At 35.8% G+C, this 576716-nt stretch overlaps 3 protein-coding genes across 3 annotated transcripts; 1 reads left to right on the top strand and 2 right to left on the bottom strand.

The window, feature by feature from the left end:
• Nucleotides 1–10668: 10668 nt before the first annotated feature.
• Nucleotides 10669–41212, bottom strand: LOC149807072 (neo-calmodulin-like). Its single transcript, XM_089933641.1, has 6 exons — nt 41065–41212; nt 40555–40616; nt 25773–25812; nt 16470–16622; nt 15618–15863; nt 10669–10994 (listed from the first exon to the last, which is right to left on the bottom strand). Exons 1-6 carry the CDS (start codon nt 41210–41212, stop codon nt 10951–10953), a joined length of 693 nt encoding a protein of 230 aa, XP_089789767.1. The 3' UTR covers nt 10669–10950.
• A 35245-nt stretch (nt 41213–76457) lies between these two features.
• Nucleotides 76458–119139, top strand: LOC149807071 (acyl-protein thioesterase 1-like). The gene is made up of 8 exons (XM_089961497.1): nt 76458–76707; nt 87393–87424; nt 93738–93803; nt 96062–96109; nt 103286–103356; nt 105720–105895; nt 113325–113486; nt 118360–119139. Exons 1-8 carry the CDS (start codon nt 76633–76635, stop codon nt 118414–118416), a joined length of 687 nt encoding a protein of 228 aa, XP_089817623.1. The 5' UTR covers nt 76458–76632; the 3' UTR covers nt 118417–119139.
• Nucleotides 119140–195737: 76598 nt separating this feature from the next.
• On the bottom strand, nt 195738–500784 carry LOC149807070 (uncharacterized). The gene is made up of 3 exons (XM_089961485.1): nt 500368–500784; nt 411591–411717; nt 195738–200459 (listed from the first exon to the last, which is right to left on the bottom strand). The coding sequence occupies exon 3, from the start codon at nt 200152–200154 to the stop codon at nt 198421–198423; it is 1734 nt and encodes a 577-aa protein (XP_089817611.1). The 5' UTR covers nt 200155–200459; nt 411591–411717; nt 500368–500784; the 3' UTR covers nt 195738–198420.
• Nucleotides 500785–576716: the final 75932 nt, after the last annotated feature.

Below are 576716 nucleotides of genomic sequence, written 5' to 3'. Positions count from 1 at the left end.
AATTAGCCTCTCTGTTTAAACTGACATGAACATTTCATTAAAAAAAATCGAGTGAGCGATCGAACTCAGTTTGATTGTTTGCCGTTCACTCCAAATGACTCTCTCGCTCTCTCTCTCTCTCTCTCTCTCTCTCTCTCTCTCTCTCTGCTAAATGTATAAACTGATCTGATTGGGAATCCGTTCAGAAGACGAACTTATAAACACTCATACACGCATGGGCACACACTCTCAGATATACCATCGAGCATCTTGACTTTTTAAAATCCGTCTATTGATTATCGTTTAATTCGAAATAATGCAGAAACCATTGTTGACAATGCTGCCCGGTACAGACAATATTTCAGACAAGATTTCAGTTAGCTTGTGTGCTCACACACACACACACACACACACACACACACACACACACACACACAGAGAATGGGGACATACGCAACACACATGTACAAATCAAGTTGAAAAAACATATTTATAAGACATTCCAAATGCAGCATCTGAACACTGACAAAATACTAAAGACATACTCCAAAAGTACCGTCACCGCCAAATTTGTCTAGCTAGGGTCATTCACATAGCCTCTCTCTCTCTCTCTCTCTCTCTCTCGTGACGGAAGCTCTTAGTCATCTATCGATGGAAATATATACGTTCATGATAAAACAAATTAATATATAGTCATATCTCTTCGTTGATATATAGAGAGGCAAAGACAATACAGTCTCGTCATAACACAACAGCGGATAATGCATTATTACCAGAAGCTGATACACACAGATCGCACACGACAATTGCCATTTCCCGTTAAGCTTTGTATAGCCATATATATGTGACAGTTGAAAGGAGATGTTATGAAAAATTTCAAGAATAATTTTGTTTAATATAAATTTAGTATACATGAAACACATGGCAAAACGGGTAAAACTGGGCTCGAACAGCTGCTGTCCAATATATAAATATTCAACACGAAACCGTTTAACTTTACATGGATTTGCTGGATCGATATAAGGAGCACAGGCCACAAATCAATGTCGGACTGTCATGTGAGGTAAATGCGTATTGATGTTTGACACAAAAGGTCCAGTCGTCCAGGTAGCTGTGCCTGACTGGACTAGTGACACCTGTCATCTTTATGGCTCCCAATGTTCCCAAACGTTGTGGAATACTACCGAACCACCGGTCCCTGCATGGTACCCGATGTATCCATTCACTCATGACAACTCACAAGCGTAAAAACCCGCCGTTGTGACAGACTTTCTGAAGGAACACCGAATACAAACATTGCCACATACTCCATGTAACCTTCCAACTGGATTTTGCCTGAATCCCATTATCAAATAAATTTGCTGAGGACAGACTATTTAAAAGTCGTCATTCCACTGGAAGTACAGTTTTCAGTGTATACAACTTACCAAAAAGCTACTACAAATGGCATTTTAGTAATTGGATAATCAGACTGAGAAAGTATGCAGTGGTGCAGTGGATCACTTTGAGGGGATGCACTTATACTGTTCATCACTGACAAAAATCTTTGTTGTGCAGCGCACTAATATTCGGATCTTGTTAAATACCCATCGCACAGAGTTCTTCCGATTGACGTTAGAATGTACACCACAGTTTATGTCACATGTCCTATATTATTATCTCAAGAATATAGAGTAGAATTTAATGATTGAATAATTGAATCGATTCTTTACCGAGCCTTATGAAGCAGCCATTTTAAAATGATTTAATTGAACGCCATGGTAGGTTATGTTCTCACAGCGATGATCGTGTATTTGACTAATGTGTGCATATTATAAAGTTAAAACAGTGATACGCCTGCTTGCGAGGATACTGAGATGGCGTAACGTCATAAACATTCTAGAATCTTCATTGGAAACACACGCCCAGATAACCTTAAGGCCGTTAAATTGGAGGAGCTTGGTGCAATATCAGAAAGTCAACTTTATTGTATTGAGTACAGTCCAAATGTAAATTTAGATATTTAATATATTAAGTTATGATATTTAAGCATTAATATTTGTATTTAATACGAAAGCAAGGAAACCTTGATTCCGGTAAATAGTAGAGCATTGTGTGACCAAGACAAATTGCTTTTTATAATTATAACAGTTCTCATTACATACCAGATACATATGTGGGTAATATAAGAATATTATTAAAACAAATAAGTAATATGATAAATGATTTGTGTATTGAAATCTTGAAACACATGAAATGACCATGCTGTGCTCAATATTTCACATTATTTAAAATTATGTCTTATTTTAGTTTTTCAGGAATTATCTTTTTTTTGCATCCCCCTCAACTAAAAGCATTACCAGCCATCTGTAGAAAGTGTTTTTTTTAAAAAAAAGTGTTTGATGACCTATGAATAAAATTTATAAATCTTTCTGGGTGCAGGAGCCGAAATTAGAAATTAAAGAGTTTGGAGAGAATCAAGATAGTACCACTGAATCTCAAAATGCCATTGTAATGTCTCAAGTGTATGGGATGACAATGAACAAACTTACAACAAGAAAGTCAGCAATAAATATATTTTCAGTACTTACTATTGCCATTAAGAAAGAAAAAAAGAAAGCTAAAACAAATATTACTTGATAACAGTTCAGACGTAAGGAGAATAATTTGCCAAGTAAATGTCGATTGTTCTTCTTTGCATTAGTGTACTGAGACTTTGAAAACGTAGAATACTCTCATTAAAGGCAACGCAAGTGTTATATTTATCAGCAGTTTAAAAAGCCAAGTGATATTTAATAGAACGTTTTTTTTTTTTAAAAGACAAAGGTCTCTGTTCTGAAATATAATATATATTGTGTATAAACAAGATGGAGAAATCTGGCATTGATGAGTTTTTGAAAACAAAAGTTAAGTGACAATCAAAATTTGCGTATAGCATTGGACTGTAAGCTTGTCAATGTTACAAAATATCATGTATGAATGCAGGAATAAGGAAAACAAAGAACCAAATTCCTTAAAAGCAAGCTCACAATATTTTAATATTTTTGTTTTGTTTTTAGACTCTGAAATCTGTCGGACAAAACCGCTTTGTCATATTTCTACAGAATTCCCACCCAACAAGTTTTACAGTATCAATCCGCGCAAGAAATGTGTTAACGAAAATAAAAATCTACATTTTAGCACAAAAAACAGGCAATAAGTTGACAAAATACACAGCTTGAAGCCTTATATATATATATATATATATATATATATATATATATATATATATATATATATATATATATATATATATATATATATATATATATATACATACATACATACAAGCTAAATTTGAAAAAAGAGTGTCTGACCAAAACTTATTTTAAAAGTTCGGAACTTCTTTTATGGATTTAGTAATGCAGTCAATAATCAGAATGGCACAGAATGGAGAAAAAAAACACATTCAAATCGACGGTTTTCAGCCTTGAAAATAAAATCTACGTTTTTATTAGATGGAAAAAACATATTTAACGAGGGAAGTGGATACATTACCTTATATCTGTCTATCTAAATATCATCTATGTGTTTTTTCTTTAAAATTTGAAAACTTATTATGAAATGACTTTTTCAAAACTTTTAAAAGTAGTAAGCATACTGGTATATTTAACAAGTAGTATTTATACAAGTATTGGTAAATTTAAAGCAAATTAGTGGTGACCCAGGGTATTCCCCCCCCCCCCGCCCAACGACAATGGATTATGTACATATATTGGCTTTAACAATTTTGACAATAGTGGATGGTCACATTAATTAACTAGCGTTTTGTTTTCTTAAAAATTAAAGAAAAACAGGTTTAAAGTGGTTGACTAAGCCAGCTTTAGCGTTTTATACTAATTATTGTTTGTTTGGTTATGGGGAATCGGTATTGGGAAGAATCTGTCGAATCAGGTAATTGGCCATTTGTTATCAACATACTCACTCTTACAGAAACCTTTTCACGGGACTTTATGGTAGCATGGATTAGTTTCGTACTATAGCCTTTGTCAAATTTATTAATGTATGGAATTCTTTGGATATTCTGACGTATACGTGTTTAGTAATTTGAGATAGGATATGAATAATTTAGAGTGTTAAGTTTTGCAGGCCATGTTTTGCTACGTGGAAAGAAACGATGTTGTACGATATAAAACTGCATACTAATAATGCATACCCATGTGATTAAGAAAAAAAAAAATAGACACAAGTGTGAAATTAGAGTTTGGTGAATGTGTGGTACTCAGTTTGAGTTGAGGAAATTATGTGGCATTGGCGAGTTTAAGAACATTTCAACAAACAAATTGTGTTCTTAAGGTATTTGGAAATAGGGAAACCTACGACCTCAAGGTAAACGTACGTAGCGTGTTCTGTTCTCCTTTTTTTACCGGACCAGTCTTGAGTGTATTTACTACATACATGATCACACGATTACAAAGATTTAAATATATTTCAGACTTTATTTAGATATAAATAAAATTTCATTCTATAACTGTTAACGTTTTGTGTTTTCTTCACCCTTGAAGTACAGCGACAATGTGAATAGGAAGCAGGCATGCGCGTCGCTTCTTCCAATCTGACTGGACCATGGTAAGATTTTTCAGGCGCTCCCAACATATACTTACTTTGTTTCGTTACAAAATTATGAACTCAGAAAATTGGTTTCCAGCCATTTTCTACAGAAAAGTGTTAAACTGGTTTATGCAAGATGGCACAGAGCTATGGTAAAGCACACACAGTTTGCTTGATTGAGAGTATCGTACAAAATATTTGACCCTCAAGGAATTAATTTTAAAGTTCACAACCCACTATTTGTTTGTATGTATGCTACTGATTGTAAGAACTCGCGTGTGTTTGTCAATAGGAAGGTGAGAATGACCCCCCAGATATTGAAATTTCATTCTCTGTTTTGTTTCTAAGGGTGGGTCCTGTATGGTAATTATATGCCATTGTGACCATCACTTAACTCTTCTTTCTCCCGTACTTTTTGTTTTTGTGTGTGGGTATTGTATGGATGATCAATAAGCGTAACTCTGATTAATGGTTGCATCAAAAAAGTGTACCACTTGTTAATAACGTAGACTTTTGTTAATCCCCAGTGGCAATTTCATGGCCACAGAGGTTTCTATCAATATTTTGAAATTATATTTCGTATTATTTTACAAATTATAACATTTTGTCTTAATTTTAAAAAAATTAATAGTTTAACACCTTTGCAGATTTCGCAAAGGTGGCTTGACAAATTTTGTATTTTTAACAATTTGATCAAAGATATTTAGCAATTAAAAATTTGACAAATTTTAAAATTGAATTTAAGTTTTCATACTTTTTTCCTTTACAATGTTTCAAAGTGTTTTTTGGAGTTTCCGTTATTAGCTTCGACATTTTAATTTTACTTTTAGTTTCGGCCTAATTTTAATCCTTTTGTTCTGGATTGTATTGCTTTGTCTTCGCCGAATTCCATATGAGTTCCGGAAGTTTAGTTTTATTTTTAATCCAAGCCATACTTTATTTTACATAATATTCCGAATTTTTCTTCTGTTTCAGTTTAGGAATTTTTTCTTTTATTATGAGTTGTTTCCCTTGATTACAGACTATTTATAACACCAGTACGATATAGGCATATTAACAAACACAGACAACGTAATCTGAGGTAAAATTAATGCTTTTGATATGAATCTTGATTTATACATGTTGCCACTAGGCAACATTCTGTCCATGGGACATCCTTGTGTATGTTTGGTTTGCAAAAGGGCGAGGCTTGGATGGTTATAGTTAGTGAATGTATTCTAAAATAGGTATTAATCCCTGCCACTCTAAAGATTACATTATACATCTATTTGTAGTTGTTAGTGCTCGTGCGAGTACTGGTCAGTAGGTGTGGGTGATAGCAACTCGGTGTGGGTGTTGGTCATTAGACATGTGCATTGGTCAGTAGGTGTAAGTGCTGGTCACTAGATATATATACTGGTGAGATAGTGGTGTGATGGTTATTAAAGCTGTGTGTTGGTCTGTAAATGTTGGTTGGTTAGTATGTGTGAATGCTGGTAAGTAGATGTAAGTGCTGGTCAGTAAGTCTGTCAGTAGGTGTGATTAGTCGGTCAGTATGTGTGGGTGAGGGTGAGTTGGTGTGGGTGATGGTCAGTAAAACTGTGTGCCGGTTAGTAGATATGTTTTGATCAGTAGGTATGGGTTGTCTTATTGGTGTGGTACATCATATATTAGTTAAGTGAATAATTATTACAGTGCTGAGAATATATACCTAAGCCTTGTTTTCTTTTGGAACATATATTGAAGTCTGAACCCTGTTACAGTACACATTAGGCAGTACTGCATTAGAAATGAGCTGGCTCAAAACTGTATATTACACAACCTGGTGAAAACGAGCTGTTGTTGACGGTATGTATCGCCCTTACTGCTCAGGCATTAAGCATATGGTTTGCATTTGAGCGTTAATATGATACAGATCTATGTTTTTCCTATTCTTTCCTTTATTTTAGATAGAAGGGATGGCCACATCTGATTTAATTGTGCTATTTCATCGAGTTACTTTTACTTTCTAACAACTACATAACTGTATGCTGCTCAGAGAGAAACTGAAAGATGTATCTCTACAAAAATAAGTGTAATTGTTTGTTTAAACATAAAACAAACACAAGCAAATTTCCTACGAGCGTTAGTTAGAAATAACTTTCGTCTGATAATGATATAAAATTAGATGCTATATTGTTCAAATTGAATTAAGAATGCATATATTCCTTATATTATTAATTAAATAATTATCTTTTATTTATTCAACCCAACTAGATTTTTTTGGTGGGGTTTAACACATGAGAGGCTATACGTGGAGGCCAGTATATCTGGTGGTAAAGTCTTTAATTTGTAAATAGGAACACCAGCGTATAATTAACTATAGGGACATTATAAACCAGAATACATTCTGACAGTAACGCATGATTATATCCATGTAGTAACATGAGAAAATATGTTCTTTATGAAAGCAGATTATAATTATATCGGTTATATATAAACGCACATTATGCTTTGCTTGAATTTAATTCGTTGATGGAGGTTTCTGGAAACTTATAAACGTTGTTCTGAGACACAGACAATCGGACTAACAGAATGAAAGTTGAATTATCATATTTTGGTTAGTGGAGACCATTAGGGACCGACCAATTAATTTTCAGATGGGGAGGGGAGAAAATGCGGGGGGGGGGGGGAGAGGGACGTTGATATTTTCTGAGCCAGGATATTTAATTACCTCAAGAAGATATTTTTTCAACTAATACAATATAATTTGGGTTTGCTGTAAAACAAAGTAAGAATACATGTTTTTTTTTTTTTTTTTTTAAAAAAAAGATTTTTGTGAGCTGGAAGTTGTTTCCCAAAAGTGTTAGAGCCCCACCCCCTCCTCTCACAGTAAAGAACATTAAATGGTTGGTCTGTTACAGGAGGGGTGGTTGACACAGAGCCTTTGATACATTTCTATCTTGATTTTTGATAAATTTGGTAAACAACTATAGAATGAAGTCCATCTGCAACACCTTGAACATTTTCATTCTGACCTACGTATATACTTAATTTTATTGGTTATATTTTCACCCTGTTTAAACCAATAGATCGTGGTTTCAACAATTAAACGTTTTAGTGTATTCTAAAAACGCGTGGTAGATGAAGCGAGAAAATTCATACCAAAAGAATATTTAAACTAGAAAAAAAGAGTTAACTTTAGTTTGAATTGACCAATTTCCACGTACCAAAACTTGTATCTCCTGTGAGAAATAAAATTCATTATTTCAAACAGTTCAAGACAATAAAAATAAAATCCCTATAATTTGAAAACCTGTGTCAATCATGAGAAAGATTCCTTCAAGGGTCTAGTACAATAGAGGCCATCACGAATTTCTACGAATCCAAGATAAGACCTTTTCTTCTTTTAACTGATGAGTGTGGAAACATGTGGAGGCCATATTGGATGTAAAATAGGCACCATTTACATTTAGGATAAGCTAGACGTCATACGAGGTCTGTTTATTTTGTGTGAAAATCACATGCTGGTATGACCATCCATCCAAGAAGAGAAGTAACAAGAATGTAGGTCTTATTTCATTTATGACCACCTAAACAAAACCATAGTTCTAGTACAAAATACTATGTTGATACTCTTCTGTTCAGAAGGAGCAGCGATAACAAGATTTTCAAGATGTCCAAGAGGCACTGTTTCTCACTGAGGACCAACTAGTCCTTGAAATGAATGCGAAGTTCCATGGCAATGGTCGAAATAGTATAGTAGGAGTAACAATAATAAACTTGTAAAAAGGGATGGATGGACAATGGATACGATGTCATCACATAAGCTTTTCTGGCATATGACCAGGATAAGTCAATGGTTTGCTCATATCTTTTTTTTCCCAATCCGTCTTTATCTATAATAGAGAGACAAAAAATTAGCGACTGAGCAATAACTAATTTTATCAGTCCTTATGTCAGCCAAACATAGATTTCTTGACAAAATTCATTCAAAGTTTTGAACATTAATAGTTGAAACACTATAAGATATCTTCTTATTAATTTCTGATATATAGATATATGTGGTAGTTAGCGAACTGTGCTGGGGATTTTGAGCTCTGCTGGTCATGGAGGGTCTTTCACCCGGCATACGGTGTCCGTAAGCACAAGTTTGTTCTCACTATTCCAAGGATGGTTGCCGCCAAACTTTTCAAACGTATTCCTACCAAGTTCAGATTGTTCCTAAATGAAACCTGTGCCCCTCTGTTATTCGCAACCAGATGGTTTAAACACTCCATAGTTATAAAGAAGAGATGGTTTAATCGTGGATTCCCAGAAATTCCTGCTGGCTAGTAGGGCGTCAGTCCCTTCGACAGACTCTTGTTGACGTATGGTACAGAGTATAAATTATAAGAATTGAAAGTTTAATGTTGGGTATTTTTGAGGAATTCGGATTAAATATGCTGCAGTATCTATAAAATGACAACAAAATGTTTCTTGAAAATCCCCTTCGTGGTTCATTAGAAACAATACCTGCTATATAATTACAAACGTTTGATTGAAACTCCATAAGGTGACGTACATTCTTGTTACCCATCCCAAACCAAAGTTTGTTAATTTTCATAATTTTCCTTTTCTTTGACAAAAACATGTTGCATTAGGACTGGTAATTCTTGCCATTTTATAATTCATAGTATGCTTTAATATAATTCTAAAATGACAAAAGTTATGTAGTATAATGGAGAAAATGTTTAAAATATCAAATTACTCATCCCTCATGCTTTACTAATCATAATACTTAACATACAAACCTCAAATTACCCATCAATCATACCTTATCAATCATCATACTCAACATACAAACCTCAAACTACTCATCCATCATGCAGTAAAAATCATTATATCCGACCTACAAACCTCAAATTACCCATCATTCATACCTTATCAATCATCATACTCAACATACAAACCTCAAATTACCCATCATTCATACCTTATCAATCATCATACTCAACATACAAACCTCAAACTACTCATCCATCATGAAGTAAAAATCATTATATCCGACCAACAAATCTCAAATTACCCATCCTATTTGCCTTATCAAACATTATACTCATCACACAAACCTCAAATTACCCATTCTTCATGTTTTAATGATCATTATACCTAACATATAAACATCAAATTATTCATCCGTCATGCCGTAATAATCATTATATCTGACCTACAAATCTCAAATTACCCATCCTTGTGTTGCCTTATCAATCATTATACTCAACATACAAAACCTCAAATTACACATCCAACATGCCTTATCATTATACTCGACATACAAACCTCAAATTACTCATCCGTTTTTGCCTTATCAATCATTATACTCAACATACAAACCTCAAATTACACATCCAACATGCCTTATCATTATACTCGACATACAAACCTCAAATTACTCATCCTTTTTTGCCTTATCAATCATTATACTCAACAAACAAACCTCAAATTATACATCCAACATGCCTTATCAATCATTATACTCGACATACAAACCTCAAATTACTCATCCATCATGCCTTAATGATCATTTTCTTTGACACACAAACCTCAAATTACGAATCCATCGTGCCTTAATATTCATTATACTTAATATATAAACACACAAGTTTACAAATAAAAATAAGCATTCCTTCAAGATGAAAAAAATTTTTCTTTTTATATTGATAGCTCTTATGAGTCTTGTGTAAAAAGCAGTAGATTTAATATTTACAAGCATGAATTGCACTATTTATTAACATCAATGATAGTTCAAACTCAACTAAAATTTATTTATTATTCTCTTTATTAAACGATCTCACATACTAAAGACTGATATGTATTATTATTTATGAAAGGAACATACCGATGGATTTTTTTGGTATAAAAAAGCATTTTCCTTGTGGTTCCTGAAAATGTTTTGTTAGACATCCCAATATTTTATTTTCTTGTAGTACGTCTGCTCTCGATATTCATATAAAAGCGACTGCATCAGTCAGTACATGCCTATATCCAGGGTTTAAAAGGACTTATAGGAGATTTTTCTACATTTGTACCTGAGGTATTTGTCAGTTATTTATCGTAATGGAAATGTTTAGAATCTGCTTCAAATACAAATCAGACTATTTTGAAATGATGTAAAGAAAGCAATATATAATATTTTATTGTTCGAAACAGAAAAGAACTTAGAATAAATATAAAACTGCGCAGCATTGTTATAAATGTATGTAAAATTGGAGAATGCATATGTCAGACTAACATCTGAAATCAATGTACACATATTGATGTAGCTAGTATTTTCTAATACAATTTATACAGCACAATAGAAAATATGCGTTCATAGTTCAGCGTTTGAAAGGAATGAGATGCTTGAGATTTAAGTCATGGTCGACCATCAGATTTAAATTGTTCCATCTAAGTCTCAGCACGTCACTCTAATGTCATCATTTCCGACGTAACAATGGAAATCCAGTCTGGAAAACAATCAAGCATAAAAGTTGCAAGAATAGAATTGGAACTTTAGACAAATATCTAAGAGGACGCGATAGAAATATTGCATGAAATGTCAAACCAAATGGAAATGACTTCTTTTCATCACGCTTATAACTGCACACAAATCTGAAGGTCTGTGCTATGAAAGAACGAATATAAAATTAGTTGAATGATATATCGGCTGACCAGCACATAATCCAAAAACGTCGCTTATCCATATTAGCAAGCAATGTATCTAATAACAACTACAATTTTACTTTTTGGGACAAGTGATTAATTTGAACCGGTGCGTGGAATTGGATAACCATACAGGCAACATTGTCTAGAAAACTCAGCTATAAGCAACAAAATGTCTGGTTTGCTTTGCGAAAGCACTGATGACCGCTGTATATATCTAAACTACAGAGAGAGAGAGAGAGAGAGAGAGAGAGAGAGAGAGAGAGAGAGAGAGACATAGAGAGTACAGTGTAGACTTCACTCGGTAACACATACAATGACCACAAATATTTAATTACACGATAAACGATTTAACTGCCGTATTCCTAGGAGAATACATTGATGCGAATTAAAACCATTTCATCCAATCGGCAAAGCAAAAAAATAGTTGTTTATTACCACATTTATTAACGTGAAAGCATCTCAAGGTCTACCTGTTTTTCGTGTCTCTGACTACATCTTGAGACGTCATGTCAAATTATTACTCGTAGTCATGCACTATTTATAGACTGGGAAACCCATCTACACTTCTTTTCAACGCGATTGTCAGACTTTTAACAATGAATACAATCTTAATTTCAAGCTTTTAGACATGTTGAATCAGACAGAAAAAATAAATTCAACGGAAAGTATATGACAACCGAAAAAACAGTGCTCTTCGATGCGTCAACCCTTTCTTCGAGTTGGCGGATCGAACAAATATATAGGTGTTTTGTCCTAGCGACATCTATTGGATTTCATGAGTTGCCTCCCTTAGTATGTAATGCCAAATAACCATTAGCTTTGTGCATTGTACATTGGCCGAAAATGGTAGGGCTATTGGCCTAAAAAGGATACTTTTGGACGTTTAACATCGAAAGTTTGACTATGAACCAGAGGGAAGCCATTACAGGTGTATTTGAGTGAAAAGTATTTGTGTAAACACGGAACGGCACTGGAAAATTGCTTATTCATGTTTAGTGCTACCATTGTCTCGATCATATAGGAAATGTGTTCACATTTGAACAACTTAATTTTGATTGGATGCGGTGGCTTGCCGCCGCATCCAATGAAATTCACAGACCCGAACCGCAGAAATATCTGCTCGATACGCCAAGGCGTAGATACTGTTATAACATCGGAACCTTGACTAGCGACGGCGCTGAGCGTGCAATGAATGAATTACTACATTTTTCAAAATGTAACAAAAATATTCGGCTCTTTTTTTAAAAATTTACCTCTGAAGTCCAGGAAGAGAAAATTACCAAGAGGAGCTAGCATTTTTTGTATATGTTCACATATGAAGTTAGGCCAAGCTGTATAATCTATAACCCATGTTAAACACATCAATCATACATCAAAATAAAGAGAATTAAAAGTTCCTTGAATAATACGTAATTATAGAAGTCTTTTTTAAAAAGCCTATATAAACATTGAGGAAAACCGTGGCAATTGTTTATCTTCAAAAAAGCTAATCCATGCAAAATACGAAATTATAGAGAACAACCAATAATTATTCTGCACCATCGCCGCTAAGTAAACACATCTCCTATCTGGCGATTTACTATTCAATTTCGGTTATTATCCCCATGGCGACCAATTCGGCGAAAAGGTATATATATCGATATCGAGCATCTACAAAAATAGGTCCCAACAATTGGCCCCTCTACTTTGTTTTGTCGTGATGGCATGCTATGGTCAGTCTAATATATGTCCTGACTATATTTATAACAAAGTAAAAAGTTTCGCAAAAATGTGTTAACATGCGCTTTTGCAAAACGAAAAAGTGTCCATACTAAATGGAGCACTTTCTTGTCAGATCTTTATTTTTCGAGGTGCACTGGTTTTTGTACGTTGCCAAGCTCTATAAGTTTCGGAGCTAAGTAAATCTGATATGTAGTTCACAATCCTATAATGCCTAAACGAAAATGATCTGTTCTGAAGAAGAAAAAAAAAAAAACACCAGAAATTACGAAGTTTAAATTATAATAGATTTTTCGTTATGTCTTGCGCCATTTGTAGTTTTCTTGATCATCATTTTTAATGTCAAAGACGCGGTCTCTTCTGCACTGACAATCACCAATATAAATTAAGAAAAAGCAATTTAATATTCTATTATTCTACCAAAATATGCATATTAATCACCTCAGTCAAATGGAGGGTCTCCTCTAAGGACCATGATGTGCAAACTATCATAATAAAATAGTTGGAGCAAGTTATGGATGCAATGTGCAGAAAAAATATTGTGAACATAGTTTATAATCTATAAAATATGGCTAAAGCGAAAATTTATTTTGTTTTTATGGTTTTAAGGAACCTTCGTTTAGTAAACCTTTATGCGGAAGTAGGAGAAATAGTAAGTCTCCCCTAAAAATGTACTACAACATCCTATAGCTACAAGAAAGGACTAAGACTACAATGGACCTGCGTGTATGCATGTAGGAGCTGAGAACTGATTTACTGCAATGACGTCACATTGAGATACTTTGGAGTAATTATTCTGTGAATCTTGGTTTGTAGGAATCTAAATAACATCAAAGTCAAAGGCATTCCACATAATCCTTTCTTACTAATAAGAGACTGAATTTGTAATAATATGAATCTGTTTCATTTAAATTCTAACAAAATGCTAGCCAAACATATATCAAGGGATATTACAATTTTTACATCTCAGAGTAATCCTAGAATGATTACCTCCCCTGCAACTAGTCTGTTCCACAAGAAATGGGAGTCTTTCACAAAGTACGGCGAAATCTCGGACAACATGAAATCACCTTATCAGTAATATAAATGAATACAAGGAGTGCAAGCGTACCACAACCCTCCGCACGATTCGACTTTTCTCACGCGTCTTTTATCGTTTCAGAATCGCAAGAAGTCTGAAAAACTACACATATACATTCAAAAGACAGTGACGTACGCATAAGTCTATCATGTCATGAATCCAATCCACCAAATTAACCTTTATTTTGACCATTACGGTCACAAACCCTTTCTGTTAGAATCCATTGTTTTTCATTGATTTTCTAGAGGTTGCCTGGTAAGATTATCTGTTGTTTGTACTGATATTTGTTTCGTAACAGAAAATAATAGTGGAGAAGAAAATATGATACTTATATGAGAGATGTACTATTTATTATGATGATGAAAATGATGGAGAGAAGAAGGGGAAAAAACAATAGGAAAGGAGAATATATTACCGATAAGGTGATTTCATGTTGTCAGAGATTTACCATACTTTATTGATAAAACGTCAGACTCCTGTGGTATGTGTCACGTACATGTGTAATTAGTGTCAAGGCAGTTTGAAGGCTGTTTGTTATATAGTTTGTGTATTGTACACCTTTCATTTATAAAATGAATATAAATGCAAGGATCATAAGAGCAGTTGGCCATTTTTGCAATGTCATACGTTTACAAAGAGACGCTGGATAGCGATGCTAATGCACGATATTTACAGAAACTTAAAAGTTGTGGAACACCTGGTAAGTTTGTTTTTTAACAAATATTTTGTTGAAGTAATTGAACACCTTTTTCTGCAACCTATTTTTCTTTAATTAAACTATGTCAAAATCTGAAATTTTCAGTCGGTATTACTTGTGATCCTAATTATTTTTTGAAAGTTTTCATTAATTTATATTTTTCCATAATTATTATTCTTTATTTGTCCTATTAAATCTTGATTAATAAGTACTAAAAGTTGCATATTTTTCAACCTATGTACATTTATCCACACTGCGTTTATAACATAAATTGCAAATCTTAGGCATATTTTAAAATGTTGTATAAATGTCACCCACACGTTCCTAAAGTCACTAGAACAATGGCGGTCGTTTTCACCTCGGTGGTCGTAACTATGCACTGAAAATGCCCGGATGTGAAGAAGTGCCCGGATTCCCGACCCATCCCATATAGACCTACAAGCTGCTCTCCGCCTTTTGGTTTTTGTTAAAAGAATTATCTGGCATATGTTCTTACATTAATGCTACAAGTAATGTCAGTTAAATGAAACATTAGTCGGAGAAGAACTTGTTGGTCATTCGCATTACATATAATCATTTCAGTGTAAAATTCTCTTAAAAAGTAACTTCTAACAGATTTTTTAAAAAATGAATTTGTCAATTTTGTTCCAAATTTTGATCAAAATCAAACTTTAAAAATATGCATGTTTCAAATTATTGAGCACAATATTAGTATTGCTTAAAATAATGGACCACAAACCGCAGTATCTCTCCGGTTATGCCTGCCCATTTGATACGGTGTCATGTCAAGCCTATAAAGCCATCGGTACTCGGAGTATCGTTTTCTACGAGATCAAATATTGTTGCAAACATTAATAAACGATATCAGTGCAAATAATAAACTTTAAAATTATGGTAAGGAAAAGAGGAAGATAATTTTGATCTCACCTTTGTAAAAGAATTTATCTTCAGTTTTGCTTCCACATTCAGTCCACATTTCTTCTATCTCTGCCTCGGTCAGCTTGTTGTCACCGTAGTCCTCCAGTGTTCTTAGCTGCTGTCTGGTCAAGTAACCTTTTCTTTCTGGATCAAGGTCGTCAAACGCCTTGTAAAAGTCCGGTCCAGAAACAAAAGCGTCCTTCGGAGGGTGTTCCATCATTTGTACAAATTCATCCAAATCCAAGCATTCATTACCTGTAAACAAATTAACTTTTATAGCTATTAGAACTCTCTCTCTCTCTCTCTCTCTCTCATACCTCTCTCTCTGTCTCTCTCTGTCTGTCTGTCTGTCTCTCTCTCCAGAGAGTAATACAGTTAAAAATATGTGCGGTTTTCTTTGAACACCACCAGCATCTTTGTTACCATGAGTTTCCTTAACACTACAATTGATAACATTGTTTGGAATTGCGATGACACCGAATGAACTGCTCGGTAGTCATCGCATGGCATTGCTCTCAAATACCAGAGAATGAAATAAATAAAAATGACGTTGTAGAGAAAATTTTCACACTGTATAAAATCATCGATAGCAGTCTGAGTGAAGATGGATACCCGGTTGACTGAGGACATCATGCATTAAGTGCCATGAAAAACGCTCGCGGTAGCTGTAGAAAACCACACATACTTCAGACGCATTTAACATTAGATTCAAGGTAAAACTAGGTTAATTGAGCCAGTCAGTTATTATTATAGTCAAAGGTAAACTTGAAATTGGGAATCTTGGTTTATAGAACATTACGTCATTCGATGTAAGCGGCTGATCGCATGTAATTGTTACATGTAATCTCCTGTGTACAGCACCTTGATCGGTGAACAGATGTTTGATAAGCACGACCAGGGTTCTAGTGGGACAGTACCCCTCCCCCTGCAAGACCTTCTCTATATCATCTGAGGCTATAGCTCCATCTCTGTCGTCCGATCCGTAGTATTCCCTCCATTTCTCCCGCCACTTCACTGCACAAAAATAAAATAAAATAATATTTTATATATGTAAATTTGTATCCAGTAGGCAGAGCCTGATAGTTTTCTCAGCTATTCATTCTCCTGGTGGTTCCCCAAAGCACTACCTCCCTCATTCCCAGAAAACAAATTCTTCGCGCGGACCTAGTTCTGAATAATACATGGAAACTCCAAAACAAGGTAGACTTTGTCATAGGATGTGGTATGGTGCATCTACCAACAAACCACACTATGACGTACTGTTTTTTTTTATCTGTTCTAAAAGATTTATCTATATAATAGGGTTTCACGACACGTCAGCACAATAATTAATATATTGGTGTTTATTAAACGTTCAATCAATCCATATGCACCCAATCGTGAATTACTACCAGAAAAAATGTCAAGATATCAAAACATTCTATAAAAAGATAGCTTAAATAAAATATAAAATTCTTAAAAGAACGTGCACGAGTTGTGTGACATAAGGCACGAAACGATGGTATGGATCACGAACAAAATGAAAAAAATGCTAATACAAATTGGAAATTTTAATGGACATATATTTGGGGATATGACATAATGTACTGAAGTTCTCCATATATCTCCCATAATAGATGCGTCATTAGTAAGGGAAACGTAACTTCTGACTCACTTAACCAGTTCTTTCCAAATTAAATCCATTAAATAGTTCTCTTTACTATAAACCAGTTTCAACTTAGCTGTGACCATCCTCCATTTTATAAAAAATGTTTGGGAAAAAAGTCATTGGTTAACCTTGGCTTGTTTAATCGGAGTATCATAGCTTTAACCGCTTTTGTCCACAACCCAAATTTTACAATAAAATATTCCACGCTCTTTAATACTCCAAATTTTATGAGAAGCCCTAACTCAGTGGTCGTCAATTTTTTTTGAGAAAAACCTGGTTCAATGGATCCAACGTTTAAGGGTGTAATTCTTAGTTCAGTGTGCATACAATCTTTATGAAAATAAACTGATTCAATGGTCGCATAAATTTTATGAGAGAAACTTGGCTCAGTGGTATCATTTTTATGAGAGAAACCTGGCCCTGTGTTAGTCAGAATTTTACGAGCGTAACTCCTGGCTTTGTGATCGTCAGGTTTTGTGATCGCAGCTGCTGACTCACTGCTCGTCAAAATAATTCTTATAACAACAGAGTCACTGGTCTAGGCCACTCACACACCAGCAACACATAATATAAATCCAAGGCCCGTCACTTCAAATCTATAAATACTTTGAACATATTCACGGTAATTAGGATAAACAATGAAGTACAAAGTCCCAACAAGACCTAACGTAAGCCATGAAAAATATATTCTTCTTTTCCATTTAATACAAAAACAAACAATTATTCGCTATTCTTTGCACAAACATATCGGATAAAAGGACATGACTTCTCACCAGATTAGTTTAATTTCAAATTCGCCATGAAAAATTGTTGCAAAAGCGCTAACCCAAGATCTGAAAGCCTCTTCCCGTGGAAAGTACATAGGAAAGAAACAAGCTAACACCTACAAGGAGAGGTCATCACATACATTTTGCAGATGTAGTTTTTCATAATTTCTTTTATCAAAATTCTGTGCTAATTTCGTCTCCATCTTAAATTAGCAGTACGGCATTTATTTGTTTTGTTTTTATTTCTGATCTAAGCTTTTCTTTATCACTGACTGGGTATTTTTTTGTGCTTTTTATGCGGCTAGCTTTCGGCACTAAGATCGGAAACCAGCGATATGTTCAAAATATGTTATCACCTTTGGATTAGAAGTCTAAAGCACGGTGCGATTGTCTGATCTCACTAAGTAATGCTATAATTTCTAGCATTTATAAAGACTGAATACTCTTCCCGGCTGTTAGCTAGCTCGGACATTTTTTTTTTTTAAAATTTGTAATATCTACAGCGAAGTAGTCTCAGCAAAACAACTCTATTAAGCATTCCTGGCATCATGTCCCCTCTGTTGTTATAAAATATCATCTCGTACAAACTCTTACATTAATTCATGCTTTATTTTATCACCCAGAGAAAAAGCGACGTAGATTGAATTTCGAGTCCAGACATTCAAGAGATCAATTATCGTCATAAATTTATCCAGGTTTAAATATATATTTAGTGTACTCTAATCTTGGTGGGCCCCTGGAATAACCCTGTCCAGTATACATATTTTTCACATGACGTCTCGTAAACAAGTCATAAGTATTGTCGGATCAGGTGTAAATACATCACACAGACTGAAGTCGAGCGATGTAGTCACCAGCATTGTTACCTATGAATATTTTAAGCTAAGACCAGTCCATACAAGACATTAAATTTCTTCGTAAATTTATAAAATTTAAATGAAATAAGTAAATGGGTAAATACATTGCAAATCCATATTGGTGGGTTCAGTCAATCATACCTTCGATCTATACAGACAGCTCGCAAACTGAAACAAACCGGGAAGGAAATATATTTAAAGGCATGAATAAACTTTTATTCTGCTGTCCTACAAGGAATACCTATGTAATGCCCAAATATAAAATAGGTGAGGAATTTGGGGTTCTTTTTAAACCAGAATAAAAACTGTTGGTGTACAACGAATATGAAACCGTCAAAAACCTTCAGGTAGATCATCATCAACTGTATTGAACTATGATCATTTAAAGTTTCATTAATATCACAAATTGAAATATACTATATACTTCCATATCTATGTTTATTTTAGGCAAGACATTATTTATTACTGATTTATCTGTATCAATTATTTCACTTAAATGTAAAATCGTTTCATCTATTCATTATAAATTTTCTTTTTAATTTCATGTTTTTCTTTCTAATTTCTCTATTTCTGTTGTTATACTTCTTCCATATCATTAAAAATTTCTTCTGCGTTGTTTCCTCTTTCTATGTAATTCGTCAATACTTCCTGATACCACACGATCATGATTAGGAAGTTCTTTATAAAAATGGTTTCTATTACATCCAGGCCCGGCCCTAGGGCAAGGCGAACAAGGCAACTCTTGGGCCCCGCGCTTTCAGGAAATCAACTCCGCAATGCAGTTTGTTTGATTGGGGCCCAGCTCATCATTTTTTTATGCCTTGGGCCCCGCACATCCTGATTACATTAGACTTTTCATCTCTGAGAATTCGAAAAGCTATCTACCTTTTGAGCGCTTTTTTTATTACTACTTCCATATCTATGCTTATTTTAGGCAATGTTTTATTTATTACTGATTTATTTGTATCAATTATTTCACTTAACTGTAAAGTCAATACTTCCTTATACCACACGATCATTATTATAAAGTTTTTATAAATGTAATCATATTTTCGCTCACCTTATTCTTTACGTTCTCTATCTTTCTATTGACTTTTTCAAAGTCATTCTTTCTCTGTAATTGCGAAACACTATTTTTGACTCTTTCTTCAAACTTTTTCAACCAACTTATATAAACTCATTATCTAACTTTTGAATATCTCCATCGTTCTCTTTCTTCTTGTGTTTCATTTTTTCTGCAGCTTGAATTGTGATTTTAAGGTACTACAGTTTTCAAAGGACATAGGCCATACACTTGATTAAACTCTAACAGTTCGCAATACTTGTAAAGCAGTTGGCAAAGTGATTAATCTCTTGGCAAAGAAATCTTGAGCATCTGAAATTTACATTTTTGCAATTTTGAATCTTTAGTAGATTTTTCTACGATACTCTGCTCCACATCTTGTCTTTTTTTATTACGTTCTTATCTCTATATTTTGCTATCCCCGAAACGCGTACGTATTCGGGCGTCAACACGTATAAAAACCTTCATCAGCTACATCAGATTTATCTATGAGATCTTCTAGATTTGTAATGGGATTGTTGTTCTACATCAGATTTGTCCATGAGATCTGCTAGATTTGTAATGAGATTGTTGTTCAACGTCAGATTTATCTATGAGATCTGCTAGATTTGTAATGAGATTGCTGTTCTACATCAGATTTATCTATGAGATCTTCTAGATTTGTAATGATATTGTTGTTCTACATCAGATTTATCTATGAGATCTTCTATATTTGTAATGGGAATGTTGTTCTACATCAGATGTGTCCATGAGATCTGCTAGATTTGTAATGAGATTGCTGTTCTACATCAGATTTATCTATGAGATCTGCTAGATTTGTAATGAAATTGCTGTTCTACATCAGATTTATCAATGAGATCTGCTAGATTTGTAATGAGATTTTTGTTCTACATCAGATTTATCTATGAGATCTGCTAGATTTGTAATGAGATTATTTTTCAAGGTTCAGATTTATCTATGAGATCTGCTAGATTTGTAATGAGATTGTTGTTCTACATCAGATTTATCAATGAGATCTGCTAGATTTGTAATGAGATTGTTGTTCTACGTCAGATTTATCTATGAGATCAAGATTTGTAATGAGATTGTTGTTCAAGGTTCAGATTTATCAATGAGATCTGCAAGATTTGAAATGAGATTGTTGTTCTACATCAGATTTATCTATGAGATCTGCTAGATTTGCAATGAGATTGCTGTTCTACATCAGATTTATCTATGAGATCTGCTAGATTTGTAATGAGATTGCTGTTCTACATCAGATTTATCAATGAGATCTGCTAGATTTGCAGTGAGATTGCTGTTCTACATTAGATTTATCAATGAGATCTGCTAGATTTGTAATGAGATTGCTGTTCTACATCAGATTTATCTATGAGATCTTCTAGATTTGTAATGATATTGTTGTTCTACATCAGATTTATCTATGAGATCTTCTATATTTGTAATGGGATTGTTGTTCTACATCAGATGTGTCCATGAGATCTGCTAGATTTGTAATGAGATTGCTGTTCTACATCAGATTTATCTATGAGATCTGCTAGATTTGTAATGAGATTGCTGTTCTACATCAGATTTATCAATGAGATCTGCTAGATTTGTAATAAGACTTTTGTTCTACATCAGATTTATCTATGAGATCTGCTAGATTTGTAATGAGATTGCTGTTCTACATCAGATTTATCAATGAGATCTGCTAGATTTGTAATAAGATTTTTGTTCTACATCAAATTTATCTTTGAGATCTGCTAGATTTGTAATGAGCTTGTTGTTCTACGTCAGATTTATCTATGAGATCAAGATTTGTAATGAGATTGTTGTTCAAGGTTCAGATTTGTCAATGAGATCTGCTAGATTTGTAATGAGATTGCTGTTCTACATCAGATTTATCAATGAGATCTGCTAGATTTGTAATAAGATTTTTGTTCTACATCAGATTTATCTATGAGATCTGCTAGATTTGTAATGAGATTGCTGTTCTACATCAGATTTATCAATGAGATCTGCTAGATTTGTAATAAGATTTTTGTTCTACATCAAATTTATCTTTGAGATCTGCTAGATTTGTAATGAGCTTGTTGTTCTACGTCAGATTTATCTATGAGATCAAGATTTGTAATGAGATTGTTGTTCAAGGTTCAGATTTATCAATGAGATCTGCTAGATTTGTAACGATATTGTTGTTCAAAGTTAAATTATTGTTTAGTGATTGACGTAGTGTTTTATCTTTTTTATCTTTCCTTTAAAATTCAAAGTCAAAATCACCAGGACCTCCTAAAGATATGTATATCATTCTTTTAACGCTAATTTGCAAATAGATCGTTTTATTTTAAAGATGTCTGTTATTGCCATTGTTGTCTATTATTTCCAGTCGTCATCTTTAATTTTGATATTAAATATGTTTGCAGTATACTTCTTTGTCATTTATCACATGGACTATTAACATCGTCGGAGATGAAATCAACATGAAAAACAATGTTAATAGACAGGAACTTTAACGCAGCAGATTTGCAGCCGTCACAGAAATTCTTTATATTGTTAGTTTATCAAGGAAATTGTGTTTCTAGGTTTTAAAATCTACAAACCGTGTCTGATTCGGTAGATGAATTTATAGATACCATACCATTAAATCAACGTAATGTAGAATTGTAGTTGGTTATATCAAGTATAGTTATTACTCTGAGTTATTGACTTTACAATTATGTTCTGACATTAAATATCGATGCTATGATTTCATTGTCTCCACTAGCAGTTGTTACTTTTTAATGGACAGATATTGATGTTGTGTTGGTTTGATTATATATATATATATATATATATATATATATATATATATATATATATATATATATATATATATATATATATATATATGAATATATAATTTATATTAATCTCAAATGCTACAGTTCCCAACAACAAAATCTATTCTTCTCTCTAACACTACGGTAAATAATGTTAATTACTTTGTTACTTTTGCTTACCATTTCTAAACATACATTTTATTATTTTACTTATTACTGCACTTATATTTAATCCGTTAATTAGCTAGTTACTCCGTTAATCTACAGAAATTCTGGAAATGAATTTACTTGATTTGACTCTTTGGAGATATGCTTGTAGTGTCCTCTGTCACTTGTTCTTTTCTTCAGGTGTTTTTGTTTGTAAATATAATTCTATAACAACAACTAATCAAGTAATAAATGTAGCAGACAAATGTAATATCATTTTAGTCATTTTTTGTCTTTGTTCTCTCATTAGCCATAATATTGTTCATTTTTTATTTGCTTTTTTAAAATTCACGCGAAAGTTTCCCAACATGGTTATCCAGCATTTCTGTGGGCGCGTCTTTTATCTTTTGTTCAGTTACTTTCTCCTGCGATTTAGGAACCTTAAATTTTCTACATCTATTTTCACCACCTTCCATTTATTTTGCAACGAAATTTAAGTTTATATAACTAGTTATATGTTCAATTTACTATATTCATTTCATAAGTTCTGTTTGTAGGCTTGTGTTATTCAGCCAACATATATAATGCTTACGTCAATATATCCTTAGATTTTGCAAAGCCTAATTTTGTAATAAGTGTTTATTTTTTTGTTTGTATTTTGTTTTTAAATTCGTTTAAATAGTGTACAACGAGGAAAGGTGGTTATAGTTACGCGATTGAAGAGCCAGCTAAAGACCCGAACCCGATCCTTCTGACGATCATCATTCAATATTACTCCTGATTCATATTCCCAAATCACGTAAAGCACCTGACCCCAAACCCCCTTCATCAATAGTTCAACAGTCAGTTATTGATCAAACACAGTTTTATGTCGAGTGAAGATGAGTACAAGTTACAGAAACCTCAAATTAAACTTACAACTAAAACATTGTATTATGAAGTAAGTGTTAATATTGTTATTCTACTTTCTATGAAATTACCCCCTCCCCCGAAAAAAGGTTATCATTTAACACTAAATAATGATAATAGAAGTACTTTTTCTTAATCACTAGGCTGGTAAAAGAAAAAAAAAAGAATAGACTAAGCGAGAAATGATTTCACTATTAGATATGACTACATTTTACTAAAACAAATGACCTAGAAAGCTCTATGACCTGAATATGGAATGTTTATAGATTGTTTACTGATGACGAAAGAGATAATTAGGTGCTTATGTCCGTGCTACTAATGCCGTAAATTCAAAAAGTATTAGCAATGAAAACGAATCTTGACGATGATGGCGAGAACAAAAAAACGAACGAAACATGATACTGATAAAAGAAAAAAAACCAGATAACAAAGCTAAAATAAATGAGATGTTACATCGTGACAAATAAGATCACAATAAACTGACCATTAGACAGATGTACATAGAAAATTACTAACTCTGAGTCAAAATAAAAATAAAAAGTATAATGAGGTGAGTGGTCAGTAAGGCTGGTCATACAAGTGTGCAACAATGGCCATTGTTTTTGTAGCTATTCGTGTTATGGCATCAACTATTTGCGAAAAATATTAAATGTTGTCAAAGGATTAACAAGCGGTATTGGTGGTGGTAGCAGTGATGTCAGCAGCAGTAGTTGTGGCTGGTTCATTGATAGATTTAGAAAAAGTATATAAAATGTTGATAACTATTTAGTTTGGGTATAAAAAGCAAAAGCTGCGTTGACTGACATATTTAGTTGCGTAATAAGATGTCTTTTACCCTCAGCCGAAAAAAAACCGATTTCCCTTAAATCGAAAATGCCATTTTGTTGATTCTTACATCAATTAGCTTGACCTTTGCAATTGTTAAAAATTTATTTGCAGTAAGAATAATTAGAGATTAATTAATCTATTGATTATCTAGTTGATCTATTATTATGTTAATTTATTATTTTGGGAAAAAGTAAACTGAACCAGCTCCTGTAGCTATAAAGCAGTACGTTTTTCTTTTTAATAAAAAAAATCCGGATTCCATATATTTTATAGTAGTTAATTATATAGTGACTAAAATTGGGAGATAAAGGCGAGATTTTTTCGTCTGTGTTTTACAGCATGCGGGTGGCCCAAGGTTTGTGGCTTCTATATTGACAACCACTAATCCATGAGTTACGCTCATAAATATATGAATATTGCTGAGCCACGGTTATGCATATAAAGCATTTAATGACCACTGAGTAGGGATTATTCGTATATTTTGGGTGGGGGATTAAACCTGTCAGAACCCACTAGTACAGGTTAAGGGAGCCAATGTACTCTATGTTATTTTTAGAACTAAAATCATAGCTGATGGACACGTTTAGGTTGAAACTGGTTTCAAGCGGATGAGAACTAGTTAAGAGGTTTAAACCAGAAAGAACTGGTTAAGTAGATCAGAAGTTACATGTTCCATACTACTTGCATCGTAGTCTCGTTCAACAAAAACATGCAATTAACAAAACACCTTAAATATCATATGAAAGGTTTCTGAATTTAATTTAAAATCTAAATTAGCAGATGTTATTAGGAAACAAGCAACACGAATAAGACCATCCTCGGCTACAGTACAGTGAAATACACGGAGAAGACACGCATCTTTAAAAATAATCTGACTTGTCGAAAAAACCTCACAGTTTTAACAAGAACCATGATAATCTGGAACTTTTTCCTTAATATTCTCAAAAAAAAATAAAAAAAAATAAAATAAAATAAAATAAAAAAATAAAAATCGGAGCAAGTGAAACAAGCTTTTTTTCTGCTGGACAAGAGTTAAAGTAGCCATGAAATGGGGGATTATACCCCATTTCTGCTCCTCCCCCCCAAAAAAACAAAACTAAACTACCACCGATGATTGAGATAATGCCTTCTACTCAATACTTACCACGTAAACGTTCAAGTTCTTCCTCTTCCTCCTCTGTACCCTGTTTGTAAAGAAATACCACTCTCGAATATCAAAAATACGGACAGAGTTTGACAGGAGATATATTTTATAACAGAATTGATAAAATTTATGTGACGGTATAGATGATTTCATGAGATGGAGTGATAGAATTTGTATAACGCTATTACAGTGTTGCTAATTTCATGAGATGGAGTGATAAAATGTGTGACGTTGTTACAGTAAAAGCTAACATCGTGAGATGGAGTGATAAAATGTGTGACGTTGTTACAATATAGCCAATTTCATGAGACGGAGTGATAAAATATGTGACGTTGTTCCAGTATAGAAAATATCATGAGATGGAGTGATAAAATGTGTGAACGTGTTACAGTATAGATAACATCATGAGATGGAGTGATAAAATGTGTGATGTTGTTACAGTATAGATAATTTCATGAGATGGAGCGATAAAATGTGTGACGTTATTACAGTATAGCTAATTTCATGAGATGGAGTGATAAAATGTGTGACGTTGTTACAGTACACCTGATTTCATGAGATGAAGCGATAAAATGTGTGACATTGTTACAGTAAAAGCTTGCATCATGAGATGGAGTGATAAAATGTGTGACGTTGTTACAGCATAGCTAATTTCATGAGATGGAGTAATAAAATGTGTGACGTTGTTACAACATAGCTAATTTCATGAGATAGAGTGATAAAATGTGTGACGTTGTTACAGCACAGCTAATTTCATGAGATGGAGTAATAAAATGTGTGACGTTGTTACAGCATAGCTAATTTCATGAGATGGAGTAATAAAATGTGTGACGTTGTTACAGCATAGCTGACTTCATGAGATGGAGTAATAAAATGTGTGACGTTTTTACAGTATAGCAAATTTCTTGCAAAGCTGTGCATACCTATTATTTATCAGAATTTGTATGGTTTCATTTTTAAAAAATTAAAATATAACTTATTCTGTGTTTGCACCCGTTAAATTTATATCGCATAAGTATAATTATCTAAGAAGAATAAAACAAGTACTTTTTAAATCTATAATTAATAATTTAATTATGTTTAGGAAAACTAGCATTAAAATTACAATAGATGCATAAACAAATTCATACAATGTTGCCTGAGTGATTGAGGGGAATATTTTACGTCCTTTACTCCGCGTGAACGTGTATCATCAGTTGGACGGATCAAATATTTTGTACGGGTGTCACTGATAAACCAGTAAATTTTAATTGTATCAGATCCATGTAAAACGATCATTTCTCTTAACCCCTTGAAAAGAGGGAAATAACAATGACATCGAAAAAGCCGTTACAGGCACACTGACAGGGGATATATTTGCGTCCGCTATTACCTTTGTTCACAAATTAGTGTGACTTGTTTCATGTTACTTCATTGATGTCATATCATTTTGCAGGTGTTCTAAAGCCAGTAATTTGCGAGGCCAGTTTTATTCTCGTTAGCAGGTCAAAATTTAAATAAATGGAAGGGCATATTTTGTTGTTATTTATATTGTCAAACCTAATAAAGACATAATAAGTATTTTATTACATTTTCAACTCTTCGTAATGTTAGAATATTTGTTAATAACCTTCAATTATAAAAATTGTATTCAAAATAATTAAATTTAACATTTTGAAATAATTTAGATAAAAATCTAAATTTTAAAGTATAGGGTGGTGTTTTGTCAAGTTGACATCAGTTATAATGCTCAATTTTGAAAATTGTAATAAAATCAGCACTGTAAAAGCATGATGCAGGATTCAAATAGTTCAATTTAATTTTTTTTAAACCAAGTTAACAATAAGACAAAAATTAAAAACACGTTTACACATATTTTCTATATTGCATGTAAATTATTATTCAAATATGATATACAATTCGAACATAAACATACAACTAACATAAAATTGTATTCAACATTTTCACAAGCACAATAAATAATATCATTATTAAAAAAAACAGTTCTGTGTATTTATATATCAAATATGATTATAAATAATGTATCACTTCCATGCTGGTGTTTAGTTGGGAATGTTTTTAAAAAAAAATGTCCTCTTGAATTCGTTCATAATAACGACAATCTGCATCGTATGTGCCCAAAGCACAACGTCGAACCATTTCTCTGATAAAATTTCAGTGATTTTCTGTGTAATCTGTAAAATTCCTCTGCATTGTAATAAGAAAGGAACCGAGCGTTGTCTATGTTTGTGACCAGTGCAAAGTAAAAGCCCCGACTGAGAAAAATCTCAATAAACAATGATTATACATTAACTCGAAACGCAAAACAAATTCCCGGATGAAGAGCAACTGTTTGGAACCTTCGAGAAGTATTTACGTATAAAAGCATGTAGTCCTAGTATGGCCTTGACAAAAACCAATCATTTTACTCTAAGAATAACACAAAAGTAAAAAGTTGTTTACTTTTCTCACTAAATTTCTAAATCAAGGTCGAGAACTAGGTCAGCTTTAGGTGTTTACAACTGAAGAGTCAAGGTGAAACTATTTTCTGAAAAAATATCAAGTTCCTAGTAACACAACTACATTATTTTGACATCTAATGAAATTAAAAATAAACAGATTTTAAAACTTACAACCAATTAAATTAAATAAAATATAAGTTAAATTAAATACACGTAACAAAATTGAAAATTGGTTTACTTTGGTTCGAGCTAATCATAATGATAATAATAAATTTCATAAACAGAAATTAAGATAGTAAAAATTCATGAATATTTTCAATTAGCGTTTTAATTTTCTGATACTGTACAAACTGGTCTACGTAGAGCTGGGTAAAGTAGGTTTACAGTTCTCACGGTCACGTCCTAATAATGTTCTGGGCTTTTGCTGATGGTCGGGTTCAACTTCAGATTGTTTAACTAATTTGACATTTGATGAGATATACAGATCTAGATCTACGGAACAGTTTACAGCTACAACATACTACACCATTTATAAAACATTATAGCTACAATATGCATGTGGTAAAACTTCTAAAAGGTTTGCAGCATTTTGCACAAACATAATCTTTCAAGTCGTCGGGTGGTTTTCTGACTCGTGATAATCTTCTTAATGTTAAGTCGGATGTGAATATGTGTCACATGCATATCCACATTTCTTTAGATTCATTGTACCAAATGTGTGGTCGTCCGATGGTGGAACATGGGGAGAATTCTTGACTGTCGTGAAGAATTACGAATTTCTAGTGATCAGATAGTCTTCTCTTCTCGCTGTTATCATTGACCATGTTTTGTTGATGATTTCATACGGGTTGGGGTTAAATGGAGTTGACACCTTGTCTCGCTTTTTTTGCTTTGCTAGAACACTGTCTCCAAATTTGAAATCTGACTTCGCTTTTCGAGTTTGATCATCCTTTCCTTTGTGTCAGTATATGTTTCCCTAGTTTTGTTGTCTGATTTGATTTGCATACTTGGGAGTTAGTTCTCACTTTTCGTCCAAGTAGCATCTCGGCGGAATATTTGTTGGTTGTTGTATGATGTATCGCTCGGTAATTGCATATGAAATTGTACAGTTCTTGTTTCCAACTTTTATGTTCTGCATTAGCTGCTTTAATCGTTGTTCATATTGTCCTCATAAACCTTTCTGCATTGCCATTGGCCTGAGGCAATAAAGGTGTAATTTTCATATGCCATGTATTCTGCGAACATTGTAAACTCTTGTCCATTGAACGGAGGTCTATTATCTGTTTTTACAACTTCTGGTATCCCGAACATTGAAAATACCGTGTCAAGTTGCGGGATGACAGTATTCGCAGCTGTTGAGTTAATAATTTCAACGACTGGATACCTTTAGTAGTAATCGACAAGTACCATTAGGTATACTCCAGATGGAAGAGGGCCACTGAACTCCATGCTAATTTTGACACCAATGGTTGTCTGGTAGAACTGTCATTTTTAGTGGCTCCGTCATTTGCTTTGGCGTTGATGCAAGGCATGGTATACAACTTTGACAGAAATCCTCTTTGTCAATACTAGGAAACCATACTTTCTCACGAAGAAGTTGTTTTGTCTAGAATATGCCCTGATGGCCTTCGTGTGCTAGCTCTATCACCCTGTTTTGTAGCTCTTTTGGTATTACTAGTTTCCTGTCACATATTAGGACAACATGATTAGTAACTGGAACGATCGTGAGCTCATGTCTGAGGCTTTAAAAATGTTTCCAAACTTTTGTTTTGTTTGTATGAATCTTTCCAATTTGCAGACTCTGTCGATTTAATAACATGCCGAAGGTCCTGGTTGACTAAATCAGCCATCTTAATTTCTTCATCGGTCATAGCTTTGGGTACTGGTATAACGGTACTAATTATACAACCCAAGGTGAGTAGGATGATTGAGTGGTATTTCTGGAACACATTTTCAGGATGGGTCACCCTGATGCATAAAACGAGGTGGTCCTGGAAGACTTTTATTTAATGAAGTGGTCATTTTGATGCATAGAAAGGTGGTTTCTATAGCTGTATCCATACACCGCACAAAATGGGATGGTTCTAGATCACTTTTTTCAGTGGTATGTTTAAGCGGACGGATGGTTATGGTCCATGGGATGAAAGGTATCAAAAAAAAAGAAAGTTTTGGCTCAATGTGAGTAAAAATGTATTAGAGGTTACAGTATAGTATAAAATGATGGATGTTCGAGATACGTCATTATCTTATCTGCGACTGTGGAGAGAGTTTTGGTTGGGCACACCGTGTGTCACAGAGTCGTCACCTCTGTCCACAGCAGAGTTGATTGTGACAGTGAGGGTTAACAATAAGGATATACTGAAACGTTTTGATGAGGCTGTGGCGTTTGTAAATCATGATTTGAGTGAGATCCCTAAGATGATATTTTGTGAGGTGGACATAGATGAGTATGATGATGATTAGCGGAGGAGACAAGGTCACAGTCACCAGAGACCAGCGCAGAGATATAAGCGGCAGCCCCATATCCAGAATAAGTTTTGTCAGTTGCATAACCTGGTAACGAGAGCTTCGCTTCCAGGTCGTCAGTGTCACGAAATTGTGTATGAGTTATATTTATATGTATATGTTGTCAAAAATGTACTCGGGTTTCGTTGCCGCGTACAGCGTCACCCGAGAGTGGTATATTTTTTCGGCTCTAGTTATTTTGAAATCCTGAGCGAAACTCAGACCATGCTGCACGAACAAATTGCCTGCAGCGGGGAAACCTAAGTACCTAGCTGCGCATATCTGTCACAGATAGGGTACATATAGAGCAAATTCTCTATAACCAAATTACATTACGCCGAGTCTTGTCAGGAAGCTTACCCCTTTACGGAAGCAAATCTCCAGCTGTAGAGCTGCCTTATGCCATGCCTTGTATATGGTTTGATGTGGAGTCACCAGCTGTAGAGCTGCTTTATACATTCCTGCCATGCCTTATACATCGTTTGATGTGGAGTCACAGAACTCTGGGGGGTTTCGTGTGACGTATACGCTGTGTAATGGTGACGTTGGATCGGAAGAGTGGACTGGTTTTCTCGATGCGAGCGACCAGGGCTTCGCGACTATCGGGTCTGTGATGTGAGGGCTCTCGAGGGATCCTTCAACAGACTGAGAAGAGCGGACCATGCGTTGGTGCTTCTCTGGCCATTGACTAGAGCGCGTGGAACCGGAGTTACATCTTGGACGTCAAATGGGCGCCACGATAGTTATATATATAGTGTTCCATGTTATTTCCACTATTGCATCTCATAATTTCGTTCATTCCTATTGCTGTATCGGTATGTGAACGATCGATAGGTTCATAATTTCATTCATTCCTATTTCAATATCGGTTTACGGTCGATAGGTTCATAATTACATGCATTTCAAAATCGTTATTTGAACGATACATTCAAATTTACCTGTTTTTCAATATCGTTTTATGAAAGATACATTAAAATTTACATTCTTTTCTAAATCGTTATTTGAATGATACATTCAAATTCACATGCATTTCAATACCGTTGTATGAACGATACATTCAAGACTTTCTTTATATTGGGGTGTAGATCATATACTTTTATTTTGTTGATCGGTGATAGCACTTAATTCACGTTTGTTTGAAATTCCATTTGTTAAATTCATGTTTGAGTTTTTTCTCGTTGAGTCAATTGTTGTTGATAGTTCCATGTTAGGAACTTTATAATTTTCCTTTTCTTTTTATTTATAATGGTGTCAGATTTGTCAATATTTAAACTGCGTTTATAAATAAACATCTTGTAAACGCAGTTGCTTTAGGTGTCTTCCCTAATCCAGTCCCAACCTGGCTTCATCCTGTGACAGTCAGAAATGTATCAAATATGATTATGTGTTTAAGCGTATTTTTGAGGTGGTGGGACCTTCAAAGCATGCAGCGAAGTATCAACCAGTCTCTGTTAAAAGGTGTCAGCAGGTTATGATAAAATTATATCGGAGACATTACTGCCTCATATGCTTAGCTCCATAGGGATATCAACTCCAGCGTCGGAATCTATGAGTTAAAGGTGTCAGGATAATCCAACCAGTTGACGAGAGATTTTTTTACCTTTGGTTGAAAGAACCTTTTCGATCATGAACACGTCTTGGTTGGTTTCCTGTAATTCTTGCTCGTAAAAACAAACTTCGATGGGTTGTAATGGGTATCTTTAAGCATGTACGTGACCGACATTGTTTTCTTGACTATATCCACCACAAAGACTTCCTAGGTCCAGTTTAGTGTGTATCCTTTCTTGAATGTGACTTTTTGTCTGCTGATTCCTCCGCGGTCATCTCCCTTAAATGTATATCTAAACATAAGGCGTCCGCGACCTCCTGTTTTCGACCATAGTCACCCTGTGGGGTTACTAATTAAGCTTCTGCTAGAGACATTATAATGCTTCGAAGCCATGCTTGAATATACGTGTCAACGACCTATGGTAAAAATATAAATATATGTTGGTGTTATTGCTGGTGAATCATTTCCACGTGCGATTTTTTAGAGTCTCCCACGTGTAGTTCCAGGAAGATGAAGTCCTCTTCCAGTACCTAGTAATCCTGGAAGAAGAGTTTCAGCGATACCAGCTAATAGTGGTGCGATAAATCCTCCTTGTTTTGAAAATGGTGACGCAGACAATTTGAGAACAAGACCTTTGTGAGCAGCGGCATGCTTCATCCCCGAGGTGGCCTGTCTGTGAGTCAGCATAAGCGTATCAGGTCTTGTTAATGCTGCTGATCTAAGTTAAATGAATATCGGTCTCTTATGCTGAGATGCCGTAGCAATATTGTTTCTGTTGCGTGGACAGCGTTACGTTTACTAGTACGTACGACTTTGTTTTACTATATTGTACATCAGATGCTAGTATTTATTACGTCTCATATTACCATAGCCAGCAGATGAGGTGATGATAGCACGTTTTGACGCTTTCCGTCTCGGGAAACAAAATTTCCCATGACTAGTTTTTGTGTTGCTCCAGTAACAGCTCCATAAGCTGCAGCAAGATCCAGTGAAAGCAATACCGACCATAATGAATTAGTTGCCAATATTTTGACAAATGGGACTATAGCGCTGGAAATAGACTCCCCGCAGATGTTTTCTCGTCCAGTCTTTTTAGCAGCTCGCTTTTTGCTCTGGCGACTTTGTCGCTGACTGTGTTGCTGGGGCATTTTGATATATAATATTTCTTAGACAATTGATCGCTGTATACACAATGACGTTCATTTTTCCATTAAGCACGTCCAACGCCATAAATCACGGATGTCTCTAACGAATATCAGACATAATCCGCACCAGGATTAGCAATAGTCCACCCGATCTCGATAACCTCCATGAACATCAGGTACACACGTGAATACTTTCTCAAAGCTGCAACAACATTACGCTCCAGTTCTCATTCTGGATATTGTCTGGAATTGATACGAATATGAAAACGAGATGAACTTATATGATCGAATATGTGTTTGTTTCCAGTTTGATTTTCACACCGTGCTGATAACTGAAAGGCCACACATTCATAATTGGGATGCTCGTTACCTGGATTCATGGCCACTCTCCACGCTTTGAGCGAATTGTTGCATATGCATTTGGTTTTGTTCAAAGTAAAGGGTTTTGGTAAAGCGAGTCGAGGTAGCTTCTAATTCGAGCATGTGAGCAGCCCAGCGTGTGATTTTAGGTTTCTGCAGCGCGAGCCACGTCACAATGAACTGACCGTTTGCTGGAGCTCCAGCCACACCCGTTCTGTACACGTACTTCTTTGGAGAATCTCTTTCTAATATCAGCGTATGCTTAACCCCTCTGAAGACCGTGGCAGCAAATTCTGTATTTGTGGTAAGTAGCTATTGATTTGTTCCATAGTCTGGTTATTCAGCTGGTATTGTGCTGATTTAAATAATGAACAACCATTGTTCTACAGCGTGATCTGGGCTTTAGCAGTATGATTTCCTCTTCCAACCAAATGCTGCATCTTTCCTCGAATCTCCAGAAAAACTTTTGTGGAAGTAAATCCTGATATTCCACATACACATATTCCGTCGTGAAATCGTCGACGAGAGGATCAACGTTCAGCCTCAAGTTATCGGAAGTAAATCTCTAATACATTTTGGTATACCATTGTCAGTTTGATAAAATTGGAGTGATAAAATCGTACTGTCCTACAACAGTTTTCCACTTTTAATCCTGAACTTGACATCATGTTATCAACTTCCGCAGGAGATATAGTCAGTGCTTTCACCTTCTTCTCAATATTTCATAAAATCTTTTGAGTTTCCCAGTGATGGAATCACAAGAGGACAGACCCACAGTCTGTGTAGGTTAACTAGGTGATGCTGACTCACGTGTATAATAGGTATTTTCTTTCAGACAAACCCACAGGCCTGCGTGATGTAGGAAGAGATAAGCCTATTTGTCGATCAATTCTTTTAATTAGTTTAGCTGCAGGCGGTGATCACTACGTTGCCTGTGTTTGATCTCGAACTTGTGGCCGGTGACGGAAGCTTCACTGTGAGTTTATCTCTGCCTGTGATTTTGATGCAGAGAGCGCTGAGAGTGGGATTGACACCATCGCAAAGTCTGAGTATAGTGCTGCCATACGACTTAAGATCAAGATGAATTTTGATTTGGTTATAAAATCTACGCAGATGGTGAATCTCCTGGGTCGATTTCCTGTTGTTTGGCTGATACCTCTGTGACGGGTTTGAGAAACTCCTGGGCGACTTCACGCTGAAGCACCTGCTGACCCACTTTATCAGTTGCTCGACGAAGTTTCCTCAATCTGCCGTGTACTGGTGATCTTTTTAAACGACACGGTGTTATACTATCGACGATAAATAATTTTACGGTGGAATGTAACGTTCATCAAAGCCTTTTCGATATCGTTCAGGCACAGTTTCAGCATCGCGATGAAACGTCAGAAAATCATGTTTAGAACTAGAAGTTGCAGGGTATTTCAAACCGCGTGATTAAAAAGTCATAAATCACTGTCACATACTGGACGTTATCTAGTTGCTGTTCACTTCCAATGCAACCTCCATTTCAAAGATCCCCATTTCATTATAGTCATAGCTCATAATTTACGAGAGTATGACAGACACTTTATTATCTAATGCGTTCAACCATATGTAGGTCAAATAGCTCCTAAAAACGGTGGGAAACAATCACATGCATCTATAATAACTTTGAAATGTACATGTCGTTCTCGATCGGACCCTTTCGATTGATTCATTGGTGTCAGCTTATGTTAGCATCTCTAGACAAACTCACTAGATCTGTCTGATCTTTATTCATCTCGACGAAACCAATCGAGAACAAATACATCTACTCAAACAAAGCAAGAATTTATCCTTACGAGTACATCGATAAGCTGCTCATGGTTTGAGGAAGCTTCTCTTCCAAACACAGACGCCTTTTATTCCTCACTCTACCTAGAATACTTCACCGACGAAGAATACTACCGAGCACTCGCGGTCTGGAAAACCATTGGTTGTCAGACTGTTGGCGATTACCACGTTGTGTATCTGAAAACGGACGTGCTGTTACTCGCAGACGTGTTTAAAAATGTCAGAGATACCTGCCAGAAGAATTATCAGCTGGATTCTTTTTGGTACAATTTGTCACCCGGTTTATCATGGGACGTCCTACTTAAAACACGTCAGGTGCAACTCAAGATTTTCACCCAGACATGTTAATACTTACAGAGCAGATGGTGCGAGTGGGAATTTTCGTCGTCACCAAAACAACATGCCATCGCCAACAACAAATGCATGTACAACTTCGATCCCAACAAACCTTCCACATATATCCTTTATCTTGACGCCAACAATCTCCACATGTTGATTTCACTGGAAATCGGGTGAACAGTTTAGGTAGGAACGTGCTGACGGTTATGTCGAGGACGTTGGCTATTTAGTCGAAGTCTACTTGACCTACTCATAACACTTACATGATTGACACAACGATTATCCCTTCTGCGCTAATCAATTATTAGTCTCCAATGAGATGCTCTCTCCGAAACAAATAGCTCAAAAAGACAAATTTGGTCTTGGAGACACCAAAGTATATAAAAACAAACTTATACCCAATGTCATGAACAAGACCAAGTACATAAGTCACTTCCGTTTACAAGATCAGACGCTGATAAAATTCATCTTGCACTCAAGGTTAATCAGGCTAAGTGGATGAAAAGTTACATTGACTTCAATACATAGAAACGAATCAAAGTTAACACGGACTTCAATAAAGATTTCTTCAAACTCATGAGTAGTGAAGGGGAATTGTTTAGCGTCAAGGGGGTTAAATGTTTAAAGGGGGTATATCGAGATTAGCGTCAATGGGAATTTAACGTGGGAAATTTTTAACATGGAGTGAATGGTATATTCAAATTGGCGTCAGCGGGGAAAAACCTAGAACGCTTGGCGGGACGGGACATAAAACTCGATAGACATAGATACATACATACATGCACATAAAAATCATTGACGAAGAGCAATGAGATCGAGTCCAAAAAAACATAGCTCAAGCTGGATAAACTAATTTACGGTGGAACCGCTGTACTCGATCTTACTAAAATGTTCATGCTCGATTTCCATTATGGATTTATTAAGTCGATGTACAGAGATCGAGTTAATCTGCTCATGACGGATACCTATTCAGTCATCTATGAGATTCAAGCAGAAGATATTTTACAAGGATATGTACGATCACCGAAAATACTGTGACCTCAATGATTATCCAAAGGATAACCCGTTTTACTATACAGATAATAAAAAGGTTATTGGAAAGTTCAAGGACGAAACCAACGGTGATATTATAGTCGAACTCATCGCACTCAGATAAAAAATGTACTGTTTCACAACAAACACAAGCGACTGAGTGACTACCCATGAATAAGTGGTAAAAAAACCCACTCCCACTCTTCTGCGTGTGAGTGACCCCCCCCCCCCCAACAAAGTAGTTCAGAACCCCGACTCAAACATACTACTAAGGTGGGCAGAGCTTAAGGAAAATTGTATTCAGAAATAAACAACATAAGTAGATATTATTGGTGCATTATGTAAGAGTTTTGTTTCTGTCAATCTTCAAAAAAATGTCGAGTCTCTTGGCAACATGTGAGATCATGTTAATTCATATCTAGATCATAGTTTGTATTTTTTTTAATGATTTTTAAAAAAAATGTCATACACATTATTCAAAATGCATCTGTTGTAACTGACAACTCGTAACCCTGTTTATTTCCTGCAGAGTTATTTCTTTTGAACCAGGTTTCATACAGAATTCTGAATGATAAATTCAAAGACTTTTCCCAAACTTTCAAAGACCATAAACATAGATTTCCAAGACCTATTTTCGGAAACAGTTTGTTTACAAGTTATGTTATCTGAGAAACAACGAATGCAAAATACTACAGTCTTGTTTAACGATGAAATTCAAACTTTAATTATTCAAAAGAAAGAAACCAGGAAAACTTGACCACATCTGAATCTAACAACCTTGGACAATTTTATTTGTGATTATGGAAAGAAATTAAAATGTGTGGGTTTATCTCAGTTTTCAAAGACATTTAAAGACCTCAGGGTAATCTACTTGATTTTCACAAACTTTCAAGACCTTGAAAATTCTACCTCATTTTCCCCAAACTGTCCAAGACCGACAGAAACCTGTCAATGCAATAGAGTACAAGGTCCTGTCCTTATCAAACTGGCAGTATATCATTGTTCTTTATGACAGTGTGTGACACGCATGCTGAGCTAGGATAGAAAGTATATTTATTTCACAAAACGTTAGCACTGAGGTCTATGGAAAAACAATTGGTGCCGTGATACCTAAGGCATTAACAGATATGAACTGAACACAAACTTCTGAAACTTCAGAATATTTACAGCACTGAGTTCCGGCCTTGGGATGTCGCGAAATGCAATCTGCTGTATTTGTTTTACCTGGTTTGTAAGCTACTTTGAAATTGTATGCTTGTAATCTCAATCGCCATCTCTCAATTGTTGCAGATGGTCGTGATTTTGGATCGTTGAAAATGATTTCCAGGGGCTTGTGGTCACTGATTAGCTTAAATGGATGATCAAACAGGTAAATATGAAAGTGCTCACGACTCCAAACGTTTGCTTCACGTTCCGTCTGTGAATACCTCGTTTCCACATCTGAAAGTGCTCTACTGGCGTAGGCAGTACTCTTTCCATTCTGAGTTAATAATGTGCCTGGACAGACAGGAATTGCATCTACAATTAAGTGTTTCAATATTATGATTGAAATACGCTATTATTGAGTCATTTGTTAAATCCTGTCTGAGTTTTTCAAATGATTTATCGCATTTTTCAGTCCATTCCCATAGTTGATTTTGCTTGGTTAAGGCTTGAAGAGGCGCAGTGATTGTGGAACAGTTTGGGATAAATCGTCAGACATAATTTGTAATGCCTAGGAAACTGCGTACTTCTGATATGTTTGATGGAATGCAGCAGGCGAAGTACAAACAAAATTACATTATATCCATTTCAAATAAAGAAGATACCTATATCCATAATTTCATTACTGCATGTACTATATAGTACATTTCTTTGGTTGATTTTATGCATACTATGCAATTCCTTTTGGACCATTTGTAAACCCATGTATGTGGAACACACAACAATATCCGTTAAAAATGGCCCGGAAATCTGATCAAAATTCAACGCTGAGATCAGTTTTCAACGACTGTGAAAATCAAAATTCAACGTTAAGAAATGACCCTGAGTCAACTTTCAACGTCAACAGCAGTCACGGCTGGATCAGAATTCAACGGGGTCAAAATTTAACACTACTCCGGTCCTGAATGTTATATCAGTAGTAACAGAAAAGTAGAAGCAATAATAACTGAATACTCACAAAGAAATATATATATATATATATATATATATATATATATATATATATATATACAAAAAACACGAAATGGACCTGGAATCGACCACCTGGCTGACAGCCTTAAGCAAGAGCAGCTGCTCAAGAAATACACGTCAGCTGAATGCTTTGTGTTAACATATCTTCAAAACTCTGTTCATTTGGTATTAAAACAGATGCTTCGACGTTTCTTTAAATTTTATTTTTATCTATATTTAATGGCAAATCAACATCATTCAGAAAATTAAAAAACAATGAAATGCTTTTAAGTTCCGACGCTTTTTTTGATCAATTTGATTAAAATGTCTTGCGCTGTTTTTGAAAATAAGTTAAGGTTGTTTCCTTCTATTTTTAGTAGCGGTGATAGCAGAACAGCTTTATTAGTTTAAAATGGAAAGGCCTTCTTACAAGGATGCTTTCTGTTTAACTGAGTGAGATTTGGATTTTTAACGTAGCTTTAACAAATTTCCAGTCATATCGCTACTATGTCTGCAGTGTGACAGTTTATAGTGATTTCTAGCACTGGGGCATCATTCCGCAGACATGATGTCCCACCCAGTCACATTATTCTGTCATCAGGTCGACCAGTCTTAACACTAACCTCTTAATGCTGAGCGCCAAGCGAGACAGCTGTTAGTACCATTTGTATAAGTCTTTGGTATGACTCGGCCGCGCATCGAACCCACGACATCCCGCATCCTAAGCGTACGCTTTAACCACTAGGCCACCGGTGTGGTTGATAAATTTAGTCACATTTGTTATGAATGGATTTTCGGAAAAGTCGCCTTAATTTTTCTTTATTTGTGGTAACTACGGCTATACTGGATCTTAGATAGATCGATACCATAGTTAAAATATAAAAGGCTTTTATGAAAGGATGTTTTATGTACAGTTTTGTCAATATCTAATGAACAGTTTTTTTAATATATAAATTGTTTCAAACATACTTTGTTTTTCTGTTTTTAGTAGTGGCAGCCATAGTGAACAGTGTACAGACGCCATTTGTATACATTTGGTCATATTCTATTTAGGAGTTTTTGAGATGTGATTTAAATGTTTTTCTTTTGTTGCTTCCGGTGGCCATATCTGATGCGGATCGGCATAATTTGTACAACCTTACTTAAAATTTAAGCATGAATTCTTTGTCAACTTTGGTTACTTTCCGTTTTACGCTTTTGTAAAGCTATTCAAAGGTTTTTCGTTTTAGTAATTCAACAATATTTGATTGAGGTTAGACTTAATTTGTCCTGCTTGCAGGGCTTTTATACAAGAGTGCTCTTTGTCTGATTTGGTTGAAATAGACCCAGTAGTGTTTGAGTAAATAAAAAAAGCAAATGGGGACGATATACGACGGATTCTGGTCTTAGCATACCCCCATCTGACCTGTTGTCAGGTGTCTTAATAAGGTACAAATATATTTTACCCCTTCTTCGGCAAGTTTCCTCATCAATAGAGTAAACTCATCTCTGTTCAACTTCCACGGTACTGAAAGAACACAACATAGAGAAATATTAATTTAAAGAGAGCCTAAAACATCTCTTTAAATTTAAAAATAATGGTACAATGGTAACAATGAAATTATATCTATAGAAAATGGACTTGCGTGCAAGGTAGTACATATGTACGTTCTTTTTCAAAAAGATACTATCCAGACTTTGTAGTCTCACCTAGGTTTAATCTGGTGTCGTATACCACCAGTTTGTGTACGTCATAACCTAACGTATACGTAGGTTAAAACTATAACAGTGTGTAAATGTATTAGCATTGACTCATTAATGATAATTTTAGCAATAACAGATTTGATCTGAGGAGAGCAAACTACAGTGACTCATATATTATAAAAAGAAATCTTTTGCAGTATACAGTAATTAATACAAGCAGAAAGTCATATATATAGTAAAGCTATTCTCGTACAAAGTCTTAAATTACTCACAGTTTTTGGGGTCTGGAAATTCGGTTGACATCACTTCGATTACATGGAATTTAAATATCTTCTGTCCATTTGTTCTGAGATGTTTCACAATGTCCATAACTCGAACTTTATTGTCCTCTCGAACTAAGTCCTCCCACGCCGACGCCATTTTTTCTGTGGAACAAAATTCAAATGAAATGCATACATACTGATATAAATTGAATGTTCTGTTGCTGTTGTTAATTTTGATGATTTTATCATCGTTCTAATTTTTGTCTCATCATTGTATTTTCTGGTCGTTTTGACTTTTTGGTTGTTGCTGCTGATGTTTATGTTGGTGTAGAACTAGATGAAGTAGTAGTGTTGTTTTTGTTGTTCCATATTTTAGTAGACATGGTCGTTGTGACTGTGGATGACGATGATGATGACGACGACGACAACGATGACGAAAATGATGATGGTGGTGATGATGATGACTGAGACAGTGATGATGATGATGATATCATTGCTATTACTAACAATATTTGATGTTGGAATGAAATAAATTTACTATAAATCAAATACTGGTATGTTTAATGAAAAATGACTATAAGGGAACAAGTCATGTTCCAAAAATAGTGGCCTAATGATTATTTAAACCATCGTTTTTGTCCGAGGCAAGTAAGCAACCACAATCCCATTATCCATTTTGTCTAAAATCACTTAGATTAACTTTAAAGGTTATGTTATATTCCACGATGCCTAATGTGCAGTCGCCGCTACACTCAAAAGAAGAAGAAACACAGCAACAGTAGCATCAGCTGCAGTAAAAGCAACAAATGCAACAGGTATACTAATAATAATATAAATAATAATAGAGGGTGGAATGACGTAGATGTAGAAAAAAAAGCAACAAAGCTATTTTACAAAGAAGAAAAGTAATGTTATTGCTGGTGCCGCTAATGATGATGAAACGGAACAAAAGAAAGCCAGTTGATATTCTCAAGCTCGGTTGATATTAATTTCGATTTCGGTGTGTCATATGTTGTCCTTACCTCATTCTGGAGGAAAACTACCCTTAGGTCAAACAGGACGTAACATGTATATCCACATACATGTAACAGAAACTTTCTTTCACCGTTTATGTGAAATCATGTATGTGCGCTTGCTATTCCTTGAACGAGTTTATTGATTTCCAAGATTTTTACTCGTCCAAGAAAGAAGTTGTGAAAAATCATATTAATAATTTAAGGATATAACCTAAGTTGAAGTTGTGCAATCTAAGTGAAGCGAAAATTCTATTTTTGTGCACCTCAGTCGATTCGGACCGGTTTTAGGTTGCTGACAAAAGTGAAATGGTCAATGCACCGTTTTTCTCCCTCACTCTGCTTGAAGGCCGCTCTTGTCGTTCTTTCCGCTCTTGTCCTGTATTTATCTCTTGTATATTAGTGAAGAACGTTGCCAACAAAATATCAATTTAAATCTAAGATCGTGAGAAATTAAAGAAACACTGTTGCAATTTTTTCTCATCAAATACAAGGTCACAACTTTAAAAATCTATCATCCAAAGTACCCTAGGGCCATTTATTATATATCTGTCTTCGGTGGGAAATTAGTGAATGAGGATAGCGACATGTAGCATTTATCATGAAAAACGGCAGAAAAAAAAAACAACAAAAGATTGTTACCATTTTTTTCTCATTTCTAGGACACAGACGAAGGTCAAGAAAGAGACAAACATGAGTATTACATTATATAGAATCCAAACTTCATGATATATTTTGTTCTGAAATGTAATGTTTTTACTACAGGGTGCTCTAATTCCATCATTATCATGTGGACATATATAGACATGATGTTTGACAAGTTTGTTTTTATTCCATACGTAATCTGGAGATCAAGTGAATTCTTCGCGTACACGAGTGTATGCATGGTAACATAAGCAAACTGGAATACAAAGAGATCACATATCTCTACCAAAACATAGATAATACCAATGCATCATTCGATCGGTCGATCGATCAGTCGATCGATCGAGAGTGAGAGACACAGACAGAGACAGAGACGGAGACAGAAAGAACATTCAAAAGATATCATTGCTGCGCTTAAAAGACATTTCCTAATCTAAATACGAGAGTGAAACTGCAGGAGAATGAAACAGACGCGTTGAATGTAGTATTGAACAGTTTGCAAATCGTAAAATCGGTAATAAATGTAAAAGAAAACTCACCAATACATATCCTTAGCACAAAGGAGACTTACTTATTTGTTTTGACTATTTCCTGTCCTGCTAATCAATGTACACAGCGACTTTTTAAACAATTGTTTTCTCCGCGCTTCATTTCTTTTACCGAAAGAAGACACCTACACAACCTTTGATTAAATGATTAGGGTATTTTCAATCGTTGCGATATGACTTGCAACAACAATACGGCTATTTAAATTTTAAGTGTGTCACATTTCTATACAAAACAGTGTCACTGGTTCACTTCACATATTATTAACCACACGGAATGTTCATTCTACTTTGTCGATATAATAATTCCTCGCGGAATACGTTCGTTTTATGCGCGAATACATTTAAATCATGTGGCTAAATGCCTGTCAAAGGTAAGCATTCCGTATTGTGACCTATAACATTGTACTTTTTTTTTCTATAAACTGTGCAGCATACGGAACACTTTAGCCTGCCTTCGAAACACTTCAGCCACGTTGCTACCTATGGAACACTACAGTCACACTGATCTCTGAAAACACATTTATTTGCGCAGCTTATCTAAGTTTGTACAATTACTTCGACATAATGTAAAATGGGAATGCTAGAATGTAAATCGAATTCTTTTTTTTTTGTTATATAAATGTCTGGCTGTCGCAAGCTCAGTTCCGTAAGGAGTATTTAAATATTATATTGGCAATTGTGTTGCCATTCACAAACGATATTGTAAGATTTTCCAGTCACACAATGAGCGATAGATTCCATTGGTTAAGTTGGCAATTACGTCAAAATGCGTTTTACTGTTTTTTTCACAATATTTAAATATTTTAAAATATCTTTATTAAATGGTATTCATTTTTAAAACCTGATGTAAATGCTATGGGAAAAAATAATTAAAAAAACAACAGACAAACAAACAAACAAACAACTGCACATATTATGGCTGTATACGCCTAGAATTCAGAATAACTGAGAGAAATTCAGAAAGGTGGGTAAAACGGGTATCGACTCTAGTAAAGAGATCACCATTGAGACCAAAAACTATTTTGTTTATCGAAAAACCATATACAAGTACTTTTGGCACGAATGATGTATAATCATTACAAATGGGAAACGATGAGACAAAGCCAGTGTTCACTTCAGAATTATAGAAATGAGGACAAACTTCTGGAACCCATGGGTATTGGTGTGGAATTGGGGTTGGGGTTGGGGCAGCGCAAACTTTATTTTTCTCTTGATATAATTTATATCCTTCTCTTTCACGGAAGTAATGTTTTATGTGAGGACCAAATATAAGTACGAGTTCGTAAAGTAGGAAACAATGAATGATAATGTTTATCCACAGCAGGTGAAAATCAACTTTCCCGTCCCAAGTGAATCAGCATTCATTAAATACTGGATGGAAGACATAGAAATAGAACAAAAATCAGGTTTATAGGAACCAATTGGGATTCATCGTCGAAGGATAAACATGTAGCAAAAAGTAGTCCAATAATTATTTGCGTTGGTGTCTTTTTGAATTTTGTACAGAATAGATACAAGCTCATTATAAATAAACTAAACAATTACTGGACTATTCTTGTTTTTGTGGACTTACGTGGTAACTGACTGCATCAGGCTGACTTGAGTATTTTACAAAAATTAAGATTTACTAGACCAGTCAGACTTTGACGAAATTATCAATGATAAATTAAATATTTGCACATTATAAATAATGGCATAAAGCTATTCGTGTTGTATTTTTAAAGAGAATCTATCAACCAGAAAGTATTTTCTTAACTATTATATGCCCTTTTAAATGACTAATAAAGAACAGTCTCTTTATGGACTAATAAATGATAGCCAACATTACAATCGACACGCGAAAGAAATCTATTTTGCTAGTCAATCCCACTTACGAAATAAATGAGAAACTATCCATTGCAGTACAGAGAGTGACTTTTGTTGCTGGGTATTACAATATTTTCTATGAACGGAATACAGCATAATTTACTACATAAATGGCAACAATGGGACAAGGACTGTTTTCATTCTTGGTGTTATTTCAGCTTCGAAATTCATATATAAAAAAATGAAAAAGGGAATGATTACAAAATGGCAATAACAAAGAAAGCCAACATGTCGAATGTTGCAACCCACCGCAAAGTTTCAAATCGCTGTCAATACCAAATGCCGAATTGGTTATAGAGGTCATTACATGCATCTACTTTGGTACGGTTCATGCGTTTCTGAAACATAAAACTGTGTGCCTTTTTTTTTTTTACATTAATAACACTTGAATTTATTGCAAACAATTTTAAAATGTATCATTAAAAGACTAAATATTAGCATAAGAGATAAAGCTAGTAAGTGATAAACCTTCACGGCATGCCTGTAACAGTTTCCTTTAAAGTAAATCTCGTTCGCGTTATGACGCTAAATAAATAATAGAAGCTATAAGTTGCGATATGTTTAATAAGTCCTAGTGGTACTCATTTGGACATGGTACACAGCCTATAATTTCGTTTAAATATTACGGTACCAATATACAAGAAAGATGTCACTCTAGGTCAAACCGTATCATACATTAATGTGACCACATTAAAGTTATTGATATAAAAAATTTGTACCGTACCGAGCCGAGACTCAAATACAAAATATTTTGGAGGATAATAAATTGAAAGAGATTAAAGACGTTGAGAAAATAAGTTAGCAATTAGTTGAAAGCTATTCAACAGAATGATACGTAAAGTTTTAACATTATATTATGTCTTTAAAACCACACTGATGAAAACATGTACAAGATGTTAGATACATAATAATTGTTCTCACACATATTTAGAACCTCGTCTAGTGCCGTACAAGTATTGCAAACAGTAAATGAAAAAGGAAAAAGTAGATGTACACGGTTCAGCGCTTAATATCCAGATGTTATGTTACCAGCTGAGCAGCAGATAAATATTCAAAACGACGCTTTAACAAGCGACACGGATAATATAACAATCTCTGGAAGACTATATCGCTTTGCGATCAGAATTGGGACAGTTACAGAGAGATTTGGAAAACGAAATGCAACAAATTGACACCAAAGTTAAAAAGATAATGAACGATTTTAACACATAAACTACTGACTTAAATAACAAGAAAGGATGTAAGTCTTGGTTGCGAAAGAAGAATGATTTAACAAAGTCAGTTAAAATAAGATGGATTTTGAAATTAAAATATAGATCAATGAAATTATGATTAGATTTAAAGAGCTAACTTACAATTCATCCATTGCAGATTTGAAGAGATGGTTACCAGTATCGGAATGGTGCTGTGGACGAAGTATAATGAAAGATGAAATGTGTAAAGATATTTTATTCATTTAGAAGAAGAGTTGGCAATAACAGATACATTAAAAACTGACCAAAAAATTGAATTCGTATTACACCTGGGTACAGTTTAAACGAAACAAAACAGAAAGCATAGATAATTTATGTATCAAATTAAACATCTAAATGGGCTTAGGAGATTTTATTGCATTGAAGTATAAAACGGAAATTGGTAATGACAAAAACTATTTTGAGATAAAATTATTTCCTGGATATATATATATATATATATATATATATATATATATATATATATATATATATATATATATATATATATATTGATTTACAGTCTGTTTTTTCTTCTCTTAATGATTTCTGAATTAAGTTCGGGAACTAGGTCAGCTTTAAGTGTTTACAAATGAACAGTCAAGGTCAAACTATTTTCTGGAAATGTATCGAGTTCCTAGTTAACAAAACTACATTATTTTGACATAAATGAAATTTAAAAAAAGATTTTAAAACTTACAAACAATTAAACTAAATCAAATATAAATTAAATCAAATATACGTATTATTTTCAATTTATATACAAACAAAACACACTCGTTTTGGGAGGACAGGGATACATACATTTTAACCATTACCTTTAGAAAACGAAAAACAGTGTGACACCTCCAGCTTTTTACCAGCTTGTGTTGGGACGCAGTCATGGCATGCTTGACATTTTGCTTAACACTTGTCGAATCGTACCAAAATAAAAATGATTTAGTTGGGAAATTAATTGATGTACTATTGTTATTAAAAATGATTTAGTTGGGAAATTAATTGATGTACTTTTATTATTAGAAAGACATATACATACAATATTCTTTATATAACAATGTAAAGATTGTTAGATGTCTTTAGGTTTGATACTTCACTCAAAACATTTGCTGTTATTTATGGACGTAACCTATGCGCAATTACGTTTTGAAGTGAAGAATACTTTGTGAGTTCGATCTGATTGCAAAAGACGTCCTAATGAGATCGAAATGCAAAGAAGTCCCATTGAAGCTGGATGTAAAATACCAGTTGGCAGGAGTATCAGAAGGTTTTTAATCTTAATTATAACGACCTTTAGCGAGATAAACAACAAAATGGCCGCAACAGGAGTACTTATTGGAAGAACAGTGCCTAACAGTTTTGCATGTACAGGAGGTAACTATCTGTTAAAGTATTTGACCCCACTGTATCTGATGAAGAGAGAATTAAACACGGCAAAACGTTAAAGAATTGCAGAGACAATCGGCTGCATTCAACGTAAACAGTTCGATGACAATGGATTACTTGACTGTAACATTGGGTGAAACAATGTTGGTGACCAATTACTATTTTGCTCTATATTTATCAACTTTGTCGTGAAAACGGCGCCAATACTCAGTGAAAAAATAATATAACAGTTTAATAACCATGGCAACTTAAACGTAATGATTTTATTGACCTTGAAGTATAATTTCATTACATATTCATTGCCCTCGTGTTGGCTGTCAATGATTATGTAGCTTACGCATTTCTTTAAAAGGAAAAACCATAGTATTTACGAATACCTTAAAATAGTAAATCTAATTTAACAAATAAATAGCAACAGACGGTTATTATGTAACTTATAAAAAGTCGGAAAGATAAAAAGTTCAATACCTAAGTCAAGCATATTACTGCATGACATACACCAGTAGCAAGTCTAAATCAGAACAACGATTGCAAGTTAGTAAAGCAAAGCAAAATTTAAATATAATGATTGTTTCAATGTGTCGTTTGATGTAACAGTCAAAGTAGATGATAACGCTTGGAATAAATTTTCTACGCAGAATGCTTGTGAAAGACATCAAAATATATTATAGAAGAGATGATCTTTTCAAGCCAAATAACTACGATGTATCATGGCGTATAAAGATGTATGTTACCAACATCTGTAACAACAAATTTGTTCAAACACGGTATCATGAATGATAAATTGAAACAGTTACAACCAGAAGCGGGTAATAAGTAAAATAAACTGGTTTTGCAGCTATACAATTAAGCAAAGTATTGCATGAAATTTTGGGTAGCACTTCACTTTCAGATACTGAGATATTTTTTCCATCTTATGTCATTCAACTTAATTTTAGATTTAATATACATTTGCAATAGCCCTTATGTTATGAAGAGGAAAAAATGTATCTGAAAAATAATACAATTGCTTTGAAGTAAATAGTACAATCGTCAGATTACAAGTACATAAATTGATATTGCTTTAGTTTAGATTGCTTTATTTTGGAACTTAGTTATGAGAGAGAGAGAGAGAGAGAGAGAGACTGCTAATGCAATTTTCAGAAATCTCGCACTCGATTTTCGATACTCATAATGATCTTAATAGTGGTTTTAATGCTGTGCAAGACAAATGGAGAGCGTGACCCAGGAACATTTTAAACCTTTGGAACAGAAAACAATCTAGGTGGTTATAGAAGATCAGTCAAATATGGCTTATTAACTCACATTGCCCTGTAGCTGATTAGCTTACCCTGCCCAATGGCTTATTAATTCACATTGCCCTATGGCTTATTAGCACACCATGCCCAATGGCTTATTAACTCACATTGCCCTGTAGCTTATTAGCTCACATGCCCTATGGCTTATTAACTCACATTGCCCTGTGGTTTATTAGCACACCTTGCCCTATGGCTTATTAGCACACCATGCTCTATGGTTTATTAACTCACATTGCCCTGTAGCTTATTAGCTCACCCTGCCCTATGACTTATTATCTCACATTGCCCTGTGGTTTATGAGCACACCTTGCCCTATGGCTTATTAGCACACCATGCCCTATGGCTTATTAGCACACTTTGCCCTGTGGTTTATTGGCTCACTTTGCCTTAAACATTAGTGAGATTATGGTTGGCCCTGCGTCAGTAGTGAGTCGTGCATTTTGCGTCTTGCATGCTATATGATGTATCCCTCAGCAATTGTTATTTCATCTTCTTTTAAACCACTTGGCCAATTTTAATCAAATTTATCAGAGAATATTTTTGTTTCAATGGCATTCAAATTTCTACAAATGATGCAAATCCGCCATCAAATATTAACTCCATTACTTAACTTAATTGAAAAAAATAAACTTTTCTCAAAAATCGTTGAAGATAATTTAATAAGGTTTTGCAGAAAACATTTCAGCATAAGGACATTTCATTTCAAACTTTAACAAAATGAAGCCAAACCGTCTTCAAATGTTGCAACTGTTACTGGAAAAATAAGAACCCGTTCATCGTCTGTCAACAATTCATATTTTCAACTTTTTCTAAAAAACAAACAGGACTGATCTCAACAGAACTTGGAACAGCTCATGCTGGAATAAAAAAAAACTTTCATTTGTTAATATGTATTTACAAATGATGCTAATATGGCATCAAATTTGGTCGCCGTTACAAAATATGTGAACACTTTTAAACGACTTATTTTCCAAAATTGCTAAACAGAATTTGTTTATATCTGAGAGAATCCCACTTGAATAAACCCAGTTTAGACTTACAAATTATGTCAATCCGTGATCAATTGTGGCTGCCGCTGCTAAAATTAGAAAGTATTTGAATGTCTTCTTCATAAAAACCGTGAAATAGATTTGACTGTACTTGACAGAAAGCATGTAGAAATACAAACTTCTTCGAAAAATTCGCCGAAAAGAATTTGCCCAGATTTAATTTTTTAAAAAAAAACTGATTGGCATACAAAGCTTCCAATATTATACAATTCAAATATGTCCGCTGTTGCTAAAACTATAAAATCTTTCAAACAAAAATCTTCTCCGAAATCGCCAAACAAAATTCGGACAAACTTGATCGAAATAACAACTTTTCTTCAAACTCGTCACATCTTTTGAAGTGTTTTAAATGAAGCTAATCTGCCATCAAGTATGAATGCTTCTGCAAAAAATTGAAAAAGCTTTGGCAACTTTAAAGCAAAAACTGCTAAAACAGAAAGTGGTCGAATTTGACAATAAAAAAACTGCCTTGGCTTAAACGCACCTATCTCCACACATACGAATCTATTCTACCACCAGATATGGCTGCCATTGATAAATTAGAATTTAACAAACATTTGCACAATTTTATTTTATTAAGCAGCTGAACAGAATTCGACGAATTTTGTCATCAAGCGTCTTGATAATGGGTCCTTTAAATATTGGACAAATGATATCGTTCATTACATATAAAATTTCGAAAGAAAACCTCATTGGCCCAGATTCACTGAACAACTGCTTCTGCATGTGGTTATTTGGCATTTGTCAGCCAGTTGAATCACATCAGACCCACTTGGGTCTTTTGTTTTTGAGGTTTTCAATTTATAGAACTGTTTCCAGAAGCAGTTAAGCATTTTGTTATACAAAGAACATAAACAGATAATAGCAACTTAAGTGGTATTAATTTTTAGACTGATAATCATTTTGTCCTGCTTGATTTAAGGTGATAAATGATAAAAGATTGCATGGTAGTGATACACGGAACCTACTTTACAGAGCAAAAGAAAAGAGAAAGTAGATACACACAAAATGCGTGTGTATTTTGTCTCAGTTTCTCAGGCCTGTTTTAATGTTGATACATTTCTTTGAATGATTCTAATAACATGATAATTTATGTGGTGATATACTGTGGTAAAACAATGTTTTTGTTTAATCTAATGGTGACTGAATGCAAACGCTTTTTCTCCATTACGTTGTTATCATGTATGCAACGTTTCTGTTCAACAAATATTTAAACAGAATGTGGTTCCTTACAGATCAGAAGGTGGTCCATCTATATGCTACGGGTAAATTGTATAAATGGTTAGAACTATTTCTTGACCTGTACGAATGTACAAACAATTTGTTTAGGATTGGGCTGTGGCAATTTTAATGATGTAAAAAAGGAAGCTGTTTTAGAAACTTGCTTATAGTAGCATACATTTTGAAATATCAGAATGGGTGAATGTATAAAAGTACAACTAAAGTAATCAATGACGTCACAAATGTGTATATTTGGGATTGTCTTCCACAGCAACGACAAAAACATAGAATAGTTTAGTAAATAGTATTGGTAATATTGGTGATGTTATGTTGTCCATACATATAATGAAATCGCCGTTTAAAGCATATATTCCCCCAGCTTTGTCGTGTTTCAGTTTACCCAATGCCAGGCGAACCTCTTCTTCAGTGATTATTCATTTTAAAGTTTCATGAATTAGTTGAATGTTCTCATACTGCTTTGAGTACCAGTACTTGGATTCTTTTAAAGGTGCATGAAAAGTTGTCTATTTTTAAAGTACAATGAAGATAAAAAGCTAATTTTAAAGTCATACTGCTTTTCCTTGCTTCTTGTAAGAGATTTATATATATTTCTATGGAATGTATAATCTACAAGTGATTCACTTGTGCCTTTTAATCTGAACCGTCTTAGATAATTTAAGCCTTTGCTTTTGGCGGTTATGCACTCTCTGTTAAACTAAGACTGATATTTAGAAAGTCTTCTTGGTGATGTCACAGCTAGGTTTTGACTTCTATTTACTGACTTCATTGTGCTTGCTGAATCATGGTAAATATCAGTAATTATTTCCACGCGTTCATTGAGATTGCTATTGTTTATATTGTAATAAATTTGGAGTATACGCATTTGGTTATAGCGCCCCGTTTTAAGGAATTATTAGAATTTTGTGATTACTTGTGTGATTATTGGAATTCGGTGCAATAGAAATATTCCTTTGCCCGATATAATTAGCCAGTTACATGTACTAGCAGCAAACGTCAAGAAGTAAAATGTTATTGAGTTTCCATGATGCTATGGTTCACTAGTAGTTAATTCAGGTCAAAACCAAATGAATGTCCCTGTCGTTCCATAGTACCTATTAAAATCTAGTGGTGTACATTGGTGGAGTAACTGCATTGGCACTATTTACGGTAGGAAACCGGTAAAATACACAATGGAACCAATAAGAAGGGACTAGGCAGATACCGTCTGTGTCGCTATGGTGGTAAATGTGATGCAGTTGTACTGGCGAAATGTGACTGGAAACCATAGTTTTACTGGCCTAAGGTGGCGTAGTTAAAATAGTTCCCTGTGTTAAGGGACAGTTGTATAGTTTGTACAGCGTGAACTGCTGGCGATACGGATACCTAACGAAGAGAAACCATGCAGGTGTGCGGTTGATATATATTTGGTAGGTTGTGAGATATGTGGTCTTGCATTGATTAGAGTAAAATTTATGTATAGAACGAACACGTTCGGCTTTCTAATTTACAACTAAAGTTGTATGGAAGTCTTTGGAAGTTTGGGGTAAACTTACGACTTCTAGCGGGAATCGCGCGAGGGTTTGACACCCCTCGGTCAAGTAAAGACCCCTGACTTGTAACAAGATCATTTAAAATCCTATCCACGTTTTGAGATAACATATATTGCAAATTTGGATAACATATAAACCTTCTTCTTTGTTTCATGTGTATTTATCTTTATCGATATCCCCAGAAACACTTAGTGATTTTGCTCTAGTTTACCCATGTAGTAAATGGACAATACAATAGCCATATGAATTATTAAAGTCTATCATCTATGTTACAGGATGATATATTTTTTTAAACACACACGTCAATTAAAACATAGTCTATGTTTGAGGCCGAGTTGTCATGGATGCACTTAAATTTTCCTTTGCCTTAATCTGATCCACATCTACCAGTGATGATCCTCAACTCAGTCATCTGTCATAGTTGTAGAAAGTTTTCTCCATAGTGATTTATCTCCCTTAAATCTCGATTAACCCGATCATACATGTCTTCGTCTCCTGTATAATTCAGTTACTGAATAAATTCAATAGCACTATCATATTTTCTAAAATATAGCTCCGTAGCAGCATAGGCATTAAAATCATCTGCAATTGCGTTTTTATTTATTTATTGTCAGCATATTTCATTTTTAGGTGAGCAAACTCATTTTCTACCACTGAATGTATATTTTCTTCGAAATGAAAAGAAGTGTATTCATGTTACAAATAGACAAAGCCAAAAATTAAGATCCACTTGCGTATGCTAGCCTTAGATCATAGAACTAACAGACAAATGATTTTTTTAAGACACTTTTGCACTAGATATACCGAAATGCTTGAAGAGGGGTTCACGAACAAACACCGAGATCCCTCCATCTTGAGTTTGTTTTAGCTCACTGTGATTTAATTCTCACGATATCCAAGTCTTATTAACAGTTAATAGCAGCTTATCGACAGGTTCTGCCTACGGTTCAACAAAGCCTAGTATGTCAAATTTTTCAACATAGTTAATAAGATCAGACCTGTTTGCTCTAGAACGTTTCTCATTTAATCCATATATATTCCATACCAAACAACCTAACACAGAAGTAGCACCGCTCTCCTCACTCATTATGTAGACCTCGGCCAGAGTGCTGTCTTACGTATGTATTTACGTATGTATGTATGTATGTATGTATGTATGTATGTATGTATGTATGTATGTATGTATGTATGTATGTATGTATGTATGTATGCATGCGTGTATTACATTTTCTCATAAGTTACGCATGGCTAGCACAGCACATTCAAGCATACTGCAGCATATTTTTCACACAGGGACATACACTTATGAAATCTATATTTGGACATTATATATTTTAACAAATGTCGCTTTATAACATAATCATACACACTTTTGCGATTACGTTGCTGGATATGTGTCAGTGAACAGACTGATACTGGAAAACTATTTTGTTTTCATGTTATAGCTACTTAAGAACATAACAGAATTAAATTTTTCTAACGCACAACTCTTTAAAATTCTTATCCTTATAATTTCGAGTCACAAGACTGTATATACAACATTTCCTTAACTCCATATAGATCTATAATATCATACATTTTTAAAATAAAAAAATAGATTTTATGAACAATCGATGTTTATTAAAGCTAGCGAAATCATGAACGAAAGTTTTATTTGAATAAAGTTAAAGTCTCTCAAAAAGTGCATTCTTCCAACTGAAATGCATCTTTCCGACTGATAATGCGTTCCCTTCGACTAAACTGCATTGTTCTTATCTTGTTAAACATAAGTAGTGAAAGGGGTCACCCTACGGACAATGGGAATTAGCATTACAGGGACCCCTGGGTCACTCTACGGACAATGGAAATTTAACATGGCGAAAAATCGTGGGTCACTCTACGGACAAGGGGAATTAACATGGAGAAAATCGTGGGTCACTCTACGGACAAGGGGAATTTAACATGGCAATAAATCGTGGGTCACTCTACGGACAAGGGGAATTTAACATGGGATTTTTTTTTTAAAAATTTTTTTAAAAAAGGGGTAGGCAATTCAAAGACTATCTCTTTTCGAGAAATATGGCTGGCCCTGAAAAGGGCCTTTGATTTTTATGTTAATGTATTCATTAACATAAATGGCACCGCATTGGTCTTCTTCTTGTCCTTAGGCTGCGTCTTACTGTTGGTCCGTACATCAGCACTCTTTTCAGGCATCCTTGTCTTTCGACGTAGATCCTACGTATCCACAGGCTGGTGTTGGTCCTGTGGACAACGGTCCACTTCGATCGGACATACATGAGCAAGTCTGTCCGAAACATCATGGAAGACACAAGGGTGGATGACTCAACTGTAGTCCACATCTTGAAGCGACGAGAACAGGTGAATCAATGCATTGAACGGCGCTTATTTATAGGCGGAGGAAGGATTGAAACGGATTGAGTTCATTTACCAATCCGAACACGCGTTACAGAATTCAGTCAGCTCGTATCCAATCCGAAGAGAGCAGTCTGTGACGTCACGTAGTCTATTTAGATTCGCTAGCGCTTGTGTGCAGTCAATCTATGCGACAGTGATTCAACATGACGGAAACTCAGAAAACGATCCATTGGGGTGCACCAGCAGGGGAGACTGCCCAAGGGAACTCGGACTTACTTTCAGAAGAGGTGAATTGGGATTTTGTGGATTTTCTCTCCTCGCAAGAATTTGTTCCGGAACCTTCGTTACCTTCTTCATTACCGCAAGTGGAGAATTTTAGACAGAGACAGAAAGAAGAATTGGAGAAATTTATACAACGACAAAAGGAAGCGGAACAGGCTTTTCTCCTACAGCAACAGCAACAAGAAGAAGAGGTAAGAAAAAAACAACAGCAAGAAGAAGTAGCAGCAAAGAAACAAGAGGGTGAAAATCAAACGGTCACGGTACTGTTGGACATTTTAGCGGAGTTAAGAAGTCTGAAACAAATGTATCAGACTTCTTTATCACGACCGAAGAGAATACGACCTTCCCGAGCTAAACACGTCAACCCTGTGACTAAGCCTACCGTACCACCCTTAGTGATTTCAACCCAATCATTATCATCATCATCAACATTACGCAGTCCAGAAGTAGGCCTTGGCCGTGGCAAAGGCATAAGGCAGTTAAAGTTGATTGCTTAAACTCACCCTTTCACCATGAAGAAAAAGGCCCTTTTCAGGGCCACTCACATTTCTCGAAAAGAAATACAATTTCAATTTGCCAATAACTCAAAAAAAAAAAAAAAAAAAAAAAATAAACCCCACCCATTTTACCCTTATTGTACGTGTCTGTCTATGAGTGCGTGAGTGTAGCTTCTTATTTTAAAATCACAACTCAAAGACACTTACCTTATATCATTCATTTATTCTTTTCTCCATTTTTTACAATCCAATTCACAATTCACAACACAACACTTTAATGAAAAGTTCATTGATTTCTTCTTTTCTCCTTGTTTAGTCTCTCTGTTTTTTGAATTTCTTCACCGTCACACTCTTTTCCTCTTCTTCCTCCTCACTTTCTTCCCTTCTTCTTTTTTTCTCCTGTTTCTTTTTCTTCACCTGTCTTCTTTCTTCGTCAGAAGAATCCCTCTCTTCCTCTGAACAATCCCTCTCTTCTTCTGAAGAATTCCTCTTTTCTTCTGACTCCTCTTGTTTCTTTTTTGGGCAATCTGGAGACCAATGTCCTTTTTCTTTACAATAATAACAGGTATCTTGACTTTTGTCTTTTTTATCCCCTGTTTTTTTTCTTTTTTGACGGTCTGGACACTCTGAAGACCAATGCCCTTTGTTCTGACAGATATAGCAAGTATCTTGACTTTTATCTCTAAAGGAAGGAGAGTAGTCCGTAGGCTGGTCTGAAGAGAATTTTCTAATGACCCCTCGCAAAGCTCTGACGAAACGTTCCATCTGGTCAGTCTCTTCCATCGTTGTGCTCGGCTTGAGAGTGAAATGAATAGTGAAAGGACAAGACACACACCCTTTTATATACGCTGGTCTGCTATGACTATAAAGTAGTTTATGGTGTTTGAACTTGAGTCATTTGACTTTTTGCTTTCAAGATGAAACGATCCCATTCATTCGAGAAGAAAGAAGAAGAAAGAAGTAAGAGGCAGAAACGTGATCTATCGCCTCGTACCAGGGCTGAAATCTTGGCACAAATTCATGCCAGTGATTTTGAAGAGGACATGAGTGAACCAGACTTTGAAACCTCTAAACCAAATTCACCACCCTTTGTCAACCCTGAAAAGTACTATTCCATTCGAGAGACGGAAAAGCGCTCCTCTAGAAAATTTAGAACCACGGCTTACAAATACACGGTGAAGTTTAAAGATTTCAAGGCTGAAGTGCCGTTAGAGAAAGCAGAAGTGTTCATCACCGAGGTGTGGGATTCTTTGCTCACTTCACTCAAGCAGCAATGTCAACCCAAAGAAGACGATCGCTTGAGACTTTCCATACAACACGACGGTTTGAAATCCCCTGTTTGGATCGAGTTTAGCACCCCGGCAGAATTGACTGCTTCCAAAGTCATGGACAAGATTCAACACGTACAACAATCTAATGATCAGTTTGACATCACCGATGGTAAAGCCACACTGGACATGACCCACGTCTCTCCTCCTCAAGGGACAGGACGCAAAAAGATGTTATTGGTGGACGACCTTCGCAACACCAAAACGAGTCTCGTCCGAATTAACAACCCTCATGACCAGATGTGTTTAGCCCGTGCCATCGTGGTGGGACGAACCTATGCCAACAAGAACGACACGGTAGAATGGAAAAGAACCTGGGACACTATTCAACGTTCCGACCGAGCCAAACAACGAAATGAAGCAGAACTCCTGTTACAACAAGCCGGATTGCCCAAAGACACACCCTGTGGCATTCCAGAGATGCAAAAATTGCAAGATGCCCTAGCTCCACGATACACCTTGAAAGTGCACCCTCAAGAAGTGCGCGGACCTCTGTTGTTTCGAGGCCAAGACTTTAAGGACGGAAAATACATTCACCTTTATCATCACGATGACCATTTCGATACCATTACCAGTATCACTGGATTCCTGAGATATGTTTATTATTGTGAGAAATGTGACTATGGTTATAATAATCGAGAGCAACACAAACATTGTGGATGGAAATGCTCAGGATGTTTGGCCTCTCCACCCTGTCTGAGCGAAGAACCAGTGCCTTGTTCCACTTGTCTGCGCACGTTTGTCAGCCCTAAATGTTACCAACAACATTTGAAGACGCAAGGTTCACAGAAGAAATGTGCTTGTCAACTGCTGAGATTGTGCTCTACGTGTGAACAAGTCATACGTACCAATAATACCAAGGCACACGTATGTTCAGGAAAGAAAAAATGTCACATTTGTCACCACATCGTGGACTTGGAACACCAATGTTACGTGCAAAAATACCAACCCCCACCAGAGAAAGAGGACGGTCACAAGAAGAAAGGCAATTTCATCTTTTTCGATTTCGAATGCATGCAAGAGACTGGCATTCACATCCCTAATTTCTGCGTGGCTCATCGAGCGTGCGAGAAGTGCATTCAAGAACCTATCTTCAGTCATTGCCCTCACTGCAGCAAGATTCCTGGAGGGCGTGAAAAAATCTTTCGGGGACCAAATACGTTAGCCGATTTTGCCCAATGGGTCTTAGACCCCGTCGACAAGACGTGGAGCCAAGAGGACATCGAACGTTACGGAGATTGTCATCGTCATGCCACGGTGATGGCTCACAATTTTTCCGGATACGATGGACAGTTTCTTTTGAGGTACTATACGGAACAAGGCACCGAACGTCCTAAAGTGACTTTGAACGGGGCCAAAATCATTTTCATGCAAGTGGGACAAGTACAGTTTAAAGATTCGATGAGCTATTTGGCCATGCCTTTGAGTCGAATGCCTAAAACGTTTGGAATGACAGAAATGGCTAAAGGGTACTTTCCACACTTTTTCAATACGGAAGCCAATCAACATGCCGTTCTACCCCATTTACCTGAGGCTCACTATTACGACCCCGACAACATGCGTTCCGAACAACGAGAAGCTTTCTACGCTTGGTACCAGGCTCACGCCTCGGACCCTTTCGACTTTCAGGAAGAAATGCTAAAGTATTGTCGTTCCGACGTGGACATTTTACGGCGTTGCTGTGGAAAATTTCGAGAACTGTTCATGGAACACGGAGGGGTCGATCCTTTGAAAGAAGCTTGCACCATTGCCAAAGCGTGTTCCTTAGTGTATCGACAACGATTCATGCCTGAAAACACCGTGGCTGTCATCAGTCCTCAAACGACCCACTTTGTCAAACGTCAATACTCGGTCAAAGCCCTACGTTGGTTACATTACTTGTGCGACAAGGAAGACAAGTGGATTCAGCATGCCCGCAACGGAGGGGGCGAAAAGACCATCGGAACGTATTCGGTCGATGGCTGGGACTTAGAAAACCCCAAGATCGTGTACGAGTTTAACGGTTGCTTATTTCACGGATGTCCCGTCTGTTACCCTGACCGTGGTACTAAAAATCAGTTTTTGCAACGAACCATGGAAGACTTGTACCAGGACACTTGTCAGCGACGCCTAAAGTTAGAACAGGAAGGATACCAAGTGGTGGAAATGTGGGAACACGAGTACGATCACCGTATGAAAACCGATCCCGAGTTTAAACGTCTCGTGGAAAGTTACAAGCTGATGGACCCGCTGAACCCGAGGGATAGTTTGTACGGAGGAAGGACCAATGCCACCTGTTTGCTGTACCAAGCCGACGAAGAGAAAGGAGAAGAAATCAAATACTTGGACGTGTGTTCGCTGTATCCCTACGTGTGCAAATATTGTCGCTTTCCTGTAGGGCACCCGCAATTGTTGACGGAACACATCGACCTGGTCAACATTCGACAATACGAAGGCTTGATCAAGTGCAAAGTTTTGCCTCCCACGAACCTATACCATCCCGTCTTACCTCACCATTGTCAAGGCAAACTGATGTTTCCCTTGTGCCGTACTTGTGCCGAAACGTGCAACCAAGACCAGCCTTGTCAGCACAGCCAGGAAGAACGGGCCTTGACGGGAACCTGGGTCAGCGTGGAATTGTTCAAAGCTCTGGACATGGGATACCAACTGTTAGAAGTGTACGAAATTTGCCACTTTCCCAAGACACAACAGTATCGCAAGGGTGACCCCACGCAGAAAGGCATTTTCGCAGACTACGTGGATGCCTTTTTGAAACTGAAGCAAGAAGCTAGCGGCTATCCTTCCTGGTGTCACACTCCCGAAGACCAAATACAATTCAAAGAGAAATATTACGAACAAGAAGGTATCACTTTAGACCACATCGAGAAAAACGAAGGCAGGCGATCGTTTGCCAAAGTGATGTTAAATTGCTTGTGGGGTAAAATGGCACAACGACCGTGTTTACCCAAGACGGAATATTTGACAGAACCTTCCCGCTACTTCCAGATGATTCACGACAAAACCAAATACATGAAACACGTGGACGTCGTTCGAGAGAATTTGATCTTGGTCAATTACGAAGAAGATCTGGACTTTGTACAAGACGACCCTTTTGGAAATGTCATCATTGCGGCTTACGTGACAGCCCATGCTCGCTTAAAATTGTACGAAGCTTTAGAACTGTTAGAAGAACGCGTCCTGTACTTTGACACGGACAGTTGCATCTACATCCATCACCCGATTCAACATCACCCTAGCATCGAAGGAGACCGTTTAGGAGCCTGGACAGACGAGCATCCCGACGACAAGATTCTAAGTTTTGTCAGTGGCGGTCCCAAAAATTACGGCTACCAATACCGGGACAAACAAGGAGAAGTGCACACGACGTGCAAAGTGAAAGGACTGACTCTGAATTATCGTACCAGTCGAGTGGTCAACTTTGGGGTAATGAAAGAAGCCTTGCAATCGGGAGAGGATGGAAACTTTAAAGTGACCACTCACCAACCGAACAAGATTGTACGTTTACCCACTCATCACATCGTCAGTCGGCCCTTGGAAAAAGTCTATCAAATCGTGTACCAGAAGCGAGTTCGACTTCCCAATCATTTCACCTTACCGTACGGTCACGTCGGTATTGGTCTGTATATAAAAAAGGAACCCTAGGCAAGATCGATAGTTCATTGTGACTACCAAGACCGAGCGAACAAGATGAATACTTTGAAAAAGACATCGTTCCAGTTTGGGGATTGTAAAAAAGTTGTATCTTCCTCTAGTGTGACTAATACTGGATGGATAAGACCCATGCATTGCGACGGAAAATGTCCGGAAGGAAACTGCGATTGTCCATGTGGTTACCATTGTAATTGCGTAACGGAGTTTGCAGACGAGTGCGATTGTGAGCCTTGCGATGGGACCGATGCTGCACGTTGTGACCTGAGTGATGCCGTAAAGCATCATGGGAACTTTGTTTTCACTGCCCCTGTCATGGAAAGTGATGCTGTGCGTGTCAAACCTGAGGGATGCGAAAGCGATGCCGCTCGTCCTCTTAGACATTTTACCGGGTTTAAAGGGGAATGTTCACCTTCACGTCTACCCCCCTACGGATGTCATCCAGCCCTGAGCAAACTCCTGTTCATGTCACCCAACCCTTATCGAAACGAACCTGTGAAAGACGAATATTCGTTTCCTGTGCGTTTGTCGGAATACTGCGACTTTGAAAATCGTCTTCAATCGTTCAAAGGAAAATGGCCAAAGTATCTGGGAGGACCGACCCCCGAAGAATTAGCCAGAGCCGGATTTTTCTACTTGGGCGAAGGAGATAAAGTCAAGTGCTTCAGTTGCGGTGTGTCACTTCACCACTGGGAACCGCAAGATTCGGCCTACGTAGAACATGCTCGATGGTCACCGAATTGTCATTACTTACCCTTAGTGGGACCGAGACATTGAAGTAACTTTTTACCATAATCATCTGTTCATGGATACTTTACAAGAGAACATTCGTGCTTTGCCTGTGGAGTTGAGAGAACGCATTTATCGAGAGCTGGTCAAAATACAAGTGAAACGTAAAGAACAATTGCATCCGTTACGTCACCGGTGTTTGAACCACTGGTACCTGAAGGCTATACAAGGATTGATTCAATTGAAAGTGTTCCATTGGACAGACATTGATCAACGACCTCCTGGTTATAAAAAGGAATGGTTTGGTATTGACGATTCTATCTACTACATTGTAAACGTACTGCATCGAATTCCAGAGGAAGAGTTAACGAATTACCAACATCTTTCACGCAATGTCAACTTGGTGAAAGAGGAAACTTCTGAACGAATTGTAATGTGTAGATTAGTGACTCAACGATTTAAATTCGACACTGAAGTGAAACCATGTTTGTGCAAAGAGTACATTTCTTGTGTCAGACCAAAGAGGATTTAGTATGACCTATTCATGGATACTTTACAAGAGAACATTCGTGCTTTGCCTGTGGAGTTGAGAGAAAGGATTTACCGAGAGCTGGTCAAAATACAAGTGAAACGTAAAGAACAATTGCATCCGATACGTCACCAGATCTTTAACCACTGGTACTTGAATGGTATAAGAGAACTGATTCGTCAGAAATTCTTTCAATGGTCAGACATTGTTCAAAACTTTGAGGTCGCTAATGATCGACATGTTCATGATTATGGTTACTTCGAGATTCACCTAGTGCAATGCATTGAGGAAGACAAGTTAAAGGATTACCAACATATTTTACGTGGAATCTACTTAGAGGAAGAGGAAACACCTAAACGAACTCTGACGTTTCGGTTACAGTATGCAAGATTTAGATTCCCTACTGGAGAACGAAGATCTCTGGCTAGAAAGTACGTCTATTGCATCCGAAAAAAAGAGAATATAAAAAGAGGCTGCCATGCCACGGTTTATGTCACATGTCATCCAACAGATTCCGTGGAAGGAACTCAATGACCTATTCATGGATACTTTACAAGAGAACATTCGTGCTTTGCCTGTGGAGTTGAGAGAAAGGATTTACCGAGAGCTGGTGAAAATACAAGTGAAACGTAAAGAACAATTGCATCCGTTACGTCACCAGATCTTTAACCACTGGTACCTGAAGGGTATAAGAGGACTGATTCGTCAGAAATTTTTTCACTGGTCAGACCTTGTTGAATACTTTCAGTATATGAATGATGATGGGCTAGACGTTCGTAATTTTGGTTACTTGGAGATTCACTTACTGCAACGTATTGAGGAAGACGAGTTAAAGGATTACCAACATTTGTTACATGGAATCTGCTTAGAAAAAGACGAAACATCTAGACAAACTCTGACGTTTCAGTTACAGTATGTAACATTTAAATTCCCTACTGGAGAACGAACGTGTTTGGTTAGAAATTACCTTTATTGCTTCCGAAACAAAGACACTATAAAATCAAGTTGTCATGCCACGGATTATGTCACATATCATTCAACAGATTCCGTGGAAGGAACTCAATGACCATATTCAAACCGTGGATCATTACCATCAATTATTACAAGAACTATATCCATTCAATTTGGGACGACAAGTGGTGTGTGTCTTAGTGACTTGTTTTCTGGGATTTCGTTTACCAGCCGATTCCTTGTGGACTCTTTACGATCAGTACTTACCACCTCCATGGCCTTAAATGGTCACGAAAAACTCCTTTTGCTCAAAGCCTTGCGTTTTCATCTGGATACTTCTCGACCTCAACAGGAAAAAAAGATTCGTCAACTTTTAGCGACCCAAGACGTGTATGACGATGTGTGTGTAGCTTGTGACTTACACCCTCATTGGACAGATGTTCGTGATTGGAAAAAGGGGGGTTTTGAGGCTTGGACCCAAGAAGTGGCCCAGTATGCACAAGAGTTGTTCAAGGAAAAAAGTTACTTTTCAACCCGTGTTAGTGACGGTGCCAGAAGAACCCGTCACCGAGAACAACCACTCGCTTCAGGACAGGACTGTCATGGACATGCCTGAAAGGTCATTCCGGGAGGACACTTGTGTGACAATACCTCATGTAGAGACTGTAAGAACATTACACACTGTCCCTAGGACATCTTGGTTACCCAAAACATGTTGTACAGACACTTGTTTATATTCCACTTTGATCGCTTTGCTGTGTTTTATATTCCTGTACATCACTATTTGGGTTGTATGTATTTTTGTCTTTCGTGTTCATATTTGAAACATTCAATAAACGTGTTCTGAAAAAGTATATAAACTCTTGTCTTGTTTGTTTTTCGTGTCACAAGTGACATTTCTCACACCATGGCTACCTCTGCTGTCTCTGCTCCCTCTTCCTCTACTGTCAAAGTCATCGACGAACACTTAGATCGTGCCAGTTGGGAGGCTTTGTATCTTCGCCATCCCTTTAACATGCTCATTGCTGGACCTAGCGGTTCTGGCAAAACCGAATTCGTCAAACGTTTGATCGAACATAAACATCATTTGATCGATCGGCCCCCTCAACGGATCGTGTGGTGTTACAAAGAGTGGCAATCGGCGTACAACCTCTTGCGAGAAAGTCAAGGCGATTCCATCGTGTTTGTGGAAGGCATTCCTAAAGAAGACGATGGCATCGTCTCTGACTCCCGTCTAACCCATTTGGTCATTTTCGACGACATGTTAGGAGAAGACGAAGAAGAAATTAAATTGTGGTTCACGCGCAAAGGGCATCACCGTAATGCCAGTGTCGTTTACATCACCCAAAATTTGTTTCAACAAAGTAAAGCCCATCGCACCATCAGTCTCAATGCGCATTACGTGGTCTTGTTTAAAAGCCCTCGAGATAAATCGCAAGTGCAAGTCTTAGCCAAACAGTTAGGAACGCCTTGGCTGACTCAGGCGTACGACGATGCCACTCAAACTCCACACGCCTATTTACTCGTCGATTTGAAACCTACGACCCCCGAGGATTTGCGATTTCGTACCCACTTGTTTCACCACTGGTGCCAAGACGGAGGGCCTGTCCTGTACACGTCTCCGTCCTCGACTTCATTTCACTCCTCCCATGAAAAAAATCTATAAAAACCTCAGACCCTTTTTCGTCTGTCTCACACAGTGTGAACATGACGTCCCTTCAGTCGCATCTTCCCGTCAAATTGATTCGTGCCTTGTATGGCATCAGCCGAGAAAAAGATCCACAAACACGAGCTCGTGTCTTAGAAGCTAGTCTCAAAGAAGTCTTACGATGGTTCACGGTGACGGCACGTCAATTACTCCAAGGAATCATTCAGATTCCTCATCAAACCCAACGCTTTTTCGATAGAAACAAAGTCGCTTTGGTCCAACTGGCCGATCCCCGCATCGACACTCAAACCAAAAAACAAATCATTTTGAAACCTGGAGGGAGCGGTACTCTAGGAGGGGTCATCATTCGCTCACTCTTAAGATGGGATCCTAATGCCCCCAAAGTTATCCCTAAGACAAAAGTTCAACGAAGCCCCAAGAAGAAAAAGAAAAAGACCAAGTCCCCAAGAAGAACTTCTCCAGTGGCAGGACCCTCCTCTTACCAGACACCACCATCACCCCGGAAAAAGAAAAGAAGCCCCCAGAAAAAGAAACAGAGAAAAAGTCCCCAGAAAAAGAAAAGTCCACAGAAGAAGAAGAAAACTAGTCGCAAGAGAGGCACTTCGGCCAGGACGCAACCTTACACTCGCAAGCCACGACCTGCCACAGCGTCTCCGGCAGCCTCACGTTTGTCCACTTCTCCGTTGATGTCACCAGGAACTGAAGAGTACTTGGAGACGTTGATTACACCAAGAACTTCTCCGTTGATGACCCCCAAAAGAACTTCCCCAGTGGCAGGACCTTCCAATTTAGCGGCAGTGGCTGCTGCTCACAAAGTACCTTCTCCCAAAATCAAAGTCCAAGAAAGATCGGGCATGTTACAAAGTTTACTGGATTTGTCCAAACAAGAACTGGCTCGATTTAGTCCGTTACGTACCCCTGCACGACGTGTCATGCCTGTCCTCAAACTGATAAAACGTAACGACAATCAGTGGCGACGCGTTCCAGTATAAAAAGACCTGTGACCAAGTCGGGGTACCAGTGAACTTGTAAAAGATGTCACCTCCAAAAAGCCACAAAAGAAAGAGACAAAGGCAGACGCGTCATCCGACAAAGCGCTTAGCCAAGCATCGACGTTACCCTAAAAAAAGACACAGTCGTTCCAAGAAAAAGAGGCGCCAACAAAGGGGAGGATTCCTTGGCGATTTTCGGAAAAACATTGTTACCTTTATGACAAAGCGATAGTCCCAAAAAAAAGATAAAAGGGTGTGCGTTAAGTCATCGACGTTAGTGTCTGTTCGGTGAATGTCCCGGAACCCACAAGCAAAAAAAATGTCACCCTCCAGAAAACCCCAAGGAAAAAAAAGGAAAGGACTGCCACCACGTTTAGCCAAACATGGGGACATGTTATCTGTCCTGTCCAAAGCTTCTCCACCCCTACGAAAAAAACTCATTCAAACAGCCTCCAAAGAGGTCATCGATACCGTGTGCGAATGTTGTTTGAACGTTTTGAAAGGCACGATCCCTTTGTCCAAACACCAGAAACAATGCTTAGGCAAACATCGTCACGTTCTTCGGAAAATGGTTCAAAAGAAAATTCCCATTCGTCAAAAAAAGAAGATGTTGGTCCAACGTGGAGGCATTTTACCTCTCTTGTTAGGCCCCATACTAAAAGGAGTCTTGGGAACCATGTTGGGAGGACTGATGGGAGCAAGATAAAAAGGCCTTCGGAAGTCCCAAGATCTCAGAATTCACCCCTGACAACCCCATGGAAGGACGAAAACTAGCTTTAGTGCCTTACAAACGATGGATGGAATACCATCGGTGGCAAGAACAACGCACCCCGCATTTACCTCCCAATCCCAATTTGAGCGAAATGTCCCAGTTACAACACGAATTGCAGTCCTTGATGGATCGTCAAGATTTGTCCGAAACAGAAAAATCGCAAAAGTATGGTCAACTCTTGCAAAGACTGCAACTCTTTCACCAGAAAGCTTTAGACGAAACAGCTCTACCCACTCTAAAAGATTTTAAGACCTTGATGAAAAGTCCAGCACCATCATTACCACCACCACCACTACTGTCATCCCCAACCGTCACCAGAGATGCTACCCCACAAAGACCTGAGGAAGAAGAGACGCGCGAAGTGTTTCAAACACCGTCAGCAGCTCCCATTTCGAGTAAGATTGCAGGATCCTTGTTGACCCCGTCCCCCACACCCCAACGAGAAGAAATGAAAGCTTGGGTTAAAAAGATGATGTCCACGCCTTCTTCGACAGAAGTGAAAAAGAAAGAAGAGAAACCAGAAGCGAAAAAAGAAAAGAAAACCAAAGCCATTCCATTGCCACCTCCACCACCACCACTACCTTCGACTTCTACTCCCGTAGCCCATCGGACACGTAAATCCGTTTCCAAACCACCCTTTCGACCCACCCAAAGTAGCATCACCGAAGAGTGGGTGACTTATTAACACAAAAATGGAAAAAGTCTTAGCCAGCATTTACTACGATCCCTCGCATCCTGCAGGTTACGCAGGAGTTCAAAAATTGTATCGTGCTGCCAAAACGCGACTGAAAAGTCTCCGTTTACCTCAAGTGCAACGATGGTTACAAGAACAAGCTACCTACACTTTACACAAACCCATTCGACGCAAGTTTGCCAGAAGTCGCACCCGAGTGGAAGGTATCGATCATCAATGGCAAGCCGATTTAGCCGATGTCTCTCATTTGGCCAGCTACAATCGTGGTTACAAATATTTGTTTTGTGTCATCGACGTCTTTTCCAAATTTGCCTGGGTCGTGCCTTTGACTTCCAAATCCAGCAGCGAGTTAGTGCGAGCCCTGCAACGGGTGTTGAAACAAAGCGGCCGTCGCCCTCTTCGATGGCAAACGGACAAAGGCACCGAATTTCTGAACCAAGCTTTCCAAAAAGAATTAAAGAAACGTGACATTCATTTTTTTACCACCGAGAATCCCGAAACCAAAGCCAGCATCGTGGAACGTTTTCAACGCACTTTGAAAGAACGCATGTGGAAATATTTTACGCATCACCACACTCTGAAGTACATCGACATCTTACCGCACCTGGTGCAAGCGTACAACCAATCTTACCATCGAAGCATCGGACGTGCCCCGCAAGACGTGACTCCCGACAACGAAGTGCTGGTGTTCGAGCGCCTGTTCGGTACGTCCCCGACGAGGGCTGTCCCCAAGAAAAGTGGAGAGTTGACCGTAGGAGATTGGGTGCGCATTGGCAAAACCAAACGCACTTTCGACATAGGTTACTTACCTAACTGGACGACCGAATTGTTTCGCGTCACTGGACGAGTACATGGCCGTCATCCTGCCGTCTATAAATTGGAAGACATGAACGGAGAAGTACTCAAAGGAACGTTTTATTTGCCCGAGTTACAACGTGTCACCAAAAAAGAAGACGACGTGTACGACATCGAAAGCATTCTCGAACGCAGAACCCGTAAAGTGGGCAAACGACGTGTCAAAGAAGTCAAAGTACGTTGGAAAGGATATCCACCCAGTTTCGATTCTTGGATCGACGCTTCGCAAGTCATCGACTATAAAAAGAAGAAGTGACCATCATGCCCTTTCACACAGCAGCAGACGCAGCTACGTCGACCACTCCTTCTTCCCCTAGTTCTTCTGTGCAAGATTTACAAAAACAACCCTTGTGGGTGTGGTGTGGAGAACGTGTGCCTAAAACGCAAATCGTCTTTTTCTGTCAAATCTTCGTGGTGTATTGTGTCATCGGGGCAGCCATCGCCAATTTGAGTTTGCAACAAGGAGACAAACAATTGTGGACCATTTTATTGAGCAGTTGCATCGGTTACCTGCTTCCCAATCCCTCCCTGAAATTCTCCTCGAACGGGAACGTTGTGTCCAGTGCCAGTGCCAGTCACCACTCCAACAACCACAACCAGAACCCCATTTTGGGCGGAGACACGCCTCTGACATCCACTAACCCCTCGGACAGCCACAGAACTCTGGAATTATGAGTCACGAAAACCAATTTTACTTAACCTTACCCAGTGACAGTTCCATGGAGGTGTTTCCCAACAACACGTTGTGCTGTTACACGGCCAAATTACCTCAAGCCATCCCCTTAGATCACGAAGCCCATTGGGAAGTGGCTTTAGTAGAAATGATTCACCCTACACAAATCCAAAACATCACCGAAAAGCAAAACTATTTTGAGGTGGAAATCCTGAACGAACAATTACAAAACTACATGAATGACATCGGGTTTTCAGGGGACACAAAACCAGCCAGCAAACCACCCTTCATTATCTACACCGTGAAAATTCCGGCAGAGTTTTATTTTAGTGGCCAACATTTGGTGGACACTATTGCGGACAGGTTCGAGTTCGCCTTTGGCAAAGCCCTGAACAGAGTCAAAAAAAGTGTCACCATGGAGTACCATAAAGTGGCTCGTCGCTTACTGATGAAATTTCAGGATACTCAACTGTTGTCCTTCAGGTTCAATGGTAGTTTGTTTGAAATTTTAGGTGGACATCCAACAATGGTCGCAAACAATTGGAGCCCCAAGATCAACAATAATATGGATTTTTACAGAGCTTTTGGAAAACCGGTAGAACTGAACCAAGGACTGAATTTGATGTTTGTGTACTCCGATGTGGTGGAATACAACGTAGTGGGACACACCTCTGTGCCATTACTGCGTGTCATTCCTTTCAAAGTGGATAGTACCACGACCAGTGACCAGGAAGGTGGAAACACTTACCACGTCCACCGCGAATTTGTCCATCCTCATTATTTACCCGTCAGCAAGTCGTATTTGGACACGGTCAACATTGCTATAAAAGGAGATTTGGGACAAAATATTCCATTCACCAAAGGAAAAGTCACGGTGAAACTCCATTTTCGAAAACGGTTTTCTCACGATTCGTAAGTAAGTCATGTATCCAGTGTACCGAGGGGTGGCTCGACAGCGAGGACACGGTTTAGGAGACATGTTAAAATCGGCCTTTCGTTCGGTGGCCCCGGTGTTGAAACCGATGGTGACACGCGGATTGCACGCCTTGAAAGATGCGGCACTGACGCAAGGCAAAGAATTTCTCCAAAATGTCATCATCGACAAACAAAACCCTAAAGAAGCCTTCATGAGGGCAGGCAAAAATGTCTTGCTGCAAACAGGCAAAGACATTTTAGGCCGACGAGACACACCTATAAATGCCCTGCACGCTACCGAGTCAAGCATTCAGCAAGGACAAGGCAGAAAGAGACGACGCAGAAAACACCCTTTCACCAGACTTCAAGCTAGAAAGGCCAAGAAAAGAAGAACCGTTCGAGACTTAGACGTTTTCGATTATTGAAACACAGCAACAAAAAATGATGCACCGAGAGTCTTGCGCTTGTTCCAAGACGGAACTGGATCTGTTTGCCATGCCCCCTACCATGATGACGATGCAAGAATCCCAGTGGGTGGAATTTCATCCCGTCTCCTCATTGACCGATTCCGCTCCCATCGAGTTTGAAATCAAAGGACAGCCCGAAGATTACATCGATCTGAATAGCAGTTATTTGTACTTGAAAGTCAAAGTAACCGAAGTGGACGGTGACCCTCTCATTGATACGTCCAGAGTAGCTCCCGTCAACAATTTCATGCATTCCTTGTTCAGTGGAGTGGACTTGTACTTGAACAACAAACTTGTCAGCAGCAGCATGGATACTTACCCTTACCGAGCGTACCTGGAAAATCTCTTGACGTACGGAAAAGAAGCCAAAAACACTCATCTGGATGCTTGCGTGGTATGGAAGCCTGACGCATTAGGTGCAAAGTTCGACAGCACTACAATTGATGGGGATGCTCAAAATTTATCGGGATTTATAGAACGAAGAAAGAAAATTGCACTAAGTCGTAGTTTAGAACTGATGGATCGTTTACATTTGGACATGTGGTTGCAAGAGAAATATTTGCTGAACGGAGTGGATGTCCGCTTGAGACTGAATCGCAGCAGTGCCGCTTTCCATCTGTTGTCTAATACTAACGATTACAAAACTGTCATCCAAGAAGCCAGACTCTACGTGCGACGTGTGGAAGTGTTACCTAAAGTAGGTAACGACATCAGTCAGACGTTGAGCAGAACGACCGCCAAGTATCCGATCCGACGAGTGGAAGTGAAAACCTTCACCATTCCTAGGGGACAGCGATCCATGATTGAAGATCATCTGTTCCAAGGACAGCTACCCAAACGTTTGATCCTTGGTATCGTCGAGAATACAGCCTTCAACGGAACTGTCGATAAAAATCCTTTCAACTTTCGACACTTTGGCGTGTCCAAGATCGAAGTCAGTCGCGATGGCAAGACCTTGTGTACCCGACCTTTCGAGCCTAACTTTACCCAGAACAATTACTTGAGATCGTACTTGTCCCTGTACGAAGCCACCGGACAGTTAGGAACCAACACCAGTCACGGCATTACGTACGAGGATTATGCAGGAGGCTATGCTTTGTGGGCTTTCGATTTCACTCCAGACCAAGGCAGCGACGAGGGACATTTCCACCCTATAAAATCAGGCCAGATTCGTGTGGAAATTCAGTTTGCAAACCCACCCCCTGATGTAACGGTGAACGTCATCCTGTATGCAGAATTTGACAATACCATAGAAATCAACAGTTTGAGAGAAGTCATTCTAGATTACTAGAAGTCATGGAAGACTGTTATCCCTCTTTACCTAGTGGAGAAACTTTGGACATGAAATGTGAGGAGACTGTGGAAGAAGTAATCATAATGAAGTCGAGATGGCCAGAACAAGAAGCCCATTTAGTCTCCTGTTTTGCCAAACACTTGGTCGATAAAATGACGGAATTGATCAAGAAAAATTGCTATGGATGTCAAAACGATCATCCCAGTCAAATTCAACACGATAAATGCCTAATGTTAAGTCAAGAAGAAAAATTGGACGAGTATCTGGACGAAGCTTGGAGTCTCATCTCGAACAAAGACGTGTTGCACCAGTGGTATAAAGACTTGCGTGAACATTCTTGTCCACCATTAACCACTCAAGAGATCCATCGTATCGAAGCTCTCCTGAATCAGAGTGAGGAAACAGAACGAATAACCGTTTATTCGTCAGACATTTTCAAGCAAAAAGTCAGGATCGAATTGACGACTTATTATTACCTGTGAAGAAGAAAACACAAAACAATGGATACCTGGGAACTTTATTACCTTTTGAACCACAGTTCGTATACGGCTTCTTGGAATCCCGTCGTCTGTGCTAAAGATGAACTCCCTCATCGCAAACCTAAAGACCATCAAGCTTACGTGATCAACACGGACGACAGTCATCTCCCAGGAACCCACTGGGTAGTCGTCTACTTTCCTCAAGAAGGATGTGTGGAATATTTCGATTCGTACGGATTGCCCCCTTTGGAAGACGATATCATCGACTTTATGAGAAGAAATGCTCAAACCACCCGATTCAATAACGTGAAATTACAAGGCACAGATTCCTTGGTGTGTGGACAATACTGTGTGTATTTTCTGCATCATCGCAGCCTGGGCTATTCCTTAGAACATTTAGTGACTCATTTCGATCCTCGTTCTTCTGCTAGAAACGATGTGAAAGTAGATCGATGGTTTTGTGACCATTATGCTTATCTTTTGTCTCAAGCTAGGAAACGTAGTGTCCATCAATGGCCTAATGATTTCCAACAGTGGAAATCACAATTTCATTCACAACGTTGTCAGCCCTGTTCAAAGTAGATTGAGAATTGAGAAAAAAATGTTTGTGATTTGAAAAAAATTGTTTGATGTTATAGTGTTATATTATTGTTAAAAATGTTGTTGTTTAGTGTTAAGTGATTTTTGAATAAAAAATGTTGTGTTTAGAAAAAAATGCCTTTGTCTTTTGTTTAGCTAGAAGAATGTTGGATTGATGCTCTTTCATTTCTTACTATCCCTCTCATGAACGTTGCGGCTCGAAAACCGTGTGGGGATGTTTTCCTTCACGTCCGCGCTTTCACTTTAAGAACCGGGTTGTTCCCAGTCTAGCCATCCATTGTCGACTCATCCTCCTAAGAAGATGTGCTCCAAACTAGCTAAGCTCAACGAAGCCTACGTGAATTTGCATAGGGTCAGACACAGTCTGATACCGAAGCCAGAAGAAATAGAGAATGTGAGAATGTTAAAAATCACTGAAGACCTGATAGAAGAGCTCTTCAGAGAAGAAATGAACAAGGAGAAAGAAGAATGGACAGAGAAGTACAGACTTCAGAGACAGCAGCAACAGCAGCAACAGCAGCAGCAACAACAGCAACAGCAGCAGCAGCAACCTGAAGCTGACAGAGGCTTTGTCGATTGTCGTATCGACACCAAAGAATTCTTCTTCTCTTTCCGAAGAAGCAGACCTATCGCCAGAAAGTCTATCCTCAGAGGACATCGCATTCTTAGAAACTAAAAAGAATGCCATAGCAAAAAAAACAGCCCTTTTAAGGGCTACCCAATACTCTAGAAAAGAAATAACTATTAATTTGCCAATGTGAGTAGGTAGAGTAGTGTGAAAATAAACACTAACTCTTTCTTAAAAATTTTGAGGGTATGTGTTGGTGTGTTTGTGTTTGTAAGTGATAAAGTAGGTTGGTGTGGATAGTAGATTAAAATGATGTTAGTTTTTTGGGCTGTTTGAGGTGTATATTTGGGGTTAGATTGGATTGCTTTGCATATGTGGATAGTCTATTGAAGTGATGGGTAGCATAAAAAAGTGAGCGAGTGTTTCTTTTAGGTCGGCGCGTTGTTGTTGTTTTTTGGTCATGATCTAGGTAAGATCAATTTTATGTTATTAGGGGATGTTTTCCTTCACGTCCGCGCTTTCAGTATAAATTGAAAGTCGTTAGGCAGTCCAGCTACCCTTGTTGATTGATCAACACCAAAAAAAATGAACACGAGACTTGAGAAACTGTTGGAGCTTCATGTGCATCTGGAATATGCCAGGCGCATATTAAATGAACTGGCCGCGGAAGCCATTGTCGAGGAGGGAAGGATAAGAGAGGAGGAAAGAAGAAACAAAGAAGAAGAAGAAAGAAGATATAAAGAGGAAAGAAGAAACAAAGAAGAGGAGGAGGAAAAGGAGAGAAGAAATTTCAAAATCCCGGAGAGCGAAAATTGGGATTCTGAAGCAACATATCCTGCCTCTGCTCTCTCCCCCCAAAAGGTAAAAAGTAACTGGGGGATAAGATGCGTATGTGGCGCCAGGCCTGGAAGGTGCCACCATTAACCAGGTGCCCATGAAGTTCCAAACAAAACAGTCCTTTTAAGGGCTACCCAATACTCTAGAAAAGAAATAACGATCAATTTGCCAATGTGTGTAGGTAGAGTAGTGTGTATATAAACACTAACTCTTTTTTAAGATAGTGTGAGGGTATGCGTTTGTGTGTTTGTGTTTGTAAGAGCTCAGGTATGTTTGTGTGAATAGTAGATTATGGGTTTCTTAGCGTATGTGAAGAGTAAAGTTAGGGTTATATTATATGAAATGAGAAAGTAGGGGGGATGTTTTCCTTCACGTACGCGCGTTGTTGGGTCATGATCTAGGTAAGATCAATTTTATGTTTTTAGGGGATGTTTTCCTTCACGTTCGCGCTTTGAGTATAAAACTAACAGTGTTGGCCATTGGAACCCATTCTACGGAATAAGCAAACAAGAAGATGCCAGCAGCTTCAGCTTTATATAACAATCTTATGGGAAGTTGGTATTGGATGGTAGATGGATTGAGTGTAGTAGAAAGGGTTGAACAGGAATGGAGGTATGGAGTGACAAAAGACTTCGTCTCAAGACAAGTAACCAGCCTCCACTTATCCGTAAATATTGTAAAAGAAATGATACAGGATGAGGAGAAGAGAATCAGAGGTTTAATTAACCCACCGTATGTCAAAGTGGGTAAGTTAAAAGAAGCGATAGATCATGTGACGAGTGCAAGGTGCTTTCTAGAAGACATTGTAGAATGGACAGATTGGTGTTTCGCGAAGTGGGGGTTAGAAAAACTTAAGAAAGCTGAAGAACTAATGAGGAATGTGCTGACCGAAGAGGTCAAGAAGATCAAAGAAAAGTGGTTAAAGGAAAGACAAGAAGAAGAAAATAGAAAAAAAAGGGATGAATTCGAAAAACTGAACACAAACTGGATGAAAATCCAAGAGAAGTTCCGGGCCATGGGCCACCCGGACTGGTTGCCGGAAACAGAAAAGAAAAAGAAGAAAGGAATGATGGACAAAATAAGAGGATGGTGGAAGAAGTTAAGAAGTTAAAAGAAGAAGAAGAAAAAACCCAAAGGCCCTTTTCAGGGCCAGCCATATTTCTCGAAAAGAGATAGTCTTTGAATTGCCTACCCCTTTTTTAAAAAAATTTTTTAAAAAAAAATCCCATGTTAAATTCCCCTTGTCCGTAGAGTGACCCACGATTTATTGCCATGTTAAATTCCCCTTGTCCGTAGAGTGACCCACGATTTTCTCCATGTTAATTCCCCTTGTCCGTAGAGTGACCCACGATTTTTCGCCATGTTAAATTTCCATTGTCCGTAGAGTGACCCAGGGGTCCCTGTAATGCTAATTCCCATTGTCCGTAGGGTGACCCCTTTCACTACTAACATATATACTTTTTATAGGTAAATCTTACAGGTAAACATGTATACTTTTTATAGGTAAATCTTACAGGTAAAGAGAACTTTGAAGATAACGATCCATGCAAACATTTTGTACAATGAATCTACATTTTTACTGTAAAGATGGTGAAAAATTGAGGTTTTAATATAACAAAAAGGACTAAATATAGCCTGTGAGGAGAAAACAACAATACTACAAGTACTTCTACAAGTATCTACTCTGTAGATTGAAAATGAAATTACGGTCATTTAAGGTATCTGAAAATAATATAGAGTATAGCAACAAATTACACTAGAGCTTTTGCGTTTAGAAAATTATTTTATATTTTAAAACAAATGATACATGATATAATTAGTAAATGGAAAGTATGAAAACCCAACAAAGGCAGGTAGATATGGAATCATGATAAAATTTATAACATAATCTAATGTTATGAATTGTAAAATATTGTTCTATTTTTAATTTTTATTACCATAGACATCATGTAGATAATTGCACGCAGTTATGGCAGGAAAGGGTAGTTACATAGGCGCTTCTTGGAGCCCTCTATATGCTACATTATATTGTCTTTCAAGGCTTGGAAGACGGAACGAATACATAAATTGATATGGTAAAAGTTCTGTTTCAAAATTTTTATTAACGGGATTGTGTTTGCAAGACTGAACAAAAATTACACGCAGAATAATCTACTCACAACGAAGAAAGAAAACAGAAAAACAAGTACCAGTAGTTATTTTTCGTTACATGTCATGTGTTGCCTTCGACACTAGGTCTAATCATAACTAGAATCTATATTAGTAAGTACCTTTCACTATTTTCGTGAAGGAGGAAATGCTGATTCGTGTATTTTATTCTAAAATTCTGATACTGTATTAATTACTAAACGTTACTACTATATGTTCTCGGTATCGTATTAATGTATTGCCTTGACAGGAAGGCAGGAGCGGAAGCATGATTCGGTAAAAGTCCAAATTTAGTATTGTACACAATATGTGACGTCATCATTTATGTGGCGAACCTTTACACATAGAAATCGATGCAATGCTGCATCAGTATTGATTGTGTTTTATTTCCATTTTTTTCTTCATAACGGAAGTTGGTGTTAAAAACTTACATATTTTGTGTGGTTTCTGGTGTAAGATAACTGCACCGTGCTAAATTTTTTTCTCGTGTATGGGAGCCAGTTCCTCGCGCCAAACGATGTCAGCCCCAGTTGTTGTTGCAGCTACTGCCAGACACACGGCAACGGTAAAGTAGACGCTTATAATTAAATATAGTAGATGCGGACGAGTAACATAATAATACATGCACTTTAACAAAGTTTTGCATTACGGTTTTGTTTATATTCACTATTTGTTTGCAAATACATTGGTTTATGACATTTAAATAGGTGATGTAGATGTATGAACCCCACCCCCTCAGTTGTTATTGGGTTTAACTCCAATTTTAAGCACAATATAGGCCATCTATCTCTCTATATATCAACCGCTTCTGTGGCCTAGTGGTTAGAGCGTCATCCTCGGATGCGGGAGGTCGTGGGTTCGATCCCGGCCGAGTCATACCAGAGACTTAAAAAATGGTACTAACAGCTGCCTCGCGTGGCGTTCAGCATTAAGAGGTTAGTGTTAGGACTGGTCGGCCGGGTGTCAGGATAGTCCTACGTGTAAGACCTGACGCTGATATTATGTTGTGGGCATCAGGGTCTTACAGCCTAACTAACGGCGCTGTGTAGTGTTTTGACGCCGACTAACATCGTCACAAAAGTAAAATTTTCAGGAATATTTCACACAACTGACAACTAAAATAGCGACGCCTTTCAACAAAGTAAAGTTATAATGTTTTAGTCAGACTCTACTTACTCTGATGCCTTTTCTCTAATAAATTCAAAAGAAGTGGACCCGTTTTAAAGTTTCTTTGGCCTACATTTCAGTTGGCTGGAAAGCGATGAAAGCAGAGAATGCCGAAATCGGGTTAAGTTGAAATATTATTTTTTAACGAAATGAATAAAAAAATATGTCTATTGGAACTATAAGCAATGGTGTCGTTCCCCAACATGAACCTACTTGAACTTGCTTCGGCATACCTCGACTACTGTCGTGTTGCAACAAATTCAAATGTATGTCAATGGAACGTGAAAATGCATCCATTTGCTAGTGTCATATTTTCATTCCACCAGGATAAAGACAGCTCAGTAAGTATATTAATTACACATAACTTAGTGGAAAAATGTCGCTATAGGCTGCCAAGTGTGTGAGATGTTCCTGAAACTTTGATTACTCATTCTGATGTCAACGACATCGGAACAAACTATACAAGGCCGTTATTTGGATAGTAAAATATAGCACCTAAACAAAATCAAAATGTACTATGTCTTACATGTAGGACTAGGTGTCAGGATAATGTGACTCGGTGGGACATTATGCTACATGCCTGCGGCATGATGCCCCAGTGCTAGACATCACTGTAAACTGCCACATTGCAGACGTCATAGTGATATGACTAAAGCTGTGTTAAAAATAAAAATCACAAATCACATCTATCTATCCATCTATCTATCAGTTGATGCAGTCACACATGACTATTACGTAATGGGTGGTACAAGGTCAAAGATAAAGTAAAGATGGAAGTGATAGGACAATCAGAAGAGTAATGATAGGAAAGGCAGAAATAAGTAAAAGAGTGTCAATGTATGTTTTCATCCCTTCATACTCATACCAATCCTGCTACCATAGAGGCGATGAGATAAGGAACCTCAACCAGCATAGCCCTGAGAATCACTAGGTCTTACTTGTAGCTGACTAGTTCATTAGAGTGTGGTTTTGGAAAGCTCCTTCTTGTGAGATACCAAGTCAGGAGCTTCAGCAATTATTGATGGTAATTTGTTCCAGGTGTCTATTGTAGATGTGAAGAAGCTGAACTTGAAACGATTTGTTGATGTTGACTTTAATTGGAACTTTTTCCTGCGGTTTGCCCTAGTTTGGCTGTATGCTACAAATGGCGGCCAGTACAATTGGTACAGGAAGAACCCAGGAAAACCCTGGAAAGAACCACCAACCCATGAGAAGCTACTGGTAAGCTTTTTCACATACCCACATTGGCCAAACCCGAGACTTGAACCCACGCAAAGGTGAGATGGCAGTAATCCATAACGGTGAGCACTTTAGACCACTTGGGCCCTATATCCCCTCAGTGATCAGCTCCTTGTTTATGAACAAGATTCAGTTCTAGCAGCTCATGTCAAATTTAGTACCCATGCAGAAAGGTGGAAGCCATTGTTATGTATATTTGATTTAATTTATATCTGATCTAATTGTAAGTTTTAAAATCATTTTATTTTTTAATTAAATTATGTCAAAATAAGGTAATTCATTTTGCTAGGAACTCATACTTTTTCCAGAAAATAGTTTGACCTTGACTGTTCGTTTCTGTAAAACATAAGGCTGTCCTGGTTCCCGACCTTAATTCAAATTTAGTAACAGTCACATAACACATTTTTACATTTTTTATTTTTATTGTGGGAATAATAAGGTTGAGATTGAGGCTGTGTTGGATATGTGACCCTCATCTTGTAAATAGTTTTTAATGAAGTAAACAACTTTTATTCTCGGAATAAAATGGTTGGTACTTATCAAGGACATACAGGGACTACATGATTTTTTATATATATAAACATGACCACGTGATCCTCTATTTCACAATTAGGCATTTCCAAAATTGTGCATTACTCAGTTGTAATAGTGATGCTTAGAGAGATCATTTTCAGTCTGAGCTTAAAAACGCTTGATGTCCAGTCATTTCCTTCTGTTGTAGCCATTTTTTTTTTGTGGGGTGGGGCGAGGGCAAACATGTAGTGGTCAGCTATTAAATTTCATGGACGTAGGTCTTAACATGGGACGTGTCATTTCATCCTGTTACACGCCTTATTTTACCCCGGGATCCCCCCCCCCATATCAGGGTCGTTGAAAATTCTAAATATTGTCTGGGTACCTTGAAAAGCCTTGATTTTTTTTGAAACCAAAAAGAATTAATAAATAGTTTTCATTTTACAGAATTAAATAAAAAGAAAAGGGAGAAGAAAAAAATAACTAAAAAAACAATCCCTTAGTTTGCTGGAATGGAAACTTTTCCACAATTGGCCACTGCACGGTCATACATTTTCAACTTCTGATTGTACAAAGTTTGGATGTAGTATTGGTTTAAATTTGAATTATTCGCTTCGATATGGCTGGCTGCCAGTTCCAACTTTGGTGGCTAGATGAAGAAAAATATAAAGTTTGGATTACGAGATCTTTCTGTGAGAGCTTTGCAAAATGCAAATTATACCAGAAGGATATTGATTTGCATGCAATGGGAGAGAGTGATCCATGTTCACATGCAGCTGAAAAAAACTCCAAGCTCTTGTAATGGTGCTTATACAGACAAAACAAGAAGCCTTCAGCATGAAATCATTTTTGTTGAAAGAGGTATGTCTGTGAACACAGAGATGCAGGTTTTAAAATAGAAACTGTATATAGTCTTAATTATGAAAATAGGTCAATCTGGTTCTCTTTTGGATTGAGTGGAAATAGGACAAATGATAATTGCAATGAACACGATAAATCTAAAAATGTAGCATACAGCAAAGCTGAGAGAAATATTAATATATCTTATATGAAATAGTTTAAAATATCCATATGCTGTTTAAAGTAATAAAATAAAATAAATATCTTTTGTTTATGGGGATGAGTGAAGAAGAAAGGAAGGTACAGAAAAAGACATTGAGACAATGACCGCTGCTGCTGCAGGCTATGCATTGAAAGCAAAGATCCATAGGAAAATTTCCTTTATCACTACATCAGAATAATTTAAGGAAATATGAAAAGGACAAAATCGCTTAAAGCTCTTGACAAACAGCCTGATGACAAGCTACAAGAACTGAAAAATTCACTCAAAAATATTTTGGACTTTGTAAATAGTGTAATGTAGACAGAGTAAAATGAACTTTGTTCAGTGACTATATTATTCTAATGCCCAAATGTAGGATGTTTAATATAATGGGAGAGATTTCAATGATCATACTATTGACTTCATGTTTTATTTTTAAATTTTTTTTTGCAAAAAATGTTCCTCGTTTGGAGTAATAGTAAGTACTGACTTGTGTTTACGTAGTTTCATTTATGTTACCCTTTAAAATTGGAGCTTTGAGAAACCTTGAAAAAACCTTGAACATTTTGAATGAAATATGCTACTAACCCTATCATATTCAGGTCAGCTGCAGCTAAAGTGCACAATAACTAAAGGTTAGACCTAAGCACACGAGCAATAAAGCCAGTGTGACTAATAGTTATACCTTATCTTGCAGTTTATCTTGTGAGAAGGACTGCACCTCTCACAAACTTGAAAGAATCCATATTGTACAGTGTGTGTATGTAAGCACCAGCAATTGATAGGCAGATAAATGGTTCCCTATTTTTTGTAACATGATCATTGATGCCTAGGATTTCATTGTAACAGTTAAAATATGCAGTTACAAGTTACCATACATGTAACTGTGTTTACCACATTTTGTATCCCACCTTATTTTTTTAGGGTCAACTCATAAGGTGTGTAGTACTGTTTACTAAATAAAATATTTATTCTGAATTAGTTCATTGTGTGTACATATACTGCATAGTGTATATTTTAGCTTCTTCTTTTAATTTAATTGTGGTAATTAATACATTTATTTCTTCAAAGAGCTTAGTTGTTTTGTTTTTATTACTGTCTGGGTATTTTATATACACCATTTCTTGCTCTGATATGTTTGCATCATTACTTCCATCAGCAAGAATTGAAAGGAATTTAGTAGAATTCAGACCTTTCTTCTCACAAGACTTGATCAATTAACAGTACAAAGTCTCTTGCCTTGAGTTTGTTCTTGCAATTAGCACCAAGTTTATGACCATTCTTTTTCTAGGACTGCCCATTTAGTTGTGTTTGGGGTGGGAGATATTTTAACACTGAAACTGTAAATTTCTGGTGTTCAGATAGCTTTTACTTTGTGGGAAAAGGACATACTATCTAGTTATTAGTTGTAAAGAATAACTAATAACTATCTTGAGGTAATAGAGAAAAAATGTTTCTGGTTTGAAAATAAATTCAAGATTCTCCACTCCTCTTAGCCAAAATAACTGCTTTGTCCCGTAGCAGACAGTAAAGATATTTCTTTTATGTCTAAAGTTTGACTTCAGTTGCCATTATTGATTTTATCTTGGGGTAACAAGGTGTACTAAATTCAACCCAGGTTGTAATGATATGATACAGTATGTATGACTGTTTGCTTGTGTCTTTACATTGGTACATGTAGATAATATATAGCTGTTGCTTCTGTTTTCTGTCATATTTCCTTTATTCCTGGCAGTTTGTCCTTCCCATTTAATCTTTAGATTAATTAATTATATAGCTGCTATCATGTTCTGAGCTACAACAAATTTCAATCCATACCATAGTAGTGAGATTCAATATTAAAAACCAGTGGAATGCTGATCTGTAACTGCCTGTATTGTTTGGATGGTTTTTGCTAATCTGATCTTGATGGGCTGAAAATTAATTGCATGGCAGATTGGCTGATGACTGGAGGCTAGGACCAATTGATTTCTCTCCATTAATTTAAGATACTTTCCATTCTGTCTCATTATGTAGTAGGGAGTACCTTAAATCTGCCTGGAAAAAAGACATTGTATCACTGTATGTAGTCAGATATATTTAATTACTAGAACTGACCTTATTACACTGAAAATGCAGGGTTCCAGATTTAAAGAGCAACCACTTGCAGTTCCATATTAGGAGTCCATTGACCCCTAAGTTTTCCAATCCAAGAGAGGGGCTCCGAGTGGTCTAAAGCGCTCTCTGTTATGGATCACTGCCACCTCACCTCTGTCTGCGTGGGTTTGAGTCTCGGATTCGGCCAATGTGGATATGTGAGAAAGCTTGCCAGTAGCTTCTCGTGGGTCAGTGGTTCTTTCCAGGGTTTTCCCTGGTTCTTCCTCCACCATTAATACTGGCCACCATGTATAGCTTATCACGTGTTGAAAAATGGCGTTAAACCCTACAACAACAACCAGTCCAATTGTCACATGGAGTCAGTTGACCAATTCAGGAATAGTATTCAGATTTTTAGGAGCTAATGTGTGATTGTTGGTACTAGTTGTGTCAGAATAATATATCTTATTTCCAAGGGTAGTACAACACAGTTGTCATTGATGTAGACTGGTACCTTTTGCTACATAATTTTCCACCATTGATCTGTGCGGTTAACTTCAAATAATTCGACACAGAGGACAGATCCTGATTTGTAAATATATTATACACCATCATGTATGATGCTGTTTGTGGTAGTATGTGTTGATTGTACTTGGAAATAAGTTGGCTAACTAGTAATCATGCAGTGTAGTAGTGTAGCTAAAATTATCCCTTTCAAGTGGTGTTTGTTCAGTACTTGCCTAGAAAGATATCAGCAGTTCTACATAGGACTTTGCAGCAAACTGAACATGAAACGAAGGCATACTGAAAATATGGTAACAATATGTGCACAGGAATAAGATTGGTGCTTAAGAAGAATATAAAGAGAGGATGGAAGAGAATTGGCATGTAACAAAGCTGTAACTGAGGTTAGCTTGCATGAAACGTGTAAAATGGAAGAAATTTAGTTGTTGCACAGCATGTTCATCTGCATGGTGTGTTTTTAAGGGTAGTTTTGAACATATGTTGTATATGAAATTGTGATGTTTGGTATAGGATGGAAAGTTCTTTTTGGTAGTACATATGAGAAAGTTTTTAATATTGCAAAAATAAAGAGTATATCAGTTGTGTGCAAAAATTTCTCTTTTCAATATGTATGTTCATAAGTTCATGTATACATCTCTGTTTGGAAAATAGTAAGCTGAATACCAAGTCAAGTGAAACAACAAAGACCCTGATCTACAGAGACTTAATACACCTGCAGATTAGGTTCTGTGTTGTTTATTGTACTGATTACTCCTAACAAACACATTATGTACCAGCAGATCTGGGTCTGTGCAGTTTGCATTTGGACTCATAAGCAAGTACATATGGTAGTTCAAAAAATTTGACCAAGGGGTTATCACTTTGGGACGGGGACAGACCCTTAGGGTCAGTGCCAGTTGCATGTGGAGGTGTTTCTTTTCATGCCCAGGAAGTTTATCTGGTTATATGGTGTGGATCTTGTTAGTTGCAAATTTGTGTTCCATGAGGTTATGGTAAAATAGTTAAGCATGACCGAGTCATTGATCAGAGAAGGCAATTCTTATGGAAGGCTATCAGCACCAAAAATATGAAATTAATACAAAATAAGTAACTTTCAAGTAAAGAAAGAAAGACTGAAATAAAACAAGCTTGCTTCTAAAGTAAAAATATAAAAGCTGAGACAGTAATATCACTACTCAAATAAAACAAATGAGGTACAAATGAAACAGGCAAATATGACTTGTCAGAAGAATCAAAAGAACATGCAAATAAAACAAGCAAATGCCAAATGAAATAGAGTATAAAATTTTAAAACAATAAGATTAATACTAAAATAAAATGAGGCACAGTGAAACAGAAAAATGTCAAAAGAAACAAAAGATCATATAAATCTAACAAGCCAACATCAGATGAAATACGGCATTTAAAATAATAAGATTAATACTGTACTCAAATAAAACACACAAGGCACAAACAAAACAAACAGATGTAAAAAGAAACGAGCAAAACAAACAAAACAAGCCAATGTCAGATGAAATAAGGTATTTAAATGAGACAAACAAAAACCAAGCTGGTTATGCTAGTGTATAATGAAACAAAGTAGCTACAGAAAATTTATAGAAACTCAAAACATATACAAGACCCATGCAAAATCACTATTGACAAATGAGCAAAACATGATAGTTAAATGATCAATTTAATGAGAAGAACAGAGGACACCCCTGCATTGTAAGGGGAGATTGCATTTATTGAGCCAAGAGTGTACAACATTGGAATATGGTGCATCAGGTGAAACGAAAATGATTTAACTAATGTATTAAGGCTGTTAAATGAAGTGTCTGGTTTGTTGTCACACTCCATAAACAGCAATACAGGTGAATCGCAGCAGTTGCTGCTGCTACCCGTGCCATTGGCCCTAATGCCATTGATAGCAACAGGATAATCACCCCTTGAATTCACTAAGGTAACTTCTTCGACCTTAGCTACCACAAACAGCATCATCAGTGAACACAGTTACCTCAAAGAGTTTCATCACCTTGTCAGACTGGCTACACAGTTCTGCAAGAATAAACATTTTTCTTCATTGGTAATTTAATCAAATTCCTCCACACAAGAGGATTAATGACTATATAGTACTTATTAATCATTTTCAGGCATTCAAAGTAGATAGAGACATAAAGAGTTTATAAAGACTACAGCACTGTTGTCAAATAATTTTAGGTCCAGGGAGAAGCTTAGAGACAATTAGTATTGTTTTGTCTTGGATATATAAACAAATTTCATAGAAATATGAATATATAAACTATGAGGGCTTATAGAAACTTTGACAGATTACATCATTTTCTTGTTTTAGAGAAAACGGAAAAATATTGAAAATATAGATGTTGAATCAGCAAACATAACCTCTCCTCTGTTTGTATGTCAGGTTGCAAATTTTCAGATAATATTTTGGGGTGAAAACTTAACAAGTAATGTCTTACAGAATTGATACATATTGAGAAAATACAACTTCCACTTTTACTATAAGTCTATTTTATCATATTATTACAATAACAATGCTGACTTACTAATTGATTAAAAATACAGAAGGAACATAGGAGTAGCTTTCATGTACACAATTGGGTTCTCCCTCTTGCCCGTTCCTTCTCCCATATAGTGTACAATGAAATCCTTGGCAGTATAGTATCCTTCACAGTGTCTTGAATCATTTATGCAGTTTAAATGCAGAAACATAGCACTTATAACAGAATGAATTGAACTGAACTTGATTGCCAACTTGGGCCTAACAACTTACATAACAGATTAAATAAAAATAATAAAGAATTAATTATGTTGGTATAGCAGATAGATAAGGGAAGGGTAGAGGAGACTCTCTGATCAATATTTTGGAGATGCATAATAAAATGTCATGAAATGGCAGTCATCACAAGTAATCTGAGTTTACATGGAAATGGAACAATTTCAAACATTTATGTAATTTAATTTGTTCGTTAACATTTGTGTTATTTAAAAAGTCACCAAATTGGCATTTATTATCATTTTTGATATACTTCTAACCTCTATTTTATTTTCTTATTTTAGTAAAATATTGACATTAGAAAACATAGTAAACTTTATTCTGAGGCGCACAATTCACATTTTGTTTAGACACATCCAAATTTGTCCACCTTCCAGTTTCTTTGCAAAACCTAACTTTGTACAAGAATTGTCATCAACTCAGAGGATTATGCGTTCACTATAATGGGTTTTAATTTGTTGTAAAACAAACAATCATACTTATGGCTAGTACATTGTATGTGGAGTAAAACCAGAATCCAGGGATAGTTCATCTCTCTCTCTCTTTCTCTTTCTCTCTCTCTCAATCAGTCAATCAAAGGTGGTTGTGAATTTAATGAAACCACACCTAAATACTTTCAGGTCCATCTCCACACTCATTAGTACTGTAGTTTATGAGGTTCTAATGAATTGATTAGAATGGAAATGAAACATTTCACAACCAATTAATCCAACTTACCTTGGAAACTCTTTGAAGTAATTGTGTGCTGATGATGTTTTTGGTAAGCAATGTTGATGATGTTGCCCTTGTCATTTTGAGGGGGTGGTCATGCTGTCAGTGGCATTGGATTGGTTGGCAGCAGTCACAGTAACCTGTATTACTGATTATGGCACATGATGGCAAATTGGCTGCTTTATTTCATAGCATTAAAGCATTGTGGATATGTGATAAAGCTTTCCAGTAGCTTCCCATTGGTGATGGTGTATAATATATTTGCAAATCAGGATCTGTCCTCTGTTTGTCTAATTATTTGAAGTTAACCACACAGATCAATGGTGGAAAGTTATGTAGCAAAAGATACCAGTCTACATCAATGACAGTTGTATTTTACTACCCTTGGAAATAAGGTATTGTATTATTCTGACACAACTAGTACCAGCAATCACATGTTAGCTTCCCATGTGTGGGTGGTTCTTACTGGGGCCTTCTTGGGATCTTCCTTTGCCAGTTATGCTGGTTGCCATGTATAGCCTATCTTATTTGTTTATGCACCTGTTTATTGATGGATCTTTTTTTTTTATGAAGAATAACAAAAATGGTTGAAATTTCAATATTGTTTTATTTGAAGAAAAAGGGAGAAAAGTTGCAAATTTGGTCTTGTACAGTTGCCATGCTTAACAGAATATGGTCTATTAGGATATCTTTACACAAAAAATGAGTCGTGCCTTCATAATTTCTGGGAAGAACACTTTTTAGGTCTGTTTTTCTTTGCTTAGGGAATCAAAATGGTGGACATGATGTGCACAGGTTTCATAATGTAATGTAAAAAACAAAAGATATGGTATTTTAAAAATCAATGTTTTGTACACATATGCCTTAACTATTGTTAAGCAAACATAGGATAAAAGGTTGATTTGAGGCAGAAGTACTTTCTGCTGAAGGATACTAGAAAGTTATGATTTTAGGCAGGTGTATTTTTTGCTGGAAAAGGTTATGATTTTAGGCAGATATATCTACAGGATGAGGACCAGTTATTGCCATGTGAGCTTCTTTCAGAAGTATGCATAATTAGTATGTGTAAAAGTTTGCAAGATATTTTAGCCCCATGGTGACAGTTGAAATGTGGCAAGAAATAATCCTCCATCAGTATCTGTTAGTTTATATTTTCTGCATTTGTTTGTACATAACTGTTTTATTCCATTTTTCTTTGCAGCTCATTTTTCTTCATGGACTTGGAGATACAGGGTAAGTCTCGCTAGTTTTTGTGGTGCCATCCGTCAGGTTGTAGCATTTATGAATAATTTGTGTTTAATTGTACAGTTTCAGGTTGTAGCATTTATACATATTTTGTGTCTAATTGTAGTTTATGGGTGGTAGCCTTTATACATATTTTGTGCCTAATTGTAGTTTATGGGTGGTAGCATTTATACATATTTTTTAATTGTACAGTTTAATCTTACCAAGGAGCAACACATGGAATTACATGTGCATTAATCAAGAAGCGAATCATCTTGGATGGGGAGATTAGTATGTGAGACCTAGTGATGCTAATGCCAAGTCATAATGTGAGTCCCAAGTGATACTGATGCCAAGTCTTAATGTGAGACCCAAGTGATACTGGTGCCCAGTCTTAATGTGAGACCCAAGTGATACTGATGCCAAGTCTTAATGTGAGACCCAAGTGATATTGATGTCAGGTTGATGTATTTTGTCCTGTTGTTAATTCATTTGAGATAAGTCATGTAGACACAAAACTACATATTATGTGTTTGTCATGGATGTTAGTGATTTATGTTGTGATTTGAAAGAGGAAGATCTCACATGCAAGGCATGATTTCCTTGTCAGCTATGTTGTTCTATAATACAGACCTGTATATACAGGGAAAAATAGGGATTTGGTTAGCTTTCTAGTGGAGTAACAACTGCTTTTCACTTCCTGTGCTTAGGATTTGATCACCATTCTTATTCAGCAGTTTTTCTTTGGGGTCTGAAAATGAGGCTTTGGTCAGTTATTTCATTAACAAAAAATTTGATTAATGGGGAATTCAAAATTTCAGGAACAAATTAATTAAATTGGGAATTTTGCGTGGTTTTTGAAATATATTGAGATTGGGTCTGTTTATATTGGCATTGGAAACTATTTTGGGTCTGCCAGGTTAAAAGATCCCTGTACATGCAGAGTTGTACTCTGAGTAGTCACATGTCTTTGCATTGTGGTTTACTCTCTTCTCTACTTATCAACTATGTGGAAACCTAGGTCAGGCCAGTTTAAAGAATGATCACTTATGAGATGGCTGGATGATGTACCTTTTTCAAAAATTGCTAATTTTACATTGTTTGAGGTCCAGACAGCATATGGATTAGTTTTATATTGCTTATCTCATTTGGCCTCAGAAGTTTTTGTCGTTTTCGCCTTGAAATGTGCATAGGAAAGACATTTGGGGGGGCTGTTTCTGAATACATCGGCTTTCAACAGATTTTCCATGAGACTAATGCCTAGTTGTATTAGAAACATCATTTTCCATTGGGTTTTTTTTTTTTGCTTGTGCATGAGCAGAACAGTGAAAGTTGGACTTTTTTTTTTTGTTGTTGTTTAATGGACCCATCATTTTCGTATGGAGACCGCTCTTTATTCCAAATGCCCACCTTATCCTAGATTTTGCAAAGGATCACCTGTCTGTGTGCAGTCCAGACTGGTCTGCCTTAGATTTGAGGCCAAAAGTTATAAGATCTGGACACAAAATCACATTCTGACCATGAGCAAATTTTGGGTGGAAAAAAAATGGGTCCAAAAAATGAGGTTTTTCCCTCTGTATTTTGTAGTGCAACTAGAACTTCCAGATTATTTGGTATCATTTTAGAGCTATATCTGTCTGCTGTTTTTTTAAATACCACCCACGTTGGTGTATCTTAAATGACCTGGATGCTGCAGAGCTTGGAAATAAGGTACAGCCTCATCATGCCTACGGACGGGATCGGGGCCGAATTGGTTAAGGTCCAAACAATGTATGGCTGGTTTTACATTGCTTAAGGTCCAGTCAATATATGGGATGGCTTTACAGTGCTTAAGGTCCAGACATTGTATTTCTGTTTTTAAATTGCTTAAGATCCAGTCAGTATGTGGTTTGGCTTTATATTGCTTAAGGTCCAGACAGTGTATCGCTGGTTTGCATTGCTGAAGGTCCAGACAATGTATGGGTTTGTTTTATATTGCTTACTGTCCATTCATTATATGGTTGGTTTACATTACTGAAGTTCCTGAAAATGTATGGCTGGTTTTACGTTCCTTAAGGTCCATCCACAGTATGGGTTGGAATTACATTGCTTAACTTAAGGCTCAGGGTATGGTTTGGTTTTACATTGCTCAAGGTCTAGACAATGTATGGCTGGTTTTATATTGCTTAAGGTCCAGACAGTGTACGGATTGGTTTTACATTGCGTAAGGTCCAGACAATGTATGGCTGGTTTTATATTGTTTAATGTCCAGACAGTGTATGGGCTGGTTTTATATACCTTAAGGTCCAGATAGTGTATGGTTGGTTTTACATTGCTTAAGGTCTAGACAGTGCATGGCTGGTCTTATATTCCTTAAGGTCCAGACAGTGTCTGGATTGGTTATATACTGCTTAAGGTCCAGACAGTGTGTGGCTAGTTTTACATTGCTTAAGGTCCAGACAATGTATGGATTGGTTTTATACTGCTTAAGTTCCAGACAATGTATGGATGGTTTTACATTGTGTAAGGTGCAGACAATGTATGGCTGGTTTTACACTGCTTAAGGTCCAGACAATGTATGGCTGGTTTTACATTGTTAAGGTCCAGACAATGTATGGCTGGTTTTACATTGCGTAAGGTGCAGACGATGTATGGCTGATTTTACATTGCTTAATTTCCAGACAATGCATGGCTGGTTTTACATTGCGTAAGGTGCAGACAATGTATGGCTGGTTTTACTTTGCTTAATTTCCATACAATGCATGGCTGGTTTTACATTGCTTAAGATCCTGATAGTGAATGGATTGGTTTTACATTAAGGTCCAGACAGTGTGTGGCTAGTTTTACATTGCTTAAGGTCCAGACAATGTATGGATTGGTTTTATACTGCTTAAGTTCCAGACAATGTATGGCTGGTTTTACATTGTGTAAGGTGCAGACAATGTATGGCTGGTTTTACACTGCTTAAGGTCCAGACAGTGTATGGCTGGTTTTACATTGTTAAGGTCCAGACAATGTATGGCTGGTTTTACATTGCGTAAGGTGCAGACAATGTATGGCTGATTTTACATTGCTTAATTTCCAGACAATGCATGGCTGGTTTTACATTGCGTAAGGTGCAGACAATGTATGGCTGGTTTTACATTGCTTAATTTCCATACAATGCATGGCTGGTTTTATATGCCTTAAGGTCCAGACAGTGTATGGATTGGTTTTACATTGCTTAAGGTCCAGACAATGTATGGCTGGTTTTACATTGCTTAATTTTCAGACAATGCATGGCTGGTTTTACATTGCGTAAGGTGCAGACAATGTATGGCTGGTTTTACATTGCTTAATTTCCCGACAATGCATGGCTGGTTTTATATGCCTTAAGGTCCAGACAGTGTATGGATTGGTTTTATACTGCTTAAGTTCCAGACAATGTATGGCTGGTTTTACATTGCGTAAGGTCCAGACAATGTATGGCTGGTTTTACATTGCGTAAGGTGCAGACAATGTATGGCTGATTTTACATTGCTTAATTTTCAGACAATGCATGGCTGGTTTTATATGCCTTAAGGTCCAGACAGTGTATGGATTGGTTTTATACTGCTTAAGTTCCAGACAATGTATGGCTGGTTTTACATTGCGTAAGGTCCAGACAATGTATGGCTGGTTTTACATTGCTTAAGGTCCAGACAGTGTATGGCTGGTTTTACATTGCTTAAGGTCCAACAGTGTATGGCTGGTTTTACATTGCTTAAGTTCCAGACAATGTATGGCTGGTTTTACATTGCTTAAGTTCCAGACAATGTATGGCTGGTTTTACATTGCTTAATGTCCTGATAGTGAATGGATTTGTTTTACATTGCTTAAGGTCAAATGAACAAAGAAATGGTTATGTTGGTGATCAAATGTTTGGTTTGATAATTGCTCAAATCACATCAGTTTTCTACAACAAAAAGCCTGCACAGCCAATTCACAGCTGGTTGTAAATTGCTTTATATTTCCAAAAAGTGTCTTTTTGGCAACTATTTTCTTTAACTGAAATTTTATTGTGATTAGTAAGTTATATTAGAATTTTTCTTTTTCATTATTTAATAAAGTACAGAATTTTTCTAGTCCAATTTTCCCAGAAGTCATAAACACAATGATACACCCAAGCTGCACAGTGCTATCATTGGTTTTACAAAAATGGACTACCTTGATATTATATAAATTGGTGTTGGCATCTTACCAAGATCAACAAATGTGATAAATAGTTCTGATTGTGATTTAAGGAGTTTATATTTGACTAATAGAGGAACATGTTTTCGAGTTTTGTACTGATGAGGCCACACAAGTTTTTTTAATCCCATTGCAGTGGGTTTTAAAATTAGGGTAGTTAGTTTTTTTGTTTTGTTTTGTTTTAAACATTTTTTATATATATATATATGTGTGTGTGTGTGTGTGTGTGTGTACTAAGCACTCCAAATACTGGGAAAAACCAGCTCATTTACATGCCCAAATCAGTTTGACAAATTATTTATGTATTATGTTTTTAAAAATTTTAGTTTTGTTTTAAACATAATATATTGTAATGATTGGTATATGTAATGTACTATGCACTTCAAGTACTGGGCTACACCAGTTCAGTTATATGCACAAATCAATTTTGGGAATTGGAGAGAAAAAAAGGTTTTAATTTTATTTTTGCCGCAGGGTGAAAAAAGTGCTAGTGTCAGCAACAAATAACGGATGATTGGCCAACTGGAAACACAAATTTGGAGGAGGGGGGCTAGAGAAATGGGACTAATATTCTTATTGAAACATGGCTTGCAAAAATGTTTAATACAGTATTAAATCAAACATTTCCTGGACATTGGTTTTAAAAGAAGCATTCAAAGGAAAGAAGGGGCATTATTGAAAAAACACTAGTATATAATGATTATTTGTGCCAAATGAGAGCAGGAACCTGAACAGAAAATTCAAAGTGCAATTCATTTCATTTACACTAAATAATTTAACACTCTAAGACAATTGTCCTGTTTGTTTGGAAATTTTTACTGCCAGTCTAGCAAGTTTAATAAACATTGCATAGTTGTTGTGGAGTAAACAAAGACTGAACTGGAAGCTACTGTTAATTCCACAGTATCATGTTGGTCCTTCTAAGGTTGAAAGAGGGCTCAATTTGCACTAGATTAAGTCTGAATGTAATGAACACCATGGAACATGTCTTCATCTGGCTGGTACGTATCAGCAAACCTTGTAATGGTCACTTCTACCTTTCACTAATAAATAAAGCTGGAAAATTATTCACTGCCTGATTGCCTGGAATCAAAGTCCTCCATGAAATTGCACAAAAATCTGGATTTTTCCTTACTTCTTATAAAATCCTGGGCAAGTGATTACAAATTGTACTTGCCTAGCAAACTGTTCAGCTTCTTCCAGACTACTAAACAGTGGAAATCCAACATTGTTCCGGCCTTGCTTATCCATCAGAATGTAATTCTGACACTCAGAATTTGTTAGAACATTTAAGTTTGATTTTTCAACACAGCGACTCTATCGCTATATATCATGAAAATTCAAATGAGCATCTTCTAAACATTTTCATGTGTTTGGTTCACCTGACCAAAGCCAAGTGATCTTATCATATGGCCTTGTGTCTGTTATACATATGAAAATTCAGATGTTATCCCTATACCCAGGGCCATCATAATGGATTAGCATTATGGGCAAACACTATGTGCACCATAAGGGGGTGGCAATTCATGGAGCATGATCTTGTATTGCTGAATTTTTTTAGATAAATAAACATACACTTTTTTCATTGAAATACCTATACTTAGTTATTATTCTCATAACTATTAATACATTTAAAAATTTTACATTTTGTGTTGTGTTTTTTTTCCTTCAAACTGGGGGGCGGCTTCAAAGGCAATGCTCAAAAGGGTCCCGTTTCATCTGTCACAAACTTTAATCAGATACATGTTATTTGTGGAGACAATCATTACCATACTTAGAATTAATTGATGTAAATGATACAGAAAAAAAGGCTGCGGTGTTTGCATTGTACCAAATACAAAATGAGAAATGTTGGGTCTGCTGAGGATACACCAAATGTACAGAGGTCATTGGTAGAGAGTCTCCAAGGATAATAGAGTGCAGAAAAATTGATTTTGTTTGAAAATATCAACAAAAATCATTAAATATGTTTTCTAAAAATCTAATTTCACTCAATTTTAATTTTATGAGTTAAAGCCAATGGGTCTAAAAGTTACCTGGGGCACTGTCATAAGCAGCAAAATTTGACATGCCTGTAGTATTCAGACCAGTACTTTTCAGTCAAGTTATCAAGATGACGATTTTATTTTTTCAGGCATGGTTGGGCAGATCTCTTTCGAAGTTTGAAGTTGTCCAATCTGAAGTGTGTATGTCCTACAGCGTAAGTGTCAAAATACATCTACTTGAAATGTCTTCCCATGTCAATTCATCCCCTAGGAAAATTTCTTAAAAGGACAATATCACCTCCCAAGACGCTCCGGTGGCCTAATGGTTAGAGTGTCCATTACGGATGCGGGAGGTCGTGGGTTCAATCCCTGGCTGAGTCATACCAAAGACTTACAAAAATGGTGGGGGCTGAGTGGTCTAAAGCGCTCACCGTTCCAGATCACTGCCATCTCACCTCTGTCTGCATGGGTTTGAGTCCAGGGATTGGCTAGCGTGGGTACGTGGGAATGCCTGTCAGTAGCTTCTTGTGGGTCGGTGGTTCTTCCCTGGGTTTTCCAGGGTTCTTCCTCCACCAGTTATACTGGCTGCCATGTATAGCCTATCTTGTGCTGAAAAATGGTGTTAAACCCTAGAACAACAACAAAAATGGTACTAACAGCTGCCTCGCGTGACGCTCAGCATTAGGAGGTTAATGTTAGGACTGGTTGTCCTGGTGTCAGGATAATGTGACTTGGTGGGACATTATGCGACATGATGCCCCAGTGTTAGGCATCACTACAAACTGCCATACTGTGATATGACTGAAAAATTGTTAAAGCGACGTTAAAAATCCAAATCACCCCCCTCCCAAAATATGTCCCCATTTAAGACTTTGACAAGTAACACAGGCTTTTAAGAATTGCTATTGCTGTAAATATTAATTAAAGATAAATAGATCATATAAATTAATGTAATAAGACAATATGAAGTTTTTATATGCCTGTCATGAGTGTATTATGTTATGATGTCTGTCCATGTATTACAAAAATTCATTTCTGCACAGTAACTCAACTTGTTCACCATCTACAGTTACCAATCATAGTGGATGGCTTGCACTTTGAGGTAAGGAAGAATGTTATTGATATTGGGACAATTGGTCTAAGGTTAAGGATGTTGTGACTAAAAGAATAATAATCATTTCTGTAAAATAACTTTGCGCCTTCATGATTAACAGTTATCAGACTGCAGCTGCACACATGGTCCTTGAGTTCTTAGTGGCATTTGCATTTGCATGGAACCTTTTCGTAATCTGTCATAATTTTCCTTGTCAGTTAGCCATTACATTTCTTTAAGAGTCAGATATGGGAGAAGTTTAGAGACAGAGAATGTCAAAAGTTTATGGTTTTTGTCTGGCCAGCCATTGTTAACACTTGCCACATATGACTAGCATTTTCAAGACTGAATTTATCAATACTCTGTCTGGCCATCATAAGGGCGTCAGCATATTGTTCATCTAAATAAGTAAACTAATAAAGCAAATATTGACTTAACATGAGTGAGGGAGATATTGATTTTGATTTTGGATACTGAAATCTGTCTGGTATTTCAGTTATTGTATAATTTAAGACCAAAAACAAGAAAGTGCAACTGAGCAAGCTATAATTGATGGTGTGAGTGAGTGAGTGAGAAAGAGAGAGAGTGAGTGTGTGTGTGTGAAAATTTCTCACATGAAATTTATTTCAGCCAAAAATTTAATTCAGTTTAAATACTGCCAATTTTTAGAGATTTCCTGCGTTATAATTGGGGCTATTAAAAAAATTACACAAGTCAGATGGCTTCATGTAATTTAAATGACACCTTTCTCAAACTGAAATTGTGATCTTTTTATGCTAATTCTTAAGAATATTGTATAACAATGTTGACCATGGCTACTGCCTTGATTTCAGTAGTGCATTGACTGAAGTCAAGTATCTCTTAGAGATGGACCATCTTTATTAGCGGCGGTTGTGGTCAGGAAATTTGTTTGTAAAGATTGAAAATAGTAGTCAGATGTTAAGTAATTTATTTTGCCAATTCTCTGTGCTGCTTCTGTCTCATAGTCTCCATCAGTGGACACTTAGCTTCTGAGGTATGTGACTTCCTCTATTGGCTCATTATTCAGATTATTAGGATTGTTGGTTTTATGGTTTTTCTTGCATATCTAGATGCTGACTTGAGAAAGGTCCATTGTCATTGGCATAGTCAAGGTCTTCCTGGAGTGAAGTGAGAGTCCACCAAAATTCCTCTTTTGCTGTTCACAGTTGTCTTTTTCATCAGCCCGTCAATAGCAAGGGTGAAGAGAGAAATTTGTTAGGAGTAATCAGTAGAACAAAACACATAGACCCTAATTTGCATGTGCATTATGCAATGGCAGATCGGGATCTTTGTTGTTTAAAAGTTTGACTTGTCTTATAAGCTAGTATAAATACTATATGTGACTGCTTCTCATTTCAGCCCGATACAACCAGTGACATTAAATGGAAGAATGAGGATGCCTTCATGGTAGGTACCATTTAAAAGAAAGACAATTTGTTGCTTAGATTGTCTTACAGTAACAGAGTATTCTGCCTCTCTGTCCGGCTGTGTATATGTTTGCAGTTTGATCTCTGCAAGGTAACTGCACTGTGAATAGTTAAATTTTAACCAGATGTATTTTGTATGCAGCTTTCTTTAAGTTCATTCATCACTGAAAGAATTATGTCCCCAGCTTGCTTGTCTTCCAAACTTCATTGCCACTGCTCAACTTTACCAAGGTTACCAAGGATTTCTAAATTTCTGCCATAGTTGGCATGCAATTACATATTAACACCTTGAAAACATTGATTTCCAGGATTCTGCAAGATTACTTAAAGGAGGTATAAACCCCTGATTGCCCAACTGTGTAACTTGCTTTCTGCAGTGTGACTTTATCACAGCTTGCTGACTTTGAACCAGACAGTGTATTCATGAGGCCTTTAAGCAGTTCGATTTTCAGTCTGTAATTCTGTCATCATTTAAAGGAAATATTTCCCGTTTTCCCAACCTCCTAGCATAATTGCCAGAGATAAACTTTACCAGGAGTTGTTAAATTTCAACTCAGTATGGCATTCTGCGTTATACTGATAATCCTGTCTGTGACTGTGATTTCCAGGGTACATTACTTGGTAGAGTTATTGCCCCCTGATTGTCTAGCCTCTTAACTTTGATTTTGCGGCATAACTTTTTCCAGCTGCAAAACAGACCCTTTGTGTTGTCTAATTCATTGGCAGGTTAATGCATTCACAATCCTGTGTATGCTCTGTGACAAGCTCATAGATATCAGGGCAACATATAAAATCATTTTCCCAATAACTCTGATCAAAATTTGATACCCAAAAGTGAAATTTTATCTGCCTGCAATATGATCAAGCATATTTTTATGGTGTCTGTCCATTTGTCTGCTTCCAGTTTATTTTCTGCACAATAACTATTTGTCTACCATCTTCAGTTACCAAACTATGTAGATGGTTGCATTTGGGGTAAAGAAGAATCCTATTTTGAGTCAGAGTTCAAGTTCACTATTACTTGAAAAGAAAAATTGTTTTCGTTGGCATGCATTAACAGTTACCAATTTTTGTGATTAGCTTGCACTTTGAGTAAATAAGAACCATATTGGTTCCAAGGATAAATTTCAAGGTCACTGAAGAAACATCATTTCCATACAATAACTGGTTTTCTACCATCTGTAGTTATCAAACTTTGTGGATGGCTTATACATAGGGTAGGAAAGAATCTTCTTTAAGACTAAAAGGTCAGATGAAAGGGTCATTGACTGAAAGAAGAAGAATGGTTCCCATACAATTATTTGAGTTCTCCAGCATCTGCAATTGTGATATTGTATAGATGCTGTAATGTCACCCGTTTAGTAAGAGGGGTGGTTAATTGGATTTGGCTGGCATTACCTAGAGGATGACCTCCCTCGATGTTAGCCTGGTGGGAGTGAAAAAGAAAAAAATTTCAACAGAGAACTGAGCAAGAATATTGGAAAGAAATAAAGCAATACGAGCCCCCATTAGACAAGAAAAATAACAAATTTAATCAAAACAAATTAAATACGGCAATTCGAATTCATATTTAAATTTTGTCAACAGAATTTAATAGCAGTGTCCAATTTGGATTTATTTCATCATAATAAAATGAGTGATGAAAAGAGCGCAATGTCCATGACTGATTTGCATCACCTTCCTCCCTTAATCATGTATCAATGTCTTCCTATCATCAACCTCCTCTTCTCTATGCTTCATCCCTTCATGGACTTCCCGGTCCTTTATTCTACTCGTCCATCTTTTTTTTCTTGGACACTGTCTTCAGACTGTCCCATCTCTCTTCCAGGAAGCTGTTTCTTAAAGGACAAAATTACCCCTAAATCTATGTATGTATCACTTTCTACAGTATATAAATTCCCTCACTTATGTTACTCAAAAGCATAACTAACTATCCTAACACTGCATAAATTCTGACTTAATACAGTAGTACATTACCCTTGCTTCACAGCGACAGGTTATAAATTACCAGGTGAGTGGTCTATCGAACATTACTGTATTCCTTTACTTATGCTACTACATGTTCGATTACTATTGCATAAAATTCACAAATTCTAACTCACAGCAACATCGGGATCTCGAGTGGCCAAGTCTAAAGCGCTTTCCATTATGGATCATTGCCATCTCACCTCTGTCTGCGTGGGTTCGAGTCTCAGATTCGGCCAATGTGGGTATGTGAGAAAGCTTGCCAGTAGTTTCTCGTGGGTTGGTGGTTCTTTCCGAGGTTTTCTCGGGTTCTTCCTCCACGATTAATACTGGCCGCCATTTTGTGCTGAAAAATGGTGTTAAACCCAACAACAACAACAACACAGCAATATCTAACCTACAAGATTATTTAAACATTACAAAATCAAATATAAATAGGTAGTTATCGTTAACTCATGATAATCAGTATCGTCCTAACAGACAAAGGAAATTATTTCATATAACCCTATGAAATCCTACACATGAAAATTTGGATCACATGCAATCAATTCTACCAATGAATTTATAACTGTAAAATTAAAAGTTAAATTGCATACCAACTCTTAGACCGCTCTGGTGGCATAGTGGTTAGATCATCCGCTTTGGATACGGGAGGTCGTGGGTTTCGATCCCCAGCCGAGTCATACCAAAGACTTACAAAATTGGTACTAATAGCTGCCTCGCTTAGCGCTCAGCATCAAGAGATTAGTGTTAGGACTGGTCGGCCTGGTGTCAGGATAATGTGACTGGGTGGGACATCTTTGCGGCATGATGCCCCAGTGATAGACATCACTATAAAACTGTCACTGCAGATATCTTAGGGATATGTCTGAAAAATTGTTAAAGCTACATTAAAAATCCAAATGACACACACACACACACACACAACAACTCTAGCATCAACACATTTCCATGAAATTGAATAAAATAAATTGCATAACAGCACTAGCATCAACACTTTTCCATGAAACTGAATAAATGGTACATACTATGGAACCTAGTCATATCAAACACATTTGCATGAAACAAACAAAAAAAAGAATATTATGTGAAATTAAAATTGCATAATTTAATGCTATTCTCTTTCAGAACTTGTGCATCCTAGCACTAAATCCTGTCTTTTCTTACAAGACAGCTACCTATTCCATTTCTTGTTTAACGGCATATCATTTTCCCTTTGAAAAATGATAATTTGACATGGGTTCCTATCAAGCGGTTGTGGTTGGTAGCTCAAATGTTTACATTCTCAGGACAGCATAGCAATGCCCCTGGTCAAATCTCATTCAGCCATAAAATTTAGCCTTTCAAGTTTTAACACTGACACGGGGAGAAAAGAAGAAAGGTTGAAGTGACCCTTCGCCAAGACTTTTCTGGCTTAAAATGCGATAAAATTTGGATGTTCAATGCATTCAACTTTAAAAGTTCAATACAATTCAAAATTTGACACTTCACAGACGACTTGTATCCCTTTGATTAATTGGTCTAAAGGTCAAAGGTCAAGAATGCTGACTGAAATGATAATAGTTTCCATGTAATAACATTATTCTTTATCACTGTGTGGACAAAACTTTGTGGATATCTAAAAATTTGGGTAAGGAATAATTCTTTTTATTTTGAGATCAAAGGTCAGGGTAACAGACCAAAAGAAAATAAATGGTTTCCGTACAGTAGCATTAGTTGTACATTAAATCCTAAACCAAACTGTGGAATTCTTGCACTTGCAGTAAGGAAGAAACCTATTGATTTGGGATTAAAAGGTCATGTCATTTTGTAAGAAGATAAGTGGTTCCTGCACAGAAATGTTATCTGCAGAGAAGACTATTTAACATGGGGCAGATGTGCTTTCTCAGGTTCACCATAGTTTTTCTCTTTGGAAGATCCTAGGCTAAGGTCTTCTGATTGCCCATCTTTCTTTCTTGTACTATGCATTGTTGAGAAATTGAAGGAATTTGATTTTCAGAATTGCAGGTTATCATCTAGAGGATTTGTGCCAGTTTTGGTATACAGCTTTATATTAACAAGGCATGTACCTTGTAGGAATTTGGGGCCCTGAGTGGCTAAGTGGTCTAAAGTGCTCACCGTTTAAGATTTCTACCTTCTCAACTCTGTCTGATTGGGTTCGAGTCTTAGGGTTTGGCCTATGTGGGTATGTGAGAAGGCATGCCAGTAGCTTCTTGTGGGTCAGTGGTTCTTTCTAGGGTTCTTCCCCCACCATTAATACTGGTCACCATGTATAGTCTATCTTATGCTGAAAAATGGTGTTAAACCCCACAACAACAACAACCTTGTAGGAATTGGATTCCCAGCTTTCTTCGGCTTGGTTTAGAAGATTGTTGTTGTGGGGTTTAACGCCATTTTTCAGCACGATAGGCTATACATGGCGGCCAGTATTAATGGTGGAGGAAGAACCCGGAAAACCCCGGAAGGAACCACCGACCCACGAGAAGCTACTGGCAGGCTTTCTCACATGCCCACATTGGCTGAATCTTAGACTCGAACCGCCGCAGACAGAGGTGAGATGGCAGTGATCCGTAATGAAGAGCGCTTTAGACCACTCGGCCACTCGGGGCCCCTGGTTTAGAAGAGTTATGGTGCCTGATATATCATGTTCCTGCTCTTTGGTTTCCAGAGCTCAACATTACTTTGGATTAGTGGATTTGAATCAAATTTATTCTGCATTTTTATACTGATGAGATCGAAGATGTCTGTTTTTTATGAAAATAATTTTCAAGATACAGTGTTATTAATTAGCGCCGTGATTGCCCATTTTTTTTAAAAACTTGGGTTTATATAGCCACCAATTACAGGAATCACTAGATTTCAAATGATTTTAATGTACACTTTTGGTATTGATGAATTATCGCATGAGTTTGAATGCCAGCATTTTAAATAATTAGTTTGTAGAGTTATGGTTTATTATTGTTGAATGTGTGTGTCCCCATTTGTTTCCGCATAATCTTTCTCTTGAAGGCCCTCATCAAGCCAATTGTAGCAAGTGGGGCCCTTTGTGATGCACATATCACTACTAGCTCTAGCTTTCCCTGTGCTCATCCCATCCCCCAATTTTTACAAATTTTTTGGAAATATTTATGAAAATAAGCTTTCTTCTAGGGATGTCCCATTTTAAAAAATACATATTGTTGACATGCTTCTTCTATGATGAGCCAATTTTAAACAGTACATATTGTCCACATGGATGTACCATAGGAGAAGTACTGTATGTTTAAATGCATCAGTTAGTTTTGTCATCCATGTTTTATTTAATTCTTACACTGGATAAAATTGTATCTTGGCAAAGTGATTATAAATCTGTTGTATCTGTGGAGGGTACATACCATGATTATAAATCCATTGTGAGTAAATTAGGTTTTCTTCTGATCCTAGTTATGCCTCTGTTGTATCTGTGGAGGGTACATACCATGATTATAAATCCGTTGTGAGTAAATTAGGTTTTCTTCTGATCCTGGTTATGTCCCTGTTGTATCTGTGGAGGGTACATACCATGATTATAAATCCATTGTGAGTAAATTAGGTTTTCTTCTGATCCTGGTTATGCCCCTGTCATCTCTGTGGAGGGTACATACCATGTAGTATCACTAAAGTCTGCCCATCCATGACATCTCATCGATTTTTCAGTTTGTTTCTGCTTAATAGCATTTGAAGGTCTTCATGGATTGAAATAAAATTCATTTTATGGCTTTACACCAAGATGATTTTGGTATGATCACTAGTTGCGTTTTTCCAACAAAATTTAACAAAGTTATGGCTCCTGTTTGACTTCAGACTTTGACCTTATAGTGCAGGGGTCTCAAATTCATGGCTAGTGGGCTGCATGCGGCTGCTAAACTGTTTCTTGTGGCCCACAAAATGGTAGCTTCACAAGGTTTCTTGAGAGATAACAAAGGTGGTGTAGCCATTGGGCCATCAAAAATGCCCTTAGTTTGAGACCCCTGTTGCAGTGCATATTAGCAGGGTCATCAATATATGGACACATTGTTTTGATGTAAATTATAACTATTGGTCTTTTGTTTTGTTAGAATGTAAATGTAATTCAACTTTATTTTGAATTGGTACTTTTTCTTTTTTGTTAAACCTTCAAACTTAAACCCATGTTGTTGAAACAAATAGCATTAGTAGTTAGTTTTGGGAAGAATGTTACTTTACTTTATATTATCTACACTGCAAAAAAAATCTATTTTTTCCTCAAGAGGTGTCATGTTATGGTGTGCTGTTATGAATGAGTGCAGAATTTGTCGTTGATTCTAATGAGCAACATAATTGAAATGTCAAGTATATCTGATTTTAATGATAGGTAAGTTTACTAGAATGCCATTGTAGCACAGTGAAACCCCTCACAATTGAAATCACTTTGTCAAATACTGGTAAAGTTTTGTAATTTTTAAAATAAGACATGGAATGTCTGATAGGGGAGTTAAAAAATTGTTTACTGCTAATTTCATTTAGCACAGATTAAAAATTGTTTTGAACATGACACTTATGATCCATAAATTATTTCATTTCATAGAGGTTGTGGTTCTTTGAGTTTTGAGAAATGGCCTTGTAAACGTTTTGGAAAATTTGTGGAACCCTGACAAGTGGTTTTAATTTCTTACCCATAGCACAACATGCAGAACATCACTGTTGTGAGTAAAGATAAAAGATACTGATGGCTACTTAAATACAGGAATATTACGATTTTTCTTGATTGAATTCATTTGAATGAATCCGACTTTTTAAATACTGCTTAGTCGGTATCCATTGGTAAAGCGTCAGAAGTGAGGCAATGTGCCTGGTTACTGTGTCAGGAATTTAGTAGCTAAATATATTTCCAAGTTTCAGCAGAGGTGGATATTTTTAAGTGTAAAATTGACATTCAGGATCAAAATTTTCTTTGGTATTCAGAGTTGAGGAGTTTCATTTTACTGGGGAAAAAGTGATGACTTTAAATAAGGAAATATCTGAGACTAAAATAAAAGATTCGGTCTTGAGGGGATTCCAATATACTGAGCTTTTGGTTTTGAGGGGTTTCCATGTATTTGATTTTATGTAATATGTAATTTCATGGAAATGTCGTAGAGGACTGTGATACTCATTTTCATCTGAAAATGTACCAAAATGATGTTACATAAATTATGTGTATTCTCCTTTTCAGGTTTGACATTTTAGATCTATCCCCGCAAGGCCCAGAAGATGAAGAGGGGATTCTTAATGCTTCTAATTTATGTAGGTACTTGTTGGCTGCTGTATCTTTTGCAGCATCATCCACTCAGTGTAGCCACCAGGCATTATTTTTCTTTTCTCATTTGTTGCTATAGGTTGTGGTGGCAGGGTTTGAACTTATCATTCTTCTTGCGATAAGTGTAAATTTGACCTTTTTGACAGCTTGACCTGCATTGAACTCCAGGGAACTTTTTAGTCTGGTGGGTCGGGGTTGGGCAGAATTTCAGCCATTTCCCAGTACACAGTAGGAAGAAGGAGTATATTTTCAGAATTTTGACCTGCAACATTCCAGTTGAGAAGAGGTGGGTTGGACATTCATATAACAAGTAAAATAATAGAATTTTTTTTTATTTCTTAGTAAAAATGACAAATGTCAGTTATCCAGTCCTCTGCCTTCGATAATGGAGAAAATTCAAACACATGATACAAATTAAATGTACAATTTTTTTTAAATTTCATATATTTTATAAACTCCTTGATATATTATCATCATACATTATAAAGTTAGGAAAGATCATTTTAGAAAGAGTGTGCTCACCCCATTTATATTGGGTTGTTGTCACAGTGATAGAAACCTCTAATTGAGGAAGATGTTTGCTTAGTCCTTTTACCTTGAGATCAAGAGTACATTCAGCGAAAATGTATGCCAAGGTTTGGTTAAAGTATTTTTATTGGCTTAAATTTTCTAAACCCCTTGAAGGATTTCCTTGGGATTTAGATAATTTGGAATGAATCATTTTGTGACTATTGTTTTGGTGTTACGGTCTGTTTGTGTTAAGGATTTGCTTCAGTTATATTTCATTTGCTTATATTTCCTACACCTTATAATAGATATTGTTTATACATTGGATGAATCTTTTAAAGTAAAGACAATTCAATCTTTGATGTATTCACTCGCCTCTTTTGACCATGGTGTCAAGGTCACACATTGTACAGCAATGCTTTTATGGGTTCTTGTTTATTCTCTCACTATTTTAAAATCATTAGGTTCCTTTTAAGTTTCTTTTTTTTTTTGTCCTTCTGCAGAATGTGAGGTAACTCATAAAGTAAATGTAGATAGTGTAATTTGTGCATATTTGACAGTTATAATGTATTTAAAAGAAATGGTGTCATAGTATGTGCACTGAAACTGAGGAGATTCTTGAATACAGGACATGATTTTGTAAGTATTTAATGTAATGAATGTTAACCTTTAGTTAGCTTTACTGGTCATAAACTAAGAAGAGTCTGGGATAGTCTATTGTCCATTGTCCATCATTTATCCATTGTCTGATGTCCATCATCCATTAGCACAAGTCTTTTCTTGCTACTGCTCCTAAACTACTTGGAGAAAAGCAAAGAGACTTTACGAACACATTCATCTGGAGGTCTAATTGGTCCTAAATTAAAATGCTGCCACTCAAACATCCAGTTTGGTTGCCACATTGGCCATTTTGAAAATCTTATCACTATTCTTCCTGAACAGATGGCTACAGATTTTCACTTAAAGACACCTTATGGTCTCTAGTTTATTCTCAAGGAGATAGACAATCTGATTTCAGTATGGCCAGCATGGTAGCAAGTTTGAAAGTCTGCTCTGAACTGGAAGTTATATCAACATATTTTATTTTGCATAAAGACTTTGATGTTTAGTTGGTCGCAAATTAAAACGATTTTGTTGTTATTTGGGTTTAACACCATTTCTCAGGGCAGAATAGATTTAAATTGAGCCAGTCCAAAAATCTTATATTGCCATTACTGAAGATCTTGTTATCTCTACACCTCCCAAAAGGAGCCATATCAACATGGAGTTTTCACAACATAATGTCTTATGGATGTGTAGTTGGTCCTAAATGCAAATGATAATGGTCTGACATCCAATATAGCCACCATGGTGGACATCTTGAAAATTGTATTGCTATTATTCCAGAATGATAGTCTTATTGATATGGAGTTTTTACCAAGTCATATTGACATGGAGATTTCACCAAGTCATATTGACATGGAGTTTTCACCAAGAGACTTGGTGCCATTGCTACATTCAGTTTGGCCACCATGATGGCCAACTTGAAAATTTTATTTGCTCCTCCTCCTGAATAGATGGTCATCTTGACATGGTTTTCACCTAAAGGCTTCTTATCATATCAAGTTGGTTGAAAATGAAAATGGTGCTAATGTTACTTACATTCAATAGAGCCACCACAGTAGAAGATTGAACATTTTATTATTGCTCAACATGGTTTCCAAAGTCTTGTTATTGTTATTTTATTTAATTCAATTATATATTTACCCATTTACCTGGATTAGTTAATATGTTTGGAAAGGAAATTTTGTCCTTGATCTTGATGTAAATGATTTACTTTGTACAAAATATTTTTCCTTTTCAGTAAAGAATTTAATAGATGAAGAAATCCAGCAAGGAATTGCCTCTGAGCGCATTGTAGTAGGTGGATTTTCACAAGGGGGTGCTGTAGCCCTATACACAGCATTCACACAGGAGAAACCACTTGCAGGGATAATTGCCTTGAGTACATGGATGCCTCTACATAGCAAATTTCCAGGGGTCAGTAGCTTCATATAGTTGCCATATCTCCTGCAAATTTAGATTGCTTTGTTGGTACACATTTTTGTGGTATTTTTCATCAGTACTTGCCAAAGGGATCTACTTGTTCCACTAGAAGGTTAAATTTTCCTTGGGTCATTATATTTTTGATTTGTAGTAACCTTGAAATCCCTAAATTTTTGGTATGCCACTAAAATGATTTCATTTACATCATTTAGATATCAGATGTGCTTAACACAAATGACAAAATTTAATCAAATGTTTATATTGATGTAATTTTGATCAAATTATTAGGGCCCAACATTGAACCTTGGGAGGCCTATAGTAATCACTTTTTCCTTATGTCTATCAATCTGTCTGTCCATCTATTCACACTTCTTGTAACCAGCATAGCTATGCAACCCTTACACCTATTTGGATACCATTTGATAGTTAAATTGCCTATTACATGCCTTTTACCTTTTATGGGTTTGTTGTTCATTTCAATTAGAGTGGTCGTGGGTCGGTGGTTCTTCCCGGGGTTTTCCAGGGTTCTTCCTCCACCATTAATACTGGCTGCCACGCATAGCCTATCATGTGCTGAAAAATGGCGTTAAACCCGACAACAACAACAACAGTTTGAGTGGTTGTGGTCCTTTTCCCATCAGTTTTGCATGTCCAGTACAGCTGATCCTTGTAAAAAGCTTTGCTTAGGAACCATTCAATATATTCTGATGTAATTTGTGTTGTGTACATTGTCTCTTACCAGATATGTACCTTTTATGGGGTTTCTCTTGTTAGCTCTATTTTGGATAGAGTTATGGACCTTGACAATTAACCTGGTATCTTCTCATGATAGCTTTGAAACCCTTGCACATAATGATGCCATTTAGGAGGTGAATTGCTTATTACTTGTAAATGTGCCCTTTAAAGGTTTCACCTTATTACATTTTTTTATCAACATTGCAGCTTCACTACAGCAAATCATTGTATTAACCAGCTAGACAAATCCTAGACTTGTGTGCTTTTTCTGGTTTGAAACTTACTTCGAAGAGTTATGACCCTCCAATTTTTCCACCTCCACCCCCAAAGTTTCTTGTCCTCCTGACTTTGGTTCCACTTGATGAACAATTTTTCTAGTGGTGTAGATCTACCCTTTGCTATTCACAGTTCTTAAATTGTGATATTTTTAACATTTTCGTCAGTTCATCCATTCATCATTTACACTTTTTTGCAGAGCATTACTCCAAACATTGTCAATATTTCTGTGAAACTTGGTACAAATACAAGACTAGTGATTTGGATAAGCCTTTTCCTATTCACAATTCCTCATTTTCAGTAATTTTTATTTTTGTCCAACGGGCCATTTATACTTTATTTTCTCTGGCAAAACTCCAATTTCATCGATGATGCAATTTTAGTAAACTTATTAGAATGGTTGTATAGATGTACATTTTGTTATTAACAATTCTTCTTTCTCAGTAGTTTGAATATTTCTTGTCAGTTCATACATTCTCATTCATTCACATTTTATTTCCGGAGGATAACTCCAAAACAACTGAAGATATCTCTTTGTAGCTTGGTGCACATATTAGACTTGTGGATGTTATTTTTCTGTCTAAAATTTTTTATTCTCAGTATTTTTAATAGTTTTGTCCATTTGTCTGTTTTTCCCTCCATCAGTTATTCACGCTTCCATCTCTGAAGCAAAGTTTGTGATACGTACCACTTACGTGTATATTTGATAAATATGGATATCTGTATGTGAAATATCTGACAGAACCATCTGGCACCCAACATAAATTTTGGTGGAGTGTGAATATTGATGACTGTACCGACTTTGGTGGGGCAATAATTGAACCATTAACAACTCACCTGATACTTACATTGTACATTTTGTATTGAACCAAGATAAAGTGTTTTAATATATTATGTAAATATATGAACATTTGAATGACTTGATTTATTTTACTTTATAAGATAGATCTGAACCTTCTTTAAAGTGTCTTCTTCCCAGCTTGGTTTTGAATATTATGCCAGTTGTGAAGGCATTAAAGTTTGCGTCCTTGTTATAAAACATATTTATTCTTGCACAGTTAAAGTGTTATTCAAAAATTTACTTGAGCTATAAAAAGCTTACTCTATCATAAAAGTAGTGACTTGTATTCCAGTTTTCTCTTTACCCTGGTGAAAGTAAATACAATAAAACAAGGGGACCGTATCATGGATATTTTATATTAAGTAATGTCAGATTGGGCCTTTTGCCTTTTGGAGCCACTGATACAAGCCGCAGCCTCTATTCTTAATGATTTGGCAAGGAAGTGAAATACAGTAATGCACACTCCACAGATAATTAAACCACAAACATAGTTAAAACATGTACACATTCTCTAGGCCATATACAGCTACTAGATAGCCTGCCATACTGAATCGATCGATAGTCCCCAGGCTAATTGCTGTGCGATTACAACTGGGGCAGATTGTATCAAAACATTAATAATTTACAGTTGCTCAAAGACATTTGATGTTATTGCATACAGTGCACAAAGTCTGGTTGTACTCGAGCTGGTGTAATACTCAGTGTTGGGTCATTTGAGTTACTTTGGGCTGTTGGTAGCTTGGAATTTAACTTTTCCATCTTTGATCTCTCCGTTGGCGACATTTGCTATTGATACCAGAAAGAACAGGCCTTCATGCTGTTGTGGCTGACACATCCACTAGTGCATCAGTGTGTTAAAACAAATTTTTGTGGCAGTTCTGTATTTGCTGGAATGACTTGTCCGCCGGGAGATGGTCCCAAATGGTAACATATAAGTTGTCTTGGAGTGACAATCTGTTCCAAAATCGTAAACATATCAACAGATGATACTGGGTCTGTAGCATGATGTTTTGTCCACCTTCTAATTCTCCTGGTGCATTCAGATACCGAACAAACTTGTGTCAGAGAAGTTGTAACGGTGCTGGCTGTGAGACTATTTTCTGAGTAAATGTGACTGTCTTTTGCGAAATAGTACTCAGTTGTGTGTGACTTTGTTTAGTGCTGCTGTGACTAATGGAAGTCATGCTCTCCATTTGTGCAATCGCACAGTGATCTGAGACCACTCTGTGGTTTGTGGCCTCTTTAATAATTGTTGTGCATACTTGTATTTGAATAACGGTTTTGCTGGTGTGTGCTTAAATCATTCCACAATAGCTTGGTCATGATGAATGTTAACACTGGAATCATGGCGTTGTTTAACAGTGCACATTATTCCATCAATTGAAAGGAAATCAAATAAATTCTTCACATTGTGGATGTAGCCACATCAGTTCATGGACTGACCAGATAATGCAATGATTACATGAAAACAGCTGTCCCAATAGTGATGTTTGTTAAAGATGCAACTAATAATACAGATCATAGACCTTACACAACACTGGTTGTTGTTGTTGTTGTTGTAGGGTTTAACACACAAGATAGGCTATACATGGCAGCCAGTATAAATGGTAGAGGAAGAACCCTGGAAAACCCCGGGAAGAACCACCGACCCATGAGAACTAACAGGCAGGCTTTCTCATATACCTGCATTAGCCAAGTCTGAGACTCGAGCCCATGCAGACAGAGGTGAGATGGCAGAGATCCGGAATGGTGAGTGCTTTAAACCACTCGGCCTTTTGGGGGCCCCCCCAACCCTGGTTGTTGATCATGATTCTTTTGAGCTGCTTGCTGCTGCTTACTGTACTGGTGACAGACCCCAACCCAAATTTTAACCTTGGATTTGGAGAGTCTTGATCACAACTCATTGGTGCTTCATTCAAGTTTTCTTGTGCCTTTCCCCTCAGTTACATATTTGGGTTTTGTAGAGATGCATGCAAGTTTTTTTTTGAGCTTAACACACATTAACACCACCAATAATGTGACTTGGCATGCAGGATGTGTTGCTGGTAAAATTGAATTGTCAACTCTGACTTTGATGATGCTTGTGTTATCCCCATCACAGAATCAGGTTTGGTATCATTTATTCAGTCAGTAACTATGTCAGGACTGTTGTTTCTCGCACATACCACAGATGCACACCCACCAACCCGAATTGCAGGACATTTTACTGGCCAAAATGTACCTAACATGTCCTTCAAGCATGAAAATGTGTTTTGTTTCAAAATGTAAATCAAGATAAAAGTCAAGAGCATAGTTAGCTGATATTTGGTACCTTAGGAGTGAATGAAGTTTCAGTGCATTTGAAAGATCAGGGAATTTAGCTTGACTGTGCAGCAACCGCTCCGGTGGCCTAGTGGTAAGAGCGTCCACCTTAGATGCGGGAGGTTGTGGTTTAATCCCTGGCTGAGTCATATCAAAGACTTATAAAAAATAGTACTAACAGCTGCCTCGCTTGGCGCTCAGCATTAAGATGTTAGTGTTAGGACTGGTTGGCTTGGTGTCAGGATAATGTGACTGGGTGGGACATCATGCTACATGTCTGCGGCATGATGCCCCAGTGCTAGACATCACTATAAACTGCCACACTGCAGACATCGTAGCAATATGACTGAAAAAATTGTTAAAGCTACGTTAAAAATCCAAATCACACACACACACTTGACTGTGCAGCATAAACTCCTCATATTGCATGTCCGTATCATAATCTCTGGTCATACATGGACTGGCATGAAACATTATCACAGGTCTTCAGATTTCTCAACAAGAGTTTCCTACATTGTTTCCAATTTATTACTTTTCATTGAAACATCTGGAGTTGTTTAAATATGTATTTTCATGCACGTGTAGCTTCCGCTAGTCCTAATTGCAGATGTTTTGCTCTGATGTTTTCTGACAAGACTGTTGCTGGAGAGTGCTGGTCGACAAATGAGGGTCATTGAGGCACCTGTGGAAAATTCATAATTGAATGTGTTGCTTATACAAGTAATGTCCTACCATGAAGTAAAGGTCTGCCTTAGCGTAATCAACTTGTTAAGATAAAAATACACAGTAAAAAAACAAGTATGGGGTCACACTACAACTTTCTTTAGCAAAACGGACTAGAAATGTCCATGTGTGGTTGACCCAAACACAGCCCTCTTGGCTCAGTGTGGCCGAATGAAACAGTATGTTAGTGACATTAAAATTAGTCACGTCAGAGGGGACTCAAATGCAAAAGACTGGTGAATATTTCTATTCCTTGCAGTAATTCTAGAACTGTTGGCAGCATTCACTCCAGCTATTGCAAAAACTGCAGTGTCAGGAGCTGTCGGAACTGCATCTGGGATGATGCTGAAAAAGGCTGTTGGAGGATGCATAAAAAAGGAAGAGGCCTTTGGTTACCAGGAACAAGTCATCAAATACTATTGGACAATCTTTGGTTATCAGGTTCTTCCTCCACCATTAATACTGTCCGCCATGTATAGCCTATTGTTTGCTGAAAAATGGCGTTATACCCCACAACAACAACAACAACAGTCTTTGGTTAACTGGTTGTGGAAGATCACACATTTGACCCATCCAGACCAGTCTTGAGTTTTTTGCAATGGCAAAATAATCAAATATTTTCATGGTGTCTTTACATGAAATGAACTTACATTGATGATTCCATGCACAAGCAAAACCAGTATTGTCAACATAGATTTGACAGCAGGACCTGGCACTGATTGGGTGTCATACTTGGTGACATCTCAATATCGTTTGTATTTTGCTTTATACAACTTGCACCATCAGCTGAAGTTGTTAATTATTTAACAATGCATGGATGATAACCACTGTTCTATTTGACTGTACCAGTACAAACTTGGTTGGATGGTCCCATATACAGTTATCTTGTTGAAGCATTACTTGTACTTGAGTGTTCGCCAACACTGCAAGCACTTATTGATTTCACATTTAAAGTATTTTAATATTATACATATGTCTATTAACATTTATGAACATTACTCAGCTCGACAATTTGGTGCTGATGTGAATTTGAGTAGATTTACCTCCAAAGCTGGAGTTTACTAGTTGTGTTGTTGTTGTCTCAGGTACTCTTGTGATTTTTGAAGATCAAACTGGTAAACTGCATAGGTCTAATGTTGACATTCAGGATATTGACAAGTTGAAAGGTGCTGTCACAAAGAACCTGCCAGATACGACTGAATATGGGGGAATCAGAGATGCTGGTGGGCTTTTTTGCATTTATAAATTTTTTTGATAAGCTAACATTGCAGTAAGACATTATGTACATGAAGAAATTGCATGACAGACAGACCTAGTTCAGACGTAAGTGCATCAGTTGGAATTATTATTGATATATTGCTATATAGATAAAAACCATTGTCTTGGTGGTACTAGCAAATAATTTTTGATTTGATTACATTTACATATACATGTCTATTCAGAGCTGCTTGTGGTGGCATAAAGCAGTCTCAGCATGAATAGTAAACTATTCAGTGGCTATGGAGGATGAAATAATTAGCATGGCTGATTTCGAGATAGTACTGGCGGAAATGGAAAAATACTAATGGAAAAGGGAAGAGCGCTCCCAGCACAGATAAGAAATCTTGCAGTTGTGGATTCACAAACAACAAAAGTAAATAAGATTTGGCCGTTTTGATAAATCTGCCTCAGTTGTAATTGCAGAGCAGATTGCCTGGTGAGTATCAATCAGTTTAGCACTGCAGGTTGTCTAGTAGCAATATACAACCTAAAGAATGTGTATATGATTTAACTATGTTCATGGATTAGTCATCCATGGGTTGTGCATTTCTGTATTTCGTATGCTTGCCAAATCATGGGAGATAGAGGCCTAGGCTTCTATCAGCGGCCCCAAAATGAAAAGAAAAAAGCAAAGGACCAAATCGGACACTTCTTTTTAAAACCTTTGTTCTGTATTTCTTTTTCTTCATATGTGGCTGAATGGTATAATTCCTCACGTACATGCTTCAGGAAAGCAAATCAATAAAAGTTTAACTTCAAAATAAAAGTTGCACCACATGTTGGATCTTCTAATCCAGTCTGAGACTAAAGAGATAAAAATTGTGTTAAAGTACCATTGTTTCCACTTCAGGTTCCATGACTTCATAGCATTTTGGCATAGATATACCAAGTCCAACTGCAAACTGCATTGACCTAGATCAGGTATCAGATTATGCACGGGCAGATATGGGTCAGTGCACTTTGTTAGGAGTAATCATTAGAACAAACAGAATAGACCTTGATCTGCAGGTGGATTATGATATGGTAGATCAGGATCGATGTTTGTTTGCAGTTTGACTCAACTTGTGGTGAGTATATATATTGTATGTTAGATCTCCCCACAGCATTCACCCTTGGCAACAGAATACATGTAACACAAATAAAGTCCATTATTCTGGTAAAAATTGATTGCTAAACAATTGGAACTTAGGTTGCAGATTGTAAATAACAAGATTAGCTTATCTAATCTGTTTTGGTATCTTTGATCCCAGCTGGTTCAGTGTAAAACTTGTTTGTTATACATTGCAGGTAGTGAAGGGAAATAAGAATATTCCTATTCTCCAATGCCATGGGAAACAAGACCCTCTAGTGCCTTGCAAATGGGGAGAGATGACGGCCATGCTTGCTAAGGGACTTTCCAACAGACATGAATTCAAGACATATAACATGATGCACAGTTCATCACCAGAGGTAATATAGTCCTGCCCGAGTTTGCAGATTGGGAAACATAGCTGATTTTTCAGATTGTTTGCTGACTTGCACAATATATTCCATCAATTAAAATCTGTAATAGAGATCATTTACAGATCCTTTATTCAGACAAGCAGACAAAACGTGTGTCTCCTGATAGGTCCAGATGAAGGTCATTATATGGTGTATCTTTGTGGCAAACAGCAGGGCAGCCGTAACAGTGATTGTGGTACTTAAAGCAATAGTGTATGTTATACACAAAGCATTTAAGTGATGGCCTTATTGTCGTCAATAATAAGATGATGAATTGTAGTTTTTTCAGGATATTTTTAGTTCACATAAAATAAAGTATAGTTCATTCACTGGTGTAGACATTGTATTACCAGACCTGCCAACTCTTACGATTTTGCCGTAAGTCTTACGAAAATTACCCTTAAAATATGAAATTACGTGATACAAACAAAAACTATGGAAAAATGATCGTTGCAGAAAAATCTGGATAATTGGTTCATCCGTGTTTGATTTGGATCCGGGTTCAAATTAGAATTAGTGAAATTACTCAGGGAACCAGACTGTTTACAGCAGCACCCCAGACGCTTTAAACTGTACCTATTTATTCATGCGAAGCATCTGCATGATCAAACTGTTGATTATATAATTTTTTTTAAAAATGGAGTCTATAAAGAGATACATGTTAAAGATGAATGGGAAAATAAGTTTCTAGAAAAGTCTTGATAATCAACACAGAAGAATAACAAGGAGTATTAAGATTCTTGTGATTAAAAGCTGGAAAGGACACAATTACATTTATTGGACAACACGTGCCAATTTGAGTATGTTTTGTTGCGGGAGATATGATTTCCATCGTCATGTGAAATGGAAAAAGAAATTCCAAGAATTACATCAAGCTGAGAGATAGTAACAACCCATTGAGTTGCATAGGGTTTGGAACTTAAGTTTGTGCAATTGTACTAGTGATAAATAAAGCCTACACATACTTTGCAACATTTTCAGCTGAACATAATGTTTATCGTCACTGCGTCAAACTTTTAATTATGTTTTCCAGCTTTACAATAGCAGTCATTGATATTTTGTTACACCTTACTGAAAACTGGTCAATCTTACGGAAAAAATCTGCCTTACTGAGATGGACTCGTCAGGGTTGGCAGGTCTGTATCACACAGAACCCTTATTGACTTTCTTCTGAGAAAACTTTTTTTAATGTTGAAAATAAAGTTTTTTGAATATTTTAACCAATGTTTGTCCCCCTCTTTTGTTGATTTTTAGGATTGAGACTTAGTATATTAGCAGTTATCAGAACCATATATTGGTATTTAAGGATTACAAGACAACAACACTTTATGCTCTTTGAATGAAGGGGTTCAAGGTCATGTTGATGGGTCCTGTTGGGTAATTAGTTTGCCCCAGGGAGATTGTTAGCACAATTACACAAAAACTAATTTACCTGTGCTGATGAAATTTGGTAAGCTTGTTTTGGTATATATGTAGAGAACCTGATCTGATTTTCAGTGTTTTAATGTTTTGGGTTTTTATTTTTGTTTTGGTGCTTTCCTTGGGCTTATTAGCATGAGTTTGCAAACATTGCTTGACCTATCCTTTGCAGATTCGATTTGAATACAATTATGAGCATGTGTGTGTGTGTATATATATATATATATATATATATATATATATATATGGATAGATTTTTGTATCATGAAAATGAGTATTGCAAGATTTATCAAGTTGTTAAACTTTCTTGATGAAGACATTTATCTGCAGTGGAGGCATATATTGTAGAAGCACTGATCTGGTTACCTTCTGAGTTCCATTACATGCATTTTCCAAGTTACTTAGAAAACTTGCTTTCAATTTTAGACAGTGGAACACATTCTTGTCATATGATGAAGTTAATGAGACTTAGTTACAGTGCACATTACACAGTATTACAGGTTGATTTACTAATAATGCTGATAAAAATGTCCTTAAACCACAGCATTCATGTTTATTAACAGAACCTTTAATTAGGAACATTTTTATTTTTAAAGAAATGCCATTTCAAGTTTGATAACCCCTGTATACGTTCTTTGTCATTGTAGATCCTACAAAAACATCCCATGCACATGTCCTGGCAGTATGTCTGCTTCTGTTTATGATTATTATATTATGAACATATACATAGCTGCCAACCCTTATGAATTTGGCGTGAATTTCACGACTTTTTCAGTGATTCACGGATTCACGCAGCAAGCCAAAAATTCTCCAATTCTCAATTATTTTAAATCTTTAATACAATAACCGATTTCCCGTTAAGCGCTAGTTGTGATATTGGCAGTTGCCGAAATGGTCCGGTACTGCTGGTTGCGATATTAGTAGAACAACAGCAGATTAGTACAGATGGCCTAGTAGCAAGCATTTTAGCCTATTTTAATCTATATGTATAAGAATAGTTTTACAAATGCTTTTGAGAGAAACTGGGGCCTAACCGGAATTTTCTCTGCGCATGCTTCACCAACACTGATTTGAGTTACAGTTCGGCATCGCATGTAAGATCTTGAAAATGTCTTCACCACCAAGGAAAAAGAAATGTATTGATCAAAAAGTGAAGTTTAATTTTGAATATATCAAAACTTGGCCGTGCATCCTGCCATTAAACATTGATATACATCATGCTTTTTGCACACAGTGTGCCATAAATTTTAGTATTGGGCCTGGTGGCAGTTATGATGTGAGGAAGCACATCGGTTGCAAAAAACACGTAGAAGTTTGGACAATTAAGAATTCGCACATTTCAGCTCTGGAATATTTTAAGCCATTGGTTGAAGACCTGCAAGCTACCAGTGCTGAAGCATTATTTGTGAGTTTTCTTGTTGAACACAATCTACCTTTATCAGCTGGAGACCATGCTAAACAATTGTTCTGACAAATGTTCCCGGACTCGAAAATCGCTTCCAAATTTTCCTGTCAAAATACCAAAAGTGCTGCAGCTCTTGTGCATTCCTTTCAGCAACAGTGACAGTGAAAGAACATTTTCTCTAGTGAGGAAAAATAAGACAGACTTTAGAGCCTCCTTAGCTGCAGAAAATTTGTCAGCAATTTTAGTCACCAAGATCAAACTAGCAGGCAAGAAGTCTGAACTGTTTAGAAAACAAATTTATGATCAAGCAGTTGAGGAAGTTCAAGTCTGCCACAGTATCATGTCTTGATAAATAACCACAAGAACAAATGAAGTTTATGAATACCATAATAAATAGAAATGCAGATATATTTCTGCGTATATGTAGTGTTTTAGTTTTATATTGCAATCTTGATATAGTGTAGTATTGACGGTCAGAATGGATGGAGTTATTGTCATAGTATTTTTCACTAATTCATGTCCAAATTCACTACTTTTTATCCCTATTTTCACTAAATGCGAGCCTGGAAGGTTGGCAGCTATGCATATATGTAGCAGGTGGAAACAATATGACAATCCTAGAGATGTTCTATGGAAACTATCCTATATTCAACAAAGACATGTCTTAAAAACTGAAGTCTGTCATAAGTTGTGAAAGATGTACAGCAAATGAAATGATCTCAAATTTACAGGATGTATAATATTTAAGCTTTTAGTTTTTAAGTAAGTCTAACAGATAAATAGGGTAAAAGGTTGAGTTTCTGAAAAATCATTTAAATTAATCAGCATTATTTAGTTATTGTAAAAAATGTACAAGTTTAGAAATTTTGGTAAACTTAGAGCCCTTGTTAGTTGTGAATTCAAGTTGAATTGCTTCAGGTGTTGATTTAATACACCATAGCATATCTCTTGTTGGATACTCTACACTAATGATACATGACATTACACTTATGGTACATAGCATTACACTCATGATACATAGTACATTACTCATGATACATAACATTACACTCACAATACATAACATTACTCATGATACATAACATTACACTCTACACTCATGATACACTACTGGCCGAGTGGTCTAAAGCACTCACCATTCTGCATCAATGCCATCTCACCTATGTCTGTGTGTCTTCGAGTCTCGGGCTGGCTAACGTGGGTACATGAGAAAGCTTGCTGTAGCTTCTCATGGGTCGGTGGTTCTTCCCGAGGTTTTCCAGGGTTCTTCCTGCACCAGTTATACTGGCTGACATGTATAGCCTGTCCTGTGCTGAAAAATGGCATTAAACCCTACAACAACAAAAACAACATGATACACTGCATTTCTTTCAGTTTGTATTCTAGTTACTAGTACTCGACAGAGAAAACAATTGCGCCACCTTAAGTAGGGAAGGGACACTTTTTACTGATGCCAGAGGTGAAATTTTGAACTTAATCTTTTTGGAGGTAGCTACAGACATAAGAACATTTACATATGTCTCCTACATTAAATAAATTGAAAATTAAACGGAATATATATATATATATATATATATATATATATATATATATATATATATATATATATATATATATATATATATAAAACAAAAATAATTGAATTTTTTTTAAAAACAATTTTATGGAATTGGTTAAGTCAGCTGGTGAGAGGCAGAGAGTAGGGGTTGGAAGGGCACTTAAGTGTGTGTGTGGTGATGGTGGTAGGAGGTGAGTGCTGCTTTATTTCTGTGCTGGTGCAGTGGTTACTTTGTATGAACTTATTATTATTATTATGCTATATTATAGCCAGAAGGAAGTAGTTTTTCATGCTCTCCATTTTTATAGCACATGAATTGTTTTGGTTTGTTCAGTTGATTTGTTAGCATATGAATTCTTTTGCTTTGTTGAATTGATTTGTTAGCATTTTAAATGTTTCGATATGTTGAATTGATTTGTTAGCATATGAATTATTGATATTTCTTTATTTTTTTACAGGAAATGCAGGATGTAAAAGATTTCCTAGTGAAGTTGTTCAAACTTGAAGAATCTTAGATGACATTATACAAATGACTTGTAGAAGATTATGTGTGACGTTTGCAGCTATTGAGTGTCATAGGACCTCGTATGTGTATTATTTTGATTTACATGGCATACTAATATGATCTCCAGGATGGTTATAATGGGAGGTTGTATATATAAAGCAAAGATATAATCAAGAATTTTGTATATTAAGAAGCACAAAGAAGCTGCTACTGTATTGTATATCTGGAAGGAGACGTGTATATATCATGTAATTCTGCTGATTTAGCACATTTAGGCTCTCTGTCTCTATCATATTTGGATTGATCTTCAGTGTATAATTTACCAATTAATTTGCTATGATTACCAAATTATTTTCCTGACAAGAAAATTAAAGGGATATATTTCACTGCCAGGGATGTAAAAATAATTTCAGAATTATTGGGACACCTGCATTAAGAAATTAGTCCAGCCTTAAAATCATGGATTTATTTTTCCATAACTTTACTGGGAATTTTTGACCCTTCACCAGAATTGGTACATAGGTTGATATTAATTAAACTTTGAAAGAGTTTGATTGCATGCCCTCTGTATCATCACTAGGAGAAGTTGTGACCCATGATTGCCTTGATTTTCAGCATTCCATAATATCAATAACAGGAGTTATGTCCCCTTGTTTTCCAACCATCTTAGGTGTCCACATCTTTACTTTACTTAGTTTTGTTGGATTTTAATAAAGTTTGGCGTGCCACTTCATATTGCAGCTTTGTTTTGATGAGACCTTGAGTGAGCTTGATTTCCAGATTTCCGTGACATCATGCCCGTTTTCCTGACTTTGGTTTTTACAGTATTACTTCACCAAGGATTGGTGGATTTCAACCAATGTTGGTGAGTGGCTTTGCATTCAGGATATCTAGAATGAGTCAGATTTCAAGTTTTCAACAATCTCATTTTACAGGAGTTATGCCAGCTGGCTGCACATTCTCCTGGCTTTTTTTCTGCAGCATAACTTGACATATGATTGTTTGAATTCAATCAAATTTACCATATATCGATGAAACCTTAATGAGGTTACTTTTCAGCAATCCACAAGAACATTTACATGAGTTATGTCCCCAGATTGTGTGTATTGTTAACTTTCATTTTCATAGCATTACTTTTCTAATAATTGTTGGATTTCAAACAAATTTATCATGAAGTATATTTACTAGACCTTGAAAGATTTTAATTTTGAGCATACTACATTAACCTTTAGAAAAGTAATGCCGCTGATTGCCTGTCCTCTCTGATTTTGGATTACTTGACCAAGACTTGTTGGAATTCAACCAGTTTTGGTGTGTGATTTGACATCTTTAATTACTTGATTTCCAGCATTCCACATTATCATTTAGAGGAGTTATTGCCTTAAGTGCAAAGTCACCACACCATTGTTTTCTGATAAAAGTTCGTCTATACAAGGTCAAGCCAGGCAAATTGCAGTGAGTTGGGCCATTTGTCTAGTTGTACTAGCATGAACATATAACATGTATACTTGCTTATAAGTTGAGTAAGACTGCAAACAAAAAAATATCTTGATCTGCCATAGTATAATGTGCCTGCAGATTAGGGTCTATATTATTTGTTTTACTGATTACTGCTAACAGCTGCACAGACTCAGATGTGCTGGCACATTATGTGAAGGCGGTTCTGGGTCTGTGCAGTTTGAAGTTGGACTCGTGTTATAAGTGAGTATATATGGCACTAAAAACGTTTGTGCTTCCTTGGTTGCAAAATTTGAATTATATTTAACTGATTGTGGTATCGCCATTAATCAGATGAGTCCAAGATTAGCTGGAATAGTCAGCAACCAAGCCTATTCCTGGACCACACAAGTTGTCAAAAAAGAAAATAATTATGCAGTGTGTAACATTCTTCATTTAAGTAGTTGCTGACTTTTTATAGTAGAACAAGACTGGACCTGAGCGATTAAATAACAGTCTGAAATTTGGTTAAGTATGTAACTGAATTTAAGACCTGTCATCCAAAATATAAAAAAAATTAAGACCCAAAAATATCCATGAGACAATTCTCTTTGCCAGTGAATATTTGCCAGATTTAACTTTTGAGTTTTTAAGTATCAAAGTTAGTATCAGTCCATTTTTTAATAAAAGTGTTGCATATTTCCTTTGCATTGCACACATATGAAATTAAATGCTTGGGAAGCATTGACTACTTAAATTTGGAAGATGTGATTTATAAACAGATATGTTGTTCTTGCAATAGATTTCTTTAAGCAGATTGCAATGTAGTGTGAAGTGTAGAATGTAATAAATATAATCCATGAGTGTCATCTGTCAATATAAAACGGCAACAAAATATTTTTTCTGAATGTTTCGGATAAAGCTATCAGAATATTTAATCACAGTTACATTAACCTGAAATTAATTTTTTTTTTAGTATTAACTTTCACATTTCTTACATTGACAAAACTTGCTCTATTCACAGAAGAACGAAGTTTACAGCAGGACCACCTTTTTGTTGTGGTAAAGATAAATAAAGATGAAAATATTGAATACTGATTCAAAATTCAAATGTGACACTTGACACTCTCTTGAATTAAGGACAAGCTTTAGACACACTTGAGATTAAATGAAAATGGAAAATTATAGTATGCTTGAAGTGTTTAACAATCAAAGATGTCTTAATTTGCATTTTATAAATTTGTATTTCAAAATGCAGTTTTTATTGCACCAGGCATCTTTATTTTGATTTTCAGTGTGAGTGTTGAAGCAAAAGTCTACTTAATAGGTCAGTGTCATTTTGTCAGAAGACATTTGATCTAACAGTCACTTCAGCTACAAAGACATTTTGTCAAATTCCATTAAAAAAAAAATTTGTTTAGAAGAAAGAAAAAATGATGGAATATATGAAGAGAACTTTTATTAAGATCTTAAGTACTGAAATCTGTCTTTTTGTATTTTTAACAAAAATCTTTAGATACAGAGAAATTGTCATTTGTTATGAAATGTCAGGAGATCTTTTGATGATCTGTCATTCGTTGTACTGAAAGTATAGACTGTAACTTGGTGCTGTTGCTTCCTGAAACTCCGTAACCATTTTAATCATTGCTGCCGGTAAAATTATAATGCAACCAAACTTTGAGTACTACAGTTAAGTTAGACAGCTGTTGGGAATTGGTTGAAATGGTTCTGAACACCTGCATCACTTGTATGGCTTTTACTAAAATTAGTTAACGTCCAAATTGCTCAGTGATTATTTTTATGAAAATGTAACCAATTTGATCCAGTGAACTTTTTCGATTACATTGATCACAATTCATGGACTATCTACTTTCCATTATTCTCAGAATCACATATATGGTAAAACTTTGGAAGGTCTGGAAATAATCATGTATTTGGTATATCCCATAATATTTCTTGGTTGAATGTTAAGAATAAGCACAGCATGTGACCCAGTTGTATAGTCTCGATGAAAAAAATATGAAAACAAATTCAGATAATTTATGGTGGTAACTTCCAGTCATGTTGTATTATCATTTATAGCTTAGAGAAAAATTGTAGTTTCTGCTATTTTCATAGACTCATTTCCGTTCACATGATATGACCATGATTTAGCACCGTTTATCATTTGTCCAGTTTTGCTTAGATGAAGATATGGAACACGAGACAACTGATTTATTTACTTCATTATTATTCTTAGATTGTGAAAGCAGTAAAAATGACAGCAGATATGGTAACACTCACATAAATAGAGCCAAAAGTAACTTCCAACGAAGAATTGAATTCTAGAATGTTACAACGAAAGACAATTAAGCATCACACCCTCAAGAACTCATTTACAAGTTGAAACTTTGCAAAACCTGATGACTGAAACATCAGAGGAGTATAAAGTTGTAGACTTTGACTTGTAAAATAGCTGATGTAAATGATAACTCATTTTGGTATATGGTTAGGCCATTATGGTGAAACCGTTGGCCTGCCTTTTTAAATGAAGGGCACCACTTTTTTATAATCTGACTGAAACATTATAACACACTGTACAAGTTGCTAGATATTTAAATATGCATATTTCAAACCTAGTCTTGGAAACACAGATTTTTAATTATATGTTTGTACTTTACATAGTTTTATATATGGTGCAGCCATGGAAAATAGACACTTTCAGTATAAAAGCACCTTGAAGATTAAAGATTTAAGACAAAATTTTGTATTCAGAAAGCAGTATAGTGTATCATCAAGGCAAAATCTTGTTTTAGCAAATCAAAATCTTGTATCATTATCATGTGCAGATACAAGTAAAATTTCATGCCTTTAGAATAATTGGTGTTACCCAGTTGTGAGTTCTAATTTACAGGCAGCATGGGAAATCTGCATCACAGCAATGAATTCTCTATCAGTACATTTAGTGAAGTTAACTTTTTGTTGATAGATTTGCACGTGAAAGTTTAAATTCGTGTTGATATAAGTGGATGTGGATATACAGCTTTTTGTTAATATTTGTGCATGAGAAAGAACATATGAAGATTAGTCTGTATATTAACCCACTAGCCCATCCATCCATCCAGGAATTACATATGAAGATAAACTATATATTAACTTTCCAGCCCATCCATCCATGAATTACGTATGAAGATAAACCTATATATTAACCTTCCAGCCCATCCATCCATGAATTACGTATGAAGATAATCCTATATATTAACCTACTAGCCCATCCATCCATGAATTACGTATGAAGATAATCTTATATATTAACCTACCAGCCCATCCATCCATGAATTACATATGAAGATAATCCTATATATTAACCTACCAGCCCATCCATCCATGAATTACATATGAAGATAATCCTATATATTAACCTACCAGCCCATCCATCCATGAATTACATATGAAGATAAACTATATACTAATCTTCCAGCCCATCCATCCATGAATTACTTATGAAGATAATCCTATATATTAACCTACCAGCCCATCATCCATGAATTACATATGAAGATAATCTTATATATTAACCTACCAGCCCATCCATCCATGAATTACATATGAAGATAATCCTATATATTAACCTACCAGCCCATCCATCCATGAATTACATATGAAGATAATCCTATATATTAACCTACCAGCCCATCCATCCATGAATTACATATGAAGATAAACTATATATTAATCTTCCAGCCCATCCATCCATGAATTACTTATGAAGATAATCCTATATATTAACCTACCAGCCCATCATCCATGAATTACATATGAAGATAATCTTATATATTAACCTACCAGCCCATCCATCCATGAATTACTTATGAAGATAATCCTATATATTAACCTACAAGCCCATCCATCCATGAATTACCTATGAAGATAATCCTATATATTAACCTACCAGCCCATCATCCATGAATTACATATGAAGATAATCTTATATATTAACCTACCAGCCCATCCATCCATGAATTACATATGAAGATAATCCTATATATTAACCTACCAGCCCATCCATCCATGAATTACTTATGAAGATAATCCTATATATTAACCTACCAGCCCATCCATCCATGAATTACATATGAAGATAATCCTATATATTAACCTACCAGCCCATCCATCCATCCATGAATTACATACGAAGATAAACCTACTTATTAACCTACCAGCCCGTCCATCCATCCATGAATTACATATGAAGATAAACCTATAAATTAACCTACCAGCTCATCCATCCATCTATGAACTGTGTATTTAGGATAATCTATATAGTAACCCACCAGCCCATGAATTGTGTATGAAGAATAATCTATACATCTTAACCCGCCATCCCCTCCATCAATCCATGAATTGTGTATGAAGAATAATCTATATATCTTAACCCACCATCCCCTCCATCAATCCATGAATTGTGTATAAAGAATAATCTATATATCTTAACCCACCATCCCCTCCATCCATCGCATGAATTGTGTAGGAAAAATATTCTATATATCTTAACCCACCATCCCTTCCATCCATCCCATGAGTTGTTTATAAAGAATAATCTATGTATCTTAACCCGCCATCCCCTCCATCAATCCATGAATTGTGAATGAAGAATAATCTATATATCTTAACCCACCATTCCCTCCATCCATCCCATGAATTGTGTATGAAGAATAATCTATGTTCCATGAATTGTGTATGAAGAATAATGTCTATATCTTAACCCACCATCCCATCCATCCATGCCATGAATTTTATAGGAATAATATTCTATATATCTTAACCCACCATCCCCTCCATCCATCCCATGAATTTTGTATAGGAATAATATTCTATATATCTTAACCCATCATCCCCTCCATCCATCCCATGAATTGTGTATGAAGAATTTTCTATATATCTTAACCCACCATCCCTTCCATCAATCCATGAACTGTGTATGAATAATAAAAGATATATTAACCCAACCGCCCTTCCATCCATAAAGAGGTAGGTACTATAAAGCCAATTTCTTGCCCCAAAAATAAAAAATGTTATTGATCAGATACCATGCTTAAGATAGCATTTGATATATAAAAATTATGATGTCATAGATATGAGTTTGTTATGTCACATTTGGCTATAAAATAGACGTTGTTTGCTAAGATTTGAGCTATTTAAAAATATGTAAGATGGTCCATATTTAATTTTAATTAGAATAAAAATAGCCCTGAAAGCAGTTTGTTTCTAAATACTGCTATTTCAGCTGGTTGCTTACATTTGCCATTATCTATGTCATTATTGTTTATCATTCCACTGTTTCCTGATGATGATTATTACAAATCTTTTTTTCATGACAATTCCTCTTTATGTGTGTGTGTGTGTGTGTGAGAGAGAGAGAGAGAGAGAGAGAGAGAGAGTAAAAGAAAGGTATATGTGTGTTGTATATATGCTTGTGGATCATCAAAATCTGGAGAGGCTGACTACCATAGCTGTTTCATTTTTAAAAATCAAATCATAAATGAACAGTTTATTTATGGGTCTCACCACTGGTGGAAATGCCTACTTATCTTTGAGTAAACAGCCTCTTTTAAAAAGTCTCAATGTCCCTGGATTCTCTGTGTGTGTGTGTGTGTGAGAGAGAGAGAGATAGAACTCATGCACACTGCCAGGTACATGGACACATGAATATATGTAAATTATTCTTATGCTTGAACTCCAGATTGATACACATATAAAAAAAAATTGGACATTTTTCACACCAGAACATTAATATAAGAGTGGTACACATCTTGTCAAGGTTTAGTTCTGTGTTTAAATGCTTACAAGAAAAAAAAATGTCAGCTTGAAAGTCGATGCAATATAACCTAGTTTATTTGAAGTTAATGGATTTGGGAATTCAAACATCAAAAAGAGAAAATCTCTCTCCCCAAACGATGCATAAACAAAACAATTTCATTATGGATGTTATGAAAATTTTAATTCGTTTCTGTACACATTATCAACATTTGGCAATAATTAATGTACCATATATATATATTAACTCCGTTGTTTGTAAAATGTGATCATATACTAAAAATTGTCTTTTCTGGGACAATTCAGTTGATAATACGACAGAAGGTCAGTGCTGAACGTATACATGCAAAAAGCGTTTTAAATGAAACCTAATGGAAATGTATGCATCATTTATACATTGTTTCAAAACAAAAATAAAGTTCTGTAAGTCTTATCATTGTCTGTTATGCATACTACATTCAAATACATATTTTTAGGATATATATATATTTTTGGCATTATGTATGTTAGAAGCTTTTTGATCTACACATTTATAATCTATGAATATAGTTCCACAATGGAGAAGAAAACCATAGGTAATTTAATTGTTAATCTCCTATATTAAAAGTAATTCTGAAAAAATGTCAGATACCTATTTAAGGAAGAGAGAGGGCATATTTTATCTGTTTCATCTGGATCCAAGTATGGGCTGAAAATGACACAGTACCTACCCTTTTATTGTGTATGAAGGATAACCTATATATTAACCCACCAGCCCATCCATCAAATTTATTGTATATCAGGATAATTCTGTATATTAGCCTGTCCATCAATGAATTGCATATGAAGAATCTATATATTAACCCCACAGCCCATCCCTCCATGAATTGTGTATGAAGAATCTGTATATTAACCCCACAGCCCATCCATCCCTCCATGAATTGTGTATGAAGAATTTTTATATTAACCCCACAGTCCATCCATCTATCCATGAATTGTGTATATTAACTCCACAGCCCATCCATCCATCCATGACTTGTGTATGAAGAATGGGTATATTAACAACACAACCCATCCATCCATCCATGAATTGTGTATGAAGAGTCTGTATATTAACCCCACAGCCCATCCATCCATTCATAAATTGTATATGAAGAATCTGTATATTAACCCCATAGCCCATCCATCCATCCATGAATTGTGTATGAAGAATCTGTATATTAACCCCATAGCCCATCCATCCCTCCATGAATTGTGTATGAAGAATCTGTATATTAACGCCACAGTGCATCCATCCATCCATGAATTGTATATGAAGAGTCTGTTAACCCCACAGCCCATCCATCCCTCCATGAATTGTGCATGAAGAGTTTGTATATTAACCCCACAGCCCATACATCCATCCATCCATGAATTGTGCATGAAGAATCTGTATATTAACCCCACAGCCCATCCATCCATCCATCCATCGAAGAATTGTGCATGAAAATCTCTATATTCACCCAACAGCCCATTCATCCATCCATGAATTGTGTATGAAGAGCCTGTATTATAACCCCACAGCCCACCCATCCATCCATCCATTGATGACGTGTATATGAAGAATCTGTATATTAAGCCCATCCATGAATCGTATATGAAGAGTCTGTATATTAACCCCATAGCCCATCCATCCCTCCATGAATTGTGTATGAAGAATCTGTATATTAACGCCACAGTGCATCCATCCATCCATGAATTGTATATGAAGAGTCTGTTAACCCCACAGCACATCCATCCCTCCATGAATTGTGCATGAAGAGTTTGTATATTAACCCCACAGCCCATACATCCATCCATCCATGAATTGTGCATGAAGAATCTGTATATTAACCCCACAGCCCATCCATCCATCCATCCATCGAAGAATTGTGCATGAAAATCTCTATATTCACCCAACAGCCCATTCATCCATCCATGAATTGTGTATGAAGAGCCTGTATTATAACCCCACAGCCCACCCATCCATCCATCCATTGATGACGTGTATATGAAGAATCTGTATATTAAGCCCATCCATGAATCGTATATGAAGAGTCTGTATATTAACCCCATAGCCCATCCATCCCTCCATGAATTGTGTATGAAGAATCTGTATATTAACGCCACAGTGCATCCATCCATCCATGAATTGTATATGAAGAGTCTGTTAACCCCACAGCACATCCATCCCTCCATGAATTGTGCATGAAGAGTTTGTATATTAACCCCACAGCCCATACATCCATCCATCCATGAATTGTGCATGAAGAATCTGTATATTAACCCCACAGCCCATCCATCCATCCATCCATCCATCGAAGAATTGTGCATGAAAATCTCTATATTCACCCAACAGCCCATTCATCCATCCATGAATTGTGTATGAAGAGCCTGTATTATAACCCCACAGCCCACCCATCCATCCGTCCATTGATGACGTGTATATGAAGAATCTGTATATTAAGCCCATCCATGAATCGTATATGAAGAGTCTGTATATTAACCCCATAGCCCATCCATCCCTCCATGAATTGTGTATGAAGAATCTGTATATTAACGCCACAGTGCATCCATCCATCCATGAATTGTATATGAAGAGTCTGTTAACCCCACAGCCCATCCATCCCTCCATGAATTGTGCATGAAGAGTTTGTATATTAACCCCACAGCCCATACATCCATCCATCCATGAATTGTGCATGAAGAATCTGTATATTAACCCCACAGCCCATCCATCCATCCATCCATCCATCGAAGAATTGTGCATGAAAATCTCTATATTCACCCAACAGCCCATTCATCCATCCATGAATTGTGTATGAAGAGCCTGTATTATAACCCCACAGCCCACCCATCCATCCATCCATTGATGACGTGTATATGAAGAATCTGTATATTAAGCCCATCCATGAATCGTATATGAAGAGTCTGTATATTAACCCCACAACCCATTTATCCATCCCTTCATGAATTGTGTATGAAGAGTCTGTATATTAAACGCACAGCCCATCCATCCATCCCTTCATGAATTGTGTACGAAGAATAATCTATACATTAACTTACTAGCCGATCCATCCATGAATTGTGTATGGACGTTCTTTGGGCATGCTAAAATGAGGGAGTGGTGGGTATCTATCCCTGACAGAAAATTGATATTGTCTGAAGTGTCGTAAGCAAGATAATATACAGTAATGTACAATCTCCATCGGAGGATAAATTTCAAGAATTTTAGTTAAAATATGTCCCAATCTGCCAACACGATCTTGCAGTTTCTTTTTGTTATAATTCATATGGTTAGATACTATATAACATTATTGTAATCCATATGAGGAAGTCATTATATGAATATTTGTTTTATACCTTCCTAATAAATGAAGTTAAGGTGATATACATGTTCAGTGCCCCCTTTTATGTGTTGATAGAACTATAAAAGTGACCCATGCTACAAGTGAGGGAGCCTGATGCTGAGAGATGCTCTAACAAGGCTGTATGATACATGGGCATAAGATCACAAAAAGGGGAATTTACTCAAACTGACGTGAAATTACATAATTCCATTAGCCAGAAGCAGAAATTACTGTACCAGAGTTACAAGAGGGGCAGTGGTATATTAGATGCCTTTGCGGTGAGGGATTAATGTACATGAGAATTTTTTATTACCTTAATTGCTCCTGTATTGTTTGTTTACATCAACAGTGAAGGCAGAATATTGGAAATTGCATCTCCTTTGCACCTGAGAAGTATGCCGTATAACGTGAATGACAATACTTAATTTTACTTGAAAATATTGAAATATATAAAGCTGAAAGTTTGACTGATACAAAATTTCTTTAAACTGTAGAAAGAGAGAGGAGGCAGGAATCATGATATGTAACATTCCGTTTTAACTAGTAGACCTAAATATTTACCTTTTTTAAATCATCTAGCAAGGTTTTGATTGACTCCTTTTAGAAAGCGGAAGCTATTCTTCTTGGGTGAAAAGATGGCCACAAAATAAATAAGCTTCTGTTGTGATATACAGCACAAGTCCTGATTGTGAGTTAGAAGGGAAGTAGAGGTGAATAAATTCTGATGACATGTAAAAGTATAAATTGAAATGGGAAAGTATAGCTTTGTTATATCTTAAACAAAGGAAGTCCCGTCATAGTTTTTTTATATTGATTTTGCAGCCCGACAATCTCATATTTATAGATGCTGTTGATCAGAAATGTATTTATTCTGTCAGAATTTCATGTGGCAGTTAGATTTGCCATTTCATTTGGTCACTTGTATTGCTTTGTTTTAATTTTGACAAAGAAACATTATTTATTATTGTAATGACAAGCACTTCTTCAGCTTTGCCTAGCAGAGATGTTTGTCATTTGCTTTTATAACCCCAAATTGGTAATTTTATACTGAGAATGTTCATTACTACTTAGTATTTTGGTCTTAGGCTCGTACACAACGCCATCTCGCTGTCAGTATTTGTACAAAGTCATGTTAAATATAGGTCTATATAATTTTATTTAACCATACATTTTAAAATTTTTTGAAAAACTTTTGGGACCAAAAGTTGTATGATACTGTGGTTGGTGTTCGTCCCTAAGTTTGTCATCAGTAACATTGGGTTTGTTGGTGGGTTTGCTTTCATTGGTACTTTTTAACAAAGCTGGCTATATCATGCTGAGTATAGGGAGGTAAGTGCCTTTCACCAAGGTCGCCAACCCTGGCTAATCAAAATGGACATTACAGTTGTGACCCTTGGATTACAAAACCAATCCTGTACCAACTTGGTTACCACGAGCTCTGTGTGTGTGTGTGTGTGTGTGTGTGTGTGTGTGTATATATATATATATATATATATATATATATATATATATATATATATATATATATATGTTATGTAGTCTATTATTACAGAAGCCAACTATTTGCTCATTTTCAGAATGTATTTTTCTAATTGATGAGCCATTTCTATGTAATGTTTTCTAAAGACAATCTGATAGATTCACTTTTAAAAATTAGGCGAACAAGTAAGGAAAATATAACTAAAGTAAAGAAAATATAAGTAAAGAAAATATAACTACAAAATATTATATTTTTTAAAAAAATTCTTTTCTTTTCATAAAACACTTTGGATACTTGATTCTGAAAGTTTATCCTTAACTTTCTGTGCAAAATTAGTCGGAAACTAAGTTGCAGGCCTTGAGTTAGAAACACTGAAATACATCTTTGAGCTTTTTAAATCCCGAGTATACTTTGAGTCTGATATAACGTGTAGGCCTATTGAAAAATCGTGCATTTGTCAGACAACACTGTCAGACGCAGTTGTAATGTTCTACATATACCCTCCTCCTCGTCATCTCCGCAGAACGTTGACTAAAAGAAAAGTTTCCCTAATAACTGTACTTGCGTAATTATATTGTCCACACGCCCGCCAACACGCAACTACCGTGTCCAGTGTTCTTAGCTTCAGCGATTGTTAGAGTCACTTTCTTTTTCGAATACAGTTTTGTTCTGCCGGTAAGCCAAGTTATAGATGGACCTACGTACACCAAGTGAAAAGTTGTTGCCAAACGTGTTTTGCCAGATACGACGCTGTCGTTGTAGAAACAGTTGCGAAGTTCGTGGTGACAGTACTCTTGACTGTTCAAACTGTTAAAGTGGAATTAATCTCTGCTGTATGCGGGATAGCTTTGGATACTCTGGGTGACGCAAGTACTCTATTTCAACCCGTTTTGAGTACTCGCTCCACCTCAGTTTAAATCATGGAGCATGTATATACTATCTCACCTGTATTTTGTATTCCTTTATCGATGTCGTGTACTTTTTGTGCGAGTTGTACTGATATTTTCTGGATTCACAGGCGGCATCAATAATTCGAGTTCCTTGCATATGCCTCATCGCTCCCCAATGGCTTTATTTGACCTTTAACTCCGAGATCTAAATTGTGGAAACCGGAGATGGTCCGAGTGGCTGAAAACCCATACTCTTTATTGATGGCTGACATGTCTCTGTTGGATTCTGTTAAAAAAAATGAATCGCTTGTGAAAATGTTGTCTTAAAAACGGACATAATGATATTTAGGGATTTAGACCCACATATCGCGTTCAAATAACGTACATGTAAGTTTTATTGTGTACCCATTGATCAAGGCGAAATAATGTACACGAATGCGTTATTGGGCATTATGTACCCATATAGTGATCTATTGGACATTGTGTACCCATAGATCACGTCCATAAAACGTACATGTGTGCTTTGTTGGGCATTATGTACCTATATAATGATATATTAGGGAATATGTACCAATATACCACATCCACAAAACGTACACGTAAGCTTTACTGGGTATCATGTACCCATGGATCACGTTCAGATAGCTTTATTGGTCAAAATGTACCACAAGATCACGTTCAAATGTACTTTTTGGGTGTATTATTTACCCCTAGATCACGTCAAGTCCAGATAACACGCGTAAGCTTTATTGGGCATTACGTACCCATAGATCACGTCCAAATATCACATATGAGATTTATTGGACATTGTGTACCCACAGATCACGTCCAAATAACGTACATGTATGCTGTATTGGGCATTATATACTAATAGATCACAAAAGGGGCATATGATTGCTATAAGAGGTGAAAGTTAGCAAAACAACATCATGAAACCAAGAATTATTTGAGAATAAAAAAGTAACTGGTGAGGGATGAATTTTGTGTTTTTCTTTTAGCAAGATGACAAATAGTCCAACTTCAGTGAATACTGTCCAAGTCTATCGTTGTTAGCAAAATTACAAAGTCCAACTTTCTCAGATGAAAGTCAAACTTTTTTTTAAAATACTCAAGTCGCTTTATCTTTGGATAAACTCCAGCTATCTATACGGTCTATATGACAACGTCTGGCAGAAACTGGAGATTGATTTTCCTATTTAGTAAGTTGTATAATAACTGACTTAGAAACTTTCTGCCACACACAATATTTACATTGCTTCTCTGGACATACACCTTGATATTGCGACAATCGGGGTATAGACATACCTACATATAAGTCCGTAAATTCATGCAATCCACATACATGTATTTAGACCTACCAATTTGACGACTCCGAAACTACAAATCTAACTGCAGAATCAAGAATGTTCCATCACTGACATTCTTTAGAACATATTTCCTTGAATTTGAATAGAAGACAAAATTTAGAGTTACGACTGTATGATCTTTAACTTAGTAACAGAATAAGAAAAACCAGCAAGTTTAGTAAAAAAATAAACAATTCAGTTCTCCATCACAAAAAATGAAACTTTGAGAGATTTACAGTATTGTGAATTAAATATATAAAGATAGTCCTAAAAGTTCCATCACAAGTGCAAAGTATAGAAAGTTCCGAATGAATTTTGTTGGTGTTTCGAATGAATTGTGTCTTGATTGTGCTGATATACAAAGTCTGGAATGTTCTGGTATTCTAAAGGTCTTGATGTATCACAATGATATTATACAGAATGTTTTTAAATGAAGTAATATTTTAGTCGAAAAGTCTCTGATCACTTGTTAATTCAAATGAATAATTTAAATCCTGCCAAATTATAACTGAACACAACTAAAATTACTGATGATAAAATAAATACAAGAATAGGAATAGGAACAACTTTGTGCTTCTTATAATCTCCACCACTCAATTTCACAATATATATACCCTCCTGACATGTGTCGCAATACATTTCCTAGAACTCGCCGAAGCAAGCAACCTGTTTATTAATTAGGGACTCCAATAATGTGTAAGAAGAGGATAACATCTGCCATAAGATACAAATTCTTTATATCAGACTGCATAGTCCATACATATAAATTAAAATATAAGTATAATACAACAGAATTGTGTGTATACATGATCATCGATATATTATGTACAAATGTAAACAATGGATTATGTCCAGTATTGTTAAGAATGAAATTATTTAAGACATTTAATGAATAATTTGTTCTATCTATATATAATACAAAAATTAAATAAATGTCCTAGTTCCACTGAGATTTCAAGATAAAATCCCTCTATTAGATATTCTTGTCATCATTGAGAACCCGTACTTTCTCATTACTTATTCAAAACTGAATACGTTATAGTTTACATGTAAGAGACACTGTTCCATCTTGGAAAGCTTAATAGAAAACAAAGACTATTATTATAACCAATAACTAGTTTTATTTTCATACGTTCACTGAAGTTTGTCCAAATGACTGTGCTGCAGTAAGATCTGAATAATACAATTTTGATATTCAAAGAACGATTTTTAAATTTACGTAGAAGCAAGTTTGTTAGAGTACACACAAAATTTGTAATGTCTAATTATATATCTCCATTATGTGGCCGATTCAAATTTAAAATAGGATCCAAATAGATATATCTCTAGCTATATGTAGCAGCATGGCTGTTAAGATGTACAAGGGGAGGAGATGATAGTTTGAAAGAGGTTGACGAAAGAAAGAAAAAAAAAACATGCATATCTAATTTTGTATGTTAGAGGATATCATTCTCAAATGCAGTGTTCACATATCTTTATTAATATCCATAAGTGTGCAATAGAAGGACATTACAATGAATCAGCAAAACTTAAATTGTTAAGAAATGAAACATTTGGTGTCCAATGTAACCCCACATGACAAGGATCCAGATTATGATTTAACTCGTCTATGTATATATTAAATAACAAAGAGGACAAACATCTCCCTACCTCACCCCATTGGTTACACGGAAGGAGCTCGAGACTACATTTACCCCCAACGCACATAGTACAACTGTTTGCCATACCAGTCAATTAAAGTATGAACTATGGAGATGGGTATTTGAATATCAAGCAACTTTTTAAAGAGTGACCAATGATTGACCCTATAAATGCCTTACTAGCGTCTTAAAACATGCAAACACAAGCCATGTTCTACATAAAATTCGACAGATTCCTTAAAGATATAGAGGCATAAATCTGTTGAATGCTGCTTTTTAAAAGCGAACTGATTATCAGACACGGAGACTTCATATTGTTGTAATGTAATACATTCAAGTATTTTTGAAATAATTGTCAGTGCTATAGGTCTGTAATTATTTTTGTCTAAGAGCATCCTTAAATTGAGCTCTAGTTTGGAGCATTTGCTTACAGGAAAGACCATTGGAAGGTTTACCGTTATCATGCCATATATATATATATATATATATATATATATATATATATATATATATATATATATATACACACACACACACACACACACACACAGTGACGAATCTGGATTACAAACTATATAACACAAAGATGTGAAAGCAACAATTTAAGTAAAAGTCAACAAAAACTTTATTTCCCTGAAATACAAAGTGAAAATTCAAAAGATAGTATTGTGAATTAAGTCCCAAATATTCCTGAATGTCATAACACAATGTCCAAAAATATAGAATGTTTGGAATGAATAACAATAGTCTTTAATGTAATGATGTGTCTGTAGTATTGAATGTCTTGATATACCACCAGTCTTGAATATCCTGATATACTAATTATGTAATGCAGAATGTCATTGAATGAGTTCTCAATAATGCCAAAGTAGTATTTTAGTCCAAAAGTCTCTAAACACTTCATAATTTTAACGAATAATTTGAATAAATAATTTATCTTAAATTATATCTTAACACAACTATAAATGATTCCATAAACTGATCATAAAACAAGAATAAAAATATTTGTTTACCAAACTTCTTTATATACAAATAAACACTTGACCTATGATGCAACAGTTTCCAAATATCCTATAGAAAATTCCATCAAATTGTAAACACAGGCCCGGCCCTAAGATGTGCGGGGCCCAAGGCAGCGTGCGGGGCTCAAGACAGCAAGCGATGAGCGCGGGGCCCAAGGCGGTTGCCTTGTTTGCCTTGCCCTAGGGCCGGGCCTGCGTAAACAAGTTCGGTTCCAGAACCTTTTAAGGCTCAAATATCAGTAAACAACATGACCAAAGATCAAGTGCACACGATAAATGAAATATGAAATATATATAGCTATCAGTATGTTACTCTATGGTCTTAAAGTAAGTAACAGAAAAGTCAAAACCGGCAAGTTTGTAAAATTAAAAGTATAGAGTGTTCTGGATGAAACGGTGGTGTTCCGAATAAATTCCAATTTTGAATGTGCAGATGTATGAGTATCTTTCAGTGTGAGAATGTGTCAACAGTCTATATGTATCACACTGGTATAATCAAGAATGTAAATTAATTGACAATGATCCCAAAATAGTGACTGCAGCCTAAAGTCACTGAGCATATTGTAATTCCAAGGAATATTTTAAATAAATAAATCCTCTCAAATAATAATTTAATACAACTGAAGACTGTATCCAATACATGTTTAGATAAATATTACAAAGTAAGTAACACCAACACGTAAAATGTTAAGAAAGGAATAGATAACTATGTTTATCACTACCTTTATATAAAACAACTAATCATAATAACCAAGATTAATGACATTTCCCATAAAATTCGTTAACAGGAACACATCTGGAAACTTTTACGGTAAAAAGACCTTATAACATAGTTTATCCACATTATCTTCACGTGCAACCCGCAATCATGGAGCTATGTAATGTTGTTTACGAAATGACTCTTATAACCAATAATCATGAAAAAATAAAGACTTTATATTTTGATATGTCTTTTTGATTTAATATATATTTGATTTAATTGTTTGTTGGTTTTAAATTTCTTTTCATTCCATTACATGATATTATACTGTAACTGTATTTACTGGAATAGAGTTCAGTTCTGATGGCTGTTTTAATATTTTTGACGTAAACAACTTTATAGAGACATTGTATCTAATGTTGACCTAGTTCCTGACCTTGATTCAGAACAAGTATAGGGTTTTTGTAAAAAAAAAATTTAAAAATTCATTTCCAGAGTAAAATTCATTGGCCATACTGGGAGTACGTGATGTTAGGCATGTAAAAAGCTTTATGTTGTTACAGAAACATGATCACGTGACCCTCTTACGGGAATCTGTTTTACATCTTAAATTAGTGTATAACTGTTTTCTATTGAGAATTTGGGCCGTCGGGCTTTAAACCAATGACCTTTAAAGGTGTTTTGTTGTGATCAGTTTGAGTTGATTTTTAGTTCTTTTTCAATTTATTTGGATTCCAAGAGAATATTTTTCCCTGGAAATACTTGTGCTAAAAATTAATTCTTGGACAAAGACAGTTATCAAATTTTACAAAGAATTCAAACACTGGAATATTATTTTCTGTGATGCAACAAAGAACAAAGACTCTGACATAAAAGTAAAGGACCTACAATTTAAATACAAATTGGACTTAGAGTTAAGGAAGCTGGAACTTCAGAAAGATAAAGAAGAGAAACAAATGCAGTTGCAATTAGAGAAAGAGAACAAGTGTTATTACAGAAAGAAGAAAAACAAATGCAGTTGCAGTTAGAGAAAGAAGAAAAACTTGCAATTAAATAAGCAAGAAAGAGAGAACAAGACAAATGCAGTTACAAAAAGAATAAATGCAGCCTCACAAAGATAAAGATGAACAAACATGCAATTAGATAAGGAAGAAAGGGAGAGACAAACAGATGCAAATGCAAAGAAAGAAGGAAGAGATGGAATATCAATTTAGAATAAAAGAAATAGAACTGGCCAGTAAAATGGACGTTCCCACTTCACATACAAATTTAAGTTTTGATATTACTAAGAATATTAGGTACGTGACCTGATTTAAAGAAAAAGATGCAGACAAATGTTTTCCTTATTTTGAAAACGTTGCTGAAAATTTGAATTGGCCGAGGAAGCATCGGATTATTACAGTGTGCACTTTTTTTTCGGCAAAGCACGGGATATCTATGCATCCCTGTCAGTACAGCAGAGTGCTGACTATGATTTGGTGAAGGAATGCGTCTTAAAGGGTTATGCGTTAGTTGCTGAGGCTTATTAGCAAAAACTCAGGAACTTTAATAAAGAATCTGTATTAACTCGTGTCGAATTTGCAAGAGAAAAAGAGCAGTTATTTGATAGATGGTGCTTATCCAAGAAAGTTGATCAAGATTATGAAAGTCTTAGACAACTTGTATTACTTGAAGAGTTTTAGAACTCTATCCATACTGACATAAAAACTTATCTTGATGAACATAAGGTCGAAACATTGGAAAATGCTGCTTGTGTTGCTGACCAGTATTCTTTAGCTCATAAAGTTTCTTTGTAAATAAGACATCCATCCAGCAATCTTCTGGTAAAAAAAGTATTTCAGCCTATAACAAGCCCTTCTAAATCTCAATCTGGCACAACTTTTAAAAATCAAGCTTCTGATAAGCTTGATCAAAAAGCCTTGTCTCTTCCTTTATCTACCTATTGCAATCAAGGACACGTTATTTCTGAATATTACAAATTGAAAAAAGGCATCATAATCAAGACAGACTTATTCTAAATGCTCTTATTTCTAAGAGGTCAAGGTCACGGTCATGTATTGAAAGCAACACATTTGTTAGGTGTAATAAACCCCAGTCTGATTTTATTATGGAGAATTAGGAACCATTCATGTCGAATGGTTCTATATCACACTTGGGTGATTCGGTCAATCCTATCCCTATTAAAATTCTAAGGGACACAGGAACTTCTCAGAGTCTTTTATTGTCGGGTACTTTGCCTTTTTCTGAGAAGTCTTCTTCTAATGAGAGTGTTCTTATTCAGGGAGTAGAGTGCGGCTTTGTTAATGTTCCTCTCCATTGTGTAAATTTGTCATCAGACTTGGTCTCAGGACCCGTCACAATCGGAACAGTCTCTGTTTTACCCGTTGAGGGCATTAATTTATTACTAGGCAACGACCTAGCAGGAGACAAGTTTGTGGTTAATCCACTTGTAACTGACAAGCCTTGTTTGGATCAGAAAGTCGATCCAATTGAAAAAGAGTTCCCTGATTTATTTCCAGCTTGTGCAGTTAACAGAGCTATGGCAAAGAAAGCTCTTGAGAATGATGTTGATTGGGAAAGTATTCCTTTAGCTGACACATGTATTGGTCAGGCTTTTGATGAGGTCACTTTCATTCCTTGTTCGGATCAATCACAAGATATTAATCACAGTGATCCTCTTTTAACGACGCATTCTCTTTATTCTAATCAGGGTGATAAACGACAATCACTTGTCGTCGAACAGGAAAAAGATCCTGAGATCTCCTGTTTGTTTCAAAAGGCCATTAGTGAAACTGAAGCTACTGAAGTTCCTGTCTGTTATTTCATTAAAAAATGGAATCCTTATGAAAAAATAGAGACCTTCTGAGGTACCTGTTGATGACGAATGGTTAGTGAACTAGTATGGTTCCGAAATCATACAGACAGAAAATACTTAGTCTGGGCCATGAAACTCAATTGTCTGGTCATTTAGGGATCCATTAAACTTATCACAAGATCTTAACTCACTTCTATTGACCAACAATCAAAAGTGATGTTGGTAAATACTGTAGATCTTGCCATACCTGTCAAATGGTAGGAAAACCAAATCAGAAAACTCCCAAGGCTCATCTACAACCTATTCCTGCCTTTGACGAACCATTCAGAAGAATTCTGGCAGATTACCTAAGACCAGGTCAGGTAACCAATACCTGTTGACCATTATGTGTGCGTCAACAAGGTTTCCAGAGACAGTTCCCTTGAGGAATATAAAATTTAAAACAATAGTAAAAGCTTTGATAATATTTTTACTCAGTTTGGCCATTCTAAGTCCCTACAGTCTCATCAAGGCTCAAATTTCATGTCTGGAATTTTTCCAGCAAGTTATTTACGAATTAGTCATTCAATAATTAAAATCTTCTGCCTATCACACTGAGAGCCAAGGAGCACTAGAAAGATTCCATCAGACTCTGAAAAGTATGATTCGATCATATTGTGTTGATACGGGTAAAGATTGGGATGAAGGCATTCATTTACTATTGTTTGCTACTAGGGAATCAGTTCAAGATTTTTTAGGTTTCAGTCCCTTTGAACTGGTTTTTGGACACACTGTGCGTGGACCATTGAAGTTATTGAAAGAGAAACGTCTTTCTAATGAAGATTCTGAAATGAATCTTCTTGATTATGTTTCTACTTTTAAATATAAATTGTCAAAAGCTTCTGAGGTCGCAAGAGCAAATGTTCGATCTTCTCAATCCAAAATGAAGTCAAGATATGATAAAAACTCGAAGGAAAAGAGCTTTCAGCCTGGTGATAGAGTCCTAGCTCTCTTGCTAATACCACAAAATCCTTTACAGGCCAAGTATTATGACCCCTACACAGTTGACAGGAAAATAAATGGTTTAAATTGCATCATAAATACTCATGGGAGTCGTAAACAAAAACATCTTTGTCACATAAACATGCTAAAAGAGTATATTGAAAGAAATAGCCAGGTTAAACATGCAATTGATTTAGTTGTACATGTCCCACTCAGTGAAGATTTAAGTGAAGGAATATCATCCGATTCTACTGACATTGGGGTGGCAAACCTTCGGAATTAAAAAATGATGAAAGATCTGGATCAAAATCTTTCACATTTGCAAGAGCAAGAAAGAAATTGACTTAAGCAGTTATTTTATTTGAATATGAGCATTTATTTCCAGATGTTCCTACAAGGACAAACAAAATTTTCCATGACTTTGAAATTGTAAATTCCAAACCTGTCAATTACACCCGTACAGGATGAACCCTCTCAAAAAGGAATACTTGAAAAAAGAAATTCAATATTTGCTGGAGAATGATTTTATAGAGCACAGTAAAAATGACTGGAGTTCACCATGCATACTTGTTCCAAAACCAGATATAACATTCCGTATGTGTACTGAATATAGGAAGGTGAACAGTGTGACGAAAACATATTCATTCCTATTACCAAGAATCGATGACTGTATCGATAAGATCGGGAATGCCAAGTATGTCACCAAATTTGACCTTTTGGCAGATTTCACTAACGGAAAGAGCAAAGAAAATTTCGGCATTCGTAACTCCAGATGGAATTTATCAATATAAAGTAATGCGGTTTGGGATGAAAGGGTCGCCAAGTACATTTCAACGTCTCATGAATATGATTACCTCTGGTCTAGACAATTGTGCTGCTTACATCAATGATGTCATCATCTACAATGACACCTGGAAATAACATTTAGCAACAATTCGGAAATTCTTTGACAGACTCACAGATGCATGTTTGACAATTAATTTATCTAAAAGTGATTTATACCGTGCTAGTGTAACTTTTCTAGGACACATCGTGGGACATGGACAAGTTAAACCTATAGATGCTAAGGTAAAGGCTGTCTCTGAATTTCCCGTGCCTGTTAATAAAAAGCAACTGATGCAATTTTAGAGTATGGCCGGATACTGTCGAAAATGTTCCAATTTTTCCATAATTGCTTAATCCCTGACAAAATTATTGAGTAAGTAAAACAAGATCATTTGGACTGAACAAATGTCAGGAGGCTTTTGACAAGTTGAAAGTCATATTTAAAAGCCAGTTCTTACAGCTCCAAATTTCAGACAATCCTTTAAACTGTCTGTTGATGCTAGTGATGTTGGGGTTGGAGCAGCTTTGATTCAAGAAGATTAAAATGGTATTGATCATCCAGTGTGCTATTTTTCTAAGAAATGAAATAAACACCAAAGAAATTATTCAACAATCAAGAAGAAATGTTTAACTTTGATATTGGCATTGCAACATTTTGAAGTTTACCTTAGTTCAGCTCCTTCCTCGATTATTGTATTTAGTGACCACAACCCCCTTACTTTCATTGGCGAGATGAAAAATAGAAATCAAGGACTACTAAGCTGGAGTTTATTGTTACAGGAATATTATCGTGACATCAGGCACATCAAGGGTAAAGATAATTTAATAGCAGACGCACTTTCAGTCTATAACAATGTATTATTTTGTGTACACTGTGTAATTTTTATGAGTTCATTTTTTCCTGATGTATAATTAGTCTGTGATCAAAAAGAAAGCCTTAAGTATAAATCTTTCTTTTTCTCTATGGGGGAAGTGTTATGTATATTCGATTTAATTATATCTGATTTAATATATATATATATATATATATATATATATATATATATATATATATATATATATATATATATATATATATATATATATATATATATATATATATATATATATATATATATATATATATATGTATGTATGTATATATGTATGTATGTATGTATGTGTATATATATATATATATATATATATATATATATATATATATATATATATATATATATATATATATATATATATATATATATATGATGCTTGTCAGTTTTAATTTTTTTATTATTATTCATTACATGATATTGTAATGTAAATTTATTAACTACAGATGATACTTTTTTTTTCAGAAAATATTTTGACCTTGACTGTGAGTTGATAAACACCAGGTATTTATCTAAATCTGAAACTGAACCTGTCTTATCTCTAATTCTAACTTTTTTCCTGTACTTCCATTTTCAAAATTTCTAACCACGGCTGGCAAAATTAAAAAAATTCTCTACGTTTGATGAGTTTGTAATAAAGACTGTTGATTTCACTCAAGATTTCTAAAATGTGAAATAATACTTGGGATTTTAAAAATTTCAGAAAACTATGAGAATTTAAATTTGAAACAAAAAAAATTTGAAATATTGTAGCCAAAATTTATATATCCCAAGGACGAGAACTTCAATTTTCCTGTTACGAGTCTAGGCTCTAACAAAAAGTAACAGGAAAAAAGTACAGACAACAAGCTTTGTAAAATTTAACAAATAATTTATTTACCTAGAATATCAAGTGAAAATTGAGAAACAAAGAACTTACGGTTTTACGGAACAAATCCGAAAATAATCCAAGAGTTACAAAATAGATGTCCTAGTAATAAAAATCCTGAATGAAACTGAGTTTTAATCGCGATGAAATCCAAAATGGAAGACGATAACGTCATTAATAGTCAGAAAAGCGTTAAAATGTTAACAGCCTCTTGTATAATCAAGAAAATATTATTCTAATTTTTGATCTTTTTATATAAATTTCGATAAATGTCCTTGTCCAAGAATTAATTACGAGCACTACTATTTCTAGGAAAAGAATCATATTTCTTCAAAATAATTTGAAGAAAACAGAATAATTAGCCCAAACTGGACACAATATAAAACACCTGGACGTCTTAAAGGTGTTAAGGTTCGGCTGACAATTCTTTTTCAATACATCAGTAATAAGTCTAACTAAGACGCAAAACAGATGCCCGGATGGTGAAAGTCTGATGGAAATTTGTTAGATGATAAAAATCACGTAATCCAGGTATGGCCTTGACTTAACAATTTTACTCTGAGGAAGAATAAAAAAATGTTGTTTACTGAGAGTCACTGGTTCTGAATCAATGTCAGAAACTATATACAGTGTTTCTATTATTAGGTGTTTACCAATGAATATTAGAAATGTTAGGTCAAGCAAAACAACTTAATTCTTCAAAAACATGAAGCCCAATAAACAATATTGCACTACAATAGCATGTAACGGAATAAAAAATTAAAACATCAGAAAATTAATTATATTAAATTAAATATACATAACAGTACTGCCTAGTGTCACCATTTTCATATGCAAATGAGGATACCGACATGGTGAGTGTCCAGGTAACAGAATATATAGAAAGTGTCTTACTTTATAGTGGGTAAAATTTAAAAACAAGTATACTAACAAAAAAGACAGACAAATCCAAAACCTTTGGTGCTCAAAGAGGAGTAATGTTTCATTATTTTTATTTTTTAATTAAAATATTTATTACTTCATTGATAGGAAAAATCGTTCAAAGTCACATAGAAGATCACAATCATTTGACAGGCAAGTATAGAGAGTGTTCATGCTTTCGCGGTGGCTAGCTAACCGGGTACGTTAACTATCAAAAGCTGCAAGTACGGTAGTAAAAAGGTGATGACACTTTAGTTTTGCCGGTTATTTCAACAGCAACCATTTTGACACTAATGAGTTTTTATAAGTCAAAAACTTGTGATAACAGTTTCAACAATTTCGACAATAACGTAATGTCAGTTGAAAACGATTTGTAAGAATACATTGCGGCACTGTTCCATACATCTGAATCATATATTTCATATGAAAGTTAAGCGAAGTCTTTACTTGCGATTTTACCCTAAATACAGTGATTAAACCTTGGATTTGTCCCTAAAATTAAGATTAACTTCCTATAGTTTATGCAATCAGCGCATTCATTGTTTAGCTTTTAAATGACATCAAATATGATTTGACTGAATAGAAGACGAAGACATTAATATAAAAAAGAGCAGCTGATACATATATGAAAGTTGCGATTGAAAAGTAATATAATTTTTGTACAGATAGAAGTTTATGCTCGTATTTGACCCTTGGATATGGCCCTCAGCAAAAAAATCCTGAATTCCTTTTCCTTTCCTAACAACATTCAAAGGAAGGACATAAACGATAATGCCAATTTTATTGTCGATAAGTCCAATATATATCAAATAATGTTAAAATCAAATTGAATTTCGTGATTCAATATGAAGACGTGTGTTCTTGAGGTATACTCAGTATAGCTGACTCCGATAGTTCTCTCGCTTAATCACACAGTGCCACGTGATGTTACAGAGATCTGTGATAAAAAATTCTGGCGAAGAGTTGCTAATCTCTGTCTTGTATATGTCTCTGGGTTACGACAGATTTCTCATTAAAGTTATTGGTTTCGAATTAGAAGTGTTGACAGACTGTCACATGACTGAGAGTGGAATAACAGGTGGAATTTGCAGGATGTCACATATGCATGCCAAATACAAATATTACCAGAATAAAAACGTCCAGAGTTAGATGATAAGTATTAAGGTTATGGCCAAGGTCATTAGTTATATACCTGGATGATAAGAACCAAAATGCAAATTACCAACTCAAGGACACATTCTCAGAAATACCAGCTGTCTATGATACCGGTTTTGTTTTATAAGTGGATTTGAAGAAGCCATTCTAATTGAAAAACCCTTTTAAGGACTACCGTTTAGCTTAAATAAGTTAACTCAAATGAAAGTGATTGATCTTCCTTGCAAAATAATTGGTAAATGATTAAACTGGTACAAAGCCAGCTGTAACCACTATTATATTCGTCGACAAATAAAGATAAATATGTCATTCAAAATAGAAATCAAAAGTGTTTCATGCAGTGTGCCTTAAACCTAACAAGTTTGGCAGAGTTGTATTGTTTGAACAACTGAGCATGCAAGTGAATTAACATTTCAGACAAAAATCTAGAAGATAATTTCCCCCAAAAATCTTTCTTCAAACTAGTGACTAACCGCTTCTCTGGCAAGCAAATGGAAAATCTTAGGAAATGAACAACACAATATATACTGTAAAGGCAAAAACAAAATTTTTCAAATTTCAGAAAGACCTATCACTTGCTTCGAGAACAGTTATTGACGATCACTTAGAGTTAGTCAGTTTGAAAAACAAGAAAACAAACAAACAAAACCAATTCACGGTGGACTGATAGATTGATGTGCGAATTCTATTAAAACTTGAAAATAAATGCGGTGATACTTATAACAAATATTCGTCGTCTATGCATTGAGAAAGGAAACCTTTACAGAAATATTAAGGATTACATCAAGTTTCACTAGCTAATATCGAAAAGACAACATATTTGGTTCATCACAAATAAGAATTTTCCTTGACATTTTGAAAATGATTTCATAGATGTTCCAGTTAGAGAGTTTTGTGTAGAGGTTAAAACCTTATTACGTCGGAGCGAAGATGAAAATTATGATTGTAAAGGAACTTAAAATGTTTAATAAAAAAGTGAAATTCTCAAGCGCAGGGAAAAGTACATTATAAATCCATTTTACAGAGGTGGCCACTATATATAGGCTTCATTAGCGTTAATATGGATGTATTGCAGAGGTAGGCTGAGTATAGTGGGGGCCATTTAAGAATGTTTTGACTGTATATCCAATACGTAAAGTCGCACTTTCTTACCAGTAAGCGATGCTCCGCTATTCTTCTTTATGACGCATGGCTACCTGAGCTGACGTTTCCTCGTTTCTCATGAATATGCATAGACTTGCTTGAGCAATCGGTCGAACTTGAGTAAATTTATACCGCCATTGCGACTCAACATTGCCTTCAATTTGTTTGAATAAGCCAATCAAAGTTCCTCTTCCAAGCACAGCCAATTCACGAGTACTTTCATTGATGTGCTGGGGATTGTTACGCTGTGTTGTTGATGACGTATACATATTGACGCGTGCTCATGAAAATCTAGGCAATCTTAGAATCGGCAGCCACGAATGATAAAGAAGCCGAGTTAATTATCGCCCGGGGCTTTCAACATTCCGGTCAGTGTGTGATGTATAGTCGTAATTTCCTGCTTGGTATATTTATTACATGATATTTTAGCTTCCTACCCGTATATTCTTATATATTTATTTATATTCATTTTTCTTTTGAGCATTTCAACTTCATAGCTGTTGTTAGACGGTATATTCTCATGTATTTATATTTTCATATGTCTTTTGAACACTTCAACTTTAAATCCATTGTTTTACGGTATTATATTTTCATACATTCACATGTTCGTGAACACAACAATTTCATACTTTCATGCAAAATACGTGCATATAAAATATTCAGTGTTTCGTGACGTCGATATACCGTCTGTAGTGAATGAAACACCAAATTATTATCTGGTATGTTAATATGATATTATAATCCGTGTTTGTTACACGCTGAAGTCAATATACATAATTAGTTAGAAGACGTGTTTTATAGGCTTTTAAAACTTCACTTTAAATGTCATTGAAATATTAGAGTATGCTGCATCTATAGAATAATTATAGTGAGCATTTTTTTTTTTTTGGAAATTAAGTGCTAGATAGAAATATGTTTTTTTTTCTAGGGTTTCAAATAGTATATATTAGAGTAGGAAGGAATGCATTACCATATATATATATATATATATATATATATATATATATATATATATATATATATATATATATATATATATATATATATATATATATATATATATATATATATATATATATGTGTGTGTGTGTGTGTGTGTGTGTGTGTGTGTGTGTGTGTGTACACAATGCTGTTGGGCATTTCTGCGCACCTAAGATTTCCGTCTCCAATATTGAAGCAAAACGCATACCGAATTCGACCGATTGACGAAAATAAATAAAGCAATGCTTATCATTTAAAAAGAGGCAATTGTCACCAGAATATTCTGTTCAAAAAAATATTAATTTCGGACACAGGGGATACCACCCCCGTGTTTTTCTGATTCGCAATATGTCGGCCTATTATGCGCACAGCTTTGAAAAGATGTAACATTTATCCATCGGGCTATATAAATTAAATATATTACTTTGGACTGTTTCTGTCAGCAGTTCAGTTGAGTAATTAGGTCAGGTTTATAGCTAGTTTACAAAATTCAGCGTAAAAATGCCAATTAAGATATTAAGCAAATTAAACCGATCTTGTAAAAAAGTTAGTAAAGTTCAACATTTTATAATTAAAAAAAGCTATTATGTGGAAGAAAAACAACAATGAATAGGATGCAATGTGTTTACAACGTCTTGTTGATGGGGAAAAATTACTACATAATTTAGAAACAGACTATACGCGGGGAATTTCTTGAGAATTTATGTTCTAGCGGCAAGTTGACACGTTGGGTAGCAGACGATTTTGTACGTCTGGGACAACTTCGTTCAAAAATGGAAACGTGGATTAAAATGAAGTGTTGTTTTAAGGTACACGTTTCCATCTTTTATATAATGTATTTATTTGTATGATTACAAAAGATGCACATTAAATCTGATTTTCTGGGTTACAGGTTCAAGGTCATATAGTGGGTCGTCACGTTGCCATTTAGAAATCACATTTTCATATGCATTTCGAGTCTAAATGTGGGATATATTTGTACACTTTATAAATATCACTTTTTAAAATTAAACTACTATCGTTCATTTTTGGTGCAAAATGGATTTTTGAACCAAAATAACACGTGATCCAATGTTTACATAAATGACGTATCGTTGCGCAGAATTACCCGACGCGCAGAAATGGCCGACATGGTGGTATGTATGTATGTATGTATGTATGTATGTATATTATCTCATATTTGGTGTTTTGTTTATTAACTAATCCAAACTCGAAACCCACTCGGCCTATCCTGTAGCAGCATAATGAAATTCATAACTGACAACAAATGTTTGGGATATAGTTTACGATTTTAAAATGTGTTTAAATTTTTTTCTCTTTGGTCAAACACTATTCACACTTTTATTCAAGTCAGATAAAGTCATATCGGATTTCAACGGAATTAAGCTATTATCAGTTCGGAACCTGATCTGATACACAAATAGCCAACCATCATAAATTAATGTCTTTATAGCGGCAACTTGCATTTCTGAGAACTCTAATATAGCTAGACCTCTTCTATAAACAATCACATTCCGCTCTGGGCTGTAAATCACTAGGTGAATTATATCATTCAACACACGTTCCTAATGGTAACACCATCGAATCTCAGTTGAAAAGATTTCACAACTTAACTACACAAACGAATTAATGTATATCACTCCTTGTCCTAACTACGTTCCTTGTTAATCATCGATTCGTTGACATACATTTCCAGACATAAAAAACTCATCAATTCTCAGCATGCAATGTACAAATCGTTTAAAACAGATAATTTACTTCTTACAATTCGTATCAGAAGAAATGCGCGAAACCTTTGGGATACATGATTTCTATTACATACAAATCACAAAAGAAACTTAAAGGATGAATTTAAAACGAGTAAATTCAACGAGTATTGAGCTTGGCCATCATGGGTATGTGAGAAAACTTGTCAGTAGTTTCCCGTGGGTCGGTGGTTCTTCTCGGGGCTTTCCCGGGTTCTTCCTCCACTAAATATGCAGACAAGTATAGCCGATCGTTGATGAAAAATGGCGTTCAACCCATAACAACCAATTAACTCAAATTAGTATCCTAAACACGTTTAAGTCAGTTAATTGTTCACCCGGTGTGATATATTTATCTTCCGTTTTCGTGCTAAATCCCAAATGATTAGCAAAGACACTCTCTAAATGATGTTTAAGACCTTCTGGTATGGCCAGACATAATTGAATTTTTGCAAGGATTATTGAGATTTTTTTTTATCATTTAATCACGACATCGAGACTTTCAGGATGAATTAAAAATATGTTTTATATAAGTTTTCAAGGTATGTAGGAAATCTGAAATCAGTTACATTTTGAGAAGTATGAATTCAGACTGTGACAAACATTAAAATGCGAAATTCCATTGTAGACAGTAGCTTCATCACAGCACAATACGATTCTAGGTTGTCGGTTTCTTTTATTTATGCTTAACATTATTTCAAAGATGATTTTTGACTTTTGGAAATATATCCATTGTTCATTTACAGTTGTCAAAGTAAACCCAAACCCATACCACAAAGCGCGTGTCTAGCTTGTTTCTACGAATCACGTCATATTGCTTGTAATGACAATTAACACTAGTAATGTGAGAAATAAAAAACAAAAACAAAACAAAAACACAAAAGATTCAGCATAAAATGTTTTACTAAGGAAATAGCGTTGATTTGATATAGAAAGATGCATTTATTTTTAGGTTTCAAAATCCCACAAAGTACCAGATTAAGTAGGTACCCATGTAGTTCTGGGGCGATTTAATACTAATAATGTATCATTGTAGTTTGTCACGTATACTGTGTAATGCTTACTCAGAGCGATTTTTGCTCTGAGTGATTGCTTTTTACTGTTGAATTATGTTGCAAACATCCAGCGTGTTCTTTCTTCACGTGCACAATTTGCACATTATTCGTGTATATTTCAAACAATGTGGGTATATGAGAAAGCTGCCACTAACTTTGCCTGGGTCAGTAGATATTACCGGGGTTTTCCTGGGATCTTCCTCCACTTATGATACTGACCACTATGTATGGCCCATGTTGCGCTGAGAACAGCGTCAAACTCAAAACAACAACAACAAATATACCAGAATCATGCTCGACAAATTAGGGAAACAGTATCGAATATGCTTTGTACATCTGTAATTTAAATTACACGTTATTTGCGGGATCTCTAGTTACTAGTTTAATGATCGTGATCTTTTTTTTTTCACAAATATTTTGGCAAACTTGTTTAGCGACGTGATGATGCATCAGTTTTTATAAGCTACGTGATTAGGCATCAGTTTTTATAAGCTACGGGATGGGGCGTCAGTATTTATAAGGTACGTGATGAGGCATCAGTTTTTATAAGATATGTGATGAGGCATCAGTTTTTATAAGCTCCGTCATGAGGCATCAATTTTTAAGTTACATGATGAGTCATCATTTTTATAAGCTACGTGATGAGGCATCAGTTTTTATCAGCTACGTGATGAGGCATCATTTTCATAAGCTATGTGATGAGGCATCATTTTTAGAAGCTACATGATAAGGCATCATTTTTATAAGCTACGTGATAATGCATCAGGTTTCATAAGCTACGTGATGAGGCATCATTTTTATAAGCTACATGATGAGGCATCAGGTTTCATAAGCTACGTGATGAGGCGTCAGTTTTTATTAGCTACGTGATGAGACATCATTTTCATAAGCTATGTGATGAGGCATCATTTTCATAAGCTATGTGATGAGGCATCATTTTTATAAGCTACGTGATGAGGCATCAGATTTCATAAGCTATGTGATGAGGCATCATTTTTATAAGCTACGTGATGAGGCATCAGGTTTCATAAGCTACGTGATGAGGCATCATGTTTTATAAGCTACGTGATGAGACATCATTTTTATAAGCTACATGATGAGGCATCGTTTTTATAAGCTACATGATGATGCATCATTTTTATAAGCTACATGAGGCTTCATTTTTATAAGCTACATGATGAGGCTTCATTTTTATAAGCTATGTGATGAGGCATCAGGTTTTATAAGCTACATGATGAGGCATCATTTTTATAAGCTACATGATGATGCATCATTTTTATAAGCTACGTGATGAGGCTTCATTTTTATAAGCTACATGATGAGGCATCATTTTTATAAGCTACGTGATAATGCATCAGGTTTCATAAGCTACGTGATGAGGCATCATTTTTATAAGCTACGTGATGAGGCATCATTTTCATAAGCTACGTGATGAGGCATCATTTTATAAGCTACGTGATGAGGCATCAGGTTTCATAAGCTACGTGATGAGGTGTCAGTTTTTATTAGCTACGTGATGAGGCATCATTTTCATAAGCTATGTGATGAGGCATCATTTTCATAAGCTATGTGATGAGGCATCATTTTTATAAGCTACGTGATGAGGCATCAGATTTCATAAGCTATGTGATGAGGCATCATTTTTATAAGCTACGTGATGAGGCATCAGGTTTCATAAGCTACGTGATGAGGCATCATGTTTTATAAGCTACGTGATGAGACATCATTTTGATAAGCTACATGATGAGACATCATTTTGATAAGCTACATGATGAGGCATCATTTTTATAAGCTACATGATGATGCATCATTTTTATAAGCTACATGATGAGGCTTCATTTTTATAAGCTATGTGATGAGGCATCAGGTTTTATAAGCTACATGATGAGGCATCATTTTTATAAGCTACATGATGATGCATCATTTTTATAAGCTACGTGATGAGGCTTCATTTTTATAAGCTACATGATGAGGCATCATTTTTATAAGCTACGTGATGAGGCATCAGGTTTTATAAGCTACATGATGAGGCTTCATTTTTATGAGCTACGTCAGTTATCTGTTGCAAATGCTCATAGAACTTTTCAATATTACCCGTTCCTTCGTATACCATTGGCTCATAGTCTTTGTGTATGGATTTGATGTTGAGACAAAATCACGGGGACAAAATTATATTTGTATTGTGCATGATTTATTAGAGTCATGTTTGCAGGTATAAAAACTAGGTGCATGACGATAATACAACTGACGATGGTATGGTATTTTTAAAATGGTAACATAAGTCTCATTAAGAATTATATCTACTGAGGCATCTACTGATTTTCATCATTTGTTATGTTTATCCTGTTTTAATGGCGTGTTAATACGATTGATGCACATCTTGCTGCTTATTTGAAATGGTACCATTCTTGACAAGTCCTTTTTCCATTTTAATTGTTTGTTTTGAATAAAAATAACACGTGCACAGGAATTTCTCTTTGTCATTCTGTTATTTTCTTGAGTATGTCAGCGTTTCAGCAAACATTCACAGAGAGGTTAAATGCATTTACACTTCATCCATATAATCCATACCAGTTGGGCATCTATGCAGTCAGAGACTATTCCTGTCAGAATCACATCTGCATGATCTTTATATCTTGACATCATGCTGGGTTTAATAGATGGAACATATATTTTGGTTGCTTTGCAGGGGAACAGATACATTTTGTTCCTCACCCATTTGAGGCATTTATGTATGACTTTCCTAACACTGGCTGCTATTTTTATACGTATAATGTTTACAAGTTTATTACACCTAAATACCAATTTTGTATCTTGACTTATTCCATTACCAAAGTTTCTGGTTAATATGTCATATAGCCTGTAAATTGAATTTAGAATTTAAATTCTGTTTATGATATCGCTTCAATTTCACATTTCAGTTAAACCCATACTGGAACCGCTAGTTGAATCGAAAGACCAGGAGCTCCGGAAGCTATTCGAACTTATAGTTATAGTAAAAAAAATACCCTTGGGTGGATTATGATGTACCGTTATGTTTGCATGACCTTCAACCTGAAGTAATCTCCTCTCAGGTCCTGGCACCAGTCTGATGGCATAGTAGCTAGGTACATATACGTTGCCACCCAATATCAGTCATACTTCAGTCCTTGAAAACAAATTATGAAGTTTTCATTTCAAATTTGCAAATTGATTGAACAGTTGATTTTCACGATAGGCTAATTAATAAAGTTGTAAAATTATTTAATTTGTAAATTTCCTTGCACGATTTAACTAAGCATAGAAACTGTAATGACAACATGTTTTCATAATTGGTCATTTATTCTATTAGAACACATGAAATGCATGGGTACCAAAACAAGATATTACATATATAAAATCTTCCGGTATCTTTAAAGATAATGAACCGTAGAAAAATGATCATCTTTGATAAATGAGTCAGATTTAGATGCCCGTCTCTTTATATATAAGAGAGAGAGAGAGAGAGAGAGAGAGAGAGAGAGAGAGAGAGAGAGAAAGAGAGACTATAACATCATTCTTTAATGTTACTGTGTATTTAATACATGTACATACGACAAACAATTTTAAAATATCGCTAAAGAACGGTCTCAGAATTACGAAGACATTCATAGCAAATACTTGCATTCTTGATTCCCCATAACAGAGTAAGAAATATATCTAGCACTGTTGTAAAACAGACATTACAAAATCAATAGCAATTTGCAAAAAACAATTGCACTGTTAGTCTTAATATTGCATAATCTGAAGGGGAATTAAAATCAATACACTTCGAAAATTCATTTTCAGTCAGATTACAAAAATTATATCGCACTCAAGGAAAAATCATTGTGGACTATAGTCTGAATATACCTCCCTGGTTGTTTGTACCCCCTAGCAATCTAAGAAACAAAAGACATAAATGAGACAAAAAATGCACAGAACTTACTCAGTTACTTCATTGATTTATAATTTCAAACATGATTTTACCAAGGTGGACCTAACAGCGTGGTCTTCTGCGCGTTTCACTCCAAACGGACGTTTTCAGTGCAAAAGACGACCATACTCGCCAGTCATTTCCAGTTCCTGGACAAGTTCATTTTCAGCGAAGAGGTGTATTCACAATTACACATATATGTGCATATAAATAAAATACTACGTCATCTGCTTCCGACATTTAAAAAGTCGAATCAAGGAAAGAAGAATGACAACTACAAATTTGCCTTTCACGTGGATTTAAAAGCGGTGTAACTTCTCTGTTAGATATAACTCTAATCTCTCAACATTATGGTAATTTACGGAAGTATCCGGCAGCTACCAAATAGGATGAACTACGTCACAATGTTGTCTGAGGAAAAGAGATTCACCGATACTGTACACAATATTGCGCCGTGTTAGTATGGAAAGTCCGTTAAGCATGAAAGGCACAGAGGATGCTAGCATTAGGGTCACTCTGGTCACAATCAGATTAGAAATAATAAATCAGTGAAATAATTAACTAAGTTCTGTACACCTTTATATAACAGTTAAGTTTTCCATTATTTAAATCGGTAGGGGGGTACCAACAAACGGGGAGTCAGACTATAAAATGGTTATTTTTATCTAACATTTGAAACATTGGCTTTTTATAATAGATGAAGACTTTCTAACAGCTCGTCACATGGCTTGGAATCCATGAAATGGCACCTGATAATGTCTTAATAGTTAATACGTTTGGTTGACAATTAACACATTAACCCCTGGAGGTTTTTGTTCCTTTCGCCTGAAATTCGAGTAGGAAACACATTTTGATAGCTATTTCTGAATACATCCGAAAACACCAACTTCCAGGTGATCATCCAATAACATGCTGCCTAGTTGTTTAGAAACATTGTTATTCATTGGCTATTTGGCTCGCGCATGAGCGAAAAGGGAAAAAGTTGGATTTTTCTTATTTGGTTGCTAAACGGAGCCATTAATTTTGTATCGAGACCACTCTTTGCTTCAAATGCCCATCTTATCCTACTTTTTGCAAAGGTTCATCTGTCTGTTTGCAGTTCATACCGGTTTGCTTTAGATCTGAGACCAAAAAGTCTAAAATCCGGACACAAAATCGGATTCCGACCACGGGCGAATTTTGGGTAGAAAAAAATCGGGTCCAAAAAATGACTTTTTGTTGTTGTTGTTGTTGTTGTTTTGGGGCTTAACGCCATTTTTCAGCACACGATAGGCTATACATGGCGGCCAGTATTAATGGTGGAGGAAGAACCAGGGAAAACCCCGGAAAGAACCACCGACCCACGAGAAGCTACTGGCAAGCTTTCTCACATACCCACATTGGCTGAATCCTAGACTCGAACCGCCGCAGACAGAGGTGAGATGGCAGTGATCCGTAACGGAGAGCGCTTTAGACCACTCGGCCACTCGGGGCCCCTCCAAAAAATGAGGTTTTTCCCTCTCTATTTTGTAGCGCAACTAGAAATTCCAGATTATTTGGTATCAGTGTAGAGCTACATCTGTCTAACTTTCTATAATACCACCCACTTTAGTGTATCGTACATGACCTTGACGCTACAGAGCTCGGCAGTAGGCTACTACCTCCTGCCACGTTAACTCGTCGCCAGGGGTTAATGTGTTAAGTTTCAATAAAATAGAGTAATGCAGTATTCGTTGAAGCTTCCACATTGTTAACTTGGAATGTCTTGTAAAGCGTACAAAAGATGTTCAGATTTAATAAAATCATGAATATATATCATGATATGTGTAGTTTCCAACTCAAGCATACAACAAATTCAGCTTCCACTTCTCATATAGTCCCTACCAACCAACCCCCACCAATGAACTAATATCCGGATTCTGAAAACAAATACGGTAGCGCCTGTTTTAAAAAGGCTTCTCCGGTATTTCAGCAAGCATATTGGATTTCATTCAGCAATCCATTAAACGTATGAAGTATTTTATTGACAACATGCCATGTGTTACTGTATCGCAGTATTTCTCAGATCTCATAATCCATTTTGTTTATATCAAATTCGATAGGCAATAACAATGCGTACTTATCATGTTTTTTCATGAGGACTGTTTATTTATCTTTTCTTTTCATGTAGAGCGTTTATTTATCCTTTCTTTTCATGGGGAGAATTATTTATTTCTTTTCATGGCGAGTGTTTATTCATCTTTTTTTGGGGGGAGTGTATATTTATCCTTTCTTTTCACAGTAAGTGTCAATGGAAAAGAATTAGACCGCTGACAATTTACTTCAGTGTATCTGGCATCCATGACGGATAAACCATTACAAGGGAAGTAAATAAGACTTGAACAAAGGAATCAGCTAATGTCCGAATATTCTGGCTAATTTGGAATGAAGAACCTAGCTTCAGCATTAGATTTGTTCGAGTAACATGGTTGAAGGCATTGGGATTGTATATTAAACTGGCACATACTGTCAACAGATGACAGTTTTAGGCAATAGAACGGCTTTCAGGCCCGCCTCGGAGATTCTTTTTATCAAATTATTAAATTTCAACGAAAAGCAGTGTGTAAAAATCACACGTTCCTACCTAATAACAAAGACATTCTGATATTTTTAGGGGATACGTAATGAAATCTTCCTGCAAAACACTAGAATAAACAGTTACATCATAACACAAGAGTGAACCATTACATCATAACACTAGAAAGAACAGTTATACCAGATTTTGTTTTTACCAAAATGTAGGCAAACATTAGAGTAAACGGTTACATCGTAACACAAAAGTGAACAGTTGCATCATATCACTAGAGCAAATAGTTCAATCATAACAATAGAGTGATTGTTTGAATGTGGCTTTTACTGCGCAGCTGCACTTTGAAGCTATATAGATCCATAATAGATATAGGTTTATTATCAAGGACCGATACAAGGACAAAAACACAACTATGATATGGTATAAATTTAATGAGGGCCCCCGATCAACAAGGAATGTAAATGTTCTCTGTCAAGGGTAATAAGATAACAAAACGCACATTAAGGTGATTAACAGTAGGAAGGTTCGTAATGAAACAAATAGGGTTGTTTACAAGATAAAGTGTTGAATAAATGTTAAGGTCTTTCAAGAAATTTAAAATACAAGTCACATTTTTCGTACCAAAAAGTTCCTTCATGTGCTGTACATTGTAGTATTTATTGATCGCATGTACGTTGGATATCAAAATCCTTCTCGAAATGCTTCACAGTGAAGGGTTCTTAGTAAGAAACGCTCTCAGGTGGGTATTCCTAATAACACCAGAGTAAACAGTTACAAAAGAAGAAAATTACCAATATGTACTGTCGAAAACTAAACAGCTAAATCATAAAACCAGAGTAAACAGTTACAAAGAACAGAATTACCAATATGTACTGTCGAAGACTAAACAGCTAAATCATAAAACCAGAGTAAACAGTTACAAAAGAAGAGAATTACCAATATGTACTGTCGAATATTAAACAACTAAATCATAAAACCAGAATAAACAGTTACATTATAATATTAAAGTAATAAGTTACATCATAACACTAGAGTAATGAGTAACATCAGAATAATAGTACCAACATGTACTGTTGTCACACACTATACTAAACAGTAACACCAGGAGGCAAGCACCAATATATGCTGTCAAACACAAGAACAAACAGTGACATCAGAACTCCAGAGTGAACAGTGACATCAGAACTCCAGAGTGAACAGTTACATCAGAACTCCAGAGTGAACAGTGACATCAGAACTCCAAAGTGAACATTTACATCAGAACTCCAGAGTGAACAGTTACATCAGAAGGTAAACAAACAATGGCTCTTTAATCATTGTCCATATTCTGAAAAAATCGGCGAGGAGTAAAATATAGCTACAACCCATCTGTCTTGTAAAATTGAAACGAAACGTTTTAAATTTTAACTTGCAGAATCATTTCGGAATTTTCGAACTTTACATTATCTGTCTAAAAACAAGACAAAAAAATCTTAAGTTATCGAAATATCACCCAAATGAAACACATTATTGTTCATTTTAGTTTTCTTCATACATTATCACAAACTAAAAATTACATGCTATGGTCATCATTCCTGTAGTTGTGTTTAATTGTGAGGATTTGTTTATGAAATTCAATCATTCATTGGAATTACAAAGTGCTAGGACTATTCGGATTTAATAGCTGCTTAGGAATTACTGTGAATTAATGTAGGGGCATTTTGGGATTACATCATTGTGATTCGTCAATACTATTGGTACACCAGTACAATTGTGAACTTCAATCGGAATACTACTGGAACTCATTTGGATTATTTGATACTTTTGGGTTTGATAGAATAGTTAGGACTTTTTAGGATTTCATTCATCATACTGTAAGTTATTTCTAATGTTTCACTTTGTATTTTAAGGAAATAAGTTATATTTTGAATTTTATAGATCTTGTTGGTTTTCACTCTTTGTTGTGCTTCTTAGTTCAGACTATGAAGTTGTAAAAATATTTATAGTAAAATATATGGCAATTTTGTGTACATAATTCCGTGATGATGATGATGCAGATCAGGTTGGTGATAAAAGGTTTCACTCTCAAGTGAAGATAACGTGTGATAATCAACTGTCTTTTTCTTGAATTCTGAAAATTACGATTAGATATGAAACAAATGAGTTATCGCACACATAAGGGACACAAGTAATACATTCTTTAATTGTTGCTGTGCAAACCTTATAAAACCCAAATAACAATATAGTATTAAAGGGAAAACATAACTAACAGCAAGATGAATATGAAGATTTCTGATAAAACCATGTAGAGGTAGCAATGAAAAAGACAAGTAAAGTAGCGTGAATTTGGAGAAATACATTAAAAATATTTCTTCAATTTGGAAAATAGAAAGTACATAAATAAAGTCATAAAGAAATTACATTTGGATGATGGAATAAAGCATTTACGAATATATTTATTGTCACCAATACTTTTTAAAACTATCCATTGCATTGATGCTGAGAGGTGTTTTAATAGTGGAATACAAAATATTGAGTTTTTATTTTCTCTTTGTCCAGTTACTAAAACTTTCTGGAAATCATTGTGTTGTATGGATCAGGATTTGCATTCCAAATAATATTGTGTATGTGGAAAAGACAGATATGATGGGTTATTTATTTCCTACTCCTGTTTTTGCTAAATATCTTGCTTACAGATCTCGTTGTGCATAAAAAGAATCATAATATCACATATTATAAGAATTTTGTTTTATCCTTCAAATTTTGCTGTACCTTGGATGGGAAGTCTTTGAGAAAAGTCGAGCTACCTTTGAAGAGTCAGTTGCATACAATATAATGTACTGCATATTATGCCTCTCGAATTTCTGTTGTTAATATTCTGTGATAATTTAGTTTATATGGACCACACGGCAAATATCAGCCTTTACAAAGGCACTGGATCAAATAACATTGTGGTGGTCAGGAAAATAATAGGTATGAAAGGAAGCATTACTTTTATAAGTTCCAAACTAGTGTGAAACCATTCCAAGAGATTACAGATTCTACCAGCACCTTTTTCGAGGGTACAAATCCGAAACAAATAATGAAGTGTACAAAACAAGGACAGAACGCCAAACGTATAAATCTACATAATATTTACTGTGTATTTTTACCTCAACAATACAATGAATCGTAAATAAACGAGCAAGATTGGACGAGGCTTTTCGATTTATCCCGAAAAAATGTAAGTAAGTCGAAAATGGCTAGAATAAAGGACTCCCATTGATGACGTAAGCAAATAGGTCAATTAGATTATCGTTGATCTCGTACTTTGTGGAATTAGAGGATTTTAAAACTTATAGAATCTATGTGTTATTTAGTATAACACAATTGATTTGGGAATAGTTAACAGGATTAACAGTAAAAGATAACTAAATTTATGTGGTTTTTTACGTTTTTTTATATACATAAGAATGATAGTTAGCACAATCAATTTTAGAAAGCGAATTAATGTCTGGAAAATTTTGTTTTGTAAATTGGAAATTTCTTGCTGTATTTTCTTTTTCATTGAACAATGTCCGCTTGGATTCATTTTTAATTAAGCCGCTGAGTTTGAGTCCTCGCAGTTGGCTAACCAATATTTTGTTCACGGACTTCTTATTTTCTACGTTCATTTTGACTTATGGGCGATTTTTATTCAGGATTTCATTAAGCATGAGCGGATGAAGAGAAATGTTCCGCAACTGGGCTCCATTTACTTGATTTGTTTGACAATCTGATCTATGGAGATTCATTCTAATATTTAATTTCTGTGTTTTTCGAACATAATCGGTGCTGCATACCTTGAATATGATGAGGTGGATGACATTTTCTGTGTTACATGTCACATTATGGTTATGAATATTCAGCTTTCCTCATGTGAATGTGCTCGAAAATATGTTTGTTTCATTCGTGTATTGGCAAGTCCCGATTATTCTGTTTCCACAAGGCTTCGATTTCACATCAGTTATTTTATTTGACAGTGGCTTTTACTTTGCCCTGACTTGCATGTGTCTCAGGTTGATCATGTGCACATAGCAAACTACTCGAGCTCAAGACGGACGCTAGACAAGGTGTTCTTGTACAAGTAGCGAACAACTCGAGCTCAAGACGGACGCTAGACAAGGTGTCCTTGTACATGTAGCGAACAACTCGAGCTCAAGACGGACGCTAGACAAGGTGTCCTTGTACATGTAGCGAACAACTCGAGCTCAAGACGGACGCTAGACAAGGTGTTCTTGTACAAGTAGCGAACAACTCGAGCTCAAGACGGACGCTAGACAAGGTGTCCTTGTACAAGTAGCGAACAACTCGAGCTCAAGACGGACGCTAGACAAGGTGTCCTTGTACAAGTAACGAACAACTCGAGCTCAAGACGGACGCTAGACAAGGTGTCCTTGTACAAGTAGCGAACAACTCGAGCTCAAGACGGACGCTAGACAAGGTGTTCTTGTACAAGTAGCGAACAACTCGAGCTCAAGACGGACGCTAGACAAGGTGTCCTTGTACAAGTAGCGAACAACTCGAGCTCAAGACGGACGCTAGACAAGGTGTTCTTGTACAAGTAGCGAACAACTGGAGGTAAGGATGGACGCTAGACAAGTCATGTGGGTCAATACTTTTGTGTATTTCTGAAACGGATATACTATTGGTATTAATTTTACTCATAAACATGCTTTTCGAAGAGTTTCTTTTTCTTTCCTTCTTCAAAATTCCATGTTTAAAAAAAACAGTACAACATAAATATTGACCTATGAAATAGGTATAATTGTAACTGTGAATCACCTGTTTTCATCGTCTGATTCAAAACTTTTCCGTTTCATTAGACACATTTTTAATGCTGGTAAACTGTATATGACAACTATTGTTTATAATAACATATTCATGGTAAAATTGAATTTATTACTCGAGGAAGTAATAAATGGCTTAATTTTCTGACACCATGTTCTTTACAGTGTCGTTGACTCAAATGTACGTTCTTTTCGATGAAAAGATAAGAATATATATATATATATATATATATATATATATATATATATATATATATATATATATATATATATATATATATATATATATATATATATATATATAGGCAAGTATAGATAGATTGTACCTTGACGTAAAGTGCGGTGGACAATATCTACTAAGTTTCCTGTCAACAAAATAATTTATAGATACACAACTAATGAGAGCATTTATAAAACAAACTTTCTGACCAGTTTAGAAGAATCAGTATTTATTTACACAGGTTCTGAAGATTTTAGATTGTTGCTTAATGCCATTTCACAGCGCATGATAGGACATACTAGTATATCGGTGAAACTATAAGTGGTAGATGAAGAATCATGGATAACCCCGTTTAGAACTACTGACACACGGGAAACTACTGGCAAGCTTTTCTCACATACCCACATTGGCCGAGCCCGAAACTCGAGCTCACGCGGACAGAGGTAAGATCCTAGTGATTGGTTAAGCTTTAGGTATGTGCGTAATTCATTTTATAACGTGACTGTTGTTCTTATGTATTTTAATATGCCAAAAGAATATATTTTCTGTATTGACCTACTGTGTTGGTGACGATATTATGCCCATATGATATTTTTTTATGGAATGCAACAAGTCTAACTCCGTAATGCAAGGTAAAGCAAAGGTCTAATAACCGATGCTTCCGAAAGTATTTTCAAATAATTTAATTACACTATTCGCCGGTCTCTCTAATCAAACAATCAGTGTCTTTCGCTATGTGATAAACGTGATGTTAATTTGTGCTATTCCAAAATATACTTACGAGACTCGATGTATAATGTCAAGTCTTTGCTCGGCAAGGTTAGCAAAGGATACATATTATTATTATTATTATTATTTACATCATTCGACTCTTCGTTCATTTACAGTGAACATTATTTAAAAATTCCCTTTTTACTCCACTAGATTCGGAGCTTGCGCAGGCATCTTAGGTATTGGTGCATATGGACAAAAATTCGTAAGTACATGTAACTAAATGGCAGTAAATAACACACCGATGTTGTTATTCATTATTGAAAATATATAAAAGAAACATCCTCCATGTTGAAGAATGGCAGCACTCTTATCTCATCTGTAACAAGTCTGTACAGCATTAAGCATGACATCATTCGGTGTCCTCTGTAATAATTTGATACTGAGGCAGATTAGTGCAAGTGAGGCAGGGACTGCCATATCAACTAAGCTGTGTTTTCTTTTCACGTGAACTGGCTGCTATCATATTATGTTGAGGACCATATAGAATTCAAAAGGAGACTGTGAATTTCAGCATAAACATGAAACAAAAACTACAGACATTGCGATTGTAATGCTGCCTACAACTTCATATTAACAATGCGCTTTAAGTAAGGTTAAATTTGTTTGTCCAATATTGACCAATATTTTGTCCAATATTTTCATATCTTCGACCACATATTACAATGTACATGTTCAAGCGCTCACATAATGCGGCTTTTAAACGTTACGTATATTTTTTCTTCTCCGTCCCTTTGGAAAATACACATAATTCATCAAAGATATCCGTATCTTCAATGGAGTCCAGTATGACAGAATGAATTGAAACGAGAAGCGTCATAATTCATCAAAGAGATCCGTATCTTCAATGGGGTCCAGTATGACAGAATGAATTGAAACGAAAGCGTTTTGCTGTAGTTTTGTATTTATTAATCCTTTATGAATGGTCTGTGAAACAATATTTATTTCTGGAACTCTCCATTAGTTTGTAAATTTCAGATTTATTTAGTGCTAATATTTAGCAATTAAATTACATTGTTTTATCGTTCCCTTAATGCATTGTTTTTATCATTTTATTATTCCCCATCCATCATTCCCGAGATATAATGACATAATGTGAAAACGATTGATCATTTTTCTTTTCATATGGTTTTCATGAAATAAGTAGTTTGTCTTGATCAGCCAACATATTCAATTACAATATTTTGAAATCAAAGCATTTGTTGCCATTTGCAGAGACGTTCTGGATGTTTTCATCTTAATATTACCATATGTTGACCTGCCAAACGCAAATGTTATTTAGATATGTGATCAAAATTGTTAGTTGATCAATAAAACAGCAGTGCAGTCTGGACGAAAAAGTTGTATGACCTCGATGGAGCATAAAATATCAGGAGTACCATCTGGAATTTTAGAAGGCGGTAGACTGATCTTGATATCTGAATTTTCTATGAAATCAGCTTCATTAATCTTATGCTTGTGACCTTTGTTTTAGGTATTAAACGTAACCGTTTGAAATTAGTAGCAATGCTTGTTTACTTTTGTTTAAAATTCCCTAATTGTGATTTTCTGTCAGTAACCCCTTCTCTACACATTTTTCTTGTTGTTCTCCTATAATAACCCAACCTTTTTCGACATGAACATTTACCTCATGTGATTTCACGAACATGGTTTGAAGTTTTAAACCACATGTAAATTGTATTCTGGGTCCCTACTATCCTTCTGTTGACATTATTATATCAACATAAAATAATTTGAATTTGTCTTTATCAAGATAAATGATGCAAAAATCTATATTGTTATAGATAGAATAATTTTCAGATGGAGGCGATGTAAATATTTTATGGGTGTTATACCGCCATATTTAGATTGTCTCCATCTGAAAATAATCTCATTGCCAAGAGATAACGTGTATTTGTTAAAATTTTTGGACGGAATGAAAAGCGTTGTCAAAGCTGGCTGAGTTACGACAACACAGGAGATAATAGAAATGTTTGATTTGTTGATTTTAATTTTAAAAATAGATACCTTGCAACGGTTTGGAAATTAGAAGATTTATAGATCAAATGTATAATAATAATGATGATGACATAGAGACAAAGGTCAAAGACGGTTGCATGATTACTTAAACAGAACAAGGAAAGAATTAAGTACTTGATGCGAGAAAAATTCCTAATATTTATTCATCTAAATTTACAATATAAGTGGAAGGTTTGTAAGCTTCACCTGGACAACCTGAAGCGATTAAGATAGGACAGAAAGAGAATTCATGGAACACAAAGTTCGAATAAAAACAGTATTGGATGGACTAATATCTGAATTTGAAAGCAAGCATGGGAATGTTACAATTTGATATCAATTGTAAAATAAACTCACATGTTTGTATGGATTAAACGAAATAACAGTTCTTTTTGTCGATGGATTTCAGGTTTAGTTTCTTGCTAAAGCCTAAGCCAATTTATAAATCGTAATTTATTTCTTCCTTTCATACAGGTTATTATTGATAAATAACAGTTCTTAAGACACCTTTACTACAATTCTGTAAGTTCAGTAGCTTACACACATATCAATCAGTTGTGGAAACAAATTAAATGGGACCAACTAGAATACCTTCAATTGAAATTATGATTAACTGTGGAATCTACATATACTTTACACAGCTAAGATGGACAAATATTTCCACAGAGCATGGCCAATGCAGATCACGTCACGACCAATGGCAGGCATACATTTTTGACATGCTGCCATATGAAAAATACAGAGATGGATGCAAGTACATTATGACAGCGTTAGATCTTTTCTCAAAATATGCTCAGTCTGAAAAGTGAAAACTGAAACGGAGACGAAATACACGACTCTTTCGAAGAAATTTTCAAAAAGAGAAAGACTAAAGGGCACAGTTTGATAAAGGAAACAACAAAAAGTAAAAAAATCTGTTGGAAGTAGAAAACATTTTACAGAACTCAAACGACAAGAAGAAGGACGAGACAATAGTTCATGGATCAAGCTATTACTTTGTTTAACAGTTGGTGCAATTTAGAACTATTAAATTTTAAATCGGTTAAACAGGCATAATTCAAAATATAAAACATTATTTGTACATGGCTATCTTCCTAATTTAACAGGAAATTTTGAAAATCAGACAGACACTATTAAATGATTGAGTTCTTTCCGAATTGGCAGACCTAAAGAGGATTGAGGTGTACATTCTGAGGCTGTGTTTTAAGAACAAGCGCGATCTTTATATGACAAACAAGCTGAAATAATGTTGAAAACCATGACAATGAAAAGTAAAAGTATGTAATTGTCCAATGGAAATGAATTGTATAATAGTTGGGAACCAGCATAAATTATTACTATGCTAAAATAAATGATGTGACGCATAATTAAAGAGCATGAAATCTTTGAGTTTTTAAAGATGAAGATTTTATAGAATACAACTAGAATTTAATGCGGAAGAAAGAGCCAATAAAACATGCACGCTGTGGGAATGTGTACTGATCACAAAATCACATAGAATCAGACACATTACAGTTACACAACAAAATAGTAAACGAATATTGTAATAAGCGACTACACTGTAGGCAATCTGATAGCATTGCAACAAATAAAATTACAGAAAAAAATGAAATGAGATAATTTGTACAAATATGAAGATGGTTCCAAATACAGATCGAACATTCTGAAAATCAAATACCGTGTTAAAGACTCAAGTTGGTCAACGAGATTTTCAATAAAATAAAGGATGATGATAACATATATGTTGACACAATCGTGAGGATATTTAAACTTCTTTCAGATTTCTTTCACACGACGTATTGCAACGATTCATAAAAATATTCAGTGAATTATGCATTCTTGGTGCATTCATTGACAACCATGAACAATTTAACTTAACCATAAGATGCTCAGCAATGAAGAATTAACACATAATTAACAAATAACAAGAGCTGCTAAGAGAATAATGTTTACTTCCTCTGAATCATATAAGAGCCTCTATTACACCCACCCACCCCATTTATTCTTACGTGGCTGATCTGGCGTTCGATATAGACCTGTGATTCCGTATCACACACCTAAAATTTCTGTATCGCACAACCAGTATGGAACTACTTTCAAGACTTTTTGATACATTTTAAATTATTCAAAATGCAAACACAGGTTTGTGATCTTAAGAAATGCAATCATAGTGACTGAAAATGGCTGCTTTTGACATTGGGGACAATGTGATCGTACCGTAAATAGCAAAGGGCAGTTTATGGGTTTGCGCGATATTTTTCGCCTAGAAATTAGAGTTAGTTCCGGTTGAGAACAATATTTTAGACATATTTTTTTTTTTAAAACAAGTTTCCAGATGAATGTGTGTGTTTGTGTCTAACACTGAGACATAACGCTGCAGATATGTAGCATCATGTCCCACAAAATCGCATTATCCTGACACCAGACCAACCATTTTTAACACTAACCTCTTAATGCTGAGCAAGTGAGGCAGCTGTTAGTACCATTTTTAAGTCTTTGGTATGACTCGGCAGGGGATCGAACCCACGACCTGCCGCATCCGAGACGGACGCTCTAACCACTTAGTCTACCGTATCGATCAGCTCTCAAACTTGAGATAATCAAGGAACAGTAATTAATGCTGCATGATTTGAAGTTCAAATGAGTTTACTAATGCCCACAAAATGCTGAATTATGGGCGCAACGACCTTAAACAATAAGGTATATTAAACCAAAGAAACAAACTTTTTGAACCCTATCTACAGCAAAGATGACGTAGAGAGGAGACGTTCCACAACGTAAATCATCTAAACTTCCAAACTGTCAGCAAATCTAGCTAAGCTTCAGAGTTTCAACAATATGGTGTTGCGAAATATATTTTTCAATATTTTTGAGGAGCACGTTTAAGTGGAGTAAATTTCAATTTGTATATTTATATTAAGGAAGAATCGAATTTGATTAGTAAATTGGATGATAAAACCGACAAACATTAACAACATAGAGGTGGTCGTATCACACAGAACAACAGCTGTTTTGAATTTGTTCCAAATTAGAATAATTACATCTTATTACAATGTTGTAGAGACGTTTCCATCCCTGTGGCAGATGAAGGAAAACGTATGTTTGCTTACATTTTAAATTCTTGCTACTGTTCAAGTAGGAAACAAAGAGAAAATTAGAACAATATTGTTTTGAATGTTCTTGTAAAACGTATTCACATGAATATTAATAATCTAGATTGCATGTGAGAAAGAGACCGAAACTTCGTTTTCTTAAAAATATTTTCTTAAATTATCACTTATTCAGTGCATCAATAACTTCTGGTATTAAATGATAACATAAAAAGTTTGAAAATTCTGTAAATGAATGAGTTTAAGTACCATTTACACAATTTTCTAAGAAATTTGATTATAAGAAGAGTGTATTCAGTAACTATTGTGTTTAAGCTTAAATCTATTTGTATGTCCCATGTTTTTGTATGCACATCTTTTTTTCCCGAGAGGGATGTAGTCTCGACATATTTCTACGTCGTATCAACTCATTCTTTCCGCCGACTCAAAACAAAACACATATGTAGTTTTTTCTGTGTACAACTTTCATAGTGTAGTCATGAACTGATTTTATATATCAATTTTTAGAGAACTTTCCTTCGATAGTAATTAAAACTGGGTGTTGAATACATTATTGGTGCAATGATATTTTCAGAGTGGGTGTCTACTAAACAATCACGCGGAGTTGTAAAATGTTACAAATTCGACAGAGCAAAATTGATAGAGAAAATGGAAAAACGAAATGAAAATGAACAAAGATTGCATTAAAGAAAGGAACTAATATATTATTACCATATATAGAATTAAGAAATAAAAGAGAAAAGTCAAAAAGAAAATTACATGTTACAATGGAAAAATAGTAAGTTCTATTCCTTTGGTAAGCATAACAAGTGTTTCAGATCCTGCCATATGTGTCTACACAATGTATTTGCACCAGAAAAAAGTCAATTCCATATACGAAGTATAAATGAAAAGTATTTAGCACATTTACTTTTTAGTTAGCAAAGTTAAAACATTGACGTTCATAAATGTATTCCAGATGGAATAACACCTTCCTATCGACTGCAGCTACGTTTAATGAATTATACTGCTTGTTGCGGATCACAATATAGCTAATGAACTCAACGAGATAACATGTATTATACTGGAACTCAATTTAAAACATCAAACGTTTTTATTGCTACATTTTAAAACTTTACCGCGACGGCTCTATGCCAAGATACAACAGTATGAAGTTTGGAAGAATAAACTAAACGTTTGATCGACGACAGAAACATACCAAGGTTAATCGAGTCAATATAGAAATTTCATGTTTATTTCTTTATGCGAACATTGCAATATTAATGTAAAATGCCTTTACCCAGATTAATATGTATTCAAATCAAATAAGAACGGCATAGGTATATACAACAATTTAATTGGATCTGCAACAATTTTTTATTTAGATTATTTCATAAAATGAGATACCTACTGATTCTATACGCTTTTTTTGTAAGTATGCATTGGGATAAACGAGACCAAGATGAACAGTATTTATGCAATTCTGCAATTGACACAGAGCGATAACTCTCGTCATGAAGTGAGTACCAGATGATACACGAAGCGATACTTAACAACGAAGCACCTATGGTAGCACATCTAGGCTATACCAAGAACAAATTCAACTATGAATAGTTATTTTAATCATGAAATCGAAATCAGCAACAACAAAAAAATCCATGAATAGAGAAAGAAAAAATAGAAAACTCTAGCTTTTGTTTTTCATGCAACCTTTATCGTCAGATAAATGAACCGTTTGAAACAAGATAAATAAATTGCTCTTTCAGTACACGTGCATGACACAATTATATTAAGTGGTATCCATGACAACGAAATATATTTGTACCAATCCAGTTGATACAAAGACGGAAAACTATTTCAGTTAAAAAATAGATTGCAATGTTGGTTACTACTCTTATATACATTTATATATTTTTTAAACTCCTGGTACATGGTTTTAAATAATTTTTGTAATTTTTATTGACGGCTGTAAGTACAAATTATCTTTAGTTAGATTTTGCCTACGTAACTACAGCCTATTTTAGGTCTATTAAGAACGTATTATTATATGCTCATTTTTTCCCCCGTTAACTTTACATTGTGAGAATCGTTCAATATTCCCCGATACTGAACGCGCGCGACAATACACATATAGCATTCACGTGAATAAAGGAACTACTTTCTTTTGTAAATAAACAATGGACTCATACGCCAGCACTTTTGATTTGTAAACAAATCATGTACACTCGCGTAAGAGGCTCTTTACGTTGTGGTTGTTTAAATTTGTTTCTGAATGAACTAAAACATGTTTCGTGGACTGCAAAAACCCCAGCTGTCTTGACATTTTGCGTTGATACAATGTTACGGATTTAGGCTAGCTACATTATATAAAAGACGGACGATTATGTCCTTACAAATAACATACAAGTGACAAGATAAGAATAGCAAAATAAAATATACTTACAGTTTTACATCCTGAATTTCCTCAAAATGTTTTTTCTTAATTCTGCAAATCCGAATTACATGAGCCATGTCATATGTTTTCAATCTGGATTACACATTTCGAAAGTGTGCTGTAATGTCGATGATAAGTGCAATTGCATCATCCTTACTGCACTCAAAATGATACACACATTAAATTCCATAGCGTCTTTTTGAAAATTGCAATTGAAAGATTTCATAGTTTTCCCACGTTATGATTTCAATCATTCAATGACAGAAACAGAAACACATTTGCAGACGTAAACACGCTTCTCCCGCGCCACTTCAATCCGATTTATTTCATGTATAATTTGCACAGATGAATCCAGTCCAAAATCACAAACTTTCGTCCAATCGAAACTAAATACCAAAATATATTCACTCCAGATCAAATGGAAAAGTCGTTGCAATGCGCATTCATTCACAATATGACTGCAAATTTCAATTTTAACTAGACACGCCATTTTCTTTCGAAAAATATGTCGACCGCGCGACTAAGTTCAAATTTATCTGGGCTGAGCTATGTGCTCATTAATAATGATGTCATTTTGTAATGTCAAATCCGCGCTTGTGTATTTAGTTTGGAATTCGGCATTCATTCATTTACGTTGTTTCTTGTAGTGCATTTTGTTTATATAATTAAACCTTAGGTAGAATAAAAAAATGAGCATATAATAAAAAGGTTACTGCATTTGTATGGGAAAATATGAACTCGTTTTGTCGGCAGGATATACTGCACTCACAGGTTCGTGCAGTATTCATTCCGAAAACTCGTTCATATTTTCCCATACAAATGCAGTAACCTATAAATATTATATAGGATTTATAAATAGATGCTTACGTATTTGTGGTAATTTCTAATATTAATCTTAATAATAAGACTTGAAGACGAATTTGGTTTCATTTCACATTGGCCAAAGGCGTTCGGATGGTTCTAGAAGAATTCAGTAACTCCCATTGGTTGGGCTCGGTCACATGACTAGGCGGTTTTTGAAATAAATTGAAACAATGTGATCTATAACGTGGGAGTATGTTGTGTCATATGGTCGCGATAAAAGGTGTATATAAGAGAGAACTGAGAAATCAGATTTGTTCCTATTTTTGAGTAATTTTCTTTTCATGTGTTACTGTTGTAAGTCTGCAGACATGTTGCATGCTGCACTTTGATATTATTAGAGATAAAAGCCATTTGTTTGGATTGTTTAGTGGAAATAAAAAGTACTTATTACTCATTACTTAAACTATAATATTATAAGCATATAAGGATAGAACTAATAGCAAGATCGTGTACAAACCTCCGATGTGGCTGATCAAGTGCTTAGTACCGATACTAGTTGAAAATCGAATACACACGACTTTTGAGGGGAACAATGTACAACATACTAACAAGGATCATTTAGTTCACCATGTACAATTAAGTTTAAATACTTCCTAACAAATTCCACATTGACTATCAAATTACAAAATGAGTATCTATTTATAAGATTGTTTAATAGATGTCCGATGAATGCATTGGAGACGAGCGATAGTTATATATATATATATATATATATATATATATATATATATATATATATATATATATATATATATATATATATATATATATATATATATATATATATGTATATATATATTTAAATCTGTATAGAATCGTGGAAGGTAAAGAATGTGGTCATGGGAGAGACATCATTTAACCTTACAGAGTAACTATAGAAAGACGTTGACAGGTGATTGTATTCTTTTCATGCGTTCTTAATAATTACAAAGATGGAAGGTACCAGTACACTGGAATTAAGATCTGTCCAGACTGGTCTCGTTGCAGATAAATCAATACCATATCTGTACAAAATCTAAATGTTTTACACAGACATTCTATGCTACAGTCATTACAACTCAATATATATTAGGAAGGGCCATTTTGAAGAATTTAAATAATTATCGTCATCAGCTTAAAAGCTTAAATTCCTGTTTTTTTCTTTATTATCGATTTTGAGTCTATCAGCGTACCATATTAAAATATCTTCATTATATGCACCGGCAAAATGTAGAAGAGATGTAAAACATGTTTCGTCAGGATTCTGCATATACATGAAGGCAATTAACACATTTTACAAAACAATAGTGTGTAGAAGACATGATTAAATTCTGGTATTTTGAAATGATTACATACGATAGCCAAATAGTGTAAATCTAATTTTAGGGCCAAAAAATTGAAAACCCTTAGTATTCACAGCATTATAATTGAACTAACACTTGTCACGGGACAAACGAAAAGTACACGCACCGGATCGCTTGACTAGAATGTACAGAAGTAATTTCATAACGGCTGCAACATGTCCTATCATATCGTCTGTTGTTTCTTCACACCTTGTCTGGTATAAAAGCTATATAATTGTCAATGAGCTTGTAAACATGATCCATATTTCGAGGGCAAAAATAATACAGTGTAACGATAAAAAATGCGTATTGTTTGATAAGGACTCTGAAGATGGCAGGTTCGTGAAAATAGGAAAAGGCTTAATTGTAAATTGAACATTTGGATTTATAGTTTATTTTCAATTTATAGGTCAAGATGTCGTTCAGTTGGCAAATTTATCAAAACAGCGCAGTACTTTCAACGGATGGAAATTTTTTTCCATAGAAATGACTTTTATCCATTCGGATACATGGACAGCTTTTAAAAGTTTGAAGAAACATAATCTGCATGTAAAATCTATGACATTGCCAATGAACCGTAACATCTTATGTGCTTTACACGACTATTACGTGATTTAAACAATCATTACGTACAGCATGATATTTTGACTTTACGTGGGCTAAACATTCGAAACTTTGAAAAATGTATGCACAAAACATCACAAACGTGGCGCAATACATTGCTACAATGCACCAGGTTTAGCATATAATGCAAGTTTAAAAATACCTAGCGATAAACTTGAATTAATAACTGATTCTGATAATGACTGACAGTGTAACTCTGGGAAGTATTAGCATGATATTAAACTGATATGCATCAGCAAATCACGAATTCTTGAGGAAAATGGTAATAATAGTGGGAATGCCTAAATGGGAATAATGACAATAATGGTAAAGTGGTAATAATGGTTATAAAGCACAATAGTAAACTGGTAAAATAGTAATAAATAATAATGTCAAATGGTAAAACTTGTACAATGGAAATAATTGTAAAATGGTAATAACAACGGTGAAGGGAAAATCGTAATAATGGTAAAATAGTGATAATGGTAAAATGGTAACAAGGGTAATAATGAAAAAAAAATGCAAATATGGCAATGACGGTAAAATGGTAATAATTGTAAAATTGCAAGAGCGTAATAATTTTAAAATGGTAATAATGGTAAAATAACAATAATGGTTCACTAAATATATCAATAAATAATATACTAAATGAATCGGAAATTAGATGGATTAGAGAGAATTGGTTTCTTGATAACATTGGTAGTGGTTGCATATTTGAAGTGATTTAGAGTTACCAAAATATGCACAACTATTTTAGGAGTAAGAACTTGCTCTTTAGACATTAATTCCAGATGTCAATCGTTTATCTCTATTGGGAAAGATACTGATACATAATTGCAGAGGCACACAACCAACTCTTCCCACATTCTGACTAAAGAACCCAAAAGGAAGCATGTTATGTCGTACAGAAAAACTAAAACTACACAGTTTGCTATTGGGCTTGAAATTAACGCAGTATACAGAGTTGTCTTGTTTGAACAACAACATTCCCTTAATACATCGATCCCAATACGAGTTTAAGACAAAAGTCAACAAACAGATATGATAAAGACTTGAACGCATCTTGATAAGGTTTAAGTTCAATGCTATATTTTGGCTGCATAAGACGGAAACTATTTTTGTAAATAAGAATTACCAAGAACTATCACAATCATATGAATATTTTGGTTTTGTTTCAGGAGATGAATTACATAGATCAGTTTGAGAACTGTTTAGAGAAGTTCACTAAGAGACACTACCGAATTTGGCGTTGGCTATAGTCTTTGATGATTAAAATTTAATCGTTTGATTTTAATTTTCCATTCTGATTTTTAAAATCATTGTGATTTATGTTAATTCAACCATTGCATGAGCAAAGTATCATAAAGTAAAATTCAAAATTGTTTAAAAAATCAGGTCCTCTCGACATTATAAGAAATTTTTAAGAACTAAGAAATTAGTAACAACAATAACCACAGAAGGTCTGGTGTGGAGCAAGCTATCTAAAATCCGAATCGCCTATTTCTGCCAAATCTTTGTGGTGTATTGTTTCATTGGAGCAGCCATTGTAAATCACAGCAGGATACAAACAACCGTGGTTTATATTACTCAGCGACTGTATTGGTCATCTTCCTCCTATTTCTTTGTTGAACTATGCATGCAGTAACAATAAAACATGGTATTTTCACCAACGCTAGTCCAAACAACGACTCTTCCTAGTAACCCTGTTCTGAAACCAATTTCGGAAAATATTTTATTTTCACAACTATTGACATTTTGGAGACCAGATCCACCGAATTACAAACAATCAGCTCTATTTGATATTTCCCAGTGACAGTTCAAGGAACGTGTTTCCCAATAACACATATGTTTCATAGAAAATTAAATCGACCCATACAATTAGACCAGAAAACTCAATGGACCTTGATATGGTAGAATCATTTATCTTTCTCAAGTCAAGAATGTAGCTTGTGATTAAATCACTTTTCTCGACGAAGGATTCAACGAGCGAGTTCAAGAATACTGAGAGAAAAATAAATGATCCTCTGCGTCCCCAGGTGAATATCTACTCCAAGATATTCCGTACGTTTTAGTTTAATGCTCAACATCTCCTCGGAAATGATTTCAGCTATTTTCACTGATAAGCTTGGCAAAGCACTAAAGATCACCCATCGTCTTAAACTGCACTGTTCTGATGGTAGAACGCTATCAGAAGTTCTCCAAGTTTGTTTTTACTTTACGCAGAATCACGAACTTAGCACTGCATTCCAAAGACACTCGTAACAACGACTGATTCCATTTAACATAATGAGTGTCAGAATAACAAATGAATTGCTTGCTTGTCCTTTTTAAGGGAATTTGACTATAGTAACAACACTATATTGTTAATTCCCAAACCCATTTAAAAACATTACTCTATATCCAGGCACTGATTTTGTGTTCTCCATAACCTGATGTAGTAACAGTACAATAACTGATGTAGTAACAATACTACATGGCTCTAATGCTATACCCCAAACCAATGTAGCAACATTATCCCATGTCCAGGCACTGATTTTGTGTTCTCCATAACCTGATATAGTAACAGTACTACAACTGATGTAGTAACAATACTTCAAAACTATCCCCCAAAACCCATGTAGCAACATTACCCCATGTCCAGGCACTGATTTGTGTTCTCCATAACCTGATGTAGTAACAGTACTACAACTGATGTAGTAACAATACTACATGGCTCTAATGCTATCCTCCAAACCCATGTAGCAACATTACCCCATGTCCAGGCACTGATTTGTGTTCTCCATAACCTGATATAGTAACAGTACTACAACTGATGTAGTAACAATACTTCAAAGCTATCCCCCAAAACCCATGTAGTAATATTTCCCTATGCCCAGGCACTGATTTTGCGATCCAAAACCTGATGCAGTAACAACACATACAACTGATGTAGTAACAATACTACATAGCTCTAATGCTATCTCCCAAACCCATGTAGCTACCTTACCCCATGTCCAGGCACTGATTTGTGTTCTCCATAACCTGATGTAGTAACAGTACTACAACTGATGTAGTAACAATACTACATAGCTCTAATGCTATCTCCCAAACCCATGTAGCAACATTCCCCCATGTCCAGGCACTGATTTGTGTTCTCCATAACCTGATATAGTAACAGTACTACAACTGATGTAGTAACAATACTACATAGCTATCTCCAAACCATGTAGTAATATTACTCTATTTGAGTACTGTTGTAACTTTCAAGCTGCAAATCAACCACTGAAAATTTCCTTACCATAACATCGAGTATAAAAAGTTAGATTTACACTGAAATATTCAGTGTAACTTTCAGTCATATTTAAAAACATTTCAGACTTCAATGAACAATACCAGTAGTTAAAATGGCTATAGTAATTGCAATACATAGTGATATATATATATATATATATATATATATATATATATATATATATATATATATATATATATATATATATATATATATAGATATATAAATATATATATATATAGATATATATATATATATATATATATATATATATATATATATATATATATATATATATATATATATATATATATATATATATATATATATATATATATATATATATATATATATCTATGTATATATATGTATAGGGGCCCCGAGTGGTCTAAAGCGCTCTTCGTTACGGATCACTGCCATCTCACCTCTGTCTGCGGCGGTTCGAGTCTAAGATTCAGCCAATGTGGGCATGTGAGAAAGCCTGCCAGTAGCTTCTCGTGGGTCGGTGGTTCTTTCCGGGGTTTTCCGGGTTCTTCCTCCACCATTAATACTGGCCGCCATGTATAGCCTATCGTGCTGAAAAATGGCGTTAAACCCCACAACAACAACAACATATATATGTATGTATATATATATATATATATATATATATATATATATATATATATATATATATATATATATATATATATATATATATATATATATATATAATTGTGATCTGTTGATATCTGTATCACTGCACATATTGTGCAGTGATACAGATATCAACAGATCACAAGATGAAGTCTACTTTTATGGATAAGATTAATCAAGACAGACAAATGATGACAACATAGTTCTCAATTCAATTCTGAACAACAATCGATTTAAACTTCAGCAAAAATACTGTGAATATATATATATTTTTAAACAAAAATCAATTAAAAACAACAGCTTTTTCAACTCAGAATTGGATTATAGATGCTGTTCATGTAACTAGGTTCATCAGTGTGAAACATGTTTGTGGGACATAAACAACTGCTCAAATTAATATGTAAATATGTTGTAAATAAAATATTTAATTTGATTATTGTGAAAAAAATTCAAGTGATAGAGCAAACAAGTTTTTGATATTTTGTGTGCAATATACTCAGAAGTCATGATAAAGGTTAGGTGTGAAGCAAGAGCAATCAGTCTTACACTGGATTTCTAAAGTGGAAAATACAACCATATACATATATATGTGAGAATATTACTATATTGCCTAATTGGGGTCAGCTCAGGTGATTAGGATGCATGTAATTTAAAATCATGTTACTTTCTTCATGCTGGGATCAGTCTGGAATAGATAAGCTGAGATCAGCCCAGAATACACTCTAATGCTGGGATCAGCCTCGCATAGATTGGAAATCATCATAATCTTGTACAGTGTTTCATTCAGATTCTAGCTCATGTTTAACCCCTATACAGAGAGAGAGAGAGAGAGAGAGAGAGAGAGAGAGAGAGAGAGAGAGAGAGAGCCAAAGTTTCATTTAAGTTGTAGTAGTTGTTGTAGGTTTTAATGCCATTTTTCAGCACAAGATAGGCTATACATGGCGGCCAGTATAAATGGTGCAGGAAGAACCCGGGAAAACCCCAGAAGGAACCACCGACCCACAAGAAGCAACTGGCAAGCTTTCTCACATACCCTCATTGGCCAAACCCCAAGACTCGAACCCATGCAGACAGAGGTGGGTGAGATGGCAATGATCCGTATTGGTGAGCACTTCAGACCACTCTGCCACTCAGGGCCCCAACTACAGCAAGTGTCAAAGTCCTGTCTTGACAAAATATAAAAAATTCATATATAGATTATGTCATGAGATTTTAAATTTTAGCATTAAAGGCTGAAAAAGTTTTTGAATATTGCTCAAAACAGTGATGTCTTGCAAAATTCAAACTGTTCAAAGAAAATAAATTCACACAGATCGTATGAATCTAATTTGCTTTGTGTTGTATGGTTAATAGCCATTCTGCAGTTTGGGGTCACATGGTAATGGTCATTTATGTCACAAAACTGTTAGTCTTATTTTAAATAATTTCTTATTTCAGTTTCCACTTTCTCCTTGCCAAATTTTTTCTTTTCTTATAAAAATTGAAACATATTGTAACATGTCCAGAAAATATACGTGACATATAACATATATGTAAATATTTTTGTAATTTGTATCAAGCACTATTGCCATTTTGCCGGTGTTGCATTAAGTCATTGTTTTGCACTTTTCCTGTTGGTGCTTCACAAAATGTAAAGGTGGTTTCTTCTGAAAAAATGACCAGAGCTAACTCTTGGTCCCTATCCTTCCTGCAATGAAACAGAAAATAAAAATGAATTGGTTGCGACTAATATAAAAACTAACTGCATACCAACTGTGAAGATAATGTAAAGTATGTGACGTCTGAGAAACATACACTTTATAGCATATAGGACGCGATAAATGGTCCCTTAAAACACATTTTAATAACACATGTGGATTCGGTAATATAGAAAAGGTACAAGTGAACAACTTACACATTTATAGTACATACACTCATATTTTTTACAAAATATTTTTTGTCAAGATTGAATCATAGCATGTATAGTCAACAGGATTATAAGAGTTGGGAACATATGTGTTTCTGTTTTATATGGCAACCTGATGGAAAATTTAGTTGTGATATTTATAATGCTAATCCACCAGTTTTCCAGGAATTTACTTAAAAACAATTTCTACAAAACGTGTGCCTATGTAATCTCTATACCAATATCCAGTATTCATAGCATATGTAAGATATTTTTGTTTACTTAATTCTCCTCAAATTCTTCCAATGTGAATACAAATGTGGTAGGAGTGTTTCACATTACATGTATAATGAACGTTCTACCAAGATTGAGCTTCCACTCTTACAAATGTGTGGCTATCATAAATGATCAAATGGAGAATATCATTCAAATCACATTACCCATAATATGCTACCATTTGTCTTTCGGTCTAAAGTAAGACAAATGAGTGGTAGGAGGTCCACTTTGGCCTCTTATTGTGTTACTACTGTCACAATACAGCAAATTCATATTTAAAATGCTATGGAAGCATATTTAATTTTATCTATAGGGGCATTATTGATTTGAAGCAAAATTTGCAGCCTAGTTATAGTCAGTATATTTTACATACATAATTGATATTGCTAATCAAATGTACTGTTTAGAATTATGTTTAAAAATGCTAAATGAATATAACTTTGAAAATCTAATATAAAATATTCATCCTCATTTAAAGAAAGTAATTCACTAAAATTACTTTTTTTATGAAGGTTACACAAACAAAAAACAAAAAAACCAACCAAAAACCTAGCTATCAAATTAAAAGAAATTATTAAATCAATTGATTCAAATATCATAACATGGAAAATATACCTTCACATGTTGTCTGACTGCTGCTGCAGATATCTAAAGTGTCTTTTTTCTGTCATCAAAACAAATATGTCTTTGGAAATAAAAACATTGTCTTTTATCTCCCACTTATGTTTGGGCTCCAGTTTGCTCTACAGTCTCACTTCGCTGAGAGAAAAAATCATCTTATCACAAATAAGCAAAAATATTTTGGGAAGACAAATAAAATATAAATGTATATATACTGATATGTAAGTGGCCAAATTAGATGTTCAGGTCATTACAACCTACTTGCATTTATTTCACACATTTGTTAACATTTTATACTTGAACTTGCTATTTTAAAATTCCAAGCCAAAGAATTTCACTATATTCTATCTACATCGACAGTATATATTTGTTTTAAATGTGCATGAGAATGTATGTATGTATGTATGTATGTATGTATGTATGTATGTATGCATGTATGTATTCACACCCTGATACTTACCAAGACCAGAACTGGGCCAACTGTTTGGTGTGCCTTTGGAAAAAGTGTTTCACTCACGTTTCCTTGGCATGATATTGCCAATAATGTGTTAAAAAAGTGCTGACAAAATCAACAGAAACAAGGGAAAAATCATCCACTAAAATCTGGCTTCTTGGGGTTGATAATAAAATAGGTGCTGAAGGAGACTTCAAGAACAGTTACTTAAAATCACAAGGAAAGCAAAATATACCTCTGCTTTTTATCAGCACATGCTATAGCTGATTGGAACCATAGGTGAGAGTTGAGTGCCTGGTGGGGACCAAAGGTCGACGAGCTACTTCTGAAGGAGCATGAAGTACCCCCCACCAGAGGTACTACCCCTCCCAGACCACACCGAACACCAGGTTGAGAGTAGCCGACACTCCTAAAACCCTCGGTGACTTAAAAGCTTGCCTATCCTTGCATGCAAAATCAGCCTCGACAGACTGGGCAGAAGAGATCAAATAAGTGATCCAACGGCCACGAAGGCGAATCTGCAAACGCTTTGTGGAGAGCATAGGGCATGACAAAGCACTGAAGACGTCATGGCTATCAAATGCAGCCGAAGTAGTCCGCAGCCGTGACTAATCTTCGTACCAATAAGTTTCAGCTGTCAAGGCTGAGAGAGTGAGGCTGTCTCTGTGCAAAGGATGTTTCACTTTAATCTCTTTAATGCACAGGTTATGTTGTGCACCTATCATTCTTCATCATCACACTCATCGTTCCTTACCTGCATCTACCAAAGTCCTACGGCGATAGGCGACTGGCGGCGCAATAGGTGGAGATGACCACTGGGAGTTGTAGTCAGAGACCTGCACGTAGGTGGCCCATGGAAAAGTGGTTGCACTGCTCTGTACCAGGGCATCGGAACAGTGTGGAAGCATTCAGAGCAGACATTTTCAGGACAGCGCTGCCCACCCTGCGGGGGGGGGGGGAGCTAGAAAAGGTGGCCTAAAATAACATGCCCTTCAAAATCGGTCGAAACTAAGAAAAATACTTCTTATTGGAGCATGGAACATCCGTACTCTCATGGACAAAGAGAACGTAACAAGACCTCACAGGAGAACAGTTTTAGCTGCTAAGGAGCTTTCACGCTACACCATCGACATTGCAGTCTGGAGTGAAACCAGGTTGGAATACGAGGTATTTCTGACTGAGCCAGCAAGCGGCTACACCTTCTTCTAGAAAGGAAAGGTCCAAAACGAGGACAGGATCCATGGAGTCGGCCTGGCTATCAAATCAAGTCTTCTGAAGCAACATCCAGACCTGCCTGTTGGTATCAGTAAGAGGCTAATGAAACTGCGACTACCTTTCAGACCACAAACACCACGCAACAATCACAGCAACTACACTCCTACCCTCTCGAGCTCAGCGGAAACCATTGAGTAGTTATATACTTAGCTCAGTTCCAGCTGACGACATGATCATATTACTCGGGGACTTCAACGCCTGTGTTGGCTGCGATTATGGCCGATGGAAAGGTTTGCTTGGAAAGCACGGTGTCGACAAGATGAACAACAACGGCCTGCTTCTACTCAGCAAATAAGCAGAATTTGACCTCCTAATCACAAACTCTATGTTCAGAATAGCGAACAACCACAAGAACACTTGAATGCACCCTAGATCTCGCCAATGGCACTTGATCGACTATGTAATAGTCCGGCAGCGCGATGCACAGGATGTCCTCATCACCAAGGTCATGCGAGGAGCGGAATGGTGGACAGACCACAGACTTGTCCGAACTACCCTAAAGCTGCGCATTGCCCCACATCACCCAAGGCGTCCTAAGCTTGTGCGCACAGCCTTCAACATCGTCAAACTTCAGCAGCCTTACACCCAGTTCATTTCCAGAAGAGCCTAGATGACAAGCTGTCCACCAACAGACCTAGACGGGGAAATGACTCCAAGAAATGGAACAAGTTCAGGGTCATGATAAGAGAAACAGCTATGGCGACCCTGGGTCCCAAGAAGCGAACCCATCAAGACTGGTTTGACGAGATCAATGGTGCCATTGAAGATCTGCTTGCCAGAAAGAACAAAGCATTCATGGAATGGCAGAATGACACAAACGCTATTCCCACAAAAGACCGCTTCAATTCATATCAAGCTGAGGCTCAGAGAGAAATCTGTAACATACATGACCATTGGTGGGACAGGAAAGCTGATGAAGTGCAACGCTTTGCTGACACTAACAACTCCAAAGAGTTCTACAACGCCATCAAGTCAATCTTCATCCCTTCAAAGTCTAGCTCTGTATCCTTGATTGATGCAGATGGCAGCACCCTAACAAATGACAAGGCTGGCACTAGGGACAGATGAAAAGAACACTTTAGTTAGCTCCTAAACCTGCCCTCATCGGTCAGCTAATATGTTCTTGACCAAATACCCCAACAGCCAAACGCACGATCAACTGGATGTTCCGCCAAAGCTAGAGGTGTCTTATGTCACTTGTTTAGACTCGAATAAACAGTAACACAAGAAGGAGTGAAAACAACAAGCTTTGAAAAAATACAATAATTTAGTTCCCTGGAAAGATTGTGTCAAAATGAAAAAAATATGAAGTTTAGGTTTTATATAATCAAATCCAAAAAGAATCCAATAATAATCCAAGAAAAAGATTTTGGTAGTCCTAATAACAAAATGTTCTTCTGATTTCATGTTCGAATCCAGATGAAAAAGCCAAGATGGAAGACGATGACGTATGCTGCAATCTGTAGTGTTGAAGTCTACAGTTCCTTGTAGAAACAAGAATTATCACTTTGGTTTCTGATAGCTGAATACACTTTTCATTAAAAAAAAACTGTTCTTGTTCCACAGTATTACACGAGCATACGTATTTTCCAGAAAAATAATAGAATTAATCCTTTTGAATCCAAGTAATTTTAAATAACTCCAAACTAAGTAATTTGAAATAACTCCAAACAGCACAGCATACAACTAACAGTTTAACAGCCCAGCTTCTACTGAAATTAATTCTTTAAAAAAATGGGTTATATCGTATTCTTAAGGTAAACAAGGGGTCACGTGATCATTTTCTCGAAGGTTATAGAAGGCAAGTACTTGTTACAAATCACGTTTACCCAGTGTGACCCTGACGTAAACCAATCGTTTTACTCTAAGAAATAAAACAAAATTGTTTACATCTTAAAGACAAAGTACCATTATGGCCTTGAAAAGAACCAATCATTTTAAAATAAAACAGAACTTAACTTATTTACGATAGTTACTACAAATGTTGAAACAAGGTCACGATTTAGATCAACACCTGGTGTTTATAAACTAACAGTCAAGATCAAATCGAACTATTTTCTGAAAAAGTATCATCTCTAACGAACAAATTTACATTACAATATCATATAATGAAAACTAAAAAATTTGAAACTGACAAACAATTAAACTGAAATAAATATATATATTAAATCAGATACAAGTAAATCAAATATACATAACAGAAGTTAAGGACGGCCATTAAAATATTAACTGTGTCAGGGCACCAGGAAAGGATGGTATCCCAGCGGAGTTGTACAAGGCTCTCAGTGAACATACTCTGGAGGCATTCCACGATGTGATTATTGCAGCAGTGACAGATATTAACCTCCCCGAGTCTCAGTCGCAGCACCGTTGACATGATCTTTGCAGTGAGAAACGCCTAATAGAAGTGCCTTGAGCAGAACATGAATCTGTATGCCGTCTTCGTGGACCTGACAAAAGCTTTCGAGACAGTCAACAGAGACGTATCATTGGTAGTACTCAAGCTTGGGTGTCCTCAGACGTTTACCAACCCAATCCGGCTCTTCCACGATGACATGACTGGAAATATTTTTTCAGACGGTGAACCCTCTGAGAAATTCCCCATAGCTATCGGTGTCAAACAGGGATGTGTACTCGCTCCAGTATTCTTCAACCTCTTCTTCACACAGGTACTGCTCTATGCCATGCGTTACCTTGACCTTGGTATCTACATTAGATATCGCCTGGATGGATCAGTGTTTGATCTCTGTCGTCTAGATGCATCAACCAAGACGCTAGAAAGACTTATCACTGAAGCACTCTTTGTAGATGACTGTGCCTTCATGACCCATGAAAAGACTCACCTACAGGCAATCGTGGACAGGTGTTGTGAAGACGCAAACCTGTTTGGGCTCACAATTAGCCTAGGAAAGACACAAGTCCTCTTCCAGCCCGCCCCAAACACTGTCATATCACAACCCTGCATCACCATTGGCGACACGCAGCTGAAGAATATGGATAGTTTTAAATAACTTGGCAGTACAATATCCAGTGATGGCTTCCTGGACAAAGAGATCACTGTGAGGATCCAAAAAGCCAGTCAAGCACTCGGACGAATCCAAACCAAGGTCCTGATGAAAGCCTAAAATGTAGTTGTCCTCTCGTCTCTCGTGTATGGCTGTGAAAAGTGGACTATCTACCCAAGGCGTATCAGTCAGTTGGAACAATTTCACCAGTGTTCCCTGAGATCCATCATACGGATCAAGTGGCAGGACCGAATCACCACCCAGGAAGTCCTTAATAGAGCCAACACAGCAAGCATGAAAGCCAAACTGATTCAGGCCCAGCTTCTTGGACTGGCCATGTCATCCGCATGGATCAAAACAGAATCCCAGAGCAGCTGTTCTTTAGCGACCTAGCTCAGGGCAACCGAAACCAAGGCAGCCCTCGCAAGAGGTACAAAGACAATCTCAAGACGCACATTCAACGGACATACCTTCAACCCCACCAGCTCGAGCGCGCTGCCTGAGACAGAAAAGCCTGTTTCACATTCAAGGTTGACCTCCGCCAGCGTCTTGCTGCAGCTCGTGAGAGACGTCACAGATCTGTATCCCAGCCTCCCCCAACCACTGGTGTCCCATGCCCCACCTGCAAACGCCTGTGTGCATCGGAATTTGGACTCCGGAGCCACATGCGCATGCACTGTCGATGAGATTGCACAACTTGTCTTATTCGGCTCGGGAGCCTACCAAGAGAGAGAGAGAGAGAGAGAGAGAGAGAGAGAGAGAGAGAGAGAGAGAGAGAGAGAGAATACCTACTTTGATATCGTAGAAAAGAAAGTTCTTTTATGCCATATCGTATCACTGTGGCCAGCATTTTATTGTCAAGATCACTTATATCTGAATTTATTTTCTGCTTGATAATTCTAGTTCACAATGGCTCCTACATACTACCTTTTATTTTCATTTCATTATAACTAATACTAAAACTGACCATCTTCATTCTACATTCAGTGTGATACTCTATTCAAAAGTAAGTAGTTACCTTTTCAGGCAGTAATGTTCCAAGGCTGACTCTGTTCAACACTTACCCATGGGAATTAATTAGTGAAGATAGATTTGATATGCAGTTGTTTTACTTCAGCTCTTAGTGCAAGTGTTCTACAGCCCATCTTAATTACAGCCAGTCGGTGCTATCTCTTATCTGTGTTAGTGAACAGATTTGATGATCCTGGTTGTCCAATGATACATCAATCTCTGTCAATTATCAGAGCACCTGCCTTAGTTAACATGGTCTTCAAGCATCAGAGCCTGTAGTTCTGAGTCGGTAATAGTTTAGAAAAGATGCAAATATAGGTGTGAATATAATCAATAATTTCATGTGAATGGCTACGCCTGTAAAAGTGTACAATACTTAACAGAATGGAACTTGAACTTCAGTAAAAGCTCTCAACAGAATAAACTCATACTCAAAAATATTATTTGAATTATTTTTTTCAAGCAAGTACGTGAAGCATAACCATGTACATCTAGACGTTTGTCTATTCTAAATTGATTATTAGAAGTATTTTTAAGCTGCAAACATCTTCCCTCACAATCTGTGTACTCACTCCTCTCTCTTTCTCTCTCTCTCTTTCACTTACTGATATATACTGAGCCTCCAGTGTATTAAAATAGATAAAAGTAGTACTTTAAAGCTATGCTGCTGTAGATATTATTTTTACAAAACCCTTGTTAACCGTATGACTGTTTCTGCAGTCTGCTCTCAGCATGCTCACTAATGTTTTTTATTGATAAATGATTATGACATGTAGTAATTTTGATTGGTTTGGTTTTATAAATCAATTTTTTTCCACAGATAGTCCTGATGTCAGAAATTACTGGAAAAACACCTGGTTTAAGATAGTATCTTATCACTTGTTTGCATAAATCATTGATCACCTCTCTATCAAAATGTATCTATTGCGTAACAAATATATTAAACTATATAACAAGAAATTCAATCTAATGCTAATGTATAAATATGTTTCAGTATGTGGTGTACATATGTGATGCATATAAAGCTTTGAACATAAATCTTCTAATCTAACAATTTAGGTTTGGTTAATGTATTTTCACTAGTTAAAGAATTTAATCAATGCATCTCTAGTGTGTATTATGCATGCATGCAAATGTCACTCTAATAGTATGTCAAAAAGGATACAGAAACATTGGCATACATTTTATTAAAAGTGTATATAGCTTACATTTGCGTATGAATAATACATAATTCATGGAATGTATGCTGAGTGAAGCAATCTGTATACTGAATGCAAATTTAAAAAATGAAACAAAAAAATCGGTGCCACTGCCACAATCTGATAACTTGGTGTTAAAGCTCCATATCTTCTAAGGAAGAACATTTCTTTCATGCTTTAAACAGATTTGTACATCTGTGTCTTAATTTAGTAATCCTTCTGTCCATCAAGTCAATTACAAGTCCAAAGTTCAACAAACTGGGACTGCATTTCCCCAAAACTTATAAAATATAGCAGTTGTATACATTTTTCCAATCTGGTTTAATTTAAAACTTTTAAGATTTTGAAAATCCTCCCAGGTTTTATCAGAAAGAAAAACATATTGCATATGTGTGTACTATGAGGAATCACTAGCAAAGATTGTAACGTCGCCCTTTTAGTAAGAGGGGTAGTTAATAAGGGTTTGGCTGGTGTTATCTAGAGGAGTGAAAGAAGAATTGAATTTCACCAGAGAACTGAGCGAGAATACTGGGAAGAAATAAAGCAATATGAGCCCTCTTTTGACAAGAAATTAACAAATTTAATCAGAACAAATTAATAGCGGAAATTCCAATTCAAGTTAGATTATATCAATAGAAGTTAACAGGTGTGTCTAATTTGGATTTATTTCATCATCATCATAACGAGCGGTCAGAGCGCAATGTCCAAGATTGATTTGCATCACTTTCTTGTCTGACCGTATATCAACGTTTCCTAGTTCATCCTTCCTAAGCTCTATGCTTTGTCCCTTCATGGACTTCCTGGTCCCTTTTATTTTGACCTCGTCCTTCTGTCTTTCCCCGTACTTCTGTCTCCAGACTATCTCGTCTTTCTCTCAGAAAGATGTTCATTAGCTGTTCTCTTTCAGAACTTGTGCGTCCTAGCACTAAACATGTCTTTCTTTTTACAAGACGATCACATGGTCCCTTTCTTGCTTCAGGAGGAAAGCACTAATCTCTATATGTCTCCTCGGGGCCGAGACTAAGTTTCCTCTTCTAGGAAATTTCAGACTAAAGAATTTCGACTAGGGTCGTCACTTTAAAGTCTGATTGCTCTATAGTGTACGCCCTAATTTATTTTGCCAATTAGTAGGCAGCGATCCCGAATTTTTCCCAGAGAAATATTTCCTTTCATCAGGTTTAGACAGCTCAGAATCAGTGAACGACAGTGCGTAACAATTTCCCTTTGAATGCATAGTGGACATAGGTTGGTAGCTCAAATGTTTACTTTCTAAGGACCGTGTTAAGATACCCCGGTCAATTTCACTGGGTCGGACTGCTGTCCCTTTGAAGTTTACACTGACATGGGGGAGATAAACGAAGAAAGGTCGAACTGACCCTTCACAAAGATTTTCTGGCTTAAATGCGATAACATTTTAATGCTCAATGCATTCAACTTTATAATTTTCTGTAATTCAAAATTCGACACTTCACAAAGATGATACCCAAACGTTTCTAAGTTTGTTTCCGCAATGTATACATACTGGATGGTTTGGGTACCCTTTTTTATATTAGCATTAATTCAGTCTTGCATGTATTAAATCTAACCAGCCAGGTACGGGACTATTCCTGTGTCTGTACAAATTAGCTGAGTTTAAAATTTCAAAATATTTATTTTCTTTTAAGCAGGAAAGAGAAAATGTTCAATTAAAATCTATTAAAATGAAATAGTTAAGATTCCTTCTTCTATTTCATCCTTTAGAATATTCTGCTTAAGCCATGTCCCAGCAAACATCATTACATCAGACCTTTTCACATTTCCCAGTTTCAACTTTCTTTACTTTCAACACATTATTGACTATATCATCCTGAAATAAATTGGAGTTAAGTGCTTTTCCCTATGACAAAAAGAGACAGATGAAACAGGCTGGCAATAGGCAGGTACCAAACCCACACAACTTGGATTAGGAGTCCTACACTCTTCCAACTAAACTTACTCATTATGTCAGATCAATTTTATGTCATAAACACTGTACATTAAAGTACATAATATCATAATGATCTCAACATATTTCCTGACTTTGTTTAGGTTATATCCATAGTTACAAAGTAGGCAACTAATCAACAATACATCAAAATGACAACACAAAACATTGCTAATAAAGACATATATAGCTGGCCCACGTAAAAATAACTTTATGTGCATCAGAATCATACAACCAAATATCGCTGTTAATAGTTGGAATTAAACTGTACTTATCACATAAAATGTTTCTAAATTATATAAAATAATTAATATGTATATAATCAAAGAATTGTAAATATTGTCATTAGATGGGATTCTCAATGCGTGTATAATCCAAGCTAAAACCTTGCATTAGAAAATGTGATATGGTTTTGTGTATCAGAGAAAGTTGATTTGCGCAAATGTGCCAAGAATTCAAACAGGCCAATTTGGGAAAGCAGGAATATCATTGATGCTGAAAAAACACAGATTATACCCTGTCAGTGATTTTTATGCCACCACTACAATAGCAGAAAGGGCCATTTTATTTTGCTCATATCCATCAGAACATTTCTCTGTCCTGATATTTGTACATCTGTTGTTGTTATAGGGTTTAACGTCATTTTTCAGCACAAGATAGGCTATACATGGCAGCCAGTATAAATGGTGGAGGAAGATCCCGGGAAAACACTAGAAAGAGCCACCGACCACTTAGAAGCTACTGGTAAGGTTTCTCACATAATCACATTGGCCGAGCAAATGTGGCCGAGACTCGAATATACGCAGACAGAGGTGAGATGGCAGTGATCCGTAACAGTGAGCGCTTTTGACCACTTCGCCACTCGGGTCCCCCATTTGTACATCTGTAAGCCCATTCCATATCCGTTTTAGCACAATGTCAAAATTAAAATATTCAACTAAGAATCATACAGTTATATACACTTTATCATGGTTTGATTGCAAAAATTCTTACTGGAGTTTTCCCGGGTTCTTCCTCCACCATTTATTCTGGCCGCCATGTATACACTATCATGTGCTAAAAAATGGCGCTAAACTCTATAACAACAACTGGCAATTCAAATGTGATACATGCTGGGATAGAATAACTTTTTCTGAGATTTGTTAAATGAATGATAGGTTAGAAACAGGATGGTGTTTCTTTAAATCGTTAGTGTCAAGTGTCAATTTTTAACAGAGGTTTTACAATGGGAGTTTTGAAAAATTATAAGAATTTCCTGAATGAGAGAGAAGCATTGATAGCAGCTAGTGAAGGCAATTTTGAATCAAAGCATTCAAGCATCAGTGATGTCAGAATCTGACTGAGTTCACATTACTTTGGGACACTCTTCATCACAAGGATTTGGGGTGCTCATCATCGCAAGGCCAAGCAATAGAAATATGTGTTTCCGATCGGGTGACTGTCCCTGTTATTCATTGCTGACACTAGCACTTCCCTCCTTCCCTCCACTGGGGTAAAAAAGTTATAATGTTTAAGAACTGTATTGAAAATAATCCCCCCCCCAAATCTGAGAATCACTGGTGCTGGTTTAGCCCAGTAAATGAAGTGCTTATAATATTATATATATACTAATCATTATAATATTTATAATGCTTAAAACAAACAAAAATTAACAAACAAATTAAAATTAACAAAATTGATTTGTGTATCTAATTGAAGTTGTTTTGCCCAATACTTGAAGCTCTTAGTACATTATTGATACTAATCATTATATATATATATATATATATATATATATATATATATATATATATATATATATATATATATATATATATATATATATATATATATATATATATATATATATATATATATACATATACACATATATATATATATATATATATATATATATATATATATATATATATATATATATATATATATATATATATATATATATATATATATATATATATATTTACATATATATATACATATATACATATATATATATACATATGTTGTTTTCAAACAAAACTACCTACATGCCCTGATTTTAAAAACAGTGCAATAGGAAACACATTTTGGGTCAGTTGTATGAACCAACTCCATAGAGACAGATTCAAATACTGTTAAAGGTTAGCTGTATATATTCTGTGTCATGTGCCAACATGTGGTTGGCCAGAGAGAAGGTTGTTGAAAGTGGTGTACATTTATTCCTTGACCTAATCTCGATGTATACAAAACCGTTGACCATAACTTCATTTTGATAAGTTCTGTTAATACTAAGCTTTAAGAATTTGTTGTGGCACAATTTGCTGATGGAGGATAAGGGATTTGGTAGCGTTCATTGTTTCAGTGTCATATAAGGTAAAAAAAACCCAAATTCTAATTTTCTGGCATTTTTCCTTGAAAACAGAGCATTATTATAAAAGGATTTTGAGATTAACAATGTAGAAATTCTACATTAACAAGTAATATTATGGCATAGCAGTAAATTTTGGACTTATAGTAATACAAGTAGTAACAACTAACAGTTTTGAAGTGTTTTTACCACATCAGGATTTTGGAGGTCACACAATGAGTGGTACACTGTCGCATGGAAATAGGGAAATATTACTACATGATTTTGGTGTTTACCATTACGTAGTATTCTTACTACATCAGGGTTAGAAGAACACAAACTCAGTGTAGCACTGTTCCCTGGGAATATAATAATTTGTTTTACATGGGTTTAATAATTAGCAATGTAGTATTTTTACTACATCAGGTTCTGGTGATCAGAAAAGCAGTTTTACACTATCACTTGGAAATAGAGTAATATTACTACATGGGTCTGGGAGATAGCAATATAATATTGTTACTATAGCAGATTTTGGTGATCGCAAATTATATTTTCACTGTCACCTGGAAGTAGCATAATATTACTACATGTGTTTGGGCACATAGCGAAGTATTGTTACTACATCAGGTTTTGGTGGTCACAAAAGCAGTTAAACAATGCCACCTGGAAATTGGGTTATGCTACTACATGTGTTTGGAGGATAGCTATGTGGTATTGTTGCTACATCCGGTTTGGTGATTAAGAAATCTGTTTCACTGTCGTCTGGAAATAGGGTCTATGGATCAATGTACCGGTAGTATTATCATGACAACAGGTTTTGAAAATCATAAAATCGCCAGTTACCTTGAAAAAGTGCAATGTTATTACTGGTACATGGGTTTGGTGATAGACAATGTAGTATTGTTACTACATCAAGCTTTGGAGATCACAAAACCAGTGCCTGGACATAGGGTAATGTTACTATATGGGTTTGGTGGATTCGCTGTGTAGTATTTTACTAAATCAGGTTTTAGATCTCAAAATATCAATGCCTGGAAATAGGGTAATACTACTACATGGTTTGGGGGATAGCAATATAGTCCTGTTACTACATCAGGTTTTGGAGAGCACAAATTCAATATTTGGAAATAGGGTAATGTTACTACATGGTTTGGTTATAGCTATGTAGTATTGTTACTACATCATGTTTTGGAGATCACAAATCAGTGCCTGGACATAGGGTAATGTTACTACATGGGTTTGAGGATAATATTAGAGCTATGTAGTATTGTTACTACATCGGTTGTAGTGTTTTTACTGCATTAGGTTTTAGATCACAAAATCAGTGTCTGGGCATAGGGTAATGTGACTGCGTTTGTTTAGGGGGATGCTATATAATATTGTTACTACATCAAGTTTTGAAGATCACAAAACTTCTGTGCTTGGAAATAGGGTAATGTTACTATATGGGTTGTGAATTCACCATGTAGTACTGGTACTAGTTAAATTCCCTTGAAAATGACAAGCAAGCAATTTGTATTTTATTCTGACAGCCATCTTCCCTATCAAACTGAGCAAAGAACTGAATTTGATATTTATGTTTTCTGATGTCATAGAGCATAACTTCGTAAGAAACACTGATGTTCCGTTGTTGATAGTCGTTCCTTTCAAAGTGCATTCTGATATAGTTGGTTATGATAAAGTTGAAAACAGGTATCACGACAGCGTAAATATTAATATAATAGGAGATCTTAGATGGAATATTCTACTCTCCAAATGAAAATCTCACAGTGAAACTATAATTTGGCAAAAGATTATCATGCAAATTGTAAAAGCAGATGTAGCCATTGTACCAAGGAGTCACTCGAAAAAGAAAACCTAGTTTAGAGATATGTACGTATCAACGTTTCGTACGTTAGTACCAATCATAAAACCTACGGTCCCTCAAGAATTGCATACTGTATATGCAGCCTTGATGCAAGGAAAAGTATTTATCCAAAACGACCTCATGGACATACAAAGTCCCAAAGAAGCCTTGATGAAAACAGGAAAAATGCGCTGATTCAAACATGAAAAGACTTGTTCCATCACCACGACACACAATCAAATTAGTTTCACATATCTGATCAAGACGTGCTCTACGCCACAACAAAGATAAGGCAGACAAAACGACGACAAACTTTTCTGACCTCATAAACACGTTGAGACAAAAATAAGACAAAAATAAGAAAGGAAGAAACTCTAGTAGAGGCTTTAAGAGAAAAAATGATGCCCCGAGATTCGTGCGAATCAGCCGATGATGATGGCGATGCACCAATCCAAATAAGCAGACCTTCATCATGTGGTGTCTTTGACTAACTCAGCCCTGATCAAATTTGAAATCAGAGGACAAACTGGCTACTACATAAATCTCAGTAAGTCAAATAAACCTGAAATTCAATGTTCTCAACTGTTAACAGCACCAGTCCAGGGGAAGATGACAGAGTAGCTCTTGTCAATAATTTCATCCATTCATTGTTCAGTGGAGTGGGTGTGTACTATAACCATACAGAGTTTGCAGAAGCTAATAATCAGAATGTTTGATTTAGAAAACCAAACTAGGGAGTAGTTAGAACTATTGGATCTTTTTTATTTGGATATTTGGTTGCAACACAAGTATCTGTTTAATAGTATAGATGTACGCCTGCGACTGAATTGATGCATTACCGTGTTCCATTTGATGGTCAATGCTAATAAGTACAAAAACAATCATAGAAGAAGTCAGACATTATGTGCTCCGTGTGGAGGTCTTATAAAAAGTGGGAAACAACATCAGTCGAACTTTGATCAGAACAACAGCCACGTATAAGATATAACGAGTGGAATTAAGATAAAAATAATGATTTCCAGAGACAACTATCCACAACGTTTGCTCATTGGCATCATCAGTAATTTGGCCCTCAACGGAGCCATCAGTCAAAATAATTTCAAGTTCCAACACTTCAAAGATAGTGAGTAGTCCAGAACAGATGATGTCCTAGATATATAGTTTTGTGAACATTATAGTTAAATCTTGTCAGAAATGAAAAGTGCATCGCTAGCAAATGACAGTTCCTTAGATTATTAGAAGTCAAATTTAGCATTGCTTGTTTATTTGTACTCCTGCTTTGAGGTACATAAGTTTCTTATTATCATTAAACATGCTGACATTTGAAAATAATGGTGTCTTGTTTTGTTATTGATTGGAAATAAATTGTATGGACAAGCTCTTTTACATATCTCTTTCGATGTTTAGCATGCTTTCCTTCACGTCCGTTTACCGAATCTGAGGGTACTTACTCTTTACACAAACAAAGGCGTCTTGGACAATGTGTATGAGGTGTTCGATTGTATAGGTAGTGTGTTGGATAATTTGTTTTGGTGATTTGCCTCCTTTTTACATCAAGCCCTCTTCATTTGGTAGTAGATGTGTCGGTGTCTAGATATTACACAATGCGTTTTGGATAGTGTGTATTGTGTTGCATTGCGTATGTAGTGTGTTTGGATAGTAATCAAAAGCGGGTGCTGGATTGTGGTGTGTTTGAATAGTAGAAAAAAGCATTTAACCTTAAATTTCCCGTACAACTCTATAGGTTTTTTTTCAACATCAAACCGCCGATAACTATTCCAAGTTAATATATGAGTTCGCTTTGGGTCTATAATACTATTTTCATGTTAAACCTTTGGGCAATTTAAACATAGATAGCCCGGGCGTTTGGTTTTATAAAATGAACCAAAATGTACATCTACCACGATATTAAATTCTGTTTTAGCTCTATAAACGATCCACTCCATAATACGAGTCCCCATGTTAAATCTATGGACAATTTTAACATAGGGTTTCCCGTTCAGGTTTTTAGTGGCCATCGCATGTTAACCTACATCATAATGCTATCTCCCGTTTGACTCTCAAGTGGCCCATGAAACTACTTTCGTCTATCACACTTTTATTGTGTCCTTTTCAGCTTCTTGACAGTGTTTTAACTTTCTGCTTTGGATGTTTAAAATTCTTATGAACATTTACAAAAAGCAAGTAAACGTGGATCTTTCTTCTTTTGTGAAGTTACCTTTTCTGGTTGTTCCCCAGCCTTAGAAATGTCAACAACATGGTCAGTTCTTTAGAAGCTGTTTGCAAAAAGTCAACAGTTAACGATAAGTTATTCCACATCTTTTGACTATACTTTTGCAACTGGGGCACACGTTACAGTCATGTCAAAAATTGAAAGTAAACACATGTTTAGTAGTACAATTTAATAGAAAAAATAGTGAATACAAATTGAAGAGTCCAAGACAGTGCAAAAATGAAGCACAGAAAGGTCATCAAAGACTTCAGCAAAACAGTTCATGAAAGCCTTGTAACTGGGAATATATAAAACTCCGAAGACAATATAATAAAAACTAATTTAGAAGTTAGATACAAGAGAATAAATAATTAATTACATTAATAAAAGGCACCAAAACAACGAACACTACAAAATATCTCCCTAAGCAAACGTTGAAGTTTTAATGAAATGAAACAAAAATTAAAATCTGATTAACAATGTTACTGGATTTATCAGTTAGAAACGTTTTGTCACAATGGCATTAATACTTACACATTCTATAACATTGTATAATTATTTAGTTAAAGAATTGTTATGTTGTACACACACACACACACACACACACACACACACACACATATATAAATATATATATATATATATATATATATATATATATATTAAAATAAATGATTTTATGTATGACTGAAAGATTTGTCTTTCTGATCATGTTATATTTACGAGATTGTTATGATAATACAAATCGTTTAATGACGCTATGTTAATGGCACACTTGTTTATAAAGGAATAGAACGTATTAGTGTCTTTCAAAATAATTCGTGCCTCAAGAAGCATATAGTAAATGCGAAACTTGTATCGGTGCTTGTGTTGCACAAAAAAGAAACTCGTTCAACGTCATTTATTATTTATTGTATAGTATTAGCAAATATCATGTACCTTCTGTATAGTACTTAGGTTTATGTATTTTGGATTTTTATTCTGATTTCTTTTGTGCAATCGTCTTTTGTGTCTTGGTGCCCTTGAAAAAAGTAATCGCTGCAGAAATATTGCGCATTCATGAAATTAAACAAGCCCATTTAGTTGAACATTGAACAGATTTACTTATTGGACTATTAATAGGTCACCGAAATATGATCAATAAGCCGTCGCTGTCAGACGTTTACGTAGGACAGTGGAGTACTGATTTGAATCATACTGTAGCAACATTCTTGTAATAATTATAGCAAATATTGGAAAAGGTTTAAGAGGGAAAAACGGACGAAAGGTGCTGGTAGTGGTGATCAATGTATTGCAGATATTTTCGTTGACGAATTAAAAGTGGCATGATGCTATTTGCTAGAAATATTATAGCAACACAATTACCTGGTATTATTAGCAGTGTAATACGCTGTCCTTTTGCAATAGCTGTAAAGGTTATTTACATATCAGATGGAAATGCCAATTTAATAATTCTTGCATTAAATTTTAACCATTTGTTTTCAGGATAGACGGATTTAGGACCTACTAATTTATGCAGTGAGGTTTATAACCTCTTGCTTCAGAAAATGTATTTTGGTAACATGAGACAGAAATAATTATTTTCGTGTGGGTGCTGGCATTTAATAAAATTTAAACATTTCATTTCCGTCTTCATGGTTTTTAATTTTTGTCTTATGACAAATGTAAATAAGGTTTCATCAAGTTAGCTAGGAAGACGACCATCAATATACTGAGGCAATATATCAATTAGGTGATAGATAACAATGTAAAATCCGTAAATTGTTGAAATAGTTTATTTCCCATTAAGGTAATTACATAATGTATATGTGTCAAAAAAGTACAAAAACGCATAGACTACAAAATTTACTGCATGCTGTAATTTACTGAATATAAGTCAGTTGCATAGATAACTTGATATGTCTCATATCAATGAAACTCTTCAGCCGGGGTGCACACTCAATCTCAAAGTTATGAAAATAAAATGATTATTATGTAATTCAAAGAGCATTTGTCTGAGTATAATGTAATACAAGGAACCTTCGTATGGGTATAATGTAATCCAAATAACCTTAGTCTGGGTATAATGTAATCCAAGGAACCTTCGTCTGACTATAATGTAATCAAAATAACCTTAGTCTGGGTATAATGTAATCCAAATAACCTTAGTCTGGGTATAATGTAATGAAAATAACATTAGTCTGGGTATAATGTAATCAAAATAACCTTAGTCTGTGTATAATGTAATAAAAATAACCTTAGTCTGGGTATAATGTAATCCAGAGAACCTTTGTCTGAATATAATGTAATCCAAAGAATCTTAGTCTGAGTATAATTTAATCAAAATAACATTAGTCTGGGTATAATGTAATCCAAAGAACCTTAACATGAGCTTAGAATCAAACTGACGAATTTCAGATCCTACACCTAAACTCATGCAGAACTCAAGACACTGCCGTCTGATTGGTCAGTGGTTTAACGATAGCCAATCAGACCTTAGAATTTTTAAGTCAACCTTAGTTTGAGTGTAAGAAATGTTGTGATCTTTAGGTCCTGGTGCCTTTGCTGTTTCTAATAAACATAGAGAGAGAGCTCATCAAACATAGCTGATGCTATTTCTTTGCACCGAGCAAGTTCACATGGAGGGAAAATCGGAAATAACAGTATTATAATGTATTCTTTTACCGCAGCATACATTCTCATAATATAACAACATACTGAGGCCTCTGTATTAATGCATACAAGGATAACAAACTACATTCTAAACATTGACCCTGAAGGCCCTGGTTGATCACATACTACAATAACACATTCTTATTATTTTTCGCTAAATTCGCACGAGTACGTCATCCTTAAAAAAGGAATACATATTTTAGGAATTAGATGGACGAATGATGACAGATCTGTGGGATTAAGTTGCTGCTAAATTGTTTTACACCGCTAGATACCGAAATTTAGAAGGCGCGAAATTAGTAGTTATCTTGACAAAGAGGTGTGCACTAATGCCAACTCCATCAGTTAAGACAATGCTAATATTAATCATTGTACATTTTATGGAAAAAGATGAGTTCACTTATAGTTATTAGGAGCTTACAATAAAACAAAGAAAGTTTAAACCTATCTATTTACGTTAAAGCAAGAAAGAGAGAAAGCGGTATCAGTATTTCGGTGCAGCAAAAAGGCAAGGCGGGAATGTATTCGTCTTTGGTTGCACCTATATGTATTATGTATGATGTTCGACCATAAAATGATGGCGATGTTATGTATGTATGGAAGAAGTCTGTTTTGCAGGTTTAGGTATGTGTGACTTACGATAATTTCATATTCACACCCATTTTCACATCATGTTAACCTACTTACGTTCTTAAGATTGCCACGGAATTTTGTCTTCTCTGTACATTAACATTATCTGGCACCTTCTTACCACATAGACTAAGCTTTGACCAGTATCGGGTCACTATGCAGATGCTATCTAGTTTAAACAGTGGCATAATATTAAATTAGAAAATTTTCATCTTGAGGGATCATAGCTTTACAAAGTCTCAAAAGCTGTGCTAAAGTACTCATAATGCATGATAACGTTGAACATCGATAACTCCGAAAGCATAATGTCAATACCTTCGTTTCCAGTGTTAGGCGTACCTGTTTTAGATGCAAGAATCGTGGATATTTTTAGGACATTTATTCAAATAGATCTTTTTTGGGTGCAAATTAGCATAAACAGGGCTTGAAGTAAATGGATTTACCATATGATATAAAACTTCGACTGGTTTGAAATTGATGGTGCATTTTAAAGTCAACACAGAGGTCAACGAAATATATACAAACATAATAAAATAGGACAATTTCGTCCATTTTGCTTTGATCTCGCAATAAATTAGTAGTCAAACATGAGAAGAGTAAAGTGACATGAAATCTTGCACAAAATGCACCATAAAATGTAAACATAACACCGGTGACTGATATTTTGTAACGCTGGCAAGTTAAGTCGTCATACTAAATATATGTAGATATTATAAACATAAAACTTGAATTCTGCAAAAGAATAGAAAAAGACGTCCCTGTTTATTTGCACCCAGAAATGCTATCTATATTTAAGAATTCTGACTGACTTTCACTGAAGATATATATGATTGGAGACAAAACAGCACCAGTACATTCGAAATTGCCTGAAACAAAGAAATGTCTTAGGGCTTGTTTGATTGAGTTAACTCGTATTTTAATGCAAATTTCTTTTAAGTTACAATTTCGTAAAAAGACAAACGTTAAAATCTGTACCATGCAGTAATCAATTATATGATATAAATATATATCTGTTCTCTGGCAACACCTGATATCTTTGAAAACTAACTGCATGTGCATGCCATTGAAACACCGAACAAGTTCTAACACTGGGGTTGTATTTGACACATTAACCTAGGTGATAAAATTAGATATCAGAAAGTAAACTAAAATATCCATCGTCATACGTATGCCATTTCCGCCATTTCGAAGTTTTTCATTATGTCGTCACTTAGTTCTATTGAATCAATTGAGAGAGTGCCCCCTTCAATTGCAACTACAGAATAATAACCTATTTTATCCAAACAAGATTCGCTTCGAAACAACCCTATACCTTCCCTTTTAGAGCAAAGCGAATCTGAATCACATCCAAAAGAAGAAACATATTCCCTGGTGGAAGAGAGAGACCGAGACTTTACTAAAGGCCTGTATGTTTGCAAGTTTGTCCTTGGTTCCCAATCACCTCCTTCGTTAATGGACCGATAAAGACAGGAATGTGGCCCTCCAGATGCCAATGTTTCATTTCCCAAGGATTCATTTGGAAACGATTCCCAAGATAAACTCAAGGAGGCATCTGTAGTACAAGTACTGAAAGACTTTGATTGGCTATCGGTAACCTCCGATTCTTTTTTGCACACGAACATATTTATTTCGTTTAAGTCACGTGATAAACTAGCACCATTATAATTCTGATCACTATTTGTATTACTACTTGCACATTTGATATGTATATCCCTTTCCAAGCCAATGCTGGAATCATGTTCAAAAACACTCTCTGACAAAGTGCTATCAGAGCAAGAAACATCAGGAAACACGGAATCGTCAAGTGGTATACTAATTGATAGTGATGCACTATCTTCGTTGTGAATATACGCTGTATGAACCATTACTGTGGCCTGCGGACTACCTGCATCTGAATGTGAATTATCCATTGATGCAGAAGGACTTTTTGAAAGCAGCTTTCGTCGCTCCGTGGGAGAACCTTTGAAGGCTGGATTATCGAGACCAACGCGTTCTTTGGAGCCACTGATTTGAAATATTTCAAATTTTGGAGCACAGCTGCCGTGGCTAACAATATTTCGTTTTGAGGCTTCTCCACCTGCTCCGAACATACTTTGCATTTCATACGATTCACCCCGATTTCCTATATTTGGCAATGAAACAGTCTTCATCCAAGAATCAGGCTCAAGCAATCGCCCTTTTCGAATCCTTTTCGCACGCAAATTCGGCGATCTTTCAGAATATGTTCTACGTGGGAGTCTCCTTTTCTTATTCACAAATTCAGGTGAAATATTAGTGTGCGAGGATTCACGATTGTCTATTTTCAACTTCGAATGGTTAGTATTTTCGGTAAATGGAAACACTTTCTTCCTGGAACTGCGTCGACGTATAGGCACTTCAATTCCTCTGAAATAGTTCTTTCTGAATTCCTCGATGAGCTTGTCGTATAGCTCGTTCTTGGTAATATTTTTATTTTTCGTGGAAGGGCCTATTGTTGTTGTAAACCTATCTTTGATCTCACAGAATAGCACAACGGACATCATTACTAGAAAGAATCCTATTCCCATCAAGACAGGACCTATGTAGGTAAGAAAACTTAATCCACTAGCATCCAATGGAATTCCTTCTGTCGTTACAGAAACATTGGAATTGGAACTGATGTTTTGAGATGTGATATCTTCAAGAAAACCGGGTCTAAATCCAACTAAAGTAACGAATCCCCCACCTAGAAGGATTAGAATGCCTATTGTTGTCGCTAGACATGAACGACAGATATAAGGTGTACGATAAATGTCATTACATGTGTAATTGTAAGTCTCGCCAACTTGTGACCTTAATCGTGCCCTTGCTGCTCGTCTCTTGTCATCACGTGATTCTCCAAGCGTTATATGCGCATGCGTTACATAGACTGGCATGGCTTAGACGACTGAAGAGCACCCAAAACCTCAATAATCCCAGAACTAGCATGGACAAAACACTTCCCTTTATCCATGAAAACGCTATACGGAATACACTAATGAAATTCGAGAATGCCAACTTTGATTTCTTCCCGCTCGATTAATTTGATGAAAGTGTTTCTGCCACAGTCTAAATGTTCATGCAGAAGGACTTAATTGAAATTGCGCCTTGCTCCAATATTACATTAGGCCTTAAGTTGTGAATATCGGCGCTGCCGCTGTGTCACTAGCACATTCCTCAAGTCTCCTCACCTAGACGGTTCCTGGAAGACAAAGTTAAAATCAATCAACATGGCAATACAAGTTTAAAAAAATACTCAGTGCATAAATGAGAAGATGATATTACGCCCAAATGTGCATTTCGTCTGACTTATGATGGGGGTAAAACCAAAGATTACAGTAGCTTACAAATAATTACTGGAACAAAGATGCATTTCTCTAAAATACTACATATGCACATTCAAATATCACAAGAAATATTTCAAAGTAAACTGACATCAATAAAACATGGAGAAAAAGAAACGCCGAACCCAATAAAATGTATCTGTTTGCCGACAAATATTTTCAATTTGATATTGCAAACAGTATGAAATGTTCCATAAAATGAAAAATTGCCTTTTTCGCAAGATCATAAATATAATGATATTTATAATTTCACAATAAAATTTAATTGTTATTTCTTTATCAAATAGGAATATGTATGATGTAGAATTAATAAGTAATAAAAAAGATTTAAAACTGACAATGTTTCAAAGTTTTTATATGTTTTGTTTTGTTTAATATGTTTTAAAAAAATTAAGCTACAGATATCAAAGGTGAAATTTCAAATAGACTTAACAGTACATACATACATACATACATACATACATACATACGTATGTACATACGTACATGCATACATACATGCATACTAAAAGTCATAAATTGGCTGGAGATACATTAAATTAGCACACCAGACAGCTAATTTAATAAAGTACATACACACGACATTACAGATATAAGACACACCCTTGATAATGTCGATTCAGTTGATAAAATCTCCCTAAAAAAAACCTTGGAGTTGCATTGAAAACCATGCTGAAAATTTCTTAATGTTGCTGAGATGCATACAGAGATGAGAGGAAAAAAACTAATTTGATGGATAAGGGCGAGAGTGCCCGTGGTAGACATGATCATAGGCAGAACACGTAGAGCGATGAGAAAGCTCAGAAATCAATTAAATAAGGCAAAAGAACAGTACGACAGTGAGCAATTCGATGAGTCAGAAAAAGCTGCAGGACTCACGGTACTAATTCAGTTCCCATAGGAAACCTATGCAAACACCATGATATTAAAAAATCAATAACTTAAAATTTTTGAGCGCTCATGATCAAACCTATATTTATCAGTATAGATGAAACCTGGATGTCAGCTTCTGTGTAGAGGAAAGGATATGAGCCGCGGCATTTTCTGGACCTGCATGTGTTTGAAACATGTGCTTTCAATTCCGCACCAAAGAGTCAGGTGCTAATTTTAGTAATGAGTGTCCCAAACTCAAAACTGTTAAAAGAATTAAATTCCATCAATAAAGCAATGTCTCTATTTTTTCACTTACAACTAGGATAAGCTCTCAAAAGTTTCTTTTTCTTGACACATAACTTACATTATTAACCAATCCTGGTCACCCAAACCCATATATACTCAATTTTATGTTCACCCATTTCCAGGCTGATCCCCATTTTTCCATATCATTAGTACCGTGCGTCCTGCCGAATGAAGGATCGTAGCCAGTTATCTTCCCATTAAGCCTAAAGGTGGCAGCATGGAACAAAGCGGTCCAATATTGCTTCCGGTGTAAACCCTGCTTTACAAACAAGCAATAAAAGATAGCTTCTTTAGATTGCTTTACAAAATGTCTCAATTGTACGGATCATGGACGTTATCGTCGGTAAGAGAGGAGTTAAAAAAGACTTGGAACTATGTTATCTTGGCGAACGAACGAAACAAGCAGTTAATCGGGGCAGGAAGTCCATTACTGGGCATAATCGGCGATATTGTTGACGCAAATGGAAAAGCAAGTATTCTCATATCTGCATAAATTTGAAACACTCATTGTTAACAAATTAACTTTGTGGTTCTTTTATCAATTTTTTATCAACAGATTCATATCCCTAAAATGATATAATTCATGGACCATTGAGCGATTTGTTCTGAATAACTCTTTCAGATAGTTAGTTCGTTGGGTAATTTAATACAAATTCCAGACTTCCTTAGAAACGATTGTAGCTGTTTAGTTTGGCAATATAAACGATTCACGCTGAACAGTTTTTACGTTAATCATATATTTGATATCATTACGGTAATATCTTATCTACATTTTAGTCAACTGTAAATGTTCTTCCTGTTGTCAGGTTGGAAACTTATGACAATAAGGTTTTCATTAATATCGTCATAGTTAAGTATTTTGATAAGTCATATAAGTGAAAAAAGTATGAGAGAGAGAGACGTTTATATATGCATGTGCATTGATAAATGTCAGATTTGTTAGATATGAAATAGTCTACTTGTATTGTGTTCAGACAACCTATACCAAACTAAATATTACTCGGAAGGGACAAAGGCGAGAAACTATCCAAGTCTAAGTAAAGTTGAACTCATCTTGGCGTGATTTTAATTTTGCGATGACAGTTTGCAATAAGATTCAGAACAATGCAATAGGTGCTGATAAAATTACGAAGACTGTGAAGAATACTGAGGCTTCAAATATTGAAGTAGGGACGGGCAATCACTTGTGTTGTAACAAAAGGCAAAGGATATTTTAGAGTCTGTGAGATAGCTGAATGAAAAAATAGCACGCGGTCATCATAAAACCCCACAAAGAACATGCTGTCTATGCTCTTCTCTCAATTAGTTCGGTTTTGCGCCATATATACAATTGTCTCGTCTCCTTGAAAACGTATCCAAACTAGTTTACATATATAATAGTATTTCCAGATGTCAGACACCAGATCAATAGTTCCAAAGGTCTGTTTGCTCCATGCAGGCGTTAGGGTTCTCTTTAATCTATACTGTGTCATTACTGTGTAATATACATTTGTATTTCACCGAAAAAGAGAAAATACATAATAACTGATTACTTGCATGTATGACATTTGAAATAGATACCATGTTGGGTTTATTTTTCTCTCTGTTCAGTACTCAAACACCTTTTTGTACCGCTAGGTATTGATTTGTTTCACGAGGCATTGGCCTATATTATAAAAAATTATTATTATTACTCAGTCATGGGTGTTATGACCTAGAAGTTTGTCAAAACGGACAGAAGAATTCATGATCTCGATCAACGCTGACTTAAAGAAATAATAATGAATAGTCTCGGACTTTGTGTCACTTCAGGATATGTGGATAATTCAAATTATTTTTTTCCAATAAAATTTTCAGAACAAAATGTTCATTAGCATGGAAAATTGTGTTCAAAAGAATAATTTTTGATTTTCTCGTTTATGGGTATGAGAACATTGGTTTTGTTAAAGATCTATACTGTGTTCTTATGAAATACCAACTTGGAGACTTTTTACACTTATACGTGAATAACCTATAGTCTGTGTCGAAACCTATTTAGAAAGGAATATTCAAACAACAATTCACTGTTTCGAAGAAAGTCTGTGGAAATCAAAACTGGAACCGAGACCTGAATGTTCACATTAGGCAAGTATCCATGCTAAACTTCAGCCACTTGCTGTCTTGAAGCTCGGAATATGTTTACTGGTAAGACTTGGTCTTTTCCAAACATTGCATATTTAACAATGTCTGCAATGAGTATAATTGTAAACGTTGCAGAAGATTAGTTACAGACAGAGTCAAGCATTGCCTATGTTCTGCCCAAACCTAAACAACGAAAGCAATGTTATCTTTGAACAAAATTATAGACTGTAGAGATAGCAGACTGACACTGACGTTTCTGTCGGAATGAAGACACTCTACTTCACATCCTGTTCGGTAAGAGAGTGCACAACTGCCTTTATGGATGAACGGACATGGCAAAAATTTATGCTTGCTAGCGAAAGGATTAGAATTGATGTGCATAACAACAAATTAACTTGAACATAATATCTGACAACATACTTGTAGATTAGATTAGCTAAGTGCACACATTTGATTCTTTTATTAGCGTACATATTTACAACTGCTGGACTCCCAGTGCTGCGAGGGAGAGTTAACGCAATAATTTATTTCAAATGTTCTAGTGTTATTCAGATGTAAATAAATCCAGTTCTTCCAAGATGGTTGCTTTTCCTTTAGAATATTATTCTTCATCGTTGCTCCTTTTATATTTTCGTTTCTGTTAAGTTTTCTCGCTCATCAATTATATTTATGCTTTTCTATCCCTTCGCCAGAAATTTACTTGCTTTTTTGCACACACACACACACACACACACACACACACACACACACTCCTTTGAACTCCTTCTGTATCATTTTTACACTATTGCTCTCAACAATATTGCGTCTTCTTTCCGCTCGATAGCCGAGTGGACATTAGGGTCATTAGCCGAAAAAAGGAGAAAAAATGGCTATCTTCACAAACACTGTCCAACACAGGACTTACAGAGTATATGTAGGGAAACGGCTGTCAACCTATTGTAATGCAGACAATCGCCTTTACATTGCTGCTACCGCAAGGTATGGATCTTACGCACTACCTCCAAGACAAGTGTGGTTTAAATATCAACTTATAGCTTATAGGGGTTTACAAACTCACCTCCTGATGAAGAGGGTGTCGACAAATGCTGGTCTCTCGACTGACACAAAGTTATTCAAACACACCATCCTTAAAAAATAAGGCAAATATCCTGTTACATAAACATTCAATATGGGAATCAATATAGAACCACATGAATGCAAACCGGCGGCGGCAAAACACCTTTAGATTTAGTACTATTTCTTTTTCTCAATCCGGTAATCATCACTTCTGACTTTTATCAAACATCCTGAAATTATATTTCCTCTGCCATATATAATATTGTATATCGGCGGAAAGGATGAAAATAGTCTCGTTAAATGAGTATATATGATACCTCAGCAATTCCAGTTGACCTGAATGAGTGAACTTTGTGACATCACACAGGAATTTCAACTGGGGATCCGGTCTTGAAAACATGGCGTTGTCTGTATCATTGGAAAGCAGTTGTTCTTTGAATTGTAATTTGTACAAAAATCTCATTCTAAATGTTATTAGTAATCAAACTGTGCATTATTGTTTCAACTCGCATTTGGAACTACTTTTTCATGCGGAAGAATTGATAGGTGCATCTTCTTAGTCAAAATTAAATGGAATGCCAAAAGTTGTGTTCTTTTCTCTGTCGAGATTTTTTCCACTTAAAATATTTATTGTGCGTTAAGTATAATCTCAAATGGGCAATGATTTAATGCTAAATTTATGAAACTCCAAATTTTCTCGCCAAGGCTCGAAAAAGAATATCACACCAAACGCTAGGTTTGCCTTAAATAATAAAGGTTGCTGTTTGTATCATATGGGGTTTAACGCCATTTTGAGTACATGATAGGTTTATACGTGGTGGCCAGTATATTCTTCCAGTTTTGGGAATCGAACTGACGCGGACAGAGGTGAGATGCGTGAATTATCTGTATAGACGAGCGCTTTAGACCCTCTGCCACCTTGGACCCCTAAGACAAAAATCACTTAGCTGGCGACCCCCTTTTTCGTCTCTATAATTTGAGCAATAAATAAACTTGGTTTAATAATAATAATAATAATAATAATAATAATAATAATAATAACAATAATAATTTGTGTAATACAGGCCAATGCCTCGTGAAACAGATCAATACCTTGCAGTACAAAAGGTGTTTGAGTATTTAAAGCGAAAAGAAAAGAAGCATCGTATCCATTTTGAAATGTCATGCATACATATAATCAATTTTATACTTTTTTATATTTTGGGTGAAAAACAAATGTATATTACACAGTAATGACAAAGTATATATAAACGAGAACCCTGAAGCCTGCCTGGAGCAAACAAAGACGTTGAATGATATTGATATGCTGTCCACGTAGCAGTAGTTAAATATATAACGGTTTCTCTAATCTTTAATGCTTTTGATGTAGACAGTGCTAGATTAATCATTAAAATTTTTAGCATCATTTGTATAAAAGACCTAAATATTTCTAAAGTTGGATTTGTATATACAAAAGTTGGTAAATATTTTCTTCGTAATAATCTATATAGCGGACAAATAGCAATAAAGTTGAATTCATTCTCGGTATTAGCGTTACAAACTTGACACTTTCTTCATAAGAAATAATTTCATATCTTCCTGCGTTACATCTGATTAGCGAATACCCCACTCTAAGGCGTAGTTATTATATAACAAAAATCTGTATCTCCTAACAATTCTAGATATCTTTGACAAGTGAATCCTATTCTCAGAGACCTATAGAAACACGGTCTTTCCATTGACGTAATCTCATCCTTCACAGAGACCTATAGAAACACGGTCTTTCCATTGACGTAATCTCATCCTGCAGCTTTTGCCTAAAACTATTTTCACATTTCTGACTAAACAATCTTAGAAATGTATTTTCCTCATTTACACTCTGAGTAAACCAAACACTGTCAAATCATACAACAGCAACAACAACAGCAGCAGCAACAACAACAATAACAACGACAACAACGACAACAACAACAATAACAACAACAACAACAATAATAATAATAATGATAATAATAATAATAATAATAATAATAATAATAATAATATTGTTGTTATTATTATTATTATTATTATTATTATTATTTAACAGCATATCATATCTGATCATTAAAGACTAATTTGCCGCTTTGTCCTCGGCGTATTTGCAGGTAGACTCACACATGCATTCGCACATGTATGAAATACATATAACAGAAAGACTCAGTAGGTGCGCAAATGAGCATACACTATTCACCACTATACATATTTCAAACGTGTCCGTTGTCATACAAGTATGTAGAAAATAAAAACACACGCATAGAGACTTTTGAATGCACAAATAATGTGTAGGAACACTCAGGCATCCTGTTCACTCGAACACTTATACTCTCATATTATATATGGATAAAGTGACACATTTCTGCCGTGGGAGACTTTAATATATAAATTTGATTATGAGATCAGTGTGCTCTAAAAAAACTCATCTCAATAGGACCTATATATTCCGTTTCACACACATGACAGAAAAATATTCTTCGTAGAGTGATAGATTAATCAAAATAACCACAAATAATTTTTCAACACAACAATATTGGGTTAGCGCCCTGACATACGCTGAAGTTTATTCTCACATTGGTACTTTGTCAGATGTTTCCTATATTGGTCGAAAAAATTCAAGTGCTATGTTCCAATACCTTTACTTACCAAATTTGTAATATTCTATCATATTAGGCGCTAGTTGCCAGATCGAGAAGGAACTACATGCAGAACTATACGACTTTCATCGAACGCGGAAGGAATGGGAAGGAATTGTAAGATTAGTGATATTGAATAATCTAGAATTCTCCGCTTGAAAAAGGAAATACATATATCATTGTAAATTAGTTTCTACACTTTCATTTCCTAAGGCATCAGTTTCTGAGTACACAAGGCCTGTGCTTGCTTGCTTTTTGTTTTGTCTTTTTTTATTACGGGAAGAAACTGCTTTTAAGATTCAGTTTTATGTATAGCTTGCTTCCGTTTATTCATGTTGTGTGTGGAAGGAACAAAAATAGAACGTGAACAGTAATTTACCAAATTGCATTACAGTTTATTTTATCCTCACCATACAGTGGCGTACTAAGAGTAAATAAAACTCGGGCAACATCCCAAAGGGTTTTTGGCGAACAGTCCGCCCCTCCCCCCCCCCCCCCCCGTTAGTCCTGAGACACTAATAATAATAATAATAATAATAATAATAATAAACTATCTTTAACGAGGATAACACATTTGGTTATGGCTGACCCATCTGCCATGTGGTCTTCAGTTTTTGTAATAAAAAAATAAAAATAGAGGTTCATGCACGTAACCATGTATCGCCGCACACTCATTCGTACATATTTGACATGAATGACTATGTGTGACTATACTGGATATGATTTTAAAGTTTTCTATTCAGAGCTTTTAATGTCATTCCAGCTGGTCTAGGAGGAATTTCTTTAATGATATTTTAAAAGAAGCAAGGGAAGTTGAATTACGTATCCTCATTGGTAAGGAATTCCATACGGTAGGTGCTGATACAGAAAATGAGCTTTTGTAATGATTGGTTTTCGACCAAGGAATCTGGAGATCGTTGTTTGTCGTCGATCGGAGATTACGCTCAGTATTCGATGATCTTAGTTCAATTATGTTAGAGATATAATCTGGAGAAAGACCGTTTAAAGACTTGTATGTCATGATTCCTTTAAAATAAAGAATACGTTTTTGTATAGGTAGCCATTTCAGACGTGGAAACAATACATTTGAGGTAGTCATAATAGGAAGTTTCAGTATTATTCGGGCTGCCCTTTTCTGGAGTCTGTCAATTCTGGTTTCCCCATATGGTACAGCCGTAATCTATCAGTGGTAGTATATAACCCGAAAAATAAATTTCAAGTGATTGTGGAGGTAGAAATTTTGAAAGCAATTTTAACAGAGTTATTCTTCTGACTACCACTGCACATAAGTGATCGATATGCGCATTCCCGCTCAGGTGTTGATCAATGTAGATACCAAGTAGTTTTTGATTTTTGACAATAGATACGTCTAAGCCATTTTCAGTTAGAAGTAAATCCATGTTAGTAGATAGACGCTGCCTTATTCCAATTGTCATACATTTCGTTTTAGAGATGTTAATATGGATTTTGTTTTGATGATACCAAACTGATATACTGTTGAGGTCGGTTTGAAGTTTATTTTTAATGAAGTCTAGAGATTTATCAGATAAATGCAATGTCGAATCATCAGCATAAAGATCTGTGTTAGCGTGCGCTGGATACAAGGCTAAGTCATTGATAAATAGTAGAAAAAGAAGAGGCCCTAATATAGATCCTTGAGGAACACCACTTAAGATATGACTTGGTTCGGATATATGTTTACCCGTGCTCGTATACTTGTGCCTCCAGTTTCCAGATAACTTGATATCGGACCGCATACTTGTACAGTTTGCCAAGTCCCTAATATTGGCCGGTATACTTTTACAATAAGTTTTCCGAGGCCATGATCTTGGCCCGTGCGTATGCACATTCAGTTAGTGAGCTTAACAAAAAGGTCCTGATTACAGATTAACTTTCAATTTTTTTCTTTTTCTCAGTACTGGGTAGTGAGTGGCATGTTCGAGCCATATACTAGTCGAGGATGTTTACAGGTAAAATTCTGCTTTACGAACATCTAACATATTGTCGACAAAGAACATCTAATATATTGCCGACAAAACTATATCTTTATACGCAACTCAAAATCAAAAGTATGTTCTAACTGGTATATTCTGTGATTACGTACATTAAATGCTATGCACATTAATCTCTCTCTCTCTCTCTCATCAACATAATTTGAATATCCTAATCGTGTAAAGAACATAATTCAGTTCTAAATGCCCTGACACACAGGCATCCTAGTGGTTACTCTAGAGTTTGGATAACTTTGCCCAGCAATATAAAAACATAAATAAATCTGGCTTTTCTCTGGTGGCAATTCACTTGAAGAATAATAAATTGGACAAAGGCGGGTTGATCGCAGCCTTACTATACCCCTTATTCTATTATTCTACTGACCTGGGGTGATCCCAGTATAATCCACACTTAAGAGCAAGACTTCTCTCAAGGTTTGTAATGGGGTGATCCCAGTATAATCCATACTTAAGAACACGACTTCTCTCAAGGTTTGTAATGGGGTGATCCCAGTATAATCCATACTTAAGAACACGACTTCTCTCAAGCTTTGTAATGGGGTGATCCCAGTATAATCCATACTTAAGAAAATGACTTCTCTCAAGGTTTGTAATGGGGTGATCCCAGTATAATCCACATTTAAGAGCAGGACGTATCCCCAGGTTTGTAATGGGGTGATTCCAGCATCATCCCTCCTTCAGAGCTTGGCTGCTCTGAGAAGCTGCCTAAGGCATGTTGAAACCAGCCTTACCATGCCCCTTATTCTAATATTCTACTGATCTAAGGTGATCTCAAGGTCTATATCTGGGTGATTCCAGCATAATCCCTAGTCAAAATCTGGACTGATCCAAGAGGCTGAACAGCGAAGATATTCCCCGATCAGGATTTGTTTGAATACCAAGGTGATATCAAGAAATGTTGTATTTACTAAATTAGTAGATGAAAGAGTATTGCAGTTGGCGATAAAACAGAGGATGACCATTGCTGGGTTAGTAGGCCCAATGATAGATAAGCAGATGACAATATAATTTCATTTATAATATGCTTATGCCATATAATACTTTAAGACGGATGGTGGCGGGTTTTTCGGGTCAAAATAATCAGAAAAAGAACATAATCACAGCTGGTTAGACGAACGCGAACATATAGTATTGCTTCACTGATCATGAATCCAAAACACTGACATCTATTACCTCATAGTTAAACTATTTCCTCAACCCAAATTTTAATTTGCTAGTATGGCATCATATACATAATTGTCGATTAGTTAAGTCTTAGCTCGATTTTGATTGGTTAATAATGACCTCGTAGTTGCCACAAATAAGCGCAGTGTGTTGACCTCATAAACGCATTAATATCTAAAGGGACTAATTGTTGAAATAATTTCATATTGATTGGTCTACAATCGAGTAAATTATTCAACCAAATAAATTCTCATTGGCCTTTGATTACCCCTTAATTTTGACAACAGTCCGATATGGCCGAGATCATGCCTGCAAACAATGACCATTATAATAGTGACCAAAACTCCAAAATGAGTTTGCGGCCTCGCTTAAGCTGATGATCTCATCCCCAGATTATCTATATTCTAAACAGACTTGTGTAAGTCAGTTACATCCTCCTCACAGGTGTCCAATATATAATACTACCAAGGTTTAACAATTTGGATAAAGGTGGATAATAATGCATAATGCAATAACAGCATACACAGTAAGCAGAAAGAATTATGAAATAACGAAACGTTGTGTATAAATCACAAATAATAAATTATCATTTAATGCTGTCAAGAAGAATTACCAAATATAATTTTTTTGTGATCAACGTATTAATTACTATTTTACCTATATATTTCACAATTTTAATATATATATATATATATATATATATATATATATATATATATATATATATATATATATATATATATATATATATCCTGCTGCATGTTTCGCTCGCTTTCTCTGGGAAAATATAGAGAAAACAAACCCATAAAGTAATCGAAAATCTCTAATGATATTGCACTCAGCTGAATCTCAAAGTACCTTAATTCTTTGCCGAGAATTCAGTCCTCATGCGGAGAGTAATTAATTTCAGAGAATAGATGGCATTCTAATAGAGTCGCTATTTTATATTTCAAAATTCGATAGGTCAGATTAAGGCGGTTCGAAACTTGAACGGAAATAAAAAGGCTCCAAGAATCTATTTTCAAAGGTAAATGAATGGTTGATTGACTGACAATTTCTGTCAACAATTTTAAAAAAATTCAAAGAAACTCGTTTACAGTTAAATTAGTTCTACGTTTGAAAAAATAATATTAGTACTAATTCTCACCTGAAGTCAGTGTGTTACGCTGTCCTTTCAAAAGAAAACCTTGTTTGAATATTTGTTTGCAAAATAACTTTCGTACATGTAAAATCAAGTGTGTAATAATAAGGAAAACAAATCTATTGCTTAACTGAGTAACTATGAGCAAAAGGCAAACAATTACTCATATACTGAAACAATTACATGCATTCATCGTAATTACATATTTTCCCGGAGGAAATTGTTAGACTTCGTTGATTAATATTACAACTACAACTGGCTTATTAATAATGCTAACTGAACATGAGAAGAAAATTAAAATTGTTAAATCGATAAAAAGTTAGAAAATTAGCTTAATTTGAATGTACTTAAACTGAAGTTCGATATTAAACTAAATTACAAGACCGGTTTTGCTCCACTTTGTCGAGAACAAGGACAAAGGTTATAGAAGAGAAATTCGAGAAATCTGCTTAAAACAAGTTTCTTTTCGTTGCCTTGAAGTAAACCAAGGCACAATAGTATAACAAAGTATGGGACGTGTTGTTGCTTGACCTTGCTGAGAAGGGGATACAGTCGATAAATGGAAAGACTCGAACTTCATAGGCTTTATTAATCAATGTCTAATAATCCTGCACACCATTTCCTGTTTGTGTGCTGAGGTTTAATCGGTACGAGCTTGGACGAACGGTTTAGTTAAGTTTAGTATTTTACGGCAAGAAAACACGTAGATGCAGTTCTAGCATTGTACCTTGCCTAATCACACACCAAGGTAGTAAACCGAAATGCTTCAACAGTAGGGTTCGATCTCGCACCCTTTCATTTAAGAGCCTGGCACGCTAATCACTGAGTTCCGGCCTCCATAAGTCGCCTGTTACGACATACAGAAGTGCGTATCGGGCCTATTATAGATCCCAGAGCCTGCAGAGAGTGGGGGATTTTTACAAATATTGTAGCAAAATGGTCTTCTACCACCAACGAAAACCTAGATCGTTCACGTTGGATTATTTATCTTTTCAGAAAATCATTGTATCGGTGTTTAAAAATAATATTTATATCCAGTGACGTTGCGGTTTCGATAACGGGCACTGCTTCTCCTACACTGTAAACATCCAGTATGCTCAGTAGACTGCCTTGATTTTTTAAATATACTATTATATTTTGATAAATAGACCATGTTCTAGCTCGAGAAAAAATCGTCTTATGGTGGTATTTGAACAATGAGAGCATATGCCCTCTACATTTTACTTTTGTCACTTTTGTCACTCATATTATCTGGGCTGTGAATGCCATTAACTTTGTTCATAACATCCTGAAAAATGATGGTTATTGTGTGTTTCAACTTGTGCTCTTTGTATAAAATGATGCCTCTGTTTACTCTACATAATATAACTATATATGTCTAGGACGGAAAGGTTTAGTTCCAGTTCCAACATCATAATGTCGGAGGATTTCGAGCTGCAACATCATCAAAGGTAACTAAAAGGTACAATCGACAGGATACAATTTTGTCTCAGTGAGTATTAATTATGTAATGATTATCTATTGTTTTTGCTCATCCTATATTAGTCAAACTGTAGTTCACAGATGGGAAACTTTCAAGAAAGTTGGATGTAATTCAGTTTGTAAGAGAAACAAAAACTAGTTTTTCACTGCATGATGAAATACAGGAGAAGGATCACGTGGTTAAATGTTCAAATTCAGAGTCTGTCAGTATATTTCAGCAGATAAGCCAGCCACTTAAAGAGGCATCCAATGCAAAGGTTGATTTCATTGAATGGGAATTTTCAGCTGTGTCATTTAGTCACTAATTAGATGTTATGAACTTTAGTGTTATAGTAATAAGTCTAGGGCATACGCCATTTGTATTTACCTCTCCATTTTATAGATTTGCTGGATTGTGGTGATTAGTTGTTTAATTCTGGGAAGTTGGTGTAAGGGAAATATTTCTCAGCCCAAATAATTAGCCATTTTTAGGGGCAAATGTCACAGAGTAAAGTATTGATGAGATTATATGATAGCATGGTTTAGTTTCGCAGCTGATTTCAGGTCAGAGCCGGGTAAATGGGCATAGCCAAGCAATTCCTATTTAAATATAAAAGTGTTGATTGGTTGTGTATTTATATGTGAAATATTTATGATAGGGACTGCTAGTTTGTACAAAGGAATAATCGAGAAGTGGTTATTCTATTATCTGGGGACGCTTCACTTGTTGGCGTGATGGTAAACGTAGTGTAAAGTCACACGTGAAATGAGGCTCAAAATTGTGGTTCGGGTGAACCAGGAATAGAGTAGAAAGGTAAGTTCCCTGTATTAGGTGTTTTAGTATTTGTATTTTCATGGTGTAATGTACGGGCGCTACGTTACGGAATCCTATCAAGGAAAAGCCACGCAATTGTAAAGTTGTGATGCAAAGGTGAAGTTGGAATATATATATATATATATATATATATATATATATATATATATATATATATATATATATATATATATATATATATATATATATATATATGGCCATTAACTGATTGCAGGAAAATTATCTATATTCTTGGCGCGTTATGAGAACTTCCAGCTGACAACGACAGTTGTCTAGAATTCATTGGAAATAGAGGAAAACAAGAAGCTTCAAGCAGAATTCAGAGGAGTGTTCGGTAAGAATCACTCCTGCTTATAACACTATTATAAAAAAAATGGTATTTAACAAGACAGAATCAGTTTAAGATTCTTCAAAACAAAAACCTTTAGCTGACGTTAAATGTATTCGTTTTCTTCGCCTATTTTTCAGAGGACTACATATCCCGTCCACCAGTAATTTTACTTGTTCGCATGATCAAGTACTTAGACATTAGTTTGAATAAGTGCAATTATAAAAGGAGTGAGTGTTAGAGGATGCGCACGTCTGGATGTCGTATTAAGTGCCTCGAAATTAACATTTCTCAATTATTGGGATTTCTTTCGACGATTGTGTTCACATGTTCTAGTCGCCTAGGGAGTACCACTTTGGTTTGATAAAAGGCTTCCGCTCAAAATGAAAGTTCAAGGATGCAATCACATTTCACTGCGATAAAATTACGCAGTGTATGGATTGAATGTTTTCACTGTACACAGTAATTACTGGATATTGTGAATAAATAACTGAAAACATATTTCACGTAACCCCATGAATGTAAAATACACACTCAGGCAAGATTCTACAAAACACTACACCAGCTTGAACTTTTACGCGGAGAAGTCTCTTAAAATTTCATTAGTCAGTCACTTGCTGTGCGCAGCATAAAGAGAATCCTGCTTGCTTAATATGCCGTAGATGCCCGCGTGTTCCAAATGCTATTAAACCTATCTCAAAATCAACTCAAGATCATGCTAGTGTAGTATTACATTGGATGCATTGACTTAATACAATAGAAAGATCAAAATGACTTAAAAAGTTTGTTTGGCTTTATTTTTTTAAAATTCTTTTTCTTTTCATCTTTTTGTGATTGTTCAACTTTAAGTAGTATTTTCCAGAACCGTATTGGCAATTTATTGACCTTTCAATTCGAATACCTCAGCGAAGATCGACCCATACGACTTGTCCGTGTTGACTTTGTATTTGTCATTGTCCAACCTATAAACGCATATAGCGGCATAAATGCAATGTGATTGATTTATGCACGTAACATTAGGTCATACTAGGCATGCACGATGCATGCGCTGTAATATCCATTTCTCAAGTGGACCAGTCCCTATTTGAATATACCATTGCAAGGTCAAACAAGTCATTCAGGTCGACTTCTACATTGTGTTGCTCCACTGGTGTGTAAATAGAAGTGGATGAAGAAAAGAAAAAACTGCTTATAAAATAATATACTTCGTTTTTTTCTCCTTGTACGAATTTTCGTATATGTTTGGATTAGGTTTATCCTAAAGCATGTCGGAGAATACGAAAATCACGATGATCATCACTCGCATTACTGAAGACTGTAATCTGTCTTGGATGGTTTTTAACACACATTACTGGTGCAGAGGAAATGGGAACGAAGTGTCCCTTTTTAAGGACATATAGAGGCAGCCATCCCGAGCTGGTTTGGACGAATATCAATCCTGCACACTTGGATTACGAGTCCAACGCTCTACCGAGCTAATGTGGCTGTCATCTTATCATGCTCTGTGAGGGATATAAACAGTTGGAACCACTTTTCCGACGTAGAGCTAGCTCATTTGTACAGAGTGTACCAGTTCGAACAAAACTGTCACATACCTTAATACAGTCACTTTGAAGTCGAGTTGAACTTCAAACAACAAAGATCCTGGCCTATACTTATCTGCAAGTATACACGGTAAATTACTTTTGTTGCTTTATTTTGTTCTGGTTAAGGGTTCAAAATATATATTTTCTTCTTCTTCAACATTTATTGCCTGAGAAGCTTGATTACCAAACGAAACTTGCAATACAATTAGTGTCTCATTTCTATAACAAAAAGAAATGTACAAACAAGAACTTTGTATATCACTAAGGCAATTTAATGTTTACCGTTTAAATCAAGTTTGTATACCGAGGATAACTATTTTATATATGAGATCGCGTTTGTTGTAAAAAAAAAAAACAATCAGGAATAATTTATCTCTTGCATAAAATAAAATGTATTTTTCTCCTGAGAATCGTACTAAATTAAACTAATATATCAAACAATAACATTGGATTTACCACGGATACAAACAAAGATGCTACCGCTCCATTGGCAATGTGGTTAGAGTGTCCGCCTCGGATGCGGGAGGTCGTGGGTTCGATCCCCGGCCGAGTCATACCAGAGACTTACAAAAATGGTATTAACGGCTGCCTTGCTTGGCGTTAGTGTTAGGGCTGGTCGGCCTGGTGTCAAGATAACGTGACTGGGTGGGACATCATGCTATATGTCTGCGGCATGATGCCCCAGTGCTAGACATCACTATAAACTGCCAAATTGCAGGCATCGTAGCGATATGACTGAAAAATTTTTAAAAGCTACGTTAAAAATCAAATTCACATCACATCACAAACAAAGATGTCCACTCACATGCTATTGTTTCAAGACAAGACAAGATTTATTTAACGTCGGCATGATTTAAAACAACAATTCAGCATAAGCTGTAATGAGCGTTTTACCGACATTACAGAAAATAAATAAGGCATTACAGCAGGCATGGTTAGCAAAACATGCAAACAGATCATAATGCATAAATACAAACTGGGAAGAGAAAAAAAACCCCGCAGAACTTGAGAAATGAGCAAGCAAAGCGTTTTAAAAGCCAGTAAGTACAAGTGAATTTTGTGTCTAATATAAATTTTAAAAAGCACAATTCAGGATTTACAATTTAAAAAAAAATTAAAAATATTAGTTTAAATTGGAATTTACAATAAATTCAGAAGCACCAAATTAGGACTAAGAAGCATGGTGCGAAGCATCGTATGCCTTACTTAAAAGAAAGGAGCTAACAGCATGACACTTTATTAGTACATAAGACAAGAACCCATAAACAACCAGTGCTAAACAAACATTAGCTGTCACCATGTCAAGGGACATTATATACATTTATTACATTTACAGTCTTTACCATTCCAGGATATAATTAAAGATCTAAATTACTTAAAATCTAACTGCTCTCCTAAGTCATTTGGTTGCTCATTCCTTTAAATTTCCGCTGCAAATCTAAACGATTGTTTGTCAAAATGTTGAGGTTTTAATTCTTGGGACATCTAAAATATTTCAATATCTAAAATCATTTTTATTGTGCTTAAAACATATTAAATCGTCTAAACATTTGGGAGTATTCAGTATTTTGAAAGTTTCCAGATCCATAATCAGAATTCTGCCCACCTTAGAGTCGGCATTTTTTGTCTTAAGTGAAAGTTCATGATAGCTGCTTGTGAAATTATCATACACAAATCTCAGAGCACGATCTTGTATTTTTTAAAGTTTAGCAGTGTTCAAATCGCTGCTTAAATAACTGGCTTGGGGACAGAAATTGAAATGGGGGGGGGGGGATAAATGTATACAAGATTGTTAGTTTGTTGAGTCTTGGTAGCTTATGATCGATACGTTTCAAGACAGACAGTTGCCTTGAAGCTTTCCTACAGAGATTCTTTACATGTGAATCGAATCGCAGTTGATAGTCAATGTCAATTCGAAGCCGTTTAACAATTTCTTCACAATTTATCACAGCATTAACTACTCCTAAGGCAGGCCCCAGGTATAAATATTACATTAGGCATTTATCCGACATCAGCAAGAGCTGAGTATATTCTAAACTTGGAAGAATAATTTTTGAGGAGGACAAAACATTTATTATTTATTCCAATTCATTTTCCTTGGTGAGTTTTGCTGAACATTTGTTTCTCCTGTCACATGGTTTGACACTTCATTTTTGCTTTGTGTCAAAGGTATTGCAACACAAATCAGGGCCGGATCAGGTCAGAGGTTGAGGGGGTGGGGTGGGTTCCAAAATGTCCAAAAGGCCCTGACCTTCCTTGAAAGGGCACCAAAGTAAACGTCTATGTGTCTATCTACTTAATGTGTGCATAATACCAAATAAGAATAAAACGATGGCTAAATTTCAAGTGACAAGTGACTACGTGTGTGTGTGTGTGTGTAGGGGTGTAGCCTTGTATAGCCCTGCAAACAGTTACATACAGTAAATGTTACATATACTGAAAGGTGATATATATATATATATATATATATATATATATATATATATATATATATATATATATATATATATATATATATATATATCTGTGTGTGTGTGTGTGTGTGTTGAGTCTAACTGGAGTGTGATTTGGATTTCATTATGTCCGAAATTGACTGCATATGCAAATTGTGACAATCTGTTTAAATTACATATCATCAACAGGAAAATAAATACAAAGTTCGTTAACTGGATTTTTTAAAATTTTCAGTTCAGTCTGCAATAGATCTTAAACATATTTGGTTCAAAGATATTCCATTATAAGAGAGTCATATGTAAAAATGGCGGCATATAAAAAATTTCATCATAAGTCCATGTGTTTACCATCTTAGAATTTCAAAAATTATTATGAGACTTTTTGCTTTTAAAATGCACATTCATTGAAAAAATGTAGGTGCATCATTCTTTGAGACCAAAATATTACAATATGGGATGTAACAACATTTATATGGACTCTTCTTAACACCATTAAAAATGTTCATATGTGGCTGGAGAAGGAAAACAAAACATGAAGTAATAAGCTTTTATAGTAGATTGACATGCATATAAAATGAGACTCATATTACATTGTCACAAACATCCGCATCAATTGCATGTTTGGTGGTTCTGTGAACTAACAACCGGGTGCATACATTAGTTTACACGAGCCTGGAAGAACTCACAGCCATTGGCTTAGGATGTTGATAGCAGATGGCCTTTCTATGAGGCGCCGTAGCGGACAAAAGCTGGTCCAATCAGAACGTTGCCGTTGAAAATTTAATGTCATATATCCAGAATTCCAATTTCACGTGTTGTATCAAAAATACTTGTCCTTAAAATTCCATTGTCGAGATTTTAGATTGCATCTATTTAATTAAACAGTAGTGGTTGACAGTTATATTTTCTATGTCGAGGTTTCAGATTGTGTCGTTTGAATTACACGGCGGTGGTAAAAATTTCAATGTCATACGTCGAGAATTCCTAATTTACATATTGGTTCAAAGAGTTTATGTTAAAAGTTCCATTTCATATGTTGAGTATTTAAATTGCATTTGTTGAATTACACAGCGCTGGTTGAAAATTATATGTCCAATGCCGAGTTTTTAGATTGTATCTTCTGAATTACAAAGCGGTTGTAGAAATTTTAATGTCATATGTCGAGAGTTTCAATTTAACATGTTGAATTACATTGATTGCGCTGAAAGTTCCATTTCGTATGCTGAGTTTTTAGATTGTATCGGTTAAATTACACAGCGGTGATTGGACATTTTATTGTGCTTGTCAGAATTTTTACTTTTATACGGTGAAATGATGTGCTGGTGTTAAATGTAACATTACACAATGTCCACTTTAACAATTCAAAATGATATCGAGTATTAAGACATCATTTGTGTATTCAATTATGAGGCACCATTACATTTCATGCATTTACAGAGGTCGCTCTAGTGAACGACCGCGTTATTTTTAAACAAGGAGGCTGCTTCTCGTTGCTGTGAAATTCAACAGACGAAAAATAAATACTCGCCATATGAAATGGAACTTTCATCACAAACAGTTACATACAACGTGTGAATTAGGGATTCTCGACACATGATATTGAAATTTCAACCACCGCTGTGTAATTAAAAATATACACTGTAGAACATCGACATAGGAAATAGAACTTTAAACCACCACCGTATAATTTAACATATAAAATCTAACATCTCAGAAAATGTAACTTTAAGGACACGCAATTTGATTCAACACTTGATATTGGATTTCTCGACATACGACACCGAAATTGCAACTGCAACTTTCTCACTGGATCAGCTTTTGTCCGCTACGGCGCCTCATACCTTTCAGCTGGGGTGTCATTACCATGGATATAAACTATCCAAATTTGTTGGGGCCTGTCCTATGAGTATACTTATGCTTTTTACAGGCTTCATAATGAATGTCATTTAGTCCACAGCTATTGCTTGAAACTTTTCTAGGCTGGCATGCATTTTGCTTGCAGTGAACCTGTCGATCAGACTGTTTGACTGTGCTACAATTGTATTAATCAGAGTTAAAACCCGGTGAGTAAAACGAAAAGGTGTTATTGTTGGCATAGTTTTATAAAGAGACATATCGAATAAAACAGAAGATATCGTTGATAAAAAAAAAAGTAATGGTCCAAGGATCGACCCCGAGGAATCCTTGTATGAATTTCAGACCAACTACTCAGGACGTCCTGCAACGTAATAGTTCAGCAAGATTCCTACTGAGTCATCTGACATACCATAAGCCCTTAATATGCAAATACCAATATCATGAGGGAGACGGTCAAAAGCTTTGGACCAGTCCATCATAACTACAGCTACATATTTGGTTTCATCAAGAGCCTTCCTCCAGTCTTCAAGCAAACTTAACAGAGTTATCTAGCATTCTTTACCTTTATAAAAAGCGCCCAAATATTTGTTTAAAATGTTATCAAGAAATGACGCTAACTGGGTCTCAATTGATTTCTCGAATAGTTTGGATATGATGGGTAAAGTGATGACAGGTCTATAATTACTTTTGTCAAGAGGGTTGTTCTTTTCAAAAATCGGAACTGTTTGAGCTCCCTTCAGACGATCAGGAAAAATATTTGATTGCACAGTTTTGTTAATTTGATTCGTAACATTTCCCACAAGAATTGGTGACAAAGCCTTTAACAGTTTAACATGAATTTCAATTCGATCCATGCCAGTAGATTTTTTAAGTTTAAACTTCTTGTCATTTGATACACTTCTTCATGGTAACTTGCTTAAATTCAAACACTGTATAACTTTATTATTGCCCTTATTATCCGATCCTGTGATGGGTTATACGGTCTAAAGGAATATCATTTCCAATGTCTAATGCCACATTTACATAAATATATTGAAGATTTCACATATTTCTCTCTCTGATGACGATTTTGTTCCTTCTGCGAGAAAGATCTTCTCTTGACAATCCTAACATTTATTAGGAAAAATATGGCTTAATAGTTGACCAAAAGTTCATTGATTTAGTTCCCCCTGCACATATGTCTAATAAGTATGCTCTCAGAGACGTATTATTTAATTTGTTTACTAAATGTCTCTGTTTTCTAAAGTTTTCTCAGGGTTTGCAAGATCTGTACCGAGTGTAGTTTCTCTGTTCTCTGTTCATAAAAGGTAATTTTTTTACTTGGGTATGTGTGATATTTTGAAGCATATTTGTCAGTAACAATTAACAGAATTTTTTCAGTATTAACATAGTCAGAGTTGACAGAAAAAGTAGTCAATGGAGTATTTGGTAAATCATTTACAAAGACATATGTATATGTATATATGTATATGTGTATATGTATATCTATAATACCGGTAGTCACATTTAAGGTAATAATACATTGGCTTTGTTTATTTGTAAGAATAAGATTAATACAAGATAGATTACATCCATTCTTAAAACATGTATATTCTTTAATTAATCATTCCAGATCAATTTAGGTTTACCAATGATAATGAGGTTTTCAAACTTTACCAGACTTTTTCCAGCGATTTCACAAGATTATTCGAGAAAAGCTTTTCATTTATCGGTGTGGGCCTATACACGTTATGGATTAGCCGTTTATTATTCTTTAACACAGGACAATCAATTACCCAAGTTGCATGTGTCAAACACAGGACTAGAAGTGACTCAAATTTCATGAGTCTAACTTGAATAGTGTAGGAGGAAATCAAGGAATTATAAACGTGCTATGTACGTACGGACTCTTTCACCATGTCCTCACGCTTGTTTGACATACATATACGGGGAAATAAATATGTTTCACTTCACTTCTCTCTCTCTCTCTCTCAAAGAAGAGCAAAATTATAATGCCACATTTCTTCCATTGGAATCTTAAGCAGACGTTATTCGCTGAGAATGTCACTGCCGTGAGACTTCATTTACGTTGCCATCGGACAATGTTTCATTTCTAAGAATACAGTGCGTTTTGATACAGTCAAAGCAACTGAAATCCCCACCACCTACCCCAATTTGCGCCATAGTTTATTTGAAACATGCAATATCGAAATATAGCAGCTGGAATCGTCATCTTTTAAATCCTGGACATGTCGGGTAACATACGTCCCAAGAAATGTGTCTGACTGATAGGTATTATGTAGGCTATTATCCTACGGGGTAACGAAGACTGTGTTACTATTATTTTTTCGCTTCCTGAACATTTTTGGAACACACTCTGGTATATATCGAAACTTCCAACACAAGTGCCACACTTTCCTAAACGTCGGTACTTCAAACACAAGTGTCATATTTCCGACACATCAGCAATTTAAACACAAGTGTCACGGTTTCTTTTATAGGAAGGACATTGCAATTTCACTTGTTTCCATAAATAATTTATACAGACCAGAGCAATCAGCATGTCGTTATGAAAGAAATACAAACCCAACAAATGCTAAAATGTACAAGAAGAGAAAGTCAATATTTTTTTCCAAGACAATTACATAAACTACTTGTCTTCCACGTAGGCGGCCCTACATGGTAATCAATTTTAATACGGAATTAGACCTATTTCGGGCTACAACACAAGCATATTAAAAAAGATAATTGAAAACTATGAAAATATTTCAACCAGAGATATCAGCCAAGTAGGAAGTGAAAACAAGGAAACAAAAATTTGCACTCACAGTATCAATGATATTGTGGTTGAAGGGGAGAGTACTGATAATTTCATTCGTAATTCTTTGGTCTCAAAACAGCGAAACATTTCCAACCAATTAAGCTAAACGACGATGATACTAAATTATTAATAAAGATTATCAGGCAGTCATAAATACAACGTTGTGGCGCTTGTCAGACCCTTGGTACGTGAAAAATCTATTTAACATCATCAACAAGACAAAGGGAGTGTGACTAAGTGTAATTTATTTTAGAGAGTACAGTAGCAGCGGAATTTAGTTGAATAAAAAATAGGCGCCTCAGGAACCAAAGCATCTATCTCATCATGAGAAATTTCTGTCGCAATGTCATTTATATCAGCCTCTCTGTGAAGATGCAGCCGTTGCTAGATTACAGACTAAAAAAATAAATCAAAAGCGTAAAATACTACAGTCGAAAACCAATGATAACATTCCCATGGTTGCCTCACAATCCGATTTACATCCAACCCTGCGTATTCATTTTCACGTAATAGTAGCTAATGCTCTCGTTGTATTTTCTGTTCCCTCTCTGTATTAAGGGGGAATGGGGCAGGTTTAGGCACAAATTTTGATGCCTAATATTAAAATTCATAACAAATAAAAGATATTAGTGAGAGCAAAAAGGTTCATATTTCTATATAGGTATAATAAAGCAAACTAAAAGAATAAAATTCACTTGACCTGACATGTCAGTGGAAATTCATAGAATAAAAGTTGATTAACTCCACCCCCAAATTTATACATGCATTTTTCATGTCCAATGGCCATTTTTGATAACAACGTGATGCTCACGGTGCAAACGTAAACCATTTCCCTAGGCGATAGTTTTGAAGAAAAAACATCGTGTACTTAATAAATTGATACAATTCAAAATAGTTGTCATCCAGGCAGTTTTTGAGATATTCTACCCGAATTTGAACCACCAACTCTACTGCTATAAGTGGCTAGCTCTGCTACCCAACCAACTATTGGTATTTCACTAGCTACATACAGGTAAAACTCGTTATAACGCGATGCTCGTGGTACAACTAATAACATCGCGATATGAGCGGGATCGCGTTACATTTTTCGAACAACTTCCCAACAGAAAATGTACATTGAATTTTCAATGTAATCACTCTTAACTAACCTCTTGATCATAAATCTGCTAGGGATACGAATAATCGGCTTTTACGAGAGCGTGTATTTAGGATTTAAAAGAGATAGGTCACCTTAAATTTAAAAAATGGGAGCCATGCTGACATCGCGTTATAACGAATCCCGTCATAAAGGGATTTACTTGTACAGTGCAGTGATTACATGAGGTGTGCATGCCTAACATCAATTTCAAGAACAACACAAGCCGAAAATACAAAATTCAAAAATGTATCAATCTCATTAATTATTACATAATAATAGCTCAAAAAGTCACACCATAGCCTTAAGTTAAGAAATTTGCCAGGGGCCATGCCACCTAAGAACAGATGGATTTAATCATTTCCTGCATATATGTGAGCGTGCGTACACCAATTTCTAGTGTCATGCGCCACTTGTTTTTGTTGCAAGGTTTTATTTGGGATTTTTTGGTTTTGTTTGCTTTTCTGAAGTGTTTGTTTCCTTGTTTTTGTTGTTTGGTTTTATTGGCAGTTTATTTGTTTTTGTTGTTGGGTTTAATTGGGTGTTTGTTTCTTTAGGTTTTATTCTTCGGTTCGATTTGGGGTTGGTTTGTTTTTGTAGCTCTTTTTTTTGTGAAATTTTTTCTTTTTATTGTTGGGTTTTATTGTGTGTTTGTCTGTTTATTTGTTTTTATTGTGTTTTTTTCCAAGACAAAGCTTGAACTTCATCAACTTAAATGTCAGGCATTCTTCCCTTAAAACTTAAGAAATTAAGTTATTCCGGTCGCAAAAAATACGTCTTTAGAATCTATGAAACGTTTCTGTAAAAAAAAATATTGGGAGTGATTCCATAGGTATAGAGGGTTACAACCAGGAACGTCAAGATAATCAGTACCAAATCGGCAGAAGTTATTGCTCACCGTATCGATTATACCAGCTACGAAAGATGTACCTCCCATAGAAAGTTCTTAATAAGATCCTAGTGAATATACATGTATTACGAAAACGAGTCGCTTTGTTGATTATTTTCTTATCTAGTTTCTCATTAAGTGGTCATTGCTTTGTGTATTACAAAATACAGTTATTCAACAGTAATAGAAGAAACTAAAACATAAACACGTATAACGTACAGCTCTCTTGCCAAATTTGATGCAATGAACCTTCTTACTGAACTTGTAACTACTGTGTCTAGCCTTCCTTCACACAATGATATAGATCAGGGGTCTCAAACTTTAAACCACCCTGAGGGCCGCATGAGGCCACACCATCTTTGTTATTTCTTATGACATCTTGTGATGCCAATCATTTTGCGAGCCAGATGATACGGTTTGGCGGGCCGCGTGTTTGAGACCCTGATATAGATCAATTGTTTACAAACTGGTACTCTGCCTTTAAACATATTTCAAACACAATTGCGCCTGTAAAAAATAAACGTGTAAGAAAAACTGAAACGTTCTGAATAGATTTCCTAAGAAACAGATGAAGCACGGATAAAAGTTGCATCATTTAAAACACTGGGAATACTATATCAATTTAATAATAACCAAAAAACACCTAATTACACAAAACACCTTATGACAAAAAACACCTTATCACACAAAATAAGAAAATACTTTTAGACAATAGCTTTAAAATCTTAAGATGCTAAACCAGTCTGAAATAATTTTCGCAGCCAGAAAACTGAGAACGCTAACATTCTCATTAAATTTCTTTTCAGATTTACTGATCTACGTCATAATGTTAAAGCGCGTAATGATTTATTTATTTGTTTCCAGACATATTCTCGTCACTTAACTATTTTCCAGAAATATCTATGCTGAAATTCAGATTTTGTTGTAAAAGTAATGATAATGTCGTATATAGTTAATATCTAAATGTTATGTGCTAACAAAACTTTTCGATTTGGGTACAAATAACCAATGGATTAAGCCCTCAAATCGATTTTGGGTACAAATAACCAATGGATTAAGCCATCAAATCGATTTGGGTACAAATAACCAATGGATTAAGCCCTCAAATCGATTTGGGTACAAATAACCAGTGGATTAAGCCCTCAAATCGATTTGGGTACAAATAACCAATGGATTAAGCCCTCAAATCGATTGGGTACAAATAACCAATGGACTAAGCCCTCAAATCGATTTGGGTACAAATAACCAGTGGATTAAGCCCTCAAATCAATTTGGGTACAAAAAAACCCAGTGGATTAAGCCCTCAAATCGATTTGGGTACAAATAACCAATGGATTAAGCCCTCAAATCGATTTGGGTACAAATAACCAATGGATTAAGCCCTCAAATCGATTTGGGTACAAATAACCAATGGATTAAGCTCTCAAATCGATTTGGGTACAAATTACCAGTGGATTAAGCCCTCAAATCGATTGGGTACAAATAACCAATGGATTAAGCCCTCAAATCGATTTGGGTACAAATAACCAGTGGATTAAGCCCTCAGATCGATTTGGGTACAAATAACCAGTGGATTAAGCCCTCAAATCGATTTGGGTACAAATAACCAATGGATTAAGCCCTCAAATCGATTTGGGTACAAATAAACAGTGGATTAAGCCCTCAAATCGATTTGGGTACAAATAACCAGTGGATTAAGCCCTCAGATCGATTTGGGTACAAATAACCAATGGATTAAGCCCTCAAATCGATTTGGGCACAAATAACCAATGGATTAAGCCCTCAAATCGATTTGGGTACAAATAACCAGTGGATTAAGCCCTCAAATCGATTGGGTACAAATAACCAATGGATTAAGCCCTCAAATCGTTGGGTACAAATAATCAATGGATTAAGCCATCAAATCGATTTGGGTACAGATAGCCAGTGGATTAAGCCATCAAATCGATTGGGTATAAATAACCAATGGATTAGGCCCTCAAACCATGAAACAAATCCACCTGTACAACTTCTGAATCCATCGCCAAGCTAATGAAGCTTTCTTTTTATCTCAGCTGAAATATTCCCTCAGCCATTCAAGCTAATTCAGCCAACGCTATGCAGAAAAGTGGTATAAAAGCTGACCTGTGTTGATCCTTGATGCTCTTTCCAAATTCTTTGTCTGCCATTTTCTTCGTTAGCTTAATAAATCTAACCTTTTGTACGTAATTCAGTAAGGTTTCTGATCCCATCACTTTCGTTAAACTGCTTTGGTTAACCTTTATAGATGACTGGATAAACCCGATAGATGATGGCGACAATCCCAGAGCAGTAGATATTGACTAAAGAAGCTTTCAATTGTGTGAACCAGGCACACTCACTTGTACAAATGTTCCCACTCGACTCTCACAGTTATATCATATCTCAATAATCATAGACACTTCTTTCAGTTAATAATTGGCAATCTAACTTCAGGAGAATTGTTCATGACTTTCAAAGGCATCTAAGTCCCATTCTGTTTCTATTTTATATAAATGATCTCTCGTTCCTCGATGCTCAACATGACAGTTAACTTTTCCGCCGATGACACAAATAATCATACTTGTCGGGAACCTATAGCCGACAATGAAACAAAGTGCAAAAGCCCCCCCCCCCAAAAGAAAAACAAAACAACAAAACAAACAAAAACAAAAACAAACCCACCTACCCACCCACCCCCAAACAAGATACAAACAAACAAATAAAGCCATGGTCTATTTTTTCACGAATGGTGTAAAGCTAATCACACCATAAACTAAAGAAACACTAATGTATGGAACTTGGCAGTTGACAACGATTGACTGATACACCGGAGGAGAAATTAGTTATCGATTGCATTTAAGTGATAAACGTTTATTTTTTTTAAAAGATTGTTATGGTAACATTTGTATGTATATGATGTATCAGTAAAATTTCGACTAATATTTATAAAATGCATATCCATCTACAATCCAGCTTATATTCAAAATCTTTTCTTTAACTACTATAATCAACCTGTTATTGACCACGTGAGCAGCACTTCAAATAATGCGTCAAAATCGGACAATGAACGAATAAACTCCATCAACGAGGAGCTGGATTGTTATTAAATGCTGACTTGACAATCCCTTGTACTGAAATGTTCAGGAAATTGGATTGACCCTCTCTTCGTGATATAATTAATACCACTATCTTTGTATAGAAGGCTGTAAATAAATATAGTTGGGTATCACCAAAAATTGTCTTTCTGTACGTACCACGATAAACCGAATTTATATGTAATGATCTGGCACTTTAAAAAAAAAATCTCGGTCTCCGAACAGCTGGAAAGATATCTTACTCAGATTTATAGCAAAATAAAATCATAAATTATCCATTATAGTATTTGAAAAAATGTATCCTGAGACAAAAGAAAAAAATCTGAGCTCAAAAGACCCTCCCCCCACCAAGAGTAAATGGGTAAATGGTCAGTAGCCTATAGTTGATGAAATTGCTATGTGTTAATTGTTATAAATGCCGTATAAATGCCGTAATTAACTTACAAAAAAACATAAAGTGGTATAAGTAAGCTTACACAATAGAAGACACCCTGAGAAAGACATTTTGCTGATATTAGGCAACGTTAATACAGAGTAGAATGCCAACACTCGGGCAGGATATGTATCAATGAGGGCCGATAAACATAGACATGCGTATTAGACAAACGATAAAATATTTAGTGGAGTTAAAAATTTACGTAAGATTCAAATGAACAAGAAAACCCTGCTCTTTATAAAATCTTCCGATGATTATCAGTCTTGCAAAGGAACACATGTACTTCACACATTAACATGAGCTAGTACAGAACTAAAATTTGATTTGTTTCTTTTGTTTTACATCCAATATTTTCCAAAATTTAGATTTGTTCTGAATATCGTTCACGACATCCCATTTGGATACCCTGAAGGCCTACGTGACACTTGGCAAACATATCATTAAATGGTCATCATATATTTTAAATACATATCTATATTTTTTCAATATTCCAAATAATTTGTGAGAAATACAATTCTTTTGTAAAAGAAAAGATAATAATAACTTTTTGAAACTTTGTTGTCATGAAAATGAAATCATCCGGTTTATATCATTAAATGTGTAACAAGATTACTCTTGAGTTTCCGTGCATTCCTTACTGACGGAAGCTACAAAAGTACTGGTTCACTGAAAAATACAGTGGTACGTGCCACCGGAAAAAAATACCACGGTAAACTGGTATACTGGTAATACATGGCACCTTTAGTAAATAGCCTTAAGTCTGGTGTACATAACGCAAATATCCATATGTCTAGTGTACAAAACTGTAAATAGGCAAACGTCTAGTATACTAAGTCATAAACAGCCAAATGTACAAAGCTGTTGATTCGACTCTATGGTCATAAACTAAGTAACAGAAAGAAGCAAAACCATCAAGTCATGAATGTATGTATGTTCTATTTGTAAGTTTCCGATTATGTTCTGTGTTGTACATTACGTGCCTAAATACGTTAATACTATTAGTATCACAGGCATTTTGATCACTTAAGACTGTTCTGCTTGAACTTTAAATCCCATCTGTCGAATATTTAAAATATTCAGACCCTGAGAAATCCAGCTGGCAGAAATATCTGCTGCATTTAGTGCGCTACATCGTTTTCACAAGGCATTGATTAAATGCAAAATTAGACGCGATAATTTATTTTGAATCGATCGTGTTTTCAAAGATGGTGAATTTCTACTCGAATTTGCCCGTTACTTTTCTAAAAGCTGTAGTACATCCAAGACACTGACGTTGAGGCTATTTATCTGGGTTGATTCTCCTGTCTGAGCAGCTCTGAATTCAATTTTCAAACACTTCGATTAATTGTTCCTACTGGCTGTTACGTACAACCACTACCATAAACTCCGAAAATTTTCGCATGTTTCTGATGTCGAATGGCGAGATTGACATGGTTTTGTTGCCAAATGTATGACCACTGTAAATAAATAACATTACATTCTATTCTGTTAGACAGTGATCCCAAACGTCAGGTCGCGACCTAAATAAGGGTCGTGAGGACGTTCTGAAGGGTTGTGTTAGGTCGCCAGGATTTTTCTCGAGGGTGGCAAAACTTATCAGAATGTGGAAAAGGGGTGGTGAGGCTTATAAATACTATACTTTACGGTCGCAGCCAAAAGAGGTTGTGATCCATTGGTGTAATACATATTGTGCATTGATATTGTAATACTTATTGTAAAATATATTTTATACACAAGCACTACAAATAGACGAAACGTCCAAACGAAATATGTGGACTTTTCTTTTGATGTATAGTAATGAATCAAAACAATGACTTTGTTAGGAGTGAGAGTGGTTGCTTTGAAAGAATTGGTATCAGCAACAAATACAAATGTTACACTGATTAATAGTATTATACACGCACCATAATAATAAACGTAGCTTTGTAGAATATATAATTAAATAAATATTTAATCAGAAATGCAGGACCCCTCTCCCCCATATAACACACACATTAGTTTTCAAAAGTCGAATAAATTGCTCTTAAAATCTTTTATTTTACTAATGATTTTATTATGCTCTTTCTTTCATATGTGCTCTCATATAGCTCGAACAATTTAACTGGTGTCAGTATCTTTTACTTAGCTGTTTAAAAATAATATCTATCTATCTATCTATCTATCTATCTAAATATCTCTCTCTCTCCCTCTCTCTCTCTCTCTCTCTCTCTCTCTCTCTCTCTCTCTCTCTCTCTCTCTCTCTCTCTCTCTCTCTATATATATATATATATATATATATATATATATATATATATATATATATATATATATATATATATATATATATATATATATATATATATATATATAGTTTTGGCAACTTTTCTTCCTCTCTGTAACATGTTCCTGGAAAGCGTTAGGATTTGGCTTGACCTGATCTGTCGTAGTAGATTACGTTATTTTATAATACTATTTCACCCTATCGGAAAACAAGCCCGATTCAGCAATCCATCACAGTGGGTGAGTCGGTGTAGTCAAGGAAGTAAGGGTGAATAATTTCAGAGATACGCTAACAGTGTCTGTCCAAATTACTATGTAAGACATTTTGTTACATAGTTTTTTATTTCTGATAGTTTGTAGAACTAAATTTAAAAGTTTGGGGTAAATTTAGAATGTGGTGGTATCAGAAATTCGAAACCTCCACAAGATGTAGTCAGGGAGAAGAGGACTGTGGGTCTAAGAAAAGATAGAGTTAGAAATTAGTAAAGAGACGCCATATTACAGAATTCCAGCTTTTGTTGCTCTGCATTAACCAAATAGTCTCCATCTGACTCCATCATTTGTGTTTGGAATAAGAGTGAGCACGAGTTCCGTTTGCCTTTATTATTTGTGTCTGGCATAAGATTGAGCACGAATCTCCATTTACCTCTATTATTTGTGTTTAGAATAAGAGTGAGCACGAGTCCCCATTTACCTCTATCATTTGTGTCTGGCATAAGATTGAGCACGAGTCTCCATTTACCTCTATTATTTGTGTTTGGAATAAGAGTGAGCACGAGTCCCCATTTACCTCGATCAGTTGTGTTTGGAATAAGAGTGAGCACGAGTTCCCATTTACCTTTATTATTTGTGTCTGGCATAAGATCGAGCACGAGTCTCCATTTACCTTTATTATTTGTGTTTGGAATAATAGTGAGCACGAGTCCCCATTTGCCTTGATCATATTAGAGTGACTACTGTTTCTACATCACTTTATTCGGTAGACCATCAAGTGGTCCGCTGTATTATGAGTGTCATAAAGGGGCAGTTGTATCATTTCAATTAAAATTTAGTGTTTTGGTTACATCACCCAATACTGTTTATCTTTAAATGTACCATTACAATGGCGACCTGATTACAAAGTCACATACATATGTTAGCAATTGCATGCAATAAAACGTAAAAGAAGGCGCAGCAATTCTCTCTCAGCAGCGGAAAGAAAATGTAATCAACGAACTATCTTTTTGCTTTTGGAGCGCTGGAGAGTGGAAAGAAACCACTCTGGCAAACAGATAGTAGTGGTATAAGGCGTAACCATGCAAATTTCGTGTCCAGTATCTCGATCAATAACACAACGGCTCTCTCTTTCTTGTTTTGATATGTAATGGTGTTATCACTTCTGAAATCCAATTGACCTTCTTTTTTACTGAGATGTATGGACTGGTTACAATAAACCGAGTGCCTGAATCACGGCTATAGTTAATCAGATTGTAAAATGTCTTAAGCACATAACTGTGTCGTTGTGGAGGACTGAAAACATTTATGGGCGTGAAAACACTGTCATGTACTCCTCTTTAAACATGATACCAAATACACCGATCCATGGAGTGAAAGCCATACGGACATGACCAATCATAATGTAAGTGCGGATATGACAATCCTAAATTTATGGGAAAAGAAGCATTATCTGCAAATTTTTCTTTGTAACTGATTGCCCTCACACCCCTTCTACCACCCCCTTGCCAAATACTACGCTTTTGTCGGAAAGTATCAAAAGACTATGCGTACATAAGCATTGTACATAACGGCATATTCTTCCCACTCTCCATAATGAATGATCCAATGTTTGAATTCGCTGTTCAAAGCGTTTAGGAGTTTTGCAAAATTACGCACGTAGATTCGAACGAAGTCATTAAGTATACGCACAAACTCGAAAAAATTATAACAACTTAATCTTTATTGTAACCTACATTTTAATTGTATCCGCTTTTGATTCTTCAGAAGGCTTCCGGCTCTTTTATTTCTTAGTAAAGCCTTTGAAAACCTCTGTGGTGTGTGTGTGTGTGTGTGTGTGTGTGTGTGTGTGTGTGTGTATTTGATTCGGATTTTTAACGTAGCTTTAACAATTTTTCATTCATATCGCTACGATGTCTGCAATGTGGCAGTTGAAAGTGATGTCTCGCACTGGGGAATCATGCCGAAGACATGTAACATGATGTTCCACCCAGTCACATTATCCTGACACCAGGCAGACCAGTCATAACATTAACCTCTTAATGCTGAGCGCCAAGCGAGGCAGTTGTTAGAACCATTTTTGTAAGTCTTTGGTATGACTCGACAGGGGACCGAACCCACGACTTCCCACATCCTAGGCAGACGCTCTAACCATTAGGCCACCGGAGCGGTTTAAGAATGATGACGTAAACTCATACTGTCAAACAAAATTAACGTATCGCTTCAAAAGTTAAACAGATTATTTAACACGAACATGTTTACTACATTAATAAATAAAACGTTGTTCCATAAACTACACCAGATACGAGCAATATTTCTGTATGAATTATGCTTCAGGAATTTTACATGTGTGGAATACACTGTACGCGAAAAGCTCATGACGAATTCATACTGTATACCTGTTGTTTATTCGGCAAAAACCAGGTTAAAATTGTCAGTTCCTTATTCGTTTGTACTCGACTAAGTGTCAACTTACCAAATGTGCTGTTCCTGGTTATTAGATCCGCTCTGTTGCGGATACATTGAAACTTTTCATATCCGTCTTTCTGTGCGTCCGTTCGTCCGTCACTCACTTGAGCTTGTAACGTGAATTCTATCTACAGTAACTGAGTGATAGTGACCATATCGGGTGGGACAATTAAGGGGACTGAGTAGGTGACAGCGTAAGTTTCGAATCCTTGATGCAGTCACTGGCGGAGGTTGGGGTGAGGGGATCAAGCATCAAAGATTCATTGTAACACGGAGTCTTCCGTGTGAATGCAAATTTCATCCACTTTATTTGAGAGAGAGTAATCATATTTGGTGTGTTTACTTTTGCAATTTGCCGAGTAGAGGACAACGAAAACGTCTGGATAATGGATGCAGCCTCTTTGGAACAAGGATGATGAGTCTGAATGCCACATGTTGATACTAGTGTACACTTTTCTTGTAACCTAATTTCAATCAACAAGATGGCGGTCATATTTAGGATAATATTTTCGAAGCACGAGTAGAAAACGACGGTAATTTCGAATCTTAAATGCACCTTGGTGTTGATCTGTGCGGTGGTGGATATACACAAATGTAATAAGAACCTCAAATATATGCGATAATTTCCATCTCAAGTTATACATATTTTTGAAGGGTTCATATTTAGTGACTCCATCAACAACGGAGAAACTTATTTCGACTAGACAAGTTTCAATCTGGAATGCATGCGAACAATTTCCATCAACAGCTACTACCGCCCTATTCTCGTCTTATTCACATGTGTATACTTACAATATTATTTATCTGTCTCCGACCTAAGATGTAAGCACGTAGGTCAAATATTCAGGTATGAAACACCAACGACATACATATGTTCTTTTTCCTCTTCGATTTCTTCAACACCGTAATTTATCTATAAACTTAGTCATATAATGAAAATCTGGACAGTAAACTTCTTAAAAGTGCATTTAATTGGACTACATCAACATGAGATCGCTAGGCAGGCATACACATAAGATGATGATTGAAATGTTACAGGATACTTGATCTGTTTTACTCCTTAATATCTGTATTGTTTTGTGAATATATCAAAAAGAGCTGATTGAAACAGCCATGGTAGTATGTAAGCCGTTGCCGGCTGATGCATCTAAACGTAAAGTAATTGGGTGTGTCTGTGATTTGGATTTTTAAAGTAGCTTTAACAATTTTTTCAGTCATATCGCTACGATGTCTGCACTGTGGCAGCTTATAGTGATGTCTAGCACTGGGGCATCATGCCACAGACATGTAGCATGATGTCCCACTGAATCACATGCGACCTACTTTACTACGGGTGATTCAGAATAATACCAAGGACACCATATTAATTTCCATGAAGATAACATACCAAATTAGGGCAGGAATGGCAGTCCAGCAAATCTTTTGAAACGTTAAGCTAACTGTAGACGATGCTGACGACATCCACAACGCCAGTGAGCATAGCATAAGCTCTCGTGTACTTCGTACGGTGAGCTCAACAATAGAACATGCATAAATTTAATCGATATCACCGATTAATCTTTAATTACTTCAAATCCCCAAAGGGTATGGAGTCAGATTTCAATGTTGTTATCACATTCGTTACAATTACTTTCTTCATTGGGTAAAGAAAATAAAAAGGACAGATGAAAATGAATATAGTATCAGTCTGAGCCCTGGGTGTGGTATGAAGGTGTGAACATGATAAGAATCGAACATTTTTATAACGAATCAAGGTCAAGATTTAAGTCAAAGCGTGTCCACACATGCACTCTCTACAATTCACATATTCATTACAGAATAGAATATCCTATTTTGAACCATGCCTGTGTACAAAATCCATTCACTTTCAGATGAGAAAACATATTACTTGAACTAGATTACTTTGTTTACCCAATAGTAATATATGGTTATTTTTCACGTAGACGTGGATTAATAAAATTGGCGTAACGCTGAGGTCTGCTAGTTCTAGCCGATTCTATATTTATTTTAAGGTCAAGGTTAGATATACTGAGCTACTCCAGTTAAAGGTTTACACAAACAAGAAAAAGACGATAGGTGAGTAGTGTATGATAAGCAAACAAAGGAAAAAGTAAAAATATTGTCAATTAAACGAAAAGAAATTTAAAAAAAAATAGAATGATATTTTGCGTCAAAAATTAATACGGTCTTTGACTTGTCTTTCTGCCCATTTTTTATTGGTAACTAGATTTGAGGACGGCTATGAAGCAACCAACCATAATGTGGGCAACCTGGAGTTAGAAGCTTTAAGAGGGGTGAAAGCAGAATAATATTAATTTCAACTTATTCCAGACTATTGAGCTTTCTGATGTATTTTTAAAGGTATCTGCAGCAAATGACAGACGATATCATGCAGATAAAATGGAGTTAAGTTTCTTTCTCAAGGACACGTTGAGTCACGCGACCCCGACTGGCCTAGACGGATATCGTTCTCGTACACGCGACTTTTGGATTACGTGTATGACACTCTATGAACTGAGGTACCGCGTCTTTTATTCTGATGAACCAGGCTTGATCTTTTAGCAGGTACCGAACTAATATTGGCAGAGATAAATAATAAATGTCCCAGACTTGTCGGAAATGAAATCACACAACAGACGATATACATTTTCAATTAGGAAGTCTACCGAGAGCATGCAAAACCAACGCTTAAAGGGCCCTAAAAGTATCTGTCACACAGTACCTCCAAAGCACACATCACACTGTTTCTGAAAGTACATGTTACGCGGTACAAGAAGCACATATCACGCGATCCTGTACGTAAAGCATAATTTGTAATTTTAATGGATTCCTTTAATAGGCACAACAATCAAATGTAAAATTTTGTCCTGTTACGCGCTAGCATGTACACAACACTACTGCGAAGTAATGAAATAAAACCTGCTATGGCAAAAATCACTAAAGAAACAAGAAATGCCAAGAAATTACACACTTAGCATGCTCCATGGTTGATACAGATACGTTCACGCTTTCACTTATAAATGAAACTGACACTGACCTTGCCTCTAGGTTAGAAGGAAGGTTGGTGTGCATGAGTATGTATGCAAAGTACCCATTGATTCAACAGAAAGATTACAACTGTCTTTTCCATAGTGAGAGACTTATGTCCTGCAACCCCCGCCCCGAAAAAGGACCCCTTCCCCCTCAAAAAAAAAAAAAAAAAAAAAAAAAAAACGTAAACGAAAAGTGATCGAACTTTTAAAAATAACATTGCTCTTTTCTAGGCGCCGGAGAAAGGTTTGAAATCCACGGGTACACCTAGGTAAAGCTCCATTATTTTACAATAGAAGTATGACAGCTATTCCTTTCCAATGTTTGAACTTATGACCAAACAGAAAAAATGTAGGTGCTCCGGGTGGACCACAGCTTTAAGACGCCCGCCTTTGCAGATCACTGTAATATCACCCTTGTCCAAGTGGGTTCGAGTCTCAGCTCGGCAAAAGTGGGCATCTGAGAAAGCTTGCCAGTAGTTTCCCCTGGTTCTAGTCGGGGTTCTCCCAGATTCTTCCTCCAACACATACAGTATATAGCCTATCATGTTCTGAAAAATGGCGTTGCACTCGTAGAAACACAGCCACCGAAATGCAACCAAAACCGTAACCAGGTATTCGAAATGATTGACTTTGTCTGGGGGTCAAAACAAGTACAGATGTGCTTGTATATATAAAGGTACAGCTACCTGATTCTACAGTCTACATTCCAAGTTTGACGTACATCTTTCCCAGTGCTTTGGGCTTATGACAATACCAATAGCACTTTTTGAGAACTTAACCAGGACTTTTAAACCTGCTAGAAGGGACAATGCTTATTGATTCATCCATCCAAGTATGACAACAGTCCCTTGAAAGGTTTGGGATTTGTGACTAAGCAGAAAAACTTGAACCAAACTCTTAACCAAGCTTTCGAGGACCAGGACCATGCACTTGTCTGAATGAATAGATGGAGGGTGGGAGGAGGTTTGGATATAACATATCGATGAATAATAATGATTCAGTTTATGCATGGAAAATATTTCTGAAAGGTTTAGAGACTTATAATCATCAAGAAAAATATAAAAATGATTTTTTTAAAGAAAATTGCCAAATGCCGACGACTCCACCATCGTAATGAGTGACCACTATGTCTCGTCTATGCAATGCAGGACAGATAAATATGTTGTTAAGATATATATAAAGACTTTGGCTAATTAATTAATTAATTTTTTTCTTTCGCTGTTATCTTTGTTACGTTATTTCTTGTTTGTTTGCTGTTTTGTCAGCATTATTTCATTTTGATTTATGTGAATCAAACATGTACTACAGTTGCGGATCTTTGGAATCATCGACAAAAAGCATTGTGATAGAGCAACAATCGAAATTACTCCTTAATTATGAAACGTTGCAAATTGTCTACTAACCTTATCGAAGAAGAAAATGGCTTTCCGTTACATATTTTCATGATTCTACTTATCTCTTCTCCTTTGATGCTTCTTTTCCCGATTAGAATATGGACGTTTTGCGATCTTTTCGTTGCAGATAATAAACGTCCGCAAGGGCAAACACAGTGATATGAGTCCCAAGACGGAAAAATTAAGGAGAGAGAAACGTACACAGGAAACAATATATTCTGGGGATTCCTGGCAGGAAAATTAAATGCAGATAAAAGAGACCTACAAGATGATAAACATTAACAGGACACGTGTTAGAAACATGTTCTTTTTTTACAATTACCATGAGAAAGAACTAAGGTAAAAGGCTACGTAGAATATATTGGCTGGTATCAAGTAGCTGTCCCTGTAACAGAGAATACAGTTCTTTATTAGGCTAAGTTTAAAACTGAATCTGCGCAATATTTGATCCGTCATTGGTAAGCCGATGCCGCCACAATCGTGGCCTTAGTCACTCCTGGATACAATGATTTCGGGTTCTCTAAGACAACGAGGACTAAAGTGTGGTCATAAATGTCCTCAATTTTTTTTAGCCATTCCTTATCTCTGAGGACTATTTATTTATGTCTGCGGAAAGTCTGAAGATTTCCTCAGATCTGAGCAATTCTTCATCTCTTTGTTCTTACTATAAAGGTTTCCGTTTGTTACATTTTAAAACTAAAAAGTGATTTATCATCCTGTCCGCTATTTCTAGCTCTGACAAAAGATTGTCTCAAGTATGATAAACAAGGTAATGAAATCCTCATTTTGAGGAGAAAGTTTTAGAATTTTAGAGAAACCGTGTTAGAGAAATACTTTTTCCTTGGTGCTATAAATATCAATTTACTATGGCTAAAATGTGTCATCCGAATTTTGCACTAAAAATTATTTTTATTATTGTATCATTTCATCATACACTTATAACTTTGTTCAGATGCCTTCATAAAGACATCAACGATAAACGTAATATAGAATAATGACTTCAAAGTACATTCAAACGTGTTCCGCAAAAGCCGGTGCCATACCTTTGTCCATGATTTGAAAGAGCTTTTAATAAAAAAATATTTAACGTTGACGGTGACACTGCCTTTGCCGCCAAAACTGCAAGGCAAAAATAAACCAAAACTAGTTTCGAATGTTAACAAAGAGTGCAGCTGAACCTAGCTTAGTTATGGATGAAGCTAAACCTTTTGCAAGTAGTAGCGCAGGCACAAAACGAAATCGAGTAGTTTTTGTAATATTTTTCCTTTTCTACTTTTGATTGAGCCCTCGACTGTTGTTGACATATAAGCACATAATGCCTGTTTCACCCTTCAACTGGTTACATATCGGATGCGAGGAAAATAACAAACCTTGTATATTTTGGTAAGTCAAAATCTTACACAATGCCATGGCAGAACACCTGTTGGAGGGCATCAGTTTCTTTTTTATCTTGTTGGGGGGGGGGGGCATCAGTTTCTCTTTATCTAGAGGTACATGACTATATCTCGTTTTGCTCTGACCTGATTCTGTTTTTCCGCCACTATAAACTTAGATACAGTAAAAATGAAATAGTCTTCGATAAAGAGAGAGAGAGAGAGAGAGAGAGAGAGAGAGAGAGAGAGAGAATATGACCCATTTCGTACAGATTCCAGTTTACTGTGACAAAGCGTACGCATTCGAAGTGAATTTCATTATGAGATGTCAAAGGCACAACCGACTTTTATTGTTTTTATTCACTCTGTCGCCCCATTCACACCCACCCACATTCATCCACATCTTTATTCATGATTCGAAACGTTCTTTGTCATTTAGTCCTCCAGAATCATCATACCAAATATGGCGAAAATACCTCAACGGTGTAGTGCGCATATATAGTCAATTTAGAAATAGGAGAGTGCCCATGACATATGACAATGTGACCTTTGACCCAAGACTCATACCACGTGTTGCATGGAGGATACGAAAACTTTACTACCGTCTACTCACCCTGCTACACATCATACCGAAAATGATCACCTTTTTAGGCGCAGATGGATTTCAGGTTACAAGGAAAACAAAAACGGACAGGTGGATGGACGCACAGATAAACGAACGGACGGACATGATCTCCCTAATATATCCAAAAAAGGGATAGGTACTATAAGGTCATATTTTGGCCCAAAGATTCACACATTTTCATAAACGTTGTGAATCTGATAATACCATGGCAAAAATGTATCAACATTTGATAAACTTAAACTTGCAATTGAATTTTAAAATATTATTTAATATAACGTCATAGGCAGGTACTCAAGACGTCACACTTTGCTATAAAACAGTAATTTTGTGCTAAAATTGGAGCTATTTTTACAAAATTAAGGTGATCCACATGCGGCAACCAAATTCATATTTTTTTACCAGACTAAATAGGTAGGCGTGAATACTGGAATATCGTTTCGGTGTTTGCATGTGGATTTAAAATTTAAGTACGTCAACGTTCATTTGTACCCAGTAACTCTACAACGGTCATATGTTAACTACATCGAAATTTACGTTTCTGCTACAATGAACACAGAAAATAATTCAACATACTTCAAATCGACTCAGTGTCAATTGTAACATGTCAATATATGGCATAGTGTAAGACTAAAATAAACATTTAATTTTCTTATGTTCGTCAATACCCCAAATTCCACCATATTTCTGCACCTTCAAAAAACCTCACAAACTACCAGCGTAGCTGAGAACATGTTTTATTTTTTGCAGAAGATTCTTTTTAAAACCTCTAACAGATGCGCAAATATTAAAACGTATGCTCGTTTGTGCTCCTCTCGCACGATAAGACAAATAAGACAAACCGTTTTCTTAGCTCGCCCCTTATGTCCCTCGCCATATGGACCATACAACTATAGAGTATCACACAATGCCTTTTTCTCTTTTTTAAAATAAAAAACAATTACTGTTAAATGTCGTCTGTCATTTCTATTAGTTTTTCCTTTTCTCGGATCGTGTTTTGGGGATGATATGAATATGGAGCTGAGGGTATGTTTTGGGAATGATATGAATGTGGAGCTGAGGGTATGTTTTGGGAATGATATGAGCATGAAGCTGAGGGTAAGTTTTGTGAATGATATGAATATGAAGCTGAGGGTATGTTTTGGGAATGATAGGAATATGAAGCTGAGGGCATGTTTGGGGAATGATATGAATATGAATATGAAGCTGAGGGTATGTTTTGGGAGTGATATGAATGTGGAGCTGAGGGTATGTTTTGGGAATGATATGAATATGGAGCTGAGGGTATGTTTTGGGAATGATATGAATATGAAGCTGAGGGTATGTTTTGGGAATGATAGGAATATGAAGCTGAGGGTATGTTTTGGGAATGATAGGAATATGAAGCTGAGGGTATGTTTTGGGAATGATATGAATATGAAGCTGAGGGTATGTTTTGGGAATGATATGAGGGTATGTTTTGGGAATGATATGAATATGAAGCTGAGGGTATGTTTTGGGAATGATATGAATGTGGAGCTGAGGGTAAGTTTTGGGAATGATATGAATATGAAGCTGAGGTTAAGTTTTGGGAATGATATGAATATGAAGCTGAGGCTACGCTTTGGGAATGATATGAATATGAAGCTGAGGGTATGTTTTGGAAATGATATGAATGTGGAGCTGAGGGTATGTTTTGGGAACGATATGAATATGGAGCTGAGGGTATGTTTTCGGAATGATAGGAATATGAATATGAAGCTGAGGGTATGTTTTGGGAATGATATGAATGTGAAGCTGAGGGTATGTTTTGGGAATGATATGAATGTGGAGCTGAGGGTATGTTTTGCGAATGATAGGAATATGGAGCTGAGATTAAGTTTTGGGAATGATATGACTGTGAAGCTGAGCGCACGTTTTGGGAATGATATGAGGGTATGTTTTGGGAATGATATAAATATGAAGCTGAGGGTATGTTTTGAGAATGATATGAATATGAAGGTGAGGGTATGTTTTGGGAATGATATGAATGTGGAACTGAGGGTATGCTTTGGGAATGATATGAATATGGAGCTTAGGGTATGCTTTGGGAATAATATGAATATGAATATGAAGCTGAGGGTATGCTTTGGGGATGATATGAATATGAAGCTGAGGGCATGTTTTGGGAATGATATGAATATGAAGCTGAGGGCATGTTTTGGGAATGATATGAATATGAATATGAAGCTGAGGGTAAGTTTTGGGAATGATATGAATATGAATATGAAGCTGAGGGTATGTTCGGGAATGATAGGAATATGAATATGAAGCTGAGGGTAAGTTTTGGGAATGATATGAATATGAATATGAAGCTGAGGGTACGTTTTGGGAATGATAGGAATATGAATATGAAGCTGAGGGTATGTTTTGGGAATGATAGGAATATGAAGCTGAGGGTAAGTTTTGGGAATGATATGAATATGAATATGAAGCTGAGGGTATGTTTTGGGAATGATAGGAATATGAAGCTGAGGGTATGTTTTGGGAATGATAGGAATATGAATATGAAGCTGAGGGTATGTTTTGGGAATGATAGGAATATGAAGCTGAGGGTAAGTTTTGGGAATGATATGAATATGAATATGAAGCTCAGGGTATGTTTTGGTAATGATAGGAATATGAATATGAAGCTGATGGTATGTTTTGGGAATGATAGGAATATGAAGCTGAGGGTAAGTTTTGGGAATGATATGAATATGAATATGAAGCTGAGGGTATGTTTGGGAATGATAGGAATATGAATATGAAGCTGATGGTATGTTTTGGGAATGATAGGAATATGAAGCTGAGGGTAAGTTTTGGGAATGATATGAATATGAATATGAAGCTGAGGGTATGTTTTGGGAATGATAGGAATATGAAGCTGAGGGTAAGTTTTGGGAATGATATGAATATGAATATGAAGCTGAGGGTATGTTTGGGAATGATATGAATATGAATATGAAGCTGATGGTATGTTTTGGGAATGATAGGAATATGAAGCTGAGGGTAAGTTTTGGGAATGATATGAATATGAATATGAAGCTAAGGGTATGTTTTGGGAATGATAGGAATATGAAGCTGAGGGTATGTTTTGGGAATGATAGGAATATGAAGCTGAGGGTATGTTTTGGGAATGATAGGAATATGAAGCTGAGGGTAAGTTTTGGGAATGATATGAGGGTATGTTTTGGGAATGATAGGAATATGAAGCTGAGGGTATGTTTTGGGAATGATAGGAATATGAAGCTGAGGGTATGTTTTGGGAATGATAGGAATGTGGAGCTGAGGGTATCTTTTGGGAATGATAGGAATATGAAGCTGAGGGTATGTTTTGGGAATGATAGGAATATGAAGCTGAGGGTAAGTTTTGGGAATGATATGAGGGTATGTTTTGGGAATGATAGGAATATGAAGCTGAGGGTAAGTTTTGGGAATGATATGAATATGAATATGAAGCTGAGGGTATGTTTTGGGAATGATAGGAATATGAATATGAAGCTTAGGGTATGTTTTGGGAATGATAGGAATATGAAGCTGAGGGTAAGTTTTGGGAATGATATGAATATGAATATGAAGCTCAGGGTATGTTTTGGTAATGATAGGAATATGAATATGAAGCTGATGGTATGTTTTGGGAATGATAGGAATATGTAGCTGAGGGTAAGTTTTGGGAATGATATGAATATGAATATGAAGCTGAGGGTATGTTTGGGAATGATATGAATATGAATATGAAGCTGAGGGTATGTTTTGGGAATGATAGGAATTTGGGAATGATATGAATATGAAGCTGAGGGTAAGTTTTGGGAATGATATGAGGGTATGTTTTGGGAATGATAGGAATATGAAGCTGAGGGTAAGTTTTGGGAATGATAGGAATATGAAGCTGAGGGTAAGTTTTGGGAATGATATGAGGGTATGTTTTGGGAATGATAGGAATATGAAGCTGAGGGCATGTTTTGGGAATGATAGGAATATGAAGCTGAGGGTAAGTTTTGGGAATGATATGAGGGTATGTTTTGGGAATGATAGGAATATGAAGCTGAGGGCATGTTTTGGGAATGATAGGAATATGAAGCTGAGGGTATGTTTTGGGAATGATAGGAATATGAAGCTGAGGGTAAGTTTTGGGAATGATAGGAATATGAAGTTGAGGGTATGTTTTGGGAATGATAGGAATATGAAGCTGAGGGTAAGTTTTGGGAATGATAGGAATATGAAGCTGAGGGTATGTTTTGGGAATGATAGGAATATGAAGCTGAGGGTATGTTTTGGGAATGATATGATGGTATGTTTTGGGAATGATAGGAATATGAAGCTGAGGGTAAGTTTTGGGAATGATATGAGGGTATGTTTTGGGAATGACAGGAATATGAAGTTGAGGGTAAGTTTTGGGAATGATATGATGGTATGTTTTGGGAATGATAGGAATATGAAGCTGAGGGTAAGTTTTGGGAATGATAGGAATATGAAGCTGAGGGTATGTTTTGGGAATGATAGGAATATGAAGCTGAGGGTATGTTTTGGGAATGATAGGAATATGAAGCTGAGGGTATGTTTTGGGAATGATAGGAATATGAAGCTGAGGGTAAGTTTTGGGAATGATATGAGGGTATGTTTTGGGAATGATAGGAAGATGAAGCTGAGGGTATGTTTTGGGAATGATATGATGGTATGTTTTGGGAATGATAGGAATATGAAGCTGAGGGTATGTTTTGGGAATGATAGGAATATGAAGCTGAGGGTAAGTTTTGGGAATGATATGAGGGTATGTTTTGGGAATGATAGGAGTATGAAGCTGAGGGTATGTTTTGGGAATGATAGGAATATGAAGCTGATGGTATGTTTTGGGAATGATATGAATATGAAGCTGAGGGTAAGTTTTGGGAATGATATGAGGGTATGTTTTGGGAATGATAGGAATATGAAGCTGAGGGTAAGTTTTGGGAATGATAGGAATATGAAGCTGAGGGTAAGTTTTGGGAATGATATGAGGGTATGTTTTGGGAATGATAGGAATATGAAGCTGAGGGCATGTTTTGGGAATGATAGGAATATGAAGCTGAGGGTAAGTTTTGGGAATGATATGAGGGTATGTTTTGGGAATGATAGGAATATGAAGCTGAGGGCATGTTTTGGGAATGATAGGAATATGAAGCTGAGGGTATGTTTTGGGAATGATAGGAATATGAAGCTGAGGGTAAGTTTTGGGAATGATAGGAATATGAAGCTGAGGGTATGTTTTGGGAATGATAGGAATATGAAGCTGAGGGTAAGTTTTGGGAATGATATGATGGTATGTTTTGGGAATGATAGGAATATGAAGCTGAGGGTAAGTTTTGGGAATGATAGGAATATGAAGCTGAGGGTATGTTTTGGGAATGATAGGAATATGAAGCTGAGGGTATGTTTTGGGAATGATAGGAATATGAAGCTGAGGGTATGTTTTGGGAATGATAGGAATATGAAGCTGAGGGTAAGTTTTGGGAATGATATGAGGGTATGTTTTGGGAATGATATAAATATGAAGCTGAGGGTAAGTTTTGGGAATGATATGATGGTATGTTTTTGGAATGATAGGAATATGAAGCTGAGGGTATGTTTTGGGAATGATAGGAATATGAAGCTGAGGGTAAGTTTTGGGAATGATAGGAATATGAAGCTGAGGGTATGTTTTGGGAATGATAGGAATATGAAGCTGAGGGTAAGTTTTGGGAATGATATGATGGTATGTTTTGGGAATGATAGGAATATGAAGCTGAGGGTATGTTTTGGGAATGATATGAGGTTATGTTTTGGGAATGATAGGAATATGAAGCTGAGGGTATGTTTTGGGAATGATATAAATATGAAGCTGAGGGTAAGTTTTGGGAATGATATAAATATGAAGCTGAGGGTAAGTTTTGGTAATGATATGATGGTATGTTTTGGGAATGATAGGAATATGAAGCTGAGGGTATGTTTTGGGAATGATATAAATATGAAGCTGAGGGTATGTTTTGGGAATGATATAAATATGAAGCTGAGGGTAAATTTTGGGAATGATATAAATATGAAGCTGAGGGTAAGTTTTGGGAATGATATGAGGGTATGTTTTGGGAATGATAGGAATATGAAGCTGAGGGTATGTTTTGGGAATGATATAAATATGAAGCTGAGGGTAAGTTTTGGGAATGATATGAGGGCATGTTTTGGGAATGATAGGAATATGAAGCTGAGGGTATGTTTTGGGAATGATATAAATATGAAGCTGAGGGTATGTTTTTGGAATGATATAAATATGAAGCTGAGGGTAAATTTTGGAAATGATATAAATATGAAGCTGAGGGTAAGTTTTGGGAATGATATGAGGGTATGTTTTGGGAATGATAGGAATATGAAGCTGAGGGTATGTTTTGGGAATGATATAAATATGAAGCTGAGGGTATGTTTTGGGAATGATATAAATATGAAGCTGAGGGTAAGTTTTGGGAATGATACAAATATGAAGCTGATGGTATGTTTTGGGAATGATATAAATATGAAGCTGAGGGTATGTTTTGGGAATGATAGGAATATGAAGCTGAGGGTAAGTTTTGGGAATGATATAAATACGAAGCTGAGAGTATGTTTTGGGAATGATATAAATATGAAGCTGAGGGTATGTTTTGGGAATGATAGGAATATGAAGCTGAGGGTAAGTTTTGGGAATGATAGGAATGTGGAGCTGAGGTTAAGTTAATTATAAAAGAGGGGCATAAAGGAATTCGACCCACAACAACAGCAAGTAAGCTTACGGTAATTATTTTACTAACGGGGTCAAACGGATAATTGAATGATGATAAAAAATATAATTCTGTGTATCTTTCCTATTTGATGAATTGCTTCAGTACACGACTTCACATTATCCTCTGCTGAAGACTGGATTACGGTCTCCACTCTCCATCTGAGAATAAAGGGAAACAATGCCACAAAATGCAGTACCTATCGCAGTATTTATAGAACAAAGGGGCATAATGCAGTATTATGAATTTTATTCAACTTGCAATGCAAAGACAAGTATAAGATATTTTATTAAAAGGGATAACCTAATTTCTAGGAGAAAAATGATCATACCAAAAAGAACCGCAAAAGGTAACAAGCTACACATATACATAATATGCCTGTCAGGACTTCAAGGAATCCAGGTGGGTAGGGGTAAAATACATTTTCTGTATCCAGCTATCACTAAATCTTAAGTTAGCAGTTCGAGTCTCCATGAGGGTATACTTTATCGTTTTAGATTTATTTACACGTATAAATCATTCTTTCTTTCTTTTATTTATTTCTTCTTTCATTCTTTCGTGCTGAGAGAGAGAGAGAGAGAGAGAGAGAGAGAGAGAGGTCAGTATGAATTGCAATATCGAAAAGAAAAAAGAAACTGAAAGGGACGGATCCTTTTGGGGTCTATCTGTCGCATCTCTGCCGGTGTTTAGTTGCTATATTTAGAATGTTATATACCTGCTTTCTTCAACCGTATAACTTAAAATGTACATGTAGGTTGTATATGTGATTCTGGATCGTCGACACAAATCGGGCGAGACGGTGTACCATAGTTGCTCCATTTTTTCAAATCAAATTATTAACGAGCAGTTCGATTAGGGGCCTCACCACTGGTATAAAAGTCTACTTATCCTTCAGTAAACAAACTCTTTTAAAAGGTGTATATGGCCTTGGTGTGTGTGTGTGTGTGTGTGTGTGTGTGTGTGTGTGTGCAGCCATATACATAATGATAAGTCTTACCTTCCAAATCACTAATAATAAAATTTCAAACTTATCGGAAAGTAAATCCAATAACAAAGTACGAGTTTGTAAAAATAAAAAAAAATAAAAAAGGGCGGGGGGGGGGGGTAGAATACGAAATCTAGAGCCATTTGCTGTTGTATTAATAACTGAATATACAGGATCTTGAGGGATAAATACCATTATTAAAAATGTCGAGATAATGTGGAAGTTTAATTAGATATGACACAATAATGGTGTTGTGATAAATCATGGGTAGGGGAGCATTGCACATTAGAACAAATACATTTGTACTAAAAAAAAATTATTAAAAAATTGTTTTTTAAATAACGTCCATTCTAAAGACCCATTGGATATATAAGAAGAAACCAGTGGCAGCAATTCACTCATCGTCTTGACAATATATGTATTAAAACTAATATTCTTGGTCTGTAAAGTAATAAAACTGCTTTAGCTTACCGCGACTGTACTCTCTCTCTCTCTCTCTCTCTCTCACAATTGATATAAACATATGAAAAATTAGAATCAATCATCGTCATGAGGAACATTTGTGTACGAATTATTAATAATAGAAGCTAATCTTTTCCGCGACGATGCGTAATCAAATCAGCTTTCGTCGCTGACATTTTGAACATTTTAAGTTCGTCTCTATAAAAACTATCAACATTCATCTGTTATTAATGTACAAATTGTGTTCACTATATATTTTGTGGAAATTGATCAACAAATACATAAATTGCCGTTTCTGGGACTAATCTGGCAAGAATATGACAGAAACTCAGCGCAAAACATATACACGTGGGAAGGGTTTTAAATGAAAGCGAAAATAGGTGTCTGAAGTTATCAAACTGCATATGCAACTTCAAGGCTACTTATACGGATCAAACCTCGAGTGTATGTCGATGCCTGCCATGCAGAAAAGTTCGGCTATTTACGAAACTAGGATTGAATCGAGTGATCGAACTAATTTTTTCATTCGTAATCCCTCATTTTATCTTACAGTCATTCCAATCGTAGATATAGCCGAGGTGATCCAAACGACATGGCTTTCTTTTCTTGCAGATAAATTTACGGCGAGCGAAATGTATGACTTGTCTGTAAATTACTGCGCCGACATTCATCCTAGGTATAAATGTCTAGCTGAAATAACCGAGGTAGATTCTATTGATGCAGAGTGGTGAAAATGGTTCACATCACTGGCCACTCAAAACTTATCGACTCGGACATGTTTCCACTGTATTATCTCCCATATCTAAGTTCACCAGTGTCAATACCCCCTATTATTATTATCCGGACGGTTATGAGCAATATCTCAGAATGAATAACAAGTAATATATTTTCCAAAATAAATACAGCAAAGTTACTACATTAGTCGGATACTAAAATATATGAACTTCTTGATGTACTGGGTTTGAACTGACTGTTCCTTATTCTTTATAGCACGTGGTATGGCAGCACCAGAAATATAAACCCAGGGAACGAGCCCTCAGTATCTTCGTAATGTACAGTTGGTATCAGCCTGCTTCTGCATTCGTATAATGTTGTGATGTACCGTTGGTCTCAGTCTGCTTTTGCATTCGTATAATTTCGTAATATACAGTTGGTCTCAGCCTGCTTCTGCATTCGTATAATTTCGTAATGTACCGTTGGTCTCAGTCTGCTTCTGCATTCGTATAATTTCGTGATGTACCGTTGGTGTCAGCTTGCTTCTGCATTCGTATAATGTCGTAATGTACCGTTGGTCTCAGTCTATTTCTGCATTTGTATAATTTCGTGATGTACCGTTGGTCTCAGCTTGCTTCTGCATTCGTATAATGTCGTAATGTACCGTTGGTCTCAGTCTATTTCTGCATTTGTATAATTGCGTGATGTACCGTTGGTCTCAGCTTGCTTCTGCATTCGTATAATGTCGTAATGTACCGTTGGTCTCAGTCTGCTTCTGCATTCGTATAATGTCGTAATGTACCGTTGGTCTCAGTCTGCTTCTGCATTCGTATAATGTCGTAATGTACCGTTGGTCTCAGCTTGCTTCTGCATTCGTATAATTTCCCTTCAATAGCTTTTACCTTGTTTTAAATGGTCTTCAGGTTTTACACTAACATTTGTAAATGTATGTGCGATAAGTTGTGTCATTACTCTCCATCAACCCTTATTTTCATTAAATCTGTGTCATTACTCTCCATCAACCCTTATTTTCATTAAATCTGTCATTATTCTCCATCAACCCTTATTTTCATTAAATCTGTCACTACTCTCCATCAACCCTTATTTTCATTAAATCTGTCATTACTCTCCATCAACCCTTATTTTCATTAAATGTGTGTCATTAATCTCCATCAACCTTTATTTTCATTAAATCTATGACGTGCAGCAACCTGACAAAGAAGTATCTGCTTTAAAAAATGCATACAGACCCAGACCCAACTGATTCAGCAGCTAATCTACTGCAGGCTTTATGCATTATATAGATCTTCATCGTATTAGTGAAAACACATGAAGTCTGTGCAGTGCTTTACCGAGGTAAAAAAAGTGAAAGCCTTGACGACAGAGTAGTTTATGGCAGAAATATAAGGTCACTTGTCAGAAGAAAAAAATCCCGATATTTTACTAGCTGTAAAAGATAGAACAGGGTTCAGTTGTAATGTTTGGTGACAAATCTGACAAGATTATTTCCTACAGAACAATGGCAAAAGATTTAATACAAAAAATACTATCATACAGGTAAGAGAATTTTTAATTCGTACTCTACGGAGATTCGAAGCCAGGTCCGTGGGTGAATGGCACCTATCGCCTTGCCTGCACAGACAAGCCCAAATTCCCTCACGACTAAGCATACATCACCAAAAAATGATGCTACTCAATCGGTATTATATGCACTCGTGTGTAGCAGACACACTCTCATGACGACCCAGTAATTAATTCTCATCTATCTACAGTCATTCCGGATTCCTATGAAAGAAATCGAGGTATATATAATTAATTATAGAGAATTATAAATATACAACAGACAGAACGGACAGTGCTATCCCTGGATCTGATCCCTAATTGTTGAACTTGAAGAAAATCGCGATCAAAATTGGTAACGGAAACTTTGATATATCGCTCGTTTTATCGTCGAAAACGGCAGATAGGACCTGAACATTGTAATCAACATTAGGAAATATCAGCTTTAAAAAGAAGTCATAGCATTTTTTTACATTTTCGTTCCAAACGACATTCTTAGTACACCGTAATTAATGATATTCAAGGAAAATTCGATGAATGTAAATGTCACTTACGCCTAGTGGAGGCAGTACTTTAATAAATAAATACCAATTTAATTAAAAAAATATCAATTGAAATTTGTATTCTGGTTCTGTATTTTTCAGTTCCTTTTACGTGTAATCATCATAAATGCATTGTGTCCTCTTGTAATTCAACGTAAAATGTGTCAATTGACCGTATCAGCTATGTTCGCGAGCGTTTCTCTCAGAACCTAATTAAGCGCCGACCGTGTTTTGGAATCGGACTAGCGTTTGTTGTATTGTCGCACTAAATAAAAATCGGGCCTCTTTTTTATTATCACGTTAATTTTGTCTTTTGAATCAAGTAATGGAGGTGGAATAAATAAAAAAAAATTAAAAGGCATACAAATCCTACATGCTTAAGAACCAGCGTCCCCGGTCGTATATCGGGTAACTCATTTCAGTTCAACATTCGAACACTTAATGAATGTTATTGTGTACGTAATATAATTTAACTTAACTTAACCTACTCAATCATAACTGATTAAACACAGCAAGGCAACCAAGCAAAATGAGCACTTGGTAAAATAAAGAGCTTTATTTCACAGATACGGACCATTGTGGGAAAAAGAGTTTCAGAGAATTTCTGAATTCGCACGTAGAGATATCCTCAAGGATGATAAGAAATTTCAAAGTTACTTGGAATGAAATCACAGCTTCAAAATTTTACTAATTGAACAAATCAAAAATTGAGTTTTGACGTACACGATTGTCTCACGAAATGTAGCGGGATTTTTGTTGATGAAAAGGAATCTTGTTTGGTATTGTGTCAACAGTTAGTCTAGTTCCGTGCTATGTAGACTCCTTGTTTCGCAAAATATTCTAATCACCACTCTGGGAGCCAGACTAGTCAACAACACAAAAAGCCGTGACGTAATACACGAATGTTTTCGCGTAACCGTGTTGGTTGTTGAAATCAGTTTTGGAATCATGTTATCGATCATTCAGATGTTGGAAATTTGAAAAGAAATGTAATTTATATAGAAAAAGAACAACTTTATCAGAAAAAGCGTTCTACTGACAACTATTCTCGACGCGATTATAAAACGAAGATCCAGTCAATGAACAGCCCAGCCCCCTCCCTCCCCCCCAATTCCATGGTTCTCGGGACATTATAATCTAACTAGCTGATCAAAACTTAAATGTATTGAACGTTTTCGAATGATGGCTCAGCTGAGTGAAGGCACACTTAAAACAAATGCAGGCACGAGGATCATACACGTTATCTTGCAGGTGTATTATGTGACAATATAATGAACAATAGGCAGTGCAAGTCAAACCTTTATTTAAACATATTTAAAATTCAATATTGCCATAACATTCCATTAATCCCAATGCGTGCCACCGTACATTTCTAGTGAGGCTGTACTCAAATGGTTCTTTTGATACTGTTGATTGACCTGTGATTTTCTGGCTATTTTTTCATGACCCTTAGTTTCATAGAGAGTCTGTAAAATAAGACATGCATCTAGAAATCTAACAATGTCAAGTATCAACCTAAAATCCTTAGGAACCATACATTCATGAATGTGGCTAATATATTCATTTACAATATCATCTAATCCAGCATCTTTATTTTTTTATATAAATAGTCCATTTGCTTTTGTTATCTCCCTTTATGTTCTCCCGCAGTTGAAATGGTGAGGGAAATGTTGAGTACAATAACTTAATTGTTTGTTATCCGACTTAGATGTGGTAATCTTTGATTACCTAAGTTATGAATATCGAACACCCAATATAGTGATGATCTGAACTCGCTCGGTACAATACAGAATTACTCAAGTCATATATTGTGGCTGGAACTGATTTCTGTATGGTTTTAATTGAAGTTTGCCATATAATAATTAAAAAAGAAAAAAAGAAAAATATCTGGCGATGATGGATCTAGCAATTTTAGAATTCATTTGACATATATTTTGTTCGGTGACTACAAGACACGATACTGCTATAAAATCGGAAAATGCAGTCATGCACCTGTTGAACATAAAATTAGTTAAAGATATCACCGTGGTGGAAGAATGTCACGTAATGCCATGACAAATTAAGATCCTGATTAAAAGGTCTTTATTTTAGTCTCTAGATAGCTTCGAATTTCACGGTGCACACACCAGCAGTTACGTGTCCGCTTTGCGATAAATTGTTCATTTTTCAGCAGATGAGACATTAACACTAGTTCCAATCAATATAATCGCTTAGCTTTGAAACCCCGGGCAGAAAACGCGGATCGTTTGAAAATGACAAATAAGGAACATTTTCGAGAAAGACTGAAGTTTGGAAACATGCAGTTTGGACTGTATGGCCAAAGGTGAATCGGTTATTCAAAAAGTTTTTCTAACGACATTAATATGTTCATATAGACATTATTTTACTTTTAGAGTGGGAGGGAGATGACGGGGGTAAACCTTATGTTAGAAAGCACTTATTATATGTTTCTAGAAATAATTATCAGTGATACAAACTCTTCTGTAGCATGCATGCTTATTCTGATCAATGCAGTATATTATGGAAAGTACATTTAGTAATTAGCTGAAAATGTAAATACTTTTTAGATCAGAAATCTTCCAAACGAAATCGTGAAGCAATCTAATTCAGTGGCATGGTCGTAAATTTCAGTTGGTAAGTCGTAAAAGAGTAAAAACAATCATGTCGTAATAATGCTAAAGTCAACGCAGTTCCTTTTGCACCTTCCACCAGTGTCATTAATTTGCATTGGATAAGTGTGTGTGTGTGTGTGTGTGTGTGTGTGTGTGTTATTTGTATTTTTAACGTAACTTTTAAGTTTTTTCCAGTATATTTCAATTAGTAAGTTGGAAAAGAGTAACAACAATCATATAATAATACTAAAGTCAACGCAGTTCCATTTGCACCTTCCACCAGTGTCATTAATTTACACAGGATAAATGTGTGTGTGTGTGTGTGTTACTTGGATTTTTAACGTAGCTGTAAAGTTTTTTTCAGTCATATCGCAACGATGTCTAAAATGTGGCAGTTTATAGTGATGTCTAGCATTGGGGAATGATGCCTCTAGCATGTGGCATCATGTTCCACCCAGTCACATTATCCTAACACCAGGTTGAACAATCCTATCAATAACCTCGTTATGCTGAGCGCTAAGCGAGGCAGCTGCTAGTACCCTTTTTACAAGTCTTTGTTATGACTCAGCTGGGGTTCGAACCCGCGACCTACATCGTCAGAGGCAGACACTCTAACCACTTAGGCCACAGGAGCGGTTTACACGGATAAGATTACAACTGGTTGATTGGACTAAGCCTGTTATATTTTTGTGCTCAACACTTTTCTTTAAAAAAACCCACCCCAACAAATTACCCACAACTCAAATATGTAACTACTACGCAGATTCCTGAGAAATGTACTCTAATAGATATTTTAGTTCAGCTATTACCATTATAAAGTTTATCGTGCTATCAACACAGGACTAACGTTGGCTGTACATCCGCTAGATTCCAACGCTTTCCTATTTATAATGTAAGTATGCAAAATAAATATTTATAGAAGATACTATTACTATGAATAATAATAATTACTACATTACTATTATATAAATATAATTACTATATTACTATTATATTAATTTAGTTCCTATATTATCATTTGACGTATGTAATCTTCAATTACACCTTATCATTTATTTCAGCTTTGCGTTTCCAACATTTTTTCCCGTCTCTTACATAACATAAATACTAATCACTATCTGACTATTTCCTTCCACTAATCGTATTATATTAATCACTACCTATTTTCTTCCACTATTCGTCTTATACTAATCACTATCTGACTATTTCCTTCCACTAATCGTATTATACTAATCACTACCTGACTATTTCCTTCCACTAATCGTATTATATTAATCACTACCTATTTTCTTCCACTATTCGTCTTATACTAATCACTATCTGACTATTTCCTTCCACTAATCGTGTTATACTAATCACTACCTGACTATTTCCTTCTACTATTCGCATTATAGTAATTACTAACTGACTATTTCATTACACTAATCGTATTATACTAATCCCTACCTGACTATTTCCTTACACTAATCGGATTATACCACTAACTACCTGACTATTTCCTTCCATTAATCGTATTATACTAATCACTATCTGACTATTTCCTTTCATTAATCGTATTATACTAATCACTAACTGACTAGTTCCTTCCACTAATTGTATTATACTAGTCATCACTTAAATAGTTCTCTCCAATAATCGTATTATAATAGTCTTTACAAACTAGTTCTTTCAAGTAATTTTATTATACTAGTCTCTACCTATTTCGTTGTTTCCACTACTCTTTTTGTACCAATCACTACCTGACTCATTCCTTCCAATAATCTTATTATACTAGTCACTACCAGACTAGTTCCTTCCAATAATCTTATTAACTAGTCACAACCAGACTAGTTCCTTCCAATAATCTTATTATATTTAATTGGCTTTCTCTGTTCTATTTTAAACGTTGGCATCTGATGAATGCTTTCTATTGCAATACGCAAAGCAAACACCAAATGATGCCAATTTTCTATGGATTTTTGCACTTACAGAAGTCCTGAAACATCGAAGAATGTCTCAGACCAGGTGATCTCACAATTGATTACTGGATGGACTGTTACATAATATAGTATAGGCTTCAATTAACGTTTTGGAAATTCATGCTTTATTAACCAGTAGGAATAAATCCAGTGCTATTATGACCTTTTGATCTGCTTTTTATGAGTAACTATTTTGGCTACAGTTTCAGTCAGAACGTCTTTTAAATTACAAAGTTTGCTTCTCTAAGATCGCATCTGTCATTGACTAAATTTAAAACGCATACCGCACACTTATATGAATTGCGTATATAATATTTCTTATTCTGAACACAACTCAGTTGTATAATGACGTCTCTCTAATTACGAACATAAATTGCAAACCTGCCAAATAATTGAAAACGATTTCCCAACAGTATGCTCCTAAAGAAAAAAAAAAGCAACCTTGCATATAAATGGAACTTTCGAGGTATGTCTTTCAAATTCACAAAGTATACTTACGTATCAGTATATTCAAATGCCACAGTGTAATTGAATATACAATATAAGTCAGAATATAAAAATGACACAGTATAATTGCAAATGAAATACAAACCAGTATATTCAAATGACACAGTGTAATTGAATATGCAATATAAGTCAGCATCTAAAAATGACACAGTATAATTGAAAATGAAATGCAAACCAGTATATTGAATTGACAGCATAATTGAATATGCAGTTCAAATCAGTATATTCAAATGACAGTGTAATTGAATATGCAAGGAAAATCTGTATATTTAAATGACAGTATAATTGAATATGCAGTTCAAATCAGTATATCCAAATGACAGTGTAATTGAAAGGCAATGCAAATCTGCATATTGAAATGACACAGTCTCACAGTATATGTAGTTCATATTAAAGAACAGTGTAACTGATAATGCAATGCAAATCTGTATATTCAAACGACACAGTGTATTTGATTATGTAATTTTATAAATATAAATCAAACGTTTTGACGCGTGCGTCAAAATATGAATCATTCTGATTCGTGAATAAGTGTTATTTATTACAAATGAACTAACAAACAATATGGCTTGGACAAAACAAAGAAAGAAAGAAAGAAGGGAAAGCACAAACAATCAATGTCGGAAAAGTGTTTATCGTCTACAGGAGTTAAATCAATAGATGTAAAGATATATAATTATCATATTGTACGTTTCATTTGGTGTATGATAAATGCATTGAAAGACGATAGCAGGTGGTGACTGGTATAATACGATTAATGGAAGCAACTAAAATAATATCTCAGTCCTTCATTGAGAAGTTTAACAAATATAAAAATATAATTGCTTAAATTTAATGGAATCGTCTGATTATTACTTTAAAATATGTAAATAAATTTAGCCCTAACTGGATATTTCCAGTATTTAGGTATATGCTTGTATCGATATTCCATGTAACACAGACAAATATATTTTTTTAAAATTTTCATATGATATAGCGTATAACGTAGTCCGTCTACCTATTTCAACATGGAATGCAAGAAATGATATTCGCATCTTAATTTATTAAAAGTAATGAAAGTTTGATATACTTTATATGACAACTTAACTGCATGATCAATATTTCAATATATACCTTTGCTTCACTTTGTAGTTTCAAGCCTTGAATTCTATTTTCGAAGAAAATCATCTTCCAAGTGTTGGGTGTGATTTTGATTTTTAACGTAGTATTAATAGATTTTTAAAGTCATATCGCTACAATGTCTGCAGTGTGGCAGTTTATAGTGATGTCTAGCACTGAAGCTTCATGCCGCAAACACGTGGCATCATGTCAGACCCGGTCACATTATCCTGACACCAGGCCGATCAGTCCTAACACTAACTTCTTAATGCTGAGCGTTAAGCGAGGCAGCTGCTAGTACCAATTTTTATAAGTCTTTGGTATGACTCGGCCAGAGTTCGAACCCACCACCTCCCACATCCGAGGCGGACGCTCTAACCATTTTAGCCAACCGAGCTGTCCCTTTAGAGCAGAGGTTCCCAAACCACGGCCCGCGGGCAACTTGTGGCCCGTCAGCTCTCAGAAAGTGGCCCGCGAGGCCTCTATATTTACTATAATGTTTTTTAATAATTTCAAAAATTTATTGACGTTGAAATAAGTAAATAATAACTAGACGAAAGTTGCAATAATGCGCGATCTACAGTATTCTAGAGTCTAGAATGTTATTTCTAAGTCTAAGAAATCTGTCATTTTGGTCGAGCACTCGGAGCTCCGTCGGCGTTCGATAATTCACTCTGCGCGTGGTTGTTGTGCTCGGATATAATTATCGACTGCACCGGCTGAGTTAGCGAAAGAAACGTTTGGAAATTCCCTTTTCCCACCCTTGTCGACCAATCAGAGTGTGCAAGACTGTTTAGTAGTCTGCAGTTTGGTGTTGAAATTAGATTTTTGAATAAAAATTTACCATTAAAGCCGATAAGCATGAACGTGGATAATGTAGAATCAAGCAATGCTAATAAGCGAAAATGTGAGGACGTTGCTTTTCGTGAATTCAGCGCAGATTGGACGTAGAAATTTATGTTGGTGCCTAGTCGTAGTGGTAAACCGGTTTGCTTTAATCTGCGGATTTGATTTAAAACTGAAAATGACTGTAGTGTAAGAATGACACTGACTGCTTTTAAAGTTTTAGAATTTGGTTGCTGAAAGTTAATAAATTTAAGAATGATATTACACGACTTTTATAATTTTATAAACATTGATAAACATTTATAATTTTATAACGTTGTGGCCCGCTTAATTACCGAAAATAGTAGATATGGCCCTCTACTTGAAAAGCTTGGGAACCACTGCTTTAGAGTGTTGCTTTATTACATGTATTGGGATAAAAACAGTACAAATGCCGTAAATTCTGTGCAGCTAGTTTCGCATTTATGCCTCAAGCAGCCTTCGCAGCAGTTTCTTGAACAAATGTGTTGAGGAGGGGATCGTTCCATCAGGTTTACGACTGAAACTATACATAGGAAGCGGAAATGAAGAATTCCAAAATTCTATCGACAGTCTATGATAGCGATTAGCAGAAGAACAACAAAAAAATATCACTAATCGTAGGAAAACAGATGGAAAATGTTAGGGATGAACTGAAAAAGAAACTAGATGGGCAAAGTCTTTTCAGTTTCGATCAAGAAGTATATGAGAAAACAGAATCAAAGAAAAATAATATACTTCTGAAGCAGAATGAAAAACTGAACAATTTGCAAAAGAGAAAAGATGAAAGAAGTTGACAAGTTGAAAAAACTGGAGAACAGCATATAACCCATAAACAACCGAAAAAGCAGCAGCAGAAAAGCAGCAAATCATCCCGGCAACAGAGTAAGCAGCAGCAGAAAAGCAGCAAATTATCCCGGCAACAGAGTAAGCAGCAGCAGAAAAGCAACAAATCATCACAACAGCAGAGTGATGGACAGCAAGAAAGGAAGTATTCAAAACCCAAAGAAACTACAACAAGGAACAGTAATACACATATAGCACCTCCCAAAAACACCAGTAAACCAAAGACTCAACATAAATAGGAATTTGATAAATTCAAGAAAGAATCAACTGATGAACATGAGCCCAAAAACATGATTCCCCATGGCACAACAAAGAAGACATACACAGAAGCCGCTAAACTAGTGTGTGTGTGTGTGTGTGGGGGGGGGGATCAGAAACAGTGATCATGAGAAAGACACTGACAAACCTGGTACAGATTTTACAAGGGCTAATAGAGACGACAAAAGAATAGGAGGTCCCACAGATTCAAAAGTAGAAGAGAGTGGAAAAAGAGAAATAAAGCAAAGAAAACAAATTAAGAGAGGTAAAGAAACAATGTTAAACCTCTCAGGTAGAAGATTACCTGATAATCACTATATACAGTTAGGCAAAGGGCTAAAAAAGTCCCAAGCCAAAATGTCACAATAAAATTAAATTAGCTGAAGAAATTTTTGATTTTTCTAGATGCCTACAATTAAAAGATTTTTTTTAATGATAAAGCATACAACAATTCAGAGAGTAAATCGAATTCTTTCCATTCTGAAAAACGGGCTGTTTTAGCACAATTAAATCATCTTTAACACCACCAAGTGGACGTGATTTATATTTAGATTTTTATATTGACGCGATCACAAAAGAGATATTAACTGGTAATCATCAAAAACAATATCATAGGAATATTTCTAAGGACGAACTTTAGCTCCTTCATACACTTCCCTTTTCATGGGTAAATTAGAAAAAAGATTTTCTTCAAAATAAAAAGTTTAATCCATATATTTGGTTCAGATTTTTAGATGACATATTTATGATCTGGAACCATTCAACTCAAGAACTGAAACAATTATTGATCGCCTAAATCATTTTCACCCGACTATGAAATTTACTTATACTGCATCTAGTACGCATGTTTTATTTTTAGATGTAAATGTATTAAAAATTATCGATAACACTATCTCTACAAATATTCATATTAAGGAAACTAATATCCACCAATATGTGGAATATTCTTCATGTCATGTTAAAACGGCATGCCATATAGCCAGGCCAAAAGATACCGACTCATTATTTCAGATGATTGTCAATTTCAAAATTCGTTGAATAAATTACAAACATATTTCCAAAATAGAAATTATCCTACACATATAATTGATTCTGCGCTGAACAAAGCCCGTAATCTTACTCAACATGAGACTTTAAACACAGCAGAATGTAAAATAGAAAAAAATATAATTCCTTTCACAATACAATATTATCCTTCATTACCTAATATAGGTCGTAATATTAATAAAAGTCTCCTAAATTTATAAAATAAAAACAATCCTCGCTTATAGAAGACAAATAAATTTGCAAGATTTTCTGATTAGAACTAAACAGACGGAAAATAAAAAAAGACAATTTTCGTCATCTAAATGTAACAGACACCAGTGCTCTCAATGTGCCAACAGAAGAGAAAGTACTTCTTTCAGTAACGCTAATACAAAAGAGGTATTTTCTCAATGTGATAACACTAACAGCATAACAACTGATGTGATTTATTTGATAACCTGAAAGAAAACGTAGCATGCAGTATGTTGAACAAACACTTCAACAAGTTTCTAAGAGAATGAATAATCATCGCTTTCATATTTAAAAATTATAGAGCTCCGCAATTTTCCTCTAATATTTCAACACACTTTAGCACAAATACTCACTCTACTCTATTTTTCTTTCATGACAATAGATATTGTGCATGGTGACATGAATAGACTCATAACAGAAACTTATTGGATTCATAAGTTAGATACTTTGTATCCTAATGGCCTTAATGCCAATGCACTATATAAAATTGTATAATTTAAAAAAATTGATATATTGTATATCCTTTATAACAATATAATTATACGTATGACTGTTTGTCTCTATTTTATTCTATTATTTTAGTACATGTAGGAACACTTCAACATTACCCAAACCTTGTTGCAACCCAACCAAGTGTCTCTGAAAGTTGTTTGATTTTTACTACACATGGAATTTGAGGGATTTACTGTAAATTATGCACATGAAAGACATACACAATATTTTGTATTATCCAGCTGCTAGAATTTGCAATCTTTAAGATATAGTTAATAATACTAAGGAGTCTAAGTACTTTAATAGGCACTCCTCCCAATTCACCATATCCGATACTATTCTGTTGAACTACTCCCAATTCACCATATCCGACACTATTCTGTTGAACTACTCCCATTTCACCATATCCGATACTATTCTGTTGAACTACTCCCATTTCACCATATCCGATACTATTCTGTTGAACTACTCCCATTTCACCATATCCGATACTATTCTGTTGAACTACTTCCAATTCTTGATCTCTGATACTATTTTGTGTTGAACTCTTCTCAATTTATCATATGCAATATTATTCCGTGTTGAACTCTTTCTAGTTCGTCATATACAATATTATTCTGTGTTGAACTTTTTCTAATTCATCATATAGTTTTATTCTGTGCTGACTGCTTAACACCAAGCATATTAAAAAACGCATATTATCGCTTTCAAAAACATCACATTGTATAAATCCCTACAACATCACATTATATAAATCCATACAACATCACATTGTATAAATTCCCACAACAGTACATTGTATAAATCCCACAACATTAATTACATTGTATAAATCCCACAACATTATTTGCATTGTATAAATCCCACAACATTACATTGTATAAAATCCATACATCACATTGTATAAATTCCCACAACAGTACATTGTATAAATCCCACAACATTAATTACATTGTATAAATCCCACAACATTATTTGCATCGTATAAATCCCACAACATTACATTGTATAAAATCCATACATCACATTGTATAAATTCCCACAACAGTACATTGTATAAATCCCACATCATTTGCATCGTATAAATCCCACAATATTACATTGTATAGATCCATACATCGCATTGTATAAATCCCACAACATTAATTACATTGTATAAATCCCACAACAGTACATTGTATACCCCACATCGTTACATTGCATAAATCACCACAACAGTACATTGCATAAATCACCACAACAGTACATTGTATAAATCCCACAACATTATTTGCATCGTATAAATCCCACAACATTACCTTGTATACCCCACATCGCTACATTGCATAAATCACCACAAGATTACATTGTATCAAACCCCACATTACATTATATCAATCCACACATTTCTGCACCATGTGATAGAACTGGAGCAACTACAATCTAAAATAAATTGCAAAAATATTTAACAGTACATCAGTCGTTACATAAGTATGAATGCAATATAAACAAAGATTTCGTTGTTTTTTATGCTAAAGATATTTTTCAGCTTTTGAAAATTATCCATCCGTCATAAAGCAATTCCTAAGTATGAATATCGTACCAATTTCCAATTCAGATTCATCATAATATAATATTTCGCTATCGCGACCCTTTCTTTCAATCATAGCCTTTGCCTAAGATTATGTAGTATTAATTTCCATTTCAAATAATAGTCTTTGACTGCGCCATCACCACTTATTCTCAGAATGACAAGAGCTTTAGCATAAAATATCAACAACATCTTTATCATATCAAAGTTAATACTTTCAGTACCCTTCCAATTAATCATTATATTTATATCATTAATATACACCGAAACTATAAACTGTGATAAACAACCTCTTTGTTGTTCTGTGAAGTTCATATGAAAGATCATTATTGTATTTAACTTTTCTATCCACATTAGTGTATATTAATTTCATTATGTTGAATATTTTGTCTCTAATATAATTTTAACAAGCTTAAACTATAACAATTTCGTTAAATATAATCTAATGCCATTTTAAATCAATAAAAATTAAAACACTAAATCACCTATTTACGTGAATTAACTAATCAGATGCGTTATCGGTTAGTGTAGAGTATATATAATATCAATAGAGGACATATCTAACCGAATCCAGCTTGAACCTCAGTGTATGCATGTATGTATGTATGTATATATATATATATATATATATATATATATATATATATATATATATATATATATATATATATATATATATATATGTGTGTGTGTATGTATATATCGTCACTAACAGGGCCCTTTCTTATGTAAGGTTATGATAAAACCTTTTCGCCATCACAGACGAACAACACCAGTATAAAAATAGCATTAAATAAAGACTGTAAATAAAACAACACATTCACGAAATATTTTAGCCTGACCTTTTCCATGGTTTAACTGTTTGTGCGTCTTAAGAAATGCTGTCACTATGTATAAATATATTAAATTTGTCAAAAACTGTTTCCTATACTCAGGCACACAATCATTATAAGTCTGGATTTCTTCATCAGGTACAATTCATAAAAGATCCTAAGCAGAATTACTGACTTAAAAAGGTTTGCAAACTCATCGAGCAATATTTGCACACAAGCATAAAATTTTCCAGCAATCTTGGACATTTGTGTCTGAAGCATTTAAAAAAAAACAGTCTGCTTGTAAAGGTATTATATTTACATTTTCGGTGACTGACACTACCAAAGAAGGCATGTCAGTAGTCAACACACCTCCAACTTGCTTTTAAACAGTACATCACGTTGTGATAGTCAAAAGAAGTTTTATTATTCGGACCTACTTGATTATGACACTAATTACATGGTGGTATGTATATCTATATTTTTTGTAACTACTGGTATATAGTTTTATCTAATTTTCGTAATTTTATTCATGGTTGTAACTTGTAGGGAATATCTTTAGTTAGATTTTGCCTACATGACCTGAGTTTGTTAAGACTGAAAGTTACATAGGAACTATAAATAGATATTAACGCATGTGTTGACTATTATTAAAATTAATCTTAGTAACAAGACTTAATGGCACCTGTGGATTATTTTTCATCGGCTGATAGGCGTTGGGCACATAAAGAAGAATCCAATAACTTCCCATTGGTTAGTTTAGGTGGCATGAATAAACAAGTTCGAGGCAAAATTAGTAGTTAGATCCGTCACGTGGGATATGTTGTGAAATTTTGTCTTAATAAAAGGTGTTTATAAGGAAAGAACTGAGCAGTGAGACTCATTCTGATTTCGGGGTCATACTCATTTATTGTGTTCATGTTGTAAGTGTGAATACGTGTTTTAAGTTGTCCTTAGATATTATTTAAAAGGTAAAACATTTGTTTGGATTTTATAGTGGAAATAGAAAGTACTCATGATTTGGACTATGACATCATTTTGGAACTGTTGTGAATTTTATTCGAATACGTTTTTGACGACGCCATCTTGACAACGTCACGATATTTGGCGGATTAGTACATTTAAGTTTTAAAATTTATACAATGCTTTGATTCATTTAGGACTTTCATAGAACTTTGTCAGGATTATTCTTGATTCACACAATAATATTGTAGGTTCCTCTCAATGTTTCTTTTATGATTTTGATAATTACATTCTTTGCTAAGTTTTTACAAAATCTTTTGGTTTTACTTCTTTCTGTTACTTATTGACCATCGGGTCGTAACACATGGATTTTCTCTTATTAATTTTCAGCTGCTTTCTTTCTTGCATTAGTTCTGGGTTTACAAACCAATCACCCTGTCGGAAAAAACTATTCCGATAGGATGGACTGACGTTTAGTAACTCTAGGTGTAGAGCATTCGGATCAAGTACAATACAAACTTGATAGTTTAAACCTGAAACGACGATGTTTTAAATTACTAGCATTTGGTGCTTAAGGTAAACAGTCATGGAACTATTTCTGTACAAACTCTATGTAGCAAACCTGACACGACGATCTTTTTAAGTACAAACATTTTGAGCTTGTTGGGCGCATAACTGCAGTTAAAGCACTAATCTGGATTTCCAGCCTGAGGCAATGAATCTTTTGAAGGAAACAATATTAGCTAGTGGGTGCGCAGCTTAGGAAGTGTCACTAGACACATTCTCTCTATATGAGCTGAGCCAATGCTCTTTCAAAAACTCATTTGTAACCTTTTGGATGCACACTTCCAGCCTTCATTATTCCGAGCTACAGAAAATTTAAGGACCGTCATGTTGAGCTTTTATTGTACATTTTGGAGATATTGTATTTATAGTTTGGAATTTCTATCGTTCGAGAACTAAACGTAGAAGGGATTGTGTGTATATCGGCTGGGAGCTATTATAGTACCGACCAAACCTTTCGAGCTTAAACAACCTTTGTTAAAAAAAAAACTAAAAAGCTTGAGCAAATGCGTGCAGTGCCTGGGAGCTGTTATTGCAGTGAGAGTATTGAACAAAGCTGGAACAATTATTTTAATGAGCTAGCATGGTGCTTGTGTATTTACAAACTTTATCTACAACGATTGACAGCACAATTTGAGCCAGGCTCATCTATTTTCAATAATGACCTAATCAATAGTTTTTAAGGGTATTAACATTTGCGATCGAAGCATGACCTTTGAATTATGTAAGTTTGCCTATTAGAATATGGTATGGGACCGCATTGTTTCATTGATTGTTACTGTGCTGTCAAGTACTATAACTTTCTCTTCAATGAAGTACATATTGACAACAAGAAAGGGAACATCGTTTCCAACTGTAACCCGCAAACTTGGACAAATCTGATGTGAAGAAAGTGGTCTCAAAATTCAATGTGTTCTTTTTCTGCATACATTTTGAATAATGATATGAAATTTAACTTGACTAACAATGATTTTAGAGGTTCATACTAGCTGGTCTATGGAATTGATGTCCCTTGCAAAATGTTTAAACTGAAATCACATTATAACTTTATCTATCATATTCCTCAAGTGATACGTCAATACTGGATCTGAAATTTCATATAAGTCTACCAGATGAGTTCTCTGGGCTTATCCATGGAGAACTACTGCATTTTCCATGTAGCAATTTGTCAATTACAAGAATTAGTTTCTATAGATATTGTCACAAAGTATTGTTTTAATTGTATGATCACAAAATCCTACTTTTCTTTTTCAGGTAATATATATTTGCAAGATTCAAAGGTTTCAGATTCTCATGATATGGACTAAAGTTCGAAACATTTAGTGTTCTGTCTCCATAGCGTTGCCATATTTGTGAATCTACATTCCAGAAAGTGCTCTGTTACTCTATACATTACTTTTGTTCATCTATAATTTACAATGATCTGGCAGAAGGCAAATAGTTTATTGAATGTGCTTCTGTCATGTTCTGTCCCTGCATGTCCTGTCTAAATACGGGACTCCAGAAGAAGTCAGAATGGATTGGAAACCACCGTCATGTGCGGTGGTAGTTTAGCACCCATTTATAAGTGTAAAACTCGTGATGTCGGCTCTGCATCATCTTTCAAGTATAAAAGTGATGCGTGTAGCGAATATGCTGTTTGAGACTATATCTAAGCTGACTCACATTTACTTAAATGGATTCGTAATATGTCTGAGTTTACATTATTTCTTAATCATTGACCAAACGAATGTACTTCAATACAAATAGCGTAATTCAACCTTTTAACTCCAAAACCATTAGTCAAAAATTGTGGTATGACTTAGGAAATTGAAGTTTTAGTTTTGTTGCCGATTTCCACGTTTCTATGAATGTCGTTCGAGCCCTAAATGAGTCATTTGCACAGATTGTGTAACTGTATTTAACTGATTATTTCCACTTGATTTTTCTCTCATTACACAAAACGACCCTTAAGAATATGTTCTTATTCATGTCTGGAGTGTAAAAGGAAAAGTCAGTATAATACGATGACAAAGATTAAGCTATTTGTTAATTTCTTACTTAAGAAAGTTACGACAAGGGAGCATATCTATCTATCTATCTATCTATTTATCTATCTATCTAAATAAATAAATATATACCACATACATTATAAATGACATGGCTTTTAAAATGTTGGTATAAAGCAATTTGAGATACTATTGGTATATGAAATTGTGATCCGCCCATGGCGCAATAATGCGCAAACATAAACATTCTTGGAACTGTATGCTGTTGGGTCTATTCCTAATGATCAATAATGAATTTCCACTCATTAAGTATTAGTGAAGTATGAAAATAACGATAAAAAGTAATAATAGCCCACGTTTTCTAAATGAATTTGACATGGAACACAATTTCATCTCAAACCCTTTTTCCGTTTTCCCCCATCCTCTCATGCACAAGGGACAAAATATGCTGAAATCTGGAGTGAGAAAAAGAAATTGGGCTGGGTAAGAAAACATTGAAACTGAAATTGCACCAAGTAACCTACAATATCGTTCTTCATAACGGTATGTTTACACTTTCCTTGGGACCTATCCAAAGTGTTTATATAATCAATGATACAAAGTTGCAATTTCAGGCAAGTGTCTTTGTGACAGGGCACATATATGTAATGTATTTAAGGCTTTGTTGATGTTTGTTGTTGTTTCTTAAACCTATTATAAAGTCTGTACAAATTTCATGTAATTTCATGATTATCATTAATTAAATATGAAAATATACAAAGACCGTTCCCCTTCTCTCTCTCTCTCTCTCTCGTATCAAGATAAGGGCGAAAATCCACGAAAAGACGGAAATAGAGGATTTTCGATTATGTAATACCACAACGTCTGTGGACCTATGAAGAATGATGGTAAATGTTAAGTCAAACCGACCAAAGGGAAAGAGAGAGAGAGAGAAACAAATTTATGGTCAGTAGTAATGTTAATTAAAGCAGATTAATGACTTAGATCAACTTTAAATATAATAAAATATTTTAATAACCTCTTGTTGGTTCGTCGTTTCGCTTGGATTATATTCCACACTAATTTCCTTGCACCTGTTCGTCAATGCATTGTTGAGCGTTCAGTGTTTAAGAATCAATATGTGACTCTAGGCCTAGTACTCTATTTTCTTCATTAGAACCATCTTTTATGTATAAATTATAAGTGTAACTTATATTGATTTAATCAATGTGAATAAAAATAGAAACTCAAAATAAAAACAATCAACTTATTAATATGAAAAGGTGATTGTGAATAGGCACAAAAAGACAGAACTACATTTTGTAGCGGACACACTCGGCAGGGATGTGAGTTCATTCATCCAGTCAATACACAGTTGCCTCTCGTCAATATAACTGAGTTCAAATGGCAAATATATGTATTTGATTTGTATGTGATATAAATAAAATATATGTATTGTATGTACGCTGTATCAATGATATACCATTCGTTGTATACATTTATCATTAAAAAGAAACTCGGCAAGCCTCGTTTCCTTTTAATGAAAAATGTATACATCTCGTGGTATATCACTGATACAGCTAACATACTATATATATATATATATATATATATATATATATATATATATATATATATATATATATATATATATATATATATATAAGGAGTCTGTACAAATTTTATTTAATTTCATGATTGCAAGTATGGATGGATGCATGCGAGACGGTATTATGGATATAAGGTGAAAGAATGCAGCTAACTACGTATAATTATCTTTGCATTAGAAAAATATCATCTAAAAGCATATCCATCTGGAGGAAACGATGTTTGTGTGGGTTGATACCTGTCATTCCTAGATGCCAAATGTTTTCACCGCAAAACAAGTCATTTTCTACAGGTAGGAGGTAAGTATGTACGTTTTACTTGGGGAGTTTTTCATAACGTTCGCGGTGTAAAATTCCCAGCTGCAAACACATTTATCTTTGATTCTTTTATCTGCTGTTTGCTACTTATTTAAAATATAAAAGTGAATGAAAACAAAGTAGAAAAGTTCCACATCATCTAATTAGTTTGGAATTATAAATGTCTCTCTATTGTAATCATGCAATAATTATAAACTATATGTATGCAGTTCATCTTCTTTTAATATTTGATTGATTAGTAATTAGTAATTTATGTTTACTAGTTACTTAAATAATAAAAATTTGGATTCAGCACTCAGTTCTCCATCTGCACGAAAAAGTAAGTACACGTGCATTTCATTATTACACTTCCCCTGGCATTTGCAATCGTGTTTGTCCGTGTGGAAAGGTATTTTACCAAAGTTGCCTCGGCATAAAGGATTCACGGTACTAATTCAGTTCCCATAGTAAACCTATGCAAAGACATGATATTCAAAATTCAACAACTTAACATTTTTGAGTGCTTATGATCAAACCTATATTTATCAGAAAAGATGAAACCTGGATGTCAGCTTCTGTGTAGAGGAAATGATATGAGCCGCGGCATCTTCTGGACCTGCATGTGTTTGAAACATGTGCTTTCAGTTCCACACCAAAGAGTCAGGTGCTAATTTTAGTAATGAGTGTTCCATACTCAAGACTGTTAAAGGACTGAAATTCCATCAATAAAACAATGTCTCTATTTTTTTTCACTTACAACTAGGATAAGCTCTCAAAAGATTCTTTTTCCTACGATATAACTGACATTATTATCCAACCTTGGTCAGCCTAACCCATATATACTCTATTTTAGGTTCACCCATTTCCAGGCTGGTTCCCATTTTTCTATACCATTAGTACCGTGTGTCCTAAGTCCTGTTTCTGATGATGTGCCGTAAAATACCAAAGCAAACCAAATTTAAATCTACATTTGGCTTATCGGTATGTGGAGGTCAATCCATCAAATCGTGTATCTAGTGATAGACTGGTAGTTTGACTTCAGTGACTGTGGAGATTAATTTCGAAGCTGTGTTTGAACAATAAAAGATAATAAAAAAAGGATGGAATTAATTGTAGTAAGCAAATATTGTTTACGTCTATGTTATAAAAAATGGTGTGTACATAATCTAACAATCGAAACTGAAAGCTTTATGTCATCTTTAGTTGATACAGCAGTTTATAAATAAGACACGAATACTGATTAAATTCATTAGACATGGTTTTAGCCCAAACATTTATAACTTTTTGTTCAATCAAGCAGGCATTGAAGATCTGCCTAATTCACCATGTACAATATTTGATGGGGTAGCCTGACGAAATCTAAAAAGTTTTTACAAGCATTTAGGTGGAATATTTAAACAATTTCGAAACCTGGGCTTTCAAAGCTATAGAGTAAAATATGAGAAATTTACTATCAAAATGTTTTAAATTACAGCCACTAGAAGAGCATATCTTCCTGTTTATATTGAACAGTGCATTATCTTGTCTGCCTCTCTGGAGAATTAACACCATAATAAACGCAAGTGCTAACTACTTCCAAGAATTCTTGCCCAAAATTGGATCAAATTTTTTTTGGTCGGTTCCTAGAATTAATACAAGTATTTTAGCCATTTTTTTACTAACTTACTCTCAATTTACATCACGAAATAATTCAGTAATTTTTTCTTCTCACCTTTTGTACCATACTTGCTATGTTGGTGATTTATTGGAGTTTTCCCGTCTTCATTGGACATACAATAGGTAAAAAGTACGTGTATTCAATATAATTGATTGCATATAATGTACTCTCAAAAACAGCAAAATGCTGTTGATATACTAATTTCCTACTATTTTTTACTTTTGTGCCTTTCGATGCTTTGCTAAATGCAAACGTTTTATGTTTCATACAGGAAACATTTTTCATAAAAGTGAAAAACTGAAACAACCAATGTGGTTCTGAAGCATTTCTCAAGAAAGTACTCCAACAGTGGGAATGCTTGTAGTAAATACTTTCCTTTTAGAAAAAACTATTGAAATTACGGAACTTGTGAATGGAAGGTTGTTACGCATTAAATGAAAGTAGAAGATCTTTATCTTATTTTGGTAAATATACACTTTCCAAAAATGGATATGACTAATATCGCGTAAGCTTGTTGAATACTTAGACAATAATGAAACAGTATAATCGATGGTGAATTTAATGTAGTTCTTGAACATGCCGTTGATACATTTAGAGGTATACCAAATATAAATATCTCAGATGAAAATAAATGAAATGGAAATATTATGAATTAAGAGATACATCGTGAATATAAAATGAAAATAAAAGAGACTTTAAAGTCTATTCTTCTTTGATGTGTATATTAAATAATGTTTCAATCTCAAGTAATTTGCTGAATATTGTTAATTCTTTAGACATATTTATTCTCTGTCTACTGATCATAATCGTGTAGAATGCAGCTTACCAAATTCAAACCCACAATGTGCACATTTTTTTCTTCTGTCTGTAACTTTTTCATGCACTGTTTTATCTTGAATTGGGAAGGAGAATTGTGTTATTACTAATATTTTCTTTGAGAATATGCACAGAAAAGCAGAACATAAGCGGTAAACGTCATACATTATCGCGCATGCTACAGTAAGAAATCTGTCAATCAATCTGCTATATATTGTAACAGTAAGAACTCTGTCAATCAATCTGCTATACATATTGCTACAGTAAGAAATATATCAATCAATCTGCTATACATATCGCTACAGTACGAAATCTGTCAATCAATCTGCTACACATGTTGCTACAGTAAGAAATCTGTCAATCTGCTATACATATTGCTACAATAATAAATGTCAATCAATCTGCTGTGCATATTGCTACAGCAATAAATCTGTCAATCAATCTGCTATACATGTTGCTACAGTGAGAAATATGTCAATCAATCTGCTATACATGTTGCTACAGTGAGAAATCTGTCAGTCAATCTGCTATACATATTACTCCAATAAAAAATCTGTCAATCAATCTGCTATACATATTGCTACAGTAAAAAACTGTCAATAAATCTGCTATACATGTTGCTACAGTAAGAAATATGTCAATCAATCTGCTATACATATTGCTACAGGAAGAAATCTGTCAATCAATCTACCAAACATATTGCTAAAGTAAGCAATCTGTCAATCAATCTGCTATACATATTGCTAGCCAATACATCTGAGGACAAAATAAAAAGACAACTGAATAGCTCAAATGAATAAGAATATATTTGATCTCGTGCGTGAAAACCTTAAATATTTTCACTCGTGGCTGCCCTTTTTTCAGCCACTTGATGAAATATATCCGTCATTGGTTGTTCACTCATTTTAGGCAAATATCACCTCTTCACTCAGATCAATATTTCGGATTTACAAAATGGGAAGAAAATATTACAGTTTATTAGTTTTCTGAGTTTACACGATGATTGAAATATTACTTAATATGAACGGTGGGTTACGATTTGTGCTATTTAGCGACTCAATAAATTTGTTGGTTTTAATAATTTTGAGATACATTTTACTGATGTATTCTTGTCATAGAAATCATGAAATGAGAACAATTCAAAAGAAGGGATAATTACATGCATGCATGAAAAGATAAAGATCATTTTTTCGCTTCGTAACTGGAGACCGATAAGTGTATTGAAAATGAATCACAGGATTGTAACAAAACTCATTGCCGATACATTGCCAAATTTAATATCACTGACAATATTCTTCAAATAAGTTTCTGGTTTAGTCAAATGTAAATATATTAGATACAAATATTAGACTTCTGTCTAACATAATTAAATATTCTGAAGAAGGAATAATAATATTTGACATTTATTTTTAAAGATGCGCTCTTTACTAAAGAGGTGGCGATTTTTTTTCATGGATAAGATGAATTAACGAGTAATGTGTTAAGGGTTATCGACGAGTTCTAAATTCCATCAGGCCTTATAATGAGTCCTTCAAAATCTACGATATTAGGAATACGGACCCTAATAATAACTAATATAGAGTAAATTCATCAATGTAATATAAACTGGACATCTGTAAATACAAAAGACTGCAAGAACGGTGTCACCGCTGATAGTTGAAAAGTAATTGAGCTTTAAGACAAAACTAAATTAGTTTCTAATTTGATCAGAAAAAAAATCAGACATCACACACACACACACACACACACACATACATACAGACATACACACGGACGCTTTCAGGAAAAACGATCAATAACGTTGTATACTTCACCAAGTTTAATATATCCTTTAATGATACACCTAAGGGCAAAATATTGAAAATTATTGGCGATATGGTTCTTTTATTTTTTCATTCATATATTATTATAAATAAATAAAAAATATTATTATATTTTCACATGTGGAAACACAAGATTTCCCATAGTGCCATGCGGCGCTGAACTGTGTGTGCGTACAAAAGAGCGCGCGTGTGATCTGGATTTTTAACGTAGCTTTAACGATTTTTCCGTCATATCCCTACGATGTCTGCAGTGTGGCAGTTTATAGTGATGTCTAGCACTGGGACATGATGCCGCAGACATGTAGCATCATGTCCCACCCAGTCATGTTACCCTGACACCAGGCCGACCAGTCCTAACACTATCCTCTTAACACTGAGGGCCAAGCGAATCAACTACTAATATCATTTTTATAAGTCTTTGGTATGCCTCGGCCGGGGTCCACAACCCGCGACTTCCCACATCAGAGGTTTCCGTCTACAAAAGCTCTACCAGCAGCAACAAAAACGAGCACTTTTTGAGCTATATAGAACACAATAATCAGACATGAAAATTAATTTTTACTTAGGCAAGTTGACTCGACATGAAGTTATTTCTCCTTTCTTCCATGACAACAGTGATAATCCCGCTGTGATGCATGCATTACTAGATCGAATGGCTTTGTTGTCAGATATGGCTAAATAGTTTACTTAACCAAAGCAAAAGTTTTCCTGTCAAATAATATCTGAATGCAACATAAAACACGTCTACAGACTTGCTGTTTCAATAAGAAAACAAGAAAGAATAATTCGAAATAGGAATGAATCCAAACTAAGAATGAATCTAATTGCTCAGTTCTCTCAATATATATATATATATATATATATATATATATATATATATATATATATATATATATATATATATATATATATATATATATATATATATATATATATATATATATATATATATATATATATGTATATATATACATATACATATCTATATATATATATATATATATATATATATATATATATATATATATATATATATATATATATATATATATATATATATATACCCCGTCAAGAGTCTATTACAACTATATGTCGCAATATACCCAATGTGACAGATCTTACTACTCAAACTAATATTTCCAAATAACTATTCATGTGCCCTAATCCAACCTACCCAGTAGTAAATAGCTTAATTCTTCTAATAATCCACCTGAACTGAACCCTCTAGCCAATGAGAAATTACCCCAAAGTTGTCAACAGGTTTTATTATTAGAAAAATGACTTTATCTATTTATAGATCCTACGTAACCTACATTCGTAATATCTTAAAATATAATTGTATACCAGAGTAAAGGAACGTTAGCTATCTAATAGCTTGACAACAGATGATATTAAAATTTATCGTCATGAATTAAACTTAAAAAAATATAAACATACCTAACATGTCCCCTAATAAGGAAAAGAAAGATTCATACAACCAAGCTTTCCTTTTACATATTGGTCAAACAAAGAAATGATAATGACAATGAAATTACACAGGTAGACGTAAATAGAATGTATACAGTATACATTCATAAAAGTAATACAGAACTCCTATGCACGTAAAAGTGCTTCAGCGATTACATTTTATTTTCCCTTCATGTGCCTAATTTCGATGTTGCATTCTTGCCACATTAAACTCAACCTCAACAATCTCTGATTTTTGTTTTTAATTTTACTGAAGAAAGTAAAAGGGTTGTAATCACTGAATACAATAATCGGAAAAGGAGCTGATTTATTCAACACTATAAAGCGTCAAAAAAGCCAAAATTAAGACCAAACACTCCTTCTCGATAATGGAATAATTTCTCTGTTGCTTGTTTAATTTAATAATCATCGCCATTTTTATCAGCCTGAATTAATACACCACCGATTCCTACATCACTGGCATCAGCTGACACATAAACTGGTTGAATGAAATATGGAGCTGAAAGAATTGGTGCACTTTTAAGTATAGCCTTTAACTTATCTAACGCCTCATGACATTTGTCAGACCAATAAAACTTGGTCCCCTAATCAATAAATTGGCCATGGACTCAGCAATTATGGTGAAAGTTGAGCAAAAGTTACGATAATATCCAGCAATATCCAAGAATTGCATCAGTTGCTATTTATAGGCACAGGGAATTTAGAGATAGCTTTAACCGTAGTTCTATAGGCTTAACTTGACCTTGTTCCACAATGTGTGCCTAAAATGTAACACAAGCTCGGCACAACTCACCTTTATTTAAATTAATTTTCAAAGCGGCCGCACTAGGTGATCTTTCCAGGTGCCACTGTATATAATGACGTCGTCGATGTATGCATCACAACCATCTATATTATATGTAATGATGTTCATCAAGCGCTGGAAAGTTGACGGAATTTTATTCATACGAAATGACCATTACTTTGTATTGGTAGAGTCCATCTGGAATTGCAAAGGTAGCAATTTCTTTTACTCTATCCGTAAGTGGAATTTGCCAGAACAGGTCGAGCATGGCAGCATATCTTGCATTTTCAATTTTGTGAACACACTCATCAACTCTTGATATTGAAAATGAGTCTGTTTTGGTGACACTGTTCACCTTTCTGTAGTCATTGCACATACGGAAAGTGTTCTCTGGTTTCGGCACAAAATACACGGCGAACTCCAGTTGATTTAGCTTGGTTTAATAAAGTCATTCTCCAAAAAATATGCAATATCGTTTTTCAAACATTCCTGTTAGAGGTGATTCATCCTTTAAGGATGCTGTTTTACAGGTGGAGAGTCTACAATTTCAAAGTCATGGTAGATTTTATTCGCTCGAGTTGGAACATCTAGGAACTAGTTCTCATAATCACACATTAGCTGCCTTAACTCGTTCTTATCCTGTGGCTGTCGATGTGAATGTGTCTGGTCGAGATTCTTTACTACTGCCGAATTTTAAAGTCTGTCTGAACCAAGGTCATACAATCCGGTTGTACGTCATCATTTAAATTGTCACGTTTGTGGGGACCGGAACAAAAGTTACTAATGATTTACAGGGCTATTTCGATCAACGCACTCCTTTAACATAATTACATGACTGGTAAGGAGGTTATTTCTCTTTCCGCCTCCCAAGAGTGTTGATAATATACATTAAGTCATTTTCTTTCTAACTTTATAAGAACCATAATATCTAGTCTTTAAAGGAATTTGAAGTATTGGCAAGAGAGACATAACTTTATCACACGGTTCAAATTTCTTACCTTTGAAATTTGTACTGCCTTAATTGCAACTAATTGTTGTTGTTGTTGCAATTAATTGTATTTTTGATATGAGTGGACTAGGGATTAAATCTTGCTACTTCACATTCAGAGATATAATCTAAAAGATTAATGAAGTAATCATCTGTTATAATAGGTTTTCCTTTTAACAATTTCACTGGTCCATGGACAATAGATTCAAAATATAATTATAAAAAACTAAAAACGGCCATTTGACAAATAAAACAGGATCTACATTATTTCGACGCTTTACATTCTTGGAAATAACACTGATGTAAGATCTTATTGCAAGTCTTATTGACTCTTACATGACCAGACAAAGGAGTTTCTTCGGCTAAACTAAGAAATTCCTGTCTATGCTACTTACGAACAACAATTTGACAGCTCATTGACCACTCGTCACCAGCATGTACCTCAGGTGGTCTCTGTAGTCTCATAAGGATTCAAATTTTTCAAAACATTACAAGTTAGTAAGTCTGCAGAATCAGCTTCGCTAATAGTCTCTGAAACAAACAGGAAATCTCAACATGTTTTCCTGTTTAGGAATAAGAGAGTGAGAGGTTGAAAGAGGGTGACAATGATCAACCCTTTTGATTGATCAGTAACAGAAGCGAAATTGACCTCATCAAAGCCTGACCAATACATGTGTCAGGCTGAGAATAATAACTGCACAAACAGGGCGTAAAGCAGGGATTGCATTTTCAATAGCATCCACTTTGTTTTGATCCAAACAAGGTTTGTCAGTTACAAACGGATTAGCCACAACTTTTATCTCCAGTTAAATCTTTGCCTAGCTACAAATCTACACCCTCAGTGGGCACAAAAAAAAATTCACTGGTTCTGAAACTAAGTCTGATGACAAACTTGCATTATGAAATGGTATTTGAATAAAGCTACTCTCTTATCCATAAATAAGAATACTTTTAGAAGAAGAAGACTTCTCAGACAAAGGCAAAGTAACGATAATACAAGGCTCTGAGAAGCTCGTGTCCCTTAATATTTTAATACGGATAGGATTGGCCGAATAACTAATAATTGATATAGAACCTTTCGACATGAATGGTTCATAATTTTTCCATAACAATATCAGCCTAGGGATTGTTTGAGCAAACAGAATTATTGTTCGCAATACATGGCCATGACCGTGACTTTTGAGAAACAGGAGCATTTGGAATTGCTCTGTCTTTATTATGTTGCTTATTTTTTTTTCTTTCTTAAAGTAATCATGAATAACGTGTCCCATTTTCTTGCAATAAGTGAGCGTAGGAAGATACAACGATTTTTGATAAGTCTTTTCGAAAGTTTGACTCCGAAAAGTTGTGCTTCATTGAAATTTGTAAGTACGTGCTTGGGAATGAGTCGGTTTGTTACCAAGAACCTGCAAAGAGGAAAGCTTACTGACATACGAAACTTTGTGAGTCAAGGATTCGTCGTCAGCTGTACGACCAACAGTTTCCTGAGTGTCTACATGGTTTTAATCAAGATAATTATTGACATCACCGTGGACGCAGTTATTGAACTCTTCGACTAATATGAGTTGTCTAAGTTTGTAATAATTTTTATCAATATTTTCAGATGCACACCGCCAGTCAAAAGTTTTTTTCCTTCTCTTTTTCCTTAGCAAACTCGAAATGACTCAGGTACCTAATCATAATCCTTCAAGATACCTTCTTTGACCAAACCACAATTGGCTCATTCTTCTACTGACAGTGAAGTGTAAACTTCACGAGCTTTGCCAGCAATTACACTCTGTAAAAACAAAGTCCAGTGCTCTCTTGACCATTTTAAATTCGCGGCTAAAATGTGAAAAATAATAATCTACATCTTTCTTATAAAAATATGGGGCTACTAATCTAATATTGTTGGTATCATCAAAAACTGAATGTTCGTGAGATGAGTGATGTTTTCTTGCCAGTTCCAATTCTTTAAATTTCAAATGCATTTCCATTTTTCGTTTTTCTTTTTCTATTTGCAATTTCATTTGTGTTTGTTCTCTTCCTCTTTCGTCCTTTTGCATTTGCAATTTATCTGCATCTATTTCTTCGTTCTGAATTTGTCTCTCTCTATGTCTCTTTTTTAAAATTTGTCTTTCTCTTTATTCTTTCTGTATTCGTAACTGTCTTTCCACTTTCAGAATTTGCTTTGAATTTCTTTTTCTCTTCTGAATTTATCTCTCTATCCTTCCTCTTTCTGCATTTGCATTTTCATTTTCATTTCGTTTTCTTCTTTTTGAAACTGGATTTTTGTTAATGTTTCCGTCTGGGTTTTCAGTTTCAATTCTTTTAATTTCACTTCAGAGCTAGATGGAGGCTTACTAATTGATCCTAAATCATTTGCATCAAAAATATCTTTTCTACCAAATTCTTGGTGAAACTATTTGTTTGTCATGTTTTAATAAAGACGATTTGATGTCCGAAAGAGACTAGCGGTTGGCCATCTTGAACATGCCGTAATCACTCAAATCCTTCAAGGGTGGTATTGAAAACAAACCTTTTCACCATATATGACATTGTGAGAGATTGTTGGTTTCACTATGAAAATAAAAAGCCAGGTACAAAGAAATTTTCAAACAAAAATAAATAACATTTTCAAAATTGATTTCAATTTCTCTGAAATATTTCTGAAAATTTGATCCCAAACGAACCACTAATTCCTGTTACGTCTCTATGGTCATAAAAAAATTAACAGAAAGAAGAAAATCAAGTTTTGCAAAACAAGTTTTAACAATCTTATCAAACAATTTAATTATCAATGATATAAAGTGAAACTTTCAGAAGAAATTACAGTATTATGAAATGAATCCAAACAAATCCTAAAAATGTTCTATTAAAGACCAAAATAATTAAATGTTCATGACAAATTTCACATCCAACAATATAATGGTCCAAATAAAGTCCTAACATGTCAAAATGGCATTGTTAAGAACTCCTTGGAATAATTTACATTAGTTTACACACCTTCATTGTACCTACTTAGAAGCCTTTTTTGACGTTTCGCGCAGATATTTTTAGACGCAGAGAACCAAACTTTTATAAATCTCAGTTTGTTTTGAATTTCATTCATAGAGTAAAGCTAACAATGATTACAAACTGTAAACACGAGATATATAATAAATACAAAGCAGCATTCGTGTGTTGTACTGAGTTGGGGGTAAAGAACCAGTTTGATATGGTAAATGAATAGGTCTCGGCCGGCGGCTTCGACGTAACCCCGCCAAAAGATACAATAAAGGAAATGGAATGGAGCTGTGATGATTTCTTTAGAATTCAAAACACGACAAAATTGAAGAAAAAATTATAGTAAGAAGTATAGAAATAGAATGGGTGTTGAAATATTCAGTCTGATCTTTTTTCTTTATACAAGGCAGGCTGAAGTCGACGCATAATGGATACCAAACATTCAGACTTTACGCAAATAAAATAGATATAGATTACTGTATTTGTATGGGAAAATATGGACGAGTTTATTTTGCTAAGCGATACCACACGATTTTAAATTGCAAGGACACGCTTGTAGTTTTGCATAAAGCAGTACAGATTATTGCATTTGTATGGGAAAATATGAAATATTTTATTTTTCATTTTACAAGTGATACTGCGTTAGGAGTGCAACATTATTCATGTGATGCTTGTGCATATGTCCCATTCAAAGGAGTTAACTTATTATATTCTTATTTTCATGTCATGAGACTTTCGAAAAGGAACCCATTTCGTCTCTCTATACAACTCATGGAGTAAAAGAGAAACTCATATCTCAAATCAGATGCCTTTTTAAGAAGCCCATCGTGTCTCAACAATAGTCAAATTCATTATTTACACGTAAACAAACACTTTTCTTTTGTTTAATGTTTCATAGATGCATTGGAATCACGGTGTAAAATATTAGCTATGTTCAGAACTTAAAGGAGTACGGAAACAAATACTGCAGGCGTCAACGTTATCGACAAACGTTTTTGTGACTTTGCTAAAGTTGATACATATTAGATTAACTTAGAGAAATATACAAATCAGATATGTCCCAGCTTTTTAATTACCATACCTTGTCTACGTCTATATTTTTTTTTTGGAAGCAAGAAATTAGAGAAGGATGTAGCGGCGGTAAGTGATGCACATGTTAACGGAAAAACCTAGCAAGCTGTTGTATGAAAAACATGTAAATAAATCAAATAATGAAATCACAACACATTATATTGAAATAAATCATTGTCAAATAACTTTGTGAATTGGAGACTAATTCGTAAAATGCTATTGAAATGTACAATAGATAAAAAAATTAGTCTATGAATTGGAGAATAATTAAGAAAATGCTATTGGTATGAAAAATTTATATAAATATGAGAAATATTCAGCACAAAAAAGTTCTTATGAGAATTATATCAAAAAAATAAATTCTTAAATATAATTATCAATGTTAAGTCTTTATGAATTTTTAAACATGAAAATCGAAAGTCACAAACACCTTAAATTATTAAATTCAGTAATTATCAGAAAAGATTGCGTATATTGCTGCAAGTATAGTCATTTTCTTAAGTAAATATTTATCGCTTTCGAATGCTATAAAACATACACAAGATGTGGAAAAATACAAACTCAGAAAACTATGCAATATTTTCATTCAAACAATATCACAATAATCTTATTTGAAACTAAAAAGAATACCGCCATGTATCCTTATATTATATATATATATATATATATATATATATATATATATATATATATATATATATATATATATATATATATATATATATATATATATAATCTGTAACAATAACCTTTTAATTAAATGGACTTTCTGCAAAGTCTGCAACTAAGATTTACACAACCTTTTATTTTCAGTAAAGAAAAAAACTGACACAACTAATTTTTTGGAAACATTTTTCCACCGTCCTCATAACGAGATTTTCTATGGAATAAATCAATGACCAAGACTTATGTTATGTCAACAGGACGAGTTAATGATTGCAATCTGTCAACATGAATAGATAAACATAACGACAAATTGATATATGCCTTTGTTGTCTTACTGATTTACTGTCGCAGTGAAGCAAGAAGAAAAAATAACCACGTCAACTCATTGCAGCCAGTAACTCGTTTTGTTTATGTCAATGATGTCTTATTAAAGTATGGTATAGAATTATATCGTCTAGACGATGGCAGCTTAACATTTCGAGACAATTCCAAGCCTTTTTCCCGCGCAAGTATGTAAGCAAAGTTATGATAATGGCAATAAAGAATGTATTGGAAACTTTTTCCAAAATTTATTATTTTATCTGCTATGATGTGAAATACTTCTCATACCCGTACTCTGTGAATTTAAATCAGAGAAGAAATCATAACAAATGTCCGGTATAGTATAACAAGCTGTTTGTTTAAAATAAAATAAGTCATCAGTCATTCAGTTTTATCGTTGTTTCATGCATAAAGATTGAAAGCACTGCAAAACAGAAAGTCATGGCAAGGCAAAGCATTGATACTGAATACTTGACAACCACTGTATCCATTCCATGGTTCTTTCGCTTTGTGTATAACATGTACATCTTTGGTCAAACAACGGCTAGTTAGCCAGTTTGTCCAATATTGGCAACCAAGAATCGAATCAGATAATCTTTAAGAACTATATTATATAGAAATTTGTTATTACATTTTGGCTATAAGGAATATCTGGATTTAATAATGGTGACAAGATTTAGGTAATCCATTTCAAACATAAGGCTGTCTGCCTGTACTTTACACACCGAATCGGTGAGAAGTAGAAGAGACCACAATGCACCCCACTAGATCCAAGGACTTTTATTTCTTGCAACGTGCTGGAAGACGAGAATCACGATGACTTAGAATGCCAGTGATATCTGCCGCTATGAAAGAAATAAATGAACACTATTTTGTAGAAAGGCCCGAGTGTGTTGAAATCAATTAAATGACTGAATTCTATGAAATCTACTGAGGTTAGAAACCTAGGGAAGCGATTAAATTAATTCGTTACTAACTCGTAATATTTTTTCTTCTTCTAAGTTAACTGTTACTTTAATCGCATGTCCTCTTCATTGTATAATATATATATATATATGTTTATGATAATACTAAGAAAGGCATTTCTAATACTGCTTATATGATACTACTATGATACTTCTATGATACTACTAAGAAAGGCATTTTTAATACTGATTATATATTGCTGACATGTTTTGCGTCTTCTCCCGAAAGAGCATGTATGCGCAGATAATGTGATTGAACAAAGATATTATGGTGTGTTTCACAGTTCTGTTGTCAGGTCAAACATTAACATGTAGTATACATTGTATCATACTCCATGTACACATACATGCAGGTATGTATGTTTCTTTGCGTGTTTCTATACATATGCGCAAATGTACGGATTCGTATGTATGTATGTATGTATTTATGTGTGTACATACATATATAATGTGTAAATGTACACATACTTGTACAAATTTGCGAGGGGATGTGCTTACATATCTTAGTATTGGTTGAATGTTTGTACGCGCGAGAGATTTGTTATATTGTAAGCATTAAACATCTCACCGTCAATTAATGTAACAAGCTTGCATGTATATGTATATAGGTACTGAAGGCCAATCAGCTAAATGCAAATGAAGATCATATTCACTGAATCTGACATGATTGATTTTGACGTTCGATGGTGATGTTCAACCAGTTTTTCCGCATTGGCATTTGATGTTTTCGTTGACGTCAGCGCGTGGACATTACTTAAATGAAACTAATCACATTTTCACAGTCCCTATTCATTTTGAAACTCACGCAAACAGTAAAACAAAAACTAAAAAATGTTATGAAGTGTAATCGAGGGGATATGTAATAATTACATAACCACATTCTTGACGGCCTGTACGTATCGATATGTCAAATTAAACTCGTTATTTCCACCTACCTGGAACAAGACAAGAATATAGGGTTGTGTCTAAACATATACAAATTCCGAATGGTGTGTTATATAAAGACTTAATTTAAGACGAAATACCTTTCTTTCAACAGACTATGAGGGTTTAATACGGGCGTTTACATATGCTATACCACTGTTTACAATTCGGCTTGTTCAAGCATACCACACCAAGCGTTTTACAGGCAAGATATTTCCCATTTGTTTCTAAAGAGAATGCATGCAACTAAATGGAAAATGTCTATACCAAGATTGTATAACAAATGTTTCTGTTATTGCATGACGTTGATCGGATCATTTATTTGCACCAAATATTCTTTGTTCATGACTACTCTTTAACTTGTCGATTCGGCAAATGGTAGATGCATATGCGTCGAAGTCATGATTCAGACAAAAACATTGCTGGCATTTTGTGAATTTTGTTGCAACAAATATATGGCTGCTCTCCGTTTTTCTTTTCATGTATTGTCACTGCAATTACCTCAGGAGAGTATGTACAGTTAGAAAGCCATAAAATCAGGAATTGTTCACAAACGTTCTTAAGTCAGATTGATAATAAAGCAAGCAGACAGGATAGCTAAATCTAAAAATCAAAGAACCTTTCTCAGCTTTATGCACGGCTTTTTTTCATGTTCTGATAATACATCGTGAGTACACTGTTTCGCTTTCCTCGCAAGTCAAGATGGCATAGAGCATGTGCGTTACGAAAATGTTAACCCGTGTGTTAGTAATTCGAATACGTACAATAAATTATAAATTTCAACAGTTGTCATCGATTCGGTATTCGTTCGTTTTTACAAATTTACCTTCACCCTGTAAATTGTGGTGGCTGTGATCGACATTTGCTTCGTTCGGGTTTGTCTCCCCTTGTAAATGTTGGTCAAAATGGTCTATTTGGACCTTTTGTTTTGGCCTTTCTGTAAATTTGGGTCATTGTGATTTACACTTACTTCGTACGGGTTTCTCTGCCATTGTCGACCGCTCCGTGGCCTATGTTAAATACCAGACGTTTGCCGTGTTGCGGTAGACGCATTATGACTGGCAGCAAATACACACGCTATGTAGGAATATCAGACCAAATACGACCGCGGGATGCTTATTGTGGAGATCACACTACAGTGTAACGAAATAAAGCATTCTACATTAAAAAATATGCCAAAATATTAAAATAAACGTATAAATATATTCTTCAATGTTGAAGATTCATTCTCCAATAGATTTAACATTGCTGTACTGCTTCAGCGCTATTTATTTGCCAGTAAACAGCTATATTCACTCGATTGACAAAACAAAAAACTATTATATTTACTTCGTAAGGAAATTCCATTTATGAAATATATCAAAATGTCAGTACAGTGTTACGGTAATAGCAACACGTGTATAGTAAGGAACATCGCTCTGGGACTGACTGTTAATTATAATTTTTTAAATTTTTTTATTCATGACCTTGAGTTATAGTTCATAGGTTCTATTCTAAGAAATTAAGAGAGTAACATTGCGTAGTATCTAAAAATAGATGCTTACGTACGTGGTTACGGTTACTAATACTAGTATATATATAATGACAAATTTAGCGCTGTTTTCATTTGACAGGTCGGTTAGGTGGGATTCCTAGAAGAATTAAGTTATTTTCCATTGTGTAGGTCAGGCCATGTTGTTTTTTAACGATGCTGGATATTTACAATTTGTCACATATAAGTAGATGCAAAATGCATATTTTACCTCTCTTTGTATACACTGTCTAATGTGATTTGTTTTCGCAATGGACCGCACGTGACAATAACACTACTCATTTTATGTTGCTTTGGTCTATTCATGTGACCTAGCCAAACCAATCGGAAGTTACAGAATTATTCTAGAAACGTCTAAACGGCATCAGCCACTGAGAAATAGGGTTATAGACGCCATTAAGTCTTATTATTAAGATTATTATTAATAATTGTCTACACGTACAATCTAATTATAGATCCTATGTAACTACTACGCTCTTAAGATACTCAGGTCATGTATGCAAAATTTAGATAAAGATATCCTGTAGACTCTTACAACCATGAATAAAAATTATAAAAATTAGATAAAATCATGTACCAGGAATTACAAAAATATAGATGTTCATAACACAATGGAAATGAAAAGGGCTCATTAGACTAAAATATTATTCTGGGACTATTGCGAATTATTTCAAAGTTTTATCGACAGTGTCATTTTGATACTTCAGTAGTGTTGGCAGATCTGTACATTTGAGGATTTGAAACTCATTCAAAACATTCATTCTTTTGGGCTTGAATATAACTTTTTTTAACACTATTTTGGATTCAGTTCACAATTATGTCAGTTTCTCTTATATTTTCTTTTTATATAAATGATAATTCAATTATTTGTTAAGATTTACAAAACTTTTAGTGATTTTAGTACTTTCTGTCACTTAGTTTTTAATTCAATTGGTTTATGTTTGTGCTCTCGCCAAAATGTATTGATAATATTTTCTCGTATTCTTTTGAAATACATGTAATAACCTTCATTATTGATACACACACGTTATCTACATTTATGTAAGCAAAGAATTATATGTGTAATCTATTCAGGAAAACAATTTAAAAAATATATCAATTGATTAGGAACCAATTTGTAACAACGGAATTTAGGCTGGAAGTATAAAGACTGAAAGTTTTATTCTTGATTCAATCTTGCCCTTTGCACATTTCATTGTTTTGTTAATATTATCATTTACTAAATTGTTGAAGCTTAAATAGCTCTCCTGTGTTTTGATTAAATTCCCAAGTTGGAATCAAGTCGAATCTGAGCTTGTGTTGAAGTAAAGTTCGGGACTCCACCCTACATAAGAAATTTAAAGACGTTAGACACGGAAAATAGTCAATTTACTATATTACACAATGGCTTCAAGGTTTATTTATATATTTATATGTAGCATAACATTTTTTAAACACAAACATTTTCATTTCAGGAGGATATTATTAATCTTTCATTATTATAAAATATTATAATATACCAAGTTTTAACTTTTTTCAGAATTTCAATATAATTTTATACATATTTTCTTTTCATCACTTATACATATTTATAAAAAAAATTCAAAAACTTCATCTTTCAAGTTCTGTCCCAAGGTCCACAAAACCACTTGTTATTCACTTATCCTTGACTTCATCACGATATAATTATGTTAAGTTACTTTATGTCCATCCTTCATTTTACAACGATTTTAAAAATACATTGTGCATTAGTTTACGTTCAGATGCAGAAATGCTATCATGCTTATTTTAGGCTGCACCTGAAATACTATCATGATTATTCTAAGCAATAAGTTGAAAATAAAACCTATCTAAAATGCAGAATAGGTTATGTTGCTTTTATAAAAACACATACATATGACTTGAAATTTTTAAGCAGATGCCGTTTCTTGAGCCGACCGAATTTCACCTGTTTACTTTGTCATCCTTGGCAAAAGTCAAGAGGCTGAAGTTACTTTATTTTCAGCCTTCGATGCTGCTTTCATTTCAATGCAGGCAAACCTCTTTACTGTTTAGCTAATCCCTATGAAAACTTAGAGAAAAATAGTATTTCTTTTCTTCTAGACTTCAGTAGAGTACAATTACATCAGACTGGCTCAGTTATTTTAAGATTGCCTTAACTTAAAATAAACCAGTCATTATCTCCACCACAGCCAATCACAGATGTGTCAGTCTCCGATACATTTGAGAAATATATCGCTTGCACACTTTAGAAGATTGCTTAGTAAACCTTGTATCCAAATGCTTGAATCAGCTAATAAGGTTGACTCTTGTAGGAGATTTGTGTACCCAGCATGCACAAAACAAAAAAAAAAAAAAAAAAAAACAGAATAGTAAGCGGGAAATCCTCGTTCTTTGCCATAAAATCGAAAAAGAAACCTTCTATGTAATTCACCACCACAATCGGAACGTATCTGTACTATTTCCGTCTAGTCAAGCAATATCCTCAAACGGAGTTGTATTCCGAGGTCATTTCTCGGTTTGAATAAAATGACCGGGATATGTTTCGATTGCAGAATAGTGTACCGGAAATATTGGCTTGTATACCTTAGGTGACTGGAGTGGAAACCTGACTATACAAGGCGAATGGTTTACCCTGCAGGCAGTATGTAAAGTACAAAGTGTACTCGACAATGATCTATTTTTATCAATGATACTAATTCCTCTTTCCACTTTCTCAACATGAGTTATCAAGAGAGATGGGGCGTTCCATCAACTTGTGTAAAAGGAAAAAGAACACAAACAGTTCTGTTTCAAAATAAAATGAGTGATGTTTAAACGAAAAGAACAATAATTTGCTTCGAATGATATAGTTCTTGTTCTTTTATCGTCTATAGTTAGACACGATTTGTACAGTGTATGAACACATCCTTCGGACACAGTGTGGGGTGGTGACGGTGCAATCATTGACACAATCTGGATTTGAGTGGACATGGGGGAGATGAAAGTCCAAAAACATCGGACAAAATCTGGATTTTGTTGGAACATATTGGTGGTGAGTGTCCAAACAGTATGATTTTTAGAAATTGTATTTTTAAAGGCATCAGCTATATTTTTAGTGGTGATACGAGTAGAAAACTTTCTTCAATAAAACATACTGCAATTCAACTTGATAATAACTACTTTGGTAAAGCATGCCAGATCATCTTATATGTATCGGACTTCATAGCATCCTCTGGCATGTTCGAAAATCCAAGTGACCCCTGAGCAATCCGACTGAGCTATCGCTCAATGGTATGCTGTCCTTGGAGGATATTACTAAATATTGGCAAAAGTAGGTAATTGTAAGAACAGACACTTTTGTATATGCGGTGATCGAAATTGATGTGTGTTCACATTTGAAATCATCACAGGTATATATAGGTGGAGGTGGCATACATGTACAAATTTCCTATGACCTTTCCACACTCTGTCTTTATTGACATTAGATAACCGATTTTAAAGATATTGTCCGTACATAATCTTTCTCAATACGTGTATAATGTTATAAATGAGTAGATCAGTATTGAACTTAATGATATCGGGCATATAGGATTCAGTATAATTTCGCTTATTTTCTTTTAGCCTCCGTTTCATAGCGCCAACCGCTTGGTTTCGCCGATCTCCACATTTTTATACTAAATGCGCTCTGACCTTGTATCTTAAAAAAAAACCCAGTTCAAATATCTAAAACTGGGTCGGAAAAGGTCTGTTAAAACATGAGATTTTCTTTTTACGTGGATAGTTCTGTTATTTAAATGTATCACGGTTTCCTGGATAATGTTGCATGTATCGTCTTTCAATTTGATTGTGCTTTCATTTTTGTCATTTATTATCGTGCCCATACTATTGTGGTTGCAGTGACAATCTTTTCTTGCTGAAGTAGTGATGCCAAATGCTTTGACATTGTGCTGCGGAATCAGTCGGGAGTTCGCAGTAAAAAACATACAACTTGGATGGTCTCTTGGAAATAAGTTAAATTCACGCGATTTATTTCCCTTCATTCATATAAAGAAAAGAAAAAAGTTTAATATGCCCGATTCATTTCCACTATAAGTCATATAAAAAAATAAACCCCTTAAAGAAAACCATACTTTTAAGGCTACTTGATCAAGTCTCTAGACACAATTAAAAAAGATTGTTTTTGTTAATGCAAGTAACCTCACATTTGTCCTTCACCAATACATCACTGCACAATTACACAGGTGCACATATACCGCATATACAGTAAATGACATTGAACTATGTTTTACCCATGTTTTTGTTCTCGTATAGGGTATATATATATATATATATATATATATATATATATATATATATATATATATATATATATATATAAAATTACTGATGCATGATAAATAGTAATTCATAGTGATCGTTCTATTAAGCTCATGAAAAAACAATGATGAAATCGCATATGTATTGCTTGAAAATAGGTTACGGTGTTCTATATTGCTCTTGTATAATAAATGTTCACACTGGTCAAACTGGAGCTAAGGACATACTACTTTGTCAACCGAAAAGCAACATTTTATAAGAAAGCAAGCTTAGTACAGGAAAATGGAATACCCATTTGGGCACAACAACTAGATCAAATCGATCTTTAAGAGAGATTTGTCTTATAAATCCAGACGCATATATACACTAAATTTATTTTCCTTTAAATATTATTCTAAAAATGAGTAAAACAAATTTGACATCATCAAAAACTAATAAAAATATGTGTAAGTTTAAAACAAGTCAACATCTTGATTCTTGTGTCACACTGCTTCATTGACCATGCCGACTAATTTCCATTTGCAGAAAGTATAAAGAAAAAAAAAACCAATACATTACACCTACCAAAGTTCCACAAAAATACGTTTATTTGTTTTCAAATTATATACGTAAAGAAATCAAAATATAACCACGTGATCACGGTTGGAAGATACCATCAATAAGCCAACCACAATAACAAGATATTTTGTCAAAGCTCAGAAAAAAATACTGGATTTAAAAATGACCTGCATATTTGATGAATTAGGACACGGCAGCCATAATTCAATAACAAGGGAACTATTGGCGGGTGCAGACAAAATTAACATTGATATTGTAATGTGTATAAGCTACGTTTGAAATATTGTCTTTTGGGAGAGTAACGGACTTCATCCGTTTTGAGTAACATGCATGTCTTTGAACAGATAGAGAGAATCGCTTTACCATGAAACTGACTGATTAATAGTAAGTACGGTTTTCAAATGGACAAACATGACAAATGTTGAAGCTAAATCATTACATTTTAAACTTTTATTCGAGATTAAATTAGCAAACTTTGGTTGACACAATGAGAACGAGATATATTTTGTAGAATCTGACACTGATGATTATCTTTCCGAAGTCTGGCTCTGACATATGGAGACAAAAGTTACTGGCAGTATTTTTAAGCAATTACCAAAAATATCAATAGACTGCCTGCACATTCCTTATATAACACTACACAGCCTTGCATTATGCGGCTTGCTGAATTTCTTTCGTAAAATATATCCATTTCATAATATATTTGGAGACTATCCTCGATATATGTATACAGAATATATATCTAAAGCACACATTATTCTTAAAGTAACACAAAGTTTAAAATATTACATTGTATCATAAGCAACGATTAATTTTTTTGTTCAAAACCTGTAACGAAGTTTCGAAATGATGAGGCTGTATGCGATTTTAAAGGAGGTAACACATAAAATGTTGATCTCTTCATGACTTCAATGGGGTCACATATGAGGATAACAAATTTAAATATTTAAATTTAAAACTTTTTTAAAGACCATTACTGTTTCTGAAATCATCATTAAAATACAAATAAATTAATATTTGTCTTCAAAGAAAATACAGAGGGGAACTATATATATATATATATATATATATATATATATATATATATATATATATATATATATATATATATATATGTGTGTGTGTGTGTGTGTGTGTGTGTGTGTGTGTGTGTGTGTGTGTGGTTACATATGACTACGATCTTTCAGATATAATCCTTAGATTCTAAGAAATTTAAATTTTAGTTAAATAATTTAAATTAGAATTTTCAGTGCTTCTTAATTACCAAATAACTACCCGGATGTTCAATACCTTCTTCCAGCTTTTTAGTTAACAACTGCAACAAATTCACCATTATATTGTATTACGAAGGGGTGCTCAACAGATATTATGAACTTTTGAGAGAGTGACAGTCGTTTATATTTGCAATAGGGGGCCCCGAGGTGCCGAGTAGTCTAAAGAGCTCACCGTTACGGATCACTGCCGTCTCACCTCTGTCTGCGTTGGTTCGAATCTCGGGCTCGGCCAATGTGTGTACGCGAGAAAGCTTGCTTGTAGCTTCTCGTGGGTCAGTGGTTCTTTCTGGGGTCTTCCCGGGTTTTTCCTCCACTATTTATACTGGCCGCCATGTATAGCCTATCTTGTGTTGAAAAAGAGCTTTAAACCCTACAACATAAGGAGCAACAACAACATATACAACATACACAATCTAGAGAATATTGACATACCTCTATTTTACATTCATGTACTGTGACTGAAATTTCTTTGACTATTATATGCGTGGAAATAATTACATATGATCTAAGTACATAACTAACCAATATGACTGCTCCCATGTGCTCAAAAATCAGCCTGAATATGTCTAAAAGACATTATCTTTAGCAATTACTAACATATGGAAAACGAACTTTGCCAGACTCGACGATACCTGCTTCTTATAGTACAACGAATGAATTACCAAATACAGAAAATGTTTAAACTTTTTTAATTAAATTTTGTTTACAATTTACATCTTATGTCCAGGAGTGAAAATGACCAAGCGGAGCTAGCAGTATATTTATTGATGCGCATCTGAAGTAAGGCCAAACTGTATATTCTATAACCCATAAGATATACAAGATCTCTTATAAATAGCTGGAATAACCAATGACGAACATCAGGGAAAGTATTGTCTTTAAAGATACTAAACTTCTGAGCTCCACCTAGAGACCATTATAAATTTTAAAATCTTTTATCTCTTCTATCACTTCATCAGATCTTAGGAATATGAAAGAGAATGATCGATGTTAATTCCCCATAAATTGTGTTCACTTACAAAACTCGAGGAGTTCACAATCGATTTTTCACTATCGTTTGAAATAAGATGTCAATTTATTATCATATTATTTCATTCTGAACTTTAGTTTTATTTTATCTCTCAGTGTGCAAAATAGTTCTTTACAATTTAAAATCTGCACAAGGGATATATTCTTATCGCCAGACGTCATCTAAATGAAGATTCATAAATCCTTTTTACTGATTGCGCGGCGTAGTGACTTCTCCGTCATACTAAGGTCTGGTACAAAACTGCGGTTTCCTTAAAACCCAGATAGAGGATTTCCCCATAAATGAAAAAGTTATCAGATTGGCTGATGAGATGAGGTGACGAAATGCGTCATTGTGATGATGAAGTGACCTCACGTTCCTTGCAAGCATTATCATCTCATTGAGATGTGCAACCTGCATTAGCGTCATTTTAAGGAAAATGACTTAAGATTACAGTAAATGTAAAAAATATGATTGCAGAATGTATATTCGGTTAAGTTTCTATAAATGAACAAATGCCTTGTAATTTAGCTTTTGTAAATATTGACTGAAATGCAATCTGTCAGGACAGTAACAGCGATAAATGAAACATCTTACCATACCGCTGAAGGGATGACATCTCGCAAATTCACTCAAGAGTTTGATTGAAGGAGGTTATTCAACAACTGCAGTTGATACATTTCCTGAAGATTTCCATTGGTCAGAACATAACCATGTGATCAGACCGAGTTGCATTTATTTATGTCTAAACTGTATGGAGAACTACTGAATACTAACTTTTACACGTGCAAAGTAACTAATGTAAACACTTAAACTGAAAGCAAACACTGCATGCCTTTAAAACGAAATACAATCAGTGTGTTTATATTTTATTTAGAAAAGTTAATAAATTGATTTGACAGAATAAATAGCAAATGTTTGTAAATTTTCTGATGATAAATAATTCTTGGATTAGATTAATAAAATGCTGGGAAACTCAAAATCTGTCAAAAAGAACATGGGGTCAATATTGTACAGCATCTTCACGGCAGCTCTTTACAAATGAATTTAAAACAATTGGTAAATGGATATGGGGAATGGGAAGCGGGGGATTCAGTGACTAACATTATGACAATTGGATTCACAGTTCTACAATGTAAGACGGCGACCCTGACAGTTACTATGTGGGGGTGGGTGGGCAAAAGACCCGCTACTGCTCAATCGTAAAAGTCATGGTCGATGCCTTGCACTTTGTGAGTACTGAACCCTTATTACTATAATCATTTACCAAAAGTCCTTATTTCATTTGTAAGTAGCCCCTCTAGGTAGCCCAAACTGTTAATGAACACCAAAATAGATTTATAGAAAGGAAAATTGGTTACTCAAGTGTCTGGACAAAAACGATTCGGCGAAGTCACAATGACCTCATGAAAGCATCCAATCCAAGAGTCATTTGTTTGTTAGACAAAACAGTATACCCTTTGCCTTAAATGTTGAACTGCTACTTATATCACATATGCCAGCTTTGTGTGTGTGTGTGTGTGTGTGTGTGTGTGTGTGTGTGATTTGGATTTTTAACGTAGTTTTTAAGTAATATCGCTATGATGTCTGCAATGTGGCAGTTTATAGTGATGTCTAGCACTGGGGCACCATGCCGCAGACATGTAGCACGATGTCCCATCCAGTCACATTATCCTGACACCCAGCCGACCATTCCTAACACTAACCTCTTAATGCTGAGTGCCAAGCGAGGTGGCTGTTAGTACCATTTTTGTAAGTCTTTGATATGACTCGGCCGGGGATCGAACCCACGACCTCCCGCATCCGAGGCGGACGCTCTAACCACTAGGCCACCAGAGCGGTATGTGCTAGTTTTGATAAAATGTTAAGACTATGCTGGAGAATGTTCAAAACTTAGATCGTCTACCATTGGCAGATTTATTTGTTTTATGTTGCCGTAGCTGTTACGTTGCAGATGGATAATCCCCTGTTTTATAAATAGCTACGTAGAAGACACCCTCAACAAGAATCCATACGCTTAAACAGATAGAAAATGTCTTTCATAAACACAAACAAACAAAATTAAAAAGAATTGCAGTTATAACAGTTTAATGTTATTTTTGTCTGAGTTTATCGTGATATAAACTGTCAGTTGCCGACTCACTGAGCATGCACAACGCCCTCTGGACGTTATTTGCTCTGTGATTCAGTAAGTGACAGTTTATATCACGATAAAAGAAAACAACAACACTAAAATCTTAAGTGTTAAACAATGTAATATCACGTCACAACGTATAGAATTACGTCATACAGCATAGGGTCATATATGACAAATGTGTTATGTCGATGAACCATGGCTGTCATCATCATATTTTGTTTTAATATTATGAGACATTTACTGAAACTCATTGACTACCATTCATCAGGAAACGAGCACTCGTGTTAGGATCAACCACTTCTGTAGATATTTTCTCTGAGTGTTTTCTATGAACACAAAGATACACGAAGTTAAACGAAATTCTGACCCCAAACGTATGATGAACAAAAATTAACTCAAACTCTGCAAGCGTCGTGCTATTTAATTACTTGTTTTACAACTGATTTATTATGTTAGTCTGTCCAATTATGTTTTGTTTCATTTGATCCTAACGTTTTCTATGATTTGTAATATCATCTTGGTTGTTTATAAGAGTTGCAAATGAAACTTCTGCCTCATTAGCGCAGCAACTAGCGTGCCATGTAGCTACCGATGAAATTAGGGCAAAAACATATTTTCCATGTAATGCAATTCCAGCTAAACTGGAGATGGAGAAGACGAACATAAATCAGAATCGTATTTGCCCCGAATGAGAGGGCTGTGATAAGGACACGATAAGAAGTATTATTTCAGGATAACTCTTAAAGCACGTATGCAATAAAAGGAGTTTACACAATTCGCTCTCTGCAGAGAATCAAGCTCGTAATTATCCGGGTTCAGATACAATATCTGCCATATCGATTCTGCTATTAACTGATAGGTAAATAATGCCTAATAGTTGGTTCACCATTTTGAAAACAGCCTCCACACACCTGGTGTCTACTTCAATAAATGATGAGTCACTTTATATACATTTATTTTATCAACGCGATTGTTTTAAAAAGGCATGGACTATGCCACTGGTTGGTTGTACTTTCGTCCATCCATATATCCGTTAGCAATCTAGTTTTCTATTTCTACACGGCTGAAGCTAGAGGCTTTACATTTTTGGATATCTGTGGGTTTTGTTGTAGATGCACAACTAAGGTCATGGATATTACATCACAAACAGGATTTTGGATTACATTCTTGGGTCTTGTCCCAAGGGCTGGGCCTGTCGCCTTTAATCATAACTTGAAATACTGAGGTCCTCATTCTATAAGCATGAATAAGTATGAAGGAGATGGAAAGACGCAATAAGGCACATATCTAATATAGACTCCATGTCATGCTGATGGGATAGAAGAGTTATGACTTTGAAGCTGTTGAGATTCCCATTTTCAAAGCCATGAATCGGTTTCATGGACATGACAAGGCGCAATCAGGTATATGTCCAGTACAAAGCCTGGGTCATACTCCTGGGTAAGGAACTTGCCCATGGGTTACAACTCGGTACATGTTAAGATCCTTACCCTATGACTATAATAACCATTTATTATTTTATGAGATATATTTGCAGTGTTGCAACATTGGCTCCTGGGACAGGCTTTGCAGGTAGTTGCACAGCTGGGCAGCGTCAGCATACGCGAAGATATGCCATTAGTCTCATTTTCATCTCTCCCTATTTTCTTAACCAAATGAGAACAATTTTAATTGTACAAGCATTAGGGTACGGATGTTTTAAAAATATGGTTTCAAACAAAATTTGTGTATGTAATAAAACATGAAGCCAACCCTCCTCCCAGCAGACATCTGAAACACAAAACATGTCCATGGCAATACCAATTCAAAATTGTATACCCATTTGAAAATCTTCTATACTGGCATAAAAATCTAAGTTGTCTACTTGTGCCTACGAACATGCATGCCAAATTTCATTTGTCTACATCAAGCTGTTTTTTCCTAAATTGTTTTAACATAAATTTTGTTTAAAACTGTTTTTTAAGATCGAAACGATATAATAATAATAATAATAATAATAATAATAATAATAATAATAATAATAATAACAAATTACTGTAATAACCTGCAAATTAAATCAGATTACCTACTTGTGAACACGGATATGCCTATCAAATATCATTCGCCTGTTTCAAGTGTTCATTGCTTGCTTGTGTAAACATCGATTTTGTCAAGATGGTATGTCCAAACATTTTAAAATGTATAAAATAATGTTGAATATGTTCTGTAATGGCCGAAAATCTAATTGAGTAATTTAATCATGACCTTAATGAGGTATGTGCAGGTTCATGGTTCTATGTCCAAACAAGTAGTATCATAAGACCCTATGTACGGAAAGCGTTAAGTCCAAGTTGTTTTTGTACTGTCGCGTTACACTGGATTCGAGAATGGCGCTTAGTTGTACAAATGTATGGAGAGAGAGAGTGCAAAATTAATTCCAAACCGTTATTGTCCCATTGCGTTACAATGTATTCGAGAAGTACGTATTACTGCACAAATGTATGGAAGGAGAACTTAAGTCAAACTGTTTTTGTGATATCGCTTTGAAATGGATTCGAAAGGATGTGTTGTAGTACATACGTATGGATGAAGAGCGCCTCTACCCCCTCCCCCCATCAATGCCCATATCGACCCGAGCTGACAAGCTATAAAGACATTTCATCGAACTTGATTTGAAAGAGGTACAATCACAGCATAATGCAGATACAACTTACCAAACTACATAGCACATAACTTTAAATATAAGAAAGCAAAACATACTAAAAAGGAAGTAATTCAAAAGTGAATATAGTGTTAGGTAACTATTACTAATATACTAAAAAGGCAGTAATTCAAAAGTGAATATAGTATTAGGTAACTATTTCTAGATGTGAAGGATGAATAATAGCTAGGTTACTTAAATTATTGATTAAAATCGAAATTTAAATTAAAAGCAAACGTACCTATTTAGGACCAAAAGCATTCTGAGATACACGTGATGCCTTATTTAAAAAGAAAGGAGCTAACATTATGATGCTTGATGGTACATAAGACATGGGCATCAAAGCAAAACGGTGACACAGATTTTAGTTATCATCATGCCATGAGATTGTGGGTGGGTGGGTGGGGTATTTCTTGAAGACATTACATTCACAGTCTTTCCTTTCCAGGATCAAACTGATGAAATAAATGAAATACAATTGGATTGGTCACATTTTGAAGTTCGTTCCACCCAATCAATACGACTTATATCTTAATCTGCCGCATTTTATTTGACAGATATCTCATCTCAGGATTTACTGAGCCTTACGACAGACCATAAACTCTTACCTTATAAATGAGAATATGAGTGAGGCGGTCAAAGCCTTGGATAAATCCATTAGAACTCCAGCAGCATGTTTGTTTTCATGAAAAGACTTCTTCCAGTCTTTAAATATACGTATTAGACAGGTCTGGCATCCACAATTTTTACGAAAAGCAGGCAAATATTTGTTACAAATGTTCTCAAAAAACGATGCTAACTGGGTCTTAGTTCATTTCTCAAACAGTTGGGATATGATTCGTAGAATGCTGACAAGTCTATAGTTTTTTTTTTTATCCAGAGGGTTGTTATTTTTGAAAATCGCAACTACTTTAGCTTCCTACAGACGACCATAAAATACACGTGAAGTTTTGTAAATAAGATCAGTAACGTGGCCAACATGGATTGGTGCCCCAGCTTTTAACAGTTTAAGAGGAATTTAAACTCCCCACACCACCACCACCAACATAGAGTAATTTTTGTTTGGGAATTTAAACTTAACATTTTATACACGTCTTCAGCGCTATCCTGTCTAAATAAAATAAGAAAACAACGTATGTTACAATTGTCCTTAATAGCCTTGATACTTTGATGAGATAAAGAGTCAAAAGGAAAATCCTTTCCAGTGACTGATCTCACTTTTACATAACCATTATAGAAGATTTTACATATTTCTCTTGCACTGTTTAAAAATTGTGTGCTTTCAACACGAATTATCTAGACCATCAGAGCGTTCATTAAAAAAATTATGCTTAACCATTGACCAAAATTTCTTAAATGTAATGCTCGTAACACATATTTCTACAACATTATGTTCTAAGAGACGTATTCTATAATTAATAAATTTATCTGCTTTCTATTGTTTCCCAGCCTTTGCATAATCTGCAACGACTGTGCTTTGAAAACACATTTTCTTTATTCCCAAAGACGACTTTATAACAGTCACAGTCAACCGAAAGGTTCTTAATCGTGCAAATACTACAAATACTACAGTCAGTTTGCCCTGATGACCACATAGCACGAATTTCTAATTTCACACTTGCATGGTTTGTCTTTTTAACATTGCATGATTCACGAGAAAGCCTTTTAGATCCGAATATCAGTACTTCACGCCATGCAATACAAATCACGACCCCTAACACTTAATACAAAGAATTATTCCTATCTCAGATTTCTACACACGTATACCTAAACAAATAGATGCAGATAGTTCCTTATGTAAAGAAATTAGGTCATTTACGAAACCAATCCATGCGGTCATAAAGTCTCGCAAATTCTGTACACTATTACGTCTTCGTCTAAAAGTGGGCTAATTGCTTGGGTTGAAAACTATCTTCCCAACAGCTACTCCCCCAAATCAACAAATAATAACAAAGCTATAAACGGAGATGTAAATGAAAATAGCGAATACCCAATGTTTATTGCAGTATGATTTATTCGAGTATGTTTGTCTATAAAATTTTGAAGATTTTTTTTCAAAGTTAGTTTGTTAGAGTTCACAGATTTTGAGAAAATACTAGAGGACACAATATCAAATAGTAGAATTTGTAAATCATTTACAAAGTCTTTCACACCAAAATCTTTGAAAGATTTTTTTTATTCTGTGGGGAAGAAAAAGCATCATACTCGTACTGTATTTATTGGTCTAACATAACTACCTAACTGCGAATTTACATTAATCTGCAGTTGCATAATAATCTGCCCTGGAAATCATAAAACTCTAGAACTTGATTTTTTCCCGACCAATCACAAATGACGTTACACTTTCAAAAGCTCGTCTCTGATTAGCAGATAATGAAAATTCAATCTCAGACTAAAGCTTATATCTTAATGTTTTCCTGGCACCAGCTTAACTCAACGTAACAAATATCTTCCTCAAATTGAGATTTGTAAATATGTTTCATATTACCTGCTGAAGTCAACATGGAATGTACATAATATAGAAGACGAGATATATAGCATTGGGCTGGAAGCTTACGGCTATATCGAGCTCTCCCCATATTAACAATAATATTTACTTTATTATTGTGGATGACGTGAGTAACAAGGGCGTGTGATTGCAGGCATTGAAACAATGCCAATGAGATATTGAAAGAAAATTGCAATTTAATATTGTGATACATAGTAGAAACGAATAAGCCTCTAGTATAGAAAAAACACGTTACAGTATACTCGAATGACGAAACAATGAATATGTTGGCGTCGATGGAGATGGGTTGGTGGGTGTTTGATAAAGGACTTTTGACTTCAGCTCAGTTGTTATATATGCAGTAAGTAAAATAAGATGAAATGTGTGGACTTTTCGGACATTTTTAAAACGGAAAAATTATGTAGTACTTGACTATAGTGTGTATTCTCCCTAACAAGCTTTGAGAGAGAGAGAGAGAGAGAATACATAGATGGTACACCTCTGAGAATTTAGTTAGTAAAATTTGATACTGACACACTCGAAATAATAAATAACGTACCAGACGCTATCCTTAAGGATTATACTGACCTAAGTATTTTTTGTTTACGTGAAAGTATGTATCTAGTTTCAAAATTGGTTAGAGTGAGCAAGTAAACGTCCAACCCATCTTCTATTTTTTCTGAAGCATTTAAAAAGATTGACAGGCGCGGTATATAAGACCGCTTGATTGTGTTTTTAGTCATGTGACATAAAACATTTCTTTAAAATAAAAATAAAAATATTTGAAAAATACATATTACAAGCTGTTTTCTCTGGTTCGGTTACTTTGGGATTAAATGGTTCAACTGCATATTGTAAAATCACAAGACATTTTAAGGAATACTTACTGTTTAAACGCTGCTCTCTGTTGTTGTGTTACTCTAGCATACAGAAATCCACAGTGAATCGATATTGCAGGTGATGTGCATAAACTTAAAAGCCCCAGATCTTCTAAAATATACCGATGGAAAGAAATATTTCGCATTCATCACCCTGTTATTCAAATGTCTCAATTATTGTCCTGAAAAAAAAATCACTCATCACATCAGTGAATAATGTCCCTGAATCCTTTGAGCTTCTCTCTCTGAGTAATTGAACGTTGAAACTGATTAAGAGAAAGATAAGAAGACGTTGCATTAGATTAAATGTCTCGCTGGTATTAATACAAGCAATTCGCTCATAGACGGCGCTTAATCCTTCAAGAGTTTGGGCGAGCAGAGCACGCGCCGCTTAGTATAAGGACATGTACGAACATTTGTTCATGAACAATTGAATTATGTCTTCTGGTACACTTGTCCAAATACCCACAGCCAATATGGAAAGAAAAGTGAAACATTTGTCATATCCTATCAATAAGATCGATTTATATTAATAAAAATCACGAAAGTTCAGCGAGCAAGAGGGCAATGGTTTTGAAGAGATCACGTTGTTCTGTTATTACTCGTGTAAACTGGTATTTTAGGCTGATAAGTGCATTCAAGACAATTGTTTTGGGGAGAACAAGCCCAACTGAAATAAATCCTCATGGCGCACAATTGGTCTGGAATACATAAAATAAAACATTTCGTCAAAATTTCAGTGGAGTGTTTATGTAGCAGTTTCCATAAAAGCACTGGTTATATTGAAACTGGTTCTAACAGTTAAGGCCATTTTTTAACTCACTGACAAACGGACGGGTAGAGAGACATACATACATACATGCGTACTTGCACGCACGCACGGACGCACACACACATCTGTCCATGCATGCATTCATGCATGTATACACACACACACACACACACATACACACACACATACATACACACATACATACATACATACATACATACATGCATACATACATACATAGACATATAATAAATATATATGTATGTATACGCCAGCGCAGAGAAGGAAAAGTTGTTGCCTGAAAGAGATTTTGCGTTGAATTTTCTATATGTCAAATGAGAAAAGACCAATTCCAATTTGTGTGAATCGTATCTTCCAATTTAAATAATTTTAAGACTTCTGAATGATAACCCCAACCCCCCCCCATAATATTTACGAAAACTAAAGCTTATCTCCATCAGTTTCCGTCAATTATATTAGCCAGTCAGAAGGAGCTCACGCAATATTGGTTAAGTCGGTCTGTGCACGCACTCCTGTCTCCTTGAACTTGTTTTAATATAACGACAAACATAAAATCGTTTTTTTTTCTTCTTTCCAGGATCTCTCTTGGATATGTTTAGGCCGATAAATCAGCCCCCCCCCCCAGGTGATGATATTGATTGGAGATTATGGGGCTTAAATCACCTATTCATTAAAACATACAAAAATCTGCAGCTAGGTTTGGATGTACACATCTGTGTACATTTTATACACTTACCGGTATTTCTAGCAGTGTAGAGTTACCGTCGGCTGAAAGGTTCTTTTGGTGGCGTGTACATTATATTTCTGGAGTAAATCCTAGATTTGGTGAATTGTAAATCCACGTGAAATAGCACAACACTCTGTCCAGTGGCCATCTTGAATTTCGCGCTAGATATGACTGTTACCAATTACCGGTAATTGTCTAAAGTATACACAGGTTTGTTCCGGAATGATTTGGATGCAGCAAAATTGCACATTTTAATGAACAGGTGACATCAGACCCATATGTCGTCTATCAGTATCAACACATATGGGGGGGGGGGGGCTAGTATATGTTATGTACTAAAATGTTATAATATATGACTTGCAGAGGCCAAACAACAACAACATTAACAAATCAACATACTAGTCCTACCTACACCGGTGACACGATCTAGAATCTATCTTATTAATTGCTTATACAAATCCCAGGTATGACTATAGTCTCTTACTTCAAGCTATTATGTGGGAACATGCTGCATCTTGTAGTACTGGCTACATATTATCTAGTTTCAACTGGCACCGTCCGTTTCATTGGCACACGAATCAGACTGTAACCATGTTGAAAAATGCCTTGTTGAACAAAACTAGAGAGACCTAGATCTGACGTCGCATAATATCACGCCATTATTTTCAGCCTGCTGAAACTGTATCTGTGCAAATAATTTACAAATAATGCGCTTGGGTATTTTTAACAGAACCACAGACTACGTAAACCACCCTCGAGTGATGTAGGCAAATAAGGAAGGGAACTGCATGCACTGACAGTTTGATCCAAGGGCCAGCATCGTTTTATGTTGTCTTTTGAGTCATTTATTCACTGAATTCTGGCGAAAAGGATGATAATTTAACAGTCATAATGATTGAATTGATGGATAAAGGTTTGAAAATGTTTGTATTTCTCTTTACTTTTTGAGAATCCATTCAAAAATGAATTAAACCATCAGCATACTGAAAAATTGTTAAAGCTACGTCAAAAATCCTAATCACTCACGCACGCGTCCCACTTCCGAAGCTCGTGAAACCTAAATAACTATCAAGCGCAATCTTTGATTAAAATACAAGAAATGCATACATTCTACTATTATAGACCAAACCAATTTGAACAACTAATCGGGGGATGCGGGTGGGGCAGTTTCCAATCAAGCATATATGTATACTCATCATAGTGGGATACCTCCCTTGTTTAAAATATGACAACTGTTGAAAACGGGACGATTGGATATCTGTAGCACACTCACTTTAGACTGCATTTGGCTGCAATCCTTTTATCAAAAGCGGATTTAGTGTATCTTCGCTAGTCATGGTTCTGATATGTTAACCCCAGCTGCTCTTTGGCGGATCGATCAGATATTTCTGTGTTTCGGGTCTGTGGATTTCATTGGATGTGGCGGCCAGCAAGTGCAACCAATTAAAATTAAGTTTTTCAAATTTGAACACTGTTCCTACATGATCGAGACAAGAGGAGCACACAACTTGAATGGACTCATTAATAAGCAATTTTCCTCTGCCGGTCAGTGTTTGAACAAATGCCTTTCATTCAGATACACCTTTAACAGTTTCTCTCTGGTACGTAGTCGTATTTGCGATGTTAAACTTAAAAAGTATCATTTTCTACCTCCACCATTTTCGGCCGATGTACGATGGTTTGTTGGCATTATATATACTAAGGGAGACAACTCATGAAATCCAATAGACATTGCTAGGACAAAGCCCTAAACTATCTGTTCGATCCTCCTAGGTGTAGATATGGTTAAGATATCGGAACCTCGGGTAACGAAGATTGATTTAGTGCAGAATTGGACAAATTTTTTGACAAATAAGTAGAAAAAGTAAGTAACTCGTTACTTGCAGTGAATGGCGAACAAGGTCAATGAAATCTGCCCGACAGGCATCACAATAAAGCGCATTGGAACCTGTGATAAGAGGTTTAATGTGTTATTCAATTAAAATTGCTTGTGTACTAATGCGTCAAGATGTACAAAGGGTTAATAAATCAAGGAGCTACAACAACCGTACGGCAGCGATGTATCCTAACAGAGAATGAGCTGTGAGGATCATGATCTTTACGAGAATGAGGTCAGTGTTGTGCAGATGACCTCAATAACTAACCAGTCAGGAGGTTGATTCTACTTGTTACCAACCTATCATACTTATCTGCCAGTTAAGGTCAGTTTCCAGCCAGAGACGACTAGGACGGCATATCAGGACAATCATATAATTCCCTGGTTTCTAAAATTGCCACCTTAGAATAATTCCAATAGAGTCGATCGTAAAAAGGCGTCAATCTCCCGAAAATAACAGAGAACTCAGACGTACCAAGATATACTCTAGCAAAAAAGAACCATGTAAAGAAACATTATAATACATGTATTATTCATACACATCCAGCACAGATAAAGTTATCCTTTAAGTTTGTAGTTGAAGAAAGTGACCTGGTAAAGTTGCGGTTAAGATAATGTCATCTCAGTTGATAAGTGGCTCCAATGAAGGTATGAGGGTGAGTGATGTATGTATGACGACACTAGGTATATGAATATCAAATGGCGGCTACTCTAGCATTTCCTATTTGCTTTTCCCATCATCGGTGGAAAACTCGAGTATGTTCTGATTGCATAACAAGATATAGGCTGTCCGTTCTTCGTTTGATTTTAAGCGAACAGCTTGGACTCATATTTCATACGATGGTAGATCTAGAACAATGGTGCTTTGCAGTTGGCTACACGGTATAAACATGTGAAGATGATCAACAAAACATACAAGGGTTGTTTTACGTTGCTTATTCATCATGCCCCCCCACCCACCCAAAGGTTAAGGAAGTCGATACAAGGTCGCGTATAGAAATAATTTATTAGCCAAATTATCATTTAAGATAATAAAACAGGTTACATGAGATCAGAGCAATTGCTAGTACTCGGTGCATGTTTCTGAAATTCTTTAGCCTGCATGTAACCAGCCTACAATTTTTCATTGTACTGTCCCCTGCACTAAATAAGGAAAGTAAGAAGTCGTGAGCGAGGCTACTGACCCTACATCCTAGACAAGACTACTGACCCTACATACAAGACGAGACTACCGACCATACGTACTAGACGAGACTACTGACCCTACATACTAGACGAGACTACAGATCCTACGTACTAGACAAGACTACAAATCCTACGTACTAGAGGAGACTACAGATCCTACGTACTAGACGAGACTACTGACCCTACGTACTAGACGAGACTACTGACCCTACACACTAGACGAGACTACAGATCCTACGTACTAGACGAGACTACTGACCCTACGTACTAGATGAGACTACTGACCCTACGTACTAGACGAGACTACTGACTCTACATACTAGACGAGACTACTGACCCTACATACTAGACGAGATTACTGACCCTACATACTATACTAAACTATTCTTGACTTGTGATAAAGATAATTCAGCCTGGCGCTACTTTTAATCACAATGTCAGTCGATGGAATTTCCAGCAAATGTGAACAAAATATCCATCTAAGGACGAAATTTTTTTTTAAATGATGAATTTGGATTCATTTATGCCGGTTAGTCCCCATATTAGATATAAATGTATGGTCTATGAATCGAAATACAATGCCGAATTTTATGGGAGTTCGTTTTAAGCTTCTTTTCAAATAAAATAATACAATGGCAAAAAGACAATCTATTTCTTATATATTTTGCATAAATCAGCTCTCATCTATTTAAAATGCCAAAAACATTTATTGACTTATTTTCAATTTATAAAACAAATTTACGACACTTTGTATATTTTTGGAATTTTAATGGGGGTTTTCCTCCATAAATTATGGTCCAAGGAATCTTCTAACAAAACCCCGTCGTTTCATTGACAAATTACAGAGGTACTCTACTGCCCTTTATGTGAAAATATTTTGTGTGTACATGTGTAAAATGACAGTATTATACCTTGTATTGGTAGCAAAATGTCATTGAAGCTTAATCCTAGTCCGTTTAGCTCAGATGGTAGAATGACAGAAATGCTTCCAGATGGTTTCCTGTTTTATTCCGTTAAAGATATTACTTTTCTCTTCCACTGCCTTAAAGACCTATCAGAATCAAGCTAAGTCGTTTTATTTTATCTTTTCTAGACGAACCAATCCTATAAGTATTTTTTTCCTTCTTCTGTTTATTCCTAATACAAGTTTTCTGGGCCTTCAAATGGACCTGTATAACACTGGTCATGTCTTTCCATATTGTTCAGCAAACAGCACTGTATAACACTGGTCATGTCTTTACATACTGTTCAGCAAGCAGCCCTGTATAACACTGGTCATGTCTTTCCATATTGTTCAGCAAGCAGCCCTGCATAACACTGGTCATGTCTTTCCATATTGTTCAGCAAGCAGCCCTGTATAACACTGGTCATGTCTTTCCATATTGTTCAGCAAGCAGCCCTGTATAACACTGGTCATGTCTTTCCATATTGTTCAGCAAGCAGCCCTGTATAACACTGGTCATGTCTTTCCATACTGTTCAGCAAGCAGCCACAACTGACTATTATTTTCTGTGCGCGCGTCAGAGAAAGTGTTCATTTATAGAAAATACTTTCAAACTACTTCAACTGAAATTTTTTACAAGTTGTAACTTGAAAGTATTTTACAGAACAAATATAGGTCTCTGTGCTTTGCGCTCCTCCATTTTGTCAGCGTCGACCGCCTCCACAGAGACAACGGCTTACTGACAGATGACTGTATGCATAAATATCAAGTGAGCGCTAAGTTTACGTTGTTAAAGAGTTGGACATTACGGGGATGCTAACATGCCACCCACAGAACAAATGCGGTGGTTTACAACATATCGAGCATCTTGATTCTGTTTCACTTTGGTTTATCTAAGTTTTTTTTGGTTCCCAAATACAAGCGATAAATTCTTAATCTGATCTGACTAAGGAGTCATATACTGTTTCCTTAGCCTTCTTCATAGCTCAGTTTCAAGACCCTAGTCCGATAAATCAACCCCAACCCCCCGAATCTATGTTCCAACTGATAGAAGATACGTAGGTATGATGTCATCTTTTATCAAAATGTTCAATTTTGCTGCATGCAAATCTTTCCAGAATACGCCTGCGTACAGTTTAGACACTTAACGGTATTTGATAAAAGTCATATCTAACGCGAAATTCAAAATGGATACAGGACAGAGGGTTATGCTATTCCACGTGGATTTCCAAGTCGACAAACACAGGAGTTTATCCAAAATAGTATGCACATGTTACCAAAAAGAACCCTTCAGCCGACGTAGCTCAACAGCTGCGACAAATACCGGAAATGTATCAGATTTACACTGATGTGTGCAGACATAACTGTCTACAGATTTTTGTAGGTTTTATTGGATAGGCGGTGTCAGCCTCTAAACCGCCAATCAATATCACTATAGGTGTGGGGCTGATTTATCTGCCTGACTTCAGTACCATTTGAAGTTTGATATCATATCAACACAGTATCAATAGGAATCAGACGATGTTGTTATTGCGACCACAATGTCAAGTTTCTGACTTTGATAACGAAGGCAGAAATATCGTTTGGGGGTATCTTGGGTGAAAGAACTAAATTGAAAGTAGTTATTTATTGACATCATGTATTATGTCATTAGGAGCATACTAGATAACAGAGGAATACAGACACTAAGCCTAAATTTGTTCTTCAGATCAGTATCAACCAATGACAAAGGTCGGTCCTTTTGAAGAGGTCACTTTTAATTGAGTGAGAGTGAAAAGTAAAGCTCAGACTCAAACTAAAGAGTCGTTTGATATCCATGTCAGACTGGGGTTACTGTTTGAGAGATGACAATCTTTCTTAGCATTTATTTGGCTCATAATGACACGCAAAAGCTTCTATTAGCGGCGTCCATGGTTTTACGTAACTAAGAGTTCGTGTCCTCATTATTTGACCTGTACTGAGCCTGAAACTCACGGTCAAACTCAATTTCAAAATAGTAAAAGATTATACTTGATATTATGAAAGAATTTATTTCACTGGAGCTTTGAATTATAATAAAGGAAATTAAGTTAGGAATATATTAAAGTTTTATTGTCATAACTTCATTCTAAAGTAAAGTTACAGACTGTCAAAACTTGCAGTCTTTGTGCTCGAGCGTCATGTTGCTTTACTAACATTTTGAGCAATGAAGTTTCCCTGAAAATTTTACTCGCACTCAACAAATACAACCTTTTAACTGGTTAGAATATTTTCGAATAAGATTCTGAGTCGAATTAAATGCCCATGGTTATGCATCTGGGACTGTTGGATTACGACGCTCTCACAATTAAAGTGCCACGGCTCCCAATATCCGAGGGAAATATTGGATTATATCTTGGCTAGAAGAATAATGTAGTTTGATAAGAAATGTAACTACTTTAAAAAACCGACAATTTCAAGATCAACGAAAGTTGTGTCATTATAGTTCTGCCAGCCAATCCCAAATTAAGTTATCGTAATCTTTTGATACAGCTTGAATGGGAAATTTTTAAACTCACTGTAACGCAACCCTCATGCTCTCTTTAAAAAAAAAGCTGTAATCATGCCTTTCCTCACACACAACAAACGACAAAAAATCATGTGATGAGCTCGTTAGTAATCTCTTTGTGCATATTTTCTATTTAAATAAACAAACTGACAGCAATTGATTCTACCTATCTATTCGTTCTTTATCTTTATATTTCTTAATTAAATTATTAACAACGATTTTTTGCAAATGACTTATTGTGATAAATGTATCTTGTTGAATCTGTCGGTCATATGAGGTTGTGATCATTCCAGTCAAATAAGCAATTTCAAGTCTGTACATTAATGTATCTTGTTGAATCTGTCGGTCATATGAGGTTGTGATCATTCCAGTCAAATAAGCAATTTCAAGTCTGTACATTATACAAGTAAATGGGCGAATGTCATAATAACCTACATTTCATATAAACAACTCTTTCTTTGTTAACAAAAGGTCTTTACACGCATGTCCAGTAAATGTTCTTCTATATCTTTGAAAATCATATAAGCAATACGATTGCATAATTCTTCCATCAATAATCAGCGATACTCAGAAAGGATATATGAAGGGTAGATTCATTGGAGAAAACACCAGACTATTATATGATATCATGGACCAACTTGAGAATGAAAACAGATATGGTTTATTATTGTTAATAGATTTCGAAAAAGCCTTTGACTCAATTAACTGGATCTTTGTAGAAGAAGCTCTACAATCTTTTAATTTTGGTGATTCCATTTGTAAGTGGTTTAAACTGTTTTGTAATGACTCTAATAGTTGTGTTATAAATAATGGACATATGTCATCTTTTTTCAGACTTGAAAGAGGATGTCGTCAAGGAGATCCCCTTGCACCTTATTTGTTTATCATTGGAGTTGAGATTTTAGCTATAACTTTAAAGCAAAACGTGGATGAACGGGGAGTAATCTTTGACGCCAGTGAATATAAATTGGGTCAGTATGCCGATGACGCTTTTATTCTTCTTGATGGATCTAGTTTTTCTCTTGAAGCAACTATGAATATCTTGCAAGGTTTTTCTCTATTATCGGGACTTAAATGTAACATAACAAAAACAAAAGCTATTTGGATTGGAAACAGGAAATTTTCTAATGAAAGAATATGTCCCGAAATGGGCCTAATTTGGTCCTCTTCTAACTTTACACTCCTTGGCATATAATTTTCTCCAGATTTACAACAGATGGTGGAAATCAATTATATAAAGAAACTAACAAAGGCAAAACGAATACTGGCAAGCTGGAGTCAAAGACATCTATCAATAGTTGGTAAAGTAATTGTTGTAAAGACTCTTGTTCTGCCCATATTCATACATCTTTTTTCAGCACTTCCTAACCCATCAGCAAAAGTTGAAGCAGAACTAAATCGCATGTTATTTAAATTTGTATGGGGTGGAAAAGTAGAGAGAATAAAACGTGATATACTAGTTTCCCCAGAAAACGAGGGAGGACTAAATATGATACACATATTTTCATTCATTAGGTATATTAAGATAAGATGGGTTAAAAGATTGCTGGAAAAGGAAAATGGAACGTGGCAGAACTTAGTCAATACAACTATACTCAGAAATAAAAAGGATATTTGGAATTTAGGGAGAAGGAAATTAGAAGAATTTTGTAAGTTCATTAAAAACAGTTTTTGGAGAGATGTAATTTTGGCAGTATCTAAATGGAAAGAAGAACCGCAAAATCCTAACGAGTATCTATCCATGAGTATTTTAAATTTTGTCCCCCCTAAAATGATCTATCAATACAAATCCTGGACAGAAGCTGGTTTTGAAATTCTGAACGATCTAGTAGATGTTCACGGTAATTTAATACCTTTTGAGATAATAAAGCAAAAAACTGGAAGCGATGATTTCTTGAAATACTTCTCCTTAATATCCAGAATTCCTAAAGCATGGAAAGATGCCATAAAAAACCACCTAGTACATAATAATTTTGATAAGCAGGAGGATAAAATAACGAACTTGCGAAAACAAGATTCACTCAAGTTTATTTACAAAGATCTTTTACAGGAAGCTAAAAGGCAACACACTGCGAAGCAAGAAACTTGGATGCAAGTATTAAATAAAAATATAAGTAGTGAGGAGTGGTCTGATATATATAGCCGGGCAAAATGCTGTACCAAGGATACCAAGTTGATTTCTTTTAACTTTAAATTAATCCATAGAATAATCGCTACTAATGATTTTCTTAAAAGAATTAACATATTTGATGACAACAAATGTACTTTCTGTAAGAGTGAAACTGAAAGTATTGAGCATCTCTTTTATGACTGCAGTATTACTTCACAGTTTTGGTACCGTTTTATTGAAGTTTTTGCACCTTTTTGCCCAAATATTGTACATCTGTCCAAAAAAGAAACATTTTTAGGAAGTGAACAACTGGACAGTTTGGGTAATTTTCTGCTTATTTTGGCAAAATATTATATTTATACTTGCAGATTCAATATGAAAAATCCTTCTATTTTTGCTTTTAAGCAAATAGTTGCAATGCATAAGAACATTGAAAATTACACTGCCAAGGTAAATAAAAAAGAGGACCAATTTCTTCAAAAATGGACCTCAACAATGAACATTTAACTTGTCTCTGACTTGAGGGTAAACAGGAACAAAATACTGTAATATCACAAAAGCCATGTCACCTAGATTTTGTGCCATATGCATGTGTATATGCGTGTGTGTGTGTGGGTGCGTGTTTCTTTTTTTTACTTTCTCTGTAGATTATATTTATTATCCCTAGATTATCTGATAACCAGAAATGTTTGATTGTAAGGTGATCCTGGGATGGTTCCCCGACCCAGTGGTCAACCTATTACGGGGTTAATAAAAAAAAAAAATAAAAAAAAATACGATTGCATAAACATTTTTCATGTCATCAAAAGAAATTGTAAAGTAAATATGGGAAGACCCAGGTCAGTCACTTTTTGTCCAACTTCTCGAAAATAGACCAAAGTAATAATAGTAATAGGAAACCTAATCGAGAAGTTTAGAAGATTTGGCAGGGGCCGATCCGGGAGACGGGTGAGGAGAGGTAAGGAGGGTAGAACCAGCGCGTCCTACTCCCTAAATGTTCGCGAAACAACCGGAACGTTTCCAAGAGTAAGTATTCTTTACAGTTAGATGGTCAAAATTATGTCATGAACACGTTGAAAATGCAAGAGCTTGTCTTCCGAGGGCTGCTCTACTTCCCCTCAACCAGGTTTCTATACCACATACCCCTTTGCTACAGGTTTCCGCACCCTCATAAAAAATAGCAGCTTACAAAAGATTTATTTTTAGCTGCTCTGATTTCTCAAGAGCATTTAGAGATTTGTTTCGAAGACAAATTATACGACTTCAACAACGATAAAATAGCAACAACAACAATATCAGCCAGATCTATGTCATATAAAAAACAAAAGAGCCCAAAGGAAAGTCAAGGTTAATTCGTGATCGTAGAAATCGCTTTAAACATACCATAGCCTGCTCATTTGCAGAGACTACTCCAACGAAGCTAATTTGAAAGTTAAAGTAAAGGGGTTATGTTATGTTATGTCTGTGTGTGTGTGTGTGAGAGAGAGAGAGAGAGAGATTCGGATTTGTAACATAGTTTTAAAAATTTTCCAGTCATATCGCAACGATGTCTGCACTGAGGCAGTTTATAGTGATGTCTAGCACTGGGACATCATGCCGCAGACATGTAGCATCATTTCCCACCCAGTCACATTATTCTGACACCAGAATGACCAGTCTTAACGCTGAGCGCCTAGCGAGGTAGCTGTGACTACCATTTTAACAAGTCTTTGATCTGACTCGGCCTGGGTTTGAACCCACGACCTCTGCATCACGCGATGTCATAAGAAATCAAATTGAAGGGAGGCCTTGTACTAAAAAGAGATTAAGAAACTCTTCTTTCTTGGAAAATTGGTGTAGCAAGAAACCGTGGGTTTTGGTACATTTGTAGAAAATTGTATTCATAGTTGTTAGAGAGAAAATCACGCACGTTATGCGTTCATCATTCCTCTGAAAAATCATCACTTCATGTGAACATTATTTCTCTTATCATCACTTTCTTTGTACATTATTTCTATTATCCAATACTTTATATGAACATTATTTTTCATTGTCGTCATTTCATAAAAGCCATATTTATCATATCATTACGTTATCTTTATATTATTATTCATATTCATCACTTCATTGCTCATATTCACCACTTCATTGCTCATATTCATCACTTCATTGCTCATATTCACCACTTCATTGCTCATATTCATTACTTCATGTGTAGATTATTTCTCATATCCATCACTTCATCAGTAAAATATTTCTCATATCCTTGACGTTATCTGTCTATTATTTCACATATCTCTCACTTTATTGGTACAAAATGTCCCATATCTATTACGTTAGTGGTACATTTTTTCTTACATCATGACGTTAATGGTACATTTTCCCCATATACATCACTTCATATGTACATTAATTCTCATAACTTTGCGTACTTCCGAGATAGCAGAAGGCCAACTGGAACTAATATCACTCACCTAGCATAACTTACCATATTTTACGACCTTGCATAACGACCATTTCACGAAGAAGGTTAATATAGCATTCCAAGAACATAGCCAATGGAAACTCTCCCAAGCTTTATATCATGCTGATTTTTACCTATTTTATTATATCTTCATAAACATTTCTAAAGATACTTGTAAAATTAATATACAATCTCTTGCTCATAATCGACGTTTTCAAAGATACTGAATGATATAAATCAATTAGGACGTTTTATATCAATCGGATGAGAAATATGATGTCTAAATTTAGAGAGGTAACATACCCAACCAGTCAGGCGTAGAGAGGTAAAACGCTCAACAAGTCAGATGTAGAGAGGTAAAACGCATAGCCAGTCAGATGTAGAGAGGTTAAACGCTCAACTAGTCAGATATAGAGAGGTAAAACGCTCAACAAGTCAGATGTAGAGAGGTAAAACGCATAGCTAGTCAGATGTAGAGAGGTAAAACGCTCAACTAGTGAGCTGTAGAGAGGTAACACGCTTAGCCAGTGAGATGTAGAGAGGTAAAACGCTCAACCAGTCAGATGTAGAGGTAAAACGCCTAGCCAGTCTGATGTAGAGAGGTAGAACGCTCAACCAGTTAGATGTAGAGAGGAAAAGCGCTAAACCAGTCAGATGCAGAGAGGTAGCACACTTATCCAGTCAGATGCATAGAGGTAAGACGTTTAGATAGTCATGATGTAGAGAGGTAACACACATAGCCAATCAGATGTAGAGATGTAAAACGCTCAACCAGTCAGATGTAGAGAGGTAGCACGCTTGTCCAGTCAATTGCATCGAGGTAAGACGCTTAGATAGTCATGATGTAGAGTGGTTACACACATATCCAGTCAGATGTAGAGAGGTAAAACGCTCAACCAGTCAGATGTAGAGAGGTAACACGCTTATCCAGTCAGATGCATAGAGGTAAGACGCTTAGATAGTCATGATATAGAGAGGTAACACACATAGCCAGTCAGATGTAGAGAGGTAAAACGCTCAACCAGTCAGATGCATAGAGGTAACACGCTTATCGAGTCAGATGCATAGAGGTAAGATGCTTAGATAGTCATGATATAGAGAGGTAACACATATAGCCAGTCAGATGTAGAGAGGTAAAACGCTCAACCAGTCAGATGTATAGAGGTAACACGCTTATCCAGTCAGATGCATAGAGGTAAGAAGCTTAGATAGTCATGATGTAGAGAGGAAACACATAGCCAGTCAGTTGTAGAGTGGTAACGCACATAGCCAGTCAGATGTAGAGGGAAACAGGCCACATACTTTGGTACAATATGGTCATTCTAATGTTAATCAAACATCTTTATACAATCCAAATTTATGAACAGCTAAACATTTGATTTAATCGTTGTCAGGTTGAGAGGAGTTTACCTGCATTCATATATTTTATTATTACCCACGTGGTATTCCGATAGCCATGCATTTTAAACACGACACGTCCATAACTCGCAACATTCACATGAATCCAGACCTATTTCTGGAAATACCATATGAGCAATGAAAATAAGGTTCGGATTGTCTCCAAGGTAACAGTCGTTAGTGAGATTCTGTAGCAATCCATTATCTCTTTTGTGCAGTAGTTTGTAAGATCAATTATTAATACATAACTAAACGTATAAAGCTGTACATTCTTTGTGTTTACTTGTAAATCTATGTATTTTTATAAATATCGCTTTATCATAGACCTGACACAAGGTCATTGCCTGGATTGACTTGATTACAGTGCATGAAGTTAACATGGTCATGAAACACATGGTAACCATAAGAATAAATAAACGTGCCATATTGACTGAACCATTATTCTTATTTTCATGACTTTCGTAAAGAAAAAGTAACCAAAAATGGGCAGAATAGAACCTTTTTATTGCTATGAAATCAATATCGAGTGAAAACTGAATAAAATGTGTCTTTTTTCACAATATCTGCTAAATCAATTGATTATCTCTTATGATGGTCAAAACTGATTTTACTCTAGTTTCTATAAATAAGGGTAAAAAACTGGTTCATTTATTTATTTATCTATTTATTTATTTATTTATTTGCAAGCTTATACATAATATAATGAAATTTCAACAGTGACACGAACTGCCAGACTAAAAGGACAGGTGTGTCTAGACATGCAAAATCAGTATGGTATTTGCACAAAAAGATTTCACTTATGGAAACTTGTCAAGAGACTACTGTTTATTTGTTATTTAATAGAATGGTGAAATTGAGAACTCTACGTTTTCGCAGTTTCTTCTGACATCTGCGTCGGTTTGTCTCTCAGGTTCGACCATCGTGGATATGTGAGAAAGCTTGCCAGTAGTTTCCTGCGGGTCAGTGGTTCTTCCCAGGGATTTGCTGGGTTAATTCTCCAACAAGATATATAGCCCATTATGTGCCGAAAAATGGCGTTAAGCCACAACAACAACAATATCAACTTGGAATTGGTTGGGGTGATCATTCAACTACATGTCAGCTAATCTGGATTCTTGTTTATTTTGAATGGCTAGAATGCAGTATTACCTTAACAGTCTAATGGATTTAGTACTAAATCTGGATTCTTGATCATTTTGAATGGATAATATGCAGAATTGCCTGAAAAATGTAATGGATTTAGTTCATCGAAACTCACTGCTTGGTAGGTAACCTTCAAAGAAGATATGGATATAGTTTATCAAGACTCAATCAAAGCTTGGTATCCTTCAATAAAGTCATATATTTAGTTCATCACGACTAAATTACTGCTTGGTAACCTCAAAAGAAGTCGGTAATGTGATCAGAAATTTCAAAATATTCTTCAGATTTGATAGCAACTTGATTCTACAAAATACATGTATGTTTATTACCCAACAGCTGCACAATTATCCCGCTTAAACCCGACACAACGCTATTTCTATTCGAAAACTTGCATATCTTGCAAATATCAGCGTGATAAATCAGTTAAAACTATAGTCATCGAAAAACACAAATACCCGTGCGAACATCCGTACATTAGTAGAGGGTAACAACATATACACTGATTGGAAGGACTGAATGTGGGGCAACAAGCCATCGAGCTGTCCATTACAACAACTGATTCAGACTAGTTTGCACCGGATTCATACACTTTGCCAGTGGGTTGTGTGTCGATGATTCTAGCGCCTAAATCACCATGTTGAGAATGAAAATGTTACTGCAATATACGCCTCATTACGACGCATCAGCAAATACAGTTTCATCAATGTAAGACCCCCCAAAAACAACAAACAAAATCAGGTTGCTTATTCCAGAAGTAGTGCAGAGAAAAGGCTGAAAATATAAACGCCATTCAAACATAAGAATTCGGTAAAAGTGGCCATGACATGGTTTTATTTACTCTAGTTGAAATGTATCCAAACATAACTCGTCATGTGTATAGGTAAAATAGGGTTGAAGATGCTGCGCGCTTAATAACCAAGACATAAATCACCGATGCTTAAAGATAGTCACAGTGATATAGTTCCAGTATGATTGAGTTAAGATGCGTTCATACGAAAACGTACAAGACTTTAGTATAAAAAGTTCAACATACGTAATGCATAACGAATAAATAGCTGAAAATACACAAAACCCTTGTTGAAATGAATCAACATACCAATTTTCACACGTGTAGGTGAAACATAGACCATGATGCAGACAGCATAAGGAGTGAATTGCTTAAAATAGGTAGGTGATAAATAAACATGTAAATTAGACCACAGTGATTAATTTTGTTTTAGCCGAGCTACTCTTTTATGACGTAATAACTTTAGTTGAAACAGGGTCTAAGATATTAGGATTAAAACAAAAGAATAGTTGAAAATAAAAAATTCATTCACGCGTAAAAGTGACCCATTTTGGGTATGATTGAGTTACTATTCTTCAGATGCATCCACATCCAATATTCTTGAATGAATATGGAAAGGTTTTAAACTAAAGAACGTGTAAGGAACACATTTTTAAAATAAAAAGTCACTCAAACTGAAATACTTGGCACAATGACCTATTTTTGTTGTGACTGAGTTGATTTTTATGTGTGTAGGCGAAACAAGGTTCAATAAATAAGGGTCGTTATAAACGAACGAGCACATGAACAAGCGTACAAAAGACGAAACACACGAGCAAATGGCAAAGCGCTGGCGAAGGGATACAATTTTTAAATGTGCACTATGGCAGCATATTATACAGTTTATATTTTATTGTATGCTTCCGACTTGATATTTGACATTATTCGAAGACAGAAATAAATCTGTTAAGATAATCGTCCTGTCAGTTATAGCTTCTTTGACAGGAAATATTCCAAATTCATGCTTGCATGCCCATTTATTGTGGTTTTATATTTTAGGTTATATTCTTGAATGGAGTCATGAGGAATATATTGGCTACAATTTCTTGTTGCAATAGTTTAATTCCCCCAGGAAAATTATGTACTAAACGATAAGAGATATATGATGAACATTTAATCAGTCGGGCCCGCATATATATATATATATATATATATATATATATATATATATATATATATATATATATATATATATATATATATATATTGTTGGCTTGATGATACAAAGAATCTACTCCGATGACGAAACATTCCACACACAAAAATAGAATTGTTATCTGAATATTCGATTTACCGAGGCTGCGTCAAAGATCTGATAGTGGAGGCAACCGAAAGGCCCAATCAAACAAACTGTAATTACCTCCCAAAATATAGAGAGAAGGAAAAGGTGGATACTATACCATTTATCATGACCCACCATCCAGACAACCCGAAAGTAAGTAAAGTCATCCGGAAACATTGGGCCATCATGGAAGCGAGTGACACAATCAAGTTAATCCATATGTCAAATGATTTTTATTCTATCGATCGATTGATTGAGAGATTTACTTTTTTTACACTGGGCATACCGTACACCATATTTGATTGCAAGTAATCAAACCACGTAGAGTGATCTAATATAATGCGAAAATCTCTATTAATGACAACTTCTTAAACTAAACATATCTGAGAGGTTCAGAGTCGTTATTCTATGTTATTCGCAGGTGTAAAACTACAAATATTTACAATGTTTTATTAAAAGATAAATTCTAATGCTTTCCAGTTTGCAAGATACTTTTCAAATTGTACATTTAGTGAATCAAGCAAAACGAAAAGACCTGGCCAAGAGGTCATACAATTCACAGCTTAAATTTCAGAGGCAATCAAAAGTGTCGTTACAAACATCGTTTGTGACTGACTGACAAACTCCCAAGCTTAAGTTCAAGTTTATACATTTTTTAATTTCCACTTCAGAAAACGTCTAACAGTATCAATGCACATACACATTATTAAATTACGCCATTGTTCATTTTCTCCTTTCTAATCATTTACAACTATTATAAAATAAATAGATATGCAGTTGCTAATTTTATAATTTAGGCCCACTCTTTTACAATGCAGGCTATGGATTTTATAGAAACAATAAACTTCTAAATCACATTTGTTACCATGGTTTCCATGTAAAGACAAAATCAATCTCGTCTCACTGATTTAAGAGCACTTCCATAAACGAATCCAAAATGTCTGAAATGAAGTCACTAAAAGGTTTACATCATCAACGGATTCTTGGTTGCAGCTACCACAACATGTTTTGTCATTATCGCAATGTACGAATACGTTGCAAAATAAAATACAGTTTGAAGATTACATTGTAATGAAATAATCAGGCATCTTGTACAATATTGCACTAGGTTGCTTCAAATAGCTGTGTCGACAATGTTTTCTTTTTTTGAAAAGATTTCGTCATCTGTAACAACACGTCTGCTCTAATCATTCAGGAACTATTACAACTACTACTACTGCTACTACTACTACTACTACTACTACTACAATTTATCTCAAAAGTTAGTAATTCGTTTTTCTTTAAACGAAATCCTATTTCCAGGAATACTTTACCAACAGTACAAATGCTTCTTTCAAACAGGAAATCTTGCGTTCGTAAGACTGTTATAATTTGATATAACCCCAAACCTTAATTTTGTCTCAGTTTCACATTCTACTATATGAAATGGTTACAATATTGAAATTTAACAAATATAAACACAACACTCATAATCTCGGGCTAGGCGAACCGTATTCATAGATAGCTGGACTAGCGACCAAAATACCAATCTCGTTTATCTACCAGGGTGTGTCCATGGATAATGCACTTTACTTAGTTTTCGCGGCACTGAATAACCATCATGTGTTGTAGTGTCTCCTAACACCAAACCAAACAAAGCCATACAAAACATAACCAAAGAAACAAAACCATATAAAACATAACCAAACCAAACTAAACCACAACAAACCAAACCAAACCAAGCCATACAAAACCAAACCAATCCATACAAAATAAAACCAAACCATATAAAACATAACCAAACCAAACTAAACCACAACAAACCAAACCAAACCAAGCCATACAAAACCAAACCAAACCATACAAAATAAAACCAAACGAAACAAAACCATACAAAACAAAACAAAATAAAACCATACAAAACCTTACAAAACCATAGAAAACCATATCAAACCTAAACAAGGGGTCAACGTGTTGATAGCCATGATCGAGTTGGCTTGAACTTTATTTACTAGAATCAATGCCTTTATTAGACAAAAACCAGAGAAGTTTCATTAACTCACTTACAGGGGTAATATTATCATTTGAAGCCTCTCTCATTACACTGATATTATATCATACCAAATACTTTAATCCTCTCTTTCTCTTTGACATTAGGAGTTGTTCTGAATGCTTAGCTCAAATAAATAAATAAATAAATAAATAAATAAATAAATAAATAAATAAAACATAAATAAATATAGAATATATATTCTATATTGTGATATGTACACATGTATGACAGTTCAAAAATTTATTGATGAATTCTCTTTGTTCCCTTATGTCTATTTTTGTTCCCATGTAAATTGGAATATATTTTGCACGCCTTGCTTTATTATGCACTTTATACATAGACACTTCACTTACGTCAATAATTGGGCTTACGTGATTTATCATTTTCGATGGTGTTCGTGATCTTTCCTGTACAGGTAACGGATACAATGGCACAGTGTCTTATTGATTTGAATGTATCTATATTTGCATTATTTTCACCAAATAAAATTAACAAAGAAATGGGTCAAGCACAAGTGTTTCATTTATTTGAAATCAATGCCATCTAATCGCAAATATTTAACATGTTGCAATGTTTACATTGACTATTAAATCAGAGGTTTGTAACGTCGGTGGCCTTGGTAGAAACTGTCTTCATCAAATTGAAGAGAGTAGCAGGGATGGAAAATATTATCCCCATACCACTGAGTAAGCTCAAACAAACTGATGTTGATATTTCAAAGCAGGATGGATAGTTCAAGAAAGCAATAAAATGATCTTGTTTAGCTGCAGATAGTAGAAAAAGGTGGAAAACGTAAAACGTTTTTAATTCCTGTTTTAAAACCTCTCGCAGAAAATACCAAATAAGAGAGAAGCATTCCAATGAGCACCATTGGTAATCGCTGTGAATTCTTGGGACCTCATTCTACTTGCATATGTATGTCTCTAGATAATATTAATGTAACCCGGAATTGCGAGACCGGTTTGCTGTTTTTGAGGACTTTGTATGTAAGCAAACTGTGTGAATACAATGACGACTAACACACACACACACACACACACACCCTCTGCAATATTATTACGTGCGCGAGTTCCATTCTTCCTGATCGTTTCAGTATCTAACAATGTGAGTAGTATGTTTATGGCTCTAAATAGGAGTTGTTGTGGATCTCTGTATGTAAGGAAGAGTGTGAACCCTTGTCAAACCACACTGGAATCAACAATCATCATGAAAAGAGCATGTCATTCCAAGGAGAAACCCAATGCCAAGTGATGACGAGGATTTTGAAGAGGACATGATCGATTCTGATTCAATACGATTTACCTCCATGAGACCGAGAGAATCAAAATCAGCCAAGAAAGAAAGCTATTTGGTAGACCCTGAAGATTGTTTTCACATTTGAGTTACCAAACAAATTAATTCCGGAAAATCTAGAAAGACTGCCTACACGTACACGGCAAAATATAAAGAATGATGGTTCAGATCCCAGCTGAGAAAGCAGCTGTCATCATTATATACTTATTGGATTCTGTGTTAGAGGAATTTGGCAATCTGAAGATCAAAATCGGTTGAGACAAGATGTCACTGCCGAAGTTTGATATTTCTTATTTTCCTCGAGTCAAGTACACCTGTCAAATTAAATTGTCTTGATCGAATCTGGTACACCTGCAGAAGTAACCTCTTGTACAATATTGCAACTTATTGATTGTTCCACTTGTGGACAGCATTCTCGTACCGATAACAAAATATCAGAAGTTCGTGCAGGAAAGGAATGATGCCGTTTTGTCACAAAATTGTCGAGTTGGATCATCAATAGTTTACTAAAACAATATGGCAGCGAAACAGAGACATTATTTAATGACCACAAGAAGAAAGAGAAATGTGTGTATGTAACTTTTGTTTGTATTTTTGCCTTTATATGTTTAGAAGAGACCGGACTTCCCATTTCAAACTTTTATGTGGCTCAACGCGTTTTCAAGGATGTCTCCAAAATCTTTATTTTATAGCTCTCAGAAATGTAGCGCGATTCTAGTGTGAAGTGAAAAGATTGTTCGTGGCTTGCGCATTCTTTATGATTTTGCTGTGTGGAATTAGATCCCATCGACAACACTTAGAGCGTAAAACAGGTGCATAGTTATATGAACTGATATAAAAAGGCTACATACATTGCTCTGAATGCAACGGAATTTTACTAGCCAAAATCATTACGACGAAAGTAGGAAAGGTACACTTTTAAGATTCCATTAGTTATTTGGCTATGCTATGAGTAAAATGCATAACAAATGTCTGCAGGCTAATTCCCAAACTTTGTCAATACCGACGAAGCAAATCAACACGTCGCGTTCTTGCGTTTGTTTGAACTTCTACACTACAAGCCTAGCGGTATGCAAACAGAAGAACGAGAAACTTTCTACACTTTTACCGAACCCACGCTTCAGATAATTTTGACTTTAAATTAAGAAGATTTGTTGAAATAGTGTCCATCCGATAATACAACTTTATGATGGAAAATGAATTCGCCAATTATTTATGGATCTCGGCGATATCGATCCCGTGAAGGAAGCATCTACCTTTGCCAGAGAAATCACCCACGCATCAAAGATATGGACCAACGAACATCCTGAAGAAACTATTGTGCATTATGCCAGTGGTGGCCTAAAAATATAAGCTTTCCAGTACATAAAGGGCAATTTATATCAAATGTAAACTAAAAGGACGTACCCTGAACTATCATTCGAGTTCAGTGGTTAAGTTTGAAGTCTTAAAATAAACCCTAAGATCAGGCCAGGATCATACCTTTCGTGTCAAAATAGTCGATCCTCGCAAGATTCTACGTTTGTCAGATCATCAAATCGCTCGTCGGACCTTGCCAAAATGTATCAGATCGTTTACGAAAAACGAACGCGACGGATTCACCGCTCATTAGGTATAAAATAGAAGAAAGTTCCAAGAGCATTTTGGGTTCAGACTCTCGCCCAGAGTGATAAACTCGATACCGAAATTGTGTGAAGGACAAACTAACTCCAAAGTCAAAGAAGTCTAGTCTAGTGCAATGCTGTATCCTGCAATTAGTCTGATGCTTTACCCTGTGACATAAGCAATGCAACATCGTCTTGCCGCCCTACGATCTAAGCGATACCGTTTGCGTGTCTATCTATAGATTTCTTGTGGCAAATATATGAATAGTACATGCAAAGATATGACAACCAAAACTTTATCTTCGCACGAAGAACTCCTTGAGTTAAAAGTGCTACAAATCGTGATGAATATGACATCTGTAGCCCAGTGTAAGAAGATGTTCGTCGAACTTTATCTACTCTTCATATTTACCAAGAAGCGTTGTTGGAGACACCAACAAATCTGCAACCGAATGGATAATAATGACTGAAAACTCCTTGAAATCAAAGCTTGGAAACAAGCGGTAGCAGATTAAACCTTGTGTGTGAACGATGAAAGAAAGAAAAACATGACTAAAATATATTTGAAAATCTTTTTTGTTTTGTTTCATTACTCCCTCCTTAGCCTACTGCATGAATAGGATTTCGGTAAATGCTTGCTTAAATTCATGTTACTTTTGGTGCTAACTAACTACTATGGGTACAGTGAGCACGTTACACAAACCCATTCGACCAAACGTTTCCAGAAGTCAAAAAGAGATTGGAAGAATTGATCGTCAATAGCTAGTTAGATACACCAACATATTTACGACTTGAAGGATACGAATGACTGGAAAAGTCCCGAATTCAAACCGTGGAAACAAGAGATAGTAGATTAGACATCGTGTGTGAGCAATAAAATAAATAAAAACACGATTAAAAACTTTGAATATCTTTTTGTTTTTATACCACGAACGAAAAGACAAACGTAAATCTCAGAATGCAAAACACAACTTGAAAGTTATAGCTGAATCCTAGCGTCTGACTAAAGGTCAGATCGTCAAGGTTGGGAGGCAAAGTCTCTCCCATTTCACATGCTGAATACCCCCAATGAGCTACAGTTTAAAGGTCCATGAGATAGTTTTCAAGTTCATGTTTTGACAAAATAGTTAGGAACACCATGTCTAAATTATACTTATGACGATTTCGTGCATTCGCCAAATGCATATTTACTCATTGACTTAAAAGCGATCACTCTCAATCATTTCATAGTTCGAACAAATTTGTTTCACGACAGTCGCAAATGTGCCAAACAAGAACCGACGACCCATGTTCTGATATATTTTACTCCTATTACTCAAAGGACACGTAAAGCACTGAAATTCCCACAAATATGACAAGGAGAAAAGAGCATAGTCAGTTGGTTAACTTAATGAGTAGCAATAACATGAATAATTTTTAAGCCAGCATTTACTACAATCCTGATCATGCTAATGGAGGGAGTAAAAGCATTGTATCATGCAGCTAAAACGGACCTCACACATTTACGTCTGCAAGATGCACGACTATGAGTACAGTCAGCACGTTACACACGCACATACGATAAAAGGTTTCCAGAAGTATAGCGAAAGTAGCGGGTATCGATCGTCAATGGCAAGCCGATTTGCCTGATGTCTCATTTACCTTCGTACAATCGAGGTTACATATATTTGTTTTGTGTCTTCGACGTGTTTGAAAATCAGCTTACGTAATTCCTTTGACTTCTAAAACAAGTTAAGAATTAGTGTACGCTTTACAAATCGTCTGAAATCAACAAGGTAAATATCCTGTGTGATGGCAAGCAGACTGAATCATCGAACTGCTTAAAAAAAGCTTCTTAAATTGGGTCACAAAGCACATTGGGATGTGATTTTGGTAGCAAGTAGTAATCGCATTAATTAATCATTGGATAGAGAACAAACCATTTTCTTATTTCAGATACTCAACCAACAAAATCAAATACACAACTGATCCTGACTTATACAAACCCAATCCCAACCCCGCTCCCACCCCTAAAATTGGCGCCAGATAATTCCCGACTGAATATCCTCCAAGACAATTCCTTCAAGTATATCGTTTTAATACTCCAAATCTTGTGGAACCTATTTCACCTATGTTCAAAGATCAGTTTGGCAAAGCACTGGATAAAACTAGAATAAGTGTACGGATCGAGTACCATTCAAGTTCCCATGGTTTAAAATTGGATTTTATCGAAGGCATATACCGCTGTCCATTACCTTTTGTCTAGCTTTTTGCTGTTCTCGGTGGAATCATATTAGTAGTTCTTACCAAAAACACAAAAATAACAACCAATTCTGCAGATATTTTAGCTATGCAATCGAAATGCAAAAGCCTGATATTGAAGTTTGTATACTCTGATGTTGTCGAGATCGACGTAACAGGTAACAGTCGCTCCGTTGTTGAGAATCATTCCATTACCAAGTGGATTCTGCCACAACTGGTAACAATGAAGGAGGTTAAAGGTATCGCGTTCACAGAGAATTATGTATGTTCTCATCATATTCCTGTCAGTAAATTGTATTTTGACCGCATGAATATTCATAAAAAGGGAGATCATTGACATAATAGTCTATTCTCTAAGGAAACATCACCGTGTAACTACATTTTCGAACCGATTCTTCAGCGAATTGTAACAGAGATATCCTGTGTAGTGAGGGCATTGTCTAGGAGATATATTATAATCAGCTTTCCGTACTGTCATTCCCATCTTGAAACCTATATTCACTCGATTATTGCATGCTTTAGAAGATGCAAATTTGACGCAATGAGGATAATTTCCCCAAACGTGCTCATAGACCAACAAGATCCCAAAACAAGCTGTAGGAAAGCAGGACAAAATGTGCCGATTCAGAATGGAAATTAACCCTTAATGGTTCCGCGACAAACCTCAAATTCACGCCACACTTGCGAAGGCATTGCTCTACTCCTCGACGATACATAAAGAACAAAAAAGGCGGAAGGAGACGTAGAAAACCATTCAGACCTTACATGACCAGAAAAAAGGTCATAAAAGAACAGTCACAGATCTATATGTTCTTCATAACTAAAAGAAAATGACACCAACATTCTTGCAAATGCTCCAGAATCCGATTTTTTTTTTGCCACACAATGCTGTGATTGCATGTGGTACAATTTTATTATTTGTCATCTTTGAACACTTCAGCTCCTATCGAGTTTAAAATCAAACGACAAACCGAAGATTGCATGGATCAGAATAATTTACATTCACCTGAAAGTAAAAGTTCCTAAAACGAACATCATTCACGTGTCGATGTACGAGTATCGCTCGTCAATAATTTCATGCATTCGTTGTTCAGCAAAGTTGATTTGTTCTTGAACAACAAAAACTAGTCACGAGAAGCAGGGACACATACCCTTACCGAGTCTAGCTGGAACATTTCTTGACATATGAATAAGAAGCAAAGAATACACAGATCGATGCCTCAATGGTATGGAAACCTGACATTTCATATGCCTTCAATGACGTAGTTTTACATGCAGATGATCATTATAAGGAGGCAGTTTAAAAATAACGGATCGCTTAGACTTGGACATGTGGTTACAAAACAAGTATTTATTGAACGGCTGGAATGTACGTCTGAGAATGAATCGAAGTAGTAGCGTGTTGCAGTTGATGACCAATCAATGCTATCGAATACGCTAGTCTCTTCGTGGGACGTGTGGAAGTCTTACCTAAATTGGGAAGTGGCATCAGTTAAACTCAGAACAGAAACACCGATACACCCTTCTACGAGTGGAAGCCAAAACATTCACAAATACGTCTGGAATCCAATCCAAGATGGAAGATCATTCTTTGACAATCAACCGCCTAAATGGCATCGACAACATTGCTGCCCTAACCGGATATATGGCTATGGACAGACGATGTGTATCAGACTGCTTCAGTACCCTCTCGCTACAGTTACTTGAGATCAATCTGGACTCTTTTGAAGCTTCGGGACAATTACGTACCAACGGTACTTAGGGCATTTGCTATGACAATTCTGTAGGAGGATATACTTTGTGTGAATTTTATTTCACTCCAGACCAAGGTATCGACGAAAACATTCCCACTAGTAAGGACAACTTCGTGTGAATCATTAGCTTACACTAGACAACGTGAACACTGTATTTTTGTATGCAAAATACGAAAATATTCTGGAAATCAAAAGTTGGAGAAAAGTAATGCTAGACTAATAAAATATGGAACACGGATCCAATGGAGATAAGCGATGATTATATTTTGTAACCAGAAGAGTACTCCCAGACACAAATCCAAGTCAGAAAAAGAAGTGAAAAACAAAGTCATGATGTCACGATGACCGAAACAAGAACAACATTTAGCCGCCAGTGTTGCTTGTTGACGGAATTACTTCTGACTGGAGAACATTGTTATGTTTGGAAAATCGATCATACTATTGAAGTGCAAAGCGACGTATGTTTGATGAAGAGTCAAGAAGACAAGTGGAAGAATATCTGGAAGAAGCATTGACCCTCATCTCACAAGAAAATATCCTAAAAAAGTGGCACTAAGACCAAAACCACTTCATTGGAGACGAAACGCATCGAAGTATTCTTCTTGCAACATAGAACAGAGACTTCACGTTTATCGACTTAATTGGCAGATCCTTTTTTAAGAAAAGTCAAGTGTGAATAATTACTTCTCCTTCTCTGTAAAATATATACCTGGAACTTCATTAACTTTTCCATCCCAGTTCGTATACTGCTTCTTGGAAGTCTGTGATGGGTGCTAAAGATGAATTTTTTCATCAAAAAGAATAACGACGTTAATACGGACAGCATTCAACTCTCAGGAACTCATTGACCAGCCGTCTACTTTCCTAACGTCAACAGTGTGGACTATTTCGATTCCTATTGATTAACTCCTCCAGAAGATTATATACTCGATCATTTTAGAATAAATGGTGTTTCCACTCAATGCAATAGCGTATCATAACAAAAATCAGATTCGATAGTGTGTGTAAAACATTGTATTTTAAGCATCAGCGCAGTTAGTGCTTCCATTAGAATATTTAGTGACTTGTTTTGGAAGTGATCTTTCAAGAAACGATGACAAAATAGGCAGCTGGTTCTGTAAACATTATAGCCATTGTTCTCCAGCACAGAAAGGAATTGTGCATCCATGGTAAAATAACACTGTACTAGATCATTGGAAGTATAGTCTTAATAACATTTGGAACGTTATAAATACGTTCATTTTTAATATATTTGTTTGGCATTTGTCAGTTGTATATGTAGAGGAAGGGAATGGACCTAATTACCCAACTTCATTTGTTCATGTTTGAGTTAGCGGGATTATTTAAACAAATGCTGATGTTAAAATAATTGTGTTGACACATTTATTTTAAAGAAAATGTTTCCTTTATAAGATGTTGTTTCACATCCTCTATGCTGATATTTACGTTCCTTCATCACTTGATAGGAACTGAGAAATCTGAGACATCTCGTATACATCAAATGGACCCTACGAGATGAATACTGCCCCATATGCCATTGCAAACTAATCAAATGCAATGTCACTACATGCTTAAAACTCAATTATACTTGTTGATTAAGAATTCATTTTTCAGAGATGTTCTAAAATGCCAGATATTGTTAATATTTGTTCATGAATGCCATATATTCATCATACCTGATGATTGATGCATATATCAATCATATATGCTGAGCATGTCCGTTGGCATACGAAATCATTTGTGATTGTTTTAATGTAATCGCATATTTTGATCGTTTCAGTTTAGGAACGATATAATTTTCATACATCCATCGTTGAATTTTATGCGGGTTATTTTGTTATATCTACCCTGTCGATTGTTAGTTATGTACGCTAACCACCACGGCCACAATTCCCTATGGACTAAAAGCGTAATGTTATAATGTTAAATTCCCGTTTGTCATCATAACGAGACCCAATATGTTAAACATATAACGCAATTAAAATTCCCGTTTTGATCAATAATGTCCCCTCTACCATGTTAAACCTTATGGGAATAATATTAAGTTACATTTGGGGAGCATATTGCTCTACTATACTACTAATGCCAAACATGACATGGAGTACGGGACAGTCCTAGACTATTATCTTGCTTTCTAAAGTTCAGACGATGCATATCAGATTTAAGCTGGAAAAAACTATTGTGTTACTGTGCGATAGCGAATGGTGTCGTCGAAGTGACGAAACGAATGTCATTATAGATTTCTAATCGCACCCAAGCGATAATTACTCATACGTTTGTGAAAGACATAAGTTTCATGGTCAAATATTATTTGTTGCGTCGGAGGTCTAACAAATGCTTGTTGTACTAGAATTAATTGGTCTTTTCCCTGAGCTGAGGTCACTCTCCTCGTCTTTACATAACACTTCATATCAATCCTGTTTATCTGAATCAGTCAATCACAACCTAAACAACTAATATAATTAATGTGCTAAATATATTCCACAACAAGAAACTGCTTTAATGCCATGTGCAGACCGTTCACGAGGGCAAGGGTGACATAAAGTTTTATTAAAGAATAAATGAAACCAATCCGTAAGGACTTTCCTTCGCTTTATTAGGGAAATGTGGTAGATCAACGATTCAATCTGTAACCTTTGTTGTGGATATTTATTTATCCTACATTAATGCAGTGTTGTTCTGAGTTATTTCGATTGATTTGTTGCTAGAGCAGGCAGGAAAATCTCCTTTAAAAGAATTATTCGCTCTTTGAAACCTATGTCATAACACTGTAAAGTCGATGATTCGATAAAATGTCTTAACATTATCTTTAAGGATTTTGTCCCAAAGTTCATTGATATAATGGGCCATTTTATGTTGAATTCATTTATTTATACATAGTGACATTCAAAACAAAGAACAATTAAAATATAGCATGATGTATTTATCTCTGCTTTGATGTCTATTTAGTTCATTCATACCCATTATAAGACACAGACTACTGGATTTAACTGTATGAAACTTCTTTTACACAGCGGTCGTGATGAATGATAAAAAACTGCATAAAAACGGAAGGATAAACAATAACATTTTTATGAATTTTGTCAGCATATGCAGTCATTATTGAAACGGATCAAAGTGTTAGAGAGATACCAAAGGGTTAATATGGGGGCAAATCGGACTTAAAATATGACACAGAAAGACGAACTCCTTTCAAGGTACCAAGTATATTGTACGAGTTAATCAATCAATGAGACGTTATTTTGCCTCAGTTGGAATACAGTACTGCCAGATCCTGTCTTGAGCTCAATGGCAAGAAATGACGAGTGGCCGAGCCTGTCTCGAACTTTACGGGAAGAAGTGACATGTTCATCCTTGTAAGGTTGGCATGATTTCAGAATTACAGACAGCTCTGCTGGATTTCAAGAACTACGATGATATTGTATTTATATCAATAGCGACCTGAGAAAAAAGAGCGATGATCGAAAAGAAGACATGTTGCTAGTTACACGCAAAGCGTCCTGAGCAAAAAGAGCGATGATCGAAAAGAAGACATGTTGCTAGTTACACGCAAAACCTGTGTAAGACTGACTACAATGATATACTTGTTTGTTATTATTTCTTTTGATAAACAATGACCAGATGATTTCTTACGTATTTGGATGAGTCGATAGATCCAAAAGGGGAGGTAACTCGCCTCGTTTTCACATAACTGTTTATACGAAAACTATTCCTAATACTTTAAACAAATTCAACCCACAAAATTGATCACATCATCACAATAATATTTAATACATTTACATTCAGATGTTCGATTCTTAATGTGAACACTTGAAAGGATGGACAGGAGGTGAAAGAGCTGGGAGATATTGAAGACACCGTATATATTACAGAACGGCCCTGCCTGTTTCTATACCTTCTATGTGGAAATTTAAGAGAAAAATATATTAATAAGTTAAAAATGGCATTGTAATAATATACATAGTTTATAGAAATATGACATATGTCAAACTATTTTCTTATTAATTGTAGAGCTCTGTACATTCACTACGCTTTCCAAAGATTAAAAATTAAAATTAACGCAGGGTACAAACGCATTCATCTCCATTTCGGTAGGGCTTATATATCAGCCTTGTACAATTCTGAACACGAGTTAAGAAAGTCAAAGATCCATCGTGTGTCTAAAGAGAAGTCTAAACTGCTTTAGTTTAGGAACGTTATTTTTCTGTCAGAAACGTATCCATTTCATAGATCTGCATTTGCGAAATTATTTGTAATATTTATCGCTGTGTATGAAACATCTCTCAGAGTAATACAGTTACAGTCAATGTGATAAATAAAGACAAACTAATAGCTTTGATATTTTGTGCACCTTTTCCTAATCAAGGAGAAATGGACGGCTTTCAATACAAGGAAGCCATGGTAACGTCTGTGATTTGCAAGTTCTTTGTTTCATAAAATCGATAGCATCTATTATGCTACATAATCAGCCTAAACTCAGTAATTAGCTATTGAATGTCTACTTCGTCTTTTCTATTAGCTAGCAATTGAATGTCTACTTCGTCTCGTTGTCCATTAGTCTTCAATTGAATGTCTACTTCGTCTCGTCCATTAGCTAGCAATTGAATGTCTATTTCGTCTCGTCCATTAGTCTGCAATTGAATGTCTATTTCGTCTCATCATTAGTTTGCAATTGAATGTCTACTTCCTCTTGTCCATTACCTAGCAAAGTCTTGTCCATTAGCTAACAACTGAATGTCTACTTCGCCTTGTCTATTAGTTAGCGATTGAATGTCTACATCGTCTTGTCTATAGCTAGCAATTGAATATCTACTTCGTCTTGTCCATTAGCTAGCAATTGAATGTCTACTTCGTCTCGTCTATTAGTCTGAAATTGAATGTCTACTTCGTCTTGTCCTTGAGCTAGCAAGTGAATGGTTACTTCGCCTCACACATTAGTTTGCAATGGAATGTCTATATCGTCTTACTCATCAGCTAGCAATTGAATGTCTATTTCGCCTTTTTCATCAGCTAGCAACTGAATGTCTACTTCGTCTTGTCCATGAACTAGCAATTGCATATATACCTCGTCTTGTCCATTAGCTAGCAATTGAATGTCTACTTCTTTTGTCCATTAGCTAGCAATTGAATGTGTACTTCGTCTTGTTCATAAGCTATCAATGGAATGTCTACTTCCTCTCATCAATTAGTTTGCAATTGAATGTCTACTTCGTCTCGTCCATTAGTTTGCGATTGAAACACTGTTTCGATTGTCCATTAGCTAGCAATTGAAGATCTACTTTGTCTTGTCCATTAGCTAACAACTGAATATCCACTTCGACTTGTTCATTAGCTAGCAATTGAATTTCTACTTCGTCTTCTCCATTAGCTAGCAATTTAATATCTACCCCATCCCGTCCATTAGTTTGCGATCGAATGACTACTTCGATTGTTCATTAGCTAGCAACTGAATGTCAACTTAAGTCTTGTCCATTAGCTAGCAATTGAAGGTCTACTTCGCCTTGTCCATTAGCTAGCAATGGAATGTCTACTTCATCTTGTCCATTAGCTTGTAATTGAATATCTACTTCGTCTTGTCCATTTGCTAGAAATTGAATGTCTAATTCGTCTCGTCCATTAGTTTGCAATTTAATGACTACTTCGTCTTGTCCATCAGCTAGCAAATGAATGACCGCTTCGTCTTGTCCCTAACGTAGCAATAGAATGTCTACTACGAATCGCCCATTAGTTCGCAATTGAATGCTTACTTTGTCTTGTCCATTAGCTAGCAATCGAATGTCTACTTCATATTGTCCATTAGCTACGAAATAAATATCTACTTCGTCTCTTCTATTAGCTAGATGTTGAATGTCCACTTCGTCTTATCCATTCGTTAGATATTGAATGTCTATTTCGTCTCGTCCATTAACCAGCAATTGAAAGTCTACTTCGTCTTGTCCGCTAGCTAGCAATTGAATGTCTTTTCAATCGGCGAGCAATTGAATATCTACTTCGTCTCGTCCATTAGCTAGCAATTGAATGTCTTTTCAATCAGCTTCGTTATGGCCATTGGTTATCAATTGAATGTCTTGTCCATCAGCTAGAAATTGAATGTCTACTTCATGGTGTCCATTAGCTAGCAACTGAATATCTACGTCGTGGTGTCCAATTAGCTACCATTTAAATGTCTACTTCGTCTTATCCATCAGTTTGCAATTCAATGTCTATTTCGTCTAGTCCATGAGCTCGCAATTGAATATCTGCTTCGTCTCGTCCATTAGCTAACAGTTGAATGTCTACTTCGTCTTCTCATATTAGCTAGAAAATGAATATCTACTTTGTCTTGTCCATTAACTAGCAATTGAATATCTACTTCGTCTTGTCAATTAGCTAGCAATTGAATGCTTACTTTGTATTATCCATCAGCTAGCAATTTAATGTCTATTTTGTCTTTTCCAATAAGTCATAATGAGCAGAAGAGACATTGAATCAGTACTCTTGTAGTCTGAATGCACAGTGAAGTGTGTGTGACACGCATTTGGTTTGGAATCGTTACTATTATGGCATGAATGCACATTGGAGAGTGTGACATGCATTTGGTTTGGAATCATTACTATAATTGCGTACATATATAGTGGGGACTGTAAAATGCATTTTGTTTGGAATCATTTCGCATGAATTTATTTCTGGAAGTGCGATATTAATTTTTCTTCTGTGGTTTGAATTTATAGTATGCAGTATGATGTGCACTTTGGAATCAGTACTATTGTAACATGAATGCACTGTGGGAAGAGTGGCATGCATTTTATTTGGAATCAGTACTACTGTAACATAAATACATAGTGGGAAGAGTGGCATGTATTTTATTTGGAATCAGTACTACTGTAGCATGAATGCATTGTCGGAAGTCTAGAATCAGTACTATTGTGACATGAATGCATTGTGGGAAGTTTGGAATCAGTACTATATTGCATGAATGTATTGTGGGAAGTTTGGAATCAGTATTATTGTGCCATGAAATCGTTGTTGGAACCTTGGAATCAGTACTATTGTAGCATGAATACATCGTGGTAAGTTTGGAATCAGTACTATATTGCATGAATGCATTGTGGGAAGTTTGGAATCAGTACTATTGTAGCATGAATGCATTGTGTGAAGTTTGGAATCAGTACTATATTGCATGAATGCATTGTGGGAAGTTTGGAATCAGTATTATTGTGCCATGAAATCGTTGTTGAAACTTTGGAACCAGTACTATTGTAGCATGAATACATCGTGGTAAGTTTGGAATCAGTACTATATTGCACGAATGCATTGTGGGAAGTTTGGCATCAGTACTATTGTAGCATGAATACATCGTGGGAAGTTTGGAATCAGTACTATTGTAGCATGAATACATCGTGGGAAGTTTTGAATCAGTACTATATTGCATGAATGCATTGTGGGAAGTTTGGAATCAGTACTATATTGCATGAATGCATTGTGGGAAGTTTGGAATCAGTAGTATTGTGCCATGAAATCGTTGTTGGAAGTTTGGAATCAGTACTACTGTAGCATGAATGCATTGTGAGAAGTTTGGAATCAGTACTATATTGCATGAATGCATTGTGGGAAGTTTGGAATCAGTACCATTGTAGCATGAATACATTGTGGGAAGAATGGTATGCATTTTGTTTGGAATCAGTACTACGGTACAATGAATACATTTTGGGAACAGTTTTAAAATATTAAACTTTAAACAGTCTTCCGTCGCTTTAAAATTAGTTTCTGTCCATAGATATATTTTTAAAAATTACTAGCGCGCGGGGCCTCTGTAACGGCGGGGCTTCTGTGACGGCGGGGCCCAATTCGGCCAAATCGGTCCAATCGACCTTGGGAAGGCCGTGATCGGTATTATTATGACATTCTGTTTTACTTGGGAGTGCGACATACTTTTGGTTTCGAGTCAGCACTACTGTGGCATGGTTTCGTGGTGGGTAGCACGACAATCGGTTTGTTTGGAATTAATACTGTTACGGATCCGTCCCACGAAGAATGTCGGTGGTAGTGATGTTCATATATTTTAGGGAGATTTTCTATTAGACGTGTCAAAAACACGAAGAGAAAGATATAAAGACAAACTTGGTCAACCGCAACATCAGAAAACAATGTTCCAACGTCTCGATCTAATCAACACTTTGTGTGTGAGGAAAAAGCATGAAACGAAAATCCAGAAAACAAACGCTACGCGTAAGGAACCCCAGAACTAAACCTGTCTTATTATTATGTCTTGAATGACAGCGGAAATCTTCAAAGGAAGGGTTCAATAATAGAAGAAGAAAGAAGGAATAATAATAATAATAATAATAATAATAATAGTAATAAAAGGAGTAAACTAGACTCACATTATACATACATACATACATATATATATATATATATATATATATATATATATATATATATATATATATATATATATATATATATATATATATATATATATATATATATACACACACACACATACATACATACATGCATACATACATACATACATACACAGACGCTATATTACACTAGACCAAAACGGAAAGTGCTATCCTTGGATTCTACAGGATAATGCTCTATATTAATGACAGAGTTGTAAAAATACGAATAAATAACATTATTAAACAGTCCAGAGAATTGTAATTCGTGGTCTGTGGAGATTCGAACCCGGGTCCACGTGGCACCCATCACCTTACCTGTAAGCACCGACCCCTATTCCATCTTGACCATGCAAACATGCCCAAGTTTGGTGGCATTTTCGATAAATACTACAGCTCATAATCTTTTGTCACGTTTGCTAAGCACCAGCTATAGAGTCATGTATAAGCTATAATCTAACTGTCTTGGAGAAATTATTGCAGCCTTGCGTTTAATCTCTAGACTTTAACGAGGGGTTAATATTTAACTCTTACGCAAGGTTACCATGACCAGCCAGAGACCGGAAACTTGAGTTATCACACCTATCTGTTAACAGTTCAAGGATCAAAAGGAAATACAAGGTTGAACGAGGTGTATTCGTATCCGGACCCACATTGACAGACAGCGAGGGGGACATTGTCCGCTAAGTTTGATTGGATCGGTCCACAGCGATATCCAATTAAAAATCGAGATAGAGGGCGTGATTACAATTCAGACCCGAAAGATACCTTCCAAACTCGTAAGAATAATTCAGTATTTGCCTGAAAGGATTGCATATCAATAGGGCTTACTCTGGGAAAGATGCCACTCGTGATTTGGCGGCAGAACATAGAGGTAGATTCTAAAAAAAGACAAAACTTCGAAAAGACAATAAATTGTTTGCTCAAGTTTCGCAGAATATTACTGCATCATAATTGTAATTTATTTGTAGTATGTACACTTAATTACTAGGATAGTTTAGTATGTAGAATTACCTTTGTAGTGTTTCATTTACATGAGTACTTTAGAAATGGGCTTGAGTCTTACGTGGAGAATGATTAGATGCGAGTTGGACATATGTGGTTTGTTAGCTTGTGGTCAGACTTAATTTTGTAATTCGCTATTAGGTTAATTCGTGGTAAACCAGTGCATTTAGTAATGGGTTATATTAGAATTTACACATGCTTAAAATGTAAATTTGGAAAATAGTTGAAGTATGTAAGATTAGTTACTATGGATGTATGCATAGATATTTGAATATTTGAGTACTTTGTATGAGAAGTACGGTAAAGAAATGCGTCTGACTATTGTGATAGTGTTTAGCATAATGGGATTAGAATATGTACTGATGTGACGGAATTTATTGATGTATGTATAAGAAGTAATTGATACCGTGCTGTATTATGACTGCTGTTTTACCATAATTGAACGTATGGGTATCTCGGTGTGAAGGAATGCGTGACCGAAGAAATTTAGTAGCCGTTATCTGATAGGCTGTGTGTAGTGCGATATCAGAGGGCTAAGGAAAAATATTGTACTATACTTGTGTTTTCACAGGAAGCTTTTGACGGGACAGAGAGCATCCGGTTCCGTTGAGTCCCAAGTCTTCAAGAGTTAGAAACGGAGCTGAGATTGTAAGCAAGACAGTCAAAGTCGACAGAAGTGCAGTCGTGGATGAGAAGGTGGAGGAGGGGGAGAAGGAGTCTAGAGAAAGTCGAGGAGGAGGAGGTGAAGGAATTAGGAGAAGGTCAGAGAGGAAGAGGAGAACGAACTGGGAGAAATAATAGAGCGAAAAGATACAACAGATGAGTACAAATACAAGGACAGGTGTAAATCAATCTCACACTGCTAATCAAGTGATGCAATAGGCTTATTAAAGGGTCGAGCGGAAGGAGTATATTTGGAAATGTTAGTCATTTGATTTTTAAATTGTTGTTCATTGAATTTCAACCTTTTCTGTATATTTAACCATCTACCCGTCGGCATCGCTGACTGGGGACCCAGAGCTTTACATCTGTCTTTCACTAAATCTAACTTCCAACAAAATAGAGCCTGGGTGGGACTTCTATAAATACTTTACATAAAATATTATAAGCACCCCTCCCCAACCATATACTTCGTCACATCTTTCATGTCGACTTTTTGTGTGAAATTTGTAGCCAAACGTTTTTGTTGTTGTTGGTATAATAGTAAATGTTTTGTGTATGTTAGCTATATTTCACTTACTAATAGTCGATAACCCTGTAAAATACTTTCCTGATGCTATACTTGGTTACATAAGATGGGTTGGTATTTTGATAGTGATATACTTAATTATATACGACTGGCTGATATTTTGTCTCTTCAAATCTTCGGACAAAAATGGCTGAATTTTACCTGGAGTACCACAAGATTAAAAATAGGAGAAATAATTTAAAGGTCGTCCGCCAGGAAAATTAATCTAACAAAGAAAGCACAAGAAGATAGCTGGCAAATCGTCATTGGCACGGTTCCTTTTTGGAAAGAAGAGGAACATCTAATTGACAAGACCATCATATTAACAGTAGATCGTTTGACTTTCACTTAACATGATTGGGTTTTAACAACTCCGATCCCGTTAATGTTCTTAATATTGTCAGAAATCATTCAAGATGTCTATATCAACCACTCAGAGGCCGTACAACAAGGTGTTTCTCAATCTGATTACTTCAAAATTATGCCGTCACCTTTTAATGGAACTATTTTGTAGTTTGTACTTTAACCTTGTACAGGTTGTGTTAAAGATGTCATGCTCATCAAACCGTGATGGATATTATCAATATGACTTATTTTTATCTGGGGGTTTTTGTTCGGCAAACCGAAAACTTTTTACGCCTGGATGCTTGCATGACATTATATCCTTCTATGGAAACAGGATTTAAACTTGGCGTTATAGTATTTCCTACAGAAGGATACGTATTCCCTCCAGACAAGTGGATTAATACGTATTCCCTCCAGACAGGTGGATTAATACGCATTTCCTCCTAACTGGTGGATTAATAAGCATTTCCTCCGAACTGTGGATTAATACGTATTTCCTCAAGACCGGTGGATTAATACGTATTCCCTCCAGACAGATGGATTAATAAGTATTCCCTCCAGACCGGTGGATTAATACATATTCCCTCTAGACCGGTGGATTAATATGTATATCCTCCAGATCAGTGGATTAATACGTATTTCCTCCAGACTGGTGGATTAATACGTTGACCGCCATCTATAGTGGCAGAGTTGCCGCCCACAAGTATGTTGACCACTATTACAACGGCTGGTAGACATTGAGCCCACCCATTACAAAGCCTGTGTAGTCATTTCATCTTTGTGCACAAACTATCGTTTGGGCAGAGTCTGTTTGACCTGCTCCACAATACCCAGATCACTGTGGGCGACGGCTATTGACCTGGACTTGTTAAGTTATAAATAGTTATTGGTAATATAGCCGACAACGGCGAGACCTCTGGCAACAAACATCATCTGGTCTCTTTGGTGCTAGGGTTAGGGTGTAAAAGCCGGAAAGCTTGAATTCGTCGCTAACGTTATCTATTTTTCAGTCCGTTGCTTTGTAGTACTTGCTTGCAGATTCACTGACGTGTTGGTAAGTTCTTTCCTGCTGAATAGGTTCGGCGTTGTCCGCATCTGGATGTGCTTCAGAGAAGAGAGAACGTTTGAGTCAGTGCATGCGAGGGTCTTAACAACAACCGTGCCACAACAGAGACCATTATACTGACTTGACGATATTAGCAGGAACGACGCCTTGTTAAATTAGCAGTACACTGCGTCCAAAGGTTCAGTGTTATGATGGTTACGGCCTTTGTTGCTTTTTTCACGTTTAGGCAACCAATGTCAGCCAGCTCGTTATTAGCAAGAGTTTAGCAATCATACAATACCCAACTTCAAGTCCGTCGAATACTGCTCAATAGTAAAAGAGGTTACCGAGGTCTTTGTCGTACGATGATGATGTAGACATCTTGCAAATATTTCCCTTTAGGCAAACAGGCGCAATACACACTACTGTTTCATATAAAAGGGGCCAGGTAATAGATGCTGCGGTTACAATCGTTGCTTGTAGATCGAACAAGACCTCACACTATGCTTTTTACATTCCTTAAGACGGTTCTGGCTGCTTTTGCACTTGCGTTATGCGAACTTCTGCTGTCCAGCTACTAATGCTAGGCCGCCCAGATAATACACGATGGCATCGCCTGATGTTTTTCCTTGAACCGTCTTGCGTACTTATCGCCACTGCACCGACGTGAGTGTTGGCAGTACCAGTTTTTATCAGCTTGGCGTGGTTTCATTTCTTTCACCAACAGCAAATCTACCTGGGTGTTTAATCTTGGTGATCTGAAGTGTCAGCTGGGTGGAAGCAATTACAGGTATCCACAGCAAGATGTCGAGAGCAACTCGTGGCCGACTTTGATTCGTACCGTAAAATAAACACTACAGGGTTTTGAAACTCACAAGTCTTGCGCACTCACAGTAATGTTGGGTAAAGCCTGAATTTTCTAAAGCAACCTAAGTAAATTCTTGTTCCGATCCACAATAAATGAGACGGGCTCTCAGTCTCTTCAAGAACAATTTTAAAACAGGATAAGTCTCAGGTCGAAGAACAAACAAAAAGCTATCTACATCTCGAAAAGCAAAATTAGTCGGCATGACGACATGAGTATAATGACTGGTCCCGATTTCCTCGCTGTGTCTAGATCCAAAGACACAACGCTAAGGGAACTTGACACCACCACCCGCCCCATGCGAGAGATCATAAGTCTCAACGAGACACTTACTAACCTTTTTCCACCAACAGGTTCATCACTTCGATTCTCACTGCCCATAGTTTCTCTATAAGCACAACCGTACTAGCAATCAAAGGCGGATGAGGTATAATGTCACTTCCCATCGTCCAACACCTACACCCGAGCAGCGGAAAATAATGGGTAAGAAGCAGCTGGAACGCTTGGCCAGGATGCTGAAACTGCTCGCAGAAAAGGCTCTTGCTGCGCTCACAGGTATCAGTTGCAACAGTGTGTCGTTCCTCTTAAAATATACAGAACCTGCAGCTTTTTTGACCGAAGGTCTTTTCCAAGTTCATCACCAGCATACGATACAGTTTCTCAATAACAGGCATAAGAATGGCATATTTTGGTATTTTCAGCTGTTTAGTAGATTTAAAAGAATGACTACCGCCTCATGCGCCTTCGCCTTCATCCAATATAGCATGAAAATGCGCAGTAGAAAGTCGTAAGCTAAAAATGTCAAGGTCAGTTTGTTGGAACAACTATCTCCTTTGATGCTTAAATAATTTTAAAAAATCCACTACAAACATGTCTGCCACAGCCAGAGTCATCAAATAAATCATTTGATACACAATTTAACTAAAATACTTGGGCAAGTTTAAATACCAAAACGTACTTTAAACTTTTAATGCTGCACCTCTACACTCAGTACAATGTGACTGCAAGATAAAGATTTCAGGATGCGTTGCATAGATAATTACTCGTTATGATGAACTACGTACCAGTACCAAATTCCGCAAGAAAGCTCATGTTGCCTTAAAATAAAACCAAACATTGTCAAGTGCTTGCATGCATAAAATGTCAATGTCCCATTCTCTAAGCAAACAAACTATTTAAGTGCAAAATCAGCTTTTATCTACGGTCATATCTTCACTTTATTACAACTTCATGTCGTCTGTAATTAATATGGTGCATTACTGCGGCAACGAGTCAACAGTCCTTAAACGCATAATAGAGTAAACTGTAAAGTAACTGTTGCAATGATTAGATTGGAACATGCTAAGTGCGTATGTACTAGCGCATTATTTCATTTACTTCCGTGACACATTTCGTTCGCGTCCTGCTGTAACGATATGTGCGTGCCAAGATCGAACCGTTACTAGAAAATGCAGAAGGCTAATCGCACACTACCAAGTAAGACCCTCCCCCCCCCCCAGATCTATCCATCTATTCATTAAGCGTCTTTTTCAAACAAACGTGTTCACCTGTGCTATTACTATGACCTTTATAAATATAGTTTTTCCTCGGTTTTACTTCTTTTTAAAGTGAGCGAGTTGCAGGATTGCATTTTTTAAAACTCCCAGTTAAAATGAGTGAGTGGTACGACTGTATTGTAAAGCTCTCAGTTAAAATGAGTGAGTGGCAGGACTGCATTGTAAAACTCCTTGTTAAAGTGAGTGAGTGGCAGGACTGCATTGTAAAACTTAAGTGAGTGGCAGGATCGCTTTTGTAAAACTCCTTGTTAAAGTGAGTGAGTGGCAGGATCGCTCTTGTAAAACTCCTTGTTAAAGTGAGTGAGTGGCAATTCTGCATTGTAAAACTCCCAGTTAAAATGAGTGCGAGGCACATATGTTTAAAAGTATGGTTTTCATTAGAAATCCAAAGGCCAAGTTGATACCAGTAGCTGTTAATCTTGAAAATGGCAATGTTACTATAATTATCATGAGCAGTGCTCAGCAGTCGTAGTTGAAGTCCGTCAGTCTTAGTTGAAGTCCGTCTCTACCTGTCTGGTAATAAGCCTCCCAGACTATACAGTTTATATCCGACTGTGCCGATCAATCCATCACTGTATGTATGTATGTATGTATGTATGTATGTATGTATGTATGCATGTATGAACCCAAATAGAGCAAAAATCATGCACTCCACATTGAGAAAATAAAAGTAAAATTATGAAACGACATCCATCAATAAGAGTGAATACTTGTGGCCAAAAAAACAAACATTTATTGATCTCCTCAGCTGATTTTGCAACATATTAGAAAGATCTAAAGAATAAACATAAATCAAAAACACTAATAGTTAATCATTTCTTCATAGGAAAAGAAGACAGAAATTTAAGATTAAGTACATAAGAGGTGCCATGATCAAGCGAAGAATATGTTGTAAGAAAAAAAATGTTATAGCAATTGCATGGTGTCAGAAAAAAGCTATAGCAATTACATTCCAGAAAGGAATGCAATAGCAATTACGTAATCATAGTTAGAAATGATGTAGCAGATACATGTCAGAAAGAGATGCTATAGCAATTACATAGCAGAAAGAAATGCTGTAGCAATTACATGATGTAGATATTTAAAAAAACAGATGGCAAGATTCTGATTACATACAGTCGGATAAACTGACGAATTAATATCTCAGATGGAACGTCAATCAAATTGCGTTATTTTTATTATATTAATTTTTTAAGTATTCTTTTATTATTATATTTGCATTCAAGATATCCTAGGGTATTTGGTAAAGAAATTTCAATATTCATCTCAACTTCTTTCAATTCCAATCTAGAGCCACGTGTTCTTTTCAGACCATGACTCAGCATAGAAGAGTATTTATTATGTTGCGTCCTGCATCTAAAACAGCTCGGACTTGCAAAAGAAAAAGGAAAATCATCACTATTTGTTAGATGACAAATGCAAATCTTCTCTTAAATATTAGGTTTGTCATGGAATGAACTGAAAACGTCTGGAGACCATAAATTTCCACATTTGGAACATATTACTAAACATACAGCTTAGCCTTCAAATGACTTATATGTTAGTAATAAAGAAAGACAAATTTAGACATCAAATGACTTATATGTTAATCATAATGAAAGACAAACTTAGCGTCAGATGACTTATATGTTAGTAATAATAAAGACAAACTTAGCCGTCAAATGACTTATATGTTAGTAATAATGAAAGACAAACTCAGCCGTCAAATGAATTATATGTTAGTAATAATGAAAGACAAACTTAACAACTATGATCAAATACAAACTAAAACTACAAAGAACTACCGCGGCTGATGATTTCAAACGTCCAATACTGAACTTCAGGCTACTGTCGCCGTATTTTAGTGACAGCTTGATTTTCAATGCCCGAGACTAATCCCAAATGCTTAGCCAAAATATATTTTTTTAAAAAACGGAGGAGATTGATTGTGATTTATCTGCTGGCGTTGCGAAACGAAAAAATAAGTGAAAACAAATGTTCTCGATTTTCAGTGCTGGCGGGTAAATAAACATATATATTACATCCCTGCAGTAGAAGGTGTGTCAAAATGCAGTTTCTTTTTATTCTATTTGTTTTTTAATCAGATTATAGCCGTTTGTGCAAATGTTGTACTGCAGGGAGTTGATTTTTCCGCTCGCACAGCGTAAAGCTGTCCGAAACGGAAGCATGGTTAGAGTATGAAAGAAGAGTAACTTGTCAACGTGTCGATGTAATTTTCACCAGCCAGCTGGAACCATTTTAAGATATGAATTTAAGGTGTCATTTAAGAACATTTTGATCTCCTTAAGCAAAACAGGTGAGCATTCATTATAGCCTGTTTCGTCAAGAGAAGATGTCGATAATTTCAAATAGACTTAGTCCTTTTATATGGATTAAAAATGTACATAATATTGAAATGCATAATTCAGCCCCCGATCTACGATTTGGCAAATATATAAGACATTTATATTTTGTTATCGAATTACTAATAACCATAGTAGGTCCGTTTAAATTAAAACCTCCCTGAAGGAAGACTCATTCAAATATTCATATTGAAAAATCTACAAACTTGTCTTACTTAATCTACTGATATATATATATATATATATATATATATATATATATATATATATATATATATATATATATATATATACTGCTTGTTGATAAAGAATAAAAGCCGAATTTACCTCGAATTCAGAATAATGTAAATGCTGATATATGCATGCATACTAGTTTATCAGGCGCTAGACTTAGGTGGAGAACGTGCAACCGTGAAAACAATTTGTTTGAGCATCTGTATTGGCTCGTAACTACAAGCTTGTTATTGTGTTCTGTTCAGCATTATTTAATAGTAAGTCTCTTCTAGGTAATACAATCTGTCTTCGGATTACAGGTTAATAAATGATAAAATAGTCGCTATCAAGCATACACATGCTGGTTTGTTTATATATTTCTTATGATGCCCAGGGCAGCAACACACGCACAAATATTTACATTCGGTCTATTTTCGGACAATAGCGTGTTCAAGTTTTCATGTCTGTATCATACTAGACCATTGCTACAATGCAATTAACAACTGTGTAATTAACCCAAGCTTATAACTGTTTATAATGTAAGGTAGATTGTTTTCTATAAATATTTATGTGTCAGTTAAATACAAATACCTATCAGCCCCTTTTAAGTATCCTTGCTTAGAAAAGTCTGTACAGTAATATATTTTTCCTAGAAATGTGACTTTATAAAATATTTTGTTCTAAAGCGACAAAACCAAGTATTGCATTTATTTTGTTATGCCTTATGTAATTGGCTGATGCTGTTGCTGCAAGAAGTAATGTGTAGCAAATTTCGATCCTTCTTCTGAGGGTAATGAATTAAAAAGATTCAAGGTTTTGCCCTATCGCAGATTATGTATGAGACCAAAAAAATAATATTGTCCTTATCAAACAATTTAGTTGTTAGTATTTGTTGTTAGCTGCAAGATTTTTTCTGGTTGATTGAAACAGCCTTCGTGATAAAGTATACAAATTATTTGGAATAACGGATGAAAGTTCAAATCAAAGATCAAACCTTCATTTGATATTAAACATCACCATTTTCGGCTCTGTATATGGTTAAATATAATAGAAACATGTACAGATGTCGTAAGAACAAGTCAAACACGAACATTCGTAGAAGGACTTCCAAATTTCTGTAATACAAGCCGTTGCCAAAAATGAACAAATGTTTGTCTGAAGTGCTTCAGTGACAAAAGCCAACTTGAAAACTTAGCAGTACTGTCGCTGATTTTGGTGGGAGAGTAACAGTGCTATCGCTGATGTTGGTGGGAGAGTAACAGTGATGTCGCTGATGTTGGTGGGAGAGGAACAGTGATGTCGCTGATGTTGGTGGGAGAGTAACAGTGCTGTCGCTGATATCGGTAGAAGGTGCACTAGAGGGAGGAACTGTTCCAGTGGAGCAAGTAATATCGTTAGTGGTATTTGCTACGGCAATTGCTGAAGTATCCTCGTTTGTTTGCTGATTGGTTGTTAATGGGTTTAATGTTATATTTCATTGTTTGATAGGCTATATATGGTGGCCAGTATAATTGGTGGAGGAAGAACCCTAGAAAACTCAGGGAAGAACCAGCGACCCCGGGAAATTACTGGCAAGACTTCTCAAAAAACCCATTGTCCGAGCCCTAGACTGGAACCCACAAGGACAGAGGTAAAATGGCAATAATTGGTAAAGGCAGGCACTTTAGACCACACAGCCACCCGGAGCCTCTAGTAGCGTTCGTAGTTGTAATAGATATGGTAGTGTTTGTGGTATAGTAGTGGTGCTAATGGTGGCTTGCTGGTAGTTAGACGAAGAACGTTTATACTGGCAGCATTATGGTTAAAATGTCTGCTACAAACTATCATTTACCAGCCCCCCATTGTTCCATGCAACGCAGAATGTGGCATATACAAACAAACACCTGACAATTTACATCTGGTAAATAAAACCATTTATGTGAGGCCATTAGCTTATCAAATGCGAAACAAAAGAAAACTTCAAACATAACAGAATATGTACATGCACTGTTTCTTTAAATTCTATACATAATGTATGTAATCAATTTGGTGTAGATCTGTAATGAACTTGGTTTTGATAAAACAGAGCCTCCCTTCTATAAACAAATGTTGCAAAAGGGATGAACCTAAGACGATGACTTCTGTTCGAATTGCAGATGTTGCTGTTCAATTGATCGGCATATTTAAATGAAAAGAAAGAAGTGGAAAACAAACTTTCTCTGGTTACATCTTGGAAGTGTATATTAGAAAAAGGAATCATCCATATTTTTTGAAATAAATAAATAATGGTACGAAGAATATTGTATAATAAATAAGAAACCCAATCACTGTAAATTTGTCTTTAATATAGAGTACTGCAGACTATATACACCAGTTGTACGAAATGTTTACAGTACTTTAAAACTGGAATAAGGCACGTGACCTTAAGGATTATCAGGTTGAATAACCGTAGTATTGACTTTGTTGCTTCCAGTGAATTAAGGAAGTATTAAAATATATTTATATTTACGCATCGCTGCATATCCATTGATATCGTCTTTTCATTTCATAATCCACTTCGTGACAAACAGACAGACACAACACACACACACACACACACACACACCCCGCATATGTAAAATCCATTCAGCAGCCATTACGATTGATATAATTTTGCTAATAATATCGACCATCCAAAAGTACTATAACTTTTGTGCCATTATTTTTACAGATGGATCAACCTTTTGCAGCCAGATAGTTCCCTCACCTTATACATAGAAAAATGAATTTCTCATCTGCTTCACCAGATGGGATGGTTAGAATCTTGGATGTTGAACACTAACCATTCGCAAAAGTACTAGAATGAATCATATATATGTACACAAACACAATACATTGGAATCAGAGTGCCAATTGATCACGAATCTAAAGGTTTTAATGAATTAATTAATTATGGTGGTCAGTTATCTGTTTGTCTCGTTTCGTTTGACTATCTTTTAGCTATTCTATAACTATGTTACCGAATATGATACTGAAGCAAAATATAGCAACGGAATATTCCATAAAAACAGGAAGTCACTTCAAAAATTCTAATCTTTAAACATCAGGTCTTGGCTATTGCATATTCTTGAAAACAACGTACACCTACATGTACCGCTGTTTGAGTTGAAGCCACCGAGTCGTTTGATGTTGAACTACCGTCTCCTTAACATGATGGTGATCTTAAGTTTTGACTCTTTTGGTAGATATAATACCATCCTAAAAATAGTTTCTTTTGAATTTTGAAGCGCAGTTATAATGTGTTCTTGTACCATACGCATTCACGTCGAAACATCAATATGTCTAAGAGATAATTACCACTTCCACATGGCATGACATAAGTAGTACCATCGTAATACACATAAGTTCCAGCCACAATCTAACACTTATCAGACGGCATGACAGTAGTCCCATCGTAATACAAACATGTCCAAGCCAAAATTAACGTTCACCTGCGAAGAGGTTAAGTGATGTAGACGTTCAGTGGTTTGAAGTATGATACCTCGATGATAAGCTTCCATAACTCTGAAGAAAAACCATGAAAACACTCACGAGCATAATTCTAGATAGATATGGGAACTGATAGTCCTACGTGGCATTTACAATACATTGCATCTCCAAGTCACAAGTTTTTACAGCATAGCCAGTACTACTGGCACAAATTAAGATGTCACTTACCTCGGTCAAGTGCGCCACGGGGCCGCATAGCATTCGGACATAGTGAAACGTCTGTTCATTGGTGACACAAAGATGTGCAAAGACGTACTGACTTGAGACCACTGCGTGAGAAGGCTACATGACAGTTCTGCCATTTCCACGGTAATTGGTGACACTAAACAGGAAGCGTGGTTGATATTCAAGGTGAGTTACCACAGCATCATCTTGCGTAAGTAATTTATTCATTCCTCGCAAATTTTCTTTGATCTCGGAATTGATGACGTATAAAAATAACTCATGTTGAATGAGAGTTTAAGCAACCACTAAACGAATTTCGAAATGTATGCGAATATGTTCACCAATGTCAATCGATACAAAGAACACAAAACCGGTCAACTAATAACAACCATCTAATGCATCCTGGTAATACAAAATGGCCACTTCATTTTCCGAATTTAAGCAACAAACCTATGTATGTTAATAACCAGTAATACACGTTCACAAGTACATGCCGCTATAACCACATTTGCGATGTTCTAATTCATCCACTACTTAGGTTAATTCTATAACCTTACATTTTACATTCAGGAACAGAGATAATGAAGTTCAAAATGCAAGACAATGATTGAAGGGACCAACACATTAAAATGCAAGACAAGGACTGAAGGGATCAATATTAGAAATATAAGACAAGAAATGAAGGAACGTAGATTTTAAAGCGCAGGAAATGGACTGAAGGAACGGATCGATATTTTAAAACGCAAGACAATGATTGAAGAGATCTACATTTAAAAATGCCAGTCAGTGATTAAAAGGACCTGCATTTTACAGTGCAATACAAGGACTGAAGGGACATGCAGTATACAAAGCAAGACAAAGGCTAAATGGATCTACATTTTAAAATGCAAGAAAAATGTAGGGCAAGGACTAAAGGGACCTACACTTTAAAATGCAAGACAATATTTAAGGAACCTACATTTAAAATATAGGACAAGGACTAAAGAGACCTACATTTTAAAATACATGACAAAGATTTAAGGGACCTACATTTAAAATGTAGGGCAAGGACTAAAGGGACCTACACTTTAAAATGCAAGACAAGATTGATTTTAAAAGATGAAGAAATAGCATGAGTAGTGCAGTCGCAGAAATCAGCAATGATATCCTGGCAACAGTGTTAGAGGCAGCAGCAGCCTCGTCAGCACCGATACTTGTTGCTAGATAGTGAAGAAAGTATTAGTACCAGGAGCAGGAGTATTATTACTAGCAGTAGTTATAGCAGCAATTTAGTAGAAAAAGTAGCAGCAGTAATGCTTTCGTAGTAATGATTCCAGATGTAGCAACTCCAGGTTCAACATCAGTAACTGTTTATGGATTGGATAGGTAGTAATAGTAGCAATAGTTTTATGTATATTTGACTACATTTATATTTGATTTAATTTAATTGACTATTTGTAAGTTTAAATTTTTAAAAATTTCATCATATGGCAAAGTAATGTAATCTTGTTTACTTGATTTTGGCATTTTTTTCAGAAAATTCAATCTGACCTGACTCTTTTCATAAATACCTGATAATAGAAACACTGTTTCTGTTTTTGACATAGTTCCGGACCTTGATTCAGAAATCGCTGAGACAAGTAAACATCTTCCTATTTTTAGTTTATTCTTGGAGTAAACTGATTGGTTTTTGTCAAGGTCATACGTAATTTTAGATGTAAAAAGCCTCTATTTCGCAATTCTGGGTTTTCCGAAATTGCGCAGTAGTTTGATTTAATAGTAATGTTTAGAGAAATATTTCTCAGATTTGGCTTACACCTTTACACTGGAAAGTGTTTATTAATGGCCAGTTTGGAGTTACATTTTAATTTTTATTTAAATTATTTGGACTCTAAAAGATTAAATCTTTTTCCTGGAAATATTTGAGTGCTCATACAAATTCTCAGACAAAGATATTTCTTTAAATTTTATTCGGAATTTAAACACCGGGATATTATTCTCTGTGGTTCACAAAGAACTTTAAACACATCAGCGTTATACTGACTACAATATATGTCATCGCCTTTTATTTTGGCATTTTCGTTGGGACTCGAACTTGAATCCATTAGAACATTTCAATACTAGGACTTCTAAAATTTAATTCTTGGATTTTTCTTGGATTATTTTTGGTTCTTAAAACCGTAAGTTCTTATTTTGTTTACATTTTTACAATGTTTTTCCAGGGAAATAAATTATTTGTTAAATTTATCAAAGCTTGTTGTTTTCACTCTTTCTATTGTTACTGTTCATTAGAGCCTAAACACGTAACAATAGTAGCATGGTACAATAAAGAGCAACATCAGCAATGTAGTCGCAGTAACTGTGCAAGAGGTAGTAACATAAAAAAGTAATTTTTGTTGGATTGTTGAGGTCGATATATTAATGTTATGTTAATAGAAAGACTAACAGCATCAACACCGGCAATTGGTGTTCTATCGGTAAGATAGCAGAAGGTATCATGTCCGGGGTATAACATCGCAACAAGCCTCTGTTCACTCCAAGACAAGCTAATTTTATATTTCGTTTTATAAAAACAGGTACTCTGCGATTTACGTATGGTAAATTGCATGATTTTCGAATTCGACAGCAATATGCTCGCAGATGAAAAGAATTTTTTGAAATTCTGCTTATATTAACAGTTCGTTTGTATGTGTTATTTATTTTATTTCTGAATAAAATGTCGGTTTAACAGCCGGTTTGTATGAGATGTTTCTTTTTTTTTCTTAAGATAAAGCCTGTTGATGATCTGGTTATGGTGATATGGTGCTTCCTTAATTTAAACAACTGCTGGAATGATGTCTATTTATAAAAATACAATATCTTAAAGGAATATACACATTTTTCATTGTTTGAAGAGAAAGGAAAGCCTTTTGGTCTTTTAAAAATAGGTTGACTCGGATCATGAACGGCGTTTGGGGATGGCAAGTGGGGTGACCGCCCCAGGCCCCGCTCTTGAGGGGGCCCCGTGCTTCAGGCCTAAGGTCGTCGTTATGAGTTTGTCAAGCTATATTCTCCGATAAATTGGAAGCGCTGATACAGGCCCCGCGCGGTAATGGTCGGCCCTAGGCCCCGCGTACTCCTAACGCAGCCTCTGACTCGGATTATAAATTAGAATTCACCACCACCCACAGACAACAACAAGAGCAACAAGAAAAGTAATCCGACTCAATATTTAAAGAAATACAAGACGAATTACTTTGCAACGGATACCGTTCTCATTTTATAAAATGTCTTAGCCAGAACCTTACGGATTTGTAAAATGCATAATTCTGGACGACTCTAATACGGATTCTAGAGTCTGAGTGTTATTGCAATTTAATTGATTTAAAGGAGATTAGACTGTATTATGATTAACACCTGATGCCAGATTATCTTAGCATATCAATACTTTCTTACGTCGCTATAAACAGTTCCTGTCGCATTTGGAGTTCAGCTCATGTAAGAGCACTCGAATAGCCTTGAAAAGTAAATTGAAAAAGACGCATTGAAAATAAGTACACTCCATGTTTTGTCGTACGTAGAAAAAAAAATCCTACACTATTTTGCCAGCATGTAATCAGTTTATATATGTTATTTCAACGCCAAACCATAAGGGTCACTTTCTTTGTTCCAGAGATACCAGCTGACCCGCCTGACTCATGGACTATATACAAATTTAAGAGAAAATTATCATCATAGATATGACCAACGTAAAATTAAAGTTAGCTTTATTGAATAGAATTGTGACAAATACATTCGTGTTTGTTATTAATAATATGGTTTTTATTAATATTTATTTTCTATGATATACGAAACTATTCAGAGACGAATACGCTGGATAGTCATTAGTATTGATACACTCAACTTTTCAGAGACGATATTATTCATAGTTCCTTGTTTAAGAACAAGTTGAAAGTTTGGGACATCATAAATACGCTTAGAAACAAACAAACTGAGTTCATTACAGAGCCATGTCAAGGGTAAAAGTCCCGATTCAATAGGAAACAAAATATGATTCTGCCATGATTTGGCCTTACTCTTGGTTTGGAAGTACATGGAAGAGAAAAAAATAATCGTAAGGAAGAATTAAGTGGCTCAACATATCTGAATTAGAGCGGAAATACCGACAACTGTCTTGTCTAAGAACCTAGACAACGTCGGCAGCAACTGATTAGATCGATCCGCCAAAAATATATCTATAAAAAGTACAAGAAATGAATCCGAGTATGTCTTGATTCTGCTTCCCGTATTCTGTAATTTGAGAAACGGTCAGGAGTCGATGTGGAAACCCTGTTATAGACTGTAATTGAAATCTCTGTTGGAAAGGTTTGGAACGAATTTGAATGATTCATATCTTTACGTTTGATAAGGACAATAAATCACCCTAATATTACCCCCAGGATTTACCATTACGATCAACATGATATGGATGTTTTTAAGAGAAGAAATAGGTTTCGGGCAAGGCATTTTGAAAGCACGTGACATGCGATAGCTTTCTGTTGGTCTCGAATTTAACAATGTCAGAATATAAATATTCTTGATTACATCGTGAGGCCTAAATATTTTAATTGTTTTATTGTGCGTTGTATTCACGAGGAAAAGATAACAACAAATTATGTATCTAACTGATTCAACGAAATAAGGAAAAGATCTATGCATTGAAAGCAGTTGACTCGCAGTATATATGTGAACGTAAGTCCTGGTTTATGGTCCTCTAGTCATGACTTGTGTAGCCGATTCAATAGAACAATGATGTAACATATATTTAACTATTTAGAAAAGGTTAAATGTTTCAAAATAGGTACTGAGGCAAACAAAAATTGTAGTAACCAGAGACATGTATATATTTTTCAAACGTTACTTACAAGCTGTTAACACTTTCCTGCAGTCGGTAGATATTAACATTCAGTCTGACAAAAACCAAAGCTTGAGACAAATCCATCGCAACCTATACTTAGATTTAAAGCGGTTTGATTGAATGGAGTGGAGTACTTTTGTGATCAGTTAATCTGTTCAAAGCATTTTTCGAGAACATTCAGAAAACAATTGGTTTTTGGGACCATGGAAATTCAGAAAGAGTTATTTCAAAACCAGTGACGGCGATATTTTGCGCACAATTTCAGCCAATTAGATGATCGTGATATTATTATCAAACACGCATGCGCAAGAGAGCGTATTCAAGCCATATATAAGACATTTACAAAAACTATCGACGAAGCTACATCGATTAATTTGACTTCATGCTATAACGACAAAAGAAGTGCCCAGTATAATATCCCTTCTTTACCATTTTGCATTCCGGTTTCAAAGTATGTAATGATAAAGCCGTCTTTATAGTTATGATAAGCTGTAAAAAGTAAAGCATTCCTTGATTTAGATATCCGTATAGCTGTCTTGGCTGTACCAAAGTTTGCTCTGTAAAACTTTCGTCAGAACTCTTTCAGGAACTTAATAGAATACAAACACTTTAACGGGCTTGATTTTTGAGCTTCATGTGTCTAAACATTATATAAGATAAGCTTTGTGTAATAAATATATATCCCACGTTTAATGTAGTTCAAACAATGCGAACCGAGAGGTACTGGATATGACGCTATACAAACGAGAAGTACCGTAGAAAGCATGATTGTGCACACGAGATATACCGTAAAAGAAAGACGCTGTACAGACGAGAGGTATAGTAAAACCAAGAAACTGCACAAGCGAGAGGTACAGTAACAACTATGACTAGAAACTAAAAGTAACAGAAGACACACACCATTTTAGCTATATATCCCTTTTTGCAACAATAAGTGAGCTAGAGTATAGTAACCAAAAAGTAAAACTATTTATAAACAGAGGCAAACCCCGTTGATCTATGTATTTACTTATCAGATGATATTTTAAAATAGCCAGTTCTTTCTCATCGAAAACAAAGTAAATAGTCGTCATTACTGAGAGAGAGAGAGAGAGAGAGAGAGAGAGAGAGAGAGAGAGAGAGAGAGAGTCCTGAATGATCATATACAAATGATTCTTTTCGCAACAACGGAGATCAATCTTACTCAAACAAGGAATCTAATCCACATGACATCCATTACAATTGATAAGGTTTCGCCATCAAGAAACGAGTACCAAAACATGAAGTAATTGCGATTACTTTCTATTGGCAGCACGATATAGCTGTTGCAGCTCAATACATTCCCGCACCTTGTCAATAGAAGATGAATTTCTCGTCTGCTCCAGCAGATGGGGCGAGTATAATCTTGGCTTCAGGACAGGAAACTGGCGGCAAGAGCGTCGCCTTATGCCAGGAAATACTTGTAATGTGCTAAAGATATATTGCAATTGCTTCCTGATTCTAAGGTTGGGCTAATATTACGTTTATTTATTCATAATGAATAGAACATATTTCAGATTTCCAATAATATTTCAAGTTGATAACGTGTAATATATATATATATATATATATATATATATATATATATATATATATATATATATATATATATATATATATATATATATATATATATATATATATATATATATATATATATATGTATATATACACACACTTTTGTCAACCTTCGCATCTACTTTCTTTAAAAATAAATGTTTTTCTATTTGTCTGTCTGTACGGCTATTAAGCTGTTTGTCTGTATGTCTGTTGCTCAACATTAGCCAAAGGCATGGGGCAAATTATTAAATCATTAAATCCGACTATTCGACATGGCCGCCCCACCTCATCCATTTACTTGAGAAACAATCTCCGTGTTGGAAATAAAAGTACTTAGTGTATCAGACACAGACACACACACACACACACACACACACTTTTGTCAACTCTCGCATCCACTTTTTTTAAAAATAAATGTTTTTCTATTTGTCTGTCTGTACGGCTATTAAGCTGTTTGTCTGTCTATCTGTTGCTCAACATTAGCCAAAGGCATGGGGCAAATTATTAAATCGTTAAATCCGACTATTCAACATGGCCGGCCCACCTCATCCATTTACTTGAGAAGCAATCTCTGTGTTGGAAATAAAAGTACTTAATGTATCATAGTTTTAGCACATTATGGAAAGCAATATAGATAAAAATTCATTATAACTCGTATACTGGATGCTGTGATCTCTACAGAATACATCCAGGAGTGTAGTTTACTTTAAATGTCAATTTTTGTGATTTGACATTGACTGCAACCGCTGCTTCAGACACTGCAATTTCCAGTTGCTTATTTTTCGTTCTTGAAGTTTTACTGTTTGGTTTAATACTGAATTTTATCCAGCATGTACGGTTTCAGATAGTCCTACTTAGCTACCTTTTCGAAATGTACGATGGTTTTTATTCAGCGTTCACAATGTTCAAGATTGTTGCTGTTGTAGAATACGCACAAGCGCGTGGTAAAGAGAACGCGGTTTTTTCACCGCTGATAATCACAACAGTTGAGTCACACCTATGCAGAAATAAATTAAAGTCTGTATGTGTGTCCAATTTCTGTCCATACTAAATTACCATTATCTGGAATCTCTCTCTGTCTCTATTTGTCTGTCTCTCTGTCTATCTCTCTGTCTCTCTCCTTTTTTATGAGATTTAACTCAAAATAGATTGTCTCTGCAATCGGAAATGTCTCCCAGCGCAAATGATTTATTGCCACTCATTTTGGAAATAGCCCGAACTCAATTATATATATATATATATATATATATATATATATATATATATATATATATATATATATATATATATATATATATATATATATATATATATATATATATATATCTATATGTATGTATGTATGTATGTATATATATATATATATATATATATATATATATATATATATATATATATATATATATATATATATATATATATATATATATATATATATATATATATATATATATATATATATATGTCTTTATTAATTAAATTTTCAGTTTGTTTTTCTTATTTCATCTCAGTTTCCTTTGCTTGTTTCAAAACAAAGACAGCATTGATTACAATCATATTCAGATTTGTTATGCAACTTTAATCTTCTTTTTTGACGCCTGGAATAATTTAATTAAGTAATGTGGGTCTGACACACCAACTGGACGAATACTATTGTTGGCACAATTTCAGTAAGTAAGATATACTTGTTATAAGTTATAAGAATGGGAACAATTGCTGATGTTGCACTTTTTCTGTAATTCAAGCGTTTGCAGGTGCGTAAATTGTGCGCAAAAGAATTTCTTTTGAAATTATTGCGTGTTGCCAGTATCAGCGCCATTGGTTTTGGTGAATGTTTGTAAAATTATACTTAACAATGTAAACTCAGATATTTATTTCCGTGTTCCTCTACTCGGTTCACAAAATAGCTGGTTCAGTCTTGATACTGGAACTGTCAAAGCCAATACACGCGACAACCTCGAAGTGAATTGTGCTACCACAAACATAAACATACAAAGCATTGTCCACATTGTTTATTTCGATTCCTTCTAAAATGTCTGTATGTTGTATCTTTTACCTAAGTAGATTTTGAATACTTGCCGTAGGAAATGAGCTGGTGGTATCTATGCAGTGGAAATAAGTGCTACTAATCATGTAACCCATACTTTTCGAAGATGCTTATAAGCTCCGATTATCCATGGGTGGTTAATTTTAGAAGATGAAGTAACCTTGTTTTTAAAAAAATGATAACGTGCCAAAATATTAAAAGCATGCCGTTAACACCTTTGCGCTAATCGTATGCTTAGTATGCAAGTAGAAGAGCCAGCTCTCTCGATTTTTTAAATAAAATATTATATTCATCGCAGCGTTCTACCCACATTTACGAGAAACATTATCGAAGAGCAAGTCTTAGCGTGGTTTATCAATGTCTCTGATGGATACGTATTCATTGTTTCGTCAACAAAAAATATTACATAGAAAGTTTGATGGAAAACGCTTTAGCTTTCAAGAGTTGCATACAAGGGTTTTGCTATTTTACTATATTAAAGCGCAATATAGCAAACATTTAGTATGAAGAAGATGAAAAGACATTAATCATTCGGATATAAAAATAAGCCAACATTTGCCTTGACTTGCAGCGATTATAAATATAGATAAATGCGCATTAGCCCTTTAATCAGTCGAAAAGACACGAACAAGACATATGCACCGCGTGCAGCAGTGAGAACAGATGGAATGAGTATAAATATTTACGTGGATATATTTCACGCGATTTGTATTTTATCTTCATTAGCAGTTGAGGAAATGTACTAACTTATGTTTTATGCACTGTGGTTTAATAGGTTCAATCAAACGTACACTTTTCTAGGTAATAAAATGTGTTATATGCTTCCGATTACAGGTAAACGCTAATAAGGATTGGTTTTTTTTTCTTCTTCTCTTTTTCTCAATACTACTCGTGCTTGTTTTGTTGGTTGATTTCTCTTTCAATGTACCCGGAGCAACAAAGCACGTACCAAACATTTACATTTGTCATAAGTTGGGTCAAAAGTAGATTAAATTATTCCCACCTTATAAACTCAAGAATTTTGTTTCAGTGCACGTTGTAAGCGTAATTAACAGAAAAACCATATATAAATTTTCGAAGATATAACTGTCTCGGTTTATATCCTTTAAAGGTTGTATTCTGATTGTAAATACAATCTTTCTTCGTAGTTGTTTTGTTTTACGCAGTAAAAATTATTTGCTAATAATATTTCAAAAATTACTTCTAGCATTTTTTAAGACTGATTTTCAGAAGTGCTATGATAACAGAGCTGTAGGAATTTTAAGGCAAGATAACGGGTTAAAACTCGAATAAATAAAATACTTTACCTACTTGAAACAATGGATTTAGATCAGCATGACCTACATTTTAAAATTAAGAATATATACAAGTGCATATCATGCAAATACCTGGCACGATCATGTGTGTCATTTCGTTTCATTCAGGAACTATTTTACATATGTAAAGCAAATGGCTTCTTTAAGTTTTGCAGGTAAAACAAAACTAAACTTTTACTACAATGATAAATAGTGATTTCGAAAATTGAGGAAATCATGTTTTTGTATTTAATCCTCTAGAAACATACATCATAGGCAGAAACAAGTGTTACAAATCACTTGCCTATTATCTTCACCTGGTAACTCGAATAGTTCTAACATAGTTATCTCTAGACGTATTTAGAAATTTTCCATTGTTTCAGTGCCTATGCAACTTATATACGATTTAGCTGTTTTAGATAGCCTACAGAAGAGTGTCACAAAGGTACCATGACATAGGGAAACTTCCCCCTTTTTGAAACTTGATGACAAGGTTCCACTCCATAAGTATTCAATCCTCTGTACTATTTTCTTTACTTTGCAGCGAGTCATTTATCTTATCTTTGAAAAATCATTTTGTATATTTTCAAATGTGTTAGCTACACTAAAACCCTAACTGAAGCTAGCAGCAGCCGAATGAATCAAATACACTGAAATAAATCAAACACAATTGTATTGTACACTGAAGCTGAACTTATGTTACCTTTCTAAACACCGCTCCGTTGACCTAGTGGTTAGAGAGTCCACCTTGGATGCGGGAGGTCCAGGGTTCGATCCCTAGCCAAGTCATACCAAAGACTTACAAAGATGGTACTAACAGTTGCCTCGCTTGGCGCTCAGCATTTAGAGGCTAGTGTTTAGGATTGGTCGTCCTGGTGTCAGGATAATGTGACTGGGTAGGACATCTTGCTACATGTCTGCGGCATGATGCCCCAGTGCTAGACATTACTATAAACTGCCACACTACAGACACCGTAGCGATATGACTGAAAAATTGTTAAAGCTACGTTAAAAATCCAAATCACACGCACACCTTTCTAAACTTCCATAAGTTCACTGGGTTTCGAAATAAAGAGCTGACTCAGCTTTCAGAGCATTTACTATGATGCGTTAATTATTGATGAGTACTGACACATGTTACAGTGAACGTTGACGATTTCTAAGACATATCTACATAGGCTACTGAAGGGGAATCTATAGAAACTTTATTTTTTTGATTGGTAGCCGCTAACGATCCTTTCTTTGCCGGAAGGTATTGGTCCTCCCAGCAAGATTAGTCAAGCGGATAATATGAATAATTCAGAAAAAAATACAGTCTTGGACTACATGGTTCCCTCATATGCATAATTGCCTTGCACATCATTTTAAATATGCAGTTTCAGTTTGGAGAGAGAGAGAGATAAAGAGGGAGTTTGACGTTTAGCTTGACGTTATTTTGACGTTTTATAATACGACTTTGGGGTTTTCACGGTAATGTTGTAAAATGTTGATTTACCAACTTTACTTTCTTTAGTAGAGGTTTTCGGGTGATGTAATAAAATTCTATGAAATTATTACCAATGGAGATGTGGTCACAAAGGATATGACATGAGCCTCACGTGTTACAATCAATGTCATAAGGTAGGTCACTGAAGCCTTTAAAGGAACACTCCCTCACAGACCCAAGGAAGTATTTTTCCTTGGAACAGATTAACAAATGATGCAGTGACAGCATCGTCCGTAAACAATTAAGAACAAAAAGAACTCAAAGCACACATGAAATATACGCTTACTAAATTCATGTTTGACTGTTTTTAGTTTTGTAAGTGTTGCATGTGCAACCTGGCAAGACAACAGCTCATAAATCATAAGACCAAACTGCAGAAAGGTTTTTGGAAATTACGAACACCTACTAAGTACCTGGAAACAAATAAAATCCACAAATGACATGGAATCAAATTATAAAACCTACAAAAGACCTGGAATCAAGCTATAAAAACCATTGCAATTACAACTTCGATTCGCTGGATAAGTACGTTGTTTTCCAAAACGTTATATTAGTCGTGTGGTTATTTTTTAATGTAAAGCATTGATATACCTCCCTTGGTCATTTATCAATCAAGATCAGTAAAACATTGATATTCCCCCCATGGTAAATTATCAATCAAGATGAGTAAAACCTTGATATACCTCCCATGGTCAATTATCAATCAAAAATCAGTAAAACATTGATATACTTCCTATGGTCAATTATCAATCAAGATCAGTAAAATTCTGATATACCTCCCATGGTCAATTATCAATCAAAACCAGTAAAATTTTGATATACCTCCCATGGTCAAATATCAATCAGGATCAGTAAAACATTGATATACATCCCATGGTCAATTACTAAACAAGATCAGTAAAACATTGATATACATGCCATGGACAAATATCAATCAGGATCAGTAAAACATTAATATACATCCCATGGTCAATTAGCAAACAAGATCAGTAAAACATTGATGTACCTCCCATGGTCAATTATCAATCAAGATGAGTAAAATACTGATATACCTCCCATGGTCAATTATCAATAAAAAATCAGTAAAACATTGATATATCTCCCATGGTCAAATATCACTCAAGATAAGTAAAACATTGATATACCTCCCATGGTCAATTATCAATCAAGATGAGTAAAATACTGATATACCTCCCATGGTCAATTATCAATAAAAAATCAGTAAAACATTGATTATCTTACATGGTCAAATATCACTCAAGATCAGTAAAACATTGATATACCTCTCATGGTCAGTTATCAATCAAAATCAGTAAAGCATTGAGATACCTCCCATGGTCGATTATCAATCTTAATCAGTAGTTTCTTTGGTATACCTCACGTAGTCAATTATCAATCAAAATCAGTAATGCATTGATATAACTCACCTGGGCAATTATCAAAGTCAGTAATGCATTGATACACCTCACGTGGTCAATTATCAATCAAATTCAGTAATGCATTGATATACCTCACGTGGTCAATTATCAATCTTAATCAATAATTTCTTTGATATACCTCACGTGGTCATTTATCAATCATAATCAGTAACGCTTTGATATACCTCGCGTGGTCAGTTATCAATCATAATCAGTAATGCTTTGATATACCTCAAGTGACCAGTTGTTATTATAGCTTCCTCATCATAAGCAACACATATTTCTTCGTAAACTGCAATTCAGTTTTCAGTTGGACGTTTTTCATTTCACTATCTTAACTTTACACCAATGCTGTACACCCTATCAGGATAGAATGTTGCCAGTGGAAACCAGGACAGCGTCGCTGTTGTACTACATCACGTGTAATCACGTGTAATCGGACTAAAACACAATAGGACAACACAGGCCTTAGTGGCGAATCCATGGATAGTGCGCTGAAAATGTATTATCAGACAATCATGGTTTAGCAATTAGAATGATTAATTGCATGAAAGAAATTCGATATAAATCAATAATACTGCACAACAAATAACTAGAATGAAAGAATGAAATACTTGCATGAAATATATTTTTCAGCACAAGATAGGCTATACATGGTGGCCAGTATAAATGGTGGACGAAAAACCCGGGAAAATCCAGGAAATAACCATCCACCGACGAGAAGCTACTGGCAACCTTTCTCCAGTACCCACATTTGCCTATCCCGAGACTCGAACCCACGCAGAGAGATGAGACGGTAGTGGTCCGTAACGGTGTGCGCTTTAGACCACTTGGCCACTCAAACCATTTGCATGAAAGAAATTCAATACATAATCAATAATAGTGTAAAACAAACAACTAGAATGAAATACTTGCATGAAAGAATTGCAATACATAATAAATAATACTGTAAAGTAAACAATTTGAATGAATGCAAAATCAGGATTACCACAATTTCAATCTCAAATAGATACATTTGCTCCAGTTATTGATAGTTTGCAACAAACAAATATCGCCAACAATACCAATGATCAAGGAATGTCTACATCATTAACAAATGAATCACATTCTGATGTGCAACAATAAAATCTATTCATTGGAACTACTAGACTTCAATTACAAGAACAAATTGATGATCTTAAAAATACAGGAGTACATCATTAGCTCAAACTGTTGATAAAGGTAGCTCATATATAAAAAGTATTAATACAACTAATGCTCCTGTTAGAATATTTTACAGGTTTGTCCATCACGTGGATGCTGATCGTCCATCCTCCATCAGGACGGACAGGAATGGATGTAACCATTAAATGATAATTTTGATCCTAACAAATATTATACGTAATTTAATGCTTCATCACCACCTGGACCTATTTTTCTCCAAATAAACGTCCAACTGATCCTGTAAGAATTAACTTGAAAGCATTAAAGCATAGTACAAATGTTCAGTTTACACAGTAATTTGAAACTAGTCCACAATAACAAAGTAATACAGAACACGTGTGACGGACAATAACTCGACATCAGAGACACAATATACTAAGAGCTGGTCCTATCAAACACATAACGATATTAGATACGGTGCTATCCAATTTTCAGATACCGAAGATAAAACAAACAACCTACCTTTTTAAAACCAACTGCAATCTTAAATATAATAAAATGGTTGAATCTCAACAACGTAGGGATGGTGCTCCATTGTTGGAGTTGGAAATGATGCATAACTACAAGAGTTAGCTAAGCACGGTATACCAATTGTTAAATGGTAAGTACCACAAAATGACCTAAACGAATTAATGAAACTAATCAAAAGCCTGTAAAACCTTCAAACGTTTTATGAACACTTCATTCAATAGTCTTTTTCCACAGGTCATTCGATGAATTTGGCCATTATAATGGGAACCTTTGATATTTGATAGTATGTCCAATTAAAGCTCGGGCCATTCAGCATCGCAGTGAGTGGAACAGATGTTGCACTGTTGTGCAAATGGTGTCTGTGGCCAATGTCCGTTGCAAGACAACTGTCATTAAAAAGGTTTCCAAGGCAAAGTTGCAACTTTTTCTTGCGCACACGATGACGATACCTCGCATTATTTGTTGGTTCAAAAAATAAGACGAATCTCAAATTCTCTACAGCGACGACTCTTGGTGCTGAAAATTTTACGACTGGCAAAAAAATGTATGAAAGTTTACAGCCAACTGATGAAGATAAAGAAAATATGTGCACATTTCCTGAACAGGATTTTAGAAATAAACATAAAACCATAAGCGCACCTTGTACAGTACCTTCTTCAAAATGACATTTTTGAAGAGTGGGGACTTATAGACATTCTGCCTGATAATGCGCACACTTCAACCCCTGAGGTCACGTTAATAAAAGGTGGCACAGAAGAAGATCCGGAGCAGACACTACTGCCGAAAGGCACTATGCCGAGAATTATTACTAAGCTGAGTGATTCGATGATCAAATACCGCATGGGTGAAAAATTGTCACTATACAACTTGATTTGTCACCTCAAAATGAAGTGGACTACTGGGTGATTGATTGCGAAAATATAGAGCGTATTAATTTTGAACCGGAAGTAACTTGTATACATGCCACTGCTTTAGAGTTAGTATACTTGTATTCTCAACATAGTTCTACCTATTCGGAACTGTTCGAGTTCATCAAAAGGAGTTCTATGAATGCTAGAAGACTCTCAGTTGCAAGTTCATGATCTCTCTTCTTTGATTGGTGTGCAGAACAAAACATAGATGGCATTAAATTGTTGATTGAACTGTATCTCATTATTGTAGCTTAGGTTCCACATATCAACACACTCTATCCACAAGTGGAAGCCAATAGTGGCAAAACCTTTTGGATACAAGCTTTGATTCTAGTGAAAGAGTTGTCTGGATATGTTACGACCGAGCCAGAGTGATTTCCCTTTGATAACATCCCGAGTAAGCTAAGTAATACGAATGAAATTTCAATTATTAGTGTAAACCTCGCAGACAAAAATGAAAAGATATCATGGCATGCGATGCAGTTTCGTGAATATAAATAATAACCCTTATGTAGTAATCACTAAAACACCAGTCTTAATGTCCTACAATGAGGTTTTATGGAGGTATATTACGAACGAACGTGATAATATTTCACATGCCACCTTGACTTTATAATTTCAAACAGTATTGACCGACCCGACAAAGACCAAAGGAGATATCCCGGCAAACCCAGAATTCTTCCAAATCGTGTTCCGCAAGATTCAACAATTATGTACTGTTAAGAATATTCCTCGATCCATACAGCTTCTAGAACATGCAACCGAGTTGTACGCTTATTTGTACCTGCATCATACAAGCCAGAGCATTCAAAGAATTACTGTGCTCGTTAGTAAGAGAAGGCTGGACAAGACGATACAGGCAGATTCAAGTCGAACTCCCGACCTGTAAAAATGTGCAAAGAGACCGTTGCCCTCCCAACTTTATGACGAGTTCGAAGCTGGTAATGAAGTAATAATCCTATCCTGTGTGGACATATTTGTTCCTTATTTGTGTATAGGTACCTAACCTTTGTTGACTTACATAATTTAGCGCTATGTGACCATTACTATTTCTTATGCGAAAGCATACGTCTATCCTGTGTGTACAACTAGACCGTCATGTGTAGACATGTATTCCCGGTGTGCGTGAGGACTAACATTTGGAGCAAGATAGAAGAATCTTTGACATCTTTCCTTTGAATTTAGTTTAATGTAATATTTGTTTATTGGTTGAAGTGTTAAAAATGTGAATATGTTCATAATTTGCTGTAGATTAAAAGCTTTTCTTAACAACATAAATATCTATGTGTATGTGCCATTGATGCTTACTCCCTTGTACACAGGCACATATACAGGCATGTCGTAAATTCGAACAGTCCAGTTGTGACAAATGCACGAACACACCGTCCCTAGAAGTTAAAAACACCTTTCTTAAAGTGTTAAGGAACACATGCAGGAAGTACCTTAAAAATGCATTTTGAATGACATACTTTATAGTAGTGCGTGTAATTTTCTTCTTCTGTAAAGATATACAAGGCATATGAAGTGAAGAATCCATGGGAGGAAGTGTTGCGACCTTTGCTGATAAGCTCAGTGATTGGAACAAAGGAATATCGTACACTGTTAAGTAACGAATCATTCCAAATTTTAAAGCAAAAGGTATGAAATGGTTCGAACTGCCCAGTCATGGAAAAAGCATGAAATTGACCTACATGTACATCCGCATAGTCAAAGAGTATAGGTATAATTTGGACGATATTTTGTACTAGATTGTTTGCATACGCATATGTATATAATCATAACAGAAAATAACGTTACCTTTATCAGAGGACAAATTATTTATCCTAACGAACACGACGAACATGTGAAAAGGACCTTACTGCACAAGGATTGTGAACATTATTGCTGTGTGCTGAAACTCACTAGGCTTTTTGCTGGTGGGTGGGGTCGATGATAGCTGCACGTTTAACAATCCAATGCTACGAATGATGTGCAGGATTAAACTAAGTGGAACGTTATCATGAAACTGCGACCTATGATGCTTTCGTACATTTAAGTCTCATTGCCTATCTGTACCTCTAACTCGCTCTTGAACTAGTTGAAATATGAGTTAATAGGTCTCGTATTTGGAAATGTATCTTTAACAAGTATTAGTAAGTCCTGAAGCCTCTAGTTTCAGGACAGATAAGGCATACAAAGGCATCATAGTCAAACTCAGAACAGATCGCAGAACCAAATTAAGAAATGCTATCATTGTCGTCATGATGCAGTTGCTAAAAACAAGCTGAAGAAGCGTTAAAAGGAGTAATATTGATACCAAAAGACAAATATCAGCATTTCTATTTGGACGAACGGAGTTTGACGGAGGCGGAGAAAGGAACAAATTTCTGTTCTTAGAATACAGTCTGCTAGAATAACAAAAATCAACTGAGAAAAATCCTATTGATAAAAATAATACATTGAAGGGAAAAATATTCAGGGTTACCTTTTGATTAGTCATTACATGAGGAAGAGGCGGAATGTATATAACAACTATGCAGTTAGCTGCCATTTTCTGACGAATCCTTTTCAAATTACGTGTCATTTAAGATCTTCAATAGATTCCAACACATCCTAGTAAAATCCCATTAACATTTTAACCATAAATGATGACGAAAACCAATCAATAATTTAGTTCAGCACTTATTTGCTTTGAAGCAAAATAGCGAACAACCAGCAAATAAACACTATATCACGTACAATTAGTTAACGTCCATGTTACAAGTAAATTGATACCATTGTACCTGGATGCACCTTTAACTCAAATAATGCAATCGGAAGAGATGCCAAATACAGCAACATATGTAGGAAATTGTCTAACAAAATTATACAGATGAATACGAGCTCGAAAACTGTTTTATCGTCAAGTAATTTAGTACATCAGAAGATCAACACTGTGATATTACGGTTATCCGGTAATCCCAAATATGTATGTGTGTATATTTTTATGTGAATGTCCTCTGTAGGCTTAGATGTAATTTTAAACTATTACAGATTTCTTTATGCCGCCTGCCAGCTTATATATTTTGTTTGGTTTCCTGCAACGGATGCATTACAAGTCCGCAAACCAACATACAATATTCTTCTTGCCTGCAATGTTTTCATTATGAGTTTTTCTCTAAATCTTTTGTTGAAACCTTTTCCGGAAACGCACGAGAAAGCTAATATTCGAACCCACATTGTTTTAGTTGAATAGTTTGTATCACCAGGTTGCGGTATAAATCATACACATACATTCAGAACTCAAGACTGATTTTAACACTCAGACTGTGAAGAGATATTTAGTGAACGTATTTTGGCAATACATGGTGGGTTATCAACGCCAAACATATCACACGTAACTCACTCATTAAATATGTAGGCCTGCAGAGGACAAAATGATTTCAGTCTGAATAGAAGTCACATTCTACGGACATGGACTCATGATATCTCACTTATTGATGAGACCCTTAGTAAATGGCCTCATTTCTATAGCATACTGCATGCTAAAGATGGCTATCATACTTCTTAGTTACAAGGCTACAATGGCGAGAAAAGCTTATTTTACAAACTTATCAGTGTATCGTCGCACCTACAAGGAATGCTATTCCATGACACTAACGTTTGAATTTGAGCCTCGTTATCGCTATCATTATATCGTGTTTCCCATACGAGAATAACAGAAAACTTTTATCATGTTACATTCATACAAACGAAAAACAAACACCGACATGTGCATTTCCAAATTTATATAAATAAGAGTCTAATGAAATATTCTCTGATAACAGCATAAATATCACTGTTCGTGAAGAAAAAAATCAAGGATTTCAAGATGATGCCTTCTTTCCTCCACAACACTCAATATGTGCAAGAAATATGTGAAAAACTATGTCACAATCCCTCTACAGTATTATGGCTAACAAAGCAGAAAGGTGGACATTTAGATTTTGAATGACACGTGAGCAACATTCAGCAAGGACGACAGCCTAAATATATGAACGATTCAAGGTAACATATATAGCAATTTAAAAAATATTAATAATAAATATAACTACTCAAGCAATTTCCGGATATAAATATTTCAATTACACTCCATTTATAAAATAACACATTAATTTGGTCTGTTAACAAATGCCGTCTTTACTGCATCACGTCAGAGTAAACGTCCTAATGTGAGAGTCTAATTCCAGTGAGATGTTCCTTCTACTCATCTGTTTTCATTCTTCTCCTATTCTCCATTCTCCTGATCTCTTCATGTGCCACTATTTGCATTATTAACCTTCTTCTGCAAGCTCCCTTTACTACTCCTTTACTTCCTCCTTCCGCTCCCTTCCGTACTAATTAGTAATTTCTCCTTTCATCTCTTGAGAGCTTAGTGCCTTCACTTACGTGTACCATGAGACCTTCCTGGAGAAGCTTTCTATTTCTTCAAGAAGTGCGCGGACCTCTGTTGTTTCGAGGCAAAGATTTCAAAGACGGAAAATACATTCACGTCTATCATGACGATGTACATTTCGATGCCATTACCGTCATCATCGCATTTTTGGGATACAGTTATTACTGTGAGAAATGTGACTATGGCTATAACAATCCAGAGCAACATAAGCATTCTGGATCGAAATGTGAGGGATGTTTAGGCCTCTCAACCCTGTCAGGATGAATGACAAGAACGAGTGCATTGCCTTGCTTGTCAGCGTACTTTTGTCAACCCTACCTGTTACTAGCATCATCTGAAGACACCAGGTTCACAGCGGAAAAGTGCTTGCCAACTCCTCAGATTGTGTCCTACTTGTGGACAAGGCATAAGTACCAATAATGCCAAGGCACATATATGTTCAGGAGACAAACGATGTCAGATTTGTCGCCAAATCGTGGATCTGGAACACGATTGCTTCATTCAAAAATACCATTTCAAACATAAAGAGAAAGACTATGATCATGAGAAAGGCAATCTCATCTTTTTCGATTTCGAATGCATTCAAGAGACTGGCATTAATATTCCTAATTTCTGTGCGGCTCATCGAGCATGCAAGAAGTGCATCCAAGAGCCTATATTTAGTAATTGCCCTCACTGCAGCAAGATTCCTGGAGGACGTGAAACAAATCTTTCAGGGACGGAACACGCTGGTCGAATGGATCTTTGACCCCTTCGACGAGACGTAGAGCCAAGAGGACATCGAACATTATGGAGATTGTCATCGTCATGCCACGCTGATGGCTCACAATGTCTCGGGATACGATGAGCAATTTCTTTTCAGATACTATACGGAACAAAGTACCGAACGTCCGAAAGTGACTTTGAACAGAGCCAAAATCTTTTTCATGCAAGTGGGTCAAGTACAGTTTAAAGATTTGATGAGCTACTTGGCCATGTCTTTGAGTGGAATGACAGAAATGACCAAAGGTTATTATCCGCACTTTTTCAATACCATTGCCATGGAAAACTGATGTTTCCCTTGTGCCGTACTTGTGCAGAAATATGCAACAGAAATCATCCTTGTCAGCACACCCAGGAAGAGCGCACCTTGACGTGAACACGTGTCAGCGTGTAATTGTTTAAAGCTCTGGACCTGGACTACCAATTTTTAGAAGTATACAAAATTTACCACTTTACCAAGGCACAAAAATACCACAAGGGCGACTCAGAAACGTATTTTCGCAGACTACGTAGATTCCTTTTTGAAACTGAAACAAGAATCGGCTATCCTTACTGCTGCTACACTCCCGAAGACCAAAAGAAGTTAAAAGAGAAATACTGAGAGTAGGAAGGAATCACTTTAGACCACGTGAAGAAAAACGAAGGAAGGCGATCGTTTGCTAAAGTGATGTTAAATTGCTTATGGGGCAAAATGGCACAAAGATCGTGTTTACCCAAGATAGAGTAGTTAACAGACCCCTCCCCCCCCCGCTACTTCCAGATGATTCACGACAAAACCAAATATATGAAACAAGTGGACGTCGTTCGTGAGGATTTGATCCTGGTCAATTACAAGAAGAACTGGACTTTGTACAAGCTGACGAATCTGGAATGTCATCATTGCGGCTTACGTGACAGCCCATGCTCGCTTAAAATTGTACGAAGCTTTAGAACTGTTAGGAGATCGCGTTCTGTACTTTGACAAGGACAGTTGCATCTGTATCGATTGCCTGGGTCAACGTCACCCTGACATAGAAGGAGACCGTCTAGGAGCATGGACAGACGAACACCCCTACGTCAAGATTCTAAGTTTTGTTAGTGGCGGTCCTAGAAAGTACGACTATGAATACCGGAACAAACATGGAGAAGTGCACACTGAGTGTAAAGTGAAAGGATTGACCTTCAATTATCGCAACAGTCGGGCGGTGAACTTTGGCGTATTGAAAGAAACCTTGCAGTCTGGATAAGATGGAAACTTTAAATTGACCACCTACGAACGCACGAAATTGTATGTTTACCCACACACCAAATCATCAGTCGACCTAAGGAAATACTGTATCAAATCGTGTACCAGAAGCGAGTGCGGATTCCCAACCACTTCACTTCGCCTTATGGACACGTTGATTTTTTTGTCAGCATATAAAAAGGACAGCGTCCAAGACTGATAGTTCATTGTAACTACCAAGACCAAGTGAGAAAGATGAATACATTTAAACATACATCATTCAAGTTCGATGATTCTCAAGTGGAGTGCGATGATGTGCCTTGCGATGAGAGCGATGTCGTACACTGTGACCCCAGCGATTCAGTATCACATCATAGTAACTTTTCTGTGACTACTACTACCACTTCACCTACCATGGAAAGTGATGTTGTGCGTATCAAACTTGACGGATGTGAAATCGATGCCACTTGTTATCGTGGACTCTTTGCTGGTTTTCATGGTGGATGTCATCTCCACTTGAAACCATGCCGCTACCAACCTACGGATTCATCCAAAACGGAGCACAGTCCTGCGGATTTCACCGTACCCTCATCGAAATGAACCAGTAAAAGAAGAATATTCGTTCCCTGTGCGTTTGCCTGAATACTGCAACTTTGAAAGTCGATTCCAAACGTTCCAAGGAAAATGGCCTATCTGGGAGGACCTACCCCCGAGGAATTAGCCAGAGCCGGATTTGTGTACTTGGATGAAGTCAAGTGCTTCAGTTGCGGTGTGTCACTACACCAATGAAAGCAGAAAGATTCGGCTTACCTGGAATATGATCGATGGTCTCCGCATTGTCACTACCTACCTTTAGTGAGACCCTAGTCATTGACGTGGCATACCATGTTATTTAAGAATGCATCTTTGGCTAGGAGTCGAACGTTGAACAACACCGAGACAAGTATTTAAACCCTATTTGAAAAGTTATATTCAAGGTTTACCAAACGAATTGCAAGAGAAGATCTACAAGGATGTTTGACAAGGACTTGCCAGAAAAAATCTCAATTGGTGACAGTAGAACCTTTGGGACGAGAAATTTACAAGAGGAAAGTGACATAAGTCAACAAATTCGTCAGATTTCTCTGGATTAGATCTGCGTTCTTCCGATTATTCCGCTTTAGACCGTTTTCATTAGAAGATTTTATTGACATTCTTGACCATTACCCTGAATGGCAATTGTAAGAAATTACTCACTATGTCCATTACGTATCCTCTATGAGTAGATTTTAAATAAAATAAGGACAGGTAGAAGTGATATACGAATATCTCTGTGCAGAAAGTACTCTTATTGTCTCTGACAAAAAGAGGTATAAAAACAGGCTACCGTTCGACTACCTTTATCAGTGGTGATTCAACAAATTCCGTGGAAGGAAATCAATGAGACTATTCAAATGGCGGAGGACTACCAACACTTATTTAATGAAGTGTGTCCATTGAATTGTGGTCTTCGTGTGGTGACATGCTTTCTGGGATTTCGTTAACCGGGCGATTCCTTGTGGACTCTTTATGAACATTACTTACCACCAAATAAAACATGATGGTCCCTTTAAATGTCCACGAGAGATTTATTCTGTTAAAAACCTTGCGTTTTCATCTGGATACTTCGCGACCTCTACGGAAAAAAAGATTCATCAACTTTTAGGTAATGGAGATGTGTACGATGATGTGTGTGTAGCTTGTGACTTACACCCTTACTGGACAGATGTTCGTGACTGAAAAAGTTGGGGATTCGAGGCTTGGATCAAAGAAGTGGCCAATTATGCCCAAGAGTTGTAATCCTCAATTCAAAAGTCCAGTGAGAAAGGTAACTTTTAAGCCTGTGCTAGTGACAGTGTCAGAAGAAGAACCCGTCACCAAGGACAACACTCAATTCATTACAGGACTGTCATGGAAATTCCAGAAAGACCATTCCGGGAGGACACCTGTGTGACTGTACCCAATTTAGAGACTGTAAGAACATTACACACTGTTCCTAGAACACCTTGGTTACCAAAAACCTGTTGTACAGTGACTTGTTTATATTCCACTTTCATCGTTGTGATGTGCCTTTTATCGTTGGATTAATCCCTTGGCTTTTATGTATTTTTGTCTTTCGTATTGTTCCATTTGTGTCTTGCCTGTTTTCGTATCAAAAGTGACATTCCCTGCATACGCAATGTATACAAAAAATTATTATTAAACATTTTTGTTCTTCAAATCAAAGCACACAATATCAGTAGACTTACCTTTCTAATGCGATTAATGAACCTAATTATTTTTAAGTTCAGATTTTCGAGTTCCCCCAACCTTTCTTGGACCACCTGTGGTTTAAATAATGTGTTGAATTCCATTAAGTATGGTTGGCTAATTCTGACACCCATTTTCGTTTTCAGTAAAAAAAATCGCTTCATGTTTAACATTGACTGCATGGTACAATTTCGGTAGAATTGCCAGAAAGACAATTCATGTGTTTCTTAACCATTTTCGCAAAAAGGACGTGTAAACTTTTTGTACGATAGTAATAATCGGATACGAAATAAACAATCAATCATCTTTCTGTCAGTTATATATTGGGGCAATATAAAAGTCGTCCAAAAGAGTCTTGTATGCTCAATACATGCGTGTTTTGTGTGCTTTCATTACATAAAGTCATCCGACATAGAGTTTAGTATTTAACAGCCCAAACTGTAGCCAAGTAATTAACATCATACTTTAGATAACTGATTGATAATCGTCCTTAACAGTGGATTCAACTTATTGCTAAAAGAAACATCAAGGTATAAAAGAATAAGTCCATGATTCCTAAACTTATCTTTCTGTTTCTATGAGTTCTTTCGATTTAATTTTATATCTTTTTCCTGTCATGGTTAATTTAAAACAATGCAATTCACTTTTGGTTAGAACTTGGTACCCTTTAGTGAATCGTTTTAGAAATCAGACGCAATCTGCTCTCTCACATGCCCCTCGTAAATGGTATTGTTTATATTTTTCTTGATATTGAGACGGCGAGGACATGCTCGTACAGTTATATCCATAAATACACACCTCCTTCTCGTGTTGAATATCGCAGTCAGTCAGAAGAAGAACAAACACATTTCAGAGAAACTAAACACTGGACAAAGGTAGAGCACTGTTAATTCACAATGCGGAGCTCCTCCAGTGACTGCACACGGAATCTAGCAACATAAACTGTATACGACCAATCGGGAATATTTTGACACGTACATTTAAACGTAAGTATTTCGCTTAACGTTGATTGCTTCAAGCCAACAGTTCTGATATTGCATAAATCATTGTACTTAATAATTCAGAGGTAAGTGATATGGGCGTCTCAGGTCTACATTTAGCCTATTCATTATTAACGATGAATAGAAAAGCGAATACATCTTGACTATGGAATCTGGTTTAAAGAGTGTCTAAATACATTACTGGCGATGATCTTAAGTTACACGGTTACTGTAAAGCAACGAACAGATATGGGAGGAGTAATAGTCCATATTTCAGAAAATCTATCTTCAAACCATGATCAGAGATGATGACACATAACCATAAAGGGATAGGGATGGACTTATGTATGTCTTGTAATCAACCGCCTTCCATCTGTATCATCAATGAGAGTTGTTACGTCTTAGGGGCTTAAACTATGTGCCAAGACAAGGTAAAGCCCACCAAGCATTGACTTTTCCAAATTATAAATGTATTTCCATATGATATAAAATCAAACAAAGTGAAATAATTAAAAATAACTTATAGTATTGTAAGAATTCTTAGAATAGACCATACATGTACTTTCAATTTCACAGTATTCAGGAAACAATTAAAAAGGTATTCATAATGAAGGTTGTAATGTGCTCATGTGCTTGCATCAATGAAGAAACACTGTTTTAATATTCAAAAGCTTTGCTTAAGGTAATCCAGTAAACGTTGAACCCCACATAAATCCTTGTATGTTTCACGAAACTAAATAAGTATCCAAGTTCTTGAATAACTTCACAATAGCCCATCAAGGTAGTGGCTATTTAGAATAAATGGTTTTCCTCTTGCAGTTTCAACGAACAAATTATAAACAAATCAAATTTCCTCTCATGGTTCTTACAGTACTGAATACAACTGAAGAATGAGAACGCATTACGTTAATTCTCTTATATAGTCGAATGCGTATCAAATACACAAATCTGAATCACTAGAAAATATTTAAGAACATATATATAATTTTATTGTAAAATATCTAAACAGTTATGCTTCGAGCTTTTTTTAATTATTCAGCCAATCAGCAAGTATGGCTACATGACATATCCACATTACAAATCAATTCCCTAGATCATGCTAGGTTGACATGACCTACATTCAACTAAAGTGTGTCGTTCATTGACCAAATTAGTTGTTGACATGAACTTGGCAATTCGTCATTGATTATGCATGGAAATCTAACAACGTATTATTCATGCACTCTACACAAGCGATGTGACATCACCTTTAAAGTTCGTTCTATAGTGTTAAGCTAATGTCATTAACCCACATGGCTTAAATAAAAGCTACAGTATGAAATAATGTGATATTAACATCCGTAACATTGTGGCTTGTTTGTAGTAGTATCAACATCTCTGGTAATATCAACGTGATAATACCAGTGTATGTGATAATATCAATGTCAGTTAATATCAATACCTGTGATAATATCAGTGTCTGTGATAATTTCAGTCTATGTGATAGTAAATATATATGTGGTAATATCAATGCCTGTGGTAATTTAAATGTCTGCGGTAATATCAGTGTCTGTGATAATATCAATATCGGTGTTAATGTAGTCTCTGTGATAATATCAATATCTGTGCTATATAGGTGTTAGTATCAATACCTTGGTAATATCAGTGTACGCGGTAATATCAATATCTGTGATAATTTCAATATATGTGGTAATTATTGACATCTGTGCAAATATCAATATATGTGGTAATATCAATATCTGCGATAATACTATGAATGGATGATTTAAAGGAAGACTGTAACTCAACGCTTAATTTACAAATTCTCAGAGAGGTAATGATACTGAATAAAATGCTGATCCGATCAGAGTTAGCGATCGCTTGGCGACTTTGTTAGACCCCATTATTATATATCTAACCATCTAACGTTCTCCATTCCGGGTTTATTTCTGTTCATGCATATATCACAAAGCACAAAGCCTACTACTTCATACAAAATCGCATTATGAATTCTCCCACCTGTTAAAATTGAGAAGTCTAGTTCTTCGATTAAGAGGATTTTCAATCTTTGAACAATTACAGAATGGACACCTAAGTTAGGAACTTGTCGTAATGTAAATCATGCTGATTCAACTTTTATTTCGTTCTAACTTCAATTTGCTAAGGAGTGTATACCTTTTCGTACTTAACCCTTAACGATGGACAAATGCTGCTATTGTTCCATAATGAGTAAAGCAAGAAAGAATCACGATAGTAATACTTTAAGATCAAGCAACCCCATCATTTTAAAAAACGAAACAACAATGTCGGACCTTTGCGTGAGTTTAACTTGAGGTACGTCGTCCCAATATTTCTTATTTCATCAAAATAACATTCGTCTTAGTTGAAGGGTTGGAGGGTTTTTTAAATGCGCTAATGTCACTAGCAATTTTTCTCTGATCAAACTATGGACACATACACCAGACACTGATGTCACATTTGCATGGGTTTTCTTTCTTTACATTCGTTTGATTTATCAGTACTAAATTCTAAGTTGTAGACTGGTATTTCATGTCACGTATTTTACGAAACAAGACCCAAAGACCTAATACGAGAATTATTACTATCTGAAATTACTAGCCACTTACACATTTTAATATTCCAAAAATTCCTCATATTAAGAAATTTGACACGATATTATACGAAAATAAACCGTGCTTCCACAAAGTCTCGTTAATATATTTATTCATGAATGGTGTCTTTACCTCAGAATTCAATATAAGCACTAAAGCCTGACAAAGCAATAAACTGAAATGTACATTTATATAGCAGTACAGAACAGAGCAAATCTTTAAGTCAAATCGCTCAGGACCAACACAAGCGGCTTATGAAAGCGTGACAACTGCTTTAAATATTTAAATGCGACCTTACAAATGAGTGATTTAGAAGTTGAAATGGTGTTATTCATCCGACTGTAAGCAATGCATATAAATGTTCTAACATCAAAATAAGACAAATTGAAAATGTTTGTGGCAATGTTTGCCTATGATACAAATTTGAAATAGGTAAACAACACTCTCCGCACATCATCAGATATTAGATGATTCTCGTGCAAGAATAATGGCCGTGGAGTTTACAAGCAAAAACAAAAAACGCGTTCGTAATGCATAGTGTAAACGCAAATCTGTAATAATTAAAGAATTTTTTTCATTAGAAAAGTGAGAGAAAATAATAGATTATGAAGAACTGTCTAAGATTTTGCAATTGTGCAATATTAGGTCTACAATAGTTGTAAGGCTTCAGAAGTCTAACTCTTTCACATGGAAAAGAATAGAAATAAATAAATAATATTCTTTATCTCCAACGTAATTTTGTTTGCAGTAATTACGTCCTCTTTCCTCTAGTGATATATCCTTTTCTTTACGGTAATTACATTATTTTCATCTAGCGGTATATCTTTTTCTTTACAGTAATTACATTCTCTATCTTCTAGAGGTATATCTTTCCATCGATTAGTTCCAAAGTAAAGTCTATGATTAGAAGTCCTTCACTTAATCAGTGACATATATACATTTCTCGATACACGTAGCACGTGGTCTTCAAAATGTAAAATACTGTAATACAATTTCCTTTGAGACATCAGGTTACGGAGGCAAGCCACTCCTTAATATGGAGGCTTTCTGTAAGGATGTATATACATTCATAATTAAAACTCCCTGGTCGTCTGACAAATATGAAAGTATTCTCGACAGTTTAATCCATTTCGAAGTGTTTCAATCAGCTGTAGTCTCAGACAAGAGGATATAGATGTGTTGATAATTGAGTTTCTGCGCCAAATCCCAAATCATATGTCTGGAGATTTGATAATAATATCTTTTGACTTTCTCCCTAGTATAGCAAATAAATGTGCGTGCTTTCTCGCAAAGATAGAATATTTCTTAAAACGTATTATGCAAGTTTTCAATGGTTATTATTCTTAAAGAGAATGAAAGACAAAAATAGGATATACTGGTGAATAACCTGGCCTGAACCCAGTTTGTTTTTTCTTAAGTACCTCGTGGAAATCAAGGAAACTATGAACTGTCTTATTGTGAACAGATGTAAAACGCCTGTCAATGATGCCTCAAATTAATTAGCCTCGTCTGTCTTATTCTTGACTCAGCTAAGCATATAGAATCAACCCAAAGTCAAAAATATTAAATTACTATGAAACAACAATGGCATCAGTTTGTTATATGTGCGTTGGATATATTGATTTGAAACAGTTTCTCAGGATGGAATATTTCTTTCTTTTCAGGCACCAGATGCGTGTAATAGCTATTGAATTAAGTCTTTAATCATCTATTTCCCAAAACTATTACTAATTTTCTAACAATCCGTTAGAGGTTTTGCATTTTATGTTCTGAAACCTATTTTGAATAAATTGTTTTGTTTTTGTTATACACCAATTCATTTTTCTTGTGTAGACTTCGTTTGTGTGATAATATTCGTCCGAGGCATTTGCGCTGGAATTTTTTCATTTTGTTTTATTTTTCTTTCTAGCTATCTGTTTTTTTTTTTTCTATGTGCAATTAGGCTACTCTGGGATAATGTAATACATACATACTCTAATGTAATATAATACACACATACTCCAGTTTATTATATTACACACATGATCTAGGTTATTATAATAAACACAAACTCTAGATTAATATAGTACACACATACTCTAGATTAATTATAAACATACTCTAGGTTAATACACACATAATCTATGTTATTACAAACTTACTCTATGTATGTTAAAATAGCTATTATTACTAAAAATCTGAGACAGTGAGAAAATAAAACAAAAAATAAAATACACATAAAATTTTATAACAAAATTAAAAAAACATGCCAAAATAAAGTCAACGATAAAAATAAAAAATGAAAATAAAAAAGACAAATGTGTGTGCATTCGTAACTTAGAATAAGAGTGATTCTGTTGTTGTGCATTCGAAAGACTATTGGAAAATTCTTCAGTGTTTTGTCACACTCAGGAGCATCAATATGAAAGGATTCTTATATGTAGCCTTTTCCGATGTCAAAAACCAAAATGTCTTAATTCTTTTTTCCGGTGATGACACGAATGTCAATCTACGAGATATACTTTGACAATTAATAACAAATTTACAAATATATTGCTAACCAAACGAGTCGTTCATTGTGTGATTAACACTATGTCCACTCGCGAAGCATATTGTATGGATAAAATATCTCATCAGATATTCAAAGGAACGGCCCCATCTAAAGATAAAACATTCTGTCTTCTATTCAATATATATCTTTTTAAAATATGTTACCAGCTCTATTAAAAGCCAACACATTAGCGTCAGTGTATAAAAACGGAATCGCATATGACCATGCTAATTACAGATCTATTACATTATTGATCTGTAAATATTATCGATATAATTATTTTTAGATACGGCTACAACCAATTACACTCAAATCATCTTTTATTTTTAATACAAATATCTGTTCGGTTTTCTTCCCAACAATTCTCCAATATTTCAGTTCATAGAAATATACCATAGAATATACATACACCTCTAAATTAAAAGGACGACAAAATGGGGGTCTCACGTGATGTCTCTAATACATTTGATCTTGTTTAGAGTAACAAAAGCATTTTCCTTGATTGGCATGAACGTCTAATACAGTAATTAAAACATTTGATTTTTAAATTTTTTTGCAAGATGGTCTAATAGTGTAATTAAAGAATTTGACATTACTTGGAATGGGGGTCTAGTCCAGTAATTAAAACATTTGACCTTTCTTGGCATGAAGGTGTAATCCAGTAATTAAAGTATTTGACCTTTTTTGGCATGAAGGTCTAATCCAGTAATTAAAGTATTTGACCTTTTTTGGCATGAAGGTCTAATCCAGTAATTAAAGCATTTAACATTGCTTTGCACAAAGGTCTAATACATTACTTAAAGAGCTTGACTTTGCTTGGCATAAAGGTCTAATACAGTTATTAAATCATTTGACCTTGCTGGGCATGAAGCTCTAATGCAGTAATAAAAGCATTTGACAGTGCTTGGCATGAAGGTCTAATATTGCTATTAAATCATTTGACCTTGTTTGGCATGATGGTCTAATACAGTAACTAAAGCATTTCATATTGCTTGGCATGGAGGTCTAATGCGATAATGAGAGCAAGCATTTGACAGTGCTTGGCATGAAGGTCTAATACAGTAATGAAAGCATTTGAACTTACTTGGCATGAAGGTCTAATACGATAATTAAAAGGATTTGCTATTGTCTGGCATGGAGGTCCACTACGATAATTAGAGCATTTGCTATTTTCATATTGAAGGGCTAATACAGTAATTAAAACATTTGCTTTTATTAGGCATGGAGGTAAAATACGATAATTAAAGCATTTTACCATGCTTGGCTAGGAGGCCTAATATAGAAATTAATGCATTTGAACTTGTTTGGCATGAAGGTCTAATACAGTAATTAAAACATTTGACATTTCTTGCCATAGAGGTCTAATACAGTAATTAAAGCAATTGACATTGCTTGGCATGGAGGTCTAATAAAGTATTTACAGCTTTTGACATTGCTTGGCATGGATGTCTAATACAGTAATTAAAGCGTCTTCGTTTGGCATAGAGGTCTAATATATTTGTTAAACCATTTGACATTGCTTGGCATGGAAGTCTAATACAGTAATTAAAGCATCTGACATTGGTTGGCAAGGAGGTCTACTAAAGTAATTCAAGCATTTGACATTGCTTCGCAAGGAGGTCTAATACAGTGTTTAAAGCATTTGACATTGCTTGGCAAGGAAGTCTGATACTGTAATTAACGCGTTTGTCATTGGTTGGCATGGAGGTCTAGCACATTATTTAAAGCATTTGACATTGCTTAGCAAGGAGTTCGAATACAGTAATAAAAGCGTTTGTCATTGCTTGGCATGGATGTCTAATACAGCATTTAAGGCATTTGACATTGCTTGGTAAGGAGGTCTAATACAGTAATTAAAGCGTTTGTCATTGCTTGTCAAGGAGTTTGATTACCGTAATATAAGCGTTTGTCATTGCTTGGCATGGAGGTCTGATACAGTATTTAAAGCATTTGGCATTGCCTGGCAAGGAGTTCGAATACAGTAATAAAAGCGTTTGTCATTGCTTGGCATGGAGGTCTAATACATTATTTAAGGCATTTGACACTGCTTGGCAAGGAGACCTAATACAGAAATTAAAGCGTTTGTCATTGCTTGTCATGGAGTTTGAATACAGTAATATAAGCGATTGTCATTGCTTGGCATGGAGGTCTAATAAAGTATTTAAAGCATTTGACATTGCCTGGCAAGGAGTTCGAATACAGTGATAAAAGCGTTTGTTATTGCTTGGCATGAATGTCTAATACAGTATTTAAGGCATTTGACATTGCTTGGCAAGGAGGTCTAATACAGTAATTAAAGCGTTTGTCGTTGCCTGGCATGGAGTTCTAATACAGTATTTAAAGCATTCGACAGTGCTTGGCATGAAGGTCTAAAACTGTCGTTAATGCAACTGACTTTGCTTGGCAAGGAGGCCTAGAATAGAAATTAAGGCATTTGACCTTGTTTGGCATGAAGGTCTAATACAGTAATTAAAGCATTTGACATTGCTTGGTAGAGAGGTCTAATACAGTAATTAAAATATTTGACACTGATTAGAATGGATGTCTAATAAAGTATTTAAAGCTTTTGACATTGTATGGCATTGAGGTCTAATACAGTATTCAAAGCCTTTGACAATGCTTGGCATGGAGATCTAATACAGCAATTAAAGCATCTTACTTTGTTTGGCATATAGGTCTAATATAGTAGTTAAAGCATTTGACATTGCTTGGCATGAAGGTCAATTAAAGTAATTAAAGCATCTGACATTGATTGGCAAGGAGGTCTGATACAGTATTAAATGCATTTAACATTGCTTGGCAAGGAGGTATAATATAGTAACTAATGCATATGACATTACCATTCAAGGAGATATAATTTTGTAATTAAACCATTTGTCATTGCTTGGCATGGAGGTCTAGCACAATAATTAACGCATTTGACATTGCTTGGGATTAAGGTCTAATACAGTTATTAAAGCTTTTGAAATTGCTTGGCGAAGAGGTCTAATACAGTAATTAAAGCATTTGACATTGTTTGGCATGGAGGTCTAATACCGTAATTAAAGCATTTGACATTGCTTGGCATGGAAGTCTAATACAGTAATTAAAGCAAGTGGCATTGTTTGGCATGGAGGTCTAATACATTAATTAAAGCATTTGACATTGCATGCCATGGAGGTTTAATATAGTATTTAAAGCTTTTGACATTGCTTGGCATGGATGTCTAATACAGTAATTAAAATATCTACGTTTGCTTGCTATGGAGGTCTAATATAGTAGTTAAAGCATCTGACATTGATTCACAAGGCGGTCTAATACAGTAATTAAAACATTTGACATTGCTTGGCGAGGAGGTCAAATACAGTAACTAAACCGTTTGTCAAAGCTTGGCATGGAGGTCTAGCACAGTAATTAAAGCATTTGACATTGCTTGGCATGATGTCTAATACAGTAATTAAAGCATATGACATTTCTTGGCATGAAGGTCTAATGTAGTAGTTAAAGCATTTGACATCAACTGGCAAGGAGATCTAATACAGTAATTAAAGCGTTTGTCATTGCTTGGCATGGGGGTCTAATACAGTATTTAAAGCATTTGACATTGCTTGGCAAGGAAGTCTAATACGGTAATTAAAGCATTTTACCATTTTACAGTGCTTGGCATGAAGGTCTAATAAAGTAAATAAAGCATTTGACATTGTTTGGCATTGGAGGTCTGATACAGTAATTAAAGCATTTGACATTGCTTGGCATAGAGGTCTAATAGCATATTTAAAGCATTTGACATTGCTTGGCATGGAGGTTTAATACAGTCATTAAAGCATTTGACAGTGCTTGGCAAGGAGGTCTAATACAGTCATTAAAGCATTTAACATTGTTTAGCATGTAGGTCTAATACAATAATTAGAGCATTTGACATTTTTTGGCATGGAGGACTAATACAGTCATTAAAGCATTTGATATTGTTTGTCATGGAGGTCTAATATAGTATTTAAAGCTTTTAAAATTGCTTATATGGAGGTCGAAGTCAGTAATTAATTAAAGCATTTGTCGTTGCTTGGCATGGAGGTCTACTACAGTAATCAAAGCATTTTACATTGTTTGGCATGGAGGCCTAATACAATAATTAAAGCATATGACATTGCTTGGCATGGAGGTCTAATACTGTATTTAAAGCATTTGACATTGCTTGGCATGGAGGTATAATACAGTAATTAAAGCATTTTACATTGTTTGGCATGGAGGTCTAATACAGTAATTAAAGCATTTGATATTGCTTGTCATGGAGGTCTAGTACAGTAATTAAAGCATTTGACATTTTACGCCATGGAGGTCTAATACAGTAATTAAAGCATCTGACATTGCTTGGCATGGAGGTCTAATAGTGTATTTAAAGCATTTGACAGTGCTTGGCATGGAGGTATAATACAGTAATTAAGGCATTTTACATTGTTTGGTATGGAGGTCTAATACAGTCATTAAAGCATTTGATATTGCTTGTCATGGAGGTCTAGTACAGTAATTAAAGCATTTGACATTTTACGCCATGGAGGTCTAATACAGTAATTAAAGTATCTGACATTGCTTGGCATGGAGGTCTAATACAGTATTTAAAGCATTTGACTGCTTGGCAAGGACGTCTATTACAGTAATTAAAGCATTTGACAGTGCTTGGCATGGAGGTCTAATACAGTAATTAAAGTACTTGATATTGTTTCGCATTGAGGTCTGATACAGTAATTAACGCATTTGACATTGCTTGGCATGGAGGTGTAATAGCATATTTAAAGCATTTGACAGTGCTTGGTAAGGAGGTCTAATGCAGTATTTAAAGAATTTGACATCGCCTGACAAGGAGGTCTAATACAATAATTAAAGCGTTTGTCATTGCTTGGCATGGAGGTCTAATACAGTATTTAAAGCATTTGACATTGCTTGGCAAGGAGGTCTAATACAGTAATTAATGCATTTGACATTGCTTGGCATGGAGGTCTAATGCAGTAATTAATGCATGTGACATTGCTTGGCATGGAGGTCTAATACAGCCATTAAAGTACTATGGCACTGATAGCTCTCTTACTGATTGGTTCTCTTACTACCAATATAGTAGACTCCATATAAATTGCTCATACTACTCAATCCAGCATCCGAAAAGTTATGGCCGCACACCACAGTGCTCAGCTTCAAGTCCTTTATTGTGTATTGTGCATATTAATGATATTAGTCAAACTCTTCTTGTAAAGTGAGAATTCTTTTTCTTTACGATAAGCTCACTTGCTTATTCATCAGGTTTTATTAACGAGACTGAATACAGATTTATAAATGATTACCCTTTGGTCAAGGCTGTGGTTGGCTGATCATTGGACATGGTGGCATACCCTTCAGTGATCTATGTAATTGGATCAAACATATTACTATGTATATCTAACTACTGCATATTGCTTAAGTGTATTATTTTCATAACAAATGTAAGGATCATTTTGTTCATGATTTTTTATTGGTAATATCATATGATCGTAGTCTGCACTGTAAGGCTGTCACGTATATTGTGTACGCTGTTTCCTTCAAACGTTTCAATGTTGTGTAGATTTAATAATTCTGATAAACATCACGTGATCCAACAAGCACATGACGTCTTGTGAATGGATGTCGTGGGGGTGTTGAAAAACAAAAACCTCTTGAGCTATTTCATGATTATCCAGTGTAAATTAGCTGATTTGTTTGCTGATAAAATAATTCGCAATACCAGGAATTATTCATTCAAGGTTTTGTATTGCAAATTCGCTATATGTGTGTTATTTTTCTATATAAGTTAATTATTTAGCGGATGTAAATATTCTTAATAGCAATATTGGTCTTGGAATATTCACCTGTAAGGTTTATTCATTTCTGTAATACAAATATTCGTTAGACTTGCAGTGGTCTAACATCCATTTAAAGACTATGCGGATATATAATAGCTGTACGAAACTGATGTTAATTCTTTAAAATACATTTGGATTAATAGTTTTATTTGAAATACAATGAATTCATTCAATGACATTTAAGAATGATCTAAGTTCTCTTATCTGTACTGTTGACAGTACAGTAGTGATACTATTCGGAATACCTTTGGAATTTATTAGAATTGCTCCGAACTATTGTAATTGATACCTTTTAAGATTTTAGGAATTCATTCACCATATTGTAAGTCATTTGATTTTATTCTTTCACTTTGTATTTTCGGGAAAGAGATTATATTTTAAAATTGTACAAAAACTTGTTAGTTTTACTCTTTCTTGTTACTTATCTTAATACGACAGTCTTAAAAGAAGAAACTTGATGTTTTTTCGAGATCTGAATTATTTATAGAGTTTAACATTTTAATATTTCAGAGAGAATCAATTGTTTTTGAAATTTAAATTGCACTTTGGTTTGAAATTTCTGTCTGTGGTATTTTAATTGCACATATTTGTGAGAAATTTAGTGGGACCAACAAGCTTTCACCATGGGATTCAAAGAAGGGAACTGTATTGCAGAGCCTACCCAGGAGGGGTTAGAGTCCTTAAAAAAGGACAAAATACTTGGGCTTGCCAAACATTATGATTAAGAATTCTAATATCCGTTTCTGCCCGAAAAGTAAGGAAATTGCAGTTTCAAAACCAGCTGGAAGTTGAGTTAAGAAAGATTCAGCTTCGGCAGCTTGCAGGGCGAATGTGTAAAGACGAAAAAGCAATGCAATGCAAATGCATAAAGGTAAGAGAGAGAGAGAAATGTAAATGCAAAATGGAGATATATGCAAATACAGATAGAAGCATTGAAAATGAAAATGCAGCTATAGAAGAAAGAGAGGAAAATATAGTTTAAATTACAGAAATTAGAACTGACAAGTAGAACACGCTCTTCACCTGTATACACAGGTTTTGGCTTCGATGCTGCAAACATTAGGCTGGTAACCCCATTTTAGTACATAAATATTTACTTAGTTTCGAGAAAATTGCTGAAAATTATAAATGACCAAGAGATTTTTGGACTGTGTTATTACAAAGTGTACATAATGGCAAGCTAGTGAATTATAAACTTCAGGCTCATCGGAACAAAGTGGTGATTATGATGTTGTCAAAGAATGTATCTTGAAGGGTTATGAATTTCTGCCTTAGGCCTATCGGCATGGATTTAGAAACTGAAACAGATCTATTCAGACTCCGCGTGTTGGACTTGCATGGCAAAAAAAAAACTTTTAATAGATAGTTCACATACATGAACATTAGCAAAGATTATGATAATCTCAGAAAACTCATATCGATTAAAGAGTTCAAGACTTGTCTCAATAGTGAAGTCAGAACCTACCTTGATGAGAAATAGGTTGAAACTTTAAAGAAGGCGACTAAAACAGTTGATGATTATTCTTTGACTCGCAAGGTTTCATTTCTAAACAAAATTTCATATCAACAGGGGTATTGTTTTAAACGAAAACCATTTCAGTCACATGCAAGTACTTCCAAATCTGAAACCGCAACACTATTAAGAACTTAATTTCTGATAAGACTGATCAAAAATCCTTATCTCTCCCATGTGCACTTATTGTAAGATGGAACGGCACTTTTATTTCTAATCACTAATAATAATTTTAATTCTAAGACTCAATGACGACTTTGGATTAATCTCTCATTATATATGAGCTCTGGGCGGTTCTGAAAGAATTCGGTAACTTCCTTTTGGCTGGGCAAAGTCAAATAAATAGGCAATTTCTAGACAAATTAGTAGTAAGATCTGTCACGTCCTAATAGAATGTGTATATAAGAAGAGAATTGAGCAAAATTTCATTCCTATTTTTGAGTCATTCTCATTTCTGTTGTAAGTCAGCAGAGGTCACGATTCTTGGCAGATAGTATATTTTCGGCGTTGAAATTTATGAGGAACTTTTTTTCTTTTGAACTTTCATTTTCATTTATAACCTTGATAATTAAATTATTTGCTAAGTTTTACAAAGCTTTTTGGTTTTGCTTCTGTCTGTTACTTAGTTTATGACCATAGAGTTGTAAGACATGTATTGGTCAGGCCTTGAATGAAGTCACGTTTGCTTATAGTATGGAGTAGTCAAGACGTATTGATCCTAGTGATACTCTATTTCCTAACATTCTCCTAATTCTGATCAGGGTGATAGAGACAACCACTAGCTGACGTACAGGAACAAGACCATTAGACCTGTTTGTTACTTAGGCTATTAGCGAACCATACAAGTACCAACTTGTACAACAAAAATAGTGCCCTTATGAGGAAAGGTAGGCCACCTGAGGTACCCGCTGGTGATGAGTGGTCAGTAAACTATCCGATTGTTGTTCCAAAGTCGTATCTACAGGAAACGGTTAATCTAGCTCCCTTGTAAAGAATCAGTAAGACGTGTCACAAGATTTTAAATAAGATTTTGGCCGAAAATATAAAGGGAAGTTTCTAACTCCTGTATATTTTTTCATACTTGTCAAATGATAGGAAACCCAAATCAGAAGATAATTGCGGTTCATCTGTAACGTATTCCTGCTTTGATGAACCATTTAGTAGAATAATGGTAGATTTTGGTGGCCCATCACCTAAGATCAAGCTAACCAACCAATACTTGTTTACGATTATGTGTGCGTCCACAAGATTCCAGAAATTTTGGGGGGCGATGAAGAAGGAATATATCGTCTTTAAAGTGACATTGCTGTGCATGTTAATGCAGTTACTTCGCCAAGTTTCGTATTTCTTAAAATTGGCTTTGCAGTGTATGGTAGTGCAGTTCCGTCGCCAAGTTTCGTATTTCTTAAAATTGGCCTTGCAGTGTATGGTAGTGCAGTTCCGTCGCCAAGTTTCGTATTTCTTAAAATTGGCTTTGCAGTGTATGGTAGTGCAGTTCCGTCGCCAAGTTTCGTATTTCTTAAAATTGGCCTTGCAGTGTATGGTAGTGCAGTTCCGTCGCCAAGTTTCGTATTTCTTAAAATTGGCCTTGCAGTGTATGGTAGTGCAGTTCCGTCGCCAAGTTTCGTATTTCTTAAAATTGGCCTTGTAGTGTATGTTAGTGCAGTTCCGTCGCCAAGTTTCGTATTTCTTAAAATTGGCCTTGCAGTGTATGTTAGTGCAGTTCCGTCGCCAAGTTTCGTATTTCTTAAAATTGGCCTTGCAGTGTATGTTAGTGCAGTTCCGTCGCCAAGTTTCGTATTTCTTAAAATTGGCCTTGCAGTGTATGTTAGTGCAGTTCCGTAGCCGATTCTCGCATTCAGTGATCATAACACCATTATTTTCATCAATAAGATGAAAAACAAGAATCCAAGACTGTTAAGGTTGTCTCTAATGTTAGAAGCATTCAAGATTAACGTTAGCCACATAAAGGAAAAGGCAAATTTGATTGATGACGCACTTTCAAGCATAGAGAAGTATTATGTTGCATTACTCTGTATATATGTTGCATCATGTATATTTCTATGAAATATTGATGACATATATGTTTGATAAGCATGATAAAATTAGTTTTATGGGATAGATCTGTCTTTTTTCCTTGCGACGTGTGGTGTTATATATGAAAGTGAAAGAACTGAAAAAACTTACAGCAGATACACGAGACAGTAATGGCGGCTGTAGGTGGAATCTAGTAAAGTGGGCTCTGTAGATTTTGGCGGTTATAAGTGGTTATTTTTGCAGTGAAATGGTTCATACATGTTGGGATGATGTGTGAATATTCAAGGAATGCAGGGCATAGAACATTACTGGTAGATCATAATCAAGTTTGAAACATAATGTGTTTTTCCACTCAAAATTTTATTATGATGGAGTAGAGATTGAAGTTTAGTGGTGCAATTTTGAGACATTCCCAACAGTATAGGGAATGAATTCCTAACCTTTTAAAAGGTCTATCAATTCGAATAGTCACTATCAATGATTTCCAAAGGTCTTCCGAATGATCTCATCACTGTACTCAAACGTCAACAGTACAGAAAAAAATCATTGATACAATCCAAAAATGTCTTTATATGAATTCATGGCAATTCCAATACAGCTATTAATCCAAATGTGCTTGAATGAATTTACAGTAATTCCCGTACCAGAATTATATACCCACATAGTCTTTAAATGAATTTTGGAGGACAACAATTCTAACGAATGGTTTTATTAACATAATATAATCAATCATCTTTGTGACTCTTCCAAGACAAATATTACTACTAAGAATGTGTACATCCGCGTAATAATTCACTTTTATAGAATGACAATCTGCATAAACTATTTTTCTTCTTCATATGACAATCTGCATAAACTATTTTTCTTCTTCAGTTCAGTTATTATGATTTGGGTATCTTGATTTATCAATTTATAACATCAGTGAAATATATGCAAATTTACAAATGCCGCCAATATAATCTGAACTGTAGACCATGTTGTATTTAAAAATCTCAGTTACATTTGTATATGTGATAATGAGGGGCTGAAGTATGATCAGGGGAAGAAGCTATAAATCACAAAACATATTTGGAACTACTTTTGTCATTTAAAAATATTTAGTTTTTCTTCTTCTTTCCTTCTCTCTTACTTTTATTATCTGTCTCTTTCTCTTTCTCTCTCTCTCTCTCCAAATCCTGATGAATAGATATTAATATCTGTATAGACCCTCTAGGATACATTTATATAATCAATGAAAAGGCGCCGTCAAGAATGCATGCAAATGAACCCCAAGCAATAAATGCAAGCTTCTAGTACTAAATGGGTAAGATTAAGTTTACCTCGTGAATTATGCACGTTAGCAGTGATTGAACTTAAATGATCTTTTGCTATTAGATATGCTGTATCACCTGTCATATTCTTGTAACACTCAACAACAGGCATTGATTGGTGTCAATTGCATAGCGAAATTAAGTGGCAGTCGAAATTTGGCTGCGGTCTACCAACACATAAAATTAACGCAACGTACTATATATATAGTTTGCATGATTGATTGGGAGGTTCAGTTAATTTTTTTTAGTCCTGGTGATCTTAAGTGCGTGACAAAAAGATTGTGTGTACAAACTGTCTTGATAATCACCTACTAGCATGTTTCACTTCATTATGTCGTCTTTTTCACTACAAAGTTAATTTGAAAAAGAATGTTTGACGAATTATACCGAAATTAATCCTATTTCTAAGTTGTGCATGTTTGTCGTACCAAGCAATGGTTGTGGAAGATCAGTAATATAAGGTGAGACGCCATATAAAATGTTAAGAAATAACTTAGTTGTTTCGCTCTTCCTCCACCAAATATACTGGCAGTCATGTATAACCTAAATGTCGTTAAACCAACAGAGCAAACAAACAAGCCGACTCGGTTTACGAAATATTCGTCCAAGGTATGCCAAGCAACTTTTTCATGCATCTTAATACGTGGTACACGGGATGGAAGATCACTTAAAATTTTACCTGCCTCTAATTGCAGTTAGTGCTAAAATTAAGAGAGTCTTCAGCCGAACAGCTATCCCAGACAACATCAGCATATAAAAGTAAGTGGCGGATTTTTTAAAATATATACTTTCGAAAGTGTCCTGCCTAATTTATAGTGAAGTGCTTTCAAGGTCTGACATCGACTGAAAGATGTCAATATTATCAAAACACTATGGTCTCAAACTACGTAAAAAGCAAAAGAGAGCCCGACAAGTTTGGCACAATTGAAAAATATAATTAATTTCCCTGAAATATAAAGTGAAAGAATTAAAATTTACTTGTCTAAGTGCAGTTTTTACTAATTTAAGAGAATCTTCTGTCTTCTGTAAACAAACACTAAATTAGGAAAAACATACGGTCGTTAGAGGAGAATGTAGACAGAAAATAAAAAATACGCATAGACTAAAAGAATCACTAAAATTACTAAACTCGAGCCGATTTTAGTGGAGACGAAACCAAATCGGAAAAAGAGATGTAAAATATATTGGCCATGGACAAAAATTATCACTAAAAGTTTAAAGCGTATGGGTTATAGAGGAGCCTGAAATAATTCCAGAATTTTTTTAAAAACATTTGCGTCGAAAAACTGCACACAAAAATCCGAAACTTACAGTCTTTAGCTGCGATTGAAAAATGTCGGAAAACGTTTAAACTATGATGGAGACAAAAAGTTATATTACAGTCGCTAAAATGATACGGAATTTTGAGACTAGATAGAAACTTTTCCCCAAAAATGTAAAATTTGTAAAAGGAAATTGTACAAATCATCTTTAAAAAATATTGAGAAATTTACAGTTCATGTACATACAAAAGGTGAAACAAATTAAACGAACTTAGTAAAGACTGAAACACATCCAGACAAATTAAAAAATGCAACCAATTTTTGTAAATTGTAAAACTTACATTTAAAATGGATCTTTTTGTCTTATCAGGAGTAGTCAGCAGAAAGGCTGGAGTATACTTTCGAATTATTCGCTGTAAATCTCTCACTAGAAGTACGATCTGTTGTGACTCACAGAGTGTATGTTTAATGAGAGAATACACTTGGGTGTAGGGGTACTCTATATATAGGGAGAAATAGATGTAACCTATTCAAAATACACTTGAATACCTATTGTCATGAAACAGTCACACATTTCCATAAGGCTAGCCATGTCGGCGACGTTATGTGTTACTCGACACCCTCCAAAAAGTTCACGCTTGCGATTTTGACATGATTGACCCATAGCCAACACCAGCTGACACCGCTATACAAAGAGAGGATATCAGCCAGGAAAGACAATCGTTCGGTATCTACAGACGACTTTATTCACATCCCAGCTACCCAAAAGGTGACTTACAGAAAATTTAAAGCAATGACTTACACTTACACTGTTAAATTTAAGTAGTCACAATAGGTGTCATGTCTTTGTGTTTACATTTGCCACAAATAATGTCTTGGTAAACTAAAGCACTAAAACATGACACGGCATCCATAAGTCAAAAGAATCTTCATTTTCGGAATTGAATTTTTCAATGGAAGTTTCTTGTAACACTTATAAGGGAAGTCGCGGCAATGCAGCTCTGATATTGTCTATATAGTTGATCAAGGTCTAATCATTTTCACTTTACAGAATTTTTAGTTTTCTTAAAGCATCAGATCCCAATGATCAAAAAGTCTTGGCCGTTTCGGATGCAAATTGCTCATTGCATTTCATTTGAATCTGTACAAACTAGTTGTGAATTCGTTCTCGCAGCTAAGTAGGTAGATTTTGAATGTGCTCCTCTAAAATGTTCTTCTACAAGAATGTCATCTGACCCAACTAATCAACACCTATACAGAGGTATCAACAGTTAAACGCTTCATAGAAGATACAATTGTTCTTTGTGTAAACAGTAGATTTTCAAACATCACAAATGTGAACCTTTTTTGTTCTTGGTACGAACATGTTACCCATAAGTTCTAGGTGTGTTCAACTTTCAGGATGTTTTCCTAATAACAAATGTAATTTGTAATGGTGTAAAGTTTGCACATCACTTGTATTACAATGTAGATTAGAAGAAAAATCTATTATTTATAAACTATATATGTATGTATGCATTTATGTATGTATGTATGTATGTATGTATGTATGTATGTATGTATGTATGTATGTAAAGGCAACTTTGCTTGTATGTAGAGAACAAATATAAAAATATGGGTACCCGAAACGTCTGGACAACGGAAATTGATATTGATAAAAAAATGGAATTTAACATTTATGTTGTAAGTTTGGGTTTGGGTCACCATGATCTCTAGAATGGTATGAAATTTTAAAAATGTTAAACGGTTTAATATTATGGACCTCTCTGTCATCTAACGTAAAATGCAATGTTAATAATGTCCATAGTTGTTAAAAAATTTTGGTCTCTAAAGACTCTAACGGGAAATTTAATGTTAAAACTACACATACCAGCCAATACACCAAACTCCAGCTATCTACTAGTCAACACCCCGTTTGGAATGACCAAGACACAGTTATTTACTATCCATCATGGTTATCTACTATCCAAACACTCTACAGTATACCATTTGTACGCTGTTTGGAGTGACTAATTCTCAGGTTTTTATTACCACCCAGCAACTAATTATCTATCTTTCAACAGTCACAAAGTACGATGAACGCGACTAATAATCCTCACTACTAGAGCTACCAGCGCCATTTTTTGTCTATCCAATATCCCCCCCATTTACTGTATATCGAAAAGTGGCAGGAATATGCACAAACCATTCTTACAAGCACACAAATATATTATCACTCATTAGGCAAGGATATGAATGAAGTAAAATTACATCACATACGCACATATACAATATCACAAAAGAACAAGGTTTTTACTTCTTTACCCATAAATTTTATCATATAACAAGGTAAGAAAGTAAGAGGGTTTGTATTTTTATTTTTTTATTAAATTTAAATGTTTTTTTAATTTGTATGTCTATTTTGTTGTTGAAATTTTCATTTAATTTGTTAAATTTTTAATGATATTTTCAAAATTAATTTTATTTTGAAATCTTCATTTTTTAATTTGCAATAAAGGTTTTTTAATTTTAATTTTCAATTTTAATTTTTAATTTCAAATTTTTACAGCCTAGATTTTCCTTTTAAATTTTCCTCTTCAGTTTTCCTCCTCTTATTATTTTGCCAAATTTCGTTTTTGAAATCTTCATTTTCAACTTTACTTTCCAAACCTAGTTTTTCAAAATGATTTTTTAAATTTAATTTTAAAATTTAATTGTTTTAATTATAATTTTGAAATTTTCTTTTTCAATGCCCAGTTTTAATTTTTAATTTTTTCCAATTTTATTTTCTTAAAATCTTAATTTTTTATTTGTCATTTTCAAGTTTACTTTTCATATTTTACTACATCATTTATTTTCAAAATTACTTTTTCAATTTCATCAGAAATTTTGCTTTCAATTTTCATTTTTTTTCTTCTTCTTTTTGTTCATTTTCAATTTCATCTACAATTCTACTTTTAATTTTCATTTGTTTTTTGTTCATTTTCTTTCTCAATTTCAATTTTCTTTCTGAAAAGCATCTTCAGCAGTCAAAGGTCATAAGTGAAAAAGAAGAAAAGAAAGTCATGATATTAAGTTGGCCAAAACAGGAACAACACCTAGTATCCTATTTTACTCCTGACTAGCCTGAAAAAAATTACAGATCTAACCAAAGAATATTTGTATGGTCTTAAAATCGATAATTCTATTCAGAAACAATATGATAAGTAATTGATGATGTTTTCAGAAGACGAGTTGGAGGACTGTTTGGAAGATGCATGGGACCTCATCTCAGTAGAGAAGATTTTGGAAACGTGTTATAAAGACTTGAATGACCATTCCATCCGTTCTTTGACCTGTCCGGAAATGTATAATAGCGAAGCTCTCTTGCAACCGAGTATGGAGACGGTCGTTCATCGACTTACTTAACATATAGTTTCAAGGATAATGCCACGTGTGATCTGATAATTTATTTCACCAATGCAAGAAGAGAAAAAATGGATACGTGATAACTTTGTTTCCTTCTTCTTACCCACATTTGCTACACGGCTTCATGTAGTCCAGTGGTGTCACTTAAAGCTGAATTTCCACGTCGAAAACCTAAATATGCTAGATCATTTGAAGCTTAGTCTGGCTTGACAGATTGTCAAATTTTAAATACGTTCATGTGTAATGGTTTTGGGGTATTTCAAAATGAAGAGAAAGGAATGAGCACTAATAATTCCATTTTAGAGTTGATATTTCAGTGAGCGACACTTATTAAACAAAAAAAAAATATTCAAAAAATTGGGTTGACTTAGTTTTTATCAAGCAGATTCATGCTCTTTTACAGTCTCTCTATCGATATTTGTTAACGAAAAAACTCCACTGCTTTCTTTCAATTCCGCAGATTGAATCAGACAGCTGTTCTCCGTCACGTCCAGGTACCAAACTTAAGCTTTGATGTGGTGTGATAGTGTGTTTGTAATATTTTCTCACAGTTATTTTACGTAGAAGGTGCGGTTATTTTTAGACATTACACAAGGCATTTTTGATTATACATGGGTGATGAATAATAATGCAAACGTGGGTGCTGGATGGTAATCAAAAAGTGAGTGCTAAATAGCATTTTAAAAACTAAAGTTAGAATAGCACCCAAAAGTATTGTGATGGATAGTAATCGAAACGTGTGTGCTGAATTGTACTCAAAATGGGTGCTCGTTAGTATATTTTTGTGACTTTATCCCGCATCTTCAAAACATTTTCGTCGGAGAGAAGTGCGGAATTTGTAAACAATATGCAAGGCGTTTTGGATAGTATTTATGGGGTGTTGATACTACTCCATACGTGTGTACTGGATAGAAAGCAGAATGGGGATATTGGATAGTGATCACAAAATAGGTGTTGATAAACTCAGAAGGTCGGTGTTGAATAGTATATCAACAGGTAGGTGATGGATAGTATATACAAAGTGGGAATTAGTTGGATAGTAGGTGTGGGTTTTTCAGACACAACATAAGACAATATGGTTTGCATGTATGGAATATTGAATAGTACTCAAAAGGTATGTGGTAGAATGTTCGTGTGATTTTCCCTATGTCTTACAAAATACCCATTTCTTTGGGTAGTAGTTCTTGGGTTTTGAGTCACTACACCAGGTGTTCTGCATAGCACGTTGGGAATGGTGGATAGTAGTCAAGAAGTAGGTGTTAGATACAACTATACAAAGTGCGCGTTGGGCAGTATATGAAAAAGAATGTGTTGGATAATACTCTACAGATGGTGTTTCGGCTTGTAATAATAAAGCAAGTTGCTAGATATTCGGGATGTATGGTGGATTGTCCGTTTGACCGAATAAATTTTGACCTTAGTTTCCAATGTTAAATTCCAATCATAATTCCCATGTATATGTTTTTGAGCCCCAAGTGTCCTTTTGTGACCATCATGTGCCTGTCTGATGTTAAATTTCTGTATATGATCCCCAAGTACCATTACTGACATAAGTACTCCGTATTAAAATTGTATGTTTTTAAAAGTCATTCCTCGTTCGACAGAAATAAATATTGATTTGCAGTGGCTATTACAGTTGTGACGAGTCCACCACTTATACCGTGTGCGTCTGCCTAATGGAATTGCACTGTCAATTCGAAGGGTATTTCAAATGTTCTGAATAACATCATAAAACTTTTGATTTTGTTGAAAATCTCAATAACCTTAACGATGATCAAAAGACAAAATATCAGGATTCATGATCTGAAAAATATAATGATGTGCAGCTGCATGTGCCATACACCGGACACCTGCATATATAAGAATGTGACGTAACATAAGTCAATGACAATGAACCAAAAATGCTCGAGAACGAGAATTATTATATGCTCATTTTTGTTTCCGTTAACTTTACATTATCAGAATATTTTACGATATTGCACATCTTTATATTTGCACTCACGTTCACTACACATGTGCTCAATAGTGTACTAGGAACTACTTTATAAACAAATCATGTACAGTCATGTAGTAGACACTTTACGGTTTGGTTGATTAAATTTCTTTCTGAATGAACTAAAGCAGATGTTTCGTGGAATGCAACATACCAGCTGCTTTGCAATATTTCGCGTTAACTTTTTTATACAATATTTCGGATTTAAGCTAGCGATATTTTCCCATACAAATGCAGTAACTATAATAATTCTGCTACTGAGCAAAACGCATAATGTATAATCCTGGTGCTCTTAAATTATTCTTATCAGGCCAGCGTGAATATGTTTACAGGTGTAATTCTCTGCCAAATCCTTCAATTATGAGGTGGCTTCATCGTTTTGTTTTTTAAAGATGGCTATGAATCCATGGAAGTTGACCTTACTCCTTTATGTGGCTGCTTGAATGAGGCAACTGATGACGATGCTTATTACATAGTGGGAGGTATTTCTTTTATCAAAGGCATTAGTGATGAGTCATTTGAAGGTGAAAAAGTTGTGTTGAAGATAGATACGGATTTTGATAGTAACTGATCATAAACTGACTTACGTTGAAATCTATCAACAACTGCTCACTAAATATAAAAAGAGTGACTAACGACATTCTAAGATTGTTACATGCGAAGAAGGATGGATTTTCTGTTTTGAGCCTGAATAAAGAGAAAATAAGGTTTGACTCGGAGACAACTAGTAAAGCCTACAAAATCTGGAAAATAGAAAATTACTGATGAAATAATCTACATACATATTTTGTATTCCTATATTTTCAAATTTGAAAAAAAATAACCTTATATTTTTGAATGTGAAAATACAATGTTTCCCCTCGTGCCATACGACGCTTGATTGTTTGCACGTGGAGAAGGTATATATGCAGCAAGGAAAATGAGCAATGTTGAAGCTTTAACAAATAACTGGAAAGAGCATTGCCTTTCAGATATTTAAATTATTTTTTGTTGAATAAATCTCAGTCGACGCCTTTGTCGTCTCAAGGACGTTATGTCCCCTTGCTACCTTGACAACAATGATAAATCAGCTGTGATGCATTGCGGAATCTGATTTACTCGAAAGTCAGAATGTACAATATGTCAAAAATATAATTTAATGGAAGACATTAGGTCATCCCAATCCTAGTGCGCTGTTATATTTGTATATGATCAGCCAATGAATGTTATTACATTTGCCAAATGGCGTGGTAAATTTGTTTTCTTTATTGATATATATATATATATATATATATATATATATATATATATATATATATATATATATATATATATATATATATATATATATATATATATATATATAGATACATACATACATACAGACAGACAAATATCAAACCAAAGGCTCTGAGTTCTCAGACCGAGGCCAGAATTTATGCGAACAGGATCATATAAAATAACCAGTTTCGTGCAGTATGTTAGCATTTACATCTCGAAAGGGCTCTTAAAAGGCGTTAGCCACTTAATGGCAAGTGACCTTATGATATCTAGCTATTCCCCGATGGAACATGAAATGAAGTTAATTTGACAGTATGCGCATTTGTTCTGTGTTTACGGACCCATTTAAAAGCCTTTGCTATACAGCTATTTACAGTAGTAATTAACCTTTTCTCTACTCTGTGAGAACCGATCTCGAAAACAGCTGCCATGTTGGGCTAGTTGCATTACTGATGGATGGCTTCTCTTGTTTTCACCTTATTCTCTGTTGGTTATGCACCAAAATATGATACTTTTTTCCCATCTCGTGCCAATTTGCTATTCGAACGTTTTACGTTTTGCAGACGCATCGAATGCAAGAAATTGTACGACAAGAAAATAAGAGGTGTTCTTTTGTAAGTACGTACTATTCAATGAATGCTAATGGAATAGCAAATAAAACCATGAAAATCTGAATTTCACGGTTCTGGGGTTAGATTGCCCTGCATCAACCAAAATATGGTTTAAGACTGGAGCAACTTCAAAAGAACACCTGATAAATAAGAGATTAAGGCCTTGTTACACAGTCTTATTTCTCAATTTGTATATACAACGAGCTCTCTTTTGACACGTTCATATAGATCAACTTGCATAGAAAACGATTGATAAGGTATCGCTCTACAGTTACATCTGAGAGAGGGCCGGTATAAGGCGATGTTGTCTGCATTGGCAATGTGAATAATGGAGATAATGGTAACATGCCTATATGCTGTTTTCATATACGGTGACTGAAATTTCTTTATAATGTATTTACAAAGTACAGAAAAAGGTTATGGGCCCTTTTTCCAATTTATCCCTGTGAAGTTGTAGAAGTGAGAGAAAAAACAAACAAGCGGAGGTAGCAGTCTTCTGAGAGATGCACATCTGAGGCAGGGCCAAGCCGTATACTTTATAACCCAAATTATACCCATCAATCATACAGAAAAATACAGGGAATTAAAAGTTATTTTAACAATACATAAGATATACAATATGGAAATTAAGAAGGATCGATGTATATGTAATTTGCTGGTTTAAGATCATTTCTTTTGAATATTTTTTCAAACGTAAAGTGAATGTACATATTTGTATATAACCATAACCACTACCAACACACCACTCCTCCAATCCATTTCCGTAAATATTAAAAAAGGTAAAATTGCAAACATGCATACAACGATCAAGTTAGAACAGTGTATCTTTATTAATTGGAAAAATAAAATTATTTGTGAAAACAGACGGTATTATCTTAATAATAATAATAATAATAATAATAATAATAATAATAATAATGATAATAATTATATTATTATTATTATTATTATTATTATTATTATTATTATTATTATTATTATTAAGACGATGATGATGATGATGAATTAACAGGGGAAAGTCTGTTTATTACAGCGAAAGGTTTCATGACCCAATATTACAGAGAGCAAATTGAAGCGCTTTTGAAACTTGAAATCGACTGGGATCCTTTTTTATGGAGCCAGTCTTCTACATTTCCCCATAACTTCAGCAAAGCATAATTATCTCGGGGTCGTCTTTAGATCGAAATCGTGTTTGTTTGATTCTAATAAATCTTCTATCTAACAGAAAGACGTTCGCAATTGCTCGTGAAATTGTTATAAATCTCTGTTAACTGAACTAGGGTATTCTTAAGTCATAGTGCATACATCAAGTAGTAGTGCATACAGCAAGTACTAGTAGTCCATACGTCCAGTAATAGCCCATACACTTTCGCAGAGACGACAAAAATTATCTCCAGAGACAGATTGTTACGTACTAAGAAAATAAAAAGATACGATTTTCTACTTCCGCATTAACCTCGTACATCATAGTTTGCTTTGTATTTCTACCACATGGGTTAAAGATGTAACATATCATAAACAAAAACTTAATTCCAATCCCAGGATCGATCACCCTCATTTTACAGCCATCTTTCATATCCGCCAGCTTCAGGGTTTTCTCATGATATATTTTTTCAGATTTTTATTAAAATACCGTTTTCATTACCAGCCACTTCCCTTAAATCGGTAGCGCTTGGGAGGTGGGTGGATGCAGCCAAGTGCCAAAACCCTACTGGGCCATCATCGTCGCACCGGGCGCCCCTTAATACACCACTGCCTTAAATGGCCAAACTCTCCCTGATCTCCACTGTGTTGACTAAACTGGCCATCTACTTGCCCGAAAGGCCAATCTCGCACTATCCTCCACTGCTAGTCTTTATTGCATATGGTGCTTCTGGAAAACTGCCATTAACGAATTTTAACAGTCAATATCGTGCTAAGTCATAAGATTTAGTCTGATGATATCGTTACTGAATGTAGTCATACAGTTTTTTGTATAGATATAGTCTGACCTCGCTCACCCGTGCATTAGTGTATTAAAGGATCAAATGACCGCTGTTGAGTATTTATCGATGTGCAAATTTTACCTGATCGCTCCCAAAGTAAATAAAGTCCGAAGGGCTAACAATTTACACATTAGTAAATACTTAGCCCATATAATTTAATCCTTATAATTCCAATTTTGTTCCTTTCTGTCATCATATCAGCGCATTTCATCAACAAAGTATTCGAATGTAGATAGCTTATATTTTTATTTAATTGCTCTCTTCAGTCTGAATCAGAATAGATAACCACGTCTTCGCTATCCATGAGTCGTCGACGAATTCACCTTAAGTTTACTAGAGCTTTTAGAATCGACTAAAAATACGTGAACATGACAGGTTATAGTCCAAACCGCCAGTATGAGTACAACGTTCACGATTGACATTTAAGCCAAAACCGTCAGTACAAGGACAACGTTCCCGATTTATATTTAAACATTACCCACGAGCATAAGTATAACATTCTCGGTTTATATTTGAGACTTTAATCAAGTGCGCTTAGATATGGATTAAAAAAAGAGAATGTTTTAACATCAACCATACGACACGTGTGAGTCTTTTAATTAATATAGAAAATATTGCTGATAAAGAAACATGATCAGCAATGGTCCTAATATGGACTCTTGAGGTACTCCTTGATGTCGCTACGGTTTTAAGAAGGTTGACACGTTGGATAATTACAGCATTCCCACTATGTATTTATACTGGCGTGTTGCGAGAGCGGGAAATATCTGCTTTGTGTTATAACTGAAATGACCAAGAGAAACATAATTCAAATTCAAATAAATGTTGGCTTTTGAATGTTGATGCTCTCAAATGGAGAATTTTTTTACATTGAATTTACGAATAGAATTTAATCATTTTCAGCTTTCGCGAGCCTTGGAGAGAATCTTGCTTTTAAAACAACATCCTCACGTATAACTTTAAAAAAAACTGTAATATAGGGGGAATCAGGACAAAGCCTAAAATGCAGTAAAGCTTTCTCCTCTATTGCAAAATGAATTCTAGCAAAATCAGATATTTGTCTAGTGACTTCAAGGAATACGACCTCTTTCTTCCATATATGCCTCAGAAAAGTATAAAATATTAACGGCAATATACCAAAAATCTGTGTTCAAATCCACTGAGCAGTTTAAAAGATATGGCCGATTAGTTTTATATATTCGTGTCGGTATTCTGGGCTAGACAAGTTGCAATGATGGATGTAGTCTCAAAATTGCTCATGGTCTATCAACTATAAACTGGTGTACTTATTCGCTGCTACGATGAAGTTAATTTTGCAACAATTAAAAAAATCACAGAGACCGCAGGATGTTAGACTAAATAGTAAATAAGGACGATAACTTGCATCATGAAGATACACCTGAAATCAATTAATCAAGCTATCAGATTTGTGCAACCTAGTAAAAGAACCAATAGCATTTCACTACTGAACGATGAAAGATACTCTGAGATGTGACTTAGACTGCACATTTTCACACGAAATCAAGTTTCATCCAAATTAAATAAATACTTGCTAAAATCTTTACAAATTTCAAGTCATTTTCAACCAATTGGCATTTTGTCGTACAATCAGAATAGACATAACAATGACACAGCGACAATTACTGTTTTCACAGGCGAAGAGCTTGTACACATTGTCATGGTTTGATCATCGGCAAAACCGTAGATTTCAGAGTAGAAATGTCTCCCGTACAATTGTACTAAAGCAAAATTGTTCTAAAAAAAGCCCAATTTTCTTAGCATTTTAATTTTAATATTTATTAAAGTCCGTTGTCGGATATATATATATATATATATATATATATATATATATATATATATATATATATATATATATATATATATATATATATATATATATATATATATATATATAATCAATCCTATTATGTTTAATTATTGCAGATATATAATCCAACAGGCGTGGTTGTGATCCATATAAGAGACGATAGGTGTGTTTGTAATACGTATATGATAAGAAACATATATAATATGAAGTGAGAGGTGTTGTTGTGATACATATGTAATACGACATGATAGGTGTGGTTGTTATACATGTATAATACAAGATATATGTATAATGAGACATACTTACTGTGGAGTTGTTTTCATAAGTTTAGAAAGGCTGACATAATCGAATGAGCGTACGCGGAATTAATCAATCTCACCGAAGTATTAGTAAAGTGTTCGTCGAAGACAGAACTAAATTTTGATAAAAGATTTCCCCAAGAAAGGGTGCAGAATGGTATCAAATGATGAAATAGTGCGGGACTGACGAAGGCAACAGAATGATATCGAATGATGGAATAGTAACGGACTGACAAAGGGAACATTATGGTATTTGATGATGGAATAGTATCGATTACTGACAAAGGTAATAGAATGGTATCTGAATGTAGAATAGCGTAGACCTAACAAAGGAATCAGAATTGTATCTGATGATTAAGTGGTGTAGGACTCATTGTCAAAGGGTCGAATTACATCTTGCAAGTGCAGCAAGACCGTAGTACATTATAAACAAAGGAATTAATTTAACATTGTCAAGAACTGAGACTTTCCACTTAGTTTTCTCATATAATTGTGTTCCAGACACACTCATCAAAGCATTTGTTACTAATCTCATTGCTTCCAAATATATGTTCCATTGATTCTTTTCTTTGCATAGCACACTTATCATTAATATAATCAGCCTAGACAAGCAACGTAAGTATACAAGATAAATACAAGATTAACAAGCAAATCTATATTTAATTTTCTTACAGTAGAAACTTTTACTGACGACTAAATACATGGCACGTGAATGCCATACAGTATAATATGTTTACATTTTGTTGGGATCCTTCTTTAATACGTTTTCCACCCACTGGCAGTATAGAATAGTTCTTTAGAATCCATTTTCGTATTTTAAGTACATGTTATTCTATATGGGATATAAAAAAATACTTGCTACTGCGGGAAGCAGTCATGTCTTTTTTAATACCCGAATTTATCATGTTTCCGTCCTTATTTGGATATTTATAGATTTTATATAATATAGTGTCGTCAGTAAAAAGCCAAATTGATGTGTTTATATTATAACAACGACCATCCAAGGACCGATCACAGAAAGACTTCTTGCACTCCTGGTTTGAAAATCCGAAAATTCAGGATTCAAAAGAACATCTTGCTTTTGTAATGATAATTCAGCTTTTAACCATGATTATAAACTATCTTGGCTGCGGTTATTTCAAAGTTTATTAATCAATTATACATGCTAAAACAATCAAGGGCTTTAGTTATATCAAACAAAATAGTTCTAGCATCGTTTACCTGATCCTGGGCTAAGTAAACCACATTATAAATATATGTTAATTGATAGGTTGCAGGTTCACCGAACGTAAAGCCTGATTGATCCGAAACAAGTATCCGAAGCAATTGCGTTATGCAAATATTTAAAGATACATTGTTCGAATATCTTGAATAAAATACAAATCAATGATAGTGGCGTATAATCTGAAACATTAGTTCTGCAACCTTGTTTCATATACTATTACCATATTTGCAAGTTTCAATGATCCTGTAAATAAGTTCATTTCATTAGAAAAATATAAAATATGCTGCATTATGAGTAATTAATACGCGTGGACCATGCCTTAGATGAAATTTAAGCTGATTAATTCACAGTATATATCTTCTTCACTGATATTAGTGAAACAAAGCGCCAATTGATTGGTTCAGCAATCCGACAATGTGATATATGTTATCAGCATGGATACTGGATTGCTCAAATAAACAAAATTAAATGGTGTTGCTTTCTTTCTATCAATAATTACCGCAGCCCATTTTACAATCAGCGATTCTCAATGTTTCTGTCACGTTAAAAGTAAGGAACAATAGCCAGATTGCCACATGTATATGCTAGACCCTGAGGCTAATTATTCGCTTCATAAATGTTGCGAGTGTAAGCCGACATCAAAAAGACGGGTGGGAAGCCAGTTGTATATAACATGGCCATATGAACTTGTTACTGGCGCCTTATTTGGCTGCATGCGATTCACAGGTAAGTGACATGAATTGCCGGTGTTGGGCTCAACGGAACATCAAGTGGGGATCGTAAATCCACCCTTGACAGACTGCCGGGGAGGGGGCAATGTCTACTAATTATGTAGACCATGGTTGAGTAGACATCCACTCGGAATTGAGCATGGCGTAGCCACCATTGGAATTGCAAGTTTAAATCTAGTGACTTGAAACTAAACATAAGTAGTCGCTAAGCCATCTCGCGGGAATTACATAAGGAAGTTATAAACTACTCCGACGTCATTCGAAATTGGCGGAAAACATTGTCATTCTGGGAATTACAAAGGAGCTTCAGACAGGAAGCTTTTAGGAACCGGAGGAGCTGTAGGAGACAGAGAAGGGAAATACCCTGGTACAGTTGGTCCTGAGTCTCTGAGAGACAAGAAAAGGAGAGAACTGAAGTGAGGAAGTGGAACGGTGAAGAACGTAGTTGTTGGACTGAAGGGGTACTGAAGGGGTACTGGGTACCAGTCAAGAAATACTACAGATGAGTAGAAACACAGGACAGGAGAAAATCTGTCACACTAAGTCAGATGATGAAATAGGCCGTCACTTGGTCGAGTGAAAGACGAGTGATAGGGTTTTGAATATTGAATTTCATTTGAGGAAGGACTATCTGTAATTGAATGGCATTAAATGTGTTGTTTATTTGAATTTCACCTTTTGTGTATTCAGTAATTTAATTGTCGGCATCGCTGACTGGGGGCTCGGAGCTTTTGCATCTCTATCACTACTTCAATTTCTAACAAAAACGAGCCAGGGTGGGTCTTCTGTAATAATTAAAGATAATACTGGGAGCACCCCACCCCAACCTAAGGTAGTCTACGAGACCTTTACAGTTTCTTTAAAGCATTTATCTGTATATCTATAATACGTTTCTACCATTCTCTAGGTTTTTTTCCATCAGTCAACCGCTTATGAAAGTATTTAGATATACGTTTGTCACTAAAAATTCTATATTTTGAACCATATAACAACCACTGTTGGGGTTTTTGCGTACGTTAAGTTCTATTCTATATAAAGCAGCTTTTTTGTGTCAAATATTAATATTTGTTGTGCATCCAGGGCTGATTGTTAAGCACGAATAGTAGCCGTAGTAGCGTACTAACGGGGGGGGGGCAGGTGACCCAGGCGCCAGGGGTTTGGCGGCGCCAAAACAGCTGATAAAATGCAGAAAAAGATACCAAATGACATTAAATTGCAGGAAAATACTTCCCGGCTAGGGTTCCGCCCAGGGCCTCTTTAGGGGAACTAACAGCGCTCCTCAAACCAAATAGATGGTGTGCGGGGGCACTAGCCTCTCGTGCATGGAACGTTTTTGGAGAATAAAAAAGGGATTAAATAAAAACACACAAAAAGCGAATGTAAACAAAGAAAATTTGGTTTAAAATAATATAACAATCTGCCATAATGTGTGTATTGCATAGTATGATTTGAACCCTAATCTATTTGGGAGCTCATTGTAACAGTGTAATCAAAGAAAAGACAGACTGGTCCTGCTTGTTATGTTACCAATGTGCTCATTAGTTTGTATGTAAAATGTCAAAACAGGCAAGAACGGCGCTCATCTCGTCTTTACATTATTCAGAAAGGTTTGCACATCTTTGTGAAAACTATCGTAGACGCACTGTCTACTTACGTTATTAACGAAAAAGGTTGAATGTCTATTGATTAAACATCATCTATATTTACATTATTATTAAAATATATCTGCAAGAATATGATGACATCATCAACTGACCTAATAACTTCGGCTCATTGACTTTAGGCGAACATATTCGAGGCATGGTTGTGAGATTTTTTAAATTTGGCGCACTGATTGTTAGCCAGCAGTGAGCGATGCCATGAGATCACTGAGTACAGCACATTGACTGTGGACAAGCAAATAAGCTTTGCTATGAGATCCCTGAGTACAGCACGTTAACTGTGGACAAGCAAATAAGCTATGATGTGAATCACTGAGTACAGCATTTTGACTGTGGACAAGCAAATAAGCTATGCTGTGAGATCACTGAGTACAGTACATTCAATGCGGACAAGCAAATAAGCTAGGTTGTGAGATCACTGATTACAGCACATTGACTGTGGACAAGCAAACAAGCTATGGTGTGAGATCCCTGAGTACAACACATTGACTGTGGACAAAGCAAAGAAGCTATTTTGTGAGATCCCTGAGTATAACACATTGACCGTGGACAAGCAAATAAGCTTTGTTGTGAGATCACTGAGTACTACACATTGACCGTGGACAAGCAAAAAAGCTATGTTGTGAGATCACTGAATACAATACATTGACCGTGGACAAGCACATAAGCTATGTTTTGAGATCACTGAGTACATCACATTGACAATGGACAAGCAAATAAGCTATGTTGTGAGATCACTGAGTACAACAAATTGACCGTGGACAGTCAAATAAGCTATGCTGTGAGATCACTGATTGCAGCAAATTGACCGTGGACAAGCAAATAAGCTATTTTTTGAGATCACTGAGTACATCATATTGACCGTGGACAAGCAAATAAGCTTTGTTGTGAGATCACTGAGTACAACATATTGACCGTGGACAAGCAAATAAGCTATGCTACAGTTCATTTAATTTGGTACATTTAATGAAAGCTAACAGCGATGATATATTATTTAGTCGGGCATATTTACTGCAGGCCAACAAACTGATGATGCTGTGAGATTTTTTAATCAAGCACATTGACTGCAGGCCAACATATTGGTGATGCTGTGAGATTTTGACGGTGGGCCATGACAGTGGCAACGCTATTTTTTAAATCCGGTACATTGACCGTGAGCTAGCATGCTAATGATGATATAAGTTTCTTAGTTGAGCACATTGTTTCTGGGCCGGCATACTGGCGATGCTATGAGATATTTTGATCCAGCACGTTGACTGTGGGTTGGCATACTGGCGATACTATGCGATATTTTAATCAGGCACAGTGACTTTCGGCCAGCATAATATCGATGATATAATTTTATCTGGCACGTTGACTGTGGGCCAGTGTACTGCAGTGCAATGATAACTTTTAATCTGGCACGTTGAGTGTGGGCCAGTGTACTGCAATGCAATGATAATTTTTAATATGGCACATTTACTGTGGGTCAGCGTACTGCAATGCTATAAGAGTTTTAAATCCGGCACATTGACCTTGGGCCGGCATACTGGTGTTAATCGTTTCTTGGCACTACATATTTGTGTTTGAGTCACTGAATTAATTGCGAAAGAAAGAATGGTTGTGTAAAATTTTGACCTCCTCAAAAACGTGTGCATTCTTATAACTGGGAAGAATCCTGTAAAACATATGACAATATTTATGAGACATGTGATATATTGAATAATGTATTAGTGAATTCATCCATCAGTGTGTTCCAACATAAACATTAATATCCGACCAAGTGACAAAATATCATAATTGAGGCTTACGGCCATGATCAGAGATTGGCTGTGTTTTTAAATGCTGTCATCTATGTCATATACTTTTAAAATCAATTCATCTGGGCCATATGGTATTAAATCCGGTCATCCAGGTCATATGGTATTAAAATCTAGTCGATCGGGTTCTATGATATTAAAATCCAGTAGTTAAGGCGATAGACTCTTAAAATCCAGTCATCCAGGCCATATGGTATTAAAATCCATTCATCAAGGTCATATACTCTTAAACTCCAGTCATCAAGGCCACATGGTATTAAAATCCAGTCATCCCTGCTATATGGTATTAAAATCCAGTCATCAAGGCCATATGGTATTAAAATTTAATCATCCAGGTCATATGGTATTAAAATATAATCATCCAGGCCATATGGTATTAAAATCTAATCATCCAGGTCATATGGTATTAAAATAAAGTCATCCAGGTCAAATGGTGTTAAAATCTAATCATCCAGGTCATATGGTATTAAAATCTAGTCAATCGGGTCCTGTGATATTAAAATCCAGCAGTTAAGGCGATAGACTCTTAAAATCCAGTCATCAAGGCCATATGGTATTAAAATCCAGTCATCCCTGCTATATGGTATTAAAATCCAGTCATCAAGGCCATATGGTATTAAAATCTATCATCCAGGTCATATGGTATTAAAATCTAATCATCCAGGTCATATGGTATTAAAATCTAATCATCCAGTCATATGGTATTAAAATCTAATCATCCAGGACATATGGTATTAAAAGCTAATCATCCAGGTCATATGGTATTAAAATTAAGTCATCCAGGTCAAATGGTGTTAAAATCTAATCATCCAGGTCATATGGTATTAAAATCTAATCATCCAGGACATATGGTATTAAAATCTAATCATCCAGGTCATATGGTATTAAAATTAAGTCATCCAGGCCAAATGGTGTTAAAATCTAATCATCCAGGTCATATGGTATTAAAATCTAGTCGATCGGGCCCTATGATATTAAAATCCAGTAGTTAAGGTGATAGACTCTTAAAATCCAGTCATCCAGGACATATGGTATTAAAATTCGTTCATCAAGGTCATATACTCTTAAACTCTAGTCATCAAGGCCATATGGTATTAAAATCCAATCATCCCTGCTATATGGTATTAAAATCCAGTCATCCCTGCTATATGGTATTAAAATCCAGTCATCAAGGCCATATGGTATTAAAATCTAATCATCCAGGTCATATGGTATTAAAATCTAATCATCCAGGTCATATGGTATTAAAATCTAATCATCCAGGTCATATGGTATTAAAATCTAATCATCCAGGACATATGGTATTAAAATCTAATCATCCAGGTCATATGGTATTAAAATCTAATCATCCAGGTCATATGGTATTAAAATTAAGTCATCCAGGTCAAATGGTGTTAAATCTAATCATCCAGGTCATATGGTATTAAAATCTAATCATCCAGGCCATATGGTATTAAAATCTAATCATCCAGGTCATATGGTATTAAAATTAAGTCATCCAGGCCAAATGGTGTTAAAATCTAATCATCCAGGTCATATGGTATTAAAATCTAGTCGATCGGGCCCTATGATATTAAAATCCAGTAGTTAAGGTGATAGACTCTTAAAATCCAGTCATCCAGGACATATGGTATTAAAATTCATTCATCAAGGTCATATACTCTTAAACTCTAGTCATCAAGGCCATATGGTATTAAAATCCAATCATCCCTGCTATATGGTATTAAAATCCAGTCATCCCTGCTATATGGTATTAAAATCCAGTCATCAAGGCCATATGGTATTAAAATCTAATCATCCAGGTCATATGGTATTAAAATCTAATCATCCAGGTCATATGGTATTAAAATCTAATCATCCAGGTCATATGGTATTAAAATCTAATCATCCAGGACATATGGTATTAAAATCTAATCATCCAGGTCATATGGTATTAAAATCTAATCATCCAGGTCATATGGTATTAAAATCTAATCATCCAGGTCATATGGTATTAAAATCTAATCATCCAGGTCATATGGTATTAAAATCTAATCATTCAGGTCATATGGTATTAAAATTAAGTCATCCAGGCCAAATGGTGTTAAAATCTAATCATCCAGGTCATATGGTATTAAAATCTAGTCGATCGGGCCCTATGATATTAAAATCCAGTAGTTAAGGTGATAGACTCTTAAAATCCAGTCATCCAGGACATATGGCATTAAAATCCATTCATCAAGGTCATATACTCTTAAACTCCAGTCATCAAGGCCATATGGTATTAAAATCCAATCATCCCTGCTATATGGTATTAAAATCCAGTCATCAAGGCCATATGGTATTAAAATCCAGTCATCCCTGCTATATGGTATTAAAATCCAGTCATCAAGGCCATATGGTATTAAAATCTATCATCCAGGTCATATGGTATTAAAATCTAATCATCCAGGTCATATGGTATTAAAATCTAATCATCAAGTCATATGGTATTAAAATCTAATCATCCAGGACATATGGTATTAAAAGCTAATCATCCAGGTCATATGGTATTAAAATTAAGTCATCCAGGTCAAATGGTGTTACAATCTAATCATCCAGGTCATATGGTATTAAAATCTAATCATCCAGGCCATATGGTATTAAAATCTAATCATCCAGGTCATATGGTATTAAAATTAAGTCATCCAGGCCAAATGGTGTTAAAATCTAATCATCCAGGTCATATGGTATTAAAATCTAGTCGATCGGGCCCTATGATATTAAAATCCAGTAGTTAAGGTGATAGACTCTTAAAATCCAGTCATCCAGGACATATGGTATTAAGATTCATTCATCAAGGTCATATACTCTTAAACTCTAGTCATCAAGGCCATATGGTATTAAAATCCAATCATCCCTGCTATATGGTATTAAAATCCAGTCATCCCTGCTATATGGTATTAAAATCCAGTCATCAAGGCCATATGGTATTAAAATCTAATCATCCAGGTCATATGGTATTAAAATCTAATCATCCAGGTCATATGGTATTAAAATCTAATCATCCAGGTCATATGGTATTAAAATCTAATCATCCAGGACATATGGTATTAAAAGCTAATCATCCAGGTCATATGGTATTAAAATTAAGTCATCCAGGTCAAATGGTGTTAAAATCTAATCATCCAGGTCATATGGTATTAAAATCTAATCATCCAGGCCATATGGTATTAAAATCTAATCATCCAGGTCATATGGTATTAAAATTAAGTCATCCAGGCCAAATGGTGTTAAAATCTAATCATCCAGGTCATATGGTATTAAAATCTAGTCGATCGGGCCCTATGATATTAAAATCCAGTAGTTAAGGTGATAGACTCTTAAAATCCAGTCATCCAGGACATATGGTATTAAAATCCATTCATCAAGGTCATATACTCTTAAACTCCAGTCATCAAGGCCATATAGTATTAAAATCCAATCATCCCTGCTATATGGTATTAAAATCCAGTCATCCCTGCTATATGGTATTAAAATCCAGTCATCAAGGTCATATGGTATTAAAATCTAATCATCCAGGTCATAAGGCATTAAAATGAAGTCATCCAGGCCATATGGTGTTAATAACTAATCATCCAGGCCATATGGTATCAAAATATAATCATCCAGGTCATATGGTATTAAAATTAAGTCATCCAGGTCATATGGTGTTAAAATCTAATCATCCAGGCCATATGGTAGTAAAATCTGTTCATTAAGTTCGTCTAGTTTAAAATCCAATCATCCAGGATATATGGTATTAAAATCAAATCATCCAGGCTATATGGTATTAAAATCCAGATTAAGGTCATATGATATTACCATCCAGTCATTCAGGTCATATGATATTACCATCCAGTCATTCAGGTCATATGGTATTAAAATTAGGTCATCCAGGCCATATGGTGTTAAAATCTAATCATCCAGGCCATATGGCATTAAAATCTAATCATCCAGGCCATATGGTATTAAAATTAAGTCATCCAGGCCATATGGTATTAAAATCTAATCATCCAGGTCATATGGTGTTAAACCTAAGTCATCCAGGTCATTCGGTGTTAAAATCTAATCATCCAGGCCATATGGTAGTAAAATCTTTTCATTAAGGTCGTATAGTTTAAAATCCAATCATCCAGGAAATATGGTATTAAAATCAAATCATCCAGGCTATATGGTATTAAAATCCAGATTCAGGTCATATGATATTACCATCCAGTCATTCAGGTCATATGATATTACCATCCAGTCATTCAGGTCATATGATATTACCATTCAGTCATTCAGGTCATATGATATTAACATCCAGTCATTCAGGTCACATGGTATTAAAATCAAGTCATTCAGGTCATATGGTATTAACATCCAGTCATATATGTAATATACTAAAGTACAAAACATGGTAACAAATTCATTACTTTAAAAATTTAACCAAAATAAAACGTATATCCTAATTTGGACGCTCGCTTACAAAACAAATTTCAAAAAGCAAACTTACTGAAGAGTTACATGTGTTGTATCTTCTTATAGAAATATTGAACAGAGAACACGAGAAATTACACCTATAATATGTGATGGCCTTGAAATTATGACAGTGAGATCGTGGATGTTATATCATCACTTCAAAATAAAAAGGTCTCTGGTTCGGGCAATATGAAAATGAGATCATGATGTTGTATCATCAACTTAAACTAGCAATGACACTGGTCAGGATTATTTATACCAAACGTTTCATGTGTAAACAAAAGCCTTTGTATTTAAAATGCAATTATAATCTATAATAAATTTCCAAACCAACCAACTCTTGCAATCTTAGTACCACCTTTCAAAATGGGAGACGAATCAATTCCATCAAAGTATATGGCCATGACTGCAAAAGCTACAGTCTCATCTATTTTATTCTTCCATTGCCATGATTTTCTCGATAGATATAAATCTGGTTTCATACCTGATCCACTCAACCACATTTGATCTTCTTGATATATACCAATCGACATGTAATGCTACAGACACAAACAAATCGTGTTTCGTTTTCTTTGATATTTCTAAAGCCTTTAATACAGAGTGTGACATTTTTGCTAAAATTAGGAAGTAATGGAATTCAGTGAAAATTTGTTTGCTTGGTTAAAATATTACATAAATAATATAACTCTTGGACTCATCGTTGGCAGCGAATTTTCAAAGCAGGACTACCAACAGCTGGTGCTCTATGGGTATCTTTATTGGTCTGATCCTATTCCTCTTGTTTATATTAACGACAAAGCTGATAACTTAAAATCGATAGTAGACAAAATAATTCTTCTGACCCATTACTCTTTTCTAGTCTTCTCAGAGATCACTTAATTGAAAAACTCTTGAGAATTGGTAAATCATTGGCTAGAAAATATTATTGCATCTAAAACAAAGTGCTTTGTTTACAAACAATGAGATCAATTCATTTGCTAAATTTGAATTATATTCATAGAAAATTCAGTTTTTTCCATTACAGTCATTTGGGAGTTATATAGCGTGCTGGATACATTAAAAAACGTCAAGTACATATTTTTTTTAAAAATAAGAGTTCTTTGACATAGATGGTGGCTTTGAGCTGTGGTCATCATTATTGATCTGACTTATATAATAGGTACACGAAGTATATATATATATATATATATATATATATATATATATATATATATATATATATATATATATATATATATATATATATATATATATATATATATATATATATATATATATATATATATATATATATATATATATATATATATATATATATATATATCGATAGCTGGCTCACTTTACAAGATTTGAATCTAACTATAAAATCAATACTACTCAGCTACCAATACCTTAATCGCCAATCTTCTTTTCCCGATATTTCTTGTTCCGTTATTCTTTTGATGCAGCTATTCCAAATGGATTAGTGTATGCTGATAAGTTTCACCAGTCTTTCGACTATTCGATTTCCTTTAATATCTGCAACAAGCGAATGATATTAAGTGTAAGATAAATTATGTTATGTGCATGACCTACATTCATTTCTTTAGATCTGAAAGAGGAGCCAAGAGAAAAACAAAGAAAATAGAATTCAAATAGGTAAATCGGATAAGAATTATATAATCTAATAATAATAATAATAATAATAATAATAATAATAATAATAATAATAATAATAATAATAATAATAATTAGAATAATAATGCAAAAAATATAACTATTTCTAAAGGAAGCAACTGTTATTTCCTCCAGAAATACATGTATGCAATGAAATACATTTCTGGATGCAAGCTTGCATTAAAATATTTCAGTTATATTTCATAATTATATATGATTTATTTTATTTTTGAAAAATAAATAATATAACAACAACATCTCCAATCCATTTATTTGCATAATTTTACATCAATATATAGAGCATAAATTTTAGGATTTTAACACTTACACTTTAAAATATTTAGAATATATCATGTCTTTTAGCAAGAGTTTAAAGTAGACAAAATACGTACCTCTTCTTAGAAAAAGAAGTTTAAGTAAACTGGTGAGGAATGTTATGTATATTTAAATTATATTGTGAGCTTGACTTTTGTCTGTGATTGAAGGTTGAGTTTTGGAATTCCTGACTTTTGTAATTTGTTTTAATATGCTTTTTGAAATTGAGTTCAGTGGTGTCGTTTACGAATTAGTGACATTATTCCAATAGAAATCATCAGTTTTCCAGAATATTATGTTGTGTCATAGGTCAGTTGACATTTTATATATAAAGAGGTTTTAGTACGTAGTTATTTATTCTTGTATGAAATTCAGTTTGTTGAATCATTTACTGTTGTGTTCAAATATAATTTGAGAGCAATCATTTATTTCAATTATCCATCGGAATTACAAAATTCTCATTGACGTTTCTGAATTAAAACACTATGTAATGGTTACTGTGAATTCTTTCCATGACATTTTGCCATATATCATTGTGATCCATCAAGACTATTGGTACATCAACACATTCAAAACTATGAGTTGTTGTTGTTGTTGTTCTATGGTTTAATGCCATTTTTGTGCACAAGATGGACTATACATTGCTGCCAGTATAACTGGTGGAGGAAGAACCCTGGAAAACCCAGGGAAGAACCACCGACCCACGAGAAGCTACTGGTAGGCTTTCCCACGTACCCACGCTAGTGAAAATTATTTGTACATCAGCACATTCAAGATTATTGGAATCCATTCAGAATATTCGGTACGTTTGGATATGTGATAGAACATACAGGATTATATAGGATTTAATTCACAATACCGCAAGGAACCCAACTGACTACATTCTTCGTGCTTTCATCACATCGTATTTCAGGCCTTAGACTTTTAAAATCTCCAGGTGATTCTGCACATCGTTTGTCTTGAGTATTCCAATATAGTATTTGATCACTGAAAGGGTAGGGGGATTGTAAGTTTAATTTTGACATAGAATGAGGAAGAGTTTCATTTGTCGAAGTTATCTATAAAATACAACAACGACTGTGCTCGATCCTACATTAAGACGTTTGATCAGCGATGATATTTTTAGAATATCCTTCCCGAAACTTTCTTTCACAGTTTGCTGTTGTTCACAAGAAGTATATCCTTTCTGTATGATAATATCAACCTTGATGACAGCGACCGTTATTTGCAGTCATCGTTACACTGCTGATGAAGTAGAAAAAGTAACTTCGTTAAAATTACTTTGATTTAAGCCATTTGTTTGACTGGGTGCAAACATTTACTCGAATACCTCATCCGTTCTATGCATACAACTACTTTTTCCCCGAGCAAATGTTCTGCATTGGTACACTAAAGATGAAACACAGCTTATGTAATTTCATTGCTTGTTTAGCTCAATGAGGCCATGCACTCTAACGGCTGATTTCTCGTGGGCATAATACATTATTTATTCCAAGGTCAATATTTGGCAGGAACGTTCTTTTCCATTGCTATGATACAAACGCTGTTCCGGGTCTTAATTAGGTCGTGTTTTGTTTCAACTAAACATCAGCACATTGATTTGGTGGCTTCCTTTGTATTAGTTCCAATTACAGAAGCAAAACTTATTAACTTTCTGTTGTGCGAGTGAGAAACATTTAACATCATGTACTTAATTCGAAAGGAACGAAGAAAAAAATTCATTCATTAAAAATCGCACAAGAAATCGTAGACAAATAATATAAAGAGTTGGTACGGTCATACATTAACAATTTGCTTAGTGGATCTTTTGTTCTTCTACAAACACTTTTTTGTTATTTTTACTTCAATCATAGTTGTATTCAAATATAAAAACATGGACTTTAGAGAATTATTTGTCTCCAGAGATCGATTCAACTTCTTTTCATCGCTTGCTTAGTGTACATGTATTAAGTTTTTCTCAAAATCCTTGACACATATCAATGTTTCAGTAATTTAGTTCAATAGTTCTTTACAAATGAGCATAAACCTGTAAAATGCAAAAAACGTATTCGAACCAAATGCCTAAATGTATAATTACACTCATGATTATCATCCCATGTGGTCCAAATAACCTCTACCTTATATGGGGTACAAAGAGCTCTATCTTATATGTGGTACAAATAGGACTTTCTTGTTTGTGGTGAAAATAGCTCTTTCTCATATGTGGTGCAAATAGTTCTTTCTTATATGTGGTCCAAATAGCTCTTTCTTTTATGTGGTGCAAATAGTTCATTATTTTATGTGGTACAAATAGCTCTTTCTCATATGTGGTTCAAATAGCACTTTCGTATATGTGGTCCATATAGCTCATTCTTTTATGTGGTCCAAATAGCTCTTTCTTTTATGTGGTGCAAATAGCTCTTTCGGATATGTGGTAAGCATACAGTCGCCTAACTGAGCAAAGCACAAATAATTTTAGCAACAAATGCGTAAACTATGAAACTTTCTACGGATTGAGGTCGACTTGACTCAAAATACTCTTAATTTCTGTATTAAACTCTGCATGAAGGGATAAATTTCGACATTTTGTTAGTGATAGTGTTTTAAACTCTGCGCGTAGGGATAAGTTTCGATAGCTTTAACTTTTGATCTTTTGACAGTGATATTGTATTAAACTCTGCATGTACGGATACATTTATGTCTTTTGACAGTGATACTGTATTAAACTCTGTATGTAGGGATAAGTTTCCATATTTTCTCAGTGATACCGTATCAAACTCTGCATGTAGGGATAACTTCGGATATTTTGGCAGTGATACTGTATTAAACGCTACATGTCCAGATAAATTTATATATTTTGTCAGTGATACTGTATTAAACTCTGAATGTAGAGATAAATTTCGATATTTCGACAGGAATTTTGTGTTGTCAGTTTTTCCAGCTACAATGCGGTCAATATAACTTTCTGGATTTAAAGTAATGAGGTGTGTTGGTATTTATCCAAGTGTTATTAAACATTTCTGTGTGCATAACATGAATTTAAAATAAATATAAGAAAATGAACCATTTATATTGTTACGTGTTTAGGCTCTTAGAAAACGGAAAAAAGGTGAAGAAAACAGGCTTTGTAAAATTAAGCAACTAATTTATTTCCTTAGAAGAACAAGTTAAAAATGAGAAAAAGAACTTACACTTTTAAGAATCTAACAAAAAAAAACAATTAAAAAAATCCAAAATTAAAATAATAGAAGTCCTAGTAATAAAACGTCCTAATAAAACTGAGTTCGAATCCCAATGAAATAAAAAATGGAAGGCGATGACGTATGCTCTGGTCAGCGTCGTACTGATGTGTCAACATTTCTTTGTTGGATCAGAGAAAATAATGTTCCAGTGTTTGAATTCTGTGTAAAGTTTGTCCTTGCCCAATAATTAATTTTGAGAACTAATATCTCCAGGGAAAATAAACTTGCAATCCAAATAAATTAAATTACACAAAATAATTTGCCCCAAACTGGGTACAACATAAAACACTTTAACTTCTCAAGTGTTATGGCAAAAACCAGAGTTTGTAACAATTGCTACATGTTATTTGTCACGTACTCCAAGTATGGCCTCGATATCACTTTATTAATCTTACTCTGAAAAAGAATTTTAATTTTTTTCTCCAAAAAACGTTGTTTACTACAACTCTCATTGATTTTTTAATCAAGGTCAGGAACTATGTCAGTGTTAGATACATTGTCTCTATAAATTTGTTGACGTTAAAAATATTTTTAAAAATCAGTCAGGACTGAACCGTATTCCAGTAAATAACGTTACATTACAATAGCAGGTAATGGAATAAAAATAATTAAAACTAACAGAAAAAAACAATTAAATTAAATCAAATATAAATTAAATCAAATATACTTAACAATATATCAGAAGGCTGAGCAGTATCATGTTAGTCTTACAAATATTTATACCTGATTAAAAATCAGGTGTTCAATATCCTCATCTTTATTGTGGAATATAGTTTACGATGCATAAATGAGTCAACAGGTTGGGAGTGCCATTAAAATCAGCATTTGGTACAGCTGTAAAACGTTTCTGGGAAGATAAGAGATGTATGGAAGGAATTTGTTACATTGGTGTTTAGAATTAGTTAAGACCATGGGTTATCGTGTGTCTGAGTCGTTTCTATTTTATACGGTTTGTGCATAAATCTGAAGTTAAACAGGCCCATATTTGGCAAAGAACCGGTAATAAAGCATGGATTAACTACGTGTTATCTGAACGGTAACAGTATGGATTAACTAAGTGGTATCTGAATGGTAACATAGCATGGATTAACTAAGTGTTATCTGAACGGTAACATAGCATGGATTAACTAAGCGTTATCTGAATGAATAGTAGTAACCCTCGTAACAGAAACAAATGACAAATTTGGTGTGGGTACAAACAGAACGAACACTGTTTTGTAAATGTGTACGCACACTTGTCTAATACAGCGACTAATAGTTTTACTGAAATATCATTTTTTTTTCTTTATCAATCAGAAACAGACAAGAATAATCGAATTAATCCGAAACAGACAATCATAATCGAATAATTACCATTTTGTTACGTTTATGAAACCTATAAGTACCGCTTCTCATTGTCGAAGAACAGGAAAATCAATATTCATGTATATTCTCTTGACAAATATGAAGTAGTTCTAATTGCTGTAACTATCGCACAGTTATCTTAAAATGAAATATTGACTAATCAAACCTCATGCTATTATAAATATCGTACTTCAATTATTAATGCTGACTTTAAACGACGATTTAGCTGATGGCTCTGCATGCAAGTGCTAGAACGTCATTCATCAGGAAACAGATGGAAAAAAACCCAACATAGACTCGGGTTCATATCGCTAATAATGTTACTTACTGTCTTGATGGAGATACATGAGAATGTAAAACATATACATATATACAATTTTGCACTCGATTTTCATGCTGTATGAATTGCTAAATGTAAGAGCTTCCAATGCTCAATGTGCAACGAACAAGTAGATTCCATTAATTGATGAACCCTGCTTTTCGATGAATGTAAGAAAATATAGTTCTGTGTAGAATATGGCTCGTTAATCAATATAAAGTTATCTACCAAATTTGGTTGAAATCTGGTCGTAAATAAACATATTGTTGTGAGGAAAGATAAGTCTGTAAATCAGGGGCTATAACTCCGTTAAAAATGATAAAGTAGAATGCTGACAATTGGCCTCAGCAGAGGCATCATAAATATCAATCAGCTAGTTTTATATCAATCAAACTAGATCAATAAATGTAGTTAAAGTCCACAAATATGTACGGAAGTTACTGTTTGGAAACGACAGTGAGTGGGTCTGAAAATCCTATGCTATAACTCCTATGAACAATGAAAGAGAAGGCTGAAAACTGAGCTCACTCAAGATTCTATCAACATCAAGCAGCATGCCAAATTTGGTTGAAACCAATTAATAAATCGATCTATTGTTGCTGGAAAGAAAGCAAGTGGGTCTAACAATCAGGGGCTATAACTTTGCGAAACGATGACGCATGATGCTGACGGTCGCAATGAGAAAAGGTCTCAATAATACCAGTATGCATCCAAGACTCGGTTGAAATCTATAAATAATTGGAGAGTTAGTGTGTGGAAACCACAGCAGATGTATCCTGCAATCAGGGTTATACCTATACTAAACGATGACGTAAAAAGCTGGTAATTAAAGTCATCCAAGGTCTTATAATTATCTTCATAACATGTTAGATTGAAATCCAATAGCACTTACGGAAGTTATTTTGCGAAGAACAACGAAGACAGACGGACTGACCAAATGTAATATTCCCGTGTTTTGTACAAAAAAGTGGTTACATTATATTCCTGACAGAATGTAAGTTCTAGTGTACCTGTCATCAAAGATATCAAGTCGTATATTTTCGTTCTGATTTCATATTAATATATCACACTGGATCGAGGAAAGACTGCAGATATAAAATAGCGCTTTACCACCGATAATGTCTACAAATTCTCAAACGATTTACTTTCATTAACTTTTCTCCACACTCACTTTAGTTGATAACTAAATTCCTGCGGCATATCTACTATTGTAAACTGACATACCTTCACTAATCAGACTATCGTTTCAACAGTTTTTCCATTTAGAGATGATTTAACTACGACAGATAGACTGCCGTTAGGAGAAGGATTTTACCCCTCAACCACTATCAAGATATGCAACAATCGGATGATATAGGGAGCAAGAGAAATACATTAGCTTCCTTTAATTAGATTCAAGGCCAGGAGAAATCAGAAGGCTAACAATGTCTAAACGAGCAAAGCGGACATTTAGGAAAACCAGTCCTGTCAGAACAATTTAACTTCTTTCTGACATCGGTTATCACACTTAGATGGGATTCTCTCCCTCCTGCTCCTGCTCCTCCTCCTTATTGTTGTTGTTATTGTTGTTGTTGTTATTATTATTATTATTATTATTATTATTATTATTATCGATGTTGTTGCTATCAAGAAAATAAGGATTTTGTAAACTTTCCTAGCCGTTTTTCATTTCATGACAAATGAAGAAACGTATCACCAAAATCTAATTTAAGGAATAGAAATTGACATATATTCCGTGCAGTCTTCTTATTACAATACTTATTGACTTAGATACACAAGGTCTGGTTTGGTAATCACTATTTCCAGTGCAATAAATATTAAGCATTCAAGTGCAGGTTCCTATTATTGCAAATCCTGACTGTGCTATTATTCTAACTTTTCTGAATTCCATGGACTATATGATAATCTCAGAATAAGGTTTAGGGTACAAAAAAAGGTCCTAAGCTGCACGTTCAGATCACCGGCTGAAGAATATTACTTTATTAAGTCCGCTGGGACAAGCTTCTTAAAAACATTTGATGTCTATTTCCTGAACTCCAATATTGGGTTCCAAATATACAAGTTGATATTACTTATCATTGTTAAAAAAATAAATATCATAATTAGGTATATATTATCGGTTATGAAGTTTTAGATCACGTGTTTGAATTAATATAATTTTCCTTATACAACACATGAGGAAAGAATATTAAGTAGAGCGTTTATGGGGGTTTTCTAAATGAAGGTCCAGAACCTCATTTTTACTACAATTTGAATTCCAAGTGTGATATAAATACCTCATTTTGAATGTTCAGTGTAATATCAAGACCACATTTTGAATGCCCAGTGTAATATCAAGACCTCATTTTGAATGCCCAGTGTAATATGAAAACCTCATTTTGAATGCCCAGTGTAATATCAAGACCTCATTTGGAATGTCCAGTGTAATATATAAATCTCATTTGAATGCCCAGTGAAATATCAAGACCTCATTAGAATGCCTAGTATAATATCAAAACCTCATTTTTAATGCCCAGTGTAATATCAGGACCTCATTTGGAATGTCCAGTGTAATATATAAACCTCATTTGAATGCCCAGTGTAATATCAAGACCTCATTTTGAATGCCCAGTATAATATCTAAACCTAATTTTGAATGCCCAGTGTAATATCAAGACCTCATTTTGAATGCCCAGTGTAATATCTAAACCTCATTTTAAATGCCCAGTGTAATATCAAGACCACATTTTGAATGCCCAGTGTAATTTCAAAATCTCATTTCGAATGTCCAGTGTAATATCAAGACCTCATTTTGAATGCCCATTGCACTATCAAGACCTAGTTTTGAAACGTTAATGTCAATGACTAGATACTGGATGGTCTGGAGCATGAACACCCTCTACAAATAGAATGTCCATAACTAGATATCAAAGGCCTTGACATAGGGACTCTCAATGCAGAAGTTACTCTAACCACATAATATTAATGTCCATAATTTGATATTGGAGGGCATGAAAGCAGAAACTCATGCCATAGCAAGATTCATCTAGAATTAAAACTTTTAGATGGATTGTTTGAAGGTTATTGCAAAATCAGAAACATAGCAATCAGAAACTATCTCTATAAGCCGTCAGTGTTCCAGGTCATGAACTATTCCAATCATAATAGATGCTCGTATTCACGATAAGAAGCTTGGTATAGCCATTTATTAAACAATTGTCCTCATTGTTATTACAAATTTTGAATATCACATTTTAAAATAATTGTAAAATAATTAAAGAAACAATTTTTGAAGCATACCTCTTAAAGTTTCTCTGCCACAACGATTCATATAGTATCTGTATAATATAGTCAGTCTGAGTGAAGGCGATGCTTTATTATTAATTTCCCATTATCTATCGAAGCATCTTGCACTTTAACAACGTAGGCCAGGAATTCTTGACTTTACAAAGCTCACGGTACTGATTCAGTTCCCGCAGTAAACCAATGCAAACACCATGATATTAAAAATGCAGCAACTTTAAAATTCTGATTGGTCATCATTACAGACACATCCTTGATAGCTTCCACGTCAAGAAAACCATTTGAGCCGCAGTATTTTCTGAATCTAATTATGTTTGAAACATGTGCTTTCAATTCCGCACCAAAGAGTCAGGTGCTAATTTAAGTAATGAGTTTTTCAGGCTAAAGCCTGTAACGGGACTCAAATTCCATCAATAAAACAATATATCTGGGATTTCAGCTATAACTAGGATTGGCCCTCAGAAGGTTATATTTACTAAAATCTTACTTTCATTATCAACCAATCATGGTCAGCCAAACTCATATATACTCTGTATTATCTAAACCGATATCTAGACTGATTCCCATTTTTCTATTACAAAAGTTTCTAACAAAAGTCCTATTGATTAAAGTTCTGAATAAATTTTTGTGGTTTTCCAAAATAAATCCGACGCCGGAGGTGTTGGAGTGTCTGTGATGGCCTGTACAGTAACGATGTGTCAACAGTCTTTAAAAAAGAAGACTATTACCTACTCTAAGATTTCATTCTAGAAGGGTCCAAATGTTTACAAAATAAATTCTTAATCATAATTAGAAGGTCGTTACTAAAATTATAATAAAGAATAGGCTAATCACCATGTCCTTGACTCAGACCAAGATAATAATCCTAATATTTATCCTTCAGTCAGGAAAAGGTCAATAATGTTGTTTAAAAGACTGACTAATTTTGGTCAAGGTCAGCTCCAAAAATTGAATTTTTTCATCACCCACGTTATATTATGAAATAAAAAGCTGGTACTAAAAAACTAATAAACAATGTAAATTAAATATACATAATATCGTTTATTTTGCAGCGTACATGGTTTTGTTGGGCTTTGAATAGTATATAATTTTTTTCCATCCTCGTTTGATTGCGCGTATCTGTTGTTTCCAGTAAACGTTTACTTCCATGGTCAAGAAGTGACTCAGATTAGAGTTGTCTGGTATGTTTCTTGCTGCATTTGTGGTACAGTATTATATTCGTAAGCGTATAATAGCGTTGTGAAAATTATATAATTCAAATTGGTTATTGGTAAAACCAAATGTATTCATCAGCTTGTAGGCTGTAGCATTCAAATTCGTACAGCTAAGTGTGCAGATCTATTTCTGTACCTACTCAGACTGATAATGTATGACCTAAACGTGTTACATATCTGTCATCATTTTGCCCCCCAAAGTTTTGAAAAACGTTATTAGAATATTGGCACAGCAAGCAGCCAAATGAGCTGGCAATGGGTCGGGTAGAGTGGAGATGGACAGGGAAGATATAAAAAAATTCAAACTTTTGTCATTTGTCGTACCTTATAAACTTCAGGCATCAGTTTTCAATTAATATTCTCTCCTTGTTTCCATTCTCGTGTGGTAACTAGTGTTGAAGTTTGGCTGATATGGAGAATTGGTTAAATTCTATCCACTGGTAGTCATTGGAGTTTAAACTTGGTTGATATAAAGAAGTGGTTAGATATTGAAAATGACAGATTAATTCATCAGAAATGACCAACAGTCAATCCGATTAAGTTCGCGAAATGTTTGTTTTTTTCATGGACAATTTCGTTTTCGTTACTCGCAAAACTTAATTAGAGTCCCTGAAAATTAAAATATTTACTGACACACTTACCGTCTTCGGTCTTCCCAAATATTGACGATTGGGTTGTACTAAGGCAGTCAAAAACTATTTTAACTGTGATCTTTTATTGGCATATTTTTATTTTCAGTAAGATTTTAACTAAAAACGTCGAACAGATCACTGGCACAATTGTCATTCATCATGTTGTAGATATGTATCTTATTAAGCACAAAGTTATGATATTTTAACCGGAAGATAATAATTAGCATAGCCTTCAGTACGATTTCGTGAAGTAATAACAGATGACTGATTAAGAAGACACACTTTTTGTTGTGCATTTTAAAAGCAAAAATAACTAAATGTTTTCTTTTCTGTTAATTTTCTTAAAGTCAACAGAGGTTCCTTGTTTCATTTTACAGCGAAAGCAAATTCTGTACAAAGTTCCTGTAACCAGGTTATGTCAAGAAACAAATGATCTAACGGAATCATAATGGCAAATGACTAACAACAAGGGCACCTATCTGCAATAGTGTATCACTGACCAGGTCAAACGTGCTGAGTTACGAATACTGTATAGCCTATCGAATAAAACGCGTAGGATTACGAAGCAGAGAAAATGTTAAAATTAAATGTATACAAACAGTTTTGGAAGAAAATTTAAATCTTTTATGATCACAAACAAAAATCATAATCGAAGCTCCTTTTATGTTTTTGATCAACCTTCGATTGTAATTAATTGTCATGCCACAAGAGGTCACTGATTGTCGACATCCCATTCAGCACTGACCAACAAAAAGCTTTCTTGTGTGCTAAACGGTTTCTTCTTTTCTGTTGACAGTGCAGAGTGAAGAGTGCATCTTCATTTCTGGTGAAAGAACTCCTGGGAAGCATTTCTTTCATTACAATATTTTAAAAAATTAATTCTTAGAGGTAGATATCTTTGATTTGTTGATTTTAACGGCGCATTTAACACATGTTGGCTATAGCATCCTAATAAATGGGGGATAAATGCCTTTCCCAAGAACACGCATAGGCAGCCGATCTGGGCTGTTATGGACGGATATCGAACTAGAAACATGAGCTATCATGACTCCCCACTGAGGTCGAACTGCTTAGGACTCAAACGCGACACTGTGATATTGGCATTACATATCACACGCATCAAACTCTAAAAGAAAGAAACGAATTGCGTTTAATCAAAGGTTTATTGAAAAGAGCATTACTTCGGTGCATCGTTTTACCAAAATTGTCAACTTTGTTCAACTGGTAGAGAATCCATAAAAATGAACCTAAAAGAAAATATGTTAAATGATGTTTCGCCTGTTAAGCACATGATACCAAAATATAACGTAGGCTATTACAACCACAACGTATTGTTCATGGGTATTAACATTAGTGGTAAATGTGAATACACACAAAAAGTTGCATGACTATACACGCTAACAACGTCTAGAAATCTGTGCTACAAACGACAAACAGCGTCTGGCGTACTTTGCCAAAGAACGCAGTAAATATCCAACTTCAATACGTGAGAGAGAGACAGAGAGAGAGACAGACAGACAGAGACAGAGAGAGAATGTTACAGCATAAACTTTCAGTCGGTAGCACGTTGAATAACCACCCATGACCCCATTACACAATATATGACTTCCTTTATCGGGGCCCCGAGTGGCCGAGTGGTCTAAAGCGCTCACCGTTCCGGATCACTGCCATCTCACCTCTATCTGGTTTTCCCGGGTTCTTCCTCCACCAGTTATACTGGCCGCCATGTATAGCCTCTCTAGTGCTGAGAAATGGCGTTAAACCATATAACAACAACAACGACTTCCTTTATCTATTTGTTTTGAAAATAGCCAATAAAAACAGTTTATTCCTTGTAAAATACATTACTATGCATAAAAATGATTTCACAAAAAAGGCGACAAGCTGTGAAAAGTCTTTCATTACTACAGAAAACATCTCGAGTTCTACCTGCTTTATATTTCTCAGAAAACACATTAGCCGTCATGTGACCATATTACTCTAGTCACGTTCTATTTTTAGACCTGGAGCATGTTGTTTTAGTTTGGCCTATTCTAAACGCAATTCTAAACGTTTATACATTTAACACAATCTTGATTTAGTTACATTTCGACATTTTAAATCAGGCAGTGAAAATAAATTAAAAGTAAAATTTATGTAAACTTATAAAAATATACTGTTCCCGTCATTAATGTGTCACTCTCAAATTTAGCTGCCAATGTTAGCTATTTTTAGCCAACCCGTGAAAGTGTCTTGTGTATTGCATATACTCAATAGAATATATGTCTGACTGAGAGAAAAAAATCCATGCAGAAAGTTAGATCAATCTCTCTGAAACAAATGTTTGTTAGTTTGACTTGTAGAACATGCATTGTATTTTCAAAACTACTACATTCTATGTTTCTGCCAATCCCTGCACAACATACCCACTCAGGACGCGGAAAGGAACATGATACCGTCAACAAAATAGATTTGGCTGCACAAGACTTGTATTATTATGCAATTTGATTTACATCAAAGTGCTAAAAACAGTCCAATATTGTCAGGCACATTAGTCATGCCTATTGCACTATTCAGCAATGAAGTTAAAAAAGACAGTTCAACAAGGAAGTATTCATTTACTTCCGGAAATAAACCACAACCCTAAAGCTAATCCAGCGTTTTCTGATAATGCCGCCATACTGGCTCATATGCTATTATGTCTACTCTACACGGTAGGCTATTTTATGGGAAATATAAATTTGCGATTTTTCTTGGCAACATTTTCAAAGTATGTTCGCATTTTAAATCACACAGCAGATGCGTATTCTTATTCCATGATAGTTAGAGATGTGGTCACTAAAAATGCTTAGGGAAGCTAACGAATCAAGTGAACTTTAGACCTTCTATAGCCTTCAACACAAATGCCAATATCTCCCCGACATTAAATAGATTCTAAGCATTTTAGGTTATGCCAGTTATCACACACACACACACACACACACATATAAGTGTTTGTGTGTGTGTTAGTATCTCATCCTTTTGTCCAGAGGCGGCGTTAGGAGTACGCGGGGCCTAGGGCCGACTATAACCGCGCGAGGCCAGAGTATCGGTATTTCGATTGGTATGCTACTGCAAATACTGATTATGTCTAGACTAGATCAACTTTCGCGATTTGGCGCACGAATTTAGTTTTTTCATTATTCATTTTTAAAAAATTCCTGTTTGTGGACAACGGGTTTTTTAATCGAAATAATAACATGACGACAATGCCTTTGGCCTAATAAACTGATTATTATTGTCATTTTTAAAATAACATGAAGACACGAATTAAGAACAATAATTTGCTTAATTGCAAGTGTACTCTGAACGTCGACGTCTTGGTCATAAGGACAACCTTAGGCCTGAAGCACGGGGTATACTCAAGAGTGGGGCCTGGGGCGGTCGCCCCACTTGCCACCCCCAAACGCCGTTCATGCTTTTGTCAATGAAAACAAGGCGAAACAGCCACCTTTGGTACTTGTGAATAGAATAGACTTTTTCCTTTCTTTAAAAAAAAACCTCACAATTTTGACATAATATGTGTTTAGATTAACAGTCTTCTAGTAAGAAACTGTTTTTTAGATTATGGTTAAATGTACGTGCCAAGTATTTGGTTTGAGGGCTGGAAGCTTCACGTTACATTTAGTTTTTGAAAAATAGTTCTGTGAAAATATGCATCTCACAGATTCCTTAGTACCGCTAATAGCAGTATGGAGCCTCGTTCATGTTCGAAAAAAAACGCAGCTACACTTCATTATGCATTGACCTTCGTAGAAATTGGCAAGGACCACTTTTCTAGAGACCTAGTATAGGAACTGGGCTGGTTGTATTTTAGACCGGCGTGAAATCGGTTTTGATGTACATTGCTTTTAATGTCATTTGCAGTATTGGACACGGTGCTTTGGAATATCTTGAAACTGCACAGTACCTTACGAAACAGTACAGAGAAGAATTGACGACCGATGAACAGTTAGAAACAGGGTTTTGAAATGACCAGAAACGGTATGGAAACTATGTTCAAAATGGTTGCAAAAGACGTTACACGTGTTTTCACATAGAGTATTACCCATACCAGGAGAATGATTTTGACACGGAAGTAAGCGTACAATGGAATGCGTGAGAATGACTTTGAATTGAAGCAAGCGTACAGTGGCATACATGTGAATATTTTGAAATCAACCAAGCGTACAGTAGCATACGTGAGAATGGTTTTCAGCCTGTCGAATCATGTAGCAAGTTTTTGCCACAAATAATTTAAATGATTGTACATGTTTCATATTAGGAGTTCTACAAAATATTATTTGAAACGAGCATAAATTTAAGATTTAATTTATTAGATGTCGACCCCAACATAACCTCAACTGGTTTTATTTTATGACACCGCATACGTGAATAAAGAAATTACTTTCAAATCTATTCGGAGATTTCTGTCATTACACCTTAGCTTTAAATATATATGAGGGTGTTGTTATTTATAGAAACATCTTAATAACACACACACACACACACACACACACACACACACACATATATATATATATATATATATATATATATATATATATATATATATATATATATATATATATACACGAACTTTTTTTCACACGATTTATTGACCTATTCGGAATATGAAGAGGGACTGCAGTGGTTGAACAAGTTCTCGAAACACGCAAATTCGTTCCATGAAAGCAAATCAAATTATACAATCACTAGTGAAATCGCTTTTCTAAAGTGGATTGGGAATTTGAATAAACACTAATATGTGCGAATGTGTTACCAGCAATAAACATAAAACAGAAAGGCAAAAAAACAATTAGATAAAAGAGAATATAGTTTAAATTTTATGGAGGGGCGATTCATACTGATGGATGCTTTAGAGACAGAAAACTTATTATACATAAAAAGAAAAGGTAATGGCATGTTAAATGAGGTTTCCCACATACTTAGGTCTTCAAAAGTGTTGTTAGAGGCATCAGGGATCATTAGAATCAAATAACAGAATGCAAGAAATCGTAACATTCACCAGTATATCTTATAAAAAAAAAATAAAAAATAGAAAGAATTTAGGGCCACACACTTCAAATAAAGTGAATGGAGGATCGATAAATTCAAAATAAGCAATCCGCTTGTAGGACACACGGTACTAATGGTATGGAAAAATGGGAACCAGCCTGGAAATGGAGTATATATGGGTTTGGCTAACCAGGATTGGTTAATATTGTAAGTTATTTTGTAGGAAAAATAATCTTTTGAGAGCTTATCCTAGTTGTAAGTGAAAAAGAAATAAGAGAGACATTGTTTAATTGATGGAATTTCAGTCCTTTAACAGTCTTGAGTTTGGAACACTCATTACTAAAATTAGCACCTGACTCTTTGGTGCGGAATTGGAAGCAAATGTTTCAAACACCTGCAGGTCCAGATAATACCGCTGCTCATATCCTTTCCTCTACACAGAAGCTGACATTCAGGTTTCATCTATACTGATAAATATAGGTTTGATCATGAGCTCTCAAAAATGTTTAGTTATTGAATTTTTTATATCATGGTGTTTGCATAGGTTTACTATGGAAACTGAATTAGTACCGTGAGTCCTGTAATAAACACTTGGTGTTGTAAAGATTCATCGCCGTTTGGTAAATATGATGGCGTTAATGCGTACATGATATCATAACAACATATAAAAAAGAAAATGGATAAGCATGATGAAGATTTTGCAACTTAAAAAAGTGATTTGGAAAAGTGCTTTGTATCTGACGAAATATACACAGAGTCCAGGCCTAGTTGTCCTAAACTTGGTTCCCGTTGGAGAGTATTGATGTCATTATTTTTCTCATCAAGTTCAGGGTCACATGTCTTGGTCAAAGCCAAGTACCAGAGTCTATTGCAAACAGTAACGAACTCTACTAAATGATTTCAGACTACCGAAAGACAAACAACAGATTTAATTAGAATTAATTTTGCACCAAAAGTCAGCAAAAGCCATGACAAAATTAGCAAACTTAAATCTTCGACCAAACTTTTCTTCGTTGGATATAATGTTTAGTATAGTGAAATGGCTGTCTGATGTGAAAGTGCTGTCAAACCTGTTCAATGCATTCGCCATCTGCAACTGTGTATGAAACAAAGATAAACAGCATGAACGTATTGATGGTTAATGCTACATAGTTGGACCACATCATTGGTCGCTGGATGCAGACAAGATCTGTGTGGTGCTAGTTCGCCATCCGCTACAGTCTCATTCATTGACTAGAGTATTAATGATGGCACAAGCAATATTACGTGGCCACCAAACATGTAGCCACGTAATAATTTCGTTGAATTATTTCCATCAGTAATGACTTTGTGCAGAAAAACTTCTATATTAGCCTACTTTCTGATAAATATACCCCATCTTAGATTTGATATTATTAAACAAGTTGTGGTTGACTCATACAGTAGACACTTGAACTTCTCGAAAGTGTATGTTTCCCAGTACGTCATTATGTTTTTAGAATAATTATACACATTTAATAACACATGTATAATTATCATTTAGATGTTTTAAGGAAATGTGTAAAAACAATATGGCAGGTTATTGTGACATTTGTGGATTCACGTTGTTTTACATGCATTTTAACTTTGTCCCTTGAAGTAGATTTTTCAGGGGGGAAATGGCACGGAATGGTTATCTTCCTTATGGCATCAGCCTTGAAATGACATGTTTCCATCTATAATCATGAAGTTCTCAGGGTATGCCAACTTGCCTTGAATAAAAGTATGAGAAACTTTGTAGAAATTAGTGAACTGTTGAAACTTTATTTAGGTACTATTTTAACCAATGAATAAGAACCAGTTTTCGCAAAACTCTTGTTCTCTAAGGTAAACAACAAGACTCCAGATAAACCTCACACAGAATGTAGATTTAAAAAAAGAACATTCTTGTACATTTTCTTATTTTGTTGTCCGTACGTCTCTTGGATTATTGTATGTGCAAGTGCAACTCATTTTATTAAGGTCAAGCCCAATCTAGTTTCAGTAGCTATTCCAAATTTCTAAAAAGAAAACACTTTATTACAAGATATTGTTAGTAATTTTGTGTAATGTTTTGTGGGTACATAACTAGATATTCTTTATATTAATTAAAAGTATTTCAATGAAAACCTCAATTCCAGTTATATCCATAATTCCTTGCAAAAATTACCACCAATGCGTTACGAATATGACTGGAGTCGTAGATTTCAACTGCAGTCACTGCTGACATGGCCATTACTTGGATTATGTGATACCCTAGAGGCGTTATTTGTGCCAGTGTATGCATTTGTAAGGGGCTCGACTATATTTCAAAAACACATTGCTAGTGTGTGCATTCATTCTCATGTTAATAGGCAATAAATTTTCGTTCACTTTAAACATTCCATTGAATTACAGACAAGAATAGACAGAGTGGGACTCTAGCAGGGAGATTCGTTTGGGGATTGTGAAGATAATCACTGTTTATCGATTTCACCGGTTTTTCTATTATCCTACAGTTCAGTGACGGCCAAGAGATTGGCTTTTGATGATAGATTTTACTCTCAGTCGATTAATTTGGAATCCATTATTTGATGGCTGGCGAGATAAGTAATCATCATATCATTCGAGATATCATTCGAGAGAGGTAGAAATGGGGGGGGGGGGGGTAGGTGCCACTGTCCAGGGTGACACAGTCCATAACCAAAAATCTTGCAAGAAAAATTGATAACGTAGAGCGAAGCTGAAACATATCTAATACAATGCAACATGACGTTAAGTGGAGCTATAGGACAAAAGCAAATAAGCGTATTTTTGCTTCACACTGAGGCCGTAGCGATATTTTACTTAATTACTCCAACTGATGCTGATGCTTCAGCTACTACTACGACTATCACTACTACTACTTATTATTATTAGTATTCTTCCTCTTCTTCTTCGTCGTTGTCTTCTTCTTCTTCTTCTTCTTCTTATTATTATTATTATTATTATTATTATTATTATTATTATATGCGTGCATATTAATATCATTATTACTATCGTTTATATCTTTAACAATAGATTAAGAAAGACAAATTCCACATACTAAGCTGCTTTCTGTGCAATTTTATTTGGCATACTTCTTGCAGCATAAACACAAAGCTCTGAAATGTTGACATTGCTGTGCTATGATTCAATAGAGTGATGCTAATGATGAAAATCCGATACAGGGAAGCAATCAGAGATTAGCAAATCTAGGTCAATCCTGGAGAAAAGGTCGCTGTCATGTGATGCTGTGATGCGTTTAGATATTGATCCGAAGAATTTTCTCTGTAATCTAAAAGACTTTCTGAACGTTCAACCTTACGAATCTAAAACAAAAACAGGACAGTATGTAGTGGCTGTAAATATCGTGCAAGTTTCTTCCGCAAAATTAGCGTAGGACTTCTGAGCTGAAAACCTTATGCTTTAATTGATTTAAGATACATCCAGAATGCTTGACAATAAAAAAACAACAGGTACCACTTAAAACGAAAGCAAGTTTTCAATTCTCATACAGGTTTTACAAGCTTATTATAGGTTCCAAAGCTATTAAATAGAAAAGACAGACGATAAAGCGTGTAATCCGATCCATGACGCATGAAATACTTGTTTTAATAACACATATAGAAAAGGAAGAATGAGAGTGCGAAAAAGACAGAAACAAAACCACAAAAGTATATAATTGTTCAATTATGAAAAAAAAATCAATGTATCATCTTTTAGACCAAAACTGTTGATTTTACTAAACAGTTTCGTTAATGGAAAAGAACGGAATTGACACACTTGACAAAGTACCACTTTAGAGTGCAACCTGCATACATAATTACACTTGACCAGACCACTATGTAATGGTAAAATCTAGTCGATACAAAAATATATTCCCATTGAGCATTGCTATACGATCAACCTATATCGCCAATTTTGTTACTGATTACGCTCATTATCTTATTAACCTAATTTGTACCAGGAGTCCTTTAGTGACAGTTCAAACATGAATAGTTAATTGTAGCTTTTGATAAATCCGATAGCTTTATTTTGTGTTAAGGTAGGACAACAGTATAAAAGGCTTTCTGGACATTGCTTGCCACAGCAGCATTAAAAATCTCCTTTTTAAACCTGATATGGGGTGTAGACAATGTCATATGTGCAAAATTAACTAAAAAGTGGCACACGTATTTACAATCCGCATTTAAAACCTGCTGCAATGCGGTATCTGAACAGTTTAAATTTATTAAATACTATTTTTGTGAAAATAAGAAAGGAAATTTTCCATTTCAGCTAGTCGCTGCAAGACATCGAAGACAAAAAAAGATTTTTCAGCTTGACTAATGCGTTGTTTTTACAAACCTTGATAGTGCAGAAGAGTTACCGATTACACGAAACGTTCGGGCAAACTTTTTATATAACAATTACCACGTTACACGGCATGTTTCATAAATCAGCAGTCATATATCCTAAATATGCATTTATAAAATGTTATGCTATAATGAGTGCTTGATCTATGTCTGTGACTGAGGGTAGAGTTTTTGGTCTACCTGACTATTGTTACATAATGTAGACGTGTATATTTTTATTATATAAGTGGTAAACAAGATGTTTATTAACATTAAGATAAATATTGCGCCATAGGTCAGGTGACGGTTTGTGCATAAATGAAACTAGGTAAACAATAATTAATTCCTGTTTCATATCAGTCGTTAGGAATCAATTTCAACGTTTTAAGTTTTGTTCAGATATAAGTTTAAAGGAATAATTTATCTGAATTATTCCTTGGAATTACAAAGTGCTCATTGAATTTACGACTAAAACACTACTTTGGGATTATTGTGAATTCATTCAAAGACATTATGTAATACATCATAACTATTGGTACATTAGCACTTTAAATATTATTGGAATTCATTCGGAACACTCTATATGTTTTGGAATTATGACATAACATTTAGGATAATTTGGATTTTTAATTCGCAATACTGTATGCGTCTTTTAAATTTTCACTTTGTAGCATACGGAAATGAATTGTTTGTTGAATTTTACTAAACTTGTTGAGCATCTCGCCTCTCCATTACTTAGTTCACGACCATAGAGTCGTAGCAAGATAGATAGATATATGGTTGGATGGATGGATGGATAGATAGATAGATAGATAGATAGGAAGAGAAGCCATACATGTTCCTGTTGAAGTGAAGGTTTTAGTAGCTATTCCAAATTTCTAAAAAGAAAATACTTTATTGCAAGCTAGTGCGTGTGTGTGTGTGTGTGTGTGTTTGTGTGATTTTGGATTTTTAACGTGGCTTTAACAATTTTTCAATCATCGGTACGATGTCTGCAGTGTGGCAGTTTATAGAGATGTCTAGCACTGGGGCACCAGTCACATTATCCTGACACCAGGCCGACCAGTCCTAACACTAACCTCTCAATGCTGAGTGCCTAGCGAGGTAGCTGTTAGTACCATTTTGGCATGACTCGGCCGGGGATCGAACCCACGACCTCCCGCATCTGAGGCGGACGCTCTAACCACTAGACCACCGGAGAGGTCAGCTATTGTTAGCAATTTTTGTGCAATGTTTTGTGGGTAAGACTGATACCATGCCATACGTAACTAGATATTTCTTATATCAATTAAAAGTATTTCAATGAAATCCTCAATTCCAGTCATATCCATAATTCCTTGCAAAAATTACCAGCAATGCGTTACGAACATGATGATTGCAGAGTAATTTTAGCATCTGCCACAAGTTATACTTCTAACCGAAATCAAAATTCATTTACTTGCTCAAAGTAATTGGGTTCTCGTGATGCTGAGAAGACACATGTTCCTGCAAACCGTGCGTCTCATATATTATTCTGTTGCATGCATTCAGTGAGCATTTTTAATGATCTGTCAACAGCGTTATTTCGTGATCTCTCAACATTGTTATTTTGTGATCTGTCAATACTGCTATTTTGGGACAATCTTTCTTAATGCACTTTCCAACAATAAAGTAGCATTGCTGTAGATGTGAATCATATTAGTTGTTATACATGGAAACTACTCTTTTGTCATCCGATTGTTTAAAATTGGATTTGAAGCACAGACAGTATATGGTTTGGAGAACGTTGTAGCCTTGGGAGCACAGATGAATAAAGCTTGACATGGGTCGTGTACTTCACATCAACAATGCATTATTTTGGAACTATCATAGTAACCCTTCCGTTATACATTCCCTGTGTTCTGCATTTGTAAAACTATTTCCAATGGCAAAGAAACAGCAAAGATACTTTACCCTGTGTTCTGCATTTGTAAAACTATTTCCAACGACAAAGAAACAGCAAAGATACTTTACTCTGTGTTCTGCATTTGTAAAACTATTTCAAATGACAAAGAAACAGCAAAGATACTTTACCCTGTTTTCTGTATTTGTAAAACTATTTCCAATGACAAAGAAACAGCAAAGATACTTTACCCTGTGTTCTGCATTTGTAAAACTATTTCCAATGACAAAGAAACAGCAAAGATACTTTACTCTGTGTTCTGCATTTGTAAAACTATTTCCAATGACAAAGAAACAGCAAAGATACTTTACCCTGTGTTCTGCATTTGTAAAACTATTTCCAATGACAAAGAAACAGCAAAGATACTTTACCCTGTGTTCTGTATTTGTAAAACTATTTCCAATGACAAAGAAACAGCAAAGATACTTTACCCTGTGTTCTGCATTTGTAAAACTAATTCCAATGACAAAGAAACAGCAAAGATACTTTACCCTGTGTTCTGCAATTGTAAAACTATTTCCAATGACAAAGAAACAGCAAAGATACTTTACCCTGTGTTCTGCATTTGTAAAACTATTTCCAATGACAAAGAAACAGCAAAGATACTTTACCCTGTGTTCTGCAATTGTAAAACTATTTCCAATGACAAAGAAACAGCAAAGATACTTTACCCTGTGTTCTGCATTTGTAAAACTATTTCCAATGACAAAGAAACAGCAAAGATACTTTGACGTATGCTCATTTTGATAACGCTACAACTACAATGTATACCTGCGATTTCGGTCAGATAAAGTCTAAGACTCCGTAAATAATTTAGCAAAGGTGAAGAATATATTTCGCTGTATTACGGTGCTTGTAATGAAGTAAAACAAAAGCAATTTCCATCCTGTAATTGTTTTTATTTGTTCCATAAAATCACCGCTAGTATTAAGAAGGAAGGTTTTAAATGTTTTGGTGTTGATTTGTTCCACAAAAATGCAGTTCGAATGACGAATGAAGGATCTGCATTTTTGTAACAGTGATCCGTGTCAAAACAACGCATGAAACTAAAAAAAAACGCCTCTATCGCGTAGAACATGTTTTTCTCCTAAAATCATGTCATTAATATATCCAACTGTTTCATGTTTGCGTTTTTAAACATTTCTACCATAAAGTAAGAAACATTTGAATCCTACAGTGTTTACACTTTGCACAATCAGTGATTGATCTCATATAGAAACATGTTACTAGCCGCATCATTTGGAAATGTTAAGAGTGGCATATTTCTCAGGCATTTTGTATTATTAGACCCATGTAGACTGACTATTTGAACTGTATTATTGGACTCATGTAGACTGACTATTTGAACTGTGGTATTGGACTCATGTAGACTGACTATTTGAACTGTGGTATTGGACTCATGTAGACTGACTATTTGAACTGTGGTATTGGACTCATGTAGACTGACTATTTGAACTGTGGTATTGGACTCATGTAGACTGACTATTTGAACTGTGGTATTGGACTCATGTAGACTGACTATTTGAACTGTGGTATTGGACTCATGTAGACTGACTATTTGAACTGTATTATTGGACTCATGTAGACTGACTATTTGAACTGTGGTATTGGACTCATGTAGACTGACTATTTGAACTGTGGTATTGGACCCATGTAAACTGACTATTTAAACTGTATTATTGGACCTATGTAAACTGTCTATTTAAACTGTGTTATTTGATTCATGTAAATATAATATTTAAACTGTATTGTTACACGCATGTAGACTGACTATTTAAAGTGTATTATTGGACATATGTATACAAACCATTTAAAACGTATTATTGGACCCGTGTAGACTGAATATTTAAACCGTATTATTGGACCGGTGTACACTGGCTATTTAATCCGTATTATTGGACCGGTATATACAGACCATTTTAGGACTCACGGTACTAATTCAGTTTCTTTAGTAAACCTATGCAAACACCATTATATTAATAATTCAATAACTTTACATTTCTGAGTTCTTATGATCAAACCTATATTTATTAACATAGATAAAACCAGGATGGCTGACTCTGTGTGGAGAAAAGGATATGAACCGCGGAATTTTCAGGAACTACATGTGTTTGAAACATGTGCTTTAAATCACGTAACAAAGAGTAAGGTGCTAATTTCAGTAATGAGAGTTCCAAACTCAAGAATGTTAAAAGACTGAAATTCCATCAGTTAAACAATATCTCTAAAAAAAATTAGTTACAAATAGGATAAGCTCTCAAAAGATTCTTTTTCCTACAAAATGACTTTCATTATCAACCAATTCTGGCCAGCCAAACCCATATATACTCTATTTTATGTTCAGTCATTTCCAGCCTAGTTCCGATCTTTCCATATAATTTGTATCGTGTGTCCTTAAACCGTATCGTAGACCCATGTAAACTATATAAACTGTATTTCTGCACCCAAATTAACTTATAATTTAAATTGTATTATTAGACCCGTATAAACTGTACTATTGGAACCATGCAATCTGACTATTTTAATCGTACTTTTGAATCCATGCAAACTGATTATTTAAGCCTTAATATTTGACCAGTGCAAATTGACTATTCAAACCGTATTATTGGGCCCGTATAAACAGAATATTTGAAATGTATTTTTGTACCCATGTAAACTGACAATTTAAACCGTATTATTAGGCACATACTTACTATTTAGACGTTTATATGGGACCCATGTAAACTATTTACACGGTATTATTGGGCCTTGTAAACTAATTATTTAAACCGTATTGTTAGACCAATGTAGACTGACTATATAAACTATATTATTGGATCTGTGTAGACTGGCTATTTAAACCGTATTATTGGTCCATATAAACTGACTATTCAAAGAGTATTGTTGGATCCATGAAAAATAGATGACTATTTAAGCAGTTTTGTCAAATCTATGTAAACTGTGTATTTTATTTGCAAAGAACTTTCAGGAAATATTAAATGTAAAGAGAAAGACGGTGGAATGGACCAAAGTGCATGCTTCAGAATCTCGAAAATGCCAGGAGTTCATTCTTTGAACTTAACTCCCACGCCTTTATTCCAATACTTTGATAAAATCATCCTAAAATGCAGGCTAGATTCATATCTCCATGGCAATTATAAAATGCTGGCTAGATTCATATCTCCATGGCAATTCTAAAATGCTGGCTAGATTCATATCTCCACGGCAATTCTAAAATGCAGGATAGATTTATATTTCCATGGCAATTCTAAAATGCAGGATAGATTTATATTTCCATGGCAATTCTAACGTATAGGCTAGATTTATATTCACATGCCAATTCTAAAGTTTAAACTAAATTCATATTTCCACTGCAAATCTAAATGTAGGCTAGATTAACATCTTCCTGGCAATGCTAAAATGCAGGCTAGATGTATATTATATACCTTGAACATTTCAGTACTTGTAAGGAGTCATCAGTATTTGCTATCTTAGCTAATGTACAATGATAACTCTAATCTAAGAATCTCTCATTAATTAAAGATCTAAAATCTAAGATACGACTTTCATTTATTTTACTGGCTTTTAAATACGGTCCATGATGCTGACTATGACGCAAAGTGTCTAATAATTCTACTTTGCGCATTATACAAAGAAGTCGGTAGAATTTAGATTATGTTGAAAGGATAAAAATAAATTTCAGCGGAAAGATTTGACTTAATTTTGTAGCGATGCATTGATGTATAAAGGTGTGTCTTTGCAGTGTCAACTCGATGATATGACAACGGTATTTTGATGACAGTAAGAAAGATTGCTTGTCAATTCTATTGAGGAAAGATCACCATTTTGAAATATTGAAATAATCATGAGGAATCAAATGATTCCACTGTGACCATACGTTTTACTTTTCAAGGTCCTTGTTTCTGAATGCAAACTTTGACTTCAGCTAATTTACGTTTGTAATCGTGGATATAGTGGTATCAGAGTAAACTCTTCGAAGATGTCTAAATAAATGAATGAGTGATTGCGTGTGCATCTGTTTGCGCCATGACATATACGTAACTCACACAAGGTGTAGGAAACTAGTTTGGAACATATTTTGCAAACAATTATCCAACTTTGTACAATATTTGGCGACAATTTTGTGCATATTTATCATTATTGATTGGAGATTCTGAAGTAAACATATAATCATACTAAAGGAGACAACACCTGCTTGGAGAAACTTCCTCCTTCTCTTCGTTGTATCTATTTCATTAGGCGCAGTTAACGCAGACGATGTTTAAAGGTTTTCCGTTATCAATTTATGAAGCTGCGAATAAATGGTTGGACTCTGGTTAAAGACTTTTTGATCTTAATTGTCCGTTGAGAGAGAGAGAGAGAGAGAGAGAGAGAGAGATTCATTCACTGACCGAGATAATGTATTTGAAAAGAAATGTTTGTTGGGGAAGAATTACCAGAAATTTTCAGAAATCAAACCAGATAAATTTAATATGTAACCACAAAATATCCGCTGCTTTTTGAAGTTTGTCTCGATGGGGCATATACTGTAGCTGCTAAGTTGATGTTGGGAGTGAACCCATTACACTTAAAGTAGCACGGAGAGTTATGACTGCATACTGTTCCAGAATGCCAGCTGCATAATGAATCAGAATAAACTCTACAGAAGCTAAACATTAATCTAGTGTGTTCCGCTTGCTTTTACCCATGAAGAATCAAACATTTGCCTGCAGTTGAAATTAGAAGGAGGATATTGATCGCTGTATTGAATGTGATAGCATGGTGTCTTAATGTTTATCTGAACCTGGTTCGTTACGCTAACGATGCATGATTATTGCGTTTTACAAGAATATAATTAGCGAAGAAAATATAAAGACTTCATTTACTTTCACAGGTCTACATATGCAAGAGTAAAAGTACAATTGTAGTGGGGTTAGCTTTATGGATTTTACGTCATGTCGGGAAAATTTTGTATCACAATCCACAGCAAGACAAACCGATCCAACCCAAAATTTATAAGCATCAGTAGACAAAGTGACACATACTGAAGAGTAACAGAGATAAAGGCAAATTAGTGTAAAGTCCCTCAAATAAAAGATTACAATTTTTGTACGTGAAGCGCTCACTGATTTAAAAATATGCGGGACCTACTCATTTAAAGCATCCCGACAGACATTCCACGGCAAACAGGTCGCATCCGCTAGTTAATTGCCTTCTTACGGCAATCGAGGAGAGTGCGTCGGACCTCTTCTAAAATCCCCAGCCCATGGGGGACCGATCACATAACGTATGCATGGCTTTACATTAACTTGGTTGCTCATTTGTATTTTCATCGACTACGGTAAATAATTTCACTATAAACTGTGTCCGTTTCTTGTTCTTTTTGTTCCACAATTCTACACGTGGACAAATTGCCAAGCTCTTATCGGTAGTTGTTACATGGACAAGATTAATGTATCTATGAATATGACGCTTATGATGAACATATATAGTTATTCCATGAACACGTGTAGCATACGGGCATATGCTTACCACTAACGTTATACAATAGACAAGGCCAATTGATATGATTTTCGACTAAAACACCAAAAACCCAAACTGCAATTCTGGTATTAATGCTAGACTCTTCAATTACTGAACTCTAACCAATAATGAAGCACTCTACCAATGAAAATAAACTTTCCAGTTTGGAGGATTCACGACATTTTGTTTTCTTCTTTCATATGCCTTTTCTTAGGTAATGGGATAAACATAAAATATTGGATAGTGTAAGTGTGAGGTAGCGAAGACAATTAAATCAGCTCAAGACAGTAAAGGAACCAATTTATTAAAATAGCCTGGTGCTGTGTGAGAACAAATAATGAGAAAGTTAGCAAATTAAAGTTTAGACATAATTTGTATTCTCTCTCTCTCTCTCTCTCTCTCTCTCTCTCTCTCTCTCTCTCTCTCTCTCGTCCAACCTCTAGCGACGTGGGACTATATGTACAACAACGAAATATATAACAAAACAAGATGAGAGATGAAACAATTTGCAACCAAATGCGTTGTACTGAGAGAGCAGGACAAAAGAAAAAATAAAAAAGTAGGCAAAATTAATAATAATAATAATAATAATAATAATGAACACGTTTCAAAGGTCACGTTACCACAGCTGAGGACATATGATGTCAGTTTCCTGTTTTGCGGCTAGCGAGTCGACTTGTCTACATTAACCCATGATTCGCGGGTCAGTCCTATATTCCGAGATGGATCAAGCACAAATGTTTCATAGAAGAAAATTATTAACTTAAAACTGTTTCAATAAACAATTTGTTTAATTGAAAATTATAATAGTCTTATCGGATAACAGTTGGTGTTAGTGTAGTGCCTAATTATTCAATTCCAACCCATTTCTAATGAAGAACTGAACATGAAAGTCTTCAAAGTCTGTTTCCATCAAGAATGTTGCCAGGCTGTGATGAAGTGCTTTTAGAAATAGATCACTTCAAAACTCTCTGCATTTTACACCCACGATATACTCGTGTATAAGTTGTGTCCGAGTGAAAAAGCATTGACGCAGACATCTGGGCTCTTGGTCTATACGTGTCCTTAGGACTAATCAGTAAAATAAACAATATAGAATCTGATCCGCATGTGTATTATCCAACGGAAGGTCAGTGTATATGTTCTCTCAGTTTAATTATGTTTATGCACGAGCATATACGGCAATTTCTCAGATTCCTCAACCGCCAGGTGCAGAATAAATCAGAGAAAAATCTGCAGAACATAAACAAAAGGTTAGTGTCTTCGACATACTTGTACCCAAGAAAAATGAAACATTTTTCAGAAGTTAAAACGGAAGAAGGTTGTTGTATTGAATGTAGTACGGAGTATGTGCTTCTGACCCTGGCTCTCTACGTTGCATGCTTATTGAGTTTTACGGGAGTATAATTAGCAGATACACGATTTATTGTAATGAGGTTGTATCTGCAAAAGCAATTCTGATGCGAAGATTCGAGTGAAAGATGAAAGACCTCTTAACTCGAGAAACCTCTAGTTGTTTTATTTAATATGGTTGCAACTTATAATTGTGAATGGGAACGATTTGTGATTCACCTTCATAATTCGGGCACCAAGACTCTGTGTGTGTGTATGTGTGAGAATATTTTCGAAAGAGAGAAAGGGGATTTTTGTATAAAAAAACCAAAAACAAAAAAAAGCAGGGAAACATGCATTTAGTTCTAAAGTATGGATGTAGTTGACTTTTGTTTCTAAATCTACTGATGGAACATATGCCCAATGAAAAGACATGAAGTACTTCGGGACATACGAACTTGACAAAACCATATATCTAGCAATAATACTAGATCATATGGTCCCTGATTGGTCATCGACAAAATATAAAAATTTCTCGTTGTTTTGCTCAGAAGAATTATGTTAAGCGTAAGGATGAGTATCGGATGAAAATGATTGTATATTTCGTCAGCTCTTCGTGTTGTTTTGTACGTATTTGCATTCTCAGTATGCACAGTACAGAATACTTAATGGAAACGTCAGTGAAAATGCTCACTCCATTTTTATGACATATATTAACTTAAAAAAAGAAAAACGTAAGAAAACGTCAGATTGGTGCTTATGGAACTAGTTAAGTTCAAACTTTCCAAAACCAATCGTTCCTACGGAATGTTGGACAGTGCCATATTGCATAAATACACTGTATGAATGGTATCAAAGCATCAGAGGATCTCCAAATGGCTCCATGCGCCACTAGGTTAGTTTGCGTTCACTGCGGAGCTGTGTACATTACAGTCAAGAAAGTTTTTAGAGTGAATTAGCTTGGAAAGATAAAATTGTAACCACATTTAACCTCAACTTATGTTTGCTTTTAATTCAATTCTGCCTTTTATTGAAAACGATGACTTGAGTTTGCTTTTAATTCAATTCTGCCTTTTATTGAAAACGATGACTTGAGTTTGTAACGATTTCTGACCCGAGTGAAGATGAAACGACGAAGCTGTAATTACTAGAACTAACATTTGCACACTGTAAAATCTTGCTTTGTCTGGTCAAAATATTAAACGCATCTGTTCTGTGTCTTTCAGCTTAAGTATCAGGGATGTCAGGCCAATAAGGGAATAGTTTGCTATATTTGTCACGGAAGTATTGGAATCGCCAATACTATGAGCACAATTCCAGTCTATCATGGCGGCTGACTGTGAGAATAATACTACTTTCAAGTTATGCATTTGGTAGTATTACAAAATATTTTCGTTCTGGTGTTGAGATTATATGAAACATATCTCTGCATAATGTACCTTCCCTTTAATTTGTACAACATTGGTCATTCTATAATTAGTACAAGACTGGTCATTCTATAATTAGTACAATACTGGTCATTCTATAATTAGTACAACATTGGTCATTCTAGATACATTTACCTCGTAGAAGTAACACTATCAAAACTAATATATGTACCCATGGCAGCTGTCGATAAATAACGAATGTTTACTTTGTGTACTTGTGTATAATTGATAGTACACTTAATTTTCGCTCTGAAACGATATAATCATATTTTGAGTAATAACAATTAGGCAAATGTATACAGATAGTAGAAGCGGAATGTCTTTCCAGGTTCGTGATAAACTGGATAATTATTAATAAGATTTAGTTTCCTATCTGAACGCTGTTTTCAAACAATAAATATTTTATAACATGCAGATGGTCTCTAGGGACAAATATATATGTAATAGTAAAGAGAGTTGAGAAAAAGCTAAATAACACGTTGTGCATCATGTATGTATGTATGCATGCATGTGTGTGTGTGTGTGTGTGTGTGTGTGTGTGTGTGTGTGTGTGTGTACGTATGATCTAAATTATGCAGTAAGGTGGGTAAGGGGTGCAAAATTAGCCTAGAACTGGAACACTTCGAGGAAAACACACATATAATATAATCACGTGAAAGAAAAATTCACCGCAAATGAAATATAAAACGAGGAAAACTATGTAGCAACATTAATAAAGGTTAAGTTTTTCCAAAGTCAACTGAAGAACAAGTCTTTGAATAAAAAGATAAAATGCAGCATGCAACAACGGTCCAATAAATGGACATAAATCAGTCCTAAATGTAAAAAAAGTTCTAAAGTCTGTAAAATAAAAGGTCAAAATGTTTATGTGTGAACGAGAATCTTGGTGTAAAAGTACTAAGTTGGAACATCATCCAGAGACCCATCCCAGGGCAAACAGAATGTTTCCAAAACTCGCCACTTACGATATAAAGGAGGGCACATCGGGTCTGTTCTACAACCCCAAGCCCACAGGAAGGCTTCTCAATTTAAAAGCGCATCTCTCTCTCTCACTCTCTCTCTCTCTCTCTCTCTCTCTCTCTCTCTCTCTCTCTGGGAGACCTTATGAAACATTGACAAAACGCATGTAGCATGTATGGAGTCAATCTTCTTAAGGGACTGGAGTACATATCCATCTTCGAACCGTTTAAGGAATATATAATATTGGTATGTTATGATTCTGGTATGTGGCTGGAGGAACGTGGTGTTTTGTCTTCTTGTGTACCTTCCAGTAGGATTCAGGTACTGATTATGAGGTACATCCACAACATGGTAGACTGTGGGATAGGGTATTACAACTTTACATCTTACCCGACGCTTGCCCAGCTCTTCCTACACCAGTCTCTGTAACATGTCTGTCAGATTGCTGGTTTGGCAGAAATCGTTGGTGATATGTGCTTTCCCAGTGCTGGAGATTGACAAGATCCTTCTTGAGAGACGTACGACATTCAGTTGACATAAGTGATAGACGTAAGCAAAGAGACGAACCTGGGACTGGACACAGTCTGGCAAGTCATTGATGTATACGAGCATAAGCAATGTGTGGGACCTTATGAAAGGCTTTAGAGAAATCTTAAATACTAGCATCGATTTACTCACTAGAACTAAATGGCGTGATTATGTCTTGCATAGAAAGAATGATCGGAGTTTCATTTGATCGTACTTTACGAACGCCGTGCCATTGGTTGGATACGATGGGATTTTCTTGTTCCCAGAGGAGTGATAATGGAGCTATGAATTATATATTCAAGACCACTTAAACAGATTACCTCTAATGAAAATGTTTAGTATTGGAATGGTTTCCCCTGCAAATCTGGTAAAATACCACGAACATCTCTTGACATTAATTTCTTTGCGTATTTATTTACTTCATTTCAATTTGCATCTTTGATAAGTATTCAAAGTTATTAACCAATATATTCATATATTTTGGCCACATACATTACAAGTGAACAGGCAAAGAGTGTCTGATTGACCACTGTGAAGTGCAAAAGAAGACTGAAACTTGGTCTTCAAAGTTAGAATGTGTAGGTCAAGAATAAATGTTGAGCAAAGAGAATTACGTTATGTAACAGTAACTGTGTTGGATCAATAATGATCGCATGAAAACTCCTGCTAAATTAGGGAATTCTGCCATACAGATAATGGTGCCCTATTGTTTAATATCGCTTTGGGACAATTACAGCTGTGTATTAATAGAATGTAATTAATATTTCATTTGGCGAAATAAAAGGAATTATACTGTTATTATGTTTTCAGGATATTCAAACTCTTATATAATGATGGTTTCAGAATTAAAGCCTGGTGACTTTAAATAAGATAATGTCTCATTAACACCTTGATGAACTGTAACAATATTAATCCAATTAAATGGGTAACGGCGATCGTCATTTTATACGTCAGGTAATACAATGCATACTTTATTATTTTTCATTGTCAAGAAACTGATCAGAATGGAAAAGAAAACGTAAACAGGCAGACAGACGCGCACATCGTAAAACCGGGCTTTGGATGATATAATGTAAATAATATTGGTAGGACACCACAAGTATAATTTACATTTACAAATTCTATATCGTACCTGAAATACTTTCCCAACAGTTAGGTGTGGTTTAGATAAATGTATCACTTTGGGAAATTAAGCAAGCATTGTTTCATTCATATCACGTTTTATGGCAATATGACAAACAAAAAGTATCCCATGAAACCTGCAGAAAGAAGCATCGGGTTTCCGCACAAATTACGATCTGAAAACCCCCTTTGGCGTAAAGTCATACTTAGATGTACGTAGAAATAAAGGCCAAGAAACGTTAGACATTGTGAAAGTCTTTCAAGTGGTGAAATTTTCTTCTACTACTGTCTGTAATTCTGTTTTGAGTATCCTATGTGCAGATTGTTGGATTTGTATACCGAATTTTTTTTTGTAATGGAATTGAGGGCAATTGGAAATGGAATTGAGGGCAATTGTGTGTTTTACTTAAAATATTTTGGATTTAATGAATATCAGCAAGTTTACATTATCAAGCCGATAAAATGTAGAACTACGCAAGTTAGACCACGTAGAAAATTCAGATATTATAATATAGCTTAAGAACAAATTCAGGTGTCATCTATTTAGATTGGAAAAGTACTTTTTTGTGCTCCAGTGGCTGCATTTTCTTCTATATAAATATTCTTACATAGATATAGGTTGTTGGCGTCATTTGGCCTTAAAGAATCTTAAATGTCTGGTGGACTACGATAAGTTGTTGTTGTTGTTGTAGGGTTTAACGCCATTTTTCAGCACACGACAGGCTATACATGGCGGCCAGTATTAATGGCGGAGGAAGAACCCGGGAAAACCCTCGGAAAGAACCAACAATCCACGAGAAGCTACTGGCAGGCTTTCTCACATGCCTATATTGGCCGAATCTGAGACTCTAACCCACGCAGACAGAGGTGAGATGGCAGTGATCCGTAACGGAGAGCGCTTTAGATCACTCGGCCACTCGGGGCCCCACTACGATAAGTAACGAACTGATTAACGGAAAGCTCAAGCCTAGAATACGAGGATGACCAAAATTGACGCTGACGATGATTTGTGTCTTCTCTGCCAGGTGTACTGTTTACATCTGAAGACGTACTTTTGTAGCCGTCCACTGATGAAAACCTCTTTAAATTTGCAAAGATGAGGGCTGAATATGAGGAGAAGGACTTCAAGATTCGAAACAGATTTTAAAATACTTTGAGCACATCCTGGTGGATGGTGTTGAGACTAAAGATGTTAGGATTCTCTTCACCGAAGGAAAGGAAGACGTTCCTTGTCAGGTATTGTATCTGAGTTGTACTGTAAAGACATGCAAATTAAAATGTGGTCCGCTCGTGCTCCATTTGGTAATTGTCTTGATTTCTTTTGTTTGAAGAATGATTCAAAGCGCACACTTTACATAGTGTTGTCAACAGACATAGACCTCAACTTCAAAATGCGGTATCTTTCAATGAATGATATAGAATTAGATTGACGGGAGAAACCACCACGGATGTGAAATATCACAAATATTATTGTACAAAGTCTGTAAGTAATTATAAATACAGAGAATGTATGATGTCATGAAAGTAACAAAGATATCTATCGTGTTAAAAGTGAGGTCATATTTTTATAAGAAAGGAGCCAAGTAATGGGGAACGAAAGGAAAAGTATTGTAAAGCTTCACATACACCTTCATGGAAATACCAAAACAGCTTGAAATGTCAAAGGACGATATCATGGGGAAACGGGTCCTTCGAGCATGCAAATTAATTATTAGTACGGCAATGTTACGCTTATTGGATGTTTATACTAAATCCAGTGGAATAGATGAATCATGGATTGAAGCAAATACATGTATCCAAAGCCCAACAGGGACCTGACAAAGTCTAGAAGAAGGGCATACGTAAAGATATGTGACTCAGCATACTATTATTCTGAATGCATATTAGACTTCATGGCAACTGAATGGAGCATTTGAAAAGAATGACGGGGAAACCATGAAAAGCACGAGAAAAGCATTAACATCAAACCTAGAATCTACAAACATAATTTAAATGTTCAAACGAGAATAGCTAACTATTTTGGAAATTTTGCTCATACATGATGGCGGTGTTATGCCTCCTTTAGTACATCAAAGCAACAAAGAATAATGCATGAGACCCTCATCTTGCAATTCTTGACAAAATGTACAGGTACTGATTTGCTAATAATAAATTTAATTATGGAAGAATGATCCCTATCTACATTGCAGATATGAAAACGTTTAGAACCGACTGATGCACTTATCGTCTAAAAAGACAGAGACGATAATGTTGCTGTAAATAGGTTTGATGTTGCATTTTTTAGAAACGGATCAAATCATGGTATACAAGACTTGAACCAGTAGATGAAAGCTTGTGGTTTCTCTGGCATTAGTTTTTATCTCTGAGCATGAACTAGATTTTCGTAATAACTCAGTCCTAGCATGACTTTCCGACGATGCCCACGAATTAGCTCGAGTATTTGTTCATGAAAAAAGAACACCATGACAAGTGAAGAACAGCAGTGATAACACATCATACAAATCCAACCCAGGAAGGCCAATGTGTAATGACTTACTAAGACTAATATGTCAAACAAAGGCATCAATGTGACATGGGATGCAATTGGACGCTATAATTACTGGTCTTTTATGTACCACATCAGATTTGTGATATTCTTGTCTCAGATGAAAAAGATTAATCTGAAGGTCTGGAAAGATGCACATAATTCCGTTAAACACACAGGCTGAACTTACAGGTTGCAAGGTCGATGTAGGAAGGAGATCAAATTCATCAGGTGATTGCAGCTTTAAGATTCCGACCAGAAATTGAATTGGAGGAATCGATTGGGATGTATAAATCTGCATATAAGCCAAGGTCCGTGTATGACGCTGATGCATTATTAGGCAATGCCAAACTAATGCATTATCTATAAGCAATTATGTAAAAGACAGATGACAAACTTGTGAGGGAATAAATGAATGCAAACCTCACACTTGAGCGTCCTGTTTATTTAAGAAATGGCTCTTGTCAAAGAAATCGGAAAGCCAAAACAAAAACAATCAATACATCTTCTTAGAAAGCAATTTACTTTTTGTCAGAAATGTAAATCTGAATAATAAGAGCTGAATAATAGGTTTTTATGGCATGCGTGTCGTTGTTTGATTAACTATAAGCTAAAAAGTTCGATGAAATGTGCTACAAGAGAGAGAGAGAGAGAGAGAGAGAGAGAGAGAGAGAGACTCGTAAAGTTTCAACGATTGCTTATTTGCATCATGATTCTGCAAAACGAAATTAAAATGTCTCACCACAAAACATTTCACGTTGACCAAAAACAGTCATATATCTTATTTCGCTACTAATATAGCCATTCGTTTCGTAACCTTGGTGGTAGATATATCCAGAGTAGAAGTTATGTCAAGCAGTTAGGCTCTCTTTACACTACAAAGCACGCAAGAGGAAGTTGACTCCAGACTGACATTGTATGGAATATATGTTAATTAAAAGAGAGTAGACATATTAGAAATGCATGCACCCGAGACTGATGTCCTGATTCTTAGACATTATCTCAATTTGTGTACATATATGATTACTGTCTCTCTGACTATAGGCGCTCTATTCCTTTGTAGTCTGCATACGATATGCTGTAGTTTTTGACAGTAAATTTCTCTTTTCTGGTGCTCTCGACTTCTCTGAATGCGACATAACCGGTAGGCTGGCAGTTAAGGTTTTTGAGAGCTAATATCTTCAGGTTCAGATACCTATATCATTTTTGGCAAATATAACGATGTCGTGGAAGCCATAACAAAAACACAAGGCAAGTCCACGTGCTTGGTGGATCAACCTATGACAACTTATTAGAGGCTGTCAGACCTAAGATGGTGCATGTTCAGCAGAATGCATGCTTAAGTGGGACATCCTCTTCCAGCAAAGTCAATACTGATATAATTGATTCGACGAGCCAAATACTTGGCGACAGTTTGATAGCAAGGTCATGTAACCCCATCATTACAATAGTTGGTCTTTGCAGGATGATGATGTTACCTATGCCATTATTGCAATAGCTCGCTTATGGAGGATGGAGAGACTTCCTCATAAAGAGAACTCCTCTCTCTCACACACATAAACTGTGGTGCAGTTTATAAAGTGTTCATGATCAAGACGTTTATATTCTGCGATTTCACGTCGCTTCTGTAGATCTGCGTATGTTCATTGCACATAAATTTGAAAATGTTGAGCAGATAAAGATCTATGGGAAAACAAATCTTATTCATTCTTTGTTTGTAGCTGAAAATGAATAGACGTTGAATCTGATGAAATTTACCTTATTTATCATGTTACATGATGAACTGTAATGTAGTGGTAGATGAACTGTTCCGTATAGATAGATGGTTAACTTTAATTCAGTGGTGGGTGATCAACTGTGGTGAAGTGGTAAATGATCAACTTAAATGTTGTGGTAGCTGATGAACTGTAGTATAGTAGTAGACAATGAAATGCAATTTGCTGCCAGATGATGAACTGCAATGTAGTGGTAGTGGATGCCCTTTAATATAGTGGTCTGTGATTATGTGTGGTGTAGTGGTAGGTGATGGGCTGCAATAAAGTGGTAGGTGATGGAGTGTAATGTAGTAGTAAGTGATGGTGTGTAATATAGTAGTAGGTGATAGTGTGTAATGTAGTGGTAAGTGAAGATCTATAATATAGCATTAGGTGACGGATTGTAATGTAGTTGTAGGTGATGAACTGTAAAATATCAGTAGGTGATGGGTTTATTGTAATGATAGGTGATGGACTGTAATGTAGTGGTTGGTGATGAAGTTTAATGAAATGGTAGGTGATGCAGTCTAACGTAGTAGTAGGTGATGAAATGTAATGTAGTGGTAAACAATGAACAATAATATAGTTGAAGGCGATGGACGGTAATGTAATGATATATGATCAACAGTAATGTTGTGGCAGAGGATGAAATGGATCGTAGTGGTAGATGATAAAATGCAGTGGTAGATGACGACCTGTATTGACGTGGTAGATGATGAACTGTAATGCAGTGGTAGATGATGAACTGTGATGCTGTAGTAGTTGAGGTATTGTAGTATGTGGCAGGTGATGAACTGTACTCTAGTGGTGGGTGATAAACTTGAATGTAGTGATAGATGATGGACCATAATGCAATGGTATTTGATGAAATATAATGTAGTGGAAGATGATGAACTGTGATGCAATGATAGATGATGGACTATACTGCATTGGTATATGATGAAATGTAATGTAGTGAAAGGTGATGAAATGTAATGTTGTGGTAGATGATGAACTATACTGCATTGGTATATGATGAAATGTAATGTAGTGAAAGGTGATGAAATGTAATGTAGTGGTAGATGATGAATTGCAATGTAATGATAGATGATGGACTATACTGCATTGGTATATGATGAAATGTAATGTAGTGAAAGGTGATGAAAGGTAATGTAGTGGTATATGATGAACTGCGATGTAATGATAGGTGATGGACTATACTGCATTTGTATATGATGAAATGTAACGTAGTGGAAGATGATGAAATGTAATGTAGTGGTAGATGATGAATTGCAATGTAATGATAGATGATGGACTATACTGCATTGGTATATGATGAAATATAATGTAGTGGAAGGTGATGAACTGCGATGTAATGGTCGATGTTGGACTATACTGCATTGATATATGATGAAATGTAATGTAGTGGTAGATGATGAACTGTGATGAAATAATAGATGATGGACTATACTGCATTGGTATATGAGTATATGATGAAATGTAATGTAGTGGAAGGTGATGAACTGCGATGTAATGATCGATGTTGGACTATACTGCATTGGTATATGATGAAATGTAATGTAGTGGTAGATGATGAAATGTAATGTAGTGGTAGATGATAAAATGCGATGTAAACATAGATGATGGACTATACTGCATTGATATATGATGAAATGTAATGCTGTGGTAGATGATGAAATGTAATGCAGTGGTAGATGATGGACTATACTGCATTGATATATGATGAAATGTAATGTAGTGGCAGATGATGAAATATAATGCAGTGGTAGATGATGAACTGCTATGTAGTGTCTGATTATAAACTATAATTATTAGTTGATTATGAGCTATAATGCAGTGATGGGTGTTGAACTTTAATGTAGTCACAATGGATGAAATATAATATAGTGATAGACGATAAGCGTTTATGGCTATCTTATTTTTGTACTGGGCTCCCGATAGGCATGGAAAACAGACATACATACTAAACATAAATGATCATAAATCATGACAAAAGATAAAAGCTATCATTACATCAGCTTTCTTCACACTTGCTTGAAAAAAAGTCCAGTATAAAATAGGTCAGGTTTTAATTAGCCATAACCAAAGCTGTTTAAGACATCATCAGGGAAACACGATTTAAATGGTGCCACACTGCCCACCAATTACTCGCATTTGTCTGGCTATTCTGCACTTTAGGACAAATCATACAAATCGAGTCATAAATCTCAGCAACTGTGTACCATATGGCCAGTATACTCTACTGGCCATGTGTTAAGTATATTCATATTATTAGCGCCCTTAAGAAAACTACCATAGGAGCGCTAATTGAAACAGCCTATTCATCCTTGAAGGATGGATAGATGGATGGACATTATTCTCATTTTTCAACGCGAATGTGGTGAAAACGTTCGAAACAAACGTCAGCATTATTTCTTACTTTTCCTTTTCGTTGCGCTTGTATCTGTCTTACCTGTATATTCGCAACTGTCTGTTTAAATTTAATCTTAAAATGTTGATTCACTTGCACTACGTAACGCAATACTGACCTGATATGATTTTCTCTTTCCCTGAATATTCTAACAATGAGAGCCATAAGAGTGCCAAGTAAATGTATGGCATTTGCCAATAGTTTCGCGTAAAGCTAAATGTTTTTCCCAGTGTTTCACTTAAAGCTAAACGTTAGTGCTATGTTCCTCTTGAATATCAGAATGAGTTATGGGAGTCTCATAATTTTTGGAATTCTTCAAGCATGCCAGTTCCACAGTGAATCAGACTATACCATTAAATAAAAAACTTCATACATATATAAAACCGGATAAGCCAACACTTATCACAACTTTGCGAGGTTAATATATGAAATTGGATGGTACTGGACTGGACGCTCTTGGAGTGCTACCGTTTATTTTATAAATGTTCTTAATACATACAGTGAATTATTCTGAACATCCCTTGTGGCTGTATGTCAGTCAAACTCTAACACTTGCCGATACATATCGACCTCCAGTCGATACCTATGGGCAGAGGCGTAGCTATGATATTTTGCGCCCGGGGACGAACTATAAAATTGGCGCCCCAGCCCCCTCCCCGTTTAATCACATTTTTGAATATTACCCTTGTTTACTTATTATAATGTAACGTTGTAAGCCTCATTTTGGCGCCCCTGTACCTTGGCGCCCGGGGACATATGTACCCCCCTGCCCCCCCCCCCCCCAGCTACGTCTCTGCCTATGGGTCGCCCAGCAAATGTGCGATGCAGCACATGGGTTACAAGCACACTGGAAATTTGTCGGACGTTTAGGCCTAAAACACGTCAAATAGCTGTCTACCAAACTATGCTATATACAAATTTATTACGTCATAACTTATTGTACGTTTTCTAAGTAAATTTTCAGTATGGACTAAAAACAACGCTAATTCACATGAATTGTCAACACAAATGCCCTCTTTTAATAGTTTGCATTATGCTACTGAGTGACCGTGGTTATCTCTGCCCTGGTTATAGGTCAATTTTAACAATGGTAGAATAGACAGGAAATAATATATAAAGGTTGCTTTTTTCAATGGAGTCCACATCCGCAAACATAGATCTTACCCCTCTTTTGCAGTCTAGGATTACTGAGGCCGTACAGTAAAAAAATACCCGTTCACTAGCACCTGTTTACATACGTGTGCAAATTTATATAGGTATGGTTATTAATATACATAATACATAAGTAAATTTTCTCATGGGACTGGATTTGTAAAAGTGTTTACATTGGTGAGTAGATTTGCACCACCTCCGGAGATAGTGCAAAAGCAAATTGCCATATGTGTATGCAAAATTTAGTATGTGAACTTACGACAAAATATATACACTTCTGTGTTATAATCATTGTAATAAAACGTTTAGACAAGAAAGTAGACATTATCAGTAAATATAAGTTAATCTCAGTTTGAATGATAAGTTTGTTGTTCACGAATACTGGTTCCAGTAACTTTACTTTGTATACACGCATTTCTTTACGAATGTCTGTCTTTCCATCAAGCTGTTGAGTCAGGGCCTTGCATGAAAGGGATGGATGAGTTGAAGAGCACGCTGTGTCACGGTATGACATGAAATCGATGTATGGGTTCAAGAACACACTGTGTGAGGGCCTGACAGGAAATGAACGAATAGGTTGAAGAACACACCGTGTCATGTCATGGCATGAAATGGATGAGTGGAATGAAGAATACACTGTGTCATGTCATGGCATGAAATGAATGGATGGGTTGAAAATCATTTTGTGTCACGGTCTGACATGAAATGGATGAGTGGGTTGAAGAACACACTGTGTCATGTCATGGCATGAAATGGATGGGTAGGTTGAAGAACACGCTGTGTCACAGCCTGACATGAAATGGATGGATGGGGTTAAGAATACGCTGTTGAAATTATCTGAGTAAAATATTTAACCAGCACACATACTTCTCGTTCAAACTAAAATATCGCATTCATTTGTGATTGTGTGCTGATGGTTTTCGCGTTTTCAAAGAAATCCGTGTTCTAGCTTTGGATTTGGTTTGTTGTTCTTCTATGAATTCTGTCCAGGCCTTTTCCTTTTGCTGAAAATCTTCCAGCAGTAAGATCTGTAGAATCACATCATTTGGTAGCATACTGTCTCATCACAGGCAAAACCTGTCCTAAGCAGTATTCTCTCGGAAAACTAAACGATTGTTTCGGAGAATTTTTTAAAAAAGAGATCGTTTCTTGACAATTATTTGGTGCAGTCAACCCTGGAATGGAATGTCGAATACGCTTAAATAATTGTCTTTTAACAAGACTTTGTGATTAAACATTTTCATACAAAAACTCCGGCAACTGAGGACATGACATTATAATGTACTGAATGAAAACGGGGTGGGGTGGGGTAAAATAAAATTGCATTCAGAGGACACATATGTCCATGCAAATATTGCACAGCTGATAAAGCATTGTTACCAAATGAAAGGGCAAACATGTAAACCAAAGAGAGGTCAGATTTCAATCAAACTCAAATTGAAATTGGCCTGGATACATTAATTTCGGTGCTACAAGCTTATGGTAGTAAATGTTAATGTAAAAGAAATGATATAGATGGTCATACCTTGGCCTTTACAAAGACAATGCATCGATACACAAAAGGTAAACCTCAATCCTGACATTAGGCTCCTTGACATTTATTCCACTTGGTTCCAGTCCAATGGAACCCTTCAAAGATAACCGAACTTACGATACCTAGGGACAGACGGATGGACACGGGCAACGTTATATGATTTATAAATTAATGCGGTGAGGTAACAAATCATTGGACATGGGAAATGGCAAAGTGTCTCCAAGTTAGTCTACAGCTGACTATGTTAAGTTTAAGAAATACTCCAATTCCAAAATCAACCACCACCACCCCCGCATAATAAACAATTCCAAGATCACCCCGCGCGTGCGTTTACACAAATACACACACACATATCCACACAACGAGGGTTTCGTTTCGTATTTGGTGAAAAAGGAATACAAAACTTGAATGTGACAGAGATAAAATTATGACAAACTCCTTCTCAGAATAATTTATTTCACATAATAAATTTATTAATATTTTTGTTGTTACTTTTCAAAACGCAACGTTTTTGTAATTGCGCAACCTATGCTAAAAAGATATGCTTACATTATTTATGTAACAGCAATCGGATAGGTGATGTTGTCCTCGGAATATATATGGAACATTGTTAATATTAATTTGACCATTACCGAAAAATACCTCGGGTTGATGAATATTTACAAAACTTGATAGTTCCACGAATTAAGAGACACGTTAGATAATTAATGGCATGTTTTTGTTTCTATTGAAAGCCATTTACAAACTCATGATTTGGTGGCTATGTTTATTCAGAAATAAGCCTCATAAAGTAAATATGCCACAATTTTTTTCCCACTTTGGTTAGGAAAGTATGAAATGTTTCTATTTCAATCGAGGATTTTCAAATGTGTCATGATAGCTCCTTCGTTGAAATATATTGTCTGTTTTGATAGCGCAAAGGGTCTGGACATTTTACAACCCACTGCATCTGCATCATCGCATAGATGTCAGACAGTCAGAGAGTGGGAGGAAGAGAGAAACAAGAGTCACGCTTCATTTTCGTACGAACCTATTATCGTCCTATAGATACTTTATTTTTCTTATAGTTGTGCATTTATCCCCTACATACCACTGTTGATTACATAGTTTCTCATTCAGCACGTAGTCTCTACATATCACTGTTTATTACATAGTGTCTCATTTTCATTTATATTAGTGCATTTATACTCTACAACGTCTTTTTATTACATAGTGTCTCATTTATGTTAGTGCACATATCCTCTGCTTAACTCTGTTTCTTAGATGGTATCTCATTTATACTAGTGAAAGTGTCCTCTACTTTACTCTGTTTATTAGATGGTATCTCATTTATGCTAGTTTAATTTGCTCTCTACTTAACTCTGTTTATTAGATGGTATTTCATTTATATTAGTGAATTTGTCTTCTACTTAACTCTGTTTATTAGATGGTATTTCATTTAAACTAGTGAATGTGTCCTCTACATACCATTGTTCATTACAGTGTGTCTCATTCTGGAAAATAGCTTAAGTATCCATTGCAATTGCAATCGCGAAGTTCCCTTTAAATTCAAAGTTTCAAAACGTTATAACTGACTTTCTGTATTTCTCCATATATCCTTCTTCCGTTAGGAAGGGTCGACGATCCACTTCGGTCGACATGGAACTAAGGTAATCGATAACCCTTGGCTAGGGAAGATGCCCTCTATCATGTGGGAATGGTAATTCCGATGGATAATGTTCCAGAAAGAAAGAAATAAAATAGGGATAACGCTTGAACCAAACGGTCTGGAGGCAATATGAGAGAGGAACACTAATGAGGTTCCTGATATATGCTTAGTGAAGAGAGCAGTTAACTACGTGTGAGATAATTAGGTGTGTGTCCATAATCACCTCAAGTTGTTTCTCGACTATAACATGCAAAAAAGATATAAATAATCGCATCATTTTTGTTTGACAAAACATGCATAATGATCCCCACTAGATAGTAGATATCGAAGGCATCCTCGATCTAAATCTGTGCTGATCCTCACTTCATAGTATAAATCGAATACATCCTATATTTAAATCTATAAATATCTTCAATACACAGTATATGTCGAAGGCGTGCCCTTGTGTGTGTGTGTGTGTGTGTGTGTGATTAGGATCTAATGAAAATAAATATGTATGGAAAAAAATCACAATATTGTAAGCAGAGAATTAACTCAGCAAAAGTTTGAATTTGTTTCTTCGGGTGAAATTTTACAAATGCTATGACTTTCATGATTTTTTTCTTACTGCTATTGTTAGCATGTGTGCATAGAAAATAAAAATTAAAATCTCCTCTAAACTTGTATTCATTTGGGATTAGTTAATCTGACTTCTTAGATTCATCTGGGATTAGTTAATTTGACTTCTTAGATTCATTTGGGATTAGTTAATTTGACTTCTTAGATTCATTTGGGATTAGTTAATTTGACTTCTTAGATTCATTTGGGATTAGTTAATTTGACTTCTTAGATTCATTTACGATTAGTTAATTTGACTTCTTAGATTCATTTGGGGTTAGATAATCTGACTTCTTAGATTCGTTTGGGATTAGTTTTCTAACTTTTTCGATTCATTTGTGATTAATTAACTTCTTAGATAGACGGAGGAATAGACAAATAATGAGCTGTCATTTTGAATGTGTCTAAAATAATTCCAAAACGTTGAGCTTATGAACGAAGCCAACACACACTATCATTTATAATAAAATAATACTTTCTTAATATAATGAAGATACATCAATTTCACATTTTTAAAGCAGACAAAACTTACAAATATCATACTTACACAATTTTTCTTAACAATCAAAAATGGAGTTGAAAAATACCTCAACAACGTATCCAGCCAAAGGAATGTATTAGCTTCAGACATCGATGACTTTTAAAATAAGTTCCTTCCATTTATGTAGTGAGTTTTTACCACCGTTATTGTAAATTTATTTCGCAGATGATCACTGACTGGAAGGCATGCTGCTTTGTTAACCACAAAATCATTGCAGTACGATTTCCAAGCAATCCAGACACAATCGGATAAACTGTAGCTCCACTTAGCTGTATATCAATTATGGCTAGGACACATAATATACATTCATTCAATTATATTAGATGAGATGAGAGATGGTTCTTCGAGACGACTAACAAACTGTAAATACCGCATTGGTAGGCTTGAATACTTGTGATTTGTGAACAATCAATGAAAATATTTCCTGCGCATGTTCCAACATTAATTTTCATCACTTCGTATCACAATTTAATAATGATAGGCAAAATTACTTGGAAAAAAGGCAACAAAGGTGCATGCTATGAAAGTGGCATTGGAGCCAAACATTTCAAACTTTTAAATCCATTTAAACGTGCAAGCTGCACCGTTATACTGGACGTGGGACCGTTAAGTCAAATTATAGCCAGGTATACGATCCCGTGTCTGTATGTTTACACTGATCAGAAAACAAATGAAAACCAGTCATATTTTAGTCGAACGCTATACGGGATATACTTTTATTGCCACAGATGCGCATGTCATGAAACTTGATTTATTAACAGAGTTAGGGATTGGATATATCCAATCATTTCGAAATATAGTATAGGCCATGATGTACATTACACAACTTCTTAAGTTTTATTATATCTACTATCCTAATACGTGTATACCATTATAAGTCACACAGTTACCGTTTTCGCATTTAAATTCCTATCAGACGATAACATCCTTTTTGAGCTTTTAGTTGGATTTACAGTCTCTTTAATGACATTTACATATTTGCATTCTATTTTATTCAAACTTTTTATTATCCGCAGTTTAATCTTCACTGCATATTAACTTTTCTTTATTTTTTAATCTGTATTTTTTTTTGTTTAAAAAAAACAACTAAAAAAGGCGAATTACAGTTTGAAAATAATTTGAAAGATCTAACGGAAACACCGGAAAATTTACAACTTGAAAATTGCAATCACTTAAAATTACTTAAATAATTAGCCGTTAAGACAGCACTTCATTAGGTGATAATTTCACTCATGCCAAATATAGCAATTTGTAACATATGAAGCACAGGCAGGTTACAACTATTAGGTAATTATGGTTAATGTATTTCACAAACTTAAAACAACAATAATTTAAACAACTAATTTCAGATAATGCAACAGCCTCTTAATGTTATGACGTATAGAATATAGTGCAAAAAGACTTATTTTGTACTCTCTCTCTCTCTCTCTCTCTCTCTCTCTCTCTCTCAAACACATCTGAAAACGTTTTAACTATGGAGATAATGGAATGCTAAAATATCAAATTTCTTTACAAGGAACATTGATATATTCTGATTACAAATGATGCAAGGTTGAATACTTGTCTTATAACAGATCATGCAACTGGCACGTAGTAACGCCAGCCTCTAACATGTTGACCATATATTTTACCTACAAAATTAAAGAAGAAAATAGAGAGTTAAATATGCATGTGCCACCCCCACCCCCACTGTCTCTAGGTAATATACCGTCTTGCAGATGAACCCGTTAATTTGGTTAGATGATGCGGGAGTAACAATATTGATTTAATGGACTGGATTGTACTTTCTCTAACTCTAGTTTCACACACAAGAACCTAAACTAATAGGGCTTTATGATTGGTATATTTTTTCCAGAATAGCGAAACCTGAATAAAGATCCGGCTATAATGGACCAGTAAACGGAATCCTCGTAATAGTCGTTACTTCAACGCCTCGACTACTGGAATAATAAGCAAACAATTTTAAATGAAATTTCAGAATTTTCGTATGGTGCTTCCATTTAAAAAAAGTCTTGGAAAATTCAAATTCCTTATCAGACACTGTAATTTTATTGGATAGCATTAGAAGAAGCGCTGATGCTGATATTGATGACAATAAAAGCGCATAAGGACCTCACGTTTTTTGTTGTTGCTTTTAATCCAATGAATGCCGTACACATCTGTCTGAAATATCCTGTTTTCATAATACCTTAAATCACACATTATTCTACTGTGTTCTCTTCCAACAGAAAGTTATACCGTATAATGAACAAGGCCAATAGAGTTTTATTTATTATTTGTACTTGATGGGAATGCGATATAACACGGTACTACATATCTGAGAGGAAAATCTCGCCAATAGATTTAATTATGATGTAGGTGATACCGAATCTGGCATGCTTGTACTTCTGATACTAACATGAAAGATTTCCAAATGGCAATGTTTGGAACCTGATAAATAGTGGATTACCACCTGTGAAAGAAATGAGTGTCAATTACTAGCAATAAAACAAGATATGTACCAACACCTGCGTCATTAACTGTCCTGATAAGATAAATCCAATCATTTTATGACTGTTGACGATGTCCGCCGATGGCACTGACTTAGAAATCTTAACAAGGAAAGTATTTTCATAAATGGATAAAATGAACCTATACAATAAATTTTACTTCTATTTGTATAATCATATGTGCTGATCAATACAAATTCAGAATATGTCATATAAGGTCAAATTGTTTCTATTTCCAAAAATCTAATATGTTTCTAAAGAAATTGACATTAACATTTTTAATGCTTATCACTTAACATTATATATGATATTTTCACACAATTATTTTTCTTATGTGGAGAAATTGAATCATGAAAGCAAACCTTTTGAAGAAGGCATTTTAAACTTTGGACAATACAGTTTTGGACACTGAGTTCTTATTGGCCTTCATTATGATCGGTTTTACAGTTAGGCTGTTTGTTACCCTGGAACACATAAAACTTGCTCCATCATCCCCAAGTATTAATACACAGCTCACCGACTGGATCCTACCTTTCTAATCAGGTCGCAGATTGAAATGAAATACAATTTAACTGGTAACAAAACCAGACTTTGTATGGATCTATTGTGACGTCCACCACGTGCTACCTTGTAACGTCGTCAGCACTGTCCAGTAGGTACAAGTAAAGAATTCCGGTTTCCTCCAAAATAATAAGTAAAATCTTCAGGTCATGTAATAGCAGAAAATGTACTATTTAAGCGCACTGCCTTATAGTCTATCCACAATATCCACGGAATGTGGGCATGCGTGCTTAAGACCTACACAAAAAAAATCCAAAAATATCTTTCAGTGAAACAGAAGGGTCTACAAATCAGATGCAGAGATTCCGAAGTGGTGAGATACCGATGATGTCAGAATCTGATTTAATATGATAATTCATTTCCTTTAAAAAAAAAAACGAATGCTACACATACATATTTTATGTAGTATTTCATTACTTGTAAATCTTTTTGCGCGAAATGCATCTATATAGTCCACGATGATATTGTTTTGTGTAAAGGATTTAAACACTCCGTTTAAAAACTAACAACAAAATGATGAGTATTCTTTGAAAATGTTTAAATAATGGCTTATTGAAATTAAAAATTCAATATATTATGTACTTGCTTTTAAGTAGAGTCAAACTGCAAACAATAAATATCCCGACCTGCCAGCGTATAATGCACACGCAGATCACGATCTATATTCTTTGTTCTACTGATTACTCTTAACAAACTGCAAAGACCAAGATCTGGAGGCGCATGATGCGATGGCAGATCTGGGTCTCTGAAGTTTGCAGTTGGAGTCGACTTATAAGCCAGTATAGACGGTATATAGCATTATTACACGACTTCGAAGTTTGCTGTTTTCTGAATTCTTAAATGACAACTGTTGGCCTTTACTTTAACGTAAAAGCACTCCAAACTAGCGAGCTGTAAGATGCCAGCAAATCACTTGACGTCTGCTAGCCAGTTTAGCTAGTCAGAGAATTACAACATACATTAATTATCATTGATGGAATGCATTTTCGGTCTGTTCATCAGTGCACATGCCTCTTCCTTCCTTTCATTTCCTGTATTTGTGCTTTACATGAAAGTTTGAAGACTGCAAATAACGGTGGGGAAGTAAAACTGTTCTTGTCTTTGCAAGGTCACTATTTATTTAATTTTCTGTATGATATTACTCAAGGATATTTATACAAGCAATTAACCATAAAGAACTGAAAAATCCATCTGTGAAGTGTCGAATTTTGAATTACAGAAAATTTTAAAGTTGAATGCATTGAGCAATTAAAGTCTTATCGCAGTTAAGCCAGAAAAGTCTTTGTGAAGGGTCACTTCGACCTTTCTTTGTTAGACTCCCCCATGTCAGTGTAAACTTCAAAGGAACAGCATTCCGACCCAGTGAAACTGACCGGAGTATCTTAACACGGTCCTTAGAAAGTAAACATTTGAGCTACCAACCCTAACCGCTTGGTAGGAACCTATGTCCACTTAACATATTTTCAAAGGGAAATTGTCACGCACTGTCGCACACATCTTGTGAGTTGCCTAAACCTGATGAAAGAAATTATTTCTTTGGGAAAGATTAGTGACCACCGCCTACGATTGGGTAGAATAAATTAGGACGTACACTTTAGAGCAATCTGACTTTAAAGTGACGAAATTAGTCGAAATTATTTAGTCTGAAAATTTCCTAGAAGAGGAAACTTAGTCTCGACTTCGTGGAAAGCATACAAGTGATTAGTGCTTTCCTTGTGAAACAAGGAAGGGACCAGGTGGTCGTCGTGTAAAAAGAAAGTCATGTTTACTGCTAGGACGCACAAGCCCTGAAAGAAACAGCGACAAGGAACATCTTTCTGAGAGGAAAACGAGACAGTCCGAAGACAGGATTACGGGGAAAAGAGAGAAAGAAGGACGAGGTCAGAATAAAGGACCAGGAAGTCCATGAAGGGGCAGAACAGAGTTTAGGAAGAATGAACCAGGAGACGTTTATATACGGTCAAAATGAATGAAAGTGATGCTATCGATCGTGGACATTGCGCTCTTTTCACCTCTCGTTATGATGATCTAATAAAGTCAAATTGGACACACCAGTTAAATTCTACTTAGATAATCTAACTTGAAGTGGAATTGCCGTTTTAATTTGTTCTGATTAAATTTGTTATTTTCTTGTCAAAACGGGACTCGTATTGTATATTTCTTTCCAGTATTCTCGCTCAGTTCTCTATAAACCCAATTAACCACCCCTCTTTCTGAGAGGGTGACGTTACACCATCTTTTGGACTTTTCTGTTGATTTGTTTTTTTTCTTTCAAAATCACCGGGTGCTATCATTAGATAAGAATAAGAGAATATTAGTAAATTGAAAGTCCTATAATAAAATTAAACGATTACTTAGTTTTGATTTCAGTTGTTATAAGAATAAACTAACAAGAGAAAATTGATATTCATCGAGGTCTGTTATCAAGGCTACACATGTATGCAATATCGTTGTGCAACAACCAAAGTAAAAGAAACGCTCCGTATCAGTGACTCGCGGAATTAGAATCAACAAAAGCTATCAACCAAACATTTTCCACTACAGTTTCTATTTACCACTAAATGTCCGTTTATTTTGAAACTGACAGATAAATAGATGATGCGACTTAAAAATATACAATCTTCAGTTATTGTTTCCTGTTTCTCATGGTACATTTCTTGCATCACAGTGATGTCTCTCATATTTAATGGTACATCCTTTACATCTCTGGCGCAGTTTTCCCTTAATTATGTTGATAAATTATTATAACTATTGTTCGAGTCCTATATGATAAACCGATGTACCTTTCGGGGGTAATGTATTGAAAAAGTCAATCTCCAGGCTGATTGTGTTATGCATATCACGTGTAACCTGTCTCCAGGCTGACTGTAGTATGCATATCATGTGTAACCTGTCTCCTGGCTGACTGTAGTATGCATATCACCTGTAACCTGTCTCCTGGCTGACTGGGTTATGCATATCACGTGTAACCTGTCTCCAGGCTGACTGTAGTAAGCATATCATGTGTAACCTGTCTCCTGGCTGACTGTAGTATGCATACCACGTGTAACCTGTCTCCTGGCTGACTGGGTTATGCATATCACGTGTAACCTGTCTCCTGGCTGACTGGGTTATGCATATCACGTGTAACCTGTCTCCAGGCTGACTGTAGTATGCATATCATGTGTAACCTGTCTCCTGGCTGACTGGGTTATGCATATCACGTGTAACCTGTCTCCTGGCTGACTGAGTTATAAATGTCATATGTAACCATGATTATGTCAGTTGATTTCTATCTACAGGTGTCATTGTACTAAAGGAAAAATTAGTAGAATTCATTAAGGAGTATACGTTTGATAAATAGAAACTTGATATCAAAATCTGTTTTAACGTCTTTGGGACAATGTACTCACTTTATTGTTTATTTTTTTTTGATTTTTTTTCCTCATCAAGGCTGTAACTGGAATACAATTTTAATTCTAAATTGTTTCAGGCGGATTGAAACAATTTCCGTCACTTCATGTCATTATTTTTGCAATCCTGAGACAAAAAAATTAAATTTGATTACACTGACAACAAATCATGCACACTTCTTTAATATAATTATTATCTCAGCTCTGTTATGTATATTTAGTTTGTATTATGTCATTGACCGTTGTCGATAATTGAGTGTAGGATTATGGACCTACCTGACTAATGTCCTTTTCTTGCAAAAACATATTACATAGATAATTATGTCAATGATTGTAGATTCTATTTTAATATTATTATTATTTGTAGGTACACGTTTACTTGGATTTGAGTTTAGGACATTGGTTTTCCCTCGGTAATTACTGGTCTACGTAATATTTACCATGTTCTTTACTAAACTTTCGGGAATAGAACTGATCTTTATGACAACTTAGAATGTCTCGAAATTAACTTTTGACCCTTGTCCTTTTCTTCTTATTATGTTTCAAGTTTTCATATTAAGGTTGTTTATATTATACTTGCTCACTCCAATGTTAACATCTCAAGTGGAATCAGTCTTTTAGCTGTGTCCAGTTTTAATTTCAGTGGACATTTTTAAAAAAAAATTATTCATTGAAATTACAAAGAGCTCATTAATATATTCCGACTAAATCACTATTTTGGGATTATTGTGAATTCATTTAGTGACATTTTGTATTACATCATGGTGATACATCAAGGTCGTTAGTACATCAACACTATTCCACGATATTGTTTTATCAGCACATTCATAAATGGAATTCACGGAATTAATTTTTGAACTTGTGATGGAGCTTTTAAGACTATTTGGGATTTGATTCGCTATACTATACTGTAACTTCTCTTCAAATTTTAACTTTGTATTCAAGGGAAAACAATTATTAGTTGACTTTTACTAAATTTGATGGATTTTGCTCTTTTCTGTTACTTAGTTTTTGACAATGAGTCGTAACAACTGTCATTACTATTTTACAAGATGTTTAGAACTTTAAAATCGATTGTCCACACATTATAATCTTTGATGAAAAAGTGTGACAATTAAAGAAACTTATATTTTTAATTAAGCAATTAAGCACAAAGAAAAATGATTAATTACACAGTCATCAGAGAAAGAGGGAAATTTACCACGTTATGCATCTGAGGCAACGTATGATTTGCATAAAACAATGTGATTGATGAAAGAAAAACTTATCCATTTTTTCAATCTCTTTTTCCGGGAAAGAACTTTAGAAGATAGACAAATATAATGCCAATAAACCTCGTCGATGGCTCTCTAATATAGATTTTCCTGATGACGGAATAAAATAATTTCACACACACACGCGTGCGCGCGCACGCACACACACACACACACAAGTACGTACATACATACATACATACATACATACATACATACATACATACATACATACATATATACAATGTTACATACATACATACAGTTTACTGATATAGACAGAATGCATTAAGAATAGATAAAATAATACCAACAGCGGTTATTGGTTAATATTGAAATAATGCAATGAAGTTTTGTTACTAAAAGAGATTTACAAACAGTGAAGTTAATAAGCATACACAATTAGTCTCCTACTGAACATACACTTTTTTTAATAATTTGTCTGGCCTGTATACAAATTTGAATTTTTTATCTAATTTTCTTGACCTTTTATCCCAGTCACGCTTACAGATTTATGTAACCATGTTTCATGGCTTTTGGTCCATTTTACAAATGACTAAATGAAGCAGCGTTAATACTTCATATTTTAAAACTGTTTTTCTGTCTAATGGCTACATAAAAAGAAGAAACGTTAGTTATTTTCTATCTAATGGCTAAATAAAAAGGAGAAACGTTAGTTATTTTCTATCTAATGGCTACATAAGAAGGAGAAACGTTAGTTATTTTCTTATTGTTGTTCATAAAGGATGAAATGTGTTTTTGTTTTAATTTTCAATTTTGCATATGCTATTGAATACGTCACGAGTTTTATTTTTACACAGGTCGTATGGAAGAAATAAAAAGATGAATGATGGTATAAAAAGGAAACTCTTTGTGAAAAGGTTTTAACAACATATCATTCGAATAGCTGAAACACTAAACTTTTGTAGAAGTCAAGACATCTGCTTGAATTGAATGATTTCTGAAGTTACTGAGTGCTTCATTACGCACACTATGAGCTTAAAACATCTTTTTATCCAATCTTAAGTAATGATTTATGTTCTCGGAATGGATTCGAACAGTCACAGATTTTCCTTCCAATATAGGATGAAGAAAAAGGACTAAAATAAAAAGACGCTGATAATTTTATGTTGGGGACATATCCTTAAATGTATATACATCTGCGGCAATGTTGACCTTAGGGAGTTTTATTTTAAGTTACTTTGTTTTTGCATCTGCAGATATGTATTTAAATTATCTGCACGTACTCGATTACGATAAGGTAAAAAAGGTGGATGTTCTTTTCCTGTAACCCCGCCCGTGAATTTGTTCCAGGCTTTATGGTGTTTTGACTTGACACACTATGGCAGTGTGAAAGTTAAGAAGTACCTTTTCAAACAAAACGTGTCTGTCAGCTCTATGCATTTATTGGGCAAAGATCTTCCGTAAAATAAATGTATTATTTTTTAATCACTGTAAATGTACTGATGGTAACTTCTGATTGACGCAAATCACTATGATAATTTAACCAACAAGTCGATGATCGATATTTTTGTAATCAATAATAAAATCGTTAACATTTTTTTCTCTGATTTGTCGCGGAGGTTTCATTACCAATGACAGATGTTATTTGCGTCCAATAGAAAGCAGCACTTAACCCTAAACAAAAAATGAAATGTTTATTGGGTTCTTTCTTCAGGCTTTTGCGAAGGATGGGAAAGCAAGTAGATATGTTTCGGTCCGTTTCCGAGAGGTCACATGCACTAAAATTACAGCTATTTATTCAATTCAAAATGCAACAATATCCAGAATATGCAAGATAAGCTACGCTGAGTTTTCAATAGTTTGTGTCCATGTTAATGCCTAGCATAAGTAACTAATAAGTAACGTGACCAATTGCATTAAATAGTTGGAAAACTGAAGGAATTAGTTACTTTGTGATATTCAAAGACAATGTAGTTTGAATACCTTTTAAAGCGTTTTGCACGTTTGTATGGTTTGCAGAGACGAGTGATAAAGTGTAGTTCGTGCCTTTGTGAGACCATAGATGATAAAAACGTTTTTTCGTTTTTTATTTTACCTCGAAAAACGCGTTCTTTTACGTTTATTTTAATTTTTTGCGTTTTTTATGTGACTTCATTCACACGAAAAAGCGAAACCGTATGCAGTGCAAGAGAGTGCGAGATGTAGTGTTTGTGCATGCAAATCTTCGCCTAAAGGAAAAGCTGGACAATATAAATTATATGGAGGAAACCATAGAGTGGTCAGATCAGTCAGATGGTGATAACGACATTGAGTGAAAAAAATTTCAATGTTATCTGGACTACGGTTTAAAACTTTTGACATTTTTTCATATTTGTATCACTGAAACTTTAAAACTGGTATGTAGCGTGTAAATAAGTAAAATATTGATTTTTATGTTGCCTAAAAACTACTGGAACGTCTTTTTTTTTCGTTTTTTATTTATTGAGAAAAAAATGCGTTTTTTTACGTTTTTTATTTTAATTTTAACGTTTTTAACATCTATGTGTGAGACATTAGCCAGGACAAATATCCGCATGCAGATAGAATCAGCAGATGATGTACGGTAAGGTAACATTCAAAAATAAAATTTTAAAAGAAATCTAAGGTATTATGATACAAGGTCAGACAATTTGAAATGGTGAAGGTCTTTAAAGAGAAGCTATATTTAGAATGCAACCAGGCAGGCTCTGCCAAGTTTCCGTCGTAAATAATTACGATTGTAACATGTAGTTGTAGTTGTAGTTGTAGGGTTTAACGCCATTTTTCAGCACAAGATATGCTATACATGGCGGCCAGTATAATTGGTGGAGGAAGAACCCTGGAAAACCCCGGGAAGAACCACCGACCCACGAGAAGCTACTGGCAGGCTTTCTCACGTACCCACGTTAGCCGAGCCTGAGACTCGAACTCACGCAGACAGAGGTGAGATGGCAGTGATCCGTAACGGTGAGCGCTTTAGACCACTCGGCCACTCGGGGCCCCACCGGTTGTAACATTCTAATGATTATAAGTTGAAGAAAACTTTATATATAAATTGTGAATAAGAAAAACTCGTCTTCAGAGGGAAAAGCACATCTTCAATTGGTGTAACCCTGGCACAGCAAAAGTTAAATTGGAAACCTTGAGGTTGAGATCATCCCGCTCTCTTGTGATACATAAGCTAATACAGTTCGCAGTGCGACAAATCGTCCAATAACTTGCATGATGACACAGATGTTCAGATAATGAGAAAGCCTGCCCATATTAATGTTGGCCAATGAGATAAGTTTATATTCCCAAACTTGTGTATAGTCCAAACGAGTTTAAATTTTTTAGGTTAACCAAAGCGCGAGGGGACACGTGAAAAATTTACACCTCGATGCCAAATCTCAAAACACAATCCCAAAATTAGGGACATGTAAAAAGTCCATAACATGAAAAAGCAAGAGTAGTGAATGGGGGCACTGTACGGACAATGGGAATTAGCATTAAAAACCACCCTGGGCAAATCTACGGACAATGGAAATTTAACATGGTGAAAAATCGTGGGCAAATCTACGGACAAGGGGAATTAACATGGTAAAAAATCGTGGGGCACTCTACGGACAAGGGAAATTTAACATGGGAATAAATCGTGGGACAATCTACGGACAAGGGGAATTTAACATGGGATTTTTTTTTTTTAAAAAAATTTTTAAAAAAAGGGGTAGGCAATGGAAAGGCTATCTCTTTTCGAGAAATATGGCTGGCCCTGAAAAGGGCCTTTGGGTTTTCTTCTTCTTCTTTTAATTTCTTCTTTTCCTCCACCAACTTCTTATTTTATCTCCAACACTCTTTCTCTTCTTTTTTTTCTCCTCCTCTTCTTTCTTCTCTTCCTCCTCTTCTTCTTTCTTCCTCTTCTCATTTTCTTCTTCTTTTTCAATTTTTTCGTTCCATCTTCTTATTCTTATCTTTTCCTCTTCATCCTCCTTCTCCTCCTTTATTTCCTTCATCACACCACTAATCTTGTCCTTTGTTTTTCTTAAGTTGTTAATTTCCATCTTTACACGATGGGGACTATAGGAATAATGGTCTTCAACCAGTCTTATTAGCATCTGTTCCATTATTCCTAAGTTGTCTAAAACGTCTTGCAAGGTTTGTATTTTGTCCATTTGGTTTGACGCCATCTTCTTTTTATTCTTTGCAGAATGGTTTGAACGACGAATACTGTGGGTTCTTATACTTAAAGCGCGTACGTGAAGGAAAACATCCCCCTAAAAACATAAAATGGATCTTACCTAGATCATGACCAAACAACGCGCGGACGTGAAGGAAAACATCCCCTACTTTTTCATTTCATATAATATAACCCAAACTATACTCTCCCCATTTGCTAAGAAACAATAAAGAAACCCATAATCTACTATTCTCACAAACATACCTTTACTCATACAAACACAAACACACAAACACTTACCCTCACATTTTTTTAAAGAAAGAGTTAGTGTTTATATTCACACTACTCTACCTACACACATTGGCAAATCGATCGTTATTTCTTTTCTAGAGTATTGGGTAGCCCTGAAAAGGGCTGTTTTGTTTGGAACTTCATGGGCACCTGGTTAATGGTGGCACCTTCCGGGCCTGGCGCCACATACGCATCTTATCCCCCAGTTACTTTTTACCTTTTGGGGGAAGAGAGCAGAGGCAGGATATGTCGCTTCAGAATCCCAATTTTCGCTCTCTGGGATTTTGAAATTTCTTCTCTCCTTTTCCTCCTCCTCTTCTTTGTTTCTTCTTTCTTCTTTATATCTTCTTTCTTCTTCTTCTTTATATCTTCTCTCCTCCTCTTCTTTGTTTCTTCTTTCCTCCTCTCTTATCCTTCCCTCCTCGACAATGGCTTCCGCGGCCAGTTCATTTAATATGCGCCTGGCATATTCCAGATGCACATGAAGCTCCAACAGTTTCTCAAGTCTCGTGTTCATTTTTTGGTGTTGATCAATCAACAAGGGTAGCTGGACTGCCGAACGAGTTTCAATTTATACTGAAAGCGCGGACGTGAAGGAAAACATCCCCTAAAAAACATAAAATTGATCTTACCTAGATCATGACCCAACAACGCGCCGACCTAAAAGAAACACTCACTCACTTTTTTATGCTACCCATCACTATTGTAAAATTTTTTATAAATCACTTCAATAGACTATCCACATAAGCAAAACAATCCAATCTAACTCCAAATATACACCTCAAAAACCCAAAAAACATTATTTTAATCTACTATCCTCACCAACTTACGTTAGCTCATACAAACACAAACACACAAACACTTACCCTCACATTTTTTTAAAGAAAGAGTTAGTGTTTATATTCACACTACTCTACCTACTCACATTGGCAAATCAATAGTTATTTCTTTTCTAGAGTATTGGGTAGCCCTGAAAAGGGCTGTTTTTTTGTTTTGCTATGGCATTCTTTTTTTAGTTTCTAAGAATGCGATGTCCTCTGAGGATAGACTTTCTGGCAATAGGTCTGCTTCTTCGGAAAGAGAAGAAGAACTCTTTGGTGTCGATACGGCAATCGACAAAGCCTCTGTCAGCTTCAGGTTGCTGCTGCTGCTGCTGTTCTTGTTGTTGCTGCTGTTTTTGAAGTCTGTACTTCTCTGTCCATTCTTCTTTTTCCCTGTTCACTTCTTCTCTGAAGAGCTCTTCTATTAGGTCTTCAGTGATTTTTAACATTCTCACATTCTCTATTTCTTCTGGCTTCGGTATCAGACTGTGTCTGACCCTATGCAAATTCACGTAGGCTTCGTTGAGCTTAGCTAGTTTGGAGCACATCTTCTTAGGAGGATGAGTCGACAATGGATGGTTAGACTGGGAACAAACCGGTTCTTAAAGTTAAAGCGCGGACGTGAAGGAAAACATCCCCCTACACGGTTTTTCGAGCCGCAACGTTCATGAGAGAGATAGTAAGAAATGAAAGAGCATCAATCCAACATTCTTATAGCTAAACAAAAGACAAAGGCATTTTTTTCTAAACACAACATTTTTTATTCAAAAATCACTTAACACTAAACAACAACATTTCTAACATTTTTAACAATAATCCAACACTATAACATCAAACAATTTTTTTTTCTAATCACAAACATTTTTTTCTTCAAATACTAACTACTTTGAACAGGGCTGACAACGTTGTGAATGAAATTGTGATTTCCACTGTTGGAAATCATTAGGCCATTGATGGACACTACGTTTCCTAGCTTGAGACAAAAGATAAGCATAATGGTCACAAAACCATCGGTCTACTTTCACATCATTTCTAGCAGAAGAACGAGGATCGAAATGAGTCACTAAATGTTCTAAGGAATAGCCCAGGCTGCGATGATGCAGAAAATAAACACAATATTGTCCACACACCAAGGAATCTGTGCCTTGTAATTTCACATTATTGAATCGGGTGGTTTGAGCATTTCTTCTCATAAAGTCAATGATATCGTCTTCCAAAGGGGGCAATCCGTACGAATCGAAATATTCCACACATCCTTCTTGAGGAAAGTAGACGGCTACCCAGTGGGTTCCTGGAAGATGACTGTCGTCCGTGTTGATCACGTAAGCTTGATGGTCTTTAGGTTTGCGATGAGGGAGTTCATCTTTAGCACAGACGACAGGATTCCAAGAAGCCGTATACGAACTGTGGTTCAAAAGGTAATAAAGTTCCCAGGTATCCATTGATTTGTGTTTTTTTTCTTCTTCACAGGTAATAATACGTCGTCAATTCGATCCTGACTTTTTGCTTGAAAATGTCTGACGAATAAACGGTTATTCGTTCTGTTTCCTCACTCTGATTCAGGAGAGTTTCGATACGATGGATCTCTTGAGTGGTTAATGGTGGACAAGAATGTTCACGCAAGTCTTTATACCACTGGTGCAACACGTCTTTGTTCGAGATGAGACTCCAAGCTTCGTCCAGATACTCGTCCAATTTTTCTTCTTGACTCAACATCAGGCATTTATCGTGTTGAATTTGACTGGGATGATCGTTTTGACATCCATAGCAATTTTTCTTAATCAATTCTGTTATTTTGTCCACCAAGTGTTTGGCAAAACAGGAGACTAAATGGGCTTCTTGTTCTGGCCATCTCGACTTCATCATGATATCTTCTTCTCCTTCCACGGTCTCCTTACATTCCATCTCCAAAGTTTCTTCACTAGGTAAAGAGGGATAACAGTCTTCCATGGCTTTCTAATAATCTAGAATGACTTCTCTCAAACTGTTGATTTCTATGGTATTATCGAATTCTGCATACAGGATGACGTTCACTGTCTCTTTCAGTGGTTCTGCAAACTGAAGTTCCACACGAATCTGGCCTGATTTTATAGGGTGGAAATGTCCCTCGTCGCTGCCTTGGTCTGGAGTGAAATCGAAAGCCCACAAAGCATAGCCTCCTGCGTAATCCTCGTACGTAATACCGTGACTGGTGTTGGTTCCTAACTGTCCGGTGGCTTCGTACAGGGACAAGTACGATCTCAAGTAATTCTTCTCTTTAAAGTCAGGTTCGAAAGGTCGGGTACACAAGGTTTTGCCATCGCGACTGACTTCGATTTTCTTCACGTTAAAGTGTTGAAAGTTGAAAGGATTTTGAGCGAAGGCTCCGTTGAAGGCTGAATTCGAGACCATACCAAGGATCAAACGTTTGGGTAGCTGTCCTTGGAACAGATGATCTTCGATCATGGAATGATGTCCAACGGGAATGGTGAACGTTTTCACTTCCACGCGTCGTATGGGATACTTGGCGGTCGTTCTGCTCAACGTTTGACTGATGTCGTTACCTACTTTGGGTAACACTTCCACGCGTCGTACGTAGAGTTTGGCCTCTTCGATTTTGCTTTTAGGAGCCTTAGCATCCTCAGCCAACAAATGGAAAGCGGTACTGCTACGATTCAGTCTCAAGCGGACATTGACTCCGTTCAGCAAATATTTCTCTTGCAACCACATGTCCAAATGCAAACGATCCATCAGTTCTAAACTCTTCTTATCTAAGATTTTGAGTTCTCTTTGCTCAAAGCCGCTATTGGTTCCATCTACAAGGTCGAACTTGCCCGCTTCGTCAGGTTCCCACAGCACACAAGCATTGAGATGGGTATCCTTGGCATCTATTCCGTACGTCAAGAGATTTTCCAGGTAGGCACGGTAAGGGTAAGTATCCATGCTGCTGCTGACCAGTTTGTTATTCAAGTACAAGTCCACTCCACTAAACAAGGAATGCATGAAATTGTTGACGGGAGCTATATTCTCAGTGTCATCTACTGCACCATCATCCTTATCTAGAACTTTGACTTTCAAGTACAAGTAACTGCTATTCAGATCGATGTAATCTTCGGGCTGTCCTTTGATTTCAAACTCGATGGGAGCTGAGGCTGTCAATGAGGAGACGGGATGAAATTCCACCCATTGAGATTCTTGCATCGTCATCATGGTGGGGGGCATGGCAAACAGATCCAGTTCCGTCTTGGAACAAGCGCAAGACTCTCGGTGCATCATTTTTTCTCTGTGTCTCAATAATCGAAAACGTCTAAGTCTCGAACGGTTCTTCTTTTCTTAGCCTTTCTCGCTTGAAGTCTGGTGAAAGGGTGTTTTCTTCGTCGTCTCTTTCTGCCTTGTCCTTGCTGAATGCCTGACTCGGTAGCGTGCAGAACATTTATAGGTGTGTCTCGTCGGCCCAAAATGTTTTTGCCCGTTTGCAGCAAGACATTTTTGCCAGCCCTCATGAAGGCTTCTTTAGGGTTTTGTTTGTCGATGATGACATTTTGGAGAAATTCTTTGCCTTGCGTCAGTGCCGCATCTTTCAAGGCGTGCAATCCGCGTGTCACCATCGGTTTCAAGACTGGGGCCACCGAACGAAAGGCCGATTTTAACATGTCTCCTAAGCCGTGTCCTCGCTGTCGTGCAACCCCTCGGTACACTGGATACATGACTTACTTACGAGTCGTGAGAAAACCGTTTTCGAAAATGGAGTTTCACCGTGACTTTTCCTTTGGTGAATGGAATATTTTGTCCTAAATCTCCTTTTATAGTAATGTTGACCGTGTCCAAATACGACTTGCTGACAGGTAAATAGTGAGGATGGACAAATTCGCGGTGGACGTGGTAAGTGTTTCCACCTTCCTCGTCAGCGTTTGCGGCAGAATCCACTTTGAAAGGAATGACACGCAGTAACGGCACAGAGGTGTGTCCCACCACGTTATACTCCACCACATCGGAGTACACGAACATCAAATTTAGTCCTTGGTTCAGTTCTACCGGGGTACGAAAATACTTGGCAAAAGTATCGTTGTCAGAAATGACTAGTAATTCGCCTTTTTGTTGTTCTACTTTCTTCCTCAGCTCCATGTCACCGCCCAACATGTCAAACAATTCAGGACAAAATAAGAAAGACATGATTTTGGACCCCTCAGGAAATTTTATCAGGAAGCGACGATCTGTTTTGTGGTACTCCAGGGTGACACTTTTTTTGACACTTTCCAAAGCTTTCAAAAACACACCATTAAACCTGGTGGCTATGGTGTTGACCAAATGTTGACCACTAAAATAATAGCCTGGGGGAATGAACAAGTGATAGGTGGTCCACTTTGAATTTGGTGTACGGGTTTTCTTGTCATATTTGCTATGGGTATCCAAATACTGTTGCATTTGTTCGTCATGAACTTCCACATCAAATTTATTTTGATTGGGAAGGACATTGAGGACTTGGGTCGGGTGAATCATTTCTACCAAAGCCACTTCCCAATGGGCTTCGTGATCTAAGGGGATGGCTTGAGGTAATTTGGCCGTGTAACAGCACAACGTGTTATTGGGAAACACCTCCATGGAACTGTCACTGGGTAAGGTCAAGTAAAATTGGTTTTCGTGACTCATAATTCTAGAGTTCTGTGGCTGTCCGAGGGGATATTACTGGACGTCAGAGGCGTGTCTCCGCCCAAAATGGGGTTCTGGTTGTGGTTGTGACTGACACTGGCACTGGACACAAGGTTCCCGGGGTTCCCGTTCGAGGAGAATTTCAGGGAGGGATTGGGAAGCAGGTAACCGATGCAACTGCTCAATAAAATGGTCCACAATTGTTTGTCTCCTTGTTGCAAACTCAAATTGGCGATGGCTGCCCCGATGACACAATACACCACGAAGATTTGGCAGAAAAAGACGATTTGCGTTTTAGGCACACGTTCTCCACACCACACCCACAAGGGTTGTTTTTGTAAATCTTGCACAGAAGAACTAGGGGAAGAAGGAGTGGTCGACGTAGCTGCGTCTGCTGAGTGAAAGGGCATGATGGTCACTTCTTCTTTTTATAGTCGATGACTTGCGAAGCGTCGATCCAAGAATCGAAACTGGGTGGATATCCTTTCCAACGTACTTTGACTTCTTTGACACGTCGTTTGCCCACTTTACGGGTTCTGCGTTCGAGAATGCTTTCGATGTCGTACACGTCGTCTTCTTTTTTGGTGACACGTTGTAACTCGGGCAAATAAAACGTTCCTTTGAGTACTTCTCCGTTCATGTCTTCCAATTTATAGACGGCAGGATGACGGCCATGCACTCGTCCAGTGACGCGAAACAATTCGGTCGTCCAGTTAGGTAAGTAACCTTTGTCGAAAGTGCGTTTGGTTTTGCCAATGCGCACCCAATCTCCTACGGTCAACTCTCCACTTTTCTTGGGGACAGCCCTCGTCGGGGACGTACCAAACAGACGCTCAAACACCAGCACTTCGTTGTCGGGAGTCACGTCTTGCGGGGCACGTCCGATGCTTCGATGGTAAGATTGGTTGTACGCTTGCACCAGGTGTGGTAAGATGTCGATGTACTTCAGAGTGTGGTGATGCGTAAAATATTTCCACATGCGTTCTTTCAAAGTGCGTTGAAAACGTTCCACGATGCTGGCTTTGGTTTCGGGATTCTCGGTGGTAAAAAAATGAATGTCACGTTTCTTTAATTCTTTTTGGAAAGTTTGGTTTAGAAATTCGGTGCCTTTGTCCGTTTGCCATCGAAGAGGGCGACGACCGCTTTGTTTCAACACCCGTTGCAGGGCTCGCACTAACTCGCTGCTGGATTTGGAAGTCAAAGGCACGACCCAGGCAAATTTGGAAAAGACGTCGATGACACAAAACAAATATTTGTAGCCGCGATTGTAGCTGGCCAAATGAGAGACATCGGCTAAATCGGCTTGCCATTGATGATCGATGCCTTCCACTCGGGTGCGACTTCTGACAAACTTGCGTCGAATGGGTTTGTGTAAAGTGTAGGTAGCTTGTTCTTGTAACCATCGTTGCACTTGAGGTAAACGGAGACTTTTCAGTCGCGTTTTGGCAGCACGATACAATTTTTGAACTCCTGCGTAACCTGCAGGATGGGAGGGATCGTAGTAAATGCTGGCTAAGACTTTTTCCATTTTTTTATTTTGTGTTGGTGTGTTAATAAGTCACCCACTCTTCGGTGATGCTACTTTGGGTGGGTCGAAAGGGTGGTTTGGAAACGGATTTACGTGTCCGATGGGCTACGGGAGTAGAAGTCGAAGGTAGTGGTGGTGGTGGTGGAGGTGGCAATGGAATGGCTTTGGTTTTCTTTTCTTTTTTCGCTTCTGGTTTCCCTTCTTTCTTTTTCACTTCTGTCGAAGGAGGCGTGGACATCATCTTTTTAACCCAAGCTTTCATTTCTTCTCGTTGGGGTGTGGGGGACGGGGTCAACAAGGATGCTGCAATCTTACTCGAAATGGGAGCTGCTGACGGTGTTTGAAACACTTCGCGCATCTCTTCTTCCTCAGGTCTTTGTGGGGTAGCATCTCTGGTGACCCTTGGGGATGGAAGTGGTGGTGGTGGTAACGATGATGGTGCTGGACTTTTCATCAAGGTCTTAAAATCTTTTAGAGTGGGTAAAGCTGTTTCGTCTAAAGCTTTCTGGTGAAAGAGTTGCAGTCTTTGCAAGAGTTGACCGTACTTTTGCGATTTTTCTGTTTCGGACAAATCTTGGCGATCCATCAAGGATTGCAATTCGTGTTGTAACTGGGACATCTCGCTCAAATTGGGATTGGGAGGTAAGTGCGGGGTGCGTTGTTCTTTCCACCGATGGTATTCCATCCATCGTTTGTAAGGCACTAAAGCTAGTTTTCGTCCTTCCATGGGGTTGTCAGGGGTCGATTCTGAGATCTTGGGACTTTCGAAGGCCTTTTTATCTTGCTCCCATCAGTCCTCCCAACATGGTTCCCAAGACTCCTTTCAGTATGGGGCCTAACAAGAGAGGTAAAATGCCTCCACGTTGGACCAACATCTTCTTTTTTTGACGAATGGGAATTTTCTTTTGAACCATTTGGCGAAGAACGTGACGATGTTTGCCTAAGCATTGTTTCTGGTGTTTGGACAAAGGGATCGTGCCTTTCAAAACGTTCAAACAACATTCGCACACGGTATCGATGACCTCTTTGGAGGCCGTTTGAATGAGTTTTTTTCGTAGGGGTGGAGAAGCTTTGGACAGGACAGATAACATGTCCCCATGTTTGGCTAAACGTGGTGGCAGTCCTTTCCTTTTCTTTCCTTCGGGTTTTCTGGAGGGTGACATCTTTGAGTCTTCAGGAGCACCAAAAAACACTGATATCCTACTCGGTCACAGGCCTTTTTTATACTGGAACGCGTCGCCATTGATTGTCTTTACGTCGTATCAGTTTGAGGACAGGCATGACACGTCGTGCAGGGGTACGTAACGGACTAAATCGAGCCGGTTCTTGCTTGGACAAATCCAGTAAACTTTGTAACATGCCCGATCTTTCATGGACTTTGATTTTGGGAGAAGGTACTTTGTGAGCAGCAGCCACTGCCGCTAAATTGGAAGGTCCTGCCACTGGGGAAGTTCTTTTGGGGGTCATCAACGGAGAAGTTCTTGGTGTAATCAACGTCTCCAAGTACTCTTCAGTTCCTGGTGACATCAACGGAGAAGTGGACAAACGTGAGGCTGTCGGAGACGCTGTGGCAGGTCGTGGTTTGCGAGTGTAAGGCTGCGTCCTGGCCGCAGTGCCTCTCTTGCGACTAGTTTTCTTCTGTGGACTTTTCTTTTTCTGAGGACTTTTTCTCTGTTTCTTTTTCTGGGGGCTTCTTTTCTTTTTCCGGGGTGGTGTCTGGTAAGAGGAGGGTCCTGCCACTGGAGAAGTTCTTCTCTTTGGGGACTTGGTCTTTTTCTTCTTGGGGCTTCGTTGGACTTTTGTCTTAGGGATAACTTTGGGGGCATTAGGATCCCATCTTAAGAGTGAGCGAATGATGACCCCTCCTAGAGTACCGCTCCCTCCAGGTTTCAAAATGATTTGTTTTTTGGTTTGAGTGTCGATGCGGGGATCGGCCAGTTGGACCAAAGCGACTTTGTTTCGATCGAAAAAGCGTTGGGTTTGATGAGGAATCTGAATGATTCCTTGGAGTAATTGACGTGCCGTCACCGTGAACCATCGTAAGACTTCTTTGAGACTAGCTTCTAAGACACGGGCTCGTGTTTGTGGATCTTTTTCTCGACTGATGCCATACAAGGCACGAATCAATTTGACGGGAAGATGCGACTGAAGGGACGTCATGTTCACACTGTGTGAGACAGACGAAAAAGGGTCTGAGGTTTTTATAGATTTTTTTCATGGGGAGTGAAATGAAGTCGAGGACGGAGACGTGTACAGGACAGGCCCTCCGTCTTGGCACCAGTGGTGAAACAAGTGGGTACGAAATCGCAAATCCTCGGGGGTCGTAGGTTTCAAATCGACGAGTAAATAGGCGTGTGGTGTTTGAGTGGCATCGTCGTACGCCTGAGTCAGCCAAGGCGTTCCTAACTGTTTGGCTAAGACTTGCACTTGCGATTTATCTCGAGGGCTTTTAAACAAGACCACGTAATGCGCATTGAGACTGATGGTGCGATGGGCTTTACTTTGTTGAAACAAATTTTGGGTGATGTAAATGACACTGGCATTACGGTGATGCCCTTTGCGCGTGAACCACAATTTAATTTCTTCTTCGTCTTCTCCTAACATGTCGTCGAAAATGACCAAATGGGTTTGACGGGAGTCAGAGACGATGCCGTCGTCTTCTTTAGGAATGCCTTCCACAAACACGATGGAATCGCCTTGACTTTCTCGCAAGAGGCTGTACGCCGATTGCCACTCTTTGTAACACCACACGATCCGTTGAGGGGGCCAATCGATCAAATGATGTTTATGTTCGATCAAACGTTTGACGAATTCGGTTTTGCCAGAACCGCTAGGTCCAGCAATGAGCATGTTAAAGGGATGGCGAAGATACAAAGCCTCCCAACTGGCACGATCTAAGTGTTCGTCGATGACTTTGACAGTAGAGGAAGAGGGAGCAGAGACAGCAGAGGTAGCCATGGTGTGAGGAATGTCACTTGTGACACGAAAAACAAACAAGACAAGAATTTATATACTTTTTCAGAACACGTTTATTGAATGTTTCAAATATGAACACGAAAGACAAAAATACATACAACCCAAATAGTGATGTACAGGAATATAAAACACAGCAAAGCGATCAAAGTGGAATATAAACAAGTGTCTGTACAACATGTTTTGGGTAACCAAGATGTCCTAGGGACAGTGTGTAATGTTCTTACAGTCTCTACATGAGGTATTGTCACACAAGTGTCCTCCCGGAATGACCTTTCAGGAATGTCCATGACAGTCCTGTCCTGAAGCGAGTGGTTGTTCTCGGTGACGGGTTCTTCTGGCACCGTCACTAACACAGGTTGAAAAGGAACTTTTTTCCTTGAACAACTCTTGTGCATACTGGGCCACTTCTTGGGTCCAAGCCTCAAAACCCCCCTTTTTCCAGTCACGAACATCTGTCCAATGAGGGTGTAAGTCACAAGCTACACACACATCGTCATACACGTCTTGGGTAGCTAAAAGTTGACGAATCTTTTTTTCCTGTTGAGGTCGAGAAGTATCCAGATGAAACCGCAAGGCTTTGAGCAAAAGGAGTTTTTCGTGACCATTTAAGGCCATGGAGGTGGTAAGTACTGATCGTAAAGAGTCCACAAAGAATCGGCTGGTAAACGAAATCCCAGAAAACAAGTCACTAAGACACACACCACTTGTCGTCCCAAATTGAATGGATACAGTTCTTGTAATAATCGATGGTAATGATCCACGGTTTGAATATGGTCATTGAGCTCCTTCCACGGAATCTGTTGGATGACATGTGACATAAACCGTGGCATGGCAGCCTGTTTTTATATTCTCTTTTTTTTGGATGCAATACACGTACTTTCTAGCCAGAGATCTTCGTTCTCCAGTAGGGAATCTAAATCTTGCATACTGTAACCGAAACGTCAGAGTTCGTTTAGGTGTTTCATCTTCCGCTAAGCAGATTCCACGTAAAATATGTTTGTAATCCTTTAACTCGTCTTCCTCAATGCGTTGCACTAGGTGAATCTCGAAGTAACCATAATCATGAACATGTCGATCATTAGCGACCTCAAAGTTTTGAACAATGTCTGACCATTGAAAGAATTTCTGACGAATCAGTTCTCTTATACCCTTCAGGTACCAGTGGTTAAAGATCTGGTGACGTAACGGATGCAATTGTTCTTTACGTTTGACTTGTATTTTGACCAGCTCTCGGTAAATGCGTTCTCTCAACTCCACAGGCAAAGCACGAATGTTCTCTTGTAAAGTATCCATGAATAGGTCATTGAGTTCCTTCCACGGAATCTGTTGGATTACATACGACATAAGTCGTGGCATAGCTGCCTGTTTTTATAGTCTCTTTGTTTCGAAAAGAATACACGTACTTTCTAGCCAGTGATGTTCGTTTTCCAGTGGGGAATGTAAATCTTGCATACTGTAACCGAAACGTCAGAGTTCGATTAGAAGTTTCCTCTTCCGCTAAGTAGATTCCACGTAAAATATGTTGGTAATCCTTTACCTCGTCTTCCTCAATGGGTTGCTCTAGGTGAATCTCGAAGTAACCAAAATGATCAACACGTAAATCATCGGGGGCCTGGAAGTATTGAACAAGGTCTGACCACTGAAACAATTTCTGACGAATCAGTTCTCTTATACCCTTCAGGTACCAGTGGTTAAAGATCTGGTGACGTAACGGATGCAATTGTTCTTTACGTTTCACTTGTATTTTGACCAGCTCTCGGTAAATGCGTTCTCTCAACTCCACAGGCAAAGCACGAATGTTCTCTTGTAAAGTATCCATGAATAGGTCATACTAAATCCTCTTTGGTCTGACACAAGAAATGTACTCTTTGCACAAACATGGTTTCACTTCAGTGTCGAATTTAAATCGTTGAGTCACTAATCTACACATTACAATTCGTTCAGAAGTTTCCTCTTTCACTAAGTTGACATTGCGTGAAAGATGTTGGTAATTCGTTAACTCTTCCTCTGGAATTCGATGCAGTACGTTTACAATGTAGTAGATAGAATCGTCCATACCAAACCAATCCTTTTTAAAACTAGAGGATCGTTGATCAATGTCTGTCCAATGGAACACTTTCAATTGAATCAGTCCTTGTATAGCTTTCAGGTACCAGTGGTTCAAACACCGGTGACGTAACGGATGCAATTGTTCTTTACGTTTCACTTGTATTTTGACCAGTTCTCGATAAATGCGTTCTCTCAACTCCACAGGCAAAGCACAAATGTTCTCTTGTAAAGTATCCATGAACAGATTATTATGGTAAGAAGTTACTTCAATGTCTCGGTCCCACTAAGGGTAAGTAATGACAATTCGGTGACCATCGAGCATGTTCAACGTAGGCCGAATCTTGCGGTTCCCAGTGGTGAAGTGACACACCGCAACTGAAGCACTTGACTTTATCTCCTTCGCCCAAGTAGAAAAATCCGGCTCTGGCTAATTCTTCGGGGGTCGGTCCTCCCAGATACTTAGGCCATTTTCCTTTGAACGATTGAAGACGATTTTCAAAGTCGCAGTATTCCGACAAACGCACAGGAAACGAATATTCGTCTTTCACAGGTTCGTTTCGATGAGGGTTGGGTGACAGGAACAGGAGTTTGCTCAGGGCTGGATGACATCCGTAGGGGGGTAGACGTGAAGGTGAACATTCCCCTTTAAAACGAAACCCAGTAAAATGTCCAAGAGGACGAGCAGCATCGCTTTCGCATACCACAGGTTTGACACGCACAGCATCACTTTCCATGATAGGGGTAGGGGCACTAAAGTTCCCATGATGCTTTACGGCATCGCTCAGGTCACAAGGTACAGCATCGTATCCATCGCAAGGCTCACAATCGCACTCGTCTGCAAACTCCGTTACGCAATTACAATGGTAACCACATGGACAATCGCAGTTTCCTTCCGGACATTTTCCGTCGCAATGCATGGGTCTTATCCATCCAATATTAGTCACACTAGAGGAAGATACAACTTTTTTACAATCCCCAAACTGGAACGATGCCTCTTTCAAAGTATTCATCTTGTTCGCTCGGTCTTGGTAGTCACGATGAACTATCGATCTTGCCTAGGGTTCCTTTTTTATATACAGACCAATACCGACGTGACCGTACGGTAAGGTGAAATGATTGGGAAGTCGAACTCGCTTCTGGTACACGATTTGATAGACTTTTTCCAAGGGTCGACTGACGATGTGGTGAGTGGGTAAACGTACAATCTTGTTCGGTTGATAGGTGGTCACTTTAAAGTTTCCATCCTCTCCCGATTGCAAGGCTTCTTTCAATACCCCAAAGTTGACCACTCGACTGGTACGATAATTCAGAGTCAGTCCTTTCACTTTGCACGTCGTGTGCACTTCTCCTTGTTTGTCCCGGTATTCGTAGCCGTAATTTTTGGGACCGCCACTGACGAAACTTAGAATCTTGTCGTCGGGATGCTCGTCTGTCCAGGCTCCTAAACGGTCTCCTTCGATGTTAGGGTGATGTTGAATCGGGTGATGGATGTAAATGCAGCTGTCCGTGTCAAAGTACAGGACGCGTTCCCCTAACAGTTCTAAAGCTTCGTACAATTTTAAGCGAGCATGGGCTGTCACGTAAGCCGCAATGATAACATTTCCAAAAGGGTCGTCTTGTACAAAGTCCAGATCTTCTTCGTAATTGACCAAGATCAAATTCTCTCGAACGACGTCCACGTGTTTCATGTATTTGGTTTTGTCGTGAATCATCTGGAAGTAGCGGGAAGGTTCTGTCAAATATTCCGTCTTGGGTAAACACGGTCGTTGTGCCATTTTACCCCACAAGCAATTTAACATCACTTTGGCAAACGATCGCCTGCCTTCGTTTTTCTCGATGTGGTCTAAAGTGATGCCTTCTTGTTCGTAGTATTTCTCTTTGAATTGTATTTGGTCTTCGGGAGTGTGACACCAGGAAGGATAGCCGCTGGCTTCTTGCTTCAGTTTCAAAAAGGCATCCACGTAGTCGGCGAAAATGCCTCTCTGAGTAGGGTCACCCTTGTGGTACTGTTGTGTCTTGGGAAAGTGGCAAATTTCGTACACTTCTAACAGTTGGTATCCCATGTCCAGAGCTTTGAACAATTCTACGCTGACCCAGGTTCCCGTCAAGGCACGTTCTTCCTGGGTATGCTGACAAGATTGGTCTTGGTTGCACGTTTCGGCACAAGTACGGCACAAGGGAAACATCAGTTTGCCTTGACAATGGTGAGGTAAGACGGGATGGTATAGGTTCGTGGGAGGCAAAACTTTGCACTTGATCAAGCCTTCGTATTGTCGAATGTTGACCAGGTCGATGTGTTCCGTCAACAATTGTGGGTGCCCTGTAGGAAAGCGACAATATTTGCACACGTAGGGATACAGCGAACACACGTCCAAGTATTTGATTTCTTCTCCTTTCTCTTCGTCGGCTTGGTACAGCAAACAGGTGGCATTGGTCCTTCCTCCGTACAAACTATCCCTCGGGTTCAACGGGTCCATGAACTGGTAACTTTCCACGAGGCGTTTAAACTCGGGATCGGTTTTCATACGGTGATCGTACTCGTGTTCCCACATTTCCACCACTTGGTATCCTTGCTGTTCTAACTTTAGGCGTCGCTGACAAGTGTCCTGGTACAGGTCTTCCATGGTTCGTTGCAAAAACTGATTCTTGGTGCCACGGTCAGGGTAACAGACGGGACATCCGTGAAATAAGCAACCGTTAAACTCGTACACGATCTTGGGGTTTTCTAAGTCCCAGCCATCGACCGAATACGTTCCGATGGTCTTTTCGCCCCCTCCGTTGCGGGCATGCTGAATCCACTTGTCTTCCTTGTCGCACAAGTAATGTAACCAACGTAGGGCTTTGACCGAGTATTGACGTTTGACAAAGTGGGTCGTTTGAGGACTGATGACAGCCACGGTCTTTTCAGGCATGAATCGTTGTCGATACACTAAGGAACACGCTTTGGCAATGGTGCAAGCTTCTTTCAAAGGATCGACCCCTCCGTGTTCCATGAACAGTTCTCGAAATTTTCCACAGCAACGCCGTAAAATGTCCACGTCGGAACGACAATACTTTAGCATTTCTTCCTGAAAGTCGAAAGGGTCCGAGGCGTGAATCTGGTACCAAGCGTAGAAAGCTTCTCGTTGTTCGGTACGCATGTTGTCGGGGTCGTAATAGTGAGCCTCTGGTAAATGGGGTAGAACGGCGTGTTGATTGGCTTCCGTATTGAAAAAGTGTGGAAAGTACCCTTTAGCCATTTCTGTCATTCCAAACGTTTTAGGCATTCGACTCAAAGGCATGGCCAAATAGCTCATCGAATCTTTAAACTGTACTTGTCCCACTTGCATGAAAATGATTTTGGCTCCGTTCAAAGTCACTTTAGGACGTTCGGTGCCTTGTTCCGTATAGTACCTCAAAAGAAACTGTCCATCGTATCCGGAGAAATTGTGAGCCATCACCGTGGCATGACGATGACAATCTCCGTAACGTTCGATGTCCTCTTGGCTCCACGTCTTGTCGACGGGGTCTAAGACCCATTGGGCAAAATCGGCTAACGTGTTCGGCCCCCGAAATATTTTTTCACGCCCTCCAGGAATCTTGCTGCAGTGAGGGCAATGACTGAAGATAGGTTCTTGAATGCACTTCTCGCACGCTCGATGAGCCACGCAGAAATTAGGAATGTGAATGCCGGTCTCTTGCATGCATTCGAAATCGAAAAAGATGAAATTGCCTTTCTTCTTGTGACCGTCCTCTTTCTCTGGTGGGGGTTGGTATTTTTGCACGTAACATTGGTGTTGCAAGTCCACGATGTGGTGACAAATGTGACATTTTTTCTTTCCTGAACATACGCGTGCCTTGACACTATTGGTACGTATGCCTTGTCCACACGCGGGGCACAATCTCAGCAGTTGACAAGCGCATTTCTTCTGTGAACCTTGCGTCTTCAAATGTTGTTGGTAACAGGTAGGGCTGACAAACGTGCGCAGACAAGTTGAACAAGGCACTGGTTCTTCGCTCAGACAGGGTGAAGAGGCCAAACATCCTGTGCATTTCGATCCACAATGCTTGTGTTGCTCTCGATTGTTATAACCATGGTCACATTTCTCACAGTAATAACTGTATCCCAGGAATCCAGTGATAGTGGTAATCGTATCGAAATGGTCATCGTGATAATAGACATGAATGTATTTTCCGTCCTTAAAGTCTTGCCCTCGAAACAATAGAGGTCCGCGCACTTCTTGAGGGTGCACTTTCAAGGTGTATCGTGGAGCTAGGACATCTTGCAATTTTTGCATCTCAGGAATGCCACAGGGTGTGTCTTTGGGCAGTCCGGCTTGTTGTAACAGGAGTTCTGCTTCATTTCGTTGTTTGGCTCGGTCGGAACGTTGAATAGTGTCCCAGGTTCTTTTCCATTCTACCGTGTCGTTCTTGTTGGCATAGGTTCGTCCCACCACGATGGCACGGGCTAAGCACATCTGGTCATGAGGGTTGTCAATTCGGACGAGACTCGTTTTGGTGTTGCGAAGGTCGTCCACCAATAACATCTTTTTGCATCCTGTCCCTTGAGGAGGAGAGACGTGGGTCATGTCCAGTGTGGCTTTACCATCGGTGATGTCAAACTGATCATTAGATTGTTGTACGTGTTGAATCTTGTCCATGACTTTGGAAGCAGTCAATTCTGCAGGGGTGCTAAACTCGATCCAAACAGGGGATTTCAAACCGTCGTGTTGTATGGAAAGTCTCAAGCGATCGTCTTCTTTGGGTTGACATTGTCGCTTGAGTGTGGTGAGCAAAGAATCCCACACCTCGGTGATGAACACTTCTGCTTTCTCTAACGGTACTTCAGCCTTGAAATCTTTAAACTTCACCGTGTATTTGTAAGCCGTGGTTCTAAATTTTCTAGAGGAGCGCTTTTCCGTCTCTCGAATGGAATAGTACTTTTCAGGGTTGACAAAGGGTGGTGGATTTGGTTTAGAGGGTTCGGATTCTGGTTCACTCATGTCCTCTTCAAAATCACTGGCATGAATTTGTGCCAAGATTTCAGCCCTGGTACGAGGCGATAGATCACGTTTCTGCCTCTTACTTCTTTCTTCTTCTTTCTTCTCGAATGAATGGGATCGTTTCATCTTGAAAGCAAAAAGTCAAATGACTCAAGTTCAAACACTATAAACTACTTTATAGTCATGGCAGACCAGCGTATATAAAAGGGTGTGTGTCTTGTCCTTTCACTATTCATTTCACTCTCAAGCCGAGCACAACGATGGAAGAGACTAACCAGATGGAACGTTTCGTCAGAGCTTTGCGAGGGGTCATTAGAAAATTCTCTTCAGACCAGCCTACGGACTACTCTCCTTCCTTTAGAGATAAAAGTCAAGATACTTGCTATATCTGTCAGAAGAAAGGGCATTGGTCTTCAGAGTGTCCAGACCGTCAAAAACGAACAAAAACAGGGAGTAAAAAAGACAAAAGTCAAGATACCTGTTATTATTGTCAAGAAAAAGGACATTGGTCTCCAGATTGCCCAAAAAAGAAACAAGAGGAGTCAGAAGAAAAGAGGGATTCTTCAGAAGAAGAGAGGGATTCTTCAGAGAAAGAAGAGGAAGAAAAAAGACAATTCTGTTCACAAGAGGCAAAGAAAGAGGAGAAGAAGAAAAGAAGAAGGGAAGAAAATGAGGAAAAGACGGTGAAGAAATTTAAAAAACAGAGAGAGTAAACAAGGAGAAAGAAGAAGTCAATGAACTTTTAATTAAAGTGTTGTGTTGTGAATTGTGAATTGGATTGTAAAAAATGGAGAAAAGAATATATGAATGATATAAGGTAAGTGTCTTTGAGTTGTGATTTTAAAATAAGAACGTAAACTCACGCACTCATACACAGACACGTACTATAAGGGTAAAATGGGTGGGGTTTATTTTTTTTGAGTTATTGGCAAATTGAAATTGTATTTCTTTTCGAGAAATGTGGGTGGCCCTGAAAAGGGCCTTTTTTCTTCATGGTGAAAGGGTGAGTTTAAGCAATCAACTTTAACTGCCTTATGCCTTTGCCACGGACAAGGCCTACTTCTGGACTGCGTAATGTTGATAATGATTGGGTTGAAATCACTAAGGGTGGTACGGTAGGCTTAGTCACAGGGTTAACGTGTTTAGCTCGGGAAGGTCGTATTCTCTTCGGTCGTGATAAAGAAGTCTGATACATTTGTTTCAGACTTCTTAACTCCGCTAAAATGTCCAACAGTACCGTGACCGTTTGATTTTCACCCTCTTGTTTCTTTGCTGCTACTTCTTCTTGCTGTTGCTGCTGTTGTTTTTTTCTTACCTCTTCTTCTTGTTGCTGTTGCTGTAGGAGAAAAGCCTGTTCCGCTTCCTTTTGTCGTTGTATAAATTTCTCCAATTCTTCTTTTTGTCTCTGTCTAAAATTTTCCACTTGCGGTAATGAAGAAGGTAACGAAGGTTCCGGAACAAATTCTTGCGAGGAGAGAAAATCCACAAAATCCCAATTCACCTCTTCTGAAAGTAAGTCCGAGTTCCCTTGGGCAGTCTCCCCTGCTGGTGCACCCCAATGGATCGTTTTCTGAGTTTCCGTCATGTTGAATCACTGTCGCATAGATTGACTGCACACAAGCGCTAGCGAATCTATATAGACTACGTGACGTCACAGACTGCTCTCTTCGGATTGGATGCGGGCTGACTGAATTCTGTAACGCGTGTTAGGATTGGTGAATGAACTCAATCCGTTTCAATCCTTCCTGTCCCTATAAATAAGCGCCGTTCACTGCATTGATTCACCTATTCTCGGAGCCTCAACATGTGGACAGACGTTGAATCTTCAACCCTTGTGTCAACAATGATGTTCAGGACGGACATGCTCATGTATGTCCGATCCAAGTGGACCGTTGTCCACAGGACCAACAGCAGCCTGTGGATAAGAAGAGTCTATATAGAGAGACAAGGTTGCCTCAAGAGGACTCTGATGTATGGCCCTGCTGTAAGACGAAGTTTGAGGAAAAGAAGATGTCGCAAATGCCCTTTATGTTAAGGGCATATTAACATAAACCAAAGGCCCTTTTCAGGGCCAGCCATATTTCTCGAAAAGAGATAGCCTTTCCATTGCCTACCCCTTTTTTAAAAAATTTTTTTTTTAAAAAAAAATCCCATGTTAAATTCCCCTTGTCCGTAGATTGTCCCACGATTTATTCCCATGTTAAATTTCCCTTGTCCGTAGAGTGCCCCACGATTTTTTACCATGTTAATTCCCCTTGTCCGTAGATTTGCCCACGATTTTTCACCATGTTAAATTTCCATTGTCCGTAGATTTGCCCAGGGTGGTTTTTAATGCTAATTCCCATTGTCCGCACAGTGCCCCCATTCACTACTAGCAAGTGTCCGAACAGTAAAATGAAATATTTCCTCTGCAGATTCCCTCTGCAAAGTCTTTAAACTATTAGAAGAAAGAAAAGGAAGAGAGTTTGGCATTCATCCAGGTTTAGTTACGAGCCACATTTAAGACCAGAAAGCGGATAAACGTTTATCATATCAAACGAAATACAAGTACAATAGCTGTTCTCATTCAAACAAAATCAGACAGGTTTCGCGCATCGAGTTAATTTGTTTAGATTTATCTTTCAACATAATGCATATTATCCAAATAGACACCTTTGAGATTTATTTCTTTGTCCCACATGCTCGCATTTTAAATATCCTTTAACTGCACCTTGACTTGTATTATATGCACATAAAAAGGCATTTTCTAATAACACAAGGTGAGTTCCAAATTGCTTACACACCTCAACCTAATACAATTGGAAATCGTAACACAATTGTATATAATTCGGAAATGAACTGTACTGTTCTAAAATGGAGTTTTTTGCAGAAGGTTATTTTAAATCACAAATTAAACTGGTTAAAAAGCGGGTTCCACTAGTTTTGTTTATTATACAACAACAAAATAATAAGACCCTATGATCCACAATAACTTCGAACCATAATCGCAAGTCCTGTCTGCAAACGAATGGCAAAGGTAGTGTCAATCATTATTGCTTAGGGAACGCGTAAACAAGGAGGACTTAACCTCAGTTAGGGTCCCATGGGGCGAAGCCAAAATAGCTCTTAAATTTTAAGCGTTTCCATGGCGTTATTTTAACCATCTAACTAAGACAAGGATTAATTCATTGCCCGGCAGCCAGAAGCTTCGGACAACCAAGTGTATCACAGTCACAGTCCGGTCGGCAACTTGATTTTGACGGCTATGACTTATGATGAGTCAAAATAAAATATTATCATAAATGGTTATTGTTACTTAGTTTAGATACATACATGATTAACATTCATAGCTTCGAGGGCAGTCATACGGACCATACTTAGAAAGTGTGTCCAGAGTTACCAGTCGGATACTTTGGCTATTTACGAAATCTGGATTGACCGAAATGTACCGAATGATCAAGCTATTTGTGTCATTCATAACCACTCCATCTTTGCTAGCCAAGGTTCCGATATGATAACCTGTCTATCTGGCGTATCCAGCATATATGTATGTGCTTCGGGTCTGTGAATTTCATTGTTTGCTGCGGCAAGCCACCGCATTCAATCAAAATTAAATTCTTCAACTTTAAACACTGTTCCTACACGATCGAGAGAAGGCGAGCATAAAACTAAAATGGAATGATAAATAAGCAATTTTCCACTGCCAGTTCGTGTTTGTACAAATACATTTCACTCAGATACACTATAATGGCTTCCTTCTGGTACGTAGTCATACTTTCGATGTTAAACTTACAAAGTACCTTTTTAAAGTCCAATGCCTCCAAAATTTTCGACCGATGTGCAATGCACGGCTGTATAACGTTATTGGTTAGTTAGCATTACAAACTAAGGGAGGCAACTCATGAAATCCAATAGCTCTGAAATATATATTCGATCCGCCAATGTGTAGATAGGGTTAACATATCGGAACCTTGACTAACGAAGATGTTACCTCACAGGAAATCCTCCAGTCAATCCAGTTGTAGAAATAGCCAAGGCGATCCTAATAGACAGGGTTTATTTTTTTTTGAGAAATGATTTTCCGTAAAATTACTGCGCCGACATACATCCGAGGCATAATCTTGTCTCATAGAAATAGACGAAGTAGTTCCGAATGACTTACTGAGTCAATCATGCGAATAATCTCACCTCCTGACATCACCATGTATTTCAGAACTGGCTAATGACAAATATTTAACTCACTGAAACTAGCATGTTTGTTTTCTGGCACCGACTGGCGTATCGTCAAACAAAAATACACATAGAGGAGACACTAAGAAAAAATGTTTACTCAGATACTTTCTCTTGGGTCCCAGCTAATGCATTATCACATGATGAGATATCCCACTTCAGGCAGAGCACCTTTATCTTAAAGGTCCTTAAACATGGATGACTTCGAAGGGTAAATACTCTTCCATTATTCTCTGTGGGTACATTATAAGCAGAAATCCGTACACCATGCTAATTATGGCTGTCGCGTTTTGTTGCATTTTCTGGTGTGTGTGTGTGTGTGTGTGTGTTTTTTTAAGAATTACTGTTCTATAATATTAAAGGCAAAAATACATCCGGTAACTTGCAAGTTATATTCATAAGCAGGTACAAGAGGAAAAGACACTCCACAGTATGAAATGAAATCAAATAATGTATGAAAAAAGACTCTCTACAGTATGAAACGAAATCAAATAATGTATGAAAAAAGACACTCCACAGTATGAAATGAAATCAAATAATGTATGAAAAAAGACACTCCACAGTATGAAATGAAATCAAATGATGTATGAAAAAAGACCCAACATTTATTGCGAAGACAAAAGAAAGTATTTTGGCATAAGCTTAATATTCATATCAGGGCAAAAACCTGTGAAAATTTGAAACTGATAGTAAATCTAAATTTATAGATAGGACTGACAAGATGCATAATACGGAGAAAGATTTGACAATAACACTTACAAAACGTTGCCTATACATGATATATTATAAACAGGAATAATTATATCTTTTAGCTTTAAACTTTTGTTCTTTTACATGGATGTCAGAGCTCCTCAGTGCTCCAAGAGCATGTTAGGAAATCGATTAGACATAAATGTTAAAATCAAAATAGATTTTTGTTATTTATTGATAAATGAAGTTCATAATTTGACTAGATCTTCACGGTAAAATTGAACTCACTGCTGATTATTCATTAACAGTGGAACTGCGCTCGTGACTATCTAATGTGGACTCATATGATTTTACTGGCAACCAGATTTTGCAATCTAAATGTCCAGTTTCCAGTTGACAACCACGCGTAATGAAAAACTGTCTAACCGTGTGACTATCAATATTAGCTGTTCAAACATTAGATTAGTGCAATTTTAGGGGATCCGCAGTAATATACTGAGCAACCAGAAAAATCTTCTTGGGAGCCTGTTGTTTCAACCTTGGTTGCCAGGGGACAACCATAGATTTTTACAATTTCATTACCCTTATGTAAAGACAAGTTACTCTAGAAAACCTTGCAGTTTCCTAGCGCTAATATTTACCGCGGGAGTAGGGGTACTGCGATTGGGGACGGTTTGGTTCCTATGCCTAATCTGATACCGGGACTCGATTTATAGTTTACATAAGTTATATGCTTATCGCATCGATTCAGAAATGTCGATATAACGTTATGCATACGAAAACGATAACAGTTTAAGGCAATACCGAAAAGCGTCAAACAATCAGCATAAGATGGTGAAACAGAGAACATTACGTTATAATGTTGTAAATAGATGGATTATATTATCCCTTTTAAAATATTTTATATTGCCCGAAAGATAAAGACAGCCACACACAAATAAAATCGTTATCTTTTTGCAGCCGGCAAATTTTCAGTTAAAAGATTCTTTGAATTTGCATATTAGTCACCCACTAACCTATAATTAGTATTAAAACAATGAAATATCCGGGATATAATTTGCAGTTAACGCAAATTTACATTAAAAAGATAGGGCTCGTCGGTTTCTGGGTCAATATAAAATGTTTTCCAGCATTATCAAGTTGAAGCCAACTAGTTGAGACGTTAAACCTTTCAAACTTGTATTCCTGTAGAAATAGTCACGTAAAATTTTGGAACCATAACGCTTTTTATGTCTTCTGTTAGCCTTGCCTCTGTTTTGTATTTGCATTTTAAAAAGCCTCTTTTTTTACAGTCGAAAGCGCATAGGCAAGTTAGAAACTATTTTTGCACTGTTCGTTGTCAGTTTATTGCACTTATTTAGTCAATCCCTAACACGAGCGAACCAGTGCACTTGAACGGGCTGTTATTTGCCATACGGTGTATATAAATGTGATAATGATGAAGTTTTCTACGAAGCCTTGGAATTAACTTACTTATCATGTGCGATGGGGAATTCCAAGAGGTAGGTGCTGATGCAGTAAAAGAGTTTTTAACTTTTGTTCTCGACTTTGGAATCTAGATCTCATTGTCAGTACTTTATTATAGTACTTGATTATAGTACTTAATTAGTACTTGATTATAGTACTTGATTATATTACTTGATTAGTACTTGATTATAGTACTTGATTATGGTACTTTATTATAGTACTTGATTAGTACTTGATTATATTACTTGAATATAGTACTATAGTAATTGATTATCGTACTTTATTAGTACTTGATTATAGTACTTAATTATAGTACTTGATTAGTACTTTATTAGAACTTGATTATAGTACTTGATTATATTACTTGATTAGTACTTGATTAGTACTTGATTATAGTACTTGATTATAGTACTTGATTAGTACTTGATTATAGTACTTGATTATTACTTGATTATAGTACTTGATTAGTACTTGATTATGGTACTTGATTATATTACTTGATTAGTACTTGATTATAGTACTTGATTAGTACTTGATTATGGTACTTGATTATAGTACTTGATTAGTACTTCATTATAGTACTTGATTAGTACTTGATTATAGTACTTGATTACGATCAGAATTTAAAGATCATGGCTGAATGGGATCAGAGATGTAATCATTCCAGTTTACTTAGTGCCTCGAGTTAATTACACGATCCAATGTCAGATTAAGATTTTAGGTATCAAAAGTTTCTTAACAATCTACTTTTAATTGATCATCATTTAGCTAGGTTACAAATGAACAGCGAATGGTTGGCAACCGTACTGCATCATCAATCGACATCGTTTGGTTGAGTTACAAATGACTAGTGAAATGGTTGGCAACTGTAATATTCTGCGTAACCACTTGAAAGAATTTTGCGGATTACAAAATTTCTGATAATGATCAAAAGCCACAGGACGTATCGTGGTTCTGAACGGTTGTGTCGGTGTGTCCTTGAGAAAGGTACTTGGTTACCATTTATTCGCCATGATATAACCAATAATGTGTTAAAAGGTGCTGCTCCAACGATTACAAAAAAATAGTCAACAATGGTCAAGTATTTCGAGCCAAGAAAATTTTCAACGATTCTCCATATTTTATTGCAAAAATGAATTAGTCCTTTGCGACGAGAAAAGACCACATGAAAGGGAAAATAACGGGTGGATAGGACTGTGGACGATAGCATGAACTGGTGAAACCTTTAGCCAGATTTCTGGTCACTCCATACAGTATGATACTTTGTGACTGTCAATATTGCGATTCTTCTTACGCTAATGGTATTGCGCATATGATTATCTCGTGCTCAAAACACGATTTATTTTTGGCCGCAAATTATCAATAATCTGATATTCTGTTTTGTGCATATCTTCAATATATACATATCTGAAAAAGAATTTGTTCAGCACTGACCGGGGGGGGGGGGGCGAGGATTTCTGTACACCTTTGGACTGAATGACCCCGAAGTCTACAGAAGTGTTATGACGGCAGTTGCAACATTTTCTACAGGAATCTGTCATAAATTTTGCAACTAATCAGAATTTGACTAAGCGTGTTATTTATGTAACCGAGCTTTCTTCTTTAAACTTCAGAAAGGCAATCTATAAGGAAAATCACAAACTAATGAATTTGCCCAAAGTTATCCCACTGGGCTGCCTCACAGATATCATGACATCACGATATTGATTAGGTCGTTTTATAATCATTTAATCTTAGATAAACGTTTTCCTAGTTCTCAACATTCAAAATTGCATTTGGTGACTCATTTGTATGTTGAGTCGGAGAATAAATGAATGAATAATTAATTTGTAGCTAACGCCATGAAAATTGGATGATACAACACCTGTTAGCGTATAAATGGAAAATTTCAATTCTTAAACTGAGGAAGACCAAATACCGGTATAGGATGACCATATATCATTTTTCCGTACAAGAGTATACTGCAGCGGTTGCTAAATGACCGATACCATTCCTAATCGGATGACGCTGGTATGGTATGGTATGGTCTGGTATGGTATGGACTGGTATGGTATAAATTGGTATGGTATGGTATGGTATGGTATGGATGTCTAGACCAACCAAACATACAAAATGTTTAATCTTGTTTCTGTATATCTGAGTTCGTGATTCATGTATGTAATTGCAGATCATACCCTTGCCATTTTCGTACCTGTACCATTTCTATATTTTGTTATTAATCTTATAAAGGAAGACATAAAGATGGAATGTTTAATGTGGCCTAGTGCCCCCAGTTAAATGCCCAGAAACGCACAATCATTGACTGAACTATGGTGTCGCTCTACAGTTTCATATTTTGCATATGGTTAGATTATTAAAGAAAAATAATTTCCTATGATTTTCTCATTGCTTAACCTGGCTATTTAAAAAAATAGATCTTGTATATCTTAGGTATTGTTAAAAGAACGTCTACTTTTATTTACTTTCTTGTACGCTTGATATGTGTAATTTGGATTAAAGAGTACACAGCTTGGCATTTGTTCAAATGTGCACCTTTAAAAAAATGCTAGCTCAGCTTGTTCAAATCAAATTATATTTTAAAAAATCGAGGTGATATTTTTTTACGTTTTATGTTTTGTAATTAATTCATTGCACGTTTAGAAACTGGCATTGCCTACTCTGGCAAAATTCGTTTTCCCTGTTGTAATAACTGCTAAGGATAATGTACTTGATTGAGGCTAATTCAGGCTGATTTCTTGAGCACATGGCAGAAGCTATTTTGGTTAGCTGTCTGCTTCAATCATGTACAATTTCCACAAATACAATATGTAAAGAAATTTCAGCCAAAGTAAATGAAAATGGCATAGAGGCATGCCAACATTTTCTCCATTGTGCATGTTGCAAATTCAAATAACTTCCCAATTAAACCTGTCATTCTCACATGATTAGTTAATATCTGTAGAGCTCGCGCGCGCGCGCGCGCACACACACACACACACACATAAAGACCACATATGCGTCATTATTATATGATTTGGTTTTGGTTGTATAGCTCAAACATTCAAGTCTCAATCATCTGAATAGTCTTTTTAAATAATTTTCATGTTTTCTCCCATAGAACAGTACTCATTAGCAGCAATGTCGCAAACAAGCCCACTCGCCCTCGATGATGAAAGGTGAGCTATTGTTTTAAAACTGAGCGCCAAGCGAGGGAGCCGCTAGTACCATTTGTATTCAGGGCGCCGAAATTATAACAATTAAGTTATCTCAGATGGCATCAGAACTGGGAGAAATGAAAAAAGTGAACACGTCTATTTCCAACATGAATGTTTCCTATCATATTTTGAGTGCATTTGACTTATTTGTGTTTCTTGTGAATATTGTGCATTGATGTGTTATTCAAACTAGATAAATCGGGGAAAACAATGAACTGAATGGCGTTCAGCGTCAATACTTTGCAATGAAAATTATTAGAATTGATTAATATGTTAATGATGGGATTGTTTATCTAGCGAAACATATAATTTAATATTGATTTGATTTTCAAACCTCGAGCCCAAAGTATTTGAAGGCCCAAAGGGTCCTAATCAGGCATTATGGTACAAATTTCCAAATACATATGTCTCTTGAGATCACATTTCACCAAGAACACTCCAAAAGAAGGCCTAGTCAGATGCAGTTATCATTTTTGCTTTCCTCTTTCCAAAATAGACCTTACGGTTTTATCTGAATGATCCATCGCATGACATGCAAATTGGTTTACATGGTGAACCATAAAAGGCGTCTTAATGGAGTTATAAAATTCCAGCTACAGTTATCACCTTAATGTCTTTCGAAGAAATGAATCCAGCTTTTGATCCGTTAGCAGACAAGCATGAAGACAACGTCATCTCTCAACTGCAATATGAGTCAAACAATATAAATGGAATGATCTTTTGTTCTTGAAATTTCCTTAACATAAAGCTTAAATGTGGACAAGACCATACACCGATTAACTATATTATAATTATGGGATTAAAGTTACCATCTAAACAGTCTTTTAAGAGATGTGGGAAAACTTTGATATCCGGATATTATTACCACGGAAACAAATCAAATAAAGAAATTTATTGTTTGATCCTACGTGAGATGCAGGATTATTTCCAAGATTAAAGGATATATATATATATATATATATATATATATATATATATATATATATATATATATATATATATATATATATATATATATATATATATATCACTTCAACATTTATATTCTCTAAAAACACTATTCCTGTGCAGTGTCATACGTAGGTCGTCGTTCGTCAGTAGGGATGACTGACAATAATATTAAAAACACATTGTAATTAAGATCAAGTTATTGGAATATTTCTTTTAATTGGAGTTTTTGTCATTTTTACGCTGTATAATAGTTTCATCCATACTAAAGAAAATATATACCTGATCTTGTATTACCCCAACCAATCACTCCAAAAATTTCTTTTCTTTTCTAAGAGTGCTATGTATAGCTAGATTGTACTTAGATGATTATTCAAATTTCCATAAATCAGTATAAGAACTGATGACCTGTATAAAAAGGAAAGATGCAATAATATTACCAAATTAATATTATACGTATTGAATCCACTAACTATATTCCAAAAATGCGGGGTATTATAGTTTGAATGGAAACTGTTGGATGAGAAAAATAAATCAATGTTGGTGTCTGTACCAAGACAAGAAAACTCCATTCGTGAGGTTACATTATTTTGTCCCCACTCGTTTGGCACAGCCTCGTGGGAGAGAAAAATAATGTAACCCATTGACTGTGATTTCCTTTTCTAGATGCAAACCCTAACACAGATTCTGGTAATCTTACGTCACACGTGACCTTTATCCCGACTATAAACTATTTTGATTTTTAGCGAGCATAATACACACAAAATGTTAAAACTTGTTCTTCCATCATGTGAACATTCTTTCTCAGTAATCAAGATAAACATGAATTGCATCGCTTTTCGGTACTTAAACGAGCAGTGATTGAAGTGGCCCACGACAATGTCATTTTGCACTGTTCGACCTATGTAAGGCTTCTTTAATCGAATATTTCGATTTGAAAAAGCCGTTGTTGTAATTGTTAGTTTTAAATTCATATTCTTGTTATTTATGATGGGCAAATCAATTCAAAATCAAAACTGAATCGACCATTTAATATTTTTTGGCCTTTTTTTGTCTGTCTCCATTAATGTTATGGATGAAACTTCAGTTCATTTTTGGGTTTGTTTACGTTTGCATCAATACGCGAGCTATATGCAGTACACAATACCATAGCCGTTTCAACCACTACATTTTGAATGCTAACACGTGTTTTACCGTTATTTAAAGTTTACACCGATGAACAGTTTCGAAGCATCAGCAGTTCTCTGAGTCTTGTGACACTGGCCCCATTTACCACTGACTACTGCATGATAGCTTTAAAATGTACTAATTCTGATCCAATTAGTATTGAGTACTCCATGATAGCTTTAAAATGTACTAATTCTGATCCAATTAGTATTGAGTACTCCATGATAGCTTTAAAATGTACTAATTCTGACCCAATTAGCATTGAGTACTCCATGATAGCTTTAAAATGTACTAATTCTGATCCAATTAGTATTGAGTACTCCATGATAGCTTTAAAATGTACTAATTCTGACCCAATTAGCATTGAGTACTGCATGATAGCTTTAAAATGTACTAATTCTGATCCAATTAGTATTGAGTACTCCATGATAGCTTTAAAATGTACTAATTCTGACCCAATTAGCATTGAGTACTGCATGATAGCTTTAAAATGTACTAATTCTGACCCAATTAGCATTGAGTACTGCATGATAGCTTTAAAATGTACTAATTCTGACCCAATTAGCATTGAGTACTGCATGATAGCTTTAAAATGTACTAATTCTGACCCAATTAGCATTGAGTACTGCATGATAGCTTTAAAATGTACTAATTCTGACCCAATTAGTATTGAGTACTCCATGATAGCTTTAAAATGTACTAATTCTGATCCAATTAGTATTGAGTACTCCATGATAGCTTTAAAATGTACTAATTCTGATCCAATTAGTATTGAGTACTCCATGATAGCTTTAAAATGTACTAATTCTGATCCAATTAGTATTGAGTACTCCATGATAGCTTTAAAATGTACTAATTCTGACCCAATTAGTATTGAGTACTCCATGATAGCTTTGATAATTTTGACCCAATTTACCACTGAATAATCCATGATATCTTAGATGAATCCAATATTATATCATTCTTAATAGAGACTCTGACAACATTTACGATAGAGTACTCAATGACAGCTTGAAATTTACTAATTTACTGAGATAAATTTTCTCAAGTACACGGTTTGGTTTTGGCTCTGAAATATGTCATTTTATTTTGGCTGAAACAATACTGCTCAACTAAATCAAGGTATTGTTCAGCTTCATTTTGTTTTCTTCTACACCTTTGCTATGCTCCTCACCCCACCCCATCCAGTCTCTGAATGATCTAATGTTTCTTCCTGTATTATGATGTTATTCGTTTCATCAACAGCTTCCGATGGAAGAAAATATACGTAAAGGGTGTTTGGGGTATATTCTGGTTTTGTGGAATACTCAGATGTCTGTTGGCTATTCTTGACCTTTTGCGAGTTTATTTTTCTGAGGGAAATAGGAAACTTTTCAGGTCACTTAGATAGCATGAAAAAGCTAAATACAAAACATGCGTATATGACTTTTATTGTCTTTTATCGGCAAACAAAGCAAGCAAGTATAAACGAAATACATACTTTTCGGTTACGTCATACAGTTGGTGGTTTTGATGCTGCAGCGGAATGAGAAGTTGATGATAAGTTTAGTACTATTTAAGTCAAATTTAGTATTGTAATTTTTACTCATTATAGATTACGGAGAGAAGATAATATGACCTCTTCTACAAATATTAGACTGAGAAACATATATATTTAGATATACTCTTCTTGATGACAGTACTCAAACTGCATTTGAAAATGTAAGAAAATAAGGTGGCAACAACCATTACAGATACCTTGTCATACACTTAAAAAGATCGATTGTACGGTGATACAATCAAATAAGACAGCGACTTAATACTATCCTCTATGCATCAACATAAGGCAAAGACTTATAACTATCCTGCCTACATCACATAACGTTAAGATAAATCAGTGAATTAGGACTGTCCTCCATACATCAATATAAGGCAGTGACGTAAGACTGTCCTCTATGCATCAACATAAGGCAATGACTTATGACTATCCTCCATACATCAAGATAAGTCAGTGACTTAAGACTGTTCTCCATGCATCAGTATAAGACGGGGACTTAAGACTGTCCTCCATGCACCAGTATAAGACAGTGACTTAAGAATGTCCTCCATACATCAGTATATGTCAGTGACTTAGGACTATAAAGCAGTAATTTAAGACTGTCCTCTATACATCAATATAAGGCAGTGACTTAAGAATGTCCTCCATACATCAAGATAAGGCAGTGACTTAAGACTGTCCGCCATACATCAAGATAAGGTGCTGACTTAGGACTGTCCTCCATACATCAATATAAGGCAGTGACTTAAGACTGTCAGCCATACATCAAGATAAGGTGCTGACTTAGGTCTGTCCTCCATACGTCAATATAAGGCAGTGACTTAAGACTATCCTTCATACGTCAATATTAGGCAGTGACTTAAGACTGTCTTTCATGCATCAATATAAGGCAGTGACTTAAGACTGTCCTTCGTGCATCAATATAAGGCAGTGACTTAAGACTGTCTTTCATGCATCAATATAAGGCAGTGACTTAAGACTGTCCTTCGTGCATCAATATAAGGCAGTGACTTAAGACTGTCTTTCATGCATCAATATAAGGCAGTGGCTTAAGACTGTACGCCATACATCAATATAAGGCAGTGACTTAAGACTGTCTTTTATGCATCAATATAAGGCAGTGACTTAAGACTGTCCTCATACATCAATATAAGGCAGCGACTTAAGACTATCCTCCATAGATCAATATAACGCAGTAATTTAGGACTGTCCTCCATACATCATTATATTACTCTTGGAGATTTTATTTAAACGTTATGTCATTGAGCAGTTATACTATTAAAAAAATGAAAACAACCACCCCCACCCCTCAATTATTCTAGAAAAAGATAATTGTAATTGTTGTTCACGTACTTAACACATTTGCAAATGACAGACCTGTAAATATGAACGCAAATATGAATAAATAGTATATACTGGCTTACAAACATACATGAATTGTAAAATTTAATACATATCGTTGCTAATTCAAAGAGTATGTTTCAGCGAAAGTTCAATAATATCATATCTATAGACCAAAACTAGAAATCAAAAGATATTAGGAAGTAAAATGATGAAATACTTACAGTTCTATTGTAGCTAATCCAAGATTATTGTAAACGTCCTCGTGAATTGAACCAAACTACATCTGTAAAAGTAACAATAACGGAACTTGAAACGTAAAATCAACGTACAGAACCATAGTACGAAATCCGCTAAGAATGCTCCGTATTTTTTCTGCTAAGCAATAAGCGTTACTCATCAGCAGGTAAACCTTGATCTTGTCGGATACTCGAGATATAAGGTTTGCCGAAGGCGCTATGCTGCATGGTCAGTGTGTTAACAAGCACACATCTCCAATAGCCGACTGCAAGAACCGCTCATAGGTACGCACTTCCCTACTGTGCTACTAATACATCAAACGCAGGTCAGCAAATTAACTGGGCGCATAAAAAGGGTTTACGATTTTGAGATGGGGCTTTGAATGTAAATATATGCACTTCTATACATTCATACTCAGCCAAAGTGGAACCTCTTATAACCGTTATCGCTTGTCAGAAATCACCTCTCAAATCCACTTAGTGTCTGGCTTCCTCAAAAGTCACATATCACATAAACATTGCCTCTCTTAAACATCCAGCCCAGATTAACAGACACCTTTGTGTGTACCAATGATTCTGGTAAGAGGGGTTTACATTGTAACAGTCCGTCTTTCATTTGACGATTGTAGTTTGATGTATGACGAAACATTACAGTGTGAAAAGGGCACTATAATGACGATGTTATGAAGGCCAAATCTTGATAGTCGATTTTCACTTGCTAGCAGAAACATGTCATTGATATGCATATTTGGGATAGAGGCTGGAATTAGATTTTTCGAGGAAACTGCACTGCATTTAATAAAAGAACGTGCAAATGTAAAGATTAGAAGAACATATTGTGTCTTGTCTCTTAAGAACGTAGCAGAAGACCAAACTCGGTAAAATGGTTTCCTTCCTTGATCATTAGAGCGTATCCTCTTATTTGATTTGAGATAGCATGTATGGGTATGTAAGGGATAGTTTTTTTCTGGACGGATAATAGTGTTCCCTTTTTGGACTGTCTTTCTCAGCTACATACAAGAAAGTGTTATATAGTCGGAGATTGTTGTATCCGGCATGCACAGTGTAAATAGAACAGTGTGCCCTACAATTTAGGATTGTCTTATTTTAGATGACTCTTGAGAAAGAAAGCTATCATAGAAGAATGTTTACTCTGGATGCATGCAACACTACTATAAGTTAATCCGATAATTGTATCTTTTTAACAATATCGTGGCCCATTTCCGTATTCTCTGCATGCGTAGATGTTGGGGTAGAGGTGATCGACCGAATCGTGTAAAACATGTTTTAAAACAAATTGTATAGTCCATGCACATATCCATCCGACATAGTAGACGTTGAAGAGGCCAGTGGGAGATCAAATCAGATATTGACAATGCTATTTTTAATGCTAGTATCTATACTTAGGGGGGACACGCATGCGAGACAGTGTTAAAAACATACCAGTGATCATAATTCCGTTGGCATAGTAAGCCAGGAATCCATGAGTGTGCAGATTCATTAGAACAGAGTGGTCCAAGTACAGGCATACGGTCAAAATATGGCCCGTGGGTCATTTTCTTTTGGCCCGCGCTCATACAAACAGTTAGTTTTATAATTACTATAAGATATATAATGTATGACCCACGAACTTTAAATGTTTGGTCCATGTGACCCACTGTGTTGAAGATGATGGACCACCCTGTATTAAACCTTACTGTATCCTGTTAACTATAAGGAACAGTTGCAGAATCAGAAACTGTGAATACAGAGACTATGATCCTTTCGGACAATGTATTCTAAAATGTCTTCTCTATTCCTAGTTAATTTCATGATACGGCATGCATTAATACTGTAATTACACGTTTATGAAGTGAAAGTCTAGTCTGCAATTGTAATGATCTAGTATTGGGTTCACCAGACTTAGAAATATACACCCCACAACTAGGACTGAAATGTAAAGTTAAGAAATAAGTCTTTCCAATTTCCATGCATCGCATCTGAGATAAATAAAACTTCTTCCTAACAGTTAGTATTTGTACGTCAGAATGACCATCTATTATCCATTTAAAACTATAACTGTTTCCTTTTGAATATTTTCTGTTTCATAAAATTTAGCTAATATGTATCTTTGCGCTAGACAAGAGCTTTCGGATTTTTTTTTTCATCGTGTGCTTGTGTTTGGCAGTAAGCACGTGGATAGTTTTGAACATCCGGGGTATCATTTGATGCAAGACCTCTCTGGTGGTCAAAGTGATTAGTGCGTCCGCCTCGGATGCGGGAGGTCGCCAAAGAATTATAAAAAATGGTACTAGCAGCGGCCTCGCTGGCGCTCATCATTAGGAGGTTAATATTAGGACTGGTTGATCTGGTGTCAGGATAATGTGACTGGGTGGGACATGAAGCTACATGTCCACGCCATGATGCCCCAGTGCAAGGCATCACTATAAACTGCCACACGTCAAATCGTAGCGATATGACTTGAACCTTGTTAAAGCTAAGTTTAAAATCCAAAATCACACAACTGAAGTAAGAACAAAACATTAATATGGTAATCATCTATCAATAATTATGTGATTATTTAATTAAAGATGTATGGGCATTTCTCACATATGCTAAATGATCAGTGCGATGTTCATGTATTCTTAATTAAATATTGCTCTTTCTGGACTATATTATTTAGTACTATCCCATTCAATCAAAGAGCAAATGAAGTCAAGATGACCTTAAAAATTGGAAATTACATCAACTGAGAAAACAAAATAAAAACCGTTGGAAACAGTCTATCTTGTCTCGTCAATTAAACAAACATAACTGTACTGTCGCGTTTGTCGGCACACTCTGCCATATATAAAATGTAGAAATGCATCGTTTGTCTTCTCTCTCTGCCACATATAACCTGTAGAAAAAGATTAGTCCATGCTCTAATCAGTCAGACGATATATATAAAGATTTATAGGTCTATACTCTTTGGATTTTAGGGGAAGGGCTTTTTCCTTTAATCTGATCTGACTCATCTCTTTATCGCAAAAGAGATCTTAAAATCATGCTTTGGAAAACTTTTTATTAATATTTTCTTGGAATTGTTCAGCGATTTAACATAACTTATTATATGAATGCACAAGATGGTTGTTGTTGTTGTTGTTGTTGTAGGGTTTAATGCCATTTTCAGCACAAGATAGGATATACATGGCGGCCAGTATCAACGGTGGAGGAAGAACCCTGGAAAACCCTGGAAAGAACAACCGACCCACGAGAAACTACTAGCATGCTTTCTCACATACCCATAGTGGCCGAACCCGAGACTCGAACCCACGCAGACAGAGGTGGGATGGCAATGATCCGTAACGGTGAGCGCTTTCATGGGCACCCGCAGCATAGGTCGATAAGTTTAATCATGCAAATGAAGCTGAAAATATATCACAAGATTCTGTTCAAAACGCTTAGTAAATATTAGCTTTCGTTTCAGACTGCTTATTATTCTAACCCTCCCGGCCATGACTGACTGACCCCCCCCCCTCCCCCCCGCTAAAGATCCTGACCCCGCTGCGAAAAATCCTGCGGGCGCCCATGAGCGCTTTAGACCATTGAACCACTCCGGGCCTACACAAGATGGAGAAAGGCTTTGAAGCTCCTTATTTTCAATGTGACGAAGTATGGTCACACCATGCATACTTTTTTAAAACTTAGACTTTTAAAGGTACTTTAGATCTATTTTAATAAGCGCGTATGACATAGTGATGTCGGATAATTGTACATAATACTTTTCAGTCAGTCTTTATTCTACAGTAGGTAAAAAAAGGTATTATCTCTGTTTTCTCAGAAACAAACAATACAGTTACACCATAGGTAACTTGATTTTAATGGCAATTAAAATTGCAATCTCCAGGGAACCGTCTGTTAGGTTCTATATCAGGGACCGCAGGAAGTTGCTCCAAACAGAAATCAGAGATTATTTTGATATGCAGAGATAAGTGAAGGATCTTGGAGGAAGATTCTGAACAAAAAACTTTGCAATCATATTCATGTTTCCAGAATGCATGCCATTAAGAATGACGGAAATACTTCCCATAAAATTGCATAACGTTGCTTATGCATGATACATCAGTTTATTATGAGACAATTTCCATATCACCTGCTTTGCTACAGGGGTAGTCATCCAACTCATTAACATTAGGAAAACAAAAATCAGTCTCCAATTATCTTCAAGTTAAGATGACTCTGCGGCGATATTCCATTATAAAAAAAAAGAGTTCGATGTTTATAAATGCCCATCCGCCTGAATCATAACTGAAATTTAAAAAGCGACCTTTGAGGTCTTTTTCAAACCCACATATATTGCCGGAAATATCTGTAAATATGGTCACGTTCGGTTTGCGCAAGGTTTAAATTTGATTACGTCGCAGACAAAATTCAAAGTGTGACTTTTTCTCGTCTTTAAATCTGGTTAGATGTCGGTGTTTGACTTCTATACTTCCGTTGCTTCAAGGGAAAAAAATAACAGACATATTTGAAGTTGTACATGGCTTTATCGACAAAGAACGATTTGAAAAATCTTAATGTCTTCACTGTTTTGAGTCTGGTAGATGTTAAAATCAAAATAAATTTTTAAAAAATTACATGGAAATGAATAGAAGAAAAGGCACTTGATGGACTTTTTGTAGTACGATAAATATCCCTGTTTTCCTCTGGCAATATGTTTTACTATTGACCTCTCTTCCTCTCTGTCCCTCCTGCAGTAACGTAAACTACAACTAACTGTATTGAAACATCACGTATTATCGTTAGTCTTGAATGTTATTTTTGCACAAATTCGTCAGAGAATTTCAAAAACAATACAATGCAGATATTGATATCTCAATTTTTAAGAACGGATTCTGCGCTTTCGTATCGCTGTTCTTATCGCTGTTCTTATTACTGTTCTGTGTTTCTTTCACCACGCTGTACAAAATAACTTGGTGTTGGCCCCCCCCCCAAAAAAAAAAAAAAATAGAGGAGACAACATGTCCACCTATGACAAGGGTAATTAAAAAGAAAACAAACATGTTGAATTTAGAATAAACCAACAAATCAATTGAACAGACAAAAAATATAAACAGAAAAAATCAAAATGACCAAAAGAATGTGCCGGAGAAACATTTAACTCCTCTATTTGCTAATGAGCTCCATTTTGATAATATTTACTCTACTGCGTTTCTCACAGCTTACGGAAATTGCTGGTTAATACAAAAGGAAAAGAGGTTGAACGTTTATGTTTCAAAGACGCAGTTATACTAATGTAAACGCTCTCGTGCGACTGGTTAGAAGTCTGAATGCAACAAAGTTGTTTACTAGTCGATATCTTATGCGAAAGATGTAGGCGTTTTACCCAACAAAATTGTAGGAAAAAAAACCTTGATATCGAGGGAATCCTTCGCCATTTATTTCCCTGGTCAAAGGAAGTGTACGATAGTAACGCCCGATTAACGCCATAAAGAATGACAAAATGATACCGTATTTGCGCGTTTATAATGCACGCCTAGCTGGGTATAGAGTACACCAAGATTTGCCGTCGCATTATGAGTTGGCGTTTCCCTTTTTCAATCTGCTTATGTACTCATGCGAACAACATAGTCCCTGGTAAGGATTATGACGTTCTAAATTGGAAGTGCGTTTTAACGAGCAAATACCGACTATCCACCTTAAAAGAAGCAATTCATTACTAAAGCAAGAATTACACTGAAGTGAATATGCTATCACTTATCTGTTATTGCTTAACTGTAGCCATTTGCATGTACTGTGTTCTCACACGGTGCATAAAACCCTTGGAATAGTGAGGATTGACAGCTCTGAAAACAACGTATCATTAGTCCGCCTAGACGTGAGTTACGCATAGACAAATGACGGTTATACAGTTTCACTGCAAAGAACTTTCGAGAGAAAATATTACACAAATGTTCAGGTGGCAGATGAAGGCCAGGGCTGTCAATTAACAACAATTTAAAGGGTGCGGCATCACAATGAAACCAGTTTCAAAAGTTCTGAAGAAAAACAAAACAACGTACTCTCATTAGTCAGGCTAGAAGGAGAGCAGACTTACAAGATATTTAAAACTGCTATTGGAATTAAAACAAATACTGCGAATTTCTACCAGATTATAAAAAATAAAAATAATAAAAGCACTGATAATTAGGTCTAAACATTGTTTGAAGATAAAGTGAAATGTCAAAAAATACAAGAATCGCAGTAGTCTATGTTATTTTTTTAATATAAATCTGACAATAAATACTAAAGAAGTACAAAATAATGAAATTTGTAAGGCTGCACACAGCATGGCTGACAGGTTGGAGTGATCTTAAAGGTCAAAGTAGAGCATTGACGTACAATATATCAAAAGGCCCGGTGACGCTATGCTACAAAGCAATAGAATTTTAAACATAATCGTATACCCGAATCATGGATATGGATTTGAAAGTCGGAAAATATAAAAGGAAAGAAAAATAAATACAAGCATATACCTGAAACATATACCATTTTCAAGGACCGATTCCACGAGATTGCTCACAATAACGATATGCCAATAGGTGCTAAAACTTTGACAGATGGCCAGAGAAAAGCATCGGATCAGCAGAAAGTATACTTAGAAGCACTTCTACATTCGTAAAGACGATTCAAAAATGTTAATCTATCAAAAACGTTGGATCAGCGTAGACCTGGATCTGTTGACGTATATTTTGGCAAATCAGGATTTCCGCTGACAGTTTTGCCTATAATTTGTGTGCTAGCAACTATCCTCATTTAATCTAATCGCAGCTGCATGCGTGTCTAAAAATGAGTAATTTGGATGACAAAAGAATACAAACTACTGTTAACAAAAATTCACACAGCAATTGTAACAATGTCTAATGGAGTTGTAAATCTTATGCTAAACATAATATTTTCACATTTGAATAAATATCGGTAGAATACTTAAACGACTTTCAAGCAGAATAATATTCATCTTTCAATATAATATATTTGTACAATTACATTACTAAACTCTCTGTCTGTCTGTCTGTATCTCTATCTCTGCGTGTATCTTTCTCTCGTAAATATGGGTGGTGAGTAGCATAAGGCGCTTGCCTTTACGTACCACACACAGATCTCATCTCTGTCCACATGAGTTCGAGTTTCGGTTCGATCAATGTTGTTAGTTGAGAAAGTTTGCATTAGCTCCCCGTATGTCAATGGTTCTTCACGAGGTTTTCTGATGTGTATAGACATGTGCTAAAACAATGGCGTTAAACCCCACAAAACCACACCAAACTCCCGTAAATGCTGCGGAAATCTATCTATCATTACAGGATGGGTCCTACCTCTGGAATCTTAGACTTGAAACTCAAATTTCAAATTTTAAAAATATCAAACTATTAACTGCAAAATGTGCACTTTGCAGACCTTTTCCTAAAGCAATCAAAGATGTGGCGTGTCTTTTAAATACATTGCACACGACTCAAATTCAAATATATGTATGATAGGTTCCGAATAGTGGAAAGAAAAATGTCAGTTTTTGTTATATATATATATATATATATATATATATATATATATATATATATATATATATATATATATATAATTTTGCCACTCATTTGAAATCGAGAAAACTTAGATAAATTATAAATTAATTTCGATTTTAAACTCGTTTTAATTGTTTTGACAGCAAAATAAACAAAATATATTCATCAGTGAACTAAATACATGTACATTAAATAAAAAAAGTTACAAATCTGTCTGAAATAAGAAACTGTACCCGCTTTTAAAATCGTAATGAAATAATGATGGTTCCTAGATGATATTCGACAATTTTAAAATAAATTCAGGCTTCGAAATAATGTTTGTAAGTATTTAGCCGCATTTGAAACACTACACAATCGTACGGTGTCGTAGGTTTAAAAAAAAACAACCAAAGCACGTTCTAGGTCTATATGATTATAATACGTCTATATAATTATAATACGTCTATATGATTAAACTACGTCTATATGATTATAATACGTCTATATAAGTATAATACGTCTATATAATCTATATAATTATAATACGTATGTATGATTTATAATACGTCTATATAATTATAATACGTCTATATGATTATAATACGTCTATATAATTATAATACGACTATATAATTATAATACGTCTATCTAATTATAATACGTCTGTATGATTATAATACGTCTATATAATTATAATACGACTATATAATTATAATACGTCTATCTAATTATAATACGTCTGTATGATTATAATACGTCTATCTAATTATAATACGTCTGTATGATTATATTACGTCTATATAATTATAATACGTATGTATGATTTATAATACGTCTATATAATTATAATACGTCTATATGATTATAATACGTCTATATAATTATAATACGACTATATAATTATAATACGTCTGTATGATTATAATACGTCTATATAATTATAATACGTCTATATAATCTATATAATTATAATACGTATGTATGATTTATAATACGTCTATATAATTATAATACGTCTATCTAATTATAATATGGAAAAGCAAATGCATCATTTACACCAGGCAGTGATGTCAAATATTCAAATATAAACAAACCATCCATTGCAGTTATAGAAATTCTAAATATCTACTATTTATATTTGTTTTTATTCTGCTGTAGTCAATGTTGTTATTGTTGTTGTTCTTTCTGTTAGTTTTTAACGACAATTTAAACACATTAATGTCATGCCGCAGAAGTTGGAGTTAAGTGTCTTTACCAAGGACACACTGATGCAGCTAACCCGGGCTGTCATGGGTGGACATCGAACTCTATGGATTACGAAACCGTCACACAGCCAGCCGAAAATGTGATTATGTCCTAAAACACATTTGAAAATGCGAGATACATAATAGTGAACGCAAAACTGAACAAATATTACACATGTTATTGGGGGCCCCAAGTGGCCGAGTGGTCTAAAGCGCTCTCCGTTACGGATCACTACTGTCTCACCTCTGTCTGCGTAGGTTCGAGTCTTGGATTCGGCCAATGTGGGTATGTGAGAAAGCTTGCCAATAGCTTCTCGTGGGTCGGTGGTTCTTACCGGGGTTTTTCCCGGATTCTTCCTCCACCATTAATACTGGCCGCCATGTATAGTATATCGTGTGCTGAAAAATGGCGTTAAACCCTACAACAACAACAACATGTTATTGATCCATCGGTGTCGATGAGGACCATTCAATGTCATCGATTCACTAGCGGTGGGTCCGAAGATGTCTGATCAGTCCAATCCGGGCCCGGAAAAGTCCGTCGCATTGGGGACATGGATGTACAGGTTGTTGACTGGGAGTTGCGGAACTGCTGTTCCTGGATTTGCGCAGACCACATTTCTCATCCGCGTCCACCAGTCTTTTCTGCTCAAAGGCTGCCGCACGGTCATGACTTGACTGCGCGAAGACGATTGATTCGCAGCAACAATATATGGAGGGGGATTACCGCCATAATTATATGCGTGTATTTTCTAATCTTCCTTGATGCATTATTGTAAATGGCTGCTTGCAAGTGCTACTTTCATAATTCTATCAATGTATGTTTTATTTTTCATTGATGCAGATTGTACCTGGCAGGTTGCAAGTGCTACTTTCCTTCTGCATTATTGTCAAAGGCTGCTTGCAAGTGCTACATTCGTAACTGTAATCATGAATTTTCTATTCTCCATTGATACAAGCTGTAAATGGCTGCTTGAAAGTGCCTAGATCTACTTTCCTTCTGCGTCATTGTATCTTGCAATTTGCCAACTACTGAATTGATTATGTAATTTGTCGTACGGCAAATACTCTGTCAGTTATTAAAAGTTTTAACATTCTATTTATAAACTTGCTATATCACAAGTTACACAAATTGCACCTTCCAAAAGCATGACTATAATGTAGCATCAAGCAAGTTGCAAGTTAAAATCAAGGGTTAGCATAAAATAATGCCTCATTATGACAGCGCTGTGACACGTCAATTTCTTACTATACGACTACTCCCCTGACCCTAGCAACAAGACGTTATACCACTTTACTTCATGTTTGGGCGTCTTATTTAGCAGCTGATGTCTCAGAGTATTAACATTCGGAAGAAAGGTGGCCTGCAAGTAGCACAATACAAATTAAATGTATCAAATTGTATACAATTAGATGTATTTACACAGTGTTATATTTCCGCTGACCTTTCCCACCCCATTTTATTTGAACATTTTGTCTGTTAAATTTACCGCTGTCGCACGGTGGCAGAATAGGGTAGCCGCTTACAAGCAAGATTTAAGGCCCTAATGTGTTTGTATATTCTCATTTACAATGTTATCAGTTTAGAGCATATTTATTATTTTAGAGTGCAGTGCAAATTCTGCTTTTTGTAGCAGTACTTTTTACCTCATAAGGTTTGGGCAAATTGCAGATAAATGTACCTCGAGGTCATGCTTTCATTACTTCTTTATTCACGAGAGAGAGAGAGTACATTACATAGATGAGGATTCTGTTTATTCTATCAACCCTATATAATTAAATTTTTTACTGTTAATCAGCAGTTTAGAGTGGCAGTTTAATTATATATATATATATATATATATATATATATATATATATATATATATATATATATATATATATATATATATATAACAAGAAGTAAGGTAAAAGTCAAATTATACAGAATTCTTATATCTGTATAGCATGGATTATTAGGCAATAGCCAGCAAGTATTGTCACTAGTTGTCTGTGACAAATATGTCATATCTCCAATTTCATTTTAATATCACAGGAAAAGATAGACGTCTGTGAGGTGCGTCAAAATGGGTTACGTACAATACAGTCCTTACAACCAGGGTTGGTCTGATAAAAGCTCGTTAAGAAGAGTTCGAGTGAATATATCATTGTCATTTCTGATCCTTACTTTGCTACAATAACTAATATTTCCAAAGTAATGAGAGATATCACTAAGAATAGATTTCTTAAGCGGTGAAGGTAAATACTTAAGTGCGTCAAAACTGGGGTTGAAAATGATGGACCACCCTGTTGTAGTGTATGCGTTTTTGTTTTCGTAAGGTGCTATAAATCACTTAGATCTTCGAGAAAGCACAGTTTTAGAGACGATTAAAACTTTGTTACTAACGTACACCTTAGAAAAGGCACTAAAAGAGTTATCGACAGAAAATGAATGCCGTAAGCTCCGTGGGGCGCATTCATTATTTTTGAAAACGGAAAAACTTTAGAAATTTAGAGCGCCGTCTGTTGTCATAATGCCATGCTAGTCTATAGTATGCCATTATGACAACAGATGGCGACACGAGTTGTACAACAAAGACGATACTGATAAAACTTATTACTTACATTGTTGCAAGGCCAAATCTGTATGAAAACAGCAGTTGGAATGATGTTATTGTAAAGTTTATAAACGGAATATACAAAACTTGTAATAACTGACATAGCGTTTGTCATACGACAAACTACAGAATCAATTCAGTAGTTGGCAAATCGCAAGATACAATGACGCAGAAGGAAAGAAGATCGAAAAACTTGCAAGCAACCATTTACAGCTTGAATCAATGAAAAATAGAAAATTAATGGCTAGAATTATGACTGTAGCGCTTGCAAGCAGTCATTTACAGTAATGCAGAAGGAAAGACTGCCACGTACAATTTGCATCAATGAAAATACAATATACATTGATAGAGTTATGAAAGTAGCACTTGCAAGCAGCCATTTACAATAATGCATAACGGAAGATTAGGAAATACACGCATATATTTAAGGCGGTAATCCCCCTCCATAACAATCTCCCAGCTGTCAGGATCAATGCCTAAGTTCTTCAGCGAGGCCTTGAGGGTGTCTGTGTACCTTTTGTTTTGACCACCGTGAGATCTCTTGCGTATATACACATATAATTGCAATGCCAGTAGCTGGTAAAGGAAAGTAACATTACCATTGGTCAGAATGTTACCACGTGATCAAAACGACTTGTGTTTAAATCTGTATGAACTGTAAGGAGAATTACTTTTCTAAGAATACCCACTTCTATAAATAGAGTCACGTGTACAGCGTAAGATAAACACTGCCAGTGAAGACAGACACGAAGTAAGCATTAAAGGAAAAGAACATTCTAACAATTTATTTAAAAAAATAATTGAATAAATTTGGCTTCCGTTGGTTGAAGGACTGGTATTATGATGACCTTATTACGATCAAGCAGGACAATCTCAAGTGCTATAAATAGCTACGTAGCAGTGTCATCCCCATGGACCTCCTTCCTGCACAAAAATTAAAACATTTTATACACAGTCATGTGCGGTAACCTATGGTGTCACTTTTAAGGACCCCCTTCCTGCACAAATATTCTAAAATTTTATAGACAGTCATGCGTGGTAACTCATGGTGTCACCCCATGGAACTCCTTACTGCACGAAAATTCAAACATTTTATAGTCATTTTTGGTGTCACCTCCTCTGGTGGTGTCACCCAGTGCGGTCCGCACCCCCGCACACCTCTAGTGACGCTACTGTTCTCATTACTGATTGGCTGCGAGTTGTCAATTTTCCTGCTCCGCCTTATGGAGCCACTTATTTTTAAACAATTGAGATTGACAGTACAACAACTCCGTTCAGTTAATAGTCGGCCGCAATGGACTATCGCAAGAAACGCATGGTAGTGGCTACGTATGTCAGAATATGACTCATTTGCTCTATACAGACTTCTTAGAATGGCAGACTTAAAAATAAATGAGTAAACCTGATGGACATTCTCCTAGTGAAATTGAAATTGTGCAAGAACAAGAAAATGTCAATCTATAGGATTAAATAAACTCACCTCTATTATGCATAGAATGTATATTAATGCTGGTCTCTCATCTCACAAATATTATCCAATCAAAGCATCGGTCACAAAAATATTAAATCGGAAAATCATTATAGAGCTATATCAATGGAAACCAGTACCGACATAACACCTTTAGATTTAATATTATTTCTACATTCAGTATTCATCACTTCAGATAAATACCCAGCAACTGGAATGCTATGTATTCTGCCAAATATTCTCTTAATCCTAACGTAAACGACACAAAAGCTTTTCGTCCACTAGATAAAACATATCTCTTATTATCTCGTAACAAGAAAATTTTCTTTTTTATGTTAAAATGTATTATTCTGCTCGAGAATTTCATCTGTTTATCTCTAGTTCTTTTTTGGCTAGGCGGTGAAATTATATATTAGAAATTACAAATAAAAAAGCAACTCTCCTTCCAATCAATAGACTATTTGATATGGACGTAACTTTCCAACATTCCAGTGAAATACCAGACATAGTTTTCACTTTTCTCAGCAACAAAAATCTGATTTCCCCCCCCCCCCCACACACACACACACACGTTTGAGTGGTTCGGTGCTAAGTATAGCCATCTAGCATGCAGGCGTTTATGTGGTCTGGTGGCAAGTATGGCTATCTAACCCGCAGACGAACCATGTTTAAATGCAATAATGTGCATGTTCCTTGTTTCTTTTTCATTAAAAAAAAATATGTGCTTTTTAACATTGAATTTAGAGGAAAATTGTGCTGCTACTTATATTTTCTCACAGAATATACATTAAGAAAACCTCAGAACGTAAACAGTTAACCGCTGATATTATTACGTGGGGTACAGGATGAAATCTGCTACTAAAGGTGTTATACATATTTGCCAGACAATACGCTTGCACATTAAAAAAAGAACATTTGCTTGCTTAACGTGAATAACGGATATATTTCATATTGTGGATTAAAAACTCACGAGCTTTTCATCCACTCTAAGAAATATATCCTTCATTTTTGTCATTTCAAGCAAACATACTATATCATACTTCTCAGATGTGTAGCAATTCGTAAGAACACAGCATTACGTTGCAAATGACATCAAAACGCAATGATTCAGGCATCTGAATGCATTAAAAAGGCATTCCACCACGATTTTTCTGCCAATTGATCAAACAAAGTCATTATTTTTCGTCAAATAATCACAATCCTTCAATATAGGAAATTGTTCATCAATTTGTACACACTCAGTCTGAAACGAGCCTTCATGTAAGATCGTGAATCTATTCTTGAGCTGATAAGACGTGTTGTCCTGAGGGACACAATTTTGTGAAGACTGAAGAAAAGAATTTATTCTCCATAAATTACATTTAATATTAAAAAAAGGTATGACTATTTGTATGTCTTCTTCAATATACCATTGTACAAAGTATTCAAGAATACAACATTGTTTTCAGTGCAACTCTTTTTATCACAGAAACTTTCAGTCACTGAGACTGATGCGATACCTACTCCGGGTAACGCTCCTTCGCCTCTTTTGAACCAATTACGTGGTCGATAACCAGCATTCAGATTTGTCGAACGCTCATGGTAAATATGTGATATAAAAGATTCTAATGGCCAGCAGCAAAATACAAAGTCATGGAAAAGAGCAATGCATTTTGCTAAAATAGAGATATAATAACGTTCCCTTATTTTCTATTAGAACTATTACTTTATTTATTTATCTTTTTGTGTCATGGTAATGCATATGCCAAATGATGTGAATGATAAGTCCTATACTTTGGAATGCAGTTAAATATCGCACTATCTCAACTAAATTTATGTCACTGTTCCATTCATATCACACAGCGATGAATGAAAAATGAAGACAAGATGACTTTTACAATTGGAGATTACATCAAGGGAGAGAATCAAAGCTTTGGAGACTATCTATCTTCTGTCCTGAAGAAGACTACCGTGACTTAACCACCAAATATTTAGACTCTACCATCGTAAACATGATAACTGCAAAACAAATCGAAGCTTTAAGCTTAGGTCTTCATAACTACCTACAGATAACCAAAAGAAAAATGTTATTCAAGACTTCGATGAAACAGATTATCTATATGTGGACTTATCGGTCTGCAAACTTTGGACTGTGTATATTATTTTAACTTAGCGGAACCTGCACTTTTTATAGCAAAAAAGATTGTTTGGAAAACAGTCATTGATAACTTCTTTGATTTGTACAAAGATTCAACTGCTTATCTGAATGGAAAAAAAGGAGAAAGACTTTTGAAATGCTTAGTTTTCAATGATATATATTTTGATTTAGCATGATTACAACGCAAATACTAATTTAGAACTAGGGCTCTCAATGGCGTTTGTGTCCATTTTAATTTGAGACTATAACAAAGGTGATGGCTTATACACACTTTAATCTACAGATAGTCATCTTATCTTTTTAGACCAATGAGAAAACCTTAATTTTTATGTTCCTTGGTTGATTGGAAATTAACAAGGATGACAGTTGTTTCACCAAACTTAAAATTCAACTAATGAATGATAAGAAACTAGCTATATGATCAGCGCTTGATGTTTTTCTTCAGTGTTTTCGGGGAGGGATGCTTATGTATTCTTGTATTTACGTTTGTTGTTGTTTAGATGCATGCACCTTGTGAAGTATTCCTGCTTTGAAATTGATGAAAGTTTGTTGTGGCGATCGGCTTATGCTGTTAAATAATAGTGAAGTACTCAAAGTTCCTTATCTAATTTAGGAAACATTAAACTTTCCAAATGCATGTCATTCTTTCGACCAATATTTAGAATGCGGGTGAAACTTTGTCAACGTCATTCATGGAATCTCTTTTGTAAAACATGAGTGGCTTTGAGAAAACTTTCTTGGTAACCCAGCAGCCCAGAATTCATGCCCTGGATAATTTCGGACTTTTGACCCTGTTTATGAACAGCCCAGAATTCATGCCCTGAATAATTTCGGACTTTTTACCCTGTTTATGAACAGCACAGAATTCATGCCCTGAATAATTTCGGAATTTTGGCCCTATTTATGAGCATTCTTGGTAACACAGCAGCCAACAATTCATGCCCTGAATAATTTAGGACTTTTGACCCTGTTTATGAGTATCGAGGTGAGGAGACAGCAACATTCCCACCTAGTAATAAATCATAACGTGAGAAAGTAAATTAAATTGGTTTTTTTTGTGATTATACTCGTCGATGCAGGACAAGAAGGCATGGTTGATTTACGAGGAGGGACAAATGTCATAAAAATAGGGTATCTGCTATTTGTACATGTATTTACGTCTCCGTTGCGAGCTTTGACAGATTTTAGTGATTATTTGTTTCATTATGGAGAGTTGGTTTTTGGAAGATATTTTTCAAGCCGATTAACTAGCCAATTATTTTCAGCAGAAAGATAATGCACACTTTTTGGTGTCATGGATTAGTCTGGTAAAATGGCCCCTCAAAACAATTTGAATACAAGGAATTGTCAAGTATAAGTGTTTAGTAATTTGCCATTGTAATAATTCTGTTTAGTTATTTTGGGTCATTTTCGTACTTAGTTGCATGCAATACCGGCTTAGAAAAGCGTACTGATAAAGCATACGAATATGAAGTAAGAAACTTTATGAAAGAGTGAATGTGTGCTAGTTAGTTTATTAGAGGTAAATTGTCTGTGATATCAGCGCCTTCAGCTGATAACGACTGTTGTCTTGAGTTTTGATATCCTTGAAAGTTCCTTCCCAATCAGGATTCACAAATTATAGCTTAGTGTGTTTTGACCGACAGAAGAAGAATAATAAGACAGATTTTGATGCTCAATAGCCCCTCCCTCTCCCTCCACATACCACCCATTAATTGTTTCTAAGCTAATACTTCATTAATTTCTTATGTAATTTTCCAAACTCTAAAGTTTGGACAAACTTCCTACATGTGCTGACATGCTTTTGAAAGGTAAGCATCAGCAGGCAAAATTAACTGGATACTAACAGAAGTCATATTTTGCATCAGAACAATTCATTTAATGGTGGACGACTGCTGAATCACTGTGGTTGGTTAATGGATGGGTTAAGGAAGGTCCATTACATGTACTGTCAAACAGGTTGAATCGACAAAGCGGTACTGTTAAAAAACATACCATTGTGACCTACGCTTGAATACAGTTTGTAATTTTTTTTTATTTCATCCTGAAATTTTTATATGAAGGTTAAGGGAGGGGAGGGAGTAGTTGCTTCAGATTAATAATCATGTGCAGTATTAACTTCAATAAGAATTTGTCACAAATGGTTTGCTACTTTGAGCAAGAATTTTGAAAATTAGTATTGGTATGTGTGGTTTCAGAAAAGCTGTCATAAATGACGCCAGGAATTTTTACAGAATTTATAAGTATCATTTGCCTAGTATGCTTTGCCTGTAGATCTAGCTGTAAGGATGAAATGTGACCTGATTTGGCTTAAGACTTTGCCTGTGGAGCTAGCTGTAAGGATGAAATGTGACATGATTTGGCTTAAGACTTTGCCTGTGGAGCTAGCTGTAAGGATGAAATGTGACATGATTTGGCTTAAGACTTTGCCTGTGGAGCTAGCTGTAAGGATGAAATGTGACATGATTTGGCTTAAGACTTTTCCTGTGGAGCTAGCTGTAAGGATGAAATGTGACATGATTTGGCTTAAGACTTTTCCTGTGGAGCTAGCTGTAAGGATGAAATGTGACATGATTTGGCTTAAGACTTTGCCTGTGGAGCTAGCTGTAAGGATGAAATGTGACACTTTGGCGTGAGGTTATGCCTGTGGAGTTACCTGTAAGGATGAAATGTGTCGTCCTTTTGGCATGAGATGCTTCATGTGGAGCTAGCATTAAGGATTAAATGTGACATGCTTTAGCTTATGACTTTGCCTGTGGAGCTGGCTGTAAGGATGAAATATGACATGATTTGCGTGAGAGTATCATGTTGGCGTGAGAGTTTGCCTTTGGAGGTAGATGTAAGGATGAAATGATGCAGGCTTTGGTGTGATAGTGGCATCCTTTAGCGTTAGAGTTTGTAGATCTAACTGCAAGGATGAAATGTGGCATGGTTTGGCGTGAGATTTCGCCGGTGGAGCTGTCTCTAAGGATGAAATGTGACATGGCTTGGCGTGAGAGTTTGCCTGTGGGGCTAGCTGTAAGAATGAAATGTAGCATGGTTCAGCGTGAGATTTTGCTGTGGACCTGGCTGTAAGGATGAAATGTGACATGCTTTGCTTGAAAGTGACATGTTTGGCGTGATAGTTGCCTTTGAAGTTAGTTGTAAGGTCGAAATGTAACAGGCTTTGGCGTGAGAGTGGCATGTGTTAGCGTGAGATTTTGCCTGTGGAACTTGCTGTTAGGATTCAATGTGATATGGTTTGGTGTCAGATTTTGCCTGTGGAGCTTGCTGTAAGGATGGAATAGGACTTTGTTCGGCGTGAGATTTTGCCTGTGGAACTATTTGTAAGGATGGAATGTGACAGGCTTTGGTGCGAGATTTTGCCTTCGGGGATACCTGTAAGGATGAGTTGTGACATGCCCTATGAGATGTTTCCCCTTTATGGCTGAAATGTGACATTTTAGATTGCGATTGTTCAAATACTGATAATCAGTTTCCTATTTTTGTTGGCACCTGCGTATAAGTAGTGATGCAGAGTTGAAAATTCAGTGACATCTTGTATAGCTATGGTCCGATATCGATGATGTTTTTGGGGCAGTTTAGTGTGAAGCACCGGTGTCCTGAGAGGTTTATGATTTTGGTAGAGGTACGTCATGCTACTGGGAACGTGATTTCTCTGCTTGAGGTTTTTTTCTGGAACTTGTGGTGCACCATGTCATTGGTTATTTGTAGGCGGAACTCACCAGTTTCGTATTTTACATACAATGTTAAAGAAAAAGAATATCCTGGGTGTCCTTACTGGTTATACTGGCTATTTAAAAAGGACCTTGTATATCTTAGGTATAATTCAAAGAACCAATAATTCCCTTTATTTTGGTGTATGATTGATGGGTGTAATATGGGTTATAGAGTATACAGCTTGGCCGTACTTCAAATGTGCACCTCCCAAAAATCTGCTAGCTCTGGTTGGTCAATTCCACTTCCTGGACGTCAGAGATAAATTGTTAAAAAAGAGCCGATAACCATTTTTATACATTTTTTCATTCATTGCACTTTCAGAAACTGTTATTGACTAGTCTGGCAAAATTCATTTTACCCATTTTAATAACTGTTAAAGATAGTGTACTTTAGACTAATTTATGTTGATGTTTTAGCACAAGGGAGCAGTCATTTTAGTGTACTTTGATCATTTACTATTTCCACAAGTACAATATCCAAAGTAATTTCAGTTACAGTACATGAAAGTAACATAAAGGTATATCAGCATTCTCTCCATTGTGCATGTTGGAAATGTAAACAATTTTAACTTACACCCACCACTTTCTCAGAAGTTTATAATATCTGTAGAATGCCCCCTGTTTGGTATTGTTCGGGCTGTGCTCCCTAATGTAAGACTTCTTGGTTCGGCCGCGAACTATTCGAATATACCGGTGGTTGGTCATAGATAGCCACTGGCATACGAGGTTCGTTTTGATACACCTTCAGGGGTGATATATTGCATCATGGCTATTGGACAAGCGTGCATTTCTAAACTGTTAGATTCCTTCTCGTTCATAAGTTCTTGATACAGTCTGTTTTGAAAGATGCTGGGTGCCTGAGTAGCATCGATGATATTCCTTTATGCGTTTTCATTATATGTCGATTGCAAAATCAGCCTATGAAAATCAGTGTTCATTGGGAAATTGCTGACAGATTGCCCTTAGTACATGAAAAATTATTAACTGGAATTATAAATGTGCCATTGCAATGTCATATTTAGAACTTGTTTGTTTGTGCACTGGAAGATGTGGTGCTGCATATCCATGGTTATTTGAAGACATCTGTTTGACATTGTTCCCTAGCGTAAGGCTTCTTGGTTCGACCACGGACTGGCAAATGTCACAGTGGTTGCTCTTGGATAGACACGAGCGTGCTAGGCTCTCTTTAGCAAACACATTCAGAAATGACATTGTGTATCATGACTGTTGACCGTGCTGGTGCTGTCGGGAAGAAGTAAATGTCATAAGGAAGCTTCTTAGCTGGTGGGAATAAGAAAAAGTTATAAGGAAGCTTCTTAGCTGGTGGGAATAAGTAAATGTCATGAGGAAGCTTGTTAGCTGGTGGGAAGAAGTAAAGGTCACGAGGAAACGTCTTAGCTGGTGAAAAGAAGTAAACGCCATGAAGAAGCTTCTTAACTGTCGTGGTAGCATAATACTATAGCTATGAACAGCAGAGTAACATGACATTGTCTCAAGCCTATGAAATTTATTGGGCGCTGTTGAGTGTAGATGTGTCAGTTATTTTGGCGCCGTTTTGGGGCAAATCGTAACAGTCATACACTATTCATTAACGTTGGCTCGTCCACAGTAGATAATTGACATTGTGCGACGATTTATGTGGAAAACTATTGGACATCGATATTGTTTTACCTGCAATTTCTTCGTCGTGTTAGCAGGAGATGCCTGCGTGTTTGAGCAGTTGCTGGTGGCCTGTTTGTTGAATGGTAGATATTTGATATATAGGAGTTATAGCAGCTGGATGAAGTTGCCATTTCGCTCCATTTTGTGTAGGCAAACTGTCAATCATTTATTAAGAAATCGGAGTTAATCTGATGTGGTTAATGCTTTTTTGTTTTTAAAACAATAAAGGAATTTGTTTCAGATGACATTGTTACGCTAACATGAACTTGCTACTTGTTATTAATACACGAAGGTCTGTAGCCTTGAGAGATCAGTCAATGCAGTGTCATGATGTGTAAATCTTATGCTGTTTCTGGTTGCTGTCATTTCGATTCTAATTTATTTTTAAACGGCAAGCTAGCTTTCTTCTTTCCTTTGTTAAATGGTAATGACAGGTGAGTAGTCGGATCACTTTATTTGTGTAGACATTTCGCTGTTTTACCACTCTCTAATCATGTTTGGGAATCACGAATTGGGTTTGTAATTGATTCTTGGAGAGTAATCAAATACAATTTTAACACCACATATAGGCCAGACATTTTATTATAACCATAATTATTTCTTTAATCTCTTTTGTTGCATTTTTATTTTTATAAGTACATCCAGAAAAAAAAGAAGACGAAGTTTTACATGTACTCTGTACCACAGACTAAGGTGATTCACTTGTTTTTAACACCATGGATTAATTAATTCCTCAAAAGTATTTCAAACAGTAAATATAACATAGCAAGCATAATCAGGAGTAAAATGCAATCAACTGTGTCCTGTCGCATACGGACGTCATAATATGTACAGTACTTTTAGTACTTTGATAATTGCATCGGACCGTTCCGGTGGCCTAGTGGTTAGAACATTTGCCTCGAATGCGGGAGGTCGCGGGTTTGAATCCCGGCAGAGTCATACCAAAGACTTACAAAAATGGTACTAACAGCTGCCTCGCTTGACGTTCAGCATATAGAGGTTAGTGTTAGGAATGGTCAGCCTGGAGTCAGGATAATGTGACTGAGTGGGACATCATGCTACATGTCTGCGGCATGATGTCCCAGTGCTAGACATCACTATAAACTGTCACACTGCAGACATCGTAGCGATATGACTGAAAAATTGTTAAAGCTACGTTAAAAATCTAAATCACACACACACACACACACACACACACACACACACACACAAAGTGCATCGAATTTAAATGACACGTCCACCTAGATCTGATCAGTGTGCTTTTGTATGAACTTGAAAGTTCGGAAACATATTTAGGACTTTTGCTACAAAATGTATCTATAGATCAGATATACAATGGAAACTCTAGTTACTTGTATATTCCTCAGAGAGTTTAAGAAAACAATCAGATATGTTCTATTCTTTATTTAATTTTGTGAGGATTATGCAAGTAAGTAGTTTCGATTCTACACCGATGTGTTATTCTGGGATTAACAATATTTACTGCTTATATCACGAGTCCGAAATGCGAAATGCGTAACACTATATAGTTTGTGAGGACCAGTAGAACGGTCAGCGTATATCTGCCTCGAGATCTATGTCTACCATGGCACAAAAATATGTGTTAAAGTCAATGTTATCAAATATCAAACGAATACGCGGTGTACCCTTTCCTGAATTATATTTGTCTTTCATACCCTATGGGAAGTACGAAGAAATATATTCATAAACGTTCTCTCTCTCTCTCTCTCTCTCTCTCTCTCTCTCTCTCTCTCCTAAATGACACACAACAGTTTTTAATCACATTAGTTATACCGAATAACACTCATGAAATATAGAATTTCGAGTAGTTTCAAAACAAAATTGTTAAGTATGAAAAACATCAAATGTGTGATGAGAAAAAAAATGCTAACTTTGCAAACCTCTTCCAAAAGCAATCTAAGCAAACAATGTACAATCTCCAATGATTATACTGTATACGACCGAAGTACAGATACGCATATGATACGTACCAACGTACAGCAGCAAAAAACGATGCTGCTAATTTCTTTGTGATTTTCATTTTTAACGTAGTTTTAAATCTTCTTTTATTCACATCCCTACAATGTCTGCAGTGTAGCAGTTTATAGTGATGTCTAGCGTTAGGGCAACATGCCGCACACGTATAGCAATATGTCCCACCCAGTCACGTTATCCTGACAACAGGCTGATCAGTCCTAACACTAACCTCTTAATGCTGAGCGCCGTGCGAGGCAGCTGGTAATAACATTTTTATATCTTTCGTGTGAACCGGCTGGAGTTCGAACACGCAATCTCCCGCTTTGTAAAATGCGAAATACGACAAAATAATTTTCTGGTAGATATATAATGATCTGTCCTTAAATTAAAAAAGAAGTGATCTGCCGGAGCACGGGCATTGGCATTCACATTTTTCTTGACCCCATTTACCGGTCTCTTGAATTCTATTGCCTGTCTACAGTATTTGTTTTCCGGAATCGTGATATACAAGCATGGCCCGAATAAACGTTGGGCTCAAATCAATGCAAACCAAAGGACAATATTTGTCGGTCTCGTAATGACTTTCTGATATGTATTGACTTTAATAGTGATACTTTGAGATGCGCACGCAGTCCACTTGTCAGTGAAAGAAAGTTTATATCTCCTCTAACTTTGGGCGAAAAAAGAGTTATAATAATTTTGCTGAATACCGAAAGTGAATGTTCAGAAGTGCAGTCTCTTACAAGATCCGTCAAACACTAAATATATTTCTGGGCACATTTTTTTTCTAACAGTAAAATAAAGAAAATGAATATTTATGACTAACCTAAATACACATAAACTAATTAATTATTTCCCCAAAGTATCAAAAGAATAGGAAACTATTATCTTTAAATAAATCGATTCAGGAATTGTATACTTTAATAAGTTTATAAATAATGGTGGTTTCTGAAATAACTTTGTCAATTTTGTATATAAACTGAGAGTCTAAAAATATTTGTTTTATGTTTTTTCTTTCTTGGGATGAGAGCCATTATATTGGGAGTGGGGTGGGTTAGGAAATATTGTATGCCTGTTTAAATGCGAGGGGAAAAATGCAGATGAAATATAAACAAAAATTTGAATGTAAAGTAAAAAATAATCTTTTTTCATCCATTATTTTACTAATAGTAAAAGCAACAGTTGTGGTCATTGTCATCAATTCTGTGTGCTGTCGAAACATGGTCACATAACAATACTAATGATAAACAAGATATATGTCAATCGAATCAGAAAATACATTTACAAGCAGATGTCAGTCAAATTAGAAAATACATTTACAAGTCAATGTCCATGAAATCGGAAAACACATTTGAAAGCAAAAAGCTGTACTCCAATATTAATAAATAAAGAATCGTTAGAAGTCAGAAACAAAACCGATACAATTGCAGTCGAAGATTCCGATCATTAAAATATGTACAGCTATTAGAGCAATTGTATAGCTGACTATGAAATTACGTACGATAATGAATAAAATATACAATAAACACACATTTCACCCATTCAGACCAGGCTGTTTTCAAAAGTGTTAACAATAGTGGACGTTTTAACACCCGAAAGAAAGAAATAAACGTTTGTGCATTACAGAAAAAAATATACGTAGAGTACGACAATGATAAAATCAGTCATCGTTAAAAAGAATGAAACATAATTAAATACTCAACGTCATTCAGAAAATATGCAATCTAAGTGGATTCTGAAATGCTTCGACAACTGACCTGCCAACATGGGAGATAGCAATAACAACAATAACTCTGAATTTTAAAATCAATTTCTGAACCATACAAAATAATATGTACAGGAACTGTGGCAGTACTCTGCATATCATCGTAAGTAATATTTCTTATTATCCAGAGAGAAATGTTGAACCTCGTAGCACACTTATAACGTGCGCTTTGCCAAAGGCCCATTGCTGAAATGCCATACGTGTTCACAATTACAAAGAGCCAACAAATGACTGTAAAATTAAAATGACTAATAATCATGTTCGTCTTCCCCATGCTGCATATTTATTGAATGCAGGACAATGAACTTCACTTAAATGAGTGGATAAAGTGTACCGTTAGCCTACAAGATGTATGTATGTTCTTTTGTTGGCGTAGAAGACGCCAAGGATCAGTTGCAAGAACATCTGACTCCTGTCCAAGTTCGTGGATTCTTTTAACGTAGCTTTAACAATTGTTCAGTCATATCGCTACGATGTCTGCAGTGTGATAGTTTATAGTGATGTCTAGCACTGGGGCATCATGCCGCAGACATGTAGCACAATGTCCCACCCAGTCACATTATCCTGACACCAGGTCGATCAGTCCTAACACTAACCTCTTAATGCTGAGCGCCAAGCAAGGCAGCTGTTAGTACCATTTTTGTAAGTCTTTGGTACGACTCTGCCGGGGTTCGAACCCGCGACCTCCCGCATTTGAGGCCTGACGCTCTAACCACTAGGCCACTGGCGCGGTGATAAATAGTTTGAAAACCCGGATCACTCAATTCATTCAGACCAAAAGCAGTTGGAAATCGTTACAAAAAGCTCTGCTCTCTCACCAAGAATATTGAAGAAAAAAGGATTCAAGAGAATAGATTTAGTCTAAGCTGAATTAGCAAGTGTCCAAGAAAATGCAATTGCATCCTATCATACTCTTTATGCATGATATATGGGTTATTTAAGATGAGTAATTCATGCCAAGTACTTTTTTTTAATTGTAGATGATTATTAAAAGCAAGAGTGATGATACTTGAAGATATAAACTTGGACGGATTCATATTTACAGAACCACGTGCGGTCAAAGATGAGACGAAAAGAAGTACAATGTAAATAAGCAAATAAGATTAGTATGTATTTCAGGAATGTTTCGGAATGTTCTTCGCTATTAACTGTACCGACAACAACGGTACTTTCAATACTCAGAGATTGATAGTCATCGGGTTACAGGTTCAAAATGTATGTCAGTCATGGGACCGATTAGACTGGAGGAAGACCAATATGGCATCCCCGATTACATGGCATCGTGATGATGGCCGTATGCATTGTACTCAATACAGCAAAGTAATTACAATGCAGCTATAATACGATCTCAATGTCGTGATCTATCTTGCCTAAAATGCAATATAAAATTACTTAATATCGCTCGTGATAATACATTTTCGGCAAAACAGACTGTCCCTGAACATTTTAACGACAACTCAAATTTCATAATTCTCGTTTACCAAATAGGATCACAACTGCACTCGATACAATTGTACACGAAAAAAAAAAACTGTTCCTCAGAAAGAAGATTCATTGGTGAAAATACTAGAAATTTATATATATATATATATATATATATATATATATATATATATATATATATATATATATATATATATATATATATATATATATATATATATATATATATATATATATATATATATATGATGTTTTACACTAGATGGCATACAAGTGTTGACCGAACCTTTAACTGATTTCAAAAAAGCATTTGGTTCATTTGTTCATGTTATATTTATATAAATAATTTTAAATAACAAGAATCATCTTATATAATGAAGCTGATCGTTCATGTATTATACAGAAAAAAGACTGAGTCCAGAATATTACACTTCCATATAAAACCACAAAGTACTGTTGCGTATATTTAATTTATATTGTGTGCATGGTCTCTGCTAGTAATTGAGGGTAGAACTCTGGTTTACTTGATTTTCGTCATTTTAAATGATGTTTACTAAGATTTGAGTTCAAGAACTAACCTGGTTTACCAACTTAGGATGTTCTAGAAGCGAGTCTGTTTACAATTTGATGGAATTTTCCCATTTTAAAATGACCCACAGTTTTTATTGTGTCTTAACTCAAGTGAGTTTAGTTTAAATAGGATGAGATAAACAATTATTCATTCCTATTTTACGTTCAGTGTATGGAATCATTTAATGTTGTTTTCAGATATAATTTGAGAGAAATCATTTATTTAAATTATTCTTTGAAATGAAAAAGTGCTAATGAACGCTTTGGGCTAAAATACAACTTTGTGATTATTGTGAATTAATTCCAAGATATTCTGGATTATATCATTGTCATACATCAAGACTGGTGGTACATCGGCATATTCATGACTGTTGGTGCACATTCAATTTTTGAATTCAATCGGAATATTCTAAACTTTGGACTTTTGATATTATTGTTTGGAATTTCATTTACAATACTCTAAGTTCCTCTTACATTTTCACCTTGCAACTTAGAGAAATTAATTATTTGTTACTTGTACTAAATTTGTTGGTTTGTCTTATATCTTGTACTTAGTCTATGACGATATGGTCGTAACAGTACTCAAACCGTAATCAGATACAACTGAAGATTTTAAATAGGAACTTTGCTATGAATAATTGACTTAAAGCAATCAAAAATTGGTCAAAAATCATCTTGTTCTCTGTGTTTCTTGCATGCTGAAACAATATCATATCAGTTTGGGGATTGTCGCATATCAAAGGCATTTCCGAATGACATGTTACATGAAGTTTTCTATTTTATTCTTTCCCTTATATTTCATATGACACAGGTATTTGCCACGTATTTTTGAACATCTCTTTACAAAATTTTTTATCTTTCCCTTCTTTTTCATATGATATTTGCGCGTATTTTTGTATATCTCTTTATTATTACAACTCTATGATCTTAAAATAAGTAATATAAAAGAGTGCGAAGCAACAAGCCTTGTGTAAAATTCAACAAATAATTTATTTCCCTAGAATACAAAGTCAACATTAAAAAAAAGAACTTACGGTATTGCGAATTAAAGGCAAGAGATTCAGACCTACAGACACAAGTCTATGTAATTCCGGAGAACAATAACTTGAATCATATAATTTGAATAAATAAATTCAAGCCCAATCAATTGCTCGACACAGCAATAATACAACTGATTCTGCTAAGATCTTACAGCACGAATAATTATTTTCTAGGAAAACAAGATAATATATCTCTCAACCTGATCTCATGCCACAATTAGAATTCTCTAAAACAAAATATTACCTAATAGGAAGTTTCTTTCTGGAACGTTCATATTGTTTACAAAAAATATCTTAATGATCGCTAGAAGTTTGTTACTAAATTTATAATATAAAATGTAGTAAACAACAGGTAGACATGGAAATTCACAGGGAAATTCCAGTTCTAGACTCAGATTGAGATTTTTGTTTACGAAACCAACTTCGATTATTCAGGTCAGGTAGAAATTGAACTTGATCTTGAACAAGGTCAAGTCCAACATACAATGTTACATTATCAATAGCATATAATGAAATGAAAATTTAAAAAAAAAAAAATAACTAGCAAACAATGCGGATTAAATATGCATAGCATTATCAAGCAATTTTTGTTTTCGTTCTATGTCATATGACTCAGCTATTTGTATATTTGTATAAGCGTAAAACTCTTATTTTGATGAGCTTCAAACAAAACTGTATCATACTATATATATATATATATATATATATATATATATATATATATATATATATATATATATATATATATATATATATATATATATATATATATATATATATGTATATATATATATATATATATATATATATATATATATATATATATATATATATATATACATATATATACATATATATACATATATATATATACATATATATGTATATATATACATATATATGTATATATATGTATATATATATAGATATATATATAGATATATATATATATAGATATATATATATATAGATATATATATAGATATATAGATATATATATATATATATATATATATATATATATATATATATATATATATATATATATATATATATATATATATATATTTCATATATGTTAGTTTGTAGTTTATTAAATCCACTTTAATCCACAGATTATGTGATCTTCAGCATGAATTCCGCTTGTGTACTAGTTGTGTACTAGACGACTCTCACTTAACTCATTGAATGATGTATTTGGTAAGAAGCACGCGATGCTTACTGGAGCAGAGTAGTGATTCAAGGCAAAATAACTGAAAGCGAGCTTTGTCCAACCAAATCAAAAATATCTTTTTGCGTCTCTAAAAAACACCAATACATAAATAACAAGCACATGGACTGATCTAATAATATTCATGTGCATGGAGGCAAAACATATCAACAATTAAAAACAATAAAGAAAATTATTGGGCTTCAAAACAAATTATTCGTATAAAGTGTTTACCAAGTGTATTGATATAATTACTGCTAATGAAAGAGCTTTTCGCGTCTCTGGATCACATATGATGGTAACTTTGATGCCAATGAATTTATACTTAAAGTTCGCTCTGTCTGACTTGAGATATATGTCGTTAATCCAGTTTACAGTGAATTGTATGTATAAAAAAAAGTCAAGTCGAAACAACCGGAAACTGCATTAACAGAAAGCTTACAATATCATTTTAAAGATATAATCAGTCTCAGGAAAATGCCAAAAGATCGATATCAAAACAGAGTTTGTGTGATCTTTGTGATTTTCATTTTATTCGAGCCATTAAAATGTATTTCAGCAACATTGCTGTGAATAAGTTATTTTTAAAAAATTTCTAACAATTATAGAAAATATATACAACCAGGATAAGAGTCATGTTTAAAAAAAATAATATTTAGACTAAATTGGTCTCTTTACTGCACAGTTCAATTTAGCATGAATGATTAGTCTCCTCTCCTGTGTCACCCGCTCCTCAATTTCCCCCCATGTTGTTATTATTATTTTCCTTATATTTTATTACAATTATTAAAATACTTCAAAATTTGTTTTTTTATAAATGATGTAGTCGTGGTGGTAGTTGTAGTTGTAATTGTTGTTTTTGTTTTTATTGCAAAGAAGTGAAACAGATTTTATTCTCTCTTTACAGTGTGTGTATTAAAATTCATCCTTGTATTTTCATATGTGAAAATATAAAAATTTCCATCATGCTATGCGGCGCTTGATTGTGCGTGCCTACAAAGTTGTGCTTGCAATAACAAACACGAGTACTTTGTCAGCTAGAAATAATCAATACCAGCTGTTCTACATTTCAGACATCAACATTAATCTTTTATAATGAAATTTGACCAATCGCCGACCGCGTGTCGCTGGTCATTTCCTTTACTTCCTTGGCAAAACCTACAAAGCCGCTCTGATGCATTGTTAAATCGGGCTTACATTGTTTTCGGTGAGGGTCAAATAGTTTACAAAATGACAAAAATATAATTTACTGCTACAAATTAGGTCAACCCATCGTACCGTTTTTTAAAGTATATTCTACATGAACAGACTAAGAAAGAAAAGTGAATTTGCGAAAAAGGAGTGGGGGAGCCATGTCATGACGAATAATGAGCTGAATCTACTAAGCTTCAATTTTGCAGCATGCTTGGTATACAATTAAAAGAAAATTTTCAAAAACTTCACCACTCGTTAAAATATCATGTTTCCGGTACCACACGATGAAATATACCGGTATTCACGTAGAAAAAGAAAATATCCTCTAAATAATCATTTTTCAAGTGATAAATATAAATTTTTAAAAATAGTCTTATGTTGCGTGTTTAGGCTCGAATAAACAGTAACACAAGAAAGAGTAAAACCAAAAGGCTTTGAAAAAGTACAATAATTTAGTTCCCTGAAAAATTCTGTCAAAATGTTAAAAATATGGCTTTACGGTTTTATAGAATCAAATCCAAAATAATCCGAGAATTATCCAACAATAAAATTTTAGTAGTCCTAATAACAAAATGTTCAACTGATTTCAAGTTCAAATCCCGACGAAGAATCCGAGATGGAAGACGATGACGTATGCTGCATTTTGTAGTGCTGAAGTCTACAGTTCCTTGTAGAAACAAGGAATTATCAATCTGGCTTCTGATAGCTGAATAATTTTTCTTAAAAACTGTTTTCGTTCCACAATATTACATGAGCACACGTATTTTCCAGAAAAATAACAGAATTAATCCTTTTGCATCCAAGTAATTTGAAATAACTCCAAACAGCACAACATACAACTAACAGTTTAACAGCCCAGCTTCTATTGCGATTAATTCTCCAAAACAATGGTTATATGGTCTTTCTAAAACGTAAACAAGGGGTCACGTGATCATCTTCTTGAATGGTATAGAAGCAAGTACTTATTACAGATCATGTTTACCCAGTGTGGCCCTGACGAAAGCCAATCATTTTACTGTAAGAAATAAACACTTAAACAAACGTTTATATCTTAAAGACAAAGTCCTATCATGACCTCGAAAACAACCAATCATTTTAAAATAAAATAGAACTTGTTTACGATGATTGCTACAAATTTTGAAACAAGGCCAGGATTTAGATCAACACCTGGTGTTTATAAACTAACAGTCACGGTCAAACTATTTTCTGAAAAAGTATCATCTCTAGTGAATAAATTTACATTACAATATCATGTAGTGAAAAATTAAAAAACAAACATTAAACTGACAAACAAATAAATTGAAATAAATATATATTAAATCAGATACAAGTAAATTAAATATACATAACAATAGTCGGTATTTATATTTCTCTTTTGCTCTTAGTAAGAGTTTCCAAAATGTTACGAATATAACGGTATGGAATTCAGAACTAATTTATACACTGTAGTCGGTTACACACTCAAATTTTCATTACAAGGAATTATAGCGAAACGTTTGTAATTCTACAGATAAATTGTTTAAAAATAACTAGGACTTCACATTTTATTTATTGAAACCATTCCGCTGAATGTCTTTTTAACAGTTGAAGATACCTACCATCACTTTCATGTATGGAACATAAGTAGTAAATGGGGGCACCCTAGCGTCAAGGGGAATTAGCATTACAAGACCCCTTGGGCAACTCTAGCGTCAAGGGAAAATTAACATGGAGAAAAATCGTGGGTCAGATTAGCGTCAAGGGAAATTAACATGGAGAAAAATTGTGGGTCACTCTAGCGACAAGGGGAATTTAGCATGGAACTATAGTGTGGGTCTGTCTAGCGACAAGGGGAAATTAACATGGGAATAGAGTTTGGGTTTGTCTAGGGACAAGGGGAATTGAATATGGGATTTTTTTTTTTTTAAATTTAAATTTAAATTTAAATTTAAAAAAAGGGGTAGGTAATGGAAAGGTTATCTCTTTTCGAGAAATATGGCTGGCCCTGAAAAGGGCCTTTGGGTTTATGTTAATATTAATATTAACATAGATGGCATCTGTCACATCTTCTTCTTCTTCTTCTTAAACTCCTTCTAACTGCCGGTCCATACACAAGTACCCTCTTGAGACATCCTTGTCTTTCTATGTAAACTCTCCTCATCCATTGACTAGTATCTGTCCTATCAACAACAGTCCACTTGGACCTGACATACATGAGCATGTCCGTCCTAAACATCATGGAAGACACAAGGGTGGATGACTCAACTGTGGTCCACATCTTGAAGCGACGAGAATAGGTGAATCAATGCAGTGAACTGCGCTTATTTATAGGTACAGGAAGGATTGAAACGGATTGAATTCATTCACCAATCCGAACACGCGTTACAAAATTCAGTCAGCTCGCATCCAATCCGAAGAGAGCAGTCTGTGACGTCACCTGGTCTATATAGATTCGTTAGCGCTTGTGTGCAGTCAATCTATGCGACAGTGATTCAACATGACGGAAACTCAGAAAACGATCCATTGGGGTGCACCAGCAGGGGAGACTGCCCAAGGGAACCTGGACTTACTTTCAGAAGAGGTACATTGGGATTTTGTGGATTTTCTTACCTCGCAAGAATTTGTTCCGGAACCTTCGTTACCTTCTTCATTACCGCAAGTGGAGAATTTTAGACAGAGACAGAAAGAAGAATTGGAGAAATTTATGCAACGACAAGAGGAAGCGGAACAAGCTTTTCTCCTACAGCAACAGCAACAGCAACAAGAAGAGGTAAGAAAAAAACAACAGCAACAACAGCAAGAAGAAGTAGCAGCAAAGAAACAAGAGGGTGAAAATCAAACGGCTACGGTACTGCTGGACATTTTAGCGGAGTTAAGAAGTCTGAAACAAATGTATCAGACTTCTTTATCACGACCGAAGAGAATACGACCTTCTCGAGCTAAACACGCCAACCCTGTGACTAAGCTTATCGTACCACCCTTAGTGATTTCAACCCAATCATCAGAAGTAGGCCTTGGCCGTGGCAAAGGCTTAAGGCAGTTAAAGTTGATTGGTTAAACTCACCCCTACACCAAAATAAAAAGGCCCTTTTCAGGGCCACCCACATTTCTCGAAAAGAAATACAATTTCAATTTGCCAATAACTCAAAAATAAACCCCACCCATTTTACCCTTATAGTACGTGTCTGTGTATGAGTGCGTGAGTGTAGCTTCTTATTTTAAAATCAAGACTCAAAGACACTTACCTTATATCATTCATGTATTCTTTTCTCCATTTTTTACAATCCAATTCACAATTCACCACAGAACACTTTAATTAAAAGTTCATTGACTTCTTCTTTCTCCTTGTTTAGTCTCTCTGTTTTTTGAATTTCTTCACCGTTTTTTCCTCATTTTCTTCCCTTCTTTTCTTCTCCTGTTTCTTTGCTTCTTTTAAATAGAATTGTCTTCTTTCTTCCTCTGAAGAATCCCTCTCTTCTTTCGAAGAATCCCTCTCTTCTTCTGAAGAATCCTTCTTTTCTTCTGACTCCTCTTGTTTCTTTTTTGGGCAATCTGGAGACCAATGTCCTTTTTCTTTACAATAATAACAGGTATCTTGACTTTTGTCTTTTTTAGCCCCTGTTTTTTTTCTTTTTTGACGGTCTGGACACTCTGAAGACCAATGCCCTTTCTTCTGACAGATATAGCAAGTATCCTGACTCTTATCTCGAAAGGAAGGAGAGTAGTCCGTAGGCTGGTCTGAAGAGAATTTTCTAATGACCCCTCGCAAAGCTCTGACGAAACGTTCCATCTGGGTAGTCTCTTCCATCGTTCTCCTCGGTTTGAGAGTGAAATGAATAGTGAAAGGACAAGACACACCGTTTTTATATACGCTGGTTTGCCAAGACTATAAATTAGTCTATGGTGTTTGAACTTGAGTCATTTGACGTTTTGCACTCAAGATGAAACGATCCCATTCATTCGAGAAGAAAGAAGAAGAAGAAAGTAAGAGGCAGAAACGTGATCTATCGCCTCGTACCAGGGATGAAATCTTGGCACAAATTCATGCCAGTGATTTTGAAGAGGACATGAGTGAACCAGAATCCGAACCCTCTAAACCAAGTTCACCACCCTTATTCAACCCTGAAAAGTACTATTCCATTCGAGAGACGGAAAAGCGCTCCTCTAGAAAATTTAGAACCACGGCTTACACCTACACGGTGAAGTTTAAAGATTTCAAGGCCGACGTACCCTTGGAGAAAGCAGAAGGGTTTATCACCGAGATGTGGGATTCTTTGCTCACCGCACTCAAGCGACAATGTCAAGCCAAAGAAGACGATCGCTTGACACTATCCATAGATCACGACGGTTTGAAATCCCCTGTTTGGATCGAGTTTAGCAGACCCGCAGAACTAACCCCTTCCAAAATCATGGACAAGATTCAACACGTACAACAATCTAATGACCAGTTTGACATCACCGATGGTAAAGCCACACTGAAAATGGCCCACGTCTCTCTTCCTCAAGGGACAGGACGCAAAAAGATGTTATTGGTGAACGAGCTTCGCAGCATTAAGCGTAGTCTTGTCCAAATTCACAATCCTCATGACCAGATGTGTTTAGCCCGTGCCATCGTGGTGGGACGAACCTATGCCAACAAGAACGACACGACAGAATGGAAAAGAACCTGGAACACTATTCAACGATCCGATCGAGCCAAACAACGAAACGAAGCAGAACTCCTGTTGCAACAAGCTGGCCTGTCCAAAGACACACCCTGTGGCATTCCTGAGATGCAAAAATTGCAAGATGCCCTATCTCCACGCTACACCTTGAAAGTGCACCCTCAAGAAATGCGCGGGTCTCTGTTGTTTCGAGGCCAGGATTTTAAGGACGGAAAATACATTCATGTCTATCATCACGATGACCATTTCGATACCATTACCAGTATCACCGGATTCCTGGGATACAGTTATTATTGTGAGAAATGTGATTATGGTTATAACAATCGAGAGCAACACAAGTCTTGTGGATGGAAATGCCCAGGATGTTTGGCCTCTCCACCCTGTCTGAGCGAAGAACCAGTGCCTTGTTCAACTTGTCTTCGCACGTTTGTCAGCCCTACCTGTTACCAGCAACATTTGAAAACACAAGGTTCACAGAAGAAATGTGCTTGTCAACTCCTGAGATTGTGCCCTACGTGTGGACAAGGCATACGTACGAATAGTACCAAGGCACACGTATGTCGAGGAAAGAAAAAATGTCACATTTGTCACCACATCGTGGACTTGGAACACGAATGTTACGTGCAAAAATACCAACCCCCACCAGAGGAAGAGGACGGTCACAAGAAGAAAGGCAATTTCATCTTTTTCGATTTCGAATGCATGCAAGAGACCGGCATTCACATTCCTAATTTCTGCGTGGCTCATCGAGCGTGCGAGAAGTGCATTCAAGAACCTATCTTCAGTCATTGCCCTCACTGCAGCAAGATTCCTGGAGGACGTGAAAAAATCTTTCGAGGACCAAACACGTTAGCCGATTTTGCCCAATGGGTCTTAGACCCCATCGACAAGACATGGAGCAAAGAGGACATCGAACGTTACGGAGATTGTCATCGTCATGCCACGGTGATGGCTCACAATTTCTCCGGATACGATGGACAGTTTCTTCTCAGATACTATACGGAACAAGGCACCGAACGTCCTAAAGTCACTTTGAACGGAGCCAAAATCATTTTCATGCAAGTGGGACAAGTACAGTTTAAAGATTCGATGAGTTACTTGGCCATGCCTTTGAGTCGAATGCCTAAAACGTTTGGAATGACAGAAATGGCTAAAGGGTACTTTCCACACTTTTTCAATACGGAAGCCAATCAACATGCCGTTCTACCCCATTTACCTGAGGCTCACTATTACGACCCCGACAACATGCGTACCGAACAACGAGAAGCTTTCTACGCTTGGTACCAGGCTCATGCCTCTGACCCCTTCGACTTTCAGGAAGAAATGTTAAAGTATTGTCGTTCCGACGTGGACATTTTACGACGTTGCTGTGGAAAATTTCGAGAACTGTTCATGGAACACGGAGGGGTCGATCCTTTGAAAGAAGCTTGCACCATTGCCAAAGCGTGTTCCTTAGTGTACCGCCAACGATTCATGCCTGAAAACACCGTGGCTGTCATCAGTCCTCAAACAACCCACTATGTCAAGCGTCAATACTCGGTCAAAGCCCTACGTTGGTTACATTACTTGTGCGACAAGGAAGACAAATGGATTCAGCATGCCCGCAACGGATGAGGCGAAAAGACCATCGGAACGTATTCGGTAGATGGCTGGGACTTAGAAAACCCCAAGATCGTGTACGAGTTTAACGGTTGCTTATTTCACGGATGTCCCATCTGTTACCCTGACCGTGACACTAAATTTCAGTTTTTGCAACGAACCATGGAAGACATGTACCAGGACACTTGTCAGCGACGCCTAAAGTTAGAACAGCAAGGATACCAAGTGGTGGAAATGTGGGAACACGAGTACGATCACCGTTTGAAAACCGATCCCGAGTTTAAACGCCTCGTGGAAAGTTACCAGTTCATGGACCCGCTGAACCCGAGGGATAGTTTGTACGGAGGAAGGACCAATGCCACCTGTTTGCTGTACCAAGCCGACGAAGAGAAAGGAGAAGAAATCAAATACTTGGACGTGTGTTCGCTGTATCCCTACGTGTGCAAATATTGTCGCTTTCCTGTAGGGCACCCGCAATTGTTCACGGAACACATCGACCTGAAAAACATTCGACAATACGAAGGCTTGATCAAGTGTAAAGTTTTGCCTCCCACGAACCTATACCATCCCGTCTTACCTCACCATTGTCAAGGCAAACTGATGTTTCCCTTGTGCCGTACTTGTGCCGAAACGTGCAACCAGGACCAACCTTGCCATCACAGCCAGGAAGAACGTGCCTTGACGGGAACCTGGGTCAGCGTGGAATTGTTCAAAGCTCTGGACATGGGATACCAACTGTTAGAAGTGTACGAAATTTGCCACTTTCCCAAGACACAACAGTACCACAAGGGTGACCCTACTCAGAAAGGCATTTTCGCCGACTACGTGGATGCCTTTTTGAAACTGAAACAAGAAGCCAGCGGCTATCCTTCCTGGTGTCACACTCCCGAAGACCAAATACAATTCAAAGAGAAATACTACGCACAAGAAGGCATCAACATCACCCTGACATCGAAGGAGACCGTTTAGGAGCCTGGACAGACGAGCATCCCGACGACAAGATTCTAAGTTTCGTCAGTGGTGGTCCCAAAAATTACGGCTACGAGTACCGGGACAAACAAGGAGAAGTGCACACGACGTGCAAAGTGAAAGGACTGACTCTGAATCATCGTACCAGTCGAGTGGTCAACTTTGGGGTATTGAAAGAAGCCTTGCAATCGGGAGAGGATGGAAACTTTAAAGTGACCACTTATCAACCGAACAAGATTGTACGTTTACCCACTCACCACATCGTCAGTCGGCCCCTGGAAAAAATCTATCAAATCGTGTACCAGAAGCGAGTGAGACTTCCCAATCACTTTACGTTGCCGTACGGTCACATCGATATTGGTCAGCATATAAAAAGGGACAACGTCCAAGACCAATAGTTCATTGTTCATTGAAGTAACTTACCATGTCGTTGACGAAGAAGAAACCAGATTGGTTAGGAGTCAAATGTTGGACATCACCGAGACCAGGGTTTTGAGGCTTGGACACAAGAGGTGGCCCAGTATGCACGAGAGTTATTCAAGGAAAAAAGTTACTTTTCAACCTGTGTTAGTGACGGTGCCAGAAGAACCCGTCACCCAGGACAGGACTGTCGTGGACAGGCCTGAAAGACCCTTTCGGGAGGACACTTGTGTGACCTTACCCCCTACTATAGAACTGGTTAGAACTTTACCCAAAACATGTTGTACAGACACTTGTGTTTATTCCACGTTCATGGTTATCATGTGCCTTTTATTCTTGTACTTAAGCCTTTGGCTTTTATGTATTTTTGTCTTTCTTATTCATGTTTGAAAAAAACATTCAATAAACGTGTTCTGAAAAAGTATATAAACTGTTGTCTTGTTTGTTTTTCGTGTCACAAGTGACATTTCTCACACAATGGCTACCTCTGCTGTCTCTACTCCCTCTTCCTCTACTGTCAAAGTCATCGACGAACACTTAGATCGTGCCAGTTGGGAGGCTTTGTATCTTCGCCATCCCTTTAACATGCTCATTGCTGGACCTAGCGGTTCAGGCAAAACCGAATTCGTCAAACGTTTGATCGAACATAAACATCATTTGATCGATCGACCCCCTCAACGAATCGTGTGGTGTTACAAAGAGTGGCAATCGGCGTACAGCCTCTTGCGAGAAAGTCAAGGCGATTCCATCGTGTTTGTGGAAGGCATTCCTAAAGAAGACGATGGCATCGTCTCTGACTCCCGTCTAACCCATTTGGTCATTTTCGACGACATGTTAGGAGAAGACGAAGAAGAAATTAAACTGTGGTTCACGCGCAAAGGGCATCACCGTAATGCCAGTGTCGTTCACATCACCCAAAATTTGTTTCAACAAAGTAAAGCCCATCGCACCATCAGTCTCAATGCGCATTACGTGGTCTTGTTTAAAAGCCCTCGAGATAAATCGCAAGTGCAAGTCTTAGCCAAACAGTTAGGAACGCCTTGGTTGACTCAGGCGTACGACGATGCCACTCAAACTCCACACGCCTATTTACTCGTCGATTTGAAACCTACGACTCCCGAGGATTTGCGATTTCGTACCCACTTGTTTCACCACTGGTGCCAAGACGGAGGGCCTGTCCTGTACACGTCTCCGTCCTCGACTTCATTTCACTCCCCCAAAAAAAATCTATAAAAACCTCAGACCCTTTTTCGTCTGTCTCACACAGTGCGAACATGACGTCCCTTCAGTCGCATCTTCCCGTCAAATTGATTCGTGCCTTGTATGGCATCAGTCGAGAAAAAAATCCACAAACACGAGCTCGTGTCTTAGAAGCTAGTCTCAAAGAAGTCTTACGATGGTTCACGGTGACGGCACGTCAATTACTCCAAGGAATCATTCAGATTCCTCATCAAACCAAACGCTTTTTTGATCGAAACAAAGTCGCTTTGGTCCAACTGGCCGATCCCGCATCGACACTCAAACCAAAAAACAAATCATTTTGAAACCTGGAGGGAGCGGTACTCTAGGAGGGGTCATCATTCGCTCACTCTTAAGATGGGATCCTAATGCCCCCAAAGTTATACCCAAGACAAAAGTCCAACGAAGCCCCAAGAAGAAAAAGACCAGGTCCCCAAGGAGAACTTCTCCAGTGGCGGGACCCTCCTCTGACCAGACACCACCACCACCCCGGAAAAAGAAAAGAAGCCCCCAGAAAAAGAAAAGTCCACAGAAAACTAGTCGCAAGAGAGGCACTTCGGCCAGGATGCAACCTTACACTCGCAAACCACGACCTGCCACGGCGGTGACTGCGTCTCCGACAGCTTCACGTTTGTCCACTTCTCCGTTAATGACACCCAGAACTGAAGAGTACTTGGAGACGTTGATCACACCAAGAACTTCTCCGTTGATGACCCCCAAAAGAACTTCCCCAGTGGCAGGACCTTCCAATTTAGTGGCAGTGGCTGCTGCTCACAAAGTACCTTCTCCCAAAATCAAAGTTCAAGAAAGATCGGGCATGTTACAAAGTTTACTGGATTTGTCCAAGCAAGAACTGGCTCGATTTAGTCCGTTACGTACCCCTGCACGACGTGTCATGCCTGTCCTCAAACTAATACGACGTAAAGACAATCAGTGGCGACGCGTTCCAGTATAAAAAAGGCCTGTGACCAAGTCGGGTATCAGTGATTTTTGGTGCTCCTGAAGACTCAAAGATGTCACCCTCCAGAAAACCCCAAGGAAAGAAAAGGAAAGGACTGCCACCACGTTTAGCCAAACATGGGGACATGTTATCTGTCCTGTCCAAAGCTTCTCCACCCCTACGAAAAAAACTCATTCAAACAGCCTCCAAAGAGGTCATCGATACCGTGTGCGAATGTTGTTTGAACGTTTTGAAACGCACGATCCCTTTGTCCAAACACCAGAAACAATGCTTAAGCAAGCATCGTCACGTTCTTCGCCAAATGGTTCGAAAGAAAATTCCCATTCGTCAAAAAAAGAAGATGTTAGTGCAACGTGGAGGTATTTTACCTCTCTTGTTAGGCCTCATACTGAAAGGAGTCTTGGGAACCATGTTGGGAGGACTGGTGGGAGCAAGATAAAAAGGCCCTTGGAAGTCCCAAGATCTCAGAATCGACCCCTGACAACCCCATGGAAAGACGAAAACTAGCTTTAGTGCCTTACAAACGATGGATGGAATACCATCGGTGGCAAGAACAACACACCCCGCATTTACCTCCCAATCCCCATTTGAGCGAGCTGTCCCAGTTACAACACGAATTGCAGTCCTTGATGGATCGCCAAGATTTGTCCGAAACAGAAAAATCGCAAAAGTACGGTCAACTCTTGCAACGACTGCAACTCTTTCACCAGAAAGCTTTAGACGAAACAGCTCTACCCACTCTGAAAGATTTTAAGACCTTGATGAAAAGTCCAGCACCATCACCAGTACCAGTACCACCAGTACCCGTGACCAAGACAGAAAAAGGAGAAGAAGAGGAAGGGTTTCAAACTCCACCAGAAAAAGTACGCAAGTTAACAACACCACCTACCTCCAGAATTGGATGGATTACAAAGATGATGGCCACCCCTTCTTCCTCACAAGAGAAAAAGAAAGTGAAGACAGAAGTGAAACAAGAACCGATATCCCCCGCTCAGACATCCTTCTCCTCTTCGACACCTATTGCTAGCCGCACACGCAAAGCATTGCAATCCAAGAAAGTACCCCAAGAGAAAAAGAGTAGCATCCTCCAAGAGTGGGTGTCTTATTAACACACCAACCAACACAAAAAAATGGAAAAAGTCTTAGCCAGCATTTACTACGATCCCTCCCATCCTGCAGGTTACGCAGGAGTTCAAAAATTGTATCGTGCTGCCAAAACGCGACTGAAAAGTCTCCGTTTACCTCAATACAACGATGGTTACAAGAACAAGCTACCTACACTTTACACAAACCCATTCGACGCAAGTTTGTCAGAAGTTGCACCCGAGTGGAAGGCATCGATCATCAATGGCAAGCCGATTTAGCCGATGTCTCTCATTTGGCCAGCTACAATCGTGGCTACAAATATTTGTTTTGTGTCATCGACGTCTTTTCCAAATTTGCTTGGGTCGTACCCTTGACTTCCAAATCGAGCAGCGAGTTAGTGCGAGCCCTGCAACGGGTGTTGAAACAAAGCGGTCGTCACCCTCTTCGATGGCAAACGGACAAAGGCACCGAATTTCTGAACCAAGCTTTCCAAAAAGAATTAAAGAAACGTGACATTCATTTTTTTACCACCGAGAATCCCGAAACCAAAGCCAGCATCGTGGAACGTTTTCAACGCACTTTGAAAGAACGCATGTGGAAATATTTTACGCATCACCACACTCTGAAGTACATCGACATCTTACCGCACCTGGTGCAAGCGTACAACCAATCTTACCATCGAAGCATCGGACGTGCCCCGCAAGACGTGACTCCCGACAACGAAGTGTTGGTGTTTGAGCGCCTGTTTGGTACGTCCCCGACGAGGGCTGTCCCCAAGAAAAGTGGAGAGTTGGCCGTAGGAGATTGGGTGCGCATTGGCAAAACCAAACGCACTTTCGACAAAGGTTACTTACCTAACTGGACGACCGAATTGTTTCGCGTCACTGGACGAGTGCATGGCCGTCATCCTGCCGTCTATAAATTGGAAGACATGAACGGAGAAGTGCTCAAAGGAACGTTTTATTTGCCCGAGTTACAACGTGTCACCAAAAAAGAAGACGACGTGTACGACATCGAAAGCATTCTCGAACACAGAACCCGTAAAGTGGGCAAACGACGTGTCAAAGAAGTCAAAGTACGTTGGAAAGGATATCCACCCAGTTTTGATTCTTGGATCGACGCTTCGCAAGTCATCGACTATAAAAAGAAGTGACCATCATGCCCTTTCACACAGCAGACGCAGCTACGTCGACCACTCCTCCTTCACCTAGTTCTTCTGTGCAAGATTTACAAAAACAACCCTTGTGGGTGTGGTGTGGAGAACGTGTGCCTAAAACGCAAATCGTCTTTTTCTGCCAAATCTTCGTGGTGTATTGTGTCATCGGGCAGCCATCGCCAATTTGAGTTTGCAACAAGGAGACAAACAATTGTGGACCATTTTATTGAGCAGTTGCATCGGTTACCTGCTTCCTAATCCCTCCCTGAAATTCACCTCGAACGGGAACCCCGGGAACCTTGTGTCCAGTGCCAGTGCCAGTCACCACTTCAATCACAACCAGAACCCCATTTTAGACGGAGACACGCCTCTGACGTCCAGTAACCCCTCGGACAGCCACAGAACTCTGGAATTATGAGTCACCAAAACCAATTTTACTTAACTTTACCCAGTGACAGTTCCATGGAGGTGTTTCCCAAGAACACGTTGTGCTGTTACACGGCCAAATTACCTCAGGCCATCCAGTTAGATCACGAAGCCCATTGGGAAGTGGCTTTAGTAGAAATGATTCACCCGACGCAAGTCCTCAATGTCCTTCCCAATCAAACTTTTTTTGATGTGGAAGTTCATGACGAGCAAATGCAACAGTGGATGGATAGCAATGTCAAATATGACAAGAAAACCCGTACACAAAAGTACACCACCTATCACTTGTTCATTCCCCCAGGCTATTATTTTAGTGGTCAACATTTGGTCAGCACCATAACCTCCAGGTTTAATGTCGTGTTTCTGAAAGCTTTGGAGCATGTCAACAAAAATGTCACCATGGAGTACCACAAAGCAGCTCGTCGCTTCTTGATGAAATTTGAACGGAGTAAAATCCTGTCCATTTTATTTTGTCCTGAATTGTATGACATGTTGGGCGGAGACATGGACATGAGAAAGACCATGATCAAGAAAAACGAATTACCCATCGTTTACGACAACGAGTCTTTTAGCAAGTTATTTCGTGCCCCGGTAGAACTGAACCAAGGACTGAATTTGATGTTTGTGTATTCCGATGTGGTGGAGTACAACGTGGTGGGACACACCTCCGTACCGTTACTGCGTGTCATTCCTTTCAAAGTGGATTCTGCCACGAACACTGACGAGGAAGGTGGAAACACTTACCACGTCCACCGCGAATTTGTCCATCCTCACTATTTGCCTGTCAGTAAGTCCTATTTGGACACGGTCAACATTGCTATAAAAGGAGATCTGGGACAAAATATTCCATTCACCAAAGGAAAAGTCACGGTGAAACTCCATTTTCGAAAACGGTTCTCTCACGACTCTTAAGTCATGTATCCAGTGTACCGAGGGGTTGCTCAACAGCGAGGACACGGCTTAGGAGATATGTTAAAATCGGCCTTTCGTTCGGTGGCCCCGGTGTTGAAACCGATGGTGACACGCGGATTGCACGCCTTGAAAGATGCGACACTGACGCAAGGCAAAGAATTTCTCCAAAATGTCATCATCGACAAACAAAACCCTAAAGAAGCCTTCATGAGGGCAGGCAAAAATGTCTTGCTGCAAACGGGCAAAGACATTTTAGGCCAACGAGAAACACCTATAAATGCCCTGCACGCTACCGAGTCAGGCATTCAGCAAGGACAAGGCAGAAAGAGACGACGAAGAAAACACCCTTTCACCAGACTTCAAGCGAGAAAGGCCAAGAAAAGAAGAACCGTTCGAGACTTAGACGTTTTCGATTATTGAGAAAAGAGACAAAAACAATGATGCACCGAGAATCTTGCGCTTGTTCCAAGACGGAACTGGATCTGTTTGCCATGCCCCCCACGATGATGACGATGCAAGAATCCCAGTGGGTGGAATTTCACCCCGTCTCCTCACTGACCGATTCCGCTCCCATCGAGTTTGAAATCAAAGGACAGCCCGAAGATTACATCGATCTGAATAGCAGTTACTTGTACCTGAAAGTCAAAATTCTAGATAAGACTGGAGGTGCTATAGACGATGAAGCAGTAGCTCCCGTCAACAATTTCATGCATTCCTTGTTCAGTGGAGTGGGCTTGTATTTGAATAACAAACTGGTCAGTAGCAGCATGGATACTTACCCTTACCGTGCCTACCTGGAAAATCTCTTGACGTACGGAATAGATGCCAAGAACACTCATCTCAATGCCTGTGTGGTATGGGAAGCTGACGAACCTACCAAGTTTGAAATATTGGAAACTGATGAAAAGAAAGACAACAATGATGGATTTGTAGAACGAAGAAAGAGAATCACGGGAGCCGACACAAGTTTAGAACTGATGGATCGTTTGCATTTGGACATGTGGTTGCAAGAAAAGTATTTGCTGAACGGGGTGGATGTCCGCCTGAGACTGAATCGTAGCAGTGCCGCTTTCCATTTGATGGCTGATAGTGACGGTTACAAAACCAAAATCCTAGAAGCCAGACTCTACGTACGCCGTGTGGAAGTGTTACCTAAAGTGGGAAACGACATCAGTCAGACGTTGAGCAGAACGACCGCCAAGTATCCCATACGACGCGTGGAAGTGAAAACCTTCACCATTCCCAAGGGACAGCGATCCATGATCGAAGATCATCTGTTCCAAGGACAGTTACCCAAACGTTTGATCGTTGGTATCGTCGAGAATACAGCCTTCAACGGAGCTGCCGAAAAAAATCCTTTCTACTTTCAACACTTTGGCGTGTCCAAAATCGAAGTCAGTCGCGATGGCAAGACCTTGTGTACCCGACCTTTCGAACCTGACTTTACCAAGAAGAATTACTTGAGATCGTACTTGTCCCTGTACGAAGCCACCGGACAGTTAGGAACCAATACCAGTCACGGTATTACGTACGAGGATTATGCAGGAGGCTACGCTTTGTGGGCTTTCGATTTCACTCCAGACCAAGGCAGCGACGAGGGACATTTCCACCCTATAAAATCCGGCCAGATTCGTGTGGAAATTCAGTTTAAAGACCGAGACCCTGATGAAACGGTGAACGTCATCCTGTATGCAGAATTCGATAATACCATAGAAATTAACAGTTTGAGAGAAGTCATCCTAGATTACTAGAAACCATGGAAGACTGTTATCCCTCTTTACCTAGTGGAGAAACTTTTAGTGTTGCATTGTTGTTAAAAAATGTTAGAGTTGTTGTTTAGTGTTAAGTGATTTTTGAATAAAAAATGTTGTTTTGAAAAAATTGTTTGATGTTATATTGTTGGATTATTGTTAAAAATGTTAGAGTTGTTGTTTAGTGTTAAGTGATTTTTGAATAAAAAAATGTTGTGTTTTGAAAAAAATGCCTTTGTCTTTTGTTTAGCTATAAGAATGTTGGATTGATGCTCTTTCATTTCTTACTATCCCTCTCATGACACTCACTAAACGTTGCGACTCAAAAACCGTGTGGGGGATGTTTTCCTTCACGTCCGCGCTTTGACTTTAAGAACCGGGTTGTTTCCAGTCTAACCATCCATTTTCGACTCATCCTCCTACGAAGATGTGCTCCAAACTAGCTAAACTCAACGAAGCCTACGTGAATTTGCATAGGGTCAGACACAGTCTGATACCGAAGCCAGAAGAAATAAAGAATGTGAGAATGTTAAAAATCACTGAAGACCTGATAGAAGAGCTCTTCAGAGAAGAAATGAACAGGGAAAAAGAAGAATGGACAGAGAAGTACAGACTTCAGAGACAGCAGCAACAACAACAACAAGAGCAGCAGCAGCAGCCTGAAGCTGACAGAGGCTTTGTCGATTGTCGTATCGACACCAAAGAGTTCTTCTTCTCTTTCCGAAGAAGCAGACCTATCGCCAGAAAGTCTATCCTCAGAGGACATCGCATTCTTAGAAACTAAAAAAGAATGCCATAACAAAAAAAAACAGCCCTTTTCAGAGCTACCCAATACTCTAGAAAAGAAATAACAATCGATTTGCCAATGTGTGTAGGTCGAGTAGTGTGAAAATAAACACTAACTCTTTTTTTAAAAAAAATGTGATGGTATTTGTTTGTGTGTTTGTGTTTGTAAGTGGTTAAGTAAGTTGGTATGGATAGTAGATTAAAATGATGTCTTTTTTTTTTTTGGTGTTTGAGGTGTAAATTTGGGGTTAGATTGGATTGCTTTGCGTATGTGGATAGTCTATTGAAGTGATTTATAAAAAATTTTAAAATAGTGATGGGTAGCATAAAAAAGTGAGTGAGTGTTTCTTTTAGGTCGGCGCGTTGTTTTATGGTCATGATCTAGGTAAGATCAATTTTATGTTTTTAGGGGATGTTTTCGTTCACGTCCGCGCTTTCACTATAAATTGAAACTCGTTCGGCAGTCCAGCTACCCTTGTTGATTGATCAACACCAAAAATGAACACGAGACTGGAGAAACTGTTGGAACTTCATGTGCATCTGGAATATGCCAGGCGCATATTAAATGAACTGGCCGCGGAAGCCATTGTGGAGGAGGGAAGGATAAGAGAGGAGGAGGAAAGAAGAAACAAAGAAGAGGAGGAGAGAAGATATAAAGAAGAAGAGGAAAGAAGATACAAAGAGGAGGAGAGAAGATACGAAGAAGAGGAGGAGGAGGAAAAGGAGAGGAGAAGAAGAAATTTCAGAATCCCAGAGAGCGAAAATTGGGATTCTGAAGCGACATATCCTGCCTCTGCTCTCTCCCCCAAAAAGGTAAAAAGTAACTGGGGGACAAGATGTGTATGTGGCGCTAGGCCTGGAAGGTGCCACCATTAACCAGGTGTCCATGAAGTTCCCAAAAAAAAACAAAAAAAAAAAAACAGCCCTTTTCAGGGCTACCCAATACTCTAGAAAAGAAATAACGATCGATTTGCCAATGTGTGTAGGTAGAGTAGTGTGATTATAAACACTAACTCTTTTTTAAGATAGTGTGAGGGTATGTGTTTGTGTGTTGGTGCTTGTAAGAGCTCAGGTATGTTTGTGGGAATAGTAGATTATGGGTTTCTTTATTGTTTCTTAGCGTAGGTGAAGAGTATAGTTAGGGTTCTGTAAGCGCTCACGTACGATTGTGTGGATAGTAGATTATGGATTAGTTTATTGTTCTTAGCGTATGTGTTTGTGTGTTTGTGTTTCTGTTTGTGTTTGTGTGTTTGTGTTTGTGTTTGTACCCGCTCACGTACGATTGTGTGAATAGTAGATTATGGATTTGTTTATTGTTCTTAGCGTATGTGAAGAGTATAGTTTGGGTTTTGTAAGCGCTCACGTAAGATTGTGTGGATAGTAGATTATGGATTTTGTTTATTGTTTCTTAGCGTATGTGGAGAGTATAGTTTGGGTTTTTATTATATGAAATGAGAAAGTATAGTTTGGGTTTTATTATATGAAATGAAAAAGTAGGGGGATGTTTTCCTTCACGTTCGCGCGTTGTTTGGTCATGATCTAGGTAAGATCAATTTTACGTTTTAGGGGGATGTTTTCCTTCACGTACGCGCTTTAAGTATAAGAACCCATAGTATTCGTCGTTCAAACCATTCTGCAAAGAATAAAAAAAGAAGATGGCTTCTAACCAAATGGACAAAATACAAACATTACAAGACGTTTTAGACAACATAGGAACGATGGAGCAGATGTTAATAAGACTGGTTGAAGACCATTATTCCTATAGTCCCCATCGTGTAAAGATGGAAATTAATAACTTAAAAAAGGTAAAGGACAAGATTAGTGGTGTCATGAAAGAGATAAAGGAGGAGAAGGAGAATGAAGAGGAAAGAATAAGAATAAGCAAATGGAACGAAAAGATTGAAAAAGAAGAAGAAAATGAGAAGAGGAAGAAAGAAGAGGAGGAAGAGAAGAAGAAAGAAGAGCAGGAGAAAAAGAAAGAGAAGAAGAGAAAGAGTGTTGGAGATAAAATAAGAACTTGGTGGAGAAAAAGAAGAAATTAGAAGCAAAAGAAGAAGAAAACCCAAAGGCCCTTTTCAGGGCCAGCCATATTTCTCGAAAAGAGATAGCCTTTCCATTGTCTACCCCTTTTTTTAAATTTAAATTTAAATTTAAATTTAAAAAAAAAAATCCCATATTCAATTCCCCTTGTCCCTAGACAAACCCAAACTCTATTCCCATGTTAATTTCCCCTTGTCGCTAGACAGACCCACACTATAGTTCCATGTTAAATTCCCCTTGTCGCTAGAGTGACCCACGATTTTTCTCCATGTTAATTTCCCTTGACGCTAATCTGACCCGCGATTTTTCTCCATGTTAATTTTCCCTTGACGCTAGAGTTGCCCAAGGGGTCTTGTAATGCTAATTCCCCTTGACGCTAGGGTGCCCCCATTTACTACTAACATAAAATCTTCTCCAATTTTCTCTCCATATGTCGTGTTCACACACATACGTACAAACAGATGACGACAATTCTAAGCGTTGCCTATATTACGGTCCAAGTAACTCCACTGATATGAATAATTTGCAGAGATCGATGGAAGAAAAGATCGTGAAATATTTTGCTGAATGCTTTAGATTGGTCTAGGCTAATTTTCTACTATTTGCTTTTTTTTTCTTCATTAAATTCATATGATTCACATCAACCTTGTCTGTACGCCACGGTGTGAAACACGTATACCGACCAGCAAGTGTATTTGTCTAGCCCTAATTGTACCCGACGGGGTGAAACAAGTACACTGACCAACAAGTGTACTGATCTGTGAAAATCGAGAACTAGAATGAATACAATTTACTGAACGTTTGTAATTCATTACTTGAATGTCATAAATGAGAGCTTTTTCAATCACAGAATTCATGGTTTCCAATATTTATATATATACTATTTTTGTTATAGTTGTAAATTCGTGGAAGTTTTGTAAGATAACGCCTGGAAATATAAACAACAGGATAATAAGCGGGGAAGTACAACAAAGTCAATAAAGAACAATTATTTCATAACAAAGCATTTTACTAATATCTTCACAATGTTTCATATTTTTCCCTGTGTTTGGCACTACTGAAATTAAAGGGAGTTAATTTAGAGTTTAAGTTTGGTCAAGTCATTTTTAACCTATTTTAATATAGCCGTTTTTGTTTTATTATGATTAGAAGAAAATTATATCAAATACCAAATTCATGTCCTTAAAGAATTATAAAGAAATTAATTAAAAATACAAGGCAGCATGTGAATTTTTCGCGACTTTCGTGGAAATATAGTATTTGGAAGTTTGCTAGAATTACGCTTCCTTGATAATCAATATATCGATTATTTTTAAATTGTTATCTTATATCCAGTGAACGGAAATAATAAAATCTTTATCAAGTATTTTTTTAACGGCAAATTCCGGCAGCGTAGAAAATTTCCAATCAAGCTTCGTTCGTTCTTTAAGATGCTAAATAACCTTCGGTCTCTTTTTAAAGTTTGCAAAATAGTGACTCTTGTAAGCCAAGCTAATTTATGTCTATAAACCCTCTCTTTAATGTAAAAGTCATGCGCGATTTGCGACTTTTATAACAACTATAAAAACGTTTAGACTATTTTTAAAAAAAACTTCATTTAGAGCTAGACTGCACAGATGGTACGCATTTATTTAACGCGTGTAACTACCTACCTACAGTCCTAATAAGAATTGTGACTGTCCAACAGCGCCACCTATTAGTAATTCCTGTTGCTAATATTGATATTATTTTGCCTAAGTGTTAAATGAGGTCACTCGTACTACGTGACATTCTTGGCCAAGTTTGCCTTTTCATAAAAATGCAGTATGATGCAATTTTGGCATAAAATTACGATCATAAAGAATAAACATCCACAGTCCAATGGATGTATTATTTAAAATTATTTCTCTACTAGTTCGTCATTTAAACTGTGAAAGGATCGGCGCATAATCATGAGTCGCTTTCTCTACATAAAAGCTGCCGGTTATGCCTCTTTAATGAATGCACTTGATTTGATGATAGTTTCCTTGTGAGTGACGTCAATATGTACGTTAGCTATGGACACTTAATTGATAATGTAAGGCCAACATTGTGTAAGTCTTCCTACTAAAATCGATTAACATTTGTATCCAGCACAATACTATCGGAAACAAAAACAATATTTTAGATTAGATTATTAGTACTATGTGGTCTAAAATACGTAATATAAAAGCAGCAAGTCTATTGTTGAATCACAATAATACAATCCAGGAATATATCCTTATTTGAATTTTATTATAATCCAAATCTGTATTTCCAAGATCCTTATTTTGTGCACTTTACATTTTCAGAGAACAATGCCTTGATTTAAACAATTTGAATAAATAAATTCCAGCCCAAACGAATGATGGACACAGCAATAATACAAATGACTCTGATCAATTCTTACAGCACGAATGAATAATTTCTAAATAAACAAGATTATATCATCCTCTACTTCACCTCATGTAACAATTAGCATTTTCGAAAATAATAACTATTATCTAATGGAAATATCATTCTGCATGGTTCCAGATGTTTACAAGATAAAATCTTAGCTGTAATTGGAATGTCTGTTACTAAAATTATAATGTAAAATGTGGCAAACAACAAGTATTTCATGGGGAATTTCCAATGTTTTTAAGTCAAGCTGAGATAAACATGTTGTTTATAAAACCAAACTAAATGATTCAGGTTAGGTAGAAAAAGAACTTGATTTTCGACAAGGTCAGGTCCAAAATATAATTATCCATAGCATATAATGAATATAAAAAACCTAACAAAAAATGCTGTATCATTTGAGTGTGTAAGATAGGTGTCAGAGTGTTTTATTCTGGCTTTCAACAAAACATACAAAATCAAGAAAAACATCGACAAAATTTATCGCTGTCCTCATCGAATTAAAAACCTATATTAGCTATTCTCAGTCGTCGGGCTCGCAGCATAAAAGATGTTATCTAAGTCTGTAAAATGGAAATGGCAGTATTGAAAATATTTCAGAGAAGAACTCCGCGCATAAACGCTGGTAAATAGAAGAAGCATAATGAACAATGACACAAGCTTCAAGTGAATGCCTCATTGTCACGACATTCGTCGTACGCACAAAGATCAATCAAAAATATTAGATGCACGTTTGGCGTCATCGTAAATTTAAAATTGAATGAACTAATTCTTTTGACATTTTCTATACTGAGATATATAAAAATATTTAATCGAGACTAGTCACATAGGGCTGTTATTTCGGATAGATGAACGATGAATTTACAGTCTTCTAAACTGCAGTTTTGTCTTGTCGTTATCAGATAATAACACACTATTCCGTACGTTATTAATGTGTAATTTCTCTACTTTGGCTATAACCCCACTACGGTTACATTAATAGAAAGCGCCAATAAAATATTGGTATATTACTTAGCTAAGGGTCTACGAATTAATAGACAGCTTTACACTTTGGGCTCAAATAGATGGTTTTTGAGATGAATTACAGTTTAAGTTTTTGACTCTCACATGAGTCACATTGCCGTAATCCACGGGCGACAATCCGCTATGATCTTTATTACTTGTGGCTGGCAGACAATTATATGCATTGGATGTAGGCTGGCTCAGTAATTTTCGAAAACATAATATATTTCATTCCACAGAATTTTCTTTGCAGAAATATATTCAAACCTCCAAATATAATTTCTACCATATGCAGCTTCTCGGTTAATCCTTGTTTTGTAGAAACAACCGAGGTGTTACGAATGGCAGCCCTCGTCATACATTCGAGATACGATCCGTAGGACTGATCTCCAAGATGTGAATACAATGAGTACCTGTTCGGAGGACGTAAAATGTTAGATTACAGTAAACTGACTGCACCAGAATGTTAGATGCACAATCATTTGACTGCTTCAGAATGTTAGATGTACAGTCAGTTGACTTCTATAGAAAGTTGACATGATATCAATTGACGGCAAAAGAATGATAGATGCACAATCACTTGAATTCTACAGAAGGTTAACGTGCTCTCAATTGATTACTACGAACTGTTAGATGCACAATCAATTAGATGTGCAATCCATTGACTGATACAGAGTCTTAGATACACAATCAATTGGCTGCTACAAAATGTTGGATGTGCAATCCATTTTAGATGTGCAATCCATTGACTGCTGCAGAGTTTTGATACACAATCAATTGGCTGCTACAGAGTGTTAGATACACAATCAAGTAACTGCTTCAGAATGTTAGATGTGCAATCAATTGACTGCTACAGAATGTTAGATGTTTAATCAATTGACTGCTAGAAAACATATGATGTACAATCATTAGACTGCTACAAAATGGTTGATGTGCAATCCATTGACTGCTACAGAGTGTTATATACACAATCCAGTGACTGCTACAAAATGTAGATGCGCACTCAATTGACTGCTACAGAATGTTAGATGTGCAATCAATTGCCTGCTTCAGAATCTTAGATGTGAAATCAATTTACTGCTAGAGAATGTTAGATACACAATCAATTGACTGCTACAGGGTGTAGATGCGCACTCAATTGACTGCTACAGAATGTTAAATGTGAAATCAATTGACTGCTACATAATGTTTGACGTAGAATCAATTGACTGTTACAGAATGTTAGATTCACAATCATTTGACTGCTACAGAAAGTTGACGTGCTATCAATTGATTGCTACGGTCTGTTAGATGTATAATCAATTGACTGCTACAGAGTGTTAGATGCGCAATCAGTTGACTGCTACAAAATGTTAGATTATAATCAATTGATTGCTAGAAAACATATGATGTACAATCATTAGATTGCTACAAAATGCTAGATGCGCAATCAGTTGACTGCAACAGAATGTTAGAAGTGTTATCAATGAACTACTACATACTGATGCACAATCAACTGACTGCAATAGAATGTTATGTCAATTTACTATTAATGTTATGCATAGTTAATTTACAGTGTTTATTTATTATATTGTTTTATTTTATTTTATTACATGCTATTGTCATGTAACGTTGTATGTTTCACTTCAACTTGTCCAAAAAATTGAGTTCATTTCTGCTTGACCTGAACTGACTTTTTAAATTTATTCTACGTAAGCTAAAACGTAGCTAAATTATTCTCTGTGTGTATGGCTTTAAAATTAGAATTATTATTGACGGAAGCAAATATATTTATTTGGGTTTAGGTATATGTTTTGGAATTTCCTTAGTGTACTTGACTATTCTGTAAACATCTTGATCATTCTTGAAGGTTATTTTCGATTAGGTATTAAGTTTGCTTTAGAAAATGCTAATTGTGACATGAGGTCAAGTAGAGAACTATATAATCTTGTAGCTAAGAGGATTTTTCAGTCGTGCTTTAAGATTTTGCACTTTGAAGTTGTTTTCTATGTTGTGTCTAGTTGGGCTCTTTTAATTTTTCAAATTAGTGATAGCAAATGATTATTTTCTCTTGAAATACAAAAGTGATCTGATAAAATTAATGAACAGAGACACTAAATTGAATTTATAGTGACTTCAAACATGAAATTATATTACTGTGATTCAACAAAAGATTGCTGCCACATCAACACTTTATAAGCTACTATAGGCACATCATCGCCGTCGGTTTGGATTTATTCTGGAATTCTACTAAATTTTATCCAGGACTTTAAGTTATTAGGACTTGTGTCTATAATTCTTGGATTTTAGGATTTAATTCGCAATTCCGGAAGTTCTTTGTTCTCATTTTCACTTGTTGTATTATAGGGAAAAAATATTTGTTGAATTTTCCAAAGAGTGTTGCCTTTCACCCTTTTCTGTTACTTATTTTAAGTGCATAGACTCGTAACAATTACATAATATTAGATTTTATATCCATTGACTTTTGATAAAGGTGGCTAACCACACTAAACCTGAAGATATCAGTGACGATGACCTTCTTTTTTTCATTAAACATTTAGTTTCATATCCATCATTTGACCTGTCCGATCCTGAACAGCACATAAATAAGATTCTTTGGTCAAATACTAGATACATGATAGCGAGCGAACACACAAGAATAAAAGATAAAATTACACTCTGTGGAAGAGAAACACTAACACAACATAAACGTAGAATAATTCAAGATGGCTGACATCATGTTTGAACTGTATTGTCTAGTCTGTCTCTCCAAACAGTCAGATTGATTGCATAATAGACAAGGAGTCGTGCAATAACCACAACTGTAACACATGTTGTTATCTACACAAATACATCAACAGGATCATAGCCAGTACATATTTATTTCTGAAGTATATTTTCTCAATATTTTTAGATTCACTATTTTTCTTTTAATTCTGGACATTGATCTCACTTAACTTCGCCGGACGTGAACTCAGTGTAAACCAATGTAAACGGCAAAAATCAAGAGAAGTGTCTGACACTGTTAGATTTAATGCAACCATCTTACATTTTAGTTTTGAAAACAGTCTATGTTGCTGACTCGAAAAAAATCTTCCTATCTGTAATAAAAAAGAAATCACATCATATGACAATGATTTACATATCTTCAACAGCATAAAGTTTTAATTTCGTCATGTCTTCGTTTTCATGCAACGTTTCTCAGATAATGTGAAATTTTCACAGTATACTTATCAATCTTCTTTCAAAAGCTAGAATATTTTTTCTAAATAGAAAATGCTTTTGTAACGATTAGAAGCAGACAAACAAATCTTCGTTGTTCCTGGCGTCAGTTAATAATAGCAAAAGTACGAAGTCGACATACGGGATGTATTGACCACTAATTAGCCCTAAAGGCATGGTATAGTTTTCTTTGATTTTTTTGTTAACATTTTCATTATATTAGATGATTAAAGTTGTATAAAGGACACATGTTTTCATTATACAGGTTTTGCTCAACAATTTCGTACGTTAGCATATGATTTTGATTTTTAAAGAAAGAAAATTTAGATGATTCCGATAATCCTGATTATTTAAAACAAACATTCTATACCTTAGCTACTGTTAAGATGAATTTTAATTAACTTTATTTTGGTGTATAATTCAAGGGTGTAATTTGGGTTGTTGAGTACAATTGTTTGCCTCACTTCAGTTGTACATCTCTGAAAAGACTGCTAGTTCCGCTACGTTATTTTCACGTCCTGGACTTCAGTTGTAAATTGGGGGGAAAATGGACCAATAACATTTGTTTTTACTGTTTATATATTGCATACTTCATTTATTGCGCTGTCAGAAGCTGATATTGTCTACCCTGGTATTGTTCGTTCTTCCTGTTTTAATAACTGCTAAAGTAAGTGTGCTTGGAACCAGCTGAGGCTCATTTCTCGACCACATGGGAGAAGCTATTCTGGTGAGCTGTCTGTTTCAAATAATACACAGTTTAGATAATTACCAAATGTAATAAATACAATCAGCCACAACAGATGAAAGCAGTATAGAGGTATATAAAAAAACATTCTCTACTTTGTATCTGCTACCAGTGAAAATATCGTCACCTTATCCCTGTCCTTCTTTCATAAGCACACTGAAGATCAGAACCAATAAGACCAAATAGGTGTTATAATTTTATGATATAAATTTGGTTGTAGTGCTGAAACATTTAAGTCGAAATCAAGTAAACAGTTCTATTGGAAATTATATATATATATATATATATATATATATATATATATATATATATATATATATATATATATATATATGTGTGTGTGTGTGTGTGTGTGTGTGTGTGTGTGTGTGTGTGTGTGTGTGTGTGTTGCATCCAAAGAATTGTATTCACTTGTAGCAAATACACACACAATCCCAGCCCCTCCCCTTCCCGTCCACCACCACGATGTAATGTGAACTATTTTGTTTCCTACATTTACAGTCTAGAAATTAATATCAGTAAAAGAAAGAAGTGAAATTAACAAGTTTAGTAAACTCAGCAATAATTTGCTTCTCAAAATTACTGAGTGAAAATATAAGTAGAAATTACAATATTGTGAATTAAGCCCCAAATGATCCTAAGTGAGCTCTCACGTGATTAAGTATAGACTGTTCGGAATGAATTCAAATAGTTTAGAGTTTATTCATATATCAGAAGGATAAAATACAAAGTGTCTTATAGTGAAACTTCAATAATCACTAAGTAGTATTTGGGTCCAAAAAGTTAATGAGCTATTTGTAATTGAAATAAATAATTTAAATAACTAAATCCTCTCAAATTCTATCTGAACACAATTAAAAGTAATTAACCAGATTTATCATATAGGAATGAATAATTGTTTACAATGTATAATAATTTCACTTGACCTAAGACAATATAAATTCCTAAATGTGAGCTTTGTGTTAAGGGTAATTCCATCAAATTGTAAATAAGTTCGCTCACAGAACCTTCTGGGTTCGTAAACAAGGTCGTAAATAAGGTCAAATCTCGAACTCGAATTCAAGCAAACATCATGTTTACCTTGTAGAATCATGAGAGAAATCAGGTAGGCATTGCTTCTATAACCCTCAAAAAATTACGCACAAGATAGACGTATATAACAGTGTACTTAACTTTTGTCCATGATTCTAAATTGAACTCTAAAAATGATCATTTGTAAAGATGATGTTTTTCATGACTAACTTTATCCACTGATGTAATTTCAAAAAACATGCATATCTTTCAAGTTGAGAACCTTATAGAAGCAGACTTGATTACCATTTGATTGGAATTATCCATTGGAATGACTCACATAATGGTCATGTGAAAATATTTAGAAATAGGAATTTAATAAACAAATCATTCATTCCTATCTTAGATCAGTCTCTGGAATGCAGGTCCTATCATAGTTTACATTTCTGCTCAGAGAGAGTTTGAGAAAAACAATTTAATTTACTTATTCATTGGAATTACTAAGTGCTCATTGTTTTGGTATTATTGTGAACTCTTTCAAAGACAGTCTGGATTTCGTCACTGCTGTAACTCGGGACATTTAATACTATTGTAACTCACTCGGAACATTCTATATTTTTGGAAATGTCGTGTGACAAATTTAGGATATTATTAATTATATTAACAATACTGTACATGTCTCTTTAAGTTTTATTTTGTACTGCATAACAAAAATGTTGATTTTACTTAAATTGTTGTTACTTAAGACAGATATTCGTAAAAGAAAGTATGACCTCGTCTGGGATCTGAATATATCTAACATAGTTCAGAGATATTAAAATTTTCTTGAAAATTTAAATTGATTTATGCACTGTATTTCAATTGTCTCTGGTAAATATTTTAATTTCACACATTTGAGAAATCTCAAGTGCAACGAACAAGAATTCACAGTGTCATCTTATGCTGAGAATTTTGTTTCTGATCCTGCCAGGGATTAATTCGAGTCTATTAAAATCGAAGAGTTATTTGAGTTTGCCTGATATTATGATCTTTCTGAAGCGACAGGATCTTTAATAAAGCAAGAAATGCGGAGTATTTTGGTTCAGTATTTCGTTGAAAATGAACTTTTGGATAATAGTGCTTTGTGTTTGATTAGTAATTTAGCCTCTGGTTTTATAGGAAATTAAATGAATCACGGCTTAAAACGTCCAGATGAAATTGGAGTTTCAGCTTCAGAATGAAATGATGCAAATACAAATGCATAGAGAGATAAATGTACAGTTACAGAGAAAGAGAGATGGAGGGGGTGAATACAAATGAAGATGCAGAGAGAAAAGAAAGAAACGCAAATGCAAAGAGAGAGAAAGAATAGAGAGAGGCACAGAGACCGACAGACATATAATGATGGAAATGAAATAGAGAGTAAGAGAATTCGAACTGGCAGGCAGAGCACCACCACTGTATACACAAGTTCACGTTATAATTTTACCAGAAGTATTAGGTTTGTACTTCTTTTTCAGGAAAAAGGAGATACATACTTTCCGCACTTTGCTTAAAATTTGAAATGACCAAGAAAGCACTGGACTTTATTATTATAAACTGTACTTATTGGCAAAGTTCGTGACGTCTACGCTTTACTGTCAGAACCACAGAGTGCTGATTATTACGTGGTGAATGGATGTATCTTCAAGTATAATGATCTGGTGCCTGAGGCATATCGACAAAGGCTTAGGAACTGTAGAAAAGACACCAGATAAAACCATGTCGAATATGTAATAGATAAAGCGATTTGATAGACGGTGCTCAGTCAAGAAAGTTGATAAAAGTGACTAAAATCTCAGACGGCTCATATTAATTGAAGAGATTAAGAACTACATCCATATTGATATCAAGACCTATCTTGATTAGTGAAAAGTGGAAACTTTGGCAAATGCTGCTCACACAGCTACTGATTATTCCTTGACTCACAAAGTGAAATCTGTCAGTAAGTCTTCCTCTCGGCAGGTTTTCGTAAGAGATTCTCTCAGTCTCATTGGAATACTTCCAAAGTCTCAATCTGGCACAATTTTTACAAATTAGACATCTGACAAAATTAATCAGGAATCCTGATATTCTTGTTCTTGCACTTACTATAAAAAATGAAAGGCACGTTATTTCTGGTTGATACAGATTGAAAAATAGGCAAAAGAATAAAGACAGAGCTATTCGAATGTTCTTTTTGCAGAAGGGTGAAAGGTACGGTCAGGAGTTGAAAGCAACATATTCGTTTGGTCAAACAAACCTTAGTCTGACTCCATTTTGGATACGTGTGAACCAATCAGAAGGTTCTATATCACTTAATATTGATTCTGCCAAGTCTATACCTATTGAAATATCAAGGGATACTGGAATTTCTCAGTCTTTTGTTATCAAATACTTTGTCTTTGAATGAGAAGTCTTCTGCTAGTGAAAGTGTTCTTATACAGGGAGTAGATTTCTGCTGTGTTAATGTTCCTCTCCATTGTATCAATTTGGCATCAGACTTTGCTCCATGAATGTTGGAACAGTGATTTATTTACCTGTGGATTGTATTCATTTAATTAGTATATAATGTTCTTGCTGGAAGTTGGGTCTTGGTTAATTCACTTGTAACTGACAAGCCTTGTTCGGATCAAAATTATAATCATATTGAGAGTGAGATCCCTGGTTCATATGATGGTTGTGCAGTTACCAGAGTTATCAAAAAGATATATCTTGAGAATGATGTTGATCAGGAAAGTATTCCTTCGCCTAACACATTTATTGATCCATCTTTTGATGATGTCACTTTATCTACTGGTATTTATCCATCAATAGGTATTGATCAAAGTGGCCCTCTTTTTATTAGTCTTTCCCTCTATTATAATGAGATTGCGAGAAAAAAAGACAATCACGTATTGTCGAATAGGAGCAAGACCCTAGATCGGCTGTATGTTTCAGGGGGCGATTAGTGAAACTGAAGCCACACAAGTTACAGTGTGTTATGTTTGTAAAACAAAAGTCGGGTCCTTATGAGAAAATGGAGACCGCCTGACACACCCGCTGATGAGGAGTGGTCAGTGATCTATCAAATTTATTTTCCGAAGCTATATTAGAATGAAATTCTTAGGCTAGTTCATAAAACTCCTGTAGCTTCTCCTTTAGGAGTCAATAAGACTTATCAAAAGATCGAGAATCATCTTTATTGGCCGAAACTTAAAAGTGAATATAAATGCTGTAGAACCAGCCACACGTGTCAAATGGTAGGAAACCTCAGTCATAAAACACCTAAGGCTCATCTGCAAATTATTCCTGCATTTGACAAACTGTTCAGGAAAATAATAGTAGATAGTGTCGGTCCCTTACGTAAGACCAAGTCAGTCATACACGTTGACCATAATGTTAGCGTCCACAATGTATCCTATCATCCTGAATTTCAAGGGGCTTTAGGACAATTTGATCAAACTTTAAAGAACGAGGCTGCTTCATACTGTCTTGATACAGGAACGGATTGGGATTAATTTGTTCATTTGCTGTTGTTTGCTGTTAGTAAATCAGTTCAAAAGTAACTGCGTTTTACTTTTTTGAACTGGTTTTGGACATTCTGTCTGTGGACCATTGAAGTTATTAAAGAGAAATTTCTTTTAAATGAAGATTTGAAGATTAATCTTCTTGACTATGTATCTGGGTTCAAATGTTGTCAAAGGCTTGTGAAGTTGCAAGAACTAATCTTTATTCTACTCAGTCAAAAGTAAGTTAAGGTATGACAGAAATGCACAGGAATGTCGTTTTCAGCCTGGAGATAGAGTTCAGGCACGATTTCCCACTCCTCAAAACCTTTTTCTAGCTGAATGTTTTGGCTCTTATACAGTTGAAAAGAAAGTAAATGATTTAAATTACATTACCAGTCATGGGAGGATGAAACAGAAACAACTTTTTCATATAAATATGTAAACTGAGCATGTGGATGGAGATAGTACAGTTGATTATTCAATCAATTTAGTTGCATCTATCCCACACAGTGATTTGAGTAAGAAATCCCAGCTACACTGGTCTGACAATGTCAGGAATCTTTTGACAAATTAAAGGTCATACTTAAAAATGCCCCAGTTCTGAAATGAGATTTAAAAAATATCAACAATATAAGTAAAATCAGCAAGTTGTTTATGTTTATAGAATTGTTCGGATCGATGTTCGTAATCTAAGTAACAAAAAAGAGTGCAAAACAACAAGCTTTGTAAAATTTAACGAACAATTTTATTTCCCAAGAATAGAAAATGACAACGAGAAGAAGATAAAAACAAATCCAATAATTACAGACACGGGTCCTACTAATTTAAAGTCCTGAATAAACTTCAATAAAATTCCAGAAACAAATCCTAAAAAGATTCCAGCCCAAAACTACTGGTCACAACATATAATATACAACTTAAAAGTACTGTCTTTAAGTATGAATGACGACGTCCTCACATTTATATAGTTCTCATCTTGACCTCAGGTCACAATTAGCATTTTCTATATTTAAAACAAAAAACAATAACCTGGATTATATATAATTCACTTAGGAAACTCCATAACTTTGACCAAAATAGAGTAGTGATGAATATAAAGGATGACGTACAGAAGCTGTGATGACTCGAAAGGATGATTTACAAAGTTAAGTGATAACAATGCGTATGAATATTATTTTCTACTAGCAATCACATTGTAAATTTGCATTGAGCTTTCTTTTCCATTTGTCTTGGATGGTGTGATAAATCCGCGCATACTTTTAACCAAAAAGTCTAGGAGCAAATTGTTTCCTTTTGCATTAGTATATTTGCCATCAGGGACGTGAAAATGACAATGTTGAATGAATGAATTCAAATAACCTGCATGTACAATGCAGTAATTTTAATGAACTAGTGTGTCATAGAAACAAAAATGCACAATACCGTAATGGAGCTCAAACGCAAAATTCTCAAACTGTAGGAACGATGCTTCATACGCGTAGCCATGACATATTAAACACCTTTTGTCAAGGCATGAGAATTGACTATGGCAATGTCATTGGTTGAATAAAACTGAATTGCAATATGGAAAAAATGTGTATACTCAATGAAGAATAGTATGCATTAAACACAATTTCAAAGAATGACTTGAACCGCACGTTTTGGATGAACAGTTTAATAGAACTAGACAGTAAGGATTGGCATATGTGTAGAATGTGAATATGTATTTCATTAAATAATGATTTTGTTTTTTTCTTTAGAAAAAAAAACTTGTCAGGGTAAAGAAATGGATGTAGAACATATTACATAATTAATGCAACGATCAGCGTTTGAAAGAATTTACACGGATGTAACAAAATAAAATGAATGTAACTCATTGGAATTTTATTGATTACTCTTAAATATTCTAAATAATTGGAAACAGGAGGACTGTACAGATCTATCAGCATGTGTTGCAGGACTCGCGACAAGAATTTAGGTTCGAATCATACCAAAGGATCAGCCTGATTTGTCAAGCATGGTGTATCGATATCAAAGGCACGTTACTTTGATTTCAACGTGACTCTACAACCTAAATCTGTTATTCTGCAGGAAAACATGAAACCAGACAAAACATATCCTTTCCATATTCATGTTCATTGGATGATAATTTCTCAAGTTTCAATTCAGTTTGTATACGTATTCCCAGTTAACCGTCGATTGGATTTCAGCGACAACCGAATAGTAATTTTTTTCTAGATTTTTCTATGTATGCAGCTCTTTAGGAACAGCGGTTTACAAACACCATTTTGCGCTTTGAATTTGCTTCTTTGTAGGCTACAGAGGGCTTTAATTATGGAGTGAATAAAATGAAAATAGCAGCACTGACACTCTCGACCTTATCTTCAGGAAATGAATGATGCGCTTGTTGCAACGGCAGAAGGATTTGCAAGATAGTGTTATCTGATTACAGCCATTATGAATTATATCTCTGTCCCAAGCGAGTAAAGCACTACAGAACTTGTATTTTGACGGAAGCTATTCAACGACAGATCTTTCATTCTTTTACCGCTAACATTGCAGTACTCCATACTCTTAGCAATCTGCATCAAATCGAAGAATACACGCTTGAGATATTTTTAATAAAGAAAATTCCAGAGGAAACTTAGAGCGATCACATGTATAAATTGTTATGAATTGGATATGCCCATCCAATATGCAAGCATATCCCAGACCACAAATCACAGCTGATATCTAACGGTGTGGGAAAAAATAAGGACTTGAAACGGTGGGTGTAAGACAAGATCTCTATGACAATATAATGCTTTTAATGCGAAGCAATAATTTTGTTCACAGAATAATAGATTTTATTTTTCAGATACCATGCAAAGTTAGTCGTGTACTGAGAACATGTATAATTTTCAGAAGTACGAAATGTGAAGAAATTTCAGGTACAGTAAATTTAAATAATTTTCGAATTATGCCCGCATTTTCTCTATTATGCATGTTGCAATTGTAAACAGTTTCACCTTACACCTGTCACTCTCTCAAAAGTACGTAATATATCTAGAGCGCCCCCACTTTAATCCGCAATGGGAGCTGATTCAGGTTGCAACTACGCTGACGTTTACCGTAACGAATATGCTATGGTCTTGTCCTCGGAAACGCGACCGTTACTCTGGAAATTGAATCACTTAATTTTGGTCATGCTGGATTGTCAAAGATTTGTTTCTGGATCGCTTTAGAACTCCCGTCATTATGATTATACTATCATGGCGGACGTATGACTATCATTCATTCTTGTATCATTCTTGTAAACAAAGAATAATCTGGGGGAAAAATTCAATGGCATCGAAAAAAATTGACGAATTTTTTAATTACATCTCTACCCACCTAGACAGATATACAATGTGCGCGTGTGTATGAATTTTTTTCCCCTTTCTTGATATTCTGCCATTTTCTTATTACAGTAATAAAATTGCAAAAGGCACGTGGCTCAAATAACATAATGAATTTAGAAGGGATTAAGCTAACTTCTATAATAATAATTCTCCATTCTAATTGCCAAACGCTTAGGCGTGTCACCTCACCTCAGTCTGGATGGCGTAATCTACAGACAAATCAGTCACTTATTTATTCTCCAGTTCAACATACATATCAGGCACAAAATATCAACATACATGTCAGTCACAAAATACCAACATACACGTCAGACACAAAATATCAACAGACATATCAGACACAAAATATCAACATGCATGTCAGACACAAAATATCAACATGCATGTCAGACACAAAATATCAACATACATGTTAGACACAAAATACCAACATACATGTCAGACATAAAATACCAACATACATGTCAGACACAAAATACCAACATACATGTCAGACATAAAATATCAACATACATGTCAGACGTAAAATACCAACATACATGTCAGACATAAAATATCAACATATATGTCAGACATAAAATACCAACATACATCTCAGACACAAAATATCAACATACATGTCAGGCACAAAATACAATTTTAAATTTTGAGAACTAGGATAAATATTTCATCAAAAATATGAAAAGTTATATGACGACATAATCTTCATGTTACCTGTCAAGCAAGCGAGCGAGATAATGTTGAGTTTAATTCATTCGTTTATCGTCCCTAGATGACCTTTACTGAGATTGATAACGTAAATCCAATTAGCTACAAAATTCATGTAAAGTTATTACAAAACATATTGCGGTTGACATCATAAACATTATGAAAGTTTCAGGTCATTCAGTCGACAAGTGTATGGTAATTCCCTACCCAGTAACTGCTGAAACAATTCTTCAGCAAATATTTATGAAGATAAGTGTGTGTGTGTGTGCGTGTGTGTGTGTGTGTGAGAGAGAGAGAGACAGAGACAGACAGACAGACAGACGGACAGTAGCTTTAACAATTGTTCAATCATATTTCTACGATGTCTGCAGTGTGGCAGTTGATAGTAATGTCTAGCAATGGAGCATCATGCCTCAGGCACATATCATCATGTCCCACCCAGTTGCATTATCCAACCAGTCCGAACACTAACCTCTTAATGCTGAGCGCCTATCGAGGCAGCTGTTAATACCATTTTTTGTTATGTTTTTGGTATGACTCGGCCGTGGTTCGAACCCAAGGCCTCCTGCATCCGAGGCGGACGCTCTAACTCCTAAGCCACCCAAGCTATCATGAAGATAGGTGCAAAGTAGTGTGTGTGTGTGTTTGTGTGTGTGTGTGTGTGTGTGTGTGTGTGTTTTTTGGATTTTTGACATAGCTTTCAAATATATTCAGTCATATCGCTACGATGTCTGCAGTGCGACAGTTTATAGTGATGTCTAGTACTGGAGCATCATGCCGCATACATGTATCATCATGTCCCACCCAGTCACATTATCCTGACACCATGCCAACCAGTCCTGACAATACCATCTTAATGCTGACCGCCAAGCGAGGCAGCTGCTATCATTTTTATAAGTCTATGGTATGACTCAGCCGGGGTTCAAACCCGCTACCTCTCGCATCCGGACACTCTAATCACTAGGCCACCAGAGCGATCCAAGTAGAATATCAAAGTTATTGATAAATATGCGACCAAAATAGATCCCATATTCTTTGAGCTCTTTTATCAAGAGGTTTAGCACATGGTGATAACATCAGGGTAAAGATAGCTGTAAAACTGACAGTTATGAGCCATCATACTATATCGAGTTCAAAGAAACCTGGCCAAAATATGGAGTTCCCAGAAACCTAGATCTTTCTCCAACGTAGATCCTGGTGTTTTTACTAATAGAAGAAATAATTGTTTTCAAGCACATTGATATCGCTAAAAATGATTCGTATGTCTTAACACAATATGGAACCTACATAAAGAAAATTATAAATGGGTATAGCAGCGTACCATCAGCAGACATATATGGTAATGGTGTAATAAGCCTACCATCTGCTTACAGATATAGTAATGGTGTAAAGAAGCGTACCATCAGCAGACAGATATGGTAATAGTGTAATAAGCGTACCAGCTGCTTATAGAAATGGTAATGGTGTAATAAGCGTACCAGATGCTTACAGATATGGTAATGGTGTAATAAGCGTACCAGCTGCTTACAAATATAGTAATGGTGTAATAAGCGTACCATCTGCTTATAGAAATGGTAATGGTGTAATAAGCGTACCAGATGCTTACAGATATGGTAATGGTGTAATAAGCGCACCATCTGCTTATAGAAATGTTAACGGTGTAATAAGCGTACCATCTGCTTATAGAAATGGTAATGGTGTAATAAGCGTACCAGATGCTTACAGATATGGTAATTGTGTAATAAGCGTACCAGCTGCTTACAGATATAGTAATGGTGTAAAGAAGCGTACCATCAGCAGACATATATGGTAATGGTGTAATAAGCTTACCCATCTGCTTACAGATATAGTAATGGTGTAATAAGTGTACCATCTGCTTATATAAATGGTAATGGTGTAAATAATGGTACCCTCTGCTTACAGAAATGGTGCAATTGCAAAATATATATTTGATACATGCGATGCGCCAGCTGGCAAGCTAGTCATGGTTTTTTGGGGGAGGGGGTATGTTTGCTTTTTAATGCCTTTTTTGTTTTGCTACTCATTTTTTTAAAACCTTTTGAAAAATGTACTGTATAGCACTGTGAATGAACACGGAAAGAAAAGCTCTGAAGATAAAAAATGAAGATAAATTTCAAGATATATGCTAAAGTGTATATTACGCCAAGCTTGCAACGAGCGATATTCTAATCACATATTTCGTCTTATCGTCTGCAATCCGTCTTGTTTCTTGAATGAAAGGTAGTAGACCGATTTAGCAAACTCATCACCTCCCTTGCAATAAAAGACCGATCTAACAAACTCATCATCTTCCTTCCTACAAAAGAACGCCTAAACTACCTGAATAAAATTTAAATTGCATTCTATCAATGTTTTGGTTAATTATCTGAAAGATAAACAATACACAGTGTCCAAATGTTGCATACGTATCCTTGAATTTTTTTACGAGGTTGGTAAACGTTTTTCTCACCTTTAACCTGTACCTGTCTTAGCTTTTATCTTTCTAATTGTGTTGGCATTACATTATATTTACATTTTTATAAATGAAGCTTGATTATTTCTATTTTTCTGAAAGTAGTATGGCCTATGTATAAACATATATATGTACTTAGAACTAATAAAACAGATGATGAAAATGAGCGGGATTATTGTCAATTGACATTTAAAATCATCTGAAGATAGTCATGATCGAAACGTTCTTTCATGCTCTAAAAAGGCGTCGAAAACAAAATAAAACGTAATACTTACGTCGTGTAAATAATCCTACTTGAAAAGTTCAGCAGAAATAGAAGCAGGCTATATCACAGACATCAACGACAACAATCTATGTGAGATTTGAAGTTAAATTCCTTTGCCACACCTGAGAGTCATTATTACCACACCAGCAAGCATTCAACACTGCTTCATTTCTTTGCAAGTATAGCTGCCTACTAGTAGGGTTGGTGAAAAAGTGAACCTGCCGACCCAAACTATGCATACCAAATCAACGGCCAGCCACAGACCATTGCACTGTTGTCTGTATGCTAGCAAACTCATAAAGCGAGAAGAACAGTGGCAACAGCATCATAGAACGCGGTTGTTTGAGCTTATTTCAGTGTTTTGTCAACCAACTAGAGGTTTGACAGCGAAGTTGTGTTGATCGAAAGATTACGGATAACAATCGATACGAAGAACATTTCACAAAGTAAACTGCTGGTTTGATTGCATTTCTCTAACTCGCAAATTATAAATTACTATTATGATTGCCTCTTTGCAGGAAATACTCTGCTGATGAAGATAAGTTGTACACTAATTTTCTTCAGTTCTTGCTTGTAATATGTATTTTTCATTCTTGGATAAAAGAGTGACTTTTCTATATATTCTGAATCATTAATTATGAGAGCTGGATTAGTAAAACCAAAGGTTCGGAGGAAATCTGTTGAGATATAGACCAGATGTATTCATGTATTTATATGGCCCTAGGTCATTAGGTTGATAGCAAGGCTAGCTGAGCACATTCAATAACAATATCATCATCAGTGGTTACCACTGAACACATCCAAGACCAAAACCGTGCGGAATATTAGTTTTCTCTTTAGTGTGAAATGCTGAACTCCACAAAAACTTAATCTTCCAGTACATGCCATATTTGAAGAAAAGTAGCTAGGAAATTAATGGATTGTTGCTATATGTCACGATGAGGTACCACTCATAGGAACAACGTGGATCTACTTGAAAACTACTATAACATATATTATTTCTTGTTTTGCAAGAGGAATAAAGAATACTGCGTTAATTACCAATGGTTATTTCTACATCCGTTGCTAAGAACTGTTATTTAAAAATCAACAATTTTGAGACATTCATTATTTTACACTTATACACACCTCCAACAACAACAACAACAAAATGATGCAATGAAGAAACAGGTTCCACGTCAAAGAGGACAATAATTCATGTGGCTTTTGTTGAGAAATGCTATAAACTGAATTTCTCCTGGGTCTTTCTAAGGCAGTCTTTTTTTTTCTAAAATTATTGTATGAAAACTATATTCGTGACATACGTGACCTGAAGGGACGTGGCCTGAGGGGACGTAATGCATTTACTTGCACTGAGGATTTATCAACGAATGGTACAGTCCACTTAATACCTACAAACGCTGACAATGTAAAGATCATTCAACATCCGTTGCCCTTCTGATGTCTATAACGCAGACATTGCAATGTATGAATCATATAAAACTGGTTGCTCGCAAAAGATCTCAAGAGCAAGATGAAAGAGTTTCCACATTTTATTACTCAAAGTATTTCCCCAGTGTTCCAGACAACGTTTGCACACACGACTGGAAGATGCAAAAATTATATACCAAAATTAACAAAAAGACAGGTTTAAGCGCGAAAAATATCTACTGAGTCAGCACGCGCAATTTTTATGTCAGACGAGTACATATGCCGTCATAAAGACAAATAATCGTAAATTTTAAAAAAAAAAGAATTACGAATAAACTGAAATGCTCAGAGCCTGTGGACTATATGTATTCACTAAACTTTCGTACATTTTGCTTGTTATAAGTAAAATGGCACATTGGGGTATCTTCTTCACTATGCTAATGATTATATAACCTAGTAAAACACAAAAGTGGAAAAGAGTATAATAGGTCATGTCCCTTGTTTGAGAAATAGAGAAAAAATCTTTGAGATTTGACATCTACGAGTTATAAATAATTATTACCCCAACCCCGACTTAAAAATCCTTCAAGGTTTGCATTACTGATAAGCGTCATTGGGCAATTTAATCATCAATTTAATTCACTTATGGAAAATCACACATCATTTTTTAAAATATTTCTTCAATGCATACATAATGAGAACAATTACTCTGTATAAAAAATGTGGTATACTAGTCTTCTTGTCCTTGCACTCTCTTGCTCTCGCTTCATTAAAACTCTGCTAGAAGTGACTGTTTCTCCTATTAATGTAATAAAAGCTTCATGACGATTGTTCCATATTTTCCAGGGAGTGACGCACAATGGATCATTCCATAGCTTATAAATGAGCATCATTTTTACGACGTTTTTATGCGAAGGCAACGTGTTACTATTTCCATACGTCACGACTTTCATTTCCGCCCCAAAAATTTAAAAGACTTCATGGATTAAGACCATGCCTGATAGGAGGCTATGTATCAAGATGGCAGAGGTCATTTGTGACTTTCAACTTTGTTTCTGTAAAAGTCTAAGGTATACTTCGTTTGTGCCCCAGAAGTTTGACCTAAAACATTTCTTTGCCGTTAAGTATTTTTAAAACACATGACCGAAAAACGTTCGAATAAAAGTGACCAATTAAATGATGTTAGTACGATACTCATAAAACATACGACAGTCAATTTCAATTTTCAACTTACTTTGAAAATTTAATCAAATTATGGCTCATGTTTGACTTATAAGTTTGCTTTTTCATCTTGAACTGAGATTCTTTCATTATTATTATCGACGTTAACATCTGCATAAAGGTAATTTCTAGTCCTCTTCCATATCTTGAAATGAATAATGCATACTTTGAACTTGAAATTATTTCCATCCAAATTGTAAGATGCGTTCGGACATTTTTAAAAAAGAGAAAATATGATTCATTTGTCTCAGTTTATGATTGATGACAAAGGATAATATGACTAATGTAATATCGACGTGTACTATTTTTATTGTAATGGGTGTTTCAAAATTAATGAATAATTTTTAAAAACACAGACATGCAGTGTACTTTTTACATTACTTTACGTAGAGTTGTTTTTATCACATGCCATATTCATTCACTCGTTTTGTCGGAAGGATATATTGCACTCCCAAGGTCGTGCAGCATTCCATTCCAAAACTCGTTCATATTTTCCCATACAAATGCAGTAACCTTTTTATTATATGCTCATTTTTTTATTCTACCTAAGGTTTAATTATATAAACAAAATTCACTACAAGAAACAACGTAAATTAAAATATGCCGCATTCCAAACTAAATACACAAGCGTAGATTTATCATTACACAACAACATTATTATTAATGCGCACATAACTCCGCCCAGATAAATTTGAACTTAGTCGCGCGCTCGACACAACTTTCGAAAGAAAATGGCGTGTCTAGTTAAAATTGAAATTTGGAGTCATATTGTGAATGAATGCGCATTGCAACAACTTTTCCATTTGATCTGGAATGAATAGATTTTTGGTATTTTGTTTTGATTCGACGAAAGTTTGTGATTTTGGACTGGATTCATCTGTGCAAATTGTATATGAAATATATCGGATTGCAGCGGCGCGGGAGAAGCGTGTTGACATCTGCAAGTGTGTTTGTTCTGTCATTGACTATTTGAAATTATTAATTCCATTTGATCTGGAATGAATAGATTTTGGTATTTTGTTTCGATTCGATGAAAGTTTGTGATTTTGGACTGGATTCATTTGTGCAAATTGTATATGAAATACATCGGATTGAAGCGGCGCGGGAGAAGCGTGTTTACATCTGCAAGTGTGTTTGTTCTGTCATTGACTATCTGAAATCATTATGTGGGAAAATATGAAGTGTTTCAATTGCAATTATCAAAAAGACCCTATTTAATGTAATGTTTATTTCATTTTGAGTACAGTAAGGACGATGTAATTGCATTTGGAATATAGTCGAAATTACAGTACAATTTCGAAATGTGTAATCGACTTGACTATCAAGCTTGAGAACTCATGACATGGCTCATGTAATTCGGATTTGCAGAATTAAGAAAATACATTTTGAGGAAATTCAGGCTGTAAAACTGTAAGTATATTTTATTTTGCCATTCTTATCACCAGCTAAAGAAGAGAGTATATGACTTGTCACTTGTATGTTATTTGTAAGGACATTATCTTGCGTCTGCTGTATACTGTAGTTAGCCTAAATCCGTAACATTGTATCAACGCGGAATATGCCAAAACAGCTGGGATGTGGCAGTCCACGAAACATCTGTTTTAGTTCATTCAGAAACAAATTTAAACAACCACAACGTAAAGAGTGTACATGATTTGTGTACAAATCAAAAGTGCTGACGTCTGCGTCCATTGTTTGTTTACAATAGAAAGTAGTTCCTTTATGCACGTGAATGCAATATGTGTATTGTCGCGCGAGTTCAGTATCGGGTAATACTGAACGATTCTGAAAATGTAAAGTTAACGGGGTTAAAAATGAGCATATAATAATAGGTGTTTCAAAATTAATTAATAACTTTTAAAAACACAGACATGCAGTGTACGTTTTACATTACTTTACGTACAGTTGTTTTTATCATATGCCATATTCATTCAATAAATATTTAAATTTAAAGCCTGAAAGTATTCGTATATTTATAGCTTACTGCATTTGTATGGGAAAAAATGAACGAGTTTTTAGAATGGAAATACTGCACGACCTTGGGAGTGAAGTATATCCATCCAACAAAACGAGTTCATATTTTCCCGTACAAATGCAGCAACCTTTTTTATATGCTATTTTTTTAATTCTACCTAATGCTTAATTATATTAACAAAATACACTACACGAAAGAACGTAACTACTTGTATGCCGCACTCCAAACTAAATACACAAGCGCATATTCATCATTACACAACAAAAACATTACTGCGCACATAACTCCGCCCAGATAAATTTGAACTTAGTCGCTCGCTCGACATAACTTTCGAAAGAAAATGGCGTGTCTAGTTAAAATTGAAATTTGGAGTCATATTGTGAATGAATGCGCATTGCAACCACTTTTCCATTTGATCTGGAATGAATAGATTTGGGTATTTTTTTCGATTCTACGAAATTTCGTCGATTCTACGAAATTTCGTGATTATGGACTGGATTTCTATGTGACAATTCCACATGAAATGCATGGGATTGAAGAAGCGAGGGAGAAGCGTGTTGACATCTGCAAATGTGTTTCTGTTTCTGTCACTGAATGTTTTAAATCGTAATGTGGGAAAAATATGAAGTCTTTCAATTGCAATTATCAAAAAGACGCGGTGGAATTTAATGCTTATTTCATTTTGAGTGCAGTAAGGAGAATGTAATTGCACGTATCATCGAAATTACAGTACAATTTCGAAATGTGTAATCAAGATTGAGAACCTATGACATGGCTCATGTAATTCGGATTTGCAGAACTAAGAAAGTACATTTTAAGGAAATTCAGGATGTATAACTGTAAGTGTATTTTTTCTGCCGTTCTTATCACCAGCTAAAGAAGACAGTATATGACATGTCACTTGTTTGTTATTTCTAAGGAACCTTTCTTGCGTCTGTTGTATACTGTATGTAGCTAGCCTAACATTGTATCAACGCGGAATGTGCCAAAACAGCTGGTATGTGGCATTCCGACGAACATCTGTTTTAGTCCATTTAGAACAAATTTAAACAACCACAACGCCTCTTACACAACGCCTGTTTTTTTACAATAGAAAGTAGTTCCTCTGTGCACGTGAATGGTATATGTGTTTTGGCGCGCGAGTTCAGTATCGGTAATATTGCACGATTCTGACAATGTAAAGTTAACGGGGGAAAAATGAGCATATAATAAATATATTTACAGTATGATCTTACTTGAAATGTGATAATTTATACACTGCAGTTCAGAACATTGCAATAAATAGCATGTACATATTTCGGCAAATGGCATTCTCATTATGAAATGAACAAAAAACTTTCCTCATAATGATTCACGTGCGGTCTGCTTTCGAGAGAAATAAATGAATGTTTTTTCGTAGTAAATTTGTCGTCTGCGGGGGGTGGGGTGGCAAAACTTCATTTGATTTTAACCCTAATATTTACTGATTTCTTATAATTTAAACCAAACTAATGATACTAAAAAATTATGTTAAGTAAGTGAACGCGGTAGATTTTCGAAACTTTAAAGTGTGTATGCTTAATAAGTGAACACGAAATCTATTATAGACTGATACATGTTTATGCTAAGTAAGTGAACACGAAATATATTATAGACTGACACATGGGTATGATAAGTAAGTGAACACGAAATATATTATAGACTGACACATGGGTATGAAAAGTAAGTGAACACGAAATATATTATAGACTGACACATGTATCTGCTAAGTAAGTTAACGCAAAATTTCTCATAGACTGGCATATATGTATGCTAAGTAAGTGAAAACGGTAGCTATTAGAGACTGACAAGTGTGTGTGCTAAGTTAGTGAACATCGAAGCTATTATAGATGACAAGTGTTTATGCTAAGTAAGAGAACACGGAAGCTATTATAGACTGACAAATATATGTGCTAAGCAAGTAAACACGGAATCTATTAGAAACTGGTATGCGTGCAAGCACATAGGGGCCGGGAGGATTTGGGGGCACTTGCCCCCCCCCCCATCCCATTTCACCTCTACACATCTTTTTGCCTACGCCCATAAGGCTTAAAAGCTGACCACTACATGTATGACCACCACCACCACCCCTAAAATAAGCCTGCAGACTCCTCTGGAAACTGACACGTATGTATGCTAAATATACAAACACGGAAGCTATTGCACGGCATTCCATGACCTGGATGAAAAAGTCAATTTAACAAATGGTCACCACTAGCATCAATGCTAATATGCAAATATCGAAACAGATGAATGCTTAATAAAAAAAATTCACTCGTGAATGCAATTTTAACTGAATTTTTTTAAATTCACTTTTAAACATTAAATATATGTCAAGATTTAAATCTATGTTTGTTCTAAAAAGTTTCTTTATCTTTAATGTATAAAAAGAAGAATTATTCGAAATAAACCAAGTAATACACGAACTAGAATGAGAATGTGTATAGAAAACAAATCCATCTTAGTATAATTACCTCAACGCTCGATTAGAAGAAAAGCGTCAAAGATGTGATCTTGTCCGTCCGTCCGTGTGCAATGTTGAGCAAGTCCTGCTATCCAGTGTGCAATATATATGGAAGCTTTCAGCTTTGATATATGATGGGGGATGGTCTGTCGATGTACATAACCATTTTAGAATTTCGACCCATTCTCTAGTGGTGGAACTTTGGGGTCTGTACACTTAATAATTTCGACCCATTTCCTGGGGCAGGAACTTTGGGGTGGGTATACTTTAGAATCTTGACCTATTCAAAAGGGGAGGAGCTTTGGGGTGGGTACACTTTTGGATATATTAATTACGGTGGAGTGGAAAATAATAACCAGGAAACGTGAATGGTTCAAGTGAACATAAAGATAAGCAAATACTTCTAGATTTATAGCTGATTTCAAATATTGATACATACTATTGACAAATGCTGACTAATGGGTATTTATTAAATTGTTTTCACACTAATAGTATTTTGGAAAGAAACCAACGGAAACAAACTGAACTAGATATGAAGGTAAAGCAGTGAACCCAAATGGAGGAACTACTATCGTAATCAATCTTATAATACACAAATACTGTATTAGCTAAAAATATCGAAAATTAACTTTTGTACCAGAAAAGATTTAGCTCAAGCTATCTTGTCACAACGCATTATAATATCATCTCTATGAAATTGATAAAAAAAAGTATATTTTCTTTTTGATTACTTCTTATTGATGCATGTTCACGGTTGTGAAGTCTTTGTAATTATTCACTCTAGTTTTCAATATATCTTCACTTGATACCAGACGTACATGATGAAATGTTTCAATATCAGGTAAAGAGATCTGTATCTTTCATCAAAACTGTAATTTCATCCATAATGTGGTATAAGTCAATCCCCGTGACCCCAGTGCAAAAGATAAACAGTGCATTCCTCTTGTGTCTACACTCAGGAAATCACTAAACGAGCAGTACGGTCGCGTGCACCTGTCGGTTTTCTGCGCTTGCTACAAGAGTACACGGGGGGATGCCCTCGTATAATTTTCATCCCTCGTGCCTTCCTTTCCAAAGGGGAAAAAGCGAAAGGCTAGGTTAGAATGTTGTCTGTAAAAGATATCATCGAAGTTTATTATCGCAATTAGATGTCACGAACGCACAAGGTTAATGTTAGTTCGTTCACCTAACATCCGACGTCTAGAACCATTCATCTTTCCCGCAATTACCTTAAAAATGATGCAATATCCTGGATACCATATTACCCGTGTATAACTCAAACCGAGCTATGCAAAGAATAGACCAAGATATGGCGTTGAATAATGAGTCAACAAAACAGAATATTCGTCGTTCGCCTAAAAAAAGAACAAAAAAAAAACAAAACAAGCTCAATGGACAGTGTAGATCACGTTCTACCTGAACAGTACACACCAGCGGATCATACTCTAACCTCGTAGTCAAGAGTAAAGAGTGTGTTATATAAGACAATATGCACGAAGCGAAACTTCGACGGCCATTACGACCAAGCTTACTCTTGCGCATTGAAGAGCTTCAAAGAGATCAATGTTAGTTGGGGTAAAACGGTCTATGCTGTATTATAGCTGAATTTTTGGGATGTTGTGTGACAGTTTCTGTCTAGAATGAAATAAGACTCAATCCCTGTATATGTTATGTCTTTGAAATTTTACTGACGCATACTTAAGTACAATGCATTTGTCCCCGAATTACCGCTGACCTTCTGAAAAGGGACTTTACCCGTATGTCTCTACAAAATCGTCGATTGGGTTATACGGTCTACATCATGAAACTGCTTATCAAAGATTTCATGCTAAAAGAGTAGTAGTATGCTTTGTACAATTATCAAGCATGTAGGAAGAGCACACGCTGTGAGAGGCGATGCGGGACGCCATCGGTAATATGCTTGGAGGACTGCGATAGTAATATACTTTCAGGAAGTTAATAAGTTGAGCACTATAAGACACTTTGAAGAAAGAAAAAAAATGAATAAATTAAATTATCCCACATGCACTTGTGTGTAATTTAATATTGAAAAGGGATTATATAAATACATGCATAGTGGCCTTGTATAAAGGTGAACCTCCAGTCTTGGAACTTTACAGGGGCTACCTGTCATTTTTAATAGGTCCATATTATGTTTTCATGTGTGTGTGTGTGTGTGTGTGTGTGTTAATGTATCTCACCTAAACGTTTTGAATAATTAATTTTGTAATACCTGACATTTAAGGTACATTATTTTGATAGCTCTATGCCCGGGTAGTCTGTATTAAATTTGATTTAATTCTTAAGTTTTACGAAAACGTCATCAGCAGTGGATCTAGCTAGTCAGTGAAACAAAAATCTAAAGGACGTATACAGTAAAACTTCGCCCGATTTTCACTGCCAGGATCAAGGTTAGTTTTAACAAAAACGGACACATTTTAATTTCAAGGGTTTATTTGTAAAGTAATGCAAGCCCATAACAGATGACTCTTCCAAAGAATTTAAGATGTTTCATATTGACACCTCATAAAAAGGGAACGTAATGCACTTGGATCATTTACAATATTTTTCTCATATTAGACATGTAAGCATGCACAAACACGTGCATGTGGCAAAAAACAAGTAATTGGATTTGTTTATCGTCCAAATTATGTATGGTTTACACACACGAAGCTACATGCTGTGTAAGCCATCAGGACTACGAGAACGGCCTGTATTATGATCAGGTTATCTCTCAAAGGAAAAGCACTGCTTCTTCAAATCAGTTGGGATTATGTTCGTTCTTGACATATATAAACGATGTTGGCCCATAAAACAAAACAAACAGACATCCTCATATGCGGTACAGACTCCTGGCTTCTAAAACTCGGATTTTGTCATATTATTTTCATTGGTTTCTCTTTCTTTCTTGGAGGGTGGGGTGTTTAATTTATTAAACTTGCCATACATTGGTTTCTGTGACAGATTTCTGTTGTCTGAATTACTGTATCTTGGCGGAAAATTTAATCTGGCAACATAGATTAAGTAAGACGATTACATGATCTTCACTGAGTAAAACAAATTATACATTTTAACAGGTTAATTTGT

The sequence above is a fragment of the Sinohyriopsis cumingii genome, chromosome 1 (genome assembly GCF_028554795.1).
Source record: "Sinohyriopsis cumingii isolate HCF-2022 chromosome 1, ASM2855479v2, whole genome shotgun sequence".
Classification (NCBI taxonomy): Eukaryota; Metazoa; Mollusca; class Bivalvia; order Unionida; family Unionidae; genus Sinohyriopsis; species Sinohyriopsis cumingii.
Note: the sequence above shows the minus strand (reverse complement) of the source record. Positions and strands in the feature narration are given on the sequence as shown.

Bases quoted from the DNA above. Each gene is read 5' to 3' on its own strand.
- LOC149807072 (XM_089933641.1), bottom strand. From the start codon at position 41,212: ATGGCGTCGGCGTGGGAGGACTTAGTTCGAGAGGACAATAAAGTTCGA. The intron at 25,813-40,554 runs GTAAAATATATT...CTTTACAAACAG, and splicing joins GGAAACTTGCCGAAGAAGGG to GGTACAGAGGAGGAAGAGGA. The intron at 15,864-16,469 runs GTGCTGTACACA...ATTTGTTTACAG, and splicing joins ACATCTGTTCACCGATCAAG to GTAATGAATGCTTGGATTTG.
- LOC149807071 (XM_089961497.1), top strand. From the start codon at position 76,633: ATGGGAGCCAGTTCCTCGCGCCAAACGATGTCAGCCCCAGTTGTTGTT. The intron at 93,804-96,061 runs GTAAGTGTCAAA...TTCTCATTTCAG, and splicing joins AAGTGTGTATGTCCTACAGC to CCCGATACAACCAGTGACAT. The intron at 96,110-103,285 runs GTAGGTACCATT...TCTCCTTTTCAG, and splicing joins AGAATGAGGATGCCTTCATG to GTTTGACATTTTAGATCTAT.
- LOC149807070 (XM_089961485.1), bottom strand. From the start codon at position 200,154: ATGCCAGTCTATGTAACGCATGCGCATATAACGCTTGGAGAATCACGT.